Here is a 576716-nt window from a genome sequence, read left to right as displayed (position 1 = left end):
TCTCTGTATGCCCAAAATTGGTCCCTTGCGGTGAGAAGGCTGTCAGAATTGGGGGCAGAGGGGGGGCATCAGCAGAGTAAATCACATCCCAAAGAACATGATATTTAACAGCTTGGGCTTGCTGCAGTAAAGGGCAAACTCACAGGTGTCTCCAAGTGCTTTCCCCACAGGGGTGCCTCCAATACTGGCTGCCTTCTGCAAAGTACAATGGCATGAGTTGATCAGCGGGTCAATGGCAGGCATCTCCTCTTGATGGATTGCAGAGACTTTACCTTGTACTGATCTTAGCTACATCCTCACTGCCTGGGGTTTCTGGCAGGCCTTTTCTTTTGTTGAAAGCGGGCATTCACTCCCTTTGCTTTTCATAAGAACTACAGGAAATCCCCAATGATCAATAGCACAGGCCCACACAGGGAAGGAAAAAAACTAGCATGGCTTCCTTTATCCACTTCCCTTTTCTCAAAACACTAGATAGATAGTATACCTTCTCACACACATATGTGGTTGAATGACTACAACATCTCCTTTCATAAAAATATCTCTTATAACATCTTAAAAGAAGAGAGTAAAGAAAGTAGAGGCTTTCTGTCATCAAGGATGTGAAAATCTCTCTTTGGGTGCAGATCTCCAATCTACACTCATATTTTCCCATTCTTCTTCAGGTATTGTGCACCCTCGGGTATTTCTAACTTATGGTGACCTTAAGGTGAAGTTGTCATGGGCTTTTTTCTTGGCAACATTTTGCTCAGAAAAGGTTGACTTTCTCTGAGTCTGAGACAATGTGATTTTCCCAAGGTCACCCGATGTTTTGGTTGGGGATTTGAACCCTGGTTTCCCAGAGCCATTGCTTAGAACCAAGCATTACAAACAAGGTACAGTCAGTCAGGGCATACCAATGGTATGTCCACACTACACAGCTGTATTGGTTTCATATTACGAGGGTTGAATGAAAAGTAATACCTCCACTTTCGTTACTTGGGTTTGGATGGGAATATTTTAATAAATCAAACACAGAAACTTTGCAGGGGAGATTTCTAAGCACCCACCACACTCCAGAAACTAGAATTTCACAAGACATACCTTTGACAGCTATAGTGGAATGAAATCCATATAACTATGTAGTGCATACTATCTCTGAGAGTCAGGGCTGTTCTACACAGCCACTTAAATCGAGTTAGGAAGTGAATTAAGGAGAACCAGTTTCACCAGAGGGGTGAAAAACCAATAGACACAAGTGGGAGATAAACGTGAAATTAGCAAGGATAATATTACTAAGAATAAATCATTCGATATGTATATTGAAATGGGGATGGGTTTTGATATTATTCTACCAGTGTATACAATAAAAACATATTTTTTAAAAGGAGAACCAGTTTGTTGTGGAGTGCCTATTCAATTGCCCCAACAACTGGTTGTAGGCTCTGACAGTGGACACAAAGATCCCAATGGCAAATCCAATCCCAGAGATATTTTTTCTTCTGGAGTCCAGCCGGATGTGCTAATGGGCATCCACATGAGCAGTGCTGATGGGCAAGGCAAGGGAGACAAAAAGGACACAAAGTGAACATTCCCATGGGGGAGAGAAATCTCTGTTTACTTCCAAAAGTTGTGTTTCTGAGTTTTCAAATGTGTCAACTCTAGCCCTGTCCCGATGAGTGATTTTTTAGTCATGGATTTCAGCTCTGTGTGGGATATATTGTAGCTGCAGCAATTTTGTGGCTTGTTTCAGAAGTTTTGGTTAGTTTTTTAATACACTGTTTCAAGCTCAATGTGTGGTGCAGTGTGTATTGGGGTGCATGCTTTGTAGACTCCCCAACCTCAAGACATCTTCAAATTGTATTGTAGTGGTTGTGTGAAACCATCCTCAAGTCTCCCAGGAAATGGGCAGGATAATTTGCTAATCCTGACTTTTCACCACCCCAGTATCTCACTCCACTTTAGGTGGGGAAGGGGGTAGATGAAGGTGATTCACAAAGCCTGTAGCATATCTCTCTCTGTTTCTCTATCATCTATCTGTCTGTCTGTCTAGCATCTATCTCTTATCCCTATGCAGGAGCCCAATGAGATGATTAGTATCTGAGCAACCTACATTTTATTTGAAACACATATAGGCGAGCATTGGCCTGGATTGCTGTTTTGCTTTTTCAAAATATCTCAGTATTTTGCTATGAGAACTCAGTGCAACACACAGCTAAAACCAACCTGAAGAAAAAGCACTTACAGAGCCGGGTGAAACGAAAGCTTTAGGCTTTGATTTGCACCTCCCCCCTCTCCTCCAGGCTCAGAAAACTTAGATTAATATAACTAACTGAAGTAATAGGGAGCTGTTGAATATTTTATAGGCTTAAGGAAGGTTAGTCATTATGCATGTCCCTCAACGTGCCTTATTCACTACTATTTACAGCTAATTGCAGCCGGACCACAGAGGGCTGTCAGTCCTCTGCTGGAAAATAGGTAGACAAAATTTCCCTTGTAAACATGCACAGGCATGGAAAAAGATACCGCCTTGGGCAATCTGCTTCTATAGAAAGTAAAAATAGTTTAATATTCCAATTCTGGATTTTTTTTTTAAATGCAAGAAATGCCATTAGAAGGAAAGTGCAAAGTTATTGTCAACTGTGTCACAAGGGGAGCAAGCTAGTCCCATTCCCGTTGAGTCCCTCTCCTTTACAGAAATGCTGGCTAGATATGTCATGACTACGAAGTACTCAGGTTAAACTCTCCAGAGTCTAGGATGCCATCCACCAGCAGCCGAAATAGCTGATAGCCAAGTGTCTGAAGGCTGCAAAAATAATATGTGCTTCTGATTTTCTTTGTCTGTTTTCCCAATGAGGTTGGAAACCCAGACACAATTACCTAAAAGTAAGTCCCAATGAACTCGGCAGGGCTTACTTCTGAGCAGGCTCGCACTCTGAAAGCAGGAGCATTTGTCCTTGGTTATCACAGCGAGATTTGTTACAAGCAATGGATTTTTCTGGGAAGCTCTTGAATCAAATCCCAATTACATCTTCAAAGGCATGCTTTTTTGCAGGAAATTATAAAACAGTGGATGAAAACTACTACTACTACTACTACTACTACTTATTATTATTATTATTACAGTAGAGTCTCATTAATCCAAGCCTCGCTTATCCAAGTTTCTGGATAATCCAAGCCATTTTTGTAGTCAATGTTTTCAATACATCGTGATATTTTGGTTCTCAATTCGTAAATACAGTAATTACAACATAACATTACTACGTATTGAACTACTTTTTCTGTCAAATTTGTTGTATAACATGATGTTTTGGTGCTTAATTTGTAAAATCATAACCTAATTTGATGTCTAATAGGCTTTTCCTTAATCCCTCCTTATTATCCAAGATATTCGCTTATCCAAGCTTCTGCCGGCCAGTTTAGCTTGGATAAGTGAGACTCTACTGTATTATTATTATTATTATTATTATTAACTGCATTTCTATACCGCTTTTCTCACCCCTGGGGGGAGTCAAAGCGGTTTACAACATAATAAATGGCAAAATTCAATGCCTTACAAATATATAATAATATATCACATATCTAAATAAAATACATACAACTGTACATTAAAACCATTAAAACTATAAAAACATCAAACAAAGACATATGCATAAAACATGCTATTACAGCAATTGACATAAATCCCTTCTCTTCCCCCACCACCATGAAGTGCTTGCTGTTAAAAAGTTGGCGAGTGACGTTTCTGTTAGATAGGTTGGTCCCTGTTAGTTGAGACCAAACCCAAAGATTTCTTGTCTGTGGTTCCTTATCCTACTCCAGCTAAGCGAAAAGAGGGATACTATAGGTTGGCTCTACACAACAGAATTAATTTAAACACTTTAATTGTCTTGGCTTGCTGCTATGGAATCCTAAGATTTGTAGTGTGGTAAGGCACAAGGAGTCTTTGGCAGAGATGGGTATAGACCTTGTAAACTTTCAGCTCCAATGATTCTATAGCTCTGAGCCATGGCAGTTAAAGTGGTGGCAAGCTGTATTAATTTTACAGCATATATGCACCTGTGCTGTTCTGTCCTGGGGCTACATTTGTTCACCATCACTATAAATTACTTGGATGAAGGAAAGGGGGCATGCCCATCAAATGTGCATAATATAATACCAAACTTGGGTAGCTAGCTAATACCCCAAAAGAGATACCAGTAATGATGATTCAAGATGATCTTAAAGATTAAGAGTAGGGCCACACCTAGCTAAATCAAGATGTAAGACAGGGAAAAGAATCACACACAAGTACATGTGAAAAGGACCTAGGGTTCTGGGTAGACAATAGGCTTACCATGAGTTAAGTGTGTGACAAATCTGTCAGTGCAATTCAAGGCTGCATGAACACAATTCTAACATCAAAGGGATTTCTAGATCAAGTCATCATTAACTAATTGAACAGTTGTCATGTAGAGGATGGATAAAGCTTATTTTCTGCTTCTCCAAAAAAAAAAAAGTCCAAAGATCGGATTCACATTACATGAAGGAGATTCTTCCTTAACTTCAGATGTTATGAATGATATGAAAATGGAATAGTTGATCTCCGAAAGTGATGGCATCTCCCTCATTTATAGTTTTTAAAGCAGAGATTGGCTGAGGACTTGTGCTTCAGAACGTAGTGTGAACTTTCCACTAGCAGCACTGTACTATGTCTTGAAAAGCATGGTAAGATCTGATTGGTTGGGACCTCAATTCTTCTTTGTAGACTTTGCTTTTGGACATCCCTTATCTGTCTGTGTCCAGGAAATGCAGTATTTTATGTATGTTGCTAAACTCCCTGTAAACTGTGGGAACTATGGTCAACGATGAGGACCATTGTAAGGTCTACAATTTATAAGCCATCTGAGGTCATCCCAGCTTTATTGTTCATAGAATTTGATAATATACCGTATTTATATTCCACTCTATCTCCCCGAGGGATCTCAGGATGGACTACAGAACACACATACGACAAACATTCAGTGCTGTTATGCAGTTAACAAGGACAGACAATACATAAATAGAGGTAAAGGCTTTCCCCCATATTTTCTATTTCTGGCATCTGGAGGCTGTGCTCGACTCTGGTCACAGGTGTGTGCTGTCACTCCATCTTCCATTCCAAGAAGATTTTTCATCCTTAGATGTCCTCTGGATCGAATTGCCTTATGGGTGCCTTTTTATAACCTCCCTGCTTTTTAAAGTGGTACCTATTTATCTACCCACATTTCTGCTTTTGATCTGCTAGATGGGCAGGAAGCTAGGGCTGATGGCGGGTGCTCACCCCGACCCGGGCTTGAACTTCCAACCTTTCAATTGGCAGGATTTTCTGCAATTTAGTGGTTTAGCATGCTGAGTTAAGCCTGGTGCCCTTAAAATGCATCTTTCCTACTTTCTTGTGCTGTGGTTTCTTTCTTTGCTACATTAACCATATTCTCCTACACTACCCTTCTACATATTATCCAGATGATCAAGGCAGATAATCCACATTATCTGGTTGAACTGGATTATAGGTGTAGGGACCATAAGCCAGAAAAATAGTAAACTATTGCCTATGTAGCTTTGCCTGTGCATATGCCCCTCCCTTCCTGTGAGCTGGTGCCTTTCTCCAGAATGTTCCAAGCCCAAAAGTTCGCTTGAAATCAACAAGTTAGGTCATTGGTATCACTTGTGCCAAGTAGGTGAGGAAGGTGAGGAAGACCCTCAGCCATTGGTCAATTTTAGATAAGCCGAGATATTAAATCCTTTGTTTGCTACGCACATGTTGCGACGTCCATTTGCATAGTACGGACCCACTAGAGTGGGTACCTATGGCTGTTTTGCCTTATCATCAGCTGTGATAACAATAAAAGGCTTGTTTTATTGCTCTCCTGGAATTCTCTCCTTTACTTCGCCTTCAGGCTAGTCTCAAACATAGGAGTCTCCACTGCCATATAATCCAGTTCCAAGCAGATAATCTGGATTTTATATAGCAGTTTAGAAGAGGCCTCAGTAGGCTGGAAAGAGAATATGGAGAACAAGGTAAGAAGCAAGCTTAGTCAGAAATTTCCCTTGAGGATTTTGTCTTTCTTTTTTTTTAATTCTGGTAGTGCTCCTGTTGATAAAAGAGAGGTGTGAGTCTTTTGCTTAATGGAATTGCTGTAACTTGAGGCATTCATTTAACATCTGCTATGAAGCACAGATTCACTGATGGTTGTGCCATGTGCCACGTTCAGCTAAAAGAACCACTTGGCTTTTTCTCATCCCTATTCCCAACGGCCAAATCACATCTGAAAACCACCGTTATCCCAAAACCGATCTAGGCTATCTTTGCAAAAGCAAACTCTTTTCCTAGCACAAAGGAAACGTGGCCAAGGCTTGGGTTATTATATGCTCCTTTACCAAAAAGTCTGCATCTCACTGCAAATTAGGTACATGATTAGATACATCCTGATTGAAAAATAAAACCTCAGTTCAGTACATCCTGACTCACATAAAATCTCCATAGACGCTTCTCACCTGCGGTTGGCTTGGTGTGATTTAATGCATTTTCACAGTACAATACAGTTCTCATTAAGTCAAAGGGATGTAAAGTATTACCTGCAGCTTTCTAGTAGGGGAAGTGGGGATAGATAAAAGAGGTAGCAGTCCGATTGAATAAAAAAATGACAACAAACCTTTGTGCTGCCTCTTATTCTGGCTTCAGAAAGTATTTTTCTGAGCCATTGAGAGGACAGTAGCACACTCTGATCTTCCTAATCTTTATGCAATTTTCCATCCATGATGATTATTAATCTTAGAGCACCCAAGTATGAGAGCCAAGGAGATGCAAATGACTATTGCAGAGTCTTGCTAAGGATGGAAAAATGATGAAGGGCATTTTCATAGAAGCAAGAAAATTGCAATCAAAGCACCCCTGACAGATGGCCAGCCAGCCTCTGTTTAAAAGCCTTCAAAGATGGAGACTTCACCACACTCTGGGGCAGAGAGTTCCAGTGACTAACAGTTCGCACAGTGAGGAAGTTCTTTCTAATGTTCAGGTGGAATCGCCTTTCCTGTAGTTTGAAGTCATTGTTTTGCATTCCCAGGGCAGCAGAAAACAAGCTCCCTCCCTCCTCCCTATGACTTCCCCTCACATATTTATACATGGATAACCATCATGTCTCCTCCCAGGCTTTTCTTCTGCAGGCTAAATATGCCCAGTTCTTTAAGCCGCTCCTCATAGGGCTTTTCCAGACGCCCTCCACTGGACACATTCTAGTTTGTCAACATCTCCCTTAAATTGCGGTGCCCAGAATTGGACACAGTGTGATTTCAGGTGTGGTCTGACCAAGGCAGAATGGAGAGGTAGAACACATTCCTTTCTGTAATAAAGATGGCAGTACTTCTTAAATCGGACTGGTGAGGAGAGGTTTGTTTCAATATACCAAAAATAGTTTATTCATACTTGAGACAGAAAGAATATGAGATCTTGAATTAAAACATTCAAGCAGCGTTGACAGTTTCTAGTGAGACTTATCTTAGAAATGTCTTGTTGATGGAGCAGACAGGATTTTCCATACTAAAATTCCACTGGTTTCCAGTGATTATAATCTTTAAAACAGTTCTTCTGCTCTTAATATTAACATTGACTAATGCCAAATTTATGTATGTTTTAAAGAAAAGTCCTTTCTGTGGCTGGACAGTATATAATTTCTCTTCAAGCCTGAGTGAGCATATTGATAGCTTATGAGTCTAGTTTGTTATTTAAAGATAAATTTAGGGTGGTGTCTACACTTTAGAGTTAATGCAGTTTAACCATACTTTACCTGGCATGGCTCAATGCTATGAAATCATGGGAATTTTTCAAAAGTGAAATACTCAAGGCGCAAATGCAAACAGTGCCAACGAAGAAGAAAAATAAGACAAGTGCAAAGAAGCCAGAATGGATATCCAAAGAACTTCTATCTGAGCTAAAGCTCAAAAGTGACATGCACAAGAAGTGGAAAAGGGGAGAAATCACCAAACAAGAATTCAAACGTATAGCCAACACCTGTAGGGAAAAGGTTCGCAAGGCTAAAGCGCAAAATGAGCTCAGGCTTGCCAGGGACATAAAAAACAACAAAAAAGGCTTTTTTGCTTACGTTGGTAGAAAAAGGAAGAACAAGGAGGCGATAGGGCCAATGCAAGGAGAAGATGGGGTGATGGCGACAGGGGATAGGGAAAAGGCAGAACTGCTTAATGCCTTCTTTGCCTCGGTCTTCTCACAAAAAGAAAGCCATCTTCAACCTCAGCATCATGGAATGGACGAAGGATTTGGGGAAATCCAACCCCAAATAGGGAGACAAGTTGTCCAGGAACACCTGGCCGCTCTAAATGAATTCAAGTCCCCAGGGCCAGATCAGCTACATCCAAGAGTATTGAAGGAATTAGCTGAGGTTATTTTGGAACCACTAGCAATCATCTTCGAGAGGTCTTGGAGAACAGGAGAAGTCCCTGAAGATTGGAGGAGGGCAAATGTGGTCCCTATCTTCAAGAAGGGAAAAAAGAACGACCCAAACAATTACCGTCCAGTCAGCCTCACGTCGATACCAGGCAAGATTCTGGAAAAGATCATTAAGGAAGTGGTCTGCAAACACTTAGAAACAAATGCAGTCATTGCTAATAGTCAACACGGATTTACCAAAAACAAGTCATGCCAGACTAATCTGATCTCTTTTTTCGATAGAGTTACGAGTTGGGTTGATACAGGGAATGCTGTGGATGTAGCGTACCTAGATTTCAGTAAGGCCTTCGACAAAGTCCCCCACGACCTTCTGGCAAACAAACTAGTAAAATGTGGGCTAGACAAAACTACAGTTAGGTGGATCTGTAAAGGGTGCTCACCAATGCATCGTCTTCATCTTGGAAAGAAGTCACGAGTGGAGAGCCGCAGGGCTCCATCCTGGGCCCAGTTCTGTTCAACATCTTTATTAACGACTTAGACGAAGGGTTAGAAGGCACGATCATCAAGTTTGCAGACGACACCAAACTGGGAGGGATAGCCAACACTCCAGAAGACAGGAGCAGAATTCAAAACGATCTTGACAGACTAGAGAGATGGGCCAAAACTAACAAAATGAAGTTCAACAGGGACAAATGCAAGATACTTCACTTCGGCAGAAAAAATGGAATGCAAAGATACAGAATGGGGGATGCCTGGCTTGACAGCAGTACATGTGAAAAAGATCTTGGAGTCCTTGTGGACAACAAGTTAAACATGAGCCAGCAATGTGATGCGGCTGCTAAGAAAGCCAATGGGATTTTGGCCTGCATAAATAGGGGAATAGCATCTAGATCCAGGGAAGTCATGCTCCCCCTCTATTCTGCCTTGGTCAGACCACACCTGGAATACTGTGTCCAATTCTGGGCACCGCAGTTGAAGGGAGATGTTGACAAGCTGGAATGCGTCCAGAGGAGGGCGACTAAAATGATCAAAGGTCTGGAGAACAAGCCCTATGAGGAGAGGCTTAAAGAACTGGGCATGTTTAGCCTGCAGAAGAGGAGGCTGAGAGGATACATGATAACCATGTATAAATATGTGAGGGGAAGTCATAGGGAGGAGGGAGCAAGCTTGTTTTCTGCTGCCCTGCAGACTAGGACACAGAACAATGGCTTCAAATTACAGGAAAGGAGATTCCACCTGAACATCAGGAAGAACTTCCTCACTGTGAGAGCTGTTCAGCAGTGGAACTCTCTTCCCCGGACTGTGGTGGAGGCTCCTTCTTTGGAGGCTTTTAAGCAGAGGCTGGTTGGCCATCTGTCGGGGGTGCTTTGAATGCGATTTCCTGCTTCTTGGCAGGGGGTTGGACTGGATGGCCCATGAGGTCTCTTCCAACTCTACTATTCTATGATTCTATGATTCTATGATTCTATGAATTGTAGATTCTCTGCTTCACCAAACTACAAATCCTATGGTTCCACAGCATTGAGCTATGGCAGTCAATGTCAAACTTCAATAATTATTCAATGTAGATGCATTCTTGGTCTGGTTCTGAATCTAACCACTTCACATTTGGGAGAAATAAAGTGAATATTGAGTATAATTATGAGGCCAGTGGTGATATGAATTGTAATATAATATATTTATTTATTTATCTATCATGTCAGGAGCAAATTGAGGATACAGTTATCATGTATTTAAAACACAAAGTTCAAAACTTGGCATTGTTCTTTGACCAGAAGAACATTGGAGTGTCTCTGGTGTGGCTTTGAGAAGGTCCTCCATTGTGCATGTGGCAAGGCTCAGGCTGCATTGTAGTAAGCGGTCTGTGGTTTGTTCTTCTCCGCACTCGCATGTCGTGGACTCCACTTTGTAGCCCCATTTCTGAAGATTGACTCTGCACCTCGCTGTCTGTTCAGCGCCTTCCAAGAAGGGACTTGCAGCAATATAATGGATAATAATGACAAATGAGTAGGAAATAATGAGAAAAAGAAACTCCTTGAGGATCTTGTCTGGCTCCCTCTTGCGGGGAATTCGAGGAACTACAAACAGAGCAAGAAGAACATCAGAGACAAAGATGGTTGAATTTAAGTGTATTTTATTAAGATAATTTTGTGCCTTTACCTTGAATGTCCTTCAGTCGATACTGCCCTTGGTTCAAAAAAAGACGTGTCTGAAGGAAGCGTGCCAGAGCTGCATAAGATATTCAGCAGAAAGCTTCTTTGCTGATCTAGGACTTAACTATGTCATGGCGGTGCAAACTACGAAGCAAAAGTATATATATCTCAGCAAACTTCAAGTTGACTTAGTTGAGTGTTATAGTCAAATCCAAATCTTGTTACGGGTATATTTTCAGCAAAGTCTCAATTGTACACCTGAAGGAATTAGAACAGGGCTTTTAGAATGAGGCGGGACCTAAATATCTTATGGGCATCAGATCTGTTATGATCTTGAAAACTAAGGGTGGTTATACACAGACAAATAATCTTGCAGCTCCAAACAGTATGAAAATTACCGTTTTGGATCTGCATTATGGCTATACAGGGGTACTGTTGAGGGTCTCAGAGGCAGGACAGCATGTTGAATCCAGTTCCAGTAAAACTGGTAATTTAGCTGGATCCCAACCCTCAGCACCCCAATTCCCCCTTCAAATATTTTGGATTTCTGACCCCTGCAGAACCATCTTGGGGACAGACATTGGTGGGTTGGTGGTGAATCCTGTTTTGGGGGGCAGTAGTGGGTTAAACTTCTGATCTGAAGAACTTGCTGAAAGTTCTGTGGTTCGAATCCAGGGAGCGGAGTGAGCTCCTGCTGTTAGCCCCAGCTTCTGCCAACCTAGCAGTTCAAAAACATGCAAATGTGAATAGATCAATTTCTGGCGGGAAATTAACAGCGTTCCATGCAATCATGCCGGCCACATGACCTTGGAGGTATCTATGGACATCTATGGTATCTTCAGCCTAGAAATGGAGATGAGCACCACCCCACAGAGTCAGACACGACTAGACAATGTCAGGGGGAAACCTTTACCTTTACTTATACATGCTTCCCCAATGGTTTGATAATTGAGTACCATAAGACATTATTGTTTTGTGTGTTTTTATTGTGTCAGACAACAGCCTGATTTCCATCTGAAATGAGCAAAATAGGAGCTTGTTTAGTTTTAACACATTTCATGTTTTTCCCCCCTTTACTTTCCTATTTCTTGTCATTCCCCCTGGTTTCCCCCCAGTCTTTAACACTGTCTTTATTGTATACCTCTCTCCCTCTTTCCCTAAAGTGTAGTGGTTGTTTTGGCCAATTGCCAATGGCAATAGCAGGGCTCTGGAGGACACCACTGGGCAGCCACTCTGCCATGTTAGAGGCTCCGAGAGGCACAGCTGGCATCAAAGCGGTTTCTGCTAGGCTGGGAACAAAGAGACGCTGTTAATCTCTGTTCCCGCTGCTGCCATCAAGCCCACGCATGCCTCTTGGTTGGCGGCTGGCACCCACACATTAGAAATGCTGCTTCATTCCTTTCTGTAGCAGGAGGCATGTTCAAATTAAGGCTGAGGTGGATGGATGAGGCAATAATGCATGAAGTGTGGCGGGTAGTGATCAATCTCAAGAAGTATAGCTACTTTGGCTAGAAATAAGGGGCAAGCTGAACATCCTTAAAAGAAGGAATAGGATTTTGAGTGAGTATAACTAGATTAATTTATAATCATGTGAAAATGCAAATGGTTGATGGACATGACGCTTAGGACCTCATCACATTGAGCTTGGACTCTGTTCTAGGATGCTTCCAGGATGGAGCCCACACATGAGTCCATCACATGAAGTAGAGCTACTTCTGTCACGGCTCCGTCCTGGCTCTGTCCTGGAAGCATCATAGGACTGAGCCCTGAGAACACGTCGGGAGGCATCCCATGTTTTCATTGCTTAGAACGGGGCAAGCGCTGGAGAAGCCAGGTGGTGATGCTTTATCCTGTGTGATGGGGAAAGCAGCCATGCCAGTAATGTGGGGTGTGGGGCAATGGTCTCTCCCACTGCCCCATGGATTTGCCATGCTGCTCGATGAATCCCCTCGCTGTCCCTCACATTATGAACCTCAATCTGATCAGGTCTTTAGTCCTTTTCAGATCTCATCCCATTGCCCACTGCTTATTTCATCCGCCAGTAGGAATCTGGAATCTGCGAGAATTTCATTTCAATTCATTTTAGAACAAAAAAATTGCCAACATTTAAAATGCCTTCATATTCAGGATAAAATAGACTTGAGATTTTAAAAATTGAACATACATAGAACCAAACCAAACAACTTATACTGTCAAGCCATTCAGCTTACAGAAGCTGAAAGACGTTTGAAAGAAAATGTTTTGCAGCACCATGCCATATTTGAGGCATTATTATGGGTAGTTTGGAATTATTATTTCATAGTGCAGTTTCTCTTGAAAAGTTCACCCTACATCTTGTTTGTGGTCTCAAAATGGAAGTCTAGGAGATTGTGGTAATTTTATAGTTCTTAAGAAGTCAAACTATTCATTAAGGAGGATATTTATATTTAAATTTTGTGATGGTGTCTAGTCTATTGTGTAACAATGGGAGAGCTGTGGAACTGGGATGAATTTAGCAAAGAACTGCTGTGTTTTTGGTTTGACCAGGTTTGATATGAACACTAGACATACAACTAACTGCCCTTTGGACCATCATCTGCCCTGGATTGAAAGGGTTTTAAAAATTATTTTAAAGCCAGTCTGTATCTCTTTAAAAATTGAGATGCGTAAAAAAGTACCGGGCTGTGGCGCAGCTGCAATAAATCACGACTGACTGAGAGGTCATGAGTTCGAAGCCCGGGTCGGGTTAAGCCCCCAACCATTAAATAGCCCGGCTTGCTGTTGACCTATGCAGCCCCGAAAGACAGTTGCATCTGTCAAGTAGGGAAATTTAGGTACGCTTTATGCAGGAGGCTAATTTAACTAATTTACAACATCATAAAACTGCCAGCAAAACACGAGGAATGGAATGAGGAAGTACAGTCACTACTGGACAGTGAAGCAACAGCTCCCCCTGTGGCTGGAATCGTGAAGCTGGAAAAAAATGTTAAATGCCTCTGTGTCTGTCTATATATGTTGTTTGTCTGTTGGCATTGAATGTTTGCCATATATGTGTTCATTGTAATCCACCCTGAGTCCCCTTCGGGGTGAGAAGGGCGGAATATAAATACTGTAAATAAATAAATAAATAAAAGTGTAGTTATTCTTCTGTCCAATTGTTTTGATGCATGGCTAACATGGCTACCCTGGGGGGGTGGGGGGGTGGGAATAGGAGACAGTAGGAACTGAAATTTGCACCAAAGCAGATTTTTCAAACCTGCTTCATCATGGATTTTAGTCCTGTCTGGAAGCGCCTTGAGTAAACTTATTCAGAGAAGCCATGTTATTCACATGTAATTATATTATTTCTATTTATGCCTTCAGTCGGTCCTAAATTAATGTTTAGCTGAGCTCTGGAGTTAAATTGCAGCAACATTTTGTATGCTTTCTCAAGGGACCTGTTGGTATGCTTATGAGCTCTTTCAAGAACTTGGTCAGTTATAATCAAAACTGACAGATTCGAGCGGGTATCATCTTGGGAGGCCAAACAAGCACTTAACATGCTAAATGAAACCATGCCTTTTATTTTCAATGGGGATTAAAAAAACAAATAGCAAACAGCAGCATATCCATGGTGCAAATTTATGCTGCACTTCTCCAGAATGAAATATAAAAGGAAGCAGAATGGGAAAAGATATATTCTCCAGCATTTCACAGATGAAAATTAAAACCCAAAGACATATAAAAGCACATGAAACACATGAGTAATTGCACTGATTGGGAGAGTAGAGCACATTGTATCTGATATCGAAGGGATTGAGTAATAAGGTTAGCATTTTTATTTTGCAATTTTAAAACAGAGAATTAAAACTTTACTTTTTTCCCATTCCACCCAAGCCTTGGAAATTGATCAAAAATGCTATGTAACTGGATCACCCCCATTTTAGAGTCTACAGACTATTCCTCTGGACAACATGCATAAATTCATGGCCTTAGTTGTTATTTAAAAACATTTTACTGAGATAAAAAGATATTGAGAGCTTTCACATATTTTATTTATATTCTATCAATCAGTCTAATAATACTATCACCTTTTGATTTTTATGGTCAACCTATTGGGTGACCCTGGACAAGTCATTCTCTCTTAGAAATGGCCATAAATCCCTTTGGGGAGATAGGGCTATCTATAAATAAAGTTTTATTATTTATTATTAGGAATACGAAGAAGGCAATGCTAAACATCCTCTGAATAAATCTTGTCAAGAAAACCCTAGGATCAGGATTATCATAAATCAGAGTCGACTTGAAGACCAATAACAATGAGAGCAACCAATGGAGTCACTAGAGAGGTGTAGGTGGTGCAAACCATACCACATCTAAAATGACTGTTCAGAAATGTCTCTGTGAAGTGTTTCAGCAGAGATTTATTAATTTTTAATATGTAAAAATATGACTATAGTTAGAGCTGACCACAAAACATGTTGTGCTTAGATCTAACCACAAAAATCTAGTTCACATGTACTGTATTAATAGATCAACAAGGTTAAATTTAGTTCTTAAATCTTCTAATATTTGTGCTGCCGTTATTATCTAGTTACAATTATGCTTTGAATCGGTTCGCTTCATCTGCAAGCACACGTTACTGTTTTTGTTGCTGCTGGGTTTTTAAAAAATGATAATTGATTTTTGTCAAATGTTTATATTATTTTAGCAACAATTTTGGGGTGTAAACTTGAATAGGAGTAGGTGCATGAGAGTGACACTGTGAGATATCACACTAGGTGATATTAACCCTAGTAATATTTCTGAAACAAAACAAACAAACAAAACAACAACAACAACAATTGCAGAAGGAGGGCGACTTTTATTATGGGACCTTCCAGAGATGGGTTCATTATTCATTAGCTTGGGGACCCGGCAGTGCTCGGGTTATTAGAAGAAGGCATTGTTTGTTTTGGGATGTTAGATAATATCACTGAAGTTTGGTCCAGATCTGTTGTTGGTTGGATTCAGGGATCTCTGGATAAGGGTGAACTACAGCTCCCAGATCCGAGGTCAATCACTCCCAAACCAGGCCTGTATGCACAGTTGGCCATATTGGGTCTGTGTGCCAAGTTTGGTCCAGATCTGACATCAGCTGGGTTCAGTGCTTTCTGGATGCAGGTGAATTACAACTCCCAAACTCAAGGTCCATTCTCCTAAACCCCTGCAGTAGGTTCAGTTGGTCATGGGACTTCTCTGTGCTAAGTTTGGTTCCAATCCATTGTCAGTGGGGGGTCACAGTATCAGTGACGTTACTGCGATTCTCATTATCCATGGCAAGTTTGGTCCCAATCCATTGTTGGTTGGGTTAACAGTGCTCTCGGCATGTAGGTCAAGTACAACTCCTGTAAATTATGGTGGATTCTCCCCAAACTCCTTGTTCAGTTGCTGATCACTTCCTCTGTTAACTGTGTGCCACAGGAAAGGGTAGGAAAGGGTTAAGGAAGAGGCAGTGGGTGGGGTCATGCAAATGAAGGAACTCTGGTATGTCAATTCTGGAGGAAAAACAGGACATCTAGGATGAAATTGTCCCCGCCCGAAAGCCTTCACTTGGGTGGGGGGCAGAATGCTGTTTGTGGAGGACACTGGCAGGGTTTGGGCTACATGTTCATGGTGCTCACTCTAACCTGCATGGCAGTGGAGGGAAGGCCACTGGTGTCTCCTGCTCAGTGGGAATTATAGTAGTTTGTGGAGACCAGAGGCTGTCTGTGTAAGTGGACACCTCTGCCACATATGCACATGCACATTTTTCACTTTTATTATGTGTATAGATGATAAGATGACTTCTTTCTATGATACCTGGCTTGTTAGAATGTACCGCTGGCTCCATTCAGTGGATGGATTCACATTCTGAATCCATTATATGTCAAGTACCCCATAGAGGTTGGGAAATCAATTCATTTTATTTCAGGGATGTTTGTAACTGTATTTTAATCTCAGATGGCTAACAATATATAATGAGGGATTTGATGAAGTAGTCAGACCTCGTTTTTATAGATACCTTTTAGTGCTCTGGCAGGGATTCCATTAGTGGCTGCATGCCAGAAGCAGAAGATGAGACAGTGAATCCAGTTCCATTTGTCTTTGGACCCATGCTGTATAAATGCCAGCAGGGCCACGGGCTTATTTAAATTAAAAGATCTAAGAGGGGAATTAATGGACTCAGACACCTGGAGATAACTATAGGGTCTTTGTGATTGTAAATAAAAGCAATAGTTACTCACAAATAACAGCACATATTTATTCACTTTATAGTTAAATCTCTCCTTTGTCCCTTCCTATGGTTCCTCACTTGGCGATTCCACATAGGTTTTTCTTTCTTGGCACCTTTTACTGTTGATGTCTCATTTACCGGTGATAGGCTCCCTTCTCTGTCCTACTAACCAGAGGCCAATGGTCTGTAAATCCAACCTGAAAAATATATATACACAGTATAGTGAGGACTTAGTATGATTTTTATTTTGATGTAGCGTATTCTGGATGGAGTGGATGACTGCCTGCAAAAAGCTTGGTGAGGATGGCAGAGATGGTTTTATCATGCTCCAGAGACTAGAACATGAAGCCACGGGATCAAATTGCAAAAATGTTTGGAAGAACCTCTTTACTGTAAGAGCTGTTTAATGGTGGAATATATTGCCTCAGAGAGTGATGGATTCTCTTTCTTTGAAGGTCTTTAGAAACAAGTTGGATAGGCATGATGTAGGAGTGATGCAGTTGTGTGTTTCTGCACGGCAAGGTAGGAGTAGATTGCCCTTGTGGTACCATCCAGCTCTTGGATGCTATGGTTCATTGCATCTTAGCAAACATCTAAGTAATGTGACTTTTAAAGCAAGTCATTCCAGAGCAAGACCATTTCTGCTTGCATTTTATAGTATCTCATTGGGAGCAGAGGGAGACAGGAATCTTGAAAGCCTACTCATAGTGGATGGTTTGCTTTTAGGTTAGCCTAATAAAGATTTGTGTTGTCGAAGGCTTTCATGGCTGGAATCTCTGGGTTGCTGTGAGTTTTCCGGGCAGTATGGCTGTGTTCAAGAAGCATTCTCTCTGGACGTTTCAGCCATATCTATGGCAGTCATCCTGAGAGGTAGTGAGGTCTGTTGGAAACAAAGCAAGTGGGGTTTATATATCTGTGGAAGGTCCAGGGTGGAAGAAAGAACTGTTGTCTGCTTGAGGCAAGTGTGAATGGTGCAATTGGCCAATGGTGCAAAGTGTGAATGATGCAATTCGCTAATAGATACTATAATATGGATTCTGTAATTTGTTGTTTATTTGCTGACCATCACATTTACCTCTGCTTTTTATCTATTGGAAGGGTATCTTCATCAGAACATCCCACTTCAGAGCAAAGGAAGACACCTATTAAGAGTTCAAATCAGGTCAGTTGAGTCCTGAATCTTTTTCTCTTCCCCAAAATAGCTCCAAACAGAAGTTTTTCACACCACCTGTTTACTGATGCTTTCTTTAAAAAAAATTAGAAACAATACAAATTGAATCTGAGCATTTTTGCCTACAAGGCATGTGCTCTATAGCCAAGGCACCAATGCTGTCCCATACCTGGATCATAAGATTAGCCAGACAGCAAAGAGAAAATGTGCATATCACAAAGCTCTCATTAAAATGCAGAAAGAATGACCTGTAGGGCAGCAACTCAGTGGTTCGATAAATAAGATTAATTAATAAAACACCTCCTGGAAAGTTCTGCATCATAAACACAGCTGCATCAAGCCCAGAATGCCTGTTTCCCTCATTAAACGGCAGCAAAAACAAACATTGCTGGACAGCTTGTTGATGCTTTGCCCATCATCTTACAAGACTGCAACGGACCAAGAAGCAAAATCAGATTCAGGTATCCTAGTCAGATTTTGGACTCTCAGCAAAAAACAAAAAACAAAACATGGTGAATCTTCTGTGGATAAACAGAGTTCAGTCTTGCAAGGCGGAATTTAGCTAATGCAGCTTTTGGCTTCTGGAGGATTATTCCACTTAAGCATATCTATTTTCTGTAAGCATTTTAATCAGCTGCTAATCTTCCTCTCTTCTTGCTATTAGGTAATTGAATCAAGATGTTTGAAAATGTTCACTGCAATGAAGTGGAGGAGGGAGGGCACAACACGACACAGACATGGTCCATGTGTGCAGAAAAGCACACATAAGAGTTAATTGGATTTCCAAATCCTTAGATGATACCTGCAATTTTTGTCTCTCCCATGCAATACACACATATGTAAAGTATTTTACAAATTAGCAACTGAATGTATCCATCAGGTCTTTAACTTCATTTATTTATTTATTTTTCAAACTTATATGCCGCCACTCCCCTAGGGCTCAGAGCGGCTTACAAGAACCGGCTAAAATCAACAATTTAAAAAACATCTTAAAAACATCTTTTAAAAACATCTTAAAAACATCCTAAAAGCACCTTTTAAAACATACAACAGAACACCTGTCGAAACAGGTGTGTCTTACATGCCCTGCGGAAGGCCGACAAGTCCCGCAAGGCACGGACTTCAGGTGGCAAGGTGTTCCAGAGAGATGGAGCCACTGCTGAAAAGGCTCTGCGTCTGGTTGTTGTTAGACGCAAGGTCTTAAAACTGGGGACTTCCAACAGGTCTTGGTCCTCAGAACGGAGGGGTCTCTGGGGTTTGTAGGGAGTGAGGCGGTCCCTCAGGTACATCGGCCCTAGACCATGTAAGGCCTTGAAGGTAAGCACCATCACTTTGAAAGTGATCTGGTGCTCAATTGGTAACCAGTGCAGCTGCCGTAAGATTGGTGTTATGTGGCATCTCATCGGGACTCCCACAAGGAGCCGGGCAGCTGCATTTTGCACCAATTTTACCAATTTACCTGAGATTGTGGGGAGAGCAACTGAACTATATATATATATATATATATATATATATATATATATATATTCATAGAATCATAGAGTTAGAAGAGACCTCATGGGCCATCCTGTCCAACCCCCTGCCAAGAAGCAGGAAAATCGCATTCAAAGCACCCCCTACAGATGGCCATCCAGCCTCTGCTTAAAAGCCTCCAAAGAAGGAATAATAATAATAATAATAATAATAATAATAATAATAATAATAATAATAATAATAAAAACTTTATTTATATACCGCCCTATCTCCCGGATGGGACTCAGGGCAGGAACCTCCACCACAGTCTGGGGCAGAGAGTTCCACTGCCGAATAGCCCTCACAGTGAGGAAGTTCTTCCTGATGTTCAGGTGGAATCTTCTTTCCTGTAGTTTGAAGCCATTGTTCTGCATCCTAGTCTGCAGGCCAGCAGAAAACAAGCTTTCTCCCTATGACTTCCCTTCACGTATTTGTACATGGCTATCATGTCTCCTCTCAGCCTTCTCTTCTGCAGGTTAAACATGCCCAGTTCTTTAAGCCGCTCCTCATAGCGCTTGTTCTCCAGATCCTTCATCACATTCCGAAGCAGAGAGTTCCAGTGCTGAACAGCTCTCACAGTGAGGAAGTTCTTCCTAATGTTCAGGCTTTAAATGTAGTTTAAAGCCATTGTTCCGTGTCCTAGTCTCCAGGGCAGCAGAAAACAAGCTTGCTCCCTCCTCCCCATGACTTCTCCACACATATTTATACATGGCTATCAGAAATAAAAGAACAGTTTGGTGAAAATAAACATCATAAACCAAGTGGGAGCAATGGTCAGGCCATAATGTCAGCAGAAAGGAGGGAGAAAGGGACAGAAAGACTGAGACATAGAACTAGGATAGGCATAACCAGGGTTTGAGAAGCTGTACTAGCCCTTTAATGACTTGAAAGACTCAACCTCTGGTTGTGCCTCTACCTCTCAAAATGAAACAGTTGTTTAAAGATTATAAAAGTGCCACTGCATCTCATCCCGCATCTCTGTCCCTGGTGAGCTTTAGGCCCAGGAGAAGAGAGGTCTCCCAGTAAACATATTTTCTTTTCTTGATCTCCTTTCTCTGCCTTTTTGCCAGTTTCTTTCCTCTGCCCCTTCCTCCCAATCACCCAAACAAGATAAGTAACAACTTCTAAAGCAAAGGAAATCATGCGGGCAGCTTCTTGCCCTCTTTGTGCCCCTTTCTTTAATTCCTGAAGTCTGTAGATCTTCAAAAAATGTTGTGTTTCTTTGGAAGTCTTTGGTCCTCTCCAAACCTGCTGTTGTGGAACATGCAGTCCTGCTTTGTGATGCCTAAACTATTTGCTGCAGAGGGTCCCTTGAGTCAATGCTAAACATTTCCTAAAGCGCAAGTTTCATGGTAAGGTCATCCCAGAGCACAAAACTGGAATTTGAATTTCCAAGAACTTTGGATCATATCTATGCTGTGATTTTGTTATTTCAATTTTTTTGTGTGGGTCATGGCAAAATCCATAATATTGGCCTAATGGGAAAGGTGGAGCTAGGTTTGCCAAGCTGTCTTTGCTCCCAGCAATGGGGGAGAGAAGGACCTGGGAGAACCTTGTGAATCCCAGAGTCTTTGCAGATGGCAGAAACGGCTTCCTCTGTCTGTCTGACCAGTTGGAGCCGATCGTATCCCAGCAATTTCCAGGTGTTGTTTAGATGCTGTGACCAGTCATCCAGAGCTAATAAGTCATGTCAAGGAAGGGCCCAACCAGTTGCTTCTAGCAGCAATTACACTTTTGCTGGAATCATGCAGTGACACATCAGGAAGGCAGACAAATTTCATATCCACTTCATGTCAGAAGGAAAGGCTGCCAGTCCCTAGCAGCTTTCTTCTCCAAGGCCTACCTGATTCCAGAATTCCAATGACCAAGGCCTGGAACTGGAGAAGCATGCTGTGTGCAGCTGACACATTCACCTTCCTGATGGATCAGCTTTACCTGCCTTCCCTTGTTACCACTGCTTACGCCAACTTTTTCATTCTGTGGGTGGTTCACTACTGCTGCTAGTGCAGCCCCGCTGCCAGTGTAGCTCCGCACCAACAGAATTCCAGCCTTATGGTTCACTATTGTTTTGTAATTTGCAGGTTAAGTTGATAAGATGTCGTTAATTAACTTAAACATGCACTTCAAATTAATTAAAACCAAGCCAAGCAAGGCAGCTGCTTAGTTTTTGCATTGAAGTTAGAGAATGTGAAATTTTTTGATAATATTTATGGTATTTTTTCCTTATTCAATATGCATTTAGGATAGTGGTTTCTGTTGTTCAAAATATTTGAACTGTGGACCTAAGTTTACTAGCTTTATATTGGATCAGAGAATGAAAAATATTTATTTAGTAATGGTGCCGTTGTCTACTACTTTTTATGTGTCACTCCTTTACATTTTAAGAGGCGTTCAATTCATCCTCATACAATGTCTGCCTCCCTAACATATAGGTTCTGGGCAAATTCATGGCAGAAGGAGACAATGCCACCTTTACTGAGCACGTATTCTTCATTCTCTGATCCAATACAAAGCTAGTAAACATAGGTCCAAACTCTGCCTTTTTATGTACAGTTTAGGTGAGACTTTTTTTTCAAGATGGGAGCATTATGGACTTGCAAATCAGCACTGTAAAATTTGCTTTATTTTGATCCCTCTACTAAGAGTAAAAGAAGTCCCTTAGTGACAATTCTTTCCTGACAATGAATCTGGAATACTGGAGGACATCAGTCTGATATTTATAGTCGTGCTTCAAGAATATATATTATATACTTTTAAATCAGTGAAATTTGATGTAAATATCAATTCACTGTACTGCAGAAAATTTTTTAAATCATGTTAGAAGCAACATGAGAACATACTGCAAGTTGGTTCTGGTGTGAGAGAATTGGCTGTCTACAGAGAAAATGCCCAGGGGACATCTGGATGTGTTAGCTGGGAAAATTATTTCAGGCCCCCGCAAGCTAGAGCTGACAGATGGGAGCTCACCTCATCTCGGGGATTCAAATATGAAATTATATTGGAAATTAATTATATTTGGTTAACTATCTCACACACTATGCCTACTTTTGTTAGGTCAGATTCACCTTTCTAATTGTCATTTATGATGCTCTAAGAAAATAAGCAAAATTGGTTTTGAGATCTGGAAAAAATCAAAGCTGTGGATTTCTTTTGATTTTTAGACAAAGGATATGGCTTTAGAAAAAACTACAGTAATAAAATTATGCAATAAGTGTTAAATAACCACTGTCTTCCCATGAGAATTTCTGAAACTCAGCCTTGTTGGATACAGTGTTTATCTTCTCTCCTCTTTTATTAAAATGGAAAATGTTCTTTTAATGCAGGGCTGTGGCTAGTGTTTTAGAGACTCAGTGGGTGAGTGAGTGGTCCTGCATGCTGTGTGTAAATTACTATAAGTTGTTTAAAATATCAAATATAAAAACATCAGTGATAAAAGTGACACTCTCCTTGCAAAATACTATTAAAACTGATTCAAAGTTTAAGCCTATTCTATCAGATAGAATAACCAATTAACAACAGCTTCATATTTTGTCAACACAGTAATGATATTGAATCATGTCATAAGTATGAATTTAATGAATTTGATCTGACTTGCGACGATTAATGAAAAAATTGCACATGCCTAATGTTGAAGGCTGTGAACTTAGTTTTGTCTTCTCCTGTTGATTTATTAGATTCCCTTGCATACAGCCAGGATAATCCAAGGAAATAGTTGCATTACTGAAATCAGGGAAACTAAATGAGCTGTTTTCCTGCTGTTCATATTTTCTTGATATTTTTATTCTCAAAAGGTGTAGAGAACAATTTAACAGTGGCCTCAAAATTGCCCAAAAGTTGTAGGAATGTTTAATATGCCATACTTCTTTTTCTTGTGCAAGTTTCTTAAGGGGCCAGGAACTCCAAATTCAATTGCAACTGGCACCTTGTAAATGATACATCCTTTGTGAGGTACTTGTTGTGACTCAGCCTCAGGGTGACTCTGATGAGGATTTTGGGATACAGGTTCAAGATGGAGGGATTCAGGTTCAGGATGAGTTTCAAGATGACTCTGATGGGAATTATGGGATTCAGGTGCAGGGTGTTCCTGTTGTGGAAGATGGGGAACAGTGAGGCTTTCCCATGGGATGAAATGGTGTTGTTGATGCTGATGTTTCCCAGGTGCAAGAAGCAGGAAGGGAGAGCAGCTCCCAGCCTGATAACACTAACGAGCACTTTGGCCTTGATGACGATACAGCATCTCTGACCCGGGCCAGCCGCTTGGAATTTAGGGGGGTTCGCAGAAGTCTTAGAATAGCAAATAAGAGAGAGGTCAAAGGGCAAAGGAATGCCTTCATGTTATGCTATTAAAACAGTCTTCTGAGAGAGGAATCTTTGTCAAAGCAACGTCTCATTTGAGTTAGAAGCAGTTCTTACTTTCTTGAATTATCCTGTAATCAAGTTCATGGGACAATGTCATGTATTAGTGGAACCTTGTTTTATGCCTAAGATGTTCTTGGATTTATCTGTATAGCCTTGGTTTTGCAACAGTCTTTTGGATCTTTACTTTTGCTTTTTAAGAACTATTTATTTCCTATTTCCTAATAAACTAAAAAGACTTCAACCTATGCACAGCCTGGTGTGTTCAGCAAGGTGAAGCTAGCTTGAGGTGCGACAGTACTGTTCTATTATCCAGGGGGAGGCAACAAGGGGGCGCTAGAGAAATAAGGACAGTTCATTTTATGTGGGGGGGGGGGGAGTTGAAGGAGGAGAACCATTTCCCCCATTTCTACAATGGGGACATGGATGTGGGAATAACAGGAAAATAGGGGTAAATGGTTTTACTTCTTCAATTCACCCTCCAAGTCCGTAAAATGGACTATCCTCTGTTTAGCGACCCCTTGTGGCCTCTGCCTGGATAATGGAGCAGTACCATTTGCCCCGGTGGCAAAGTGCATTAAAGCACTGAGCTGGAGACCAAAAGGTCCCAGGTTCAAACCCCGGGAGCGGCGTGAGTGGCCGCTGTTAGCTCCAGCTCCTGCCAATCTAGCAGTTCGAAAACATGCCAATGTGAGTAGATCAATAGGTACGCTCTGGCGGGAAGGTAACGGCACTCCATGCAGTCATGCCGGCCTCATGAACTTGGAGGTGTCTATGGACAACGTCGGCTCTTTGGCTTAGAAATGGAGATGAGCACCAACCCCCAGAGTCAGACATGACTGGACTTAACGTCAGGGGAAACCTTTACCTTTACCTTACCATTTACAAGATTGGTATTCCAAGTGTTTAAACAACTCCTTAATTAAAAAAAAAAAACCTCAATTATTTTGTTTGTTTTACACTCTTTGCCTTTTGCCTATCAATCTTAAAACCTGTCAATGTGCCACATTCTTTCAATTTCCGATTAACAGTCTGTACTCTCCATTGGATTTTCTAAAAATTTCACAGAGTCATCTGCAAATGTCCTTAATTTACATACTTCTCTATTTACTCTTAGGCCTGATTTTCTTTCATCTTGCCTTATCTATTTAAAATTTCAAGCACCGAATCAAAATGATATTTTGTACTCTGAATGACTGCCGTTCTCCAGATTCACAGGCATAGATTTCCTCCCCATTTTCCAACACAGAATCATGTATATTAATAAATGCAATTAGATGAAAATGCATGATGTGGGCCATAGCATACAAAAACATTTAAAATGGCCATTACCAGATGGGAAACTATTCTAGCCACTCCTCTCTATATTTAAACCTCCGCTTAGGCTATCAGTCAGGGGTGCCTCCTGCATATATCAGTGCTTGATGCTTAAAACCTTTGGGACTCATTCATAAATTCATGAGATTCTGAATCATAACTTTGCATTTCAGTCTAGCAAACATTCAGATATACTTACTGGTTACATTAGTGGTAACTCATTCAGGATTTATGATGGCAATTTTCGTTAACATTCTGGGGAATGTCAACAAAACAAAGTCATGAATTAAGCAGTGCGCCCCCTCCCCGCTCTCAATTGATGCTTTTCTGCATTAATGTGTAATTTTACAACATGGGAGACTCCCTGAGTATTACAAGGATGCTCTTTGGGGAAACGCTACACTGCTACAAGTCAGCTATTAACACAGTTTAGATTATTGTGCGTAAATTGACTGAAAGCTATTGTCATATAATTACAGTTGTTTGGGTTTTGAAGGAACTACCTGACAATCCTGCCTGGATTATATTTTTAGTTTGCTTCAGCCATATAGAGGCTATTTCCCAGGCTCTTTCAAGAGATGTAGGGAGAGCAGAATATCACACAAAGGTTAAAAATCCAGGAAGACCTGTTGGACCAACCACTGTTCCTGCTAGTTGTTGTTGCAAATGCAAGACAGGTTTTTCATCTTTTATCGCCTAATTTCTGTGAACCTTTGACTTTGAAATGAGTGAATTCTCATGGTCTAGCACAGGGGTCCCCAAACTTTTTAAGCAGAGGGCCGGTCCACAATCTTTCAGACTGTTGAGGGGCCAAATTATCATTTGGAAAAAAATACAAACAAATTCCTATGCATACTGCACATGTCTTATTTGTAGTGCAACAACAACAACAACGAAAGAACGATACAATATTTAAAAATGAAAACAATTTTAACCAACATAAACCTATTAGGATTTCAATGGAAAGTGTGGGCCTGCTACTGGCGAATGAGATAGTCAAGTTAATTAGGATTGTTGTTGTTGTGTGCCTTCAAGTCATTTCAGACTTTGGGCGAGCCTAAGTCTAAAATTAATTATTTATTTACCACATTTATTTACTACATTTATATCCCACCCTTCTCACCCCGAAGGGGACTCAGAGCAGCTGTATGTACATACAATATATTATATTATTAGCATAACACAATATTAGCATTCTATACTACTATATTGAACTATACCACTATACTATTATATAATATGTAATATATAACATATAATTAATATTATTATATGGTATTACTATTAGTATTATATTGTATAACATAAGATTATTATCAATATTATATGTATATACAATATATTATATTATTAAAACTGATATAAAATATTATACTATAAAACTGAGGGCGGGGGCCAGGTAAATGACCTTGGAGGGTCGCATCCGGCCCCCGGGCCTTAGTTTGGGGACCCCTGGTCTAGCAGATAACATTTTTCTAGCACATATGCATAGAGCCCAAATTGATCTGTACATATGCAATGTAAATGATGGCATATATATATATACATACATACATACATATGTATACATGATCTTGTAAGTTCTCTGAGATGCAAATATTGGATGTGGCTATGACCATAGGTTAAAGGTAAAGGTTTTCAACTGACATTAAGTCCAGTCATGTCTGGGGGTTGGTGCTCATCTCCATTTCTAAGCTGAAGAGCTGGTGTTGTCCGTAGACACCTCCAAGGTCATGTGGTCGGCATGACTGCATGGAGTGTTGTTACCTTCCCGCCAGAGCAGTACCTATTTATCTACCCACATTTGCATGTTTTTGAACTGCTAGGTTGGCAGAAGCTGGAGCTAACAGCGGATGCTAACTCCGCTCCCCAGATTCAAACCTGTGATCTTTCAGTCAGCAAGTTCAGTAGCTCAGCACTTTAACACACTGCGCCACTGGGGGCTCCCAGCTATACATGCATGCATTTTAGTGATTAAATCCTTTCTTTTATACAATGACTAGCTGTGCCCGGCCACGCGTTGCTGTGGCAAAGTGGTGGTGGTATTGGTTAAAAATTGTTGTGTAATTTTTATTTGACATTATTTGTATTTTTTATTAATTTTATTGTAAGTTATCATTTTATTTATTATATTTTATTATTTTCTTGTATTATTTTTAGTTATTTTCTGTTATTATAGTATTTTATTGTATTAATGTTTAGTGTTTTTAATTATTTTTTAGTGTTTTTTATTATTTTTTATTGGGTTGCTAGGAGACCAAGTTGGAGGAGCTTAGCCTTCTAACTGGCAGCAATTGGATAAAAGCAATTATTCCTCTCTCTCTAATTAGGACTTTATTTTTCTTTTATTTTTGTTGTATCAACCTAGAGCCGTGGATGATGGGTTGTGTTGTCAAATTTCAAGGTTGGGGGGCCTGTAGTTTTGTTGTTTTGTGGGTCGCCGTGATGCCATCACTCTTTTATATATATAGATTAAAGTCTTCTTTTTCATGTCATTACATCTACTTGATCCGTATACAAAAATGCATACATTAAGAGAACTGTGCATACAAATATTTGTGTGAGCCTTTCCCACTGTTTTCAACAATTTAAGGATGCTCTGTGTAAAGAGAAAGGGACATTGTATATGTCTAAAGCCTACAGTACTTAGACGTAATTTGTTATAAGATTATCCTTTTTTTAGGATTTGAAAGTGCGTTCATTATAGAGCTGTCCGGGATGTCTCTTGTTCCAGGATTGAATTTTTCCCCCTTTCATAAAAACTAAATACGGTGCAAAACAAAACACTGCATTTTGGGATGTAGATCCTTCGTGAAGACAGAAATGTGTGCATCATATAATTTATGAATGTGAACAATATGTCAGTTTTATCAGTAAACCCATGACTAAGTTAACTGGGATACAAATTTGTCAACCCTGCATGTCACAAATGTTGACTATCCTTTATTGCTATTTTGAAAACCTGGCAAAACTACGAAAGCTGTTCCTCCATTCTGTTGTTAATGCATATTTGCCAAGGAGGGCACATGTTTCTAGATAGTCATAGATGATCTTAGCAAAGAAAAATAGCAACACAAAATAAACTTTAGCAACATTGTGCCTAAATCCAGAAACTTTTCCTTTCATATCTCTGGTTTAAGGAGATGGACAGCTTTCCCAGTAGTTTGATACAATTCAAATAGATAGAAGATAGAAAGATAAATAAGAACAAATTACGTATTTTATCATCTTGCGTTCTCATTTTATTTTAGACTTTGTCCCTTTGTGCATCTTTCCTCCAAAAGCTTAGGTAGCCTCTCTCCATGCAGCATGAAAAGGGAAGAGTAAAAAGAACTTTGGGTTGCTGTGAATTTTCCGGACAGAGACCTCACAATTTCTGGGGATGCCTGCCATAGATGTGGGTGAAACGTCAGGAGATAATGCTTCTAGAACTTGGCCATACAGCCCAGAAAACTGACAGCAACCCAGTGATTCTGGCCATGAAAGCCTTCAAAAACACATTGAAAAGAAATCTCTCATGCATAAAATGGACTATAGAGGATCAAACTTGTAATTTTTGAGTTATTAAATATGATATTGACTGACAGCCTGTTAAGAACATACAGGTAAAGGTAAAGGTTTTCCCCTGACATTAAGTCTAGTTGTGTCCAACTCTGGGGGTTGGTGCTCATCTCCATTTCTAAGCCAAAGAGCCGGCGTTGTCCATAGACACCTCCAAGGTCATGTGGCCATAATGACTGCATGGAGCAACATTACCTTCCTGCCAGATAACCTATTGATCTACTCAATTTGCATGTTTTCGAACTAAGTTGGAAGAAACTGAAGCTAACAATGGGAGCTCTCCCTGCTCCCTGGATTTGAACCGTCAACCTTTCAGCCAGCAAGTTCAGCAGCTCAGCGCTTTAACACACTGCACCACCAGGGGCTACATATACTGATGTGCATAATGCAATGTTCACTAATGTCATATCCATGGTGTAAGTGAAGTTGCATATGTGGTACTCCATTACAGTACAAAGTAGTGTGTGAATGTGTATGGCCTCCATGCATTCCTTGGCACATTGTGCATGCATTTACATAATGGGTTGTTGGCCATGTGGATTGAGTACCGATCTTCATGCCTTGTGCTGTGTTGGTGCTCAGTTTAACATAACACTGCTGGCAGATATTTATGCTCCAGTGAAGTGATGTAGGATATTGGCTATTGTTTTACAACTCACTGAATTTACAGAAGACATCAATGGTCAAAACAATACCATGTGTTTTCAATGCTCAGATATTCATCTTCACCAATATGGTGTGAAAAAAAAGATGCTAGCAAGTCTTGATTAAAAGAATGTGGCAAATCAGCTAGCTAAAGTCATCTCAGAAATAGAGATGGGGAAATTTTTCATTTAGTTTGCATTTTGATTATTTTTTAAGTAACGAATTTGCACTTCCCAAATTGAGAGATGCACCAGAATTATAATAATGCTTTTCAGAATATTTCCATCCTGGGGGAAAAGAAAACCCTTATAAATATGCATGTATTAAAGGAAATCACACACGAAAGAGAATATATTGATGCCAGACAATGTACAAAAAGGCAATATAAAAGCCTTATAAGGGGAAATGACTTGTAAAAAAATAGTATGAATTAGGCATCAGTACAAAAATGCATGGGCAGTCAGCCCTCCATATCCATAGATTTTAAATACATGGATTGAGCAGCCCATGGCTTGAAAATTTCATCCTACCCCAAAATATTCCCAAACATAAACCTTAGGTTTGCCATTTTATATAAGATACAACATTTTGCTACATTATTGTATATAAATGGGACTTTACAGAGTGCTTTCTTTGCCTTGTTTATTGATACAGCAATGTTACAGAATGCACACAACCAAATGAGAAACCAAGAGAACCTGAGAGTAAGAGATTTATCCATCCCTGCTCAGAAGGTCATCCACAGTGGTACATTTTGATTTTTTTAAGTAGATGGAATCTGACAAAAACACTCCTTTGCTAATGAGAAATCATCTGGAACAGAACTTCAGAGAGTTCCTTCTCATCCACAGCACAACTGTAGCCAGAAGTTGATGTTAAAAAGTAACTGGAATTAAGGACAGGAAGTGCAAACCCAAGAAATGTGATATATCCTTTATTTTTCATTACCTTCAGCAATAGTGTGGAGGAAATTGCCTGTTTCCCAATCACACTTTTTGTTGTGGCTTAATATAGCTCCCTTTTCAGTGCTGGAGAAGGCATTATAATGACCTTCCCAGTGTCACAACATCCAGTCTATGAAAGCAAACTCATCGGAAGAACAACAAAAAGGCAATTCTGCACTGAAACGAGTGATATTGCTGAAAGAACAGGTCACAAGTGAATTCTGGTGGTGCCCATCACATTTGAAGGTCCTGAAGGGTGTGAGTAATGAATCAACCAGGACCAGTGGGCATCTTTATATGGCCCAGGGCCAATTCTCTGCTTCTGAAATGTTTTGGGGACTCCACAGATGGCTCCAAATGCCAGAAAATGTAGGAAGGGGGAGAAGTTACTAGAGGGCCACTTCTTGGGGGAGAGACCTTATTTTTCTAAGGTTAACCTGAGGAAGGGCATCTGAGTCCTACTAAAAGGTGAATCAACACATATAAAATTTTATAAAAATAGGCAATTAAATCTAAGGGGGAAAGATGGTGCAAATGAGACTTGGAAGGTGTATTAGGATCATAAATGACCTCATCAGACAGGGCTTACTTTGGCGGCATATGCTGGTTCAGCCTTAGTTGACCCACGGAGCCCACTAGCTCCCATCTCATGATGCAAATGAACTTCCAGTTGGACTCTATGGGTCAACTAGCATGAAGCCAGTTTATACCACTGTGGCAGCAACACAATTGGTTTACCATTTTGTACAGAAAGCAATTGGGGGGGGGGGAGCCGCGTGGTCTATGCTACCCCCTATGGGATCAGCTTCTTGGTAAGCTGGGTGATGCGGGGCATGGGGCAATGGGTCCCCCATGCCCCCCTCCCCCCCCCCCGACAGTGGTTGCCAGATTTGCCTCAATGTGTGGCGATTCCGGCAGCTCATGTGAAGAGGTCGAAAGACAGCTTTTAGAACTGCATGTAGATTCATTTGGGACATTGATTTACTAAAGGAGGATCATCTTACCAACATACTTGGCCATCAAATCATCCAGCAATCATAGAATCAAAAGCAAAAACATACATAGTCAACTTGGTCATGGGAAAAAGTAGCCTCACATAACTAGAACAGATGGTATTGCAAAGCCATGGGTCAAAGTGGTTTCAGATGGCAGGTGATATAATTTTTAAGAGTACTAGCAATATCAGGATTGAGTGGACAAGGTCTCTCCTGAAAGACTAACTAATATATACCCACAAGTACAACAATATGCACTGGTAAATGGTCAATAAACAGGTATAAAATATAACTGTTACAATAAGTACAGAATTTACAACTGTAATGTTAATGCTCCATACATCAAAATGAATATATAACAAAACAATGCTTGCTCTATGCATACATTTGCCGCTTGTGAAATCAATCAGTTGAACTGAAGAGCATATAGAACACATGACCGGTTTCAACTCTTAGTCTTTTCCTGAAAGACTCCCATCAGTTTCCTGAAACCCCTACCTACTCCCACATTTTACACACAATTTTCAGCATTTTCATTCCAAATTCACATTGAACCACACAAATCCTGAGAACAGGCAGAGTATTGCCTTCACTTTTTGTCATTGCTGGAGGATCTACAAAGACCTCCACTTTCTTCTCTGGTGCCTTTCAAAATCAGTTTGAAGAAAAGCTCATGCAAAATGCAAAACCAGGTAGGCTTAAAGATGCTTCCATATTTTGTTTTTCTCCTTCTGAGAGGCACCAAGTTGGCTACTTCTTTGAAAAACTTTATATTAAACACTTGAAGTATAAACAATAATTTTACCATCACGTTGGGTTAGCTTGTCTTCGGTTTTCTGCTTTTTAAATTATACTTGAGCCAAACTCTTCCTGTTTTTGACAGATTCAAGTTATTTCTTCAGATGTCTAGAAATGCTACACAGGCTATGTTAATGTTTCAGCTTGGATTTCACAGTGTGATCATTTCCTTTGTTTTTTCATTTGTCCACAGTTGTGTGTCATAAACTGGAAACTCTTTCACAGTAGGCACCAAACACCAGAATGGAACATGTAAAAGAGACCATTTGGCTGCCACTATCCTTTTGCATTTATCTGGAAACATGCACACATCTCTGATGTATGGTTTGTGCCTTGGAGACAACCTCTTGTCAATGCCAATCTTGATGTGAAGTTTTGTAGTAAGATCCTGTAAATCTGCCCGTTTCACATCATTGTGAAGTAGAACCATTGACCTTTTAAAAAAAGAAACACAGTGTTTCAACATCATACAGCTTCTTTGCGTATTTGGTGCTGTGTTTCAATATCTCATAGACTTGCTGTTTGAATCTTCTCCTGTCAAGCTTGTGACACATTCACCAAAATTACATGGGCTGATAATTCTGTGGAATTTGCCCTTCTTACTTCTTTTCAGTTTTGAAAGGAGGTTTGGCATGAATGCATGGAGTTGTGTGAAGCTAGTTTGTCACATTCCGCTTTTTCATAGAAGTGCATTATTGAGCAACATTGTAGTATGTGTTCCACAGCAGGTAGAAGTGACTTATCTTGTTGTTATGTGCTGAGGAGGATGACTAAAATGATCAAGAGTCTGGAGAACATTCAAAGCACCTCCAACACATGGCTATCCAGCCTCTGTTTAAAAGTCTCCAAAGAAGGAGCCTCCACCACACTCTGGGGCAGAGAGTTCCACTGCTGAACAGCTCTCACAGTGAGGAAGTTCTTCCTAATGGTCAGGTAAAATCTCCTTTCCTGTAGTTTGAAGCCATTGTTCCTCATACTAGTCTCCAAGGCAGCAGAAAACAAGCTTGCTCCCTCCTCCCTATGACTCCCCCTCACATCTTTATCCATGGCCTTCATAATAGCCATCTGTCAGGGGTGCTTTGAATGAGATTTCCTGCTTCTTGGCAGGGGGTTGGACTGGATGGCCCATGAGGTCTCTTCCAACTCTACTATTCTATGATTCAATGATTCCTCTTAGTCTTCTCTTCTGCAGGCTAAACATGCCCAGCTCTTTAAGCCACTCCTCATAGGACTTGTTCTCCAGATCCTTGATCATTTTAGTCAACCTCCTCTGGACACATTCCAGCTTGTTAACATCTCCCTCGAATTGCGGTGCTGGTGTTTTAAAAATATTTTAACGTGACTCGAAGCGGGAACAGTTCCGGCGCTACCTGAAAAATGATCCCACATTTTTTTCAATCTTATTTTCTACTATGCTTTTGGAAGTTCCTTCACTTCTATCTGTTATAAGCATTTTGGCCAAATTTAAGAAAAAAATAATGAATTTTTATACATTCCTCAAAATGTTAATTTTAGAGAAAAGACAAAGCAGATCTTTTAAAAATGAATAAATAAACTCTGAACATTGCAATTTTGGGATATGCTCTAAAGACTGGAATGGTCATGTAAATACTATTTTTGTGACCCATCCAATTCTGTCAAGAAAGGAAAATAAAAGAAAAGTTATCTCTCTTATTTGACTACCCAACTGCATCTGGAAGAAGGAGCCTCCAGTGGTGCAATGGATTAAACCCTTGTGCCAGCGGGACTGCTGATCAAAAGGTTGGTGGTTCAAATCCAGGGAGCGGGATGAGCTCCCGCCTGTCAGCTCCAGCTTCTCATGTGGGAACATGAGACAAGCCTCTCACAGGATGGTAAAACTTCCAGGCATCCCCTGGGCAAAATCCTTGCAGATGGCCAATTCTCTCACACCAGAAGTGACTTGCAGTTTCTCAAGTCACCCCAACAGGAAAAAAAATCTGGAAGAGGAAGATGAGAAAGCAAAAGAAGAGGGAGAAACCAACATGCAGGACACACATTTTCTTTGAATATGCATACATCTAAAGAAAGGTAATTTTTTGAGAAAACACTCCTATGTTTCTCTTTTCCTGACACTTCCCGCTCTGCTTATAACTGTGGCAGAAGCATGTCTCCCTTTCGTTTTAATCATCCACCACCTTCTCACTCAAGGGACTGTTTTTTTCCAAATGTATGGAGTTCTGGAACTAGATCTAAAGAAGGCTTCTAATGAGGTTTAATAATGTAGTAGGGACATTTAACATATATTAATTAAATCACAGCAGATGGTAAGGGGAGCTCTTGCTGGGAGTGAATAAGTACACAGAGAAATATAACTGCTATATAATTAAAGCAAACTTACTGAAACAATGGAGGTACAATTACTTTTTTATTAACACTTCAATGCAATTTAATGACTACCTCACTCCGAGGATACAGTTTGACTCTGGAGGAAGCATGAGCTGGAATCTGTAGAGGTGGATTTTTAAACAATCCCACACAAGAAAACCAAAAGAGGTACCGCTATCAATAATTCTTCTTGTTACATAAAGGGAAGAATGAAAGGGAAGAAGAGGAAAGCGCCTGATCTTTTGCGCCCTGTATCTTTTCAGTCGGATGCCAGGGTCAACAACACACATCCCCCGGTGCTTGTTTCCATCCCCCAACGGCCCCGTGATCAGAGCAAACCTCCGGTTCCAAGCTGCTGGTTTCAGGCTGCGGAACTCATACTTATTTGATTTCAGATTCTGTCTGAAAAATGTCGCTAACATTTAGAGGGTCACTGTTCAGAAATGTATCTGTTTCATAATTCGAGAGAGCTTTGTGGGATTATGGCTCCTTTCCCTCTTTGAAAAGCTGTTGCATATATTGGAATATTCTTTCCCCATCTCTATGAATGAGGACTTTGTTTTCATTCCTTATGCCTTCCTTTTATACTGAGGTTTGCATGTCCATTAGCGTCGTGTGTTAAAGTGCTGAGCTGCTGAACTTGCAAACCAAAAGGTCGCAGGTTCGAATCCGGGGAGCGGAATGAGTGCCCGTTGTTAGCCCCAGCTTCTGCCAACATAGCAGTTCGAAAACATGCAAATGTGAGTAGATCAATAGGTACTGCTCCGGCGGGAAGGTAACGGTACTCCATGCAGTCATGCTTGGCTCATGACCTTGGAGGTGTCTATGGACAACGCCGGCTCTTTGGCTTAGAAATGGAGATGAGCATCAACCCCCATGGTTGGATATGACTAGACTTAACGTCAGGGGAAACTTTTACCTTTACCTTGCATGTCTCACAGTACGGAGGGGAAAATTTGGAAAACTATTGAGTACTGACTATTTAAAAACATTACTTCCAACAGTAGGTTGTTGTGAGTTTTCCGGGCTGTATGGCCATGTTCCAGATGTATTCTCTCCTGATGTTTCACCCACATCTATGGCAGGCATCCTCAGAGGTTGAGGGGTCTGTTGGGAACTGAGGTTTATATATCTGTAGAATGTCCAGGGTGGGAGAGAGAACTCTTGTCTGCTTGAGGTACGTGTGAATGTTACAATTTGCCACTGTGATTAGCATTCAATGGCCTGCAACTACCTAACAACTGCCATGTCAGACTACACAGAGAGGCCACTGAAATCCACAAGCATGTGGAGAATTTCAACAGAAAGGAGGAAACCACGAAAATGAACAAAATTTGGCTACCAGTATTTAAAAAACTTTAAAATCAGAACAGTAAATAAAGAGCAAGACCCAAAAAGCAGGGGAATTCCAAACAGGAAACAATCAGAGCCAGCTAACACCTCCCAACAAAGGATTCCCCCAGGCAGCTAACAGCCAGACCTTGAAACTGCAGGCCATTAAATGCTAATCAAGGTGGCAAATTGCAACAATTACACGTACCTCAAACAGACAAGAGTTCTTTCCCCCACTCTGGACATTCCATAGATATAAACCTCACTTACTTAGTTTTCAACAGACTCCTCAACCTCTGAGGATCCTGCCATAGATGTGGGAGAAATGTCAGGAGTGAATACTTCTGGAACGTGGCCATACAGCCTGGAAAACTCACAGCAACCTAGTGATTCCAGCCATGATAGCCTTTAACAACACATTACTTCCAACATATTACCCTTATAGTGAACATGTTGTGACTGCGCCTTCGGGGATTATGGTTGATGGGGATGGAATTCGAAGAGGAAGAAAAAACCCTCGTGATGAGGGTTCACTGGAGGAGTTGCGCAGGAAGCGACTTAGAGAGCTATATGGGGGATCTTCTGAGGAAGATTCAGATGGGGAGATGGAGGCTGAGGAACAGGTGGTGGCTGGGGAAGCGGGCACTGAATGGGCACAGCCACCGGAGATGTCTGGGGATTTGGGGTCTATGGATACTTCTGAACCTGGGGTTTCTGCAGGAGCTGATCCCAATTGGGATGCTTGGAGAAGGGAGGATGGTTCTTTAAGTGTTCATGGGGCTAAGTGTGGGCAGGATGATTGGGACTCCGACGAATTGCTAGGTACTCCAGATCCACGAGCTCTAGCTGTGTGGAGCTCAGACTCTGAGTAGATTTGGGACACCTGGTGTTTGGGTGTGAGTGTTTGGTCACCCAGGAGGAAGGGGAATAAAATGGGAATGTTTGGCCACTGCACCTTGTGTGTGGCAAGGTGTTGCTGAGGCGCCATTGGGATCTCTGTGTTTCCAGGAAGACTGGACTTGGACTATGATTTGAATCTGCTGTTATCACCTAGCTTGGCTCTCGCTGTGTCTTATCGTGGACCTGTTTTGGATGACTGCACCCTCTTCAGACCTTGGATCGGAATTTGACCTTGCTACTGCCTTCGCCCTGTGATTGATGACTACTATCGGCTTTTGACTCCTGGCTTGCTCTTTGGACACCGCTGTTATCTCCTGACCTGACCTTGGAATCCTGGACGACGTCTTTTCACCATCCTTTTGGAGCCTTCGGCTTTATCCACATTGTGGAAGCAGTCTACTGCATTCTTAGTTTGTTTGTTTGTTTCCTGACCAATTTGGTGTTTTCTTTTGGGAACTGTTCCTTTGAAAACTACAGAGCCGGCTGGCAGGGCTTGGACTCAGAAAGTGCAGTTTGCACTAAGTTTGTTTAGCTTTGTTTTTACCTGCTTGTGTTGCTGAATTATATTTTTGTTTGAACTGCTCTTGAAACACTGATAGTGAAGTGTTTCAAGGTTTTTTCTGTGTTAACATTACTTTTTGGCTTATCTGCTGAATAAACTCTATTTTTGTTCGCTAATTGGCGTCTGACTCTTGACATCTTTGGTTTTTAGGGTTTCTAGGGTTTTTATATTTGTTAGCTGATGGAGTTGTCTTTCAGTTTATAATAATAATAAATAATGAAACTTTATTTATACCCAGCCACCATCTCCCCAAGGGAGCAGAGCCCTGACAGCATAATCAGATAAAACAAGATACTGTAAATACTCAAGTATAAGCCTAGCTTTTCAGCCCTTTTTTTAAGACTGAAAAAGCCCCACTCGGCTTATACTCGGGTGAGGGTCCTGGTTGGCTTATATTTGGGTCAGCTTATACTTGAGAATATATGGTACATTTATTATTTTTCTATATTATTATTGGTATTATTACATTTATTATTTTTCTCTATTATTGTTGCTACTATTACATTTATCTTACTCTATTTTTATTATTATTAATACATTTATTATTTTTCTATATTATTATTGGTATTATTACATTTATTATTTTTCTCTATTATTGTTGCTATTACATTTATTTTACTCTATTTTATTATAAGTAATACATTTATTATTTCACTCTGATCTTATTATTATTTTTATTATTACATTTATTATTTTACTCTATTTATTATTACATGTATTATTTTCATGTAATTATTATTATTATTATTATTATTATTATTATTATTACTTTATGTATTATTTTAGGTAAAGGTAGGTAAAGGTTTCCCCTGACGTTAAGTCCAGTCGTGAATGACTCTGGGGGTTGGTACTCATCTCAATTTCCAAGCTGAAGAGCCGGCGTTGTCCGTAGACCAGGACCGGCCCAAGGGAATCTTCAGGGGTACGCAAAAAAAATTTTGCGCCCCCCCCCACCGCGCCGTGGGAGGCGTGGTCAGATCTGGCCCCGCCTCCCACACCACGCGTGGGTGCCCTGACCCGCCCCCACAGCGGGAAGCAGGGCTGGCCACGCCTCCCTCGGCGGGCACCCTGTCCCAGCCAAGCTGCAGCGGGCGTGCGCTGCGGCTTGGCTGGGACAGGGTGCCCGCCGCGCGAAGCGGGGCCGGCCACGCCTCCCGCAGCGCACGCCCGCTGCAGCTTGGCTGGGAGAGGGTGCCCGCCGCGGGAGGCGTGGCCAGCCCCGCTTCCCGCGGCGGGCACCCTGTCCCTACGGCAGGCGCTGCAGGAGGCGGGGCCAGACTTGACCACGCCTCCCGCATCGTGCGGCCATGCCTCCCACAGCGTGGGAGGCAGGGCCAGGACGCCGGAGGCGGGGCCAAGTGTGGCCACGCCTCCCAGGGGCTCGATAGCGCCCCTGGGAACATGGCACCCAACGCGGGGGCGTGGCTAGCGTCCCGTGTTGTGCCGGGCCTGCCGTAGACACCTCCAAGGTCATGTGGCCGGCATGATTGCATGGAGCGCCTTTACCTTCCCACTGAAGCAGTACCTATTGATCTGAGTACTGAAGCAGTACTCACATTTGCATGTTTTCAAACTGCTAGGTTGGCAGGAGCTGGGGCTAACAGCGGATGCTCATTCCGCTCCCGGGATTTGGACCTGGGACCTTTCGGTCTGCAAGTTTAGCAGCTCAGCGCTTTAACACATTGCGCCACCACGAGGGGTGCAGTGTGTTATTTTACTCTATTATTATTAAAGGGATACATAAGGGCATTTTCATTGAAGAAGATGAGAATAATGATTTAATCAGAGTTGGAGAGCCTTATCTTAAATTTGAGCTTTATGTAAATGTTCAAAAACATTTAACCTACTGATGCCTCAATTAATGTAATTTTATTGGTATCTGTTTTTATTTCTTTAATTTACCTCTCTCGGCTTATACTTGAGTCAATGTTTTCCTAGTTTTTTTGTGGCAAAATTAGGTGCCTCAGCTTATATTCGAGTCGACTTATACTCGAGCATATAGGTAAAGGTACAGGTTTCCCCTGACGTTAAGTCCAGTCATGTCTGACTCTGGGGGTTGGTGCTCATCTCCATTTCTAAGCTGAAGAGCTGGCATTGTCCGTAGACACCTCCAAGGTCATGCGGCCGGCATGACTGCATGGAGCGCCGTTACCTCGAGTATATACGGTACATGCAATTCACAATATAACAGGATAAAATGTATAATTGTGTATATTTTTTAATGTATACTCTTAATTTTATTGTAATTTTTATCTCGATGGAGTTTTAGAATCATAGAATCATAGAATAGTAGAGTTGGAAGAGACCTCATGGGCTATCCAGTCCAACCCCCCGCTAAGAAGCAGGAAATCGCATTCAAAGCACCCCCGACAGATAGCCATCCAGCCTCTACTTAAAAGCCTCCAAAGAATGAGCCTCCACCACAGTCCGGGGAAGAGAGTTCCACTGCTGAACAGCTCTCACAGTGAGGAAGTTCTTCAAGTGGAATCTCCTTTCCTGTAGTTTGAAGCCATTGTTCCGTGTCCTAGTCTGCAGGGCAGCAGAAAACAAGCTTGCTCCCTCCTCCCTATGACTTCCCCTCACATATTTGTACATGGCTATCATGTCTCCTCTCAGCCTTCTCTTCTGCAGGCTAAACATGCCCAGCTCTTTAAGCCGCTCCTCATAGGGCTTGTTCTCCAGACCCTTAATCATTTTAGTCGCCCTCCTCTGGACGCTTTCCAGCTTGTCAACATCTCCCTTCAACTGCGGTGCCCAAAATTGGACACAGTATTCCAGGTGTGGTCTGACCAAGGCAGAATAGAGGGGGAGCATGACTTCCCTGGATCTAGACGCTATACCCCTATTGATGCAGGCCAGAATCCCGTTGGCTTTTTTAGCTGCCGCATCACATTGTTGGCTCATGTTTAACTTGTTGTCCACGAGGACTCCAAGGTCTTTTTCGCACACACTGCTGTCAAGCCAGGCGTCCCCCATTCTGTATCTTTGATTTCCATTTTTTCTGCCGAAGTGAAGTATCTTGCATTTGTCCCTGTTGAACTTCATTTTGTTAGTTTCGGCCCATCTCTCTAGTCTGTCAAGATCGTTTTGAATTCTGCTCCTGTCTTCTGGAGTGTTAGCTATCCCTCCCAGTTTTGTGTCATCTGCAAACTTGATGATCGTGCCTTCTAACCCTTCGTCTAAGTCGTTAATAAAGATGTTGAACAGAACCGGGCCCAGGATGGAACCCTGTGGCACTCCACTTGTCACTTCTTTCCATGATGAAGACGATGCATTGGTGAGCACACTTTGGATTCGTTTACTTAGCCAATTACAGATCCACCTAACTGTAGTTTTGTCTAGTCCACATTTTACTAGTTTGTTTGCCAGAAGGTCGTGGGGGACTTTGTTGAAGGCCTTACTGAAATCTAGGTACGCTACATCCACAGCATTCCCTGTATCGACCCAACTCGTAACTCTATCGAAAAAAGAGATCAGATTAGTCTGGCATGACTTGTTTTTGGTAAATCCGTGTTGACTATTAGCAATGACTGCATTCTAAGTGTTCGCAGACCACTTCCTTAATGATCTTTTCCAGAATCTTGCCTGGTATCGATGTGAGGCTGACCGGACGGTAATTGTTTGGGTCGTTCTTTTTTCCCTTCTTGAAGATAGGGACCACATTTTGTGAGAAGACCGAGCCAAAGAAGGCATTAAGCAGTTCTGCCTTTTCCCTATCCCCTGTCGCCATCACCCCATCTTCTCCTTGCAGTGGCACTATCGCCTCCTTTTTCTTCCTTTTTCTACCAACGTAAGCAAAAAAGCCTTTTTTGTTGTTTTTTATGTCCCTGGCAAGCCTGAGCTCATTTTGCGCTTTAGCCTTGCGAACCTTTTCCCTACAGGTGTTGGCTATACATTTGAATTCTTCTTTGGTGATTTCTCCCCTTTTCCACTTCTTGTGCATGTCACTTTTGAGCTTTAGCTCAGTTAGAAGTTCTTTGGACATCCAGTCTGGCTTCTTTGCACTTGTCTTATTTTTCTTCTTTGTTGGCACTGTTTGCATTTGCGCCTTGAGTATTTCACTTTTGAAAAACTCCCATCCATCCTTAACTCCCTTGTTTTTTAATATCGGCGTCCATGGAATGCCGCTCAGTAATTCCTTCATTTTTTGGAAGTCAGCTCTCTTAAAGTCCAGAATGCGTGTTTGACTTGTCTTAGTTTCAGCATTCCTTTGTATTGCAAACTGCAGGAGCACATGGTCACTTGCTCCTAAGGATCCAACCACTTCAACTGTATTGATCAGGTCTTCCACATTTGTTAAGATTAGATCAAGAGTTGCTGATCCCCTTGTTGCCTCTTCTACCTTCTGGACCATAAAATTGTCTGCAAGGCAAGTGAGGAATTTGTTGGACTTTGTACTCTTGGCTGAGTTTGTTTTCCAGCAGATATCGGGATAATTGAAATCGCCCATGACTACTATATCTCTTCTTTGTGCCTGTTTGGTCAGCTGTTGACAGAAGGCTTCATCAAGTCCTTCATCCTGACTCGGAGGTCTGTAGTAGACACCCACGATGAGATCTTTTTGAGTCCCGGTTCCCTTGATTCTTATCCAGATGCTTTCAAGCTGGTTTCCCGGATTACAGTCTTGCATTTCTTCTGCAACGTAACTGTTTTTGACATATAAAGCTACTCCCCCTCCTCTCCCCTTTGTTCTATTTCTGTGAAAGAGATTATCGCCCTCAATGGCTATATTCCAGTGATGGGAGTCATCCCACCAGGTTTCAGTGATGCCTATGACATCGTATGTGTGGTGCTGTGCATTAGTGTAAAGACATGTAAGCCCCTGTGACCTCCCCTCGAGCTGTTTATTTGGGATTATTGTGCTCTCTGTACTTGGTCCTTGCTGTGTTTGTGTAGCCCTCCGTTTAGCCTTTTGGTGGTTCTGATCTGATGTAAACTGTTTTTTTTTATGTGTATGTTTATATTGTAAGCCGCCCTGAGTCCCCTGATGGGTGAGAAGGGCGGGGTAGAAGTGATGCAATAAATAAATAAATAAATAATAAAAAAGCAAAATACAATATAAAACAAAGGTATTATAATAGCTGATAATATCAGTCAACCATCAAATACAATTCTGTCGTATACATAGGTGGAGGAACGGAAACATCTAAGCAAGAATACAATGATGAGATAAAATGCATAGATAATAAAATAGGGACCTATTAAATACCGGATAATACTGTATGGGGTTAGCTATCTAATGCTTGTCTCACCAAAGTCCAACCGAAACATCCAAGTCTTTAGTTGTTTCCTGAAGGAAGGTAGCGAGGGAGCTAACCTAATCTCCCTGGGGAGGGAGTTCCAGAGTTGGGGGGCCACAGCCGAGAAGGCCCTCTCTCTCATCCTCAGTGAGATGAGGGCCTCAGATATCACATAAATTCATAGGGGAAAACACGGTCAGAAAGATATGCATCCCTTCTCTTCCTTTGATCCAGAATAGAAGCTGCTCTGCTGCTCACATGCGGCAGATAGAAGGGCTTAAGTATCAATGGCATCATAGTCCCATGGCTAGCTTAGGAGTCATTGGTCATGGCACCCAGCGCTAAAGCGGGGCATCCTCTCCTTGACCACTCTGCATCTCCCCAACAGCAAATATTATCCTTGCCTTCTAATCAGCTACCTGTATGCCCTTCACCACTTCACATCTTCCATAACTGGAGGAAAACAATAAAGCAGGGAAAGAAATGGCTGGATGATATTGTTCTGAGATAAGCCTGTCCAATATAACACGAACAACAGTAGTCCCCATATGGGAAACAATGGAGCTTTCTATTCAAAAGACAAAGTGTCTTTTTAAAAAACCTATTTATTTTCAATTTCTGAGATATAAAATAAAGCTGCTTTGTTTTCCAGCTAATCCTCATATTGTCTTGGCTAAGAGATATGTTATTGTCACTTCCTTGGGCTGATAGTTGTATCAAAGTTGTGAGGGGACAGAATCGCCATTTTTCAATTTAAGTGACTGCTCCTATCAGTTGTCTCGGTTAAACAAATCCCCAGCGAAACGGCTGATAAGGCGCAATCTATTAGGATATTAAATCGAAAATTTGTTTCCCATATTCTGTGCACCAGAAAAGGATTTCTCCTGGTGGTTCCTGATAATTACTTACTAACGGGCAATTAATATGCTCTCCAGTCAATTACCCTGACACAAATATTTGCTCTGGATTACATTTATTGCATTGATGATGAACTACGACAATGTTCTCCTACATCCAGGTCTCTATTGTGACTTCCGGATCCTCCACTGAGACAACACGCATGATTGTCTTTCGCATACATGTAGAGACTGAATATGCATCAGAGGGGAGGAGGGATCATGATGGCATGCTTGTCATAAACTGGTGTTTTTTTTCAGTTACAGCTTTACACATGTCTATCTGCTTTCTCTTTACAATTAAGGATCCAGTCATATATATGTGTGTGTGTGTGTGTGTGTGTGTGTGTGTGTGTGTGTGTATAGTCTTGACAGGGAGTATGGAGAACATTTCACATTTTTTAAAATTGTGTCAGAAGCGTATTGAGGCAAGTCACATCTGGTGTGAGAGAATTGGCCGTCTTCAAAGATGTTGCCCAGGGGATGCCTGGATGGGATACCATCCTGCAGGGGACTCCTCTCATGTCCCCACATGGGATGCTAGAGCTGACAGATGGGAGCTCACCCTGTTTCACGGATTTGTACTAATAACCTTCAAGTCAGCAATTCAGCCGGCACAAGGGTTTAACCCATTGCACCACTGCAACTCCTTCACATATGTTGTATGAATATTGGCTCTGTTTTTTTAAAAAATGAATTAACCAATAATTATTATATTTCCTCCCCAGTCCTGGAACAAAGCCAGTCACTAATATTTTCTCTAGAAAAGCTGAAGGGGCCTCATCTTCAAGGAGCAAAGACCAAAGCCAAGTCTAAGGCATCCAATTCTTTGTTTTCATGGAACCACTGATCCAAAGGACTCTCTGAGCAAGTTTACATTGTAGAATTAGCACAGTTTTGACCCCACTTCAACTTCCGTGGCTCAGTGCTATGCAATGATGGGAGTTGTAGGTTTACGAGGCCTTTAGCCTTCTTTGCCAAAGAATCCTGGTGCCTCCCCAAACTACAAATCCCAGGATTCCATTGCATTGAGGCAATTCAAATGACAAACTGCACCATAGATCCATCCATCAGGGAGTTTGGAAGAAAGGTTCAAGTATGCAAGACTAGCCTATCATTAGACAGGGTGAGGCAATTGCTGCAGATGTCACAGTCTGTAGTGGGACAGCAATGATAGTCATCCTGTCACCAAGCCATTCTCTCCTGTGTTTGCTACACAACCCATCATGCACCTATAAATAGCCATAAGAAACATTACTGCATGTATGTGCTAGAGTGTCTTCCCTCTCCCCAATACTGCATTGATGGCTGGAATATTATTTCAAGGTCTATGTGCTGTGGTTTTCCATCTGCAAAAAAAGAAAAGAAGAAAGTTTTATATCTTCATTGAATTCATGCCAATCTTCTGTCCCGAGGCTACTGTTGGCTGAACCCTATGGTGCTGAATTGAGACATTCCAGCTAGATTTAGCTCATTCCAAGACTTTTTTCTTGCTTGTGTCAGAGAATAAGGAGGTGCCTCCTTTCCATACTATGGGGGGTGGGGGGAAGGTAATGGGTCTGGCAGCTGAAGAGTCATCCACTGCATCTGGGTCAACAGGACTATTTAGTGAACTTAGGATTGTGCATGTGAAATATATGTTATTTTATCTATTACCTGAAACTGAGGAACATAGGAATGGGCACTGTTATGAGAATTTGATACATAAAGTGGTTGTTTCATTCTGTTTGGTCTTAGGGTTGGTCATCACATGAGGCAAATTAAGCATCCTAGGACACTTTTGGGCCACTTCTTCCTTGACACCAACCGGACGCTATAACATGATGTACAGCCACTTACAGCAGGGCCCCGTGGAGGAAGCACCCTATTCAGACTTCCTGTGTTCCATAGAAAACTACGAGGCCAATCCATGGTGGTGATACTTCCCCACGTGGGATCGGAAAGCTTGAACTGTGGATGAGGCAGGGCACCGGGCACCAGGATTCGCCATGGGTGGTGGGGAATCGCCCCACAGAACCTCACCCATGTGATGAGACCCTCATTAGTGAGAAGCAACCAGCATAGCTATATATCTGTCACCCAGACAAGATTTTACAAAATAAGGAGATTGGATTAGGGGCTTGGTTTTTGGGCCACTCAAACATCCCTGGGGCAAATACAGCAATTTGCCACATGCTCCTGTTCCAGGTCATAACTGCCTATTCCCTTGCATGCCACTGTTGATCTTTTATTCCTGATTCCGGTGCTTGTGCATTCATCTGGGTAAAGATGCTCCTTGCAGAATGAAAAACCAAAGGCATTCAATTTCACACTTGTGAAACCAAACACAGAGGCTGCTAGCTTCTCTTCGAAATTGGGAAGCTAAGTGTTTCCACTGGGAGTGTGTGCGGCAGGGAAGGGGGAGGCGATAGAAATGAAAGATTGAGAAGAATGGCTGAAAAGAAATCTGAGCGTTACTTCTCAAATGGCTTATCAAAGCAGAAGACCCACAACAGCCAAATAAAGGGCTCCAATCGTAGGGCAAATAATTTTGACATCCTCTTAAGCTTTCCACATCCAGAATAACTAGATTTTTCCCTTTGATTTTTTGTGTTTAAGATTCAGATTGGTAATAATAAAGAAGAAAGTGTAACATGAGTTTGGAAGGTATTGCTAGTCTGGGGGTATGGACAGGAGATGGCCACATGTTTACTTACTCACTTAGGCGATCCCTCATTGTCCGAGTATGATGGCCCTCTAAGTGTGGTGTCTTGATGGTGGATGTGTAGGTGGCTGTGGAGCCCTATTCTTGACCCGCATGTTCTTCCGCAGTGAGGACATGTGTAAAGCCATATGTGTAATGTGCAGAGGTCAGAAGAGAACACAGCTGTGTCTGAAAATGCAGTATGCCAATTTATATCCATAAGCACATGTTTAAGGGCAATGGCTGCATCCTGTGTAGGACTCACATCTTCATAAATTGACTTATTTATGCAGATATTAGAACTGGTCAATTCATATCCAGCCGAAGGCCATTGTTACATTAGTACATAACAGAGGATATATGTTCATTATGCACTGATGCACCTCAGCCCAGATGTACATCAGGTGCTCTTGCTGGAGTGCCAAGAGGGATACTTGCAAATCACTTAGAGACCTTCTTAGCTGGAAGCATCCACTCATAGGGACCTTTCTTCTCATTCCAAAGTTTCCATCAGAAGGAATGCAGGTTGGGCTTATCAATCAACAGAAGCATTGGTTGATGATGAATCTGAACTCATGCAAGGCAAACACACATTTGGAGCAACAAACAATAAACATAGTGGCCTATCTCTTCCAGTTATATATTGAGCGTAGAATGTTTATTTTGGAGGAGCAGTGATTGCTTCCTGTTTCAGAAATATTATTTCACTCATATGAAAATTAATGCAAACTTAATTGAGAGGTGAATCAATTAACGCTCCTACGATTGACTAAAAATTACTTAATGGGAAGATAGCATTACATCCTTCCCATCAGTATATTTTAAACAGCGATAAGAAAATCAATCTGTTTCAGCTTGCATGTTCTTACCATAATTCCATAATTTCCTCTTTAGATTTTCATTTTCATTTATTTTAAATAACCCTTGAAAAATGTTTATATTTGGAGAGTATTTTAACAGGTTTAAATGAGCATTTTTGCTTAAAATGCATACCAAAATCTACATTAGTACCAAGCATGGGATCATAGTGCCAATGTTTATGGGGTTAAGCTCAAGATGTTATTCTAGTCTGAGACCTTGCCTTCTCCCCAATAGGCTGCCATTTCAATAAACAATATTTGGAGAGTGGTGGAATCTTTCAGATTTCTAATCCACACATTACTCAGGGATGCATTTGCAATGATGAGTTGATTGTCAGTTTGGTAGTGCATTTGTAATCTGACGGCATCATTCAGAATGCATTCAGGACCATGGACAGGTAATGTATTTTTTGTTTCACAAAGAAAGCTTCTAGCAGTTATACAAATGCTGTGCATCCTTCTCTCCCTCTCTCTATTTATTTGCTGTGTTCTTTTCTCTCAGCTTCAGAGCTCAGGGGGAAAAAACTCATTCTTCAACCCCAAGGTGCAATCCTGTTGAGGCAATGACCACAGCGAGGGTCCCATCCATTGTAGCAAAATGTCAACCAAAGTACTTCTAAAGCAGTAGAGCGGGCTGAAGAATGCAGCTTGTCATGACTCTTTCTGGGTAGGAGTAGAGGAATAAAAAGTAGGCTTATCCAACCCATGCATTTAAATGTCATGCTTGTGTATTTCTGAGAGGTTTGGGTCAGATTGAATGGAACACTACCTCTGCTTATATTAACTGATAGACCAAAATCAGCCGTTTTCAAGGAATTGTGTGAAAACTGGACAATTCCTCTGTGCAGTTTGATGGCACTGTATTTGTATTTTTTTTCCGATGATGCATTCATTTCCCTTGACAAATGTGCTGTGGTGCTTTACATATAATTGCATATAAGAGTCAGGAGAAAGAGTAACAGAACATATATTCATGGCACACATATTCTGCTTGTAGAGAAACCCTTCACAATTGGCTGAATGTCTACAAAACAGATCAAACAAGACCTGATCTAGACCTGATATCAGACAGTCACTGAGCATGTAAAAGCAAAACCTTTCAGGCTGGGTTTACTAGCCAGAGTGCAGCAAACTCCAATCCTCTGTACGTAAATACCAGCAGTGAAAGCTGGTGATCCATGAAAGCACATATTTTCTCCTCCCAGAAAAAAAATGGAACTTGAGCACTGGCAGATGTTTGTCCCAGCTGGGCTAAGTGAAACAGAGAGCCAAGATGGGTAAGAATTTTATTTGCTTACTTTCTTTTGATACCACCATTTGGGGGGAAAACAAACACCACAAATCCAACAAAAAGAACTGGAGATTTTTTAAAATGCCCTGTGGGTGTCAGGGTGCAACAAAGAACAGCATCATCAAAGCTGGTCTTTTCGCAACCTGACTACAAGAGGACAGAGGAAGGAGACCATTTGGCGGGATAGGCTGATTTATGACAGGGTCTGGTCTTCAAACGTGGGAAAGGACAAAAGGAAAGGGAGGTGTGGATGGAGAAGGAGGAGGGGGGAGGCAACAACCCCATATACTGAAGGGAAAAGCGGAAGAGGGTCAGTAAAAGCTTTTGCAGTCATCTTGGCAAGGCGGATTCAATAAAGTTTTCCATTGCGACCAGCGGTGTGAGTCTATTTCTTGGGTCCTACACCTTCCAGGAACGGACATTAAGCTTTTACTCCCTTTTTTTTTTTTTCTCTTTCGGCTCATCCCGTGAGGAAAGGTCTCTCCGGTGAGAGCATGAACCCTGATGGAGGAGAAACCATGAAGGAATTCCTCTTCCTGGAAGAAGAACAGGCGAACCCTCGAGGTGCCGAGGAGTTGAGAGAGGAAGGGAACCCATCGCCCGCGTTGAGCGAAGGGGGGACAGACCCCTTGGACCCGTCGTGGAAGCCGCTGACCTCCACCCAGTTACCCGCAGGCAGGGGAGTGACAGTGAGACGGAAGATCCAGATGGGAGGCGATTGGCAGCGAGATGGAGAGGGAGCCCCGGAGATGAGAAGGATGGAGAGGAGATTAGATGCCATGGAGAAAATGTTTGAAACTTTCTCTCGACAGATGGATCTGATGCAGCGGCAGGTAAACGAGTCCTGGAGGGCGACAGTCGAGCAACGGGAGCAGAGGAGAGGGCTGCCCGGGAGAGGCACTGAACCCCGTCCCTTTGCCGGGGAGGGTCCACAGGACTATGAGGATGAGATGCCTCAGCAGGGGACATCAGTTTTCCCCACGGGCCTGTCGGGAAGGAGCCAAATGCCTGGGAAGGGAGAATTTCGGGTGAAGTTCAACGGGGACCCCAAACAGCTGTCTTATTTCATTACAGACGTAAGACACTTCATGGAGGATTTTGGGGACCAATTCCCTTCAGAAAGCGCAAAAATCCACACAGTGGGGGCAAACTTGAAAGAAGCAGCTGCAGACTGGCTAATGCAGATGTATGATACGGGTGCCCGGGAGCTGGCCTGCCTGGAGGATTTCCTAAGAGCCCTCCGTGAGAGATTCGAAGACCCTTTGGCAGAGGAGAGGGCGAAGGCCCAACTCAAAAGGATATACCAGGGAGGAAGGACGGTGTCAGAATATGCCCTGGAATTTAAAGCCACAGCGGGGAAGATTAGGGACTGGTCCGACACCACCAAACTGGAATATTTCAGGGCTGGTTTACGCTCTGAGGTGCTCGAGTGGGCTTTACACAGAGGAAATCCAAGAGACTTGGAGGACTGGATTTTGCTAGCAGGGCGCGTGGAGGTGGACCAACAGCAAATCTCTCGTCGTCCAAGGGAGAGCAACAGAATCAAACCCCCGACAGCAGCAACACGGCGCTTCTCCCCTCGTCGCGGAAGGTCGACCAGCAGGGAGAGGAGAGCAGGGAGGGGGGCCTGCTTTGCTTGCGGCCGCGAGGGACATCGAGCGGCAGAGTGTCCGAAAGGGACAGGCGTGGAGACAAGAGGAGAGAGGCTTCACAGCCAGAAGCCACCCCGCCAGAGCTCCAAACTAGCAAAAGGGAAAGCTGCCATGGCAACGGAAACGGCTTTAGCCCCAGGGCTGCTTCAGGCAGAAGAGATGGAGGAAGCGGAGGATATGGAGTTACCGGGAAACGACTGGGATCTGTTTTGAACGCCCGGAAACAGGTCGAACCACCAGAGGGCGAAGGGGGTGAGTTGAGAAGAGTAAATTGTGACATTGTGAGAGTCAGAGTGAGGCTGTTGAACCCAGAGACAGGGATTCAGGTAGAGGCAGATGCTATGTTGGACTGTGGGTGCACGAGATGCCTAATTACTCCCGAACTAGCAAACAGGTTGGGGGTGGAGCCAAACCCACTAAAGACACCAGTAGTCTTTGCACAATTGGATGGAACCCCAGCATACGGAGTCCCAGTAACAGAAAAAACAGGGTTTTTAAGAATGACTATGGGTTCTCATGCTGAGACATTGCAATTTGTGATTTCAACAATGGCACATCAGCCAGTCATTTTGGGCGTTCCTTGGCTGAGATGGCAAAACCCTCAGATTGACTGGAAAAGGGAGACATTTACTTTCTGGGATGGAAATTGCAATTTTGAGAGTACCCCGAAAGACATAGAGGTACTGGAGCCAGAGGGGGCGATAGCAGCCACGTCACAGGGGGTACCATTGGAAAGCGTTCCCAGAGTCTACCATGAATTCATAGAGGTGTTCAGTGAGAAGGAGTGTGACCAGTTGCCCCCTCATAGGAAGACGGACTGTGCAATTGAAATAGACCCCAATGCCAAACTACCTAAGCCAAAACTCTATGCAATGTCGGAACCAGAGAGAAGGGCACTCAGAGAATTTATTGACAAGAATATAGAGAGAGGCTTCATCGAGCCATCTCAGTCCCCCATGGCAGCGCCAGTATTTTTCAGGCCAAAAGCAGACGGCCTAAGATTGGTCGTGGATTATAGAGGTCTTAACGCAATATCCACCACAAACCAATACCCGCTTCCCCTAATGTCAGAGATGTTGGCGCAATTGGGCGAGGCACGCCTCTTTACCAAAGTGGACTTGCGGGAGGCTTTTTATAGGATTCGAATCAAAGATGAAGACTGTTGGAAAACGGCTTTTAATTGTCACCTTGGGCAGTACCATTTTAAAGTTTTACCTTTTGGCTTGTGCGGAGGTCCAAAGGTGTTCATGCAGTTCATAAATGAGACCTTTCGTGACATGCTATATAAGGGGGTTATTATATATCTTGATGACATTCTTTTGTACAGTAAATCACTGTCTGAACACATTAGGCTGACTCGAGAAGTCTTGCGGAGATTAAAGGAGAATCAGCTTTATGCTAAACTCTCCAAGTGTGAATTCCACAAAACGGAGTTAGACTACTTGGGGTTCCGCATTTCCACAAAAGGCATAGCTATGGACCCCGCCAAGGTGCAGGATGTATTGGCGTGGGAGCCTCCAAGGACTCGAAGACAGCTGCAGGGATTCCTAGGCTTTGCAAATTTCTATAGACAGTTCATCAAAGACTTTGCCAAGCTGTCTCTGCCTTTGACAGAATTACTAAAGACTAAGGGAGTGGGGGAGACTCGTAAGACTAAGACGCCGGGTGCGAAGCTGAACTGGACGCCTGAGTGCCAAGAGGCGTTTGAGGAATTAAAAAGGAGGTTCACAAGTCAACCCATATTAGTTCATGCCCAACGGGACAAACCTTTCGTGGTTCATTGTGATGCATCAGAGGCGGCCTATGGAGCAATACTGTTGCAGGCCGATGATGAGGGTGCTCTAAGACCGTGTGCTTATTTATCAAGAAAGTTCACGGCAACGGAACGGAATTGGCGGGTGTGGGAGAAGGAGGCCTTCGCAGTGAAGGCTGCCCTATCCCATTGCAGGCATTTCTTGGAGGGAACCGAGGCCCAATTTGAGGTATGGACTGATCACAAGAATCTGCAAGCTTTACGTACCCCTCAAAGGCTGAATGCAAAACAACTGCGATGGGCACAGTTCTTTAACCGTTTCAATTTTAAGCTGAAGTTCTTTCCGGGGACCCAGAACAGGATGGCAGATGCCCTATCTCGAATGCCCGATGCACACTATTCGGCCCTGGGGGAAGTCGGAACTGTGTTCACGAAAGAACAACTGGGTTTGATGGTGCAGACAAGGGCCACAGCGAAGGAAAAGCCCCCACCTAGTGGTCAACCACACGAACTGTCCCAGGAATTGAGGCTAGCTGCAGATGCAGACCCCTGGCTCCAGTCTCATAGGGATGAACTGTCTCTAACAGGGGGATTGTGGACTCACGGTTCCAAATACTATGTACCGGAGGAACTTCGGGGGAGGGTGCTGGCCCAAGCACACGACTCCAAGCTCGCTGGTCATTTTGGGTTTACAAAAACTCTGAAACTGTTGAATAGACAATTCTGGTGGCCAACCATACGCAAGGATGTAAAGGGTTATTTGCAGGAATGCCCAGTGTGCGCTATGGCAAAACAAAAGGTGGGCAGACCGGAAGGATTGTTGCAATCAGTAGCAGACCCCTCGAGACCGTGGACGGATATAGCTATGGACTTTGTGGTAGACCTGCCCAACAGCAACGGTTTCAACACAATCTGGACTATAATTGACCTGTTCTCCGTTTAAAGTTGTGAACGGCAGAGATTTTCCGCCATTCCCCGCACTGCAAAAGGAGTTGCCTTCTGACGAGAAGCCAGGGAATTGGGGCGAGAAGATCACTGCCGCTTGGCCTTCGGTTCAGGAGGCCTTGCGCACCGCCAAAGTGGATTACAAGAAATATGCAGATAGAAAGAGAACAGCACCACCGGACTACAAAGTGGGGGAGTTAGTGTACTTGTCGACAAAGCACCTGAAATCCACACAACCATCCCGGAAGCTGAGCCCACGATATGTTGGTCCCTTTCCCATTTCGGCCGTTGTGAACCCAGTGACAGTACGGTTACAATTGCCTCATAGATGGCGCAAGGTGCACCCAGTGTTTCACGTTAGCCTGCTGAAACCAGCGCCAAACACTCACAGATGGAGTAAACCGGGGGCAGATCCGGTCCCCATTATGGTGGGGGCACACACCCATTTTGAAATCAAGGATATCCTGGACTCCAAGAAGTCTCGGGGGAAACTGTACTACTTGGTCCAATGGTCTTCACAGACCTTACACCCGGAATGGGTAGCAGCAGAGCATGTTAAAGCCCCAAAGTTGAGAAAACAGTTTCACACAAAGTTTCCCCATAAACCTGGACCATGATCCCGAGAAGGGGGGGGGGGGTTGGACTCTCTCTCTCCTTCTTCTTTCCTTCTCCTGGCTTATTCTGCTGCTGTTGTTCTTAGATTGTCGGAACTTTGTCTCTCCCCGCAGGGTCATCGTCCGAAGGGGGGAGTCATGTCAGGGTGCAACAAAGAACAGCATCATCAAAGCTGGTCTTTTCGCAGCCTGACTACAAGAGGACAGAGGAAGGAGACCATTTGGCGGGATAGGCTGATTTATGACAGGGTCTGGTCTTCAAACGTGGGAAAGGACAAAAGGAAAGGGAGGTGTGGATGGAGAAGGAGGAGGGGGGAGGCAACAACCCCATATACTGAAGGGAAAAGCGGAAGAGGGTCAGTAAAAGCTTTTGCAGTCATCTTGGCAAGGCGGATTCAATAAAGTTTTCCATTGCGACCAGCGGTGTGAGTCTATTTCTTGGGTCCTACACCTTCCAGGAACGGACATTGGGAGAGATAAGCCACTATTATAGAAAACCTGGAATGATTAGTTGTTAAACGTCTAGGTCTGAATCCATGTTGATGGATTGAAATAGGGAGTGAGATCTTGCATTGAAATACAAAACTATAAAACTATAGAGAGAAGAGTATGTTTTATCTGTATTTTATGAGTTGTTGAAGTAAAAGGGTCTTACAGAAAACAGTGTGAGAAAGAGACGGCAATGATATTCATGACACTATTCTATTCAATAAAGTAATTCCACCTAAGCCATCACTGTTCAAATTGATGGTCACTGTACATATCAAAATCAAAATTATAATTATTGAACAGGATGACTGTAGCTACAATGCCCAAATTACATAGCAATGAGCCCTGACATTTAAAGTGGTGTAAAACTATATAAATTTTATAGTATAAAGTACACTGAAGATGGAGCCACCAGTGGTGTAGCGGGTTAAACCGCTGAGCTGTTGAACTAAAGCTTGGCAATTCGAATCCGGGGAGCGGAATGAGTTTCCACTGTTAGCCCCAACTTCTGCCAAGCTAGCAGTTCGAAAAAATGCAAATGTGAGTAGATCAATAGGTCCTGCTCCGGTGAGAAGGTAACAGCGCTCCATGCAGTCATACTGGCCTTATGACTTTGGAGGTGTCTACAGACATTGCCAGCTTTTCGGCTTAAAAATAGAAATGAACACCAACCCCCAGAGTCAGACATGACTAGACTTAATGTCAGGGGGAAACCTTTACCTTTACTTTACACTGTTAGAGTTCATTTTCTTGAGGCTCAGTTCAGGAAAATCAAGTGTTGTGGTTCCTTCCTAACATTTGTAAGTACTAGAACAAGGAACACTTGAAGATTGTTGTCTTTGAACCTTCAGTTGCAAATCAACCTCTTCTTCCAGAACAACGTGCTGATTAAAATGTAACCATCCCGCTTTGAATTTTATGAACTAGCTCTCATCTCCAAAAGCTCATTTAAATGCATATTTTAAACACAATATTTCAAAACACGTTTCAAATAATTCCATTTTGCAATGGGTGTTTTCTGAGAAAATACAATTAAGCAAGTATTGAAACATGAATTTCTATGCAATTTTTGAAACAGCAGATTAATATAGCACTAAGGCAGAATAAATTAGCAAAGTAAACAGATGCAACACTGATCATTAATATAACCAGCAGTTGTATTTGTACACTGAAAAGAAGCAAAAAGACCAGCTGTCCAGTCATACCTGATCTTCCTCATACAACCTCACATTCGCATCTGGCTTAACAAGGAGTGAATCAGAATTATTCATGACACTAGCTGTAAGAGCTATGAAGAACTCCTCATTTTCACTGCCTGAACTAATGCTGAAAATATAGCCTGAAGAAATCTTGACGTCATGCGTTCCCCTCATTATGAGACGAACATATGAGCTAGAAAGAAATTGTTTGTTATTTCTCAACATTTTTAAAAAATGAAGACTGGATACCCTTGGAGAGAAGAATGAGGCAGCAGAAAAGATCATGGCACAAGTCTCAGGATGTGTCCAAATGAAAGCAGGTCAGAACCTCTTTGGGCTCATAATAATAATAATAATAATAATAATAATAATAATAATAATAATAATAAACTTTATTTATACCCCGCCACCATCTCCCCAACGGGGACTCGGGGCGGCTAACATGGGGCCACGCCCAGAGCAATACAATATAATAACATGTAAAAACAACATATCATAACACAATTAAAAGCAATACAATAGATGATAATAGACATTACATCAAGAAATCAAAAACAAAACAAAAAAAACAGTTAAACAAGGGCAGGCCGCATGGACACAAGGATAGAACTCGGAGTGAGAGGGACAGAGGGGATACTCCATTGTGGGCAGGGACACAAGAAAGTAGGGCAGTCTAGAAAATAAATGCTGAGGGGGGAGTAACACAGACATATATAGCAAAATTACTCACCGAAAGCACAACGGAAGAGCCATGTTTTCAAATCTTTCCTAAAAGCTAACAGAGTGGGAGCTTGCCTGATCTCAGTGGGCAGTGCATTCCATAGTCGGGGGGCCACAGAGGAAAAGGCCCTCTCCCTTGTACTCACAAGGCGGGCCTGGGATATAGACAGTGGTGATAAAAGGGCCTCCCCGGATGATCGTAAAGATCGGGCAGGTTTATGGTAGGAGATACGGTCACGGAGGTAGGTGGGTCCCAAACCGTTCAGGGCTTTATAGATGATGGTCTGCACCTTGAATTGGGACCGGAAAATGAACGGCAGCCAGTGGAGCTCCTTAAACAGGGGAGTGGATCTCTCCCTGTAACTTGCCCCCGTTATTAATCTGGCCGCCGAGCGTTGGACCAATTGTAGTTTCCGGGCCGTCTTCAAGGGAAGCCCCACGTAGAGCGCATTACAGTAGTCCAGTCTTGAGGCAACTAAGGCATGCACCACCCTGGTCAAGTCAGACTTCACGCGGTATGGTCGCAGTTGGCGCACAAGCTTGAGTTGTGCAAAGGCCCTCCCAGCCACCGCCGACACCTGTGCTTCAAGCGTCAACGCTGAATCGAGGAGGACCCCCAAATTGCGGACCTGTGATTTCAAGGGGAGTGCAACCCCGTCCAGCACAGGCTGCCACCCAATACCCCGATCCGACAGGCAACTGACCAGGAGGGCCTCTGTCTTGTCAGGATTGATCCTCAGCTTGTTCCTCCTCATCCAGTCCGCCACAGTGGCCAGGCACTGGTTCAGCATCCGAGGGGAATCCTTGGAATCAGATGGAAACGAGTAGTGGATTTGCGTGTCATCTGCGTAGAGATGGCAACACCCTCCAAAACTCATCCACACTGACACTAGAATGCAAGACAACTCAAAATTGTGGCTGGTTCACAATGCACACTACCAATGCATGCTGCAGACTGGATTTAGGGTACAGCACATTATAGACGGAGCCTCCAGTGGCTCAGTGTGTTAAAGCGCTGAGCTGCTGAACTTGCAGACTGAAAGGTCCCAGGTTCGAATCTGGGGAGCAGAGTGAGTGCTCGCTGTTAGCTCCAGCTTCTGCCAACCTAGCAGTTCGAAAACATGTGAGTAGATCAATAGATACCGCTCCGGCGGGAAGGTAATGGCGCTCCATGCAGTCATGCTGGCCACATGACCTAGGAGGTGTCTATGGACAACGCTGGCTCTTTGGCTTAGAAATGGAGATGAGCACCAACCCCCAGAGTCGGACACGGCTGGACTTAACCTCAAGGGAAACCTTTATCTTTACCTTTTACATTATAGGCAGTCACAGAAAAGGCAAAGATAAGATCTTTAATTGACTACATCAGGTCTCAATATCTCCCAGATCCTAAGGTGAAATCAGCTTTGCCAAATGCAAGACACATTGTAGACAATTGCCCATGATAAAGCGTTTTGAGGATTCAGAATGAGAGGGCTACTACAAAATGTTCCAAGGGCATGGCTGGCCCTTTTTTCCCATGTCCTATTCCTCTGGCATGCTGATATACATATTTCCCAGAAGTGGGAGGGGTGGATATTTTCAGAGGGATTTAAGGCTACCCATGGTTAATATAACCACTAGGGGTGTGCAATTTTTTGTTAGTCATCCTAAATCAGATCAAATTTGTTAAATTTGTACTTATGATGCGATATCTGACATGTGGGCTTGGCCTGCACCAGAAACTTAAGAATCATAACTTACCCAATACTTTTTCATTTGAATTTTGTAAACCTCAGAAGTCTCCCAAAGTCAGTTTTATTTTCAACACAAGGAAGCAAAGCAAAGCCAAAAAGGCTGCCATTCCTCTTTAAATTAATGGCTTCTCACCATTAGGAGAGGGAAGTAGCAGGGAGAAAGCAGAGCTTGCTGGGAAAGAGACTGAGAAAGCACAACATTCTGGGAAATGTAGCTTGGGAAGGCAATGAGCCCTATGGCAGAGAATTCAAAAGGCCCTGCCCTAAACTACTTTCCCCAGAATTCTGCTCAGCATCAGAAAGTCCCAATTAAGATAGTGGAGAGATTTGTCCCTCTGTAGCAGCAGCAAGAATTCCAATGAATTGTTGAATCTGCAAGGAGGAGGACTGACTGATACTTCTAGTAAGTATATCTCTGTGTTGGGCTGGAAAAATCCCTAAATCCCAAAAAAGTTCTGTTGGTTAATATGAGAGACATTTGTCAGAGTATTAGCAACACAGCAGTAGTTTGATGGAATCAGTGGAACGTAGAACGAAGAGACACCCAGAGACTTTGGTAAAACTATATACAAAGTTTTACTGTAAGCAGTAATAATCAGGACAAACAGGCTTGCAGACAATGGACACAAGACTTAACACCTAGGCAGACAGCACTCAACTCAACTCAGAACAGAACTGAACTGATGCAATCAGTAATGCATACACACACTTGTGTCTGGACACTCCCCAGTTCCAGCCACAAATCAAGGTCAACACAGCTTCTCAGTAATTAACTCTTTCCAGACTATAGTACACTCTGGATGATTCAATAGGTATGCAATACAGGTAAGATACAAATTTCATTTAAACACTATCAATACACAAATCCCACATTAACAATATTCAATGAGAGTTGTAGCTTTTTTTAAAAAAAATTGTCAAAACTTAAAAAAATTCCCTAAAACCAGTAAATGTATTAATATTTCTGAAAGTTTGCGGGAATGATCCCCTGTTATCTTGTGTCATTGTATAGAAAGTTCAATGAGTTAGCTCTTATAGTTTTGTTTTAAAAAATGTTGCTTATAAAAAATTTCAAAATTTCCCAAAAATCCATGGATATGTGAAACATTTTGAAACCTAATGGGCTAACAGTGGTAAATGAGTTCTACCATTGTAGCAAGTTTAACCCCAATAGCTGTAAAAATGAGGGAGAAAGGACCCCTGAGGTCTCCCTACTTGCTCAATTACTATAACAAATAGTAACAAAATTTTCACTAATGATATTTTAGAAACACTTTAGAAATGAAACACCAGTGACCCCTAATTTTGTAATGATTTTTAAAATATTTTTATATTGATTGCACAACCCTAATAAACACCCACCTGGACTCACGCCAGTTCCACCTATCAATCTAATAATCCACAAACGGATTTCTCCACAATCGGTTCCAAGATGCATTATAGTGTCAGTATAGATGGTGCCGTTGAAAGCAGGCTGTATGCTTCTAATGGTAGGAGAGATACATTACTCCTGAATCCCTGGAATATCATCCAATTCAACTTGCTTGAATGACTTATTATGGTTTTGAGAACTGATGGAAATTGAATGATAGTGAGTCCACCACTTTCTGTGAAAGCAGAAAAATCATGAAATGATAATTTAAAAATATCCGATAGAACATCTGTCTAGGAATCTATATGTCCTCTAACACAACTGTGTCATCAACTTCTGCCAGAACCTGGAAGAAGTTGTGGAAGAAGTTGAAATGGAAAGGTTCATTCAACCAGTCTCAGAGATTTGAGCAGTTAACTCCTACACATTCTTTGAATCCCTCTGTATGCAATTGTGTTAGGGGTACTGCCATGTCTTTTTTCCTTTAAAGGCTTATCATTCATCAGGCAAGTAAGTAGACTGTGGTGCTTTCTGTGCTGGGAGACTATTGAATTTGGCTGGGGGAAAAATGGGGAAAGGGTTTTTTCAGTTCGGTTTTGAAAAATTTACTCATTCACTGATCATATCTTTGGGATGGAAAGCATCTGAAGCTTAAAATGAATACTGAGAAGCCAACCAAAATCAGACAGATTTTCATACCTCTGCTCTTAGATGACAACTGTGATGTATTTTCTAACCACTTTCTGTGTAAAAAGGACGCTTATGCTAAAGGGTGGCTCATAAATCTTCTACAACATATCAACAAAATTACTTGCATCTGTTCCAACTTCTGTGCCATAATGAATGCAGATCTCATGCAGGGACATCCATGGTCTGTGTCAACTGTCCTTGCTTAAACAAAGATACAGAAGGCTGATTACTCTACTACTCATCCCTCAAATCAATCTGAGTGTTACTGTTCTTCTTACAGTTGTAAACAGCCTATTACAATGTGTTACATGGAGCCGCTTTATAAACTTTGGCCAGTTCAGAACACAACAGTAAAGTTAACTGATGTTCTGTCAAGAGTCAGACACCAATTAGCGAACAAAAATAGAGTTTATTCAGCAGATAAGCCAAAAAGTAATGTTAACACAGAAAAAACCTTGAAACACGTCACTATCAGTGCTTCAAGAGCAGTTCAAACAAAAATATAATTCAGCAACACAAGCAGGTAAAAACAAAGCTAAACAAACTTAGTGCAAACTGCACTTTCTGAGTCCAAGCCCTGCCAGCCGGCTCTGTAGTTTTCAAAGGAACAGTTCCCAAAAGAAAACACCAAATTGGTCAGGAAACAAACAAACAAACTAAGAATGCAGTAGACTGCTTCCACAATGTGGATAAAGCCGAAGGCTCCAAAAGGATGGTGAAAAGACGTCGTCCGGGATTCCAAGGTCAGGTCAGGAGATAACAGCGGTGTCCAAAGAGCAAGCCAGGAGTCAAAAGCCGATAGTAGTCATCAATCACAGGGCGAAGGCAGTAGCAAGGTCAAATTCCGATCCAAGGTCTGAAGAGGGTGCAGTCATCCAAAACAGGTCCACGATAAGACACAGCGAGAGCCAAGCTAGGTGATAACAGCAGATTCAAATCATAGTCCAAGTCCAGTCTTCATGGAAACACAAAGATCCCAATGGCCAATGCAAGGTGCAGTGGCCAAACATTCCCATTTTATTCCCCTTCCTCCTGGGTGACCAAACACTCACACCCAAACACCAGGTGTCCCAAATCTACTCAGAGTCTGAGCTCCACACAGCTAGAGCTCGTGGATCTGGAGTACCTAGCAATTCGTCGGAGTCCCAATCATCCTGCCCACACTTAGCCCCATGAACACTTAAAGAACCATCCTCCCTTCTCCAAGCATCCCAATTGGGATCAGCTCCTGCAGAAACCCCAGGTTCAGAAGTATCCATAGACCCCAAATCCCCAGACATCTCCGGTGGCTGTGCCCATTCAGTGCCCGCTTCCCCAGCCACCACCTGTTCCTCAGCCTCCATCTCCCCATCTGTAATGTCTCATGGGCCTTTTAGTCCCGTTCCTAGTACTATTGTGGCAGACGAAGAGGAAAACATGGGATTTACACCGTTTCAGCCAGAAACGGAGCCCCTGCACCTGCAGGATGTTTGCCCTCAAGAAGTTAGTCAAACAGGCCTTGGGCAGAATTCTCCCCCGTTTTCTCGAAAGGACAATTATAATAAAGATAGAGGCGCTAGGGAGGCGAATCGCCGAAGCGCCAGGATCGCAGCCAAACAATTAGCTGATTAGGTCTGCTTCCCTTGGGAAATTCTAAGGAGTCATGCATCTGGACAGAGTTGAGTTTCATTTCTAGTTCTCCAGGTAAAATGTTATTCTGGCGGTAAGCGAGACCCTATTTAGGTGTTTCCCCGCGAAGGAAACCTTGCGGAGTCAATTCGTCAGCTTGAGGAGTGAGATCGTGTGTAGACTTCGTACTCCAGTTCCCTGATTCCCGGACCAAGTTTCAAGCCGCCTTGTTTCACGGACCTTGCCACGGACCTAGTTCTTGTTCTTTGTTGCCTCGTATCAAGTCTTGCTTAGCCAAGTATCAAGTTGTTTTCCAGCCTTGTTGTCAAGCCTCCATGGACTAAAGACCTTGTCATCTCCCCACACTTTGCTTGGCAAAGTGTGTGTTTCGGTTATTGGATTATAACTTTGGACTCTAATATCTCATATTGGACATTGTTTTCCTGGACTATATTTGACCTTTCCTGAAAGTTCTACTTCTGAACTATTTTCTTCACTTGTTTTTATTGACTTTATATATTTCCTTAATAAAGATATTAGATAGATTCTGGTCTCTGCGCATGGTTATTGGTGCTCCGCAGCCTGGGTCCTGACACCATCTGAATCTTCCTCAGAAGATCCCCCATATAGCTCTCTAAGTCGCTTCCTGCGCAACTCCTCCAGTGAACCCTCATCACGAGGGTTTTTTCTCCCTCTTCGAATTCCATCCCCATCAGCCATAATCCCCGAAGGCGCAGTCACAACAAAAGAAATGGGGATACTTTTGTTAGGTGTGGGTTCGCCTGTGAATTATTCATGTATCAACTAAGGTACCAGGCAGCTCTATTTAGATTATCTCCATACAAAAATGCATATTGAAGAACAACATTTGATTCCAAATGAAACCAACTTCAGAGTCTAGTTCCGTTTCTTTCTTTTTTGACGAAACCGGCCCCCCAGGCCTAGCCTTTCCTGCCTTTTCTCTTGAACACACACTTCTCTGAAGTGCAATGATACAATCCCTGCTTACAAATCCTCGGAACCTAATTATCTCGCATAGACTGTGACTCTACAGTGGGAAGATTTATGGGAGGTTTCCACTTTCCACTTACAATTCCCAGCTGCATATACAATTGTGGATTTATTCTTGCAGAATGGAATTGCTTTGGTTCTTTTTGCTCTCTCTTTCTCCTTGCGCTGTATGGAGGAGGGTACAAGGGGGAGGGAAAGTCGCTAAATTAAAGTGACATTTTACTAATGGTGGATTATGCCACCAAGTGAGTAGTCAAAGCTTTATCTGTCACATTTAGGTTTCTACCTCCCATTTAAATAATAGCACATTTTGACATATTTTTTTCCTTTTGTGAAATCTTTTCTCCTGGAGTTGCTAAGCAATAAATCAAACATGGAAATCAGACATGGAAATTTCAGTAGAAGAACAAGGGGAGGAGACCCCAATTTCTGGTGATGGGCAGGCAATAAAATATCAAAGTTAAAATACAGAGATCTCTGTAACCTCGGAAAAGGTTACAACTGGATAGACAGGCTGAGAAAAAAATGCTTCCCCAATCCCCATGCAAAGTTTTGATTTAATTAAAATAGAAACAAGAATTATTTATCAAGATTATTGGAAAATGTGATTTTCTTTCATTGAGATTAAGATGTAATTTAAAATGTTTACCTTTCTCAGGGATTTCTGCACCTTTCATACCTTTGTTGAAAATGGCAGGAGGACAGTTAAAGTAAATAGAAGAGAACTGCATGCTAACAAATACATCTTTATCTTAGCACTGAAAACGTTCAGGAAAGAAAAGATTACTTTGTGCTAACATTTCCAATTATTCTGGAGGAAGTAGTTCAATGCTACATTTGGCAGCCATCTGCACTTCAAATGCTTGCATATCTTCAGTATAAACATTGTCAGTCTTTGGGCATTTACCGGTAGTTGTAATTATTATAACATGCCGAGCTGCCAGTTTTACCTGTTAGTGTTAACCTTTATTAATCCTTTGGATTATATAATTTTGATACAATTTGGGTTTTATTTTGGCAAATGGAAACCTCTAAACCCTGAATAGTAAGGTGATAATAGTCTTGAAAAGTATATTAAGGTAGAATATTAGTGTAATGCCAAGGACATAAGTGCTGACTGTTTTCAGGTGGGAACTTTGCCTAACCTAACTGTAAATAAAATGGCATAAAAAGGGACATAATTAAATGGCTGATTTGAATGAAAGCAGCTATGAATACATAGAACAAAATAGCCGAAAGAAACAACAGAGAGTCTGCTCTTTCTTCCAGATTAAATATTTTGAAATTCCAATACTTACTAGCGCTTAAGTGGGGTTTTTGTGAGTTTTCCGGGCAAAAGCATTCTCTATAACAGGGGTCCCCAAACTTTTTAAACAGGGGGCCAGTTCATGATCCTTCGGACCCGTTGGAGGGCCGAACTATAGTTGGCTACCGAGCAATAAATAATAATAATAATAACAACAACAATAATAATAAAAAGAGGGTTGGAAGAGACCCTTTGGGCCATTGAGTCCAATCCCCCTCTGCCTTTGTGCACCGAAAGCACAAACAAAGCATCCCTGACAGATGGCCACCCAGCCTCAATGTTAATAATAATAATAATAATTATAATTATAATAATAAAGAGGGTTGGAAGAGACCCCTTGAGCCATTTAGTCCAATCCCCTTCTGCCTTTGTGCACCAAAAACACAAGCAAAGTACCCCTGACAGATGGCCACCCAGATTCAATGTTAATAATAATAATAACAATAATAATAATAATAATAATAATAATAATAATAATAATGGCTGTAAGAGAAGAAGAGACCCCTTGGGTAATTTATCCCAACCCCCTTCTGCCCTTGTGCTGTGGGGGCCGGATAAATGGCTTTGATGGGCCGCATCCGGCCCCCGGGCCTTAGTTTGGGGACCCCTGCTCTATAATAATAAAAACATTCTCAGTAAATAGGGAGCAACACTAAAAAAGGGGAATCCCAGACAGGAAACATAACCTCTAAAATCAGGACAGTAAATAATGAACAACACTCTGAAAACAGAAAAATTCCAAACATAAATTAATCAGGGCCTGCTAATACCTCCCAACAAAGGATTCCCCAAGGCAGGAATCAGCCAGGCTTTGAAGCTGCAAGGCTATTCAATGCTAATCAAGGTAGCCAGTTGCAACATTCACACTTGCCTCAATCAGACAAGAGTTCTTTCTTCCACCCTGGACTTTCCAAAGATATATAAACCTCACTTGCCTAGTTTCCAACAGACCTCACAACCTCTGAGGATGCCTGTCATACATGTGGGTGAAACATCAGGAGGGAATGCTTCTGGAACATGGCCAGACACCCTGGAAAACTCACAGCAACCCAATACAACAACAGCAAACACCCAATCCCTTGGTCTAAAAATATAGGGTACAGAACCATACTTGTTTAAATTTAAATGATCAATATTACTGCAAGCTAGTTGTTATGATAACATTGAATATAGGCATAATTTTTCCTCCTCAGTGTATTTTCAGATTGAAATATTCTCTTCCTCCCTCCTTGCTCTGTCTGTTTTTAATTGTTCGTAGAAAATGATGAATAGTTGTGTTGCATCACACATTATATCGAGGGATATAAATAATTTCCAATATTATTGCATGTATTTCCATTCCTTTTTAAATGTATTTGTAATGGTCACTGAGATCCTAAACTGATTTGACCCTAATAGTGTTGACTTCCAAAGAACTTTGAGATAAAGTTTTTAAAATGCATTGTAAAGGGACCATTTCATGTCTGACTCTTTACTAAAGAAACACTATAAATTCATATTCCTACATCGCAGAGAAATGAAGCCTCTCTGAAAATGTACAGAAAGATGGCCCTTGTAGTCCCTTCCAACTCTCAGATTATGATTCTATGATTCTACTATTTTTAGAGAGCTGTTGGCTTAATGTAATGATGCTGCCATCTTTAACTTCACAATCCCCATCATTCCATTATTAAACAGCATCTGTCTTGCTTCCTGGAGGGTGCATTGCAACAAGTTTCAATGAGATTTAAAGCCATGTGTTTACAGGGTGGCAGCCTAAATAATGAAATAAATGATTTTCTTTGGACCGATTCACCAGGTAGACCATCTGTCTGTTGTTCTGTGTAATAGGTTTTCCCTTTCCAAAGAGGTTCCAACACAAATGCATCTCATAACAGAAAAATGAATGGGAATCCCACATGATTGTATTACCATTCAATATGCATTTACAGAAAATGAATTTACTTGAGGCAATATCCTTGTGCTGAAGAATTAGCACAATTTTCACCTTATACATAATCTTAGATAATAATCGCATTTTAAACTACAGAACAAATTGATATTTTAAGTCCAATTGCATATTAACACATTGGATTATATGAGTCTACACTGCCATATAATAATAATAATAATAATAATAATAATAATAATAATAATAATAATAATACTCAGCCGCTATCAGGACCTCAAGATTGAACTTCAAGGACTCTGGCAGAAACCAGTGCCGGTGGTCCCGGTGGTGATCGTCACATTGCGTTCCATGCCAAAAGATCTCAGCCGGCATTTGGAAACAATAGACATTGACAAAATTACGATCTGCCAACTGCAAAAGGCCACCCTACTGGGACCTGTGCGCATCATCTGAAAATACATCACACAGTCCTAGACACTTGGGAAGTGTTCGATTTTGTGAAACGAAATCAAGCATATCTATCTTGTTTGTTGTGTCATACAACATCGTTGTGTCAATAATAATAAAGGTAAAGGTTTCCCCTGATGTTAAGTCCAGTCGTGTCCGACTCTGGGGGTTGGTGCTCATCTCCATTTCCAAGCTGAAGAGCTGGCATTGTCCGTAGACACCTCCAAGGTCATGTGGCTGGCATGACTGCATGGAGCGCTGTTACCTTCCCGCTGAAGCAGTACCTATTGATTTACTCACATTTGCATGTTTTCAAACTGCTAGTTTGGCAGAAGCTGGAGGTAACAGCAGGTGCTCACTCCGCTCCCCGGATTCAAACCTGTGACCTTTCGGTCCGCAAGTTCAGCAGCTCAGCGCAGCAACACACTACACCACTGGGGGCTCCTAATAATAATAATACACTATTATAATTATATATTACATGTAATATTACTAATAGAAGAGGGGTTTATATATTACTGAAGCACCATGATATTGCCTCTTTTAATGGCCATGCTTTTTATCTGTTGAAGCTATGTTATTGATCTACTGTGATTGTTATGCATTTTATATTGTTGTATTTTATATTGTGTATTTTATACTGTTGTATTTTATTGTATGTTGTTGGGCTTGGCCCCATGTGAGCCGCCCGAGTCCCTTCAGGGAGATGGGGCGGGATATAAAAATAAACATCATTATTATTATTATTATTATTATTATTATTATTATTATTATTATTATTGCAATATTGTGGTATAGTACAATATGGTAATTTATAATGTTTACATTGTACTATGCTAATAATATAATGCTTTGTATGTACACTAGAGTCTCACTTATCCAACATTCGCTTATCCAACGTTCTGGATTATCCAACGCATTTTTGTAGTCAATGTTTTCAATACATCGTGATATTTTGGTGCTAAATTCGTAAATACAGTAATATCTACATAGCATTACTGTGTATTGAACTACTTTTTCTGTCAAATTTGTTGTTAAATATGATGTTTTGGTGCTTAATTTGTAAAATCATAACCTAATTTGATGTTTAATAGGCTTCTTCTTAATCTCTCCTTATTATCCAACATATTCGCTTATCCAACGTTCTGCCAGCCCATTTATGTTGGATAAGTGAGACTCTACTGTACATATAACTTGTAAGCCGCCCTGAGTCCCCTTCGGGGTGTGAAGGGCGGGATATAAATGTCACAAATAAATAAATAAATATAATGCATTCTGCATTCTGATACTGCATTGTATGGCAGTGCAGATGCGCCTTTTCTTTCTGAGCTCAAAAAGTATATCCCCTTCCTTAGGATTTTTCCACCGACTGGACCAACTCAATTATCCACAAGGATTATAAATACACCCTCAGTTTGATTTAGTTCATTAAATGAGCTGTCTAAGGTGCTGATTCCTATCCTTGAAATAGTTCTACCATCTTGAACTGCACATTCACTGTTCAGACTAAAACTTAACTAAACTGACATGGGAATCACCAAGAATACATATTAGATTGCAAGTCTTGTTGCATTTTCAAAACCACCACTGCTGAGTTTGTGCAGCCAAAGCACATGTGGCATGTTCCTTCTGCCTTCCGTTGCATCAAAACACACCTTTCTCCATAGTCTTGCCAGTTTTTGCTTTATTCATGCGCGCAGGTTTTGATGTGAGTGCCCTTCTAATGGCGAGCTTCTGCCTAATCATTAGTGAATTGCCAGTTCATTAAGCATTCTGGGCAATCATAAGGTTAAATCAAACAGAAGAATCTCTACTGGCTGATCGCGCCCGGAATAAGAGGGGGAGGGAGCCATGGCTCTGGCAGGCACAGAGTGGCAGAAGTGGTAATTTTGTGAATTGTATCATTAATAAAATATATCTTATTCTATTTGATGCTGGCTTTGGAATGTTCCTGTATGATTATTATGTTTTCAAGCATCAGATTTTTTTCTATGCTCTTCTTTTTTTCTCCTTCTAACAGCTTTACCCGGGGCTAAATTGAGATCTAATACAAAATTCAGAAAGACTCTGCAGAAACGCCATTATTTTAACTTTATGTTCTTTTGGGGAGTTTAAAATCTATTGAAGAAAAGCAAAAAAAAAAAAAAAAAGTATGTAATTGTAAGACTTTGGGAGCCTGGAAACATGCCTGTACCTCATCAAAATTTAGGTCATTCTTCAATCAAAAATTTGACTGGTTAGAGTGGCAGGAATATCTCCTCTCTCCAGCTTGGTATTTTGCTCTTTGCCTCCCAACCAGGGGCGGTTCACCCATAAAGCAATTTAGGCGGTTTCCTCGGGTGCCGTCGTTTGGGTGGGGCGCAGTTGAGGCTGCCTCCCGCCAGGTGAAGCGGCTGTGAGGTCTCTTGGAAACTAGTCAAGTAGGGTTTATATATATGTGGAATGTCAGTCCTTGAGGCAAGTGTGAATGTTGTGAGTGGCCACCTTGATTAGCACTGAATGGCTTTGCAACTTCAAAGCCTGTCTGCTTCCTATCTGGGGGAATCCTTTGTTGGGAGGTGTTAGCTGGCCCTGATTGTTTCCTGTCTGGAATTCCTCTGTTTTCTGAGTGGTATTCTTTGTTTACTGTCCTGATTTTAGAGTTTTTTTTAATACCAGGGGCAAATTCCCTTTCGGTGGCCTTTTAATTGTGGATTATCTGCCTTGATATTCTGGGTTATATGGCTGTGTGAAAGGACCCTCAGGGCTCTTCCAAACAGCCATATAACCCAGAATATCAAAGCAGGATAACTCAAAATATCTGCTTTGAACTGGGTTATCTGAGTCCACACTGCCCTATATCCAGTTCAATGTTTGGTGCTAAATTCGCAAATATAGTAATTCCTACATAACATTACCATGTATTGAACTGCTTTTTCTGTCAATTTGTTGTAAAACATGTTTTGGTGCTTAATTTGTAAAATCATAATGTAATTTGATGTTTAATAAGCTTTTCCTTAATCCCTTCTTATTATCCAACATTTTTGCTTATCCAACGCTTTTATTTTTCAGTGATTGGTTGGGGGGGGGGGCAAATATCTGTCCGCTTACACTTGAAAATTACCTAGGGCCAGCCCGGCCTCCAACATCCACACTTCTTGTCAACATGAGGAAGCCTTCTATCCAATTGAACCAATAATGTGATCCAGCAGCTAAAAAAGCCAATGGGATGTTGGCCTGCATAATTAGTATAGTGTCGAGATCCAGGGAAGTTATTCTACCCCTCTATTCTGCTGTGGTCAGACCACTCCTGGAATACTGTGTCCAATTCTGGGCACCACAATTTAAGGGAAGCTAGAATGTCTCCGGATGAGGGTGAGATCAAGGGTCTGGATGGTCATCTGTCAGGGTGTTTTGAATGCAATTTTCCAGCTTCTTGGTAGGGGGTGGACTGGATGGCCCATTACGTCTCCTCCAACTCTATGATTCTATGTTTCTATGAAATTGCTATAAAGGTACATAGTTGCCTAGATGGCAAAATTGCAAATTCTGGTCCTAAATCCCATTGTTTAAAGGAGAGAGAATTGATATTACATTGCTGCAAGTTATTGTCTCATAAGGTAACTTGCCTTATTTTTATTTCAGATATTTTGCAACTGCTGATTCATCATATATTATAGGTTAGGTAATGGTGGTCCCTGGTCCAAGTTCATTAAACATCTAATACATTCTTCTTGAGCTTGTCTTCTTGGCACCTTCCAATTTCAACACTTTGTGTCTGCCACTACATCCTTCAAAGTGTCATCTCTCAAGATCTGGAGCCCCTGGTGCACAATGGGTTAAGCCCTTGTGCCGATAAGACTGCTGACCTGAAGATTGGGTTGCTGACCTGAAGGTTGCCAGTTTGAATCCAACCCAGGGAGAGTGGGGATGAGCTCCCTCTATCCGCTCTGGCTCCATGTGGGACATGAGAGAAGCCTCCCACAAGGATGGTAAAAACATTAACATATCTGGGCGTCCCCTGGGCAATGTCCTTGTAGACGGCCAATTCTCCTACACCAGAAGCAACTTGCAGTTTCTTAAGTTGCTCCTGACACGAAAAAACAATTTCTCAAGAAATGCTTGACCACTCCAATAACTATCATGTCAGACTAAACAGAGAAGCCACTGAAATTCACAAGCATGTGGACAACTTCAACAGAAAGGAGGAAACAATGAAAATGAACAAAATCTGGCTACCAGTATTAAAAAACTCAAAAATCAGAACAGTAAATAAGAAGCAACACTCTGAAAAGAGAGGAGTTCCAGACATGGGAACCAGAGGCAGCTAATGACTCTGAACAAAGGATGCCCCCAGGCAGGAAGAAGCCAGGAGATGAAGCTATTCAGTGCTAATCAAGGTGATTAACTACAACATTCACACTGGCCTCCAACTGACAAAGGACTCTTTGTCACACCCTGGACTTTCCACATATATATATATATAAACCTTCCTTGCTTAGTTTCTCCATACCTCACAACCGCTGAGGATGCCTGCCATAGATGTGGGCAAAACGTCAGGAGAGAATACTTCTAGAACATGGCCATACAGCCCGGAAAACATACAACAACCCCAATTTCTCAAGACCCATCTTCATTTGCTCTTGTCTCCTTAGTATCTATCATGTTCATATTGCCTTGTTCTGCTAGCACTGTCCATTTAGTGAAACTGACCTTCTTGTAGCTAAGCCATCAAAAGATAGAATGCTCATTATCATTCTATGATCTGCAAAGAGAGCTTAGTCATTGACTGAACCATCTAGGGCAGAAGTGACTGAATCACTTGAAATGATAGCTAGTTTATGTTTTGCACCATTCCACAGCAATTATGTATGTTGTAACCCACCACCTACATATCTCGCCTTAACATTTAACCATTATACTCCATGTAAGAAACAACTCTAAACAGCAGATTGTCCTGGCATTTTAAAAGGTTCTATACTATATCTTGAGGATTGAGGAGCTTTCACTGCAATGTACACAGCCATTGCTGACAGTTTTGCTGTAATTCATGAACCCGTTGCTCATTTTTTGCAATCTGGAGATATCTCCTTAGGTTTATTGCATGTAGCTTTCTGTGATAGTTCTAATTTATAATCTGGGGGAAATGGCTCTCTCAGGTTATTAGGCACTAATGCTTTTGTATAATATTTTTAATATGCCACAGATGCTCGTATTGGTTTAAATGCCAACTTCAATGATGTTAGGTTGGGCTCGCTGGTGCCATTCTTACTTTAGAGCAATTTAAGGGCAGGGAAGGAATTCACTCAACTTGCAAATAACTGCAAAATTATTCCATGGAGAAGTATTACTCAAGTTGATTATACTTTTGATGGCAAATATGAAAAATATATACAAGTGGCACCACATAGAAAATTATGATTGTGGAGGATAAAGGGTTTGCTTGCAAGTGCAGAGGCCCATCTCATGAGCAACTCTTCACCAGACATCAGTATATAAATGGAGATGTAAGTCCCAGGTGAAAGAGGATGTTTTGTGATATTCCATGTTCGTTGCCCAAATCTTCCATTCTTTTATTATCTTGGGGGCTTAACATTTATTTATGAAAGGACTGGTCTTGTCTGTATGCAAGAAATGCTTCTGTATCATGGAAAGTGTAGCCAAGGTGGTTGGGAGTGGAACCCTTATTCCTCAGAGTGGCTAAGCATGTTAACAAGCTGTTATGATCAAAGTTTAATGGAATCACTACTCTAAGGTAATGTGTTAACTTTTGAAATGTCTCCTCTACTTATACCTCTCTTGCATCCCAGTGGCTCAGACGATAAACAAGATAAATCTCATTTGAGGGGAAAGAATTATTTAAGAGTCGAGGAAAAATTAGGGCACGAAGAAAGACTGAACTGGTGTTTCATCTTACATTTCTGCCATGCGCTAGTACTGATGAAGTTTGCATGGACTTTGGCAGAAGCAAACCAAAATCTTACTTTTACATTATCCATATACAGTAGAGTCTCACTTATCCAACATTTGCTTATCCAATGTTCTGGATTATCCAATGCAGTCTGCCTTTTAGTAGTCAATGTTTTTGTAGTTAATGTTTTCAATACATTGTGATATTTTGGTGCTAAATTTTTATTTATTTTTTTGTGTCAGGAGCAACCTGAGTCTCTGGAGTGAGAGAATTGGCCGTCTGCAAGGACGTTGCCCAGGGGACGCCCAGATGTTTTGATGTTTTTACCATCCTTGTGGGAGGCTTCTCTCATGTCCCCGCATGGAGCTGGAGCTGATAGAGGGAGCTCATCCGCACTCTCCCCGGGTGGGATTCGAACCTGGCAGCTTTCAGGTCAGCAACCCACTACACCATCTGGGGGCTCCTGCTAAATTTGTAAATACAGTAATTACTACATAGCATTACTGCGTATTGAACTACTTTTTCTGTCAAATTTGTTGTATAACATGATGTTTTGGTGCTTAATTTGTAAAATCATAACCTAATTTGATGTTCAATAGGCTTTCCCTTAATCCCGCCTTATTATCCAACATATTCGCTTATCCAACATTCTGTCAGCCCATTTATGTTGGATAAGTGAGACTCTATTGTACTAGAATCATAGTAGATTCATCATGTATAGATTAGAATCATAGAATCATAAAATCATAGAATCATAGAGTTAGAAGAGACCTCATGGGCCATCCAGTCCAACCCCCTGCCAAGAAGCAGGAAAATTTCATTCAAACCACCCCCGACAGATGGCCATCCAGCCTCTGTTTAAAAACCTCCAAAGAAGGAGCATATTTCTACATTAGTTTATTACCAATATTGTGTAATAATAAAAGCATCAACAAGATGATGATGGTGACGACGGAGTACATGCACTGTATACATGTACTATGCTAAAATACATAATTCCAAAGGTCAGAACGGTAAATGAAGAACATAGTGTTATGATTTTGAAGGTAAAGGAAAGATAATTGAAGAATGAGGCATGGGTAAGGAAAAGTAATTGGAAACAAACATCAGGAAAAAATCTGGAAGAAGGAGATGGTATGGCTCATTAAGTTGTACAGATCAGAAGTTATACTCTCAGTATTGGTTGTTCATTTAATTTATATTGTTTATAGGGTTATGGTTATTTTTGTTTTTACTGTCACCTTATTGAACGCTCCTCCGAGTCTCTTCGGGTAGAGGAGCAAGATATAAATAAATTATTATTATTATTATTATTATTATTATTATTATTATTATTATTACTATTACAGAATATTCCAAGTTCAGTCCTGCAGTTTGAAACCATTGTTCCACATTCTAGTCTGCAGGGCAGCAGAACACAAGCTTGCTCCTTCCTCCCTATGACTTCCCCTCACGTATTTGTATATGGCTATCATGTCTCCTCTCAGCCTTCTCTTCTGCAGCTAAACATGCCCAGCTCTTTAAGCTGCTCCTCATAGGGCTTGTTCTCCAGACCCTTGATCATTTTAGTCGCCCTCCTCTGGACACATTCCAGATTGCCAACATCTCCCTCAACTTGCAATGCCCAGAATTGGACACAGTGTGATTCCAGGTTTGTCTGACCAAGGCAAAATAGCATGACTTCCCTGAATCTAGACACTAGGCTCCTATTTATGCAGGACAAAATCCCCTTGGCTTTTTTACCCACCGCATCACATTGTTGGCTCATGTTTAACTTGTTGTCCACGAGGACTCCAATATCTTTTTCACTTGTTTCTTAATGCCATTTTAAGTGAATTTAAACTTGTTTTTTTAAAACAGAAGCTTAGTTTAACTGTGTTTTAATTTTTTTCTTAAGATTTTTTTTTAAATGTTTTTGTGCTGCAACAAAATCCTATGCTATCTTGGTCCCTTTTCCATGGCAAGCTGCTGAACTGCAAACACCACATTTTTCTATATGAACACACACTTGGGGACAGTCCAGATTACCCACATAGCAACAAAACTATGTTATGTTAATTGGCCCTTAGTGAATTTCTTTCCAGAGAGACTTATCCGTAAATTAGTGAGTAGAATTAGCACTTTCCTGAACATCTGTTCCTCTTTTCTAAACATATTTGAGCACGAGGAAAAGAGTAATAATATGAAGTGCAGCTATCTTTTCCCCCAGTCTTTCTCTCCTTCATTTACCTACATTTCTACAAACTCTGACTTACTATTACTTAGAGTTGTTTAAATGGCCTCTTTCCTCCTTTTTGCTTTATATGCTGGTGTTTTAAAAGCTTAATTAGTTTTGGGTTTGTACAGATATATTGCCACCAGCTGCCAGTGGTTTGTTATACGTTCCAGACCTTGTGTTAACTGGAAGTACTTGTAATGATCACTTAAAATATTAAATCATGCACAGACAAACAGAAGTGGTGTTCAAAAAGAAGCATGCCATTTTCAAAAGCAGAAGTGAGGCCTGATCCGTTCACTGCATTCAATGGCTGAAAATATATTGACTGTTGATTGCCCAAAACAGATGGAAACTTTCATTGATATGTTTCTTCTCTTCAAAATCAAAGAGACAAATTTAGGATATTTCCATCTTCTGTGATATTACTGGACATAAGTAAACTTTATTTATATGCCGCTCTATCTCCCTGAGCGGACTCAAGGCGGATTACAGAACAGATATACGGCAAGTATGCAATGCAGTTATTAAAAAATACAGACAATACATAGACAGCGGTAAAGGCATTTCCCATCTTATTTATGGCATCTTGGAGGCTGTGCTCCACTCCGGCCATGGGGAGGGGGAGCAGGGGGTGCTATCACTCCATCTTTCATGCCGAGGAGCTTTGTTGTCCTTAGACGTCCTCCTGATTTATGTCCTTAAGGGTGCCTTTTACTACCTCTTTGCTAAAAGCAGTACCTATTTATCTACTCACATTTCCGCTTTCAATCTGCTAAGTGGGCAGGGAGTTGGGGTTGATGCCGGGTGCTCACCATGACCCGGGCTTGAACTGCCAATTTTTCGATCATCAGGATTTTCTGCAGCTAGTGGTTTAGCCCACTGTGCTAAGCCTGGCCAGAAGGACCCACTGAATGTTTCATTATTATGGAAACACTGACACGTGTTGTTCATGTCCTTGGAAATTTGAGAGTATTTATTCTCCACAAGTCCCTGCTCTTAGATCTTAAGAAAGGCTCACTCTGTTGTTAAATATTTGCAGTCTCAGAAAGGATTCTTTTTAAATGATATGAACCTGTGAATCTAACATTTCTGTTAGCCCCCTTCTACACTGCCATATAAAATCCAGACTATCTGCTTTAAACTGGATTATCTGGCAGTGTAGACTCATATAATCCAGTTCAAAGTAGATAATGTGTCTTATCTGCTTTGATAATCTGGATTCCCAATCTACTGTACCCCAAAAAACAAAATGGGAAGGATTAACTTTCATTTTAAAGAAATTTCATAAAAGAGTGATACTGTTATGGGCCACGTGAAATGCATAAATGCATAAAATACACAATGAAAGCTTTCAAAGCTTCACAGGCTATTTTAAGGAGCTGCAGTGATGCAATGGATTAAACCCTTGTGATGGCTGGACTGCTGACCTGAAGGCTGAATTGCTGACCTGAAAGTTGCCTGTTCAAGATGGGGTGAGCGCCCGTCTGTCAGCTCTAGCTTGTGGGAACATGAGAGAAGGCTCCCAGCAGGATGGTAAAAACATCCGGGCATCCACGTCTCAGTAGACAGCCAATTCTCTCACACCAGAAACAACTTGCCGTATGTTCTCAAGTTGCTTCTGACATGATAAAAAAACCTGGCTACTTTATCAGAAAAATATGTTGAAAAAATGGTACAAAAGAAGAAACGTGATGATGGTACATATGTAGGTCTTATCCCTGTCCTGAAGCATATTTACTATCAACAGCCTTTAGAATGTGGATACAACACTAAACTTTTGTTAATTGAAAATGGAAGCCAGGACTTCCAGCCAGGGTAGGAAAGCAGAGTACACAAGTCAATATATGGTTTTCATGCTGAGACATTTTTTAGTTTTATGTTTGGATGAACCAGACTGTTGTGCCATCTTCTGTAGTGTCAGAGTTCACAAACACCAGCTATTGGGTTTCACACTCTCCTAAAGTGTCATCCATTCTCATTATTTTATGTACTATAGTGTTTCTTATTTTTGAAAGTTTGCTCTGAAAAGTCTAGGTGTAAGTGAACTGCAAAAGTTGCTTCCAATTGAAAGTGAGACCAATCAAGACTTGCTTCCCGTGGATGCAGTTTTCTTCCAGAAGAGGAAAGGAAGGAAGAAAACAACCCACCTCAGTCATCCTTAGGTCGGCCTTAATATTTTCCAGCTGTTAGGTGGTAATACACCAATGATAACACTTCACCAAGAGTGTTGTCAGTTTAAATTAAATATGTAAAAATATTCTCTTTAGAGTCCCATGTCCTTTCCCATCACACCCCTTAGTTTTTTCAGGTTAAGAGATATTTTTTTTACCCATCCTCAAATGCAGCACAAGTAAGAAGACCATTCTCCCTGCTGATAGGATGAAAGATCTTCCATGACAGACAGTATACAGATGCTCTCTGAGGATTAGCTAGGATTGTGTCCATTTGGATCAATGTCCTGCCATGACAGATATTCTTGTATTAAACACCACCTATTTGATCCCTGTTTTAGAAATTAAAAGAAAGGAGTTGGCAGACACTTCTAGAAAACCTAACAGAACAAACATCAAATTAAGACTATTACACTCTGAAGAACACTACAAAAATTGGAACTGGCAAGCCCAACAACTGGAACTTTATCAAGCAGTTGCTCAAAGTGTGCTGCTACCTCCGACAGTGGAACAAAAGGACCAACATGAAACAAAGGGCAAAAATGCAGAACGCACTGTTATACAAATAATGCCTTCAAACACGGGTAATTCTTGTTCAAAAATATGCTGTTTACTTGGAGCATATGATGAAATATTCTTGACTGTGAACTCTCTCTGCTGCTTAATGTTTAGATGCAAAGTACAGTAGAGTCTCGCTTATCCAACCTTCACTTATCCAGCATTCTGGATTATCCAATGCAGTCTGCTTCCCGCCCAGATCTACACTCTTTCTCTAGGCATCAAATACTGAACTTTTTATAGATATAACTTCTGACAATGTTGTTACTATAAATTCATTTTATGCAATTCTACCTTTATTTTTAGTTAATTTTTAGTAGTCAATGTGTAGCTTTCGACAACACAGTCAATGTTTTTGTAGTCAATGTTTTCAATACATTGCAATGTTGTGGTGCTAAATTTATAAATACAATAATAATTACTACATAACATTACTGTGTATTGAACTGCTTTTTCTGTTAATTTGTTGTTTTAAAATGATGTTTTGGTGCTTAATTTGTAAAATCATAATATAATTTGACGTTTAATAGGTTTTTCTTAATCTCTCCTTATTATCCAACATTTTTGCTTATCCAACATTCTGCCGCCCTGCTTATGTTGGATAAGAGAGACTCTACTGTAATAGAAGTTTTGTCATTTTTCTACATTTAAACCGACATTAGAGATGTTTCTCCAGGTTCACATACCTTTGCAGATAGGTGGTCATTTTAGCTCTAACATTATAACTTCAGGATCTCTTTTTCCATAGATACCTGCTTGTACTTATGTGTTATGCTCCACTTAAGATTTTGCTTTAGTTAGCTTGATCAAAGAGGCACGAAATAGAACAGGCAACTGGTTGAGAAGCTACTTTCCATGGCCAACACCATAGTAAGCAATGCATAATGATTTCAGGACCATGGAGAGTAGCCATGTGTGTTACATATATCTCTTACTCGAAATGCTTGGTCCCACAGATAACAAATTCCATATTTTAAAATAATTGAATGAGTCTTCCTTTGAAATATTGTGTTCCTGAATCAAGCTGCCTATGAGCTGCATATGATATTTTTTAACAGCATAGACAAGCCCAAAGATTCAGGAATATCAGCCATATGTTGAACATAAAAGCACTGTATTGATCAATGATAAATTCCCAGGGACTCCAACAGATGCTGACTTGGTTCATACCATACCGAAGCAGTGAGAATTTTGCATTGTTTTACAAAACATAGCATTGCCATTTATTCATGCTGCATCCAAATTCAGCTACTTTAAATAATTCATCTAAAACCCCTTTCCCCACCATCATTGTTTTCAGAATTTCAAATGACTCTGAAAGAGCCCACCAGAATCATTCAGTTAAACATGGAGACTCGAGGATTATCAACAGGTTTGAGAGTGTTTTTGTTTTGATTCCAGATGTGCTGTGATACTCGAGAGAAAAGCCCATGATAAACTCTGTGAATGTCTAGCATGGGACTAGTAGACTGTCATTATGTCTGAGTGTCTTATTTTTCTTCAGTCTGAGACTGATCCTTGGGTTAAAACATACAAGATCCTCAGTGAAGTCATCCTGTGAGAATACCATTTCATTTTTCACAGGATGCTATCTTAAAGAAAACACCAGGCTAAACAAGAAGGGTTTTTTTTTTACCCATTTGAAAATGTATTGATTTTCAGAGATATGACATAAACCTGGATGTTGCTGTGATTGAAAGTTAGGTACCCTGACATTTTGAGAAGAAAAAATTCTGCTCCTTGAAATATCTTTTTCTAAATATCTACATCAACTCACCTATCTCCAGACGCTGCAACAATGGAAGACTTGTTTTCCACCCCTGACTTGTGATCTCCATTCCTATCATTTCTGTCATCTTCTACACTCTTTTTTATGATCTCCATAGAGACTTTGATTGATAATCTAATGATTCCTCCCATTCATACCGAGTGCAAAGTTGCCAACTGCAGCAGCAGATGGTAAAGATGTTGTAAGGATATCCCATGAAACTCGGATATGTTTTTCATCCGAATAGCATTTGGGGATTAGCCTTGATTTCTTGGCTCAGTTAGAATGCTGGCTAATTACATTTGCTAGTTACGTTTGAAGAAGTTGTGCTTCTTGAAATCTAGAAGTTCTGTTCCTCAATCAATAGACAGCATCGTATCCAAAAGTGGCTTTGGGATTCTGTCATGACCATTGGCTATATATCAAAAGGGATGGAGCTCTTCCACTTATGAAATCCCAGTTATAGATACGGTTACCTGCTTCAAATAAAATCTGTGATCAAAAGCTTCAAAAGTAGCTGAAATGGCCAGGAAGCAAAGAATTGTTGATACGTAAGAAAGCTGTGTCGGGAGACAAAATAAAATATTACAAAGGACTAACTCATTTTATTCCTGACAGAAGAATAACAGTGGGAAGGTTTGGAACAGGTGGCGTTGCTTTCAAGTTGTGGTCCACATATTGGCATCCTATCACTCATATCCCAATGCTATTAAATGGACTATTCCACAACTGCTGTGAAGCTGTTTAGTTTTCAGTTCACCTTAATCAATTGAGCTTCTAACTTGTATGTTTTCAAAAGGAGAGCTATCATTAGTTTTTGAATGTGGCATGTCTAAATAACTCAAGATCATCACCAAATTTGATCTAACCTAATGAAAATGACAGCTATAGAGAGAGCTAGTGGTCGCAGTGATGGCAGTGTAGACAGCAGATCAGGCCAGATCCAGCCCAATACATCTGTCAGTGTCCAAACCTCAGAAGCCACAGGATCATTCCGGAGCTTTATCCTATGTACAATGACTTTTTAAATCATACATTCAATGACTTGAGAATAAGTGACACTAAACACATGAATAGGATTACTGAGTACAGTGAGCCTTGGGTATCTGCTGACATTTGTTTCCAGTGGATACTCATGTCCCAATATTTATAAATGTCATAATAAAATGGTTTTCCTTATACAAAATGGTAAAATCAAGGTTTGGGTTATGGATTGGTTATTTTCAAAGTGTGATGGTTGAATCCAGGGATAAAAATTCCTTGGATGCAGCGGGTGAACAAGAATTGTACTTGTAGCACAAGTCCATAGTTAAGGATGGCTAAAATAATAAATAGGAGAAATAATTTCCCCTTTATTGTGTCCTCAGATCCCATGACACCTGTTGTGATGGCTGAGAGATTTGAGATCATAGCAGGAGACAGATTTCTATTGTTTCCACAGTCCTCAGTTGAGCTGTGGTGGTGTAATGGGTTAAACCTTTGTGCCAGCTGAACTGCTGACCTGAAGATTGGGTTGTTGACCTGAAGATTGCTGGTTTGAATCTGTCTGTCAGCTCTAGCTTGCAGGGACATGAGAGAAGCCTCCCAGCAGGATGGTAACACATCCGGGCGTCCCCTGTGCAATGTCTCTGTAGACTGCCAATTCTCTCACACCAAAAGCAACTTTCAGTATGTTCCCAAGTTGCTTCTGACATGTTAAAAGTTTAAAATAGATCAAATAAGAGTACACATGTTCATTTTATTGATTAGCCCATCGGCCATATATAAACACTTGGCAAACACTCATACAGCATACAACCCACATTACAACCAAAGTTAAAATAAACAAGCTGTTAACAAGGGGTCAAGCTCCAGATCCAGATCAAATATCTGCATCACCCCTACAATATACCCCAACTGATTCCAAATATGCAGTTCACAGTTGATTAAATAAGAGTGAAGGAGTCATTCAGACTGTATGTGGATTACCCAAGGAGAGGACAGTGGGCCTTTTAACTGCTCTGAAAGACTAGTACCAAAGAAAATACAGTGTTTACACGAAAGTGAAAACTATGCTTTATTTATACAATAGTGTCATATAAAGGAAAATAGAAGAATGTGACTTGAAACCTTGAAGCAGCCATTTTAGTTGATGTAATAAAGAAAAAAATGAAGGAGAAAGGCCTACTGTAGCATTGTGCTTTCAGGGCTATGTCTAAGTAGCATTTTTTAAACATCCCCCCCCCCCCCCCCCGGTAATCATTGTTGACATCTGTAATGGATTCTGGAGCTGATTCAATGTGGCTTTGGGACAATGGTGGTTCAGATCTGAGTCATAGAATTATTGAGTAAAGAAGGACCCCAAAGGTCATTTAGTCCAACCCCTTCTCAGGCCACACTCCTGTCTTGCTTATAGGTGAGTTTGCTTTAGACGAAGCTCATCCGAGGCCAATTTTCTGCATATTCTGGGTCCAATTTGCTTCAGGATACACACTGTTCTGTTAGTGTAACTAGTGCCTGCTGTATCAAAAAATTGGCACAAGTTGTGCTTAAAACAGATCGACAAAGCATTCAGTACACAGTAGAATGGCTTCAGACCAGTCTTTTGCAAGTACAGCTGGCACCTGCTCTTCCTACTTTCAGCTGTACAGATGGCTGTGGAGAGGCAAATGGGGATACTCTTCCTCATTTGGAGGATGCTCAACCTCACTGGCCAAGGAGGAGGAAGAAAAGCAGCACCACATCGGCTGCAATCCCTGCAAGTTGCTTGCCAGCATTTATTATGTAAAATAATTTTGCTGTCTACTAAATACCCAGGAGTTTGTCTTAACAAATAGGGTGTGCTGTATTCTGTAGGGTCCCAACACCCAATACTTCAAGCCTCTCAATACAGGATGAGCCGTAGAAAATGGGACACCGAAGAAATCTAACAACGAGAGAGGCGTAATTGCACATGTCTCTGTTGTGTCTTCCCTTTCTTGCCTTATCCTAAAAAGCTAAACTAATCCAAACATTGTAATCTGTTGTTGTATCTGAAGGCTGTCAACACAGGCCAAAACCCCCGAGCTCACCATGAACAGAAGACTAACTTCACAATTGTTCTTCTTTATTCGTTCAGTCGTTTCTGACTCTTCGTGACTTCATGGACCAGTCCATGCCAGAGCTCCCTGTCGGCCGTCACCGCCCCCAGTTCCTTCAAGATCAAGCCAGTCACTTCAAGGATACCATCCATCCATCTCGCCCTTTGTCGGCCTCTCTTCCTTTTTCCTTCAATTTTCCCTAGCATCATAATATTTTCCAAGCTTTCCTGTCTTCTCATGATGTGGCCAAAATACTTCATCTTTGCTTCTAATATCCTTCCCTCCAGTGAGCAGCCGGGCATTATTTCCTGGAGGATGGGCTGGTTGGATCTTCTTGTGGTCCAAGGCACTCTCAGGATTGAGTTTTTAAAGCTTCAAACTGTCTTTGTCCTGCTTTGGACAAAGTCCGTGGATACTCTGAAGTTTGATGGAAACTTCAGAGTATCCCATGGCTTCAGGACAGTCTGGACAGCTGGTTCAGGTCTGATTCAACCTGGCTGGCTATCCAGATGGAACAAGTGGAGCATCACAGCACTCATCCACACAGCAAAAAGGGATGGGTCCTGGTGATGTTGCAGCTGCTCCTAGCTGGTCAAGGAGCTCGATGAGAGCCAATACAGGAACCTCTGCTCACACCAGAATGGTGCACCCACACAACCAAGAAAAAGCAGCAGGATCACCGTGGTGATATAGTGAACATAAGTAGTGTGCAGCCCCAGAGGAACAGCTGTGCTCTGTGGCCACGTCCCAGATTCACAACAGACGTGACAAATCTGAAATGCTCTGGGGCTCATTTACACCCAGGTTAATCTACCCTGGTACAGATGGGACCAAAATTGCTTTAATCTTCTGGTTATTCTGGACATCCTTTTTGGTACCCTTTCCAGCTCTACAGTAGCATTTCAAGCACAGTGACCAAAACAGGATTCCTAATATGGCCATACAATGGATTTGTATAAGGGCAGTACAATACAATACTGTCAGGTTTATTTGATTCCTTTTCTAATTATGCCAGTCTTGGAATTTGCCTTTTCTTTCTAACAGACCTCACACTGTGTTGACATTTTCACAGAAATATCAACTGTGACCCCCAGATCTGTTGTCAGTTGCTGCCAGTTCCCATCAGTGTACATGTAAAGTTATAAAATTACTTTTGCTCCAATATAAGAACTTTACACTTTTTTCACTAAATTTGCCATTTTAAAAGCCATTCTCTCAGTTCAGAGATGTTCTTTTAGGACTTTTTTAAACATAACCTTTTTTGTTTTCAGAGCTTTCAATAACGTATTGTCATGATCACCACATAAACCCAATTCCAATGTTTGTATCAGGGGTTTCTGTATGTTTCAAACTTTGTAGACATATACGTTTTGCATTTTCTTATCTGTAGTCCTACATTTTCTAACATATCTCTACTGCCTTTCCTGTTAAAGTAGTGTGGTGGAGGGAGGTGCGTACGAGGACCTTATAAGAACTTTTGGATTCACTTATCCTCCCTTTGTTTGATATACTAATTCTTTAGATTTACTCAAGTTCATAATATTACTGTTACTTTCATGATAGCTTTAATATCATCTGCTTCCGTTGGTTTATTGTTATAATTATTATGTATTTTGTCTTTTAACGTTTTTAATTAGTTTTGTAAAATGACCTAATGAATGACTCACTTACTTCATCTTGATGTATGCTAGTGTGATGGCTAACTCCAGATATCAGGTGTCTCAAAGAGAAACAGTCAACTAACATCCACACCAACACTCACTCAACTCATCCTGCCTCTGCTGCTTTCCTCTCCTCATGGCGAGAGGCAGCCTATCTCTTCTTAATCTCAAGAGGAATGTCAGCCTTTTTGGCTTTGCCTCGCTTGTGTTGAAAATAAAACTGACTTCCGAGCTTATGGAATTCAAACAAAAAAGTAATCAAACAAAAAAGGTGAGATTTTATTCTTAAGTTTTTGCATCCCCGCCTCCATCTCCCGGTGTGTCTTAATATTTGTTCATATATACCAAACTTACCAATTACATATGACTTTAGAATTGTTTACTCCACCAACCATTTACAACAAAGCAATTGATCTTTGGTATAAATCATTACAAAGTAAATAGAAAATGGAAGGGAAAACCGCCCCATGAGATCACTATAAACTTGGATAAAAGTGGAGAGAGGCCTTTTGGCCCTTTTGCTCTTAGATGTCAAATAAACCATTCAAAGCAAACAGGAATCATTGCTTGTACTGAGAAAGCTGACATCCACCCAATGGCTTCATAATGAAGTGTGTGGAAGGAACACCAGGACCAACTGTTTTTCTCCCCGGGAATTAATTGGGGTTAGTCAATACTTCTTCACCAAGCCAATAACAGGTTTGAATGTGGGGAGAGGAATGAGTGCCTGCTGTTAGCCCCTGCTTCTGCCAACCTAGCAGTTTGAAAACATGCACATGTGAGTAGAGCAATAGGTACCGCTCCGGCGGGAAGGTAACGGCCCTCCATGCAGTCATGCCGGCCACATGACCTTGAAGGTGTCTATGGACAACGCTGGCTCTTCATCTTAGAAATGGAGATGAGCACCAACCCCCAGAGTCGGACACGACTGGACTCAACGTCAGGGGAAAACCTTTATCTTTACCTTTAACTAGTGTTTCTTTTGTTTTATTGTTCATTTTATTTTTGACTTGTTTTCCACTTTGGCTCAACTCCTGGATCACACTTTCTACTTGGTCATTGGCTTTATCTTGCCCTTCTGTATTGTTCTTTTCAATTTCTTCAGTGAAGCAATCTCATTGTGATTGTATGCATGATTCTTCTCAAACTCTATTTTAATGATTCATTACTACACTTGGGGGGGGGAGCATTCTGATAGAATCGTATGTGCCATCAAATTCTATTGGTTTTTGTTCATAGATTGCACACATACATTGATAAAACAATGCAAAATGGGGAAATGCAAATAAATATGACAGATGTAATTTTTGTACTGTACTGCTGTTCCCTGTGCTTAAAAAAACAAAGTGGGATGAGCCACAGCCATTAATGTCTACAGCTTTTGTTCTGTGTCAGAAACAAGACCACATCATTCAGAAACTCAAGATTGTGGAGAAATGTATGGAGAGGAATTTCAGAAGCACCCCAGCTCTGGGTTTGATGAGGAGGAGGTAACAAAATCCAGGCATTTGCGCTGCCACCCCCACTGTGCTCAAACTTGGTTGGCTTTAATAAGATTCCTTTTGTTCTGGCAGATAATCATGGGCTGGCCCAGATAACATCACAAATGTGCTCGCTCCTGATAATAGGATCTTATCAGGCATTTCAGCAGCACTGAGCTTCTCCCACTCTTCTTCTTCTTCTTCTTTTTAAGTTGGGGGGGGGGAATGGGGTGGTTGGCCTATGGCTTTAATTAAAATGACAATATCAAACAATTGAGGTTAGCTTGTATGGTCTTGAATCTCCGAAACATGGCTCTGGAAAAGGCTAGGGAAATAAATGGCTTTCGGGTGGTACAGCTAGAAAAAGTAATTGAGGGGGACTAAATTATGTGCATATTAATCATTCAGGTATTGAAGCAGCATTATGAAAAAATCTAAAGCAAGTTCTCCTTCAATGATTTCAAGGAATACAGAGCAGTACAAAATCTCTTTGTAACAAAGCAACTATCAATGAATTTTGAGTCAGAAATACAAGAGAGGGTACATTCACCGTAAAGGCTTACACAGAACAATAGCAGCAGGGAGCATTCCTACAACAAAAGAGGGGAAATGCTTAGCTAAGAAGAGTTGTTATTATGTGATAACACTGTACATTAATGGTCACATGAGGAAAGGAGCATTGCCTCAAAAATTTCCCCTATTCAGCATAACCTTGGACAGGAAGAAAATTCTAGCCATCGAAGTTGGTTTCTGACTCTAGGTACAGTCACAATGCTTCTACTCCTGTGAGTATTCAGGTGGAGCTACACTGTATAATTAATGCAGTTTGACACCATTTTGACTGCCATGACTCAATGCTATGGAATCCTGGGGTTGTCATTATAGGTAAAGGTAAAGGTTTTCCCCTGATGTTAAGTCCAGTCGTGTCCGACTCTGGGGGTTGGTGCTCATCTCCATTTCTAAGCCGAAGAGCCAGCATTGTCCGTAGACACCTCCAGGGCCATGTGGCTGGCATGAGTGCATGGAGCACCGTTACCTTTGCCGGAGCGGTACCTATTGATCTACTCACATTTGCATGTTTTCGAACTGCTAGCTTGAAAGAAGCTGGGGCTAACAGTGTGTGTTCACTTTGCTCCCAGGATTTGAACTTGCGACATTTTGGTCCGCAAGTTCAGCAGCTCAGTGCTTTAACCCACTGTGCCACCAGGGCCTGGTTGTCATTATACCAGGCCTTTATTCTTCTCTGCCAATGAATGCTGGCGCCTGACCAAATTACACACCCCAGGATTCCCAGCATTGAGCAGTGGGGTCAATCTACATTAATTCTACAGTGTAGGGGCACTTTCAATGACAATAAGTTTATCTCCTTAGATCAGTGGTTCTCAACCTGTGGGTCCCCAGGTGTTTTGGCCTACAACTCCCAAAAATCCCAGCCAGTTTACCAGCTGTTTGGATTTTTGGGAGTTGAAGGCATCTGGGGACGCACAAGTTGAGAACCACTGCCTTAGATGGATAAACACAAATCAAAGTTCCTCAAGACAGAAGCAAACATTTATTTCTTAGAAAGGATCTGCAGGAAAGCTTCCAACTCACCCAACCAATGTTCCAATAGCAGAAAAAATGGACCCTAGATGCAGATGTGTCATATAATGTCAGACCATGGGAAATTCCACTTTCCAGTGTGGTTTCAGATGGTTAAACATATGTAGCTGTAATATTAGACAACATGAAATGTTTCTCCAAGATCTGATGTGCTTATCTTAATCAGCAGTTCTACCTAGATTCCTCTTTCTTATTGGTATGACTGAAGAATAAATTGAAGACTTTCTTCATTGGAACTCTACATTCTGTTACCAAGCAATTTTTCTTCCCATTCCCACTGAGTTTTTGAATGCTTCCCTTTCCCACTGCTTAAGCTCTGTGCTGCCATGGCTGGTCACAAGTCTATGCTCCTCAGGGTTATGTCACTTTCTGTCTGTTATCCTTCTGGTTGCGTTGTCAGAATCATAACAATCTTTCCACTAAACTTGGGGGATTAAAAATACTCCTTCCTTGTTGAGATTCCTCGCTATTACATCTTTATACAGCACAAAGATTGGGAGATTAATAACATTCCTTGCCATTCCTCAGTCCAAATCACTATTGTGTTGATTTCATAGATCTTTCTAAACCATTAAGTTTAGGAGGTTAAAAATATTCCTTCATTCAATATTGTGCCTTTAAAAAAAGTTTTTGTCAAAACTTTTTTTAAAAATACAGTGTTCCCTCACTTATTGCTGGGGTTAGGTTCCAGGACCACCCGCAATAAGTGAAAATCCATGAAGCAGGGACACTATATTTATTTTAATATTTATACATTATTTTAGTAGTTATACACTATTTTAAGTCTTTATCGTTTGTTGTTAAATTGCCTTCTCCTTCTGTTGCCGCTTGGGCTCCTTTTCTCTCCTTTTGTCTTCTCCTTCCTCCCTTCCTTAGGCTGTAAATTGTAATTTTTTTAATGATTTATAATAGTCTTTTAGAGTTTATTGAAAAACCGCGAAACAGTGAATCCGCAAAAAGTGAACTGCGAAGTAGTGAGCGAACACTGTACCATAAATCAGTAGATGTATGAATATTTCTTAAAGTTGGGGGAAATGATCCTCTGTTACCCTGTGTCATTCTCTATAAAATTCAAGGAGGTAGCCCTTGTTTATTTGTTTTTCATAAACATTTTTAAAATCCCCTAAAAATCAGTGGGCCATCAAAATGTTTTAAAATTTGGTGGGCTAAGAGTGGGGAATGTATTCTAGCAACTTTCATCATGATAGCTCAAAAATGAGGGAGACAGAAGCCCCTGAAGTTTCCCCACTGACAGTGATGTTTTCCCTATTGCACATGTGCGACCGCCATTAACAAAGCAATTATGAAATTTCGTAAGTCTCGTTAGATTTCCGAAATTTTCAACTCCGAAACATTAGAAACACTTTAGAAACAAAGTGCTAGTGCCCCCTAGTTTTGTACGTAATTTAGAATAATTTTTATGGCTCGTACATACCTACTAGTTACAATTGTATGCTCTCAGATGAGCTTTGACAGGTGAATGAGAGACCTCCAAGTGATCCTGTTATTAGGAGCTTTGTGCGGTTTTGCAGGGTCAAGACCATGGCTTCCCTTATTGAAGTTATCCAGCCACAATGCTATCTTTATCTTTTCTTTTTGCCTTCCATTTTACCTGAGTGCATTCTTTCCAATTAGAATTTTCAGGGCCTTACTGTGTGCATATCATACTGTGCATTTAACTAGGAACAACACATTGCTGGTAACTGTGTGATTTAGATAGTTGACCTCATTTGCGAAAATTAGGTTAATTGACTCAGACCTCTTAGTGATCTTGAAACATTTGCCCAGCACTGAGAACATAGCTGGGAATTTGCTGCTCAATAGTTTAGTACCCGCCTGAAGTAAAATCTGTCTGGGTTGGTTGCATGGGTTATAGCTATTTAACACCAGGCTGTTTAAAAATGTTGGAATCTAAAACCAGAGGCAACTGCTTCCAAAATAAGAGAGCAAAATGCCAGAACTGTGGTTTTCAGTAGCTTGCTTCATATGGAGGGTCTTTGTTGCTATTATGTTCCTTTAAGTTACCACCAACATAAAGTTGATATTACCATACATCAGGGGACTTGGACTGGATGGTCCTTGTGGTCTCTTCCAACTTGAATTCCAGACGGTGTTGGCCTAGCAATGGTGATGACACCTCCAGTAAAACCGAGACAAGTCCCGCATTTTGGGCCTGTCTGGATGGGACCTGAGAGGTATGCCATTTGTGTGGGAAGTCATCTTCTCAATGCCATCTTGTTCATTCCATTCCATTCCATACACGTGAATAAAGCCTAGGTGTCTTTCCATGTATGGAAGTCAGAAAGGTAGTGATAACGTGTTTCCCCGAAAATAAGACAGTGTCTTATATTATTTTTTGCTCCCAAAGATGTGCTAGGTCTTATTTTCAGGGGATGTCTTATTTTTCCATGAAGAAGAATTCACATTTATTGTTGAACAAAAAAAAATGAGCGTTTATTCTATACTGTACAGTAGTTGTCATCACAAACCAACATAACCAAACCAGACAATCTGTGACTCCTGTCAAGAATTTCTTGTTACTACCATTATTTCCATGTATAACTGGTATGTACATTTACCAATCTTGCATGCTCTGCTGTTCTTTTTGGCGGGCGCCGGGCATGCTTCCAAACAAAAACTTTGCTAGGTCTTACTTTCAGGGGAGGCCTTATATTTAGCAATTCAGCAAAACCTCTGCTAGGTCTTATTTTTTGGGGATGTCTTATTTTCGGGGAAACAGGGTAGGAGCAAAATAATTAAGCTCCTAGCAGAAGAATCTTTAGTTGTCCCATTTATTTATTTATTTCAGAAATTTATATGCTGCCTTTCTCCGGATGGACTCAAGATGGCTCACAACAACAACAACATAAACAATGTAACATAACCATTCATTAAATCATACACATTAAAAGATGTTCCACTCTCTACAGGAAGATGCAGGGAAGGGTGCAGGATTCATTTCTCTTAGGTCAGCAATGTAACCTGAGCCAGCTTTTGCAGAATTGATCTTCACTCAAGCTAAATTGCCCAAATCAAGTAAAGTGGACCCATGACAAATTAGGCTGCCAAGCCAGGGATGGGTCTGCTAGCTATATCTCCACATGCACTCTCTTATGCTTCCGGCATTGCCAACAAAGTATATGGGCAAATAGAAGCTAGAAACAAATGGAACAAGGCATAACAACCCCTTTGCAAGCCAGATAAATCCTCACCTGTCACTTCTGAGACTTTGCTCCAGGTTTATTTAAGAGGAGGTCCTATTTGGGCCATTTTCCAGTAATCTGGTAAGAAGAAGGTGTATGCTTGCCCTGTGCACATACAATTTAGTATCCATACCATACCAGTTCCTGGCCGCAGACTGAGCATTGCCAATTAAATTCCTGAAGGGGACTGCTGTTGGAGTATATATAGTAGGGTTAAAAGAATATATGAAAATCTATTAAAATAAAAACAGTAAGAATTCCCTAAACAGTCAAGGTTCCTGTGGTTTCTCTTCTTCTTCTTAAGATGGGCATTGAATATTTGGTTGTCCCTAGGGACCCAATAATCCATTCAAACGATTCTGGAATCTGCAAAATTGGACACAAAGGAGTCAGATGACCAGGAATGTACAGTTTCAGTTCTGGTGGTCTTTGTAGAATTAATGCAGTTGGACACCACTTTAACTGCCATGGCTCAATGCTATGGAATCTTGGGAGTTAAAGCGGTATCAAACTGCATTAATGCTACAGTGTAGATGCACTCTTTGAGTCCAAGGAACTGGGGACTGATGTGGCAGACAACAAGGACATACATTTCTTTGATGTTCACCAAAGAGATATGGAGAGATAAGTCCCATTGTCCATTAAATAGGAAAAACTGCAGCTCCTTGGGTCTTTGTTGCTTGCAACCATTGTGACTGGCAGTACTCTCTGCTTTGGATGGTCCTGACTTTGGGCTGGCTATGATTGAAGAATCTGTTTTACTTCTTGTTGGCTTCACTTATCCAAGATTACTGGCTTGGTGTAAAGGACATCTGGACTAGGTGACGACATTGCTGTGGTTCTACCCTTCATCTTGTTGGGCATCCTTGTCTGATTTCAATTCCGTTGACTATCCTATAGCTCTATGACATACATCCACCTGACACTTAGGTGACTTGCTGACTTTTTTCATGTCAGGAGTGACTTGAGAAACTGCAAGTCACTTCTGGTGTGAAAGAATTGGCTGTCTAAAAGGACGCTGCCAAGGGGATGCCTAGATCTTCTGGGGAGGTCCTGCTCTCAGTCCCACCTGTTTCGCAGGCACAATTAATGGGGATGAGAGACAGGGCCTTCTCAGTGGTGGCCCCTAGGCAGTAGAACTTCCTCCAGAGTGAAATCAGAGCAGCCCCTCCCTTCTGACCTTCAGAAAGAAAGTAAAAACTTGGTTATGGGACCAAGCTTTTGGCTAACAAGTTAGTGCAATATGAGTTTATGGAACTGTGAAATGACTAATGGAATGGCCTTGGATTTGACTCTGGATGACTTTATTTTAATAATTGCTTTTAATATTGCTGCTGATTTTTGGTTTTAATGTATATGTTTATTTGTACTGTATGTATGTATGTTAATGGCATCAAATTGCTTCCTTTTTGTAAGGCCGCTCTGAGTCCCCCTCTTGGGGTGAGAAGGGTGGGATATATATGGAGTAAATACAGTAGAGTCTCACTTATCCAACACTCGCTTATCCAACGTTCTGGATTATCCAAGCCATTTTTGTAGTCAATGTTTTCAATATATCATGATATTTTGGTGCTAAATTCATAAATACAGTAATTACTACATAGCATTACTGTGTATTGAACTACTTTTTCTGCCAAATTTGTTGTCTAACATGATGTTTTGGTGCTTAGTTTGTAAAATCATAACCTAATTTGATGTTTAATAGGCTTTTCCTTAATCCCTCCTTATTATCCAACATATTCGCTTATCCAACATTCTGCCGGCCCGTTTATGTTGGATAAGTGAGACTCTACTGTAGATAAATAAATAAATAAATGTTTGATGTTTTTACCATCCTTGTGGGAGGCTTCTCTCATGTTCCCACATGCGGAGCTGGAGCTGACAGAGGGCACTCACCCTGCTCTCCCCAGATTCGAACCACTGACCTGTTGTTCAGCAGTCCTGCCGGACTCCTCCACTTAGTGACTGTGGCACAAAGAGGCCATCAAACTGCTATCAAAAGCAGCCTGATCTTTTTTTCAATGAGTATTGTTTCAGTGATGTGGGAAAGGAAAGACAACAGTGGACAAGGAAGTCTTGATCATTTAGATGTCTCAGGCAATCAATTATTTTTTGGTTATACTCATTAAGCCTTCCTACATGTGAAATCCAAAACAATTGAAGGCCCATATATGCCCCATCCTAGGTTGCCCTCGTATTTTTGGGCTCTGACCCCACCATCCTTGGCTTCAACATTGTCCATCAATAATACCTTCACATGGTCCATGACATATTATCCCCATGGAGAGGGATTGCTTGACAGAAAAGAAGTTTCCTTCTCTGTCGTATACCACCTGATTGCAATTGATGCAATGCATGCCTTGCCGAGGGTTTTGGTTTCAATTTTTCCCTACCCTGCCCCCATCTAGGCAAAAATAGTACAATCACCCTTGATGAATCTTATCGCTAACTGGTTGAACAAAATTGTTTTATATCTTTGCAAAGGAGATGTGAATGCAAGAGATGAGAAAGCATCTGGCTGAATGTGCAATTTGGGGTTTTTACATAAAGGGATTTAATTTGGGCTTCTTGTATTTCAGCACATTTGCTTTGATCCAGGGGTTTGTGTGTTCCATGACTTTGAAGATTTGCTGACAGAAAAAAAAACTCCCACAGTATTTTGGCTCCACTGAGACAGGTACATTTTCTCAGTCTTTTACATACACACAATGCAGAAGTGTTTCCAAAACTGTATTCTGACAAAAGTGTTCCCCAATTTCCTTAGAGAATGTGGTTTTCTCATTGAAGCCAAGGACTAGGCTTTCTGCCACCACAGCTTCAGAATGGATAGGATTAGGGTGCTCCTCACAGAAGGATCCCTGCTACTGCTATCCCTGTTTCCGAAGTAGATTGTTTTGTCAAAAGTCTCTCTCTCACAATAAAAGTGAAACCCTGCTCCAACATTATTCTGTAAAGATCAGAAACTTTTGCTTACCTGAGGGAACCAATCTATCATTTTATTGTTCATTGTAATTAAAGGCTTTGGCAGAGAAGGCAAAGCAAGACCGGTTTTATCATAACAGGGAAGGAGGGAGCTGCCTTAGACAGCAGACCTGGATACACGGGGTACCTGCAGAGCAGATTTCTCAAGAATAATGAACATAATGACATTATAGGAATAATTAATATAATGAATGGATTTCAGAGTTTCATCCTACTGTGAAATTGATTCATAGTGTCTTTATATTCAGTCTTCTTAAAAGTATATCAAGGAGCAGGGCCTACGTTTTTCAGGTTAGACTTTTCCATAGATGCACCAGAAGATTTGCATCACAGCAAGGACAAGATCATTTTGTTCTCTGCCTCTGAGAGAAAAATGCTTTGGATCAACCCTGTTTCAAAGATTCAGTTGATTGTGAATTTTATTTATTTATTTATTTATTTACAGTGTTTATACTCCGCCCTTCTCATCCCAAAGGGAACTCAGAGCGGATTACAGAACACACATACGGCAAACATTAAATGCCGATCATACAATTAACAAGGACTGACAATGTAAGCAGAGGTAAAGGCAGTCTTTCCCATCTTATTTCTTGGCATCTTTGGAGGCTATGCTCGACTCTGGCCATGGGGGCGGGGATGCTGTCACTCCATCTTCCATGCCAAGGAGCTTTCCTCTGATCAATATCCTTAAGGGTGCCTTTATTACTGCCCCGCTAAAAGCGGTACCTATTTATTTACTCACATTTCTGCTTTCTACCTGCTAGATTGGGCAGGTGAGCTAAGGCTAACGGCAGGTGTTCAACCCCGATGCAGGCTCAAATTGCCAACCTTTTGATCGGCAGGATTTTTCTGTAGCACAGCAGTTTAGCCTATTTCTCTTTGTATTAAAAACAACAACCTGAGATTCTTTAAAAAATAAATATGAGAGACTCTGCAATTTTTTTTTGTAAACACCAAACAATGCAAAGCCTCTGATAAAGCTGAAAGCTCCTTGGAAATGCACCTTGGCAAAGAAAATGTGATGTGGATCCCCAAAATAAACTTGATCTGGGTTTTTCAGAGTTATTTCTTGTCTGGTAGGGTTCTCTGATTCCACCTGGGCCCAACACATTGCAATCAGAATGGGAAAGAATGAGAGGGATAATTTCTCTTATGGTGTTGTCAAAGGCTTTCATGGCCAGAATCACTGGGTTGCTGTGAGTTTTCCAGGCTGTATGACCATGTTCCTGAAGCATTCTCTCCTGACGTTTTGCTCACATCTATGGCATGCATCCTCAGAAGTTGTGAGTTCTGTTGGAAACTAGGCAAGTGGGGTTTATATATCTGTGGAATAATGTCCAGGGCGACAGCAAGATCCCTTGTCTGTTGGAGGCAGGTGTGACTATTGCAATTGGCATCTTTGATTAGCATAGAAAAGCCTTGCATGCATATATATTTCAGTCTTGTAAATACTTTTTGTATATGTTTTATGAATATTTATTTTATTGTTATAACTATATATGCTGTTATTGTGTTTTGTTTTTATCTGTTGATTCTTGGGCTCGGTTCCCATGTGAACCACTCCGAGTCCCCTTGAGGAGATGGAGATGGGTTATAAATAAAGATGATGATGATGATGATTACATTTCAGATTTCAATATTAATGTCAAAAATACATTGTATGATTTTGCATAGGATTTGTGCTACATTAGAACAGTAAAGCTTAACGGTGCTCCATGCAGTCATGCCAGTGGCCCCATGACCTTGGAGGTGTCTAGGGACAACACTGGCTCTTCGGCTTAGAAATGGAGATGAGCACCAACCCCCAGAGTCGGACATGACTGGACTTAACATCAGAGGAAACCTTTACCTTTACCTTATCTAGAACAGTAAAGACAACTATCACAATCTCTGAGGATGCCTGCCATTGATGTGGGTGAAACGTCAGGAGAGAATGCTTCTGGAACATGGCCATACAGCCTAGAAGACTCACTGAAATTCATTTCTCTTATTCTTTATAGCCTTCATTGAAATCTAGTGGGTTGAATGCCGTTATTTTTAACTTAATGAAGGGAACTTTTTAAAAGCAGGCATCCTCTTTGCAGAGTGGTGAAATTGCAGAGGAGCAAAGGTGAAAGAACTTCCCCCTTGGTTGTGAGCAGAGTTTGATCTTGTTCACCAGGAGCCATTTGAAGACAGCCAGTAAGCCTGGCTCAAATTATAAACACACTCACTGGTTCATAGAGATCGAGAGAGAAAGGGAGAGAGAGGTGGGGAAGAGAGAGCGAGAGCGAGAGAGCTAGTTAGAGAGAGTGCATGCAAGACAGCTCTGTATCTCTGGTGGGGCTTTTCTTCTCTCCTGCCCTGTAACCATACACTTGCTCACTGACAGTGACTCACAGATGTTCTGTACTGCACACACACAGCCTGCAGGATTCATTCAAATGAAACTCCTTTTGCTAGAAGGTTGAGCCTTCTCCCGATCACCCGCATACCAACCTGTGCTTTGAAGCACAGGTTAAAAGTGGATGCTCAACAAAAGGATTCCTGCTGCTCTCCTTTCCTATTGTTGTCGTTCCATGAATGGATTCTTTCCACAGGCCCCATTGTCCCCTCTCTAGCACTTGTTAAACCATGCTCTGCCTCCTGGTAAGTACGGATATCAAGAACTGCGAAGCAGCCATTCTGTTCATCAGTTGTGAAAGGAGAAAACACTGACACCTCCTGATTGATATTTGCATATTTCTGGCTTATCTCTTCCTTTCTCTCCCTAAATACTGCAGTTTTTGTGAACTGACTAATTGTCTTGTGCCCTTAACTAAGTGCCAGAAAGAAAAAAAAGGATTGCATTGATGACAAATGAATACTGTTAATGATGTAGAAGTCTATCCTGAACCTCGATTTTTATTTTAAATGTTGTATTTGAAAGCATAACGTCCTATTTCCTTTGTTGCCAGGTAGAAGGAAAGAAAAGATGTCCTCTCCAAGGAATGTTTTCACTCTCTGTGTGTGCCCCCCCCCCCAAAAAAAGCTACATTCTTCAAAGACTTTAATGAAGTGTTAAAGATGTTTATCTTCAACTGCCAGAGTAGTGTGGCTTTAAGATGTATTAGGTGGGTTTAAATTGGGAGCATCCAACTGGTGGTTTAAATCCCCAGATTTCATTGCTAGTGTAAACCCAGCCACTTTGGCATTCTGGTTTCTTTTATCGCATTAGCTTTGCCTTATGTTGTTTGTCAATTGTAGGCAGTGTAAACACACAGGGAAAGAATTGCAAACAGTTGTGTTGCGATTCATCTTGGGTTAATCAGCTTGAAAATAATATCGATTTTCATCTCATCAAACGTGATGGTTTATGACTGCCCATATGGTGACTTTCGTTTGGAGTGAATGATGTGGAATCGTTCAGAACTTTAAAGAGCGGGAAGGAAAAAGTCAACCCATATTTTCACCCATCACAGATGATGTTAGATCTCTATCTTTAGATAAAAGGTTTCCCATCAGTTTTGATGACTATGAAGCATAATAGCCCAGGAACCTAAGAGCTACATTTCATCTTTGCATAAGATATTAAGAAAACAACATAAAGCGGGGGGAAATCTGCCTAGAATTTTACCCAGGCTTTAAAAAGAGATGTCTGTGAGCTGAAAAAAATTGGATTGTGATGCAGATCAGAGGTAAACATGTTGTATTGCATCTTGATGATGAAGGGGGCAGCCATATAGATCCTTATCAGTCTTCCAGGGTCTAAATTAGATATAAGAGTGGGAGATCTGCATGTTTGAAGCCACAACTGTTCCAACAAAAGGGCATGCACCTGTGATTTTAACAGCAAAGAAGGCATGTTAATCACTGGGGGCTTCTCAGTTCTATTTCAGTGATGTGATGGGTCTTAGTCTGAGCTTTAAAAGAACTGTCCATGGTGCTTAATCTTTTATGTGGATTATGTTCAAGCACCAAGAACATTTACTTGCTTCCAGTCATTAAAATGATAGATATTATTTTAAAAGATAAATACTAGGCATGTGCACAAAATTCGTTCCTACTGTTTCTACCATTTCTTACATGTCTTCCATTTTTCAGAAGCAAGAAATGGGAAGCACTCTCCCCACACGAAAATCTGCTCAGTACAAAAGCCTGCTTTTAATGTGTGCGAAATTCGTTCCTACCGTTTCTACCATTTCTTTCATGTCTTTCATTTTTCAGAAACAAGAAATGGGAAGCTCCCTCCCCACACAAAAATCTTATCGACACAAAAGCCTTCTTTTAATGTGCATCCAAACTTGCCTCCTTGCCTTGGAAAGAGAGTGCATGTGTGGTGGGATGTGCAGGCATGCAGGCTTGGAGCTCAGCTGCAGGCTCACTCCAGGCCTGCTTGCATGCCCTGCCACAGGCACTCTCAGAGGGTGTATGGCAGGGTGTGTGTGTGTGGCAGGGTGTGCAGCCAGGCAGACCCGGAGTGCGCCTGCAGCTGAGCGCCTCTTACTCTAAAGTAAGAGGCACTTGGCTGCAGGCACTGGCAGGTGCGCACACTTTCCCGGCCTGCCTGCATGCCCTGCCATGCAAGCACTCACTTTCCAAGGTGCCAGGTAAAAAGAATGCATGCCAGTAAGGGAAGTCAATGGATGGGAAGCCCCCTTCCCCCAATAATGGTCTGATTTTTGTGCACTGAAACAAAAGAACCAAAAACAACCCTCCCAATTTCAGAAGGCTTACAAATAATGGATTAGGGCCCCCAACGAAAGCCGAGTCATAAAACGGGACGTTTTCCCCAAATGCACATCCCTAATAAATACATCTTAGACATAATTGTCTTATGATCTTGCGAGCCTTACGTTCTTGGAGAGAGGACCCTCTTTTTCTATCCTACCACCCTTGAAGACTTGGTTGATGGAGGCAGGAGAGAGAGCTACTCCTCTAGCTTTGGTTTTTTAAAAAACATTTGTACGCCATGCTTCTTTAACTGCTCTCTTTTAAATTGCACTGAAAACCACTTTGAATCTCAAATAGGGAAATGCAGGATATAAATAAATAAATTTAGTGTAAGAGACTTCTTCTCTGATTGGTTCGCAATCCTAATGATATACTCATATACACAGATATGGCAAGTGACATGTGAGAGACCCTAGGGATATTGGGTAGCTAGCAGTGATGCAACCTTTATCTTGCGTACTTGCACACACATATAAACACATTTGTGTATATGTGTATGCATACAGTTTAGGACTATAGCTCCCATAATCTTCAGATAATATGGCCAATGGTAAGACATTATGGGAGTTGTCACCTAAAATATCTGGAAGAAGGCACCAATGCACCCATCCCTACTAATTCATACTAATGAAGAATTACATTTCCATCAATACTCTTGTCTCCTTTCTTTCAAGCTAGAATACCATAATTAATTTTGCATACCCTCCAGCTGTCCCAATAGCAGCTGTTTCATGTCAGAAATAAAAATATACCTTACAGTTGTCCTAATTTGGCAGAGAAAGAAAGTAATGCTGTGATTACTAAAAATAAGTCATGACAAGCTAAACCTTTGTATGTGTGTAGTTGAAAACTTAGTCAATTAAGGGAACATTGTTGATGTTACATATCTTGATTTCAGTAAGGCCTTCAACAAGGTCTTCCATGTTGTTCTTGCAATTAAGATAGTAAAATGCAGGTGAGATAATGTCTACCTACCCCAAAAGTTACTTACCAGTGGCTCCTTCTCATCCTGGAGAAAGGTGGAGCCCCCGATGGCACAGTGGATTAAAGCCTCGTGACTTGAAGGTTGGGTTGCTGACCTGAAGGCTGCCAGGCTCGAATCCAACCCGGGGAGAGCGTGAATGAGCTCCCTCTATCAGCTCCAGCTCCATGCAGCGACATGAGAGAAGCCTCCCACAAGGATGGTAAAAACATCAAAACATCCGGGCATCCGCTAGGCAACGTCCTTGCAGATAGCCAATTCTCTCACACCAGAAGCAACTTGCTGATTCTCAAATCTCTCCTGACACGAAAAAAAATATCCTGGAGAGACATGACCAGTGGCGTGCCACAGGGATCTGTCCTGTGCTATTTAACACTTCTATCAATTACTTGGATGAGTATGTGCACTTATCAAATGACACCAAATTATTTGGTTTCCGGTTTCTTCAGAAAACCTGATCAGAATTCAAAATGACTTTAATAGATTAGATTGCTGGGCAAAACATATAAAACTAATTTAAACTAGGAAAAATCTAAGACACTACATATCTGCAGTTTATGGGATGGATGACACCTGACTTGACAACAATACTTTTTTAAAAAATCTAGTAGTTTTAGTAGACCACAAGCTGAATCTGAATCTATTATTATTATTATTATTATTATTATTATTATTATTATTATTATTATTATTATTTCTTACCTGCCTCAGCATACTGATAACACCCTGTCCCATGCCTATGGATGATCTCTCACAGCAACTTCATGTAATTATTAAAAACATTGAGGATAGAAATACACTATTGTGGGACATCACAAAACAGTTCATAACATCACATAACAGAACATGGTGCCCCTGATTTTCAGCCCCTCTAGGCATTCCCAAAGGATCTCATGGTCCATTGTATCAGAAGCCACTGAAAGGTCTAGAACTCTGTAGAACCCAACTCTGTATCTTGCTCTGAAGTTGATTTGAAATAGTTTGAACCAACAGTGTGGTACAGCTGCTAAAAAGGCCAATATGATTCAAGGTTGCATCACCAGGGGTATAGTTTCTAGATCAAGAAAAATAATAGTCCTGTTCATTCTGGTTTGGTCAGATTCCAACTGGAATATGGTGTCCCATTCTGGGAAACACAATCCAAGGATCCAGACAAATTGGAATCTGTCCAGAGGATGGTTAAGGGACTGGAAACCATGGATTCCTAGGATGTGTTAGGGAGCTATGTTTAGCCTGGGAAAGGAGAAAATAAGAGGTGACATGACAGTCATGTTTAAATATTTAAAAGAATGTTACATTTTAGATGGAGCAGCCTTTGTTTTCTGCTACTCTCAAGACCAGGACATGGAGCAATGGATTCAAACTACAGGAAAAGTGATTCCATCTAAACATTAGGAAGAACTTTCTGAGGGTAGAAGTCATTCAGTAGTCGAATAGGCTGTTTTGGAATGTGATGAAGTCACCTTCTTTCCAGGTTTTGAAACAGGTTGGATATGGTTATCTGTGTTAGTGATTTGGTTGTGCATTCCTGTATGGCAGAATGGGGCTGGACTAGATCGTCCGTGTGGTTGCTTGCAACTCTATGATTCTAAAATTAATCCATCTTTCCACTTTGTTAGCTGTTTTAAAATGTCCCAGTTTCTTTATTCTCCTCCCATGGCTACCATTTGATTTTATATCAAAAAGCAAAACAACAAGTAGTCAACTGTTATACACAATAGTACTAAAACACATAATACAATTTAATCTAGAAATGGACAGCTGAACAAGGATATATAATGGTACAATATGCAATAGTGGATTTTTTAACAGAGATTATACATATAGTCAGAGTTTTTGTCTTCACTCTTATATAAAGTATTTAAGTCCCATTAGTAATTTTGTATACTCCTGGTGGAGGTACAATAGAGTCTCACTTATCCAACATAAACAGGCCGGCAGAATGTTGGATAATATGTTGGATAATAAGGAGGGATTAAGGAAAAGCCTATTAAACATCAAATTAGGTTATGATTTTACAAATTAAGCACCAAAACATCATGTTATACAACAAATTTGACAGAAAAAATAGTTCAATATGCAGTAATGCTATGTAATAATTACTGTATTTACGAATTTAGCACCAAAATATCACAATGTATTGAAAACATTGACCACAAAAAATGCGTTGGATAATCTAGAACGCTGGATAAGCGAGTCTTGGATAAGTGAGACTCTACTGTAGTTCAGACTGTCAGAGTTATATCTTCACTCTTCTGTATAGTCTTATACTTCATTAATAAACAATGGAAAAGAAATGTGTTTAAGAAGAGTCTCCGTATGAATGAATAAGATACTTGAGGTGTCCTTGGGAAAGTCTCTACAAAGAACCTCGGGCTTGTAAATCTTTGTTTCGGGAAAATCCCTTCTTTAGGATTCTTCACAAGTGTTGTGAGACTCAATACATTCCTAAATAAGTGACAACGGACAACATAATAGATATGCCAGCGGCACCCAATAACACAAAAATACAACAAAATAATTACACATATTTCAACAGACAGAGTTGCATGCATGTAGTTACTTACATATAGCTCTGTCAATGGTTCTACAAATAAAGTTGGCTTGGCTTTCAGAAGTGAGCAGCTTACTCACAGAAAGCATACTGAAGTTGCTGCAAACTGAATTCAAATGCACAAGTACTTTATACTCAGAAGAGTTGGAAACTCTCCTTCCTCGTAAGCTTAGGGAAAAGCAAATGGATGTAGCCTCTCCAAGCTTGTCTGTTCTTTTTCATTCATAACTTTTCCCATTTTGACCACACTCTGTGCCTGGCCATTTGTGTTCTGGTTTTCACCTGTGAAATGTCAGAGAGGACATTTCACTGTCACATTTGCCTATGCTGGAAAGGAATGGTTAAGTCTCTTATGTTGATGACGTGATGTCAAATAGAAGAGGATTCTGCTCATGCTCAAAAGCACCTATCTCCATTTAGCCTGCACCTATTCAAGGGAAAATATCTCCTGTCATCTGCTATACAATATTTTCAATTCCAAGGTTCAAGCCAAACCAGGTGGGGTATGATTTACTTTGGAAGTGGCTACATTTCCCCATACCCTGCTGGAATCCTGTCATCTCAAATATACTCCAAGTTAATAGTCTTTCTTAATGTGTTGGCCAAACTCACCAGCTGTTACCTTTTCCTCTCCCTTTCAAATGTTGTTTCCCTTTTCTTTTTCTGTCATAACTGTATGAATAACAAGGAACTTAGTTGCACTTTGATGTCTCAGATAAAATATTCACTCAGAAACCTATCCAAAAGCACACAATTAGGTGGACTCACTGCAAATCTAGTTGAGTATGTAGATCTGGAGAGAGAAAGTACTGTGGTGTCAGGACCCCAAGGCTCTGAAGGCAGGATTCTAAGCTCCTTTCAGATTTTTTGCTGACATATACTATCTTGAAGCAAAGTTCCTTCCTTAAGTAGACAATTGGCTAGCAGTGATGTGCCCGTGTCTATTACAGAAAGTGCTTGGGGAGAGTTTTTAAATTTCATACATCTGCCTCAGCAATGCAGAGGGCTGTAGGGGAGGGTTTTTCTTCCTCTTTTTTTTTTTGGAAAAGGAAAAGTGCTTGGCTTATTGCTCAAAGTTTTGGAATCCACTGGCGATGGAGCTGACCTATGCTCCTTGGAGGAAACGTAGGTCTCATTTGGCTCTTACAAATTCCTTGCATAAGTCCAACTGTGACCTACTGACATTTCATAGGCTCACACTGGATGGTGGGAGAATATTGATTCCCAAGTAGAATATTAATACAGACATTAAGAGTAGATATGCATTAGAGGATAAATGACACTCTAAAAATTATTAGGATGTCACATAAGGAATTTCATGTTGGATTGATTGCTATTGTGTTTGTGGATAGATAAATAGGATTATAGTGTGATTAAGGAAATCCCAGGACCAAAAAAGTGTGTGATGTAGCCTTGCAGTAAAGCATTTAATACAATTTGAATTGCATTATATGGTCAGTGTAGACTTATATCATGAAGTTCAATGGAGTTAAACTGCAGTATATAAGTCTACACTGAGCATATAATGTAGTTCAAGCTATATGAAATGATCAGTGTAGATGGGACCTAAATGAAGCAGCATGCTCTTCATATGGTAGAGCTGACTATGCCATTTCAAAGGACAGATGACAAGGTAATTGTTTCTTATATTCTGCATGCCATTATAAATTCACTTAATAAACACTTATTATAAAATAATAAAATTGTGTTACCCATTTTCAGCTGATATAAAATTTAGACCACAGTAAAATGAGAGGGAACAGCCTAGCGAGCTATACCAACTATGATTAATAACCAAAGTTCTAGATTAAAAACTCACCAGTGAAGTGATGATGGGATTGTAAAACCCAGGCCTGAAGAACAATGGAAACTGATTTCTATGGTCTTGGCTTGGGCTAGGTAAATAAAGATGCCTGCAGTTGGGCAGTTAGGAGCTATCACCTATCTTTGGTTACATTCTTTGTCTGAACTAGGCATTTTAAAAAGTTTACATTTTAAGAATAAGGTAGAATAAAAGTACAGTTTACACATTTTAGACCTGGAAAATAGATACATTATATAAAAGGTTAAAAGGTATACAAAAGGGATAAATATAAGTTTTGTCTTTGGATGTCTAAACATGATTATGTCTTTTTCTAGTCCAGCCAAGTAAAGGATGTTGCAATGACCCAAAGTCTCCTTTGTCTTGAAGCACACCTAAGGCCATTTCTCAATGTGAAACAATAGCTGGATAAATTGCTTCTTGGCCTAGGTCAGGTAGAGGTTAATGCTTTTCTGTCCCAGAAGTAAACGAATATGTTTAATAGATTTATAAGAATAAAAGTGGAATAAAATATAGTTTATAGAGGAGAGGGTGGTGGGGAGGCCTTGGAGCTTTATGCAAAAGAGAGGACACTGCTATAGCTCATTCTGGCTCATTGCCCTTGGAAAACTATGAATCCCTAACTATTAATCCTTTTTTATTAGGGGTGGGTGTAGTGATGGTGCAGTTCCAATGTCTGTCATCCCATTTTTGTTGCTCTCTTTGAAATGTCCCAGTTTGTCTTTCCACCTACTGTTTATTTATTTATTTACAGTATTTATATTCCGCCCTTCTCACCCTGAAGGGGACTCAGGGAGGATCACATTGTACACATATAAGGCAAACATTCAATGCCATATAACATAGAACAGAAACAGAGACAGACGCAGAAGCAATTTAAACCTTCTCCAGCTTCCAGCTTCCTGAGGGTATGCTTGATTCCGGCCACAGGGGGAGCAGTTGCTTCATCATCCACTGCGACGGCACTTCCTCATTCCAACGGCGGCTGGGTGATTTTTATGGTGTCGTAAATTAGCCTCTCCAAATATAAGTGGTACCTAAATTTCCTACTTGATAGATGCAATTATCTTTCGGGTTGCTTAGGTCAGCAATGAGCAGGGGCTATATTTTATTTTTAATTGTCGGGTGCTCACCCCAATGCGGGCTGGCCTCGAACTCATGACCTCTTGGTCAGATTGATTTATTGCAGCTGGCTGCTAATCAGCCTGCACCTCAGCCCGGCCCCTTACTGTTTTCTCTCTTCAGTCTCATCTTGGTTCAATTACTGCAAGTGGGCTCAAAATCCAAAAGTAATTTGCACCCTATTAACTTAGCAGCGGAGAGGAGGAAGCAGAATTTTCCCCTTCCCAGTAAGCTAAGGCAATAGCCAATTGCTGCAGTCTCTCCTAACTTGCATATTCTTACTCATTGACTGCTTGACCACCCTCTCATGGTGACTGACCACACATTTTCAGCTATGAAATGTTGAAAGGTATGCGTTTCGCTTTGACCATTATTTCTAAAATGAGACCTACAATCTGAAACAGCATATCTAGTACCCTTTTGGGGTTTTTGTTTGTTTGTTGGCTTAGTCACTCTATACAGCAGTCAAATTTCCAGAGAAACACTTTGGCCAATCTGGGAACCAGCTATAGGAAAGTTATGCCAGCAGTCCATTCCTTCAAGCCCATAAATCTACTGATGCTCTGGATCCCTGGTGCTCTGGAGCTAAGGTTCACATCCTTCACACTCAGCCTCTGTCATGAAGGAACTACTTTCTCATGATCTGATTCCAATAGTTTGAGGCGATCTGTGAGTGATGCCATCACTTGGGTAAAACAGATTGTATGGGAAGTAGGGAAAGAAAATACATCTGCATTAATTGAGATCTTTTATGCATTTATTCAATTAGTATTTGCAAAACTCAGAATGGAAAAATATACAGCCAGCTCCCTGTATCCATGGATTTGGCATTCAAAATTCCCCCAATTACAATTTGAAAATATTTTCTTAAATCCAGAAAGCAAACTATTTTATATAAGGGACAACATTTTACTATGCTATTGTATATACTTTACTTTAGTAAATCAAAATCTGATACTTCTGGGAGGAGCTAACTGGCCCTGATTGTTTCCTGTCTGAAATTCCCTGGTTTTTGTGAGTGTTGTTCTTTATTTACTGTCTTGGTTCTGGTGTTTTTTTTAATACAGGTAGCCAGATTTTGTTTATTTTCATTGTTTCCCCCATTCTGTTGAAATTGTCCATGTGCTTGTGGATTTCAATGACTTCTGTGTGCAGCCTGACCTTGTTAGAGTGGTCCAGCATTTAAAAATCTAAAATCTCTAAAATTGGGACAGTAAATAAAGAACAAAACTCAGAAGACAGAGGAATTCCAGACAAGAAACAATCATGGCCAGTTTACACCTCCCAACAAAGGAGTCCCCCAGGCAGAAAGCAGCCAAGCTTTGAAGCTGCCAGGCTATTCAATGCTATTCAAGTGGGTCAATTGCAACATTCACACTTGCCTCAAACAGACAAGAGTTCTTTCTTCCACCCTGAACATTCCACAGATTATAAACCTCACTTGCCTAGTTTCAACAGACCTCACAACCTCTGAGGATGCCTGCCACAGATGTGGGAGAAACATCAGGAGAGAGTGCTTCTGGAACATGGCCATACAGCCTGGAAAACTCACAACAACCCAGTGATTCCAGCCATGAAAATCTTTGACAAGAGACTTACTGTATATATCAACGGAACATCTCACTACTAACTGACATCAACTGACTTCACTGACTTCTAACTTCCAACTGACTCAAGCCTCAACTGAATTCTAAATGACTTCACTGACTTCAACTGACTTCTAACTTCCAACTGACTCAAGCCTCAACTGACTTCTAACTTCCAACTGACTCAAGCCTCAACTGACTTCACTGACTTCTAACTTCCAACTGACTCAAGCCTCAACTGAATTCTAACTGACTTCACTGACTTCTAACTTCCAACTGACTCAAGCCTCAACTGAATTCTAACTGACTTCACTGACTTCTAACTTCCAACTGACTCAAGCCTCAACTGAATTCTAACTGACTTCACTGACTTCTAACTTCCAACTGACTCAAGCCTCAACTGAATTCTAACTGACTTCGCTGACTTCAACTGACTTCTGATTCAAACGCATTCTAAAATAGAGTCTCATTCTGAACATTCTAAGTTAAGGGAAAAACTGCCTATCAATATATACATATAATTATAGTAAGCAATTTCAATTATAGACATAGCAAATAACTAGTATAGGAAGCTGGTAGAAAGTTGCCATTTCCAACAGGCAGAGGCCACAAGGGAGCACTAGCGAGAGAAGGATAGTCCATTTTATAGGAGTGGAGGGTGGGTTGAAGGAGGAAAACCATTTCTCTGTTTTCCTGTTATTCCTCCTCCCCTTCCCATATAGTAAACTAGGGTTGTTTCCACGACTGCAGGTTTTCCTGCTATATAACAGGGAAACTGCGGGAAATGGTTTTCCCCCTTCAACCCACCCTCCACCCCATAAAATGGACTATCCTTCTCTCTCTAGTGCCCCCTTGTGGCCTCTGCCTGGATAAAGGAACAGTACAAGGGATTTCTTTAATAGGATTTAATAGACTGGTTGCCACAGTTTTAAAGCTGGTTTTGAACTGCATTAAATGGTCAGTGCGGGTGGGGTCTCACCTCACAGAAGCCATTGCCTTAACTGCACAAGGCTCTGTTGAGGACAGAGGCCCCATCTACACTGATCACTTCATGTAACTTGAAAACTGGTTTCAAATTGCTGTGACCAAACAACAAACTCTCACGAAACCATGCGGAATGAAGCCTTGGGTTGCTGTGAGTTTTCCAGGCTGTGTGGCCATGTTTCAGAAGTATTCTCTCCTGATGATTTACCCACTTCTATGGCAGGCATGGAGCCTCTGGTGGCTCAGTGTTTTAAAGTGCTGAGCTGCCGAACTTGCAGACCAAAATGTCCCAGGTTCAAACCCGAGGAGCGGAGTGAGCGCCCGCTGTTAGTTCCAGCTTTTGCCAACCTAGCAGTTTGAAAATATGCAAATGTAAGTAGATCAATAGGTACCGCTCTGGCGGGAAGGTAATGGCGCTCCATGCAGTCATGCCGGCCACATGACCTTGGAGGTGTCTACGGACAATGCTGGCTCTTCGGCTTAGAAATGGAGATGAGCACCAATCCCCAGAGTCGGACACGACTGGACTTAACGTCAGGGGAAACCTTTACCTTTACCTATGGCAGGCATCCTCAGAGGTTGTTAGATTTGTTGGAAACTAGGCAAGTGGGGTTTATATATCTGTGGAAAGTCTAGGGTGGGAGGAAGAACTCTTGTCTGACTAAGGCAAGTGTGAATGTTGCAGTTGATCTCCTTGATTAGCACTGAATAGCTTTGGAGCTTCAAAGCTTGGCTGCTTCCTGCCTGGAGGAATCCTTTGTTAGGAGGTGTTAGTTGGTCCTAATTGTTTTTTGTCCAGAATTCCTGTTTTCTGGGTGTTGTTTTTATTTACTGTCCTGATTTTGGAGCTTTTTAAATACTGGTAGCCAGATTTTGTTCATTTTCATAGTTTCCTCCTTTCTGTTGAAGTTGTCCACATGCTTGTGGATTTCAATGGCTTCTCTGTGTAGTCTGACATGGTGGTTGTGAGAGTGGTCCAGCACTTCTGTGTTCTCAGATAATATGCTGTGTCCATATGTGCTCTGCTATGGCTGACTTCTCAGGTTGACTTAGTCTGCAGTGCCTTTCATGTTCCTTGATTCATGTTTGGGCATTGCTGTGTTTGGTGGTCTTATCCACAGCTGCATGGTATACAGTAAACTCCTGCAGAGGTGAGGTGATCCTTCTTGTCCTTTGCTGAACATAGCATTTATTGGATTTTCTTGGTGGATCTGTAGATAGTTGTAGGTTATGTTTCTTCATCTGCTTCCCTATGAGGTCAGTGGTTCCCTTGATATATGGCAAGAACATATTTCCTCTGGGTAGATCTTAGTCTTTATTCTTGTGGCTTGTTCTTGCATCTCTTCTGATGTCTATGGTGGAGTCTCCATTGGCCTGTAGAGCACAGTTTAGGTGGTTCAGTTCCCCTTGGAGGAGGTGGGCTTCACAGATTCCTTTTGCATGGTCTGCCAGGGCCTTTATTGTGCTTCTTTTTTGACTCGGGTGATGGTTGAAGTTTTTATGTAAGTCCAGTAGAGTCTCACTAATCCAACATTCGCTTATCCAATGTTCTGGATTATCCAATGCATTTTTGTAGTCAATGTTTTCAATACATCGTGATATTTTGGTGCTAAATTTGTAAATACAGTAATTACTACATAGCATTACTGCATTTTGAACTACTTTTTTCTGTCAAATTTGTTGTATAACATGATGTTTTGGTGCTTAATTTGTAAAATCATAACCTTATTTGATGTTTAACAGGCTTTTCCTTAATCCCTCCTTATTATCCAACATATTCGCTTATCCAACATTCTGCTGGCCCGTTTATGTTGGATAAGTGAGACTCTACTGTACCTATCTATGAATAAAGAACAACACTCAAAAGACAGAGGAAGATCACAAGAGGGACCTTCAAACAATTCTGGATCCGTTGTTGAAGGCTTTTGTGGGCTTCACTGGGCTTCTGTGAGTTTTTCAAACTGCATGGCTATGTTCGAAAAGCATTCTCAGTAAATAGAGAGTAACGCTAAAAAAAAAGGGGGGGGGAATTCCAGACAGGAAACAATCAGGGCCAGCTAACACCTCCCAACAAAGGATTCCCCCAGGCAGGAAGCACCCTTGAAGCTGCAATGCTATTCAATGCTAATCAAGGGGATCAATTGCAACATTCAAACAGACAAGAAAGCGTCCAGAGAAGGGCAACTAAAATGATCAAGAGTCTGGAGAACAAGCAGCTTAAAGAGCTGGGCATGTTTAGCCTGCAGAAGAGAAGGCTGAGAGGAGATATGATAACCATGTACAAATATGTGAAGGGAAGTCATAGGGAGGAGGGAGGGAGCTTGTTTTCTGCTGCCCTACAGACTAGGACACGGAACAATGGCTTCAAACGGGAAAGGAGATTCCACTTGAACATCAGGAAGAACTTCCTCACTGTGAGAGCTGTTTGGCAGTGGAACTCTCTGCCCCGGACTGTGGTGGAGGCTCCTTCTTTGGAGGCTTTTAAGCAGAGGCTGGATGGCCATCTGTCGGGAGTGCTTTGAATGAGATTTCCTGCTTCTTGCAGGGAGTTGGACTGGATGGCCCATGAGGTCTCTAAAAAGAAAAAAAAGAAAAGAGTTCTTTCTTCCACAGATATATAAACCCCACTTGCCTAGTTTCCAACAGAACTCGCAACCTCTGAGGATGCCTGGTAAGACGTCAGGAGAGAATGCTTCTGGAGCATGGCTAGACAAACTCACAGCAACCCAGGGATTCCGGCCATGAATCCTCCGAGAACGCAATTCCTTTGCTCCCCACGAAGGAGGGTGGAGTGTGGGGCGGGGGTCCGGCCCCGCCCCTCGAGCCCCGGCCCCGCCCACGCCTCTGCTGATTGGCTGCCGGGGAGGCGGGAGTCGGCTCGGGATGCGGGCGCGCTGCTCCTCGCCTCTAGTCTGGCGCTGGGAGAGGCGCTGTTGCCACTGTGGCTGCTGCTGCTCCTCCGCCCGAATGCTCTGCTGGACTGGACTCTATGCTGGCCTTTGGGATCTCTGGGCTGCCGGCTATGGGGGCATCGTCATCCTCGGCGAGGCGCTGCGGATTGAGCCGGACCTGGGCGCTGCTCCTGCTGCTTCTGCTGCTGCTTCTGCTGGGCGTCGAGGGAGCGCTGAGAGGTGAGCGGGGAAGCGTGCGGTTCCACAGGTGAACAGCTCCTGCCTCTGGCCCCTATGGGATCAACCCCCTGCGTTGTGAGACCGCGCGTCCTTTGCTTCTTCCACACGGCTTTGAGACCGCGTGAAATGCTCAGTGTGGACAGCCGCCGCCTTCGGGACAAGAAGTCGCATTCTACTGCATGCCGGAATGAGGACCCTTGTGCTCTTGCATTGCCATAGGGTCTTCGCAACTTGGAAATTCCAAGGCACCACAAAGGTTGGGAGGTGGCCTTTGGGACTCTGCTTTTGCCACTTCTCTTCAGCCACAGGGATCGAAAGTGTTGTGTATCTGCCGCACATTGAGATTGGAGTGAATCCTCTCCAATGTATATATATTTGCAATACATATATATCTGTATTATACTATATTATACTATTTACTATATTATATATTATACTATACTATTATATTATATATATAATACTATATTATATTATAATATATTATATACTATATTATACTATATATATACATACACTATATATCACAGTGTATGTATATTTGCAATACACACACATATACTATATTATATATTATGCTATATTGTAATATATTACAGTAGAGTCTCACTTATCCAAGCCTCTGGATAATCCAAGCCATTTTTGTAGTCAATGTTTTCAATATATCATGATATTTTGGTGCAAATTTGTAAATACAGTAATTACAACATAACATTACTGCGTATTGAACTACTTTTTCTGTCAAATTTGTTGTGTAACATGAAGTTTTGGTGCTTAATTTGTAAAATCATAACCTAATTGGATGTTTAATAGGCTTTTCCTTAATCCCTCCTTATTATCCAAGATATTCGCTTATCCAAGCTTCTGCCGGCCCGTTTAGCTTGGATAAGTGAGACTCTACTGTAATACTATATTATATTATAATATATTATATACTATACTATATATACATACACTATATATCACAATGTATGTATATTTGCAATACACACACATATATTATATTATATATTATGGTATATTGTAATATATTACGTATATACTATATTGTGCTATACATATATATATAGATACTATATATCACAATGTATATATATTTGCAATACACACATATATACTTTATTATATGATGCTATATTATAATGTTTGATATACTACATTATGCTATTATGTAATATATTATAACATATATACTATATTATACTATACATATATATTATATATCACTATATATATATATATTTGCAATACACACACATATATACTATATTATATATTATGCTATATTATGATTTTTATATACTATATTATACTATACATATATATTATATATTGCAATGTATATATATTTGCAATACACACATATATACTATATTATATATTATGCTATATTATGAAGTTTTATATACTATATTATACTATATATATACTATATATCACAGTGTATATGTATTTGCAATACACACACACTTATATACTATATTACATATTATACTATTATATAATATAATATATACTATCTTACACACACACACATATATATATACTATAGATTGCATCTGTGACTTTTGCTTTCATATATGTGTATGTAGGAATCAAAGCTGAAGAGATTATCACAGTCATGGGCAAACTTGGGCCCTCCAGGTGTTTTGGACTCCAACTCCCACCATTCCTAACAGCCTCAGCTTAAGCGGTTGAGGGGGAAAAGGAAGGGCCTGAGGCTGTTAGGAATGGTGGGAGTTGGAGTCCAAAACACCTGGAGGGCCCAAGTTTGCCCACACCTGGTCTGTCATGTCTGATGTGTTTCTAATAAACTACCATTAATCGGCACCCAATGAGGATTGGTCAAAGCTGGACAAAGTTTCTGTTATTGAAGCTGTTATTGAAAATAGGCCTGATGCTATACCCCACCACAAACTTTGTGTTGACTTGATCACATTGAAATATGGTAATTCAAAGCCAATGAAGACAAACTTAATTTGATGTGTTGTCGAAGGCTTTCATGGCTGGAATCACTGGACTGTTGTGAGTTTTCTGGGCTGTATGGCCATGTTCCAGAAGCGTTCTCTCCTGACGTTTCACCCACATCTATGGCAGGCATCCTCAGAGGTTGTGAGGTCTGTTGGAAACTAGGCAAGTGTAGTTTATATATCTGTGGAATAATGTCCAGGGTGAGAGAAAGAACTCTTGTCTGTTTGAGGCAAGTGCGAATGTTGCAATTGGCCACCTTGATTAGCAGTGAAAAGGCTTTGAGATTCAAGGTCTGGCTTCTTCCTGCCTGGGGGAATTCTTTGTTGGGAGGTGTTAGCTGGCCCTGATTGAGTCATGTTTGGAATTCTTCTGTTCCCTGAGTGGAGTTCTTTATTTACTACATGAGCACATAGAAATGCTGGACCACACTAACAACTATTAGTTATTTATTTACCCTATTTATACTTCACTTTTCTCTCCCCCAAAGGGGACTCAAGGCAGCTACCATGTAAAATCCATAAGCATGTGGACAGTTTCAAGAGAAAGGAGGAAACCATGAAAATGAACAAAATCTGCCTACCAATATTAAAAAAACCTCTAAAATCAGGACAGTAAATAAAAAACAACACTCAGAAAACAGAAGAATTCCAAGCATGAATTAATCAGGGCCAGCTAACACCTCCCAACAAAGGATTCCCCCCAGTCAGGAAGCAGCCAGGCTTTGAAGCTGCAAGGCTTTTCAGTGCTAATCAAGCTGACCAGTTGCAATATTCACACTTGCCTCAGTCAGACGAGAGTTCTTTCTCCCACCCTGGACACTATTCCACAGATATATAAACCCCACTTGCCTAGTTTCCAACAGACCTCACAACCTCTGAGGATGCTGCCATAGATGTGGCATAGATGCAGGTGAAACGTCAGGAGAGAGTGCTTCTGGAACATGGCCATATAGTCTGGAAAACTCATAGCAACCCATTGATTCCGGCTATGATAGCCTTTGACAACACATTAATTTAATGTATTCTAAAAACAGCTTTGTGGGTGCCGTATTGTTTCTGCAGTTTTGACCAGCTGCTTCAGAGTTCTGTGTTCTTGAGTTCTGGTTAACTGAGAGTCTTCCATCTCCTCCCTTGCAAGCAGAAATGTTGTGAGCATATGTGGGTGCATTGTCTTGATATATTCACCCCACTCCCTAATTTTGCCCTTGTCTTCATAAGTCCAGGGTCACGGTTACAGTGTATAAAATGAAACCTTACTCGGTATTTCATTGGCACGGCGACTTGGCAATCGCCTGATGTTTCTTGGAGTACGAAATTCCCCATTTGGATAAAGAAAGGGATGCTTCCAGCAAGAGCAAAGCATTCCAGCTTTGATGAGCCGAGCTGTTATTATTTTGGAACCTTGGACAGCAGCTCCACTCCCAGGGAAGTGAACTTTAAATGTGATTTGTGAGCAAAGAGCAGCTTCAGTTTTCTTACCACTGATGGAGGGGAAACACTGTTAACGCGGGCTGATTGAAAGCATTTGGGAGTTTTAAATACACTGCAAAGGGGGAAAGGATGCAGCTTTGGACAAGGAGGGTCATTTCATCATTCCTGACTGCAGGAAGGGGCATTTGACATTGGGGATATGAGCTCCTTGCTGGTGATGTGATATGTTTTTGAGATCTCCACAGTTGCAGTTTGCACCACTGTGGATGGTGAAAAATCTCTCTGTTGTGGAATTGCTTTCAGGCGCTAGATGAGAGATGGCGGGGTATTTTTAGCTTTGTTGCAGTCCTTCCCTTCTCACATTTGATGCTGCGCCGCCGTGTTTAGATGGAGTTCCAGCCAGAGCACTTAACCTCGGCTCCTGACCCATTCAGCTATAAGATTACAGTTTGGGAAGTTGTCTTGGAGCCACTTTGAAGAGTAATTGCAATCCAAAGAGGGTTCTTTTTTCTGGGGAGTTCAACGGGGTTGTGTGCATCTTGGTCACAGGAGAAGGGGAGTGAAAATCTTCCCGATAGTCATCAAGTTATCACAATGTATGTTTACACTGCTTCGGTTGCCTTGTCTTATAATAAACTCTCAGTAGTCCATTAAAGATACCATAAATTGAAAATGCCAGCCTAGGAGTCCACTAATTTGATCGAAGGATAATTTCTCAATACAGTGCAAACTCATTTAGTGTGGACTTCCTAAGTTCTCCTGTTATAGTGTTATTGCCTATTTTTGATCTAATTCTAGTCTGTATAAATATGCTCTGCCTGTCTCGGCTGCTTGCTCAGAATATTTCTGCTTCTGAATAAGTCTCTAATAGTTGTATTGAATTGTTAGGTCACTTATTCTTCCTTGTACGCTACTGGCTACTCATACAAAGTTTTAAGTGGAGATTTTCCCATCACCGGCTCCTTGATATTCCCCCCAGCCCAGAAGCCAGGGTTTAAACCAGGGGTGTTTTGCTTCCGAGCAGCAGCCTTCCCCTTTTTCTAAATCGGGTGGTGTAAATATCCGAATGTTTTGAATACAGCCTGTTCCTCCCACATCCCTTCTTAGCACTTGAGTGAGAAGTGGCGAAGGAGGAGTGTTGACAATTATGCTGGCTGAAAGGGGCACAAGCCAGGCAGGCTCCTGAACACTCCCCTCCATCTGCAAAGTGGCTTGTGCCGTGCAAACAGGAATTAATTTGTTAACTTGAAAGCCTGATGCTAAATGTTATACACCATGTTCCCCAACATAGCATTGCAGGGGCTCAAAGTTATATGCATGCTATGCATGCTTTGTATTATTCATAAGGAAGCTCAAAAAGCAATACAGAGATAATTTTATATCTTTTAATGCACAAAGTGTGTGGTCCTCGAGTTGTGACCAGACAATAGCTCCCATCAGCCCAAGGCCAGCATAGCCAATATTGAGGAGTGGTGGGAGTTGTTGTCCAAGCATATCTAAAGGACCTTATTTTTTATTGTCCAAGTCTCAGGAAGGCTAGCAGTGAGAAAAGGATGCATTTGCAAGTAGGGGTGTGCAATTTGGCAAAGAACATGCTGTTTTCGGAGTCTGTTTTTTGGCTGCCTCCCTGTTCCACTTTTAGGGAACTTCCTGGATTCGGGGTGGTGAGTGCAAGGTGGGGGAGGGGGGAGTTCTGCTTTCTTGCTGGAAAGATTCAGTCCATTGCTACCAATGAGGAAACTTTAGAGGCTTGTTTCTCTGCCATGTTGAGGCCTATCAGCAAGAAACTTGCTTTATTTGTACAAGAATGCCAAGTTTCAGAATGTTTCAGCTATCCACTATTTTTTGGAATTTTTAACTTTTACCATAACATTAAAAAACCCACAAGAGGGGGTTCTAGGGGTTGAAGTTCCAAGTGCACACCACAAGAGGGGAGGAGAATGGAAACTCAAACACGCCTCTGATTGGCTGAGAAAGAAAGCAGGAAACAAACAAAGAGAAAAACCTCAACTCCGTTCATGCCTCAGGAGGGAGCACAAGGCTCCTTCAATGCTTGCGCCACACAAAGTGCTACTGGGAAAGTGAGTTCCCATTTGCCTCCAGTGGGCGTGGGCGTGGGGGAGAGCCTTCTGGAAGGGATTGAGGAGCCTGCCTGGGAAGAAAGCAAAGGAGGAGGAGCAACTTTATTGATTTGCGAGGCTGCTCTGCCCACACATCGCTACTTCCGCTTCAGGTAGAGTGCTGCTCAGCCCCATTGGTCCCCATTAGCCCCCATTAGCCAAAAAGATCTGGATGCTGTAATCTGTACCAGAGAATGCTTCAGCTAATGCCAGGCTCATTTTCATGGATTTGGTAACTGAATCTGCGGAACCATCTGAATCCGGTACACAAAAACGAAATTGTGCATACCCCTATTTGCAAGTAAGCCTAGCAAAGTAGATGAATTTCCTATATCCCAACTAAGTTGTCAGTAGGGGTAGATATACGAGGGCTATCCAGAAAGTAGATTATGTTTTGGAATTAAAACTGAACAAAGTATAGGAGAAAACATTTACCATATGCAGTTGAAAGCCAGACCCAAATACCACTTCTCAACATAGTCCCCATTGAAATCTAGGTACTTCTCATAGCGATAAAAGAGTTTGGAAAGTCCTTCCCCACCAAACTTTGCCGCTTGGCTTGTGTTCTCAACCAGGCGGGTGTCCCTTCCCGCAGCTGCGCATGTGCATGCATTAAACTTTCCCCCACACTTGTCCTAGATCGCTCTTCTAAAGTTTTGCAAGAAGCACACCTTTCCTGTCCCAAAAAACGGTCATCATAACCTTCCTTGCAAGCATTTGCAAAACAGAAGAGCAATCCAGGATGAGCGTGGGGGAAAGTTGAGCACATGCGCACCTGTGGGAAGGGACGCCCGCCTGGTTGAGGATGCAAGCCAAGCGACAAAGTTTGGTGGGGAAGGACTTTCCAAACTCTTTTATTGCTATGAGAAGTGCCTAGATTTCAGTGGGGACTATGTTGAGAAGTGGTATTTGGGTCTGGCTTTCAACTGCATATGGTAAATGTTTTCTCCTATACTTTGTTCTTCTGCCAACCTAGCAGTTCGAAAACATGCCAATGTGAATAGATCAATAGGTACCGCTCCGATGGGAAGATAACGGCACTCCATGCAGTCATGCCGGCCAGACATGACGGACAACGCCGGCTTTTCGGCTTAGAAATGGAGATGAGCACCAACCCCCAGAGTCAGACATGACTGGACTTAACGTCAGGGGAAACCTTTACCTATACTTTGTTCATTTTTAATTCCAAAACGTAATGTACTTTCTGGATAGCCCTCGTAGTATGGAACGTATAATATTAAGTTGTATATGTTTATGTGTTTTCAAGTAGACTCTTGACTTAGAATGAGCACAATGGATTTCATGAGGTTTTATAGGCAAGGAATACTCACAGATGGTTTGGTTATCTCTTTCCTCTGAATTATAACCGGCATCACTTGGTAATTGTTGGTGACTCTTATCCAGTTAGAGTTGATACTGCTTAGCTTCCAATATCAAACAGGATCTGGTGCCTGTAGGGCATTTATGTCCCTGGGGATAGATTCCCATGCTACCAAAAGAAGAGTGTTTTATCAAACTTATCCAAAGCTTACATGTGCTTATGTGAAATGAAAGAACCAAATCAGGTCAGCTTTCCATAAGTAAAGAAACATCTGAATCCTTGAGAGAGCACACGAAAACATCATCCAACATGTATCCAGATCCACCAATGTTTTTTGTCCCCCTGTTAGCTTCCAGTCTTTGTACAATTTCCACTTTAGTGGCCAGATTAATAGATCCATACCTTTTTAAAACATACTGAGAGGCCCTAATGAGGCAGGGTAATGCTTCCCCCTTTTCTTGGTTGGATGTTGAATTCTGGAGTCAGCTGTTTACCTTGCCTTGGGATATCCTTGCAGGCAGACTTACAGAGCCACTGTGTTGCTTTACTATCTTCTCAATGCTGATGATACCAAAAACCTTCAAGTACCCAGAGAACAAGGAATGAAAAGGGGCCTGGAATGTTATAAAAGGACTTCATAAAAAAGATTTTGTCAGAGGCTTTGTTTACTGAGGTATGTATGAACTTGGTGGTATTACTGACACTTTCAGGTTACTAACATGTGGAACTATTTAACAAACATTAAAACAGTTTGACCTCTCAGCTTGGGAGCCTTTAAATATAACTACTCCCAGCTGTGATGGATATTCTATTATAACTGCTTTGGTTTGGCTCTGGGCTGTTTAAAGCATTTCATCTCAAATGGGGCCAACACTTAAGGTAGGCAAATGCTTAATTTCTTTGTTTTCATATCTCCCAACTGTGTTATTGCTGTAGTGTTCTATCTTGTTGGTTATTTTTTTTAAGTGGACACATTCGTTTCATAATGTTTTGGAAAACAACTTATTTTATCCCCTCCTTTTACTATTTCATCATCCGAAAATGCATGATCAGAGTTGGGGATTTGGGAGATGGAAGTCCTAGTCATAAATCTTTGTGACCAGTCAAGCTGAGCTTGATCTACTTTATAGGATTGTTGTCATGATAAAATTGGGTAGGGAAAAGCCATTGCCTTGGAGACATCAGAGAAAAGGCACATCAATAACTGTCACAGGAAAGGTAAAGGTTTCCCCTTGACATTAACTCTAGTCGAGTCCAACTCTGGGATTGGTGCTCATCTCCATTTCTAAGCCAAAGAGCTAGCGTTGTCCGTAGACACCTCCAAGGTCATGTATCCAACATGACTGCATGGAGTGCTGTTGCCTTCCCGCCTAAGCAGTACCTATTGATCTACTCACATTTGCATGTTTTTGAACTGCTAGGTTAGCAGAAGTTGGGGCTAACAACGAGAGCTCATCCTGTCCTGTGGATTCGAACCGCCGACCTTCCATTCAGCAAGTTCTGCAGCTGAGCAGTTTAACCACTTGCACCATTTCGGCCCTCTGTCATATGTCAAATTTAATCTATATATAATTAATTAGTTACCCCCTTTTTCCTGGGAATAGCTCTAAGTAATAGCTATAAGACTTATTTTTCTGGCTTTGGATAGTGCTCTTGTACCTATGCCACTGCCTGAATTCATCTTGTGGTGTCTCTTGATTTATGATGATTAAGAAGACCCAACTAACATATTCAGTGAAGCATGTGAGGCTCTTTGAGGCCAGCCAGGTACTGGAGTACAATTGCCTTTCTCTCTCTCTTCAGATTTTGATTAAACAATACCAAGGACAGGCACATCTGTTTAACTTTTAGAAAAGTGCTTTATGGCTCTTCTTTGACCTCTACCTTCACTGATCCTGGGAGGGAAGCTCCTTTGATTCCCATTTTGCAGAGAGGAGGACTGTTCAAGGATGGCTGTCATGAAAGTAAACTGAAAAGTTGGACCTAAGTCCATGTATTGGGAGAGGCCAGGTTGCAATAGGCAACACTGATCACATTTTATTTGCCTTATTAGGTCCTGATTTATCTGTTTAAGGAGTCCCTGCTGGCACAGTGGGTTAAACCACTGAACTGCTGAACTTGCTGATCAAGAGGTCAGCGGTTTGAATCCAGGGGGTAGGGTGAGCTCCTGCTGTTAGCCCCAGCTTCTGCCAACCTAGCAGTTCGACAACATGCAAAAGTGAGTAGATCAATACATATTGCTCCAGCGCAAAAGTAAAGGTGCTCCATGCAGTCATGCTGGCCACATGACCTTGGAGGTGTCTATGGACTATGCCGGCTTAAAAATTGAGATGAACACCACCCCTCAGAGTTGGACACAACTAGACTTAATGTCAGGAGAAAACCTTTATCCTTTAACAATACAGTGTTTCCTCACTTATCACGGGGGTTAGGTTCCAGGACCACCCGCAATAAGTGAAAATCCATGAAGTAGGGACACTATATTTATTTTAATATTTATACATTATTTTAGTAGTTATACACTATTTTAAGTCTTTATCAACCAATCATGTGTTGATAAATTACCTCCTTCTCCTCCCATTGTCGCTTGGGCTCCTTTTCTCTTCCTTTGGCTTCTCCTTCCTCCCTTCCTTAGGCTTTACATTGTAATTTTTTATTATTTATAATAGTCTTTTAGAGTTTATTGAAAAACCGCGAAACAGCGAATCCGCAAAAAGTGAACCGCGAAGTAGTGAGGGAACACTATATCTGTTTATGGACAATGTTTTAAGATATGAATTTAAATTTCAGCTGAGTTGATGACTTAATGGTGATGGCAGTATTTATTTATATCCCTTTCCCTAAAATGGAATTCAGGGTAGCTCACCACAGTTAAAACCATCTGGTTAAAAGGCCACACTATACAAGTATTGAAAAGCAATTGAACTATAATAAAATTAAGATCAGTTAAAAGTACAAGCTCTTAAATACAACAATAAATGCCCAGCACATTGTCCAAGGCTGTTTCTTTATTTTAAAAATAAATGAATTAATTAAATGGCAAAGATTAAAGGCCAGACAAAATAAAAAGGATTTTACTGACTTGTGGAAAAAGAGTAAGGAGGGGGCAGACATTGCGAAGGCCTTCTCCATTTCCCCACTAAATGTCCTTGTGAAAGTAAATGGCCCCATAGGCCCAATCTACACTGCCATATAATCCAGTTTCTGGATCCAGACTATCTGCTTTGAACTGGATTATATGACAGTGTAAAAAGGTAAAGGTTTCCCCTTGACATTAAGTCTAGTCGAATCCGACTGGTGTGGAGTCGGACATTTCTAAGCCAAAGAGCCGGAGTTGTCCATAGACACCTCCTAGGTCATGTAGCCAAAATGACTGCATGGAGTGATGTTACCTTCCCGCTGAAGTGGTACCTATTGATCTACTCACATTTGCATGTTTTCAAACTGCTAGGTTGGTAGAAGCAGGGGCTAACAACAGGAGGTCGCCCCATTTGCAGATTTGAACCGCTGACCTTCCAATCAGCAAGTTTTGCAGCTTAGTGGTTTAACCCACTGCATTACTGTGGCCCCTTATGACAGTGTAGACTCATATAATCCAGTTCAAAGCAGATAATTTGGATTCAGAAACTGGATTATATCACAGTGCAGATCCAGCCCTAGAAGAACTCCAAAGATCCAGAACTGAGAATAACGTAAACCATCAAATAACCTGAATCAGCGCTGTTACTGGGAGATATTGGGTAAGTCTTAATTTTTTCTTAAAATTAGGTAAACTATAATCATGTTCGTTTAAGGCTAAATAGGATAAGAATGTTTGCACAAAGGAATGTTCCAAAAATAAAGTATGCTGCATGAGTTTATCTTTGGACTTTGGTGTGAAATTCACACTTGTTCCAACACACTCCTTTCATTTGCTTTTATTGTTTCTTTGCCGGACTCAATATTCTCAGTATTCACTTTGCTTATGCTTGAAACAGATAATGTCAAACCAGCCAACTCTGTTGGACACAGAGTTCTTTGATTGAATTTTATGGATAGTCTTGAAAAAAAAGTATTGAAATGGGATGGTCTACGTGCTGGGAGGGTAGAAATGGAGAAATGAACAACTCCCGCTGTTCTTGGAACAGAGAGTGACGAATGCTATAGAGCTGACCTTGAAAGCAATAGCCAGCATGGTAGAATGGCTGGAGTATTGGGCTATGACTTGAGAATTTCAGTCATGAAATGCACTGGATCAATTTTGTTCCCTGTAAGGCAAGCAATGGGATATAAATGCCTTCCCATTCTGGGGAAAAGGGGAGGATAGTAATGAAACAAAATCATGCCAACATTTTAGTGCTTTCACACTACTCAGTCAAAACAGTTCAGTTCTACTTTCATCGCCATGTTTCCAGTGATTCCTGGGATTTGTAGTTTGATGGGCATTTAGACCTTTGGTGCCTCCTTTAACTATAAATCCCAGGATTTTATAGCCATAACACTATTCAAGTGTTACTACTGTGTTTTGTGACAGGATCCCTGGGTTCCCTCATTTTCCTTTTGTAATATGTAGTAAGGATACTGCACTAAATGTCTGCCACATGACCTTGGAGGTGTCTACGGACAATGCCAGCTCTTCGGCTTAGAAATGGAGATGAGCACCAAGCCCCAGAGTCAGACACGACTACACTTAATGTCAGGGGAAAACGTTTACCTTTACTAGGGTTTAGATATTGGGAGAGACTGGGTTGCTATGAGTTTTCCAGGCTGCATGGCCATGTTCCAGAAGCATTCACTCCTGTTCTTTCACCCACATCTATGGCAGGCGTCCTCAGAGATTGTGAGGTCTGTTGGAAAGTAGGCAAGTGAGGTTTATATATCTGTAGAATGATGTCCAGGGTGGGAGAAAGACCTCTTATCTGTTTGAGGCAAGTGTAAATATTGCAATTGGACACCTTGATTAGCATTGAATAGCCTTGTAGTTTCAAAGCCTGACTGCTTTTTGCCTGGGGGAATCCTTTGTTGGGATGTGTTAGCTGGCCCTGATTGTTTCTTGTCTGGAATTCCTCTGTTTTCTGAGTGTTGTTCTTTATTTACTGTCTCGATTCTAGAGTTTTTTTTAATACGGGGAGAGAGTTTGCTGATGCTCATAGATATAATCTGGTCCTGTGTAACGCACACATCAAATCTCCTTTCCTTTCTATAGACTTTGGCATCCATTATTTCTCTGCCTCCAGAAAAGGTCATTCTACCCTTGTTTTCTGTGATGCCATTCCTTGTAACAATACCTTAGACCAGAGATGGGCAAAGCATGGCTCTTTGGCTATGTCTCCCTCCCTCCCAGCTGTTCTCACAGTTATCCATCTCTCCAAACTTCCTGGGCTGTCCTATTTTGGCATATAAGGGAGAACATTGCATACCCTCTCAGTGTTGAATTTTCCCAGTTACTCCTCTAAATTTGCAAGACCTGGCCAGTGCTATTGCCAACAGGGTTCCTTGGAGGCCTTTCATTCATACGGTCACCATAAGTTAAAGTTGACTTGGTGGCAATTCCCAACAACATAGTTTAGAGGTCATAATGAGTTTCTTTATTTGTTTATCCTTCAAAATAGCACCTTATAATTTAGAAGATATGATAGAAAATGGACAGAGAACCAAGAGGGAAATAGCAGATTCAGCGACTGTGCCCAGTGCATGAAATGGCCCAGAAGAAAAGAAACCAGATATTGCTTAGCCTTAGTAAAGCATGGTAGAAGACATGTTCTTTGAACAGCTGGGTGGAAAGGCTGCTAATGAGGAAATGAATGGAAACTAACAGTCAAAATAACTGTTGATTGTACTTTTGCACGACTCAGTCACTGTCGTTCCTTCTGTAAGTGTGCAAGCCACTTTGTGTCCAGTTTAATAGTGTAGCTCAGGCTCTTGGTTGCGAACTCAGCCCTCATAGTTGTAGTAGGACTCTGTACGACCCTTCCTTTCAAGATTAATTACTGACCACAGGGTATAGTTTGCTAAGATGGCAACTTTTGTAGCCTGCTGCAGCATGCAATGAAAAAGGAGAGAGCAGAGGATACAATGGTACACTAGAATGGAAAATTATTTGTGGTACAAAGGTTCCCTTGAGGAAACATGATGCTACTTTTTTCCTCTGTCCGTATTTTTAGTCCTGCTCGCTGCGGAAATGTGGAGTTTGAAGAGTGGAATCTTAACATCAGAATGAGCTATTTTTCTAATGCTTTTCCTGAAATTGGTAGTGGCGGGGATGAATGGGTTTATTTATAGCAAACAAAAACATTGCTTAAAAGAAAATAGTAAATATCATCCAATTTTATTTTGAAAGACCATTGAAAGTCCTCTTCCTCACATGTGCCATATTCAGGAAGCCATGCATACGGGTTTGTAACCACGTACAGGTAAGCATGGCTACAGTGCTCTGCGCAGCTGGGAATGCTGCACAACTCCATGCATATCCTCCAATATTTCACAGGTGAAAACTGTGACATATGTAGCCAAGTAACATCAGAGTATAGTCAAGATGCTGTTGGCGAAGAAAAACACATAAGCTAGGAGGGGTTGCAGCATTTTAATTTTGTTTGAGCTTACTGGGAGGAGAAAAAAATGACCCCCTCCTTGCTGTCCTTCCAGTGAATTGAGTTAGATATAGGGTTGCTGTGAGTTTTTCAGGCTGTATTGCCATATTCCACTAACGTTCTCTCTTGATGTTTCACCTGCATCTGTGGCTGGTATATTCAGAGGTCTGTTGGAGATGAGGCAAGTGGTGTGTGTGTGTGAGAGAGAGAGAGAGGGGGGGGGTGTTCAGAGTGGGAGAAAGATAGACTCCTGCAGTGGTTAGAGGATTGCATACCGTGCAGCTGTGGACAAGTCTACATAAGGACATAGAGACCACCAAACACAGTGCCAAGACACAAATCAGAGAACATGAAAGGCACTGCAGACTAATTCAACCAGATAAGTCAGCTATAGCAGAGCACCCGATCAACCAACCTGGCCACAGAATATTATTTGAGAACACAGAAATGCTGGACCACTCTGACAACCATCATGTCAGACTACACAGAGAAGCCATTGAAATCCACTAGCATGTGGACAATTTTAAAAGAAAGAAGGAAACCATGAAAATAAACGAAATCTGGCTACCAGTATTTTAAAAATACCAGAATTAAGACAATAAATAAGGAACACCACTCAAAAACAGGGGAATTCCAGATAGCAAAAAATCAAGTGTCAGTTAACACCTCCCAAACAGAGGAATCCCCCAGATAACAACAGCCAGATTACTTCTATGCAGATACTCTCAGCTATTGACTTTACAGCTTCATGGCTACTCAGTGCTATTCACGCTTGCTAATTGCAACATTCAAACTTGATTTACACAGACGTGGATTATTTTTCCCACCCTGGACATTCCACAGGTATATATGCACCACTTCCCTCACTTCCAACAGACCTCTGAAGATGCCAGCCACAGATGTAGGTGAAACGTCAGGAGAAAATGCTACTGGAAAATGGCCATACAGCCCCAAAAACTCACAGCAACCCAGTGATTCTGGCCATGAAATCCTTCAACATCACATTGAATGAGATATATAAATGCATTGATACTAGTTCCATGCAAACCCTTGAAATATTTTATACCAGCACTGAGCAGCATTAAAAGCCTGATATTTTAATGTGCAAAAGCCTAGTAGCAGAAAAATGTTTTGAATGGAAAGCAAAGCTAGGGCTATCCCACCCTCTCTGGGGATGGAGTTTCAGAGTCACCGAAAAGGCCCACCCGCTTGTTCCCAGCAAATGAGCCCGAGAAGGTGATGAGACAGAAAGCAGCGCTTCTCAAGATGATCTTAGGGCACATACAAGAAGACATGATCATTCAAATTGTCTGCACTTTGACTTGAGCCCAGAAATCGATAGGCAGCCAATGCAGCTCTTGTAATAACCGAGTCATGTGCTTGATTTGATACTGCAAGTCACACAGCATCAGGGAGGCCAGGAGTTGTAAGACTAGAGCTTTATCAGATTGATGTATATATGTTTTATGTTGACACACACAAGCTGACTTACACGTATTATTGTAGTTGTTTAAAAGCTTCCTATATTTTAAGGCACATTATAAATCATTCCCCCTCATAGCCTTACTTGTTTTCACTAGGTTTCCAGGTCTGTGGTTTCTTCACAGGGCAAGTACATTGGACTCTCCTTTTTTAAAAATGGAAGGTTTAAGTGCCCTCCCCTGGAAATTGTTCCATCTTTAAGGAAGCTTTGGAGTGAAGAAGCAGCTGTCAGGATAGGATTACCTGCAGACAGATTAGTTTTGTACGTATGTATTTGTACCGTGTTGTATTCATATATTTTAAACGACCTGCAGATCCAAAGGCTGTGGCATAAGTCTTATAAATCTGATTAAGATTGGTGCTTGATAGTGTGCTTCTGTCATGGTGAATCTGGCTTGAATTCAAGGTGTTAAATGGAGCCACAAAGTCTTCATTTTTCATATGCATTAAAAAAATCAAAGCCGGTTGTCTGTGAATGCTATCGAGAGAAGTGCTGATTTAATTTCATATGGATATACTTACAGGGAGCATGGAAATAGATTAGGTGCTCTCTTTCAAAGAAGAGACCATCTGGATCAGACCAGAGGACTTGCCAGTTCAGGATCCTGCTGCAGCCAACCAGGTACCCCTAGTAAACCTATTTTTTTCCGTGTCAGGAGCAACTTGAGTTGCTTCTGGAGTGAGAGAATTGGCCATCTGCAAGGACGTTGCCCAGGGGACACCCAGATGTTTTTACCATCCTTGTGGGAGGCTTCTCTCATATCCCCACATGGAGCTGGAGCTGATAGAGGGAGCTCATCCACACTCTCCCCGGGTGGGATTTGAACCTGGCAGCCTTCAGGTCAGCAACCCGATCTTCAAGTCATGAGGCTTTAGTCCACTACGCCATCGGGGGCTCCTCATATGCCAAGGACAAATGCTTTGGGTTGAAGGCTATCACTAAGCTGAAATGTATCCAGAGAAAGGACAACCAAGGATATTGGCAAGAGAAACATATTCATAGCAGGGCAACCAAGATGATCAGTGGTGGAAATGAAACTTTACAGTGACTAACTTAGGGAGCTGACTGTGGGGAAGAAAAGACCAAGAGGTGACATGATAGCCATTAAAAAAAAACCCAAAGAGATTAGAAGATGGAGCTTGTTTTTTGATGCTCCACAGATTAAAATACAAACCAATTGATTTAAATGGCAAGATTTTCCCCAAAATTAAGAAGAACTTTTTAAAATATAAGAATACAGTGGAATACATTGCTTAGAAGGGTGGAGGGCTCTCCATCTTTGAAGATATTTAAACAACAAGTGGGTGGGCATCTTTCAGGAGTGCTTTGATTGTATATTCCTGCATGGCAAGAGGTTGGACTAGGTCAGTGGTTTTCAACCTGGGGTCCCCAGATGTTTTGGCTTTCAACTCCCAGAAATCCTAACAGCTGGTAAACTGGCTGGGATTTCTGGGAGTTGTAGGCCAAAACACCTGGAGACCCCAGGTTGAGAACCATTGGACTAGGTGGTCCTTTTGGTACCTTTCAACTTTATGATAATATCAAGGAATTTCACCTTTTCCTGTGGGTGCTGAATATTCACTGCTAGCAATAAAAGCTTCCTACATTTTTTGCCAGTAAGTGAACAGTAGACTTGAACTGGAAAAAGTGATGATGATGCTGGTAACCAGTAGGAGGAGTCTACAGATGGTCCCCGTGTATCCAGAAGTTCTTGTTGCTTTCTGTAATCAGATCTCAGGCTATTTAAAACATTTGAAAGGAGCTTTGGGGAGCTGAGATCCATCTTGCATTTCAAAAAATCATCACATAGGGAGTAACTGCTATGTAGAACTGCATTGACACTGAGCTGTGTATCATATGAAAAAAAATACAACTTTTGAAGCACTACATCTGACCGTGCCCCCTTTGTTTTAGTCCCACTCATAGCTGTCTTGAGGACTGCGAATCCTTCCTGAATTGGAATTTGGTTCCCATATAAAAGATTTCCTTCTCTTTTAGCAGGGAACCATATCCAGCTAACACAAGTGTTCTGCCCTCATGCTATCTTAACTACTTGGAAGGTGAACTGGCTGCGCAGGGAACAGATCGGAGACTATATAATTTTGTAGAATTGACAAGAATTGACTTTCTCTCCTCCTGAGTCGCACTACAAAGTATTTATGAGGAGAGGTAAATTCTTTGAGAGATACACAGTTCTAGCCAAACTGAGGCTCTTGAATAAAAATTTCTTCTTATTGTCGCTTTCTTGTATGTTATTCAACTGTCTCTAAGATGGTCTCAATATTTAACTCTGAATGGACGTGCTGTTTTGTAGACCCTCCCGGTCTCCCTCTCTCTTTATCTTCCGGTCACGAAAAGGCAGACTTTTCCAAGAAACAGAAGTGCTTTGCCTGAGGCTTTGCCCCTGAGGAGATTCTTAAAGGGGCAGGACTACAGAGGCTTCAAATGCAAAGAAGTGTGTCTAGACTGACCTCCTAGAAACTGTACTTAAAATATTAATTCCTTTAATTAAAAAGGGCTTAATTAGGGGTAAACAGTGAGGGTCTTCTTGGGACATGACAACAACAATGCCATATTTTCCTTATGACTTTCTATGAAAGTGAAAGCAGGGGTGCTTTGAAGCATTTAATGCATTTTCCCATATTTATCACAATAGAAAAGCCCTGTTGGAATGTATGGATGCAGATTTATTTTTTTAAAATCCTTGTGGTGCAGAAGTGAATTGCATTCCAGGGAGTTACAAATAAGTTCCTGCTAAACCCTGGTAAGATATCTGTTTCTGTTTGGATGAGAAATGTTATCTCGGAGTGTGTGTGCATTATATATGTTGGCATATCCTGATTGGATTCTGGCAGCTTTCAAATGTGAGCACTCATAAGCCATTCGCTTATGGAATATTGTCAATACTAAATGCCATTGCATGTCAACTGTCAAGTACCAACTGTCAAAATGTTGAAATCAAATACCACTGGATGGCAGAGAACGATGTCAAATGTCTGTGTGCTTTGCAAATATTTTGAGTGTTCAGAGAGTATGTAGAGAACATTAAACATTGGAAGGTTAGGCAGCGAGCTTTGAGGAAATGTTCTGGAACAAATGGCTTTCAGCTGCATTGGTGAAGGTTTTGATGCTCGGTGGACCAAAACAACCTTGGTGAGGGCAGAGAACACCTGCCTGGCATGTGTCAAGTCCCTGGCAGTTTTTTCAATTGCATTTCTCAATATCCCACCAATACTTTCATCCTGTCTCAGTTTGGAGTTGTGTAGCAAGATTTTTTTTTTAATTTGTTCTGCAGGAGAATGAATTTTGGTACATACTTTTCTGGAAAAATGCCCATTTTCCACAATGCGTAATTCATGTGTTTTTCCCCAATGTGTTCTTCATGTATTTCTCTTGTTAACTAAAGTGTGTGTGCAGGCATATATCAAATGTACATAATCATTTTATATTTTCCCCTTTTCCCAAGAGTGGGCCTCATTTTTTTCATACATGTTTTTCACATGTATTGATGTTGTTTCCTGCCCCAAATATATCCCAGATCCCAGAAATCAATGGGAAATCGGGGGATTTCTGAAGCAGGATGTGTTTTGTATTGCCTGGAGTGCAAAACTGATCACTCTCCTGGAGAACTAAGAACCCATCACATTTACTTTCCCAATTTAACTTTCCAGGGATTCCAATCTCCTGGCAATACGGTACTTTTCTTCCCCCTTCAGATCCATTGTGAGATCCTGGTGCTTTTCCTGAGGTTCCCATCATGACGTTTGAAGTCATGTTAAGTGGGATGCCAAGAGGCTGTTTAAGCATTTTATATGTGATTTTTTAAATCATGTCGGAAGCGACTTGTCTCAATTCGCTTTTGGTGTGAGAGAATTGGCCGTCTATAGAGAGACATTGCCCAGGTGATGCCTGGATGTGTTATCATCCTGCTAGGAGGCTTCTTTCATGTTCTTGCATGGGAAGCTAGAGCTGACAGATGGGAGCTCACCCCATCTCGAGGATTCAAACCAGCAACCTTCAAGTCAGCAACCCAACTTTCAGGTCAGCAGTTCAGCTGCGGTTCCTGCCAAAGGTGATGTTGCTCCATACAATTGTCTTTGGAATAACTGTCTAAAGGAGGCAAGTGAGAAGCTCCATTCTGTGGATGCTGACTGACTCTACATGTAGTTGAAATATTGCTATGGTTATTTGTATTTTTCATTAAGAGTAGAATTTTCTATCCCATATGGCTTTCCTGCACTATCTATCTATTTATCAATCAATTGCATTTGTATGCCGCCTTTCTCCCAAGTTATTAGATAGCCTAGTACGAGTATCCAAGGTATTAGATAGCCTAGTACGAAATTGTTTCTTTGCCCACCATTGAATATTACACAGAATCAGCCCACACACTTCTGTCCATTCTTTATAAAGAAAGATGCATGTAGTAAAGTTCTTTTCCTAAGAATGTTTTCTTTTATGCTGTTACTCAATTGTCACCAAAAAACTGCCCATTGTTCACTGACGAAGCTGTCCAGGAACCCATTGACTCTGGTTCAAAAATCTTTCTTCTTAAATTTGCGTAGCTCCAGCTAATGAACTGATGAACTTGTCACCCAACAGCTTCCATCAAAACAAATGGTTATGAACTATTTGGAGACCGATTGTTTTCCTTCATTTGAACCCAGCCACTAAAAGCTAATAACGCTTCAGTCTTTCGTCAGCCTTAAAAATGCAATCTATCTTGTCATGTGGAATCACAAGAGAAATAAATGAGGTCATGAAAGACAAAAGAGAAGTATCAAAGCAGTTTCATCTTTAGAAAGGAATAGCACTGAAGCTGGGTATGAAAGTTTATTAAAAATAATCCTTATTGTTTTTATACCATTTTATTGTTCTTTTTTTAATCGTGCTGCTCGAACTTGTAGTCTTATCAGCTTCTTTCATCATATCAAGGGACTGTGGTCTTTAAAGTGGTGCTTGACAAGAATGTGTTTGATATGAGACAAATCCGCCATGTTTCTTGAACAGCCACCCCTGCCCCCAAGGGCATTTTGCAATCTGTAAAATAGTCATAGCAAAACTCCCCCTGAACTGGAGAATCCATAGGGTGAATTTGTACCGGGATACCAATCTGAATGTATCTTTTACTCGGAATGACAAATGCAAACTGTAGTATTAACTTTTCAATGTCTTAAGGGTTAACACTGAAGAGCACATATCTGTAGCAACTCATGTTAACCATTTAAGGTGTCCCTTTCTTTGCTCCAAGTGTTTCTGAGTGAGTGGGAAATCCTTTTCAGATGTTGTTGGACAGGAGTTTTTGTGAATCCTCATAATTGGTATTGGTAGCTCACATGAGAACTACAGACTATTGATTGTCTCATGGCATCATCTTAATGTCAGGGTGAATCTGCTTTGAATTTCCATACAAACTTTTAGGCTGCTATCCAGAGTGCTGAAAGCGTTTGAAGGATGATTGTTTGGATTTTAAATAACTTCTTTTAGGTTCAGATTAAAAATCAGGCAGGATCACTACAGTGACTTCAGTGCCAACAGCCTTAATTGCTGGCTCCAGTTCCACACCACTGTATTTGTTTCAATAGTGCAATTTTTTAATCGTGTCAGAAGCGAATTGGGTCGCTTCTAGTGTGAGAGAATCGGCCGTCTACAAAGATATTGCCCAGGGGACACCCAGATGTGTTGTCATCCTGATGAGCGGCGTTTCTCATGTCCCCACATGGGAAGCTTGGCCTGACAGATGGGAGCTCACTCTGTCTCGCAGATTCGGACTGCCAACCTTCAGGCCAGCAGTTCAGCCGGCACAAGGGTTTAACCCATTGCACCACTGTGGCCTATCTAGTTTTGGATCTGAGGAGGGCAATGCAAAATCTTAGTGGTAGTACACATATAGAAGACCTTGGGCACAGTTATGAATCTAACATGACTAAGCCTACCTAGGAAAGCTGTGTTAGATGCAATGAAATGTGTTTTCTTTATAAAGAGGGTTTCCTTCAGTGGCCATTTTGTGGCAGTGTCTAATATTGCCCAGATCTCATAATTTACCACAGTAATAACTGGATGCTTGGTGTTCACATAATGAAAGAGAGAATCTAAGTCTTATCTTGTGTCAAATGAGCTAACCAAATAAAAAATGAATTGAGTGAATTTAATCTGTCAGCATCAATGAATCCAAGAGGATTATCATTCCATTACTGCTAATAGATTTTTTCCAAAGATAACTTTGCTACTTGACTTGCCTATTCCTATAAAGGCTGTTACAGATCTAATTTATATGTACCGTTTAAATATTCTTGCTCCATTCCAATTGAATCTTGGGCTTGTTAAAAGGATACCTTTCTTGTTCTCGCCTCCTACTTTTAGCTTGAAGAGGAATAGGTTTGGCTTAATGTTTTGAGTAATACTTCTATTACTTCCTCTCGTAATTTGTGGAGAACATTCAGTTTTGTCCGAGTCAGTTTAGCAACTCAGTTAGCTATAGAGTTCTTTGCTTTACATTAAAACCTTCCCTGCCATGCTTTGTATGTATGCTTTTAGAGAAAAAGATTGCAGGACGGGTAAAGAGGCACTCAAATGTGCTAGCACTGTTAACCACATTTTGCCATTTCAATAGATCTGAAAAAGTTCAAATCTTTGCACCGTTTAGGAAAAAAACCCATAAGAGACTATTGATCTCTCACAATACCCTTAGTCTTCAGAGTGCATATGGCCTTCCATATAAACAATGCCAACCCATTATATTTTGCTGCCTGAAATGTATGTGTATAACAAAAGTTTATTATATGATTCTATGAGTTTGTATGTGTGTATGTGGCAGCTTTTTGATTGGCTGCCACTTTCACAGACCACTGTGACCGCCAGGAATGACAGACCTGGACCAAACTTGGCACACTTAACCCCCATGATGCACTTTATGTCCCAGTGCCATTTGGGGGGAGGATGGGCCACGGATGATGGGATTTGCAGTACTTTCAATTGCTTTGCGTCCTAATACCACTGCGACATCTACCAGTCATGGAACTGGACCAAACTTGGCATACAGAACCCCCATGATCCCCTTTACATCCTGGTGCTGTTTGGGTGAAGATGGACCACGGATGATGGGATTTGCAGTACCTTCACTCACTTCCTGGGATCACTGCAACTGCCAGGAATGACACAACTGAACCAAACTTGGCACACATATCCCAAATGTCACAGTTTACATGTTGCAGCACTTTGGGAGAGGATGGACCAAGGATTTTTAGATTTGCAGTACTTTCAAAAACTTCATCTTCCACAGATCAATGTTACTCTAACCAATGACTGATCAGGACCTAACTTGGCATGTATATCCCCCATTACCCACTTCACATTTTGGTGCAGTTGGGTGAAGGACAGATCAAGGATGATGGGACTTGCAATACCTTCACTTACCTCCTCAGAGCACAGCGACTTCCACAAATAATAAATCAGTACCAAACTTGGCACACAGAGCCCCCCATTACCAACTCTATATCCTGGTGTGGTTTGGAGGAGTTCGGACCATGGATGATGGGACTTGCAGTATCTTGACCCACTTCCTGAGACCACTAGGACCCTCACCAATGTCTGATAAAAACTTGGCACATAGAGCCCCCATGACCCACTACACATCTTGGTGTGGTTTGGGAGAATTTGGACCACAAATGATGGGACTTGCAGTATCTTCATTCACTTCTCGAGACCATTATAACCCCCACCAAGGCTTAATCAAGACCAAACTTGGCACATAGAGCCCACATGACCCACTCTACACCCTGGTGCTGTTTGGAGGGGGATAGCCCATGGACAATGGGATTTGCATATGAGAGTTGTAGTTCACCCACACCCACTGAACCCAGCTGACTTTGGATCTAGACTAAACTTGGAACACAGGCAAACAATACTTTTTTCAAATGACCCGGGCACCGCCGGGTCCCCAAGCTAGTAAAGATATAAAGAAAAGGACTAACCCCATTCTCCCTATAGAAGTGCTGCCTTGTACCTGAACAACGGTGATGGGACTATGTATCTTCTGTCACCTGCAATTCATGGTCTAATTTTGGGTCTGAGGAGGGCAAAGGAAAAAATCCTTTGATTTCTTCTGTAAGTCCTTTTTTTAGTCATTTGTCTATTTTATTTCCACCTGATATTATTAAAGACATTATTTTTCATGAAAACACCACATTTTTTCCAGGAGCTGATCACAAGGACTCACCGAGGGCCTTTTCTTGCTATGCACAATATAGTGCTCTGGTGGCACTCGCAGCAGTCATGATTCCATCCCATGAAATCTTGGTTTTTTAGTTGGGTGAGGCACTAGAATTCTCTAACTGAAAATTCCAAATGCCCTCACAAATACCAGGATTCCATAACATAGAACCATGTTATATAAAACGGAGTGACGGCACTATAACCATGCAAGATGGTGTGCTTTCTTTGGTTGGGAGGTTGGGACTGTAAGAAGGATGTTGATAGAATCCCAATTCATTAACAAAGAACAGTGATGAGGATGGTTCCTATGTTAATAACATGTGCTAACCACTTAAATATGCAATAATCAGTGGTAGTAAGCAAGACCCATTGAACTCAGTGAAATTTAACTTCCTAAATAATAATGGATCAGATTGTGATAGGAACCCCCGGTAGGGCAATGGGTTAAACTCTTGTGCCAGCAGGACTACTTATTTGAAGGTTGGGTTGCTGACCTAAAGGTTGCTGATTCAAATCCAGAGAGAGTTCAGATGAGTTCCCTCTGTCAGCTTCAACTCCCCATGCGGGGACACGAGAGAAGCCTCCCACAAGGATGGTAAAAACATCAAACAACCGGGCATCCCTTGGGCATCCCTTGCAGTTTCTCAGTCGCTCCTGACACGAATAAAAAAAAGATTCTGATAAGAAAATACTCTAAAACACTGCTAGTGTAGTTGTTCTAAAAATGGCCAGAGGTAAGGTACATTCTGTTCTATTGGATCTTATTTACTTCTGTCTATAGAATTGTCTTAAAATATAATATGCATCAAAGCAAGCAATACATAATGGACCAGGGCACTTGTGTATGTTAAGGGTGACAAATGTTAAGGATGATAAATGAAGTGTGATTTCTAATCTGCTTTTTATTTGAGCATCTCTTTCTTTTTCTAGATGCTTTTAAGACAGATGTATCTATCTTTTTTCTAGTTAGGATTTTAAAAAAACTTAAAAGAAAACGATGCTTCCATTTTCATAATTGTGAGAACTGGCTGTTTTTTCCCCTATTTATACTATCTGTGGGGAAAATGACAAAATTAAAATGGGTTTATTGAAATAGAAACTCACACTTAGCTCTGTAAAGTTAGGTGGTCACTTCTGCATTCCTATGTATTACCAAGAAAAAGTTTGTGGTAGAGGAACTGGGAGAGGGGCTTCTAGGGGTGCTTCCACACAGGATGAAAATCTGCACCAAAGCGGGTTTTTAAAACCTACTTTGGTGCAAATTTGCATCCCCCAAGCCCCCAAAAAACAGATTACAATAGGATTTTTCCAGGTGTTTAATTAATTCAGAACAAGCTAGGGAAAACCTGGTTTGCTCTGAATTAATTCAGTTTTACCAGAAGCGTCGTCTGGATGCCTCCGGTAAAATTGGGACAGATTCCGCATTATGGGTCTATCTGAATGGGCCCTAGATTTACTTAATTTGAGAAAACAAACTGCATCCAAATGTGACTGTAAGGGTATGTCTGCATAGACAGTACTGGATCACTCTGCATTTTTAAATTTATTACATGGGTCATGAAAGTGAAAAGGAACTCCAAATATTCTCATTTGCAAGGGCAGTCTTTTGATGACTTCTCTTTGATCCCATTTTAATCTGGTTTTTAAATGTTCCAGTTTCTCTCCTCCTGTCTTGGATTTAACCTGGGGCCTCCTACATGCAATAGATATGATCTTTCTCTGTGTTACGGCCTTTTCCCCACTAAATCAAAGGATTCGGAGAACTTTGATTTCCAGATGTTTTTGACCATTTCCCATAGCCCCAAGCTGGATTGTAGTTGAAAACATCTGGAGAGCCAAAGGTTCTCCAGTACTAATTCAGATAAGTCATGCTGAAGAGCATGTTGAGATTTGATTTGAAATCAGTTGGAAACCCCTCTTCCTCAAAGGGGTCAGAAAAGTGAGAATAAGTAACATTTATTGCTACTACTGCACCTTCTCCTTTTAAAAATGCTTTTTCTAGACAAGCAGCCTCTGCAGATACTGCTTGAATTTCCTGTCTGCACTGTGTTTTGAAATGCAGGAGTGCTCTTTAGCTCTTTACCCTTTGAAAATATGAAAGTGTTGAAGAGCTTTCATACTTTCAAAGGGCAATCGCAACTTCAGCAAAAGAGAGGAGAGTGCAGCAAAACAGACAACTCCACCTTTTAACGTTTTCTTCCTTTTTTATGTGGAAAAACAAGTCATAAATATTCTGGGTCCATTTTCTGGATTGTGAAAGAGGAGCCGTTGCCATTCAAAGAGGGGAGCACTTTCATTTGAAGGCTAAACTTAATTGCCGCTCTAGAATGATAATGAAAACTTTGCCTTACACTTTGTTTTTACGTCTTTGCTTTCCAAAGGCTCGCTTAAATTCTTCTTAATGAATACACAAAACTGGATTCAGAAAGCTGCCTTTCTCCTCTTTGCTCACAGTTTGCCAACATGCAACCCTTGGGAATGAAATCATTGCTATCAGGAGCTCCCCAGTGCTATTCCTGAGTGAATTTGTGCCTCCAGAGAGTCCCTTATCATTATAGTCTCTTTAGTTCTGTTGAGGGGAAAAGTGCTCCGTAAGAGGTAGAAGGAGACAGCAGCCTCATCCTGGGTTTTAGAAATATGTGGGGATTTTATTTGGTTTTTTGTAAAATAAGAACTTTGTGGAATTCTTAAACTTCTTCATGCTTTTAATGGAAAATTGTTGAGGTTGTTTTTTTTTTAAATAGATCAGTTGTTCTCAGGCTGGGGTCCCCAGTTGTTTTTGGCCTTCAACTCCCAGAAATCGTAACAGCTGGTAAACTGGTGGGGATTTCTGGGAGTTGTAGGCCAAAAAATCTGGGGACCCCAGGTTGAGAACCACTGAACTAGATGGATATGAATGCTTATTTCTTAAAATTCTGTTTTGGAATCCTTGTGTGTTGAAGCATAGATTGCTACCTCCATGAAACATTTATTTGAGCTTAATGAGTTGCTACGAGGGTTGAATGAAAAGTAATGCCTCCACCTTCATAACTCCTCAACAGATGGCAGTCCTGGTATGTGGCAGGTACTGGCCTGTTCAGTAGACTCTCCTCTACAGTTCCATTTGGAAGGAAGCCTTAGCATTGAACGGTTGTGTTTTTAAAGTGCAAAATATGGAACCCTGCGCAGACGGTCAGTCAATGCGACTTAAGCAACATGCAGTCACTGAATTCTTGACAGCAGAAGGTGTCACTCCAAAGGAGATTCATCAGAGAATGCAAGCTGTTTATGGGGATTGTGCTGATGTGAGTACTGTGCATCGTTGGGCGAGTAAGTTTAAAGATGTTGAGGTGGGAACATCTGACTTGTTCCCACCTCAAGTCAGATGTTCAGATGAGTCAGGTGAGTTAGACATCTTGTGACAGCAACCACCAAGTTTCATAAGCAAAAGGTTGACAGATTGATTCAGGACAATCGTTGTATCACTCAGAGAAATTTCAAGCATAATCAGCGTTTCACAAGAACGTGTGGGTCACATTATTACTTTGCTTGGCTATCGGAAGATCTGTGCACAATGGGTAGTGTGAGACGCTGGTTGCAGAAACAGAGTGTCGACTTCTTCCGTGACAGCTTCAGAAAACTTGTTCATCATTTGCAGAAATGTATCCAATTCTCTGGTGATTATCTGTAAAAGTGAATAGTGTTAGTTAAAGAGCACATTCTAAGGATTATTTCTGCCTTTGATTTATTAAAATATTCTCATCCAAACCCAAGTCTCGAAGGTGGAGGCATTACTTTTCATTCAACCCTTGTATTTGTATACACCAGACTTTTTGGATGCCTTTCTTGGCTTTTATAGCTTTGTAATCCTTCCTAGTTGTTTAGTAACATTTTATGTGGAACAGAATGATTACTAGAAGGAAACTCCACCAGCACCCCTGACATATTTGGACTATATGCTTTTATCTCACCAAAAAGGTTTCTATTTCTAAACCCATGTCCTGAACATACAGTACCTTTTCCACCCTCATTGTGGGTGGCATGAGTTGGGAGTACATCTCTCATCAGCTCTACCAACTATGGCCAGTGATAAAGGTTTCTGGAAACTATTTGTAGTTTCTGGAAACTACAACTCCCATAAATCAAGATCAATCCTCCCCCCCTCCAAAAAAAAGCCTTCCAGTATTTTCTGTGGGTCAAGGGGGTTCTGTGTGCCAAGTTTGGTCCAGGTCCATCGTTAGTGGGGTTCAAATTGTTTTTTGATTGCAGGTGGATTATGAATCCCATTACCTACAACTCCTAGATGTGAACTACAACTCTCCTAATCCAGGTCAATTCCCCACAAATCTCTCCAGTATTTTACGTTGGCCATGGGGGTTATGTGTGCCATGTTTGGTCCAGGTTTGTTGTCGGTACGGGGTCACAGTGCTCTGTCTTGATGCAGGGTGAACTACAACTTCCATTACATTGAATCAGTAAGTTCAGTTGCTGGTCAATTCTGCTCTGATTCCTGTACGCCATTGAAAAGAGTAGGAAAGGGGTATTGGGAGATATAGTGGGTGGGATCATGCAAATTCCACACCAATGGAGAGAGTCAGAAGCACTGGGATGTCTGTGGTGGAGGAAACACATAACATCTAGGATGAAATTGTCCTCGTATGAAAGTATTCACTCGGGTGGTGGGCAGTAAGGTGTTTGTGGAGGACATTGACATGAGTTGCTGGTTCTTGTACATGTTCACAACATTCTCTATAATCTGCAATGTCATTGGAGGGAGGGTCTTTGGAGGCTCCCCATTGTTAGAGGTCAAAGTTGTGTGTGAAAGTGAGAGCCCCATACAGTGGGGAAAAAAGTATTTAGTCAGATATCAATTGTACAAGTTCTCCCACTTAAACAGATGAGAGGGGCCTGTAATTGACATCATAGGTAGACCTCAACTATGAGAGACAACATGAGAAAACACATCCAGAAAATCACATTGTCTGATTTTTCACGAATTTATTTGCAAATTATGGTGGAAAATAAGTATTTGGTCACCAACAAACAAGCAAGATTTCTGGGTCTCACAGACCTGTAACTTCTTCTTGAAGAGGCTCCTCTGTCCTCCACTCATTACCTGTAGTAATGGCACCTATTTGAACTTGTTATCAGTCTAAAAGACACCTTTCCATGACCTCAAGCAGTCACACTCCAAACTCTACTGGTGAAGACCAAAGAGCTGTCCAAGGACACCAGAAACAAAATTGTAGCCCTGCACCAAACTGGGAAGACTGAATCTGCAATAGGCAAGCAGCTTGGTGTGAAGAAATCAACAGTGGGAGCAATAATTAGAACATGGAAGAGATACAAGACCACTGAAAATCTCCCTCGATCTGGGGTTCCATGTAAGATCTCACCCCATGGGGTCAAAATGATCACAAGAACAGTGAGCAAAAATCCCAGAGCCACCCGGGGGAGCATAGTGAATGACTTGCAGAGAACTTGGGCCAACGTCACAAAGGCTACCATCAGTAACACACGACGACGCCAGGGACTCAGATCCTGTAGTGCCAGACGTGTCCCCCTGCTTAAGCCAGTACATGTCCAGGGCTGACTGAAGTTTTCTAGAGAGCATTTGGATGATCCAGAAGAGTATTGGGAGAATGTCATATGGTCAGATGAAACCAAAGTGGAACTGTTTGGCAGAAACACAACTCGTGTTTGGAGGAGAAAGAATGCAGAGTTGCATCCAAAGAACACCATACCTACTGTGAAGCATGGGGGTGACAACATCATGCTTTGGGGCTGTTTCTCTGCAAAGGGACAAGGGCAACTGATCTGTATGCATGAAAGAATGAATGGGGCCATGTATTGTGAGATTTGGAGTGTAAACCTCCTTCCATCAGCAAGGGCACTGAAGATGAAATGTGGCTGGGTCTTTCAGCATGACAGTGATCCCAAGCACACTGCCAGGGCAACGAAGGAGTGGCTTTGTAAGAAGCATTTCAAGGTCCTGGAATGGCCTAGCCAGTCTCCAGATCTCAACACTATAGAAAACCTTTGGAGGGAGTTGAAAGTCCATGTTTGCCCAGCGACAGCCCCCAAACATCACTGCTTTTGAGGAAATCTGCATGGAGGAATGGGTCAACATACCAGCTACAGTGTGTGCCAACCTTGTGAGGACTTACAGAAGACGTTTGGCCTCTGTCATTGCCGATAAAGGATATATAACAAAGTATTGAGATGAACTTTTGTTATGGACCAAATACTTATTTTCTACCATAATTTGCAAATAAATTCGTGAAAAATCAGACAATGTGATTTTCTGGATGTGTTTTCTCACGTTGTCTCTCATAGTTGAGGTCTACCTATGATGTCAATTACAGGCCTCTCTCAACTTTTTAAGTGGAAGAACTTGTACAATTGGTATCTGACTAAATACCCTTTTCCCCACTGTACATACATGTATACTGTCACTTTTATTATGGATGGATATGGATATTGATAGATAGATATAGATAATATTAATTTGCTGGTTTTAAGAGATTTTATAGCAGGCTGGAGACTTCATTAAAAATAATACATCCGTGATTTGATTCCATTTTCTTGAATGTCCCAAGGTGTTGCAGAGGATGTTTCTGCAGATAAACATCTGGTGTCTAGTGCAAAGCTACAGTTTCCTTTCACAGAATACAGGAAACATTTTTCAACATGTAAAAGATGTATTTGTGGAAAAAAACAAATATTTTCCTACACAGTATAGTTTCTTCCTAACGTGATGTTCCAATACAAGGATGGTGCTATGCAGGATTTTTTTTTTGCAACAGGAGAGAACTCCAATACTTATTAGTCCTTGAATATGAAGATACATATGTCAAGGATTTGCTTATTTACTGTTGGATACAAAGGAAACGGTACATGAAGGACACTCCAACAGCTTCTGGATTTGAGTGGCTGAATGAACAGGAAATCATCTCATATGAGAAGAACGGAGGTCAGAACCCGAAAAGACAATAAATGCATCTCTTCAGAGACTTGGAACATCTGGTTCTAATGAGGCATGAGCTTCCAAATCTGGATTGAATGCCATTAAACAATAAATGCATACCAGCTGAACCATTTGTGGTGGAGGGGGAGGGAATTTTGCACAAGAAATCAGGGGAAACATTGTCTTCTTTATTTATAAGGCATTCAAAGTGATCCATATGTCTGAATGTTGGTGGGAAGCATTTTAAGATGCTAATGCAAGGCTGTTGAACACCCACTAAATTTTATGCAATTTTTTTGGGGGGGGGGAACAAAACAAAACATGGAAGATTTTTTTTTGTCATGTTGCGTGATAGATTTGCAGTAATGCAGAAACTTCCTTGAATATGGTAACTGAAACCCTTCATGTAGTTTGTCTCTTTACCTCCAAAAAACCCCCTTGGTATCAGAAAGGTTGGCAGGCTTCATTTACACTACATTGGTTTCTGTTGGAGCATTGTTTAGTGAATAAGCAATGGAGGGTAGTGAAAGAGAGTAAGGGAAGTGGTTGCATAAAGACTTAGAACTCATGAAGGTGAAGCTATTCAGTGTCTTGAAGCTTGCAGTCCATAAATCATTGGCCCCAGTAACATGATACAAATATAATCGTATCTCATTCTCTGCTAGGCCTCAAAGCAGACAGGAGTTGCTGGAGCCTGTGTGTTCTGCAGTGGACATGTCATACATTTTTTCAGTCCAGTGTTCTCAGGGTCATATATTTCCCCAAAGCAGGGAGATATATAGAGTCATATCAAAAGATCAACATGAAATAGTGGTCAATGAGCGGCGGTGGCTCAATGGGTTAAAATCTTGCGAACTGCTGACCTGAAGGTTGGGTTGCTGACCTGAAGGTTGCCGGTTCGAATCTGCGAGACATGGTGAGCTCCCGTCTGCCAGCTCTAGCTTTTGGTGACATGAGAGAAGCCTCCCAGCAACACATCCGGGTGTCCCCTGGTCAATGTTTCTGTGAATGGCCAATTCTCTCACACCAGAAGTGACTTGCAGTATGTTCTCAAGTTGCCTCTGACATGATAAGATTTTAAAAAGTGGTCAATTAATCCTAGTGCTCACTTCCTAAAAGAATAGGTGTTTAATGGGTCCCAACTCTCCAAAGAGCAACCCTCAAATGTATAGCAGAAAAATATAAGTATTCACTTGTACTGTCCTTGAGCCCCTGATGGCACAGTGGGTTAAACCGCTGAGCTGCTGAACTTGCTGACCGAAAGGTCTGTGGTTCAAATTTGGGGAGTGGAGTGAGCTCCTGCTCTCAGCTCCAGCTTCTGCCAACCTAGCCGTTTGAAAACATGTAAATGTGAGGAGATAAATAGGTACCGCTCCAGCGGGAAGGTAATGGCGCTCCATGCAGTCATGGTGGCCACATGACCTTGGAGGTGTCTATGGACAACACTGGCTCTTTGGCTTAGAAATGGAGATGAGCATCAAGCCCCAGAGTCGGACACGACTGGAGGGGAAAACCTCACTGTCCTTAAATTCTTGCTGTTAGGACTGAAGCTCAGTCCTTGGAAGTGGACTTAATGCACCGGTCCAGCCAATCAGTAAATCTTGATGCTTCAGTCCTATGGTCCCTGGGTAATTTTGACAATTTTCTTTGTGCCACATGGAAGTCTTTGAAAACTGCACGGTTTTCACAAAATTTCTGCCAACCAAGCAGTTCGAAAACATGCAAATATGAGTAGATCAATGGGTACCACTCTGGTGGAAAGATAACAGCGCTCCATGCAGTCATGCTGGCCACATGACCTTGGAGGTGTCTATGGACAACACCGGCTCTTTGGCTTAGAAATGGAGATGAGCATCAAGCCCCAGAGTCGGACACGACTGGAGGGGAAAACCTCACTGTCCTTAAATTCTTGCTGTTAGGACTGAAGCTCAGTCCTTGGAAGTGGACTTAATGCACCGGTCCAGCCAATCAGTAAATCTTGATGCTTCAGTCCTATGGTCCCTGGGTAATTTTGACAATTTTCTTTGTGCCACATGGAAGTCTTTGAAAACTGCACGGTTTTCACAAAATTTCTGCCAACCAAGCAGTTCGAAAACATGCAAATATGAGTAGATCAATGGGTACCACTCTGGTGGAAAGATAACAGCGCTCCATGCAGTCATGCTGGCCACATGACCTTGGAGGTGTCTACGGACAACGCTGGCTCTTCGGCTTAGAAATGGAGATGAGCACCAACCTCCAGAGTCGGACATGACTGGACTTAATGTCAGGGGAAAACTTTACCTTTGCCTATGGGCTCTCAAGGTCTCTTGAGGGACCAGTGTGGGCCCCAGTATTCCCCAGTTGTCCTCCTTTCCTAAATGTAAAAAAAAAAATCTAGCAAATCTTTGTCACATTGAGTTTATTCTTTCTTCTTGTTGTAAAATTGTCACCCATAATTAATTACCAGTCAGATACTTGCTTGAAGCACAATGCTTGTGAGTGTATGGACACCATCTGGAAAATGCTTTGTGGAAAGCATAGGCTTTTGGGACTTGTCATCTGTTTTCACTTCCATGTCCCAAAACCTGTGATACAGCTCAGATATAGCCAATACTCCAAAATCCATGCCATCATAAAATACCATAATCTGGAGCAGTTTATTTTGAGAACTCGTATTAATTACTCAATGTCCTTGGCTCTTAGAGGAAACTTGAGAAAAGCTTCATTAAGCGGTAGTTGCCGAGTGCAATCCAAACCATTGCCTAGAGAGTACATCATTTGCTTATGCACCTAATTAAATCTGCATTTAAAGAGAAATCCTGTGTATGCAGCTCTTAGTAAATTAGCCATCTGTAATGTAAAGCCTGAGTGCCTTGGTGCATTTGTTTTTGGAGTGTCTCGCATATAGACAGGACCCTATAAGGTGCCATGGTTCACTGGACTGAATCCGATGCATCTGATACCAGGTCGCTAAGAAGGGGGTACCGTAATGCAGATACATCATCATCACTGACAGCTTAAAAATCTTGATTGATGGCTAAGATTCTTCTGTGGGATCCAGGACAGAATCAGTCAGACTAGACTACCACTTTTAAAGTTTGGAAAATCCAAAAAGAGGTTATAGGTCTTGCTTCCACTGCATTAGCAAGGACAATCTGCAGTGAATTCTGAGGTTGGATCTATGCTACCATATAAACAGTTTGGAACTGGATTGTTGTGATTTTTCCGGGCTGTATAGCTGTGTTCCAGAAGCATTCTCTCCTGACGTTTCACTGACATGTATGGCAGGCACCCCCAGAGGTTATAGGGTCTCGGAGTTTATATATCTGTGGAATGTCCAGGGTGGGAGAAAAAACTGTCTGCTTGAAGCAAATCTGAATTGGACACCTTGATTAGCATTGAATGGCCTCAGCTTCAAAACCTGGCTACGTCCTGCCTGGGGGAATCCTTTGTTGGGAGGTGTTAACTGGCCCTGATTTTCTGAATGTTGTTCTTTATTTACTGTCCTGATTTTAAAGTTTTTAAAAAAAATATTGGTAGCCAGATTTTGTTCATTTTCATGATTTCCTCCTTTCTGATGAAATTGTCCACATGCTTGTGGATTTCAATGGCTTCCCTGTGTAGTCTGACATGATGGATGTTCAGAGTAGTCGAGGCCTCCCAACAAAGGATTCTCTCAGGCAGGAAGCAGCCAAGCTTTGAAGCCGCAGGGTCATTCAATGCTAATCAAGTTGGCTAATTACAACATTCACACTTGTCTCAAACAGACAAGAGTTGTTTCTCCCACCCTGGACATTGATTCTGGCCATGAAAGCCTTCGACAACACAGTTTACCTGCATTATGTGGTCAGCATAGACCCATATAATGCAGTTCGGTGCAGTTAAACTGCATTGCATCCTGTTGTGTTCAATTGGTTTTACTCCTAGGATGGCTTAAACATGCAACTGAGTTGACTTTTTAAACAATATTGCAATTTTCAAACATTTTATTTTATTTGTGTTGCTTTTGTATGACAATATATATTTAGAAGTGGGTTTTCCCAGTGAAAGCAGTAAAGCTAAGATGCATCTTCACTGTCGAATAAATTCATTTTGGCACAATTTAACCACTATGGCTCAATGTTATGCAACCCTGCGAGTTGTAGTTTTCTAAGGTTTTTATCCTTCTTTGTCAAAGAGTACCCGTACTGTGGAACATTTTCAAGGACTAAAATAATAGGGCAAACTCACAGAAGAAGAAAAAAATACGAGTGGAATGTACTCCATTTTCCAATCAAGTGACGATTTAATTGAAGCTGTAGAAGAAATCAATTTTCAAATTCATATCCACTTACCATGAATGATGGTTTTGATCTTTCACAATCCTTATGTCAAATCACTGGATCTAAACTTCAGGGACAAATTGGAAAGTATTAAACTTTTCACTTTTCCACAAAATGTGCCAGAACCGTTAGAAGTTTAAATAAATGAAGGCATGTTTGATCACATGCCAATGTATTTTGATACAGTAGAGTCTCACTTATCCAACATAAACAGGCCGACAGAACATTGGATAAGCGAATATGTTGAATAATAAGGAGAGATTAAGAAAAAGCCTATTAAACATCAAAATAGGTTATGATTTTACAAATTAAGCACCAAAACATCATGTTATACAACAAATTTGACAGAAAAAGTACTTCAATACGCAGTAATGTTATGTTGTAATTACTGTATTTACAAAATTAACACCAAAATATCATGTTATATTGAAAACATTGACTACAAAAATGCGTTGGATAATCCAGAATGTTGTATAAGCGAGTGTTGGATAAGACTCTACTGTAGTTTTGAAATAGTTAAAGCAAGAATGGAGAAATTATACAGACTTGTTTCTTTGCATGTGTTGCTGTGAGTTTTTCAGGTGGTATGACCATGTTCCAGAAGCATTCTCTCCTGACGTTTCGCCCACATCTATAGCAGGCATGCTCAGAAGTTGTGCAGTCTGTTGGAAACCAGTCACAGAGAAGCCATTGGAATCCACAAGCATGTGAACAATTTCAACAGAAAGGAGGAAACCATGAAAATGAACAAAATCTGGCTACCATATTTTTAAAAAACTCTAAAATCAGAACAGTAGAAGACACTCAGAAGACAGGGGAACTCCAGACAGGAAAAAATCAGGGCCAGCTAATCACCTCCCCATCAAAGGATTCCCCCAGGCAAGAATCAGCCAGGCTTTGAAGCTGCCAGGCCATTCAATTCTAATCAAGATGGCCAATTGCAACATTCACACTTGCCTCCAACAGGCAAGAGTTCTTTCTCCCACTCTGGACATTATTCCACAGATATATAAACCCCACTTGCCTAGATTCCAACAGACCTCACACCTCTAAGGATGCCTGTCATAGATGTGGGTGAAATGTCAGAAGAGAATCCTTCCAGAGCATGGCCATACAGCCCAGAACACTCCCAGGAACCCTGTTTCTTTGCATCTCTTCAAAATAGAGCTCAAATAGATTACAAATCTGGGGCCATCCACCTGATCTCTTCTAGTACATACCTGAGGAGAAAGTTCTCATTCACTTCATAATATTTCAAAGTGTTTAAAGCAGGCCAAACGCAATGCACGTGGCTATTAATATGGCACCAGGTGCTTCATAGTATTTAAAACAACACATATTTAATTGTGCATTACTTGCCTGTAAATCAGAATTCTTTATTCCTTCTAAGAGCTGCCAATAAAGACTGCTATTAAATCACTTTGCACAAGACTCAAGTGCTTTGCCTGATGTTCACTTATCGTGTTAATGTGCATCTTCATAGATTGAATATGCCAAGAAAATTGCAAAGGCCTTGCTGCTTTTTGACACATTTATTTTCTTTTTGCTCAAGAAAAAAAGAATGAAACATCAAAGCAATTCTGAACTCCTAAAATTCCACTTGCATTTTCTCTTATATTATGTTTTTCATAGTTGCCCAGAAGACATTTTGACCTTTCAAAGGATGAATTTACACCGCCATATAATGCAGTTTTAGAAAATAGAGTATCAGCATTAAACTGGATTATATGAGCCTACGCTGCCATTTAATCCAATTCAATGCAGTTAATTTGCATTTTGAAACTGCATTATATGGTAGTGTAGATCCAGCCCAGTCTGTGGACCACCAGTGGTTCCCAAGAACTAAAATATGGTTCACGACCTCACCATTACTACACTGTTGCAATGAGAGAGCTGGTCTTGCAAAACCCTGGTACAGTTCCAAGGCAATGGGCATGTTGGTAGGGAAGAGGCTGACTACCTACAAAAGGTGCAACAACAAGCCTCCTGACTGCTGCTTCTCCTCCTTCTCCCTCCCCCTGAGCGGAGCCATTCCATGTGGTGCCTGGAAGCAAGGACGCCTTGGTGTCTTTGTTTTTAGACCTGTTCCTGAGATTATTTCTGGTGCTGATTCAGAAAATTGCATTGGATAGATCACACCAGTCTCTATATTATTAAATATGTTTTTTTGTGGGTGAGCCAATGGCGACTATGGGATGGCATATGTTCATCATCAGAAACTAGAGCTGATATAGGAATTCGTGGAAATGAAGAAAGAAAGAAATGAACTCCTGGTCAGTGTGAAGGAAATCAAAGAAGATAAACAAAAACTGGGAAAAGAAACAGGACAAATTCAAGAACAAATTAGAAAAGTTGGAACTACTCAATGCGAAACTAGAAGAAAGACAAGAAAAGATAGAGATGAAAGAATTGGAATTTCAAATCAGAATAAGGAACCTCCAGGAAGAACCAAAAGAAAATCTAAGACTAATAGTAACTCAACTTTTGGCAGACTTGATGCAAATACCGGATGAGGAGATGGATGAAAACATCAATAGATCCTTCAGAATCACTACGAACTACTCAAAGAAAAACAAAGTAGCAAGGGACGTTATAGTCCAGTTCACAAAGGAACTAGAGCTGACGTGGTCTATCCAATGCAATTTTCCAAATCAGCACCTCAAATAACCAAACTGAATCTAAAGCTGACAAAAAACTGATTTGTAACCCTTTTAGTACTAATGTTGGAGAGCGGTCCCTGGTCAAAGTGGACCCTGGTCAAAAAAGGTTGGGAACCACTGATCTAGCCAAAGAGATCCAACATAATGCAGTTTGAGTGTTGTACTGAGCCCCATTTACACTGCCATAAAGTGAAAATTGAAACTACATTATATGCCAGTGTACTGCCATATAATGTTGTTTAGCTACATTAAAAAATTCAGGGGATGTGTGACTAGCCTCCTTTCCCTAAAGGTGAAAGTAGATGGCTGGTGGGGAATGCAACATCTATGCAAATACAGGTAGTCCAAAATCTGAAAATAATCTGAAATCCACAAATGTCAGGTCGCAAGCCTTTTGGATATAGGAGACCGGGGCCCTATCTACACTGCTGTATAATGAAGTTTGAAAACTGTATTATCTGTCAGCGTAGACCCATATAATGCTGTTTAACTGCATTGAATTTCATTATATGAGCCTATACTGATTGTGCAATGCAGTGATTGGTAGTAATTGAATCTGGAAACAGAACACTACTTTTCAGGATGGGTAGAGTTTTGTGGAGTCTGTAGTGATATATACTCTGAATTCGAAGCACTTCTGTAACAGAAAGCCTTATTTTATTGATAATTTTTGCCTATGTTATTTAATGTTGATTTAGAGATAAAAGTGGGCAGAAGTTAGCTGCTGATGATTGGCCATGTGTCACCATGGTAACATAGCTGCTTCGGTAGAAATGTAACAATTTCTAGGCTGGTGAAAGGGGCGGAGCTAGCTGGAGGAAAAAAGGAGGAGTTGTTTTAAAAAAGAGGAGAGTTATGTTGATGTTTCTTGTGAGGAAAACTAGAGAAAAGATGTGTGTGTCTGAGGTTCAGTTATGGTAGTCTCTAGCCGGGTGAGCTAGAAGGAAAAGGATCCTAGTTTAAGTTTGGGACTTCAGTTGGAATACTGAAGTTAAAAAGTGACTATTATTCAGTCAGATCTGGATTTTCTAGTGAGGAAGAGCTAAAAAAAGGAATAGGGGAGAGACAAAGTTTCAGTCAAGTGGTTAATGTTGAAGAATGAAAGATATGTTTGATATTGTATGTATGGGAAACTGAAGAAGTAAACTATTGACACAAGTTACGATTGTTGGACTAAAGTAACCATAAATAAATAGTTCTCTGTTTTAAATAAAGAAAGTGCTTCTGAGTGATAAATTGCTCGACTTAGTATCAGTAGAAGATTTGTCTCAAACATTGCCCCTCAGTGACATATCATATTGTACATGCACACGTACAGACTCAAGGGTTTATAACTGGCAGTGGCTGGGATCCTGAAAGAAGGATTGCCCCTGCCTGATTATGAAGAGGACCCTTGCAAATAATGGTGGCAGCGGTGGGATAAAAAGATTCCCCCCTGCCTAAAAGAGCCTTGGACCCTTGCATTTAATGGTGGCAGCGGTGGGATAAAAAGATTCCCCCCTGCCTAAAAGAGCTCTTTGGAACCTTGCATTTAATCTCATACACGTTCAAAGAATTCTTACACAGTCTTGTAAAACAAGATGGTAAGGTCCTTCTCTGTATTCCATAAGAATAGATTTAGTAGCCATTTGTAGCAGATAGGATGCTTGAATCAGCACACTCTTAGCTTTTAGCTCATTCTCTTCCCTCTTTACTTCAGCTACAATTTGAAATCATGGATGGAAATTCAAAATATATACTTGAAAATCCAGGGCAATTTTTGCCGTGTTGTCCAGACTTTGAAAATATTTGGAGGTTTTGATGGAAGCACTACAGTTCAATAATCCTCATGTTTCCAAGCTTTGGTTTAGATTCTAGCAGCTCGACTTCTCACAGCCAAAATCATTTTCCAAAATCTGACATAGTTGAGATATTCTCCTCCAGTACCAAAGGGTTGCCCTCTCTTCCTTCATTCCATCACACAAGGTGGCTTTTCTGTATTTTGTGTGCAAACAGTCCTTTCCCTTTCTGTCTCCTGACTTCTGTTTTGGAAAGGAAGAGGTAGTGACAAAAGAGAATAAAACACCACCTCAGGCAGTGGTCCTTCAGCATAGTAAAAGGTCAGCTAATTATCTACTAATTGGAATGTTTTGTATTTTTAATGCAAAATTAACTTTTCCCCAGGTACAAGGAGATGCAATTATGAGATTTCTGCCTACAATGACTTGGCTGAGTTTAGGTGCTGTAAATCTTGGCTGAATGAAAAAGGGTGTTTGAGGTTGCCGTCTGCTGCTGTGCTTGAAAGGGCAAATGTCTTGGGCTGAACTTCCTCACTGGTGAGGTGTGTGTTTTTCTGTTCCTTGGATAGGTTATAGTAAATTTTATGTAGCAACTTGAGAACATACTGCAAGTTGCTTCTAGTGTGAGAGAATTGGTTGTCTACAGAGACGTTGCACAGGGGACGCCTGGATGTGTTACCATCCTGCTGAGCGGCTTTTCTAGCTAGGGCTGACAGACAGGAGCTCATCTCGCGGATTCGAACCGGCAAACTTCAGGTGAGCAACCCAACCTTCAGGTCAGCAGTCTAGGTGGCACAAGGGTTTAACCCATTGTGCCACTGCGGCTCCCAAGACAAAGTTCAGAGCTGTGGGGCCACCACCGAAAAGGCCTGCTCTCTCATTCCCACCACAGTATTTGTGACGGTGGTGGGACCAAGAGAAGGGCCTCTCCTGTTGATCTCAGGACTTGTGTAGGCTAATAGGAGGAGATGCGGTCCCTCAAGTAGGCTGATATTTACTGAAAAAATGTGTGTACCTTACTTTTTTTTAAAGTGGCTTTAAACAATAACAGTAAGAGAAAAAAGCCCTATAAGGAGAGGCTTAAAGAGCTGGGCATGTTTAGCCTGCAGAAGAGAAGGCTGAGAGGAGACATGATAGCCATGTACAAATACATGAGGGGAAGTCATAGGGAGGAGGGAGCAAGCTTGTTTTCTGCTGCCCTGGAGACTAGGACACGGAACAATGGCTTCAAACTACAGAAAAGGAGATTCCACCTGAACATCAGGAAGAACTTCCTCACTGTGAGGGCTGTTCGGCAGTGGAACTCTCTCCCCCAGACTGTGGTGGAGGCTCCTTCTTTGGAAGCTTTTAAGCAGAGGCTGGATGGCCATCTGTCGGAGGTGCTTTGAATGCAATTTCCTGCTTCTTAGCGGGGGGTTGGACTAGATGGCCCATGAGGTCTCTTCCAACTCTACTATTCTATGATTCTAGGATTCTATGATTATAAGTGAGAACAAAAGACGAAAGCAAAAAGGTCTTGTACAACTATAACTCCCACGTGAGTATAGTGCTGAACTGCGGTACCTTTGAGTGGCGTCAAGTTGTATTTATTCTACAATGTAGATGCACCCCAGGTTATCTTTTTTTCATAGCAAAATGGAGGAAAAATCCCAAATTTTGTGGCTGCTTTTTTTAGTTGAAAAAAAAAACTTCCTAATCTTGCTGGCGAATAATCACTTTTCTGAAATATGAATGTCACATTTTAGTGCCTAGCTTGTAAAGAAGCAACTTCAAAAGAATAACTTTATTTTATAGATTCCCGGGGATCCTACAAAGAGATGAAAAAATACTTTGCGTTTGTTAAAGCCTCCGTCTTCTCTCAAATCTGTCTTGACAACTGTTAAATGGCATAAACATCACAAATGGAGCTTTCATTTAACTTCACGATTGACTGTGAAACACAGGCAGATTCTCTGCCTTGTAGAAAAAGCAGTGGGATAAAGCCTTGAGCTACATGGGGCTTGAGCTACAGGGGACACAAAGGTATTCATAAGAGCACATGAAGGAAGGAAGCTTCATCTAACCTCAGATGGAATTGTCTTTTCAATACTGAATGCGATTGAAAGAAATTAATAGATTGTGTAGTTGCTAAATATAAGCTTTTCTTTGAGGCTATACATTGATTTTAAAGACATGGGGCTTATCTGAACCAGTTCTTTACCCCAAAGTGGACCAGAAGTCAAAGTTAGTTTCCATAATACATAGATTTTTTTCCGTGTCAGGAGCGACTTGAGAAACTGCAAGTCACTTCTGGTGTGAGGGAATTGGCTGTCTGTAAGGACGTTGCCTAGGGGATGCCCGTATGTTTTTGATGTTTTTACCATCCTTGTGGGAGGCTTCTCTCATGTCTCCGCATGGAGCTGGAGCTGACAGAGGGAGTTCATCTTCTTTCTCCACGGGTTGGATTCAAACCTGGCAGCCTTCAGGTCAGCAACCCAACCTTCAAGTCACTTAGTCCACTATACTGCCTGGGGCTCCGGTATAATACATAGATGATGTCCAGCGACTTCCATCTATAACGTGATGTTAAGCAAAGTTGAGGAATGCTTGAGGAATGGTGACAGGGACAGCAAAGGCAAAAAAATGGATTTTAGTGTAAGATGTTGAAAAGCCCATGGAACTCATTATGACCTTGAGACACATGTTCTATTTTGATTTGAGGCAAAACACTAGATAGTGCGTCTTAATGTCCCACCTGTCCTAGGACATTAAGCGCTCATCACCACTGAAGCAAAACTACATGAAGTCTGAATTAGAGCTGATCTGAATCTTCATTTGGAATAGGAGGGGATGCTGTGTTATTTCTTGCCTCTGGCAGCAATGCGTTTTGCAGAGACCCTGAGAGGTACTGCTTTCTCTGGAAAAGTCCTTCCTCTGTATCCTTCCCCATTGCACTGTGTATAATGCAGAATGAATGTAGCCCAGTTACTCAACTGGATATTTTTACTCTCTGTTGTATAAAGGGATGGAGGGAGGGGGCTGAATAGCTGCAGTCCTTTTTTAATGGGCAGTTTTCTGATTCATTTTTTGAGCTAATATGACAACAGAACTATATCACCACCTAGTGTCAATTTATAAGCATCAAAGCATTACTCTCTATGGCATATTTAAGCATGGAGGGCCTGTACAAAAAGTCCACATGAAAATGATACACATCTGAGCACAATCTTCAGTATTTTCTGACAGCTGGGATGGGTTTTTTGGTAACATTCCTGGGTTGGACTGCTGTTTCCATACTCTCTTCTTATGATTGTGTTCTCTTGGGAGGAAGAGTGTTACAGGACTGTATCACATTAGGAAATACTCAATTTCTGAGACTTTTTGAGAATGATTTTGAACGGGTCCCATCACATGACATTTGCCCCATCCCATCAGTATACCGTCAGAATCAGTCTGCAAAGCATCGCAGAAACTGATTATTTGCAGATGAAATTTTAATCGTGTTGTTTGAAATACTGCGGATTATTCCATTCCTGAAGCACTGTTTTTGTGTGTGATAGGAAAATCTGAATGCATTCCATCAGTAATAATACTTTTTAAAAGATCATAGTGTGATGTAGGATTTTGAATGGATTGGGAGGAGCCAGTCCTCCATGGTGGGATGAGTCAAAGCGCAGTATTTTCAAATCATAATACAGTAGAGTATCACTGATCCAACACTCGCTTATCCAACGTTCTGGATTATCCAATGCATTTTTGTAGTCAATGTTTTCAATATATCGTTATATCTTGGTTCTAAATTCGTAAATACAGTAATTACTACATAGCATTACTGCGTATTGAACTACTTTTTCTGTCAAATTTGTTGTATAACATGATGTTTTGAAAATCATAACCTAATTTGATGTTTAATAGGCTTCTCCTTAATCTCTCATTATCCAACATATTTGCTTATCCAACATTCTGCCGGCCCATTTATGTTGGATAAGTGAGACTCTACTGTAATCACTCAGATGTGATGAGGAGAGTATGCATCTAGTCTCAATATAGTATGCATCCAGTCCTAAAAAAATATGGGATGCATACTGATATTAACAGATTATATCCCAATGTAATAAGGTCCACAGTCTAAGAACATGGATCGAGGAGCATGCTTTCCCCACTCCTGTACTACATGAAAACAGATTCCAATATAAATGGTGCAAATTCTTCCTCTCTTGAATGTTTGAAAAAGTAGGCTTTATTTTCTCCTCAGATATACTAGATTTTTTTTCCAGATATGACTTAATGCACTGGGCTCTCCTTTGATCTTCCATTCTGTTTGGTCTCTCCCTCCTTCCAAATGCGCTCCCAGCATTGTAGAAGGGAAGCAACACTAGGTACATTCGTAAGAGCATTTTTTTTCACAACTCAGTGCAGCCGAGTTCATCTTCTTTGTAAAGATAACTAGTCTTTGAACTGTTACCTTTTAAAAAGCAAAACAGTACATGAAGACTGAATTAGGGCCGATCTGAAATTTCACACATGCACACTTTTCTAGGTTTTTGCCTTTTCTGGAAAAAGACTTTCTCTTGGTTTTACCACCATGACAAGCTTTCTTGGTGAGATCTTCTCAGTGGCTTTTCTGGAACTCATGGAATGGAGTGGTGGGTCCCACTTATTTGTAGATGTGTTCGTTTCTCTTGTCACATATAAAGTGGATAATTTTATGGGGCTGCTGGGTCATTGAGAAGCAGTGTAGCATACTGGTGTAAACACTGGAGTATGGCTGTGGAGACCAGGATTTGCAAATGGAAACCTACTAGGTGGCCTTGAGCAAGTCATTCTCTCTCAGCATCAGAAGAAGGCAGGTGGCACAATGGGTTAAACCCTTGTGCCAGCTGGATTGCTGACCTAAAGGTTGAGATGGAGTGAGCTCCCATCTGTCAGCTCTAGCTTCCCATGACATGAGAGAAGCCCCCCGCAGGATGGTAACACATCCGGGCATCCCCTAACGTCTTTGAAGATTTGAACTTGCCTCAAATTGCTTCTGACACAATAAAAAAATTCAGAAGAAGGCAAAGGCAGGACCTCCTCTGAACAAAACCTCATGATAGGCTCACCTTAGGGTTGCCATACATCGGAACAGACTTGAAGGCACGCAATGAAAACAACTTGTACGTTGTTTAGGCTGTCAGTATGATTGAATGGCAAAGTGAATTCTAGTTAATCTATATTACAATACAAAGTAAATCCAGGAGCAGTATGCCGTCCTGCTGAACTGAACAATACATCAGCACATGCACAAAACATGGCATATTTTTTCGCTTTATAATCAGCCACTGACATTTCTGTGTAATATTTTCTATCCCCAAACATTTTGATGGTAGCTTACCCAATACATGTTTGAGGATTTGCAGATTAGTTCATGGAATGAATATTTTATCAAGGTGTTCTCTTGAGCTGATAGAGAATCGTTTTCCACAAAAAACCCTTTTGTGTTCACTGTCTGAATACTGTCAGAGATTCACCTCAACATACAGACTATAGTGAATATTGAGTCATTTTCCTCTGCAGTTCAGCAGATGGAAAACTCCCATGGCTACCCTACATCCCCAACTTCAAGAATCAGAAAAAACTAGTCAATCCTAGGAGCATACTTTGAAATCCTTGACTTTATTGAAAAACAAACCTGTATACTTTCCCCCCATGCAATCACTGCTGCAAGCTTTGACAGCGAGTCGATACTGGTTGGAAAGTCACAGCATGGCATTTGTGTGTTCGTGTGCTATGTAGGAGAATGAAGGTCAGTGTTTATCTGAAAAATAAAAAGCCCAGTTTTACAAAGAGCATGAAATGAGATTTGTAAGGTTAATTAAGCACAGGAGACTCTAGGGAAGCGGGTTCGTGTCTTAACCTTCAATACTACATTGCGTCTTAGATGTTGAAACCTTGGAAAGGTTCACATGGAACATCTACCAAATCTATCATCTGTATCCACATGCTCATTTACACTACCTTTTCTGTGTCTCTATATACCCTCACACTGTAGCAATCTCTTAGGACTGACTTTGTTAAATGAAGGTTAAAAGTGTGAAGACACAGAAATTCCATTTCTCCTAATGTAGATGCAGCTAAGCCAGCAAGCAAAAGTGATTTAGAAAACTCTATTCAGTTGAATAGGATTGATAGTATGTGCATTATATTATCGCTATGATGAAATTGAATTTGGCATACTATCATTGTTTTGCTTTGCATTACCGAACCAAAATGCTATACATCCATTTCTTTTCCCAAGATACACTAGTCTCTCCATTCCACAGCCGACCTCACCACTCACACATTGTTCCAAACATACCTAGTGCCATTGGCCACTCATGTGTCTTCCACATATGGTTTATGAACGGACTACCCACTAGGATATTTTGAAGAGTGGGATGTTTGGAGAAAGAAAAGGTAGTCCTTAGATTTCCTAGACCCAAGCAAATTACGACTTTCAGAGTGGTAATAAATACCTTCTCTGTGCTAGATGTTGTTGGACTGCCATTTTCAAGATCTTAGGAAATTCCACCCGTTGCCACTTTGATCCCACCTACACTGACACATAATGCAGTTTGAGACTACATTTTATGGCAGTATAGATGGGGCCTTTGTTTTGCTGAGTCCTGCAAGTGTTTATTTCTCTGTTTCCTTCACTGCCTTCAGTTGCTTCATCTATTTTCTATTTCTCTTTGCAGTCACGGTCTTGTATCTTGTCACTTTGTCAGGCACATTTATCCCATTGGAACTCATGTTTACAACAAATTTCCCAAACCCATAAGAATACTGTTCACTGTGGGTTAAATTGTTGATCTGCTGAACTTGTTGACTGAAAGGCTGGTGTTTCAGATCCGGGAGCGGGGCAAACTCCCACTGTTAGCCCCAGCTTCTGCCAACCAAGCAGTTTGAAAACATGCAAATGTGAGTTGTTCTATAGGTATCACTCCAGCAGGAAGGTAACGGTGCTCCATGCAGTCATGCTGGCCACATGACCTTGGAGGTGTCTATGGACAACGCCAGCTCTTTGGCTTAGAAATGGAGATGAGCACCAACTCCCAGAGTCAGACACAACTAGACTTAATATCGGAGGAAACCTTTACCTTTACCTAGATGTTGGTGAAATAGTTATCATCTCTGCATGAGTTCTGTTGTTGATATACTCCACATCTTGGTTGCTTCTCAAGTCTTCTACTTGGAGAAATGTTCCCATGTGAAAGAGACCCTTTAATTGTAGGTCTTCTGGGGTGAGGGGTAGTGTCATCTTTTGTGTCCTACCATTGTGTGATGGCATGGGTGCGGGTCTTTTCAAATGTGACACCATTGGCAGCTTGATTGGTGTCAAGCATGTTTCATTTAAGTGAGAACATAGCTGTTTATTCATTGCCCCTCACTGATTTACTTCAAATGCAATGCATGGAAGCCTGTTTTAACTTTCTAATATGTTTCATATATTCTTAGCCTATTTGAATTATTGTTTGACATTATTTCAGCCTGTTAGTTTTGACTGTACTCATACCGTGCTCTGACATCTTTTGATAGAGTGGGATAATTTTTTAAAATAATTATAAACAGTTAAGCAAATATATACATAGGAAGCTACCACATCAGATTCTTGGCCTCTCTGCTTTCTAAGCTAATGGACTGTACCTCTCCATGGTGTTGGGCACAGAAATGCTTTTGAGGCTAGCAATGCTCCCGACATCCTGTTTGAAACTGGAGATGCTGGAAGTTAGATGCAGAGTGTTCTGCATACAAAGCACAAACTCTCCCATTGAGTTCTTGCCCCTACTTTGCAAAATGAAGCATGTCAAGCAGCCCCGAACTCTAAACATTTTTTGTATTTGAGTGTGCAATTATCTGAACTGCCAGTATTTAAGTTGATGCTTTGGCTTTACAATCCAAATGAGTATCATATTTCAGGAGGTAAGATGCAACCAACTTTTCTGGTGGTAATACTGCTTTGGTGTTCAGTATAATTGCATATAATTGCAAGTGTGAGAAATCTATGGAGATGGCTTCCTGTCAGCCCCAGCGTGCTGGCAGTTGTGACCTTTGTGAGGCAAAGCTTTTTTCAGATGTTTGTAATAACATCCAAACCACTTAACTGTGATGGCATAATTTTCAAATATGTATTTGTGTCTTGAATGCCAGTAATGTTAGCTGTGACTTGAAATGACAGAAAGTACTAGTCTGAGCCAGGCAGTCATTTCAAGAGCTGTCCAAAAAGGCATTCTCCAATGTGATCAAAACCAATCCATTTTCTTTGGTGCTGTTAAATGTTTCATGTTTTGTATACCAGTAAAGGCTTTCTATTGACTTGTGGTGTTTGCAAAGCTTGCTGTCTATCTCTGCATCAGGCCAACCATACAACTCAGAAGATCTGGGAGTAGAAATGAAATATGTTTTGTTATCAAGCAGAGCACAGGGGCAGATTTGTCATCGACTGAAGCCCCCACTCCCAGATTGAAGTTGATGACTTTAAAATTACCAATATAGTACCTTGAAAAAAAACACAGGCCATTATAGGAATGTGCAATCATGGGTGCAAGTTTTCTGTTTCATCATGCGCAGAATAAGAGCTATTCTGGATCAGATAATAGGAACTTCCACAGTAGTCAACTTCATCACATTGCCAAAAAGAGCAACTTCATTACATTGCTGAAAATAAGCATCCTAGGATGCTTGGAGCCTTCTTTGGGGATGGAGCCATCACATATGAAAGCTTTGCCAGATTGTTTCCCTGCAACACAGGAGGCTTCCCATGTTGCACTGGCTCCTGAAGGTTGCTGGTCCAAATCTGTGAGACACGGTTATTTATTTATCATGTCAGAAGCGAACTGAGGGCAGAGTTTTAATGTATTTGAAAACACAAACAAAGTTAAAAACTTGGCATTTTACTAAATGTCCTTTGACCAGTAGCTGGCCACTTGGAGTGCCTCTGGTGTTGCTGTAAAAAGATCCTTCGTTGTGCATGTGGCAGGACTTAGGTTGCGTTGCAGTAAGTGGTCTGTGGTTTGCTTTTCTCCACACTCACATATCATGGACTCCACTTTGTAGCCCCATTTCCTAAGGTTGACTCTGCATCTCGTGGTGCCAGAGTGCAGTCTGTTCAGTGCCTTCCAAGTCACCCAGTCCTTTGCACGGGCAAGACGGGATGAGCTCCCGTCTGTCAGCTCTAGTTTGCGGCAACATGAGAGAAGCCTCCCATCAGGATGATAATACATCTGGGTGTCTCCTGGGCAACGTCTCTGTAGATGGCCAATTCTCTCACACCAGAAGTGACTTGCAGTATGTTCTCAAGTCGCTCCTGACATGATAAAAAAAAAACTGCCATGGAATCCTGGGAGCTGCGATTTGATGAAGCACCAACAGTCTTTGGCAGAGAAGGCTAAGAACCTTGTGAAAGGAAAATTCCTATATTGAGCCATTGCTGTTAAAAGTGGTGCCGAACTGCATTAATTCTGCAGTATAGAGGCACCTAATGGTGTTTTCTCTTTGCCATGCATAGGTGATATGTAGCCATTTGGGTTAGTACTCATGGTAAGTTTATCTGGATGAAATATATTTTTAAGTTGGCCTTCTTGAGGAAAATATCTGTTTACCTTGTGAGATTAAAGCAACATCACACATTGTCCAGTATAGCAAATGTTACTGATAATGTACAAAGAGAGGTTGCAGTTGTATTTTTATCTGTGATATGGTGGAAGTATTGTGTAGAGGTTGGGCTTAATATGGTTTTTAATAAAAAAAAATATTCACACAGACACAAAAGAAGTTGTGCTGATTATGGGATGAGCATTTCAGTAAAGGAATGAAGCAACTCTTAGGTAGTGTATTTTTATAACCAAACAACCAAATGCTGAAATAAGCAGTCTTCCAGACAGCGACACTTGGTTTATGTCTCTTTGTGTTTCACAAAGTCACAGAAGAACTCGGAAGCAATGCACTGAATCTCTGCCAGGCTTTTGACTCATATCCCACTGCTTCCTTTTCGTGATTTGCCTGAAACATTTGAAAGCAGGAACCTTGATGTCTCATGGAACTCTTCCTCAAAACCGGTAGGACACACATGGTTGAAATCCTGCTGTTATTTGCGATGCTCCTTTGCTGCTTGGAACTGTTTTAAAAAGAGAAGCAAAAGACAACGCAGCAAGCCCTCCACATTCACTGGGACTAGGGCTCGAGCAAAATTCATTTATTTTATTTATTTCCAACATTTATATCCCGCCCTTCTCACCGAAGGGACTCAGGGCGGCGTAAAAAATTGGCAACAATTCGATGCCTACATAATTAAAACAGCAATGAAAATCCAATTAAAACAATATAAAAATATAAAACATATGGTTAAAAATCCATTCATCTAAAATCCTCGTGCTGTAACCGTAAATCAGTACGGGTTGTCTTTATCATTTAATCTTCGAAAGCCTGGGCACATAGCCATGTTTTCAGGGCTTTTCTAAAACTCAAAGGTTGGGGCTTGTCGTACATCTCTGGGGAAGGTGTTCCACAACCGAGGAGCCACGATCGAACAGCCCGGCACTGTTTGTTTTCCCTGCTGAGAAAGAGATGTGCTCAACAATAAGTTTGAAGTTTTTCTCAGCTTTGGTTGTACTATTACTGCAGAAGTATTGGAGGCCACTCACCTCTGTTTCTTCCTGTGAATGCCCGAAAAGCATTTTGGCTGTATGGAGGATGCTTGTGGCTCTCAGTGAACAAAATAGCAAAAGGAAATTATTGACAATGATTGAGGAGGCAGTAATACCCTGATGTTAACCTCGGTTTCATGAGTGTGCTGCACTTGAAATCAAAAGACATAACAGAGAGAAAGAGGGAATGAGGTAAACCTACCTTTTCAAAAACAAGTACAGCAAGAACAGAGAGACAAAAAAAAACATACCTATGAGACTTTGGGAATGTAGATTTAGTTAATACTGAAAGCATTAAAATGCCAAACAACCAATTCTGGCATATGATGTGGCGATGTTTCTAAATAATGAATTCATAAAATAAGAATCTCACATCATGTAAAATTATGCCTGGTTGTATAGTGTCTTCATGTTTTCCCTTTTTTGATGATGTTACACAGTACTTGGAAATGGCCTTAGAGAGTGTATGCAAACTAATAAATGTTGGGCTATTTTATCACTCAACCATTCATCCATTGACTTGCTTGCAATGCAATTCCTGTTTTCGGCATCTTTATTGGGTGCTCACCAATTTCTGTTTCCTTTGTCATTCTGAAATTGTAAATTTTAAGTGTGTGTGTGTATGTAGTGATCTGGGTGCCAGATAAAGACTCTAGAAGACCAAGGTTCACGTCCCTACTTAAACATGGAAACCCTTTGGGAGACCTTGAGCAATTTACACTCAGCCTTAGAGGAAGGCAAGACAAAAACCTTTCTGAACAATACTTTCCAAAAAACACACATGACAGGTTCACCTTTGGGTCTCCATAGGTCAGAAAAACCTTGGAAGATGGAACACAGTAAGTTTTAAGAATAAATAAAATTAGAGATGGAGAAACCAATTGAAGAAAAAGAACCATACAGGAATCTCCCGAGAAAAAGTAAAAAATAACAGGGGTTGGTGTGAGTTTTCCAAACAATATGGCCGTGTTCCAGAAGCATTCTCTCCTGACGTTTCACCTGCATCTATGACAGACATCCTCAGGGGTTGTGGGGTCTGTTGGAAACTAGGCAAGTGTGGTTTATATATCGGTGGAATTTCCAGGGTGGGAGAAAGAACTCTTTGTCTGTTTGAGGCAAGTGTTGAATGTTGCAACTGGCCACCTTGATTAGCATTGAATAGCCTTGCAGCTTCAAAACCTGGCTGCTTCCTACCTGGGGGGATCCTTTTTTGAAGGTGTTAGCTGGCCTTGATCGTTACCTGCTTGGAGTTACTCTATTTTCTGAGTGTTGTTGTTTATTTACAGTTGTGACAGAGTTTTTAAATACTGTTCCATGGTGGCACTGCTTCGGATCTTTTTTGAATGGCTGGGAGATGGTGCTGGCATTTTCTCCTCTCCATGGAAACATCTTTGGCGTATCCATGGGCCATATCAAAATCCATAATTTGAACACCAAAACCTACCCTTGATTTATACATGAGGTCAACTTATAGACATGTGTGTACGGTACTCAGTGAGTTCAAAATGAGTGCTCCAAACCCTTTGTGGATTCACTTAAGCTTCCATTCTAGGACAATTTGGCTGAGAATGAAAGTAAAAACCATAGCTGAGTTCTTAACTTTCTAGACCTTTCCTTTTGAAGATGTTGAAATGCAGAATTGTATTCCTCTCATTCCAGTTTTGATGACTTTACCCCACGGTGACATAGCCTAGCTGGGGGCTGTGGTGTACAAATCTATGAAATTGAACAATGTGAACCATGGCAGGGCATTTTACTGGGCTAATGCTTCAGCGTTTGAGTGTATTCTTCTGCTGTATTATTCCAGAAATGAGGATAAATTGATAAGCAAGTTGAAAAATGATCGTGCAAGTGTGGCACATTGTCATACGGTAAGGTATGTCACCCTCAGGGAACACAATCAAGCTTTATCATTTTCATCCCTTTTAGAAGTACATGTTAGGTCTCCTTTTTCACAGCTTTGGAGAACTCTCTCTAATTTTACTCCCTTTTTATTAAATTTCTGGTTTTAAAAATGGTGCTATATTATGTTCCTGGAGTAAGGGGAGATAAATGGTGGTTTGGCTGTAGAAAATGCTTGTCACTCTTTCTGAATTGTAAGACGGGGCAAGTGTTTAGAAATGGGCCACTTGTACAACCTTTCATTTAATATTTTATCTGCAGTCTGTGAACCAATTATGTGCTTGGAGATTAAATGATGAAATTGGATCTGGGCAGAATTGGAGCGGAATAGCAAAGAGTTGCTGAGTGAATGTGTGACGCTTTTAGCATGTCTCACTTTAGAATATGGAGACAAAATGTGGTCTAAAAGAAAAATGCAACTAGTAAAGTTGTTGGGTTGCTGTGAATTTTCCAAACTGTATGGCCATGTTCCAGAAATATTCTCTCTTGACGTTTCGCCACATCTATGGCAGGCATCCTCAGAGGTTGTGAGGTCTTTTGGAAACTCGGCAAGTGGGGTTTATATGATGTCCAGGGTGGGAGAAAGAACTCTTTTCTGCTTGAAGCAAATGTGAATGTTGCAATTGACTACTTTGGTTAGCATTGAATGGCCTTGCAGCTTCAAAGCCTGGCTGCTTCCTGCCTGGGGGGATCCCTTGTTAGGTCCTGATACTATGCATGTTTGACCTGATTGCCCCCATTTTATCTATGGATGGTGATGTTTGTTTTTCATTACCTTCTCCAATTGATTACAATGGTGTTTTTATATTTTGCATTTTGTGCTTTTAATTTTTTTATCTGAATGTTATGTTTGATATTGTGTTTACTGGTTTATCTGTTATATCTTGTTTTTGTTTGGGCTTGGCCCCATGTTAGCCTCTCCGAGTCCCTTTGGGGAGATCGTGGTGGGATATAAAAAATAAAGTATTATTATTATTGTTGTTGTTGTTATTGTTATTTGTTGCGAGGTGTTAGCTGGTACCAATTTTTCATGTCTGGAATTTCCCTGTTTTCTGAGTTCTTTATTTACTGTCCTGATTTTAGAGTATTTTAATGCTGGGAGCCAGGCTTTGATTTCAGTGGCGTCTCTGTGTAGTCTGACATGGTGGTTATTAGAGTGGTCCAGCATTTCTGTGTTCTCAAATAATATGCTGTGTCCAGGTTCGTTCTTCAGGAAGCAACCAGGCTTTGAAGTTGCAAGGCCATTCAATGCTAATCAAGGTGGTCAGTTGGAATATTCACACTTGCCTCAAGCAGACAATAGTTCTTTCTCCCGCCCTGGACATTCCACAGATACATAAACCCCACTTGCCTAGTTTCCAACAGACCTCACAACCTCTGAGGATGCTTGCCATAGATGTGGTCAAAACATCAGGAGAGAATGCTTCTGGAACATGGCCGTACAGCCCGGAAAACTCACAGCAACCCAGTGATTCCAGCCATGAAAGCTTTTGACAACACAGTATAGTTGTTGTTGTTGTTGTTGTTCTTATTGTTCTTGTTGTCATAAATAGTAAAAGGCATCCTTTTTCATTAGGTAACCACAAGAATCTCCTGTTTGAGAACTACAATATAAAATATGGTGACGTAAGAAGGATGGATGGAAAGTAGCTTTTTGTAAGGTTTTGCCTCTCTTCAAAAGTCTTGCCCAGTTAAGATAGAAAGGGTTAAAGGTTTTTATATTAAAATCAACTGACTTGAACCATATTCCTCAGATTGATGTGCCGATTGTAGGGCTGCTATCCTCTGGATTTTGCATTTCTCAGCTCAAAATGTTCATAATACCTATGAAAATGAATGAGCATCATTGGGCAAAAGCAGAAAATATATCCAAAATACGAATGCAAATACAAAATCCTGTGCAGATTAAAAAAATAATAATGTAGAAGTATCTTGGGAAAGGCTTATAAATTCATAAAAATTTCAAACAGACTTGACATTCCATCTTTAGTTTAAAATGCATTCAGGTAAGCATTTAAATATAACTTTTGAAAGGAGAAAAATAAACATTTAAATATATATTAAAATACATATTTTGAGAGGATATTTCCCCTTCTCTATTGGCAGCTTAATGTGGAAATTGAATGGAATTATGGGTAAAATATGCAAAGGTGACATGTAGTAGGATCCAGATTTGTCCGTTCCTGTTTTTAATGTGTCTTAGTTGCTCATGCATGTCTGTGGGATCTTTTGAACTGTCAAAATGATTTGCCCCAAACTGCCACGATTGCAAAGTGGATCAGCATTAAGATGACTTTAATTTTGGATCTGAAGTAGTATTATGAAACCCTTCCAAGCTTTCAGGCTTTATATTTTCTATATAAAGTAAACCAGGGAAGATTAGCTTATAATAGCCTCCTCTAGGGATGGGAGGTATTTGTATATCCATTTCACATGTCTCACAGCTCTTGCAAGACAAAGCATACCTTGCCTTGAGAAGCATCCATTTGGGGGAAGAGTTGAGGTTTATTTTGGAGAAAGAAATATACACAAACTTAGGTGTTCATTTTAAAAAAAATGTGAAATAAAATGAATAGACAAGTGTAGAAGGCTAGAAGGCGGCATTAGCCCCCAGGGAGGCCTTGAAGGGCTGCTGCCGCTGCTCCTGCTCTGCCAAAGAAAGCAAGAGTGGATGTGATAGCTTTCTTTAAATATCTGAAGGAATGCCATGTGGAAGATAGGCCCAGCTTGTTTTGTGCTGCTCCAAAGTCCAGAACTCCAAACAATAGATTCCAGTTAAAATACAAGAGATTCCACCTAAACATTAGGGAGAATACTTCTACTATAAGAGCTGTTCAACAGTGGAATAGATGGTCTCAGAGAGTGTTGACTAGACTTGTGCACGGATCCATTTTAGCTGTTTTACTTTGGCACAACTGGCTTCTTCGGCTCTACCTGGTGCTGAACGGCAAAGGTCCATAACGGGACCATGCAATAGCCGATCATGGCTCCTCCTCCTCTATTTGGCATCACAGTTGCGTCCTGGCTTCAGTGTATTTTTTGGCTTGTCTTCTGGATTGGCCTTTCTTTTGAATCTTTTGATTTTCATTTATTTTCTTTATTCTTTTTATTTAGTGGAACTGACTGGGAGTTGAGAATGTGCAGGACGGGTTAATGGATTGTGTGTGTGTGTTTGTGGGCTTGGAGCGTCTCCCTTTTAGCTTCTTTTTCTCCTCTCCTCCTCTCTTTCTGAAAATATTATTATTATTATTATTATTATTATTATTATTAAACTTTATTTGTACCCCGCTAGCATCTCCCGAAGGACTCGATGCGGCTTACAAAGGCCAAGGCCTCAACACACAATATAACAATACAAAACAAAAGCAAATTAAAAACAATTAAAACAGTACAAACAACAAGCAATAACAATACGCTAAAACACAATAGAACTGGGCCGGGCCAGAGTAATGGATACAAGATTAAAAGTGCTGATGTGACAGGTGATATATAAGGCTTATAGGGCAAGTGCAGAGTGCGATATACGATCTTAATTCTAATAAAATGCTTATGGGACTTGGTATTGGAGATTTCCTATTAATCTGGGAAGGCACATTGGAACAGCCAGGTCTTCAAGTTCTTTCTGAAGACTGCCAATGTAGGGGCCTGTCTGAGATCCTTGGGGAGGGTGTTCCAGAGTTGGGGGGCCACCACAGAGAAGGCCCTGTCTCGTGTCCCCACCAACCGCGCTTGCGACGCAGGCGGGATCACGAGCAGAGCCTCTCCAGATGACCGAAGTGATCGCGTGGGTTCGTGGACGGAGATGCGGTCATGGAGGTAGGATGGTCCCAAACCGTTCAGGGCTTTGTAGGTAAGCACCTGCACCTTAAATTGGGCTCGGAAAATAAATGGCAGCCAGTGGAGCTCCTTGAACAAGAGGGTTGACCTCTCTCTGTAAGGGGTCCCAGTTAACATCCTGGCTGCCGCTCGTTGGACCAGTTGGAACTTCCAAGCCAATTTCAAGGATAGCCCCACGTAGAGCGCATTACAGTACTCCAGAAGTAGAAGTATATATATATATATACTTCTTCAGTAATAATAATAATAATAATAATAATAATAATAATAATAATAATAATTAGCAATCCCAGTGAACAAAAAGAAAAACCTCATTCTCAGACAACTACTACCACCTAGTTACCTCTCCTCTAGAGTAGAAAGTAGAACAGCTTTAAGGAAGCATTAAACGTGAATCAGAAAGGGTTGAGGGGGGAAAAATCATGCAGCACTCCAGCAGGGCCTGCAGTGCAATCAAGAGAAAAGAAAGGGCTTTTTAAAGGAAGTCCAGGATAGGATAGCTCCAAGTCATCGCTCTTCCTTCCCTGGGAAGTGAGAAGCCTCCTTAAAATGCCTTGGAAAGCTTCGTGCAGGGAGAGAACAGGTACGCTTGCAGCACTTATAGTGCTTGTCTCCTCTAGAGTAGAAACACCTTTAAGCATTAAACCCAGATCTCCTCTACAAACCAAAGGGAAAGGATTGTAGAAAGAGTGATTTTTTTTTAACTCTGATGCTTTTAAATCCAGATCTTAATGAAGAGTATAAGGACAAACAATGCCATTATCTAAAATAACAGGAAGGGGAGCCTGGGGAGCCCCCCATTGCCACCATTGGGCCGGATCTAGCCGTATTTTTTGGCTGTGGTCTGAAAATGCCATCTGGCTGCGCACCCATTTTTGGGAGGTGGGTGAAAATTTATATGAGTGTCTATTGGTATCTGGCCAACAGAAACGGATCAAGGTTCAGCCAAAATGCACAAGACTAGTGTAGACTCTCCACCTTTGGAGGCCTTGAAGCAGGAGTTTATTTATTTATTTATTTACATCAGTTTTTACCCCGCCTTTCTCTCCGAGGGGACTCAAAGCAGCTTACAGTAAATAGGCAAAAATTCAATGCCTAAAAACAACGTAAAAACAACAATTCATATAAAACAATCTACAAAACAACAATTCATATAAAACAGATACCATTACAAAATAAAATCACATTATATAAAATTTTAAGCATGTCCAAGATTGTCCAAGGAGTTGGACGAACATACCGTGTTTCCCCGAAAATAAGACAGTGCCTTATATTATTTTTTGCTCCCAAAGATGTGCTAGGTCTTATTTTCAGGGGATGTCTTATTTTTCCATGAAGAAGAATTCACTTTTATTGTTGAACAAAAAAAAAAGAACATTTATTATATTCTGTACAGTAGATATCATCACAAACCAGCATAACCGGACAAACTGTAAATCCTATCAAGAATTTCTTGTTACTACCATTATTTTCATGTACAGCAATCTATGGTACATACATTTACCAAGCCTGCATGCTCGGGTGTTCTGTTTGGCTGGCATAATTCCAAACAAAAACTTTGCTAGGTCTTACTTTCAGGAGAGGCCTTATATTTAGCAATTCAGCAAAATCTCTACTACCGGTAGGTCTTATTTTCTGGGGATGTCTTATTTTCGGGGAAACAGGGTAACAGCTTACTGGGTTTTAACTGCCCATATTTTAACGCATAACATGTATTCTTTGATGAAAAAACGGGGCACAAAATCAAAAAGCCAACTTCTAGTTTTGGAGAAATAGCATCCTGGTATCCAACTCCCCAAACTACAAACCCCAGGCTTCCATATGTCACAGGCAAGGCAGTCAGAGGATTGTTTAATGGGAATGGGCCTTTGAGGGGCAATGTGGGATGTACGAGGGTTGAATGAAAAGTAATGCCTCCATCTTCGTTACTTGGGTTTGGATGGGAATATTTTAATAAATCAAACGCAGGAATAATCCTTAGAATGTGCTCTTTAACTACCACTATTCACTTTCCCACATAATCACCAGACAATTGGATACATTTCTGCCAAGTTTTCCAAAGCTGTCACGGAAGGAGTCGACACTCTGTTTCCGCAACCGGTGTCTCACAGGACCCATCGTGCACAGATCTTCCAATAGCCGAGCAAAGCAATCATGTGACCCACACATTCTTGTGAAATGCCAATTATGCTTGAAATTTCTCTCTGAGGGATACGACGATCGTCCTGAATCAATCTGTTAATCTTTTGCTTGTAAAACTCAGTGGTTGCTGTCACAGGACGTCTAACTCTTTGTCGCGCAAGTCAGATGTTCCCACCTCACCATCCTTCAATTTACACGCCCAACAACGCACAGGACTCACATCAACACAATCACCATAAACAGCTTGCATTCTCTGATGAATCTCCTTTGGGTGTCACCTTCTGCCGTCAAGAATTCAACGACTGCACGTTGTTTAAGTCACATTGACCGACTGTCAGTGCAGGGTTCCATCCTTCGCCCTTTAACAACACAACCGTTCAATGCTAAGGCTTCCCCCTCTGCGCAGGGTTTCATATGTCGCACTTTAACAACACAACCGTTCAATGCTAAGGTTTCACCATCTGCGCAGGGTTCCATACTTCGTACTTTAACAACACAACCGTTCAATGCTAAGGCTTCCCGCCAAATGAAACTGTAGAGGAGAGTCTACTGAACAAGCCAGTACCTGCTGCAGACCAGCACTGCCATCTCTTGAGGAGTCACGAAGATGGAGGCATTATTTTTCATTCAACCCTCGTACATACATATACATATTTTTCAAGGTACTACCCTTGCCCTAAGATGCCTCCCTTTTCAACCTGAGGACCAGAGACATGGGTTTTGCCCCAATCCTACTCATGAGTGCTGACTGGTGGGAAGAACCATCTCAGTGAGTTTGGGGACACCTTTCCGATGATGACACTGCATCGCATTTTGAGGGTGTGGGCTGCTGAACCCTGTGGGGAGAGTCCTCCTCATCTTCATCATCCCCAGATAACAGAAAGCGTTGCTAGGAGTTCCCCTCTCTTTTAAAGAAAACACTTTGGCCATAAACCAGGTGGGGCCGATAAACATATTGCACGTTTCATTTATGGTCCTGTTGCATCTTCCAAGTGTTATTTATAGTCTCCATGCCTCCCTGGCCTGTCTCAGCCTCTGCAGACAACAGTCTTGTCTCCAGGTGAGGCGGAGGAGACTTTGCCCTCAGGCCATGGAAGCTGGAGTCTTGGAATCCTTCTCCCAGCGTGGAAGGGCTCCTCTGGGTTTGCCTCTTCTTCAGCTCCTTCTCTTAAATCACGCATGGGCAAACTTCAGCCCTCCCTCCAGGTGTGTTGGACTTCAACTCAGTGTGTCCAATGACTCACCCTTCAACCATACTGTTAATTTGTCAATTTCTGTTATGCCCCACGTCTTGACTGTTCAGTCTATATATATAAAAGAGTGATGGCATCACGGCGACCCACAAAACAACAAAACTACAGGCCCCCCAACCTCGAAATTTGACAACACAACCCATCAGCCACGCCTCTAGGTTGATACAACAAAAAGAAAAGAAAAATAAAGTCCTAATTAGAGAGAGAGGAATAATTGCTTTTATCCAATTGCTGCCAGTTAGAAGGCTAAGCTCCTCCAACTTGTTCTCCTAGCAACCCAATAAAAAATAATAAAAAACACTAAAAATTAATACAAGAAAATACTATAATAACAGAAAATAACTAAAAATAATACAAGAAAATAATAAAATATAATAAATAAAAATATAACTTACAATAAAATTAATAAAAAAATGCAAATAAAGTCAAATAAAAATTACACAACAATTTTTAACCAATACCACCACCACTTTGCCACAGCAACGCGTGGCCGGGCACAGCTAGTTTTCTATAGTTGGCATCTCTGTCACTTGCCACTTTTGAGCATATATTATTATTATTATTATTATTGTATGACACAGCAAACAAGATAGACATGCTGGATTTCATTTCACAAAATCACAAGTCGAACACTTCTCAAGTGTCTAGGACTGTGTGATGTATTATTATTATTATTATTATTATTATTATTATTATTATTTACTACATTATATCCCACCCTTCTCAGAGTGGCTTACAAATAATATTTACATACAGTGTATTATATCACTAGCACAGCACAACACTAGCGCTATATACCAGCATATTGCACCACACCACTATACTGCAATATTACCAGTAATATTACATGTAATAAATAATATATAAATAATATTACTATGTAAATGTCTTGTTGCTGCTGTCCGCATGATGTCAAGCACCAACCCATCTTCCCGGGTCAAATTAATTACAAATATTGAATCCGAGCCGCGTGGAGAGCGGAAGCCTAGAGCCCGAAGCAGAAGAGCTGTGCAGCAGCTACCGTGTTCCCCGGAAAATAAGACAGTGTCTTATATTAATTTTTGCTCCCAAAGATGCGCTAGGTCAATGATGGGCAACCTTTTACACTTGGTGTGTCAAAATTCACCAAAAAACCTAGCATGACTTGGGTGGTGTGTCACTTCGAGAAAAAAACAATAATTTCACAATATATATAGTTTAAATAACAAAAAAATTATATAACTGTATTTAATAAATCAAAAACTATTTGCTACCATTATTTCCATGTACAACCATCTATGGTACCTTTTGCAGTTTCCACACTGATTTCTCTCTATTCTAGTTTCAATATAGTCATGAGCAATGAATAATATAATAATAATATAATATTAATACTATGATAATATACTACAATAATAATAGAATAATAATAGAATATATATATATGTAATGTACATAATTCCCATGGAGTAAACAACAAAATCACTGGACCAAATCACACCAAATTTGGCCACAAAAGACATTAGTCATCCAATCAATCTGCAGGCGGCAGCGTGTCAGCAAAAATGGCTAGGCATGTCAGTGCTGACATGCGTGTCATAGGTTGGCCATCACTGCGCTAGGTCATATTTTCAGGGGGTGTCTTATTTTTCCATGAAGAAAAATTCACATTTATTGTGTTGTCGAAGGCTTTCATGGCTGGGATCACAGGGTTGTTGTATGTCTTTCGGGCTGTGTGGCCATACAACAACCCTGTAATTCACAATTAGTGTTGAATAAAAAATGAACATTTTTATATACTGTACAGTAGTTGTCATCATAAACCAGCATGACCAAACAAACTATGAAATCCTATCAAGAATTTCTTGTTACTACCACTATTTCGATGTACAGTGTTCCCTCACTACTTCGTGGTTCACTTTTCGTGGATTCACAGTATCGTGGTTTTTCAATAAACTCTAAAAGAATATTATAAATCATAAAAATTACAATTTGCAGCCTAAGGAAGGGAGGAAGGAGAAGCCGAAGGGGGAGAAAAGGAGCCCAAGCGTCAATGGGAGGAGAAGGAGGCGATTTATGCACACACGATTGGTGTCCCTACTTTGTGGATTTTCACTTATTGTGGGTGGTCTTGGAATGTAACCCCCGCGATAAGTGAGGGAACACTGTACAACAATCTATGGTACGTACATTTACCAATCCTGCATGCTCTGGTGTTCTGTTTGGTGGACATGCTTCCAAACAAAAACTGTGCTAGGTCTTACTTTCAGGGGAGGCCTTATATTTAGCAATTCAGCAAAACCTCTACTAGGTGTTATTTTCAGGAGATGTCTTATTTTCAGGGAAACAGGGTATTTCAGAACCGTGTTGGTGGTGTATTCCGGCATGACAGAGGATTGGACTAAATAGCTTTTGTTCTGCCTTCCAATTAAATAGGATTCCATGATTCCAGGACATTGTACCGAAATGTTACAGCTGAATAGTGTGAATTTATCTCTAGTTTCATAGAATCATAGAATCATAGAATAGTAGAGTTGGAAGAGACCACATGGGCCATCTAGTCCAACCCCCTGCTAAGAAGCAGGAAATCGCATTCAAAGCACCCCCGACAGATGGCCATCCAGCCTCTGCTTAAAAGCCTCCAAGGAAGGAGCCTCCACCACGGCCCCGGGGAGAGAGTTCCACTGTCGAACAGCTCTCACAGTGAGGAAGTTCTTCCTGATGTTCAGGTGGAATCTCCTTTCCTGTAGTTTGAAGCCATTGTTCCGTGTCCTAGTCTGCAGGGCAGCAGAAAACAAGCTTGCTCCCTCTTCCCTATGACTTCCCTTCACGTATTTGTACATGGCTATCATGTCTCCTCTCAGCCTTCTCTTCTGCAGGCTAAACATGCCCAGCTCTTTAAGCCGCTCCTCATAGGGCTTGTTAAAGAATCAAGCAGCCATTTAGAAATAAGACCTTCCTGACTTGTGGGATGCCTTTACTTGATGCAGAGGTTGGAGTCTAATTCCAAAGCACTGAGTTGGATCATCGCTTGGCTTGGGTTCAATGTAACAGGCTTCATGCATTACAACTGCTTGTTCCTTAATGAATTCTGCATTGTGCCTCATTTTACAGATCAGTCACCACTTGCCCATTAACAATCCTCATATTCTTGTTTTTCAGCTCCAATTATATGGAACGCTTAAAACAGCTTGTTAATATTGTGGGCAAAGACCCAAGTCTGAAAGACCAAGATTCCTGGGCACTTCAGTATGCTTTAGCAAGGGCTTCCTCATAGAGGACAGGGAACAGAATGTGCCTTCTGTAGTTTTATCAGGGTACAACAACTTATTTTTTTAAAGCTGTGAATTTATATTTCTTCATGAATATATTGGGGAGTAGATCTCTTTTGTGATTTCTGATTTCCTAGTAGATTGAACCTAAAGCCTCTCCCAGCTTATACATTATCTCTCATTAATAATTGTTGTCTTCTGACATTGCATAGCCACATGTTCACCTGTGAAATGTTGGAGAGTATGCAGTACAAATCTGGCCTCTGCTAGCAAAATAGAAAGTAATATTATAGAATTACATTCCACTGTTAAGATTATTAACACTAGGAGTTGATTGCTTCAAGATTTGGAGTCCTAGTGCTTTAAATAGAACAGTGTTTCTCAACCTGGGGGTCGGGACCCTTGGGGGGTCGCCAAAGACTAGTATTTTTTGTTGGTCATGGGGGTTCTGTGTGGGAAGTTTGGCCCAATTTGATCGTTGGTGAGGTTCAAGGGGCTCTTTGATTATAGATGAACTATAAATCCCAGCAACTACAACTCCCAAATGACAAAATCAATCCTCTCCCATCCCACCAGTATTCAAATTTTGGTGTATCAGGTATTTGTGCCAAATTTGGTCCAGTGAATGAAAATACATCCAGCATATCAGATATTTACATTGTGATTCATAACAGTAGTAATATGACAGTTATGAAGTAGCATAGAAAATAATGTTATGGTTGGGGATCACCACAACATGAGGAACTGTATTAAGAGGGCACAGCATTAGGAAGGTTGAGAAACACTGAAATAGAAGGTCTAGCTTTATTAACATGCAGCTAGTACTCAAGGGATTCCAGAAATGTTGTCCCAGTTTTATCCCTCATCAAATGATTGGAGCAGTTAGGCATATCAGATAACAGACAGGTTGTCAGACCTCATGCCAGGTCCCAGCCTATACTGCAGTAATTAATAAAGCTGTAGCTTTGTTTTCCCTGACCATTTGTTGCTTCCATATTGCATTGCCAAGCGCTCGAAACAACAGTAATGGACAGCCAAAATTCATGACATATGGGAAGTAGTTATTAACAAGTGTGTTTTCCTAAAAGCCAAATGAAAGAATAATAGAATCATGGAGTTGGAAGAGACCACAAGCCCAATCCCCATAATGCAGGAATACACAATCACAGCACTCCTGACAGATGGCCATCCAAGCTCTGTTTAAAACCCTCCAAAGAAACGTCCGCCATGTTCTTAGGCAGTGTATTCCACTATTGAGCAGCTCTTACTTTCAGAAAGTTCTTCCTAATATTTAGGTGAAATCTGGGATTTTTTTGGTCATTAGAATGCATTGCTCCATATCCTACCACCTCATCAGACGGGCAAAATTTCCAGTCTTACACCAGTTTCACCTCTCTTCAGACATGGAACCTGCTTTGGTCTCATCCTATAATGGAGATCTATTTACGTGCCTGAAGAGGGGTGAAATCGGTGTAGAAGGCAGTGGTGGAAACATGGGAAGTTCCCCGTGTTGCATTGAAAACAATGGGGTGGCAATGCTTTCCCCATGGGATGAGGTGAGAAGGAAGGCAAATAATGTGGGGTGTGGGGTGACAGGTTCCCCACACCTCCCACCAAGTGAATTCATGGCAAATTGTAGGGTTAATGTGATGAGGCCCTTTGTCTCTCGAACAGCAGGAAACAAGCATGCTTCATCTTCAACATGACACCCCTTCAAATATTTACACTATCATATCCCCCTTAACCTTCTCTTCTCCAAGTTAAATTTATTCAGCTCTCTAAGCAGCTCCTCATACAGCATGGACCCAAGATTTTTCATCATTTTGACTTTAGTTCACTTGACCATGTATTTCACTGTAAAATCAACATGTTCATCAGATCGCTAAATTACATGATGCTCACATTTTTGTCCTTATGGAGAACCCCACCTTAGCGTTTGGGATCTTTTGACATCTTTTGCAGCCCATATGACAGAGAAACCTTCCCAGTCCTCAAATAGGGGGCAACACTTGTCATAAGAGATACTTGCCAGCCATATACAAGTTTTCTAGCTCTCAGTAAAGAACCCTGGTAACCTATAAAGGGTAATCTTGAAAAGCACACACAACATTCATTTTCTGATCCCAGACATTTGTTCAGTTCAGGGTATTATCTGTATTTTGCCTTTTTCCACTATCTCCAGTTGTGAAATCATCTGAATTAATTCAGATACAGATTTGTTTTTGGGTGGTGCTGATTATCCCAGTGAATGATATACACCCTTTTTGTCTTGTTCCTGTAAATGAGAACAACAAAACCATATTTTTAATCCTTGCCTGCATACCAATGAGTCATCCCCCTGTAGTATTGGTGAGATTTTGTAAATGTAAGGTAAAGGTAAAGGTTTCCCCTGACGTTAAGTCCAGTCATGTCTGACTCTGGGGGTTGGTGCTCATCTCCATTTCTAAGCTGAAGAGCCAGCGTTGTCCATAGACACCTCCAATGTCATGTGGCCGGCATGACTGCATGGAGGGCTGTTGTAAATGTACAAGTATTATTATTTTTGTTTAAATTGTGGACATTTCTGCAAACTAGCTGTTGTCTCTTTATATAGACTTTTCCAAATTAGAAGGATTGAATGAATTGTGTTGTCGAAGGCTTTCATGGCCAGGATCACAGGGTTGTTGTGTGTCTTTCGGGCTGTGTGGCCATGTTCCAGAAGCATTCTCTCCTGACGTTTCGCCCACATCTATGGCAGGCATCCTCAGAGGTTGTGAGGTATGGAGAAAACTAAGCAAAGAGGTAAATATATATCTGTGGAAAGTCTAGGGTGAGAGAGGTCAGTGTGAATCTAAACAAAGGATGCCCCAGAGGCAGGAAGAAGACAGCAGATAAGCTTTTCAATGCTAATTAAAGTGATTAACTACACACATTCACACTGACCTCTCTCACCCTAGACTTTCCACAGATATATATTTACCTCTTTGCTTAGTTTTCTCCATACCTCACAACCTCTGAGGATGCCTGCCATAGATGTGGGCGAAACGTCAGGAGAGAATGCTTCTGGAACATGGCCACACAGCCCGAAAGACACACAACAACCCTGATTGAATGAATTGTTTACATCTTTTTTGTGCTTACTCTGTATATGTGCCTAGTTGCATTAAGAGACTTTGCCCAAACCATATTGTGCAAGGTGGAAACCTTGATAAAGACAAAAATGTACTCTTCCTTCTTATGCTGAAAGTGAAAAATCATAGAGGGATCTGTGATTCTTTTTGGGACACCTTGTCTCATTATGTTGTTTCAACAACTAGCAATTTAGCAAGAACTGACACATCCCTACTCTTTGTGCATGGCTCATAGAGCTTCCGTTGATAATTGGTTCAGCTTCTGAGCCACTATTTGGTTGGCCTTGGGGGGTTTGGGTAAAAAGCAAACAAAACCTACAGCTAGAGTCTTCTGTAAGGCCCTACTTCAAGGACGGGGGACAGCAGAAGTCACTGGCCTGTAAATCTTGTCAGTCCTGATCAACACTCTCCATGATGAGGGATGCTCAACAGTATCTCAAGGGCCACAGCTGCCCAGCCTTGCCCTAAAAATGGTCCTGGCTCTGAATATGTCAGGTACAGTTTTCTTCCATATGAAGTGACATGTTAAAGACAACCCTGGGCAAATAACATTTTATTTGGAGGCCAGGTTGGCTTCTATATGATTCAGAGTCTCTTCTGAAATGATCTCCCATGATGGGAAGGGAGATGTGAGAATGTGAGAGTATCCGTATGAGAAGGGAGGGCAGAGAGGGGGAGAGAAGGAAAGAGAAAGACAAAAAATTAGAAGTTACAATGGAATAGAAAAAGAGAAAGAGAGGAAGTGACATGCCCTCTGGGTTATATTCTAGTTAACCAGGTTGTGCCGTTAACAGTGTGTTGATGTGGTGACTTTTCAGCCGCAATGCTTAGCTTACTAATCAGACAAAACTTTTCATCTCCTTTACTAAATAAATTGCCAAATTGTGTTTGTTAATCATATTTCTGCTCACTAATGCTCCCAAATATTTCACAAGATGGCTAGACCGTATACCAGAACTATTTACAGGGAACCTATGATTCCCCTGTTACAACAAGAGCACTGCCAGTCCATTTCTGGAGACAATTTAAAGTGTAATAAATATAGCTCTATTTGGCTGGGTCCAGGCTATCGAAAAGGCTACTTGAGAAAATATTGATTCTACATCTGGTGGGTAGAGTGTAAGATTCTGCCTGTGCAATTAACTATTTCCCCAGAAGACAGGTTTCTAGTTCCAGGGCAGTGTAATGGCCAGGAGTGGTAGGGATGCAAGAAAGTAACTAACTGCTTACTGCAGATCAAGAATTAGGGATAGAGAACAGAGAATATGCCTCTGAATCTTCAGTGACATCCTGGAGACATTGGAAGACAAAAGGTGCATGTGTATGTACAGCAAAATCTGGAGCTGGTCTGCAGCATTTCTGTTCTAACCAGTTCCGAATTTCACATAGCTGTTCAAACGCCCTTTCTTTGAATTGTGGCAGAGGTGGGAAATGTGTCCTGTCTATCCAGTGGAGCTCAACCTGGCTCATATTAGCAAAGGTGCTCACATGACAAGGAAAAAGGGGACACACATGTCTCAGTTTTGGAAAGCTTGCCTTTCTGCAGTCACCTCTGAGGGGTGGTCCATCAGGCAGCAAAGTTGGATATTGTTGGATGAGCCTAACGTATGGCCATAAAACAGGAGCTTATATAGTCGACCCAAATAGGTGAAGGACTTCTGAACCTCCTTCTCCTCCTGGAACAGGGAGACCTTCTAAATCTGCTGCACTACAACTATCAGCAGCCCTGGCCAAGATAATTAATAGTAAGGAGAGCTAGGAGTTGTAGTCCAATATGTGATGGACTACAACTCATAGATCTTCTCAACCCTGTTCTAGAAGCTGAGAGGATGGCAAAGCAGAGTAATTATGTCAAAATCCTTCTCCAAGGTTGAGATGGAAAGATCAAAGGTTCAGCAGTAAAGCTGAAGATTGGCTTGCTGCTTTTTTTGTCTTGCTGATTATCTCTTAGACAAAGTATTCTTTCAAATCCATTCTGGCCAGTGACATAATATTCTGTGGATTGTGCAGTTAGTTGTGATGATCCTCTCTGTCGCATTCAGAATACTCATACTTCAAAATGCAGCTCTGCACTCCTGTGCGTTAGTAAAGAGATTAAAAGGAAAATGCCCACTTTTTATTGTGAAGAAGGACTTGGAATGGCTTGCAGAGCAAAGAGTTAAACGCTTATCATCTTTTGTGGACAGAATAATGCTCAGAATATCTTTGAAGATGTGGGAACGAAAAACAAGGAAAAAGCAGCTTGCAAAAAAAGAGAGAGAAGGGCACAAAGGCAATTTGCATTAGAAGTTGCCATGAAAACGGCTCCTCTAATCTACAACAGTTGAACATAAATTGAAATTGCCTTGGGACATTGTCGCAATTGAGATTCTCCATCAATTCATGAGAGAGGAGAATGGGTGAATTTCTGCTGAATGGCAACCAAAGCACAGCTGGCCAAGGAAAGGAGAGAGAGAAAACAGCCCCACTGGTACGTTTTCCAATATCTAACTTTTCCTGCCAAGTAAGGAATAATAAAGACAAACTTTCAAGGGATGTTATGTACAGTAGAGGTTGGCATGGTTTTCCCAGCGTCTCGTCTTTCTATAATGTGTGTTCTTTATTCTTCTGGGGAGGGGAGAGTAGGGAAAGTGTTGAATTTTATTTCAATGGTTGAGATTATCTAGAAATTGTTGAAGTGATTATCTTGACCTACATAGCCAAAGATCTGTCCTTCAACAGAGAGATTCTCATGTTGCCCTTTGTGCTTTTGTAAGCTGCCCAGAGTTCCTTCTGGGATGGTGGAATATAAATAATAATAATAATAATAATAATAATAATAATAATAATAATTATTATTATTATTATTAGAGATTATTTTTCGCCACACACCAATCCTAAAGTCATCATCCGAGGTTCAAATGAGGCAGGATGGGTGGCTCAACTATACAGCCATTCAGTCAAACTTCAGTTCAAACTTCAAGCCATACAAGTTGTGGAGGTGAAGAGGAGAAAGCCACATTGCCAAAAGCAGAAATGAACGTTAGTGATAGATAACCCAACCTCATAATGGAATACAAATTTTTGATTTGAAATTTTCTCTTCCCTCAGAAAAGAACGAAGAAATTTAATTATTTGGAATAACTGAAATGCATTTTTTACAAGAAACTCATATAAGAAAAAAAGATGGTGTTTGGGTTTTTTTTTTGACAAATCTAAAATTAAGTTTATTAAATTACAATAAGTTTGCTAGTGCTACACCACAACAGAAGACTGTTTTGTTAGTTCTTGTTTTCTTGGGGTAGAGCTATTGTTTCAGGAACAAAAGACTCTTGTGACCGGCCTTTATGCCTTCTCAGAGTGTATTTGAATGTTGGAGGGTTGTTGTATGTCTTTCGGGCTGTGTGGCCATATTCCAGAAGTATTCTCTCCTGACGTTTCGCCCACATCTATGGCAGGCATCCTCAGAGGTTGTGAGGTATGGATAAATTAAGTAAGGAAAGGAAAGAATATATATCTGTGTATAGTCCAAGGTGTGGCAAGAGTTCTTTGTCACTGGGAGCCAGCATTAATGTTTCAGTTAATCACCCTAATTAGCATTGGAAATGTTTTGTCCCTTGCCTGGGGGCATCCTTTGTTCAGTCAAGTCCTTATTGTGTTAGTTCCCATCTACTGTTTTGATTTTGGAGTTTTGTAATACTGGTAGCCAGATTTTGTTCATTTTCATGGTTTCTTCCTTTCTGTTGAAGTCGTCCACATGCTTGTGGATTTCAATGGCTTCTCTGTGTAGTCTGACATGATAGTTGTTGGAGTGGTCAAGCATTTCTGTGTTCTCAAATAGTATTCTGTGTCCAGGCTGGTTCATCAAATGCTCTGCTATGGCTGATTTCTCTGGTTGAATTAGTCTGCAGTGCCTTTCATGTTCTTTGATTCTTGTTTGGGCGCTGCGTTTGGTGGTCCCTATGTAGACTTGTCCACAGCTGCATGGTATCCGGTAGACTCCTGCAGAAGAGAGAGGATCCCTCTTGTCCTTCGCTGACCGTAGCATTTGTTGGATTTTCTTTGTGGGTCTGTAGATAGTTTGTAGGTTGTGCTTCTTCATCAGTTTGCCTATGCGGTCAGTGGTTCCCTTGATGTATGGTAAGAACACCTTTCCTCTGGGTGGATCTTTGTCTTGACTCTCATGGCTTGTTCTTGGCCTTGCAGCTCTTCTGATGTCTGTGGTGGAGGCTCCATTGGCCTGTAGAGCCCAGTTTAGGTGGTTGAGTTCACCTTGGAGGAGGTGAGGTTCGCAGATTCTTTGTGCACGGTCTGTCAGGGCTTTGATTGTGCTCTTTTTTTGACTTGGGTGATGGTTGGAGTTTTTATGAAGGTATCTATCTGTGTGTGTAGGTTTTCTGTAAACTGTGTGGCCCAATTGTTGATTGAGTTTGCGGATGACCAGAACATCTAGAAATGGCAGTTTTCCTTCCTTTTCTTTTTCCATGGTGAATTGGATGTTTGGGTGGATGCTGTTGAGATGGTCCAGGAACTTGCTGAGTTCTTCCTCTCCATGGCTCCAAATTGTGAAGGTGTCATCTACGTATCTGAACCAAACAGTTGGCTTTTTTGGTGCTGCTTCTAGGGCCTGTTTTTCAAAGTATTCCATATAGAAATTTGCTACTACTGGGCTGAGAGGGCTCCCCATGGCCACTCCATCCTTCTGTTCATAGAATCCAGTGTCCCACTGAAAGTAGCTAGTGGTGAGGCAATGGTGAAACAGGGCTGTGATGTCTTCTGGGAAGTTTTGTTTGATTAGTGTGAGGGTGTCAGCTACTGGGACTTTGGTAAAAAGGGACACCACATCAAAGCTGATCAGGATGTCCTTGGTGCTTAGATTAAGGTAGCTAATCTTTTCTATAAAGTGTGTAGAGTCCTTGATATAATGTGCAGTGAGCCCAATGTGGGTTTGTAGCTGTGTAGCCAGAAATTTTGCCAGGTTGTAAGTCGGCGATCCAATGGCACTTACAATGGGTCTGAGTGGGATGGAGTCCTTGTGGATTTTGGGGAGTTTGAATGTTCATTTGAAAATTTAATTTTCACAGTAGATTGGAATGGTGTGTTTCCCCCAAAGTGGATAGATAGACTATCAAGGGAAAAGGAGAGACAAGTGGGCTTATCCCCATGTGAGCCGCTCCGAGTCCCTTCAGGGAGATGGAGGTGGCATACAAAAATAAAGTTGTTGTTATTATTATTATTATTATTATTATTATTATTTATAATATTTTTCCATCTGATGGATAATTTTGAACTCATATTATACATGGAGATCTTTTTTTGTGTCAGGAGCCCTTGAGAAACTGCAAGTCACTTCCAGTGTGAGAGAGTTGGCTTTCTGCAAGGACATTGCCCTGGGGACGCCCAAATGTGGGAGGCTTCTCTCATGTCCCTGCATAGATCTAGAGCTGATAGAGGGAACTCATCCGTGCTCTCCCCAGGTTGGATTCGAACCGGCAATCTTCAGGTCAACAGCCCAACCAGTCAGCAGTCCTGCCTGCACAAGGGTTACCCAATGCTCCACTGGGAGCTCATGCATGGAGATATAAATATGGAAAAGCAAAAGAATACCTTTTTTTCTCAGGGAAGCATATCATTCAAGAATTGGCACGCATTTGATTTATAAAGGACTCACACTTGGAATTAAGAATGTAGAAGTATTGCTAAAACTTTTTCAGGCCATCATTCAGTTCTTATGTGAAAGTTGACTAGGAGAAAAAAATATTTTCATTGGAGGCTCTTGAAGAAGGAAAAGATCCTTGGAAGAGCAAAAGAATGTTCAAAGGACATTAAAAACAACTCGAATAAAGGTAGAGATATCAAAGTGGTATGTGACGCCAGCAAGGCACTTATGAGAGGTTTCTTTAATAGAACAAAATTCGGAAATAAAAGAAGAAGAAACGACAGAGACTACAGAGGTTTCAAGCTGAGTTTAAGAAGAAAGAGAAGGAATTAACAAAAACAGCACCAAATTCAACTCTTTTAACATTGGAAAACATATACCAAAAATGACTGGAATTAAAGGGAAAAATGAGAAACAGCAAGAAAAAATATTTTGTGTTGTCGAAGGTTTTCATGGCCAGAATCACTGGGTTGCTTTGAGTTTTTGGGCTGTACATCAATGTTCCAGAAGCATTCTCTCCTGATGTTTTGTCCACATCTATGGCAGGCATCCTCAGAGGTTGTGAGGTCTGCTGGAAACTAAGCAAGTGAAGTTTATATATCTGTGGAATGTCCGGGGTGGAAGAAGGAAAGGAGGTTCCACCTGAACATTGGAAAGAACTTCTTCACTGTGAGAGCTGTTGAGCAGTGGAACTCTCTGCCCTGGGGTGTGGTGGAGGCTCTTTGGAGACTTTAAAACAGAGGCTGGATGGCCATCTGTTGGGGATGCTTTGAGTGCCATTTTCCTGCTTCTTGGCAGGGGGTTGGACTGGATGGCCCACCACGTCTCTTCCAACTTTATGATTCTATGATTCTATTTATGATTTGACAGAAATGGACAAGGGGTAATATAGCAGAGAAATGTAAGCAAGATTGGCAGCTTCTTGTTGCATATTTAATGGATCATTAGATTAGGTTTGCAGTAACAGCATTTAAATTCATGGAGCTCCCGGTGGCACAGTGGGTTAGACCGCTGAGCTGCTGAGCTTGCTGACTGAAAGGTCAGCGGTTCAAATCTGGGGTCAGGGTGAGCTCCCACGGTCAGCCCCATCTTCTGCCAACCTAGTAGTTTGAAAACATTCAAATGTGAGTAGATAATAGGTACCACTCCGGCAGGAAGGTAACAGCGCTCCATGCAGTCATGCCAGCCACATTACCTTGGAGATGTCTACGGACAACGCTGGTTCTTTGGCTTAGAAATGAAGATGAACACCAACCCTCAGAGTTAGACACGACTACACTTAATGTCAGGGGAAAACCTTTACCTTTATCTAACAGTATTTAAGAAGTAGTAGATGTTATCAGCAGATGCCTATGTTATCTAGTTTAAAGGGTAAATAAAATATCAATAATGTTTATTAGAGATAGTTAGGTAAATGAACCAATATTATTATCACCTGGTTAGATTGGAAGTCAAACCCTGTTCTCTCCCACCTTATTATCTTCTTTTTGTAGTTGATATGTGTTTGTGTTCTACTTTGTATTATTTCATGTATATTTTATACTAGCTTGGGGACCCGGCGGTGCCCGGGTCATTTGAGAAAGGCATTGTTTCCAAGTTTAGTCTAGATCCAAAGTCAGCTGGGTTCAGTGGGTGTGGGTGAACTACAACTTCCATGTGCAAATCCCATTGTCCATGGGCTATCCCCCTCCAAACAGCACCAGGGTGTAGAGTGGGTCATGTGGGCTCTATGTGCCAAGTTTGGTCTTGATTAAGCCTTGGTGGGGGTTGTAATGGTCTAGAGAAGTGAATGAAGATACTGCAAGTCCCATCATTTGTGGTCCAAATTCTCCCAAACCACACCAAGATGTGTAGTGGGTCATGGGGGCTCTATGTGCCAAGTTTGGTGTTTATCAGACATTGGTGAGGGTCCTAGTGGTCTCAGGAAGTGGGTCAAGATACTGAAAGCCCCATCATCCATAGTCCGAACTCCTCCAAATCACACCAAAATGTAGAGTTGGTAATGGGGGCTCTGTGTGCCAAGTTTAGTACTGATTTATTATTTGTGGAAGTCGCTGTGCTCTGAGGAAGTAAGTGAAGGTATTGCAAGTCCCATCACCCTTGATCTGTCCTTCACCCAACTGCACCAAAATGTGAAGTGGGTCATGGGGGATATACGTGCCAAGTTAGGTCCTGATCAGTCATTGGTTAGAGTAACATTGATCTGTGGAAGATGAAATTTTTCAAAGTACTTCAAATCTCATAATTCTTGGTCCATCCTCTCCAAAAGTGCTGCAACATGTAAATTGTGACATTTGGGATATGTGTGCCAAGTTTGGTTCAGTTGTGTCATTCCTGGCAGTTGCAGTGATCCCAGGAAGTGAGTGAAGGTACTGCAAATCCCATCATCCGTAGTCCATCTTCCCCCAAACAGCACCAGGATGTAAAGTGGGTCATGGGGATTCTGTATGCCAAGTTTGGTCCAGTTCCATGACTGGTGGATGTCGCAGTGGTATTAGGAGGCAAAGCAATTGAAAGTACTGCAAATCCCATCATCCGTGGCCCATCCTCCCCCCCAAATGGCACTGGGACATCAAGTGCATCATGGGGGTTAAGTGTGCCAAGTTTGGTCCAGGTCTGTCATTCCTGGCGGTCACAGTGGCCTGTGAAAGTGGCGGCCAATCAAAAAGCTGCCACATACACACATACAAACATTCACTTTTATTATATACATAGATTAGATAGTATATAATTATTACTCTGCATGTGTGTGTTCAGAAAGATAGTTTGAAAAAAATATTTTCATCAGTTGATCGAACAGGTGAATTGGTCAAGTCCCATAATCCTTCTATTATTTCTTGTATAGAAAGGGTATACCTCAAAATGAGAATTTTTGCCCCGGCTGCCATTTGAGAAAAGCAAACATGTTCCAGCGATGCTAAATGAAATGTCAACATCAGAGGGGTCTAATCCCCACAAACGTTACAAGGCAGACTGCCCAAGGTTTTGCTTTTCCTGTTGATACAGAAGCCATTACTTCATAATTTGTAGTCCTCTATCTTTGGGTCTTAAGGCCTTTGGGCCATGTGTACATGACATTCCAGTCCCACCGAGGGGCTTAGGTTTGAGTAAATAAGTGCTCATAACTATTGGAAGCAGCTGCCATTGTGGACATGAAGTACAACATCAGACAGTGCGCCGAGATGTAATGCTTCCATAAAAACCGTATTGGGTAGCATATTGGGGAAAGCTTTTGCCTGCAGCTTTGGACAGTTCCTGCCTCCTGGAGTAGAAAGTAGTGGATTAGACAGACCAGCAGTTTAATTTAGCAAAAGATTGCTTCATATCTATCAAGCAGCACAAAACTGTCATTTCCTTGAGAGGGATATGTGTGGGTTTAGTGTGCCAAGTGGATGGTTGTATGTCAAATTCTTAGCAGCCCGTGGAAGGTAATACCTTTATTAGGATCAAAGAACTCTTCCAGAGGCTAAATGTTAAACTGATAAGGAATGGTCAAGGAACAGGGAGAGCAAAAAGCTAGGCAATATTGGAAAGCCTCATCATTTGCAGAAACAGATTAAGATGCCATTCAGAAGTTGTTCTGCTAGTTATGATGCAAGTCTGTATGTGCCTTCAAGTCATCTGTTGGCTAATGGTAACCCTATAAAGTTCAGTAATGCTCCTTTTTTAAAGACAGTAAACTATGTATTGAGATGTCCTTCTCCCTTTCTTTTGGGCTATAGACTGGGCCTGAAAACCTAACGTCACAAAGTGAAAGAGGATTACATCATGGAACTTCATCGCACGAGGTTTTGGCAATGGTGCCTAATGCACAATCCTGCGTGTATCCTGCTGATGTTCTGCTTCTTGCCAGATCTATGATTCTCCTGTAAAACCCATCAATAGTTCCCTATCCTGCAACATTCATATTACCAATACCTACTTCGGTGCAATGGGTCTTTTCTGCTTCTGTGTCAGCATCTTAGCAGGATTTTCCTCTTCTTTTACTCTCTCCCCTCCTCCTTACTGTTCCCAAGATGGCTGATTTCATTTTATTCTATATTTTATAGTTATGATATTTAGATTTTTTAAATGCACAATTGCATAACAACAACAACAACAACAACAACATCAAGAAGAAGCAGTAGTGGTGCAGGAAGGGAGGGTTACAAGGGCCTGCAAAAGTACAATTGCAGGACTACAGATTGACAAATTAACTCACTTGCACTAATGAAGAGAGGTGCAATATTGAGGGTGATCAATGTGTTATGTATCCACTATCATCACTACCAGGGCTATAGTGGAATACTGGCTTATGTGATAAAGTCCACAGTTTTATCTGCTAATTTTTTTTTGTTCTTCCCTCTCTCTCTCTCGCAAGCATCTACCTCATTTTCAGCAGAGCCTCTCCCCCATCTTGTTTCTTTGCAAATAAAACTATAAATAATCCAGAGTCTTCCTATGCAGCTCCACTGTATCCACACTCTCTGCTACTCCTCTGAAACTGATGATCTGTTTTCCACCCAGAGTTCAAATATTCCTCACTTGCCCACAAAGAACTCAAAGAAGAAGGCAGCAGCCCAGGGAGCAGCTATGTTTTTTCCACTTTACATGCTCTTTCAGAATGATAGCATTGAAAGTTTTGGATTTATCCCCAGAAATAGGAACAAATGATTCCATCAAAATATTTGTTTCACAATGTTATACTGTCTCAACAGTTAGAAGTAATTATTTACTTTGAAATTATCTTTTCCAAAGTCTGGAGGTGAGAGATGCGATCTTCAGGCTCTGATATTCATTTGGGATTTGGCTGCTTTTACTCTGCTGAATATTTGATATTGATTTACTGGTATTGCTAGTAAATCTTGTTCTTTTGGTTGATAGAAATGGCCAGAATGTTCTTCCTGAGTCCCAGGGCAACTAAAGTTAGACCTTTTCTGGATCATGAATGTGACCAGGGTTGGTCTTCTTCTCTCAGTGATGTCCTTGGAAAGCAAAGCATGCATATTATCATGCTCTGGTTGATCCCAGATAGCAAATATTCGCTTCTCCCAGGTCAGCAGGCATACATTGGACTCCCACCTTTTCTCATTGTCCAAAATGTGTTAATGACAGGGTGGTAAAATATGGAGATCTATCAGATATTTCTTACCTCTCATACTCTGGTGCTATAACTGTGTAGTATGAATACACCATCTGTTTGTAGATCTCTACCTAGCACCTAACATGTGTCACAACGGGAGGCTCCTTTATTGTGTGGCACTTCTAGTCCATGCGCCATCCCACCTCTTGCCATGCTAAAGGTGCATATATGTCTTTACCATCCCCCTCTAATAGTAACATAACCTGGAGTTGTTCCGCCTAAGCAGGCAATGCATAACAACAATAAACTCAGGCTGTGGCACAAAACCTGCATTTGAGCTTATATTATATGGTAAAGCTCTTAAACAATCTTTGCCCTTTATGTTGTCATTACTGATGTCAGGTTAGCATATATCAGTTCAGGCAGTCTCACTGTATAAGTATAGAGGAATGTAAATTATATTCCTTGATATGCTGAATAGCTGCGCCAGAATATAAATGATATTTATGAGGAATTTGGGAGTGCTTTAAATATTGTGAAACCACTGACTTTGACACATTGGGGATAATGATGCAGAAACACTAGGCTATTTGTAAACCACTTAATGGCAACAATTTTTTGAATCAAAGCAATCTGCACTTTCCTATTTGCAATTTTGTCTCTAACTACTCCGGTTCTCATAAATTGGCTTACAAGGCTGAATCTTTAGCATCTATGAGCTGTTATCAATGCTGCAATGCTATGGCATTAGCGTCAAACCATTTGAACATTTTACCTTTGAAATTATACCATGGAGCTTTTGTGTATATGTGTGTGTACACACACGCACACCCACCAGAATGATATGCATAAATAAGATATCATCATTAACAAGAGTTGTGTTGTTTTATAATTGCATATGCTCAGCATAAAAGAAAACAAAAACTCCTTGCTTCTAAGCCTTTCCGAAACAAAAACAAATGCCCCAGGTAATTGTCAGGTATTAATGGTGAGATGTAGCTACAAAATTAATAACCACAGCCCTTGCAGTTTAGTTCAGCGGTGGCAGGAAGGCTTTTATGTTATTTTTACAGCATCTCCATCATTTATTCAGTGCTGAAGATAACTGAAGGTGAAATCAACTTGGGCTGAACTCTCTGTGGGCAGTTCTACACAGACAGTATAATGCAGTTCGAAGTCAGCTCCAGGACAAGGGTATCCATTAAACATATTTTCTTAATATTTGCTGCAGCATGCATTAAACCAGAAAGAATACATTAAAACACTCACCAGAAAGTCTGGAATAAACCAGAGAATTCATTGCAGTTGATCAGAGTATATCCCATAAGGTAAAGGTAAAGGTTTTCCCCTGACATTAAGTCCAGTCATGTCTGACTCTGGGGGTTGGTGCTCATCTCCATTCTAAGCCAAAGAGCCAGCATTGTCCGTAGACACCTCCAAGGTCATATGACCAGCATGACTGCATGGAACGCCATTACCTTCCTGCCAGAGCGGTACCTATTGATCTACTCACATTTGCATGTTTTCGAACTGCTAAGTTGGCAGAAGCTGGAGCTTACAGTGGGTGCTCACTCCGCTTTCCGGATTTGAACCTGGGACCTTTCGGTCTACAAGTTCAGCAGCTCAGCGCTTTAACACACTGAGCCACCGGAGGCTCCCATGCAGGGCACAAATCCGAGACCAAAAAATACGGAGTGTTTGTCAGGACACTTCTAGCACTAAATCATTTTTTAAAATGCTGAGATGCTGCTGAATGGAAAGTAAGCATTCATTCGCCCAGGAGAGGAAATCACATCATTTTCAAGGGAACATTATCTTTCTGCCGCTTTGTTCTCATTTCCTGTGCTTTGCCATGGTCTAGTGCTGATACTGAACTGACATGGTTATATGCATTGGTTCATCTCAAAAGACTGAATTAGAAAAAAAAGCCATGATTTCTGTTCCAGTCTGAAATCAGCAGATACTGTGGCCACTGTCCCAGCCCCATACTGGTTCCTGGGTTGCTTGTGTAAGCACTCCACAGTGGAACCTGTTTGGTTTATTCCATTTCCTAATTTGGTTTTAGTGTCTGTATAGAACTGCCTGAGTTTATTATTATTTTTTCTTCATGGAAACATGAAGAATCACCCATTTTAGGGACATTTATCTAGGAAAAAATAAGTCTTAGAATTGAAGAAATACAGTAGTTACCAACAGATTTGTGTTCCTAAAAGCCAAATGAAAAATGATGAAAAAACACCCCATAGAGTTGGGACCACAAGCCAACTCCCTCATCCACAGAAACACACAATCACAACACTCCTGACATATGGCCACCTAGCCTCTTTTTAAAAACTTCAAAGGAAGGAGGCTCCAATATACTCTAAGGCAGCTCATTCCATTGTCAGGAAGCTCCTCCTAATGTTTCCTGCAGTTCGAATCCATTGTTCTGTGTCCTGGTCTCTAGAGTAGCAGAAAACAAGCCTGTCCCCTCCTTAATGTGATATCCTTTCAAATATTTAAACATGGCTATGATGTCCCTTCTCAGTCTTCTTTTCTCTAAGTTAAAGATACCTAGCTCCCTAACCTGAACTTGTGGAGACACCTCAGTTTTCAAAAACGTTAAGATTTCGGAGTGTCTGCGTTAAGCAGAACTTGAAAATATGGTAAAACCACACATATCCACAGGATACATTCCTGGACGTTGAGTGGATATGCAAGATTGCAGATAAAATGGAATCCTATTGAAATGAAGGGCCCAAATATCATAGGATCATGCTGCAGAACCTAGAAAATGCCTACGTTCATTAATTCATTAATTCATTAATTCATTAATTCATTAATTCATTCATTCATTCATTCATTTATTATTGCACATCTATATCACTTTTCTCACCCCTGTGGGGACTCAAAGCAGTTTACAGCATAATAAATGGCAAAATTCAATGTCTCACATTTTATATATATATATATATATATATATATATATATATATATATATATATATATATACACACACACACACACACACACACACACACACACACACACACACACACCTAAAAGTAGCATATAACTGTGGATTAAAACCATTAAAACTATAAAACACTGGACATAGACATTGGCATAAAACATTAAACATTGCACCAATTCCATGGCTGTAACTTAACTACTTTATTACTGCTATCACTCACCAAATGCTTTGTTTGAATAGCCAAGTTGTAAATTGTTTTCTAAATACCAGGAGGGAGGGGGGCTGATCTAATTTCACTGGGAGGGGGAGAGCTCCACAGCTGAGGAGCCACCACCGAGAAGGCTCTGTCTCTTGTTCCCACCAATTGCTCCTGCGAAGGTTGCGGGACCAAGAGCAGGACCTCTCCAGCTGATGTTAATGCTCTGATTCATAAAAGGAGATGTGTTCAGACAGTGAGCTGGACCAGAACCATGTGGAGATTTATAGGCCAAAGCCAGCACTTTGAATTGTGCTCGGTAGCAGACTGACAGCCAGTGGAGCTGACGTAACAGGAGGGTTGTATGCTCCCTGTATGCGGCTTCAGTAAGAAACCTGGCTGCCAACTATTGAACTGCTAAGGAGACCATAATTTGTCAAAAAATAGATAAATTAAACCATATGGATATAGGCACTGTGTTGCATTAAAAAGTAACATCATGGTTTTATTAGTTTACTTTTGGAGGTAATGATGCTGTGACAAAATTGTATTTTGAGAGTCGGGTAGTGAGAAAGGCAGTGTCCATTTATTGATGCAACAAGGAATGGCTACTTTCTAAAGTTCCCTCTTTCAGCACATTTTGAAATTTATTTGTCACAACAATCTTTTTACTCTGTGTCAGTTTTCTATCAATGTAAGTTTTCTTCCTCAAAAAATGACAAAAAGTCACAATCAGCAAAACTACTGATACAATGACATATTGAAAAAAGTAAATAATTATTGTTTCACTCTCAGTGTACAAAGTAACAAGGACAAATTATTTCCGGATAGTTGAAACAATTTCAAGTTCCGGCGTTGAGTTCTGGAAGGTATACATTGGATAGATTGTGGTTAAAATGAAAATTTTCCAGCTAACACCAGTCAATCCGGATTTTTCACTGATTCTAGGTTGGCAAGAGAGAAAACTGTATGTGTATATGGAATTTTGTTTTACCGGAGCTCTGTCCCAGAACAGGTGATCTTCCAGCTCAAGATTTTCCTTTTCTTCCATTGGGTTTCTTCTGTTGTGAAAGAAGAATGGTGTCGTTTTACATCTTCTTAGCCTAGTGACTTTTTAAGCATCTCTTCTATCATAAGAGATAGAGTGCCACATAAATCTATTTTGGACCTAGATTAGAGATTTAGCAACACAGTCTGTTCCTGGGTCTGCCCTATAAAGTTTTATTTAAATGTCCTCTTGAGCCCTCTGAAAAACAGCGGGAAAATGAAATATGCATTAGACTTCTTTGTCTAAAATATGTTGAATGTAAAGATGTCTAATAAAAATAATACATCAACATGACCGGAGATTTATGCCTCTAATTCGACTCCCCCTCCCTCCCAACACCAAAGAATTGGGTTTCAAATGGCACGCTGAAGTGCTTGCGAAAATGGCTGGCAAGCCTAAGATGAAGTTAAACAAGATTTGTGCATTTAATTTCAGTCTTTAAACTTAAATGGTTCTGCACCTTCCAAATAATGCCGTCTGCTTTATCCAAAGGATTCTGATGCAATTATTGTAGATCCCGAGCCCTCCCCCTTTTAAAGAAAAAAGAAAAAAGAAAGGGGCTATTTTATCGTGTTCTAGCAAAGGTCTGAATAGCTTTCTCATTCCCTTTGGCAAGAACTAAATCTTAATTTAGTATTTCTAATAAAAAGGGAGCTCTTGTAAAAAAAAAGACATTGTGTTTTTGTTGTGTTAGGTAATGAGAATGGATAGGGGAACTCCATGGAGATGACCTTGTGCTTGTTTTCCTTCTTCCTTTAAATACCGAGTAAGCTTGAAATGGGTCGGACAATCCATCCTCTCCTTTATGCCCAATGTAGCTGTGACAAATGCCTCCAAACACTGAAGTAGTGAAAGGGAGACAGGGACATTTCTTCAGTTAATTACGAGAATTAATGTTCTGTGTCGAGAGAGTGGGTAATCCTATCCAGAGATATTTCAAAAGCCGGGTTGCTACAGTGCTGGAGTTGCCTATGTTCAATTACACTCTGTTGCTCTGTTTTAGGACTTCACCCCCAACCTGGCTTATGGATCACACTGAAGGTCATGACTTGGGAACGGTTAGCCCACATCTAACTTAACCATTTAATGCAGTTTCAAATCGATATTGAAGAAATCCTGGAATGATTTTGAGGCCCTGATGGTAATGCACAGAGCACTGATGCACATTCTTTCTGTCATGCACTTTTGTGGGAATTGTTATTTAACTGCTGCAGTTTTAAATTAGCCTTGAACTGCAGTAAACGGTCAATGGAGATGGGACCTTAGCTAATTTTTAATGTCACTTGGATGTAGATTGAGGCTATGACCTAAGAGTAGACAACATGCCCTCCAACTTTTCCTAGATGAAAACAGTGATATGTATGTTGTTGAAGACTTTCATGGCTGGAATCACTGGGTTTCTGTACGCTTTCTGGGCTGTATGGCCATGTTCCAGAAGCATTCTCTTTTGATATTTCCCCCACACCTATGGCAGGTATCTTCAGAGGCTGTGAGGTCTGTTGGAAACTAGGCAAGTGGGGTTTAGGCCAGTTAATACCTCCCAACAAAGGATTCTCCCAGGCAGGAAGCAGCCAGGGTTTGAAGCTGCAAGGCCATTCAATGCTAATCAAGGTGGCCAATTGCAACATTACACTTGCCTCCAGCAAACAAGAGTTCTTTTTCTCGTGCTGGACATTATTCCACAGATATATAAACTCCACTTGCCTAGTTTCCAACAGACCTGACTGCAAATGGTATACTCACCTGGAAGTAAACTTCATAGAGTTCAGTCAGAGTTACTTGTATGTAGATGTGATTATAGTCTTGTTGTTAATCAATTCAGTATTAGCTTTAAGCTTGTATATAACAAATAGTGATCATTTCGAAGAACAAAGCATTGAAGAAAGCATCCCTTGTGCATGATGAAAGATTAAGAAGGCCTCTTGAAGAAGATGCTTTGATGCAGTGTGTTTGTATGTGTTTTGGAAATACTGTGTTGCATTATTTATCTCTGCTTAAATGAGACAAGCTGGACAAGCTGGAAAGGGTCTGGAGAACAAGCCCTATGAGGAGAGGCTCAAAGAGCTGGGCATGTTTAGCCTGCAGAAGAGAAGGCTTAGAGGAGACATGATAGCCATGTACAAATACGTGAAGGGAAGTCATAGGGAGGAGGGAGCAAGCTTGTTTTCTGCTGCCCTGCAGACTAGGACGCGGAACAATGGCTTCAAACTACAGGAAAGGAGATTCCACCTGAACATCAGGAAGAACTTCCTCACTGTGAGAGCTGTTAGACAGTGGAACTCTCTCCCCCGGGCCGTGGTGGAGGCTCCTTCTTTGGAGGCTTTTAAGCAGAGGCTGGATGACCATCTGTCGGGGGTGCTTTGAATGCGATTTCCTGCGATTAGCAGGGGGTTGGACTGGATGGCCCATGAGGTCTCTTCCAACTCTACTATTCTATGATTCTATGAGACTCGGTGAAATTAAGTCATGACCAATTTAAGTTACACTGATTTCAATGGTCTTCTGTAAGCACATTGGCATCTATACATATATATCTCAATATACATACGCCTCTATTGATCTATTGTCACTGCAGAATTAATCATGCATATCTTTTGAATTGCTCTGTGCTCTCAAGGCATGTTCTGATGGAATACATTGCAACATTTTTTAAAAATTAGATGTGAATCTAGTCCATAGCTAGATAAAATACCTCCTGGGATTCACATGTATGTTATTTATTTACTTATTTACTTACTTACTTATTTATTTATTTATTTTTATTTATGATGTTAGAAGCTAATTGAAGGTACAGTTCTAATGTATTTTAATAAACACAAAGTAAAAAAAAAACTTGGCATTATACTAGATTTCATTTGACCAGAAGCTGGACACTTGGAGTGCCTCTGGCGTTGCTGTGAGGTCCTCCATTGTGCATGTGGCAGGGCTCAGGCTGCCTTGTACTTAGTGGTCTCTGGTTTGCTCTACTCCACACTCACATGTCATGGACTCCACTTTGTAGCCCCATTTCATAAGATTGGTTCTGCATCTCGTGGTGCCAGAGTGCAGTCTGTTCAGTGCCTTACAAGTCACTCAGTCTTCTGTGTGCCCAGGAGGGAGTCTGTCATCTGGTATCAGCCACGGATTGGGGTTCTGGGTTTTAGCCTGCCACTTTTGGGCTCTCTCTTGCTGAGGTGTTCCAGTGCCTAAAATCTTAGAAAGCTGTTTCTTGATTTTAGACATTGGCATGCTGACTGATATCTGAACAGAGGAGGGGCCGGAGATGTCAATGCCTTGGTCCTTTCATTACAGGCTGCTACTTCTCAATGGATGTCAGGTGGTGCAATACCGACTAAATGGTATAATTTCTTCAGTGGTGTAGGGCGTAGACATCCTGTGATAATGCGGCATGTTTCATTAAGAGCCACATCTAATTTTTTAACATGGTGAGATACATTTCACACTGGGCATGCATATTCATCAGCAGAGTAGTAAAGAGCAAGGGCAGATGTCTTCACTGTATCTGTGTTCATGTATGCTATCAACACTGCTTAAAAATCCTTTAGTTCAAACATTCTTTTTCCAGAAAATTATCTTAGTTTTACTGTTTAGTAGAAACTGAATGCATTGATAATATTGTCAGTCTCAAATGTAAACAATAAAAAGACAGCAGTTTCAACAGTTCACAAAGATAAAGTAGTTCTTAGATATAATGTTCTGTTAATTGGCTTGATTGCTTCAGTAAGATGCATCCTAGTACATTGGATTGCTGGTCATAAATCTGGTTGGACATTGTGCCTTATTAATAATCATCTAACTATGATGGCGCAGCCCAAATTGGAAGGTGCATATAACATATGCAGGGTCTCTGTGCATTGAATCATAGGGAACAAGGACTGATTTTAACAGTCTCATTAAAGAGTTTGTATGCAACAAACTCTTGGGAGCATTATCCCATTATTAGAATCTTCTTAAGCTCCCCAGTCTTTTTATCCCTTTAAGGCAAACATTGTCTCTCAGATTCTAGTATGACCTTCTCTTCTGAGGATTAAAAGCAAATGATTTGGTTATTACTCTGTGGCATATGGATATATTAAGATAAAGGAAAAGTGTAGTTGATGGGAACAGATGGATTTTGAACTATGCTAGGATCTGTTGGATACTTATAAATATTTAATTTACAATGAATCTTTAATATAACATTTAACTAAATGTTCTGTCATAGCCTTTCTTAATGTGATGCCTCTTCTGTATAATTGTCAAAGTGATTTTCTGTGAATACGGAATGGTTAAAAATTTTAAAAGTCAATGGATTATGGGAAGAGCAATGCAGTCTCACAATAAATGTTATGGTTCGCAGATTTGCTTAGTTTGAATGTCATGCATAAAAACAACTTTTTTAAAAAAAATAAACAAACCTGGAAGACAAAATAAAAGAAGCAAAATAGCACTAGACCTATATGCAGTGCTTCAGGAAGTACTGAAATGTTTATTCATTTAGTCATTTCTGACTCTTTGTGACCTCATGGAGAGTTCCATGCCAGAGCTCCCTGTCGGCTGTGGCCACCCCCAGCTCCTTCAAGGTCAGGCCAGTCACTTCAAGGATAACATCCATCCATCCATCTTGTCCTTGGTCAACCCTTTTTCTCTTTTCCTTCCATTTTTCCCAGCATCATGATCTTCTCCAAGCTTTCCTGTCTTCTCATGATGTGGCCAAAGTATTTCATCTTTGCCTCTAATATCCTTCTCTCCAGTGAGCAGTTGGGCATTATTTCCTAGGGTATGGACTGGTTTGATCTTTTTGTGGTCCAAGGCACTCTCAGGATTTTCCTCCAACACCACAGTTCAAAAGCATCTATCCTCCTTCACTCAGCCTTCCTTATGTTCCAGCTCTCTCATCCATAGGTTACTATGGGGAATACCATTGCTTTCACTATGCGGACCTTCGTTGCCAGTGTGATGTCTCTGCTCTTCACTATTTTGTCAAGGTTGGCCATTGCTCTCCTCCCAAGAAGTAAACGTTTTCTGATTTCCTGGCTGCAGTCCACATCTGCAGTAATTTTTGTGCCTAGGAGTACAAAGTCTGTCACTGCCTCCATGTTTTCTCTCTCTATTTCCAGTTATCAATCAGTCTGGTTGCCATAATCTTGGTTTTCTTGATGTTAACTGTAACCCAGCTTTTGCACTTTCTTCTTTCACCTTGGTGATAAGGCTCCTCGGCTCCTCCTCACTTTCAGCCATCAAAGTGGTATCATCTGCATATATAAGCTTGTTAATGTTTCTTCCAGCAATTTTAAGTCCAGCCTTGGATTTGTCAATGTCACATGATGTGTTCTGTATACAAGTTGAATAGGTATGGTGAGAGTAAACAGCCCTGCCGTACTCCTTTCCCAATCTTGAACCAGCCTGTTGTCCCGTAGTCTGTTCTTACTGTTGCTACTTGGCCGTTGTACAGATTCCTCAGGAGACAAGGTGGATTGGTATCCCCATACCACCAAGAACTTGCCACAATTTATTATGATCAACACAGCCAAAGGCTCTAGAATAGTTGATAAAACAGAAATACTGTATGTACTCATGTATAAGTCCAGAAATTCTAATAAAAATTAGATCCCTTCCTAAACCTCCGTTGGTGTGGTTTGTCTAGAGATATAGTGAACAATTTAGTTTTGCATTTGATGCACTTTTCTCCAAATGTATGGATAAAAAAGAGGAAGCATGTGATACTTTTTTGAGAAAGCTGGTAATGAAAAGACAGTGAACATAGGTTTTTACCGCAAAGCTGCGCTGTTCCTCAAACTCTTGCACAGTTTTCAAAAACAATGAAGTTTGCGGTGTGCCAGAAACTGAAAATGTGTTATAGAAACTTTGAAAATGTTGACATGCTATTTGAATTCCCACAGAAGTGGCATGATGGGGTTGCAAGCTCCAATTATCATACCAGTCGGGAAACAAATTTCAATTCCATCTCTAATATGAAGACAGGAGGAAAGCTATACAGCCTCTGCTGCCTGATGCCACTGTTTCACTGCGCCTACTGTGGGATCATGCCATCGGTTCTGCAGAAGAGTCCTTCTAATCTTTGTCTTGCTAGGGAAAATCCTTTTAGGGTGCTTTCTTTCCTAGCATAATAGATAGATAATGCCTTTCCATAGGTCATTGGCCCTATTAGACATTTCCTTCCCAGAGTAATTACCTTCTATGGACATGGTTTCAAGGGAGACAAGACAGCTCCCCATTCCATGCCCCCCTCTCCAAAAACTAGATTGAAAATACATATCTGAGATCAGATTCTCAGACCTGAATTGAAATCTACCCATTGCTCTATAAAACTTCTTCCCTGTGTCTCATATATAGCTTCTCCTTCAGCAGGAACAGGGAAGAGAGAGAAATCAATTCTATCATTACATGGTTTATGGAGAACTACATTCTGCTAGGTGAGGTGGGGAAGATGAAGAATTAAAGATTTTCCCCTCCTGTTTCTTCTTTGCTAATGTGCTTTCAATATTTGAGTGCTGAAACATAATCATTGTTTGAGCTGCCTACATTTTAATTAAAAAATTGAACAAGTTTCATTACTGAATAATGAAGGGAGGGGGGCAAGCACAGTCACAAATGCATAAAACACTGGCTATAATTAAAATTGACATACTAGCCAACCATATCTTCAAAGAGGGTTTTTACAAATTGCACTTCATTGCTTTCGTCCTTTCCCCCCTGCATTTTCAGGTATATGTGTGCCAATGCACACAGAGATGTCTGGCTTTGCTATAAGAAGTCCATGTTCAAACCTAGGAACAGATCCAATTCCTACAGTTTATCTTTTAGTGAGTTGGATCTGCTTTAAAACCTCACTGCACAGGCAGAGTATCCCTCATCCAAAATGCTTGGGACCAGAACAGTTTTGGGTCTGGGATTTTGTAATACCTAGATTTGCATACATAATAAGATACCAGGTCTAAACATAACATTCATTTGTGTTTTATTTACTCTTTATACACATAGAATCAGAATCATAGAGGTGGAAGAGCCCTCATGGGCCATCCAGTCCAACTCCCTGCCAAGAAGCAGGAAATCACATTCAAAGCACCCCTGACAGATGGCCATCCAGCCTCTGCTTAAAAGCCTCCAAAGAAGGAGCCTCCACCACAGTCCGAGGGAGAGAGTTCCACTGCTGAACAGCTCTCACTGTGAGGAAGTTCTTCCTGATGTTTGGGTGGAATCTCCTTTCCTGTAGTTTAAAGCCATTGTTCCGCATCTTAGTCTCCAGGGCAGCAGAAAACAAGCTTGCTCCCTCCTCCCTATGACTTTCCCTTACATATATGTACATCTATATATATAAAAAAGTAATGAAATTTCGGCCTAGGACAAAACAACAAAACTACACATCCCATAAACACTAAACTTGGCAGCACAACCCCTCATCCATGCCTCTACGTTCATACAACAAAAAGAAAAGAAAAATAAGGTCCTAATTAGAGGGAGAGGAATAATTGTTTTTATCCAATTGCTGCCAGTTAGAAGCTAAGCTCCGCCCACTTGGTCTCCTAGCAACCCACTCAGCCCAGGAGACAGACAGAGTTAGGCCTCACTTAGGCCTCTTCTACACTGCCTATAAAATACAGATTATCTGATTTTAACTGGATTATATGGCAGTGTAGACTCAAGGCCCTTCCACACAGCTATATAACCCATTTATAATTTTATATTATTTGCTTTGAACTGGATTATCTTGACTCCACACTGCCATATAATCCACTTGAGTGTGCATTTTATCCAGCTGTGTAGAAGGGGCCTCATACTTCGCCACAGCAACGCGTGGCCGGGCACAGCTAGTATGTGTGTGTATATGTATATGTATATATATATATATATATATATATATATATATATATGTATATGTATATGTATATATGGCTATCATGTCTCCTCTCAGCCTTCTCTTCTGCAGGCTAAACATGCCCAGCTCTTTAAGCCGCTCCTCATAGGGCTTGTTCTCCAGACCCTTGATCATTTTAGTCGCCCTCCTCTGGACACATTCCAGCTTGTCAACATCTCCCTTCAATTGCGGTGCCCAGAAGATAGTTCATCAACTGCAACATTTTGCTACATGCACCACCAAAGGAGTCATTTACCTTATTACTTGTCCCTGTTCCTTGATGTATGTCGGCCAGACCAGTAGACAAATTAAACTCTGTGTAACAGAACACAAGAGTAAGATTAGGAATCGGGCCATTGACTCAAGCCTGTATAAACATTTCAATGACACGAACCATAGTCCTGAATCATTCAGGGTTCTAGTCCTAGAGGTAGTTACTTCTTCCTCAAACACAGATTTATGCACCAAACTACAACAACAGGAAGCCTTCTGGATATTCACTCTTAAAACAGTTCACCCTAAGGGTCTCAATGATTCTATTTCATTTCAATGTTTTCTGTGAGCCTGGTGTATACCTTTGGTGAAGTTCAAATAGGTTATTTTTATGTAAAACTTCTTTCAAATGGCTGGTACATAGCCACACCTATATCCATACTGGTCGTGGATGGTGACCAACCTTGGACTTGTTTAAAACATTGGATTTCATAAAAGGATTCACTTACTTGGACGTTTAAATTTGGACTCACAATTAGATTTATACAGTCCTCCATGTGGAACATGAACTCTGGTGGGCATTGTACTCACAAACTCTGAATATAGAGTTTTACTTTCTATGAATGTATATGTGTTGGTAACACACAGATTATATTTTGGTTTAATTACTGTTGTATAGTGCATATCTTTGGATTACATTTCTAGCTGTAGTGGCCTCTTGCCTGTGCATTTCAGGGAATCCTTTCTTTGTATTGCCGGTGCCCAGAATTGGACACAGTATTTCAGGTGTGGTCTGACCAAGGCAGAATAGAGGGGGGGCATGACTTCCCTGGATCTAGACGCTATACTCCTATTGATGCAGGCCAAAATCCCATTGGTTTTTTTAGCTGCTGCATCGCATTGTTGATTCATGTCTAACTTGTTGTCCACGAGGATTCCAAGGTCTTTTTCACACGTCCTGCTGTCGAGCCAGGCATCGTCCCCCATTCTGTATCTTTGCATTCCATTTTTTCTGCTGATAAAGTATTTTGCATTTGTCCCTGTTGAACTTCATTTTGTCAGTTTCAGCCCATCTCTCTAATCTGTTACCTAGAGGTAACTTCATATAATTTTCAAAAGATATTTTGTTTGCAACTAAGTTTGTACAGACTGAAATATCAGAAAGCTATATTTATTTATCGTGTCAGAAGCAAATTGAGGGTACTGTTATAATGTATTTTTTAAAAGACACAAACCAAGTTAAAAACTTGGCATTGTTCTAGATTTCATTTGATCAGAAGCTGGACATTTGGAGTGCCTCAGGTGTCGATGTGAGAAGGTCCTCCGTTGTGCATGTGGCAGGGCTCAGATTGCATCGTAAGTGTTCCGTGGTTTGTTCTTCTCCACACTCACATGTCGTGGACTCCACTTTGTAGCCCCATGTCTTAAGATTAGCTCTGCATCTCGTGGCCCCAGAGCACAGTCTCTTCAGTGCCTTCGAAGTTACCCAGTCTTCTGTGTGCCCAGGAAGGAGTTTCTCATCCAGTATCAACCACTGGTTGAGGTTCTAGGTTTTAACCTGCCACTTTTGCCATTTTTCTGGTTTTTCCTTTATGGTGCCATTAAACTACCTCCCCCCTTAAGCGGTACCTATTTATCTACTCAGAACTATTTTCAATCTGCTAGGTGGGCAGTGAGCTGGGCTGAAGATAAGGCGCTCACCCCAATCCAGGCTTTGAACAACCAACCTTTTGATTGGTAAGATTTATTGCAGCTGGTGGTTAACCTGCTGTTCTAAAGCCCGGCCTATTTACATTATTCTCTCCTCCTTTTCCACCTCGCTTTCAGTAATTTGGTTGTATATCATATGGAACTTAGGTGAAACTGAATTGCCATTAGAAAAAAGTATAAAATGAGGTGAGATGATTTTTTTCTATAGGCAGACTTTAAGATGAACACTTCACTATTTCAGAACTGAGCAACTGAATTATGCATTCATACATACTTGCAATTTAGATATTAAGGATGTAATGCTTCTTAACAAGCTCTATGTGTTCAATCCAAGACTTCTCCAGTCATTTTTGCCATATTGTAAGACCTTCTTAAGGCTGACTGAAGTTGGGAATGCAGTTAATCCTTCTGAAGTCTGGGAATTCTAACATTTATTACATTTTTAGCACTTTAATTAGATTTTAATTGAATTCTAATTAGATTTTTTAATACTCACTTTCAACTTTTGGTTATCCAGTTGAGGCCTCAAGCATATTGCATGTAATACTGTGCACTACTATCAAGTCCGTAGGCAAATAAAAAAAAAAAATCAGGGTGTGTGTGAATTTATTTTTAAAAATTTAGCAATCATAAAGAGTAGGTCCATAACACAAAATATTTTACATTTATAACTCGTTCTATATTTTTATTTAGATTAAATTAAATTAAAATTCTATTTTAGCTACAAAGTTTCAAGTCTAAAAAAACTAATGTGACCCTTAATTTGTAATTTAGTGGTTACAAAAGAATGTCACAACACCTGTTGGAAACACTTGAAAATGCGTCAGTTAGGGCTGTGCAAAATTTTCGATAGTCGTTGTTAAATTCATACTTACGACGTGATATTCGACACCTTCACTATGGGCTTGATTGCCATAATAAAGACCAAGTAAATCAATAATTAAGGATGTTTTTAAACCTGGCCGAAGGCTGGAAAAAATGAAGGTAATGGGAATATGTAAATACTTAACATTGCACACTTCTCTTTGCAGTGTAGCGTCTGTTCTCACCCAAAGGCAGTTCAGCATTCTAAGCTTATGGTTTAGTCATTTTTACTGTAGTAAAATTTCTGCAAAAGCCTTAGATTTTTGCCAGACATAAGAAGGAAGTGTTACATAGTGCTTCCAAATGATTAGACTGTGTCTGACAAATAAAGCCAGACACAGCTTCAAATGAAACAATAATTTGTTGGCTCTCGGGTTACGTCTTGGGTTACATGCATTTGCATTTTTGTCTAGTCAAGGGGCTGGAAGGATTATTAAATGTATTATGAATAACCTTTAATGAGATGACATGTTTGAACAGCTTTATGAAGATGAGGCTGGTTAGCATAAGTAGCATTTTGAAAACCCTTAAATACCAATTAACCTAGTAAAGTTGAATTGGTATACAGATGGTCTTTTCCGTATTTCAGGATCTGCTTTTGCATTTTTCCTGTTTAGTCATCTCACCCAATCTCTCTTCTTTTGCTGCTTTAAATTAGGAATAGGCAAAGCTGTTACTGGGCTCTAATGTGCACTATCCCCAGCCAACATGTGAAGAATGATAGGAGTCAAATATTTACTCAAGAGCAACCTCTTATACACTTCCCTGTTTCAGAACTAGCAAGGTCTTTTGGGAGAAATGACCCTACATTCAGTGTAAAACAACAACTTCAATGATTTCTCATTCTTGGCTATGCTGGTCTAAGAGATTTGTTTATTCTAGTATAGCTAATAGGGCAGTGCCAAAATCCAGATGCAGGTCATAAGTGATTCGGCAAATCACTTTCTGATTTCTAAAGCATTTTCTGATTCCAGAGTCTCTCCTGTGAAAAAGTGTTTATCTGCAAAAGCTATGGCAGCAAAGATATGGTACAGATTGGGTTATATGCAGGAAATAAGTGTATTTACTATTCTACCTTTTTCGTTTATAACAAACAAAATTATCAAGAGGTGTTTTAGATGTGCCTAACATATTTGGGTGCCAGGTGCATTTAACAAACAATATTTGGAAAGGATTATTATCATGTTTTTGAAGAAGTTTTCAATACCGTTGGGATTTTGTTCAAGTACTTCAATAAGAAATAATCCAAACATTTCACAAAGAAGCCATTCTTTATCTTCTTGGACAGTTGGGAAAAAGTAATCCCAAGGAATTTTAAATTACCTTCATGAGTTTTTGAGAACTTGAAGGAACCTTTATCTTTAATATCTGATTAAAAAAATCTTCAGTGTGTTAGAAGGGCATATGAGAAAGTCATACTAAATAAATATGGAAACCCCAAGGCCTGTAGATCACTGTTCCTGTAGATAAATCTTAAAAAATAGCCCATAATAAGGTTTACCTGCCCGTAAAATTAGTCTTCTCAATTAGGCCAAAAGAAGAAGTAAAATTTATTTCTAATTTGGGAAAACGTTTTTTGTTTGATCACTTGGATACAACTCTGGGATCAGAATTTTTAAAGAAAAAATATGTTGTCGAAGGCTTTTATGGCCAGAATCATGGGTTGCTGTGAGTTTTTCGGGCTGTATGGCCATTTTCCAGAAACATTCTTTCCTGACGTTTCACCTGCATCTATGGCAGGCATCCTCAGAGGTTTTGAGGAAAGAATGCTTCTGGAACATGGCCATACAGCCTGAAAAACTCGCAACAACCCAATATATTATGTGATAAATAAATATAAAATGCTGAGATGTCATTGAAGATTTTCTTAAATGCTTTCCTACTATCAGAACTATGGGTACAGATCCATAATCCAGACGGAGGTCACTAGGGGCTCTAGAGAGAAAAAGATAGTCCATTTTATGGGGGTGGAGGTGAGTTGAAGGAGTAAAACCATTTCCCCCTGTTTTTCAGTTATCCCCCCCCATATCCCCATCGTGGAAACAACCCTTGTTTATGATATGGAAAGTGGGGAGGGGGAATAACTACCATAAACAGGGGAAATGTTTTTCCTCCTTCAATACCCCCCCATTAAATGGACTATCCTTGTCTCTCTAGTGCCCCCTAGTGGCCTCCGCCCAGATAATGGAACAGTACCTAAGAAACAGGCTACTATAGTTTTATGCTCTACCCAGGAAAGCCCACTTGGGTCCCTAATTATTTGTTCTTGTGCTTCTCATTGTGTTTTCTGTTAGTAGGCAAATCACTGTTCCTGTAAGCGTTTATGCTCATTTTTTGCAGGATTGGTTGGTAGCTTTGCCTGCCTGTCTTCCTCCCTTCCTTCCTTCCTTCCTGAATTCATATCTCACCTTTCAGTGAAAACAACTCCCATAGTGGCTTAGAAGTTGTTACATTGACAACTCCCTGCCCTCAGGCTCAAAACTTTAAAAGATATGAAATTCTATACAAGGAAAAGAGGATGACAGCAAAGTAAGGGATTACGTCCAGCAAACACTGGGTGTTGTTTCCTCCTGTAGATGTCAGAACAAGGCAGCTGGTATGGAAAGAGGGCTGTTCCCAGCCTCTGGAATCAAGACACTGTGGTCATGGCTCAGTTATCTAATTTAATTATATTCATGTTACAAAATAAGATAGATATTTACCAAATCACATAAAGTATAAATAGCTGCACCTGCTACATTTTGCTTTTCTCCAACAACCAGCCATAACTCAAGGAGCCCCATCTGAAGAAGAGCTTCAACTGAACAATTAAATTGTGTGGGCTGCACACAGATGTCTTGCTCAGGATCCTTCCGGGATTTTTAATGCAAAATTATTCTGGCTGTACTCTTTTTTTTCTGTCTTCCTTTCTTAAGACTAAGAGGATCACACTGTCTTTTGCATCTGTTCATCCCATCAGGCTCTTTTTTTCTTTATAACCATGTTTGCAGCACTGTGGAAGTCTTAAATGAATAAACTAACAAACAAAAGTTCATCAAGCCAGCTAGACATAGAAGCAAAATTGCCGAGAAGGGGGAAAACAGATCCTCTAGTAAATGAGATTTTCCCGAAATTAAAAGTCTAGCCAGATTTGTGCGTCGCACTAGTATCCAGCATTGAGCTATTTGTTTTTTTTTTATTCGGTGCAGAGGAGCGGTGAAATCAAGTGTATCTGAACAAATGTTAAGCTAGGGAGACAGGTGTGTTTAGTCTTTTTTGGCTAATAAAAATCTCAGCAATAGGAACTCTCAGATTTTTCAAATGATGCCCTTGGGTAATGTGAGTTAACCCAGGATTAACCTATTAATGCAGATTTATTCCTGGTTTTAAAAATCACCTGGAAAGATTTGGATCTTCCAAGAAAATCCAGTCTTTTTCTGGTGCTGTGGCTGTGGAGAGTAGTATCACGCAGGCTGCTTGGGGAGGTGGGATGACAGTGTCCCTCTCCTTCCTGCCTCCACTCTCCCCACAAAAGCCTCTTTCCCTTCTCCAGAGACTATGTTGGCTCTGCATTAGTAAGGCATGGTGGGGGCTTTGCAGCAGAGAAGTTCATCCTGCTTCAAAATTCCCATCCTGTCTTACTGATTCGGAGCCAGGAATGACAGAGACTCCAGAGAAGGGGGACAAGGGTTTTCCTTAATTTGAGAGAGGTGCAAGGAGGGAAGGGTGGCACTCTCCATGACTGTCCATGTTTCTAGGTGATGTACTTCATAGAAGTCAGCAATCTCAATGTGACAGGTTGAGGACCTTTCTTAGGACCTTATCATACAAGCTCATGGAATTTCCCTGCATCAGGCTGAATCCATGGGTTCCCTTTAAGGGGGGGGGCATGGAGAGATCGCCGCTCCACACCCCACATCATCTGTGTTACCTTCTCCCTCATCCCATGGGGGGAAGCGTTGCTGCCTGACTTCCCCCCATTGAAGGCAAGGTAACATGGGAAGGCTGTGCTTCACCTCCCTTTTGGAAGTCCCTTTACATTGTGTGAAGGGTTCTGTGCTGAAAAGGGAGGTGAAACAGCCTACAACTGGAAAATCATCTCATCCGATGAGGTGGTTACTGATGATCTGTTCATCTGAGAAACTGTGTAAAGAAGAACCTGTGGCTTTCTGGATACAATTGGGTTCCAGTTCCCATTAATCCTTTCATGGCTACTGGTAAGGCATCACGAGAGAAGTAATATATAAATACCTTTAGTGACACAACTTCCCCAGCTTTGTCTTAAAATATGAAACGTTGAAGGCAGTGATTGTTCCTATATGTCTTCCTCTTCACAGATGTAGATAGTGATACCGGTGTTGTCTTTGATGAGCTTCATCTCGAAAACTTGCATTTTACTTGTGCCTATGGTCAATTTAGTAAGGGGATAATTTCACTTACTTGACACTTGGATGCCCATTCCATTGCTTTTTTTCATTTCAGGAGAGGCTTGAGAAACTGCAAGTCACTTCTGGTGTGAGAGAATTGGCCATCTCCAAGGACGTTGCCCAGGGGATGCCCAGAATTTTTACCAACCTGTGGGAGGCTCCTCTCATGTCTTCACCTGGGAAGCTGGAGCTGACAGATGGGAGCTCACTTCGCTCCCCGGATTCGAACTGTTGACTTTTTGATCAGCAGTCCTGCCGGCACAAGGGTTTAACCCATTGTGCCACCAGGGGCTCCCATTCCATTGCTGTAAGAAAAGCATGGGATTCTGAAAACAATGTGTTTTTGCATGGGAACAATCTCTGTTCAGTCATTTCAGCTGGAAATGACCCTAGACCTTATTGTCATCAAGACATTACCAAGTGGTTAACATGCAGGCACCACTTTTTTGAGAGAATATCGCTTCTCCAAAGTTACCAAACCACTTCCCTTTATTTAGACTGAAAGGAAAGGAACTGTTCAGAGGAAATGCTTTAAGGTTGTAGGCTGGAAATGTGTGTTCAACCACTGACACATTCCTGTCCTTCAGAAAACCAGATAGCTCTTACATCTTCTGCTCCCCCAACGTCTCCTTCTAGACACATCCAATACCTTTTAAATGTCTCAAGCAATAAGCTATTGATTTCTCTCTGTATTTTCCCTTCAGTGCTTTGTTTCTTTCATTTTTACTTCCTCTTTAGAACTCATCCTGATATTTTTTCCCCTCGTTTTAGAGCAACAGCACAAGGAAAGCAGTAGAGTATGTGTTAAGTTTTTCTTGTTTTCCCCTTTTTAAAAGACTACACTTAAATTGTTCTGGACTAATTTTGTTCTTTCAATTTGTCCTTTTAATTTGTTACATTGTTAAATGTGTTTTGATCTTTTGAAAGCTGCTTAAGGGCAAAACAGCAATGAGGGTCTATCCAGATTATTTTTCTATTATGATTTTTTTTTCAAATTATTGTTTTATTTGCTCTTTTAATTGAAATATTGGGGCTAATCTGTTTATAAGGAATTGTAGAGAAAAAATATTGTTTGTTTTATTTAAAATCATTTTAGTATTTAGGGTTTTCAAAAGTTTTTCTCTAATTGATGTTTAGGGATATGAAAATCCATCTGTTTTATTTTTTATACTTTTTTCCCCTAGAATCCTCAGCATTTGCTCCCTGGTTTTTAGTGAGTAGTAAGAGGTTTTTTCCCCTCGTGAAAGGAAACATAGACATATGTTCAGACACATTTTTCCTGAAGTTAGCATTTCTGTAGTAATTTTCCTCACTGTACAGGGATTTAACATATTTCTCCTTATTAGCGAAAACTTGCTTCTGTGCATCTTTCCCAATATGCACACTTTCATGGTGCATAGTTTTCAAATGAATAATTGGCTTTCTGTGTATTTTTTTCCTTTCCCGGAATATATTACAAAAGACAGAAGTGTATTGCTCTCTGAGGCATGAGGTCTTTATCCGCACTGTTCTTGGGTCCCTTTTAGCTGCTATGGCTCCGTCGTATGGAATGCTTGGATTTGTAATTTCATGAAGCATTTCATTTTTACTACTAGTGGTATCTAATGTCCTGTGGGAACAAGAGCATTTTGAGTAGCTCACCAAACTATTAATCACAGGATTCTATCGGATAGATTCATGGCAGTTTCAGTGGCTTTCAACTGCTACTGTTGTCTCAGTGGATACACCTTTATTCCCGTTGCCAACCACAGGAGCTGCAAAATAGATATTTTCACAGGGAAATGGAAACCTGACATCTTGTTTTCCCTCCGTGCTGATTTTTCTGTGTTCCAGTCCTAAGTGAGGGATATGTAATAAACTGGACTTAAAGTAGTTAATGCTTGTTGCACTTCTGTACATTTTAAGGATATCTTTGTCGACCCAATTTTGGTTCCATTCCTATTGGTCTATACCAGACGTCGGCGGTGTCTGGGAGGGCCTTCGCACAATTGAGACTCGTGCGCCAACTGCGACCGTACCTCACGAAGGCTGATCTGGCCGGGGTGGTCCATGCCTTGGTCACCTCCAGACTGGACTACTGTAATGCGCTCTACGTGGGGCTGCCCTTGAAAATGGCTCGGAAGTTCCAACTGGTCCAACGAGCGGCAGCCAGGATGTTAACTGGGGCCCCTTACAGAGAGAGGTCAACCCTCCTGTTCAAGGAGCTCCACTGGCTGCCATTTATTTTCCGAGCCCAATTTAAGGTGCAGGTGCTTACCTACAAAGCCCTGAACGGTTTGGGACCATCCTACCTCCGTGACCGCATCTCCGTCTACGAACCCACGTGTTCACTTCGGTCATCTGGAGAGGCCCTGCTCGTGATCCCGCCTGCATCGCAAGCACGGTTGGTGGGGACACGAGACAGGGCCTTCTCTGTGGTGGCCCCCCGACTCTGGAACACCCTCCCCAAGGATCTCAGACAGGCCCCTACATTGGCAGTCTTCAGAAAGAACTTGAAGACCTGGCTGTTCCAATGTGCCTTCCCAGATTAATAGGAAATCTCCAATACCAAGTCCCATAAGCACTTTATTAGAACTAAGATCGCATATCGTACTCTGCACTTGCCCTATAAGCCTTATATATCACCTGTCACATCAGCACTTTTAATCTTGTACCCATTACTCTGGCCCGGCCCAGTTCTATTGTGTTTTAGCGTATTGTTATTGCTTGTGGTTTATACTGTTTTAATTGTTTTTAATTTGCCTTTTGTTTTGTATTGCTATATTGTGTGTTGAGGCCTTGGCCTTTGTAAGCCGCATCGAGTCCTTCGGGAGATGCTAGTGGGGTACAAATAAAGTTTAATAATAATAATAATAATAATAATAATAATAATAATAATACCAAGTATGGGCAAACTTCGGCCCTCCAGGTGTTTTGGTCTTCAACTCCCACAATTCCTAACAGCCTACCAGCTGTTAGGAATTGTGGGAGTTGAAGTCCAAAACACCTGGAGGTCCGAAGTTTGCCCATGCCTAGTCTATACTATCTGAGTATACCATGAGAAGAAGAGATACGAATGCATTAGACTAGTGGTGAGAGAAGGCTCCTGTATTTCCTGAATCCGTATTTGTATTTGGTTAATTTTTGGGGAGCCTCCAAACCCAAAGCTATAGATGTGTGGAAATCTCTATGCACAACTAAGCTTTCATTTCTTCAGTTTTGTTTTCCCATATATATGTTTCCTTATAGTGAAGATGTAAAAATTCAAAATATGCCACCTTGATTAATTAGCATCACTGCATGCATAACATCATATCTCAAAGTCCCTTATGTATTTTCTGTCTATAACAGGTATGGGCAAACTTCAGTTCTTCAGTTGGTTTGGACTGCAACTCCCACAATTCCTAACAGCCAGTAGACTGCTAGGAATTGTGGGAGTTGTAGTCCAAAACACCTGGAAGGCCAAAGTTTGCTCATGCCTGTTCTATAGCCTTGTATCACAAGCAGATGGCAAACCAGCATTAAAGCAGGATTGTCATCAAAGGTGATGGTCCCTATTGCATGATGCTGCACACACCTTATTGATGGTCTACCACCTTTCCATGAGAAACCCATGAATAGTTACAGATCACACCACATTCCCATCATTTACCTGGTGCAATTGTTTGCTTCTGTCTGTCTGCAATTCCAGCCACGGTGGCAGTGAAGTGACATCGGGCTAGGATTGTCCTGTTTCCCCTACTTCTTTTCACTATTCCCGAGGAAGTAATTGTTTGATTTCAAAGTGGGCTTTTTTATTAAATATAATTGGAATTGCCAAATTGATTTTTAAAACTTTTGAAAAAAATATAGCTAACACTCCAGAAGACAGGAGCAGAATTCAAAACGATCTTAACAGACTAGAGAGATGGGCCGAAACTAACAAAATGAAGTTCAACAAATGCAAGATACTTCACTTCGGCAGAAAAAATGGAATGCAAAGATACAGAATGGGGGATGCCTGGCTCGATAGCAGTATGTGCGAAAAAGACCTTGGAGTCCTTGTGGACAACAAGTTAAACATGAACCAACAATGTGATGCGGCTGCTAAAAAAGCCAACGTGATTTTGGCCTGCATCTAGAGGAGTATAGTGACTAGATCCAGGGAAGTCATTCTCCCTTGGTCAGACTACACCTGGAATACTGTGTCCCATTCTGGGCACCGCAGTTGAAGGGAGATGTTGACAAGCTGGAATGTGTCCAGAGGAGGGCGACTAAAATGATCAAAGGTCTGGAGAACAAGCCCTATGAGGAGAGGCTTAAAGAACTGGGCATGTTTAGCCTGCAGAAGAGAAGGCTGAGAGGATAGCCATGTATAAATATGTGAGGGGAAGTCATAAGGAGGAGGGATCAAGCTTGTTTTCTGCTGCCCTGCAGACTAGGACACGGAACAATGGCTTCAAACTACAGGAAAGGAGATTCCACCTGAACATCAGGAAGAACTTCCTCACTGTGAGAGCTGTTCAGCAGTGAAACTCTCTGCCCCGGACTGTGGTGGAGGCTCCTTCTTTGGAGGCTCTTAAGCAGAGGCTGGATGGCCATCTGTCGGGGGTGCTTTGAATGCGATTTTCTTCTTCTTGGCAGGGGGTTGGACTGGATGGCCCATGAGGTCTCTTCCAACTATTATTCTATGATTCTATATGGAGCAGCAAAAGTATGGGAAGACAGGCTTACAAACGTGTACAGAGATAGGAATGCAGGGCCACAGATCAGCAAATCAACACAGTTGCACAAATGCAGAGATGTATGATGGCAAGGCTGCTCAATGCTCATGCTAATATGGTATGCCAATTCTCCAGTTGCCACAAGATTTTCATTAATGAGTCTGATGAAGCAAAATTTGGGGCCATTTCGGGGTCACTTTATCGGATATATATTTCCCCCTTTTTTCCTTGGATGGGTTATTCTCATGGTTATGTATAGCCAAGAAGCCAGCTTTAAAATGATTTTTGCAACCTCAGTACATCCAGCCTCAAAAATACAGCTAACAGATAAAAAAACTAAATAAATCAGCAGCCCAAACCCCAATTACAGTTGAAGATACCATATGTTTATATGTACAGACTGCATCTGTTAGCAAAAATTTGCTCTGTTTATGGGAACCTAGTTGGCTCATTTAAGTTCAAAGTCATATCCTTCTCGAGCAGGTTGAAATATTATATTCCATACTTAGCCATTTTTCCCCTTGGCAAGTTGAATTCTTTTTTTTAACCTCTATCCACTTCATTTTAACTGCAATATAAATTTTGCAAAGGTTTCCTGTTTTCTCAGCTCACGTCTGTTTTCTTTTAGGGACTACAAATAAAAATATGAATTTCTGTTTGTTTACTTTGTTATTGCATTTGGTGGAACACAAGGTTGGGTAAGCATAATTCCCATTTGGAACACCACTGGTCATATTCAAGACTTGGGTGGATGAAGATTCAGTCTAGTTTACTTTTAAAAGAAATGTACCAAAATCCACATTTTCCTCATATTCAGGAAAGAATATGGGTTGTTTTAAAATTAAACCTGGGACAACCACACACCTAGATTCACTCATGAGATGACCAGATTCGACAGTCATTGTACTAACTCCCAAGGTTTCAAGTGTTTAATGTGAATAATCTAGTTTAGGATTCTAGGGTTTTCTGGCAAGTTTTTGATACAAACATTTCCATTTGGGTTTTTTTTTTGTTTTTGCATATTTTATTTGTTTGCTTTAAAAGTCTCCTTGGTGAGTTTCATTTATGTTCATCTATAAGAATTTAGTGATTTTTTTCTTCTTCATCAGTATTTTTTTTAAAAAAAACTACCTTTAAGTGAGGTATAAAAATCATTTTAGCAATATGATCTCCTCCTCCTTGGTTTGGGCTATTTGACAATACAAGCCATTGTGCCATCATATAAATGACAAAAATGAGACATTTTACTAAATTTTCACCTCTGTATGTGATGAGGATTTGTTTTGACGTAATTGAGATTTCTTTGTTGATAAACACTTTGCAAAATACGGAATTGTTTTCCAAAATGTATAAGGCAAGCTAGGCAAAGTGTATGTAGCTGGGTTGTTGTGAGTTTTCTGGGCTGTATGTTCATGTTCCAGAAGCATTTTCTCCTGAGGTTTCGCCCACATCTATGGCAGGCATCATCAGAGGTTGTGAGGTCTGTTGGAAACTAGTCAAGGGGGGTTTATATATCTGTGGAATAATGTCCAGGATGGGAGAAAGAACTCTTGACTGCTTGAGGCCAGTGCGAATGTTGCAATTGGCCACCTTGATTAGCATTGAATGGCCTTTCAGGTTCAAAGCCGGATTGCTTGCTTCCCTTCTTTGTTGGGAGGTGTTTGCTGGCCTGATTGTTTCCTGTCTGGAATTCCCCTGTTCTTTTTTTTAGTGTTCTTTATTTACTGTCTTGATTTTACAGTGTTTCACTTCTATGCTCCTATCCTCAGGGAATGCAGAGGGCAGACTCCATTTCTCTCTGCGATCCCTCTTAAAATGGAAACAGTAAGAAATGAGTCTTCTTTTCCTGTAGTCATTTTGAGAAACTCTGCAGAGGAATGTAGAACTATTGTTTGTGTGTTTTGGTGTATGTGTGGGAGCCGATAGAGGTGCTTGGGGAAAGAATCGACTTGTTTCCCCTCTGTATTTGCCCAGCCTGAGTGCAGGAGACACTTAAAGGTTCCACATGTAGACGTTGAAACTATCTAATTCACTTTGTTAGAGTGCCTCAGGAGGTGGTGGGTACTGAGTTTTTAAAAAACAATAATACAAAGTTTGATGTGCAACTGCCTGAGATGTCTTCGTTCTGGATTCTTGCACTGACAAGGGAATGCCTTCCAATTCTATATTTCTATATTTTTGCAACTTTTGCATCTGTAGCTCTAAAAAAAAGTCTGTTTTTCATTCCTTGTAATTAAAACCATGACTCCCCAATGCTGAATTATGATTACTATCTATCTTTGGATTATGAATTCTCCATCTAGCAAGGGCTTCTGAGACTTGAGTATTACAAAGTAACTTTTGTGGGACCTGGTTTTGTAACAGGGGATTATGACACTTCTCCATGTGGTGCATGACTAAGCCTATTAATCTGATTCGTACAGATGGCCAAGAATTTAAAGCAGTTTGTTTTTTTACTATGATTTTCCAGTTTATTTATGAGCAGATTGAAAAGAACTGTAGATTTGAAAAAAGGGAAATGAATGTAAGGCAGAATGAAACTAACAGATTCACCCATCTCTTATCTCCGTATGTGAACAACATAATTCTAGTGTCAAACTGCATTAATTAAGGAGCCTCCGGTGGCCTAGGGGATAAAAGCCTCGTGACTTGAAGGTTGGGTTGCTGACCTGAAAGCTGCCAGGTTCGAATCCCACCCGGGGAGAGCTCCCTCTATCAACTCCAGCTCTACACGGGGACATGAGAGAAGCCTCCCACAAGGATGGTAAAACATCAAAACATCCGGGTGTCCCCTGGGCAACGTCCTTGCAGATGGCCAATTCTCTCACTCCAGAAGCAACTCCAGTTGCTCCTGACACGAAAAAAACTGCATTAATTCTACAGTGTAGATATAGCCTGAGTTTCAATTTCTTATATTATTAGAAAACTATTGTTGTTGTTATTGTTGTTGTTTGATATATAACGAGATTAGTACACAGCAAACAAGATCACTATGCTGACTTTTGTATTGGATCATACATCGGACACTTCCCAAGTGTCTAGGATTGTGTGATGTATCGCCGAATAATGCATGCAGATCCGAGTAGGGTGGCCTTTTGCAGCTGACAGATGGTAATTTTGCTAGTGCCAATTGTTTTTAAGTGTTGGTCAAGGTCTTTAGGCATTCCACCCAGTGTGCCAGTTGCCACTGGTACCACCTTTACTGGCTTGTGCCAAAGTCTTTGCAGTTCGATCTTTAAATCCTCATATCATGTAAACTTTTCCAGTTGCAGTATTATTGCAGTATCTCTCTACCAACGCTTGTGAGGAAATAAAAAGCAGTAAATAATGGTAGATAAAACCAAAAATATTTTTAAACCATTTTTTTTAAAAAAAGTCATCAGATAAGCCAGAAAAACCAAACCTGGTTTTAATGACCCCAAAGCATAAAGAGTCTTTCCTGCCTATTGAAGAAAGATGGTGACAGATTGATTTTCTTTCGGAGAGGGTTTCAAGGAAAGAAAACAGATCCAAGGTCATGTAGAAGAAACTGAACCTGACTGGAAATTATAATATTTAAAAATACATTTCTAATCTAAAAGATGTATGCATGCTCTAACACATACTTCTGCCCATATAGCTGAATCTTATGCAATCTATAATCCAACAATCCCTGAAGGGCCAAGGGTAGTTCCCCATCGCTGATATCTGCAAACTGGGCTTAAAATATGCTCCATCTACACTGACCATACAATACATTCTCAAACTTCTTTATATGGTAGTATAGATGGGCCCATAGACAGATAACCAACCTCCACTGTTCCTGATTTTTTTTATCATGTCGGAAGAGACTTGAAAACATACTGCAAGTTGCCCCTGATTGAGAGAATTGGATGTCTACAGAGACGTTGCCCAGAGGACACCCAGATGTATTAGTTGGAAGGCTTCTCTCATGTCCCTGCAAGCTATTGCTGACAGATGGGAGCTCACCCTGTCTTGCATATTCAAACTGGCAATCTTCAGGTCAGCAACCCAACCTTCAGATTAGCAGTTTAGCCAGCACAAGGGTTTTACCCATTGCCTCCCTTCCTGATAATAAATGGGTACGGTATTTAAACCCTCACTTATTTGGTTCTCACAAACAAGGATAACTAATTTCAAAAAATTGTTGAGTCTGTCAATGTTAGGATTTAGTACATTAGAGAATGAAAGATATGAATGTAGGTGTTAGGAATTTGAGAGAGATGTGAGTTGGAGCTATTTAGGTTAGGATTTAGTTGTATTAAATAAGTCATCTGATGTTATGTTAAATAGCTATTTAATCAATCATATTTGTATTATTTACTTGTGCTACTGAGAATGCTGCACAAGGGATGTAGGGAAGCTCAAGTTCAGACACATGGTATTTGTGGTAGCAGCAGTTATTTATGGATTGTGATGGCCAGTTGGAAGATTAGATGAAGGAACCATGTAATATGCTGGTGACCAACATTTGGTTCTCCAAGTGTTTTGGACTTCAGATCCCAGAATTGCTGAGCACTGGACAAGCTGGTCAGGACTTCTAGGAGTTGAAGGCTCAAACATCTGGAGGACCAAAGGTTGGACATCACTGATCTAATGGATTCTTGAATGTTGGCATATTTGATGCTATCGAGTGAGACAGGAGGAGGCCCCACTGTTGATAGAGGTGTATGTTAGTGGAATCCTTCACAAAGCCTCACCAAACAAACATAAAATCATAGAGTTGAAAGAGCAAGACCACAAGGACCATTGAGTCTAATCTTCCCATACTGGAATACATAATCAAAGCACACCAACAGATGGCCATCCAATATGTTTTAATGGGATTTTTCTTTGTCATACATGGTTAACTTTCCCAATCTCTTTTAATGGGATATTTCATTGTCATACATGGTTAACTTTCCCAATCTCTTAAATCTGCATCCGACCTGATGTCTCAGATCATGGATGTAACTTGTACAAAACCATTTTCAGCTTGGCTAGATGGTGGACTTATGTTTTTAGGATCACAAATGTGCACACAACAGTTCACATTTCCCCCCAAACATTTCTGTTTTTTAAAGGCTAATACTGTATTTCTCCATTCAGGCTGCCAGCTGCTGTCCTTTTGACTTCAAACACCAAATTAGTTTCCAAAGTAGGGGAGTGTGATGTATTGCAGATTCAGTTAAATTCCTTAATGGAGTGCTGGATGGTATTGAGCTGCTTATCTGTCTGAGACAGTGTTAGTCTACTATCTGGGATAATCAGAGGGGGGGGGAAACCAAACAGCTATTCAGACAGATAAAAATGAAACAGCAGCTGCCTTGCATATCAACCCGGTTGCTGCAGACAGAGCCGCCCTAAAGGTCTTGGGTAAGCCCACGGTTGCCACGGAGTGCAAGGCAGGAGGCGTTAACACAGAAAGTGTGCACTGAACTGAACCTTCAAGGTGGGCAAGCCACATGAAACCTAATGAGATTTTTATATTAAAAAAATCCCCTCAAATAGTTTCATTGGCGAGCTCAGAAAACCTGCTGTGGATCTATCTTTTCAATATGTTCTCTGGTAGTTCATTAACCCCAACTAAGTCTCTCCAAATGTACTGATGCATGGATTCCATTTTCAGATATCTAATTAGCTCCTTTATGGATTAAACTCAGTTTATGGATGATGGATATAACTGCTCAGTAAATTTAACTGGTTTGGGATTTCTGTTTTATTTTATTTTTTGCTCTGGCAATTTCCACTCCTCCCCTCCCCAGGCTTCTCAGCTTGAATGAAATATTGTCAGATAAACATGGCTGAAAGTAGAAAGATCTATATTATTATTCATTTTTAAGCTGGGGAGGGGGCAGAAATATCTCAAAATGCTTTGCTGCCTGAGGCAGAACAGCAAAACTTCTTCATACAGCTCAACCCAGGAAAGAAAAAAACCCACCTACACTGCCACCTAATGACATGTTTAGCATTCAGATACCATTAAGTGATTCTGGTTAAAGCAAAGGTGAGCAAATGCACTGGGACCAGTGGGTATTTTTTACCACAACTCCCAACCATTCCATCAAGACACATTAGCATGCTTTGAGGAACCCCATGAGATATCGCATCATGTCAGTTGCTTTCCCACCAACCTCATTATGGGTTTAACTAGGTTTAGTAAATGGTAAATGGTAACAAACCAAGCTCAGTTTTTCAGGAGCACTTTTGTAGTATTTGGGCGCTGAGTGCATTTTTAGCTTTCAGGACAGTAAATAAAGAACAACACTAAAAAAAACGGGAATTCCAGACAAGAAACAATTAGGGTCAGCCAACACCTCCCAACAAAGGATTCCCCCAGGAAGAAAACACCCAGGCTTTGAGGCTGCAAGGCTTTTAAATGCTAATCAAGGTGACCAGTTGCAACATTCACACTTGCCTCAAACAGGCAAGAGTTCTTCCTCCCACACTGGACATTATTCCACAGATATATAAACCCCACTTGCCTAGTTTCCAACAGAACTCACAACCTCTGAAGATGCCTACCATAGATGTGGGTGAAATGTCAGGAGAGAACGCTTCTGGAACATGGCCATACAATCCTGAAAACTCACAGCAACCCATTTTTAGCTTTTGTTTAAAATGTGTAAAAGGAGGTGGAGTTTCGGACCTGACTTAAGGGCCTTGCGGGCACAAAATTGGAACTGTAGGTCACACTTTCCCTGCCCTGAGTCTAACCTTTATAGGAAACCAATTCAAGCAGAATTAAGCAACCACATGCTCAAATAGAACTAACTACAACATAACTATGCACAGGATTGTAGTGACAGCTCATAATTGTATTATGAAACATTTATGTTTTAGTGTTTTATCATGAACATTTCCATCTGAATGTTATCTTCTCCAAGTATAAATAATAGAGAAGTGTGACATTTGCATGCATATAGAAAGCATGGCTTCATTGGGTATATGACTATTGTATGTCAGAAATTTCTAGCATTCCATCATATAGTCCAAAATGCCAGGAATTTGTTACTCCAGGACATGGTGATGTTTTATATGAAGATGTTAGCTAAATTCATAGAGAAAGGCTATCTGAGATTTTTATGGCCAGCCGGCCAATGGAGTGAGCTTCTGCCCTAAGTATTCTTGTATTATGTATAATCAAAATTTAGGTTTATTCTGTTATCAGGAATATGCCCAGACCAAGCTAAAGCATGGTGGGAATAATTAATTTATAAAATAATTTTAGAGCAATAAGTTGTGTCTAAGAGAAGATGATTGAACAATGTTAGATCCAGACTTAGGACACATCTAAACTGTAGAGTGAATGCAATTTGACACAACTTGAACGGTTATGGGTGAATGCTGTGGTATCCCGGGAGTTACAGTTTTACAAGGTCTTTAGCCTTCTCTGCCAAAGAGTGTTGGTGTTATACCAAATGACATGACTAGAGCTCATGTAAGTCTCCAGTGAATCTAGATAGCAGGCTTACAACAATTTGGCTTCAACTTACTGCATTGTGTTCCTGTGTTTCTGGAGGCCTTCTTTCTATTTTCATCATCATCATTATTATTATTATTATTATTATTATTGTTATTGTTATTATTATTATTATTATGAATTCATTTGAAACACAACAAGATGAGTCTACAGCAGACACTCTGCTGGCTATTGTACTGGATCACACGTTGGACACTTCCCAAGTGTCTAGGGCTGTGTGATGTATCGGTGAATAATGCGAACAGATCCCAGTAAGGTGGCCTTCTGCAGCTGGCAGGTGGTAATTTTGTCAGCGCCGATTATGTTTAAGTGCAGGCCAAGGCCTTTAGGCACTACACCCAGTATGTCGATCACCACTGGGACCACCTTGACTGGCTTGTGCCAGAGTCTTTGCAATTCAATTTTTAAATCCTCATATTGTGCCAGCTTTTCTAGTTGTTTCTCTTCAATCCTGATGTCCTCTGGGATTGCAACATTGACAATCCATACTTTGTTTTTTAACACGATCGTAAGGTCAGGAGTATTTTGATCCAGTACTCTGTCTGTCTGAATTCGGAAGTCCCAGAGTAGCTTGACATGCTCATTCTCTGTAACTTTTTCTGGCTTGTGATCCCACCAGTTTTTTGTCACAGGCAGATGGAATTAGTGGCACAAGTTCCAATGAATCATCTGACCAACGGTGTTATGCCTCTGCTTGTAATCTGTCTGTGCGATCTTTGTTCAGCAGCTGAGGATGTGATCTATTGTTTCATCTGCTTCCTTGCAGAGTCTACATTTGGGATCTGTCGTTGACTTTTCAATTTTGGCTTTGATGGCATTGGTTCTAATGGCTTGTTCTTGGGCTGCCAGAATCAGGCCCTCCGTCTCTTTTTTCAAAGTCCCATTTGTGAGCTACAGCCATGTTTTTTCTTTGTCAGTTTGGCTCTCGATTTTTCCCAGGAACTGTCCGTGGAGAGCCTTCTTTCGCCAGTTTTCTCTTCTGCTCTGGATTATGTTTTTACAGTATTCACTCTTTGTCTTTTGCACTTGAAGCAGTTTACTACTGTTCACTTCCCTCAATGGTGGTTCTTGACTGCCTTTCACATAATCTGCCAGGGCATGTTTCTCTTCTTCTACTGTTTGTTTCACTTGCAGAAGCCCTCTTTCTGCCTCCTGATCTTCTGGGCAGGTAAAGTCTGTCAACATCACTATGCGGGTGTAATGAGTAGTGGATTGTCATCAGTTTTCTTGTCTTTCTGTCCAGATCATCCAGCTCAGCTTGTGTCCAGTAATAATAATAATAATAATAATAATAATAATAATAATAATAATAATAATAATTTTATTTTTGTACCCCGCCACCATCGGGGTACAAAAACCAGCATACAGTGATATCAAATACAAAAACACACAAATAAATTTAAAAGGCATTAAAAAATCACAATCATTATAAAACACATGAAAAACACAACAATAAAAACATAAAATGAACTGGGCAAAGTGCACTGAGTGGAACTTGTAATCAAGAAGGAAGTTAAGGTGCTACAAGGTCATGGGAAGAGCCTTAAACTGGGGTGAACTCTGAGGCTATGTCAAGGAGTTAACCAACAGGTACAACTGGTCAGAAGAAACCACTAGTACAAGGGTTTAGCATATAGTGGGCGGTACTTCTTCAGTTCACAATTCCAGCAGTGTATCTAATGATGGGGATGGCCAGGTGTTGAGAGAAATACGATCAGTATTTCCGCCATTTAATTTGTTCTTCAAAGCTTTCTGACTCTTTGGATATATTTTTTGCAGACCACATTTTTCACATGCCCATGCTTGATATTGTCTAACTGTAGTATGCCCAGATATTTATAGGCTTCAGGCTGATTGCATTTTATGGTTTGTCCATTAGGCATCTCTATGCTCTCGCTGATGATGATGATGATGATGATGATTATGATTATTATTATTATTAATGCATTTCCTTCCTTCCTTCCTTCCTTCCTTCCTTCCTTCCTTCCTTCCTTCCTTCCTTCCTTCCTTCCTTCCTTCCTTTGAATCTCATACAAATTTTTTGTGCCACACCAGCTTTAATTAAGATACTACACAGCATGGATTGAATCGTTGCTTTCTTAGGCTCACTCCCAAATAATAATAGCCTTTAGTTCCCATTCATTTCCCCAAACCAGTTCCATTTCTTGTTTGAATCATCCCCCCCCCCCATCTTACTCCTTAAAAAGAGCGGTCCCTTTAGTCAACTTAGAAACTCAACAAAATGAGGGCCTGTGTCATGATTATGTGAAGAAAATGCTAAGTTTTCAAACTGTTGTTCTATTCATTGTGTGCTAGTTGGGCCCAGGAGAGCATCTGTTATCTCCTTCACATGATTATGCAAATATGTCTAAATATCTGAATACCTATTCCTACTTTTTATCCTCTAATCTAATGACTCCCCTGACATGATACTGTTTCAAATTATCTTCAGTGAGTAATGGTTTGCATTTAACATTTTATATCAATCCTGTCATATAGATCATTTTCTGTAATATTTTACATAAATTAGCAATCCTTTCCCCATGGCACGTATGGTACTGCCGTTGGGGTTTTATGAGATTAGAAGTGCAAACAGCAGAGTCTTTGTCTCGTTTTAAAAGATGAACAAAGTTTTTTTTATCATGTCAGAAGCAAAATTGAGAATATACAGCAAATCGCTTCTGGTGTGAGAGAATCGGCTGTCTACAGAGACGTTGCCCGGGGACGCCCGGATGTGATACCAACCTGTGGGAAGCTTCTCTCATGTCCCTACATGGGAAGCTGGGGATGACAGATGGGAGCTCATCCCATCTCGCAGATTCAAACTGCTGACCGTCAGATCTTCAGGTCAGCAGTTCAGCCGGCACAAGGGTTTAACCCATTACACCACCGTGGCTCCCATGAACAAATTGGACTGGAACTATCTGCGTTGGGATTGCATATTAGGTATAGATAAATTCCTGTTGTATCAATGTTGAACTCTTCCTCACCCCACACTGTTATTAAGCACATTTATTTGACTCTGAGTAAAATTTTGGCAAACAGTGATTGCTTGCAGATTGCTGTCCTGCCAAGTGATGAATATATCTGGAGATTTTAGGGCCAGGGGATATGTTAAATGCACAAATTAATTTAAATGAATAAATGCATGAATAATTTTAATTACATGCATATTAAATATTGGTGTGGAGTCTTGAAGAGGACCAGGATTACAGTTTAAAGAAGTGAGCTTAACCTTTCCTTTGTGTGCCATGATCCTGATAATGAGTCCCCAATGCCATCAAGACCTATTTGCCCTGGAAGGGAAACGTGTGCTCTCTCATGCAATATGGCCCCAATCTCCAGTGATTTGCTATTATAGAAAGAAAATAAAAAGTGGGAAAGGAGGCACATTCAATGCAATGGTGCATTTAATGCCATTTACTTTGGCTGTAAAGCTCAACATGGATCAAGTACTGTAGTTTTTATGGTTATAGACTTGGATTTGGCACATTAGTTCTCACTCTGTGCAAGGGACATTCAGGCATTGCTGACCACGGTGTGTGCTTGCATAGGCTTATAATGAATGTAGCTATGAATAAATACAAATTCTGGCCACCCAAATGAGTTTCAGTCACCAAATTCTCAGAGAGTGGGGTACTGAAATTTGTCAATACCTAGAACTCATTTTTTCTGTGTTAAAGGAACTTTGTCGGACCGCTTTCTTTTGGATGCCTAAACCATACTTCTCATGGCTCAGCTGAAGCTTTCAATTGCTGCAATGCTAGAAATTCGAGTGCTGAAGGGAAAAGAGGGGGGAAACAGAATCCTTATGGGTGTGTGTATGTTTATTTAAAATCCTCATTCGACGCCTCCCCATTTAACTATGCTCCTGTCCTGATTTTCTGATACTTGCACCAGCAAAGATGGTTTCTATTTTGGCCCAATTTTTGTCCTTCGAATGTAGATTTGAGGACATCTAATGACTATGGCCCCTTCTACATTGCCATATAATCCACATTATTCAAGCTGATAATCCACATTGTCTTCTTTGAACTGGATTATATGAGTCTACACTGCCATATAATCCAGTTCAAAACAGATAACCTGGATTTTATATGTCAGTGTAGAAGAGGCCTATGTCTAACTAGATAGCAACTGTATCCTGACACAAAATCACATCAGTGCAAATATATGGATATAGAGGTGGATCTGAGGATGTATAGTGGCTAGATTTCTAACTACAGTAGAGTCTCGCTTATCCAACCTTCACTTATCCAACATTTTGTATTATCCAACGCAGTCTGCCTTTTAGTAGTCTATGTTTTTGTAGCCAATGTTTTCAATACATTGCAATGTTTCGGTGCTAAATTTGTAAATACAGTAATTACTGCATAACGTTACTGTGTATTGAACGGCTTTTTCTGTCAATTTGTTGTAAAACAGACATGTTTTGGTGCTCAATTTGTAAAATCATAACGTAATTTGATGTTTAATAGGCTTTTACTTAATCCCGCCTTATTATCCAACATTTTCACTTATCCAACATTCTGTCAGCCCATTTATGTTGAATAAGCAAGACTCTACTGTATAGGGCAAATACATCTTGATTCAAGATTATATCCTGGAAAACATATGGTTATGGTGGAAGATTTGAATATATCTAGCAAATGTGTTTCTAACTAGATAGCAATGTCATTCAACTAAAGAGTGGAGTCCGTTCAAGTAATTTCTGATTTATGATGACCTCCCTGACCCCCAAGGTAGTCCTGGGACTGCTCCATTAGATCCAGTTCTTTCAAGACGGCCCAGTTCTAACAGAATATCTAAATAATTCATGACAAAGCTTTGTCACAAATTATTCTGTTTTTACTGGAGGCCTTGTTTGGATGCCTCCAGTAAAAGCACGACAGCTCACTCATTTTGGGCCCTGTCTGGATGGGCCCTACATTTTCCAAAGAATGCACTTAATATGTTTTCATTTCTCAGATGTGCTTGGGTTTAGTTGCTCATCTATCCAGCTCATGAGAAGCTGGAAACAATCCAATGGAAAGCGGGCAGACTTGAAAAAAAATACAATGATCATGTGAAGTTACTTAGCCTTGAGTGAGAGATGATTTTCACACAATATGTTTGGTATAGTGTTATGTGTATTGAGTCAAAACATATGGAGGCTTGCTTTTTAAAAAAGGAAATGGCAGTGTTGTTAATACACTATATGGCTGGCTTTATATTCAGCTTTACATTGGTCAGGTGTGGGTTGTTATTTACTGTGATAGATCCTCGTGGGCTTGTGAGTATATGTCCAGGATTTTCTTAGTTCTGTTCCTGGGCTTAAGCACTCATGAAAGAGGTTGTTCGTTCTGGGAATAAACCTCCAATGTGTCTTGATATGCTGGCCAAAGACTACTGTGAAATTGCATCAGTGTAGCAGTCAATTCCTTTGAGCAAAGCTTAAGTTTAGAGGAATTGGTTGCTTTTAGCCGATTTTTTTTCCTTTCCATTAGTTGTATTTTGGATTCAGTGTTCTGGGCTCATAACTTGTGTGCGCAACAGTGGTGTAGGAGGAGATGAATCATAACTAACTAACATTTTGAATGCGACCTATTGTGTGTGTTTGTAACTCCTGATGAAGCCTTTGCACAGGAACACTCATTGGAGCTGACACCATGCCACCAAATGATTCACGGGAAGGGAGTAAGGGAAATGAAAACTCTGTTTGCATACTTATGCCTTTGCTTTAAACCAAACCAGCTATTTGCTGTAGAAAGTTGCCCATGAAAGAATCTGGTAAAAATACGTCTATATTCAACAAGGCTATTATTTTCCTACTCTGTTTAAGAAATCTGTATGCTACCCACCAACTGAAAAGGTTCTAGAAGTACAGCTTTCCTTTGTTAATCTTCTTATGACAAATCTAACATTTCAAAATGCAGCACTAAATGTTATGAGCAGCATCTCTAAACTGATGTGACTGCCACAAGGCATGGTTGTAAATGTGGGAAAAGATTGTGATGACACACATTGTGATGACACAAATGATTGTGATGACACACAAGAGCTCTAAATATGGTATTGCAGAGAAGAACTAGGAGAGAGAACTATAAGAAGAATCAATTAAATGGCATGTTGAAGTCATCTATAACTAAGCCATCATGCTCCAGATACTAGTTTGGGATGCCTTCAGCTTGTCAGTTTATACCATCTTCTTAAAAGGAATATAAATCAGACTATTATAACTTGAATAACTCTAGATCTATTAGATAGAACCATTTAGGAATCTGATTAATGGCACTGACCACTTTTGGGGAAAACTACACTATTTTCAAATAAGGTAAAGGTAAAGGTTTCACCTGACATTAAGTCCAGATGTGGGGTTGGTGCTCATCTTCATTTCTAAGCCGAAGAGCTAGCATTGTCCATAGACACCTCCAAGGTCATGTGGCTGGCATGATTGCATGGAGCACCGTTACCTTCCTGCCGGAGCGGTACCTATTAATCTACTCACATTTGCATGTTTTCGAACTGCTAGGTTGGCAGCAGCTGGAGCTAACAGCGGGCGTTCACTTCGCTCCCTGGATTCGAACTTGCGACCTTTCAGTCTGCAAGTTCAGGAGCTCAGTACTTTAACATGCTGCGCAATTGGGAGCTCATTTTCAAATAGAAGAAAAAAATTGAAGGAAAAAAGGGTGACCAAAAAGAGAAAAATAAACCAAAGGTTTGGAAAACTAAGCCCTATTAGTGGCTAGCTTCTGTAGCAGGTATGAATACCAGGTTTGTGGTATCGACTTTGTGTTGGGCTAGAACAGTGGTTCCCAACCTTTTTTGACCAGGGACCACTTTGATCAGGGGCCACTCTCCAACATTAGTACCAAAAGGGTTATGAATCAGTTTTTGTTCAACTTAAGATTTGGTTTGGTTACTTGGGGTGCTGATTCAGAAAATTGCACTGGATAGACCACATCAGCTCTAGTTTCTGATACAGAACATATGCCATCCAGTAGTTGCCATCTGCTCATCCACAGAAAACCATATTTCATAATCTAGAGCTGATGTGGTCTATCCAATGCCATTTTCTGAATCAGCACCCTTAATTAGCCCAGGAACAGGCCTAAAAACGAAGAAATGAAGGTGCCTCCACTTCCAGGCAAGACATGGAACTGTTCTGCTCAGGGGAAGGGAGAAGGAGGAAGAGAAACAGAAGTCAGGAGGGTTGTTGTTGTGCCTTTTGTGAGTAGTCGGCCTCTGCCCTCCCAACATCCCCGTTGCCTTGGCATTATAAGAGGGTTTCACGAGACGAGTCACTCTCTTTGCAACAGTGTAGTAATGGTGAGGCTGTGGACTATACTTTAGTTCTTGGGGATCACTGGACAAGATATATGCACTTAGAATTAAAATATTGTGATAAAAGTATCCAAAATTGAATGGGAGTCACAGTTCTGTAATATGAGGCATCTATTCTGGTCATCAGTATAGTCTTCCATATTTCAGTTTAATTTAAGATAGGAAAAGAGTAATGTTGTTGCTGCTATTGTACATCTGTTGGAAGTCAGAAATCCTTGCCAGTTACCTGCAAATCAGCCTGAACCCTAACTGTAGTTTATTATAACATCTCCTGCTCTAATTGATCCAGTGGAAGTGGTGCTGGAGGAAAATGATGGATTTCTGGTACTGCAAAAAAAAAATTGTGTGTCATTGGCCAAATACAGACATTTAGTTCCCAACAATATCTCCACCCACATATACATAAAGCTATTCAACAGTAAAAAAAAAAAAACAAAAAACAAAAAACAAAACATTAAATATGGAAGCAGCCAAGAAATGTGTGAATTTTGGAAATTTCTTGTCACAAAAAAGCCAAACAAAATCTTAACACACCCATACTGTTTTATTGTGGGTTAGCTCTGTGCTAGAAGAATTTTTGAATCTACCTCTACAAACCAATAACAACATGAATAAAACCATTTGTATTGATCTTCTGGCTACAGGCAAGTGTGTGCCAATTGAATTATTAATTGATCATTTAAAAGGCAGATGATTAATCAAGTAAAAACTCTATAATTGGTTGACAGGTCTAATTATATACAGCTACACAGTGTTACCTCTGCAAAACACCAGCTAATTAACAAATGCTAGGAGTAGAGTTTTCCACCTCCTTTCCAATGAAACTTTTAATAGCATAATATCAGTGCTATTAATCCCTTAGAAACTATAAAGGCTTTGGGGATTTAATTTGGGCCTGAATAAAGTGCTGAACGAGACAGTATTCAAGGTAGAGAACACTTTTCCTTTGTATGAGGAAATGCTAATTTCCCATCAAATATAAACAAAGTGGAATTTAAATGAGTTCATGGTAAATGCTGCACAGCAGAGCTTTTCAGCTGATACTAAAGGGAACTGGCTGTCTCATTGCAGCACAGTTTCAAAGTTAAAACTGTTACTGCGGTGTGGAACTGGAAAAGAGCTGGTCGCCAAGCAAGAGCCATAGCCCAATGGTAAAGCACATGCTTGGCGTATGTAAAACCCCAAATTTCATCCCAATGAGGGATGAGGAATGTCGAATTCTCTGCAGAGAGCTTTATTTATTTGATTTATTTACAGTATTTATATTCCACCCTTCTCACCCCGAAGGGGACTCAGGGCAGATCACAATATACACATACATAGCAAACATTCAATGCCATGTGAACATAGAGACAGAGACAAAGACAGAGTCACAGAGGCAATTTAACCTTCTCCAGCTTCCAGTTTCCTGAGGGTATGCTTGATTCTGGCCACAGGGGGAGCAGCTGCTTCATCATCCACTGCGACGGTAACTTCCTCATTCCAACGGCGGCTGGATGATTTTTATGGTGTCGTAAATTAGCCTCTCCACATATAAGTGGTACCTAAATTTCCTACTTGATAGATGTAACTATCTTTCGGGTTGCTTAGGTCAGCAACAAGCAGGGGCTTGTATATATATATATATTGTTGGGTGCTCACCCCGACACGGGCTGGCCTTGAACTCATGACCTCTTGGTCAGAGTGATTTATTGCAGCTGGCTGCTAACCAGCCTGTGCCATAGACCAGCCTCTCTCTAGAGAGAGGTCATTTGTTAAAATTTCCAGGGTACTGCCATCTGTATGTCCCTGTTAAATGCGCTTGTAATGTGCTGTTTATACAAATGTGGAAGTCTATAAATTTTAACGGAAACAGCTATCCAACAACTTGGGTTGACTTCTTGATCAATGTAAGTGCTGTACCTTAACTCTTATCAAAGAAGGAACCATTCCCTTCTCGAGTGGTGAAGTGCGAGAGTTTAGCACATCTCTGGAGAACCCATAGCATCAACCCCATCTACTCTCTCCAACATAGCACCATTCCCTGCCTTTGTGAAGGTCCTGGCAGGAAAATGATAGTGTCTAAAGGTGGCTGGTCCTCTGAAACAGTGCTGACATTTCCCCTTCCCATGGAATGGCCCTCAACCTATCCATGGGTTATATCGAAATCCATACATTTGGCCCCAAAGCCTGCCCTTGACTTACATATGAGTATACTTGCTCATTTTTTCCCTTATCCCTTTGAAAATATCCCCAAAGCAAAACAAAATTCTGGACATTTCAGTCACTTTGGAAAGAAATGGAGACTGCTGAAAATGGAACTAAGGAAAAGTAGGTCAGGAGAAAATCTCTGTAGTAAGGACAAGTGGAGAGAAAGTTGCTACTCATCAGGAGTGAACAGGCAAGAGATATGACAAGAGCGATGAATTTATTTTGCAGCTGTTGCATTTTGGTTCAGTGCCTGTGCTATTACTAGTTAGCCAATCTCGAGGTTTTATTGCAATCACCCTTCAACCTGATCTATTTTGTCCACAGAACTGCCTGGCCTCAGGAGGAACAGTTATTATCAGAGACTTCAACGTTGAAGCCACATCTTAATTTGGGCACCAATACAGAATAATGCACAAATGAGGGGACAAGGGAAACTACCACAACTATAACACTTTACTGTGTATAATGTGAATGTTTGTCAAAGACAATTACTGTATCTTTCGCTACCTCTCTCTCAATTTGCAATGGAAAATGGTACATAACTGCTATTTTGGGATTAGGAGGTGTTTTACAATCTAGTCTGTTTTATCTGTAATCTCCACTAGGTAATATTTCTCGGCCATGTTATCATGTCCATAAAATGTGACTTTTAAGGCACAAACCCAAGCTGTCTGGCTCGCTTTACTTAAGAGCATCTCTGTTTAGCTCCTCTGGTTTATACGGGTCTTAAGGGAATGGTAAAATGCTATTGCCTTTCTAAAAATATTGTTAGAACCCCTTAGGGCATGATCTGATCAAAGTGATGTACTTTTAAATCCTATTGATTTCAATGGGAGAGTTAGGCATGTGCTTAAAGCTCTTGGCATGGAATCAATAAGATTAAAATGGCAGACTATTTCCTACCGGGTTATGCTTCCATTTTGTGTGAATGTGCTTCTGCAAGACAGGGGCAGAAGGAGGAAAAGTGTGCTTCTAGACCCCATTCTTTTCTATTCCTACTTTTATATTGTAGATTTATATTTCTTCTTATATTGAAGAAATCAGGATTCTACTCCATTGCTCATATTGGCCAAGGTGTATTTTCCTTCTAACATCACAAGACCTGAGACATTATTCTCCATCCTCTTTTTCTGCAACCATCTCTGATACCAAACATATATTCTAGTGGTTTGCCTCGCTCTGTAGGACAGGTTCTTAGGGTCCATAGACGAGTGAAAAAGGTAGGAGCACGACCAATTCTGATAGTAGCAAAGAAATCCAGCATAATTGAATCTTGTTCTAAACAGTAACATTGTTTCCATTTTGGGGGCAGATTCCTTTTGAACAACACAATTGTATCATCGTGTCACTTTAAGGACCATGATTGCAGCCTATGAAATACTGGGAAGACTTCTAGACAGAAAGGTGTAGCATGACTCCAAACTACAAACCTCAGCATGGAATAGTAGTAGGTGGAATCACAGTTCTACAACTCACTCCTCCTACTCCTAAGTCTCCTATTTTTGTTGGGTATACAAATAAATTTCAAGAAAAGAGAGAAATACAGGAATTAAGAGACATCTTGTGGTCTTCTAGCTAGATTAAACAATCCAAGAATTATGGTCTAAATATGAGGACTGATTGCAGCAGCCTTGTGCAAGTTTGAGTCTTCTCATTGCCTGAATAAATCAAAAACTGCCTGGAAATCCCAGATTTCTTAGTATTCTATTGGGGAAGACTGACAAGATATATGTGAAACCAACAAAATGAAAAATGTCTTTGAGGGCTGTGTTATCAGGTCTGGATAGGTTGTTCACAGTTAAGGTATCACACCTACTCCCAAAAAAGGGCTGTATGGATAAACATATACTTTCATTGATCTCTTGGAAACAGTCAAAAGAGAGGAGGACCATTGTACATGCCAATCCATTGTCATAATAGCAGAGTCGTGCTTAACTCATCTTCTACAGCAGTGGTTCTCAACCTGGGACCCTTTGACCAGGGATCCCTCTCCAACATTAGTACCAAAAAGGTTATGAATCTGTTTTTGATCAACTTTAAATTTGGTTTGGTTACTTGGGGTGCTGATTCAGAAAATTGCATTGGATAGATATCAGCTCTAGTTCCTGATACAGAACATATACCATTCAGTAGTCGCCATCTGCTCACCCACAGAAACCATATTTAATAATCTAAAGCTGATGTGGTCTATCCAATGCAATTTTCTGAATCAGCACCCCAAATAAACCCAAAAACAGGTCTTAAAACGAAGACACCAAGGCATCCCTGCTTCCAGGTGCTACATGGAATGGCTCCGCTCAGGGGGAGGGAGGAGGAGGAGAAGCAGCAGTCAGGAGACTTGTTGTTGCACCTTTCTTGGGTTGTCAGCCTGTCTCCTCCCAACATCGCTGTTGCCTCGGCACTATAAAAAGGTTTTGCGAGACCAGTCGCTCTTGTTGAAACGGTATACTAACGGTGATGCGGTGGACCATATTTTAGTTCTTGGGGACCACTGGTGGTTCAACCCTTTCTTTTTGTTGTAAATATAACTTTTATGCAGGAATTTTCAGAGATCTGTAAATTGTGCCAAAGGTTCCTCTAGAGTAAAAAAAAAAAAAAAAGATTGAGAAAGGCTAGGCTATTCCATTCAAATGAAGGCATCAAAAATAAAATAGTACTTTCCAAGAAAACCACTTGGGAATAAGCAGTTATTTTATGTCAGTAAGCCAGGTTATCTGAAATGGCTGTTGGTTCTCATTTTAGAATCATTATGTTTTTGCCCATTGTAACTTTTGCTCAGTAAAACAGGTACTCGGTTTAAACCAATCATCACATTTGATACTTAGCAAGATTTTCAGACTTCATGTTCATAGATTAGCATTCCTGCCTTCCTTTTGAAAATGTTAATGTTTTAATATTAAATACAATTATTGACCAAAACAGACCTACTGGCCATTATTACTGCATACCATAAGAGGTGTCTGTAGTGCTAAACCTTAACCTTAAGAATCCTTTCTGAGGAATATAAAGGCAGGCAAACTGGCATTGCATTGGTGCCATCACCTTTGGGAACAGTCCCTATTACACAATGTTATTTACATCTCACTGCTGATCTGCCTCCTCCCCATGATCCATCCTCAGCTATTAACAGGCAAAACCCATCAATATGTTCTTGTTTTGCAACATTCCTTTTATCTACCTTGGTGTGATAAGTCCCTTCTGCTTCTCTTCCAACGTGCCAGCAGTAAAGTTTCCACTATCTCTGATAATGCGATGATAATGGAATAGCGGGTTTGTGTGATAAAGCCCTAAATGTAAAGTCATTAAATCTCTGGCTCTGTAGAACGTTGATGGTAATTATGTGATTGTCAAAATCTTTCTTACCCTTTTTTTCATTTGGCATGAGTTATTCTCTTTGGAAAGAAAAATTGTATGAAGGACTATAATGAAGGAAGAAAATAAAATGAAATGTGCACATGCCTCTCCTTTTTGGAGAAAACAAATAAGCTTAGTGAGAACGTAAGTACTGCTGTATTAAATACACACCTAAATCTCTTATATATTACCCATGCAACTACCCGCAGTTTGATATAAGTAGCTAAAGATGAATAATAAACCTTCCAGTTTAGTTACCCATATTTAATAAGTAAACCTTATTCACCATTTTCCGTTTAACATTGCTTTATATATAAACTCACCCCTCAAAGTGTTTAATTAAGAAAGAGGCAAGCGAGATCCTCTAAGGCTAAACATGATTTAATTTGCAAGTTACCCGATATTATTAGAATAGTATTTCTTGCTGATAGGAAATGCATTTCTTGCTCCTACCATTACCCATCGAAATAAAACTAAGCAGGTCTACCTCTTTAACTCTTGGATTTTTTTACCCCCACGTGCACCCTTTTAATGTTTGAAATTAAACAGCAGGGAGATTTCAGTTGGATGTTTCAGAGCCATTATAGCTGGCTGTACCTCGGAGATCCATTCAGCACCGTGGAGCTAACAGAGCACTTAATCCACGTCAGCGCCAAGACTCCAGGGTGTGTGCCCAACGGAAGGCATTTATTTACCAAATTAAAAGCACAGCAAGTAACAGCCAGGATAGTATTTAAGCACTTTTTATTGACTGCTGTTCTGCCGCTATTTGCTAAATTTCTTCCTGATGGAAGATGATGGATTGGCTGATTGCTTGGCTCCTCGAAAGGTGAAATGCATCTTCCATGATTTATTCCTCTTGCATTGACAAAACAGCTTTTGGTATAATTGGAGGCGCTCCAACTCCTGTGAGAGATGTAAAGGCTGGGCAGAAAGTCTCCCTTCTTTATTGCACTCTATTAAATGGCTCTAAATCACATAATGGAGATTCTGACAAGTTTGGTATTCAGTGTCAATTCTGATAGCCGTCACTGTTGCACCTATCTATCTGTGTCTTTTTATGTACATAATTTAAGCACATGTAGCTGTTACATAGGCATAGGTGTGCCCTGCCGAAGACAAAAAGATACATGAGCCTAGTGTAAATGGAATATGCCAGTGATTTTGAGCTGTCATGCGTCGTAGATATCAACTGATCCAAATAGTATCAATTGATCTGAAAAGTTGAGTTTTTCCATAGTAAACAAAAATAATAAAATTTGCCCTTGTAAATACCAGATGGCTTCCTTCCAAAATCAGGTTTGTCCTTTGCTTGTTGCTGTTATGTGTCAAATCCTGACTGTGCACAATTGAAACACAACTAACATACTAAATTAAATCATACTTTAGTGAAGGTAAAAGACATACTGCTGAGCATCCGAGCTATGTCAGTCTTCAAAAAATGTAGAATCCCCAATGCTCCCCTGTTTTGGAGTCATACCTCTCAGAAGGTTCAGGTGATATGGTCAATGGCAAGGCAAGAGGAATTATAATCCAAAATATGTGGAAGGATCTGTAATTAGAGGATCAAGATAAGTATATGAGGAACCATTTCTGGTGAAATGTTTTTCTTTTTTTAAAAAAAGAAAAGGAAAACCTAATGCTATGACACTAATGAAGACACTGAATCCCCTTGTGATGCCTAGGGCACCTTTGGCCCCTGACCCTGTGGCCATTACTGTCCAGGATGAAGAAGACTTTGGTTTTCTCCTACGTCAGCAAGAATCAACTCCTTTCCAGATGCCTTCTGTTGACATCTCCGAGCCAGAGCCAATTAAGGATGCCCTTGAAACAGTGCCGGCTCTCCCAGATTCTCCTGAAAATTTAGTGTTTGATCGTAGGGCCTTTTTGAAAACAGACAGATCGCAGAGACAAAGTTTGAGGAGAAGCGCCAGATTAGCAGAGTGTGGTGACTATGGCTAAACCCAGTTCTCTTGGGAAGAATTTGGGAGTCAGACACCTGGCGTGGTGACATGACAAGCTCAGTTCTCCTGGGAAGTTTTAGGGAGTCAGGCACCTGGCTTGGGGGAGCATATGAACTTCAATAAAAGTATTGCGCTGGGAACTTTCCTGTGCGGTGTCAACTTTACTTCTGACTGAGAAGCATCATCGTCTCCAGCTCTTGAAATCCAAGCGGCCTGAAGGTGCGCTTACTCTTGAGTAGACTGGGCGCTGGTCTACTTTCTTGCCCAAGTTTGGGCTGCGTTTCAGCTCCTGCACATCTAGTTCATGCTTTGCCCTGAAATCCTGCTTTCGGACATTTACTCCAGAGAACTCTTTCATGCCATTTTGCTCTTTTCCCCCACTCAATACTCAAGCTGAGTTTGAGTGTGTTTCGGTTTCTGGACTTTGGACTTTAATATTGGACATAAGACTTTCACCTAATGGACTAATTTTGATCTTTCCTGAAAGGTCAATTGCTTATTCTGCTTTGCTGCTTATTTCCTTTTGGAACTTTGCTTCAATAAAGATATTATATTGTTATTGACCTCTGTGTTGGTTTTCGGTGCTCTTGCTGCCTAGGGGTGTAACACCCCTGTTGGGTGAGAAGGGCGGGATATAAATATTGTAATAAATAAATAAATAAATTTCCCTTTTTAATGACTATCTTTCAAAGCATTTATTAGTTCCTGAAAGGAAGGAAAGACAGGTGCAAACATGGATCCCCTCACACATTAATATCAATGTGAAACAGTTGTGCAGTATTGCCTAATTGTAAATACATGGGATGATAAATATGAATGCAAATGAGTGAGAATTTAGTGCTAGTACCATTTAGCCACCCCACTTTTAAGCCGGGAACTTCCACATTTTAGGTGCTGTGTAGAAGGGCCCTAGGGTTATACTGTTCTTGTGAATTCCAGCCCTTGAACCCACTGAAATCAACAAAAAGCAAGTATTTAACTATAGAGGTTATATTGAAAATGTAACACTCTGTAAAGAGGAGAGTGTAAATAATAATGAACTCTGCATGTAGTGACGGATGACCATGTGGGCAAGGAATTGAGAATTCAATTCACTATCTCTTCTTTGTATTTCCCCAGATTCCTCTGTTATCTTCTGTTGTTGCCAATTGCTTGAGTGTCCCAGCCATAAATCCTTGTTCTTTTCCAGAGAACTCTGCCAGGCTGCACCGAAGTTGTCTGGCTTGACAAACAAGTCATTATTTCTGAAAACCAAAGTCTTTTCTATCACTCCATAGTCAGTGATAAACATAGTAGATTAATAATATTGTTTTTCTAAGGACAGCTGGATAGAATGAGTCAAACAGCAGCTGAAACCTTGAGACATATTTTTATTTAATTTGTCAACATAATATAGATATGAGATGCTGTTGCTGGAGTATCATACCTCAGCAATGGATGCCTACCCTTCCTGTTTGCTTGGAAGAGCTAGAGTGGAGTGAGCAACCCAGAGACTATTGCCTCCATGGAGACCTCCTTGCCCCAATTGGCCATCACTGAAATTGTTAGCACTGCTGTTGTGCCTTACCTAGAAGAGGCATCTCCAGATGAAGGGGGGAAAGCGTGTTAATATAGTGACTGTCCTTGCTCAGCTAACACATACTTTCAGGCAGTCAAGCGAGGAAACAATTAATTCAGAGTTCTGAGATAGCTAAAGTGAGTGAAATTTATCAACAGAAAGTGAGAGTCCATTTGGCATTTGTGTAGTCACGTTTGGTCCTGATTTAGGAAAACAAGCTGCATATTAGCAATCCAGAATCCAGCAAGGTTGGCAGTCAGTGGTTCTCAACCTGTGGGTCCCCAGGTGTTTTGGCCTACAACTCCCAGAAACAGTTTACCAACTGTTAGGATTTCTGGGAGTTGAAGGGCAAAACATCTAGGGACCCACAGGTTGAGAACCAAAGGTCTAAACCGAGTAGAGTCACAGAGACCACAAAACAAGAATGCCATCCAGGAACTTACACCAACCAGTTGGTTCTTCCATCAGCTGCATCCACCTCCTGCTTCTAATGAGGAGTACTTACCATGCAAGGAACCTTACTTACCATCTCTTCTCATTGTGCCAGATTCATAGACTTGGAAGGTGTGCTGTTTCCTTGGTTGATTCATCTGGTAGATCAGCTTCCAATGGATCATGGCCTTGTGTCTCCTTGAGGCTGCCCAACTACAGGGAGAGTGTATGTCTTCAGATTTTGAGTACTGGCTTATGACGTTGAGTGGCATCTGGGGCCAGAAGAAGCTGGCAGCCCTGTTGGGAGTGATGCAGAGCTTGGTCCACCCCAGACAGCACTTCCAGGTTTGGATAAGGAGACAGTCTGTTCTCTTTGTCACGCATCAGTAGCTCAAATGTCAGGAACAGAAATGCCAGAAACATTATTTTGTGCCTTAACTAAACTCTGCCAAGTTGATGAAGCCAGCTGTGCTAATTTCCTGCTGGCTTTCTGTTAGCTTGGCCAATGCCATTCTGGACAGATAGATAGTAGATTCAACACTTCTCTGAAGTTATTGCTTGCTTCATTTGACTTTGGTCTATTTGAATTCTGCCTCTATGGACATGGGTAAAGCCTTTATACTGGCTTGGCTTTCCCATGATCATCCTTTGTGAACGGGAGGCACATACTGATAGGCACTTGCCCGCTTTAAAATAGGACAGGTGTTCCATGTTGTATACCACTAAAACAGCATTATCATGTTATTTCAGAAGAAATGGAAACACGTCTTGGCAGTTATGTATTGATCAGGATAACCATGGTAAATGGTAGTGCTTGGGATATGCTACCATCACAATGCCTCCTAGGCTTGCATAAGGCATGTGAGGCTGAGCCCAAAATTGGTAAGGACACTTCTCCCCGTTCCGTGTCATTCTCTTTTCTTTCTTTAACCTTCCACTCTCCTCTCTACCCTACATAGAACAGATTAAGGAAGTAACAGCATTCAGAGTTTGGAAAAGTTACCATAGGAACTACAAGTCCCAGATTCTCTTTACCTTTTGTGGACAAAACGTTTTTGTTTTTTAATGGTTTGGGATGAATTACACTAACCAGATCACTGTCTGGTCGCCTGCAAAGAAATTTTTGAAATCTGAAAAGACTGTATGAAAATTTAAACTGAGATGGACCAGATAGAGTCCTAATGCTATAAGGTGCTCACAACTGGTTTAGCACATCACAGTAGAGCCAGAAGAATCCAGATGAATAATCTGAATGAGTTTTTGGTACTGGTTGTTGACCGTAATAGGGGCCCCTGGTGGCACAGTGTGTTAAAGCGCTGAGCTGATGAACTTGCAGACCAAAAGGTCCCAGGTTCAAATCCCGGGAGCGGAATGAGCGCCGGCTGTTAGCCCCAGCTCCTGCACATGCAAATGTGAGTAGATCAATAGGTACCGCTCCGGCAGGAAGGTAACAGCGCTCCATGCAGTCATGCCGGCCACATGACCTGGAGATGTCTATGGACAATGCCGGCTCTTTGGCTTAGAAATGGAGATGAGCACCAATCCCCCAGAGTCGGTCATGGCTGGACTTAATATCAGGGGAAACCTTTACCTTTACTATTGACCGTAATAATAAATATGTATGTATGTAATCTGAAACTGAGGCTGATAGTTGAATCTCAAACCATTTAGAGAAGGGCGAGTCTCAGTTGTTCCTTAGTTTAGGGTGATTGTACTTTAAAAAAAATCCATTATGAGTCTAAAAGGGGACATGGGGAATCAAAGCCAAGGACAGCCTGCTGGTATTCCTGGAGGGCTCATTTTAGGTTCAGGTTGCACTAGGCAATGAGAGCACTCCTTTCCTTGTCCATTAAGCTCTCTTTGTCTCGGGCAGACTATAGATCCAGAGCACAGTCATGGTCCATTATTAATGAGGGAATAGTATTCAGAGTACTCTTGCAAACTGTGTTAACATTGTGTACGCGTGAAGGAGAATTTACTGTAAGTATATAAGATACTACCACACTGAAAGGATGTCAGCCTTTTCCCATTGGTTCTCTGTCTGATGACATTTTGGTGCACTAGCATTTCATTGTTTGGGTTTCCATAGCTAGGGGTTGTGACATTGAAGACTGGTGTTGTAACCTTGGAAACAGCCAAAAACTTGAAGATGCAATTCTCCCAAGCCTTCCAATTATCCAAATACGTCAGGGCCATCCTGATCTATCTACTGCCATCCCACTTTTTCTATTGCTTTCACAATGCCACATTTTTTCACTTCTTTTCACACTTTCTGCTTTTATCCTCTTATTTTGACTACTTCAAACGGATTACAAGGTGCAAAGTGGGAGAAGAGAGGGCAGAGTGTTGCCTTTCCTAGTAGGCTTTAGGGCCCTTCTACACTGCCATATAATCCAGAATATCAAGTCATATAATCCAGGTTATCTGCTTTGAACTGAATTATCTGAGTCTACACTGCCATATAATCCAGTTCAAAGCAGATAATCTGAACTGTATACATCTGTGTAGAAAGGACCTCAGACAAAAGCAAATTGCTGAAGCATGTTCTAACATGTGTGCTCTTCCTCATTAATAATCACACGTGAATGTTGATTGGTTACAATTGCCCCAGTTGGTTACAGATTTCTTCTGTTAAATGTTGAATGCTACGTTCTCTCAGGGTTAAGGGCAAATGTTTTTGACCTGCTGAGAAGTTCATACCTCTATTTGTAAACTGGTACACTTGAGGAAGATGTCTTGAATTTAGAATGGATGGATGAAGAATAATGTTTGAAGAACTTTATTAGCAGCAACAGGTCCCTGCTCCTATTTCTCTAAATCACCAACTATCATCTGAGGCTTAAAATGAGGGCCAGGCCACTAGAAAACCTTCTCAGACTCTCCAGACATTGAAGGCCATTTTGGTTGTTTTCATCTCATTTCCTTCTATTTGGAGACTGTTTAAATAAATTGTCCAATGCATTCTACCTCCTCACTCATTCGAAATGTCCATATTCCACATTTTCCTAATGGTCCTTGAATTGGGGCAGGGGGCTTTGAAACTTGGGAAGCTTTGTTCTTGATGTGAGAGATGAAGCCAACTTTCTTGTTATACTATGTAAAAAAAATTGGAAAAAATTCTGTTCCTGGTTTGAAAGTATTATTTCCTGTTAAATTGTGTGGTATGTATGTACTTTGAAAGTAGTTGTTATACTTCATTTTTAACTTCATTTTTCCGACTATGTTGAATTGGTTGAGACTCTACGAGATATTCATTGGAAAACTATGGTAAAATATGCTGCTGGGTGTTCTGCAAAAATAAAGGTTTTGCAGTTTAGTAAACTTTTCCCAAGTTTTTATTATAGAACCTTTATCACACAGGAACAAAAATCATGTTACATAGTGTTATTACAAAGTTACATCTCTATCCTTTTCCATAACAACTCACGACTTTGCAGATCCAGACATGTAGAGTTTGAGAGAACTCAGAAATCTCATAGGTTATGGCATCCATGTGCTCTACGATGAACAGATGGGGTCAGTTTGTATTTTAGATTCGCAATCATCATATTCCCTAAATATCATTATGTGATGATTCTAGGAGTTATGAGAAATTGGTATAGAAGGGATATTTTTTACCATTCAACAATGACCTTGTTTAGATGTTTACATTTTCCCATAGAAGTTAATCATTCTTAGATATTTTCTGCTAGAGAACTACAAATGACATGTTACCAGTGTGCAAGTGTGAGTCAACAGGTGATTAGGAAGCACAGACACATGAAATTATCTTCTGCTGCACAAACATCTCCTTCCACGTATTCTAATTTCTGCAAAGGTGGTCCAACTCATTCTTCCTGATGTAATCAAAGGCTATTGTTTCTGTGCAACATTATAGGGAAAGATATTTAACCTGAAGCTGGATCCTTGCTAATCAGCAGATTATAATCAGTCTTGGTGACAGACATCAATGCGATCAAAGCAGGCAGATAGTTTTCATCCTGGAAATGTGTGCAAGAGAGAGAGATATGAAAGAGGTAAACCAATGCCATTTATTGAACTGAATTCTGGTGCTTAAATTACTGTTAAAGCTTTCAGATTATGTTAAATGGAGAAGCAGGTAATTCTCAGACAAGTATTATTGCTTACCAATGCAAATATCATTGACATTTTAAGTAGTAAGTCCAACTAATCTCAAAATGTATAGTTGCATTTCACTACCAATAGTGTTTTCTTTGATCTTGGAGTAAGGCTTTTAAGAGGTTTGACAAAGCCCAGCTTCTTCACTTTGTCCCTTTAGTATTAGAGCAATTGGGCTGTAGTTTCTGTAGCACTGAAGAGCTGTTAGCAATTGACCATTTTAACAATTGACAATGATTCCAACACGATTCTCGCAACCCAACTGACTATACTCAATTCATTACAGACCTCTTCTGCTTGGCATAGAAAATGCCACTTTTTCAAACTAATAGGTGAGCTTGTCCTTTTATGAGGGTTATTTTTTTTGCCTGTCTCTGTGCCCCCTGAAAGGTTTCAAGAACCTTGGTCCTTGGACTTGCCACAGTTGCCCATATCTTGAATTCAGTCTTTAAGCATATGGTAACCGATGAAGGGTGTCCCCAGTGGCATAGTGGGTTAAAGCCTTGTGACTTGAAAGTTGGGTTGCTGACCTGAAGGCTGCCAGGTTCGAATCCAACCCGGGGAGACAGCAGATGAGCTCCCTCTGTCAGCTCCAGCTCCATGCGGGGACATGAGAAAAGCCTCCCACAAGGATGGTAAAAACATCAAAACATCCTTGTAGACAGCCAATTCTCTCACACCAGAAGTGACTTACAGTTTCTCAAGTCACTCCTGACATGAAAAAAAAACCCTATGAAGGCCAAGCTGCGCATTTCTCCACCATCACTGCCTGAAGCAAAGAAATGATTTCCTCATTGATTCAGAATTGTAATGTTTGTGTGAATCTCTCTAACTTCTGTGTTTTAGTTCCTTGTTCATATAGGGTTTTTTTAGACCACTGCGCAAGAAGTGGTTCAAAAAAATGTAGCCTTAGTAATAAATATAAATGGGAAAGACAACTGATGTAACCAAGGGCCAAGGGGCTCTACCATAGTTAAAAATATTTTGCATAGCATTTCTCGGGTCATCTAGCTCAGGGTTATCTACTCTAATTGGCAGTCTCTCCACAGATAGACAGAAAAGGATTTTCTCATCTTCTATTTTTTTAACTGGAGATGCCAATTAAAACACAAAACAAAACCTCCCAGAAAAGCCTTAAAACCGAAAAATAACTTACGCAGCCACCATTCTCCCTTTTCCAGAGCTGTATTGGTGTGTAGAAATGACACGTCAGGAGAAGGGGGAATAGGAGCGATTTTACCAAATACAATCCAAAAGCTAAGTGCTTTCTAAGAAAATTTAGAAAATATCTGGAAGAAGCAATAAATTGGAAGAAAAATGACACGTTGAAGGTCTTTAGACCTAAAGAACACTGGAGAAGAAGAAGAAAACGGTGCACCGTCACTGAAAAAGGAGATTCATATGGACTTTAAAGAAACACTTTGATAATGGATCCAAAATGTCAAAAAATAGACCAAAGGCCAAGTGCTGAGTAGTCCATATGCACCTCTTGAAATTATATTTTCTAATTTCCATCTCTGATATTAAAATGAGCAAGAACAAAAAAAAAATCATCCAGTATATAATTTTACTAGAGAGACTCGGAAATTGGAAATTTATTACATTAATCAGAATAGCCAATAAATATACAGATTCAAATAAACACTAACAGTAATAAAGGGATTGATTTAAGATTGCCTTCAGAAAATAACAAGTGGACTGTGACTGAACTGAGATTGGATGGATGATGTGGATTTTGTTATCTCTGCTATCGTAATTGGATACTCATTTTTAACAAAAAAAATCATAAATCTAAAGCTTTGAAAAGATAATACAGGAACGTCATGGGGAAGATGAAGAATACCATATAGATATGGATGGAAAGAATAGACAGCATTATTTGTTTCCCAAGCAAAATAAAGAGTTTTATTATATTTGAGAACCCAAATAAGAAGAATAATGTAGAACTAAGAATTGTGATGGGCCAACATAAGTTAAGCAAAATGAAGAACAAGGATATCTGGAGGTTGGATGCAAAAGAGATAAAGTGTTGCCTCACTTTATTGTGAGGGTTAGGTTCCAGGACCACCCGCAATAAATGAAAATCCGTGAAGTGGGGCACTATATTTATTTTAATATTTATACATTATTTTAGTAGTTATACACTATTTTAAGTCTTTATCAACCAATCGTGTGTTGATAAATCTCCTCCTTCTCCTCCCGTTGCTACTTGTGCTCCTTTTCTCTCCCTTTGGCTTCTCCTTCCTCCCTTCCTTAGGCTGTAAATTGTAATTTTTTATGATTTATAATAGTCTTTTAGAGTTTATTGAAAAACCGTGAAACAGCGAATCCACGAAAAGTGAACCGCGAAGTAGTGAGGTAACACTGTATTCATTGTTTGATTACAACATAGTGGCTTTCTGCAGATCTTCTAAACTTACATTTTAACTATGACCTAACAACACTATTTCTTGTTTATGTGTTTCATATCGTTGCTTGTTTTCTTGACTCTTCATAATTGTTTTAGGCAAGTTTAACTGAATGCTCAGGCCCAAGTAGGTTTTGAGAGAAGAATATGTTCATACTGGCGAAGAATAATGCTGTATCATGTGGCGCAACTTGATTTATGTATTTTTCTCTTTCTCCTTCTGTCTCTTATATATCCAATTTAAACAACAAATGAACTACTTATGTTTTGCTTTTTGATGACAGTAGGTAGTTATTCATATCTGCTTCATAACATCGTAATAAGACAACAATTATTAATAAATAGAATTTTTTTCTACAGAAGCACCATTCTAGATCATATCATACAAACTTGTTATCTGCTATTTTGGATAAATTGTGTGGGCTGGCTTATTCATAAGGATTTTGCTTACTTTTTTTTTTTTGGCTTTCATCTTCCTTCCCACAAGTTAGGCATAGGTGCTTGGTATCCGTGAAGGAACAGGTGTCTGCCTCATTATGCATCATGCTGCTTGATACAAAAATATGTCTTGGTTCAGGATCATCTGCAGCAGCTGCAGTATTTTCTTTTTTAGAAAACATCCAAAGATCAACCTTTGGAATGTGGAAACTGTTCACTGAAAAAACATTATTCCAGGTTTTGCGTAGGATAGGGGCAGAAATATTATTAATTCTAATTTTAATTTGAATGAACCTGTTTGCCATTTTCTGAATAACTAGGAGAACTGAAATGCAGTTATACTGTGATATTTATACTTTTATGAATAGTATCTTACAGCATTCTAATTCACGATTTATGCCAAATTACTTTGGTAAGTCATCCTGTGAGCACCCTTTGGGTTTGTCCACTCAGCCAATTACAGATCCACCATAGTTTGTCCTAGCCCACATTTGACTAGCTTGTTTGCCAGAAGATCAAATGTAGCAGAAATGTAGCACCAAACCATGTGTTCCATTGGAAATAATATTAAGTCCAATATTGTTAATGTGCTATGCATTGATGCATTTATGATTGAACCCCATGCTGTGGTTTGAGAAACGAATTAGCACTTTTGGGAGACCAGGGTTTGAGTCCTCAGGCATCCATGGAAAGCTGTTGGGTGACCTTGGACAAGTCACATTCCCTCAGTTTTAGAAGTCAATGGAAGACCTCTGACTACATCTTGCCACAAAAAACTTCTCATAAGTTGACATGAAGAAACAGAATGAAAGGTCAACATGAGAGGTTGAGTAATCTCTCCACTAGGTACTTCATCACACTAAACCATCTGTCCACCTTAAATTCACTTATTGCCTCCTTCAGAATTCTGGGCTTTGTAGTTTAGTGAGGCCCTGGAGCAAACCCCAGAATTCTGCAGGAGGCAGCAACCAGATTTAAAGTGGGTAGATGCTATAGTGTGATGGGGTCTTATTGTTTGGCTATCATAAGTATGATAGGAGAGGAAGGTTACGTCTTCCAACCTGGCCACCAACCTTCATGTATCCATCACTGCTGTTTTGAGCAATATGTGTTCAATGAAGACCCATGAAGAATATAGCCATCTGTATTCATGTAGGCTCCTCTGTGGGATTGAAAGTCCTGCCTATTTAGAGCACCTTATCATGTGGAAAAGATTGCAGCCCTGTCTTTTTACTGACCATCATTTGATACAGAATGGTCAGGGAGTACAGCCAGGCAGCAAAATATGATGTTAAAGCATGGTAACATTCAGCTAAGTTCTTTCTTATTTATGTTTCAGGCAGGGATCTCCCAAAACATGTTGATGTCTGTGGCAACCCCCCCCCCCACCACCACCACCACCACTCTTTTCCCAAATAACAGAAACCACTGTTGAATTTTATTTGAGTTGTAACTATTGTCTTCTTCAACAGAGGCTTAATGATATGGTCAGACTCTATGTAAGGATAGATATCTCCATTCTCAAGCAAAGTAGAGTTTTTAAATCAAGTATGTGTCTCTCTTTACTTATATCTACATTCTGTTGTATACATAAACAATTACAAAAAAGAAGTGGGCTCTTATCATTGTTTCCCCATACACATACACACAAGTGAATATATTTTGCATATCTTCTGCGTCCCCTTCCAAATGAAGATTTGCATCATGGACAATAGTAACAGCCTGTATCTGCCTTATGTTTTAGGCAGATGTTTTAGGGAGAGAAAGCTGGGGTTGGTTCTGATTTTACTGGAAAGGAAACTGTTTATAAGCCAACTTGAGGAAACAAGGCTAGCAATCCAAATGCAATCCCTTTCAATGGTTTTCATTTTTAAAAAAGAATGGTGAAACTTGTCTGATAATTTAGATCTGCAGTGTTAATGCAAAATATTAAAATATGACACTTCAAAGTTTTTATCTCGAGTACTGCTATTTGTCTCTTTGAACTGTGTTGTAGATTGTTACCTTAAAAGAAGGAAAGCCAGGCCAGCCCCAGCCTCCCTCTTCACCTGCTATCAGCAATCATACTTTCTGTTTTCTACTGCAAGCTGTATCTCCCCCATCCATTCTGGAGTCAAATAACTCAGCAGTAAGCATCTTCTCCAGCCGTTGAATCAGCAGTTAGCCCCATCAAGGCCTTTAAACCTTAATCATGACAATTGATTTGTGAATCGAGTTGGTGGAAGGAGGGGTGAAAGATCTCACAAACTCATTCTGGCCAATAAGTCCAGTAAATAAAATGCTACTTTAGCTAAGAGTAAGCACTGTAGTACAAGGTGCAATTATGAGCTGAGAACAGCTATTATTTTTTTATTGTCCTGTCCCTGCAGTCAACCACTTGCGTCAGCAAAGCTGTTTTTGGGTCTAGTGTCTGATAAGCCACAATGCTAAGTCAGTAATGGAACCCGGGAGGGGAGCTGCTTTCCACTCACTGATTTTCAGCAAATGGGAATGCTCATTAATAGCTCCTTCTGTCTTTTCACAAGCCGTTTCTCATACCCTCCAGGATTTTGTACCTGAATTACAGTATGTGTGCCTCTGCACTCATAGGAAAGACCACCTCTCTGTCCAATTTCATAGGCCAAATTATTCTTCTCCAATCACTACCCACTGCAGTTTATCTGTTCCCGAATTTACACAAAAAAACTTGCATTATCTCAGTACGATAAAACTTGTATGTCCTTTTTGGATACTACTACCGTTGGTACAGAGTGAGTATCCTTTATCTAAAATGCTTGGAACCTTAGGTGTTTGGGATTTAGGATTTTTTTCCAGATTTCGGAACACATGTGTTTGCATGTATGTACATAATGAGACATCTTGGAGATAGGACCCAAGTCTAACCACAAAATTAATTTCTATTTCATGTGCACCCTATACACATAACCTAATGGTAATTTTATACACATGATTTTAAATAATTTTATGCATGAGGCACAGTTTACATACATTGAACCATCAGGAAGCAAAGGTGTCACTTCCTTGGTTGCCCATTGGATTATTTTGGATGTTGGGGGATTTCAGATTTTGGAATCCCAAATAGAGGATGCTCAATTTATATTCCTATTACACTCTAGCCTTGACAACTTTTCACCCATCACCACACCAGAGTCCAGTAGTACTAACTACAAAAGTTTATTAAGAAAAGCATGCACAAAGGGAAAAGGTCATTTCCCAAAAGTGCAGCAGAGTAGAAGCAGCAATCCAAAAATGGCAAAATACATGAAGTCAAGAGAGCTAAAATCCACAGCATAAATCCATAAGCATGAAAACAGGAACCTTTACCAAGGCAAACCCTTCAAGGAACAAAGGCAAAGACAGGATTCTTGAATCATGAACTTGAGAGTCAAGGCAGGAATACCATCCTTATGGCAACCTTGTCTCCTCTGAGAGGCATAAAATAAACACCACTTAATTTAAGCCCGACCAAGAAGCCATGAGATCATGCCAAACACACCTAGGTTTCAAGGACTTCTCACGGATTCTCTCATAACATCTAATTAGTGTATTTTTCACTACTATTCTCAAACCTAATCTGGCTTCTCAGGAAAACTTCCCATTGGCCAAAGGCCGTTTCACAAGGGAAATGAAATGTTCACTTTCTGTTGTTTGGGAACAAGCACAGGAATCCCAAACAACTGTCTTCTCAACCTGCAATTCTCTCTGATCGCTAGCAGATTCTTTACTTTGAAACCCATCAATTCCCTCATCATCCTCTGAGAAATCCTCTGCCGTTGCTGAGTCACATCAATTCTCATCTTCCCTCCACAGCACCAAAAACTCCCTCTTGCCCACTAACTCATTATACAACTTTTATGCCACATGGCTAGAGAAAAGGATCAGAACTGCACTTGGTTAGGATCCTGCGGCTAAAGCAATTACAGTAATGCTAAAACATATGAAGGATCATAGCAATCTACAGAGTTGTTGATGATGGAATGTTTGCTTCTGGGTACAGAAAGGTCAAATGAGGCAGATGGGATTATGCCTATTTCTTATGAAGTACGGAATGGGTGTGTATGTATGTATGCTAGAAATCTGAGTGATGGTGGTAAATGCTCTGCCTTGGATAGATTCTACTTGCCTCTGAAGCATGTAGGATTGTAGTCATGGGATAAGTTTATGATGATTTCTTCTATGCTCTTCCTCATTCTGCTCCATGAATTGTTGGTTCCATTTATGAGTCAAACTACATAAAAACAAAGGATTAATTTTACTTGTATCTTTGAAAAAACTGTAAAAAAAATCACTACCAAGGCCATTTCCCCCCTGTTTATTCACACAGTTGTAACTGTTTGCTGCAGAAGGTCTTTCAATCTGTGTTGGAATTGTATTTGTATTCTTATCATTCTTTTTAAATTGCTTTTTAAAAACAAAACTATTCTAAATTTTTGTTTTTGTATGACAGTGTAATTGACTTAATTTTTTCTGGCAATCGTTTTAACTATATTTGGCTTTAACTCAAATTGTTATCCATCTTGGGTTCCACTTTGATATATATATATGGTTCAGGCAGCAAAAAGTTGAATTGATTCTGCTAATCGGCTTTCCTTATATCCACCATTTAGAGTTTTCAGAAAAGATGCACAGAATAGCAATCCATTTGTTTAACATCACATGTACTTCGGCTGTAAGATGTATCAAATGAAAAACAAATACAAGAAATGAGTTTATTTTTAAAAGCCTGCCACTGTAATTGGATTGTTTGGGAGGAAAATATCAATTTGAAACTGAGTAAACATCAAATAACTGTGCTGTTCTTAATGAAATACATTTGCAGTAGTATCATTATGCAAATATATTTGTAGAAATTTGGCGGGGCCTTTTTAATGGCAGAGGAGGCACCAATTAAACATTAATATGAATTTACATTTTCAAGAAGAAAATAGCAATCTCCTAGAAGCTCTTAAACTAAATAGTGCAGTTAAGCAATTCAATATATTAGTTGGAATTTTGCTTATTTTATTATATTATATTTCATAACGATTGAGTGATTGATTGGTGAGAGTTTTGTCTTCCTAAATAGAAATCACATCATTAAGTGTGAAAGGAATCACCGCTATGGAGAGAGTATAGGCCAGCATCACTAGTTCTAATACAGTGTTCCCTCACTTATTGCCGGGGTTAGGTTACAGGACCACCTGCAATAAGTGAAAATCCACAAAGTAGGGACGCTATATATTTATACATTATTTTAGTAGTTATACACTATTTTAAGTCTTTATCAACCAATTGTGTGTTGATAAATTGCTTCCTTCTCCCATTGCCGCTTGGGATCCTTTTCTTTCCCTTCGGCTTCTCCTTCCTCCCTTCTTTGGCTGTAAATTGTAATGTTTTATGATTTATAATATTCTTTTAGAGTTTATTTAAAAACCGCAAAACAGCGAATCCGCAAAAAGCAAACTGCGAAGTAGTGAGGGAACACTGTATTTGGTCATTTGTTTACAGAATGGGCATCCGTGTATCAGTAGGCTTGCTTTGATGTTGGCATGGGCTTCTAGACAGGAGTGTGAACCATATTTCCACTGCATTTTGGCCACTGAAAATGATCTGGCATCACTTCCAGCTATCACTTCAGCTGTTTTATTTTGTTTTCTGTTTTTTTTAAAAATGCTTTGTCTAACCTTGAAGGGTTTAAGAGGAAAGCAAAACTGCTGTGATTTGGGCATATTTTGGATGGCTTTAAGACAAAATTGCCTGGGTTTGGTAACTCTGGGACCTGGGGAGGTGGTCAGGGGGACACTTAGGAGTTCCAAGGGTCGCACACAGTCCTTGAGCTGCTGTATTCCTTATCCCAGTGTTGAACTTAACAGTCTTCCACATTTTCAATCTACTTGGTACATTCCATAGAACTTAACAGGGAGAACTGATGCAGTTCCATTCTTATTTATCTGAACAATGCTAAGACTTATTTATACAAATTTGGGGGAACCTCTCTCTCTCTCTCTCTCTCTCAATCTCAATCTCAATCTCAATCTCAATCTCAGTTGCTGCCTCAGGCCTTTTATTATCTACATGGATATTTGTCTAATTAATCCATCCTGTGCCATTTTCCTTCTCTCTCTTGCACAGTTCTAAAAAAATAGCCATGATATATAAAATATTAATAGAGATTAAAGGTGGGAGGAAAGGGATATTAACAAGGGAATATATGGGAGGAAGAACTGGGAATAAAAGTAGGAGAAGGAAATTGGGAAAAATTATGGAAAGCAAGGCATCTCAAAAATTTATCAATTACAATAAAAGAAAACTATTACAAGATAGTATGGAAGTGGTATTTGACCCCAATAAAGATACATAATATGGATAAGAACTGTTCAGAAAAATGTTGGAGGGGTTGCCAAGAAATTGGGACATATATTCATATGTGGTAGGAATGTACAGAGTTTTTGGGGAAAGGTCATAGTAGAAATAGAAAGTATCATGAAGAAAAAAAGTCAATACAAACCCAGCGACTATACTATTATCTATTTATAATACAGATGAATGGAAAGAAAATGAAAAGAATTTGATAACAATGTTGCTAATGGCTGCAAGCTTATTAATAGCAAGAAATTGGAAAGGAGAGGTGGAAATTAAAATAGAAGATTGGTATAAGGAAATTTGGAAATTAGCAATAAATGATAAATTAAGATGTAATTTAAATATTTAAAAAGGCCTGAGGAAGAAAAATGATTTTTAAAGTATATGGAAGAAATTTATCAAAGAAACATTAAGGAGAGAAGATGGGGATCAACCCCCACCAGAAGAAATGTGGTTCTGGTTGGACTATAAAGAAATGGACTCCGGTGATGGAGAGCACAGCGGGTAAAATGCTGGGGGAAGGAAAAGATTTAATTATATGAATTGTAAAGATTTTTCTTTTCTTTGTAACAAAATGAATAGTAATGTAATAAAAATTTATTTTAAAAAAATAGCCATATAGATGCATCCTCTGTTACCAAGGACCTCATCACATGGAAGTCCTTGATGTGGGGAATCTGTAGGTCAGCATAGCAAATTGTGGGGCAGCAGGATGAATCCGTTGCCCAGTGTCCTGCATCACCTACATCACTTGCTTGCCCATCACATGTCAGAAAGCATGTATTCTCCTGTGTCCAGAGTTCCCCGTCTTAGAACACTTTGCCGACGCAACCAGCATGGAGCCCTGCTGGAAGTAGCTGTGTGTCATGTAATGCAATCCAGCAGGCTCTGTGCTGTCTGCACTGGCAAAGTATTCTACAACAGGGAAATTTGCCAATGTGATGCGGTCATGTCATAAAATCAGGATGGTGCTGAAAATGCTTGGGTTTCCTACCGTTGCACAATTCAGTTAAGTCTTGCTTGATTTCTGTCCCAATTGTTTAAATAGAAGAGACCTCAGAATGTCCTGAAGATAATCTCTGTGCATCACTGCCTAAATCCTTATTGCCCTTTAATGCTCATAAACCAAATCTCTCTCCCTGCCTCCACCCATCCAGTATACTTTTTGTATTCTTTGCATAGTAGATGCTAGAAGCCTTTTCATTGCAGCTTTGCCTTTTTAGAATGCTGGTGGAAGAAACTTTCTGTGAATTTAAAGAAAAAAAGAGATTTATATATTCCATGTACTCTTCTAAAAAATACCAAGATGTTAAATAAATGCATGAAGGATTCTTCAAGTTTGTAATCCATTTAATATTTAATAAATGCAATATATCATTTTTTATAAATATGCATAAGTGAGACACAGATTTAGAATACATATGGGATTACAATAGGATAACACATTCATCTCGCCTGGCAAGGGGAGGCCAGTAGTGTTTTCTAAAGATCATATTAATCCTCATTGGTGGAGATAAACTCTCTGCCCTGATGCAACTATTATAAATTGGGTTTATGCAAAATGGTTCTCTTAATTTCCCCAAAGTGTAACTTTCACATGAAACTGCTGAAGGAGTACAAGAGAAAAACATCAGTGAAATATTTAAATGTGCCGTAGAAACATAGAGCAGGCGATATCTGTTTTTCTACCATCTGCAAAGATACAGTAGTTGAAACAAGGAAGAAACCGGGTTAAGAGTGGATATAGGAATGGCATAGGTTGGAAATGACGAAGGCATACAGCAACAACTCTGAGAATAGTGTGATGCAGAGATTTCCTTGGGGATCTCAGAGATTAGAGTTTGAATCCCAGTTTGGCCATGGAAAGCTACCTGTGGACCTTGAGCAAATAATCCTCTCTCAACCTTAGAGGAAGACCATGGCAAACCTTGACTGAATAAAACCCTGTGATAGGTTTTCTTAGTGTCACCATAAATCAGAAATGACTTGAATGCAGATAACAATAAACTTCATTGGTGTCATGTGTAAGATATTGAGAAAGGTTTTTTTTTTTTTCGTGTGAGGAGCAACTGGAGTTGCTTCTGGAGTGAGAGAATTGGCCGTCTGCAAGGACGTTGCCCAGGGGACGCCCGGATGTTTTGATGTTTTTACCATCCTTGTGGGAGGCTTCTCTCATGTCCCCGCATGGAGCTGGAGCTGATAGAGGGAGCTCATCCACACTCTCCCCAGGTGGGATTCGAACCTGGCAGCTTTCAGGTCAGCAACCCAACCTTCAAGTCACTTAGTCCACTACGCCATCTGGGGGCTCCATTGAGAAAGGTATGAAATGGGAAGCTATTGTGTTTATCCTTTCAAATGTCCATTGTGCCTTCTAAACATTGAGAAAGGTATACTTAGATGTTTAGAAGGCACAATGGACATTTGAAAGGATAAACACAATAGCTTCCCATTTCATAGAGGAGAATCCTGCTTTGTGTTCAAAGGCTTCCCTCTGTTGGGAATCACCCTGGACTACTCAAGTCTAAATGTGGTCAGATAGATGATAGAGTTAGATTGAGGGAATCCTTTCCCTGTTTCCAAAGCATGCCTAGATAGGTTTTACTGTGTTTCACTCTATCCTGTTTACGTCACATCCCTTACTTTGAAGTTAGTAGAAATGTGAATCTTTAGGGACACTAACTTCTCATTGGTCAGAATGTCTTTTATGGCCCCAATAAACTGGACCATGAGGTTGGAACCATTTTGGTTCTCTCTTCTCCCTTTGTTCTTCTAGCTAACATGAAGCATTTTGCTGTCTCTCCTGGCAAGATGTACCTATTTAGATGTTTGTTATTTTTCCTTTCTTATTTTTCCTTAGAAACCAGTCTAGAGTAGACTAGACAGCTCCCAAGCCCCTATCTACAATGGAGTTCTTTTTACCTGAATAAATATTTTTTGAAGTTTTACTGAGACTCTGCAATTGATTGCCATCCTAAGCTGAAAGGCTTCTCTTTGCTCATCCCGTGTAAGTAACTCTTGCATTTGAAAGCTTTTGCTTTTGCTACTCTGCTGCATTTTGGGGGAATCTCCCCCAGAGAGGGTTAAATTGAGTCTAACTGCTCAGAGATTACCACAACACCCTCAATATGCATTAACAGAAAATCAACCATCCACCATTGACTTCCTGATAAGATGGGGAACAGGTTTCTGCTTAGTGATTTGTTTGTGCTGCCTCTATGTGATATTTCATATTTATTTTTACAACTTATTGCACATTCATAGTGGTAGGGGGAGTGTCCTTGCAGAAAATTGCCCAGGGAAATGAATTTTGTTTTCTTTTAGTGGCAGAACAATTCTCCACCTGTTGCCCAACTGTCTGATGAGAGGGATTAAAAACGGTGCATTGCAAGTTTCCCCAGGAAACAGGAGAAGGTCTGATGAAATTGCAGCTCTTATAGCAGAGGTTAGGTTGTTTAGATGCACACACAGCTGTTACTCACTGTGATGCATCTATGGAAAGGTAAGGTTCAGAATGAATATGCCTTGGATATCTGGTGCTGGAAAGCTACAGCAAGAAAAGATTGCTGCCTTTTCACAATTGCCGCTTGGAGACTAGACACACTTGACTGATCACTGTGGAGGCTGGACCAGGCGAGACCATCTGCTCTGATCCACCAAAGTTCTGCTTCAGATTCTTAAATTGCTGGTAGTGTTATTTATTAAATGCCTTAGAAACTTAGTATACTTTAAAAAGAAAGAAAGTCAAGCTATCTTACAGCAATTGAAATATGTGAGGCACATTAACAATAGTAATAACAACTATGATGACTATGTAAATGATGTTAGCTGTATGATATCAGTGGGCAGAGGCCGCCCAATCTTCCTGTGCCATAGTTGGGTTGCAATGTGCTCTGCTGTGGTCTGAAGGCCCACTCCAAAGTACAACCAGTAGGCATTCCCCATTTGATCTTATGTCTCTAGAAAATAGTGTCTGATTGAGAGATTGCTTTACAAATATATGAAATGGTGCATCTCTGCTTCTTGGAACCATGCTAAAGTGCCACTGATGTGAGTCCCCCCTGCTATTTTTAATAGCTTTTCTCTGAAATATAATAATGGTGGAAAGATGTGGTTGAAAACACCTCCATTTCAAATGCATTGTTTTCAGGGAAAATGTGCACTCACAAATCAATCAATCATGTTTTTTTAAAAAAAGGTACAGTTTCATTATCTGTACAGAGGCCACTAGGGACCAATAGAGAGAGAAGGATCATCCATTTTATGGGGTTGAGGGTGGATTGAAGAAAGAAAACCATTTCCCCCTGTTTTCCTGTTATTCCCCCCACCCATATCCTCATCGTGGAAACAATCCGTGTTTATGATATGGGAAGGGTGGAGGGGGGATAACCAGTGAAAACAGGGGTAATGGTTTCCTCCTTCAACTCCCACCCATAAAATGGACTGTTCTTTTCTCTCTAGTGCCCCCTAGTGACCTCCGCCCAGATAAGGGAACAGTACCCAAAAATCACTACATAATACTTTAGTTAATTAGGTAGCACAGCATTTCCCTGTGACTTAAAAACGCAACATGCTGTAACCAATCAATCTCTCATGAGCCTGAGCTTTTAATTCTACATGCCTAGCAAGGTTAAAAATGTAAAATGCTTGCTGAAAGACAGGGTTTGAATAGTCATGTTCATGTTCATTGCTGTGCAAAAGGTGCACTCAAGCAAGCTTGTTGTATCCGCTCTCAGTACCTTGGAATCTCTTGTCACACTACAAGATTGCAGACTATGATTTCGGAGGAACAAAATTTCTTCTCTATTCCAACAATCTTTACAAGGAAGGCGTCTTTAACAACCTTCAATAAGATCTGCACAAGATTCTACTCTCAAGACACTTACTGCTTGGAGAAAAGAAAATTAAAATAAAATGAAACATTCTAACTAAGTAGAAAAGGCATAAGCTAAGGAACAGACAATGTATTGATCTCTGCATATTGTTCCTTCACTGAACTACTGTGCAGACATTTGGCTTTCAGGCAGTTACACCCAAAGGCTTTTTTTAGCAGTCAGAAGGAAAAAAAAATAAAGGCATTCCCCCCTTCTTCCAGATCTCAGCTGTGATCTCTATTTGTTCTTTGGCAGTATTTTATCTAAAAATGGCAGCCCCTGACGGTTTTGTTTCCTCTGTTTCTTTTTCTCTCTTTTGGTCTTCACTTTAATTCCTCCAACACTTTGAGGATGTTTCCATACCATTTGGTACTCTGGAGATCAGCTCATCAGCTCATCCACAAAGTGATCTATTTTAAATTGCACATGAATGTTTCCATATATCTTTGCCCAGTTTTACATACTCATTGTTTTGACATGCCATTACCCTTCTATGATACCTTTTACAATCTCGGCACACTGGGCTAAAATTGGCCTTGGTCACCCATGTCGTGCCGGCTCAGACGATGGCGTGTTGGGTGAAGGAGGGCAGAACTAGTACGCCACGGCAACACGGGAGGCTTCCTGTGTTGCCATTTACTTTAATGGAGAGAAGTCATACGCTCCACACTGTGGAGCTGTGGGATCAACAATTGCAGGAGCCGGGCGATGCAGGGCAAGGGGCAGTGGCTTCCCCACTCCCTTCAGCGAAGTGAAATGAGGTGAACCTTTTTTGATGGCTGTGTGACAAGGCCATTAATGCTGCTTTCACTAATATACATAGTTTTGTGCCTTTTCAATTGAAATACCCTGTTGCAAAGTTTTCGGGAAGTGAAAAAGTAAAAAATAATAATTGAGTTTTGTTTTAATAGTGTTTTAAAAACCTATATTAAACCTGAACCAGACACATTTTTCTCTATTCTAACAAACCACCAGCAGGTTTGTAATTAGAAAAGAAACAGATCTATAGTCAGACTAAACAATATGCTTCCTTTATTTTGTGTTAATCATTTATTACTTCTTTCTGTTTCCACAAACCCAACATTTCCAGGGGAAATACAATAAGAAAAAACTGACTTAACTAGGATTGTTTCCCCCTCTAGATTGTGAAAAGAAAGAAAGAAAAAGAGAGAAAGTGTTTGAATACAACAGTAATTCTCAGTTGGATAAACCACCTGTAAGTAGTGCCAGATGTGCATTCCCTTCTTTTTTGCTTGACTGAAGAAAAATCCATCTTAGAGACCTTCATTAACAGATTTTGTGAGGATCTGCCTACGTTGCTATTAGAAAATTATTTACGATGACATCAGCCATAGAGATACAGAACTGTATAATTCCATAACTAAAGTTCACACTTTCTGAATAACACCTGCTGATCACCTGCCTTGTGGTCTAAGATGTGTGCTTTGCAAAATGTGTGTGAAGAAAGAAAAGAGATTGAAATGGAAGGAGACAGGAGACTTTGAACTGGCTGAAGGTGAAGTACTTTGTGGATCTGTAAGTCTTTTCCACATTTTCAAATAAAACATGTTACAAAAGGCTCATGTCTCCAGTGCCCAGTTAGTTAGTCAAAGTAAATACAATCAGATAGTGACTCTCTAGGGATCGTGGTGCAGTGAAAAGCCTGAAATGTTATTCCAGAAGACTTCCGTAGGTGCAAAAAAATGTGTAACCCTTCTATGCAGTTTAGAAAATGAGGCAGGAGTTGTAGATTCCGATGGCATGCTTTGATTTGAAATTTGCAATGCTGCTCACATCAGCATCCCCTTGACACTGTTGAGATGTTGTCTGTGCATCACACTGTCACACAGAGAGATATGTTAACATTGCCCCTCCTTAATGCCTTGACATTGAACAGTTGTCTTCCCACGCTCACTATGACATTATTTGCTGCAACCCGATATCAGAAAGTCATCTCTGTTTCAACGGTGCAGACATCCCTTTCTTTATTTTCTTTTTGACATTGTCTTACCATATCACACTTGTACGGATATTATCTTGGCAACCCAATTATGATTGCACATTGCACTGAAATGAAACGCAAGCAATATCTCTATAGAAATCTAAAAGAAGAAAAAACCACAGCATGTCCAGAATGGCTTACTCACCTTTGGAGCATGTCGGAACGATTTAGCCGCTATATAGTATCTTGTGGATAAACTAAACCACTTTTTACCTGCAAACTTCAATCTATTGTCTGTGTCCTTGTGTGAGGAGGAAGCCTTTTGACCAAAGTATATGTGTGCTACATTTGTTGTTTCTATCAAAAGAAAAAAAGAAAGACATAGCTATAATTATTTGTCAGTCCAAACTCCCCAAACGCACCTTAAAAGCAAAGCAGCCCTATCAAGTTAAAGAGCTACATGGCACTAATAAGTGAGCAATTGAAGGATGATATGAATGGGGTGTGAAAGGGCGGGTGATTGGATCATTCTTGCCAGAAATCTGTGGGGAAATATGCAATGGGATAGCTATGGCTCTTTACGAAATTGGTCATTTCACCACAGCTCACTACTAGAATTGTTCCATCATTTCACGGCATAGTAATTCAGTTTCACTGGCAAATCGGAGGTTAAACTAACCCTTATAAGATATACGGACACCTGCATAAATTGTAATAACGAAATGTATAGAGGCATGACATCTCATGGAAACCTTTCAATTCTATGGCTAAATATATATAATTTGTAAGATAAAAACATAAACATTTCCAAGATTTTTATCATTTCTCGTTACGTTTACATGACACACCTACATACTGAAGTCAACACACTAATGTGTCAGGGCACACAGTTTGGAAAATTCTGATGTAAATGTAGCTTATGACAACATAAATACTGAACAGAATGTCCACCAAGATTGTTCTCTTCTCTTCCCCTCCCCTCCCTATGGATAGCAGCCATGGTGCTTAAGAAAAAGAAACATGTTATTTATTTTTCTTCTCAACATTGAGGGGGCTAATTACCTGCTCACCATTAGTCTTATGCTTGGGCTTAATTGGGTAATATGTGGTGGACCCAAAGAGAAAGACCACTACATATTACCCCATATGCCTGGCTCAATAGCAGGAGTCCTTGTGGACAACAAGTTAAACATGAGCAAGCAATGTCATGTGGCAGCTAAAAAAAAACCAATGGGATTTTGGCCTGCATCAATAGGAGTCTAGATCCAGGGAAGTAATGCTACCCCTCTATTCTGCCTTGGTCAGACCACACCTGGAATCACACTGTGTCCAATTCTGGGCACCGCTACTTAAGAGAGATGTTGACAAGCTGGAGAAGGGTGACTAAAACGATCAAGGGTCTGGAGAACAAGCCCTGTGAGGAGCGGCTTAAAGAGCTGGACATGTTTAGCCTGCAGAAGAGAAGGCTAAGAGGAGACATGTATCAAGATGTGAGGGGAAGTCATAGGGAGGAGAGAGCAAGCTTGTTTTCTGCAGCTCTGGAGACTAGGACACAGAACAGTTGCTTCAATCCAGGAAAGGAGATTCCACCTGAATGTTATGAAGAACTTTCTAACTTGAGAGCTGTTCAATGGTGGAACTCTCTGCCCCAGAGTTTGGTGGAGTCTCCTTTTTTGGAGGCTTTTAAACAGAGGTTGGATAGAAATCTGTTGGGGGTGCTTTGAATGTCATTTTTCCTGCTATTTGGCAGGGGGTCGGACTGGATGGACCACGAGGTCTCTTCCAACTTTATGATTCTATGACCAAAAAGTTTTCCTTCTCCTCAGGGCCACTGTTTCTAATTTTCTGGCCAAACACAGCTTTTTTTCATTCTCCTTGGCGCTTCCACAAGCCCATCCCAACCATCAATGGTGCTCTTTATTAATAAAATAATAAATTAGATCAATGTTGTCAGTGTTCACCAAATAGCACTGAACATTTTTTAAAGATAGCAATACCTGCCAGATGGAGCATGTCACCTGCCAATCTGTCCCATTCACCCTATGTGATCCTGATATGGCAGACATAGGGAAACCATATGGACTTTTCACCTGGAAACTGCAGGACTGCAACAATCCTAAACAAAGTGTTGTCAATGTTAAAATGATTGTATTTTCTCACAGCCCCAATATAGAGGTGGGTGCAGATTTTTTGCTGGTATGGATTAGGTTAGATATTTGAGAATTAGACCAGAGAAGCTGTCAGAAATTTTGGCACATGGCAGGTGTCATGTGAATTCAGACTTCCTTTTTAGGCTAGAAAATAAATCATAAGTGGATCCCTCCCATGCCCACATGGACACACACAAACACACACACACACATACATTGTAATTCTTTGCACTCTTTATAAGCTGTGAAACAAATCAGCATGCATGTTCTATTGCTGACCACGCTTGCTGTTTCCTTTATTGTCAATCTTTGCTAAATACCACGTCCCTGTAGGCTTTAGCAAATCCAAGTATTAGAGGTACAAAGGTATTAAGGATTTGTGTGGACATCAAATCTCCAGCTCTCATCAACATCTTAAGTAATTTTTAAAAGAAATCCAAATGCAAAAGGGGCAGGGGGTCAGGTCTTCTTGATTAAGAGCAAGCAGACAAGGCCCATCTGGTTGCACATTCCCATCTGAATAACAAATGTGCTTTTCTCTGCTAATACTATTTTCCCACATACAGCAAATGCACCCTAGTGTGTCTTGGCTTTCTTTTGTTTGTTTTTACCATCTTTGTGATGTTGTTATCTGCTCACATAGTCCTAATTCTTCAAATATAGCATAAAGCTCATAGCCAAGAAAGAGGGAGTTGGAAAGGATAAAAAAAGAGGCTGGTGTCTGGTATCTCTTTTCTTTGGGGTGTATGCTATTAAATTAGGAGGTACTGGATTCTGGACTCAAACTCTGGCCCATCCAAATGGGTTTAGGCAGCAGATGAGCCGCTGGAATCACCACGCCTCATGGAGATTCTGGCAGTGCCCATCAGGGCATTGGAAACCCACTGTCCCATGCCCTGCACCACCCAACTTATCCTTCAGTCCATCCCTTGGATAGAAATCTTGACCACCCAGCTTCCCGCTATTGATCCAATACAACATGGAAAACTTCCTGTGGTACTGCCGTGATGCCATGCATCAATTCATCTATACTTTTGTGATGGAACCTTGTTGGAATTTGCTCTATGTCACTAAAGCATAGATAAACAGGCACATGCCACTGAAAACTACCCCACGTGATGAAGTTGTGTGCATCTACACTGTAGAAGTAATGCAGTTTGATACCACTGTTCATTACTATGGTTCAATGATGTACTTTGGTGAGGCATCAACACTATTTGGCAGAGAAGGCTAAAAACCTTGTAAAACTACAATCCCTGTGATTCCATTAGCATTAGGCCCGGGCTAGCCAGCTGCAGCCAGCTGAGACCAATCACTCTGACCAAGAGGTCATGAGTTTGAGGCCAGCTCGGAGCCTGCATTCGTCTTTGTCTTTGTTCTGTGTCAAGGCACTGAATGTTTGCCTTATATGTGTAATGTGATCCACCCTGAGTCCCCTTCGGGGTGAGAAGGGCGGAATATAAATACTGTAAATAATAATAATAATAATAATAATAATAATAATAATAATAATAATAATATCATGCCAGTTAACGTAATGTCAAACGGTATTAATGCAACAGTTAAAGTTGTATGAAATGGCTTTAATGCTACCCTTAAAAGGTAGATGAGCCTCAAATGAAAACACTGATGGCACTTACAGAAACCAATTCTATCTTCTGTTTGAAGGTTTTTGTGGGATCTGAGGAAAAATGTCAAAAGTCAGTACTTGATAGAGAACCTTACAGAAGCTCATCAAGTACTAACTTTTGACATTTTGGTGTGTCAGTCTATGTGTATAGTTTGGTTGAGCAAGCGAGCCTTTTGCAGACATTTGGAGCCAAGCTGATCTTTTCCCACATGAGCACTTTGCACTTGATGCCTAAACTGGCTGAATGCTCACTGAACCATCTCCAGCTGCTCTGTTGAGATGCATTTGAATTTCATTGTCACCACCCCACAATGCACTTATTTTTCTCCAAGGCAGAGAACAGGTTTGAATTGATAACAGGATCAGAATTCATGTTTACAATTTAGATGAAACAATATTCTTTCCTTGCCATTTTTTCCTCTTTGCAAATACGTTGGTTGCTCCGAAGAAAGAGCAAGGTGTTTGTTTCCATTGTGACCAGCCTGCTTTCCAGCTTCTCCTTTTAGGTACTTCCTAAGGCACATTTTTCTGCAATTGAATGCTGTTTGGTTTTATGGGGCTATATAGCTGGTAAAAAGCATCCCAATCATAGTCCATAAAATTGGAAAAATTTAAATGCAACACGTTGCTAATGGCATATCTGGTGGCTCATCTTAGCATGGCTAATGCTCTTTATATCTGTGAGAGTATTTTAAACTCAGTTTTAAACTCTCCGGATTAATTTAAAATGAGTTTGTTAGGGATTCCTAGAGCGGTAAATTCTTGCACGGGCAGGAAGCTGGAATAGCTTTGGCCCCCCTTCCAACTCTTTAATTGTGATGATTGTCAATAAAATGGGTCAACATTTGGAAATCTAAACTTTTTTCTTTGATTCTTAAATTCACAGTGATTTATTCTCCCAACTTCTATTGCTAATACATTTTAGAGAAAATATCAAGCTGAGCTATGTAAAGTTATATGCCTTAACTCCTGATGCAAGATATCTGCTTTTATTTTTATCCTATTTTTATTTTTATTATACTGTACTAGGTCCCTTCTAACATCCTCCTTATATTATGGTCATAAAAGGAAAAGTTCAGCGTTATGAAAAAATATATATCAGCAGATAGATTTGATTGTTGAGTTTTCATTGCAGCATTCAACTTTCTCTTTTTTCCTAGAGTATGAATAGCCTTCATCTTGCAAACCGACAGATATAAATGAAAGGTTATAATAATTTTGAAAGCAGAAGTGCTCTAGAGTCCCAGCTGGTGTTAAAAAACCTTTGTCACAGAACAATAAATAGTTACACTAAATAAACAACAGAGAAAATAGTTTATTTTTGTCCAGGGATATCATTCAGTGAGTAATTTGATTGTGTCTGAACCATTGTTTTGATTTATCTACTTCAGTTAATATTCCGCATATTATTCTGTATGGAATTTGGAGGCAAAGTTAATGGGATGGCAGAGATGCTTTTCAATTACGTCTGTCTGAAGGTAACCGTGTGTAATTCCAGGTGTTGTGGCCTGCCTCGGGCACAAGTTAGAGCTTTATAAAAGTGATGAAGAGTGTAGTGAGACGGAATAAATGCTCACAGCAGCACAAGTGAGCAGCTTCAAAGAAAAGGCACAGAGAGAGCAACATTGCAATGATTTACATTGCTCGATGGCCAGAAGTTCTATTAATACATAGGGGGAGGGGATAACCAATTATTATTGTTATTGTTGTTATTATTATTCAAATTTTGCCTCGCTGGTAAATCTGAGGCCATATTTTTTAGATTGTTTTCTGCTAGATATTTAATGTTTCATTGACTTTATTTTTGAAGGAAACAATGAGTACTTTGAGAAAATTCCATGGATGTTTTTAGAAGCCATTCAATTTTTGCAGGTTATCAGGGCTTATTTTGGGCAAAAATTGTTAATGTTGGTTTTATACAGAAAACAACATTTTCTGCACAAGAAATAGCATCTCAGTACAATAAATCACCATCATCACCTATTGCTACTACAGCTGCAGGACCGGCCCGAGGAAATTCAAAGGGGTACGCAAATTTTTTTTTGCGCCCCCTCCCCTGCGCCGCAGGAGGCGTGGCCAGGACTGTGTGGCCAGGACTGTGGCGCGGGCAGCGTGGGAGGCGGGGCCAGGGTGCGTGGCACGGGAGGCGGGGCCAAACGTGGCCCCGCCTCCTGCAGGGCACGCCCTGGCGCAGACAAGCTGCGGCAGGAGTTCTTCCAGGCCGCAGCCTGAAAGGACTCCCGCTGCAGCGGGCACGCGCCGTGGGAGGCGTGGACGGTCCCGCCTCCCGCGGAGTGCGCCCTGGCCTGGCTGCGCCATGGCGCGCCCCGTGGGAGGCGGGGCCAGACCTGGCCACGCCTCCGCGTCACATGGCCCCGCCTCCGCCAGGTGTGGCCCCGCCTCCCAGGGGCTCAATAGCGCCCCTGGGAAGGTGGCGCCCAACACGGGGGCATGGCCAGCGTGCCATGTTGGGCCGGGCCTGTACAGCTGCTATTTCTATTTCCACCTTCAAAACATTTCTGAATGATGAGAAAACCCTCAGGGGAATCTATTGCAGGGTTTTCTTGGCAAAATTTATTCAGAAAGCTTTTGCCTCTAAGGCCGAGAGATTGTGATTTGCTCAAGATAAGCCAATGAGTTTCCCTGGCTGAGCAGAAAGTCAAATGTTGGTCTCCAAAGTAGGGGTGTGCAATTCGAAAACACCTGTGCTGTTTTTGATGCCCAGTTTTTGGCTGCCCTGTCCCATTCCAATTTTTAGGGAGAGTCCCAAATTCGGGAGCGGTTTCTGTTTTCATGCCAGAAAGATTTGGTGCATTGAAGCCAATGGGGAAACTTTAGAGACTCGTTTCTCCATCGTTTTTAGGCCTATAAGCATGAAACTCATCCCATTTGTAGGCCTATTTGAAATTTGAATTTTTTTTACCATAACATTTTTTAAAAAAACACAAAAGGGGATTCTGGAAAGTGAAGTCCTAAGTGCAAGCCACAAGAGGGGAAGAGAATAGACACAGTCAACCAGGCCTCTGTTGGCTAAGAAAAAAAATGAAATACACGCACAGAGAAAAACTTCAAAATCTATCATAGAATCATAGAATCATATAACAGTAGAGTTGGAAGAGACCTCTTGGGCCATCCAGTCCAACCCCCTGCAAAAAGCAGGAAAATCTCATTCAAAGCACCCCCAACAGATGGCCATCCAGCCTCTGTTTAAAGGCCTCCAAAGAAGGAGCCTCCACCATGGCCCGGGGGAGAGAGTTCCACTGTCGAACAGCTCTCACAGTGAGGAAGTTCTTCCTGATGTTCAGGTGGAATCTCCTTTCCTGTAGTTTGAAGCCATTGTTCTGCGTCCTAGTTTCCAGGGCAGCAGAAAACAAGCTTGCTCCCTCCTCCCTATGACTTCCCCTCACATATTTATACATGGCTATCATGTCTCCTCTCAGCCTTCTCTTCTGCAGGCCATACATACTCAGCTCTTTAAGCTGCTCCTCATAGGGTTTGTTCTCCAGACCTTTAATTATTTTAGTCGCCCTCCTCTGGACGCTTTCCAGCTTGTCAACATCTCCCTTAAATTGTGGTGCCCAGAATTAGACACAGTATTCCAGGTGTGGTCTGACCAAGGCAGAATAGAAGGGCAGCCTGACTTCCCTGGATCTAGACGTTATAACCCTATTTATGCAAGTCAAAATCCCATTGGCTTTTTTCGCCGCCACATCACATTGTAGGCTCTTGTTTAACTTGTTGTCCACGAGGATTCCAAGGTCTTTTTTACACATACTGCTGTCAAGCCAGGCATCGTCCCCCATTCTGTATCTTTGCATTTCATTTTTTTCTGTCGAAGTGAAGTATCTTGCAGTTATCCCTGTTGAACTTCTTTTTGTTAGTTTCGGCCCATCTCTCTAGTCTGTTAAGAATTCTGCTCCTTTCTTCTGGAGTGTTGGCTATCCCTCCCAGCTTGGTGTCATCTGCAAACTTGATGATCGTGCCTTCTAACTCTTCGTCTAAGTCGTTAACAAAGATGTTGAACAGAACCGGGCCCAGGACGGAACCCTGCGGCACTCCACTTGTCACTTCTTTCCATGATGAAGACGACACATTGGTGAGCACCCTTTGGGTTCGTTCACTTAACCTATTACAGATCCACCTAACCGTAGTTTTGCCTAGCCCACATTTGACTAGCTTGTTTGCCAGAAGGTCATGGTGGACTTTGTCGATGCTCACGCCACACAAAGTGCTGCTGGGAAAGCAAGTTCCCATTTGCCTTTGGGAAGGGATGGAGGAACCTGCCGGGGAAGAAGGCAAAGGAGGAGCTGCAGCTTTCCTGATTTGCGATGCTTTATTTGTTTCATTTCAAAAGCATTGCATAAATAAGTATAAAACTGATAAAAAATAGAGGGAACACAAGCGGTTAAATAATATTTAACCAAAAACAGGCAACAGCGACCACATTGTAGCTTTAAACAATTCTTCCTCTGTGTATGAGGCTGGGCATTGTGGACAAGCATACATACACAAAATTATTTGTTCTGCTCTACATTCACACAAGGTGGAAGATTCTTCTAGGTAGTTCCATTTTGCCAGGTTGTCTTTTGATCTGCCCACCTCACTTCTGAGTCTGTTCAAGGACTTCCAAGTTGCCCATTCTTGGTTTGCCCCTGGAGGAAGACCCTTGTGGGGTGGGGGGTCATCCACTTGGGATTTCCTGGTTTAGCTAGCCAAAAGGGATACTCTTGCTGTTGCTGAGGGAACATTAAGAGAGGTGGTGGTTCTCATGAAGCTTTCCCTTGATTTGAATCTGCTGGGAGGAGGCTGATAGCCATGCAGAGGATGGCTTTCACAGCGTTCAAGCCTATTTCTCTCACAGTTAGCAGCAACTTCCCATCACACATTTTTTTTGGGGGGGGGGCAATGCCAGCTAGAGTGTAGAGTTTATCAACAGGTGGAAGTTTAAGACATCCTGTGATTATTCTGCATGTTTCGTCCTGAACTATGAAACTGTTTTGCGTGGACAGAGTTGTGCCAAACAGGGCAGGCATACTCAGCAGTTGAGCAAGACAAGGCCATGGCTGATGCCCACATGCCACCTCTGCCTCAGGTAGAGTGCCGCTCAGTCCCATTAGCCCCCATTAGCCAAAAAATCCGACTGCTCTGATCCATTTGGGCTAAAGCTTTGGCTGCCTTCGCCAGGATCATTTTCTTGCATTCCTTCAAAATCCTTCAGATCACCAGAATCTGGGACACCAAAACGATATTTTGCACACCCCTACTCCAAAGTAATAATCCATCTCATAAACTGTTGCATCTCTCCATCCATACATAAGCACTTTCTAATGTTGGAGCAAGTCAGAAGGGAGTGTGTCAGTGTAACAACTAGTTGCTTTTTTTTAATGTGTTCATTGCTTATCACGTCCATGTCTAGTGCCAAATCAGATCCAGACCATTTCTAGCGTAGTCTGGATTCACCATCCTGCCAATTCAAAACTCCTGCTACACCCAGTGGTTCTCAACCTGGGATCCCCAGATGTTTTTGGCCTACAACTCCCAGAAATTCCACCCAGTTTACTAGCTGTTAGGATTTCTGGAAACTGAAGGCCAAAAACATCTGGGGACCCCAGGTTGAGAACCACTGTACTACAGCCACCAAAGCCCAGAGCAAGATTTAAGATACATGACTGTATACACTAATATGCTTTATCTTGTGTATGTATTTGTTTTAATTTAGAATTGTTTGTATAGGTTTATCTTTTTGCTGCTCTGAGTTCTTATGAAAAAGGTGTGGGATAAAAATATTTGAAAAAAGAAACAAAGAAATAATAAATAACCTTGGCTTCATTGAAATGGAACCTCTAGCCATTGTAATAAACCAGGCAATCTTCAAGCAGATAAATCATATCACAATTTCCATTCTGCTGAGGTTTTGCTCTCCATTGTTTTTAATATAATTGTGAAGCCACGGTGATAGTGTTGATGATAACAGTGTTATAAATTACAGTGAATTCTTAGCGTTTTGGATAAGCAAGGTAACATGTCCACTTCATTCTAATATCCTGTGATTATATACTATTGAAGTGCGTAAGTTCAAACAAGAATGTACGACATAGCTGTGCTCAAGGCACCAGCAAAAGCATTGTGTTCTCTTGTCTAACAACTTGTAATGTATTTTGTTCTTTCTGATGCATGATAATCATAAAACCTATGTGGGTGTGATGTTTACTATCAGTTGACACATCATAAATGGGCAGATTGCATCAGCCAACGGTATTAAGGAGAATCTTAATAGAATCTAAATGATATTAAGTGCCCCCATTTCTCTTACATTCAAAATATATGCATGTGTTTACTTTTAAAAAAAGAACATCTGAGACTTTAGAGAGTGTCAGCTCTCTTTCCAAAATAATAACCTATTTCAGTCAATCAATCAAAGTCTGTCTTACAGTCAACAGACCATAAGGCAATAAACAAATTAGAGACATCAGTAATAAAAAGAGCATATAAATGTACAATATAAATATGCAGTCTGCAGGAGATAAGCAATTAACACCAATTAGAAATGAAGTGGGATTAATACTATATAAGGAACTAGCTGTGCCCGGCCACGCGTTGCTGTGGCGAAGTATGGTGGTATGGGAAATAAAGTATTGAGGAATTGGTGGTAGTTAAGGTAAAGGGTAAAGGTTTTCCCCTGACATTAAGTCCAGTCATGGCTGACTCTGGGGGTTGGTGCTCATCTCCATTTCTAAGCCGAAGAGCCGGCGTTGTCCGTAGACTCCTCCAAGGTCATGTGGGATGACTGCATGGAGCGCCGTTACCTTCCCGCCGGAGTGGTACCTATCGATGCACTCACATTTGCATGTTTTTGAACTTCTGGGTTGGCAGAAACTGGGGCTAACAGTGGGGGCTCTCTCTGCTCCCTCAATTGAAACCTTTCAGTCCAGAAGTTCAGCAGCTCAGCACTTTAACATGCCATCAGGGTGTCATGGAGCCAGATCCCAGGGCTGAATTTCCAAGCCCTGAATCTGACTTCATAACATAAACAATCCTGCAAGCACCTGGCGGGAGAAGATAAAATGAGCCTGGGAACTCAGAGTTGAAAGTATAAACAATTATAATTGCTGTAGTGTGTGGGAATAGAAATCATGGTAGAAATGTGATCCCGAAGGTGGGGTTTGATGATGATATTTGCGTGTGATATTACGTTGCATCAGAAGTGATAAAAGTAGATGTATGTAAACATTAGGTCATTCTCGACTTTTCCAAAGTCATGTATTCTTCAATAAAGATTCAATTTGAGAGCAGCTATCTTTGATCTGCGTTCAGACTGGTCCTTTGAAGTGAGCCTGACATTAAAGTCGAGAATCCATTTCTCACCCTCCTGCGGAATTCGCAGTGAAGTGATAATGAGTGAAGAAGGAGATCAAAGCCCAAATGGGGCAGAGAGGCCTTTGCAAGGGGCCCGGCCGAAGAGAGAAGAAACGCTGCAAGCCATAGCTTCCTCTACGGGGTACCCCAGGCCGAACGGCGTGACCCAGAGAATTCCCAGGGGAGGAAGAGGCGTCTCTGCGGCTGCAGAAACCAGTTGGGGATCTGGAGGAAGTATGCCGGAGACCGTGGCCCTGCGGTTATCCATACTGGAAACTAATTTATCCAGGCTGTCGGAAACCGTGGGGAGATTGGTGCCATTATTGGAAGAGAATCTCCAAAAGGAGCCCAGCCGATATGGCGCCGAGAGAGAACCAAGTAAAGAAGGAGATTGGAGCCAGAGGGGCCAGCGAGCGTCAACGCGGAGTCCCGTGGCGGCAAGGGACGAGGGAGATGAGGAATACTGGCGGGAGCTGGAGTTCCGGGACAGAATGGCGCGAGAAGTGGAGCGTCAGCGAGCCCTGGGAACTCTGAGGCCGCCATCTCCAACAGAGCTCCCAACCCCCCGAACGGGCGTCGGGGTGGAAAGGCCACTGGGGCCAGGGATCGGGTCCAGTGGATTTGCAGACGAAGGCGGAGAGGAGCGGGGGATCCAGGAAGAGGAGGAGGATGTGCCGTACGACGAGGAAAGGCAAGATGAGGGGGCTACAGCAAGGCCAGAATGCGGATGGGCGGAAGAGCCGACAGCGGCGGCAGACTTTCGGGAGCCGCGCAGAATGACCACCGGAGTGGGGCGCGGCGTGTTCCAAGGAGCCGCCCGAGGAAACCTGATGCAACCCTTCCCCATGCCTCCCAGACAGCATCAACGGGCTGCAGAATGGATGCCTAGAAGGGAAGATCTCAAACTAGAATACGGAGGGGAATCAGATGAACTGAACTTTTTTCTAATTAGCATCAGAGGATACATGGAAGACAATGCACACACATTCCCCTCCGAGGCAAGCAGGGTTCGAGCCATCGGCAACACACTAAAGCGAGGAGCAGCCAGCTGGTATGTGCAGCTTCATGCCAGACGCGACCCATGCCTGAGGTCAGTGCCCCGCTTCCTCGCCGCACTGGAAAACCGGTTCAGAGACCGGCTAGAGCAATTGAGGGCTCGAGACCAGCTGAAAGGAATAAAGCAGAGGGACAAAACAGTGCCCGAGTACGCAGAGGAATTCCTTCACCTCGCGGAAAGGGTACCAGAATGGTCTGAAGTGACCAAAGTGGAATTATTTAAAGAGGGACTACGCCCCGAGATTTTCAGCTGGGCAGCGCACAGAGACGACCCCGAAACGCTCCAGGGATGGATTCAACTAGCGGGGCGCGTCGAATCCACCCTGGCCCAAGTAAAGCGCTTCAGGAGCGGCAGCGGCCAGCAAAGACCGGTGGCGAGGGGTCGAGGAGAAACGAGGAAGCAAGAAAGACCCGGAGGGAGGCCGGGGATTCCCTCCAGAGGAGACGACAACAAACCTAAACCGGGATGCTTTGTATGTGGGAAGACGGGTCATCGAGCAGCAGAATGCTGGGCCCGGAAGGGGGAGCCGCCAAAAGCCCCAAAGCCCAAGCCAGCAACCGGGAGGCGCGCGGAAGAGGAGGTGCAGGCCCCAGAATCTTCAGAAAAACTGGTGAGTCGGGACAACCGCATGATAGTAGTGCCAATCTGCCTCTCAGGGCTAGAAAATCGGGCCACCTGCAAGGCATTTGTGGATTGTGGGTGTTCTAGAAATATTATAACCCCGGAGTTAGCAGGAGCGCTGAAATGCCAGCAGATGGCGCTTGACTCCCCAATTGCATTTTCGCAGCTAGATGGATCAGTCGCTGCTGGGGAAGTATCTACAAAGGAAATACGGGGAATCCCATGTAAAATAGGCAAATGGGAAGGAAGAATATCCTTTGTGATAGCCCCTATTGCCACATACCACGTAATATTAGGGATACCATGGCTCGAACAGGCAAATCCTGAAGTAGATTGGAGAGGAAAAAGCCTAGCATTCAAAGAACAGCAAATGCAATGGGAGATAAGCAAAATTGCAGAAGAGGAGGACGAGGAAGATGAAGCAGGGGAAATAGACCCACAGCTATTGCCACCTGAATACAGAGACTTTGTGGATGTTTTCAATCAGAAAGAGGCCAGTAAATTGCCTCCCAAAAGGAATATAGAAGTAGAAATTGAAATAACCCCAGGAGCAAACTTACCCAAACCAAAAGTGTATCCCATGTCTGTGCAGGAGAAGGAGGAATTGAGGAAATACATTGATAAAAACCTGGCGCGAGGCTTCATTAAGCCATCCAATTCTCCTCTCGGGGCCCCAGTGTTATTTAGGAGAAAGAAAGACAACTCCCTAAGATTGTGCATTGATTATCGAAATTTAAACGCAATTACTAAGGACAATAAATACCCTATGCCCTTAGTCAAGGATTTAATTACCGTATTGAAGAAAGGGAGCATATTTACTAAACTGGATTTAATTGAAGCGTATCATAAATTAAGGATCAAACCGGAGGATACTTGGAAAACTGCATTTTCCTGCGCATTCGGCCATTTTGAATACGAAATTTTGCCTTTCGGGTTAAAAAACGGAGGCGGCTGCTTTATGCAGCTTATAAATGAAATACTACACCCATTGTTGTACAGAGGGGTATTCATATTCCTTGATGATATCTTGATTGTGAGTGAAGATAAGGAAAAGCACGTAAAATTGGTCCGGGAAGTTTTGCAGAGACTAAGAGAAGCAAAGCTGTACGCAAAACTGTCCAAATGTGAATTCAATAAAACTCAAATTGACTTTCTGGGGTATCGGATATCTCCAGAAGGGTTAGCTATGGATCCAGCTAAAGTAGCAGATGTGAAAGAATGGGGAGTGCCTCAAACAAGGAGGCAATTACAATCATTTCTGGGGTTTGCAAATTTTTACAGACCCTTCATAAAAGGTTTCGCGCAAATAACCGCACCCCTTACAGAACTTTTAAAAACAAAAGGGAAAGGGGAGACAGCAAAAGTGAAAGCTCCTGGCGCCAAACTGAGTTGGACGCCAGAATGCCAAAAGGCATTCGAAACCTTAAAAGAATGCTTCACTGAAGGACCCATCCTAAAACACCCCGATATCAGGAGCCCTTTCATAATCCATTGCGATGCCTCAGACTGTGCGTATGGGGCAGTACTATTGCAAAAAGATCAAAATGGGAACTTAAAACCTTGTGGATATTTGTCACGGAAGTTCAGCGAAACTGAAAAAAGTTGGCCAATATGGGAAAAAGAGGCATTAGCCATATTAAAAGCCTTAGAATGCTGGCGACACTTCCTCGAAGGAAGCGGAATCCCATTTGAAATTTGGTCTGACCATAAGAACCTACAGTATTTAAAGTCTCCTAGAAAATTGTCCCCCAAACAAATTAGATGGGCGCAATACTTCAGCAGATTCGATTTCCAATTAAAGTTTTTTCAAGGGAAACAGAACGTCTTGGCAGATGCTCTTTCACGCATGCCTCAACACGAAGGCATAACCACAGCAAAAGAGGGGACAATATTCTCTGACAAACAATGGGGCTTAGCTGTCAGGACAAGAGCACAAACCCAAAAGGAGGACACGGCGTTTGTTGAACTCGGCGGGGAAGAAAACTGGGGAAATGAACTGAAACAGTCTTATGAAGGAGATCAATGGATCGCGTCCAACGCAGAAAAGGGGGAACAGAAGGGGGGATTTTGGTTTGTAAACAAGAAACTGTATATCCCAGCAATATTAAGGATTAAGATTCTGCATCGTTTTCACAACAACCAGAGCGCTGGTCATACAGGAATTACAAAAACAACAAAGGCAATAGTAAAACATTGTTGGTGGCCAGGAATGAGGAAGGACATAAAGAATCATGTTGTTCAATGTGATGATTGTGCCAGAAATAAATCGGGAGGAGGGAAGCCTATGGGATTGTTACAAACAGTAGCGGAACCTACCAGACCTTGGGAATGTGTAGCTATGGACTTTGTGGGAGAACTGCCGGTTAGCAAAGGACATCGTTATATTTGGACAGTATTAGACCTGTTTTCTAAACAGGCCCACTTTATAGCGCTGACGAAACTACCATCGGCTGAGAAACTAGCTGAATTGTACATAAATCATATTTACAAACTACATGGATGTCCCAGTAGAGTAGTCAGTGACAGAGGAGTACAGTTCACAGCAAAATTTTGGGAAAAATTCTTGGAAATGCTAGGAGCAGAAAGGAGTCTAAGTTCTGCTTTTCACCCCATGACAAACGGGGCGGTAGAACGTACTCAGCAAACGCTTGGGCAGTTCCTTCGAATGTACTCTAACATGAGACAAAATGACTGGTCTAGGTGGTTGGCTTTTGCGGAACTAGCCTTTAATTCAACTATACATTCAGCAACAAATAAAACCCCCTTTGAAGTAGTTTACGGGTATGAAATACAGCCTTTACCCCAGTTGCCAAGGTGGACAGAAAATGAGGAAACAGAGGCAGGGAAGTGGAAAACGCAAATGCTAGAATGTTGGAGTCAAGTGACTGCATCCTTAAAGGAAGCACACAAAAAGTATAAAGCGTTCGCAGACAGAAAGAGGGTGGAAGGCGATAAATTAAATAAAGGAGATCTAGTGTGGTTAAGTACCCAAAACATCAAATTGGGGCTACCTTCAAGAAAACTGGGCCCCAGATATATTGGACCATTCAGAATACAGGGTGTTATCAATGAAGTGACTTTCCAGTTGGCATTGCCAAAAAGTTTAGGGAAAATACACCCAGTATTCCATCGCAGCTTACTGAAAAAGTATATGGGGACTTTGGACAAAATGGACACATAGAGTTATTGTTTGATTTGTTTCAGAACTATGATGAAAGAAGAACCGAAGAGGAGGACGAAGAAAACGAGGGCGCCATGTCATGGAGCCAGATCCCAGGGCTGAATTTCCAAGCCCTGAATCTGACTTCATAACATAAACAATCCTGCAAGCACCTGGCGGGAGAAGATAAAATGAGCCTGGGAACTCAGAGTTGAAAGTATAAACAATTATAATTGCTGTAGTGTGTGGGAATAGAAATCATGGTAGAAATGTGATCCCGAAGGTGGGGTTTGATGATGATATTTGCGTGTGATATTACGTTGCATCAGAAGTGATAAAAGTAGATGTATGTAAACATTAGGTCATTCTCGACTTTTCCAAAGTCATGTATTCTTCAATAAAGATTCAATTTGAGAGCAGCTATCTTTGATCTGCGTTCAGACTGGTCCTTTGAAGTGAGCCTGACATCAGGGGATATTATTTCCTAAAGGTTGTGAATATACAATATTTCTGATTTTTTTTTGTCTGTTGGAGGCAAGTATGAATGCTGCAATTAGGGGAAATGATTAGCATGTAATGGCCTTGCAGCTTTAAAGCCTGGCTGTTTCCTCCCTGAGTGAATTTTTTGTTGGGAGGTGTTAGCTGACCCTGATTGTTTCCTGTCTGGAATTCCCTTGTTTTCAGAGTGGTGTTGTTTGCAATATTTTATGTGCTTCTACTGTCTGTGGCCCTGAGAAAACAGAGGATTTGCCAGACTTTGATGATGGGAATACTTTGTTGGGAGGTGTTAGCTGGCCCTGATTGTTTCCTGTGTGGAATTCCCCTGTTTTCAGAGTGCTGTTCTTTATTTAGTGTTCTGATTTTAGAGATTGTATTGTTCTGTTTTATTATACCACAGTAATTTTTATATATTCTGATTTTAGTGTTTTTGAATACTTGGAGCCAGATTGTATTTATTTTCACGGTTCACAGCAACACAATAATAATACAGTAGAGCCTCACTTATCCAAGCCTCACTTATCCAAGTTTCTGAATTATCCAAGCCATTTTTGTAGTCAATGTTTTCAATATATCATGATATTTTGGTGCTAAATTCATAAATACAGTAATTACAACATAACATTACTGCATATTGAACTGCTTTTTCTGTCAAATTTGTTGTATAACATGATGTTTTGGTGCTTAATTTGTAAAATCATAACCTAATTTGATGTTTAATAGGCTTTTCCTTAATCCCTCCTTATTATCCAAGATATTCACTTATCCAAGCTTCTGCTGGCCCGTTTAGCTTGGATAACTGAGACTCTACTGTAATAATAATAATAATAATAATAATAATAATAATAATAATGATAGTAATAATAATGACTTTGGTAATCCACACTGCTTCACTCCCTTCTCAGCTTCCTTTCTGGAAGAATCCTTTCTTGGGAGGTGTTAGCTGGCCCTGATTGTTTCCTTTGTGGAATTCCCAATTTCCCTGCTTTCAGAGTGTTGCTCTTTATTTACTGTCCTGGTTTTAGAGATTATATTGTTCTGTATTATTCTATCACAGTAATTATTTCATATTAAGGTAGAATCTCACTTATCCAACATTCACTTATCCAATGTTCTGGATTATCCAAAGCAGTCTGCCTTTTAGTAATCAATGTTTTTGTAGTCAGTGTTTTAAATTCATTGTGATATTTTGGTGGTAAATTTGTAAATACAGTAGCATTACTGTGCATGGAACTACTTTTTCTGTCAAATTTGTTGTATAACATGATTTTTGGTGCTTAATTTGTATAATGATGACCTAATTTGATGTTTAATCGGCTTTTCCTGAATCCCTTCTTATTGTCCAACATATTCACTTATCCAACGTTCTGCCAGCCTGTTTATTTTAGATAAATGAGACTCTACTGTATAAATAAATAAACAAATAAATATAGAATATAGATAGATATAGATATAGAGATAGATAGATAGATAGATAGATGGATAGATAGATAGAAGATAGATAGATAGTAGGTCAAAGTTGGCATACAGCATTACATGGTTAAAAAACAGAGGACTAAAAACACGGCTCTGGGCCGAGGGCAGAATACTTCAACATAGTAGAGGTAGTTTCACAGTTAAAAATTAATAAAGTGCAAAATACTCATGGCCTGGCAACCTATTCTTCAATAGGCAAAGATCCACCCTACAATCCTCGAAGGCTTTTCCGAAGAGGCAGGTTTAAAGGCTCTGATGTAAGGATCATGTTTCTATGGACTTAAACTAGAGGGAAGACTTGTGTGTGTCTGGTGTTCAGTTATTTAAGTTCTCAAGCAGATGAGCTAGAAAGAGGGAAATGAATTCTGATGGGTTTACAGTTTCATTCAAGTTGTAGATGTAAAATAATGAAAGATATTGTCTTTATTGTGTTGAAATGAAACCAAAGAACTTAAACCTAGCACCAATTTTGAGACAAAAGAATCCATGAAGAAATAATTCATTGTTTTTAATAGTAATACAGAGTTTCTGAGTGATTAGTTTCTCTACTTATGAGTCAACGGAAGATTTGGATCACATACTTTCCCTCAGTGTCACATCCTCTCATACACACGCATTGAGAAAAGAATTATAGCAGGCAGTGGCAGGGATCCATAAAAAAAGGTTGACCCCTGTCATTGTGGGATTGCAGTGATCCCATATTGTAAAAGCATTGGAAAGGAGTGGGAGATTAAGGAAAAGTTTTCGTTATCCTAAACGACAAGAGGCTTTGGGCAGGGTGTCCCACATGTAATGGTGGCAGTGGTAAAAAAGTTGGATTTTAAAGCACCGTACATTTCCTTCGTGAAAACACAGTCTTCATTATCTATTACAAAACACTATGAATTGTCCTGGACTGTATATTCAGCTTAAATAGCGGAAAAGTGCACCTGGTACTGTTGCGCAGCAGACGTTCCTGCATGTTCCATAAGAGTTTATGTTGTTAAGACACAATATGAGGAGCAAATCTGAGAAAAAAAGATACGAAAATAGACTAGGTTGTTGGGTAGTTGGGTGCCATTGCATCACCTATCGTTGGTGTACCGCCAATTGAAGGATAGTAGGTTCATTGCACCCTGCAAGTTTGCCATCTCATTTCCATACAGCTGGTCATTGCCATTCTTGAAAGCTGTGGTGCAAGCCCCAAATCCACTCTGCTTGCCACTTGCTCGAAAGTTGCTTCCAAAAGCCAGTTCCATTGTCAAAACCTAGAGCACCATTACCCACTATTCTGAGTTTTTGCTTCAAAGTCTGTCTTGACAACTGCACCATAGGTTCTTTCTAGGTTTTCCCTCTTTGTAAATACAGGTCCACCTCTTTTGTGAATAGAATACATTGCCGGCCAGGGGGAGCATTGACTTAAGAATAGAAACACTGATTCCGGTTTTTTTAATTTTTTGGATTTAAAAATTGGCTGGGTCAGATTACAGTTACCGCCGGCGCTTCTCATCTTAAGCAGGAGGTGTTTGAACCCAGGTGGGAAAGCAGAAGCATGTAGTTTTTGCCAGATTGATCCGCATGGCCGTTCAAAGAGCATGGAAGCAGAGGGATCGCACATGAGCCAGAAATGCGACCCTCATACCATCATAGCGAACAACCAGGGCGTAAAGCCCAGAGGGACACATTTGAAGCAATTTTGAAGTTTAATCTACTTATTTAAATCCTGTGTTTGGTTGACATAGAGAAATTTAAATCATGATTTTCCTTTTATAAGTCGAGATTTGTATTTTGTGGCTTTTTTTTTTTTGTCCTCATGTTGTTTGGGCCGCTGCCCCAAGTAAGCCGCACCGAGTCCACGCAGGGAGATGTTGGCGGGAAATAGATAAATTTTTAGTCCTTTTAAATTGTTCGTATTATAATCACTCGGAGAGTCCTCCTCGCTTCAAAGGGATTTCTTGATATTCTAGGACCGGGAGTTTGGCCTCGAGGAAGACCATTCTCTGAACAGAAAGGTCACTCGGCAAGCTGCAGCAAGGGGTCACACCATCGTCGGCCATGTCGAATACCCTCTTGAAAGCTTTGAACTGCTTGGAGGATGATAAATGGCATGTGCTGGGTTATTTTGGAATTCCAAGTCACCTAGTCTGTCCCCCGAAAAGTGTAAGTTGACATGGTAGGAAAAGAAAACGGATCAACCGACGGTTTCAAGATTGGGCATGGGGTGCGGCAGGGACGCATAATTACAGCCTCTCTAATCATCTTGCTGTTTGTGTGGAACATTTAATGCGACATGCGTGGCTAGAGGACCTGTTGGCAGGATTTTAAATTTATGGAAGACACATATACAACCTATGGTATGAGATAACAGTCTGATGGCTGAAAGAGAGTAGGGGCAGAGGAGCCTTCTCTCAAAAGTGAAAGAAGAAAGGGCCAAAGCTGGGTTGTAAGAGAAGGAAGCTTAAGGGAACCACACAGATTTATAACTGTCAAAATCATGGATAGGATGTTTAGGGTATGACAGACGTTTTATTTCTTCTTGCGACATATCACTGCAGATGTGGACTGTGGCCAGGAAGTTAGTAGAGGTTTTGCAGAGCTCTGTCCAAACTTGACAAAATAAGAGCAGAGACTTCACGCAAACATAGGAGGACCGCATACTCGCATTGTCATCGCGATGCAATTCCCCATAGTAACCTGTGGATGTGAGAGCTTGACCATAAGGAAGGCTGAGCGAGGGAAGAATGGCACTTTTGAACTTACTTGCTTTTTGAAAAACAGGAGAGTGCCTGGGACTGTAAGAAGATCCAAGGAGGGAAGGATATTACAGGCAAAGCAGCAGGCTGGCATGGACTACAAGGAAATGTGGCCGTAGATGTCCGACAGGGAAGTCTTGTGTGAATTCGTCCAAGAGTTCTCCATGGCTCGGAGAAGACTACAAGTCTGAACACTGCGTGAAAGACTTACTCCGGTGTGATTCCACCGTCTTCGATCGTCCCCCTGTCAAACCAGCAAGAAGCACTTCCGTAACCAGAGGACCTGCGCCCACATGTCACTAGCAGCCACAAAGGCACACTCCCTGACGGCCAAACGGCACCGTCCCCGTGTCCGGAAAGAGGGTGCGGGGACCATCAGGCAGCCGTCCTGCGGGCAGAGCGTCGACCACCCTCTCAAGGCGATGCTACGGCCTTGATAACTATAACACGACAGTGGAAGACAACTTTGAGAAGTGGTGACCAAGGCCGAGGTGCACTACTTACTCCGGTGTGATTCCACCGTCTTCTATCGTCCCCCTGTCAAACCAGCAGGAAGCACTTCCGTAACCAGAGGACCTGCGGCCACATGTCACTAGCAGCCACAAAGGCACACTCCCTGACGGCCCAACGGCACCGTCCCCGTGCCCGGAAAGAGGGCGCGGGGACCATCAGGTGGCCGTCCCGCGGGCTGAGCGTCGACCACCCTCTCAAGGTGATGGGACAGTGGACAACAATTTTGAGAAATGGTGACCAAGGCCGAGGTGCACTACTTACTGCGGTGTGATTCCACCGTCTTCTATCGTCCCGCTAACAAACCAGCAAAAAGCACTTCCGTAACCAGAGGAGCTGCGCCCACATCTCACTAGCAGCCACAAAGGCACACTCCCTGACGGCCCAACGGCACCGTCCCCGTGCGCGGAAAGAGGGCGCGGGGACCATCAGGCGGCCGTCCCGCGGGCTGAGCGTCGACCACCCTCTCAAGGTGATGGGACAGTGGACAACAATTTTGAGAAGTGGTGACCAAGGCCGAGGTGTACTACTTACTGCGGTAAGACACATCTGTCTAGCAGCCACAAAGGCACACTCCCAGACGGGGATTGGCGGGGACCGGAATGTGTACTTGAGAGGCTCTTTCACCTGTCGTCCGGATCCCACAACCTCGACTGTGTTACTCCGGTCTGGGCACCTAACTTGACAACCAGAGGCAGGCTGGCATCAAAACTCTCATAACCCACAAGAGTTGTAAAAACAGATGTAATCTGCAAAGAGAGCACAAGCCCCAAACCCCTTTCAGCCCTGGATGGACGACCAATTAGCCCCAGGGATACCTGGCCAGGCATCGCCGTAAGTAATGGAACCTCATATGCATATTTTCACATCGTGGACAATGCATTAAGAACAGAATGAGACAACAGACATTAGATTGAATAAAGAAGTTTAAATTTTTATTTTTATGAAATACATGCCAAAGTATAAGACAACTCAAAACACAGGAAATGTTGTGCTTGCAAACTTTATATTTCAAATAGTATTGCAATCCTTCGGGGATTGCTTTATGCGGTGCTCATCAAACGGCAGCAAAGTATGTCTCTTCTCAAAACAGCAATCTGTGGAGAAAGGGCATCCCCCTACTAGGACACCAGGATAGAGGAGTTCATAGTGCCTGCCCATCGTCAGTGAGAAGTTGAGAAAAAAGCTCAATGTTCCGAGAAAAGGTCCATCATAGAAACGGGGCAAGACTTGGCGTTATGAAGATAAAACCTCTGGTCTTCGGAGAGGGTGCCTCACTTCCAAGGAAGCTCTGGAAAATACAAAACAGGGAGGTTGGCCTTGAGGAAGACCAATTTCTCCACGGAAAGCGGATCCAGCAAGCTGCGGTGAGGGGTCACGACATCGCCGGCCATGCTGAAGACCCTCTCGCTCTGCATGCTGGTTGGAGGGCAGCTGAGGAACTTGCGGGCAACATTGGCAAGATGCGGCCACACGTGTTCACGAGAAGACCAGTAGGCCAACGGATCACAAGATAGATTCTCCTGCGGTTCCTCGAAGTAACGGTTGACGCTACACTCGGCAGAATCCACCTTCCGTAGCTTTGAGGAACGAGAAGCTCCCGATTGTACCAGAATGGTGACCATTTCCCCAAATAAATCTTGCTGAGGCTGCTGCTGCTGCCCTTGCTGCTGAAAACGCTGCTCTCTAGAGGTCGGAATCCTATCGCACGGCACTTCCGGGCTGTCGGACTCGCCACTGGCGCTAGTGCTAGGGGTGGCAGGCATCCATCCCAGGGGGCCCATGTGCTGCTCTGCCCCCCCCCCCGGCGACACACTCCTCCTCGCGCACAAGGTTGTCGAGACGTGCCTTCCACTCCGGATAGTCTTTGGAGCAGACGGTGTCCTTCAACCTCGGATCACAGATGGCTGCTATCATATGGACATAGCTGTTTTGCAGCGGCTCCAGACGTGAGATGGTGTCCCACTCTTGCTTGCTCAGAACAAGCTTGCCAATAGACGCAACCAAGGAAAGGGAGATTCCATGGACCACCTTCTGCTGCTCCACCATTCTTTCTAGCATCTTGAAGGTGGAGTTCCACCGGGTGGAAACGTCCTAAAGGAGCTTGTGTTGCGGTAGCCCCTCCAATTTCTGTCTGTCCCTTAGCTCTCGGGCAGCCTTGATGCTGCGGTGGAAGAACCCGGCGATCTTGCGGCAGCGTTCAATCAGCTGTGAGAGGTGTGTGCCACCGGCGGAGGCCTGCTGCTGCTCCTCCATGCTCTTGAAAGCATCCTTGACCGTGTTGTGCAGCAAGTGTGCCAAACATGTAACGTTGGTGAAGCCAGCGCTTTCAACTGCCCTAATCATGTTTTTCCCCGCGTCAGTGACCATGAACCCCGTCCTCATTGTCTCCGGATGCCTTGGTGTCCAGGCCGCCATCATGTCCGCGAGGATCTTGCAGATTGTTTCTGCCTTGTGGTCTCTATCAACACCCTCCAGGGCGAGGAGGGCCCAGCGCTGACCGGTCTCCACGCTGTCCCCTTTATTCCACCAATGTGCGGTCAACGACAGATAGGAATGGCCACCCCCAACACTTGTCCAAATGTCAGACGTGTAATGGATGTGCCCCCCAAGGGCGCTCCGCAACATTGCCTCTACGCGTACCTTGCAGGCCTCGTACAGCCCCGGTATCACTGTCCTTGAAAAGGTTTGTCGCGATGGGATTTTGTACTGCGGACACAGTAGTTCCACGAATCGCACAAAGCCTTCTTGCTCTACCATTCTGAAGGGATGGTGGTCGAGAGCCAGCATCTCTCCCAGACGCTGAGTGATCTGCTCAACGGAGGGCGCTGTTCCCCCTGTTCTCTTCCTTCCAGTGGAATGGCCCCAATTGTCCAGGGTTAATTGAGACCCTCTCCCAGCAGACCGTAACGGAGAAGAAGGAGAGCTCAGGGTGCTGCTAGCGGGGCTAAGGGATCCCCCTCCCAAGGGAATTGAAGGATGATGTCTCTTCATGTGGTACCGCAAGTCAGTGGTGGACAAATGCCTCATGTCTTTACCCCTGCTAATATGCATCCCGCAGTGCCTGCACACAGCCAAGGAAGACTGTTGGGAATGGACCGCGAAGTGGTCCCAGAGGAAAGACCTCAGCCTTCCCAATGGCGGGGGCCCCGGCGGCCTTTGTGGGGTGCTCACAGGACTGGGGGCAGAAGGAGTGGGTTGCAACATGACGTCCTCTGTGGGAACGGCATGAGTGGGATTGCCTTCTTCCTCATCATCATCCGATGAAGTCAGTGTTAAGGGAAGCCTATCTATTTCTTTCTTAATTTTTATGTCCGGCGCGAGGACAACGACACGACCCAATTGTCAGACCCCTGGCTGCTGGGCACCAATAACCGTACACGGAGGCCAATCTCTATCTAATATCTTTATTAAGGAAATATTAAAAAGCAATAAAAACAAGTGAAGAAAATAGTTCAGGAGCAGACCTTTCAAATGAGGTCAAATCTAGTCCAAAAATGTGTTGTCCAATAAATGATATTAGAGTTCAGAGTTTTAATCCACTTGACCGAAACACACACTTTTGCCAAGCAATAGTGTGGGGAAATGTCAGAGTCTTAGAGTCCAATGAAGCTTGACAACAAGGCTGGAAATAAACTTGGTTCTTGGCTAGGTCCGTGACTAGAAACAAGGCAAAACGTGAAGCATGGAGCAGGGTCCGTGGTTAAACAGCAAGGCAAGGCAAAGGCTTGAAAGCTTGATCCGGGAAGCAAGGAACTGGGGTTACGAAGTCCACACACGATCTCTCTCCTGAAGCTGATCAATTGACTCCGCAAAGAATCTCCCGCGACAAACACCTATATTGGGTCTCGTTTTCCCGCCAACAAATCTCTTTCCCTAGAGAACAAGAAGCGAAACCCAACTCTGTCCAGATGCAAGACTCCTTAGAATTTCCCAAGGGAAGCAGGCCTAATCAGCTTGTTGTTTGGCAGCGATCCGTAAACTCCTCCGTTGGGCCTCTCTAACTCCTCTGTCTCTAGAATAAGATTCCTTCCTGGGAAACGGAGGGGAGTTCTGCCCAAGGCCTGTTTTACTGAATTCTTGAGGGCAAACATCAACATCCGGCAGGTGAAGAGACTCCGGCTCTTGTTGAACCGGCGAAAACCCCATGTTTTCATCTTCATCTGCCAGAATAGTACTAGGAACAGGACTACAAGGCCCATGAGGCATCACACCAATTCAGAGACGTCCGTGGCAGCCTCTGATACGGGTGGCGGTGTGGTTTTATCACGGAAGGAACCCTTTTCTGACGTCGACCCACTGGGAACACGCCCTTCCACCATTTGTGTTTGCACAGCACTGCCCTCAGGAGCACCCCTTTGTTTCCTTCCAGTGCCACCCCTCGTTCCTCTTCCCGAGGCCAAGCCTCTCCCCGAAGTCTTGCGGGAACCACCTATTCCCCATGAACGCTTCATTACAGTGCTCTCGCCGATGAACTCCCCGAAACAGTTCCGTATGTTAAAATAGTTTATTTCAACCGACAGAGCCTTTGTAATTTGGACACGGGCTCTCGAGATGAACAGAGCCTCTTTCTGTGATCCCCCTAGACTGGAGGCCAATGCCTTCCCTTGAATGTCTAACTGGGCGTGACGGTAGCACATGCTGGAATGCACACGTTCTTTGGAAACTGTTACTTCCAATGGACCCTTTTAATTTTGGAAAGCTATGTGTGTCTTTGAAATTGATGCAGTAACACTCAGCCCGGGGACTTGGGATTATAAACGAAGCGTGAGGTAAGCTCAGCGCTTACAGGGAAGCAGACGTGGTTAGAAAACTATAATTTTCAAGCTCCCTCCTTTGCAGGCTTGGAAAGCCTTATATGGGTTTTATTGCTTTGTTCCAGAAAACTTTGCAAAGGAAAGGCAAAAAGTGAACCTCCAAAAGGAGAAGCACCCCAAATCTCTGGGGTTACAGGGAAAGAAGCAGTGCACAGTGCGCACACACTCCTTAGCAGGCTTGCCTTATATGGGTTTTATTGCTTTCTTCCAGAACACTTTTGCAAAGGAAAGGCAAAAAAAGTCAACCTCCAAAAGGAGAAGCACCCCAAATCTCTGGGGTATCAGGGAAAGAAGCAGTGCTGCACACACACCCCCTTGCAGGCTTGGAAAGCTTTCTATGGGTTTTATTGCTTTCTTCCAGAACACTTTGCAAAGGAAAGGCAAAAAGTGAACCTCCAAAAGGAGAAGCACCCTAAATCTCTGGGGTTACAGGGAAAGAAGTAGTGCTGCACACACACCCCCTTGCAGGCTTGGAAAGCTTTCTATGGGTTTTATTGCTTTCTTCCAGAACACTTTGCAAAGGAAAGGCAAAAAAACTCAACCTCCAAAAGGAGAAGCTCCCCAAATCTCTGGGGTTACAGGGAAAGAAACAGTGCTGCACACACACCCCCTTGCAGGCTTGGAAAGCTTTCTATGGGTTTTATTGCTTTCTTCCAGAACACTTTTGCAAAGGAAAGACAAAAAAACTCAACCCCCAAAAGGAGAAGCACCCCAAATCTCTGGGGTATCAGGGAAAGAAGCAGTGCTGCACAGTGCACACACACCCCCTTGCAGGCTTGGAAAGCTTTCTATGGGTTTTATTGCTTTCTTCCAGAACACTTTGCAAAGGAAAGGCAAAAAGTGAACCTCCAAAAGGAGAAGCACCCCAAATCTCTGGGGTTACAGGGAAAGAAGCAGTGCTGCACACACACCCCCTTGCAGGCTTGGAAAGCTTTCTATGGGTTTTATTGCTTTGTTCCAGAATACTTTTGCAAAGGAAAGGCAAAAAAAGTCAACCTCCAAAAGGAGAAGCACCCCAAATCTCTGGGGTATCAGGGAAAGAAGCAGTGCTGCACACACACCCCCTTGCAGGCTTGGAAAGCTTTCTATGGGTTTTATTGCTTTGTTCCAGAACACTTTGCAAAGGAAAGGCAAAAAAAGTCAACCTCCAAAAGGAGAAGCACCCCAAAAGCCCCAAAGCTAGCGGTTACAGGGAGGGACGCAGACTCCTTTGGAAAATAAAAATTCCCAACATCCACAGCAAGGACTCTGCCCCAAGCCAATTTCCCCCCAACACAATATCTAACCGGCAACAACCAGCCACTTTGCCCTCTGAGCTTCACGGCGCGCGCGCGACCCACCCTCTCTCCTCGGTATCCCAACCCAGAGAATGGCTTGGCTCCGTGCGGAGGCGATTTTTATAGCGATTCTACACGTCGACGGGGGGACGCTCGCCCCCACCTTTTTTAGCCATCGTGGAAGACTCTGATTGGCAGGGAGCGGGAGCCATGTTAGGCTGCGCTAGGCTCCCGTTCATGTTAGGTTGCAGAAACACACACACGCACGCACACACACACACACACACACACACACACACACACACACATATATATATATATATATATATATATATATATATAAAATATTAAAAAAAAATTGGAAGGAAAAAAATTAACGAAATTTTTAAGACACAAATGCAGAATGGGCCAACGATGGATCGTATTACATTGCCAGTTGCGCCCAGGGAAAACGTTTCAATACTCGTGTCAAAAAACGGGAACATAACGAAATTATAACGGTATGACAATTTTTACGACGATATGGACAACCCTAATAGATAGATGTGAAGGTTTTGTCTTTACAAAATGTGTGTACCAGTGTGTATGTGTTTCCCTCCTCAACAGTCTAGATGTCAGCTTTTTCCTATAGTTTTCTGAGAGGATAGGGAGTTGGCAGACACCAAAAACAGTGCGCTCACCACTATTTTATGTGGGTGACCACTACCGCCATGCACACACACCACACAAAATCTCAGAGCGACACTGCATCCTTGATCAGGACAAAAACAGCAGTCCGGTTACCAAAATTGTGACTGTGCAATATCTGAGGGCTGCAGTTGTGAAATGATTTATTTAATGTCAGGAGTGACTTGAGAAACTGCAAGTCGCTTCTGGTGTGAGAGAATTGGCTGTCTGTAAGGACGTTGCCCAGATGTTTTGATGTTTTACCATCCTTGGGGGAGGCTTCTCTCATGTCTCTGCATAAGAAGCTGGATCTGACAGAGGGAGCTCATCTGTGCTCTCCCCAGATTCGAACTGGCAATCTTCAGGTCAGCAATCCAACCTTCAGGTCAGCAATCCTGCCAGCACAAGGGTTTAACCCATTGTGCCATCGGGGGCTGTGAAAAATAAGTGAAAGACTATGTAGGACTCTTTTCTACCTGTGCAGCAGCCAAGATAAGTCCTACATCAGTATAGCAAAAACATCTACTCTAAACACACACCTTTTCCTACACAGAATGAGCCTAGTTAGATCCTAGTTATAACAGAAGCCTAGCTCAGCCTCTTCAGGGTCCTAGTTGTAACATAAAAAGTGATGAAAATCATGATTGAATGGAGAGCTACAGTGTTGTAGCTTGGCTGGTGGCTTGTACATGATCTTTTGTTTGTTTTCCACGAGATGGGCTATTCAACTATCTGTTTCTCTGGCCCTCATCTGTGAGCGATAACATGTTTTGCACAAGTGCCTTCTAACATGCTTGAATGCGTAATAATAATGGCCAGGAATTTCTTCTGACTCACTTTAGATGTAGATTGTTAGTTTCTGTTTTCTGTTTATGGCACATTTGCAGGCTGGGTTCTTTTTCAACTAAGTAGCCACTGAGGATGCACAATTCAAAATATACTGTTTCTCAAAGCATCTCTCTTCTTTGCTTGTTTGCATTTATACCCAGATGTGTGTGCATTTTCATCCGTAAAATGCTGGAGTAATGTGATTCTTATTCTCCTTTGCCAACCATCCCTTTGCATCCCTGTTTAGTTCCCCTGTTAATGTTTATTTGTCTAGTTTGTGCCCCGTTAACTGAGATAGTAGCTTTGTTTTCACTATATAGTTCTTTTATTACCTTACATACTCCCCCCCCCCCATATTGCTTTTCTTGTTCAAATATTTGTGGTCTAATGAATCAAATGCTTTGCAAAAGTCCAATTTTAGTATGAGTACTTTAGATTTTTCTTCTGTGGCATGGTTCAAAATGTTCAAAATATTCCTTATAGGGTCCGCTAATTTCCTGTTTTTTACGAATCCGTATTGATCTTCATGAATTATCTCTGGAATTATATCCTTTGAAGATGGCCAATTCTCTCACACCAGAAGCAACTTGCCTCAGTTAGCTTCTGACACGATTAAAAAAAACACCTACATTGTTGGTGTGTAACCCATAAAACCTTCTCTTAAATTGTATTCCATTTTTGGATTGAAAAAGGTTCTCCATTCCTTTATTTATTTTTAATGTATTACAAAGCAACTCAACTAATCATTAACCCTTATGTTCAAGTATCCTGCTTGAAATGGGGGATGTTTCATACTGCAATTTTTAAGAAAGTCTAGATACTATGTGACACTATTTTTTAACTTTTCCTTTACAGGAAAAGACAACGGTGAAGCCCTTCCAGAGTCTATCCCATCAGCTCCTGGGACACTGCCCCATTTTATTCAGGAGCCAGATGACGCATATATAATTAAAAGCAACCCTATAGTGTTACGCTGCAGAGCTGCACCTGCAATGCAAATCTTCTTCAAGTGCAATGGGGAGTGGGTCCACCAGAATGAGCATTTCTCCGAAGAAACCACAGATGAAAGTACAGGTAAGGGAAGGATCAGTTTCCGAAATTGTTTTTTTTCTCTTCGAAACATCTCATGTGTCATGGTTTGAAAATGTAGGATGTAAGATCCAAACAAGAACCATATCCTCCTACATTTCTTTTATAGGGTGACAGTATGAAAACTGATCAGAGAAATAATAATAATAATAATAATAATAATAATAATAATAATAATAATAATAATTGTATTTGTATCCCACTCTATCTCCCCAATGGGAGATAGGAGAAATAAAATGCTCATAGATTTTCATGTGGAGTAAAAAAATTGAAGAAATGGTTTGGAAACTAAATAATTTAAGTCTAGAATATTGAGATGGTGATATAGTTATGCCTTCATTTGTATATCTCATGCTTAAAGATAATTTGTTGTAGAATGTACCTGCATAATGTATTTTCCCCACATTAGATAGAAGGGCAGCTTGACCACCTATCTAATGATGTTAAACACAGAAACTTGCAATAGTGGCATAATTAGATAGCAAGTAATTATAAAGCTGGATAGGATGTTCAGAAATTATAACAATATTTTATTGCACCCACAACAAATCCAATATCCTTTCTCATTTAGAAAGACCCCTAAAACAATTGCAAACCATTATTACAAGACGGTTGTGATGTCTTGTAATTTCAGAGGTCTGTTTTATTATTAGTTCACTCCTTCTTTTTCTGTAACTCTCCAGACTGGTAAAAAAACTCTCTGCCTTTGAAATAATAAAGTAAATATAGCATCAACATAAAAGAGGAAAGAGACGAGGGAAACAACAGATCCTGAACAGAGAATAGAGACTGGGAACAAGGAGCACAATATAGAATCACACATATTTTAAGCAAAATCGGATTTTGGAATACACACAGATACAAACTGAATAGACACGAGTATATGTTAAGACTGCACAACCAGTTTTCTTGAACTTCAAAACCAGAACTGAATTATCTCAATTCAGAGTGATATAGATTGTTGAAGAATCAGAATGGATTAGTCTGAATTAAGTATTTAACCAACCCTCATGTAGTGAACCTTACCTATTAGGCCTAGAATGAAGCCTTGGTAACAGTGAGTGAGGCAGCCTCCATTTTGTTGAGGAATGCCGGGCAGCCATCTTGAGTGTGGTTAGAAAGGGGAAGGAGCTTAGAGAGAGATTCTTAGGATTGGCCAACCAGAGCAGATGGGAGGAGCCAAGTCTTAGAGTGCAGAAAAAAAAGAGCTCCAGGCAGTTTTGGAATTGGGAGTGTGTGTGTGTGAGAGAGAACAGAAAGCTGTGGAAACTGACAGGCTAAGTCAGGCAGTTTGGATCTCTTGGGGGAGATAACTCAAGGGATTGTCTCTCAATATTGGGCTGGTTAATAGAAGGACTCTAGGTTAGAGTTAATTAACAACCATGGGGAACTCGTGTCTATTCTCAGCAAATAGAGCAAGGGTTTTTGTGACCCAGGAGTCCCCAAACTAAGGCCCGGGGGCCGGATGCGGCCCTCCAACGTCATTTACCTGGCCCCACCCTCATTTATAATATAATATTTTTATATCCGTTTTAATAATATAATATATTATATATACACTAGCTGTGCCCGGCCACGCATTGCTGAGGCGTTGTCTGGTGGTGTTGAGGTAGTGGTGGTATTGAATGTCTGTTGTATGGTTGTCTTTATGTTTAGTATGCACACTGAAGTGGATTATATGGCAGTGTGGAGTCAAGATAATCCAGTTCAAAGCAGATAATATAAGATTCCAAATGGGTTATATAGCTGTGTGGAAGGGCCTTGAGTCTACACTTTCATATAATCCAGTTAAAATCTGATAATCTGTGGAAGAGGCCTATGTGAGGCCTAACTGTGCCTGTCCCCTGGACTGAGTAGGTTGCTAGGAGACCAAGTGGGCGGAGCTTAGCCTTCAAACTGGCAGCAATTGGATAAAAGCTATTATTCCTCTCCCTGTAATTAGGACATTATTTTTCTTTTCTTTTTGTTGTATGAATGTAGAGCAGGGGTACCCAAACTTTTTAAACAAGGGGCCAGTTCACGATCCTTCGGACCGTTGGAGGGCCGGACTATAGTTGGCCACTGAGCAATAACAACAACAACAACAACAACAACAACAACAACAAAGAGGGTTGGAAAAGACCCTTTGGGCTATTGAGTCCAATCCCCTTCTGCCTTTGTGCACCTAAAGCAAAAGCAAAGCACCCCTGACAGATGGCCACCCAGCCTCAATGTTGTAATAATAATAATAATAATAATAATAATAATAAGTGATGTTGACTGGCTATATCTGCCTAGAAGATCAGGGGGCAGAGGACTCTTACAAGTAAAACAAGCAGTCAAAGAAGAAGAACATGCCCTGGCAGAATATGTCAAGCAAAGTGAAGAACCTGCTTTGATTGAAGTCAAAAATCAGAAACTCCTCAAAGCACAGCAGACAAAAAACCAGTACAAGAAAACCACACTACAAACTAGAGCTGACAGCTGGCACAACAAAACATTGCATGGGAAGTTCCTTGACAAAATTGAAGGAAAAGCTGATAAGGAGAAGACCTGGCTCTGGCTCACAAATGGGACCCTGAAGAAGGAGACAGAAGGCCTGATCCTTGCAGCCCAGGAGCAAGACATCAGAACAAAGGCAATTAAGGCCAAGATCGAAAAATCAGCTGATGACCCAAAGTGCAGACTCTGCAAGGAAACCGACGAAACCATTGATCATATTCTCAGCTGCTGTAAGAAAATTGCACAGACAGACTACAAACAGAGGCACAACTATGTGGCCCAAATGATTCATTGGAACTTATGCCTCAAGTACCACCTCCCAGCAGCAAAGAACTGGTGGGATCACAAACCTGCAAAAGTATTGGAAAATGAACACACAAAGATACTGTGGGACTTCCGAATCCAGACTGACAAAGTTCTGGAACACAACACACCAGACATCACAGTTGTGGAAAAGAACAAGGTTTGGATCATTGATGTTGCCATCCCAGGTGACAGTCGCATTGATGAAAAACAACAGGAAAAACTCAGCCGCTACCAGGACCTCAAGATTGAACTTCAAAGACTCTGGCAGAAACCAGTACAGGTGATGGGCACACTGGGTGCCGTGCCAAAAGATCTCAGCCGGCATTTGGAAACAATAGACATTGACAAAATTACGATCTGCCAGTTGCAAAAGGCCACCCTACTGGGATCTGTGCACATCATCCGAAAATACATCACACAGTCCTAGACACTTGGGAAGTGTTCGACTTGTGATTTTGTGAAACAAAATCCAGCATAACTATCTTGTTTGCTGTGTCATACAATGTCATAATAATAATAATATAATAATAAGGGTTGGAAGAGAACCCTTGTGCCGTGGGGGCCGGATAAATGGCTTTGATGGGCCGCATCTGGCCCCCGGGCCTTAGTTTGGGGACCCCTGATGTAGAGGCATGGATGAGGGGTTGTGCTGCCAAGTTTAGTGTTTCTGGGATGTGTAGTTTTGTTGTTTTGTCCGCTGCCCTGATGCCATCACTCTTTTATATATATAGATATGATATTGATAATATTATCATGTTATACAATGTAATACTAATAATAATACCATATAATAATATTAATTACATGTTATATATTACACTAGCTGTGCCCGGCCACGTGTTGCTGTGGCGAAGTGTGGTGGTATGGGAAATAAAATATTGAGGAACTGGTGGTAGTTAAGGTAAAGGGTAAAGGTTTTCCCCTGACATTAAGTCCAGTCATGTCTGACTCAGAGTGTTGGTGCTCATCTCCATTTCTAAGCCGAAGAGCCAGCGTTGTCCATAGACTCCTCCAAGGTCATGTGGGATGACTGCATAGAGCGGCGTTACCTTCCCGCCAGAGCAGTACCTATTGATGCACTCACATTTGCATGTTTTTGAACTTCTGGGTTGGCAGAAGCTGGGGCTAACAGTGGGGGCTCTCTCCGCTCCCCCAATTCAAACCTGCAGCCTTTCGGTCCAGAAGTTCAGCAGCTCAGCGCTTTAACACGCTGCGCCATCAGGGGATATTATTTCCTAAAGGTTGTGAATATACAATATTTCTGATTGGTTTTTTTTTCTGTTGGAGGCAAGTATGAATGCTGCAATTAGGAAAAATGATTAGGATGTAATGGCCTTGCAGCTTTAAAGCCTGGCTGCTTCCTCCCTGAGTGAATTTTTTGTTGGGAGGTGTTAGCTGGCCCTGATTGTTTCCTGTCTGGAATTCCCTTGTTTTCAGAGTGGTGTTGTTTGCAATATTTTATGTGCGTCTACTGTCTGTGGCCCTGAGAAAACAGAGGATTTGCCAGACTTTGATGATGGGAATACTTTGTTGGGAGGTGTTAGCTGGCCCTGATTGTTTCCTGTCTGGAATTCCCCTGTTTATTTACTGTCCTGGTTTTAGAGATTATATTGTTCTGCATTATTCTATCCCAGTAATTATTTCATATTAAAGTAGAATCTCACTTATCCAACATTCACTTATATAATGTTCTGGATTATCCAACGCAGTCTGCCTTTTCATAATCAATGTTTTTGTAGTCAGTGTTTTAAATTCATTGTGATATTGTAGTGGTAAATTTGTAAATACAGTACAGTAGAGTCTCACGTATCCAACATAAACAGGCTGGCAGAATATTGGATAAGCGAATATGTTGGATAATAAGGAGGCATTAAGGATAAGCCTATTAAACATCAAATTAGATTATGATTTTACAAATGAAGTACCAAAATATCATCTTAGACAACAAATTTGGCAGAAAAAGTAGTTCAATACACAGTAATGCTATGTAGTAATTACTGTATTTATGAATTTAGCACCAAAATATCACAATATATTGAAAACATTGACTACAAAAATGCATTGGATAATCCAGAACATTGGATAAGCGAGTGTTGGATAAGTGAGACTCTACTGTAATTACTACATAGCATTACTGCGCATGGAACTACTTTTTCTGTCAAATTTGTTGTATAATATGATGTTTTGGTGCTTAATTTGTATAACGATTACCTAATTTGATGTTTAATCGGCTTTTCCTGAATCCCTTCTTATTATCCAACATATTCACTTATCCTGTCGGCCTGTTTATGTTGGATGAGACTCTACTGTATATTGATAATCTTATATTATCTGCTTAGAACTGGATTATATGAGGCCCCTTCTACACAGCTGGATAAAATGCACACTGAAGTGGATTATATGGCAGTGTGGAGTCAAGATAATCCAGTGCAATGCAGATAATGTAAGATTATAAATGGGTTATAGAGCTGTGTGGAAGGGCCTTGAGTCTACACTGCCATATAATCCAGTTAAAATCAGATAATCTGTGGAAGAAGTCTAGGTGAGGCCTAAATCTGCCTGTCCCCTAACTGAAGCCTGGCTGTCCCTTGGCTGGTTGCTAGGCAACCAAGTGGGCATAGATTAGCCCTCTAAACTGGCAGCAATTGGATAAAAAAAAATTATTGCTCTCCCTCTAATTAGGACTTTATTTTTCTTTTCTTTTTGTTGTATCAACCTGGAGGCATGGATGATGGGTTGTGTTGTCAAATTTCGAGGTTGCGGGGCCTGTACTTTTGTTGTTTTGTCCACTGCCCTGATGCCATCACTCTTTTATATATATAGATATAATATTACAGTATAGTGATATAGTTCAATATAGTAATATATAATGCTAATATTGTGCTATGCTAATAATATAATATATTGTATGTACATACAGCTGCTCTGAGTTCCCTTCGGGGTGAGAAGGGCGGGATATAAATGTAGTAAATAAATGTAGTAAATGAATAAATAAATAATTTTAGACTTAGGCTCGCCCACTTGACTTGAAGGCACACAACAACAACAACAACAACAACAACAACCCTAATTAACTTGACTATCTCATTGGCCTGATAGGTTTATGTTGGTTAAAATTGTTTTCATTTTAAAATATTTTATTGTTCTTTCATTGTTGTTGTTGTTTTGCACTACAAATAAGACTTGTGCAGTGTGCATAGGGATTTGTTCGTATTTCTTTTTCAAATTTGGCCCCTCAACAGTCTGACGGATTGTGGACCGGCCCCCTGCTTAAAAAGTTTGAGGACCCCTGTTGTGACCAATAGATAGATTGGTTAGTTGGAACTGTTTGAAACTAAGTGAAGTAAATCTGAAACATACAACTAAGTTAAGCTGAAGAATATCTGTAACCAATTACGCTTATGAACCTCTCTGAAGTAATCATTTACCTGTTTTCAAGAAAATAAATTTCTATTTTATTTTCAACTTTCAAGAGCCTCCACAGAGTCTATTTTACACCAAGAAGCCTTAATAAAAGTTCCAGCAATACAACAATAAAATACCACAGAAAAGCCTCATAGTGAACAACAGTTTGGGAGCCAGGGGTGGGAAACAGTGTGGGCAGTGAATGGGAGAAACTTATCTCGGACACATTTAACAACAAAAATCCTAAAGACATTTTAAGTTGGTGGCAGCTACCAGTTTTAAAAGCAAATCTGTTATAATTAGCCTCTCCCCGCTTTGCTCATTTCCTTTATATTGGTGGCTGAGGTGGGATAATATTATTATAAACGATTCCACACCCCCCCCACCATCGTTCCGTTATATTGGTGGCAGCGGTGGGTTATTATAAAAGACTCCCCCCTGCCTCAATTTGCATTATACCTCAATTTTAGGATAAAAAGGTTTTGTTCATTACAGTATCTGCTTATCAGGAGTGTAAAAATCTTCATTTTTAAACCGTAAGTCATATCTAATTTGTACGTTTTGTATATGCAAACAGATATTAAGAAACACAAGGTGTGTGGGGGGGTCCCTGAAGTTTCCCCATTGGCACAATTACTTAACAAAAAGTAATGAAAAAGTAGTTAACTCATTATAGTTACAAAATGGACCTCGTCCGATTTCGGAAACGCTTTTTAAAAAATCCTCACACCCTCGAATTTCATAATGAGTATTGAAATGTTTTTTTTATTGATCACACAGGCCTACTGCTTATAATGGTAGCATATGATTCATGTTGATAGTTAATAATGTTATTCTTTTCCAGCCTTTTATCTTTTCATAATACAACAGTGTTGTTTGTTTTCAATGCCCATTGATGTAACCCTGGTTGTATTACACACAGTTACAGAAATACTTTTTGAAAAAATGATAAATATAGATGATATTTAAGATAACATAGCTTTATTGTGTTTAACAGTCAGAATATAATATAGAGATAACTGATAAGTGAAATTGGTTTCACTTATCTTTGAATTGGATATTCCAGTGCTCGGTTTTAATCCAACTCTTTATTCTCTGCCATCTACATTGTTGTTATACCTTAGAATTATTATTACCATATAATTTTATAGCATCTACAACTTAAATGAAATAAATACATTAAAAAGTGTTAAGCTTTTAAAAGTATGGACTAGCAAACTAGATTTTAGCTTCAATTAATCATTAGCGTTTTACAATGGACTGAGATCCTGTTTTTTAATTAGGCACATTTAAATTACCAGTACAGGTATTCTAGCCTGCAGGCATCTAATCTTCAGAACAGATGAATTCAGTTGTTCAGACAATTGATGTTGTATGCTCCCTTCAGTGGCTCAGCTTGATCTTCCTTTCATTTATTTTATTTATTTTAATTAATTGAGTGTTGGTTGGAACAGAGAATAGATAAAGACGTGCACCACTGGGAGACATAGTGTATTGTGGATCCTGGTACAACAGTTTTGGGTGTGTGAGCGAGGGAAGGGGGGGGAGACAAAACACTTTCCAATCTATTTCAGTTATACAACAGTAGTCACCATTATTGTCCATGTCAGTTTTAATGTTCCCATACTCACAATAAATTATTAATAACCTATGTACACAACTAGGAATGTTGCTGATTCTGCCTAATGATATCATACATTTACTCGACTACTACTACCTCTTCTGCTTCTTCTTCTGCTTCTGCTTCTACTTCTTCTTTCTGCTTCTTCTTTCTGCTGCTTCTTCTTCTGCGTCTGCTTCTTCTTCTGCTTCTCCTTCTGCTCCTGCTACTGCATTTCATCCTTTCTCCTCATTTATATTTCTTTTGCTATCCATATTTGTATTGCTGTAGACATTTTAAGATCAGCAATGGAGTTTACCCAGCACTTCTTATTGTAACCCCTCAAATGAATAGATCCTCTCCTTCTCTTTAACTCTAAGTATGTTACCAGTATGCATTTAAAAAAAGACAGTGCTGTGTTTATTTGTTCCATGACCCAAAGCTTTACCCTTGACTTATCCACAAGTCAAAGCAAAATCCCTATTTTGTCCCTATAACTTGCCCTCAACTCAGTCATGAGTTAGTTATTGTATACACAAGCATATATAGTTAATAATTGTAATAGAAGGTGAGCTGCAATTCCATGGAAGAATCTGTTGTTTAGGTATCTTCACAGATCAGAAACTGCTATTATCCTGGGTGGAATGAACTAAAGGATATAAATTGCACAAGAATGATGATTCATATAATGGAAGAGGGCAACAGTTGGTTTAAAATAGTGGCTTGAGTGCCGTGGATGCTCACTCATGCTCAAAAATGCCATTAAATTATTGCTGTCAAGGGTCTTACTCTTCACAGATGTATCATTTCAGAAATGTGTGTGATAACATGTGTTGCTATTCCATCACTTCTCTGATACTGTATGGTTGTCAGTGTCAGAAGGTTGGGCCAAGATTTGTCTTTTCACTGGAATAAATACTTGAGTCTATGCAGCTAAAAGTGTTGTGAAACTGAAACTACCATTTCACCTTCAATGACAAGTAACATCCATGTACAATTATGCTCTTTCACTTTGTCCCCACTCTCACCTTCAATGTGAGGAAAACACTGTTCTATCTCAAAGAGTTGTTTGTAAGTGAAGTGCTTTGAATGGCGTAAGGTAGAGATTCTCCAATCTTGGTCCCTCAATTTTTATTTTTATTTTTGGACTTCAAATCATATGAAGTCAAGGCAACATCGTGATTGATCAAGGGTTGTGTAAGGTGCAGCTCAATTTGGAATAGAGTTGGTAGTTTAGGACCATTCCAAGACCTGATTTTTCCAGCTCAAATCTCATAATTTAGAGACCACCATTGGTTATGTAATCATGCCTTATGGATTGAATAACAAGCATGTGTGGTTATAATTTGTCATTCGCACTAATATGCAGAGAACATATTTTTCTTTTTTTGGAAATCAAGGTAGAAATCTTAGCTAAAGGCAAAGTGAAATGAGGGGATCGCTCCTTATCATTTACTTTAGAGAGGCGGGATTAGGAACATTTAATCTAGCCTATTTGCTTCTAGCCAAAGATGTAGGCTGCGCAGAACAAAGTGTGTACCCTGGCTCTGTGACTGGGAAGGAAGGAGGAAACTAATTCAGTATCTATTTGCAAAGATTTTCCTCTGGAAAGTCTTGGCAAATAGCAGCAACAACACAATTAGACTTTGCAAACTGAAGCAAGCTCTTGCATTACTATCAGAGCAGGGGATCTGCACATAGTCTTTTCTTCTTGCCTGGAGCTGAACTCACCAAAACTAGAAACCTTCATTTCCCACTTGCATGAGACCCACAAAAAAGCCAAATCTGTCCGCCCGACCTGTGACTTCTCAAATCAGCAAAGTGAAGCAGAGGGAATGCATCTTTGCTTTCTCCTGCAACGAATCCTGCTATCATTTCAGTAAAATGATTGTTTGCTTGTTTAAGGGGAAGAGGTTGGAGGACTGGCAGAGGTAGTGAGATGAATTTCCCAGCTCAGATTTTCTCAGAATGGAAAAGAATTTGCAATGATTAATTGGCCTTTTCAGATGAGAACTGCACATCCCCTGAAGCTGCTTTTCAAGGCTGAAAAATCCTTTGTGTGGCCTGACTGACAAAACCAAAACCCAGACATCTCTCATATATAATGAATATGCTTTGCTGGCCTTAATAGAATAATGCCATATAGATGATATACTTGATTGATGGGATTGGTCCTGATTGGCCAATCCAAGAAGTTATTTGGACAAGTGATGTAATTCAAAGTCTGTCCCTTGCTAGGAGTATGTTGCATTCTGATCACTGGGTTGAATATATGTATGCACATGTGAGCACTGTTTTAGAAGTGGTGCATAGGGGAAGATACCCCACATTCAGTTGACTTGCTGAGAATGTGCGATGGGAAGATATATGTCAGGTAGGATGCAAAGGAAAAGGGCAGTGCAAGTGCAAGTGCTTTGGCATGTGTGCAACTTGCAATTCTGTACACATTGGGGTTGTTGTATGTTTTCCGGGCTGTATGGCCATGTTTCAGAAGTATTCTCTCCTGATGTTTCGCCCACATCTATGGCAGGCATCCTCAGAGGTTGTGAGGTACCTCACAACCTCTGAGGATGCCTGCCATAGATGTGGGCGAAACATCAGGAGAGAATACTTCTAGAACATGGCCATACAGCCCGGAAAACATACAACAACCCTGTGATCCCGGCCATGAAAGCCTTTGACAACACTCTGTACACATTTCTTTTCAACTCTCCTGCAAACAGCTTTGTAGTAGTCAACGTGAAGCAGTCTGGGTGAAGCAATTTCAGATTCCTGTTTATCTGTGTGCCAGTATCTATCCGAAGCCATGTATAAACCAAATTTCCATCATGTTAATTTAGTCATGTAACTTGACTGTATGGTTCTTTCTAACAATAGCAATGATAGCAGCAGTTACACTCCCTGGCCCTGATCCTGACTATCATTGTGCAACATTGGAACAGTTGCTTGTTCCTCCTGCAGTTTATGATTCAGTTTCATTTACGGTTATAGCAGTGTTTGTTTATTTCCCTGTGTGCATTGACTCATTTTCTTGGAACATCTGAACACATTCAATTCATTGGAAAATACTGTATGAAAGAAAAAATGGTTGACTGACAAATACCTGGTGCCAGGCCATGAAGTGCTGTACAGTTATTTAACCTCACGTAATTGTATTTTCTCAAACTGGCCTGCTTTTTGAATTTATTTATCTATACTCTCTTTTCCGCCAAGAAGTAGCACTTAAGGTTACAGACAGCATTAACATTTTAGTAAGAGCCAGTACAATTACAGTATAAAAATAGGTTAAATCACAAGCATTTCAATTAAAGCTTAGTTCAAAGCAAGAACAGTTAGCTCAAAACATTTTCCAGCTAAAGATGCTTGGGATTTTGAGATATGTGCTTTTATCGTATGGCTTGATGCACAGCTGTCATAGTCAGGTGCAAAGCCAAATTCAGCTGTTCCCTGGATTTCATCTTCAAATATTGGAACAGAATTCCCAGCAGTTTGTACATAGCATAGTTTATTCAGAGCAAGTAGAAGAAGCGAGAGGAAATACCCATTGGTACATACATTCAAATACTGTTTTGTGAGGAGTTTATTTTGGCAAAAATGCATAGAAATCTAGCAGCAGAAGCAATATAGACTAGATGTAAACTCTGAAGACGTTATTTCACGAGGCAAACAAACCCACATGCTAAGTAAAGATTTAGAGTAACATGATGATGATGATGATGACGACGACAACAACAACAACAACAACATTTATATCTTGTCACCATATCCTGAAAGGGACTCAGGGTGACTTACAAGCACCTAGTAGTGCAGTGAAAAATGCAATACAATAAAACACATAAGAAAAATACAGTAATACACAAAACAATGGTAAACAGTAACAATGTCAATAACATAAAACAGATGTACTTAAAGGTATAAACCCCCAATAATTAAAATGCTCAGTAAAATACAGCAATGGCTGTGGTTAAAAAGGTCATATCAATTTCATTCACGTGAGTACCCAAGTCAAACAAAGTGCTTGGTCCACAGGAATAAATTAATGTTAATCCTAATACAATGTTGATGTTAATATTTAATTCTATTTATTTATTTCCAGCATTTATACCCCGCCCTTCTCACACTGGGGGACTCAGGGCGGCTTACAACAGTTGGCAACATTTAATGCCAAGAACATATTAATAAAACAAAAACAGTACATATCATCAATTAAAACTATAAAAATACATCACTAAAATACATTATAACATTTAAAACATATGTAAATTAGATCAATTTGTCTAAAAACCTCATGCTTCAGCCTTAAATCGGACCATGCCGACATTATCGTATTACTCGTTAAAAGCTTGTGCACACAGCCATGTTTTCACGGCCTTAATGAAACCCAGAATATGCTCATCTGTTGAATCTCTTTTTCCATAAGATCTGATAATGCAAATATCCCATGTGAATGTATTTCAGGGATGGGGGAAAAAAATAAATTAATATAGTCTTCAACTCTCCTGATCTGGCAGAGATAATCCCAACCAATCTTCTGCCATCCCCATTTTTCATCTGTTTTTAAGTTATCTGGGTTTCTATCTCCTTCTCCCATTTCCCCCCTTTGTCCTCAGTTTATTTATGTTTCTACAAACTGATTGAAATGCAAAAGCGAGAAGAAATAAGAGAGGCTGGAACCCTGCCTTCCCCCCAAAGGCCCAGACAAAAGCAAACTCCCCTTTCTTTTGCCAACTTGGCCATACTCCAGTGTTGCTGGACACATTTGTCCTGTGAGATATTGGAGTGTGTGAGATAAGATTTTTTTCTGCTCAGGGGAAGGAGAAAGCTCCTCCTTTGCCCTGCATTTTAAGATTCTTAAGCTTTTGTCTCAGATTGGTTCTTAATATTTCTGTTTCTGGGTATTGCCAGTAGGATGAAGACCTGCTAAGAGTAACTAAAGTCTCCTTGTCTGATAAAATGAAAAGATTACAGCAATAACTGTTGTCAGCATTTTTCTCATTTAAACAAATAAAGCTGACAAATGATGTAGTTGGGTGCTGTTCTGTTATATTTAGCACATAGCAAGCAATTATTCATCCTTTGCCAGTATTGTTCTGTCTGCTGCGAAACCACTCAGCAGTACAGAAAGCTTATTAGCATAGCACTACCAGAGGCATCCATTCCACATTCTTTGAGGCTGCGTTGGATGACAAAGGATGATGCTTATAATTTCCACAACAATTTAAAGAGCTGGACCACCACTGTGAATCGAAATTACCTAAGGTATCAAAGGAACAGCACTCGTTTCCATTTATTACACAGTTGCACTTTCTCAAATTGATTAGTTCTTTCCATCTAATTTCCATTATTCGAGGGAGAGATGGTCAGAAGTTTAACATAGTAGTAAAAACAATTTCCCTAGAAAACCAGACCCAACCTTTAACTAGTATGCTTATTTTGTGTGTTAATATCTGTAAAAAGTGCTCTGCTCTATTCAATTTTTGAGTGTATTGAAGAAAGCATTGGCATTGGGATATAGCAGTGGTTCCCAACTTGTTGTCCCCAAGAACTAAAATAGGGTCTTCGGCGTCACCGTTACTACACCATTGCAATGAGAGCAATTGGTCTCGTGAAACCCTCTTATAGTGCCGAGGCAACGGCAATGTCTGGAGGGGAGAGGCTGACTACACACAAAAGGCATGATGACAAAGCTCATGACTGCTGCTTCTCCTCCTCCCTCCCTCACCCTGTGTGGAGCCATTCCATAGGTGCCTTAGTGTCTTCGTTTTTAGGCCTGTTCCTGGGGTTATTTGGGGTGCTGATTCAGAAAATTGCATTGGATAGACCACATCAGCTCTAGATTATTAAATATGGTTGTCTGTGGGCGAGCAGGTGGTGACTACTGGTTGGCATATGTTCTGTATTAGAAACTAGAGCTGATATGGTCTATCCAATGCAATTTTCTGAATCAGCACCCCAAATAACCAAACCGAATCTAAAGTTGACCAAAAACTAATTCGTAACCCTTTTGGTACTAATGTTGGTGAGTGGTCCCTGGTCAAAGTGTTTCCTGGCCAAGTGGTCCCTGGTCAAAAAAAAGTTAGGAACCACTGGGATATAGGGATGTTGGTATATCCACTTAGATATGGTCCTATAGGGTTGACTTAAACATCCATCGCCCTCTCTAAGCTCAATGTGCCTCAAATAATTCTTGTGTTGATATAGGGACCCTAGAACCATTTGTAAGGTAAAAGGAGGTCAGTATTAGCAGACTAGTAATTATGAATTTTGTCTCAGTGTCCCTCAGTTGCAACAGGATTATGGGAGGTCTTTACCAGCAGAAATGTGATTGATCCTTGAAATGTAACCATTGGCTTCATTTGCAAGTCTAATTGCCCAAACTCCTATTTCTAACCCAGTTACAGTATTGACAGGAAAACGTGTTAACAGCTCTTAATTATGTGCTGAGTGTTTTGGTTTGTTTGACCCTGAAACAAACAAACAAATGAAGACTCTAGAATTTAGGTAGAGTGTGCTGCTCTTGAAGTTTTAAAAGAAATAAAAAGTTGATGCATATTAGAGATGTAGTGAATCCTTTGGAACCCCCTATAGCACAGCGGGTTAAACCAATGAGCTGCTGAACTTGCTGACCGGAAGGTCCGTGGTTCAAATCCGGGGAGCGGGGTGAGTTCTGCTGTTAGCCCCAGCTTCTGCCAATCTAGCAATTCGAAAACATGCAAATGTGAATAGATCAATATGTACCATACCACTCTGGTGGGAAGGTAATGGTGCTCAATGCCAGCATGAGGCTACATGACTTAGGAGGTGTCTACAGACAATGCTGGCTATTCGGCTTAGAAATGGAGATGAGCACCAACCCCCAGAGTCGGACATTACTAGATGTAATGTCAGGGGAAAACCTTTCTCTTTACCTTAGTGGATCCTTTGGTTTCTATTATGTTTCTGTTTTTTGAGGTACAGGTTTCTTTCTTTCTTTTATGGTCATAATACTTGCACCTCAAAAAAGTACACATTTTTGGATGTTTCCTCTCAATACATACATTTGTATAGTACTTCGTTTTATTGATTAGCCCATGAGCCATATCAAAACACTTGACAAACACACTTGACACATACTCATACAGCATACAACACACATTACAACCAAAGTTAAAATAAACAAGCTGTTAACAAGGGGTCAAGATCTAGATCAAGTATCTGCATCACACCTACAATTTACCCCAATCAACTCCAAATATGCAGTTCCCAGCTGAGTTGCTTTATATGAAAAAGGTCAGTTTTGAATGTTATTTTAGCATTCTGGCCAGCCAATAAAAATGTACTTTTAATATAGGAATCCCAGTGTGTCTTTTGTATAATGTATGATCCAAGATATTGGTTTCTGTCTTTCTTATACAAGTTACAGCTAAACAGTCCGTGTGTGATGTCTTCTACGTCTGATGCTCCACAGATACAGAATTCCACATTTGCTAGGGTTTGGGGAGTGGAAAGATGCTTTCTTGTTTGCCATTTTCTCTTGCATATTATTTCCTTTTTGAATATTTTAATGCATCTGTAGTGCAAAAGCATAGACACATATACACACAATCACACCTGCCCTCTTTTCCCCTTGCTCCAGCTTCAACTTGATGATGAATTATTGAGAACTTACATTATTTCTACATTGTTGTTTTTTTTGTTACATCTTCAGATGAATCTGTATTGATTTTCCCAGGCAACATTGAAGAATTGAAGCAAGAAAGAAAATGTGTACTCAAATTGATAGTTCTCCCATGAGCTTGAATTTATCATAACCGGAAGTTCAAGTATTTCTGTTCAGATGGAGAGCCAATAAAATGAGAGGGTGAGAGTAAGAGATAAGCTAATTAAGGAACCTTCAGGCTGAATTGTTATTCTAAAAGGTTTATATTTCAAAGGGGGAACTGTGTGTGACTGATTTTTCAATTAGAAATGTCTGGTTTGTTCCCATTAAAAACAATTCATATATATATAGGGGGGGGGGGGGAGTGGGAAGGAGAGAAAAAGGAAAGAAGAGAGAGAGATAGAAAGGTCTACATCTACATTAGGCCCTACCTGTTGTTTTATTTTAAAAAATCTGTGGGTTTCATCACCACTTTTTCCTCTTTGTTTCCCTAGAGCAACTAGAACTGAGTTAGTATAACAAGGACTATATAAATGCCCTGCTCATTTTTGTATGTTGGCTGCATGTTGACATTGCTATAATCTATAAGGCTTTCCCATGCTTCCCATCCTGCTTTGTATAGTGCCTGTAAGATGCACGCAGAGAAAAACATATCATTTTTGCTTCAAAATAGAGTTTGTGCGAAGAATATGCTTTTGGAAAATGGAGATCTCCATAATCTTTTGGAGATTTTCTGATCTTTGGAAAGGCATGACCTTGTTAGAAATCATAACCATTTGAAAAATGATGCCATAACCTTTTGCAAGGCAATCAGGGTTCTCAGCTGTTAAACTGATATACCTAGATATCTATTTGAGTTGCTAGGGACAAGGATATGGCAATGCACAAAAAGCGCACACACATATATAGCAGAGTTTTAGAAAGTCTTCTTTCAGTTGCCCAAAATCATCTACTCTCCATTAAAATATATTTGCTTTTAAATAATGCTCTCAAGAGACAAAAATAAGCAGACTTCTTTAGAAGTAACAGTTGGTTTACCCACAAACTTCATGTATTCAGTATATAGGTACTTTGCATATTAATCCAGTTACAGATAGGATTTGAAGTAGTTTGTGTAGGTAACACAGGACATCAGTTCTTATAATCAGTGGTCCAAAGTCCAAACATCTCTCTTGTCTGAGAGTCTAAGAGAGTCTCTGTTTCTACATTGAAAGTCTAATGGCTTCTGTACAGCATTTTGTTCCTATTGCTTATAAAAGCATACATGGGTTTCTACTGAAGTCTCTAAGCATACAGTTTCTAACATGGAGTCTGAGTCCTGAACAATCCCAGATCTGCGTCACATGGTCTGCAGTCCCTCCCACAACATAGAGTTATGGTAAACTGCTTACCAATACACACATATATAATACAATAAGCAATCTGAATTATATGTATAAAACAAATAACTAGTGGAGGCTTGAAGAAGGTTGCTATTTCCAACATAGGTCTTATATTTATATTTTATGGAGTTTTTTAAATGCTTATGTGTTCTGATTGTGTGTTTTAACACTATTGTAACCCACCTTGAGCTATGAGGAGAGGCAGGTAATAATAATAATAATAATAATAATAATAATAATAATAATAATGACCCAAAATGCAGACTCTGCAAGGAAACCGACAAAACCATTGATCATATCCTCAGCTGCTGTAAGAAAATCGCACAGACAGACTACAAACAGAGGCACAACTATGTGGCCCAAATGATTCATTGGAACTTATGCCTCAAGTACCACCTCCCTGCAATTAAGAACTGGTGGGATCACAAACCTGCAAAGGTTGTGGAAAATGAGCACGCAAAGATACTGTGGGACTTCCGAATCCAGACTGACAAAGTTCTGAAACACAACACACCAGACATCACAGTTGTGGAAAAGAAAAAGGTTTGGATCATTGATGTTGCCATCCCAGGTGACAGTCGCATTAACAAAAAACAACAGGAAAAACTCAGCTGCTATCAGGACCTCAAGATTAAACTTCAAAGACTCTGGCAGAAACCAGTGCAGGTGGTCCCGGTGGTGATGGGCACACTGGGTGCTGTGCCAAAAGATCTCAGCCGGTATTTGGAAACAATAGACATTGACAAAATCACGATCTGCCAACTGCAAAAGTGTCATGGAACCAAGTCCCAGGGCTGAATTTCCAAGCCCTGGACTTGGAGTCATAACATAAATAATCCTGGAAGCACCTGGCAGAAGAAGATAGAAGAGCCTGGGAACTCGGGGTTGAAAGTGTAAACAATTATAATTGGTAGAGTGTGTGGGAATAGTAGAAATGTGATACAGGGGGTGGGGTTTGATGATGATATTTGCGTGTGGTGTTACGTTGCATCAGAGGTGATAAAAATGATTGTATGTAAACATTAGGTCATTCTCGACTTTTTCCAAAGTCATGTATTCTTCAATAAAGATTGGATTTCAGAGCAGCTATCTTTGATCTGCGTTCAGACTGGTCCTTTGAAGTGAGCCTGACATTTAAGTCGAGAATCCCGATCTCACCCTCCTGCGGATTCGCAGTGAAGTGATAATGAGTGGAGAAGGCGATCAAAGCCTAAATGGAGCAGAGAGGCCTTTGCCAGGGGCCCGGCCGTTGGGGGAAGAGACGCTGCAAGCCATAGCTTCCTCTACGGGGTACCCCAGGCCGAACGGCGTGACCCAGAGGATTCCCAGAGGAGGAAGAGGCGTCTCTGCGGCTGCAGAAACCAGTTGGGGATCTGGAGGAAGCATGCCGGAGACCGTGGCCCTGCGGTTATCAATCCTGGAAACTAATTTATCCAGGCTGTCGGAAACCGTGGGGAGGTTGGTGCCACTATTGGAAGAGAATCTCCAGAGGGAGCCCACCCGATATGGCGCCGAGAGAGAGCCAAGTAAAGAAGAAGCTTGGAGCCAGAGGGGCCAGCGCGGCTCAACGCAGAGCCCCGTGGCGGCGAGGGGCGAGGGGGATGAGGAATACTGGCAGGAACTGGAGTTCCGAGACAGAATGGCGCGCGAAGTGGAGCGCCAGCAAGCTCTGGGAACTCTGAGGCCGCCAACTCCAACAGGACTTCCAACCCCCCGAATGGGCGTCGGGGTGGAAAGACCACTGGGGCCAGGGATCGGGTCCAGTGGATTGGCGGACGAAGGCGGAGAGGAGCCGGAGATCCAGGAAGAGGAGGAGGATGTGCCGTACGACGAGGGAAGGCGAGGTGCGGGGGCTACAGCGAGGCCCGCATTCGGATGGGTGGAAGGGCCGACAGCAGCGGCAGAATTTCGGGAGCCGCGCGGAACGACCGCCGGAGTGGGGCGCAGCGTGTTCAAAGGGGCCGTCCAAGGAAACCCGATGCAACCCTTCCCCATGCCTCCCAGACAGCATCAACGGGCCGCAGAATGGATGCAAAGGAGGGAAGAGCTCAAACTGGAATACGGAGGGGAATCATCTGAACTGAACTTTTTCCTCATTAGCATCAGAGGATATATGGAAGACAATGCACACACATTCCCCTCCGAAGGAAGCATGGTTCGGGCCATCGGCAACACACTAAAGAGAGGAGCAGCCAGCTGGTATGTGCAACTACATGCCAGACGCGACCCGTGCCTGAGGTCAGTACCCCGCTTCCTCGCCGCACTGGAAAACCGGTTCAGAGACCGGCTAGAGCAATTGAGGGCTCGAGACCAGCTTAAAGGAATAAAGCAGAGGGACAAAACGGTGCCCGAGTACGCAGAGGAATTCCTCCATCTCGCGGAAAGGGTGCCAGAGTGGTCTGAAGTGACCAAAGTGGAGATATTCAAAGAGGGACTACGCCCCGAGGTTTTCAGTTGGGCAGCGCACAGAGACGACCCAGAAACACTCCAGGGCTGGATACAACTAGCGGGGCGCGTCGAATCCACCCTGGCCCAAGTAAAGCGTTTCAGGGGCGGCGGCGGCCAGCAAAGACCGGTGGCGAGGGGTCGAGGAGAAACGAGGAAGCAGGAAAGGCCCGGAGGGAGGCCGGGGATCCCCTTCAAAGGAGATGACAACAAACCCAAGCCGGGATGCTTTGTATGTGGGAAGACGGGCCATCGAGCAGCAGAATGTTGGGCCCGGAAGGGGGAGCCGCCAAAACCCTCAAAGCCCAAGCCAGCAGCCGGGAGACGAGCGGAGGAGGAGGTGCGAGCCCCAGAATCTCCGGAAAGGCTGGTGAGTTGAGACAAACGCATGCTAGTAGTGCCAATCTGCCTATCGGGGCTAGAGAATCGGGCCACCTGCAGGGCATTCGTGGATTGCGGTTGTTCTAGGAACATTATAACTCCGGAATTAGCAGGAGCGCTGAAATGCCAGCAGACGTTGCTTGACTCCCCAATTGCATTTTCGCAGCTAGATGGATCAGTTGCTGCTGGGGAAGTATCTACGAAGGAAATACGGGGGGTCCCATGTAAAATAGGCAAATGGGAAGGAAGAATATCCTTTGTGATAGCCCCTATTGCCACATACCATGTAATACTAGGGATCCCATGGCTCGAACAGGCAAATCCTGAAGTAGATTGGAGAGGAAAGAGCCTAGCATTTAAAGAACAACAAACGCAATGGGAGATAAGCAAAATAGCAGGAGAGGAGGACGAGGGAAATGAAGCAGGGGAAATAGACCCACAGCTATTGCCACCTGAATACAGAGACTTTGTGGATGTTTTCAATCAGAAAGAGGCAAGTAAATTACCTCCCAAGAGGAATATAGAAGTAGAAATTGAAATAACCCCAGGAGCAAACTTACCAAAACCAAAAGTGTATCCCATGTCTGTTCAGGAGAAGGAGGAATTGAGGAAATATATTGATAAGAACCTGGCGCGAGGCTTCATTAAGCCATCCAATTCTCCTCTCGGAGCCCCAGTGTTATTTAGGAGAAAGAAAGACAACTCTCTAAGATTGTGCATTGACTATCGAAATTTAAATGCAATTACTAAGGACAATAAATACCCTATGCCCTTAGTAAAGGATTTAATTACCGTATTGAAGAAAGGGAGCATATTTACTAAACTGGATTTAATTGAAGCATATCATAAATTAAGAATCAAACCCGAGGATACTTGGAAAACTGCATTTTCCTGCGCATTCGGCCATTTTGAATATAAAATTTTGCCATTTGGGTTAAAAAATGGCGGCAGTTGCTTTATGCAGCTTATAAATGAAATACTGCACCCATTGTTGTACCGAGGAGTATTCATATTCCTTGATGACATCTTGATCGTGAGCGAAGATAAAGAAAAGCACGTGGAATTGGTCCGGGAAGTTTTGCAGAGACTAAGGGAAGCAAAGCTGTATGCAAAACTGTCCAAATGTGAATTTAATAAAACTCAAATTGACTTTCTGGGGTATCGGATATCTCCAGAAGGGTTAGCTATGGACCCGTCTAAAGTATCAGACGTAAAAGAATGGGGAGTACCTCAAACAAGGAGGCAATTGCAATCATTTCTGGGGTTTGCAAATTTTTATAGATCGTTCATAAAAGGCTTTGCGCAAATAACCGCACCCCTTACTGAACTTTTAAAAACAAAAGGGAAAGGGGAGACAGCAAAAGTGAAAGCTCCTGGCGCCAAACTGAGTTGGACGCCAGAATGCCAAAAGGCATTTGAAACCCTAAAAGGATGCTTCACAGAAGAACCCGTCCTAAAACACCCCGATACCCGGAGCCCTTTCATAATCCATTGCGATGCTTCAGACTGTGCATACGGGGCAGTACTATTGCAAAAAGATCAAAATGGGAACTTAAAACCTTGTGGATATTTGTCCCGGAAGTTCAGTGAAACTGAAAAATGTTGGCCCATATGGGAAAAAGAAGCATTAGCCATATTAAAAGCCTTAGAATGCTGGCGACACTTCCTCGAAGGGAGCGGAATCCCATTTGAAATTTGGTCTGACCATAAGAACCTCCAGTATTTAAAATCTCCTCGAAAATTGTCCCCCAAACAAATTAGATGGGCACAATACTTTAGCAGGTTCGATTTCCAATTAAAGTTTTTCCAAGGGAAACAGAATGTCTTGGCAGATGCTCTTTCACGCATGCCTCAACACGAAGGCATAACCACAGCAAAAGAGGGAACAGTATTCTCTGATAAACAATGGGGCTTAGCTGTCAGTACAAGAGCGCAGACCCAAAGAGAGAACACTGCTATTATTAAATTCGACGAGGAGAATAGTTGGGGAAAAGAACTGAAACAGTCATACGAAGGAGATCAGTGGATCGCGTCCAACGCAGAAAAGGGGGAGCAGAAGGGGGGATTCTGGTTTGTGAACAAGAAACTGTATATCCCAGCAATATTAAGGATTAAGATTTTGCATCGTTTTCACAATAACCAGAGCGCTGGTCATACAGGAATTACAAAAACAACAAAGGCAATAGCAAAACATTGTTGGTGGCCAGGGATGAGGAAGGACATAAAGAATCATGTTGTTCAATGTGATGATTGTGCCAGAAATAAATCGAGAGGAGGGAAGCCAATGGGATTATTACAAACAGTAGCAGAACCTACCAGGCCTTGGGAATGTGTAGCTATTGACTTTGTGGGGGAACTGCCGGTTAGCAAAGGACATCGTTATATTTGGACAGTATTAGACCTGTTTTCCAAACAGGCCCCCTTTATAGCACTGACGAAACTACCATCGGCAGAGAAACTAGCTGAATTGTACATAAACCATATTTACAAACTTCATGGATGTCCCAGTAGAGTGGTCAGTGACAGAGGGGTTCAGTTCACAGCAAAATTCTGGGAAAAATTCTTGGAAATGCTAGGAGCAGAAAGGAGTCTAAGTTCTGCTTTTCACCCCATGACAAACGGGGCAGTAGAACGTACTCAACAGACGCTTGGGCAGTTCCTTCGAATGTACTCTAACATGAGACAAAATGACTGGTCTAAGTGGCTGGCTTTCGCAGAACTAGCTTTTAATTCGACTATACATTCCGCAACAAATAAAACTCCCTTTGAAGTAGTTTACGGGTATGAAATACAGCCTCTGCCCCAGTTGCCAAGATGGACAGAGAATGAAGAAACAGGGGCAGGGAAATGGAAAACTCAAATGCTAGAATGCTGGAGTCAAGTGACTGCATCCTTAAAGGAAGGACACAAAAAGTATAAAACATTCGCAGACAGAAAAAGGATGGAAGGCGATAAATTGGAGGAAGGAGATTTAGTGTGGTTAAGTACCCAAAACATCAAATTGGGGCTGCCTTCGAGAAAACTGGGCCCCAAATATATTGGACCATTCAGAATACAGGGTGTTATCAACGAAGTAACTTTCCAGTTGGCATTGCCAAAAAGTTTAGGGAAAATACACCCAGTATTCCATCGCAGCTTACTGAAAAAGTATATGGGTACTTTGGACAAAATGGACACATAGAGTTATTGTTTGATTTATTTCAGAATTGTGATGAAAGAAGCACCGAAGAGGAGGATGGAGAAAAAGAGGGCGCCATGTCATGGAACCAAGTCCCAGGGCTGAATTTCCAAGCCCTGGACTTGGAGTCATAACATAAATAATCCTGGAAGCACCTGGCAGAAGAAGATAGAAGAGCCTGGGAACTCGGGGTTGAAAGTGTAAACAATTATAATTGGTAGAGTGTGTGGGAATAGTAGAAATGTGATACAGGGGGTGGGGTTTGATGATGATATTTGCGTGTGGTGTTACGTTGCATCAGAGGTGATAAAAATGATTGTATGTAAACATTAGGTCATTCTCGACTTTTTCCAAAGTCATGTATTCTTCAATAAAGATTGGATTTGAGAGCAGCTATCTTTGATCTGCGTTCAGACTGGTCCTTTGAAGTGAGCCTGACACAAAAGACTGCTCGACTGGGATCTGCACGCATCATCCGAAAATACATCACACAGTCCTAGACTCTTGGGAAGTGTTTGACTTGTGATTTTGTGATATGAAATCCAGCATGTCTATCTTGTTTACTGTGTCATACAATAAAATAATAATAATAATAAGAAACACAAAGACATAGTATGACACAGCAAACAAGATAGATATGCTGGATTTCATATCACAAAATCACAAGTCAAACAGCTCTAGTTTGTAGTGCGGTTTTCTTGTACTGATTCTTTGTCTGTTGTGCTTTGAGGAGTTTCTGATTTTTGACTTCAATCAAAGCAGGTTCTTCACTTTGCTTTACATATTCTGCCAGGGCATGTTCTTCTTCTTTGACTGCTTGTTTTACTTGTAAGAGTCCTCTGCCCCCTGATCTTCTAGGCAGATATAGCCCGTCAACATCACTGCGAGGGTGCAGTGAATGATGAATGGTCATGAGTTTTCTTGTTTTTCTGTCCAAATTGCCCAGTTCCACCTGTGTCCAATTTATAATGCCAACAGTATATCTTATGACAGGTATGTCCCAGGTGTTTATGACCTTTATTTATTTATTTCCAATATTTATATCCCACCCTTCTCACCCGAAGGGACTCAGGACGGCGTACACAACTGGCAACAATTCGATGCCTACACATAATTAAAACATAGCAATGAAGGTCCAATTATAACAATTAAAACAATATAAAAATATAAACATATGGTTAAAAATCCGTTCATCCAAAATCCTCGTGATATAGCCGTAAATCAGTCCGGGTCGTCTTTGTCATTTAATCATCGAAAGCCTGGGCACATAGACATGTTTTCAGGGCATTTCTAAAGCTCAAAAGGGTTGGTGTTGATGGTGTTACCTCCATTGAGCTTGCTTTTGAGAATTTTTCTGACCCTTTGTGTGTAATAAATAATAATAATAATAATAATAATAATAATAATAATAATAACAACAACAACAATAACAACAACAACAACAACAACAACAACTGTGCAGGTGGTCCCAGTGGTGATGGGCACATTGGGTGCCGTGCCAAAAGATCTCAGCTGGCATTTGGAAACAATAGACATTGACAAAATTACGATCTGCCAACTGCAAAAGGCCACCCTACTGGGATCTGCACGCATCATCCGAAAATACATCACACAGTCCTAGACACTTGGGAAGTGTTCGACTTGTGATTTTGTGATACGAAATCCAGCATATCTATCTTGTTTGCTGTGCCATACAATGTTGTTGTATCAATAATAATAATAATTATTATTATTTGTTAGCTGCCTCAAATTTCTGGAAGCTTCTCTTCATGAACATTTTTATGAAATGAAAAGTTAGAATTCTTTCAAATTCTGGGCGCTTTTGTGACTAAATTACTACTTTTAAGTATTCTCTTTCCAATTAGAGCATCTTTAAGCATTTGGTATAGTTAAAGTTCATCAGTAAGGGAAAACTCTCTCCCCCCGCCCCCCCATCACCATTTATGGAAGTTTCTACAAGGTATGGTAATGGTTTATCAGTTGAAATGGGTTTAAAAAGAGATCATACAAATACAATATCCACCGGTACACTTGCTGATGCCTGAAAGGAAATGGTCTCTCTAGAAATATTCTAGGTCTTCCAGGAGAGCTTATAGTATGCTTCCCCCAGATCTTATCATGGTCACCTTGGAGGACCTCAAAAATTCTTAGAAAGGATACCTCTCTAGTGATTTCTAGGTCTTTCAAAGCAATTCTGTTTTATGAACTGTCTAGACATCAGGTAATTTAATGATGTTTGGTCATATCTGGAGTTTCAGGTAACCATGGTCTTGCTGGCAATATATTCTACAGTAAGGAACCTTACTGTATACGTATGTTTATCGGTAGTTACTGCTAGCTAAATGGTATTTCTCCATTGGGAAACAGCATAAGCTTGAGGGAAAGCTTAGAGCAGTAGTTCTCAGCCTATGGGTCCCCAGGTGTTTTAGCCTGCAACTCCCAGAAATCACAGCCAGTTTACCAGCTCTTAAGGTTTCTGGGAATTGAAAGCCAAAACATCTGGGGAACCACAGATTGAGAACCACTGGTTTAGAGGGAAAACCAAGAGGCTTTGTGATTCCATTGTGGACCTCCCAGAAGCATCTCATTTGACACAATGAACTATAGTCGGCATATTTCTTTATCATTAGAGGTCTGTGGAACGGTGGAGATCATCTAGGAATTTCAAAGATTATAACAGAAAATGATGAGATGAGACAGTTTTGTTTAAATATGCTCACCTTGATCTGTTCAAGCATTTTCTTTTTTCCTGTTAGACAAAAGGAAAAGGGGGGAGGGGGAGACCCAGGAGTTCAGCATGGATCAATATGGCAATGAGAGGCCATAGAGACATATTCAGCTTTACCTACCAAAAAGATTTTGAATCTCACAATATCATACATAATCATCAGCTGAAGTAGACTCAAAAGAAAGGAAGATTTCAAGTGTTTTGTTTTGCTGTTTTTCCCATGAGTGGCAAAGAAGATGGGATGCTCTGTTTTGGAATATCAAATCCTTGCTTGGTCACAGAGTTCACTCTGCAGCCCTGGCCATGATATCTGTTAGCTTTGCATTTGAGGCAATTGAAGCTATTGAACTTTGAAGAACATGGGAGGAGGGCACCCTTTAACATCTCTTGTATTTGCATTTTGTAACCCTTTCCCATGCTTTAATACATCACTCTAAGGATTTTTTGCTTCCCCTTTCTCCTTTAAGTATCTGTATTTCTCTGTTGCTTATTGAAATACCAGATTGACTTCTTAAGGCCTCTTGGTGCCTGAGATTAAGTAGGAACTGATTAATGGAGAACCTAGGTTTACAGAGTAGAACAAAAACATGAAGTGCAAAACAGATGTTTAAAAGCCAAATGTGCTTCAACTTGCATTCGCTTCATCACAGAGAAGTGCCAACCAAAGAAAGAAAGAAAGAAAGAAAGAAAGAAAGAAGGAAGGAAGGAAAGAAAGAAGGAAAAGAAACAAGTCTCAATGGTTGCAGGAGTGTTACATAAACTTGAGCGCTTTCTTCATTTATTTATTTATTTATTATTTAAACTTATATGCTGCCACTCCCCTAGGGCTCGGGGCGGCTGTTCTTATTCTCCATTTCCTTTCAGTGTATTCGATATACTGCTTGAACACGGTACTTTTGTCGTACTTCTGAAAGTACTACAAAATGGTAAGACTTTTCACTGGCTAGAACTAATAGTTTATTGTTGTTTCATGTTTTCAAGTTGTTTACTACTCATGGTGACCTAAGGAAACCTATTATGGAGATTTCTTGGTAAGGTATGTTCAGAGTGAATTCGCTTTTTTCTTCCTCTAAAGCTAAGGAAGTGTGACTTGCCCATGATCACTCACAATAGGTTTAGATAGTTAAATAGGGATTTGAACCCTTCTCTTCAGAGTTGCAATCCAATACTCAAACCACTATGCCATCCTGACTCTCAAACTAAAAGTACAGTAGAGTCTCACTCATCCAACGTAAACGGGCTGACAGAACGTTGGATAAGCGAATATGTTGGATAATAAGGAGAGATTAAGGAAAAGCCTATTAAACATCAAATTAGGTTATGATTTTACAAATTAAGCACCAGAACATCATGTTATACAACAAATTTTACAGAAAAAAATAGTTCAATACGCAGTAATGCTATGTAGTAATTACTGTATTTACTAATTTAGCACAAAAATATCATGATATATTGAAAACATTGACTACAAAAATGTGTTGGATAATCCAGAATGTTGGATAAGTGAGACTCCACTGTACTGGGTCCTATAGGCAGGGTTGCCAAGTGTTGAAGGTGAAAATACGGAACAGTCTGGGAAGGGAACCCCCCTTTCCATAACCTCCCATTCACCTGAGCTCTGGGAATTGTAGGCCAAAACACCTGGGGACCCACAAGTTGAGAACCACTGACATATGTGATTTAGTCCAACCTCCTGTCATGCAGGAAAAGCACAGTTAAAGTGCCCCAGACAGTTGGTTATCCAGCTTCTGTTTAAAAACCTCCAAGGAAGGAGCTTCCACCACACTCCCGGGTACATAGTTCCACTGCTGGACAGTTCCTACAGTCAGGAAATTCTTCCTAGTCTCCTTTCCTGTAATTTGAATCCATTGCTCTAATTTCCAGTTTCCAGGGCAGCAGAAAACGAATCTGCTCCCTCCTCCTTATGGCACCCTTTCACATATTTATACATGGCTCTCATGTCTCCTCTTAGCCTTCTCTTCTGCAGGCTAAACATACCAGATTCTTCAAGACGTTTCTCATATGGATTCATGATCTCCAGACGGGAAGGCCAAGAGCTCGAACACTGTTTCCATCCAAATATCTTGGTGTCACCTTAGATCAAACACTAACATATAGGAAACACTGCATGAACACCAAACACAAAGCAGCTGCATGCGACAACATCCTGCGTTAACTTACTGGCAGTGCATGGGGTGCAGACCCACAATTAATAAGAACATCAGCCCTGGCCTTGTCTTTCTCAACTGCCTGTCCTGTCTGGCACAAGTCTGTCCATGTGAAGCAGGTAGACATAGCACTGAATGAAACATGTAGACTGATCACAGGATTCCTTAAACCTACACCTGTTGATAAACTCTATAAGCTAGCTGGCATTGCCCCCCCCCCCCCGATGTGCGACAGGAAGTTGCTCCTAACGGTGAGGGAAATAAGGTCAAACATTGTGAAAACCACCCACTGCATGACTATCAGCCTCCTCGCAGTAGACTCAAGTCAAGGAGGAGCTTCATGAGAACCACCACTCCTCTTGATGTCCCCCCAGCAACAGCAAGAGTGTCCCTCTGGCCAGCTAAATCAGGCAATCCCAACTGGATGGCCCCCATGAGGGTCTTCCTCCAGGGGCAAACCAAGAATGGGCAACTTGGAAATCCCTAAATAGACTGAGAAGTAGAGTGGGCAGATCAAAAGACAACCTGGCAAGATGGCAATACCTGGAGGAATCCTCCACCTTGTGTGACTGTGGAGCAGAACAAACAACTCCTCATATGTATGCTTGCCCACAATGCCCTGCTTCATGCACGGAGGAGTTGTTCAAAGCTATGGACAATGTGACTGATGTTGCCCACTTTTGGTCTAAAACTATTTAGCTGTTTATGATTCCTTTCTTTTATTGCTTTTAAACTTATTTATTATGCAATGCCTTTGACATGAAATAAATAAAATAAAAATGATCTCCAGAGCTTTGAGCATTTGCTTTTTTATCCCATTGCCTTTTTTAGCTGCTGAATCACACTGTTGGCTCATGTTCAACTTGTTGTCCGTGAAAACTCCAAAATCTTTTTCATCAGATACTTTTGTTGTATATTGGGTCCTTCCTAATTGCAATGGGCACACCTGATGAGCATCAGGCACTCAGATGTGTATTAAGCATCTTGATGATTATTGGATATTTATGATGCACACTGGAAACTTCTGATGCACATTTGGACACTAGTGATGTTCATTGGATTCACATGATGTGCATCTTCTGGTGTGCTTTGGATACTTCTCTTGTGTCCTAGTAGCCTGTCTCTATGTGTGTGTACGTATATACAGTAGAGTCTCACTTATCCAACATAAACGGGCCGGCAGAACGTTGCATAAGCGAATATGTTGGATAATGAGGGATTAAGGAAAAGCATATTAAACTTCAAATTAGGTTATGATTTTCCAAATTAAGCACCAAAACATTATGTTTAACAACAAATTTGACAGAAAAAGTAGTTCAATACACAGTAATGCTATGTAGTAATTACTCTATTTAGGAATTTAGTACCAAAATATCACTATGTATTGAAAACATTGACTACTAAAAGACAGACTGTGTTGGATAATCCAGAGTGTTGGATAAGTAAATGCTGGATAAGTGAGACTCTACTGTATATATCCCACAATAAAAATTATTTTTTCAAAAAAAACTGGCTACCACTGCACAATTGATGTCTACATGTTATCATGTCACAGTAGCCCTGAGGTGGATACAAACAATGCAATGCTAATCAATTCTGCTTTCTGCATAAATGTCCACATGTGAAGTTGCAAGTGCTGTTCTGAATATCAGCACTTGCTTCTTTACTAATCTGGATGGTTTTCTCTCTTTTGTCCAGTATACTGGGCAGTGGCATCTCTGCAGTGGCATTTCCATGGCATTAAGAAGACATGAGGATGATGGTAATAATAATAATAATAATAGAAAAAGTATTTTAGTGGCTACTTGTCTTGGACTGGGATATAGGGGGGGGAAACCCATGTTTAAGTCACCCCTGAGATGTGAAAGTCACTGGGGGACCTTTGGACCAAATAACTCCTTTTCAGCCTTTACCTAAAAAGGTTATTTTGAGGATAAAGTGGGAAACAAAAGAGCCCATGTATTCCATTCAGTTCCATGGAGAAAGAGAAAGAGAGATAGGCTATTGTTTAAAATCCTTCCTTCTCAGACTGTCTGTGCTGCCTCAGTGACCCAATTCTTTCCCACTGCTGCTGCTTCTAATCTTGCCCATATTAGCCCAAGGAAAAGCTGACTAAGACTAATGACATATGCCAGATTTCAAAAGAGTTGAAGGTAATTTATTAGGGTACAACCATTGCCTCTGGTCGTCTCTTTTGTCTTGCTTGTGTCTTTGGTCAAGTAGAACTTGCTTCTTAACATTATTAAAATCTGTAATGCATGTCTGACCACAGACTGTAGGCTAGTGTGGAGGGCGAATCATAGGGCATGCAGGTCGCAAGCAGCTTCTGAATTTTTTATTGTAGCTCTTGGGTTCCTTCTGTATCTTCCACCGGAAAAAAAATACAAGGAAAGGAGAATTGCTTCTAGGAGTCTCTTTCAAATGGTGCAAATTCACCACTCCATACATTTGGAATGTTTAAAAGAATTATATGTATAGTCATGACATGAGGTGACAGAAACTCGGGGCAAGAGTACTGTCACCTTGAAAAGTATAGCTGCATATATCTGATAGATTTTGGTTTTCTTAAGTGAATGGCATCATTTGTGCAATGATGGGTGATATATCATAGTTAACATTACACAGATGAATAGCGGGACAGGAAGCCTCATAGCATAGTCAACATGGCAAAAGCTTTAAATGAAGAAGAACACACAAGTTATGAAAGACAGCAGCAGTTTGTGCTTTAAGTGTCTTGGCTGTGTCCTATGGAACTGTAGGTAGGAGAACTGCAGATCCCATGACACTTAAAATGCAGTTATAGTACTTGCCTCAAGTGTCACTATAAGGGATTGTTCCTAGATCTTAGGTTCTGATGCTGAAGTATCAGGACATAGAAAGATGCTAACTTGGAACTTCAGTGATGAAGATTGCAGTGATACTGAACGGAAGTGTTTTATTATTTTTCCTAATATTTAGCATGTTTTCAACTGGTGGTGCTGGAAGATTTAAATTTGGACATTATTTTTTACATTTGCCAAGTGGCAAATAACCAGGAAGCTTAGCCCTTGACTAATATTGTTAATGTTTACATATCTCTAAGTGGCCTCAAATAGGAAGCCTTCCTTCTTGTTTTGTAAATTCTCAGCTTGGCAAGATTTTTCTGTTGAATCTGCTTAGCTCTGAGTTACTATGCAGGTTGTATAGAGCTAGGTTTTTCTGAATTAATTTGCAAAATAGCTGACATCTTATTCCAACAACTAGTTTGTGTAAGACTTATAAATGTCTTGCACAAACATTATAAACTTGACAAATGAAAGAAAGCATCCTTAGAAGCAAATAAAACTTCAAAGATTACAAAATACCAGCTAGTTATTTTGCAAGGTAGCTGTGTAATCTGGTAGATTTAATTGGGTCACTTAATTTTTGTAACATTAATTGTTAAAAATTTGAAAAGGACGTGTTTTTCAAAATTTTGCACATTAAACTAGGGTATGTATGTTATTATTTTCATCAGAGCTATTACTAGCCAACCCAACTTTGCCAAACTTTGCTTCAGTTGCACAGATTTAAGGTGTAGCAATTACATCCAAATTCTTTTTAAAAACAAGGGCTTATTCTTCAGGTTAATGACATACTAAGGAGGATAAGGATGTGTAGATCATAAAGTTATAGAACTATTATTAACGGGTTACTGATTTAAATTAAAGGATAATCTTGATGGAAACGCCGTGGATCCCAGAGGCATATTCCATTAATTATTGTATCCAACCAATCCTTCTTTCAATGTAGATTTTTAATAATGATTCTGGACTCTTAGTGCCATTTGGTATTGGACTGTGGGTACATTGTATTCATTTCTTTGATATCAACCATTCTGTCATCCCTGCTTTCCTATTTTTGGCTATGCTTCAGTACTGCTAATGAATAAAACAAATAAGCAGAAAGGCTTTACACCTTTGCTTGGATGGAAATCCCACAGATTTTAAAAGACCAAAATAAGCAAATATGCTTAGAATTGCAATCATAGCTTCTTAGATGACTCCTTCTTTGCGATAGTTGTGTGTGTGTGTGTGTGTTTCAAGCTAAATAAACTAACATTTCTGAAATATGGAAGTGCCAAGAGAAGATTTCCAATGCAGATATCACATGCTTCTGAAAACCATCTTGGCAGGCAAATTCTTTCAGCTCATGTATCCTGACCTACTTGGCTGTTAGAATTTAATTAGCAGCCATACATTATTGTCAGAGTAATTAGAGCTTTGCCTTGATTAAAAATGGAATTGTTTAATTAAAAAGCAAAGGTTTGGCTAACCTTAGCATTATGTTGGAGTAAGCCATTTTCTATCAGCTAATTTTCCTGTATCTTTCTCATTCAGGCTTGAAGGTTCGGGAAGCATATATCAATGTGACAAGACAGCAAGTGGAGGATTTTCATGGACCAGAGGACTACTGGTGCCAATGTGTGGCATGGAGCCACCTGGGAACGTCAAAAAGCAGGAAGGCTTCCGTCCGCATAGCCTGTAAGTGGTTTCCAGCTGCTAAAAGGGTGTGGATATACTCGGGGTATCCTGCTGTACATACACATTGGATGATTTAAGCTGGTTGATGCCGCTTTAACTGCCATGGTTCCTTCTAGAGAATCCTGGATTTTGTAATTTGTAGATTCTCTAGTCCAGAGCTCTGCAAACTGTATGTCAAAACACACGAGTGTGTTGGCTGCAATGTAGGTTTTCATGAGATATGTTATGACCCTATATTTCATTATTAGAATTTGTGCATATGTCCATATTGCTAATAAGGGGTTGGTTTAACCCCCTGTTTGCTAGTGAAACTGAATTACTTTGTCAAGAAATGATGCATCTCTAAAATGTGTGTTGCTAACATGTATAGCTTGAAAAGCTCTGCTCTAGACCATTCCCTTGAACTACAGCATAAAAGTCAGGCTGTGGCACAGGCTGATTAGTAGCCAACTGCAATAAATCACTCTGACTAAGAGGTCATGAGTTCAATGCCAGCCCGTGTCGGAGTGAGCACCCGACCATTAAAATAAAAAAAAAAATAGCCCTGCTCCTTGTTGACCTAAGCAACCCGAAAGATCTATCAAGTAGGAAATTTAGGTACCACTTATGTGGGGAGGCTAATTTAACTAATTTATGACACCATAAAAATCATCCAGTAGTGTTTGGAATGAGGACGTATCCAATGACTCGGCATCACAATGGATAATGGAGCAGCTGTTCCCCCTGTGGCCAGAATCGAGCATACCCTCAGGAAACTGGAAGCTGGAGAAGGTTAAATTGCCTCTGTGACTCTGTCTTTGTCTCTGTCTCTATGTTCACATGGCATTGAATGTTTGCTATGTATGTGTATATTGTGATCTGCCCTGAGTCCCCTTCGGGGTGAGAAGGGTGGAATATAAATACTGTAAATAAATCAAATAAATAAAGCTCTCTGCAGAGAATTCGACATTCCTCATCAAACCTCAAACTCCATCATTCCATAAGCAGTTAAAGTAGCATCAAACTTACATATCTTTATATTGTGGATACAGTACCCTCTTCTACATGCTGTATTTATCTGAAGCTACCTTTCTAGTGTTATGGTTTGGACATCACAAACTCATGACTCAATTGGCCAGAGTTTCTAGACTTGTTCTACTTCAGCATTTTTTTTTTTTTGGCTTCTTCTGAGATTGGTGAAGCAAAGGATTTGAGATAAGGGTTGCTTATTTTTATGAGTTCCTTTGCAACAGGTGAGAAAAGCTATGTAAGGTTAAGGGGCACATTTAAAAGGCCATGCAAACCCATTGCAAAAAACAAATTTGAGTCTCCCCATTTGTAGGGTTCCCTTGGAAAGGCCTTTTTTAAAATAATGAAATGATGGAAAAATGCTTCCAGTTTTCATCTGTAGTTTTTTTTTTTTTTGGTTAGGGTCTGTCTTAGACCTACAGTGGTCAAAGAAGGTTTCAAAACATGGCTGTTCCTGCTCAATAGGAACAATTGAGCAACACACACTAGCACATGCTTCAGAAATGAACTTTAGCTTATTGTATTACATCTGAAACCAAGCAAATTACATTTTTCCTGCACTCATTCCTTTCTTTTACAAGAAAGCATTTTCTTATATAAAGCAACAAGCATCCCCCAGGAGGAATGTGATGTTCACATCTCTGTAAATAATATATTTATGTCAGTTTTTCAGGCATTGTTTTTCTACCACATTTTCCTTCTAAAGACGCCTACTCAACACAACCCCTTTAAATTAAAGAGTGGGGTAAACTAATAAGGCAACGCAACAGACTTGTGATTTTTATAAATGGCTATGTTTTTTTCTTGCTTGGTTTACTTGGAATGCATAAATTATTTTTATTTCACTGCATTAACTGCCATTACATTGAAGGAATGGATAATTCCCCAGTTTTGCAGTGCTGCAATGGGCTATTATTCAGAATTGAATTTTTTATTGACTTGTGCTCTGTTCTGTGAATTTTCTTTTCTGACATGGAAGTGTGAAAAGGGAACCAAAAATGCATTAAAGCAAGTGATTCGATCCGGCTCTCTTATGTTCAGCCTGTATTGCCACTTGCTGTTAGAACACCCATATGCTACACATCCACTTGTTCTTTCCATGCCCATTAAGGCTTTACACCATATCTGCAAGGCCCTGGGCCCTTTTGTAGCCATGATGTATATATATATATATAAACCTTACTCAATTTGTTCCCATTGACAAGGCTGAAACAACCTTGTCCGTGTTTTCAAAAGCACTTTGGTTTATGGCTGGTATCTTTAAAATAAGTCCCATGTGGATATGAAAGAAGAAACAGGATTTGATATAGGGCAAGAAAGGACCTTTTCTGTTGTTTTAAAAGGGGGTCTCTTTCTCTCTCTCTCTCTCTCCCCCCCCCCCTTTCTTGGTTGTTTATATGATAGATTTTTCCTTGTAAGGATTTGATTTCCCATCACTCTTCCTGTAATCCAGATAGCTCAATATAGAGTCAAGACATTTCTCCTAATGATTAGGTGAAATCTCTCGTTCTGCAGCTGAGTTCCATATATATATATCACATACAGTAGAGTCTCACTTATCCAACGTTCTGGATTATCCAACACATTTTTGTAGTCAATGTTTTCAATATATCGTGATATTTTGGTGCTAAATTCGTAAATACAGTAATTACAACATAATATTACTGCGTATTGATCTACTTTTTCGGTCAAATTTGTTGTATAACACAATGTTTTGGTGCTTAATTTGTAAAATCATAACCTAATTTGATGTTTAATAGGCTTTTCCTTAATGCCTCCTTATTATCCAACATATTCGCTTATCCAACATTCTGCCGGCCCGTTTATGTTGGATAAGTGAGAGACTACTGTATGTATGTATGTATGTGTGTGTGTGTGTGTGTGTGTGTGTATATATATATATATATATATATATATATGGAATGGGGTCATAAGGAAGAGGGAACAAGCTTGTTTTCTCCTGCCCTTGAAACTAGGACTTGAAACAATGGGTTCAATTTACAGGAAAGGAGATCCTACTTGAACGTTAGGAAAAACTTCCTGATTGTAAGAGCTGTTCAGCAGTGGAACTCTCTGCCTCAGAGTTTGATGGAAGTTCTTTCCTTGGAAGCTTTTAAACAGAGGCTGGATGGCCATCTGTCAGGGATGCTTTGATTGTGTTCTTTCTTCATGGCAGGGGGTTGGACAAAGTGACCCACATGGTCTCTTCCAACTCTGTTATAAGTCTTAATTTATAATCTGCTTTTCTCCCACAAAAGGGACCCGAAGTGACTTCTAACAGATTAAACAACATATAAAGTAATAGCAATCAAACATATACCGTATATACTCAAGTATAAGCCAATCCGAATATAAGCCAAGACACCTAATTTTACCACAAAAAACTGGGAAAACATTGACTCCAGTATAAGCCGGGAGTAGTAAATTTCAGAAATAAAAATAGATACCAATAAAATTACATTAATTGAGGCATTAGTAGGTTAAATGTTTTTGAATATTTACATAAAGCTCTAATTTAAGATACGATTGTCCAACTCTGATTAAATCATTATTCTCATCTTCTTCAATGTAAATGTGCTTATGTATTAATAATAATAGAGTAAAATATTATTAATACATAAGCACATTTACATTGAAGAAGATGAGAATAATGATTTAATCAGAGTAGACTGTGCTGGGGATGCTTTTAACTAATAGTGTTTTTTTATATCCAATGTGTTCCCTGCTTGGGTTTTAATAATGCTGTACTTACTTGGTTTTATCTTGTTTTTAATTATGTTGGTGCTAATCCATGAAATATGTAGTATTTGAAGGGCATATGCTGACATTGATATTTGCAGCATTTTAATGTTTTAATGATTTATATAGGGTTTTAATGGCATGTTTTATATTGTATTTGATGGTCTGGCTTTTCTGTATTTGTTTGTTTGTCTTGCATGCGAAAGACCTATGGTCTAAGCATTAAATAAATTTGGTAATTTGGTAATTTGGAGTAAAATAATACTTATTATTATTATTATTATTATTATTATTATTATTATTATTATTATTATTACAGGAAAATAATACATGTAGTAATAAATAGAGTAAAATAATAAATATAATAATAACAAGATCAGAGTGAAATAATAAATGTATTAATATAAATGTATTAATTGGGAATAATTGACTGTAAAAAGACAGAGAATGAAGAGAAACTTTTTCATTTCTTAACAATGGCTGCCAGGATAAATTATGCGGAAGTTTGGAGACTAAAAGAAAAATAAAATAGATCAATGGATCTTAAGGATAATGGATACTATGAACATGGATGTATTGACCCAAACATCAAAGTACTTCCAAGGAGTGAAAAGTAAAAAAACAGATTGGTCACCATTAAAGAAATATATGTTACAAAGGAAAATGAAAATGTTAGTAACCGTTTAGAAGAAAATGCAAGAACGAAACAAAATAAGGTCTAGGTAAGAGTAGGGGAAGCCACAGTGACTATTAAAGTAGTGAAAAGAATTTGCCGCAAAGAAGGAGATTGGAAGTCGACGATACTCCCCAGTCCCTCCCCGATTTCCCGTACCCAATTACCTTTAGTGTTAGATAGAGTAGAGTAGACTCCTAGAGTAGAGCTATCCTTTCCTACTTTCCTATCCCTATTGATTGTTCCCCCACTTTTTAATGTAATAACTTAGGAAAATAAATCACACAATAAAAATTTATTTAAAAAAAAATAATAACAAGATCAGAGTGAAATAATACATGTATTAATAATAATAATAAAAATAGAGTAAAATAAATGTGATAGTAGCAACAATAATAGAGAAAAATAATAAATGTAATAATACCAATAATAATAGAGAAAAATAATAAATGTATCATATATTATCAAGTATAAGCTGACCCAAATATAAGCCATCCAGGACCCTCACCTGAGTATAAGCCGAGGGGGACTTTTTCAGTCTTAAAAAAGGGCTGAAAAACTAGGCTTATACTCAAGTATATACAGTATATAAAACACATAAATCAGTCAATAGACATAAATAAGCATTTTAAAAACAACATACATTAATGTGGTATTATTCTATGATTCTATGAAATGCTTATCTGTACATATCACAATAAATGTGCTAATCCTGGAGATGCCACAAGATCCTTTTTAAAAAGAGTTCTTTGTTGTCTACTGCTACCATGTGTTTGGCCCTGTTAACTCCCACATGATCTTCTTTGCAGATTTACGCAAAAACTTTGAACAAGACCCGCAGGGAAAGGAGGTGCCTCTCGAAGGGATGATCGTGCTGCACTGTCGGCCGCCAGAGGGTGTACCTGCAGCAGAGGTGAGCGCTGAGCCCTGTGGCACTTCACAACAAACACTTTCTGTTTTGTGATCTTGTGACATGCTGTAATAAGAACATGACATCATGATAGGACAAAGAACCTTTCTGTTTTACAAAGACGTCTCTACTTTCTTGTTTAACCGTTGAACGATAAGTCATTAACATAACAAGGATGGCTCAAAAATTATCTGAGCCTCATGTATAAACAGTGTGTATGTGGGTGTTTTCTGTCAGTGCTCTTGACGTGTTTCTCAGATCTTGCAGTAAGCTCTTCAAGAAAATGCAACATTGATTCAGTTGGGAACAAGAAGCAATAGAAGTTCCTTCCTTTAACAATACTTTGCTCAAGCAGTAGAAGATATGAGCCTTAGTGGTGCAGTGGGTTAAACCCTTCTGCCGTCTGGACTGTTGACCTGAACGTTGGGTTGAACGTTGGTTCTTGATAGAGCTGCATTTGCACAATGGGTTAAACACATGTGCCAGCTGAACTGATGAGCTGAAGGTTGGGTAGCTGACCTGAAGGTTGCAGGTTCGAATCCGTGAGATGGGGTGAGCTTGTCAGGGTATTGTGAATTGTGTGAAATGTTGAAATCAATCTAGGCTTTTAGAAATGCCTTCTGTGTTAGTTTCGGCAAGGCATTTCAGTAACTATGGAGTTAATAAGAACCTGCTTTGATTGACGTATCACAGGACCAATGGGGTCAAGTTTGTTTGACTGGGACTTCCTTCTTGATCTGTGGAATGCAGGGGAGTGTCATCTGTTAGTGTGTGTTCGGCTTGAGCATTCTCTGGAGATGGACTATGAATGCTATGCTCTGTAGCCGAGGATTTAGTGTGAATATTTGCAACTGTAAATAGTTATGTAAATAAAGTTAAACAACTGACCCTTCGCCTGCTGGAGTGTTTGTTGACCAGTGCTGATTCTCCGCATGGGAATACAGCCTGGAGAAGGAGGTGAGACCGGGATGATGTTTTGGAACCCACTCTGCACGGCAACCAGGGTCTCAACTCCCGTCGTCATCGCTGACAGTCCTTCCATCTGTCAGCTCTAGCTTGCAGGGACATGAGAGAAGCCTCCCATCAGGATAGTAACACAACTGAGCATCCACTGGGCAAAGTCTCTGTAGACGGCCAATTCTCTCACACCAGAAGCGACTTGCGGTATGTTCTCAAGTCACTTCTGATACAATAAAAAGCAATAGAAGATTAATAAGCCACCTCAAAGTGTTTCTGTTTCAGCACTTGATCAGGTTCCAAAGGCTGGAGTCATGCCCAGTTCATATTGTTGTGTGGTCTGCATTTGAGTGATGAGATGTTCTTAGGCAATACTGTATGGGTTTGGCTTGTTGAAATATTTAGAATCATAGAATCATAGAATAGTAGAGTTGGAAGAGACCTCATGGGCCATCCAGTCCAACCCCCCGCTAAGAAGCAGGAAATCGCATTCAAAGCACTCCCAACATATGGCTATCCAGCCTCTGCTTAAAAGCCTCCAAAGAAGGAGCCTCCACCACAGAGTTCCACTGTCGAACAGCTCTCACAGTGAGGAAGTTCTTCCTGAAGTTCTTTAATTTATTTATAAATATAGAGCACAAGTGGAGGCAACGTTAGTGCTTTTTCTGATGAACCTTCATGTCACAAAGGGCCCTTCCACACTGCCCCTGTATCCACTTGGTAAATAATAGTGGTGTCGTTTTAGGATAACTGAAAGTCCAACCCAGCTCCCAGCCGTATGTCTTAAATAAAGCAGGATGGGGAGCAATGGTGTTTGTCTTATGGCATGCTCTAGCTAGCTGCTGAAGTTCTGGGCCAACAACTTGATCTGTACTTTAGTATATTTGCTATTGAAAGTCTCCAGTGCATCAACACTGCTGCTATTTAGATGCACTCATAACCAGATGCTATAACCAGAAGTTGGTTATTTCTTATTTCACTTAAAATCATGATGTTGTCTATTAACTGGGTGGAGAGAAGATGCTGGAAAGAGATGCCAATGAACTGAAAGAGCAAAGAGCGCATTCTGTTTATTTGCGGGATGAACAAACTGGGGATCCAGTCTAAGTTGGGGCCATAGACTCCTTTTGCAAAGAAGAAATTGATATTTGTAGACATGCCTCTACAATCTTAGAAACAGGGATATTTATAGCAACGTTAACACTCTGAGAAGGATAGATTCTAGCATATTTAAATAAGAAGGAATACTTATTATCATTGATGTCTCTAGTTTGGGAAGCACCGTGGGTATTTTCAGGTCCTTTGTAATGAAGTTCATAATCAAATATAGTTTACTTTGTACCTAATGTGTGGTTTCAACATGTAGAAAACTTTTTAAAAAAGAAACAGGAACAAGATCCTCAGAACTTCTAAAGTTTGAATCTTCTCTCTTAATCTTCACTATGTGCCTGTTCAAGATAAATCGTATGTTCTTTTCAGGCGAGACAATCAAAGGGAAACAATTGTTACAATTCAGTAATCTGATTGTATCTGAAGGGAAAAGATTAACAAGTATGATCAAATCTTATCCACCAGGATTTTAAAAATACGTTGAATGAGTTTTGGAGTGATGTTTGACCCCAATAAGAATTACATTATAGGGTAATAAAATGCTCTGCTAAATTGCCCAGAAGATTGCTCATTTAGGTAGGCTCAGAATACCCAAATAGCACCAGAAAACACATATTCAGATGGATGGGAAAAATTCAGATCATTTTTCTACTTATGTTGCTTGTCTTCTTTTTTCGAAAAAAAAAAGTTTCCAGCACAAATACCATTGTCTCCCCAACAGGCGTTTCTATGAGGCCAATATATACATTTGTGAATATTTTGTCTCCGTCCTCATTATGTATGGATTTTGTCCACAGAAGCCATATAGAGTTCTCATGTCAGCTTAATTATCTTCGGCATTTCATCATGAAAGACTGGAATGTTATGAGGCAGAGGATTAAGTGTGCTAGAGGAACCCATCTCCCTTTTCATATATTGTGTTTATGTTAATTGTGTAATGTGAGTCTAGTGAACCATGGAAATCATTTCTGGATTTAGACCTTATGGCTATTGAAACACAGCCCACTTGACTACTTTCAGATCAATTCATTATTCTCAACTCTTACTACTTTACATTTACCAGTTAAATGGAAAATCTATCTTTCATAAAAGTTAAGAATGATGTCCAATAAAAAAGGAGACATTTTAATGGTTTTCCACAGATTAAAATGGTGGACTTCTCAATAAACCCTGATTTACTGGTGTTGGCTGTAAAATGGTTATTGCTGCTAATAAAGTCTGTAAATCCTTACAGGTCATATTTGCTTTGGATAGTAAAAATCCTATAAAGGTTTGGTGTAGAGGGCTAATTTTCTCTCCATATCAAGATAGGCAGCCTACTTAATGTAGTAATTCATAACCATTGGAGTTCTAGTCTACATTTGAATAAATGATAGGGTGCGCCCCACAACAATAGATGTCAAGGTAGTATGTTCCTTTCTTCTGAAAAGTATTGCGATATATGATCCTGATGATTAATTTATTGCAAATGGAGGATCAAGCTGGGTACTTTCAAAGGGACAAGCTTGTTCTCATGCAACCAGCCATGATCCATTTCATTTCTCCTCCATGACCTCCAAAAGCTAATGATAGAATAAAAATGGGGTTGTAACGGAGAAGTCAGCTGGCTGGAATTCGGGATTCATCTTTTGATTTTCAGTCTAGCTTGAATGTTGTATGTGGTGTGTTAGCAATAATTAATTTGGTATTACACACTTCAGTCTTTAAAATATGTTAATGCTTTTAACTTAAGAAAAATGATTAGATTCATTTTGCACAAACAATGGAACAACGTTCTGACCCCAGTTGAAGGTGGATATACTCAAGAAAACTTACAATGAGAGGGAAAATAATGTTCATTCATTGCAACTGCGTATGAAAATGATATACAGTGGACCTATAATAGCTGTGGGAGCAAACTATAGATTCAATCCATTGCCGATTCAAGTGTACACAATACGGAACATTTGAACCCAAAATGGGAAGCATGTCATCGACCCACTTTTGCCTCTAAGGCTTCCTTCACAAGACAGAAGTAGGCAGCTGGTGGGACTTGCTGCCACCTTCATTGCTGCTCTGCACCATTTTTAATAGCAGCTTATAAGCCTGGTGAGGTTTTGCAGTCTCTCTGCAAGGCCCTATTAAAAATGTTGTAGGACAACAGCAGAAACTCCTGTCTTCGTGATTCCATCTCCTTCTATAAACTGGCATGAGGCCCTAAGGTCTGCCCAGGAGGCCCTGCTTGATGCAATGCAGGAAGAAGTAAAGAGATATATACCGTATATACTCGAGTATAAGCTGACCCAAATATAAGCCAAGGCACCTAATTTTACCACAAAAAAAACCTGGAAAACATTGACTCAAGTATAAGCCGAGCATTGTAAATTTCAGAAATAAAAATAGATACCAATAAAATTACATTAATTGAGGCATCAGTAGGTTAAATGTTTTTGAATATTTACATAAAGCTCAAATTTAAGATAAGACTGTCCAACTCTGATTAAATCATTTTTCTCATCTTCTTCAATGTAAATGCGCTTATGTATCCTTTTAATAATAATAGAGTAAAGTAATACATGTAATAGTAATAATAATAATAATAATAATAATAATAAATAATAATAATAATACAGGAAAATAATATATGTAATAATAAATAAAGTAGTAAATGTAATAATAATAATATCAGAGTGAAATAATAAGAATAAAAGTAGAGTAAAATAAATGTAATAGTAGCAACAATAATAGAGAAAAATAATAAATGTAATCATACCAATAATAATAGAGAAAAATAATAAATGTACCATATATTCTCGAGTATAAGCTGACCCAAATATAAGCCAAGGCACCTAATTTTACCACAAAAAAACCCTGGAAAACATTGACTCAAGTATAAGCCGAGCGTGGTAAATTTCAGAAATAAAAATAGATACCAATAAAATTACATTAATTGAGGCATCAGTAGGTTAAATGTTTTTGAATATTTACATAAAGCTCAAATTTAAGATAAGACTGTTCAACTCTGATTAAATCATTTTTCTCATCTTCTTCAATGTAAATGCGCTTATGCATCCTTTTAATAATAATAGAGTAAAGTAATACATGTAATAGTAATAATAATAATAATAATAATAATAATAATAATAATAATAATAAATACAGGAAAATAATATATATAATAATAAATAAAGTAGTAAATGTAATAATAATAATAATATCAGAGTGAAATAATAAGAATAAAAGTAGAGTAAAATAAATGTAATAGTAGCAACAATAATAGAGAAAAATAATAAATGTAATCATACCAATAATAATAGAGAAAAATAATAAATGTACCATATATTCTCGAGTATAAGCTGACCCAAATATAAGCCAAGGCACCTAATTTTACCACAAAAAAACCCTGGAAAACATTGACTCAAGTATAAGCCGAGCGTGGTAAATTTCAGAAATAAAAATAGATACCAATAAAATTACATTAATTGAGGCATCAGTAGGTTAAATGTTTTTGAATATTTACATAAAGCTCAAATTTAAGATAAGACTGTCCAACTCTGATTAAATTATTTTTCTCATCTTCTTCAATGTAAATGCGCTTATGTATCCTTTTAATAATAATAGAGTAAAGTAATACATGTAATAGTAATAATAATAATAATAATAATAATAATAATAATAATAATAATAATAAATACAGGAAAATAATATATGTAATAATAAATAAAGTAGTAAATGTAATAATAATAATAATATCAGAGTGAAATAATAAGAATAAAAGTAGAGTAAAATAAATGTAATAGTAGCAACAATAATAGAGAAAAATAATAAATGTAATCATACCAATAATAATAGAGAAAAATAATAAATGTACCATATATTCTCGAGTATAAGCTGACCCAAATATAAGCCAACCAGGACCCTCACGTGAGTATAAGCCGAGGGGGGCTTTTTCAGTCTTTAAAAAAGGGCTGAAAAACTAGGCTTATACTAGAGTATATGCAGTACATTTTTATGCAAGCCTGTAAAAGCCATAACCTCTGGCTCAGCTAGCGTTATATTAACAGAGTGTCCGAAAAGGTTTCCAATATGTATCTTTCTCTCGCTCCAATGTGATCAAGGGTATTACTCAATGTCTGCTTCCATGGTGGAAATGACATGAGTTAGACTTAGAGTTCATTTTTCTCAAACTCGAGTATTGGAGAAAGCAAACTTGACAATTTCTCGTCTTACTAGGAATACAGTTCCCTACATGGGTGCTGTTTATAAGCTCTCCATTTTCCACATATCTTTTCTCAAGCTTGTCTTGGGTTTTGACTTCTGCCAAGATTTCAGCTAACATTTTTCCTCGACCAAACGTATGAAATGTAGCCACATTTTCTCTTTTCACATTCTCTTTACAATCCATCAAGTTGTTACCTTCTGTATTTCACTAAAGTCAGCACAGCTGTTTAGTTTCCAACAAAATATGTTATACTGCATACGTTCTTTCCATGGAGGTTATTCTGGTGTGTTCTACAATAGAGAATACCCTCCCTTTTTGTTTTATCTTCCTCAAGTTCCTTCAAGCAAATGCCTTGATGTGTCCTTTCTTTATTGGTGTCCTTTGTGTGGGTTTCCTTAGATCTTTACATCTTTTGCATTGTTCAGATACGTCCTGAAGCACCACTTATCGACCAATCACTGTTGTTTCCTTCATTGTTAAGTCTACAAATGGAATCTGTTGTATTCCATTGTATGCTTGAAAATAAAACATTGCCATTGTACGTATCCCTATGCCCAATTCAATCTCTTTTCTTACTTTGTATGTTTACATCTATACTCTGTTTAACATGCCATCTTAAACCAATAGGGATGTTAGAAATATACAAACTGGGAGCTGGAGGGGACCACAAGACCATCCATGATCTATTCCAACCTGCAGCCATGCAAGAATACACAAACAGATGTACTAGGCTTGAGCGATCCACGAAAAAAATTGATTCTAAACTCGTTTCAAAAGTAGGGGGGGCTAGCGTTTTGTTTCTGATGTCATTTCCGAATTTTGCCCTCAAAATTTTTTGAAATTTAATGAAAATTTGTTAGTTTCAAAAGTAATTCGCTAATGGCGGACGCGCATGTGCAGTGGCCCAAAACAGCCGGGGGGGGGGGCTTTTACGGGGCTCTCCTGCACTCATTGAAAGGAAAGAGGGAAAAAAATACAGCCTCCCTTTTCCCCAAGTTGTATTTCGATGGATTATGGGAGTTGCAACGTTTGCCAGACTTTGCTAGCGTTGATAGGAGAAAGAGAGCCACTGCCAGCCCAATGAGCAGCGCACTGAAAGGAAAGGGGGAAAAAGAATACAGCCTACCTTTTCCACAAGTTGTATTTCGGTGGATTGTGGGAGTTGCACTGTTTGCCAGACTTTGCAAAATGAAAATTGGAAAATTTGATTTCTTCTATTTGCAACTCACTTTAACGCCTTGGTATATGCAAAGAAAAGTTTCCCAATAAAACCCCCCAAAAGCTGCTGAACTCCTTTTATTCTTTGTCCGAAAGAAAAAAGCCCACCCAACCACAGACAATATGGTGCAGCAGAAAAGTTGCAGGGCTGGTGGGCTAATGGCAAACGCCAAGCTGGTGGGGAAAAAATGCCCACAGGCTTTTTGAAAAAACACCCTCCTCCCCAAACACCCACCCCTTTTTCCCTCCTCACCCACCCTTTCTCCCGGTCTTCTTTGGATCAAGCTCAGCCAAGGAAGCTGTGACGCAGCACTAAAATCTTGCCTGCCTGCCTGGAATCTCACTCAAAGCTAGCCATTTAGCCAACCCAACCACCCTCTCCAGATCCCTGGTGCAAATGAGCCACGAGGCTCCCTGCAGGCTCTTTTCATTCATGACGTACAAGCCCCTCCCCTGAGTTAAACGTGCTCTCTGATTGGCCACAAGGTGGAAACAACATGCTAGGTTGCCCCAGTGCACTGAAACAAGTTTGGGTGATTTGCAAATGTTTGCTTTCCTAACGAAAAAAAAACGACGACATCAGAAAAAGGGCCTATTGCGGTTCGAAACCGCGGGATCCACATGACGGGACAATCCAGGTCGAATATCGCTTCAGAAGTGACAAAACTATCGAATTACTAACGACAAACGGGGAAATCAAATATTTTGAGCAAGCCTAGTACGTACAGTAGAGTCTCACTTATCCAACATAAACAGGCCGGCAGAACGTTGGATAAGCGAATAAGGAGGGATTAAGGAAAAGCCTATTAAACCTCAAATTAGGTTATGATTTTACCAATTAAGCACCAAAACATCATGTTATACAATAAATTTGACAGAAAAAGTAGTTCAGTACATGGTAATGCTATGTAGTAATTACTGTATTTACAAATTTAATACCAAAATATCATGATGTATTGAAAACATTGACTACAAAAATGCGTTGGATAATCCAGAACGTTGGATAAGCGAGTGTTGGATAAGTGAGACTCTACTGTATTTGCAGTTGTTGTTAACTGCCATCAAGTCAACATGGATTTATGGTAACCTGATGAATGACAGACATCCAAATTATTTCATTATCAGCTCTGCTCAGGTCTTGTAGATGCATGGTCTTCTTCCTTAATCTTATCCATTTGGAGGGACATGGGAGAAGCCTCCCATAGGATGATAAAACATCCGGCCATCCCTTGGACAACGTCCTTGCAGATGGCCAATTCTCTCACACCAAAAGCAACTTGCGGTTTCTCAAGTTGCTCCTGACATGAAAAAAATCAATTTGGAATGTGATCTTCTGCTTTTCTTATCCCATGACAGGTTCATCTTAGATTTACCATAAAGTGGGAACAACTTGAAAGCAAACAACAGAAACTTACATATGTCTGTTTAACTAGTGGAATGTGGTGGTTTGAGTATTGGATTAGGACTGTGGGCGAACAGGGTTAGAATCCCTTCTCAGTCATGGATACCTACTGCATGCCTCAGTCAAGTCATGCTGTTTCAGTCTAAGAAAAAGATTTGTCTTAGGGTTGCCATAAGTCAGAAATTAATTAAAGGCATACAGTAGTAACAACCTAAATTTTTGTAGATGGGAAAGATCTCTTAATTCCATGGACCTCTCCATTCTAAGCACTTGGTCACAATCTGTATCTTACCATCTTGCCAAATATACCCCATATTTATGATTATATGTGGTGGTGTGGGTAAAGGTAAAAGTTTCCGCTGACATTAAGTCTAGTTGTGTCCGACTCTGGCGGTTGGTGCTCATCTCCATTTCTAAGCCAAAGAACTGGCATTGTCTGTAGATGCCTCCTAGGCCATTACCTTCCTGTGGAAGTGGTACCTATTGATCTACTCACATTTGCATGTTTTCAAACTGCTAGTTTGGTAGAAGCTAGGGCTAACAGCTGGAGCTCACCCCATTCCCCAAATTCAAACCACTACCCTTTCAGTCAGCAAGTTTAGCAGCTCAGCGGTTTAACTCACTGCACCACTGGGGGCTCTGGCAAGATATCCTTTAACATATAAAAGTGAGTTGATAACGTTCCGTCTCCATAATTGTCAGGCATACATCTCTCATCATCAAATGACATGTTCTTAAAATGTAGTCGCTAGAGGAACTTTATCGCTTCCTTTGTACAAGTTATACTGAGTCGGGAGGCACCACTTTGTAGAAACATACTCACTCACTTTCAAAGTAAAACAGTGATGAATGCGGATAACTTGATTCTGTCATTGTCTACAGCTTGGTAGCATCAAAGGTGGAACATCCCAAATCAATATGACTAATAGATTCTGTCTCTCTGTGATGGAGCTTGCAAACAGGATAAATTATCACATCCTCTCTAGCTCACTTAACATAATCCCTTCCTTCTTTTTGATTGTAATAGCAATGGTGTTACATTCCGTTTGATTGTAATAGCCATGGTGAGAAACCAGTCAGGAACCAAGAGAGGGGAAGTCCTTGACTTGGTCAGGTTTTGAATAATTTTCATGTTTGTGTCCCCTTATTGTTTCTTTGCCAGTTTGATGTACATGCAAAAATGCATTCACTCAGCTTGATGAGTTGAGCATCGGGCAGGTTAGAGCTTTCATGTTAATTTTCTGCAGTGGGTGTGATTTCCTGCAATGGGCCTTGCTCTGGGAAATGAAAGGGAAAATTAAAAGGGTGGCTACACACGTCCCACTCCCAGAAGCAACACTGCTGTATTTTGTTGAAACGGTTAAGATCACCATGAAGAGTGTCAGCACCTCTTCACATGCCCCTTTCAGACCAAGCCGTTGCGCCAAAGATCACTGGTGAAAGAGTAGGCGTGTGGGGTGGCTCGTAACACCCTGCACACTCTCCATCCCTCCCTCCTCCTCCCCTCATCGCATGGAGGGGACAGGAGAAGGTACTTTGGCACCCTTCCCCCCTCCTCCCTATCAGATGGCAACGTGTGGCAACATGCATTGGCCCCACTGCCCTTTCTGCTGCAACACAGCAAAAAGGGGAGGAAAGTGCGGATAGTTCAGTTGTAGCTAGCCAAATTACACTTTCCTCCCCGTAGTGGAGGAGAAAGTGTCATAGAATCATAGAATAGTAGAATTGGAAGAGACCTCATGGGCCATCCAATCCAACCCCCTGCCAAGAAGCAGGAAATCGCATTCAAAGCACCTCGACAGATGGCCACCCAGCCTCTGTTTAAAAGCCTCCAAAGAAGGAGCCTCCACCACAGTCCGGGGGAGAGAGTTCCACTGCCGAACAGCTCTCACTGTGAGGAAGTTCTTCCTGATGTTCAGGTGGAATCTCCTTTCCTGTAGTTTGAAGCCATTGTTCCACGTCCTAGTCTGCAGGGCAGCAGAAAACAAGCTTGATCCCTCCTCCCTACGACTTCCCTTCATGTATTTGTACATGGCTATCATGTCTCCTCTCAGCCTCCTCTTCTGCAGGCTAAACATGCCCAGCTCTTTAAGCCGCTCCTCATAGGGCTTGTTCTCCAGACCCTTGATCATTTTTGTCACCCTCCTCTGGATGCTTTCCAGCTTGTCAACATCTCCCTTCAACTGCGGTGCCCAGAATTGGACACAGTGTGATTCCAGATGTGGTCTGACCAAGGCAGAATAGAGGGGGAGCATGACTTCCCTGGATCTAGACGCTATTCCCCTATTGATGCAGGCCAGAATCCCGTTGGCTTTTTTAGCTGCCGCATCACATTGTAGGCTCATGTTTAACTTGTTGTCCACAAGGATTCCAAGGTCTTTTTCGCACACACAGCTCTCAAGCCAGGCGTCCCCCATTCTGTATCTTTGATTTCCATTTTTTCTGCGGAAGTGGAGTATCTTGCATTTGTCCCTGTTAAACTTCATTTTGTTAGTTTCGGTCCATCTCTCTAGTCTGTCAAGATCGTTTTGAATTCTGCTCCTGTCTTCTGGAGTGTTAGCTATCCCTCCCAGTTTGGTGTCATCTGCAAACTTGATGATCGTGCCTTCTAACCCTTCGTCTAAGTCGTTCCTAAAGATGTTGAACAGAACTGGGCCCAGGATGGAGCCCTGTGGCACTCCACTCGTCACTTCTTTCCAAGATGAAAAAGATGCATTGGTGAGCACCCTTTGGGTTCGTCCGCTTAGCCAATCTACCTAACCGTAGTTTTGTCTAGCCCGCATTTTACTAGTTTGTTTGCCAGAAGGTCGTGGGGGACTTTGTTGAAGGCCTTACTGAAATCCAGGTGTGCTCCAGGTGTCTTCCTCTTTGGGAGGAAAGTGGGCGGGGCTTGCCATGCATCGTGTGATGGCGCACAGCTTTTTGCTGCACATAAAAGCATCAAAATGGGGCAAAAATGCCTAGTGTGAATAGGCCCTTAGATTCAGGGATTTCAGGGCCAAAATCTGTACCCGTAAGGATGGCCCCCTAATGACATCACCATGGGGAATCCCTAGTGATGTCATTAGGCGTGAAATATTAATAATAAACTTTTCAACTAGAAAATCAACTATATCTTCTAAAAGGCTAAGATGAGTTTTAAAGCTTTTAGGAAATAGCTGGGCTTAGCTGGTTTCTGCTTGCCCAGAATGCAACAAATGTAAATGCAAATGTATCCTCCAACAATGCACACATCAGAACTGTGACCTGTGTGGCCAAGCAATGTTTTGAGTGTAGAAGCTATTAATGAGGGAGAACACATAGGCTAGGTGGAGCTGCAGCAGTTTGCCTTTGCCTGAATTTACTGGGAAAGGACAGATTTGTCTCCTCATTTCTTCTTGCTGAGTTTTTGGCTGGAACTTCTTTGCACTTTGAAGTTGGCTTGCACCAACTAAAGCAAACTGAGGAGAGAAGGGGAAGATGGGAGGAAAAGAAAGAAATTGGGACATTTAGAAGGCTTCTGGAAAAAAACTGCTGAGAAGTGCATTGAACAGGGTTGTCCTTACTAAAATAAAAACAGTTGGAAGACATTTTTGAAGAGGCCACATTCTGTTCATTGGTTTCTTCAACAAAGTGATTTCACTCAACTTTTCTTTACCGGTTTCTTATTTTATTCTATTACAAGATGTCATTGTAGAAATAGTCCTGTAAAATAACAGTCATTTAATTTTTTTTCTAAAAAAAACTCTTGGACACGTTGTATAAGAATTGCCTTTTTAAACATTCATCGCTGCTTTTGGTAACTTAATGGACTGTTTCAGGCAGTAAGAACCCAGCTAAACTCTGTTTGTTTATTTAATGCCATTGTTTTGAATGGAAATGCAAAACAATCTTTCTTCAAGGCAGTCCACAGTCCTATTGAAAACACATCAACAAAATAAGAACAAAACTACTGAAAATTGAAAGTGTTGCCAGCATTGTAAAAACAATGTGTTGTTCCGATATCTGGGAGACTGGTGTATTTATAGTTTTTGCACACAACGGTGAGACGTGTAATCTAGCAGGATAAGTATATTGCAATAAAGTACTGTGGTTCTTGCAAAAATAGCTTGTGAATTATGGTCATCACCAGACTGTGTTCCCAGCTATAGAAAACACAGTATGATTACTTAATACGTATAACATGCATTTTATGTTTTTCTGTATAGATTGCATGACTGGAATATCAATACCTCTTTTACTGTGAACGTTCTGTGCGTGCAAATATAATCATGTGTTCTCTCCCCAAATATTTTAAGTCCTCCCCTTTTAATAATCATTAATAGCAGGGTGTAGTTATAATGAAAGGCTATTCAAAATGATTACTTGTTTAAATTACTTCCAGTATTCCTACAATACCAAATTCCTCCCTTCAATTGATTGAGGTATTGCAATTGCTATTATGGCCTTGTTTCTAGAGAAAAGATTTCTGTCTATAACATCGTTGTAAAGGAGGTAGGTGTCAGCGGCAGAGTACATAGGCATAAGTCTAGAAATCCATGGAGAGTCAAGGTACTTGTTTATAAACCTATTGTCCTCCCAACCCTGTTATATGCCTACAATACAGACATCGCACCCAACTCCCGTAATGATTCCATCAGTGTTGCCTCCAAAAACTCCTGCAAATCTCTTGGGAAGACAGGTGGACAAATATCAGTGCGCTGGAAAAAGCAAAATCCACCAGCATTGCAGTGATGATCCTATGCCATCAACTCCGCTGGACTGGCCACGTTGTCCAAATGCCCGATCACCATCTCCCAAAGCAGTTACTGTACTTCCAACTCAAGAATGGAAAATGGAATGTTGGTGGATTGGAAAAGAGATTCAAAAATGTGCTTAAAGCTAACCTTAAAAACTGTGGCATAGACACCAACAACTGGGAAGCCCTTGAGCACTCTAACTGGAGGTCAGCTGTGACCAGCAGTGCTATGGAATTTAAAGAGACATGAATGGAGGACAAAAGGAAGAAATGTGCCAAGAGGAAGTTGTTTCAAGCCAACCCTGACTGGGACCACCTTCCACCTGGAAACCAATGCCCTCATTGTGGAAGAACATGTGGGTCAAGAATAGGGCTCCACAGTCACCTACATATCCACTGCCAAGACACTAGACTTGGAAGGCTACCATACTTGGACAACAAGGGATTGCCTAAATAAGTAAAGTATGTAAGGGTTCCACATGGCTAGTAAGCTACATTTTGCTTTCTCCTGATTTACAGGGAGGAATGGACAAGGTGGAATAGCTTGTCTGTTGTCCTGGCATACCAACTCTTTTTTAAAAAATATATTTTTATTGAAGGTTTACAAATATTCACAGTAATAACAATAAACACAAACACATTTACATTTGGGAAGGGGAGGAGGGGTAAGAATTGATGTAAGGGGAGGGGATAGGGGGGAAAAGGAGGTGTAGTGGGTCAAAGGTTGTGAGGAAAAAACACATAAGGGAGGGGTTGGCATACCAACTCTCATTCAGTGAAAAGTCACTTAATCTTCAGTAGGCCTTTATTGCTAATATACAGAAGTGATGTCATTACCAAATATTATTTTTGTCAAAATTGAAATACAGATATGATTATCTATAAAAGGCTGCTTTTGGTTGTGAAAGAATCAGCCGTCTACAAAAACGTTGCCCAGGGGATGTCCGGATGTGTCACAATCCTGTGGTGAGGCTTCTCTCATATCCCCCTGTTCGAGTATTAGCCTTCACACCAATGTCTTAAATCAAGAAATAGTTTTCTAAGATCTACAAAGGTACTCTCAGGAACACCTCAGCAAGCGAGAGTCCAAAAGTGGCAGGCTAAAACCCAGAATCTCAATCAGAGACTCCCTCCTGGGCACACAGAAGACTGGGTGATTTGGAAGGTGCTGAACAGACTGCGTTCTGGCACCACGAGATGCAGAGCCAACTTTAAGAAATGAGACTACAAAGTGGAGTCCACAACATGCAAGTGTGGAGAAGAGCAAACCACAGACCACCTATTACAATATAACCTGAGCCCTGCCACATGCACTATGGAGGACCTTCTTACAGCAACACCAGAGGAACTCCAAGTGACCAGCTATTGGTCAAAGGACATTTAGTATAATGCCAAGTTGTTGATTTTTTTTTAAAAAAAGGTTTGTGTTTTCAAACACATTACAACTTGTACCCTCGGTTGACTTCTGATACAATAAATAAAATCTATAAAAGGCTTATATGTACAATTGTTCCCAGGAATCACACTCATGTCCTAGTACCACAGTGAGAAAACGGGCTTTCTTCCCTTCTTAAGATCTTGGGGCAATTGCCGTTTCATGGTTTCCTGATGATCCCTTTAGGGTTCTTGCTGGTGCCCCCCTCACATTCACTACAAACACATCCCCATTGATCCTTCCAGAGACATGACTACAAACAGATATATACACTACAAACACATATCCCCATTGTTCTCCCCAATGACATGGCCACAAGGACTCTTCTTTTGATAGATAACTCAGTTTGCAGCTGCTCATCTGAACCACGGTTGAGAAATATTGTTGCTGTGCAGCAAGAATTTTTAAAAACGTGACTTTGCCGATTCACCCATGTGTGCTTCTCTGCCGTAGAAGTCCACTGGGTAATGTTAAAGCGCATGAACTTTTTGGCTGATTATCATTCCTTCTGAGTGAGCTGTCAAAAGCCTGTGCTTTTGTTTTATTTGATATCTCACAAAATAACATATCTTTAGGGGGAAGAAGCTCTGTTGGTAACAACGCTACATTCAAGCTGAGTGGCAGCTATTGATTAGATCAAGGAAGTCTGTGGCTGTCCCTGGGTAGATCCAGCACAAAGGCTGCTTCCATTAATGCATTGCCACGGAAGCTTCCTTGTGCTTCTAGCAAAGGATCCACGAAAATTCAAAACCTTTTTGCTGCGTGTGTGAACTTTGCAGTACATCTGCTGTCCAACAAAGAAGCTCACAGATAGATTTATCTCTCTGTGTAAGCGTGGTGACATGGAGATTTTAATGAAGACTTCAGGGATTTTTGGGAATGCGAGCCCACCATTTGCTCTTTTGGTAGGCAATCCTTCCTATCAAAAATAATAATAATAATAATAATAATAATAATAATAATAATAATAATAATAATAATAAATTGGCTCAAATATCTGATTAGTTTACATGGAAAAATGGCCCAACAATTCAATGAGATGCTGCAGAAAGGAAGTATGGCTAACAACTGGAAGAACATACCTGATACAAAAGGAGCCAGCAAAAGAAGCAGCACCAGGAAACTACAGGCCAATAACGTGTCTGCCCACTATGTTTAAACTACTGGCTGGCATCATAGCTGACAGAATTCAAGACTATCTTGAAGAAAAAAATATCTTGCCAGATGAACAGAAAGTCAACAAACGGAAAAGCAGGGGCACAAAGACCAGTTATTGATTGACAAAATGATTCTGGAGAACTGTAAAAGCTGAAAAGCTAATCTTTACATGACGTGGATTGACTACAAAAAGGCCTTTGACTCACTCCCACACAGTTGGATCATCAAGTGCCTGGACGCCATTGGGATTTGTAAAAATGTTGGCACCTTTATTGAAAACATGATGGAGCACTGGAAAACTGAACTGTTTGTTGGAAATGAAGGCTATGAACTTGTCAACATCAGAAGAGGAATTTTCCAGGGAGACTCATTGTCCCCTCTGTTTTTCGTTATTGCCATGATCCCTCTGTCAACAATCTTACAAAAAACAAATCTCGGCTATCAAACATCTAAGAAATCTCGCAAAATTTTGCATCTGATGTACATGGATCACCTGAAGCTGTATGGGAAAAGGGAAACTGAAATCCAGTCTCTGACTATCACTGTCCAAATTTTTAGCACTGATATCATCATGGAGTTTGGTCTGGACAAATGTTCGACAGTGGCATTGAAGAAGGGAAAAATAATTGAAAGTGAGGGCATAAATATGCCTAATGGCCAAACAATAAAATGTCACCAGCCAGAGGCCTATAAATATCTGGGCATATTACAGCTGAACAACATCAAGCATGGACATGTGAAAACTGTGGTCAGTAAAGAATACACACGAAGGGTCAGAAAAATTCTCAAAAGCAAGCTCAATTGAGGCAACACCATCAAAGCCATAAACACCTGGGCCATACCTGCCATAAGATATACTGCTGACATCATAAACTGGACACAGGCAGAACTGGACAATTTGGACAGAAAAACAAGAAAACTCATGACCATTCATCATTCACTGCATCCTCGCAGTGATGTTGACCGGCTATATCTGCCTAGAAGATCAGGGGGCAGAGGACTCTTACAAGTAAAACAAACAGTCAAAGAAGAAGAACATGCCCTGGCAGAATATGTAAAGCAAAGTGAAGAACCTGCTTTGATTGAAGTAAAAAATCAGAAACTCCTCAAAGCACAGCAGACAAAAAACCAGTACAAGAAAGCCACACTACAAACTAGAGCTGACAGCTGGCACAACAAAACATTGCATGGGAAGTTCCTTGACAAAATGGAAGGAAAAGCTGATAAGGAGAAGACCTGGCTATGGCTCACGAATGGGACCCTGAAAAAGGAGACAGAAGGCCTGATCCTTGCAGCTCAGGAGGAAGCCATCAGAACAAATGCAATTAAGGCCAAGATCGAAAAATCAGCTGATGACCCAAAATGCAGACTGTGCAAGGAAACCGACAAAACCATTGATCATATCCTTAGCTGCTGTAAGAAAATTGCACAGACAGATTACAAACAGAGGCACAACTATGTGTCCCAAATGATTCATTGGAACTTATGCCTCAAGTACCACCTCCCAGCAGTGACACACAAATGAAAGTTTTCCCATGAAATCAACTTTCCCCATGTTTTTATGATAAAAATATCACCCTGTTACTCCATGACACAAGTTCACTGCAAAACTTGTTCGCACAGCCTCTAAAACAGTGGTTCTCAACCTGTGGGTCCCCAGGTGTTTTGGCCTACAACTACCAGAAGTCCCAGCCAGCCAAAATTTCCTGTGGTGGCCATCCTGGGGGCTGCAAAAATCCCAGGACAAAGCAGTAAGTGTGGACAACAGAGGCAGAAATCCCGTGACCAACGGGTCTGTATGTGGACTCCTCTCAGGTACCGGGATTTTTTGCCCCTGACTGAAACCCGCAGTTTGGTTCTGTCTCAAAGCACACTAAGAAAACCCTCTGAAATTCATGGGGTCTTATGGACCAAAAGGTCGCAGGTTTGAATGCGGGGAGAGGAATGAGTGCCTGCTGTTAGCCCCTGCTTCTGCCAACCTAGCAGTTTGAAAACATGCAAATGTGAGTAGAGCAATAGGTACCGCTCCGGTGGGAAGGTAATGCTGGCCACATGACCTTGGAGGTGTCTATGGACAACACCGGCTCTTTGGCTTAGAAATGGAGATGAGCACCAACCCCCAGAGTCGGTCACGACTGGACTTAACGTCAGGGGAAAACCTTTACCTTTTTTTAAAAAACAAAACAAAACAAAACAAACAGCAGTGCTACAGAAGTATTTTTCAGTGCCCAAAAACATCTACTCTCCCATAAAGCAACTTGTTTTATATCATGCACTCAGGAGACAAAAATAGACTTTGATAAAAATAACATATTTGGTTTACTCACAACCTTCATGTGTTCAGCATACACAGGTACAAAACTTACCAGTCCAGTTTCAGATATGTTTAAGATAATTTTCTGTGCCATCTGGCCAGAACATCTCTCTTAGAACAAGACAGCAAGCAAGTGTGTGATCTGAGGTCTGAAGTAATCTGTAGTCTGTAGTCTGTTTGTAGTCTGTCATAGTCTGCTGTAGTCTAAAGTGATCATATGGTCTGCAGCCCCTTTTATAATTTCTCAGAAACCATAAAGGAGGCTGCATACCAGAACATACATACAAACAGTAACTAACAGGATCATAGATCAACATTACTAGAGAAGACTCGAAGAACGTTGTCATTTCCAACATGCCCTTTTCCCCATGCAACTGATTTTGCAAAATATTTTGGATGGGGAGTTGCGATCATAACAATATCGCCAAAGTTATAACTAAGCAGCAAAAGTGATTATTGAGGAGCCAGCATGCTTTTTCTCCATTGCTACAAAGACATAGGTAATAGAGTAACAGAGTCAAATGATAGTAAGAGAAATCAGAATAAATGGAATTATGCATTTTTAGTTGGGTTGGGTTATTATATCCCAATCAGTAGTTTACAATCATTTGTAATGCTGCTTCTGTGATGCTAATCTATAATTCAGAGTTGGACAAAGGTAATTTGCCATTTCAGAACCTGAACATGTATACCACTCAGATACATCTTAGGAGGGTTACAATGGTATTATTTTTACAAAATCATCTATCATGACAATGTATGTTTCAAACTGGTTGTAAACCTATGTGCTTAGTTTCGAACAATTGACTTGGAATATCCATATCATGTTAGAAGGCTAACTGTTAGACAAACGTGTGTATCAAGGGGAGATGGGGGCAGTATGAGAAATCAAAAAATGAATGTTCTCCAAGCCATTCCCTGACACCATGCTGTTCCTTTCAGTTTCTTTGTCTGCAAATAGTGTGCAAAGTTTTGAAGCTGTTTTCACATGGCCTAGCTAAAATGTGACCCTTTACAAGTGGACTGCCATAAGCTCTTCCCATAGGCCAGGGGTCCCCAAACTTTTAAAACAGGGGGCCAGTTCACGATCCTTCAGACCGTTGGAGGGCCAGACTATAGTTGGCCACCAAGCAATAATAATTAATAATAATTAACAACAACAACAACAACAACAACAAAGAGGGTTGGAAGAGACCCCTTGGGCCATTTAGTCCAACCCTCTTCTGCCGCTGTGCACCAAAAGCATAAGCAAAGCACCCCTGACAGATGGCCACCCAGCCTCAATGTTAATAATAATGATAATGATGATGATAATAATAATAATAATAATAATAAGGGTTGTAAGAGAAGAAGAGACCCCTTGGGTCATTTAGCCCAACCCACTTCTGCCCTTGTGCTGTGGGGGCCAGATAAATAGCTTCGATGGGCCGCACCCAGCCCCCGGGCCTTAGTTTGGGGACCCCTGCCATAGGCTATGCTGGTTCTCAAGCTCATGTGGGTTGCAGTCAAACAGCATCTGGAGCGTGTTGTCCTTGTACTCTACAATCCTGAAGGATTTATCCATCCACCCATCTATCCATGGATGCCGAATCACTGCTGATGAGGAAACCTGGACATGAATGTTAATACACATTTAAATGTGTATTTAAAATCAATTGAAATTGCTACTGCTTGAAAGGAGAGAAGACCAAGCAAGCATAGCTCTATTGTGCTTATGCCCAGCAGCTGAATAGAGGTCCTCCCTTTGACCCTGCTTCCATTGTGGCCTTTTTTTGTATCACGTCAGAAGCAACATGAGAACATACTGCAAGTCGCTTCTGGTGTGAGAGAATTGGCCGTCCACAGAGACGTTGCCCGGGGGATGCCTGGATGTGATAGCTGGGAGGGTTCTCTCATGTCCCTGCAAGCTAGAGTTGACAGACGGGAGCTCAATCCATCTTGCAAATTTGAACCAGCAACCATAAGGTCAGCAACCCAGCCTTTAGGTCAAGCAGTTCAGTTGGCACAAGGATTTTGCGCCACTGTGTTTCCTTATTGTGGCCTTTTAAGGATAGGAAGGAGTAGTATCTGCTAGACTTAATCCCCCAATGTAATCCCCCTTTCCTTATGTTCCTTACTGGTAAACCATCCCAGGAACGGAAAGGTGGCTTATAAATAAAAAAATAAATATCAGATTGAGTCAAATTTAGAGAAAAGACCCTCTGCAATGATGGCTCAGTGAATCAGTCCAAATTATTTTGGTTCTTTCCCATTTTGCTATGCCCTTTCCTTTCTCACTTAATCACAATTATAAATAAAAACATTGACCCCCTATCGATTAAGAAGGTTTATGGCATCCATTTGCCATTGTTACCTACAAAAGCAATATACTTAAAGAATTTATTCATATGTTTTCCCCATACACACACATTGTGCTCCTGGAACATAACACAATCGTAGGCATGAAATGAGGGTCCTCTTTTGCCTCCATTTAACAAATATTTGTAGAGAAAAGAGACTTTGGGATTTTGTGAAGTCTGATATTATGCCTCTGTTTGTTCTGTTTTCATAAACTCGAGGATGCATTTTTACCCTTGACAGTTAGAGGAGGAAAAACACCCTGTTTGAGGCACTCTCTTTTGCTCGACGTTGTTACTGTTGTTCTTTAGTTGTTTCATCTTTACTACCTTGAGCATATTTTTGTTGGCCGCAGAGGCGGTCCAACCATAAGGCGAAATAGGCATTTGCCTGTGGCGCCATCGTCCCGGGGGCACCATCATCCTGGGAGGAGGGCACCACTCTCCACCTCCTTCTCTTTCGGGCCTTCCAGCGGCCGCGCTGGGCCTTCCAGCCAGCGCAGACCCACCTTCGCACCACGCAAGCCCACCTTTGGGGCCTTCAGAGATTGTGAGGTCTGTAGGAACTTGGAAGCTAGGTATGTGGGGTTTATATATCTGTAGAAGGTCCAGGGTGGGAGAAAGAACTTTTCTTTGAAGCAGGTGTGAATGTTGTAATTAATCACCTTGATTAGCATTTAATGGCCCTGTGGCTTCAAGGCCTGGCTTCTTCTTGCCTGGGAGAATCTTTTTTTGGGAGGAGTTAGCTGTCCCTGATTGTTTACTGTCTGGATTTCTTCTGTTTTCAGAGTGTTGTTCTTTATTTATTGTCCTGATTTTAGAGGTTTTTTTTTTTAATACTGAGGGCTATCTGGGTTATCTAAGTCCACACTGCCCTATATCCCTGTTCAATGTTTAGTGCTAAATTTGCAAATATAGTAATCCCTACATAACATTACCATGTATTGAACTGCTTTTTCTATTGATTTGTTGTAAAACATGATGTTTTGGTGCTTAATTTTTAAAATCATAATGTAATTTGATGTTTTATAGGCTTTTCCTTTATACTTCCTTATTATCCAACATTTTCGCTTATCCAACGCTTTTATTTTTCAGTGATTGGTTTGGGGGGGGGCGCCAAAATTCTGTTCACCTACACTTGAAAAATACCTAGGGCCGGCTCTGGTTGGCCGTGTATCTCTGATGAAGTATTAGAACAGCAGGCACAACTGGAGAGCCTAGAGTAATACTCTGCAGAGGTTCAGACAAAGAACAGGTTTCAAAGGCAAAAAGCTTCTGATCACTAGCACTTTTAAAATCTGTTTTATGCTATGTTTCAATATGATAAAATAAAAAGGATATATTTCATTGTGATGTTGGATAATTGAGCATAGTCTGAAACAAAGAGTGTTTCATTTTTCTATTTTCCATTGAACAGTGATTTGAAACTCAAGTGCCTTATTTTAATTCATGTTGCAGCACTGTGCATGCTTATTTGGACATTGTTGTTTCATTTTCACTTCCATTTTGACACTTCCATTCCAATAAATTAGATTTGCCTCTGAGTAAACTTGCATAGGATTAATTTGTATGCATATAAGCCATAGTTTCATGAGAGAACCACAGGGAGACTTGGACTTGCATGATTCCTTGTTTTTCTGATGCAGCAACTAAAGCCCCTTCTACACTGCTACACTCTGATAATTCAGGTTATCAGAGCAGAAAATCCACATTATCTGTTTTGAACTGGATTATCTGAGTCCACACTGTCATACTTGGGTTGAATGAAAAGTAATGCCTCCACCTTCGTAACTCCTCAACAGATGGCAGTACTCTTTTTTTTCGTGTTAGGAGCAACCGGAGTTGTTTCTGAAGTGAGAGAATTGGCCGTCTGCAAGGACGTTGCCCAGGGGATGCCCTGATGTTTGGGTTTTTTTAAAATGTTTTTACCAGCCTTGTGGGAGGCTTCTCTCATGTTCCCTCATGGAGCTGGAGCTGATAGAGGGAGCTCATCCACGCTCTCCCCGGGTGGGATTCGAACCTGGCAGCCTTCAGGTCAGCAAACCAACCTTCAAGTCATGAGGCTTTTATCCCCTAGGCCACTGGAGGCTCCTAATACTGGTATGCGGCAGGTACCATTGGGGAGATGGTGGCGGGGTATAAATAAAGTTTTATTATTATTATTATTACTGGCTTGTTCAGTAGAGTTATGAAGGTGGAGGCATTACTTTTCATTCAACCCCCGTATAATCCAGTTCAATGTGAATTTTTTACAGCTGTGTGGAAGGGGCCTAAGACGCAATTGGTTCCACTTTGCAGAAACCATATATTATATTATGCTGGATCACTAATGTGGTGTGGATTTCTTATCCCTAAAATGATATTATTTGGACATAAAGTTTTAGCGGAGCTATGGTCAAACCTTCAGCTTAATAAAGGGAGACATTTCAGTTCATCCATGAAGCATTTAGCTCATCACCTAGTGATTGGAAGTAATGAATTAGAAGTAATTATTCAGAGCAGGCATATTGACAGTATGAAGAAGACATATTTCAACAATAACATAAAATATGAACATTGCTGCTTTACTGGTATAATGAGTAGTGATGACTAGTTTCTTTCTAAAGCACTTTTTGAGAGACATACCTTGAGAAGAATGGCTACTCTTTTTGCCATTCTCTGTTTTTCCTTAAAAAGGTAATAGAACTAACTCAAAATATTGATCAGCTCAGTTAATAATATAACGTGTTAACATGTTATTGTCACCGTATGAAAAAACAAAGAAACAGCAGACTGTATTTGAAAAACTCTGTAGCAGAACAAATTACTTGTTCTATCCCATGTTTTAGGGATTACTAGCTAACCTTTAATAACAATACTCAATTGTATATGCTATACTTTTTGGAAACCCATATCATAGTTATGATCAATTTGCATCATGCAGAGCCAAGAAAAACACTTTACATTTGCTTTTGGAGACACTGAATAAAAATATCGCACAATCTGTTTTCATCTCTAACTTGGCTGTTTCTGTTTTGACAAATGAAAAACAAAATAGAGACAATCCAAATGACTGTAGTAATAATGTCATCCTTTATTTATTTATTTTCAGCATTTATACCCCGCCCTTCTCACCCGGGGGGAGAATATGGGCTGATAATACAGCCCATATTATCAGTTTGTAGGGTTTAGGAGAGAGCTGTGCTTATTAAGTAGCCTATTTGAAAGCCAAGTTCTGATAGCTTCTCATTGTGTACAACCTAAATGATAAGCCAGGAGTTTTAAAGATTTATATGAATACATTCTACATTTGATCAGAGTACTCAAAGCTGGCCAAAAACATTCTGCTGCCTGAGATGAAAGACAAAAGCACTCATTCCACATATAATAGCCAACCATGTTGGCAGCCAAAAATTGTTTCAGTACTAGAGATGGGACAATCTTTTCCATTTTACCTAAGGATAGTGGGTTTGCTGGCTAGTTTAACAGGCCCAAGGACATGTATGGTAGCTCTTGCCTGTTTGCAATTTTTCTGGATCTCTTGCCTGAAGCAGCCATATTATCTAATGAACTGGCATTGGTTTATTTTTCCTGTCCACCATTCATTCCATGTAGTGATGTCATTTGGACTGACAGGTGAATGTTATTTTTGTATCAAGCATAAAACAACACCATTAACTGAATTTGAAGATGGCAAGTCTGAACATAACCCTTTATTTTCTATAGTAAAAGGTAAAGGTTTCCCCTGACATTAAGTCCAGTCTGGGGGTTGGTGCTCATCTCCATTTCTAAGTCGAAGAGCCGGCATTGTCCATAGACACCTCCAAGGTCGTGTGACTGGCATGACTGCATGGAGCACCATTACCTTCCCTCCGGAGCAGTACTTGTTGATCTACTCACATTTGCATGTTTTTGAACTGCTAGGTTGGCAGAAGCTGGAGCTAACAGCAGGCACTCACTCTGCTCCCCGGATTCAAACCTGCAACCTTTCGGTCTGCAAGTTCATCAGCTCAGCACTTTAACACACTGCGCCACTGGGGGACTAGTGTTCTGTTATGAGAAATGTTAGAGAGTCAGAATGATTTAGCAGTTTTACTATTGGACTTGGGCTCTGGGAGGCCAAGGTCCAAGTCCAGTCAACAGTCGATGGCCATGGAGATCCACAGGGTGACCTTGGATGAATCACACTCTCTCGGTCAAAAAGGAAATCAATGGCAATCCCCCTCTGAATAAATTTTTGCCAAGACTATCCCATGATAGGTTCACTTAGTGTCAACTGCAGTCACAAACAACTTGAAGACCCTTAATAACAACAAATCGATGTCAAAGGGGTGAAATACAAATTCGGTACTGAGGTAATTCAGACTTTCCTAGCATAATAAAGTCTCCCTGTGTGTTTGCAGTATTTATGATAAAAAATAAGAAATCAAAGTATAAAGCAAGGGAATAGCTGAGGACAAAATAACTAGGAAAAAAAAACAGGAAGCAAAAGCAAAAGTCTTTACTGTTAAGTCTTGTGCTCAGATACATGACAGCTAATATCCAGTAACCTTGGTTTCCAGGACAGTAGACCTTAAATAATGATGCTGCTAATGTTTAAGGGTCTTGTTTTCTTGGAAGTAGATGATTACCATGTCAAACCACTCTGTTGCAACAAAACAGGGCAAGTGGTGTGAAATGCCGTACCGTCTACTTACATCTCACATCAGCCAGGAATAAGTAGCTCTTTTATTTTGGGTTTGTACAAGGAACATTGTCATTTGCTTGTCTCTTGCTACAAATCACTGTACAGTGAAGATAAGGTCCAGACATATTACTGCTTACTATTTATGGTACTGTTCCATTCTCTGGGTGGAGGCCACTAGGAGGCACTAGAGATAGAAGGATAGTCAATTTTATGTGAGTAGAGGGTGGATTGAAGAAGTGATACTATTTCCCCCTGTTTTCCAGTTTTTCCCCCCCACCCATGTCACCGTCCTTGTTTATGATAAGGGAAGTAGGGAGGGGGAATAAACAGCAAAAATAGGGGAAATGGTTTTCCTTTTTCAACTCCATAGAATCATAGAATCATAGAATCATAGAGTTGGAAGAGACCTCACAGGCCATCCAGTCCAACCCCCTGCAAGAAGCAGAAAAATCTCATTCAAAGCATCCCCAACAGATGGCCATCCAGCCTCTGCTTAAAAGCCTCTGTACAATGAACTATCCTTCTCTCTCTAGTACCCCCTAATGGCCTCCACCCAGATAATAAAACAGTACCCTATTTATTGATTATGTTGTTGTACCCTTCCCTGTAAGATGCTTAATTATGCAGATATAGTTTTTCCACATCCTCCATGCCACCATGTTGTATGTTAGATCAAGAAATGGTAAGCAGTGTCAATGTCATGACTGGAGATTTGATGGTGGTTCTGGTTTGCAAGGAACTAATGTTGCTTTTTTCTGGGGTTCAAAGGTTCCCTAACCAGAACAGCCAGTGGGGAAGAATGCTGGGAGCTGTAGTCTGTAAACACCTGTAGAGCCATAATGTAACCATAGCAGGAGTATTTTATTTATGCTTAAACCATAAGAAGTTTGTGCACTAAATAAATAAATTTGATCCATAAAAACCATAATATCAAATAATTGGCATATAAATGTATGTAAGTATTAACCCACCAGTGGGCCTACTCAGATTGGAGTTTCATTAATTCTCCAAATTTTATATGAGTCACTTATTTATTTATTTATTTATTTATTTACAGCATTTATATTCCGCCCTTCTCACCCCAAAGGGGACTCAGGGCGGATCACATTACACATATAGGCAAACATTCAATGCCTTTTAACATAGGACAAAGACAAACATAGGCTCCGAACGGGCCTCGAACTCATGACCTCCTGGTCAGAGTGATTCATTGCAGTTAATTGCAGCTGGCTTGCTCTCCCGCCTGCGCCACAGCCCGGGCCTGTAGCGCATCCTATGATTTATCCATCCTATGATTTTCTTTTTTTTAAAGGACAAAATAACAGGAAAAAACAGAAACTTTTTTTTTACATTATAAGTAGTAGCAATAATAATGAAGTGAGAACAAATGGAATTGCCAGTCAATGTCTGCAAAGGAGAAACTTCTCTTTTGATGGAAATGCCCACAGAATTTATTAATTCTAGTAGATTATGTGCAAAATCTTATCAAAAGTTCCCAATGGGATAGTCTCAGGCCCATAGCCCTCCATTCCCATGTTCTAGTTCTTGTGCTGACATCCATTGTGTTCACTGTAATTTCTTTATCTGGTTTCTTTGCCTTTCAACTTAGTTGTGTATCTGAGCTAGACTTAGGAAAAGATAAGCCAATATTATCTTACCATTAGTCTATAGCATCTGAACGTAAGATTGGGGGAAATGCCAAAAGATGAGAACCTCAAGAGTGAGCTGTACACTGGTCTTACTAAAACAAGACTAAACAGCAACTTATTCTGAGTAAATGGAAAAAATATACCCTACACAAACTTGAATTTATCATCTTTTTGCATGGATGAATACCTGCATAGAAACATGTATTGCCTTCCAATCTCTTTAAGTAGGCTGTAAATGAGTATTCAGGAACATTATTTTTTTCAAATACAGTATGAGAACATGATTTCCATTCTAAACTCTAAGCATCCAACCAAGCCAGCCTTTTTGTGGAAAGAAACAAAATGGTTTTGTTTCATTTTGATGCAAATGTCTTATTACATACCCTTATCTAAGCAAAATCTGTAAACATTCTCTTGAAAAAGGAAGAACATATAACTCAGTAATATGGAAACAATCTTAAAGAAGATGAATAACAGAATATCAAAACGAATATGAAAATAATGCATAAAGCTTTGAATACTTGATATGCAATGTCAGTGGCTCTGAAAATTTGTAATTCCACTTTAACGGAAAATACTTTGGTGTAGAGATCAGTTTATTTTTTCAAGGATCCCTGTGGGCATAGTAAATCCTCTTCTTTCATCTTCTTGGTTCCTTGAAGAAGTTACTTTACATGCTGGGTTGTCCATCTTTAACAGATCCACCTTTTCTGTCACTATGATGCCACTTTAATTGCCAATGTGAAATATTATGGATTTCTGGGATTTGTAGGTTAATGAGACACCAGTAGTCTTTGGCAGGGAAGGCCAAAGGCCTTGCAGAACTACAACTTATATGATTCCATAGAATTGAGCCATGGCAGTAGTCATACCCCCCAGAAGTCCAGCCCCGGAAACTCCTCCCAGGCTGAAACCCCTCCTTCTGCCGGAAGTCCTGCTCAGGCATGTCTGTCATTTAGGGGTCTGAAATCCCCACCCATTGGTCCACAGAACCTCCACAATGTATTCCTCAGAGAGAGCACATGACCCCCGGGCCACACTTCCTCTGTGCACAGGATGCCCGGTTCATCTGGAGGAGGGGTTAAAGTGGGATTTCTGGAAGAAGGAGGAGTTTCAGCCTGGAAGGAGCTTCCAGGGGTGGACTTCAGGTCCAGGAGATGGGAATGGGACTACATATTAGGGTGGGACTTCTGGCAGAAGGAGGGGTTTCAGCCTTGAAGGGCCTTCTGGGGGTGGACTTCATGTTCAGGCAGGACTTCCAGGAGATGGGGACAGGACTTCATATTAGGGTGGGACTTCTGGCAGAAGGAGAGGTTTCAGCTTGGAAGGACCTTCTGGGGATGGACTTCATGTTCAGGCAGGACTTCCAGGAGATGGGGATGGGACTTCATATTAGGGTGGGACTTCTGGCAGAAGGAGGGGTTTCAGCCTGGAAGGACCTTCTGGAGGTGAACTTCATGTTCAGGCGGGACTTCCAGGAGATGGGGACGGGATTTCATATTAGGGTGGGACTTCTGGAAGAAGGATTGGTTTCAGCCTGGAAGGACCTTCTGGGGGTGAACTTCATGTTCAGGCGGGACTTCCAGGAGATGGGGATGGGACTTCATATTAGGGTGGGACTTCTGGAAGAAGGAGTGATTTCAGCCTGGAAGGACCTTCTGGGGGTGAACTTCATGTTCAGGCGGGACTTCCAGGAGATGGGGACGGGATTTCATATTAGGGTGGGACTTCTGGAAGACGGAGTGGTTTCAGCCTGGAAGGACCTTCTGGGGATGGACTTCATGTTCAGGCGGGACTTCCAGGAGATGGGGATGGGACTTCATATTAGGGTGGGACTTCTGGCAGAAGGAGGGGTTTCAGCCTGGAAGGACCTCCTGGGGATGGACTTCCTGTTCAGGTGGGACTTCCAGGAGATGGGGGTGGGACTTCATATTAGGGTGGGACGTCTGGCAGAAGGAGGGGTTTCAGCCTGGAAGGACCTTCTGGGGATGGACTTCCTGTTCAGGTGGGACTTCCAGGAGATGGGGTAACTGTCAAAATGAGTTTGACATGGGGTGCCACCTGTAACTACCCATAATATTAATTCTCCAGTAAAAATCCACCCCTAGTGGAGCATACTTCACAAATCAGTTGATACAGAATTTTGCATCAAAATATTAGTAGTTGTTTTTGTTCTGTCACTTTGCCCTCTGCTTATATTCTTATATTGTCAACTTCTAATGTTAGATTTAGATGATATAATAGCAGATAGAATTGAAAAAAATCATCATTTCTCTAATCATCATTTCTCATGGTCTTGTCTGAATATATTCAACTGATAGTAAGGCCCACTTTGCAATCTTATAATGACTTATTTGATAGAATTGTCCAGTGTGACATAGGTCAGGAGCAGCAGCAGAAATAAATACTTTGCATGGAAATTTCAGGGAGAATTCAATAGAATATTCAAAACTGAAAACATACAGATACAGTATTTAATTTGATTCATTTTCCAGTAAGAACTTAACCATTTTGTATATGTCTTCATAAATGGGTCAGAAAGAGAGAGAGAGAGAGAGAGAGAGAGAGAGAGAGAGAGAGAGAGAGAGAGAGAGAGAGAGAGAGAGAGAGAGAGAAATGTAAGAAAAGCAGAGCTGACACATTTAACTATTCTGGCAGAAGACCCTGAGTTACAAATCTGGGATTCAATCCCTGCATATTTAAACATGTTTGTGGAACTGATTTTGCCTCACAGCTTCTTCATCTTCAAACTCCATGGTAGGCCTGTACAATGTGTACAATCTGTGCTGAGAACAACTATTGAATTTAGCCAGTGAAATGGCAGGCAATTTTGTTCAGTTTGCTTTTGGATAAGAACTGATCAAATTTATGAAATAAGACTCAATTCGGATATTTTAAAAACTGGAGTAAGTGAGACAACAACACTGTTATGATATTACCAGCATGATTGAGCAAACTGTGGGAGGAATCCTTTATGACCTCTTACATACCATATAGCAGAGGCACTAAGAAATCCAATTACTGGATTGTAAAGGTGTATAAAAATACTGCTATGTTACAGCACCCCTTTACTGGATATAGATGCTATGCAACTACGCAGTTCTAATTCCTGCAAATGTAAGTCCATTTATGAAGATATAATGCCCCAACTGGATTCTGATCGTCATCTTTAGCCTCAGTTGGCTATGTAAGAGGTTCCTGTGCCACCTTTTAATTGTCCATTTTGTGTTTTTTCTGTCTTTATTGCTCAGTGTATCTTGAAAATGTGCACATCTTTAAAAGACAGATCGATTCAGCCTACCATTTCACCCATTATATATCTCTACATCTGGTGTGGGAAAGCAAAACTAGAGCAAATTGGCAAACACCTTTTGTTTGGAGACAGGATAACAGGTTCCCCTCCCTCCAAGCTGCTTCAGCTTGTTTCTATGGTCAACACATTTGTCATCCAATGGTCCAGTTGCATTTCTTTTTAGTGCATGCCTTCTGTTAGCATCTAAAATAAAATAAGGGGAGGGGGTTTCTGCTCGCACCGGGTAGATGCAATACGCCTAGCTGTGACTTTTTAACAATCTGGGGGAAGTGCCATAAAACACAAGCTCAAACTGCAACAGTTTTACTATTAAAGAACTTGGTTTATTTCTTCTGACATAAATCCAAGCCTATTTAAATTATGGAGGGGCTGTTGGGAAAGAGAAAGTGCCTGAATACTCGGGTTTTTGCAAGAAACCTGGTATTTAGGTACATTTAGTATGCATGTTGTAGCACTGCTTAAATGGAACACATTTGTTAGCCAATAACTCTGCTTCTTAGTTGTAGCTATTGTATGCGAGAAGAAAAACATCTTAACACTTCTAACATTAAGAACTTTTTTGTATTATCCTATGCCAAAACACCATGATAATGAAATATGTAGATAATATTGCAGTGTTTACAAAATATTGCTGTGTTGTATCTGATGTAACATCGGTTTGTTACTATTTTTTAAACACTCACACATACACAGAAATGGGCTACAGTCTTGAGTGGCTCAGCACAGTGTAGCATGGATCGAGAACACTGTATCCAAAATGCTTTGGAAAAAGAAGTGCAGTAGAGTCTCGCTTATCCAACCTTCGCTTATCCAACGTTCTGTATTATCCAATTCAGTTTGCCTTTAATAGTCAATGTTTTTGTAGTCAATGTTTTCAATACATCGCAATGTTTTGGTGCTAAATTTGTAAATACAGTAATTACTACATAACGTTACCGTGTATTGAACTTTTTTTCTGCTGATTTGTTGCAAAACATGATGTTTTTGATGCTTAATTTGTAAAATCATAACGTAATTAGATATTTAATATGTTTTTCCTTACTCCCTCCTTATTATCCAACATTTTCGCTTATCCAGCATTCTGCTGGCCCGTTTATATTGGATAAGTGAGACTCCGCTGTATTTTGTATTTAGTTTTTTCCCTTCATATTTAGAAATACAGTAGAGTCTCACTTATCCAACACTCGGTTATCCAACATTCTGGATTATCCAACACATTTTTGTAGTCAATGTTTTCAATACATCGTGATATTTTGGTGCTAAATTCGTAAATACAGTAATTACTACATAGCATTACTGCGTATTGACCTGTCAAATTTGTTGTTAAACATGATGTTTTGGTTCCTAATTTGTAAAATCATAACCTAATTTGATGTGTAATAGGCTTTTCCTTAATCCCTCCTTATTATTTATTTATTTATTTATTTATTTATTTATTTATTACAACATTTATATCCCGCCCCTCTCACCCGAGAGGGGACTCAGGGCAGCTTACAATAAACACACATATAAAAATTATACAGTACACTTATTATCCAACATATTCGCTTATCCAACGTTCTGCCGGCCCGTTTATGTTGGATAAGTGAGACTCTACTGTACTTGGATATTTGAAATGTGTTAGAGATGGGAACCAAGTCTAACCACAAAATTCATTTATGTTTCTTATGATGGTGATTTTATACATAGTATTTGTACACAAAGCAAAACTGTGACCTCATGACATTGGTTTTTTGATGGCCCTTTTCCCCCCCCTCTTCTATATGGGGCCTGTCGAGGGCCATCAAACAATGCTGGCTTAGCCTAGCTCCCATTCCTCCCAAAGCGGATGGGAAGTGTCGCAAGGGGAAAGTGTGTTTTGGGTTGCTCCAGTGAAGCTACCCACTTTTTTTGTTCTTTCCATCAACTGATAAGGGAAAGGGCAATGAAGGAATGTTCTTTCACCCATCGGATGGGAACAGGGACAGAGCGTCAGTACACTTTGTCCCGTCCTCACCATGTGATGGGGAAAAGAGGGAGGGCGTATGGGGAGCCACAAGATGCCCCACACACCTGCTATTTCACTGGCGATTGCCAGCGAAATGGCATGGTCCCAGGAGTCATGTGAATAAGTCTTTGGTGTCTGCTGAACCATCAGAAAGCAAATGTGTCTTAGCCAGCCACACAGGCAATTTTGAATTTTGGAATAATGTGAATTTTGGAATTTTACATACCGTATATACTTGAGTATAAGCTGACCCGAATATAAGCCGAGGCACCTAATTTTACCACAAAAAACTGGGAAAACATTAACAAGTATAAGCCGAGATACCAACAAAATTACATTAATTGAGGCATCAGTAGTTTAAATGTTTCTGAATCTTTACATCAAACTGTACTTTAAGATATCATCATCATCATCATCATCATCATTTAATTACTTATTAATCGCCCTCCATCCAAGATGCTCTAGGCGATTTACAAGATAAAATAGTAAAGGATAAAAATACATACATACAAATATTGATAAAATTAACATAGATTAAAAGCTCTGGTAAAGAGCCAGGTCTTAAGTGCTAGGGTAAAAGGCCCTAACTCACGCATGGCTCTCATATAGGGCGACAAGGCATTTCATAAGGCAGGGGCAGAAATAGAAAAAGCTCTGTGTCTGTTCCTTTCCAAGTGCACTTCCCTAGGACCCGGTATGTAAAGTAAGTCGCGTTGAGATGGTTGTTGCGACCTCCGATGATGGGAGAAGGAGAGACGGTCCCTAAGGTACAATGGGCCATGGCCATAAAGAATTTTAAAGGTCAGAACTAACATCTTATATAGACCACGGTAATCAGTTGGAAGCCAATGCAGATGCTGCAGCACTGGTGTTATGTGGCATTTCATGGGTGTTCTTGTGAGTAGCCTGGCTGCCGCATTCTGAACAATACGGAGCTTTCGGGTCGTGGACATCGGAAGGCCAACATACAGGGCGTTGCAATAATCCAGCCTAGATGTGACCGTGGCATGGATGACTGTTGCCAGAGCCTCATCAGATAGATAGGGTGCCAGTTGCCTCACTTGTCTTAGGTGGAAAAAGGCCTGTTTGCTGGCAGCAGCGACCTGAGCTTCCATTGTCAGCTGCGAATGCAAGACGACACCCAGGCTCTTAACGCAGCACCATCGAAGGTGGGTAGCAAATGGGTCAGACCAGTCGAGCGGCCATGCCAGAGAATCTCAGTCTTCGCCGGGTTCACCTTCAGTCTACTAGCACGTAGCCAGTTCGACAGAGCCTCGAGACATAAGGTGAAATTGTCTGGTATTGACGTTGCTCCAGGCTCCAAGCGCAGAAGGAGTTGGGTGTCGTCCGCATATTGATAGCAATCTAGGCCGAAAATCCGAGCCAAACTAGCAAGGGGTCTAACGTAGATGTTGAAGAGAAGAGGGGAGAGAATTGCACCTTGGGGTACCCCACATAGGAGGGGAGATCTGTCAGAGACTAGATCCATATACTCCACACATTGGCTCCGGTTTCGGAGAAATGAGTTGAACCAATTGAGGGCCTGACCGCGAACTCTGGACATGGCAAGACGGTGAATCATTAGATCGTAGTCAACGGTGTCAAACGCTGCGGTAAGGTCGAGAAGTACCAGTAGCGCTGATCCGCCGCTATCAGACTGGCAATGGAGTTCATCTGTGATGGCAACCAGGACTGTCTCCGTCCCATGGCCAGGGCGGAAGCCTGACTGGAAAGGGTCCAGGCCAGCTGTATCATCCAAAAATTGTTGCAATTGTCCCAGTACAGCCCACTCTATCATCTTACCTAAGAATGGAAGGTTAGAGACTGGACGATAATTGGCAATGGTCATGGGATCCAAGCTAGGCTTCTTTAGCAAGGGACAAACCCTTGCCTCTTTTAGGTTGTCTGGGAAGACCCCTTGTTCAAGAGAGCCATTGATTATATTACTCAACGGATCGAGTAGACCTTCCAGGCAGCTCTTCACCAACCAAGAGGGGCACGGACCAAGGGAACAGGTGGTTGGTTTTGCAACAGCCAGGATTCTAGCAACATCTTCCCTGTCAAGTGGAGGAAATCGATCAAAGATAGGCCCACTAAGTGGCCACAAAGTCTCGAGCTCTCTCAAGGTATCAACTGTAGGGGGCAGTTCTTGCCGAAGCACATTGATTTTATCAGTGAAAAACTTCTGGAATGCCACTGCTGTGAGAGCTGTGGTTGCTGGGTTTTGGACTAAGGGAGCCGGAGTGGTCAGAGCACGAACAATTTTGAATACTTGCGCTGGGTGCGATCTAGCCGAGGCTATTAAGGAGGAATTGTAAGATTTTTTAGCGTCCTTGACGGCTGATTCGTAGGATCTGCGAAAAGCCTTGAAAGCGGACAGTGACACCTCGTCGCTGAGTGTCCAACTCTGATTAAATCATTATTTTCAACTTCTTCAATGTAAATGTGCTTAGGTATCCTTTTAATAATAATAGAGTGAAATAATAAATGTAATAATAATAATAAATGCAGTAAAATAATGTAATAATAATAAAAATAGAGTAAAATAAATGTAAAAATAAAAACAATAATAGAGTAAAATAATAAATGTAATAATAATAATTAATAGAGTAAAATAATAAATGTAATAATAATAAAAATAGAGTAAAATAAATGTAAAAGTAAAAACAATAATAGAGTAAAATAGTAAATGTAATAATAATAATTAATAGAGTAAAATAATAAATGTAACAATAATACCAATAATAGAGAAAAATAATAAATATACCATATATACTTGAGTATGAGCTGACCTCAATATAAGCCCACCAGGACCCTCACCCGAGTATAAGCTGAGGAGGTTTTTTTTTTTCCAGTCCTAATAAAGGGCTGAAAAACTAGGCTTATACTCGAGTATATACAGTAAATATCCTCAGCTTGCAGTTCCTTGTGTCAATCTAAGATAGCCTGAACCAAGCCCCACCCAGATATTATGTGTCTCTCAGAGAAGGGGCAAAATAACCAATAATCTCCCAAAAATAACATATGCACACAAAAGGGAAATTAGTATGTGTGTATTAATAATTTTGAGTGCAGATTTATTTTGGGAATCACTTCCAGATGCACCCCACCCCAAATTCCTGTTTGACACCATAGAAAGACTGAAATGATAAATGTATACATCTGATAATTTTCCTTAATGAATAGGTATTTGAAAATGTTGAGTCAATGCAATCAAGTAACATCACTATAAAATGTCAGCTCACCACAGCCGCTCCTGAATGAACACACGAGACTCTCTGTGATATCACCAGAAACTTTTACTGTAGGAAACATGAACATCAAAAAAGCCAAGAATGGGAGGCTCCGGCCAACCATCCTTTATATACCCTCCCCCTCATTTGAAAAGTCTCTTCCCGCTCAGTAAAACCCCGCGCAAATTCCCCGCCAAGTCCAGCAGCCGTTTCTTCTCCGAGTCCTGAGCCGCAGGTGTCTTATCAATGTCAGTGACCCTGAAACTCAGAGCCACATCCAGGCTCTAGTAGCAGGGTTCTGACATGGCGTCCTCCTCCCCTTCGTCCTGGAAGGAAAAGATTAAACACAACTATTGTTCTCCGCTGTCCAGAGTTCCTTTATACTTTTTTAACAGGCTGCAATGGAATACCGGGTGTACCTTTCCTAGGTCCTTGGGTAGCCTCAGCTCATAGGTCACTTCGTTTATTCTTTTTGCTACCCTGAACGGCCCTATATAGCGTGGAGCCAATTTTTTAGATGGGAACCCCAATTTCAGGTTTTTTGTGCTCAGCCAAACCAGATCCCCTTCGCCCAATTTGTCCCCCTCTCGGCGCCTACGATCTGCAAAGAGCTTGTACTTCTTTTGTGTTTCCCGCAATGCCTCCACCACGTTCTGCCACCCTTGCTTAATTTTGGCCGGCCATTCCTTGTCGGTCTGGCCCTCTCCTTCCTTCCACTCGGGTAGCCTGGGGAAAGGTGCCACCTCCTGTCCGTATACTATTTCGAATGGGGCACGACCTGTGGCCGAATGTACGGCCCCGTTAAAAGCCATCTCAGCAAACGGTAGAAGGTCCGCCCAATCATCCTGTCTATAATTGGTGTACATCCTCAAGAATTGGCACAGTGTTTGTTGGGTGCGTTCGACTCCCCCGTTGGTTGCGGGATGAAAAGCCGAGCTCAGGTTCCTTTCTGCTCCTAACAGCTGTAAGAATTTTCCCCAAAATTTTGCAGTAAATTGGACTCCCCGGTCGCTAATTATTTTGTCGGGACACCCATGTAGGCGATATACATGCTTCACATACAAATCAGCAAGTTTTTCAGCTGAGGGGAGTTTTGGCAGGGCCACAAAGTGTGCCTGTTTTGAGAATAGGTCCAATATTGTCCAAATGTATCTGTGGCCTCTGCTGGGGGGTAGTTCGCCTACAAAATCCATGGCCACGCATTCCCATGGCCTCATGGGCTCCACCACCTTCTGCAATAGCCCCTGGGGCTTCCCCGGTGGTGTTTTTCCCTCTGCACATAATTCACACTGCGTGACGTACCCCCTGGCGTCTTTCCTCATTCCGGGCCACCAGCATTGTTTGGCCAACAGTTTAATAGTCCTGGTGGGGCCTAGATGACCCGCACCCTTGTTATCGTGGCACTTCCTTAACATTTCTCGTCTTAAACATTCAGGAATATACAATTTCTTATTTACAAACACCAAATCCCCACACAATTCTCCCTTTTCTTTGTTAGTTTGTAACCATTTGTCCATTCCATACGCTCGCTTCAACTCTTCCTCCCATATTTCTCCTCCCCCCGTGGAAATGGCAGTACGTTTGTTTTCTTTGGCCGCTTGTGCTCGAGTTAGTACTGCCAGGCCCCACTGCTTATCTAGGAACAGGCTCCCTTCAGATTCCTGAATTCCTCCCCCGTGCTGAGGCATCCGAGAGAGAGCGTCAGCGAGTATGTTATGTTTCCCCTGGAAGAATCTGAGTCTGAAATCAAAACGGCTGAAATATTGGGCCCATCTAATTTGCTTCGCTGATAGTTTACGAGGGGATCTTAGATACTGTAAATTTCTATGATCAGTCCACACCTCAAACGGTGTTCCACTTCCTTCCAGAAAGTGTCTCCAGCACTCTAGTGCTTTTAGAATCGCTAAGGCTTCTCTCTCCCAAATCGGCCAGTTTTTTTCTGTATCGCTAAACTTTTTCGACAGATAGCCACATGGCTTCAGGTTCCCCCCCTCATCTTTCTGCAGCAGAACTGCCCCATATGCCCGGTCTGACGCATCGCAATGTAATACAAAGGCCTTAGACATATCAGGGTGCTGTAGGACAGGTTCCTCAGTAAAACGCTTTTTAAGGGCTTCGAAAGCTTCCTGGCATTCTATTGTCCATGTCAGTTTGGCCCCTGGGGCCTTCACTTTGGCTGTTTCTCCCCTGCCTTTAGTTTTTAACAAATCCGTTAATGGCAAAGTGAGGCGCGCAGTGGGCCCCGCTGCTGCTTCTCTTGGCCCTGTGCCACGCCCGGCATTCGCCAGGGGCACCAGGGTCTCAGCTGGGAGCGTAGCTGGGATTCTCGGAGGTTTTTCCCCTTCGTCGTCACTCTCCTCCACCCGCGTCAGGCTTGTTTGGGTCTTGGGCCGGGCGCCGGGCTCCTTTCGCATTTCCCTTCCCTTCGGTGCTGGGAGGTCTGCAAAGCCCTGGCTGCTTCCCACGCTCACGTCCCACATTGAGCCAGCCCGAAGCTCCCTTCCTCTCTCTGGCTCCGCCAAAAACGCCAGGCGCTCCATCGCCCTCGACATCACTGCCAGGGTGGTCTCCATCGCCGACATCCTCTCCTCCAGAAACACCATCCTTTGTGGGCCTGGGGAAGGTGAACCTTCCTCTCCTCCGGTGCTGTCTCCCCGCACCACTCCACGCCTCTGGGTTACCCCATTTGGCTGGGCATAAGCGGTGGATGACGCCAGGGCCGCCAGCTGGTGGAACTCAGCGTCCGGCTCGGGAGTGGCCCTTTCCGACCTTCCTCCTCCTGCGCCCAAGAGCTCTTCATCCTCCACTTGCATGTTACACCTCACCGCTACAGCGGGATGGTGTCCGTATTCTTGGCTTAGTGTCAGCTCACCACAGCCGCTCCTGAATGAACACACGAGACTCTCTGTGATATCACCAGAAACTTTTACTGTAGGAAACATGAACATCAAAAAAGCCAAGAATGGGAGGCTCCGGCCAACCATCCTTTATATACCCTCCCCCTCATTTGAAAAGTCTCTTCCCGCTCAGTAAAACCCCGCGCAAATTCCCCGCCAAGTCCAGCAGCCGTTTCTTCTCCGAGTCCTGAGCCGCAGGTGTCTTATCAATGTCAGTGACCCTGAAACTCAGAGCCACATCCAGGCTCTAGTAGCAGGGTTCTGACAATAAAAGGTAAAGGTTTCCCCCTGGCGTTAAGTATAGTCATGTCCAACTCTGGGGGTTGATGCTCATTTCCATTTCTAAGCCAAAGAGCCGGCATTGTCCATAGACACCTCCAAGGTCATGTGCCCGGCATGACTGCACGGAGCACCATTACCTTCCCACTGGAGTGGTACATATTGATCTACTCACATTTGAATGTTTTTGAACTGCTAGGTTGGCAGAAGCTGGGGCTAACAGCGGGAGCTCAGCCCGCTCCCCAGATCTGAACTGCTGACCTTTCGGTTAGCAAGTTCAGCAGCTCAGTGGTTTAACATCACTGTAAATGTGCCAAGATGTGTCCATTTTAAAAATATGAGTAAGTATGCAAGTGTACAACTTATTGCCTTAAATCTAATGATGTAATAAACTGAATAAACTAAATAAACTAAATCAGTGTTCACTCATTCTCTGCAGTGAGTCATGGTGAGGATGATAACTTGAATGAGAGCAGTTAAATGGGTTTGCTGAAATTATTTCTGTGATTCCTGTCTGTAAGGAATATATGTGATCCCCTTCCCTGACTTATAGTTTCATTTGAAAAGGGAAAACAAAGGCCTGCGTGACATTAGTCTAGAGCAGGGGTCCCCAAACTTTTAAAGCAGAGGGCCGGTCCATAATCCTTCAGAGTGTTGAGGGGCCAAATTATCATTTGAAAAAAATACAAACAAATTCCTATGCATAATGCACATGTCTTCTTTGTAGTGCAACAACAACAACAACGAAAAAATACAATATTTAAAAATGAAAACAATTTTAACCAACATAAACCTATTAGGATTTCAATGAAAAGTGTGGGCCTGCTACTGGCCAATGAGATAGTCAAGTTAAGTAGGATTGTTATTGTTGTTGTTGTGTGCCTTCAAGTCATGTCAGACTTTGGCCGAGCCTAAGTCTAAAATTAATTAATTATTTACTGCATTTATTTACTACATTTATATCCCACCCTTCTCACCCTGAAGGGGACTCAGAGCAGCTATATGTACATACAATATATTATATTATTAGCATAGCACAATATTAGCATTATATAATTCTATATTGAACTATACCACTAGACTGTAATATTATACGTAATATATAACATATAATTAATATTATTATATGGTATTATTATTAGTATTATATTGTATAACATAATATTATTATCAATATCATATGTATATACAATATATTATATTATTAAAACTGATATAAAATATTATATTATAAAACTGAGGGCAGGGACCAGGTAAATGACCTTGGAGGGCCGCATCTGGCCCCCGGGCCTTAGTTTGGGGACCCCTGGTCTAGAGAGTATATTTGGTTGAAGCACATAAAACATTAACAAGATTTGGTGATGTGTGTTCCAGAGCTGTCCCTAAACCTTTTCTGCTTAACCTCCTCTTTGAAGTATCGGAGGGGAAGCGGGATGAGCTGCTATAGTTACATTTTGAAAAACTATCAAAGGAAAGCAGCTCCTTTCCCGTCCTTTTGATACTCACCATTTTTTTTAGCACAACACAAAGAGTGGACTCCCATTAGTAGCAGCTGGTGGCTTCCATGGGAATGCAGTGGTGAATCCTCTCTGTTTCGTCCTGAATTTTAAAGGATCTGTTCAAGGTGCTGAACATAGTCTCCAAAATAGCTTAGATAATGCCTTTAGAGTATAGGGAAAAGGGCTAGTTCTGTGAATAATCCCTTACATAGATTTTAGGAGTCCATATGTGTTAATAGTGTCTCATCTATTAACATTCTAGTCTAGTCTCCTCTTTAACCAAAGACTGTGTCCTCTAGGAAACAAATATATTTCTTTCGTTCATTTCTACCAAATCTTCCTCAAATAACTCAGGTGGTTTTCCTCATTTCAACACCCATCCATCTTAAGTCTCTGTCCATCATTTTGTTCTTATTGGATGTTGTCTTTGACGTGTCTTATGACTTATGGAAGAATTCAGACTTGATTTGACCACAGAGCCATTCAATTGTTCTTTTGATGATTCATGGTACTTTCTCTAGTACTACATTTCATATGTGTTGATTCTCTTCCTGTCAGTTTTGTTCAGCTTTCACAGCCATTCATGGAAACTAGAAATATTAGATCATTAATGATCATGATTGTGATATTTAGTGCTATGTTTTTACACTTAAAGACTCCGTCTAGTTCCTTCAAGGCTGTTCTTCCACGTCTTAGCCTTCTTCTGACCATACTGTCCATACTGACTTTTGATTAAACCAAAGTATAAAAGATCTTCAACTATTTTTATGTTTTCATCACCCACTTTAAAGTTACATAAATCACTGCTTTGCGTTTTCCTTTGCGTTCCCGCTTACGGTACTTCCTTTTGCACTCTTTAACTTTCCTTCATCAGTAATTGTATCAAATCCTTGTTATTTTCTGTTAGTAATATGGTGTCATTTTCATGTCTAAAACTGATGTTCCTTTCCCAGTTTTTATGCCCGCTTTCTCTGAGTCTAATCCCACTTTGTTCATGATATGTTCTGCTTATAATTTAAATGGATAAAGAGATAAAATGTTGCCTTGACTGATTCCATTGCCATTTGGAAATCATTATGCTTCTCTATATATTGTTCATACAATAGCCCCTTCCAGAATATTAGGACAATCAGATGTTGTGGCCTATCCATGTCTTATAAAGCAAACCATAATTTCCCAAGATCTGTAGAATTAAAGGCTTTGATTTACTCTATAAATCACAGGGTAATTTTCTACTGAAATTCTTAAATGCACCCCATTATCCAATATACGTTTTACAACGCCATCTCTTTTCTGAACCCTGTTTGGATGTCTAACATTTCTCTCTCTGTATGCATGATAAAAAGCTTTATTGTAAAAATTTGAGCTTCAATTTGCTTGAATTGGAAGTCAGCATAATAGTCAAATGTCTACTGAAATCCATGATGTCCCCTCTCTTGGAGACTGTAATGTATATTGAGCATTTTTTTGTCTTTAGGTCATTATGTCATTTTCTACATTTGTTGGCAAATTTTTGTTATAATTTGAATAGATGTCACCTCTGTAGCTTGAAGCAGCTTGATTTGTCTGCTATCTGCTCCTCCTGATTTCTTCTCAAAATGCATTGAGTGTTGCTTCTACATTGGTTTCTAAAATTGTGAATCAAAAGAAGAAAAAGAAGTGTACACAAATAGCAAGTATAGTTGGGTTGAGCCAGGCCGGCCATCTGCATGCAGTCTAATTTGACCTGCAGCAGAGAGTTCCACCAATCGGAAAGAACCATGCTGGGACCAATCTGACCATGTGTGTGTAGTAGCTTAAGATATATCTTTTGCTTCTTTCCTATCCCTTTCTCACCTTTAACTATGTAACAAATCCCTAATTAAAAGGGATTTTCGCTCCAACTTCTTCCCAAACGGCTATTTTGTTCCTGTCCTTGGCTATAGCCTGAATCTCCCTCCGATCTCAGGAACTCTGTCTCTCTCACTCTCTCTCGCTCCAAAGCCAAGCAAACTACCGGAGAGAGAGGCTTTTTCTCCCTTCCGAATCACAGGCTAACCCCCCCAGCCTCTATTTACAGTCATATCTTTCTAATTTCGACCCCAAGCATGCCCATCTTCCTAACCAATAACTTCTAAGACCTCCCCGTCACGAGGAGACCACCCATTCTCAAATTAATAAAGTTTAAAAGAGCAAAACAGCTGATTGTCAAAATTGGGATTCCCTCTTGCTGTGCCATGTTTTTCTCAATGAAAGCAAGCTCCTAGAAGATCGGACTGTATGCGGGCACAGAAGGGGTCATCCAGGAGTCCTATTGTGCCTTGGTGGCCATCTGCCCCCACCTTCAGAGACCCTGAAGAGAGTTGGAAACCAGCATAGAAGCAAGAACGTTATCTTTGGTGACAATTTTATTCATATAACGTTGTGTGATACCTATTATTACACTGCCCCCTCCTTGCAATAAATCCATCCTTGATAGGCATGACTTCATTGCAAACATGCAAAGATTGCCATTAGCTTCTCCATAATCCTAGGGTTTACATGGAGCAGTGAGGTCCAGGTGCTTCTGTGGTTGCATGCTGGTGTCATCATTGGGTTGCACTGTCCTTTCTCCGCACTGAAAAAAGTAGGATTTAAAAAAATACTGGCAGAATGGAAGAGCAGAGTTCCGTCACTCACTTGAAAGTGTGTCCTCACACAGCTGATATGTCACAATCATGCAATGCCAATAGCAATGCGAAGAAGAATAAGGTGACAATGCTGGTAAGTAGCCACAATGCCAGATCATAGGATCATGGCAGGATAGCATGATCATGACAGATAGCTTCATTTGGTAATGTTCTAAGATTGCAAAAAATCCAAAATTCAGTATGAACTAAAGAGTAGACTGAAAAGAAAGATAGTGAAAGAAAACAAAATTGACAGACTTAACCATCCCAATCTTGTTGATTCATCTGGTCTCTTGTTTGTTGATGCATCAACTGGGATCCTGCTATTTCTGGATTATGGAAAATTCATGATGCCAATCTTTAATGAACAAATTATGATGTAAAAACCACAGAGAAAACAAAAGACCCTTACGAAATCTGATTAAATTCTTCCTGGTTCAAATGCCAATCCTTTTCGCACTTTTTAAGCTCGATATTATAAAGATGCAAGATACTGCCACAATGTGTAACTGTAGTACAATCATAGCATATCTTCAGAATGTGTGCAGATGCATACTGCAGTGTGTGTATGTTTTTAACGGCTTACGGTGTAATTGGTTTGTAGAAAGAGCTTTGTTGCAAGAAATGCACAAATACTGAGCAGTCTGAGCTAGGATGATAACCCTTCAAACATCATAAAATCTTTGTGACTTTGTTTCCTTGATGATCTCCCCTGCCTGCTTCCTTTTGATATTACTGTGTTTTATGTTGCAAAGCATTGCTGGCGTTTAGCTTTCCCACATGTAGATATGTTGAAAAAGGAAGCCCATTAAAGCATCTATCTCCTGCTGAGCAACCTGTGGGGTTGTTTTGGTCCTATTTATAACAGATGTTTATAAGGCTGAGCACTTCAATGAATGCAAAGTTGTAGGCACTGCAAGAGTTACAGTAATGGCCTTTTTGTACTTTCAATTTCATGTGATTTTCATAAAAGCCAAAACAGAATGAGAAAAAGAAGGGAAGTGGTATTGAACATCTCAGACTAAAGTGGAGGTCCTGAGGATTGGATGAGTCAGGAAGCTATTGTTGCAGCACAAAGGTGGGTAGATGTTTTCAATGACTTTAAAAGATAGCAAGTTGACTCATTCTTATCTTCTCATCAAGCACTAATGTGTAAAACAGCAATCATGGATGAAATATATTTCATAGTTTCAAATTCAGTAGTTCTCTATGTATGTAAGCTATCAGATTCAGATGAAACTCTCTTCTGAGATGACAGATAATACCTGCTAGGATGAGGAAGCCAAAGTACCTTGCATCAATCCCCCTAAAAACGACTAACAAAGAGACTCAGCATAACTCAGTAGGACTGGGGTTTACGTTGGAGTTATACTAGTAATGTCTGAAGGACATCCTCTTATCTTGTTAATGCCCATACACTCAGGGAACATCTCAAAATCCAAGTAGTTGTGTTATTGTATACCAACAAACCAGTACTGGCAATTTCTGTCTATATCTGAAGCAGGACCTTTAAAAAACACATGGTCTTGTAAAACGTGCTGCTGCTCAGTCGCATAGTCGTTTCCAACCCTTCGTGACCTCATGGACCAGTCCAGGCCAGAGCTCCCTGTCGGCCGTCGCCACCCCCAGTTCCTTCAAGGTTAAACCAGACACTTCAAGGATACCGTCCATCCATCTCATCCTTGGTTGGCCTCTCTTCCTTTTTCCTTCCATTTCCCCCAGCATCATGATCTTTTCCAAACTTTCCTGTCTTCTCATGATGTGGCCAAAATACTTCAGCTTTGCCTCTAATATCCATCCCTCCAGTGAGCAGCCATTGGGCATTATTTCCTGGAGGATGGACTGGTTGGATCTTCTTGCCAAGGTCCAAGGCACTCTCAGGATTTCCTCCCGCACCAAAGTTCAAAAGCGTCTATCTTCCTTCGCTCAGCCTTCCTTATGTTCCAGCTCTCGCATCCATAGGTTACTATAGGGAATACCATTACTTTGACTATGCAGACCTTTGTTGCCAGTGTGATGTCTCTGCTCTTCACTATTTTGTCAAGGTTGGCCATTGCTCTCCTCCCAAGAAGTAAACGTCTTCTGATTTCCTGGCTGCAGTCTGCATCTGCAGTGATCTTCGCATCTAGAAATATAAAGTCTGTCACTGCCTCCACGTTTTCTCCTTCTATTTGCCAGTTATCAATCGGTCTGATTGCCATGATCTTAGTTTTCTTGATGTTTAACTGCAACCCAGCTTTTGCACTTTCTTCTTTCACTTTGGTGATAAGGCTCCTCAGCTCTTCCTCACTTTCGGCCATCAGAGTGGTATCATCTGCATACCTAAGGTTGTTAATATTTCTTCCAGAAATTTTAACTCCAGCCTTGGAATCGTCAAGCCCCGCACGTCGCATGATGTGTTCTGCATACAAGTTGAATAGATAGGGCGATAGTATACAGCCCTGCCGTACTCCTTTCCCAATCTTGAACCAGTCTGTTGTTCCGTGGTCTGTTCTTACTGTGGCTACTTGGTCTTTATACAGATTTCTCAGGAAACAGACAAGGTGACTTGGTATCCCCATACCACCAAAGAACATGCCACAGTTTATTATGATCCATGCAGTCGAAGGCTTTAGAATAGTCAATAAAGCAGAAGTAGATGTTTTTCTGGAACTCCCTGGCTTCCTCTATTATCCAACGGATATTGGCAATTTGGTCTCTCGTTTCTCTGCCTTTTCTGAACCCAGCTTGGACATCTGGCAACTTGTAAAACCGGTGTGACATAACTGCCCAACTGAAACGAAGTTCAGCCTTGTACTACCACAGGGATACTTCAAAATATTAGATGAGAGACCTGTCCAGAGTTCAAAAAAATGTTTAGGATTATAACTGCTATAATCCTGGCCAACCTAGCAAAATAGTTTTCAAAAGGGATTTCTGTGATGATTTTAGCTAAACTCTGAGGAAAGAGGGAAGCTGGAGGTTTCTATCAACCTAATGATACTGCCCTGTTGTAAGCAGAGTCCTGTGTAGAAGCAAAATCTAAACAAACTCACTGAAATAGCCAAAGTTAACAGTCCAGGGTCAGAAAGGCCAATTACAGAAGCCCTTGAAAAGCAGTAGAATATCCAAACGCCTGATCCAAAGTCAGAAACATTCAGTTCAAACAAAAAAAGATGCCAGATCCAGAAGTGAGATTACCAAAACTCCTTTAGTATGTTGTCAAAGACTTTCATAGCCGGGATCACAGGGTTGTTGTATGTTTTCCGGGCTGTATGGCCATGCTCCAGAAGTATTCTCTCCTGACGTTTCGCCTACATCTATGGCAAGCATCCTCAGAGGTTGTGAGGATGCCTCTGAGGACGACTGCCATAGATGTGGGCGAAACGTCAGGAGAGAATACTTCTGGAACATGGCCATACAGCCCGGAAAACATACAACAACCCAGTCCTTTAGTAGTTTAAGGTAAAGGTAAAGGTTTCCCCTGACATTAAGTCCAGTCATGTCTGACTCTAGGGGTTGGTGCTCATCTCCATTTCTAAACCGAAGAGCCGGCGTTGTCCATAGACACCTCCAAGGTCATGTGGCCGGCCTGACTGCATGGAGCGCCGTTACTTTCCCGCCGGAGCGGTACCTATTGATCTACTCACATTAGCATGTTTTCGAACTGCTAGGTTGGCAGGAGCTGGAGTTAACAGTGGCCGCTCACACCACTCCCTGGGTTTGAACCTGGGATCTTTCAGTCTCCAGCTCAGTGCTTTAATGCACTTCGCCACCGGGGCTCCTTTTTTAGTAGTTTACCAGGATTGAAAAAGCCTAATGTACATGCATATACATGACTGCAGGCCCTGTTTTTTAGAACCATCAGTGTTAGAAGCAGAAACTTTTGACTTTTATAAACATACTCCATGAAGATAGATATCAGAGCTGCTTATTGGAGCATCATCCTAAGAGTGACTTATAATCTGCTTCCTTGCTAGCCATGACTACCCATGTTGGCCATTGGGCACATCACATGATTTTGCCTAAACAATGTCTTTCTTGCTCTTGCAAGTTTCAGTGTGTTCCTTCATAGTGACTATCTGATAAGTACCCATTTTTCTTGCCATCTCTGTCAGTTTCTTAAAGTACTGAATATTATAAAGAAAGACAAGGCAAATGTCCATCTTGGACATTTGCCTTGGTAGTTTCCTCTCTCTTTTTTGGTTTCCCCTTTTCCTTGCCTAATCAATGATTCTAATCTTTCCAGTTCTTATTTGTTTAACATCCCACTTGAACTTTGCCTGTGGCTTGTGTCATGTAATATTACATTATGAGCCAAATATCTGGTCAGAAAATGATTCGGTGTTTATTGGCTATTGTTTCCCCAAAGCCATTCATATCCTGGCTAAAGGCATCATTTCAGCGTTCTCACGACTTTTTACCTTCATAAAGTTGCAGTTGAGAATTACTGTGGTTCAGTGTTTGGTTGAACCTTAGTGATAGGACCTTAAATATTTGCTTGGCCTTGCATAGATCCCTGGGTCCATCTTCAAATTGTCAAATGAGAATGAGAATGACAGAGCCTCAAAGCTGAAAGAAGCTGGAAATTATACAGACAATTGCAGGGTGAGCAAAAGTTGATTCAAACATTCAAAATGTCTGAAAAATGTCTGAATGATTCCCATAAACTAATTCCAGGAGAGGACACTATGACCTGAAGTGAAGTAATTTCAAAGACAGAATAAACTCAGAAATTCAGCAGTGTCTCCTGTATTCTGAATAGGCACAGTCTTTTTTGCTACACTTGTTTCTAAATAGTTTTTGTAGTTTTGACTGAAGTAGACTCATCAAATCATTGAGATTTCACTGCCAGTGGAACCCATGGCCATTGAGTCAGAGTCGTGGGGAGCATCTACACTGTAGAGTGAATGCTGTTTGACACCACTTTAATTGCTATGATCTATGGAATCTATCAAAGTTGTAGTTTTGTAAGGTCTACCAGTATCCGGCCAGCAGAAATGCATCGAGGTTCAGCCAGAATGCACAAACCTACCCAGGATTCCATAGCATTTTTGTGTTGTTGTGAGAGAAATAGATGGTTAACAATAGTTGATCTGGTGTATCAGGGGGCAATATACAAATAACCAAAATAGGTAAATAGAATCTATTCTCTGGTGAAACTGAAAAAAGACAGAAAACATCTCTTCACCTCCTTTTGCAATAAGTAAGAAAATATTGCTTGCAGTTTTCCTAATAATATAGACAGAGGTTGTGATTCCTCATGAATCTCTTCCTCCAATGTAACATTGCTGATCGGATAGAAAATTATGTTTACTAGACTACTATAATAGTATCCCCATTATTCCAATGTTGAAATGGATCAGAACAGCCATCATCCCTCATTTTGTCTCCGTCTTCTACTAGTTATGAGGTATAACAGAACTTGCCCATGTTTTAAGGCAGTATTGCCAAATATTCAGTTCCCAGATCTGTGAAATTATTCCCATTGACATATTTTTCAAGTTTTCACCCAAAGTTGGTGTTACTGGCTGGAGTTGATTGCTGTTGTAGCCCAACAGTATATTCAAAGTCAAATTTAGTAAAGGCTCCCTGTTGAGCAAATGGCATCTATTTCCTCACTCAAGATTATTCTATTGTAGCAGATGCTGCAATTGGGCCACCATGCAATATACAATCATACTCACACAAAAGTGCAGATGAAATAATTACCATGCCTGAATGTATTGTAATCAGTTTTAATTGTGTATTGTTGCTGCATAAGTGAGCTCTGTTTCTGTTTTGTAAATTTAGGAAGGCTTCTTTGAAATAAGTAATTTGTGATGCTAAAAATTGGTGCAGATGTTGACCTTTTTGTGTCTTTTAACTAACAAAACATTTTTTCTCGTATTGGAAAGCTAACTCATTTTCTTTTCAAGGGGAGCTGGTAATCTAGTTCTCTTATCTATATGTGCATCCTGGATATTGACTGAGCAAGAAGGTCAGATTTCTCTAAAGGTCAAGATGGCTTAATCCAATATCTTGGATACTCAGTGTTGTTGTATTGTGACCTATAACAAAATTAGGTAAGTCCAGAATTGCTCAGGTGTTTTCTCTTATTGTTGATCAAGGGAAGCTTTTAGTTTCTTATATTGCTCCCAAGTGAACCAAAGTGCATGCCAAAATATAAAACAGTTAGGCTAACAAATGGCTGCTAGATTTCTCTCCTGCGAAGACTGGAGTATTACATCCTGTCCCTGATGCCTCCTGTATCTTCTCGTGGCCCTGATATCTCCTGTATTGTCTAGATATGTGTACTAGTTAATGTCTCATTAAGGCTTGGAGATTATGGAAGGTTAGAAAATGTTTATTTGCAAGTTTGTTCTCATAGTTTTCAAGGGTAGATACAAAGCAGATGGTAAAAGGCAGAATTTGGCATCAAACATAATTTATATTTAGAATGCATATGGAGTGGCATCACAGAAGGAAGATCCAGCCTATTCAAAGGTCTTAAGAAATCAGTCAAGATGCCTTTAGCATTTTAATATTTTGTTCTTCAAAAACCTTTCTTGAACACTCTGTCTCTGCTTCACTCTTCTACACAGCAGTAACTGGGCAGCAATCTATTACTCTTACAGGTTATTACATTTTTTTAATTTGATCAAGAGGAGAAAAAACAGCAATGCAAAAATATTTAATTTATCTTGATTTATACACACCTACATTTTCGGTTAGTAAAAAAAATGGTGGGAGATAGTGGCGGGATATAAAAATAAAGTTATTATTTATTATTATCTTAAAAAATCAGATACAGGACCTTGATTCTCTGGATACATTTAAACTTCGTTGTTGTTGTTGTTGTTTATCTTTTTTTCAGTGTGTATTATTTTTTATTTTATAAAGAAAACATAATACATCAAAAGTGGTGGAACAATATAATGATAGGAAATTGAGTGGCGAGATTGGGGGGTGAAGGAGTTCTGAAGATAGGTGAGGAAAGAAAACAAAAGAAAAGAAAAAAGAAAAAAAGTTTTAAAAAAGGGGAAAAAATTGGTTGGCTTCCCATCTTGACCTCGGAGTTTTCTCTTTCGTTGATTAAAGGTAAAGCTTTCCCCTGACATTAAGTCCAGTCATTTCTGACTCTGGGGGTTGGTGCTCATCTCCATTTCTAAGCTGTAGAGCCGGCGTTGTCTGTAGACACCTCCAAGGTCATGTGGCCAGCATGACTGCATGGAGCGCTATACATATTTGTATTTTTCCTTAGTCTCTTTTCGTTTAAACCATTTTATATTATAGATAAGTCTATTGTGAAATCCATTCTTCTTTTTATTAAGAATTTTGTGAATTTTGTCCAGTTTGTTTTATTTTTGCTCTCTCTTATTTTTTATGTTAGCTTATCCATTTGTATCATGTCCAAAATTCTGATTAACAATTCCTCGGGAGTAGGAAGTTTTTTCCCTTTCCAGACTTTCGCTATTGTTAGTCTGGTCGCTGTGCTTATGTAGAAAAATATTCTGTCTTCATTTTTTTAAAATTTTGAGTTCGTAAAACTTAGTAAATACATTTCAGGTTCTAATTTAAATTTGATTTCTACCATTTCCTGTGTTATTTGATGTATTGTATTCCAAATTCTTTTAATTTCTCACAGGTCCATCATTGATGAAAGAATGTCCCAATTTTTCCCCCACATTTCCAACACATATTAGATTTCTTTTTATTAAATTTTGATAATTTTTCTGGTGTGTAATACCATCTATATTGCATCTTGTACCAGTTTTTTTTAAAAAAAAAATATCGGTTGCAGCTGTGTATTTTAGTTTCTCTCTCCAAATTTTTTCCCATTGTTCCAAATTCAAACTATGGCCAATGTCTTTTGCCCATTTTATCATCCATTATTTTATGTATTCCTCTTCTGTTGCCCATTTTAGTAGTTGTTGATGCAGTATTTTTTATTAACTTTTGATCTTTTTTCATTATGATTTCCCATGTTCCCTGTTCTTGGTTGAATCTCTTTTTTGCATTTTCTTTAAAACTTATTTGTAATTGGTAATATTGAAACCATGAAATTTGTTTGTTTATTTGTGTGATTTCTGTATGTGTTTTTATTTTATACTCATTATTGTTGTTTATCTTAAATGCATTTCTGATGTATGGTGGTGCTAGGGTGAACCTATCCCAGGGTTGTCTTGGCAAGATTTCTTTGGCATTGTCTTCCTCTGAGACTGAGCCTCATTTCATGCAGCCTGGGTTCTGCTTCCATGTGCTTGGGAAACGGAGTCCCATGGAGACATCACAAGACATAAGGGCACTTCCGGTGGGACTCTGTGGGACTCTGTTTCCACGGGGCATGGAAATGGAGCTCACAATGCCTTTTCAAGAGTCAGCTAGCTCTCAAAATGGCAAAGAAGAGGAAAGAACATGGGGTGGGTGGCCATCCCAGAAGGCAGACCTGGATAGTAGGGAATGGGCCTGTGCAATAAAGGAAAAAAAGTTTCAATACTCATTACAAAATTAGATGGTGGGGGAAAAATTGTTTCTAAAGTTTTTCTGAAATTGAACGTGGTCCGTATTGCAACAAGTTACTTTTCATTAAATAATTCAGAAACTTCAGGGGCTTCTTTCTCCCTTATTGTTAGAGCTATTTGCATGAAACTTGCTATGATTATAGAATACATTTACCACTGTTAGCCCATCAAGTTTCAGAGTGTTTCACTAATCAACAGATTTTTGGGCAATTTTCAAAGTTTTTACAAACAATATTCTTTTAAAAAAACTGCAAGAGCTATCTCTTTGAATTCCCAAACTACATTTCCCAGAATTCTGTGCTCTCTTAGTCTCTTTCCCAGCTCACTCAAGTCATCCCGCCCTGTTGCTTTCCTCTCCTCATGGCGAGAGGCAGCCTATATCTTCATAATTTAAAGAGAAGTGGCAGCCTTTTTGGGTTTGCTTCTCTTGCACTGAAAATGGAACTGACTTCTGAGCATTACAAATGTATTAGGTAAGTTTTGATTCTTAAGTTTTTACATGCTCGGGTGGGGGGGGGGCACATACACCTGGTGTTTCTTAATATCTGTTTGTATATTGTATAATATACATGGTTCGGGCCCTACCTATCTCCGTGATCGCATCTCCTCCTATGAACCAGTGCGGATCTTGAGATCATCCGGGGAGGCTCTTCTCGCGCTCCCACCACCGTCTCAAGTGCGGCTGGTGGGGACGAGGGAACGAGCCTTCTCGGCAGTGGCCCCTCGGTTCTGGAATGCATTGCCAAAAGAGATCAGGCAATCCCCTACATTATCCACTTTCCGTAAGGAACTGAAGACCTGGTGGTGTCGGCAGGTTTTTGAGTAATTACATTGGACTGCCGCCGATTTCTGGGCCTGAATATATTGCACAAGATTTCCCTAGCCTAAAATGATACATTTTAATATATTGGTTTTATGGTTTCCGTCCCCTTGATCTGGTCATGTAAGTGTGATTTATTGTTATAATTGTATTGTTTTACTTTTTTTAATAATGTGTATTATGTTGTTATGTAATGTTTGTGTTTGCTTTTATGATTGTAAACCACCCTGAGTCCCATCCGGGAGATAGGGCGGTATATAAATAAAGTTTTATTATTATTATTATTATTATTATTATTATTATTATTATTATTTATATACAAAACTTATGAATTAGATATGACTTGCGATTTAAAAATGAAGATTGTCTCCTCCTCTTTTCCCTGCTTTTTCCCACTTTCCCCCATCTCATGGGATACGTTCTATGAAAGTGTGACCTGCCCAAAGGTTTTCATGAGCAAACATGAATTACAACTCTAGTCTCCCAGAGCCTTAATTCAACATTCAGCTTTCTCACCAACATCACAAGGGAAGATGCAGGGGAGAGACTTCTCAGTGGCTGTTTCCTCTCTGTAGAATTCTCTTCCAGAGGAGGATAGGCTGACTCCTTTCTTGGTTTCTTTTAATCAGCAGGCAAAGGTGCAGGTATTGACCTATAAAGCCTATACGGCTCGGGCCCTGCCTATCTCTGTGATCGCATCTCCCCCTATGAACCAGATCGGCCGGGGAGGCCCTTCTCTCGCTCCCACCGCCAACCCAAGTGCAGTTGGTGGGGACGTGGGGACGAGCCTTCTCGGCAGTGGCCCCCCAGCTCTGAAATGCACTCCCAAAGGAGATCAGGCAATCCCCTACCTTGTCCACCTTCTGTAAGGAACTGAAGACCTGGTGGTTCTGGCAGGTTTTTGAGTAATCTACTCTGGAATACCACCATCCTTTGGCCCTGAAATATACTGTATAAGACTCACTTATCCCTAAACGGACTATGTTAATATATTTGGTCTAATGATCCCCGTCCCCTCGATCAAGGTTTATTGTAACTGCTATTTAATAATAATAATAATAATTTTATTTTTGTACCCCGCCACCATCTCCCCATGGAAACAGAGTGCCACAGAGTCCCACCAGAAATAAACATCTATTTTTTTTTTAATCGTATAGTCATTATCTTGTTTTAATAATGTGTTTTATTATTCTGGCTATGTAGTGTATGTTGTTGTTTTATGATTGGAAACTACCCTGAGTCCCTTCGGGGAGATAGAGCGGTATATAAATAAAGTTTTACTTACTTACCGTATAAGCCAAGTTTTTTAGCCCTTTTTTAGGACTGAAAAAGCCCCCCTCGGTTTATACTCAGGTGAGGGTCCTGGTTGTCTTATATTTGAGTTGGCCTATACTCGAGTATATATGGTACATTTATTATTTTTCTCTATTATTATTGGTATTATTACATTTATTATTTTACTCTATTATTATTATTATATTTATTATTTTACTCTATTTATTATCATTATTACATTTATTGGTTTACTCTTTTAACATTGTTACTATTACATTTATTTTACTCTATTTTTATTATTATTAATACATTTATTATTTCACTCCGATATGATTATTGTTACATTTATTATTTCACTCTATTTATTTTACATTTATTATTTTACTGTATTTATTAGTATTATTACCTTTATTATTTTACTCTATTATTATTAAAAGGATACATAAGCACATTTACATTGATTTAACCAGAGTTGGACAATCTTATCTTAAATTACAGTTTTATGTAAATATTAAAAAATATTTAACCTGCTGAGGCCTCAATTAATGTAATTTTATTAGTATCTATTTTTATTTCTGAAATTTACCACTTTTGGCTTATACTTGAGTCAATGTTTTCCCAGTTTTTTGCGGTAAAATTAGGTGCCTCGGCTTATATTCGGGTTGGCTTATACTCAAGTATATACAGTACTTTTTACAGACAAAGGTTAAGAAACGTTTTAACGTGGTGCTTGGTTTTGTACCACAACATCCATATCCCTTCCCTTTGTCCATCCTGAATGGAGCTAATGGTTGGTGTATATCAAAATACTTGAAGACTGAAATGTGCTCTGAGTGCAACCAGTCTATGAGATCGTCATTTCCATGTATGCTAAGATTGCTTCTTCTCTGCCCATGTTTTTTTCAGAATCAGTGAAGAAGAGTGCTTATTCTCTTTCCCTCTGCTTGGGATCTGAGTTTCTTAACCATTTTCATTTTGATAATACTGTAAGCTGCTCTTTCCAAATGATGCATCATTAGTGCAAATACATGCTTATACTAATTTATTTGCTGCCGTGCTATATGTAGAGTCAATCCAGACTGCCCCTGAATTACGTTCATAGCTCATTTTGTGCTTGGTAGATGCTTGATTTGTGCATTTCAATTCTGAGCATGCTTGCTCTCAAGAGGGGAGGGGATGATAAATTTTGAGTGTGCTTTAGACCATTATTCTGACATTTTATACTTCATGATTAAGGCATTAACATTTTCTCACTGACTAATCCAGTACAGGAGATGTCTGAATATTCAGCCCATTACAATTGCACAATAGATATCCCTGATAAGGCAGAAGGAGTTCAGTACAAATTAATCTCTAATCTTCTTTCTTTGCTGCCTGATTTTTGTTTTCTTTAAAGGGCAGTACCTGTTTCAATTCAGATATGGAAATTTTGCACATTTCCATGCTTCCTTCTTTGTGTATCCTGCAGAGACATTCTAGATGTTTCTTCTCCCAGAGAAACCTCAAACCACCGGAAAGAATAAGATAAAGAAAACGGCAGTGTCTCATTCTTGAAAGAAGCATCTTTAAAGTCCTATTGCTTTGGAGGCACTCAACGGCTGTGGAGAGAACACAGTATGAGATTCAAACCAGTTCTTTTCTAGGCGGGCCAGATTTTTTAAGGAGCTGACGAGAATTCAAACAGAATCTTAAGCAATATCTAATAAGCAAATGGAAGGTGTTTCATGTACTGTGCCTTCCTTTACAAATCATCTTCTGGCCACATTAAATTGTCAGGTTTTTTCTTTTTATGGCCCTTCTGCTTAATGTTCTCCTTTTGCACAGATCATCATTTTTCTTAAATGAACTTCATTAAATAAACATTTTTCTTTCACCTTATCTCACCAAATTTCAGCAAAACAATGGCTCTCCTATGTATTTATTTATTTACTTATTTATTCATTTTTGTGCCACCTTTCTCTCAGAGCACGACCCGAGACGGCTTCCAAGAACAGTAAATTCAAAACATTTATAATAAAATCTAAGAATATATATGAGATGGTGTCAGGGTACAAATGAAAACATAAAACTTTATTTGTACCCAGCCACCATCTCCCCGAAGGGACTTAGAGCGGCTCACAAAAAACACACAATAGTGTAGAACATGTAAAATAGTCTCCAGTGTTAATATTGTATGTTTTATGTTGATTTTAACGACTGTTTTTACTGTAATTGATGTTTTTATTGGATAACTGTTTTATTGCTGTGTTTTGATATTTCATTGTTTTATCGGGCAAGGCCCCATGTAAGCCGCCCCGAGTCCCTTCGGGGAGATGGGGCGGGGTATAAAAATAAAGTTGTTGTTGTTGTTGTTATTATTATTATTATTATTATTATTATTATTATTATTATTATTATTATTATTATTATAAAATACATAACAAAAATATCAAAACAATCCCTTATAACCCAAATACAGTATATCCCAATGCAATGTGTCATTGTTTCTGGGTTTCCTCTTCTCTTCCCACTTCTTCTTTTTTTGCAACTTCTCTTCCCAGCTAAGCAACTTGATGGATAGTTGGGGGGTGGGAGAGAAGACACTCAATGCTTGGCATCGATTCTAATTGGTTGTGATGGCTTGTGGCTGAAGATTTGTTTATAAACTAGGAAATCTATAAATTGCCAACCATCTGCACAGAATAGCTTGCTAATGAATGCCTGTAGCCTGCAGATCCACAAGCTGATTACCTACAGAGGACAAGACCTTCTTCCACTGGTTCCCAGCTGAAGTTGTCTGCCTGAGCTGGAAATGGGGAAATAAATAGTGACTTAATAGCCACTTGCTAATGCCTATAGATCTGGAGGATCTGCCTCTCAGAGTGGAGCCTGGGTTTTTACATGTTTTGATGGAAACTGCTGGTTCTGCCTTTAATTTACCTGCTCTGCAGTGCCAATTAGCTTGGTGCTATTTAGTTTAAGCTGGTTTGTGCCAGCTCTCCACAGTCGAGTGATATCTTACATAGAGTGCCTGGGGATGTGGATGTGTATAAGATCCACACCTTGTGGTTCTTTGAAAAAAAGTGTGAAAATAATAATAATAATTATTATTTATAGACTGCCCTCTGTCCCCAAGGGAACTCAGAGAAAAGAAAATCTTAATAATCTCAAGATACTGTTGTGTATTAGATTGACCAAATGGTGCAGAATATGGGTCTGAGGAATGTACTGTATATACTCGAGTATAAGCCTAGTTTTTCAGCCCTTTTTTAAGACTGAAAAAGCCTTATACTTGGGTGAGGGTCCTGGTTGGCTTATATTTGTCAGCTTATACTCGAGAATTTATGGTATATTTATTATTTTTCTCTGTTACTGTTGCTACTATTACATTTATTTTACTCTATTTTTATTATTATTATTATTAATACATTTATTATTTCACTCTGATCTTATTATTATTATATTTATTATTTTACTCTATTACTACATATATTATTTTCCTGTATTATTTATTATTATTTTATTATGACACAGCAAACAAGATAGATATGCTGGATTTCGTTTCACAAAAATCACAAGTCGAACACTTCCCAAGTGTCTAGGACTGTGTGATGTATTGTCGGATGATGCGTGCAGATCCCAGTCGGGTGGCCTTTTGCAGTTGGCAGATCGTAATTTTGTCAATGTCTATTGTTTCCAATGCCGGCTTAGATCTTTTGGCACGACACCCAGTGTGCCGATCACCACCGGGACCACCTGCACTGGTTTCTGCCAGAGTCTTTGAAGTTCAATCTTGAGGTCCTGATAGCGGCTGAGTTTTTCCTGTTGTTTTTCGTCAATGCGACTGTCACCTGGGATGGCAACATCAATGATCCAAACCTTTTTCTTTTCCACAACTGTGATGTCTGGTGTGTTGTGTTCCAGAACTTTGTCAGTTTGGATAGTTTATTATTTATTATTATTACATGTATTATTTTACTCTATTATTATTAAAAGGATACATAAGCACATTTACATTGAAGACGATGAGAATAATGATTTAATCAGAGTTGGACAATCTTATCTTAAATTAGAGCTTTATGTAAATATTCAAAAACATTTAACCTAATGATACTTCAATTAATGTAATTTTATTGGTATCTGTTTTTATTTCTGAAATTTACCACTCTCGGCTTATACTGGAGTCAATGTTTTCCCAGGGTTTTCTGTGGTAAAATTAGGTGCCTCAGTTTATATTTAGGCCGGCTTATACTCGAGTATATATGGTATCTTAGCTTGATCCCAAAATGGGGATCCAAAGAGGCTTACAACACTTCTTAAAGTCTTAATGAAACAAAGTCAGTACTAAATGCTGAAATCCAATTAGGTAAGTATTCAAAGACTTTTAAAGTGGCATTATGGTTGTTGCTATTGTTAAGAAGGTCAATACATTTAAACTCTTGCCAATAGAAGACTAGTAGGTGCCTTCAAACAAACAAACAACTGGTGGAAGTTCAGCCTGGTCTCCTTTGGAAGGGATTCCTGGTCTAAGGTGGCCCTTTGTTGCATCATGAGCAGATGTGCCAATGAAGATGACAAGAGTCCCTTTCAGGTGGACCTCATAGGCCACACAGAGAAAATATTGTATTGGAGTATACTGAAGTGTACTGTGATGTGTCTTCAAAACCTATGGTGATCCTACAGTAGGACCTTCATATCAAGACATTTTCAGAAACATTTGGCCATTGCCTTCTTCTGAGGCTGAGAGTGTGACATGCCCAAGGTCATACATTGGCTTTCCATAGCGGTAGTCCTAGTCCAGCATTACTACACCATGCTGGCTTTCTCAATAGCCTGCAATAAAATTATGTGATAACAAACACTCCAAATTGTGGCCAGACCAGTAGCCAAGAGGTCTGTTTTAACTAGTGACTGACCTTGATCAAAAGTCCTGCTGCATCCTTTTGGACCCGCTGAAGATGGTGAATACTTTTTATAGTCTCATGTAGAACAAGTTAATACTGTACATTTCAAATACATAGAATCATAGAATCATAGAATCATAGAATAGTAGAGTTGGAAGAGACCTCAAGGGCCATCTAGTCCAACCGCCCGCTAAGAAGCAGGAAATCGCATTCAAAGCACCCCCAACAGATGGCCATCCAGCCTCTGCTTAAAAGCCTCCAAAGAAGGAGCCTCCACCACGGCCCGGGGGAGAGAGTTCCACTGCCGAACAGCCCTCACAGTGAGGAAGTTCTTCCTGATGTTCAGGTGGAATCTCCTTTCCTGTAGTTTGAAGCCATTGTTCCGTGTCCTAGTCTGCAGGGCAGCAGAAAATAAGCTTGCTCCCTCCTCCCTATGACTTCCCCTCACATATTTGTACATGGCTATCATGTCTCCTCTCAGCCTTCTCTTCTGCAGGCTAAACATGCCCAGCTCTTTAAGCCTCTCCTCATAGGGCTTGTTCTCCAGACCCTTAATCATTTTAGTTGCCCTCCTCTGGACGCTTTCCAGCTTGTCAGCATCTCCCTTCATCTGCGGTGCCCAAAACTGGACACAGTATTCCAGGTGTGGTCTGACCAAGGCAGAATAGAGGGGGAGCATGACTTCCCTGGATCTAGACGTTATTCCCCTATTGATGCAGGCCAAAATCCCATTGGCTTTTTTAGCTGCCGCATCACATTGTAGGCTCATGTTTAACTTGTTGTCCACGAGGACTCCAAGATCTTTTTCGCACACACTGCTGTCAAGCCAGGCGTCCCCCATTCTGTATCTTTGATTTCCATTTTTTCTGCCGAAGTGAAGTATCTTGCATTTGTCCCTGTTGAACTTCATTTTGTTAGTTTCGGCCCATCTCTCTAGTCTGTCAAGATCATTTTGAATTCTGCTCCTGTCTTCTGGAGTGTTAGCTATCCCTCCGAGTTTGGTGTCATCTGCAAACTTGATGATCGTGCCTTCTAACCCTTCGTCTAAGTCGTTAATAAAGATGTTGAACAGAACCGGGCCCAGGACGGAGCCCTGCGGCACTCCACTTGTCACTTCTTTCCATGATGAAGACGACGCATTGGTGAGCACCCTTTGGGTTCGTTCGCTTAGCCAATTACAGATCCACCTCACCGTAGTTTTGTCTAGCCCACATTTTACTAGTTTGTTTGCCAGAAGGTCGTGGGGGACTTTGTCGAAGGCCTTACTGAAATCTAGATATGCTACATCCACGGCATTCCCTGTATCGACCCAACTCGTAACTCTATCGAAAAAAGAGATCAGATTAGTCTGGCATGACTTGTTTTTGGTAAATCCGTGTTGACTATTAGCAATGACCGCATTTGTTTCTAAGTGTTTGCAGACCACTTCCTTAATGATCTTTTCCAGAATCTTGCCTGGTATTGATGTGAGGCTGACCGGACGGTAATTGTTTGGGTCGTTCTTTTTTCCCTTCTTGAAGATAGGGACCACATTCGCCCTCCTCCAATCTGCTGGGACTTCTCCTGTTCTCCAAGAACTCTCGAAGATGATTGCCAGTGGTTCTGAAATAACTTCCGCTAGTTCCTTCAATACTCTTGGATGTAGCTGATCTGGCCCTGGGGACTTGAATTCGTTTAGAGTGGCCAGGTGTTCCTGGACAACTTGTTTCCCTATTTGGGGTTGGATTTCCCCCAATCCTTCGTCCATTCCATGTTGCTGAGGTTGAAGATGGCTTTCTTTTTGTGAGAAGACCGAGGCAAAGAAGGCATTAAGCAGTTCTGCCTTTTCCCTATCCCCTGTCACCATCACCCCATCTTCTCCTTGCAATGGCCCTATCGCCTCCTTGTTCTTCCTTTTTCTACCAACATAAGCAAAAAAACCTTTTTTGTTGTTTTTTATGTCCCTGGCAAGCCTGAGCTCATTTTGCGCTTTAGCCTTGCGAACCTTTTCCCTACAGGAGTTGGCTATACGTTTGAATTCTTCTTTGGTGATTTCTCCCCTTTTCCACTTCTTGTGCATGTCACTTTTGAGCTTTAGCTCAGTTAGAAGTTCTTTGGACATCCATTCTGGCTTCTTTGCACTTGTCTTATTTTTCTTCTTTGTTGGCACTGTTTGCATTTGCGCCTTGAGTATTTCACTTTTGAAAAACTCCCATCCATCCTTAACTCCCTTGTTTTTTAATATCGGCGTCCATGGAATGCCGCTCAGTAATTCCTTCATTTTTTGGAAGTCAGCTCTCTTAAAGTCCAGAATGCGTGTTTGACTTGTCTTAGTTTCAGCATTCCTTTGTATTGCAAACTGCAGGAGCACATGGTCACTTGCCCCTAAGGATCCAACCACTTCAACTGTATTGATCAGGTCTTCCACATTTGTTAAGATTAGATCAAGAGTTGCTGATCCCCTTGTTGCCTCTTCTACCTTCTGGACCATAAAATTATCTGCAAGGCAAGTGAGGAATTTGTTGGACTTTGTACTCTTGGCTGAGTTTGTTTTCCAGCAGATATCGGGATAATTGAAATCGCCCATGACTACTATATCTCTTCTTTGTGCCTGTTTGGTCAGCTGTTGACAGAAGGCTTCATCAAGTCCTTCATCCTGACTCGGAGGTCTGTAGTAGACACCCACGACAAGATCTTTTTGAGTCCCGGTTCCCTTGATTCTTATCCAGATGCTTTCAAGCTGGTTTCCCGGATTACAGTCTTGCATTTCTTCTGCAACGTAACTGTTTTTGACATATAAAGCTACTCCCCCTCCTCTCCCCTTTGTTCTATTTCTGTGAAAGAGGTTATAGCCCTCAATGGTTAAATTCCAGTGGTGGGAGTCATCCCACCAGGTTTCAGTGATGCCTATGACATCGTATGTGTGGTGCTGTGCTAGGAGTTGGAGTTCGTCTTGCTTATTTCCCATGCTCTGAGCATTAGTGTAAAGACATGTAAGCCCCTGTGACCTCCCCTCGAACTGTTTATTTGGGATTATTGTGCTCTCTGTACTTGGTCCTTGCTGTGTTTGTGCAGCCCTCCGTTTAGCCTTACGGCGGTTCCCTGTGGTCGTGGGTAATATAGTGTTCGCCAGGCTGTTGTTCCCCTCCCCCAGTGGATTTAGTTTAAAGTGCGCCTGATGAGGTTTGTGAGTCTGTGTGCAAAAAGATGTTTTCCTACTTGTGTGAGATGCACCCCATCGCTTGCCAGTAGTCCATCCTCTTGGAAGAGTAGACCATGGTCAAGGAAGCCAAAATGCTCCTCTTGACACCATTTTCTGAGCCAGTTATTGACCTGTACTATTTTTCCGGCCCTTGTAGAGCCATGTCCTACAACGGGGAGGAGGGATGAAAAGATCACATGTACATTATACAGTTTTAGCTTTGTTCCCAGAGCTCGAAAATCATTTGTGATCTTTTGAAAAGTATGCCTAGCGGTGTCATTGGTACCTACATGAATCAACATAAGGTGGGGAGGGTGATGGGGCTTTAGGAGCCTGCTGAGCCTCTGAGTGATATGGTGTATTTTTGCCCCCGGGAGGCAGCATGTTTCTCGAGCCATCCCATCCGGTCTGGAAATGATGGCTTCCGTTCCTCTAAGGAGGGAGTCACCTACTACCAAGACCTGTTTCCTTTGAGGATTGACAGGGTCCCTTTTGTGCAAGACAGTGTGTATGTCCCCTGAAGAGTGTTCCTGTTGAAGTGAATCATGTAGGTGTAAAGTGTTGTCCTCCTCCTCAACATCCCCAGTGCATTCATCAATGACAATCCATTGAGATACATCCGAGAGCCCATTACTCTCCCAAAGATGTTCCTGTTGCTCCTGGTCTATGATTGGGGATGGAGCATTTGCATGATTACATAAGTGTGACTGTGGTGATGCACTGTCCCTGTCAGGGCTATCCCCTGCGCATTGATCCAGGATGGTCCACTGAGTGGTATCTAAGAAACTGTGGTCCTCCACAAGATGTGTTTCCTGATTGTATGTTAATGATGTAAGAATTTCAAATCTGTTGTGTAAATGCAGCTGAGCAGAGGAGTTCTGTGGAGGCTGCCTGGTCCTGCGTCTCCTTCTATGGGTGACATCCTTCCAAGCCTGAGGGTTGTCTACCTTTGAGTTGATCTCCCCATAAGGTTCCTGATCATGGTCTTGGTGGTGTTGGTGTGATGCAGGCTGCTGATCTACAGCAGCGTGTTGTGCAGTGTCCAAGAAGAGCTCGAGTGCCTGAATGTCCTTAAGGGTCTTAATACGGTGCTCGAGCTGTTGGATCCTCTGCTCCATCAGAGTCATCTGTTTGCATTTGGAGCAGATGTAGTTGTCTAGTTTTTGTGTGAAAAAGCGGAACATGCCACAGCTGGTGCATGTGATGGGAATGTTTTGCTTTTGTTGCATCTCTTGGTGAGCGTGGTGGCCAAGTGGGATCTTTGTACAGTTAAGTAATATGCACGCACTTTATGTGCAGACTGCAACAAACCACGTCTTTGTGTATTTGTTTATGTTGCTTTGTTTCCTGTATGTACTGCAAAGGATAGTTAGTAAAGGTGCCTTTTCAACACAACAGTCACACAACAGTTAGACTTTGACCACAGGAGCCAAGCCCAAACTCAGTTTAAAATCTTAGCCAAATCTTAGCCAAATCCTACCTGAAGCCAGGGAGCAAAAATGTCCTCCTGCTTCCTCTGCTTCTGCGAGAACCAACTGCCCTTCTGGGATCAGGCTCTGGCAGAAACTCACACTGGCAAATAAAGCTTTCCCAGAAACTCAATTAACAGGGGACAATGCCTGCTGTCAATCAACTTAAGTACCTGGCTCTCTTTCAACACAACAGTCACACAACAGTTAGACTTTGACCACAGGAGCCAAGCCCAAACTCAGTTTAAAATCTTAGCCAAATCTTAGCCAAATCCTACCTGAAGCCAGGGAGCAAAAATGTCCTCCTGCTTCCTCTGCTTCTGCGAGAACCAACTGCCCTTCTGGGATCAGGCTCTGGCAGAAACTCACACTGGCAAATAAAGCTTTCCCAGAAACTCAATTAACAGGGGACAATGCCTGCTGTCAATCAACTTAAGTACCTGGCTCTCTTTCAACACAACAGTCACACAACAGTTAGACTTTGACCACAGGAGCCAAGCCCAAACTCAGTTTAAAATCTTAGCCAAATCTTAGCCAAATCCTACCTGAAGCCAGGGAGCAAAAAAGGCCTCCTGCTTCCTCTGCTTCTGCGAGAACCAACTGCCCTTCTGGGATCAGGCTTTGGCAGAAACTCACACTGGCAAATAAAGCTTTCCCAGAAACTCAATTAACAGGGGACAATGCCTGCTGTCAATCAACTTAAGTACCTGGCTCTCTTTCAACACAACAGTCACACAACAGTTAGACTTTGACCACAGGAGCCAAGCCCAAACTCAGTTTAAAATCTTAGCCAAATCTTAGCCAAATCCTACCTGAAGCCAGGGAGCAAAAATGTCCTCCTGCTGCCTCTGCTTCTGTGAGAACCAACTGCCCTTCTGGGATCAGGCTCTGGCAGAAACTCACACTGGCAAATAAAGCTTTCCCAGAAACTCAATTAACAGGGGACAATGCCTGCTGTCAATCAACTTAAGTACCTGGCTCTCTTTCAACACAACAGTCACACAACAGTTAGACTTTGACCACAGGAGCCAAGCCCAAACTCAGTTTAAAATCTTAGCCAAATCTTAGCCAAATCCTACCTGAAGCCAGGGAGCAAAAATGTCCTCCTGCTTCCTCTGCTTCTGCGAGAACCAACCAATGTGATAAAGATATAGTAATCTGTAACAAGATCAGATGTCTTAACATCCAAATGCAAATCACAATTAGAAGCGTTTCATTAAATCAATTGGATTTATATACATGTTGATTTACATATGTGTTGATTTTGGAAGCAAACTCAATACCTTGTCGTATAGTATGAAATTGTACTTTCTCATAATTCCATTGGCAACCAACTTCATTGTGTGACAAATAATATAAGCCATCCCTAGTACTGGAAAGTTAGTGTATGAATATTGTAAGTCAATGAATTAATCCTCCCTTCCTGCTTGTTATGTCCTCCTTGTCTTCAGGTGGAATGGCTGAAGAATGAAGAAATCATTGTTGCTGCAGAGGATGAGAATATTGACACCAGGGCAGATCACAACCTGATCATCCGCCAAGCCCGCCTGTCTGATTCGGGGAACTACACCTGTATGGCAAACAACATAGTTGCCAAGCGAAGAAGTCTGTCAGCCACTGTTGTGGTGTATGGTCAGTGATGTGAAGTGCTATAACCTTTTGCCCCGCAAACATGGGTCTATTTTATTTGATACAGTTAAGCAGTAAGCTCATTTAGTTTAAGATGTGTCAAAACTTCTTATAGAGATTTGGGTTAGAGGTTAATCTTTTATTGGCCTTCCAACAGAAAAGTGGGTAAAATCTGTCACCAAGCTCTTTCCTTATCTCTAACATCAGTTTTGTTTACAAGTGTACAATGTTTGATTAGAATGGGATATCAGCAATGCATTTATTCAAACATACCACATACATATAGGCAAACCTTTGTGCAATTGGGAACGTAGCATTTAGATACCCAGTTATATAAAGAAAACCTACAAACATACAAGCTATGCATGTGCAACTTCTGTGTATAGATAACACTGGTGTATGGCCAGTGTTCCGGGCTGTTTGGCCATGTTCCAGAAGCATTCTCTCCTGTCATTTGGACCACATCTATGGCAGGCATGCTCAGTGAGGGGAAATCATAGGGAGGAGGCAGCAAGATTGTTTTCTGCTGCCCTAGAGACTAGGAACAATGGCTTCAAACTACAGGAAAGGAGATTCCACCTAAACATTAGGAAGAACTTCCTAACTGGGAGAGCTGTTCAGCAGTTGAACTCTCTGCCCCGGAGTGTGGTGGAGGCTCCTTCGGGTGAGAAGGGCAGGATAGAAAAGGGAGAAATAAATAAATAAATTCTTTGGGGGCTTTTAAGAATGGATGGCCAACTGTCATGGGTGCTTTGAATGTCATTTTTCTTCTTCTTGGCAGGGGGTTGGACTGGGTAGTCTGTGAGGTCTCTTCCAACTCTATCATTCTATGATTCTATGAGATTGTGAGGTCTGTTGTAAACTAGGGAAGTAGGGTTTATATATCTGTGGAATATCCAGGGTGGAAGAAAGAACTCTTGTCTGTTTGGGGCAAGTGTAAATGTTGCAATTGGCCACCATGATTAGCATTGAATACCCTTGCAGCTTCAAAGCCCGTCTGCTTCCTGCCTGGGGGAATCCTTTGTTGGGAGGTATTAGCTAGCCCTGATTGTTTCCTGTCTGGAATTCCCCTGTTTTCTGAATGTTGTTATTTATTTACTATCCTGATTTTAGAGGGGTTTTTTTTGTAATGAAAGCCTTCAACAACATGTTCAGAGAAGGTTTTTTTTTCTTTATGAGAGTCTCCAAATCACACTTCCCAGACCAAATTGTAGTCAGTGTATTATGTACTTTTCTAAAATATCATGAACACACTTTAATGCAAGCATTATTTGTGAGAAGGGTGGGATGAAAGGATGAGGCACAGCACATACAAGCACTTGAACTATGTGATTTGCCCTCCCTTTAGTGAGATTAGACACAATACCCCTGCAGTTACCCAAAAATAGTGACACCATCTTTTTCACTTGGAGCAATGAAATCATTATGAATAACTCATTATGTGTAACTGATGACTTCTAGACTGTGGCTTGAAGCCCTGGCACAGGTTTTTCCCTGCAGTGATTGTGAATAGGGTGATTTTCTGGAATGGAGCAGGTTGCTGCGTATATTTGTTGAATAAAGCTATTTCCTTTCCTTCCCCAAACAATAAATGTTGTGTCTGTGATAAATGCATAATGGAGTGTTCCAAAGGTGTCAGATTAAGATATTGCATTGTACATCCCAATCAGTGAACAGAACAAACAGTTAACACCAAGAGCATTAATTAGCTGGTAAAGCCTGTTGATTGACAGTCCTAACATGCCTCCTTGATAACTTAACACCAAACAGCTATTACAAAATGACATGCTTTGCCACAAGTTATTAAAACGTAGCTAGGCAACCATGGTGCAAGCAAACAATCAGAAATAGCTAACCCATCCCAAGGGTCAATAACGGGGAGAAATAAAATGTGTGTTGGATTGTGTAAAAGCAAACCGCGGGCTATGCCACCAATACTTAATGCTTTTATTATTGCTGCCAAACTTACATTTTGCAACAGTGTGTTGGGTATGGATGAATAATGCAATCTCTAGCCAGACAGTTCCCACTCTATGTGCTTAAAGATGAGGGAGGTGGTCACCAGCCGATTTTGAAGCAACATATAACTAAGGAGGAGATTAGATTGTGCAAAAATGAGGTCACGGTGACTCACGGAAATTTTTATTGAAGAAGTATCTCTTAGATATTTAAGATATCAGAAGCTGCCTAAATTCAACTCATCATATTAATTCATCAAGCCATTTATGATTGGAAGTTGGTCTCCAAGATTTGTTGTTTAATGAAATTTACACAACAGTTTCATATAATAATGAAGGGCCATTTATGTCTCCTTCACATGAAGAGGTAGTTTCATAGGAACCTAGGGGACATCGAGCTGTGCTGTTAGCATTGGTTGATTCATTGGTCTGCTGCTGTCATTTCTTTTCAGAAAATACACTGTTTTGTTTGCTCACATGTGTGCCTGAGTGTGGGTGTGTAATGTGTTTCATTTCATTCCTCCTCCTCACCTAGTGCGAGTTTATTGCCTGCTTGCACAAAAGCATTGTGGCAAAAGATGTTTGGTGAAAGACTACACCAGTGGTTCTCAACCTGTGGGTCCCCAGATGTTTTGGCCTTCAACTCCCAGAAATCCTAACCACTGGTAAACTGGCTGAGATTTCTGGAAGTTATAGACCAAAATACCTGGGGACCCACAAGCTGAGAACCACTGGACTACACATTAAAGCCATGATCCTATATGGCTCAACATTATGTAGTAGTTATTGAATCCCCACCACGAAATAAAGAGACCAGACACAAGATGTGGAGAAATAAATGAGCCATTTATTGACCTAATTATAAAACTGGTAATTGAGATAATTGACTAGTTGTGGGGGAGAGCACTGCAACATGGGTAATGGTGAAGCCAGGTATCTTTTGGGACCACCTGCCAAGCAACCACTGGGCAAAACACCTGACCTCGGGGGCACTCCACATTGATGGTTTGCTGTCCCGGCCGGTCATTACTGGAAAGCCATCCCTGGGCACCTCTCCCCCGGACCATAAAGCCCCCTAGGAGAAAGGCAAACCCCCCAAGGTAAGCCTTAAGGGAGATATTTTGGGGAACCCCCCTAAGCCATAGAGCCTACAGAGATAACCCAAATCCCCCCTTCACCCCAGTATGGAAGGGTGCCAAGGTGTACACCGATCCAAGTTCTCCCCCTCTTCCTGCCAGTGACACATATTTATACAGCCCCCACCCGTTTAAATTCCTTACTCCCAGCAGATTCAATATGGGGTAGGTGAAAAACCCTCCTCTCTAAGGAGGGGGAAAATTCCTATCTGGCCCTAGTGCAACCAGCTTATATTGAACTGCGGGCGGGAGGGTGGGTTGTGCTGCAGGGAAGTGAATGCAGAGAGGAGGGGACCACCTGCAGCAAGGTTTCTTTAGCCCCTCCCCTTTTGCCAACTGGCGGGAATGCCAGCCAGAACCAACTGGTCTTTCGCTGGGGGATTCAATTTCTCCCCTCTGGCCCTCCGGTTGGCTCCTTCTGTCCGGAGGTGCATGTTGAAACAGAACATGCAATAGACTGAACCATTTACCACATCCTAGGGCATATCTACTCTGAACACTTAGATCAATGTGGAATGCCATGCTGGCTAAACACTACCTGATCTGGCTTAACTCAGGAAATGCCACTTAATGTAGCTTTCACCTTGGATTAAGCAAATCTGGGGTAAAACAATACCCCCTGTGTTTTAGGATCTGTCTTGACAGCCATCCTACACTTTCTGGGCACAGACAAGCAGGAAATGTGGGATGGCTGTCCCTTTCTCCCATGCTATGGGGGTCCAGCAACATTCTGACTGGCTTTGTGACTTGTGAAAGAGGCTAAGAGGAGGGAGAGGGGGAATTGGGGGGAGCTCAAGTCCCAAAATGTCTGGAGGGTCATTCTCTACCTATAGCTTAAATCAGTGGTTCTCAACCTGTGGGTCCCCAGGTGTCTTGGCCTACAGCTCCCAGAAATCCCAACCAGTTTACCATCTGTTAGGATTTCAGGTAGTTGAACGCCAAAACATCCAGGGACCCACAGGTTAAGAACAACTGGCTTAAATGGTCAGTGAGAGAATACTGTATACATATGACTCTACAACATGTTGATAAAATTTAGGTCCTCATGGGGCCGATGCACTTTAGTAGCTTCTCAGATACCTTTATCTGACTCCTAAGGAAAAGTTTCCTGTCTCTTTTTTTCCTTATTGTGTCTCTTCCCTTCTCATTAATGCTCAGAATGACATTTTATTGATTAAGATAGAAGGATGTTTCAACAACATCTCTTCATCTTTTTTTCTTTTTGTCTTCTAAGGTGTGTGTTTATCCCTTAAGTGAAGTACATTTGGAGAGAAGGAATATGGTTCCTTCTCCCTTTTTCTCCAACAGCTTAGCATCATGCCTGGCATAGCAGTCTGTTTTGCATTTGTTGACACCAAGTCCCTTTATGGAATTGCATCTCAGCATTATTTATATACAGTAGAGTCTCACTTATCCAACACAATTTATAAAATCTTAACCTATTTTGATGTTTAATAGGCTTTTTCTTAATCTCTCCTTATTATCAAACATATTCGCTTATCCAACGTTCTGCCGGCCCGTTTATGTTGGATAAGTGAGACTCTACTGTAGTAATATTATTTATTTAGTAATATTTTCAACTGAACTTGAAATTTAACAAACAGAATGTTTTGTATTTTTAGAAAAAGCTTGAAAATTGAAGGATTTGAAATGAAGGTTTACTCTGTAAAAACTATAACGTGCTATCTGTGTTTCTCCTTTCAAATATGCTGGTTTCAGTGAATGGGGGCTGGTCGTCATGGACAGAATGGTCTAACTGCAACGTACGCTGCGGCAGAGGATGGCAGAAGAGATCCAGGACCTGTACGAACCCTGCTCCTCTCAATGGAGGTGCTTTCTGCGAGGGAATGTCTGTGCAGAAAATTACCTGCACTTCCTTGTGTCCTGGTGAGAAAGAGAGAAATAAAGCTGTTACTTCAATCTGAACCCTTAGCAATATGAAAAGTCACTTCATTGTGTGTCTTTCTTCAGCATGATATTCTAGCAGTTTTTCCAATTAACCTCTACAGTCACATTGACATCCAGCATCAGGTGCTAGGTCTGCTCTTCATGATGCACCCTTATATTGGTTGATATGATAGATTTCAGCTGTCTCGAAATATTTATGACAATGAATTGACATAATGGTTTGAGGCTTTTGTCGAGGGATGGAAATAATATTCAGAAAAATATTATTTCAGTATCATGAAATACTGATTAGATGATTTCTGGACTGTCAAGAATCTTCACAATTTGGCCCTTATTTTGTGCAAATTTGCATGTGGATGTTTTGTACAAGAAATGGCATTTTCTGCACAAGCAACAGAATTTTCTTTGCAGAAAATATTTCTACACAGAAATATTTCCTATCAAAAAAATAGTTTTCTGCACAGAAAATGTTATAATTGCACTTATTTCCATCTAACTTCAAAAGTGGTTGATTTGAATGGAAACGGAGAAGATGTTGTTTCTTGCATAGGATGGGTTGTCCTCTATGCCATATTACTGAATGATAATTTTTCATAGACTAAGTTATGTAGGCAGGTTTGGTTTTCATTAACTTTAATGCAACAGGAAGAATATTGCTAAAATTACTTATTGCTTCCTTCAAGAAGAAAATTATTGAGGACTTACATCTCCACTATTGCCCCAGTCAAAGCCATTAGGATCCCTTCTTTGCACATATTATCAATTCCTGCCAAGCTCTTTGGAGACTACGAGGAATAACTACTTCTCACTCACTCAAATTTTGTAAAAACCTCATGTGACCTTAATGACAGACAAAAACACTGGCCATCTCTCTCCATCCTTCAATTTTTTTCCCTTTTATTCAAGAGTGTTCCAGTTCTTTCATTAGCTAGGGACATGTAGAAAAGCTAGTAGTTTTCATCCCATTCCCAATTCATCATATAACATTTATTTATTTATTTACTTCACTTATATACCACTTTTCTCACCCCAGGTGGGGGATGCAAAGTGGTTTCCAAACATATTATGGCAAAATTCAATGCCTACATAAAACAATAATTACATACAACTATCAATTAAATCATAATCATAATTAAATCATAATTGTCTCTTGACCCCCAGAATGTCCATAAAATAATGCTTGTTAGCATGTATGAATGCTTTTTCAGTTTTACACTCACAAATCAACACCATTTCCTTGACAACACCTTAAAAAGCTTCAATTTACCACTTTCTTCAAAGCAATCCTCAACCTACAGACTATAGCACAAATGAGCATGAAGAGCAGAACCGCCAATAGTCTACTGTATTCTTCTGAATATATGAGGGTTTTTCACCTTCTTGTTGCAAATGAAGCTGGACTGTGCATGGGAGTAAATGTTAAGCTCATTCTCTTTGCTTTTATTATTCATAGTCCTTTGAACACCATAGGTGTCTATTCCTGTCTGCAGGGTTTAAATTGGAATTTATTGAATCTGGGATTTCTTTTTCCCCATTCCTTTCTTTCGATCTGCTTTTGTTCATTTAAATATTGCGCACACAAACACTATCAGGTAAAGCTGGGCAGAAAGGAAACTGTTGTAACAAAAAATATTTATCCTTGGGATATTTTTGGTAGTCATTAACAAACGTCCTACAAACCCAGCTGTGATATTTCTTGTCCACATCAGAATTATCTATACCTCTAGACTTGACTGGACCTTGATTTTACACACCAAGATTTCTTTTATTCAGGAGTAACATCAGTTGTTACTGCAAACATGATGATTCATAGGAAAACCATCTGATGCAGGGCATTCAGATCCCAAATGAGATGAGCAATGGTGAATCTACCACTCAAAAAGAGTTGTGTGGGATTTGGAGACATATCAGCAAAACAATCCATTAGCAGAAGACACATGTTTACTTCATGTATGCCTCCATGAACAGTGAAAGGAAATTAAAAGAAGTACTAATTGCCTCACTATGAAGAGGCACAGCAGGTTAAACCACTGATCTGCTGAACTTACTGCTCCCAGATTTGAACTCAGTGGTTCAAATCTGGGAGCAGGGTGAGCTCCCACTCTTAGACCCAGCTTCTGCCAACCTAGCAGTTCAAAAACATGCAAATGAAGTAGATCAGTAGGTACCGCTCTGGTGGGAAGGTAATGGTGCTCCATGCAGTCATGCCAGCCACATGACCTTGGAGATGTCTACAGACAATGCCGGCTCTTCGGCTTAGAAATGGAGATGAGCACTAGCCCCCAGAGTTGGACATGACTAGACTTAATTTCAAGGGAAGACCTTTTATAGAGAGGAGGGAGAATTTCAATTAACATTTGAATAATAATTTTCATGAATATTCTATTTCTAAAACAAATATACAAAAGAAAGTGATTTTTTGATATCCACCCACCCAGGATTTTGTGATAAACAAAAATGTGTACAAAAATGCGCACATTTTGCAAAAGTATATATATTACAAAACTGTGTGCACCAAAATGTGTATATTAGTGGAAAATTGCACAGTACAGCATAATACTATGGAAGCACCATTCCCTTGAGATTTTGCAATCGTGTTCAGAAAAGGCATAAGGAGAAAGAGGATGAGCTAGAAGGAGGAAGTGAAGGAGGGCGAAAGGTAATAATCTGTTCAGTCTCACATATTATATTCAAATACATAGCCATGTTAGTCTCATAAGTATACAAAAGGATCTTTTAGCATTTTTGAGAGTAACTTTCATAGACTTCATCTGCAAATGTCTGCCTCTGATGAACTAACTTATGGAAACATGTGCTACAAACCTCTTTGAATTAGTATCATTGTACTGCAAGATATATTTTTTTCGGGTCAGGATGTGATGCCTCATGGGCCTTGTAGTCCTGCTCCTAGTGCCATCGTGACAGATGAAGACGAAAACATGGGGTTTTCACCGGTTCAACAAGAGCCGGAATCTTTCCAGCTGCCGGATGTTTTCGCCCAAGAACCCAGTAAAACAGACCTTGGGCATTCCTCACCCCCGTTCCCTAGGAGACAGTCCTATTCTGCAGACAGGGGAGTGAGAGAACAGACTCGCAGGAGCTTACGGATTGCAGCTAAACAACAGGCTGATTAGCCATGCTTTCCTTGGGAAATTCTAAGGAGTTTCACATCTGGACAAAGTTGGGTTTCGTTTCCCGTTCTCTAGGGAAAGAGGTCGTTGGCGGGAAAACGAGACCCCAATATAGGTGCCTGGCACGTTAGAATTGTTGCGGAGTCAACAGAGCAGCTCCAGAAGCAACTTCGTGTTTCCAGCCTTGTGTGGACTTCGCAAAGTCCGTAACCCCAGTTCCTTGTCTTCCGGATCAAGTATTTAAGATTTGTCTAGCTTCGTTTTAACCACGGACCTTGTTCTTAGAATCTCTGTTTCGCCTTGTTCCTAGTCACGGACCTTGTTTAATGATCCAAGTTTGTTTCCAGCCTTGTTCTCAAGCTACCTTGGACTTCAAAGACTCTGGGCATTTTCCCCACACTATTGCTTGGCAATAGTGTGTGTTTCGGTTGTTGGATTAAAAACTTTGAACTCTAATATCATTTATTGGACAATACATTTTTGGACTTTATTTGACCTCATTTGATAGGTCAGCTTCTGAACTATATTCGTCACTTGTTTTTATTACTTTTATATATTTACTTAATAAAGATATTAGATAGATATTGGCCTCTGCGTCTGGTTCTTGGTGCTCCGTTGCCTCGGGCGTGACACAGGAGCACCTTGAGTTGCTTCTGGAGTGAGAGAATTGGTCGTCTGCAAGGACGTTGCCCAGGGGACGCCCAGATGTTTTTGGTTTTTTTTATGTTTTTACTATCCTTGTGGGAGGCTTCTCTCATGTTCCCACATGGAGCTAGAGCTGATAGAGGGAGCTCATCCGCGCTCTCCCCGGGTGGGATTCGAACCTGGCTGCTTCAAGTCACGAGGCTTTAGTCCACTACACCATCGAGGGCTCCTACTGCAAGATGCTTAGATTTAATTCTACTGAAGTTGAGATACTTCATCTCCCATTATCCTTCACCATTGGCTATGCTGGTTAGCAGTTCAAAAACACTTAGAAAACCTCAAGTGCCCACCTTTAGGTCTTGTGAATTGAGAATAAGGACTTTAGGTATGCAAAAGAGTAGGTTTGCAGAAAGTTTGAAAGTGCCATACAACTTTTATGGGGGAAATGGTTAAAAACCTGACTGTTAAAAAAATGGAGTAATGGACATCAGGTCAAAAGAAACGGGGAAAGAAACATTGTGCCATGTTTTGAATCTCGAGAATCCAGTCTCCAGAATCGACTTGAGAATGGCTAGAAAGAACCAGGAAAGTTGGTTTTAATAGTTCACCTATATTTCTGAACTGTCCAAAATAAGTTGCCATCTAAAGCATATAATTTATTTCCTACTGTTTAGTGGACGGTGCTTGGGAAGCATGGAGTGAATGGTCTGTATGCAGCCCTGAGTGTGAACATTTGAGGGTCCGTGAATGCACCGCTCCTCCTCCACGTAATGGTGGGAAATTCTGTGAAGGACCAAATCAAGAGTCGGAGAACTGCACGGAAGGTCTTTGCATTCATGGTGAGTAGCTTTGGTAGAAATGTTTGTGTTAAATTACCCAAACATGCAACTATCTGTCTAGATAGGTAGGTAGGAAAGTATTCAAATTTGCTCCCTTCAGTGAAGACTCATAAACAATTCTATGAATCATACTAGGGGCTCGTAAGACTTGTACATAGTAAAATATTTCCACAAGTATTTTTGTGTAAGAAAGAGATAGCAGCTTTGAAATTCATTTTGCTGAAATCTTTTGCTTGGAGCTCATATCCTTTGAAGTTTGTGGAAAGAGTTACAGTGGCTGGAAGGGAAGTTTTCAACCTGTGGTGAATAATATATCAGGCATTACCTTGGATGCTGTGTTATCGGTTCAGAAATGGATCATGTTAATGGGTGGGCTCAGGCTCTCTGTTTGTCTAGATGAGTAGCAAACCTTACAAGTATTTCTTTTGACTCTTCAATAAAGATCTTGAGGGACTTGACTTTTTCATGTTCCTATAATATACCTCCAAAATATATTTTCTACATAAGAAAACAATGTATATTTTGGTGCAAATGAATCTTTACAACAAAATCCTCAAGTACAGAGAAAACTGCTAAAATTATTTATTCTTGCCTGGTGGAATGGAATAAACCATTTACACCCCTAGTGTGTGTATATGTGTTTGTGTATGTCTATATCCATATATATATTTTGTCAAAAGGTACAATACTAAATTTATTTCAAAATGTATTTCACATTAGTATGAATTTTCTCAAGCATACTTAATCAGAATAGCAACTAGAGACTTGTTCATGGGTCTCATAGGTATGTAGAAAACTATTACTCCCTATTTGAGTCGGTCAATTTACTGGACAGGAAATGATTTTAAAATACTTTACAAGTAAAAATGCACTTGTTCATGTAGAACTAAAAGTATCAGCAGTGGTGTACAGGAATGCCTACAACTATTGGGGTCTGTGCCTGTGAATCTGTCGTGCTGGTTTCTGCTTGATCATCCTGCTGTGCATGAAATGAACTCTTCACCATAGGCAATCATTAAGTAAACCTCTGCATTTATTTCTGTGTTGGTCTCTGTTCCTGGCATGGCTACAACACAGCATAGAATCATAGCTGAAAATGCTTCCAAGTATATCAAGGCTAACCCACCTGCTCATATAGGAAATAATTCCTAAAGCATCCCAATCACATTCTCCTTAAAATTATTACATTAAGGAGAGTCTATCTTTTGATGTATCCTGTTTCATTATTGTAGTAGTCTATACTATCAGGAGATTCTTAATGTTTATTTAGACTTCCACTTTTTGTAATATGAAACTGCAGACGCAAGTCCTTCCTCTTGGACAGCCCCATACATTAAAAACAACAACAACTCCATTGTATATATGAGAATCCATTAGGCATTTGAAGATGGCTATCCCTTTGCCTTTTTCCCAGGTTAAACATGCCAATTCCATTCAATGTGTTCTCCTAGCATTTGTCAATATCTTTGTCAATATTTTCTGGACATATTCCTATTTGGTAGCATTTCCTTCAAACTGTAGGGTTTTGTTTTTGCTTTTTTATGTCAAAAGCAACTTGGGAAACTGCAAGTCACTTCTGGTATGAGATAATTGGCCGTCTGTAAAGATGTTGCCCAGGGGATGCCCAAATGTTTTGATGTTTTACTATCCTTGTAGGAGGCTTTTCTCATGTCCCTTCATAGAGCTGGAGCTGACAGAGGTAGCTCATCTGTGCTCTTCCTGGGTTGGATTTGAACTGGCAACCTTCAGGTCAGCAACCCAACCTTCAAGTCAGTAGTCCTGCCAGCACAAGGGTTTAACCTATTGCTCCAATGGGGGCTAGGTAAAATCTGCAGGGTAAAATCTACTAAGTGGGATGTAAGAAGATGATGACCACCATCCATGTATTTGTTGTTAGTGGGATGAAAGACAAGGATGGACTGACCTACATGTAGAATCATAGAATCGTAGAGTTGGAAGAGACCTCATAGGCCATCCAGTCCAACCCCTTGCAAGAAGCAGGAAATCACATTCAAAGCAACCCTGACAGATGGCCTTCCAGCCTCTGCTTAAAAGCCTCCAAAGAAGGAGTCTCCACCACACTCTGGTACGGAGAAGTCCACTGCTGAACAGCCCTTCTCACAGTGAGGAAGTTCTTCCTGATGTTCAGGTGGAATCTCCTTTCCTGTAGTTTGAAGCTATTGTTCCACGTCCTAGTCTCCAGGGCAGCAGATAACAAGTTTGCTCTCTCCTCCCTATGACTTCCCCTCACATATTTATACATAGCTATCATGTCTCTTCTCAGCCTTCTCTTCTGCAGACTCTCCTGTTCTCCAGACTCTTGATCATTTTAGTCGCCCTCCTCTGGACGCTTTCCAGCTTGTCAACATCTCCCTTCAACTGTGGTGCCCAAAATTGGACACAGTATTCCAGGTGTGGCCTGACCAAGGCAGAATAGAGGGGGAGCATGACTTCCCTGGATCTAGACACTATACCCCTATTTATGCAAGCCAATATCCCATTGGCTTTTTTTGCTGCCGCATCACATTGTAGGATCATGTTTAACTTGTTGTCCACGAGGACTCCAAGGTCTTTTTCACACATACTGCTGTCGAGCCAGGCATCGTCCCCCATTCTTTATATTTGCATTTCATTTTTTTCTGCCGAAGTGAAGTATCTTGCATTTGTCCCTGTTGAACTTCATTTTGTTAGTTTCAGCCCATTTGTCTAATCTCTAATGTATTTGCTAAGTTGCTGTATAAGCATGTATTAGTCTATAAATGTTAGTCAAAATATTAACATAGAAAACTTGGGCTGATTTACCTGCAGGTCACTGTGAGTACTGTGCCTTCACTCTTTTCAAAAACTGACAAGATTTTTTTAATGACAAGAGCAAGGGAGAGGGCCTTCTCTGCTGTGGCCCCCCGATTGTGGAACTCACTGCCCGGTGAGATTAGGCAAGCCCCCACATTAGCAGCCTTTAAGAAAGATTTGAAAACATGGCTCTTCCGTTGTGCTTTTGGAGAGTAATTACTGCATACATCCCTTTTGTTACTCTCCTCAAATATCTGTCCTCTAGATTGCACCACTACTTTATGACCCTGTTTTCTGTGGTTTATTCCTATTCCCTTTCTCACCCCGAGTTTTTAACCTAGTGTTCATGTGGCCCGCCCTTGGTTTTACTGTTCTTTTGATTTTGCTTAATGTAGTGTATATTATCTTTTATTGTATTGTTTAATGTGTTATGATTTGTTGTTCTATTTATATTCTGTGATATTGTATTGTTCTGGGCATGGCCCCATGTAAGCCGACCGAGTCCCTGTTGGGGAGATGGTGGTGGGGTATAAATAAAGTTTATTATTATTATTATTATTATTATTATTATTATTATTATTATTATTATTATTATTATTATTATTATTCCATCCCAGAACTTAAAATAAACTGCCTCGACCCTGTGATGAGGTCTCAAATTATGCTAAACAAAGCCTAGGAAACTCCCTTTTCAAAAAAGACTTTTTTGTTGAGCTGTTCCAAGGATCCCGTTACATTTAGTGAGATATTGTGATGTAGTAGTTTCATCACTGGAGTACAAAGCTGGAGGCCAGAGTTCAAAGCCCCCCTTGGCCATGGAAAACCAGTGTGTGTGTCCTTGGGCACGTCATGCTTTATCAGCCTCAAAGGAACAGGTCTTGCCAAGAAAACCTCCTAGTAGGTTCACCTTAGGTCACCATAGGTCAGAAGGCATACAACAACAAGGTTTTTTTTTCTTTTCATTCTATTTTGAATTTTCTTTGTCTAGTTCTTTAACACATGCAGCAAAGAGAAATGGAAGTTGATATGCCTTTTTGCTTAATCTGAATGTTCTGGTCTTTTGAATTTCATTTTGAATGAGCTACTGCCATCTCTTAGAGATGGGTCAATCCTTTGCACATGTGTATGCAAGTTACAAGAAATAGTGCTGCGCCAAAGGTTTTGTCCTATTTTTTTTCAACTGTCTTCAGTCAGTTCAACAGAAAAGAAATGGTTCAAAAAGAACTGAAAAGAGAGAAAAAACAAACCAGATCAATGATCATGAATTGGAGTCTTGATTCTTGTGTTTACTGTGGTTATAAAGTGGCTGAGAAATGTGTGTGGATGTCCTATTTTTCATTGTACAAGTATTTCTGTGGCAGCCAACATTCTTCACCACTTCCTAAGTATCGCTTATTGCCCAAAGGAAGACATCAGAGTGCAACTCCTGCCATAGGGCTTTTTCAGATCAGGAAGTATGTGTAGCTAGAGAGGCTGCTGAAAGTAATGAAGAGAGATGTAGTAGAAAAGCAAATCCAAACAAACAGAAAGGACAGCAAAAGAAAAACAAGTGCTGCTGCCTTGAGCACCTTGCAGTATTGTGGCACTTTCAAAAATAGCACCTAAAGAAATTCTGGTGAGGGAAAGAACCAGAAGTTTTCATGAGAAAATAAATCTGCTGGAATATTGGAAGACAAATGATGGAGATGGACACAGCCCTGATTTCCTATATATCTGAGACTGAAACTGTATGTAAGCAACTCTCTCCCAAAGTGCAACATTTGGGAGACCATGGATTGCTAAACAGAATCCATATGTTTTAAACTTCTAACTGGGACAAAACTGTCACCCTTCCATTTCAAAAGCAGTCTGATGCAATCTGACACATTGACTAACCTGCCTTTGCATCAGCTTGGTCCCACGTTGGATATTATTTACTAACTTCAGAGCCCCTTCAGATACATCTAAAAAAGATGCTTATGGTTGAGTGTTGGTGGAAAGAGAACAAGAATGAAACTATTGTCAACACCGTCTCCTTACATTTTTTTTCATACATTTTCATAAGATTATGCATTTTATCAGGAGCCCAAATTTACATTTTTGTTGGTGCAGTCACTTGAAGTACTAAAGCAATTTCTCTCCCACTTTCTCAGTGGTGCTTTTACTCCTCTGTGGATCACACAATGTGTTTACAGCAGTGCATTCTGTTCATTCTTATTTTTGCTTCCTCAGCTAGTAGCAATTATCCTGACTAGGCTGCTTTTCTCCCCAACATCATCTTGCAATATGTTCCATTCCAGCTCCAATCCCCTCCCCTTAGGGAGTTATGAGGGAAGCAGAGTGTAATGCTTCAGCAAAGTAATTTCAGAGTGTTTTTCCCCATTTTGTGTTTGCTTGCAGACACAGCTTGTTATTGTCTCTCTTTTCATCAGGACCAAATGGATTTGAACCAATTCTGTCATTAACTAGCATTTTATTTTCCTAACATGCTTGGTCAAATCCGGTTTTGACACTACATTTTTTTTCCATTATTTTGACTTACTCGGGGAATGCTCAAATACTACCTAACTAGTTGGGCTGTGCACAGATCCGTTTTTCAAAACGGGCTCCGGCTGTTTCGGCATGGGCACTCCTACCACTTTTTCCCCATAGGCAACAGACCACGCGGCTGCCGAAAATGGCTGCTTTCTGTTTCTTTTGGCTACACATGGAGAGCAGAGAGACAGCCGCTTACCCGCATGGCTTTCCCTGTGAGGCGGTGAGCCCTGCTGCCTGGCTGAGCCAATCAGAAAGAGAAAGCCATTCACATACTAGCTAGCTCCGTATTCTATCTCAGTGTCTTTGCTGCTCTTAGGATTGCTTCGCTTGATTTTGGATTCAATTCCAATATTTTCCTTTGACAATTTCATATATTTTTCTTAGTTCAATATCTTTCATTCCTTCTTTATTTTGCTATTTTGCTAGGGAAGTGAGGGTGGGCGTGCATTGGGGGGTATTGTGAACGAGCATTTGGGGAGTGTTTGTTTAAATATTGGGGTGGTTTACTGAATGGAGGGGACAGCCAGACTCCCTTGAGTCCCCACAGGGAGAATTTATTTCATCCCCAAGTCTAGTTGAAGGATATTAGAGGAAAGGACCCCAGAAAAAGTGGTTTCTTAAGTCTTATGCCTTAACCCAGGGCTGGTGGAAGGATATTAGAGGAAAGGACCCCAGAAAAAGTGGTTTCATAGGTTTGATGCCTTAACCCAAATCTAGTTGAAGGATATTAGGGGAAACAACACCAGAAAAATAATGGAAAGGGGAGCCTCAGAAGTTCCCCCATTGCAGCCAATGGGCTGGATCTTCCTGGAGCAAAAACTGATTTGTGTTGTCGAAGGCTTTCATGGCCGGGATCACAGGGTTGTTGTATGTCTTTTGGGCTGTGTGGCCATGTTCCAGAAGTATTCTCTCCTGACGTTTCGCCCACATCTATGGCAGGCATCCTCAGAGGTTATGAGGTATGAAAAACTGGAATTTCGTCCCCCCAAATTTGGGTGGCTCCCAAAAAACGAATCAGGGGAGCCACCAAAATCCAGACGCCAAAAATGACACAGTTTTAATTGAATTTCACACCCCTACTAGCTAGACTGGAGTTTGGCAAAATATAGTCCACAAGTGTCATGTAGCCTCAAAACCACTTGAGGGCCTTACAAGGATTCTGTGTCTCTTCTTCAGACAAAAATGTGGTATGCAGCCTGAAATTTTGTACATACCATTATGTGTGTGTGTGTGTGTGTGTGTTATTTTATATTTTCATGAATAAACATAACAATTTCCTTCCTAATATTTCAGTCTAGAAGGATATATACATTTTCACTTAATTTCTTCCTAGATGCCTTGGCATACTTCAAGATTGTGTTTGCTTGTGAAATGCAAATTTGTGTCTACAACATGCACCAACTGTCAATTCCATTCCTTAGTATTCAAATTATAAATTACATGATGAAGCCTTTTGGATATTTTCAGGCACAAGAAACACTCCATGCACGCTTGTCTTCTCCTTGTACTGATATAATTCTCATTGTATTGATTTAATTGTGTGCTTTTAAAATTTAGCTTGCAATAAGTGAAATAAACGGAGAACAGAGAAGGAAAGCGGGAAAAACTGGAGCATGTTAAAAGCAGTTTGAAAGGTGGGAAGCCAGATTTCAGGTTTAACCCTGCCAAATTGGGAGAGATTGAGGGTATGCTGCTAAAGGTTTGGGAACTTTGGTTTAGGAAGTTGCTTTTGGGACTAATAATATTACCTGTTTGGCCCATGCTATCTTAACTTCTTGGAAGGTGAACTGGCTGCACAAGGAACAGATCAGAGACTATGTATTTGAATAAAAATAATTCATTAACTGACAAAAAATTTAGACTTTCTCTGCTCCTGTGTCTCACTACAAAGTCTTTATAAGGAGATGTAAAGTCTTTGAGAGATAGACATAGTTCTGGCCGAACTGAGGCTCTTGAATCTTTATTTCTTCTTATTGTCTTGTTCTTGTTTGGTGTTCAACTGTCCCTAAGATGGTTTCAAAATTTAACTCCAACTGGACTTGAATAGAGCTTCAATTGGACTTGAATACAGCTCCGACTGGACTTGAATACAGTTCAGACTGGACTTGAATACAGCTTAGACTGAATGTGCTATTTTGTAGACCTTCCAGCCCTCATCTCTCTTCACCTTCCAGTCACAAAAAGACAGACTCTTCCAACAACCAGAAGTGCCTTGCCTGAGGATCTGCCCCGAGGAGATTTTTAAAGGAGCAGGGCAATGGAGGCTGTCTAGACTGACCCCCCAGAAACTGTACATAAAATATTAATCCCTCTGATTAAAAAGGGCTTAACTAGGGGTGAACAGTGAAGGTCTTCATGAGGCACAACATTACCAGTTGACTCCAAACTCAAAAAAACCTAGTGTCCATTCAAATTATGCTCCTTCTATTCCATGCTTCTTATATCTGAGAATACAGAGAATGTGCATTCTGTTGGAATTACATTGGCATTATGTAAACCAAACAAAAGGAAATCAAACTCTGGTATTTTATTTCTTAATGTGGAAGAAACTAGAGTATATCCGTATAAAGGGAAGAGGGAGAAATTACCAAAAATAGATTTTGTCAGCAGCATATGAGAAAATGTTTCTTTCATAAAGCTGGACAGAAAGTGATCTCGGAAATAGATACATTCCTTATGTGTTTATTAAGTGCATCTTTCTCTCTCTCTCTTTTTCTCTTTTCCATGCTTCCATTTCCTCTTCCCCCTTTTAGATAGAAAGCCTCTTCATGAAATAAAACCCCAAAGTAAGTTTTTTTCTTGTATTTTCTAAAAACACTATATTTTAGCTAAATATAATATAACTAAAATAGATTGTTCAGTAGACAGCAAATGCAAGCCCTTTCATAGACGTGCCATCCATGTGTTCACTGTTTGTGCAAAGACAGAAGCTGGACTGGGTTTGCTAGCTCCATCTTCAGCTTCAATGTATTTCATTGTCTTTATTCCACTTTCTCCATTGCCTGAAATTCTGGACATAAACATGTGCAGACTTTTCACTGAATGCACAAAGTCAAGAGATTGAATTTGTAGCTAAATTGTTGTCTGAAGTTAAACTAGAGGGTGCTATCCTATCCTCTCCATTTGAGTGAGTGTGTAAAAGGGGATATTAAGTAAAGAAGGATAAGATTTCTTTTCATTTATTGATTCAAATTTTATTAACTCACACTTGGAGGATCAATGTGTGTGCATGTGGCTTCAAGTCATTCATGGACAAAGATTGCATGTATCTTTCTTAGGCAAGGGATACTCCAAGATAGTTATGCCAATTCACCTGAACATTTGGGATGCCTTCCCCTTGGCATTTGTTGACAGTCTTTCAACCACGTACTAGCCAGAGCTGACCCTGCTTTTTTCCAAGATCACAGGAGATTTTAGACAATATATGGTAATAACAGATGGATGCAATCCCAGGCTAGATATCTCACAACAGATTAGTTGTTTGTTTTTATTGGGGAGAGGGAGGAATGAGCAAGTGCAGCCTATGGGATAAATAGTGCCTACCTAGCTATGGCCCCACACTAGTGACCTCATCACACTAGAGTTTGGATCCACTTTAAATCCACTTTAGGCCTTTAAACAGCTCAGCCAGACAGGCCTTGGGCCTCACCAAACTACAAACCATAGAATTCTGCAGGAAGCAGAAACTGTATTAAAAGTGGATAAATACTCAAGTGTGATGACTTTAGAATAACCCTTTGGTTGCTAAGCTTTCTTTCTTAAAAATTTTCACTTCTATGTTAGGGGGTTAGAACTTTAAATGGCTAGTTATGCTTTTGTTGAAATAGCTAGACATTCTGACACTAGTGTTTGCTTTGTTTTGCTATGAGGGGTGTTAGGGCCTTGGACAGATGTGGCTTGGAGAGGTCCCAGTGGAGGATGGAAATGTCCCCCAGACATGACCAAGTTGTCATGCCTTGATAAACATAACAAAATAGTATGCATATGTGATGTAAATTTGGTGACAAAGTGAAGCTCCCAGAAATGTTTCATGCCCCCCAAATAACCACAGAGATCCTCTTAGACAGTGGTTTGCAACCTGTGAGTCCCCAGATGTTTTGCCCTTCAACTCTCAGAAATCCTAACAGCTGGTAAATTGGCTGGGATTTCGGGGAGTTGTAGGCCAAAACACCTGAGGACCCACAGGTTGAGAACCACTACTCTAAGAGCTTGTACAGCGGAATCAGCAGCGTCCAGTTAACACCATGTGCAAAAGACTCAGACCAGGCAGAGGAATTGAAAGAACAAAAGGAAACTTTACTTGTTGAGCTGAAGTCAAATAAACAGTTCAGCAATCGTACAATGTCCTTGTAGTTGCATAGGATCAATAACTAATCAATCAGCATTCAAAATATATCCAGCATAGCATATCTAAACTGCTACTTGACCGTAGCTATTAGAGAGCCTGTCTTTTTCTGTGCTCTCCCAGCAAGCCCAAATTCCAACTGACAAAAACCAGCCATCTGCCAGCAAACAGATACATTGTTTTAGGCGTGGCTTTGCCTCTGCAAAGCTGAGCTCTTTTGCAGAGATCTCCTGCAAACAACCTTGCAATGATTTCTTTACACACACACACACATAGCAATTTGACGCAATAGTTCGCAACCTGTAAGTCCCCAGATGTTTTGCCCTTCAACTCTCAGAAATCCTAACAGCTGGTAAACTGGCTGGGATTTCGGGGAGTTGTAGGCTAAAACACCTGAGGACCCACAGGTGGAGAACCACTACTCTAAGAGCTTGGAGGTGTTTTCATAATTTTTTCAGGCCCTTTGGGCTAATTTGGGCCGAGGAGAGGACTTTGGTTTGGAACAGGAATGAGCAGGAAATGATTTTATTTAACTTTCTGTTGTTTAATATGGAAACTCCTGGATTGTAAATATTCTGGGACTGGGTTGGGGGGGAGGGGATATGGCAAAAATGCTTCCTGAACCATTAAAGGGATTTTTAACGCACTGGGGAGCAATTGGGGGGGGGGGGAGAGAAGGAGAATACAATTCTCTGGGTTCTTCTATACCCCCTACTTAACTTCCATAATTTCCCACCTAGGCAGGAGCAATTCCAATATATAACATTTGTCTCATGGGTAACCAGTCAGAGTAATTGCACTGAAATGCTCACGATTCCAGAGAATGCTTAAATATTTCTTTATTAACTTTGTTGTTTAGAAACATTTCCATTTGCTCAACAGTAATGTACTTGGTAAGCTAGAAGCACCCACAATTGTTTGAGCAAGTGTTGCGCTTTGTTTATCTCCTCATCTCCAGCATAATGATGGCTGCATCCTTAAAGAGAGTCAGCCAAACCACTCCGGTCGATATTCGTACTTTTAGTTCTTTAGAGAATTAAACTATTTATTTGGAGCTGTGAGATCAAAGACAAGTTATATAAATACAGCTTGTTGCTTACTATTGAGTGAAATGGGCACTAAGTTTAAGAGCACATGCATCATCATTGATGTAAAATCAAAGGCAATTATTAAGATAATTGAGAAACAACCGATTGTACTAAATAGACTTATATATAATTCGCTTAAGTTTGGAATTGTGTTTCTTGGATGTAGGTCTTGGTCACAGTCGGGGTGGATAAATTCTTGATGGAGCAGTAAATTTCAGTTTACGGCTTACAGGTTTAAAAGGGATGGGGTGGGAGGAACTGGAACAGAGATTGGGAAACATGTTTGTGAAGCTGAAATAATGTTTGCCCTGCAAAAATGGTGAAAAAAACTTTGTTTTAATTCAATCACTTCAAATTCCTTATGCTTTTCTTTTAAAAAACTTTATTTTGTGTTTCAACACATTTTAAATTACCTTCCTATGCTTCTATAAACATTAATCATAGTTAACAGTGACTTCATTACCATAAAAATACGCTTCCAATCAATGTCTTTTATAGCACCAGGAAGTGCATTTAAATGTAACATAACCCCAAATAATAGTCTTGAGCAGCTTGGAAAGATTATCTAAAATAATTTACATGTTAGGGTCTATCAGGTGTTGCAATCGTTTTGACAATTACATGCATCAGTATCAGAATTTGTGCCACTGTCAGTGTCACACTTTACTGCCAATATTTTGAAATAGAATTAGATCAGTATTGTCTGGTCTGCTTACTTCCCATCACTGCTCTAAAATAATACGGAGACATAGGATCACAATTAAGGGTGTAATTTTTCATTAATTTTGTTTCTTGAAACTTTGTGTGACAAAATCTTCCAAAACAATAATTTTGAATGCCTAGTTGCAATTTGGACATAGATGTTTTGCACAGAAATATTATTTGCTTTGTAGAAAATTCTGTTTTCTGTGCTAACACAGTAGATGGCTGAAATTATGTGTGAAGTATGATTTTTATGTTGAAATCTTTGTTTTTGTTATATTGTTTTTTTGTTTTTTTAAAATAATATATTAATTTTATTTACATTCATTAATAACTTACAGTGAAACAAAACACAAAACAGTGAACATTTTACAAACAACAACCCCACCACCAAGGCCTGAACAAGTATCATTTCATTTACCATAAAATTTATAATTCAACCATTAAACCAATGTCATATCCAAAATTCCTGATCAACAGCATTATAATGTTTTCCTTTTTTACTTTCTAGAACATATTTAATGAAAACTGACCAGTATAAATCAAAATCAGGTCTATTAATTTTCCCCCTGAACACCCTCATTTCCATGGATAATTTATCATTTAGAGCTACGTTCCATACCTCGCCATACCATACTTCCAATGTGAGATTGGTTACTACCGTCCAATTCCTTGCAATTATAAGTCTCGCCACTGTGAGTAAAATAATCACCAATTCTTTCTTTTCCATTTCTAAATTCAACTTAGTGGCGTCCATAAATAATGCTAACCTAGCATCCGGAGTGATGTTTAAACCTATAATGTTACTAATTTCTATAAATATGTTATTCCAAAAACCCTTCACCTGTTATATTGTTGAAATATTTGTATTGATTAATCTTTGCTGTATAGCAGCGTTTCTCAACCTAGGGGTCAGGACCCCTTGGGGGTTATGAGGAGGGTGTCAGAGGGGTTGCCGAAGACCATCAGAAACACCCATATTTCTGATGGTCTTAAGAACAAACCCCTTTGGCAGAGAAGGCTGAAGATCTCTCCACCTCTCATGAGGGTTTTGTGTGGGAAGTTTGCCCCAAATATCTGCATATCAGATATTTAAATTACAATTCATAACAGTAGCAAAATTACAGTTATAACCATAAATATTTTTATGGTTAGGGGTCACCACAACAAGATAAACTATATTAAAGAGTTGCGGCATTAGGAAGGTTAAGAACCACTGCTGCATAGAATTTTTTTAAAATGTCAATTGACTGATTTTATTGGTGGTACCAGTAAACATACATTTATTTTATCGATAATTTACATTTTTATTTCTGTGAGTGGTTGTGTAGGAAGGGTCTATAATGGTGCTAAGACATCCCTGAATCAGTCACTTGCTGTTTGTTGAGGATAGTGCTGTGTGTTGTACAAAAATGTAAATATCTGTGCAGACATGAATATTTTGATTTATCCTAGAAAAGGAAGCAAGGTCAGCACCATTTAACACCAACCTTTTAGGGGGGCATTGCAGAGTGTGGATGCCATAGCCTGCCTTGTCTTTTGTTCTGGCCTAATGCCCTTCACTCTACTGGTGGGACTTGGGGAAATATCTCCTGTGAAGAATATGGAAGGAGGTGCCTTGAGCTATGTATGCAAAGAATATATGCATGAAGACAAAAGCATGTTATTTACTGAAATGTTTCTGTTTCCTGACATATATGAATAGTTTCATATCTCAGTTTTAAACTATGAGGGAAAATGGTTAAGGAGAAACCTGTTTGTGGAATCCCTGCAGATTTGCTGAAGTAACATTGTCTTGGAAATGATGCAACAAGCCTTCACTGTTCCATTACCTAATTGGTCCTACTGACAAAGATTAATGCCTCTTTTCTGTCTGGAGAGTTTTAAATGAACAAACGAAATTGCATGGCCCCAGTGATATCAGGGATGGGTTCTTTTTTGTGTCATTGCACCATTTCCTATCTAAATATGATGGTTTCTAAGATTAGCCTCTAACATTTTTGATAGAGTATAATTACTCTTTTGCAAAAAAATATTATATTTTATGCATTATGTCACTTTTTTGTTTGTTAATTTGTTTTTCTAAGATTAGATGTACAGTGTTCCCTCACTTATCGGGGGGGGGGGGCTAGGTTTGCAGGACCACCCGCAATAAGTAAAAATCCGTGAAGTAGGGACGCTATATTTATTTTAATATTTATACATTATTTTAGTAGTTATACACTATTTTAAGTCTTTATCAACCAATTGTGTGTTGATAAATCGCCTCCTTCTCCTCCTGCTGCCGCTTGGGCTCCTTTTCTCTCCCTTTGGCTTCTCCTTCCTCTTCCTTAGGCTGTAAATTGTATTTTTTATGATTTATAATAGTCTTTTAGAGTTTATTGAAAAACCGCAAAACGGCAAATCCACAAAAAGTGAACTGCGAAGTAGTGAGGGAACACTGTATTCATTATTACATACTTTCTTGCAATGGGGCAATTGTGAGCACATTTTTGGATTGCACCTAGCCTTGAACATTTCTCTCTGTTAATGTTATCAGCTCTTTGCCAATTTGAAATGGGTGTCTTTCTGTGCATACTCCAAATATGTGCAGTTTTCCCATGTCTGTCTCTACGTGTCACTGTGTGGATTATGGAGTGCAAATAGTGACCAGCCCAATGTTTGCACAGGATGTGTTGCCCAGGTTAAGCTTGCCAAAAAACAAAACCTTGAGAAGGAATTTCTGTGTTTGGATGTAAAGCTGGACCTTCTGAAGTCCATGTATGCTTTAGTTTTATTAATATGCACTTTACTATTGAGAAGGAAACTTGCTTAGTTGGTGCCACACTTTCAATCTTTTCAGACATTGAGAACGCAACAGACATTGCCTTGTACTCAGGCCTGGGTGCCGCAGTCATCACCGTAGCGGTCATTGTCATTGGTGTGACTCTCTACAGACGGAGCCAGAGCGAGTATGGTGTGGATGTGATTGACTCATCAGCTCTCACAGGAGGCTTCCAGACATTTAACTTCAAAACTGCCAGACAAGGTTGGTAACTCCAATTGCTGCTTATTGATGGGATATTGTTGGGATATTTGTGTCCTTCACTAGACATGTAACATCACTATGGCCCCCAAAAACGCACCACCTTTTCTATCAGTGTGAAGACACAGAGAAAATATGGACCGAGTCATTCTAAACATAAAAATATTGCTATATGTCCCTTTGTGATGTATTACTATGCTTCCTTTTGTGGACTGAGTGCTCTGTTGTGATTTTTTAACAATTGCTATGTGATGAGAGAAAGAAAATAGGAGCTACTATCACACAACTCTTGAGAACCATGAATATTTATTCCAGCAAACTGAGGTCCCCTTCTATTGCCATGCCTTTATTAAAAACTATGGTGGAATAGTGATGCTGTGGTTTGAGTGTTGGACTAAGACACCAGAAGACCAGGGTTCAAATTCCTGCTTGTCCATCATACACCACTGGATGACTTTGGATAAGTCACCCTCCCTCATCCTCCAAGGAAGGCAAGGACAAACCCACTCTGAATCTTCTTCTTTCTAAGCCAGTGTTTCTCAACCTGTGGATCCCCAGATGTTTTGGCTTTCAACTCCCAGAAATCCTAACAGCTGGTATTTCTGCGAGTTGTAGGCCAAAACACCTGGGGACCCACAGGTCAAGAACCACCGTTCTAAGTTATTTTCCCAATGGAAGGGTTAGCATTGTGACTGTAACTTCCACAGGGCTTTGTTTTGGGCATTCTCAGGTCTCAGGTTGGCAGCACGTATCTCTTCGTTGATGATGTTCATCCATCTTTTCTTTTGCCATCCATGTTGTCGCTATCCTGCAATCTCCAAATGTAGTGCTGTTTGTTCTATTGATGTTAGTTCTTTTCTCATGACAAACCAACTCTGAATGATTTGTGCTATTGAAACCTCATGATAGGTTCACCTTACTTGAGAAGCTAATGCAAATTCAAACTGTCAAATATTCAGATTGCATATGCCTCCGGGTTTTATCCTACATATCAAGTATTGTTTGTACTCCTTGGCTGCTGATTGTATGATTAAATTAATATTTTATTTGCCATTAGACCCTGATTTGGTTCTCTTTTGTGATGTGCCTATATGTCGTACTGTGAATTACCTGAAAAGTGCTTGCAAATCAAAGAACAGAAATTCAGCACATACTGATCAATGGTCTCTTCTGTGAAGATCCCTCTATTATTAAGGCAATGAAATATGAAAACACTGGCAGAAGAAGAAATCAATAGCCCTCTTGAAAATAGGGTCATCAATTTGCTTAGTATTCACTAGGCCAGAGGTTTTCCATAATAAGATTTCTCAACACTTTCCTCTGCGTATGTATTATTTTTAGAAAATAAAGTTCAGGAGTGAAATGGGGGAAAAAGGGACTGTAAACTCATAGAATTCAAAATGAGCTATAAATGAAAAGTGAAAAACAAAGGAGACCAAAAAAAGTCTCCTTTCCCTTAAAAAAGTCTCATATGAAGAAACTCTGATGTGTGCTGATGTTATTATGCGTGCCCTGGTCCATATCTGCTGGTGGCTAGGCAAGAACATATCTTTGACAACTGATTTTCTGAATGAAGGAATGTGTTTTTATGAGTTTACTACTGCATATGAAGTTATACTCAGTTCAGTAAGCTCTTATTTCCACTCTAAAATATTGTTATCCAAACATGTTACAGCCTCACAAGGACCTAGTTAATTCTGTCACTGTGCTACTGTATGTGCATACTTTATGCTGTACATAAAACTGACTGCTTAATTGATTTGCTTCCATTAGGTAACTCCCTTCTTTTGAACTCATCCATGCAGCCTGACCTGACTGTGAGTAGGACCTACAGTGGACCCATTTGCCTTCAAGACCCCATTGACAAGGAACTCATGACAGAATCCTCCCTTTTCAACCCTTTGTCTGACATCAAAGTCAAAGTTCAGAGCTCCTTCATGGTTTCGTTGGGTGTGACAGACAGATCTGAATATCAGAGAAAAACACATTCTGGGACATTTCCACATGACAGCAACAGAACCTTCAACTCTATACATACAAAGAACAAAGCGGCATATATCCAAAATTTGTCAACACTCTGCAAACAAAACGAGATGAGGACCACTGGAGTATTTGGCCACCTGGGAGGACGTTTGGGTATCCCCAACACAGGTGGGTTGCTGGAAATATGCAAATGGTTTAAAACGTGTGTAAGATGTTTATGTAAACCTAAGCCATGATAATGTCTTAGGATGTCCTATTTCTCACTTGCTCCCACTTTCACATTCTCTCATGCACTTTAAAATGCAAGCAAAGGTGATCTCCTTCTCTGATTCCTAGTGACTTGTCAGCAAAACAAGTGATCAGAGTAATTCTGTGGATCATGCGAATGTTTTTGAAATAGTGTATCTTGATTTCAGTAGAGCTATCCACACTGTGCCCCATGATACTGTAGCACAAAAAGTGGTAAGAAGTAGGCTAAATGATGCTGCTGTTGGGTAGATTTATATTAACTCAGAGGCCAGACCTAGAGAGCTAATGCCAAGCTTTGTCATCATCCTACAGAGAAGCGACAGGTGAGGTGCTCTATCCTTCTACTTTTGCTGAGAGATGTTGTTGATGAAAATGATGATGAGGATTATTATTATTATTATTATTGACACAACGATGTTGTATGACACAGCAAACAAGATAGACATGCTGGATTTCGTTTCACAAAACCACAAGTCGAACACTTCCCAAGTGTCTAGGACTGTGTGATGTATTTTCGGATGATGCGTGCAGATCCCAGCAGGGTGGCCTTTTGCAGTTGGCAGATCGTAATTTTGTCAATGTCTATTGTTTCCAAATGCCGGCTGAGATCTTTTGGCACGGCATCCAATGTGCCGATCACCACCGGGACCACCTGTACTGGTTTCTGCCAGAGTCTTTGCAGTTCAATCTTGAGGTCCTGATAGCGGCTGAGTTTTTCCTGTTGTTTTTCATCAATCCGACTGTCACCTGGTATGGCGGCATCAATGATCCAAACCTTTTTCTTTTCCACAACTGTGAGGTCTGGTGTGTTGTGTTCCAGAACTTTGTCAGTCTGGATTCGGAAGTCCCACAGTATCTTTGCATGTTCATTTTCCATTATCTTTGCTGGTTTGTGATCCCACCAGTTCTTTACTGCTGGGAAGTAGTACTTGAGGCATAAGTTCCAATGAATAATTTAGGCCACATAGTTGTGCCTCTGTTTGTAGTCTGTCTGTGCGATTTTCTTACAGCAGCTGAGGATATATCCCATTTTATATGTAGATTTTTATAAATGATTTGGATGATGGTATAGAGGGCATGCTCATCAGACTCATAGATGGCATTAAACTGGGTATGGTATCTAATATCAGAAGCCAGAATCATGATCCAAGATAACCTTAAAAATAATACACAGTAGGCCAAAACTAGCACAATGAATAGTAATAGAAATAAGTATAGGTGTTTTTATAGACAGGAAATATCAGATGTGTAAATACTTCATGGATAACAGTTTGTCACCTATGGAAGCGGAATTTAGGACTCTCTATGTTAGTACCCATCAGCAGAATGAGTGTCCAGATTAAGGGGAATAATGGTGCAATTTCTTTCTGTTTTGCTCATATGTTGCCTGGAGCATTGTGTTTACTTCTGGACATTAAAGTTTAAAAAGTAACAAGCTACAGGAAAAAGACTAAGATGTTAAAGATCTGGAAATGAAGCATTATGAGGAATGGTTGAGGGAGATTTGTAGATTTGGTCTGGAGAAGAAATAAATGAAATAAATGAGAAGTCATAATGATGACGGATCTGCTTATGATAATCCCCATAGCTATTTTTAATATTTAATATTTAAAGACCTAGTAGATGGAGAGACCTTGTTTTCTGCTTAACCCAATGGATTCAAATCACAAGAAAGGATATTTGGACTGAACAATGGGACCTTTTCAGCTATTCAACAGTGGAACAATCTACCTGTGAATTTGTCTTCATTGAATAGGTTTTTTAAAAAAATAGTTGAATGTCTTGCTATCAGTTATGCTTTAGCAGGCGATTTCTGCATTGACAGTGGGCTGGGCTGGGCTGAGTAAATCTCTTCCCACTGTGATTTCTTTGTGAATATGTCTCATTTAGATGTGGATATTTGTTACAGTTTTGAAAGTGTTGCAAAATACATCTTACCTTGCTAGGCTACAGCCATACTTTGTAAGCCACTCTGTGTCTCCTTCGGGGTGAGAAGGGCAGGGTATAAATATAGTAAATAAATAAATAAAATGCACATTTCTTGTTGATATTTAATAAAAAATTTCTTTAAAAACATGACCATACCATTTGTGTTACGAACAGTTTATAATGAGACATTTATATAAAAATAGATGATTAAAACTGGTTCTTTACTTGCAGTCTCAAAATAAGACATCAAACATTTTCCGCAACCTCACTCCTCATTATTTTTCAATATTTCTGAGTACCTAATAACTAACATTTCACTGGAAGATTTACATTTCAGGCAGATGCTGCATTTTATTAGGATATATTACTACCAAGCGATGAACTCATTGATTCAGAAAACAATCTGTAGCAGTAGTCATAATGAGAATGAGCATATGATGATGGACAGCACATAATAACACAAGATACATGAACTGTTTGATACAGAGACTTGAAGGTAGCCATCAAAATGCATGCTGCACCAATCCTTTGTTATGCAGGAAAAGAAGTATGATCACCAATCTATTCAGGACAGATGTTACTCTGACAGGGTTGTAATTTTGTGGCTATCTTTTCAGAAAGTGTTGTGCCAGCAGCCTTCATAACTAATGCTAGCATTTCCACAATATGGCATAGTTTTAGCCAGAGGTCAATGGTTTATCTTTTTTTTTAAAAAGGTAACCACATTTAGCATGTGCTCTTGATTCTGTTCCTGAGCATTCATTCTCCTGTCCTAAGTGTGTTTTTGATTACAAGGGGTATTTATTTATTTATTATCTCAGAAGCAAATTGAGAATTCAGTTATAACATATTTTTTTAAGAAAACACAAAAAAGTTAAAAACTTGACGTTATACTAGATTTTCCTTGACCTAAAGCTAGTCACTTGGAGTGCCTCTGGTGTCACTGTGAGAAGGTCCTCCATTGTGCATATGGCAGGGCTCAGACTGCATTGTAGTAAGTGATCTGTGGTTTGCTTGTTTCCACACTCACATGTCATGGACTCCACTTTGTAGCCCCATTCTTAAGATTGGCTTTGCATCTTGTGGTGCCAGAGCGCAGTCTGTTCCGCACCTTCCAAGTCACCTAGTCTTCTGTGTGCCCAGGAGGGAGTCTCTCATCCTGTGTCAGCCATGGATTGAGGTTCCAGGTTTTAACCTGCCACTTTTGGACTCTCACTTGCTGAGGTGTTCCTGCAAGTATTTCTATAGATCATAGAAAGCTGTTTCTTGATTTAAGGTGTTGGCATGCTAGCTGATATCCGAACAGAGGATGGGCCGGAGATGTCAATGCCTTGGTTCTTTCATTATTGGCTGCTACTTCCCGATGAATATCAGGTGGTGCAATAACAGCTAAACAGTATCATTTCTCCATTGGTGTAGTGTGTAGACATCCTGTGATAGTGTGGCATGTCTCATTAAGAGCCACATCCATTGTTTTAATGTGGTGAGATGTATAGAATTAGTGCTACCTTAACTTTCATGGCTCAATGCTATTGGAATTGTAGGAGTTGTCATTTTACAAGCTGTAGTTATTGTTTTTGTTTTTATAAGGTGAACCTGCCTTTGCACTTACTTCCTTGACTTTCTTCAATAGTCATTCCATGTATTTGCTTTTTCTACTACTGATAGGTAATCTGCATATCTTGAACTGTTTGCTGATGTTCCTTCTTCCAGTTTTGACAACTCTTTCATTCAAGTTCAGTCCAAAAAAAATGCAGCCTTGTCTGATTGGTAACCATTCAGTTTTTCCATTCAGGTACCTCTTGTCCTGAATACAGGGCAATCAAATATTGTGGCACATCTGTTTCTTCAGGAGTAATCCATGAATACATATTAGATACCTTATTTATTTCATATCCTGCTTATCTAGATCATGAACAAATCCTCAACATGAAGAATGTCTTCTCAGTATTTAGAGAAGACCTGTCCTCAAGTCTGTTTAGTCCTATGAAATTATTTTCTAGCCATGCCAACATGGACTCCCCTCCCCGTGCTTCCCTCGCCCACATATCTATAATTGCATGAGAGGTGTTGCTTGGAAAGGGCTGCAGCTGTGAATTTTTTTTGCATTTTCAATATGCAAAATCATATTAATTTCAAAAGAGGCTGTTCTCTTGTCACATGAAATAAAAAGGATGTCAAGGTAGCAGGTGTTTCTTTCTTTCTTTCTTTCTTAATCAAAGCTAACTACTGGAGTGGCATGTCAAAAATGGAAAGCTGGCCCTTGAGCATCCAAACAGTTAGATGAGATACTTGCTTTGCTTTGTGAATAAAAGCAGTTTTTCTCTTTGATGACATAGGGTTTTTGTAGTGTTCAGTCATTATTTTTTGACTCATTTGCCTTTTTTTTATGAGTAAAAGAAAAAAATGGGGCCAATGTTGTTGCTTGATTGTGCCACAAGCAGTTAAGATGCTGCTAACTCAGGATACTGTGATAAAGTTATGAACTATACTTAAAGTGCAAGATTATTTTTAAAATTCAATATCCTTCCATAATATTTCATTTTTCTTTACCTTACAGAACTATTAGTTATTCATGAATTGTTGAGTATTGTGGTCTCTTCCAGCTCTATGATTCCATGACATTTCTTGCACTTTTAATTAACTTAAGTATAATATTATTCCACAATAATGTCACAGAGTGTAAACAAGGAAAGGGAAGCATGAAAATGCACAGTTGTAGGACAGAAGAATTGACTCAACATGGATCTTAGCTTTTCAGACAACTGATTTTAACAAGTTCGGGAATTACTGAGGGAAAACAATCCAGCATGGGATTGGATTATTGAAGAAGAAGCTGAAAAAGCATGATTGCAAACAATCCCATGGAAGAAGAAAATTGGGAAACATCTGAAAAAAACCAATGTGACTACACAATGTGACTATTGAAAGGAAGGAGGGATAAATCACTAAGGACAATTACAAATTGGGAGCCCAAACTTGCAAGAATAGGATAAGAAAAGTTAAAACTCAGAATGAGCTGAGATTAGCTAGACAAGAGGCAAAGCAAAATAATGATCAAGGTGGCAATGAGGCCATTGGATGGCAATAAGGATGGCAAAATGCTTCCTATTTTCTTTTAGTGCTTTCATGTAGCAGCAGAGATCTTCCAAACTGAAATTGACAGGAAGATAGAGCAATTCTCCAAAAGCCAAATAATGCAATTCGAAGTCGTCTTGAGAGTGAGCTGTGTGCAAAATATACACTAGTCCCAAGGAATGTTGCAGCATGCATTAAGCCTGAAATGGTGTGGTTTTTAAAAAACTCACCAGAGAGTCTAGAATAAGCCAAAAACATACCACAACCAATCAGAATACATCCCATGCAGGATGGGAAAATGCGGAGCGCTTCTTAGGATACTGCTAGTTCTGAAGCACTTTAAGAATGTCAAAGTGAAGCTGACCAAAAAGGAAATAATTACTCCCCTGGGAAGGAAACTACATTATTCCCATGAGGACTCTATCTTTCTGTTTGCCCTCCATGGTCTGGGTAAAGAAAAAATCCTCAGTTTAGTTCTGATTCACAATTGAGTTATTGTGACCACTGTCTTGGCCTTGAACCCTGTCTTGGGGTGTTTGTGTAGGCACTCCGCAGTGGAACTGGTTCCTTCTAATCCACTTCCTAACTCAAGTCAAGTGTCAGTGTAGAACTGCCCTTAGCCAATAATTGCTTTTCTAACCAAAACAAGTTCAAATTTGTAGATCCAGGTAAACTGCATCCCTCAATACTTTACTGGATTTTAAAAGATTTTATAGGATTTGTAATGGTTTTTAGTCACATATAGTAAATTAATAACTGACTGACATTAAAGTCCGATCTCTCCCATAGGCCTAACCAGCTGACTTTTAAATTATGCATTTTTAATTTATGAATTTTAAAGTATAGCTTGATTTTTAATATGTATTGGTTTTAGATTTTTTTTAAACAGATGTGATGTGTTTTTAATTGATGTATGTGTTTTAACTGATGCCATTTGTTGTATTTAAATTTGTTGTTGTTCCCCTTCTCAATCCATAGGGAAACCCAGGAAAGAAATGCATTGCTGACTAGTTAGAGTGTTTAATTGGAGTAAGATGTATTGCCTTTTTTCTGTATAAAGTGACTTGTGGAACTTAGATTAACAATATGGTCCTTCTTCGTATATCAAAATACAAATTCTAAAAACAAACCTTGCTTTTTCCATTTTATATAAGGGACACTGTTTTACTGTGCTATTGTACAAAATAGAACTTCAGCAACCACAGCTTTGGGTATCCATGGAGATCCCGGACCCAAACCTCAGTGGATACCAAGGATTCACTGTACTGTTCTGTTGCTATTGCAAGTGTCATAATAATTGTCTCTCCACATGATCATTGTGGCTTTCAGATGGTCTAGTAAAGAGAGATTATATAAGGGCAAGACCCTCAGCGGGGTTTAATTGCAACAAAGCAATGTAAAGCTCTTTGTGCTTCAAATAAGTGAAGCCAAACTAGCACTGTTATTGATACAGGTCAAAAAGTCACCTTTGTTTAAACAAACAGCCATATCCGGATTTAGCAAACAGACCAATTTAACTGTCAATAGAATTGGTACTCGGTACAGTGAATTATCCCAGATATAGAAACATTATACAGAAAGTAATGGGGGCAATTGTTTCATTTTTGGCTTTGTGTACTTATCTAGATCTTCCCAAGCTATATGAAGTGAGATCCAAATCAAACTGATTTATTTGTGTAGGCACAAATGTGAGTGTGTGTATGCAAAAACAAAAAAAGGAGATCTGGAGTCCATATTCAGATATGTAAAATCTAACATATTTGTAATATTCATTGAGTGCTTGTTTCTGCATCTCAGTATGTGCTACTTGGATCTGAAAAATTTTTTGTGGATGCATGTATACATCAGTCCGTGCATATTTAGCCAATGTTATGGGGATTATAGAATTCCCTTGAACTCATAGCTGTATTCAAATGATGGATGAAAAATTGAGCTGTCAATGAGTTCCCCATAGCTGTCTTAGGGTATTGACATCGACTGTGATTCTGCAGTGTTCTGTACAAGTCCCCGTGATATATGTCCTTCATCAGAGAACTTCATGCAATAGGAGGAATAGCAGTCTACAAAATTATTTCTTATCCTATTCCTCTTTCCCACCTGCCCTACATTTTGCTTCCGACCTTTTTTTGTACAAAAACATACTCATGTTGTCTCTTCAGGCCACATAATTGTAAGAATCCCATTGTTGCTTACTAAGAGCCACACATGTTTTGACTAATATAAGTAAAATTGTACACAGAACACATCATGCGACGTGCGGGGCTTGACGATTCCAAGGCTGGAGTTAAAATTTCTGGAAGAAACATTAACAACCTTAGGTATGCAGATGATACCACTCTGATGGCCGAAAGTGAGGAAGAGCTGAGGAGCCTTATCACCAAGGTGAAAGAAGAAAGTGCAAAAGCTGGGTTGCAGTTAAATGTCAGGAAAACCAAGATCATGGCAACTACACCTATTGATAACTGGCAAATAGAGGGAGAAAACGTGGAGGCAGTGACAGACTTTATATTTCTAGGCGCGAAGATCACTGCAGATGCAGACTGCAGCCAGGAAATCAGAAGACGTTTACTTCTTGGGAGGAGAGCAATGGCCAATCTCGATAAAATAGTGAAGAGCAGAGAAATCACACTGGCAACAAAGGTTCGCATAGTCAAAGCAATGGTATTCCCCATAGTAACCTATGGATGGGAGAGCTGGACCATAAGGAAGGCTGAACGAAGGAAGATAGATGCTTTTGAACTTTGGTGCTGGAGGAAAATCCTGAGAGTGCCTTGGACCGCAAGAAGATCCAACCAGTCCATCCTCCAGGAAATAATGCCCGGCTACTCACTGGAGGGAAGGATATTAGAGGCAAAGTTGAAATATTTTGGCCACATCATGAGACGACAGGAAAGTTTGGAAAAGATCACGATGCTGGGGAAAATGGGAAAAAAAGGGAAGAGAGGCCAACCAAGGGCGAGATGGATGGACGGTATCTTTGAAGTGACTGGCTTGACCTTGAAGGAACTGGAGGCAGTGACGGCCGACAGGGAGCTCAGGCATGGAGTGGTCCATGAGGTCATGAAGAGTCGGAAACGACTATGCGACAGAGAGAGAGAGAAGTAAAATAGTCTTTGAGAGCCCTTGACATATGGTGCAGGGATTGTATGAGTTGAAATGGAGCCAGGTATGGAGAAACAAGTCTAACCTTAAATTTTTCTGCCATTTCAGAGTGGCCACATTCTGAGACCTTCTCAAGGCTGCCATTTGGAACATTTATTAGATTCCAATTAGGGAGCTGGAATGGGAATGAACCCCTCATGGTTTTGTATTTGGTGCTATCTGAATCCAAATAGAACGAAGGCTAGATTTGAGGAGGACAAGTTCAAATTCATTCAAAGTTTGAATTCCATGGCAAGTGCAAACATTTAAGGGATTGTGTTTAAAAACCTATTATTTCTGTATCTTACAATGTAGTATTGAAATTGGCTCTGGCAGTTCTCCAAACTTTCCTATTGCAGGCTAAGAGCATTTTCCTCTCTTGTGCTTTCTGAATGCTCCATACAACAGAAAACCCATCTTATCTGAGACCTTGAAGAGAGATTGCAATACAAATACTGTAGAATACATAATGTTGATAAACTGGAATGGGATCTGTGCCATGCCATTCACATGATGATGATAGAGTTTCATCCGTTACAAGGCCACAGTGAAGCCTATTAGGCTGACAATATGCTGAAACCATGATTCACTTTCCTTCCAGCAGAGATTTAGAATATTTCCTGGTAACGTTTCTTCTTGTTTTGTTACAGGGGTGAGCCTTCTGATTCCGCATGGGGCTATTCCTGAAGAAATCTCTTGGGAGATCTATCTTTCCATCAACCAAGGCGAGTCCAGGTAAAACAGGAACAACCATTATGTGCATATGTTGTACTCATTTGTTGAGAAGCAATGTGTAGAAGACAACTAGGGAAACAAACTTCTAATACAGTGGAGGGTGAAATGTAGTTGGTTGTCTACATATAGCTTCCAGGGTAATTTTTACCCTTGGAATTCTATGGTAAGAATAGGGTGATTTCAAAAAATCCCTTCCCATGAAAGAACATGCATCTGTGGTGCACCAGCCATAGAGGACATTGTGCATATTCTGTTTGCACAATATGAGATCCCAATATTTACAACCACTTTTGGTCAGAACAACCAACTGGGACCCAATTATCAAACTGTAGGAGGAGCCCCCCCCCCCCTTAATTCTAGAGGCCATTATGGCAGTAACACCCTGTTTTTCAACACTTTAATGGGCATAATACTTTTTTTTTAACGTAATGCTTCTAGGTATTCTGAAATGTCAATTTTGCCCTACAGTTTTTTGTAATTTAAAAATGATTTTTTTTTCTTTTCCTTGTTATGAAAAAAAACCAACCGGAATCAGATGAAATGATTTTTTTGATAGCCATTGTTAACTCTTGAAAAGAAAAGAACAGGAAAATGGGTTCCTGGCACCTTTCTTCTTTTTTTCATTTCATCGGCATTTAAAAAATCAAACCAACCTGCCACGGGTTTGTTTTGTTTGCTTTTGTTTGGAGCCCCAGGGGAGCTGTCAATGTGCTGCATTTGGCAAAGGCTGTTTAGTTCAGAGCAGGCCTGCATACAACATAGAGTTAGAGGGCAAATGTGGCCCCGTCTGCAAGTCTTCGCAGCCCATTGGGTTGACCTCCGCCTCATTATGTATGGCCTGCCAAGTTCAAGGTGGCCAAGAAATGTGAGTCCAGAGATTCAGCTTGGCATTTGTACTCATCTAACGTTGCCTGGAGCAGCATGTGAGCTGAGCGGAGTATCTCCAATATTCTAGACGAGGCATGAGCTATTCTAAATGGCTCTCTGGTGGCCAAGTTTGGAGATAAGATATTAAGAGAACAAGTTATGAAGTAGACATTCCCAGCTGAACTCTATGTACTGGCAGTTTTCCTGTTGCTGTGTATTGCATGTATATTTACAGTGCGCTTTTAAATACAGACTTTATTATGTAGCCATACAGAAACATCTGTGACAGCTATCAATCAATCAGTGATGCCTTTATTACAGTCAACAAACCATAAGACAATGCAATAGTTATACTGGATACACCTTACACACATATGGAAAGAAGTATTGGAAACATGGGAAACATAAACAGGCCACGTTGGGATAGTACAAAAGGATATAATTAAAAGCATGGAAAGACATTGTAAAAATGGCTTATTAAATATGTTTAAAATTTAGTGCATAACTGATGCAATGTAAACCTAATTTATACACACACACACACACACACACACATATATATATATATATATATTGTTTGCTGTGTCATACAATGTCATTGTGTCAATAATAATAATAATAATAATAATAATAATAATAATAATAATAAACATTTATATCCCCATACCAAAAAAGGGAAATGCTAAAGAATGCTCAAACTTTCATACAATGGCACTTATTTCACATGCCAGTAAAGTAATGCTCAAGATCCTGCAAGGCAGACTCCAGCAATACGTGGAGCGAGAGTTGCCAAGATGTACAAGCTGGGTTTAGAAAAGGCAGAGGAACCAGAGACCAAATTGCCAATATCATGTTCAGCTTTTAGAATTTATTCCCATTAGATTTGGAGTTGTGGAGTAGTTTAAATAGATGCCTATCTTTAAAGGAGATAGATTTATTCAGCAATGCTTATCATATTAATGAATGTTGTGCTTTCTCTTTTGTCTTGCTTTTGGGCTTCCCAGAAGAAAAGAGTTCTATCTGAAGAGAATGCTTGCTGATCAGCTTTTGGTCTGCTCCAGCAAGTTTTTAATGTCAATGGCTACTATTTATGATAGCTAATCAGAATCTCTGTGTAGAGAAGTTTCAAGTTTCTGTAGGCCAGAAAGTTGCAAAAAGCAAGGATTGGCCATATTTTTCCATGCTGTGCAGGTACATGCTTAGCTGCTATTTGAAGAAAATGCAGGAATGTTCACAAGTGTTGGCTTCAATGACATCGTTAGGTAAGCTTTGAGTCACAAAAACGCTGATTTTGCAAGGTTGGAGCCGTCTTCATAAAGTGCTTAGAATTATTTTACATAGCTTCAAAATATGAGTGATCAGCCAGTTCTGCTGCATGGTGATGGGAAGGGGGTATCCTTTGTACCTCAAAGATCTATATCAGTGGCATCTCAGGCTTGGCTTGATCTTGCAAGACAGTTCCCTGATCAATCACATTCAAACTGTAATGCAAAACCATTCATCTCATGTTTAAAGTGCACAGAATCCTATTTCCATTTGATTTAAGTTTGCTCCAACTTGTCTCCCACTTCCCACCTTCCTTTGACTGAACCCCTGTAGTTCCCTCAGTCAGTTGTGCTTCCTAATGTATTTTCTCTGCTTTTTAAAAATGTTTTCAGCCCAAGTTCAGATACAGTAGTCTGTAATGCTGGAAACTACTGTTGATCTTTCTCTCCTCTTGTTGCCGGAGGGCTGGTGCAGATTTCCTTGTTACTGCACAGTGTGAGGATTGGGAGATACTTAGCAACATCTATCTGATGAAATTAAATAAGCTACAACTATGTACAAGTGATGTTTGCAAGTGTCCCTTAGCTGTACATTCCTGGTATTTGTTTTAAGCTGATAGAAGTGATTCATTTACAAGGGGTAACTGAAGCTGAAGTTTTTCTTTGGTCGCAGTATACATTTCTCATTGGAGATCAGTTCTAGATCTTGTTACCAGCTTATCAACTCTTCTTTTGGACATGGAGTAATGGTCCTCCTTGGATAAGCTTCCTTCTGTTTTAAAGGATCCAAAAAACCCTTCAGTGTCCAGGAGAATGCAAACATTTAACTATTCTAACCCTTCCACTTGTTAGGGAGTGTGAGTTCTAAAATGTTGATAAGTTTCACTTTTTTAAATAAGAAAAATCAAAATTTATTTATTAGAAAGAGAAGAGACATTGATAAGGTAGAATGTTGTAGTGACTTGAGTTTCAAATATGGATTAGATTTTTAGTTCCCACTAAGACTGTGGTTCTCAACCTGTGGGTCTCCCAGTCTTTTGGCCTACAACTCCCAGAAATCTCAGCCAGTTTACTAGCTGTTAAGATTTCTGGGAGTTGAAGGCCAAAACATCTGGGGACCCACAGGTTGAGGACCACTGTGCTAAGGAGTGGAAACAACTCCTTAGCTTGGGCAAATCGCACTTTCAGGCTCAGAGGAAGGCAACGACAACTCCCCTCTGAACAAATCTTGCCAAGAAAACTCCATGATGGGTTCATGGTAGAGTTGCATAAGTTGGAAATGGCTTGAAGGCACATAACAGATACTATGATCCAGTGGCTAAGAAAATTATTGGATCAATTTATGAAGGAGTAGGAGAAAAGAGAGTGATAAAAGTTCTATATAGTTGTTATTTCATGTGCTGAATCAACCCCAAAGAGTGCCCAAGTTCCACTCTGTCTTCCTACATTTAGGATCTCCTTATACGTGCTGCTACAATAGCCAAATATCACTGCAAATCATTGTGCCCCTTGCCCTGCACCTTCCCAGCTTCACCACTATCTCATCAAATTTGGGGTGGGGGGGCTCAGTAAACCGATTCAACCCAGCTTTCCCTATGGAAAGGAGGAAGCCTCTTGTCATGCGCAACTGGCTATTTTTTGGTGGTTTTTTTTTTTTTGCACTTTCACCATGGAGCTGCCTGTAAATATTTTTCCCATGTGTGATGGGAGCCTGTGGACTCTGTAGCAAAATTGCAAAAAACCTGCTGCTACTGCTGATTTGTGAAGAGGTCCATAGAGAATTATCTGTTATCTAAGAACATTTTATGTGATTCCTGAACCCTAGAAGATTGAGATTCCAGTTCACATAGGGAATATTCACAGATACCAGAGACTTTTTGTTTCAGACTCTTGTCGTCTATATATAAGAGGGTGAAGGAACCAGGAAAAGAGAGGGACAGGACTTGCATGCTGTCCCATCTTCTTTCAACATTTAAAATAATGATCTGGACTGTTCTGTTAATTTAGATTCACAGAGGTTCTTTCCTAAATTTAATCTGACACCCCTTTCAGCTCCTCACCACTACCTTAGATAGTTGAGCTCCTTTGCAAAACCTTTCATATTGCAACCCCATCTGCTGCTGCTATTTTTTTGATCATTTTCAAAAGAAGATTAAAGATGTGAAGTCAGAAAAAGGGCAAAAAAACTCCCCATAAGAATGAACCCAGCTGTTTCATCTGCAAGGGCTCAGTAGAAGTGAATTAAAATGGGTTAATTAAATAGAAGGGGCACATAGTTTGTCTGCTGTTTTGCTACATCTGTAGGTTAAAAGTGAGAAATGCAAGCCAGACAAAAAAATGTCATCAAGAGATTTGCTCTCTGAAATGTGAGTGGAAAAAATCAAAGAAAAGCAAACTTTAATTAGAGCACCACACATTCTTTCTGCTTTTCAAAGGGGTTTCTGGCACTTTGGGTATAAAATGTAACTTTTTTCAGCAGTATGGGAAGTGTAAAATCAGATTTAGTGTTGACTTCCCTAGAGCCTAGTTAACCTGGTCTAGATTTACACAGCTGAGATGTCTGTCAAAAGTAATTGATCAATTGACCAATACTTGGAACCAAAACCACACATTACTATAAAGATGTGGCTACCAACTTCAAGTTAAGGAAAATGAAAAATGGTAAATGATGGCTCCCCCCCCACACTCCTGTAGGAGATTGGGTCTATCCTTGATCAGTTGTTTTAATAGAATAATAGAGTTGGAGAAGCTACTGCTGAAGATACATGGCCCTTAAGTTGCTGCACCTTGTATTCCAAGAGGGCCAACAACTTGCATTTGCTTCAGGAATCCACATTTTCCAGCAAGCAAGCAAACAATTGTTGTAGATGATTGCAGCAGCTTTTTCACTATCCAAATTCAGTAATTTTAAGTAGGCACTGAGGCAGATCTCCAACTCTTCCTGTGTTGGTACGGCTGTACCAGAAGCTCCAACTTTATTTTCTTTCTGCTAATGTTTGCAGTCATTGGGCAGGCCGCCTGTCCATCATCATTAAGTTTGATTCAGGGCTCTGGGAGGGAAGGAGCCATTTTTAAGTCAGTCTCACTTAAGGAAGCTAAACTATAGGACGTAGACCAGCTCGTCCCGTAGAAAAGCTTCATATCTCAAGAACATCCAGGGATATAGAACATCCGAGAAAACAGAAACAGAAATTTCAGGGGAAAAGTCCCAAAAGCTCTGGCTGACAGCTCACCGCCTCTCAGCCTCGCAGCTCCTGAGGGAAACAGCCCTAAAGTTTCCAAAGAAACCTCAGAGAGAGAACCCCAGCTGAAACATCTGCAAGCCTTGGTTGGTAGGTCTACTCGATGCCCAGATGCATTTGGAATCGGTAGTAGGTCCCACATCAGCTTAGGCCCATATGATAGACAGCCTGGGAGAGGTTATAAGGGGTTTTTCTTCTTACAGAGAAAGTACAGTTATCCAAAGCCAATTGCCCATCCCCTGGGGACAAGATTGAAAAGCCAACAGTTTATTAAGGAAACCTTGAAGTGTTATTTGACTCCTTGAAGATTTATTATTTGTTCAACAATAAAGACTTTGTTATTTCATTAAAGACTCAAAAGACCATCCCTTTCAGGAAAATCCTCAAGAACCTCTCTGAGGCACCCTGGCTTCCTGCTGGGTATACGTCCTATACAAAAAACAATAATTACAGGCCCAGTGCATGACAGAACACTTCCCATCAAAACTCTCCCACTCAACGCTCATACAAAATAGCTCTGTTTGCCTCACCTGTTAGCTGAGCTAATCATGCTCCAGGGACTAAGGCTGCAACTGTCTCTGCCAATTTAACTGCTTTGTTTTTACTCATTTGGGTGGTTTTAAAAAAATATTTTCTTCAAAATAATATTTATGAATATATCAATTTTTTAATTTGTTTTGTCATTCTGAGTTGCTTCAGTATCTCTTAGTTGAAAGCTAGGACATGTGTGACCACAAAACATCAGAATGTGGTCAAGACGATAAAAGTTTTTAATGAGACATTCATTAAAAACTTCTAACTATTTTGTCCTTTGCATCATCCAGGACATATTTTGCCTATCCCTTCCTTCCAAATTAGAAATAAACCCACTGTTTTTTTCAGGTCCTTATATAATGAGAGTCATACTGATCAATGTTGAATCTCAGCTATGGACAAACAGGATAGGAATAAATAAGCAACATCTAATCAAAGCACTTTCTTTCTTGTCTGCTGGAACTGGAATATGCTACTATCTTTATGTAAGCTTTATTTGGCAGCAGCAGGTTTTATTCTATCTATATTTCCACCATGTTGGTGCTATATACTTTCATAGCAAGAGCCTTGCACTAAAGGCAGAATTGTCAACTCAACAGTCTGGTTTAGCACTGCCCTGGAATACATCAATCTCCAGGATATAGTAATCTTTAAATCTCACCATAGGGGACTGCATTGAAAAGAATTGTGCACTGTGTGAAAATGCTACAAGTCCCTTCATGAAGCTTTGCCTTGTAAAAAAAGAGAACAAAGCCCTAGAGATATTTTCAAAGACTTCGACAAGTCCAGCCCAGTGTGGTACAACAGGAAGACTTTCAAAGCAGCCAAGTCTTTCGGTTCACATCTTGAGGAAATGTGATAGAAGTTTCCTTAAAGATGTTGATGTGAAGAGATGCTGAAATCTCTAAGCTTTGTTTCGTTTGCGTTTCCCAGAATCCTGCCATTTAGGAAGGATTTCATGTAGATTTTATGAGACTTTGAGAAAGATAAATAAAAAATACTCATGCTTTCTATAATGATCTCACAGGCCACAAATTGGGTACATTTACTCAAAATCTCTAGATGAATTTATTTTCCAACCTAGTGACATGGTGCACGAACATATTTCATGCTGGCATGTTGTTATGGCCTTGACCATTGTAATTGTATATGAATTTCTCCACCTCATAGTCCATTCCTATGTTAGAAATAAAGTGTCATCCCCTTTGCCATCCCAAAATGATTCTCTCTTCTGGGTGAACTTGAATTGAGGCATTCAAATTCACCCTGCAGACTGGATGCATGAAAACATCTGTTTATTAGCATTCCAGAGTTTTATGTTACTTCTCCTTCAGGAACATTGTTCTTGGAACTGGAAAAAAAATCATTTACAGGTTCCAAACTTCATGAATTCTTCAGTCCAACTGTTTTTGATTCGGTTTCATGAAGACTACCAATCAGTGTTGCTAGACCTCTGAAATAGCAATAATAGGGAATCAACATTCATGATGTGCAGAGCTGACAACCAGTAATTGGCTAATCATATGTCTATGTTCTTCCTAAATACCAAATTGAAGTATTGATTTCAGTTAACATAGCCATATAATAAAACTACATTATCCACATGTATTAATTGATGTACAGGGTTCCCTCACTACTTTGCGGTTTACTTTTTGGGGATTTGCTGTTTTGCAGTTTTTCAATAAACTCTAAAAGAATATTATAAATCATAAAAAATTACAATTTACAGCCTAAGGAAGGGAGGAAAGAGAAGCCAAAGGGAGAGAAAGGGAGCCCAAGAGGCAATGGGAGGAGGAGGAGATTTATCAACACACGATTGGTTGATAAAGACTTAAAATAGTGTATAACTACTAAAATAATGTATAAATATTAAAATAAATATAGCATCCCTACTTTGCAGATTTTCACTTATTGCAGGTGGTCCTGGAACGTAACCCCTGCGTTAAGTGAACGAACACTGTACCCATTTCTGTCTTTATGAAAGGCCCATACCCCTAAACATGGCATTTTCAAAAATCTGTCCCAGGCCAGATATATACTGATTGGTCTTTGGGATCAATCCAGCATGTTGTACACCAAATCAGACCAAGATATGGGCCATACAGGAATTCCCTCATCTGCTGCAGAGGCAAGAGGGGGTCCACATTGCTCAGCAGTGCCAAATGCAGTTCAGCATTGTCAGACAGCCATCCTTCCTGTCCGCTCCCAATGTCCATGTCATGGTGGTCTCCAGCCTGTCAGGCATTGCATATTGTAACATCAGCTGGGGTGATGTGACATCAAAGGAGGGGAGGGGAGAGGAAGAATTCCCCTTCCCCCTCCATCCCATCCCATATCCTAGCCAACATTACTGCATGTGATTGCCAACAGGTAGAACCCTTGTAACAGAAGACCACCATGGTACTGAGGATGGGGAGAGTTGGTGACTGCCATGCTTCTTCCATGGACCACTCAAGCCTAGGAAATATGGGGTGGCAATGGGGACACTTTTATCCATTTTGGATGTGACCCATCTGTTTCCACAGGTTCAACTTTGGGAGATAGTCCAAATTCTATGCCAGAATTCAGTCTTTTTAACAACTTTGGCTACCACAAGGCAAGGCCAAGTTAAGGTAGTTTTGCCCCTCATTACCTCGGGTATGTTTTGTATAGCGTTTGGTCAGCTTTGTGCAGTGTTTGACCAGCATGGAACTAATCTGGCTCTACAGTGACCTAAGTGGTCACGTAGATGTTGCCCAAGTTTTTCGGAAAAGAAAGGTTTTTCAACTTTTAAACAAAGAGCACCCCTTAGAACAGTTGTTCTCAACCTGTGGGTTCCCAAGTGTTTTGGCCTACAACTCCCAGAAATCCCAGCTAGTTTACCGCCTGTTAGGATTTCTGGGAGTTGAAGGCCAAAACATCTGGGGACCCCATGTTGAGAACCACTGCCTTAGAATTAGGGACACCTGCGCACTACATAAGGGGCAGGGTTTCTGAGTACAAATAATGACCCTGCTAGTAATTGTGAATGAATTAAAGATTGTCTACTTCATTAGTAACTTTCACCAGGGTTGTGGAACTTTTTGCCCATAAAGGCTCTTTATAAATTGGGGCCCAAGTTCCCCATTATATGCTTGATTTAACATCTCCAAATCTGTTGATAAAGAGATTTAGACATAGAGATAGCCATGTAAAAGAGAGGAGGAGGAATCATTTGTACATTGTGTGCCAGAAGATTTTGTACAATATACTAAAAAGCTGACAGCAACTCACAGCAAGGACACCATGTTTGGGCACAGGGAAAGATATTGTGGCTCACTGTGTGCCCTTATAATGCTGCAGCTCAACAATGGAAAATGTTTGTTGTGATATCAGACTCATGGACAATAAAACCAGCACTGTGGGAAAACACTTAATGCACTAATGGTTTGTATACAACCTTGATGCCTTGGCATTCAGCCTCCATTTCTTATAGGGAACACTGAATGCTCTGAATAGAGATGGTTGGAAGCAAAGAGAAGCATGAACAATACAAGCAGAAAATAATGAATAAGCCCGTTACTCAAATCCTTTTAGAAAAGTCTTGCTAGCAATTTGTCAAGGGCAGTGCTCATTGGTGCTGGCATGTTATGGTATCCTTTAAGAGGGAAGGGAGGAACAGATGCAAAACTTCATTGAATTTTGTTAGAACTCCGCATAATTACATGGGGACTGTATGCTTTTTGTTGCTTAGGTGCTCTTTTGAAGGCATGTGAAATCTTCCTGTCTCAGTTTTGCTTCTCTAAACCCCACTTGCATTTTAATTCCATTGCTGCTTCAGACTTGTTTTCTTCCTTTTCACACGGGAATCATATACTGTGGGCTTTTTTCATTGTTTTCTTTAGCATGGATTTGCTTGCTACAATTTGCAGGATTCCAGCTTTGTCAGGAAAAGAGTGTCTTCTAAACAGTGTTTAAAAATACATGATGATTCTTCAAGGAATTGTCAGGTGGCTAGCCTTCTGGAATTTCTTGAATATTTTTGCTTAGTGTTTCAGAGCATGTTTAAGACACTGGATGAGGTTGTGCTTCAAATGCAGAGCTTGGCACAGACAAATTAATTATTAATTCATTTTTAAAATTAATTAACTGTAAGACCAACAAGGTCTAAATGTCACTGCTTACTGTAAACCCCATAAAAGGCCTTTGTAAGCACACTCACAATACTAATAGAAGGCTTGTTTTCTTGGGGCTCCTAGAAGTCAAGAAGAGGAAGGAAGGATTTCGTTGATTATATGGCTTTCTTCTACTTTGTAGTTTAGAATAGCTACGGGTCTGAGCCTTATGGGAGAGAGTTACACCAAGCAGAGGCACATCTTATTAGGTTTGAAAATTAATTAACTAGTGTTAAATATTAAGAACTAAAGAATTAATTTGATGGCATTGATAGTTTTCACCTATCTGAATTGCATTTAGCTTTCTGCATTCTTTTTTTTTACCAGCCTGGCATTCAAACAGATTTTTTTTTTTGTGTCAGGAGCAACCGGAGTTGCTTCTGGAGTGAGAGAATTGGCCGTCTGCAAGGACGTTGCCCAGGGGACATGTTTTGATGTTTTAGCATCCTTGTGGGAAGCTTCTCTCATGTCCCTGCATGGAGCTGGAGCTGATAGAGGGAGCTCATCCACACTCTCCCCGGGTGGGATTCGAACCTGGCAGCTTTCAGGTCTGCAACCCAACCTTCAAGTCACAAGGCTTTTATCCCCTAGGCCACCGGAGGCTCCATTCAAACAGATGTCTAATTATATTATATTGATAATTTAATATTGATAATAATATTATGATGTAATCTATATATATAAAAGGATAAAGTTGTTTGCACAGTGACTATAACAACAAAACTAAACGTCCCAGAAATACGAAACTTGGCAACACAACGCAAAAGCCTTGCCTCCCGGTTGTAACAACACAACCACACCACAAAACCACACCGGACCCACAAAACTCACAACGCATCGTGACTATAACAACACAACTAAACACCCCAGAAATACGAAACTTGGCAACACAACACAAAAGCCTTCCCTCCCAGTTGTAACAACACAACCACACCACAAAACCACAATCCAGACCCACAAAACTTACAATAACACATTGTGACTATAACAACACAACTAAACGCCCCAGAAATACAAAACTTGGCACACAACTAAACGCTCCAGAAATACAAAACTTGACAACACAATGCAAAAGCCTTGCCTCCCTGTTGTAACAACACAACCACACCACAAAACCATAATCCGGACCCACAAAACTCACAACAATGCATCGTGACTATAACAACACAACTAAACGCCCCAGAAATACGAAACTTGGCACACAACTAAACACCCCAGAAATACAAGACTTGGCAACAAAACACAAAAGCCTTGCCTCTCGGTTGTAACAACACAACCACACCACAAAACCACACCGGACCCACAAAACTCACAACAACGTATTGTGACTATAACAACACAACTAAACGCCCCAGAAATATGAAACTTGCCAACACAACACAAAAGCCTTCCCTCCCAGTTGTAACAACACAACCACACCACAAAACCACAATCCGGACCCACAAAACTCACAACAATGCATCGTGACTATAACAACACAACTAAACGCCCCAGAAATACGAAACTTGGCACACAACTAAATGCCCCAGAAATACAAAACTTGGCAACACAACGCAAATGCCTTGCCTCCCAGTTGTAAGAACACAACCACACCACAAAACCACAATCCGGACCCACAAAACTCACAACAACGCATCGTGACTATAACAACACAACTAAACGCCCCACAAATGTGAAACATGGCACACAACTAAACGCCCCAGAAATATGAAACTTGGCAACACAACACAAAAGCCTTCCCTCCCGGTTGTAACAACACAACCACACCACAAAACCACAATCGGGACCCACAAAACTCACAACAACACATTGTGACTATAACAACACAACTAAACCGGATGGCCATCTGTCTGAGAGGTTTGGGTGGGGTCTTCCTCCATGACAAAAAGAAAGGCATTGGACTGGATGCAAGCTACAAATCCCAGCACCCCATGGCATGGAGTCCATGCATTTCAGTTAGAGGCCTCTTCCTTCTCCCTTTCCCCACCATCCAACCCACTGACCCAGTTCCATGGCTCCGCAGGCAGGAAAGACTGGGACGGATAGAACGAAGGAAGGAGGGAGGGAAGGGAAGCGGAGGAACGCCAAGGACAAGAGTCCTCCCTCTCTGCCCGGAAGGCCAAGAGCAAAAGGGAGAGAAAGACCATTGATCCGGTTATATTTACCCTCCTTTCTGACCAGTATGTTCTTATCAGCGAGCTCAGGATCAGAGCAGAGAAAGGGAACAGCATAGGAATAAGGGAAACAAGGAGAGCACCCACTCTATCCATCCATCCACTCATCTATCCATCCACTCACCCACTAAGAATAAACACCTACACAGGCAAGAATCAGCCATGCACTGAGGCTACAAGGCCATTCAGTGCTCATCCACCTCCCCAATCCCTACATTCACACTTGGCCTCCAAAAAAACAATTACAATAATAACAATGACAACAACAACAAGAATCAACACCATCACAGGCAAGAAGCAGCCAGGCACTGAGGCTGACAGGCCAGTCAGTGCTACACTGGGCCTCCAAAAAACAATACAGTAGCATCTAACTTATCTAACCTTCATGACCACCACAACAACAATAATAATAAACACCTACACAGGCAAAAAAAAAAAGACTATTGTACCACAATAAAAATATAAACCGCACTCAGCAGAATCAGACATCACAATCCACAACAAACCAAAGATAACAAGGATCTCAAGCAATTATCAATCAACACAAAAATTGAAGAAGGTAACATACTTCAAATACTACTACTAATGTGAGTATAAAGAAGGGTGGAGGTCACAGATAAATACAACCTAATGTAGACTGAACAACACCACCAAACTAAGCCACAGCAATGCGTGGCTGGGCACAGCTAGTACAATGTAATAATAATAATACACTATTATAATTGTATATTTATATTACATGTAATAGTACTAATAATATTGCAATATAGTCATATAGTACAATATCTATATATATAAAAGAGTGATGGCATCACGGCGACCCACAAAACAACAAAACTACAGGCCCCCCAACCTCGAAATTTGACAACACAACCCATCATCCACACCTCTAGGTTGATACAACAAAAAGAAAAGAAAAATAAAGTCCTAATTAGAGAGAGAGGAATAATTGCTTTTATCCAATTGCTGCCAGTTAGAAGGCTAAGCTCCTCCAACTTGGTCTCCTAGCAACCCAATAAAAAAATAATAAAAAAACACTAAAAATTAATACAATAAAATACTATAATAACAGAAAATAACTAAAAATAATACAAGAAAATAATAAAATATAATAAAAATATAACTTACAATAAAATTAATTAAAAATGCAAATAACGTCAAATAAAAATTACACAACAATTTTTAACCAAATACCACCACCACTTTGCCACAGCAACGCGTGGCCAGGCACAGCTAGTAATAATATATAATGCTTATATAGTGCTTATATTGTGCTATACTAATAATATAATATATTGTATGTATATATAACTTGTAAGCCGCCTTGAGTCCCCTTCACGGTGAAAAGGGTGGGATATAAATGTTGCTAATAAATACTGTATATACTCGAGTATAAGCCGACCCGAATATAAGCCGAGGCACCTTGTTTTACCACAAGAAAAATGGGAAAATGTTGACTCAAATATAAGCCGAGACTGGTAAATTTCAGAAATAAAAATAGATACCAATAAAATTACATTAATTGAGGCATCGGTAGGTTAAATGTTTTTGAATATTTACATAAAACTCTAATTTAAGATAAGACTCTCCAACTCTGATTAAATCATTATTCTCATCTTCTTCAATGTAAATGCCCTTATGTATCCTTTTAATAATAATAATAGGGTAAAATAATAAATGTAATAACAATAATAATATCAGGATGAAATAATAAATGTATTAATAATAATAAAAATAGAGTAAAATAATAAATGTAATAATAGCAATAATAATAGAGAAGAATAATAAATGTAATAATACCAAGAATAATAGAGAAAAATAATAAGTGTACCATATATACTCGAGTATAAGATGACCAGGACCCTCACTCGAGTATAAGCTGAGGGGGGCTTTTTCAGTCCTAAAAAAAGGGCTGAAAACCTCAGCTTATACTCGAGTATTTACTGCAATTTACAACCCCTCTAGTACATTATGCAAAAGGATCCCAGTACAACTTTATAGTCTGAGATAAAGATGAATCTGAGACTTAGGCCATGTCTGTTGTTATGCCAATATTCCAAGGTAAACTCATCTGGAGATGCCCTAATGTAGTCTGGGAGATCTCCAGAACCATTTTGGCATCCAGATGCCAAGGATACATTGGGGCTGCCACAACTGTTATATAGCCTTCCTTGAATAGCTCCCTTGTGCAAGGGCTTTCTGGTGACATTGCTTTCCTGGTCATATGGCTGGGTGCCCTTCACAGAAGTGATGTCACTAGCGTGATGGCACGAGCTTTTGTGTCCATATAATCTTTTCCTTGAACCCTAGCATTGAGGTGCATTTATGTATGAGTAGACTGCAGGAAAGAGGCAGCTTAGAGCAGCAACTTTCTCCTATTTATCCCTGTTCAAGTTCAAAGAAAGCAACGCCTTGCCTAGTACAGTAGAATCTCGCTTATCCTACATAAGTGGGCCGGCAGAACGTTGGATAAGTGTAAATGTTGGATTATAAAGAGGGATTAAGGAAACGCCCATTAAATGTCAAATTACGTTATGATTTTACAAATTAAGCACCAAAACATTATGTTTTACAACAAATCAACAGAAAAAGCAGTTCAATACATGGTAACATTATGTAGTAATTACTGTATTTACAAATTTAGCACCAAAATATCACAATGTATTGAAAACATTGACTACAAAAACACTGACTAACACTGGATAATACAGAATGTTGGATAAGTGAAAGTTGGATAAGCAAGACTTTACTGTAGTGTGATGGACTCGAGGATCTTGGCCATTGTGAGTAGTGATGAAGATGCAAATTAGATTTTTTGAAAAAAACTGAATAAATGAATATGTCTGCTGGACTTCCTTTGTGTATTATTATACAGATTGCTTCACCATGGTCATTCTGACTTTCTCCTCCTCACACTCTTATTTCTTATTCTTTTCATATCTATATATGAGATCTTAATAGATGAAAATGTAGACCATTTTGCCTCATCAACATCCATGAATTTTAGCATGTTTGTAACAGTAAGTGAGTGTAAAACCCTTTGTATATTGAAATAACTTGATGTTTTCTAAAGCTCTTAAGAGGTTTCCTGTTCATGATGAGAGCTTTTTATAAACCTTTCTTTTTTATATTTATGTGCAGTCATTTTTAAATAGAAGAAAGGCATTTCTTTTCAAGGGTAAAAATAGTGTTAAGAGCTTGACAATGTCATTTTGAGGAAATAATTGAACCATGGTGAATTCCACAATTCTTATGTTTGATAAAACACCTTCTTTGCCTTCGCCCACTCATAATTTTGAAAACTAGCAAATACTGTGTAATTAGAATGCTGGGAAAGACAGTTTTCTCTCCAGCCTTCCTCAGAAAACAAAACAAGCATCTGATTTTGATGAAGTCTAAAGGATTAGATCTGGTTTGTGATTTGTTTACTCTGCACTCCGGGGAATCTTAAATACCTGCAAATATACAATGTTTTACTCCCCTTCCTCCCTTAATAAACACTGAGCTAACCGTACACTAGTCACAGTCCTCCTGCCATGCTGGTTATTAGAGAGGAGGCTCTTGCTGTTTGCTGTGTGTGCGAATTCATCTAATTAGTTGATTTCAGTTCATTTGGCATTAAATAATTCCCAGGATTCCCATCTATTTGCTCATTATGTTCACTGGGAAAAGCATCTTCTCAGAAAGCAATTAAAATGCTCCCTGCAGAAGTTCCTATCATTGGTCACACAGCACATGGATGGTGAATCCCACTAGGACATTTGCAGGCAACACTCTTTTCAGTGAATACAGTAAACATAGAATGTTGTCTAGGAAACATTAGAAAAGTTGTGGAGCCCAATTAAGAAATTGAGGTAAGACAAATCTTTGGGATTAATTGATTGTTTTATTGATAGTGATGACGCATCTATTGTCATGTTGTATTAACCAAGAGGGAATTTCTAAATTCTTGCTATTCCATCCTATGAAGGGATAAATTGTGTTATCAAAGGCTTTCATGGCCAGAATCACAGGGTTGTTGTATGTTTTCCAGGCTGTATAGCCATGTTTCAGGAGTATTCTCTTTTGATGTTTCACCCACATCTATGGCAGGCATCCTCAGAGGTTGTGGCAGGCATTTTCACAACCTCTGAGGATGCCTGCCATAGATGTGGGTGAAACATCAGGAGAGAATACTCCTGGAACATGGCTATACAGCCTGGAAAACATACAGCAACCAAGGGATATATTACTTGAAAGTTATAAAGCAGACTAGAGTTTCATCAGTCCCAGAGATTACTAGGGATGAGACCTTAGTTGGGATGACATGCATTGTTTCATGCCACTTTCTTGCTATACGATTTCTTCATAATTGTTTTAATTTGGAGCCTCCTTGTAATGTATTCTACTTGTATTCTACTCTGAGGGCACCTTCCTTATACTAACCACTTGTGGTAGAGGGACCTGTATACTCTATCAAACTTACATGGTGTCCGTACAACAGCTTGGGGACTGGGAAGGTTCATATCTAGCCTCTGATTGTAGGTCTTGGGTGAAACTTACATGGCCATGAAAAAGTAGACTCACCTCAAATCCACTAACAGTCCCAAGACATATGCCAACTTCAGTTAAATACACAAGCTTTCTGGAAGTTCCTGTGTATCCCAGAACTTTCCAAAAGTCTGGAAAGCATGATCGAGTGGCAGGGGAAAGGGATGGATCGCCCCCATGTTGATCATGGGGATGGATCATCCCCATCCCCATGCTGCTCCTCTGCTCCTTGCTAGTCATGGAGCTCAATGTGAGCTGTCAACATTTGGTTGTCAACATATACATGTGTTTCACAAACTGAAAGGTGAATGAAGTTGCATTTGTGCCTTGCTCTGTGCAAAGTTCAGAAATATAAACACAGAGAACAGTGAAGAATTGCCAAAATCATAGAATCATAGAATAGTAGAGTTGGAAGAGACCTCATGGGCCTCAGTCCAACCTCAGTCCAACATCAGTCCAACCCCCTGCCAAGAAGCAGGAAATCACATTCAAAGCACCCCTGCCAAGAAGCATGAGACCTCAGTCCAACCCCCTGCCAAGAAGCAGGAAATCACATTCAAAGCACCCCTGGACAGGTGGCCATCCAGCCTCTGCTTAAAAGCCTCCAAAGAAGGAGCCTCCACCACACACTGAGGCAGAGAGTTCCACTGTCAAACAGCGCTCACAATGAGGAAGTTCTTCCTGATGTTCAGGTGGAATCTCCTTTCCTGTAGTTTGAATCCATTGTTCCGTGTCCTCTGCAGGGCAGCAGAAAACAAGCTTGCTCCCTCCTCCCTATGACTTCCCCTCACATATTTGTACATGGCTATCATGTCTCCTCTCAGCCTTCTCTTCTGCAGGCTAAACATGCCCAGTTCTTTAAGCCACTCCTCATAGGGCTTGTTCTCCAGACCCCTGATCATTTTAGTCGCCCTCCTCTGGACGCTTTCCAGCTTGTCAACATCTCCCTTCAATTGCGGTGCCCAAAATTGGACACAGTGTGATTCCAGGTGTGGTCTGACCAAGGCAGAATAGAGGGGGAGCATGACTTCCCTGGATCTAGACGCTATTCCCCTATTGATGCAGGCCAGAATCCCGTTGTCTTTCTTAGCAGCTGCATCACATTGTTGGCTCATGTTTAACTTGTTGTCCACAAGGACTCCAAGGTCTTTTTCGCACACACTGCTGTCAAGCCAGGCGTCCCCCATTCTATATCTTTGTATCTAAGATTAGTTTCAACTTAGAAAACAGATCCAGATTATGTAGATTGCAATGATCCAGAGGGTCTTTGCAGATATTTGGGTGGGATAAGGATAACAAGGTTATGGACCATCAGTGACTAGGGCAGTGGCATGCACACACCTCTGCCCCACAAGAGCATTCTATGCATCAGTGATATGTAAATGGAGTTATGCCATTGCTGTGCCTAAACATTGTTTTGATGTGCTGCTGACAATGAGCTTGAGTACTGAGTACTGTGTGTTTCTGCATGGCAAAATAACTGTAGCATGTGAGGAAAGGGTGAACGTCCTGTTGTGGATGATCTCCCTGTCCCAACACTCTGTTCCATCTATTTATTTAATGATAATTCTTTACGTAGATAAGGGAAAATGCATGCAACACATGTTTCATCTATGTTCGGGGTTTTTTCTGATTCCAAATGTGGTCTGAAGCAATTTAAATTTAACTGTAGGAAAAGGAATGGATTTATAATTAGCAAGTTATTTGTAATTTCATAGGTTCCACGGTGAAACTTCAGGCTCTTCACCTCACTTGTCAAAATGTACAAGTTCTTCCTCTGAGAGGGATGCCGTGTTTTGCTATTCAAACATAAAAGTGACCTCTTAACCAGGATTCTCGCTAGCAGATAGCTAAAGACATTTTCGTAATGGCTAATCATTCCTTGGAGATATTTTCTTAAGTGAGCATTAATGACTGGTGTTTACGGCTCGACTCTTGTAACCTTTTTGGCTGGAGTCTTGAAATAAACAGTTTGGCACTTGAGGCAGGGAAAAAAAACAACACTGAAGCTGGATTGCAAGGAAGAGCCTTGTTCCTTTCCAAAAGCATTTTTATGCTGATTTGAGGATGCCGGAAAGGGGGTGGGTTACCACTGCTTTAGAGACAGATACAGGTTATTTGAGTATCTAGGCTTGCCCGTGCCCAGCAAGTATAGATTACAAAAAAACTTAATGTTCTCAAGAACTTCCTCATATTTGAAAAGTGACCTTAGCCAGAAGATAGCTGCAGGAATGCTACTGCTTTCCCAGTGAAATAGAAACTCTTGTTAGATTGTTTCTGTGTTCTTGTTTTGCTTTTTGAAAATATTTTGATGTATGAAAAGACTGATTATTTTCTATTGGGAATCTTCCCTACCAGCATAAGTACAAACTCTGGAATCATAGCCCCGGGGAAGCAAACATACAGTGGTTTTAAAAATGTAACCTGTATTTTGTTCTCACAATGGGACATGAATTGTCTAACTTTTCCCCCCGCCCAATGGTAAACTTTTCCAATTGTTTGTCAGCAGCATATTTTTGATGCAGGAGACCAGGTTTGAATTTAGCTTGCATGATGTGAATAAGGGATTAAGGCTATGAATACAAACCATAGAGTAAATAATGATGTTTATCACGGTCTCAAGGTATACACAGATGCCACATGGGGTAGTCCTTGGCTGTACAATAAATAATTTGACGTTAAGACAGCGGCATGCTATTTCCCAAGGCTGAGAAAGGAACAATTTTTCTCCATTTTATAAGAATTTACCAAACTGTGTTTCTCTTCAGGATTATAAGAAATTGAATTTTTAAAAAGAGAAAATGGACGAAACTGAAATGTTTGGATACATAGTTTCAAGTCTGGGGGTTTTATCCTTTAAATTTTCAGTATGCAACCATGATCGTGCTAAATTAGCATAACCACAAATGAAGCTGGCAGGCAATACAACATTGTCTTGTCTTGTCTTGTGATTAAATCTGTGTATACAAAACCTGTGGATACAGAGTACGTGACCATATTTGGTTTCCCCTTCCAGCCATGCTGAATGGGGAGGGCTATTTTCCCACCCCAATGAATTGAGACCAAGTTCTGCGGGTGGAGCACAACATATAGGTGCCTGCCCCACTCAGCTTCTAGCAGTGAAGCAACAAAGTTGGCCCACCCTCCCATCCTACAACAGTGTACCAGAGGGTTGCTTTGGGGCCAATTAGGAATCTCCCTTCCCTTTTACAGGGGTTTTTTTTTTTCACCTACCCTATACTGTTGAGGCTAATGAGTAATTGGCATTAGGGCAGTGGTTCTCAACCTGTGGGTCCCTAGATGTTTTGGCCTTCAACAGTTTAAATAAGTAACAATTTAATAAAAGTTTTCCATATGTATCCCAACACAGTTGTCTGGTCTCGTTGTTTCATTGATGGATGGGCAAATGTTCAATGTAGCTAGCCATTCCAAATTGAAGATGGAAGAGGGGAAGATTTTTTTTTTTTTTTAGAATTTAACAAATTGGCCAGTCAAATATTTCAGAGCGAGCCTAAAGTATGGGAGAAAGGGGAATGGACATACTGTATATACTTGAGTATAAGCCTAGTTTTTCAGCCCTTTTTTAGGACTGAAAAAGCCCCTCTCGGCTTATACTCAAGTGAGGGTCCTGGCTGGCTTATACTCAAATATATATGGTACATTTATTATTTTTCTCTATTTTTATTGGTATTATTACATTTATTATTTTACTCTATTATTATTGTTAGTATTACATTTATTTTACTCATTTTTATTATTATTAATAATATATTTATTATTTCACTCTGATATTACTGTTATTACATTTATTATTTTACTCTGTTATTATGAAAAGGATACATAAGGACTTTTACATTGAAGAAGATGAGAATAATGATTTAATCAGAGTTGGAGAGTCTTATATTAAATTAGAGTTTTATGTAAATATTCAAAAACATTTAACCTACTGATGCCTCGATTAATGTAATTTTATTGGTTTCTATTTTTATTTCTGAAATTTACCACTCTCAGCTTATATTTGAGTCAATGTTTTCCCAGTTTTCTTGTGGTAAAATTAGGTGCCTCAACTTATATTCAGGTCAGCTTATATTCGCATATACAGTATTTGTAGCAACATATTTATAAAAAGCATATTTGTAGAAAGTTTACTTTTATTTCTCTGTTAAGATGTATGAATAGACCAAGGACATTTATGTTAATTACATACACACACACACCATACATGAACACATCCACAGAGAGAAAGAGAGAGAGAGAGATCGATTATATTTTATATAGTACAAAGAAGAAATAAACTGGGAATATATAACTAACATCAGTGTCAGTAACAAAAGCTATAAAATTAATGAAGTAGATCATTGAAAGATCATCTTTGTTCTTGCTGAAATTATTGTCCCTGAGTAACAGGGGCTTGTGTTTGTGCAACTCCATTACAGTAAATTAAGAAAACAATTAAGTAATAAAACACTTGCAATAGAGGATCATGCCAGTTTAACTGACCTGTACTAAGTACTTGTTGTTTTGTGATTCAGGTTTGTTTATTCATTATTATTGCTCCTGTTGTTGATGTTGAAAAACCCACACTGTGATAAGTTTCATTTCTCTTCCTTCTTCTCAGACTCGTCCTGTCATTTTCTGTGTGTAGTTTTTCCATGCTGTTACTCTATTGAAAAAAAATGTATTGATTCCTATTGCGGCCATCAAAGCATTGGCTTCTGCTTCCATGCTTGCTGAGAGGGATTTGTCCTCCTGGGAAAGCAAACACTTGAAATGGAAAACCCACATATGTTTGGCAGGAGCTTTTCACTATTTACTTGTGTATGGTTTTAGGCGACCATCAAATCTGAAATTGTGTTTATTCTCTGGCGTGCAGCAGTCCACGTTTCGCAGGCGTAGAGCAGGGTTGGGAGGACAATGGCTTTATAAACAAGCACCTTGGTATCTCTACGGATGTCCCGGTCATCAAACACTCTCTGCTTCATACGGAAAAATGCTGCACTCGCAGAGCTCAGGCGGTGTTGTATTTCAGTGTCGATGTTGACTTTTGTGGAGAGGTGGCTGCCAAGGTAGCGGAAATGGTCAACGTTTTCTAATGTTACAGCGTTAAGCTGTATTCCTGGCATTGCAGAGGGATTAGCTGGTGCCTGTTGGAAGAGCACTATGGTTTTCTCGATGTTCAGTGAGAGGCCGAACTTCTCGTATGCTTCTGCGAAGGTGTTGAGAGTGGCTTGTAGGTCTTCTTCTGAATGCGCACAGACTACGTTGTCATCAGCATATTGGAGTTCTATAACAGATGTTGTGGTGACCTTGGTTTTGGCTTTCAGTCTGCTGAGGTTAAATAGCTTGCCATCTGTCCGATAGATGATTTCCACTCCGGTGGGAAGCTTCCCATCAACAAGGTGAAGTATCATAGCGATGAAGATGGAAAATAAGGTGGGGGGAATAACACATCCCTGTTAGACACCTGATTCCACCTTAAATGGGTCACTTTGGGAGCCGTTGCTGTCCAAGACTGTTGCCATCATGTCATCATGGAGGAGCCGCAGGATGTTCACAAATTTGTCAGGGCACCCGATTTTTTGGAGGATGGTCCAGAGAGCGCTGCGATTCACTGTGTCGAATGCCTTTGCAAGGTCAATGAATGCCATGTACAGAGGTTGGTTTTGTTCCCTGCATTTTTCTTGGAGCTGTCGTGCAGTGAAGATCATGTCCACTGTTCCTCTGGAGGGGCGGAAGCCATTCTGGGATTCTGGGAGGGTGTCTTCTGAAACAGGGAGAAGGCGGTTTGCAAGGATTCTTGCGAGGATTTTCCCGGCGGAGGTTAGAAGGGAGATACCACGATAGTTCCCGCAGTCTGTTCTGTCCCCTTTCTTGAAAAGGGTGATGATGGTGGCATCCTTGAAGTCTGCTGGGATTTTCTCGGTCATCCACACCTTTTCAATGAGCTGGTGAAGTTGTTGTATCAGCTCAGGTCCACCCTCTTTGAAGATTTCAGCAGGAATCCCATCAGGTCCACTGGCTTTGTTGTTTTTTTGTTGGCTGATGGCATTGCTGACTTCTTCCAAACTAGGCAGTGCTGCAAGCTCATCCCTGGTTTGTTGTTGCGGGATTTGTGAGAGGGTCTCTTCGGCCACATTGGAGCTGCGATTCAGCAGGTTCTGGTAGTGCTCTTTCCAACGTAGTGCAATTGATGTTTTGTCCTTCAGAATTTTGGTTCCATCTGATGAGCGTAGAGGCTGTATGCCATGGTTTCTTGGTCCATAGATGATCTTTGTGGCTTTGAAAAATCCCTGAGCGTCATGGGTATCTGCAAGGTGTTGGATTTCTTCAGCCTTCTTTGTCCACCAGATGTTCTTGAGTTCTCTGGTCCTTCTTTGGACCTCAGCTTTTGCACTGGCATAGATCTTTTTCTTGGCAGCACAGTTGGTGTCTCTCTGCCATGTTTGGAAGGCTTTCCTTTTCTTATCAATTAGCTGTTGGATCTCTTTGCCGTTATCATCAAACCAGTCTTGATGTTTCTTAGTTTGGTATCCAATGGTTTCTTCGCAGGCTGTGATGATGGAGGTCTTCAGTTTGTTCCAATGTTCCTCAACATTTTCGGGGTGTTCTGTGGGTAGATGATCCTTGAGTGTTGTTTGGAGAAGGGCTCATTTGGAAGGCTCCTGAAGGGCTTGGGTGTTCATTTTGCGCCTTTTTTTTCTTCCTTGGAGTCTGCGTTTGGGGACGATCTTGATAACCATCATGGATCGGATTAACCTGTGGTCCGTCCAGCAGTCATCAGCACCTGTCATGGCTCTTGTGAGAAGCACATTGTGGCGGTCTCTGGCACGTGTGATAACATAGTCCAAGAGGTGCCAATGCTTTGACCGAGGGTGCTTCCATGATATCTTGAGCTTGTTTTTCTGGCGGAAGAGCGTGTTGGTGATTACAAGGTTGTGCTCTCCGCATTTGGTGAGAAGCAAGATGCTGTTTCCGACCCCGTCTTTTCCTATGATCCCTGGCCACAGGTCGGAGTCCCTTCCGACTCTGGCATTAAAGTCCCCCAGGAGGATGATTTTGTCCTCCTTAGGTCTTTATTTTTTTATTTATTATTTATTACATCACTTCTACCCCGCCCTTCTCACCCATCAGGGGACTCAGGGCGGCTTACAATATAAACATACACATTAAAAACAGTTGTCATCAAATTTAAAAATCCATCAAGATTAAAAATTACAATAAAATTAAGAATATCCATTAAAATATACATAATTATACATTTAAATATACATTTAAGGCGCTTTCCATGTTCATGTGGGGTCTGTCAGTAGGTCATATATTCTTATCTCATTTTTGCTGTTACTCATGCTCAAATGCCTGGTCCCATAACTATGTTTTTGTCCTCTTTCGGAAAGACAGGAGGGAGGGAGCCTGCCTGACTTCAATGGGGAGGGCGTTCCATAGGCGGGGAGCCACTACTGAAAAGGCCCTGTCTCTCGTCCCCGCCAGCTGCACCTGTGAGGCTGACGGGACCGCGAGCAGGGCCTCATCTGACGATCTTAAGCTTCGAGGTGGGTCGTAGCGGGAGATACGTTCGGACAGATAAGCTGGGCCGGAACCATTTAGAGCTTTATAGGCTAAAGCCAGCACCTTGAATTGTGCCCGGTAGCTAATTGGCAGCCAGTGGAGCTGGCGTAACAGAGGAGTAGTACTCTCCCTGAACACCGCTCCAGTTATTAACCTGGCAGGCTCCCGTTGGACTAATTGAAGCTTCCGAACAGTCTTCAAAGGCAGCCCCACGTAGAGTGCGTTGCAGTAGTCTAAACGGGATGTAACAAGGGTGTGGACCCCAACTGTTGTCAACGGTTGTGGGGCCGAGCAGGCTTCCCCCAATGACACCATCTGGGACCGACCCTCCAGGAATGAGTGGAGCCACTGCAAAACAGTACCTCCAAGTCCCATTCCCGTGAGGCGTCCCAGAAGGATACCGTGATCGACGGTATCGAAGGCCACTGAGAGGTCCAGCAGAACCAGCAGGGACACACTCCCCATGTCCAGTTCCCGGCGAAGATCATCGACTAAGGCGACCAAGGCTGTCTCAGTACCATGCCCCGGCCTAAAGCCAGACTGTGCCGGATCCAGAAAATCAGTGTCAACCAAGAATCCCTGGAGCTGCGAAGCAACCACATGTTCCAAGACCTTGCCCAAATAGGGGAGATTGGAAATAGGCCGAAAGTTTCCGAATTGAGTGGGATCCAATGATGGCTTTTTCAACAGTGGCTTGATCACAGCCATTTTTAGGCTCGCTGGAAACTTGCCCTCCCGAAGGGAGGCATTCACCACCACCTTCACCCACTCGGCCAAACCTCCTCTGGCTTCTCTCACCAGCCAGGATGGGCAGGGGTCCAGGATGCATGTGGTCGGTCTCACCTCTCCAAGGATCTTGTCCACATCCTCAAGCTCAACCAATTGAAATGAATCCAACAAAACTGGACAAGCAGGTGCACTCGTTACATCCTCAGAGACTGCCGTTAATATGGTGTCAAAGTCGGAACGGATCAGAGCGACTTTGTCCGCAAAGAACCGAGCAAATGCTTCACAGCGGGCTGCCGAGTTATCAGGGCTCCCACCTTGATTGGTGGGAGTTAACAACCCTCTGATGACACGGAACAGCGCGGTCGGACGGTTCTGTGCGGACGCAATGTTGGCCGCAAGGTGGACTCTCCTTGCAGCTTTGATTGCCGCGGCATATGCCCTAAGATAGGAGCCTAGCCGTGTTCGGTCTGACTCGTTATACTCTGATCGCCACACGCACTCTAGTTCCCTCCTCTTTCGCTTCATCGCTGCCAGCTCCTCAGTAAACCAAGGAGCTGGTTTAGCTCGGTTACTCGAGAGGGGACGCTCCGGAGCGATCGTGTCTATTGCCCTAGTCATCTCTCCATTCCAGAGATCAACAGGATCACCTGCCGAGGAGGCGGGAAATTCCCCAAGAGCCGTCAGGAATCCTTCTGGATCCATAAGTCTCCTGGGGCGGACCATTTTAGGTCCACCACCCCTGCAGAGGTTGGGGGGCGCAGTAAGTCTAAACCTGATCAGGTGATGGTCGGTCCATGGCAACGGAGCGATGGTGAGCTCCTCCACACCGCCACCTTCCTCCCATCTCTGACAGAAGACCAAGTCCAGTGTGTGTCCCGCACTGTGGGTGGGGCCTGTTACTAATTGGGACAGCCCCATGGTTGCCATGAAGTCCTGAGCTGCACCTGAGAGGTTGGTCTCGGCATGGACATTGAAGTCCCCCAGCACTATGAGCCACCGGGACTCCAATGCCAGGCCCGAGACCACCTCAGCTAGCTCAGGCAGGGAGACTGTAGTGCAGCGGGGTGGTCGGTACACTAACAGAATCCCTAATCTGTCCTTAGGTATCTCCGATAGGATGGTGTCCAGCTGACAGTAAATTTTTTCCTTGATGTCTTCGTCAGCATCTAGAGTTGGTGCGTAGGCGCATATGATGGTTGCCTGTTGGTTTTTGGCAAGGTTAATTCGGAGGGTTGAAAGTCGTTCATTGATGCCAGTGGGTGCTTCAGTCAGGTGCTTCACCAGGTCGTTTCTGATAGCAAAGCCAACTCCGTGTATTCTTCGCTCTTCTTCAGGCAGTCCCTTCCAGAAGAAGGTGTAGCCTCCCTTTTCTTCCTTCAGCTGTCCCTCTCCTGCTCTCCAGGTCTCCTGAAGGGCTGCTATGTCGATCTTAAAGCGTCCCAGCTCCCTTGCAATGATAGCAGTCCTGCGTTCGGGGCGTTCGCTGTCAGTGTTATCCAACAGTGTCCGTACGTTCCATGTTCCAAAGTTCATTTTCCTTTTTTGGCCGCAGAGTGGTGACCCCTCTGGATGCGGCAGTCCAGTCAGAGTAGGAGAGGCAGACTATGTTTAGGGCACCTTTTCTAGCCCCTTCCCCATGTGGGGTGAGCAGAGCGGATCCTAAAAAGGGCAGCTCAGTCATGGATACAGCTGCCGGACTACTCAACTGCCTCGGTCCTTGAGGTAGAACGACTGAGCCCATATCCACTGCCCATGTGCCAGTCTGTGACTAGGGGCTTCCAGATTTCACAGTCCTGCCCCCGTCGCCACTCACTGATCGCCATGGGACTTTTGTAGGTTTGTTTTTATTTTTGTTGGAAGACGCCTGTGCGTGATTTTTTTTAATGTGTGGAGGTCGGTGCACGGCCGGTCAACACACAGTCTTCACAGAGTGAGGTTCCAGCAGTGGTGTGGTTGACACAACGACAGTGGCTTCTCAGTCTGTTGCAGCCTTCTTCCGCCTTCACAGCCGTTGTAACATGTACCATGTTATCCTCCGCCTGCTCCGCCGTTGAGGTCTTTGGGTCTTCGGATTGTGCTTGGTCTCGAACCTCCCCTGCGGCCACTCCTGGGAGTGCATCACTCCAGTGGTTGTGCCCACAGATTCATCGGAACACACAAGCCCCCTCACCATGGCAAGGTGACAATCCATCGAAGGGGAACGCTGTTTAAAAAGTCTCCAAAGAAGAATCCTCCACCACACTCTGAGGCAGAGAGTTCCACTGCTGAACAGCCCTCACAGTTAGAAAGTTCTTCCTGATGTTCAGGTGGAATCTCCTTTCCTGTAGTTTGAAGCCATTGTTCCACGTCCTAGTCTCCAAGGCAGCAGAAAACAAGTTTTCTCCCTCCTCCCTATGACTTCCCCTCACATATTGATACATGAACCTCATCATGTCTCCTCTCAGCTTTCTCTTCTGCAGGCAAAACATGCCCAGTTCTTTAAGCCGCTCCTCATAGGGCTTGTTCTCCAGACCCTTGATCATTTTAATCGTCCTACTCTGGACACATTCCAGCTTGTCAACATCTCCCTTAAGTTGTGGTGACTAGAATTGGACACAGCGTAATTCCAGGTGTGGTCTGACCAAGGCAGAATAGAGGGCTAGCATGAGTTCCCTGGATCTAGACACTAGACTCCTATTTATGCAGGCCAAAATCCCATTGGCTTTTTGAGTTGTTGCATCACGGCTAAAAAAAGGGCTGAGTATCCCTTATCCGGAATGCTCGGGACCAGAAGTGTTCTGTATTTTGGACTAACTGTAGTTGCATGTACTTAATACGCAGAAACATGTGCCAGCCTACATATGTGACATTTCATTACACTTTGTGGTCATCCTCCAGCCTTGCATCTAAATTGTTCACTACTTGTGTATGAGACATGGACACTGTATTATGTGAATCTACACTGACCATATAATAAAGTTTTCTCAATTTTATTGGATTATTTCCTTACTTTGCTGATGACTTTTACCAAAGCTCTGTATGATCTGAAGCCCCATTTTAAAATGAAGATCCTGCAGGAGAAAGAGTACATCTCCAGAAAGATATTTGAAACATCTCTTGCATCACCGAAATTCAGTCGTGAAGCTTTGATCTACCCACCATGGCTTCACTCAATGTGATTTTCAAAATCATCAGTCAAAAAAAATGGCTGAAAATGGGGAAATTTCCAGAAAATAGCAGATCTAAAGGCATCCAATAGTTCTTTGCATACTGCAATCTGCAAAAAGTCCACTTTATTGAAGAATCTGCCTTGTACACTGATTTTCCATTACTTGTTTCTGCTCAATGACCCCTACTATTTTAGCTTATGGAGATCCCTTGTTATGGAGATTTCCCATGCTACTCCAGATCTGTCTCCTCGCCGCAATTCTCTAAGTCAGTGTTGGCAGGAGAGACCTCTTTTTCTTTAACACATGTGCATGCATATGGACGTTCTTGAGCTTTAATGTGATTCCTCCTTCTCACACAATAACAACGCTCATGTTGAAACGTGGATAACAGATGGCAAGGCAATCCATTTTTTTCCACTTGTCATATTTTCTAACCAAAAGTACAAGCATCAAATTGGTTTTTAAAACAGGACAGGACAGCTTGTTGCTGAGTAAATTAATATTACATAATAGACAGAGAAAAGCCTTTTGCGATGCATAAAAGTAGAGAAGGAAGCATATATACAGCATACCAAATTATATCCACCAAAGATTTTCAGAAGAAAATCAGCTTTTGCTTTTATTGATTATAGCAAAGCCCTTGATGATAAAGATCATGAAAAAAAAACCTTATGGGTTTTCTGCAACATTTGATTATCCTAATGTGTGGCCTGTAGTCAGGACAAGAGATGGACAGAATATTAGGACAGAATACAGAGAATTGGAATAGTTTCTATTGACAGAAGGGTCAGGCAAGGCTGCATTTTATTTCTTTAACTACTGAATATGATATAAATAAAGCAGGATTAGACACAGAGGAGGATGGCATGAAAATCGGAGGAAGAAATCTCAACAGTTTAAAATATGCACATAGAATCGTATTATAAGCTGGAAACAATTGGAACAATTACTGAAGAATGTCAAGGAAGAAAGTGTCATTCACACACACATATTATTAACTGCCATCAACTCAGCTTTGACCCCATGATTCTCAGTTCAAGCCTTCACATCCTGGTTATGTTGACTGCAGATTCCTTCCCTAGGCACCCTGTGTCTGGTTGTCTATAAAGAATCCTCCAAAGTTGGGATGGAGGGAGGTGTGAAGTAGGCCTAAATTTGAATCTGAAAAATGGTATTTTCAGTATTGCTCATAGTCATTTCGGGAAATAAAAGGAAGCAATGGGAATTAAATTGCCTCAAGCTATAACATTTTATTTGCATTTATCCTGAAAATGAGAAGCAAGATACAGGAGTTGATTTGATTATAACACCTGCAAAGTTTGATCTATAGTCATTTGAGTTTCTTTTAAAAAATATTTAGTCGTCAGCACTAAACAGACACAAATGCTATTCGAGCAAGAAACGAGATGAACTAACTTAGCTTTTCCTTTCTCTCTCGAAATAAAATGTCATGTTCCAGTTTGGCTTTTCCTTTGTAACCGCTCTTCTCTTTTTATTTGAAGCTTACAGCCAGAAGGCAGTGAAGTCCTCCTTGGCCCAGAAGTAACTTGTGGTCCTCCAGAAGTGACAGTTTCTACCCCATTTGCCTTGACAATACCACACTGTGCAGAAGTGAACTCTGAGCACTGGAACATCCATGTGAAAAAGAAAAAGCATCAGGGCAAATGGGAGGTGAGTGAAACTCAGTCCAGAGAGGAAGAGATAGATGGATTAAAAAAAAAATGGATCTAACAAAGTGAAACCTGAGAGCTAAATGAGTTGTATATTTGATCCATAACAGGAAAATAGATCTAAGAATGGATGCAAACGCCAGCAATGGAGATACTTATGTATTTATTAAGTTCTCATATGCACAACAATTTTAAAAAATTATTTGTTCTAACTAACCATGACTTAAATTGTGTGACATATTCCTTAGGGGAGGACGAGAGACAATTAGGCAGCCACCTGACCCTATTCCCGTAGCTACCCAAAGGAAAGCAAAAGGCATCTACCTGAATCTACAGGGGGTTTCAAAGGTCCAAAAAACGATGTCTTCTTCCTGCTGGAAGCTCCTGAAACAGATCTAGCTGGCTACTTTATTGTCCCTCATCATTCAACCCCCGCTCCTCCTCTGTCTACTGAAACACCATAGTAGAAAATGCCCTGCCAGAAAACAGATAGAGTGTGTTGATAAAGGGGAAAGGTGCATAACTACACCTGGAGCAATTTAAATACTTTATACCTCTACTAGCATATATACCTGGACTTGCAACTCCTTTATGGCTCTTTTCTCCCCCCCCCCCCCTTTCCCTCATACACCTTTTTCCTGTCTTCTTTCTTTCTTTCTTTCTTTCTTTCTTTCTTTCTTTCTTTCTTTCTTTCTTTCTTTCTTTCTTTCTTTCTTTCTTTCTTTCTTTCTTTCTTTGCTTGCTTGCTTGCTTGCTTGCTTGCTTGCTTGCTTGCTTGCTTGCTTGCTTGCTTGCTTGCTTGCTTGCTTGCTCTTATATGTCCTTTCCCTCCTCTTCGGGTTCAGCACAGTGGTTTCTCCTACTTCTCCTTTGTAAGTATCATAGAATCATAGAATCATAGAATAGTAGAGTTGGAAGAGACCACATGGGCCATCCAGTCCAACCCCCTGGTAAGAAGCAGGAAATCGCATTCAAAGCACCCCCGACAGATGGCCATCCAGCCTCTGCTTAAAAGCCTCCAAAGAGGGAGCCTCCACCACGGCCCTGGGGAGAGAGTTCCACTGTCGAACAGCTCTCACAGTGAGGAAGTTCTTCCTGATGTTCAGGTGGAATCTCCTTTCCTGTAGTTTGAAGCCATTCTTCCGTGTCCTAGTCTGCAGGGCAGCAGAAAACAAGCTTGCTCCCTCCTCCCTATGACTTCCCCTCACGTATTTGTACATGGCTATCATGTCTCCTCTCAGCCTTCTCTTCTGCAGGCTAAACATGCCCAGCTCTTTAAGCCACTCCTCATAGGGCTTGTTCTCCAGACCCTTAATTATTTTAGTCGCCCTCCTCTGGACGCTTTCCAGCTTGTCAACATCTCCCTTCAACTGCGGTGCCCAAAATTGGACGCAGTATTCCAGGTGTGGTCTGACCAGGGCAGAATAGAGGGGGAGCATAACTTCCCTGGATCTAGACGCTATTCCCCTATTGATGCAGGCCAGAATCCCATTGGCTTTTTTAGCTGCCGCATCACATTGTTGGCTCATGTTTAACTTGTTGTCCACAAGGACTCCAAGGTCTTTTTCGCACACACTGCTGTCAAGCCAGGCGTCCCCCATTCTGTATCTTTGATTTCCATTTTTTCTGCTGAAGTGAAATATCTTGCATTTGTCCCTGTTGAACTTCATTTTGTTAGTTTTGGCCCATCTCTCTAGTCTGTCAAGATCGTTTTGAATTCTGCTCCTGTCTTCTGGAGTGTTAGCTATCCCTCCCAGTTTTGTGTCGTCTGCAAACTTGATGATCGTGCCTTCTAACCCTTCGTCTAAGTCGTTAATAAAGATGTTGAACAGAACCGGGCCCAGGACGGAGCCCTGCGGCACTCCACTTGTCACTTCTTTCCATGGTGAGCACCCTTTGGGTTCGTTCGCTTAGCCAATTACAGATCCACCTAACCGTAGTTTTGTCTAGCCCACATTTTACTAGTTTGTTTGCCAGAAGGTCGTGGGGGACTTTGTCGAAGGCCTTACTGAAATCCAGGTACGCTACATCCACAGCATTCCCTGTATCGACCCAACTCGTAACTCTATCGAAAAAAGAGATCAGATTAGTCTGGCATGACTTGTTTTTGGTAAATCCGTGTTGACTATTAGCAATGACCTCATTTGTTTCTAAGTGTTCGCAGACCACTTCCTTAATGATCTTTTCCAGAATTTTGCCTGGTATTGATGTGAGGCTGACCGGACGGTAATTGTTTGGGTCGTTCTTTTTTCCCTTCTTGAAGATAGGGACCACATTCGCCCTCCTCCAATCTGCTGGGACTTCTCCTGTTCTCCAAGAACTCTCGAAGATAATTGCCAGTGGTTCTGAAATAACTTCCGCTAGTTCCTTCAGTACTCTTGGATGTAGCTGATCTGGCCCTGGGAACTTGAATTCGTTTAGAGAGGCCAGGTGTTCCTGGACAACTTGTTTCCCTATTTGGGGTTGGATTTCCCCCAATCCTTCGTCCATTCCATGTTGCTGAGGTTGAAGATGGCTTTCTTTTTGTGAGAAGACCGAGGCAAAGAAGGCATTAAGTAGTTCTGCCTTTTCCCTGTCCCCTGTCGCCATCACCCCATCTTCTCCTTGCAATGGCCCTATCGCCTCCTTTTTCTTCCTTTTTCTACCAACGTAAGCAAAAAAGCCTTTTTTGTTGTTTTTTATGTCCCTGGCAAGTCTGAGCTCATTTTGCGCTTTAGCCTTGCGAACCTTTTCCCTACAGGTGTTGGCTATACGTTTGAATTCTTCTTTGGTGATTTCTCCCCTTTTCCACTTCTTGTGCATGTCACTTTTGAGCTTTAGCTCAGTTAGAAGTTCTTTGGACATCCATTCTGGCTTCTTTGCACTTGTCTTATTTTTCTTCTTTGTTGGCACTGTTTGCATTTGCGCCTTGAGTATTTCACTTTTGAAAAACTCCCATCCATCCTTAACTCCCTTGTTTTTTAATATCGGCGTCCATGGAATGCCGCTCAGTAGTTCCTTCATTTTTTGGAAGTCAGCTCTCTTAAAGTCCAGAATGCGTGTTTGACTTGTCTTAGTTTCAGCATTCCTTTGTATTGCAAACTGCAGGAGCACATGGTCACTTGCCCCTAAGGATCCAACCACTTCAACTGTATTGATCAGGTCTTCCACATTTGTTAAGATTAGATCAAGAGTTGCTGATCCCCTTGTTGCCTCTTCTACCTTCTGGACCATAAAATTATCTGCAAGGCAAGTGAGGAATTTGTTGGACTTTGTACTCTTGGCTGAGTTTGTTTTCCAGCAGATATCGGGATAATTGAAATCGCCCATGACTACTATATCTCTTCTTTGTGCCTGTTTGGTCAGCTGTTGACAGAAGGCTTCATCAAGTCCTTCATCCTGACTCGGAGGTCTGTAGTAGACACCCACGACAAGATCTTTTTGAGTCCCGGTTCCCTTGATTCTTATCCAGATGCTTTCAAGCTGGTTTCCCGGATTACAGTCTTGCATTTCTTCTGCAACGTAACTGTTTTTGACATATAAAGCTACTCCCCCTCCTCTCCCCTTTGTTCTATTTCTGTGAAAGAGGTTATAGCCCTCAATGGTTAAATTCCAGTGATGGGAGTCATCCCACCAGGTTTCAGTGATGCCTATGACATCGTATGTGTGGTGCTGTGCTAGGAGTTGGAGTTCGTCTTGCTTATTTCCCATGCTCTGAGCATTAGTGTAAAGACATGTAAGCCCCTGTGACCTCCCCTCGAACTGTTTATTTGGGATTATTGTGCTCTCTGTACTTGGTCCTTGCTGTGTTTGTGCAGCCCTCCATTTAGCCTTTCGGCGGTTCCCTGTGGTCGTGGGTAATATACTGTTCGCCAGGCAAGTATGTTGTACAAACTTCTTTTTCTGCTAGACAATGTGCAGACAGGTGGACATGGGTTTGGTGAATGTTCAGCTTCTGCCTTGCCCGTTTGATTACTTTGCTTGAGAGATGCCTTGCTATCTTTTACATTTCCCAACACCTACACCATATGGTCTTCTTCCTCTTCTTTTTCTTCTTCTTATTCTGTCTATCTTTCGGGAACATTGGAAATGTCTTTTGTGCAGACCAATAGTGCATCCTGTTCACTATCTTTTTTACTGAGATTCTCCAGAATAATAATACTTTATTTATAACCCACCCTCTTTCCCCAAAAGGGCACAGGGCAGAATTTCAGATAGGAGATTTCCCTAGCCTTACCTATAAGTGTTAAGTATTTAATGTGGGATTTTCTAGATGCCAAGAAATGTTCCACAACTTTGTACTTTGCTATTTAACCATTGCTTTTCTACTTACCCTTCTTTTGTCTTGAGCTTACAGGAACTATTTCTCCTTGAAAATTCTCCATCCCCTCTTTTCATATTTAATCCAAACTGAAAGAAATCTGAAACAATGTAATGCTACCATACGTACTCTAAACTATGACATTCCTTTCCCCCCTCTTTGACTGTAATGTTCTTTTGCATACAGGAGGTTATGTCTGTGGAAGAGGAGACTACTTCCTGCTACTGTCTCTGGGACCCTTATGCCTGTCACATTCTTTTGGACTCATTTGGGACTTATGCCATTATGGGGGAATCCCTCTCTGATTGCTCTGTTAAAGAGCTAAAAGTAGCTGTCTTTGGAAGTATGTCTTGCAACTCATTGGATTACAGTCTGCGAGTGTACTGCGTGGATAACACCCCCTGTGCATTTCAGGTAAACTAGTGAAATTGTGACATTTCTGTTTTGGGGTTGTTGTGTGTTTTCTGGGCTGTATGGCCATGTTCCAGAAGTATTCTCTCCTGACGTTTCCCCCACATCTATGGCCATACAGTATTGTGCTATGCTAATAATATAATATTGTATGTAAATTTAATTTGTAAGCTGCTCTGAGTCCCCATCAGGGTGAGAAGGGCGGGATATAAATGTATTAAATAAATAAATAAATAAATACAGCCCAGAAAACACACAACAACCCTGTGATCCTGGCCATGAAAGCCTTTGACAACACATTTCTGTTTTAGATGTTGGTTTATTCTGCTTCCCGGGCAAAGCTGGGGTACTGGAGAAGGCAAAACAAAGAAAAGCAACAATAATCCCTGTAACATAAGGAGAGATAGGCTAATAAAGATATTGGTTTTGTGGCCAAAGTGAAGCCATGCGATCCTCAGCTTCCTCTTTTTCTGTAGAGGCATTTAAAAAGAAAGAAGTGAAGAGATATGGCTTCAGGCAATATTCCTTTTATGCCATTCTCACAACAGTAGAAGTCCCTGCCACCTTACTACCAATTCAAGTTCAGTATCACCATCTCAAAGGCCCGGGCTGTGGCGCAGGCAGGAGAGCAAGCCAGTGCAATTAACTGCAATGAATCACTCTGACCAGGAGGTCATGAGTTCGAGCCCCGCTCGGAGCCTATGTTTGCTGGCCTTTGTTCTATGTTAAAGGCATTGAATATTTGCCTATATGTGTAATGTGATCCGCCCTGAGTCCCCTTCGGGGTGAGAAGGGCGGAATATAAATGCTGTAAATAAATAAATAAATAAATTCATTTCTTTCCTCAGAACAGCATAACATTCATATAAAAAAATCACCGACATACAAGGAGACGAGATTCAAAAGTGCATTTGGAAATCATGCAAAACTCCATTTGAAATCTTCTTTAATAATTAAGCACATATTTAAATAGAGAACTGTCATGAAACATGGATTTTAATAGCTAAAGATAGCAATTTAAAGATAGGTAGTCTTTAAAATTTAACTAAAAATTTATTGGTTTCTATCATCGTGTTTTTCCGAAAGAATAATAGCTGTAGCGTGTGTTGGGATGTGTGAGCAAACTTCTGCCTGGAATGAAAGAGGAATGTCATGTCCCTGCTCCCAACCCTATATACTGCTTTGCTTGTATCAGCTTAAAGTCAGTCTTTTCTATTCTATACCATTTTGGCTGTTGTTCTTTTTAAAGTGTCTTTAAAGCCATGCTACTTGGAGCACCAGATAATGGTGACAGTAATGGCAGTAACAGTGTAGTAGTGCTAATATTATTAGTGCTGGATCCAATGGGTTGGCCATTTTCAGAACTCGCTACTCAACCTTGTTTCTCAGTTAATCAAGTCATTTTGAGCAATTGCATGCAGGAGCTATTTTTGCTGTGAACTGCTTCTCACTGTAACTTCCAGAATTGTCACTCAAAGCTGTAGGATAGATGCTGTTTTGCACAACACATGCAAATGAGTGGATTATGGCTGTTTTGGGGATTTGGTGCTGAGGTTGTGATGATATGGATGTATTGATTTCATCTACAGTTTTGTGCTCATCATCTTGAACTCACTTGACAGTAGACTGCTAGAGAGAAAGAAACAGTGAGGATTCTTACTGTCTTTTTGTTTTCTCTGTCTTTTCCTTCTCCATTGCAGGAAGTGATTTCAGAGGAGAGGCAACAAGGGGGACAGTTGCTGGAAGAACCAAAGCTGTTGCATTTCAAAGGGAATACCTTCAGTCTTCAGATCTCTGTCCTTGATATTCCACCTTTCCTCTGGAGAATTAAACCATTCACTGCATGTCAGGTATTTGGGTAACAAGACTGGTGTTTTTGTGCATAATTTTCAGATAAAACTCAGTGCATTACTCAGTGATATTCAGTTGTATCCCTAATGTGCATACATGTTTTATGAATAAATAATATAGTTTGTGATTAGTCTCCTTGCTCTGTGTTGATAAGACATTTTCCTAGGAATGGGTCCCACTGCAATCCAAATCACTAATGACCTACTATATTTTTACCTCCATCTTTATATGTGGTATTAATGCTAAATAGCCTAGCATGCTTATTAATTAAATCCCTGTGCTACAAATTACAACTAAAAGTTTGGAGAGCATCATGGAAATCAATCATCGGTTCATGTTAATTTAACAAGATGTGAAGTTTTTGAGTTTGAGGAATATGTAATATTGAGGCCGGGCTTTGGCGCAGGCTGGAAAGCAAGCCAGCTGCAACAAATCACTCTGACCAAGAGGTCATGATTTCGAGGCCAGCCCGTGCCTGTGTCTTTTCTCTGTCTCTGTTCTATGTTATGGCATTGAATATTTGCCTTTATGTGTGCAATGCGATCCGCCCTGAGTCCCCTTCGGGGTGAGAAGGGCAGAATATAAATACTGTAAATAAATAAATTAATAAATAAATATGTGCTATGAAGATTACATGGACATTAATTGGGAGGGAAATAATGCAGTTAACTTTGATAATACTTGACTGGAACTTTTAATCATGTTAGGTAAGATTCCTAATGACTGGGAATGATTAACTGAAAAGTTCTTCTCTTTCAGTCTGTATCCTGGAACAGCAAGAGCGACCCATGCTGCTTCTTGTTCTTGTTCATTGTTAATTTCCATCAAGTTGACCTATAATAAACTTATGAATGAGAGACTTTCAGTTCAAGCTGCCATCTATAGCCCTGCTCAGTTCTTTCAAACTCAGTGGCTTCCTTGATTTATTATTTATTTATTTATTTATTTATTTATTTACAGTATTTATATTCCGCCCTTCTCACCCCGAAGGGGACTCAGGGCGGATCACATTGTATACATATAAGGCAAACATTCAATGCCATATACACATAGAACAAAGACAGAGACAGATGCAGAGGCAATTTAACCTTCTCCTGAGGGGATGTTTGATTCTGGCCACAGGGGGGAGTAGCTGCTTCATCATCCACTGTGACAGCACTTCCTCATTCCAACATCGTAAATTAGTTAAATTTGCCTCCCCACTTTATAAGTGGTACCTTATTTCCTACTTGATAGATGCAACTATCTTTCGGGTTGCTAGGTCAGCAACGAGCAGGGACTGTTTTTTTATTTTTTAATTGACAGGTGCTCACCCCGCTACAGGCTGGCCTCGAACTCATGACCTCATGGTCAGAGTGATTTATTGCAGCAGGCTGCTCACCAGCCTGCGCCACAGCCCGGGAGATTGAATCTATCTACCTGTAATGAAGGCTTCCTTTATTCCTGTTGCTTTCTATCTTGCTGAGCATTATTGTCTTTTCTGCTGAGTCATATCCTCTCATGACATGTCTTAGCGTAGTCATCTTGGGCTAGAGACTGTTTAAATTTGATTTACTAACATCATTTATTTGTCTTTTTGGCAGTACATGATTATCTACAGAACCATAGTTATAAATGTTCACAAGTCTAATTACAAAGCATAGTAAAGGGAGATTCAAAGAAAAGTAGGCAGAAACACTAAGAATATACAGAAAATTGTATTATTTTGGAGTCAACACAACTGCTCGGAGGACGGAACATCAGCAGATGAAACCATACTATTGGTAGAGAATAGTAAAAACTTGGAATGATTACTGAAAAAAGCCAAGGAAGAAAGTGAAAAGGCAGATTTACAGCTGAGCATCAAGAATACCAAAATAATGGTCACATATTATTTTATGTCACTTTAAAGTAGATCATTGAAGACAGTGAGATTATGAAGACACTGAAGCTGTGGAAGAACTAGAAAAGATCGCAAACTGTTAAAAAAAACTCTATAATAGTAAAATTAGGATTATCCATGCTATGAGTATGCATATCTTTCAATGGGCAGAGTTATCACACAACCACAATGCATTTCTAAACCATGAAAGGATGCAGTGCCAGTTCCTCCTCATTCCTTTCCATCCATATGCTTCACCAGAATGTTTTGTTCACAGTAGTTCATTACTGGGAACAATACTTCAGTTTTGTAGCACAATGCATGCAAACATAGACTATTACCATAACTAGGATCAATGAGATGCCAGCTCTGCCCACATGTCTGATCTGGAAATGTCATCACAGGACCTAATCACATCACCGACAATATCAGAGGTGCCCTCACTTGCTCACCCTCTGATGAGATATGTGCTATCCTGTGTCAACAATGTCCTTCAGCACTCTGTCTCGAGCTGTTAAAGCAGTGACATTTTTATAGCAGCTGAAAAAATGGGACAACAATGGATTAATCTGAACTGTCCCTGCCAGAGTATACCATTGGAAGGTGCAATGATGTTCGGCACATATGCATTTGTATTATTATTGTTATTGTTGTTGTTGTTGTTGTTGTTGTTGTTGTTGTTGTTGTTGTTATTAATAATAATAATAATAATAATAATAATAATAATAATAATAATAATAATAAAACTTTATTTATACCCCGCCACCATCTCCCCAATGGGGACTCGGGCGGCTTACATGGGGCCATGCCCAAGACAATACAATAAACCATAACATAATACAATTAAATAATACATTACATAAAATAAACAGTACAACATAAGATCAAAACAGCAATATAACAAGAGCGGGCCGCATGAACACTACATTTAAAAACTAGATTAAAAATTAAAAATTAAAACTCTGGGTGAGAAAGGGATCAGAATAAAACCTCGAGGGACGGGACATCAGATAGTGAACCAGTCTAGAGGATAAATATTGGGGGGGAGTAGCATAGAACATTTACTCTCCGAAAGCACACCGGAAGAGCCATGTTTTTAAATCTTTCCTGAAGGCTATTGCTCCCCTTGCCTTCCTCACTCCTCTTTCCTTCTTTTTTTCTAGGAAGTTCCTTTCTCTCGGGTGTGGCGCAACAATCAGCAGCCACTGCACTGTGCCTTTTCACTGGAGCGCTACACTCCTGCCACCACGCAGCTTTCTTGCAAAATCTGTGTCAGACAAGTCAAGGGCCATGAACAAATCTTACAGATTCAGACATCTATTCTTGAGGCAAGTCTCTCCCCTGCCCTCCCACTGCCAATGCAATATCCATTCTCCCTTGCTAATATTCCTCAGTTAAGTTTTATTTTCTGAACAAAAATATATGTCACGTTGTTTTATTTTGAGTATGTGTCACTTTTAAACATTTGAACATCTGCTGCTAATATTGCTTAAATGCTATGCAATTTTGAAAGCCGTAATTGAAGAAGAGAATTGTCTGAAATGATGCCAGTAAAAAAATAATAAACACCATGGGGTTGTTGTATGTCTTTTGGGCTGTGTGGCCATGTTCCAGAAGTATTCTCTCCTGACGTTTCGTCCACATCTATGGCAGGCATCCTCAGAGGTTGTGAGGTATGGAATAATAAACACCATATTTCAAGATAGGATGCAAATATCCAACTGATTTGTCTTTACATGTGAGGACAAATAATTTTTGTGGTTTTCTTCCCAAATCGAGAAGAGATGAACACAGTTTTTTTCCTGGTGCAGTTCTTGTGAATGCATATCTTAGAGTACTTCCGGGAATTAATGTGTGCAAAAATACATGAGAAGAAGGAGGCTGTATAAAAATTATGGATTTTGTGAAAACTAAACCAACATTTTCCAAAAGGTGTAAATTGTAAAAGGTGCTGGTTTTGCCCACAAGCTCTTTTTATGTAAAATAACATAATTTGTTATTTGAAATATGTCCCCGAGTTACGAACATCTGACTTACAAACGACTCATAGGACCTCATCACACGTATCAATTTAAACATTCTCGGATGCTTGCCAGCCAGTTGAGCATACAGCCCTTCACACAACCTGCATGGAAGTGTCCTAGAACACTTCTTTGTTAACACAGGAAGGCTTCCGTGTTGTGCTGGCTCCAATGGGGCCAGGACACTTCTGTGTTGGTTGGGTGACGCTTCCCGCGTGTGATAGGGAAAGTGTCACTGCGCTGGAGCTTGCTGGCAAAATGGTGGGGGTGGCCTATGATAAGGTCCTTAGTTTAGAACAGGGCTGAGACAAGAGGCAGTGAGAGGAATCTACCCCTAGGAATGGAAATCCATTCTTGAAAGAGTTGTTATCATGGGGAAAAAGTGTCTCCACTGAAGCTTTATCACCAATCCTTGTTTCCACAATAAACCAATTTTTTCAAAATCCTATTCTCACAGGGACAGAAAGTGAGGTGAAATCTTCTGAACAGGAGCACAGACAGCAAAGCAAACATCACAGGGGTGTTAACCCTTCCCAGTGCTATCCAAAGTGTGTGTGTGTGTGTGTATGTATATGTATGTGTGTGTGTGTGTGTGTGTGTATATATATATTAGGCTTGTCCGATCGATGGAAAAAATGTTTCAATTCTCGTTTCTAAAGTAGGGGGTGCCGGCTCTTCGATGTAGAAATTATTTCTAAACGTTTCACCCAAAATTTTCGGATATTTCCGAAAATTCGTAATGTTTCTAAAATGTTTCTAAAATGGCGGACGCGCATGCGCAATCGCCAGAAAAACAGGAAACCGGGGGGGGGACTTTTCTGGGGGTCTCCCGCCCTCATTTCTTGAGCTATTCGCATCAAATTTGGTACAGTGGGAGAACACATTCCACACTCTTTGCTCAACAAATTGCAGAATGTTACCTGTCTCCTATGATTTTTGGCGAATTTTTATAACTTTTTATAATACACTATTTTTCAATATTTGAAGAAACCTGTTCCTGGTTTGAAAGTCTTATTTCCTGTTCAATTGGGTTCTTATCACTGTAAAAGTCCCTCTTCTACTTGTGTAGACTTTGGATTAGAAATGCAGCACACGCCAAGCAATGCCTTGACAGGATTGGCAACGTCCTTTGGAAACTATAAATTGCTGTGGACCCTCTATTGAATCAAATCAATGTCTGACTTTGTGATTGCAGAAATAAAACTCAGCCCAAGGCTTGGGAATAGAAATGTAGCATGAGGGAAGCAATGCCTTGGCGGGTGCCCCACGTCCTTTGGAAACTATTTCTTCCAATGTACCCTTTAGGTTTGAAAACAATGTGTGTCTTTGTGATTGCTGCAATAACACTCAGCCCGGGGGCTTGGGATTACAAATGGAGCGGGAGGGAAGCAATGCACTTGCAGGAACGCAGACGTCCTTTGGGAAAAAAAAGTTCCCTAAAGCCAGCCACAGCAAGGACTCTGCCCCAAGCCCCCAGCCAATTTCCCCCCCAAAAAACACAATATCGAACCAGCAACAACAGAAACACTCTACCCCCAGTTAGCCCTCTCTCCCCCAAACAAGCAAGCAGCAGCTTCCCAGCGCGCGCCAAACACCCTCTCTCCTCAGTATCCCAACCCAGAATGGCTTGGGTCGGCTGCGGTTGGGGATTTTCATAGAGATCCTCCACGTGGACACGGAGGACGCTAGCCCCCACCTTTGGCAGCCATCGTGGAAGACTCTGATTGGCCAGGGAGCGGCCATGTTAGGCTGCGCTAGGCTCCCATTCATGTTAGGTTGCAGAAACAAAAAATAAATAAAAAATAATTTAAAAAAAATATTTAAAAAAAAATTTTGGAAGGAAAAAAATTAACGAAAATTTTAAGAAACAATTAGAGAATGGGCCAATGATGGTTCGAATTACATTGCCAGTTGCGCCCAGGGAAAACGTTTCAATACTCGTTTCAAAAAACGAGAACAATCCGAAATAATTACGAAACGAGAAACATAACGAATATTTGGACAACCCTAATATATATCCAGCCATATATATATGTACTGTATATACTCGAGTATAAGCCTTGTTTTTCAGCCTTTTTTTAGGCCTGAAAAAAAATCTCCTCGGCTTATACTCAAGTGAGGGTCCCGGTGGGCTTATATTCAGGTCGGCTCATACTCAAGTATATATGGTATATTTATTATTTTTATTATTTTTCTCTATTATTATTGGTATTGTTACATTTATTATTTTACTCTATTAATTATTATTACATATATTATTTTATTATTGTTGTTACTTTTCCATTTATTTTACTCTATTTTATTAATACATTTATTATTTTACTTCATTTATTATTATTATTACATTTATTATTTCACTCTATTATTATTAAAAGGATACATAAGCACGTTTACATTGAAGAAGATGAAAATAATGATTTAATCAGAGTTGAACAGTCATATCTTAAATTACAGTTTGATGTAAAGATTCAAAAACACTACTGATGCCTCAATTAATGTAATTTTATTGGTATCTTGGCTTATACTGGAGTCAATGTTTTCCCAGTTTTTTGTGATAAAATTAGGTGCCTTGGCTTATATTCGGATCAGCTTATACTCGAGTATAGACAGTAACTCCAGCCATACACACACACACACACACACACATATATGGCTGGAGTTACACTTTGAAAATGCACCTGTTCTAACTTACAAACAAATTCAGCTTTAGAACAAAAATATGGAACCTGTCTTGTTCTTAATTTGGAGACTGCCTGTATGTGGATCTGTGTCCATATAAGAAAAATATGAAATCTGTTTCATTGGAAAAATCTACTCCCTGGATCTATCAAGCAGTTCCTCTCAAAGACCCATGTGCCTTCCCCATGTTGTTGGGGTGTGACTCCCATCACACACACAACCTCCCACAATTTGCTACACTGATAGAACTGCAGATAGAATAGCACCTGGATATCCATGTGTTCCTCTTTCATGGGCACATTAGTTTGAAACCTGGTTTGTTTTCCTTATTCCTGAATTATGGCACATGTTTGTTTTTCCCACTAGAACTCAATCTATTGAATGCTATGTGCTGCCTCTTAATGATTTCCTCTTCAACCAGATTCATTTGATATGGCAAATACCGCTTAATCCTGCTTAAAAAGATGATAGCAAGGCATGGTTAATTCAACATCCACGCACATGCCCCTGCATACACACACACACACACACACACACACAATCTCAGTGCTTTGAGTTATCATTGTATGTGTTGTTGTTCTTTTTCCCAGACAGGTAGCAACAGCTTATCTTCAAAGTGCAGAGAACCCAATCTGCTGCATATTTAATTGAAAACAATGAGCAAATGCGATGTATCTGCAATGTTCCTATTACTTTGCATGCATAGCTTTCAAGATGTGCCATAAATGTTATATGAAAAAGGCTTATGGTGCCACTTCTATTAAATATTTACATTGCCTGGAAACCCCCAAAATCTCAAACATAGGGCATATCCTGATGTGCTAAACCGTGAGAAAAACATATATGAGGAAAAATAATTAAAAATGGGAAAAGGAAGGATATTCTTGATTGCTGTAGCTTTACAGTGTCAGGGACACTGTAATAACAAGACAAGTTGAGAAATGTGTGACAGAAATGGGCAAAGTAAGAAAGAGGCTACATGCAGCAAAGACACAGTCCTTCCTATTTCTTTATGAGTGCACTCCCCATGTTTATCCTGCTGCCACTGCCACTGTACCGTTTCTGAGAAATCTCAACCCATTTTCATGATTTTCCATGCAGACTGAAAGAGAAACAATCCCTTTCTTTGCACACGAGGACAGCAACTTCCCTGTTCAGATGGGACCGCAAGCCTTCAAGATACCATATTCTATCCGGCAAAGGATATGTGCAACGTTTGACACGCCCAACGCCAAAGGCAAAGACTGGCAGATGTTAGCACAGAAAAACAGCTTCAACAGGTGATCATCTATGACAGCATTTAAATATTAGCAGAATAGTAGCAACGCATCATGTAAATAGGATATTCTCCAGCCTTGGCTTAGTGTCTTAAGTGTTTCAAAAGTTATTATATTTGCACATATCTTGAAGAGTGAACAAGTCAAACTCCTTCAATGGTCAAATTGTGCTTATTTGTTTGATTTTCATTCTTATGCCCTCCCTCTATGCTTTGAGATTTATCACAGGAAATTCACGCATGGAACTATATTTGCAGAAGGCAATATTACCATCCATTAGGGACAGAGTTTTGGGACTGACTTGCCCTGGTTCAATACCTACGACCAGGAGTTAATCCTGCTAAATTGCATTTGAATGTTACAGGAATGTAGGGTTATCTTTAAAAGAAATCTTCCTCAGTGGTTGTATTTTGGCTCAATTTATCTCAAGACTTTTCACCTGAATTTGCTCAGGCAGAGGCAGTGATGTTTTCCTGAAGGCAACATTTAAAAGGCATCCCTTTGTTTTACTGTCATTTTTCTTTTTAATCAGCAGAGATGGAATGGAAAAACAAGTCACTACAGAATCAATCTTGATAGTCTGAACCTAATACTTAAAAACATAAGGGAAAAGATAGATCAAGACCTTATGTTCCTCTTCACTCCCACACCCAAATTTGAACTAAGATATTGGCCAAAATCTCTATATTTTAAAATAGTGGATGTCTTTTCAAGCTTTTAATCTATGTGCATTTGGTTGTTTGGTAGATACATGTGGTACATTGTAGAGCTCAAGTATGTGTTTTGACTATATTATTTACACTTTGAAAAAGCAAATGAGACACCAGAGGTGATTGGAACTCAATGGTTTTGGTATGTGTTGAATAGGAGTTCTATTGTTTTCAGCAAGTAAGTATAGGTAGATTATTTTCATCCAATTTATTCTTGTCATTGTTGCCATCACTGTTGAGTTCCACATGCTGCCTTAACTTTGTTCAGATTTCTATTATTCATGAAGAGACCAGAAACAGACAATTGTTGGTGGACAATCTGACATGTTGTCTACTATGATCATAGATTCAGTGGCACTACTGAGAAACCCCCAGGTACACTGTAGACTTTGGCTGAAATCCTACATCAAAGACATAGTCGTGATATTGTAGCTAAGCCTTTATTCCCACTCTGACCTGGAAGTCAGCCATGCAGCACAATGACAGTCTGCGCTGCTGCTGAGTTTGATGCTTCAGGATGATGTGACCAGTCCCCTCCTGCCAGCAAACAATGCTAAGATAAACAAGTCTCCACGGGGGTCCCTGCTTCTCCTCCTCGTAGTATTGCTTACTGTAGGATCACATCTTCCTACAGTGCTCTGCTTACCAGCAAAACAAGTTTACAATTACCAGAGTGGCTGACTGGCTTTCAAGATGGTCTACAGGGTCGTTTGCAGTCATGACAATAGTGCTTCAATCACAAATGAGAATACAGAATTTCAGACTTTTTTTTCCTTTCTTCTCATATTTAAAGTCTTCATAATAGAAAGACAAAAGATTCTTACTTTCCATGTTTGGTGTCGTCAAACCAATAATTATGCTAGAATGATGGTCCCCAGCCTTTAGACCACTTTGTGTTTTGAAATCCTACTCCCAGATGTTTCAAACTGCCTGCTCAGTGGCAAGAAATTTGGAGGCCAAAGACTGAGAAACATTGTGCTCTAGCAAGGAACTATAGAAATAATCCCAAAAAATGGTGTCTAGGAGATTAATTAAACTTTGTAGCTCAAATGTTGTCCCACTGAACATGACCTAGAACATTCACTCGGCTTCCCTTTTCTCTGTGATCTGTTTTGTTTTGATCTGTTTTTCATGTGCATCTTTCTATAATGGTAGAGGTTATTAAGCTGCAGAAGGCATCTAGGATCTAAATTGTAAACAACTGTTCATCTCTGCCCAAAGATTTTTCTTCCTGTTGTGCAAGGTTAGACATTCTTTGAGAATCAAAACATATATAGACAGAGAAATCATGATGGATATTTTGCTGGCAAAATAACCACAAGGGCAGAGCCAGTACCTTAACAGAAGAATGCTTTGTTTTAGTACTCTATCAGTGCATCTGAAGAAGCTTAAAATCCATGAAAAATATGCAGAAATAAATCAGTTAGCCTGACATTCTTTCTTTTTCAGAGCAGGTATCATTTTTGGGTGCTGCAAAATCTGATATTCTCTTGTTTTCTTTCTTGCAGAACCAAGCCCCTTCCCCTGGACTTACTAAAAGTCTCTATAGCCCTCTATAGCATATAGTGCTATTTCATGCTTTATGGTCAGCAAGTAGGATTCCAGAATTATCTGGCTTATGTTCCCATAGACAGATGTGAAATGACATCAGTGTTGGTATTTTTGTAATCAGTTGGCATCTAACTATGGGGATGTAGCCAGATGTTGTGCCATCATGTCCATGCTCCACAAATCAGAGAATGGCCACCTGGAGATAGGGCTTTGGAGGCTTTCAGAAGGTTAATCAGTGGCTAAGCATAGCATAAGTATACATGTGGACCCATATTCACTCTCATGAGATTGTCATGGGATGAGTTGGAGACACATCTAGATCTCTTCCTGTAACCAGAGAATGGCTACCTGGAGATAGGGGTTTGGTGGCTTTCAGAAGGTTGGTCAGTAGCTAAACCTAGCATAGGTACACATGTGGACCCATACTTAGTCTTATGGGATTGCCATGGGATGAGCTGGACACACATCTAGATCTCTTCCTGTAACTGGATTCTTTACATCAGGCTTCTCCAGAAATCTCAGAAAAGAGACGACAGATTTCCACTCTTCCCCCAAAATCCTGGAAATGGCCATGTTGTGGGCAGGATTGTACTGCCCTCAGGATCTCAACCCTTGTTTTAAAAAAGGTCTCCCCTTGGCCCTGGGATAGGGGTGGTTGTAGTCTCTACTTTCCCCAGCCCTAGACTGAAAGATTCTATCAGAAGAAATGGGGCATTTTAGCTAACACTCAACAACCCATCACAGACTTACCACACTATTTTCAGCCCTATGGCAGGTGGTTAAAGGTGCTACAATAGGAAGGGGGTCTCTCTTCTGCTGGCAATATACTTCCATGAGATGGCAAATCAGCTAATGATCTCATTCTATATAACATAAAGTGCAACACTTCGCTGACCTGATCAGAAAGCAAACACTGTCATTCTTATTTTAGAGGGGCAAAGTTGCTCTGCTAGAAAGTCTTGGTCGAAGACAACCTTCTATGCTTTTTGTGCAATATTGACTTATTGATTTACTCAACCCTGCTGTCAGGAAGCGAATATCTGATATTTTGACAGGAATTGTGTGCTAACAGCTCTCAGAAACAGCTTTGGTCTTCCTGTAAAGCATTCAAAGCACCATAACCATCCAGAGTTCTGTGCTGCAACTGAGAAGGGATGTCTCTTCACCTGCAAAAAGAAACAATCAACTGAGCGGCCATGTTAATCAATCTGGTTCTGCTCTGTGCCGCTGCTTACGTGAAGCAAACACCTTCAAATTCTTGGGATATGCATCCATGAATTGCCATATCAAACAAAAGGATGGGATTGCGCAATGCCTTTATTCAGAAACATTACTCTAGATGTGACAGGGGAAAAAACAATTCCCATAAACAAAACAGGTCTCTTCAATTCCCAAGGATGCATCTGCACTGTAGAATTGATGCAGTTTGAGATCACATTAACTACAGTGGTTCAATGTTATGGAGTCATGGGAGCTGCAGTTTTACAAGGTCTTTAGCATTTCCTTCCAAAGAGCGCTAATGCCTAACCAAACTACAAATTCCAGTGTTCCATAATATCGAGCCATGGCAGGTGAATGTGATCTCAGACTGCACTAATTCTAGAGCCAGCCTTAGATGTAGTTTTCTTGAAGACTAAAATATACAACTTCGGTGCTCTGATGTCCACAGTTCCTAAACTTTACCAGAAACATTATTTTTTTACTCTGGCTCTACTCGTATTGAAATTGTCATCATCATCTTTAAAGATGATTTCATCCATGTTTGGATGTCTAGTGAAGGTAGTATTGACATGCTTGGTATGAAGAAATGGAAGCAGAAACATAGTTCAATCTCAAGCTGCTATCTGATCCAAGCTGTGGGCATTTGCTTCCATAAATTAGCAGAAGCTGTTCATTGCACAGTGGCATTTATATTGACTCGGCTTCACAATATTTATAAAGCAGTGGAATTTCCCCTGGATGAGTTCATGGGTTTAACCTCCCAATGCCTTGGAGTAGGTTGCTTGTAAATATTACTACATTTGCAATGTGGTGTCAATTCAATAGCCTTATTTGAGTAATTGTCCCCAAAAGAAATAATGCAGTCAGAATGCATAAGAATAATGTGCATTGGAAAAACAAAAATGAAATAAAGCTGTCTGGACTACATGATCCATGGTGGGTAACTATAATCCATAGTGGGGGTTTTAAGGGAGGGGCAACAGTTATCAAAACACCCCAAAGATCTAGACTTATTTATTACTGTACAAAGCACTGAATATTTGGGCGTTTATCTCTGTGAAGCGCCTTAAATCCCCACGGGGAGGTGGGGCAGGACATAAATAAAGTTTTGTTGTTGTTGCGAGGACCTCATACTTACCCACTAAAAACCTCCACTGAAATTCATTATGTTTGAGATGGTGCCCTGTTTGAAAACTCAGTCCTTAGACAAATTTTATACACAGTTGGTATGAGTTGGAAAAGTTATTTTCTTAATTACAACTCCCAAAATCCACCAGCCACTGTGCCCTGAATCTGGAAAAAGATTATTTGAATAGTCCTTTTTCCAGAAAGTGTGCAAACGGTTAATCTCAAGCAATCTTATGTGCATGTATTATGTAAGTTGGGGCTGTATATAAGTATAACTATGCAGATACTGTCTGCTTCATTAGCCTGACTCAGATTATTATGCCCACAGGAAGTAACACCAGTCAATTTATCAAGATGCACAATCTCTTAATGATAGAGTCTGAGAATAATGTGCATTTAAATAACAGTTTGTTCCACCAGGTCTCTTGCAAATAAATGTCCTGAACATTTTCATAAATCATGCAGATAACATTATAGCATAATCAAAACTAGATAGTGGAGAAAGACATCTAAAACACCAAAGTCCCATTATAAAGCCAAAGCAGTACAAAACCCCATATAAAGGCAAATTTGTGTCTTTGCGGTATTTACAATATTTGGTAATCATGATTTGTTACTAAAATGGCCTTCATTTTCCAACCCTTTGATCTTTATAAACTGTGTTACAAATACATAAGAAAATAAGAAAATGTAACAATTCCCTTGCTGGATCATACTGAAGATCTATCCCAAATTCTCTTCTCACAGTGGGAAGTCCACAAGTAGTTCACAAAGATTATTTTAGTAAAAAAAAAAAAAGAAAAAGAAAAAGAAAAGAGTATCAAATATTGTAAATCCATTCACAAGATGAGAGACACACACACATTTTCCTTTATGCGAGGATTTTTACCACTCTTGTGCTTTTGCTCCTTTGCAGAGTGTATCCAGAATTACATTTCTTTCAGTACTAAAGCAAATATAAGCAGTCTTGTGTTGGCTTGAAGTGCTACATTGGGACTTGGGTTTATGTTCAACCCCCCACTGAATCCTGAGTTATTGAATGACCATGGACCAGTCATTCTTTCCCTTGGTCTGAAACAACAGTATTGCTCCCAAAGATGTGCTAGGTCTTATTTTCAGGGGATGTCTTATTTTTCTATGAAGAAGAATTCACATTTATTGTTGAACAGAAAAATGAACATTTATTATATACTATACAGTAGTTATCATCACAAACCAGCATAACTAGACAAACTGTGAATCCTATCAAGAATTTCTTGTTACCATTATTTCTATGTACAACAATCTATGTTACATACATTTACCTCCATGCTCTGGTGTTCTGTTCAGCAGACATGCTTCCAAACAAAAACTTTGCTAGGTCTTACTTTTGGGGGAGGCCTTATATTTAGCAATTCAGCAAAACCTATACTAGGTATTATTTTCAGAGGATGTCTTATTTTCGGGGAAACGGGGTAGTTCCAACTTCAAGATACCCATGGAGACATAACAGACATTCTGTTGCTTGTTAATAAAGCTAACCTGCGATTGGGATTGCAACATGTTTTCATTCCCTCTAAAAATGTGGTTTACAGCTTGGGATGCTGTTGAAGCCAATATTTGTCCAGTAAAGCTGGGTTCATACAGAAGTGGGGTTCATACAGTTGGGTTCATACTGAAGTGAGGAAGCAATAAGTCAGCTTTGCTCTTTTGCTTTAGGTAAGCCCTGTCTAAGACTGCATTAAAAGCTGAGTGTGTGCTTGACTCTTTTCTTAGATTGCATTAGGAAGCTGAATGTGGGCTTGGCTCCTGTAATTAAGGATAGCTGATCTGCTATTGTTTTGAAGGTGAGGCGAGGCTAGGTGACTGATTGTTGGCTTCCTGTTAAAGCTTTCTGAACCATGTGTGGGATGGGAGTCTCCTTTACTGAATTTCTCTTCCTGCCAAACTTCATCAGCAACCTACCTACTTACATGACCTCTAGTCATCACCACTGCCACACTCAATGTACTATTGACAGTAGAAAATACTGTGTCCTAACTGTTTTCTTTCTCTCTCTCTCCTTGTTTAGGAATTTGTCTTACTTTGCTACCCAGAACAGCCCATCTGCTGTCATTTTGGACTTATGGGAAGCCAGGCATCAGCACGATGGTGACTTAGACTCTCTAGCTTGTGCTTTGGAAGAGATAGGAAGGACACAGCCCCAAATATCGGACCTCACAGAAACTCAGATTGAAGAATCCAACTTCAGCTACAGCAGACAAAATGGACTTTAGTTGTCGCTTTTCTTTTGAAGAACTGAGGCCTGGGTCCGACTCTGTACTCGATGAAATTCCTGTTGGCGGAGAAGAAACTACAAACCATGCTATGATTTCATGCTCATACATGCACACAAGAAAAACACACAAGCTTAACTTTCCTGCAATGGTTTACTCCTTCATGCCACCAAACCAATTTCCAGTCAGAGGAAGATAATAATCTGCTAAACTCCAAGGAAAACATATGCCTCTCTATGAGAGGAGGAAAATATTGTCTCCTGATGCTGAAGGTTTAATTTGATATTAGGGTTCATCTTTATGGCACAAAATGTTAAGGGATACATTCTACGGTATCCAGGAGCGGGAAATGAGTGAATGTGCCAAGATGCCTAAAATTATCTAAAATCTAGATATTTCTTTGTATTAGACTGTTCACGTGATTTTTTCCTGCCATTCTGTTATTTATGGTTTAATATGTAACTTAAACTTAAGACATGGCCCTGCAGAGGGAACAGGTAAGTGCAGATATTTTGGTAGGGAAAGGAGGGAGACAAAATATAATTTCCTGATGATGAACATCCCAAGACGGAAGAATCTGAAATTGAGACAATTTTCTCAGAAGTACTATGTCCTAAAATAATTCCTAGATTTTTTTTTAATTGCCCCCTTAAGAAAAATGGCACTCTGCAGAATTTTTTCCAGTGTTTTGGATATGTGCAAAACTCTAAAAGAAGCTATGGTGATGAAAATAATTTTATTCTCAAAAATCAAATATGATTGAAGGAATGGGAGGACAAGTATATCAACCACAGTGTTAGCATTATTATAACAGCTGTCAAAATATCTAGATAAATTAACATTCTCTTTAAGACACATATGGAATGTTAGACAGGGAAAAACATGCTTTTTTGTAGTTCATATTGATTGAAAGATTCCTACATTGAAAATAGGCTGTACTTTGTTTTTCCCCCAATACAAATTCCTAACTAAATAGACAAAGAAAATTACACAAAGATAGATGAAACATTAATCTGATTCCCTCATTTTATGTCGCAAATTTAAGACCACAAAATGCTCTCATCTCAAAAGCACATTTGCTGAGTGTTCTGAGGCTTTAAAGGAGAGAGAAGCTATGATGCCATCTGAAGTATTTAAGGATCCTTATCTTAAAAGAGATGCCAGTTATGGGTAATAACCTCTTTATCGTCTTTTAAACTCACAAAGTACTAGGGTAGCTGGACTACTCACATGCGCTGGTCTATACAATGTGTTGCATTATATCACTTTAACTGTACTGCATATACTCATGTATAAATTGACCTCATTGATTTAGTTGGGGGAAGCTTTAGAGTCAAAAGTATGGATTTTGATGTGACCCATGAATAAGTCAAGGGTTGTTCCATGGAGAGGAGAATGGGACATTGCCATTTAAAAAGGCCAAAAATAGCACTGTGGTGGAGAAGGTGCTTCTTTTGAGGACATCTAGGACAGACTAAGTTCTTGCCTTTTGTCACAGTACTCAGAGAAGGGAATGTTTCCTTTTCTTATATTGATCTGTGGAAAGTTTGACCCAGGATTTGGGGCCAATTTGTTGATTAAAATGTCTTGATGTATATATGAGTATATGCCTAGCTATATAGCAGAGATGCTAAAAAGCTTGACTGTATTGTGAAGATGTGTAGTGGGAAACCAGCAAGAGTACCCAATGCATATTGTCACCTTTTGCACATCGGTTCTCAGTGGGCACCTGTCTCATTGTGCATTGATCCTGTTGTGCATTGGTCACTTTGCTAGCTCTCCTGAATAGTAATGTAACAGCAGCCTTCGACTAGATATGAACATTACACAATTGCATTTTGAATTTTTACATATGTAAATCTACTTACGAAGATGTAAGACCCAACAGGATTCCAGCTGTTATTTTTAAGCACAAACATGATTCTCCCAGCTTTAATGAGTACTGTGTTAATCTGTTTTTCTCTTACAAACCGTCCAATGCCAGTGTTGCAGTAGTACAATCAAATACAAGCTTTATGGGGCTTCTGCTGCTGCTAAATGAAATCTGCATTGAAGTCTATCAAGTAGGCCATGTTTCCTTTTTGTTTACAGGATTTGAAGCTAGATAAGACTTTAAAAGCATTGTCGAAACCTTGGAATTAAATTTTACAATTCCAGAGTCTGACAAAACTGCCATGCAAATCCCTTTGGAGGCAATGCATTATATTTTTTGTCATCTTATTGAGAAATACGTTTCAGATTTGGGAGGAAATGGATTCAAGAAGAGGAGAAAAATATGTCTGTACATATTTAATAATCACATTTTACATTCTGGGAATAAAACATGTCTGAGATTAACTTTCTGAATTTGATGGGCATACAGGGCAGAATGAAACCCAACATACTCATTGTATGTGAGTGTGGTATTTTCTTTCTTCTCCTCTGCTGGTGCCCAAAGTAGCTGAGATAAATAGCGTAGGAGTGCGGTGCTGTATAGACAAATGGTGTTACCAAGCTAACACGCTTGAAGCCTGACCTACAGCTATTTACTCTAAACTCAGTGTTACCAATGCCAAAGCATGTCTACACAGAAGTAAATCCTTTCAAGTTCAGTGGGATTTACTCTCTGGTAAATTTGTCTAGGATTGTAGCTTTTATTCGGAGGACTTAATCCCCAACCAGTATGGGAAGCATTACTGCCAGGGAAGGATACAAAAGTGTCAATAGGAGATCAAGGCATAATCCTCACTTCCATTTCTAATCAGAGTTCCTAATCCACTTTTTTTTCTGCATTGCAATACACAGCAAAAAGTAAAGAAGACCACATCAGAAGAGTATTCTTACGCAATGCTAGAATCACAGCTAAAACAGTATGTAATCCAGAGGTGGACAACAGTTGGAGGTTGGAGGAGGGACACATTAGTCCTCGAGGAGATCTTGAGGGGCCATGTCCCCAACTACAGAATACATAAGGGGTGAGGAAAGCCGATCTTGGAGAAGAACCAGCCTTAGTTATCCTTAGCATATCCTTTTAGATGTAATTGAATTTTGTATCCAATTTTAAACCTAATGGCACAACTGCCCTGTTAAGTACTGATTTACTTACCTCCCTAACATTTGGAGATCTGGTGTAGGTAGCAATATAAATGGGGAGCTTGTGAGAGATTATGGATTCCTAACCATACCACCACCAATTCTCACCATTCCTGAAGTTAGCATAACTTTACTCAGATCAACACAACTTTCCCCAAGATTGGGAAACCAGGCCTCTTCTTTCCATATATCAGTAACAAAAGTGTCAGAATGACAGGGCTTAAAAGATATTGTAGAATCCCAATATAATGTATGGGGCAACTGCCCTGCTAAGTTAGATTTCTCTTTGCAATTTCAGAAATAATGGCTGGCATTCTCAACAGTATGTACAAGATGGTAAGATAGACCTTTCATCTCATAGATTCACATTTATAATCATGGCACTATGGTCATATTTGGGCCCCTGGTAGCACAGTGTGTTAAAGCGCTGAGCTGCTGAACTTGTGGACCAAAAGGTCCCAGGTTCAAATCCCAGGAGCAGAATGAGCAGCCGCTGTTAGCCCCAGCTCCTGCCAACCTAGCAGTTTGAAAACATGCAAATATGAGTAGATCAATAGGTACCGCTCCGGCGGGAAGGTAACAGCACTCCATGCAGTCATTCCGGCCACATGAGCTTGGAGGTGTCTATGGACAACACCTGCTCTTCGGTCTAGAAATTGAGATGAGCACCAACCCCCAGAGTCAGTCACGACTGGACTTAACGCCAGGGGAAACCTTTACCTACCTTTATGGTCATATTTGCAAATGTTCACTAAAATCCCCTTAGAAACCAAATAGCTGCACCAACTGACGGAGTTCTATTAAGCAGGCAAACAAGGCACTGAAGGATGCTGCAGACAGCCAAGAGAAAGGCATGTCAAGCAAATATTTATCATGAGCATTTTCCACCTGGAAATCTATATCCCCCATGTGAAAGACCATGTGAATCCAGAATAGGTTTTCACAGTCATTTATGGCTTCACTGTCAAGTCTCTACATCTGAGAGACAATCCTACTTGGCCACAAAGATTGCCCATGACAGTCCCTTCCTACCAGCAACACATAGAGACCTATCATAACTGCCTGGTGCATTGCAGCTGAAGGAGGTTGGATGTGTTGTTCATCATTACCCCACTTTCTAGCATCAGAAACTCCATTAGTTGATGCTTATGCCTGCCTTTTAAGATGGGTTTCAGTGGGTTGAATTTGAGAGCAAATTATAGCTACAATGTTGTAGTTATGTCTCCCACACAGAAGAAAATAACATTTTTATTATCTAAATATCTTCAGAGAAAAATACACACATAGTAGTGTGAACTGGTCATGGCAAGGTGATAATGAGTGTATCGTGTATGCATTCAATATAGTGAAGCAATTCTATGGCTGAGCCTAAATTCTCAAAAACAAGAGGAAATATTGCCAGGCTAACCATTTATGCTGTTTACATTTTATACCAGACAAAATTAGCTTCCAGAACCATTATAGTAGGGGCATCTACTGCATGTATTGGTACATTAACTGAACAAGAGCTGTAAACAACTTCCTTTAATGCCATGACGAGTAACGGTCCTAAATAGGAAATTTGTATTCAAAAGCAAGTTGCAGACTTATCCTAGCTTCATCATACCTCTTATTACCCAAACCACTGATGCCTGGAATTAGCTTGCTGCTGATTCTTAGCAAAGAGTGAGGAGAGGAAAACATTCATTACATTTTTCAGGGGATGCTGTGAAGTAACTGATAATAAAATAATTTAATCTGGATTTGCAGACCCAGTTATTGAGAGCCAAACTGCAGATGACATGAGACATGTGTGAATTAGGGATGGTTGAATGTTCTCTCGCTTCTTCTCAATGACCCTTAAGGGGGTTGTTTTGAGTACACCCATTCCTGTACTCAAAATAACCCCCTGAAATACCTTCTACCTATGTGTTACCTGTCTCCAAGGCAAAATGAAAATATCCATCCTGGGAAGAGACGTTGGATTTGGAAGTAGAGGTTGGAGGTTCTATTGACACATGGAGTGCCAAATTTGTCTACTGGAAATATAGGTTTTAACTACAAATTCTAGGAAGCTGAAGGAAAATGGATGAGTTAGGAAAGAGCAGCAGGTTATTAGTTATTTTAATTGTAATAAACTGCAGAGATGAGTTCGGTTAGGGATACTTATGTATCTTGAATCAATCAATCTCTCTCTTCATCCATCTAGTTATATTAATAGCTAGCTACTAATTGTGGAAACATTATTGTTCCCACGTATAGTATTAATTTGGATGATGAAACATTCAACCACCTTTCTTGTACTATTGATAAAAGGTTTTTAAAATGCCAAAGTAGAAATTGTAACGAGCCCATGACAAAAACATACGCACATGCACACACCTATTTTGTTTGTTTCTGTAGCATTTGTCATCTTAAAGCTACATTTCTTTTCTCCCAGATTAATCAAATGTCGAATTCTCCTCTCTGCCAGTATGGATTTAAACCACAACACTCTTTTCTTAATTCCTTTGAAAGGTTGTCTTTTTCATGACATTGTAAATTTCCCTTTTTGAGAACTCTCGGATACCCACATCAGCTTTAGGACCATGGTGAACACCTTAAAAGAAGGAAAATAACATAGTAACATCCTTGTGCTTTGTTCTTTTTTGTTAAAAAAAAGTCTGTTAGAATTATGTTGGCATATCTTGCCTTTTTAAAAAAAAATGGGTTGGGACAAGGAGAATCATGTTGTGCTCTGCAGGGTATTTCTAAAGTTGTTCATATGGTTCATTTTGTGGTATTTAACCTCTTGGATTAGAACTGCTTTTATAAGGATCTGTATGTGAGCTAATATGTTCTAATGAGGGAAATTATCTATGCCTTATGGTCTTGGCGAAATTAGACATAATATCACTTGTGAAACTTTTGCTCGCTGGTGAAGTTAGAACAATAAGGTCTACTTAACCCTGTTGAGCAGTGTAGTATTCTGAAATAAGGCTTTATACTTGCTTAATCTAGTCTTGTGTTTTTCTTAGAAGCTACATAGTATGCACTCAGTGTGAAGAACAATCAGTGAAATGCCATCAAAATGCAGGTCAAGAACAGTGTTAGGCAGGTGGCAGGGATTATGTTTTGCTGGAATCAAAGAAACAAAAGCTGCCTTCCAACAATTCATCTGCTGCTGATACTGCCAGTCCAACTCTCATACAATTATTTTCTTTCTTGACATTTCACTCCACCCCACTATCCATTGCAAGGCATCCTTTCTGCATCATCTGACGTCATTTTTTTTCTTACTGAAGCCCCTTCTACATTGCCATATAATCCAGATTATCAAAGCTTTGGAACCAAACCGCTGTATGCAAAGCCCCTTAAAAGCAACAGTATAAACATCTAAATGTTATTTTGCAGAATGATATGCTGGCTTTATTGAAACTGGATAGTTTATGCTCATGCTTCACCGGTTGCTGCAGAACAATACTTCATGGCCTTTTCTGTGGAGGCAACTCTAAAGCACCTTGGTTGGAGAAAAAAAAGTATGTTAAACTATATTAGAGTGGATAATCAAAGATATTGTGAAAGTGTAGCTAACAATATTGAGAGATCATGAGTCCAAAAAAATCTGGAAAGCCTCAGTTCCATATCTGATCCTGCAGAGCTGTTTTCTTATATAGAAATCAATTGCATAAATAATCCAGTTTTGTGTGACAAGAACAATTTACCCATTCTAGTAATGCTGCTTTTATATTTGAGATTTTCTACTTTTGCTTGACACCCTCATGAATATATTCCAGTAAGGTATCTTTCTTTGCAATACATGATTTTTTAAAATCAGATCAGAAGTGACTTGAGAACATACTGCAAGTTACTTCTGGTGTGAGAGAATTGGCCATCCACAGAAATGTTGCCCAGGGGATGCCCGGATGTGTTCCTGGATAGTTTCTCTCATGTTCCTGCAAGCTAGAGCTGATAAATGGGAGCTCACCCCATTTCTCAGATTCGAACCTGAAACCTTCAGGTCAGCAGTTCACAAGGGTTTAACCCATTGCACCACTGCGGCTCCCTGTAATACATGATGTGATCATAGAAACTGACTTTCTAAATATTTGGCTGCCAGAGAAAAACAGATACAGGAAGAAGATGAAATTCTTTGATTTCACCACTGCTTTGTGAGCTAAAGCAAGTCAACAAAGTATGAACACTTATTTTCCAAGCAGATATACAAGGTGAGCTAATGTTGTGCCTGTTATTATTATTTATTTTTATCATGCTTTTCTGAGGATATTCATTAAAACAGTTATACTAGAATCCTAAATACTCTGTTTCCTTTAGGGCATGTCAAGCATTGCCAGGTCCAAAATAACATTTAAAAAATGCCCATTACTCATAACTGTCTGGTCATTGCTTATAATTGATCTTCAAGAAAGGTGTGGTTCTACAAAAAGATTTTAAGTTGTGAATGAAAGGCCAGCAAAGAGCAGGCTGGTCGCACCTCCAGAGTTGTGGTGCCACCACCAAGAAGGCCCTCTTTATTGTTCCCACCAACCACACTTGTTTTGATGATGGGACCAAGAGAAGGAACCAAGAGAAGGACCTCTCCTGATGATCCTGAGGCTCATGTGTGCTTTAGGAGGTGATGTGGTCCCTCAAGTAGGCTGGGCCCAAATCGTTTAGGTTGTTGAGTTCTTAACACTCAGAAGATCTCTTTTTTGTACACCTGTTACTCTGCCCGTACACATGACTTCTCTACTAGCCTCTCCTGTCCTTCTCATCAATGCATTAACATATTGAATCAATTGAGTTGTTTAGCTCCATTCCTTCGTTATCTTCCCACCAGTTTTACATCATTCAACATAAAATCTCTGACTCTGAAAGATAGCTTTAAGTTTCCAGCTTTTTTGGACTATCAGCTCTCTTTGGTCCCATTGTGAGTGTGTATTTTAGTCGTAAGTGTGTAAGTAGATGAATGTTAGAAGTACAATCAAATTTTAAGAGCCAAGTCATTTTTACCAGCATGACAAAACATCAGAAATACATACAGTTGTATTTTAAGCCCCATTTCTCTCTCTCTGGAATAAACAAAAACAAACGTGTGCAAAATAATTAAGAAATTTATGTGAATATTCTTTCCTCGTTCATTTATCAGATCTTTGAATATGGATGATATTCAGATTTGATCATAATTAGAATAGATCAACTGAATTTAGTTGAGTTTAAGTAAGTCCCACTAATAACATTCCTTTTCATTTTTATGGATCAAATTAAATGGATATTTTGCTGAGTCTTTAACCTTTTGCTTCCTTTTTCATGTATCTTTTAAATTAATTGAATTATAGAACCAAAGTCCTTTAACATTACAAAATTAATTCCTAACATTTTGAAAAAGTTTATTGGCATAACATTTTGGTTACATCTTAAGAAAGCCAACACGCAAACATTTGATGCCTCCTTGAAGATAAGAAAGTATATGGCCTTGGCTTCGTACCACACTTTCTGTGCCTTGTATTATCAATGTAAATTCTGAATGTTGTACAGTAAAGGCTGTTTGGAAAAGTCGCAATGGCTTCTTTTTCAGAACGTGTACATTTTGTATAAATCGGTATATACATCATATATGTATCTATGTATATGTATGCAAATATGTTTGTGTGTATAGATATATGCACACACACATATAGTAATGCCAAACATGCTATCTTAGTTGGAGGAAGGAAATAAGAGAATCTGGATGTTTTATGTAGAGTTTGCCAACATTGTATGGCTGCAAAAGCCTTTGAAGATGTACAGAATTACAGCAGATCAGTTATTTATTAATAAAAAAAATCCTTTTATTGACAGACTGTAAAGGATGTGTCATTTTTGTAATGAACTACACATGTCTGGGTAAGCATTGAGTAGTATTCATATTTCAAATTGTATATAGACCACATGAATGCATATACAGTTTGTTAGAATGTGTATAGATCAAAGTAGATGTGTTATCTTTATTGCATCGGTTTCACAGCAGTTTTCTTCTAATTATTTTTTAAAATGTCTGATCTCTGCACAAAGATAATGAATATCTCGAAAAACTGAAATACCCTACAGCATTAGCATTAGCTGTAACCCTTTCAAAATAGTAACACAATATGGAGCTATTCCAATTGGAACTGTTGCTATGGTTTCTAAAGAGGAAATTTACACTATCAGTCCAGCTCTTGTCTGCAGCGATTGCCATTTGCCCTATGTTCACTCCTAGCTATTTTTTTTAGAACAATTTCCTTTGCATTCATTAAAATGTTGTTGGTTCATTAAAGCCTCCATTTATTTCAGTTGCTAGAGAGCCACGCCTTTCTATGTTTGCACTGAAATATACCAAGCATTGCTTTATGAGTATTGCTTTACATTGAGAGTGTAACAAAAAAAAAAAAAAAAAGGGGGGGGGGAGAAGACCTAAGTTAACATATAGGTGACATGCTCACATCTATTTTGCAGCTAGCAAACAACTCAGCATCCCAAACTACTAGGTCAAGAATTATTGACTGGAATCTTCTGTTGTGGTCTATGTTACACAACTTGATGTATACTTAAATATATAAGAAACCTTATCAGTGGATTGCCAAAATAAATAACATGACATTGGCAAGGGTATCCCAATGTACAAAGGTTAAAATCCATTTAGTCAGGAAGATTGAGGACAGCAATTCAATCTCCTTCTTAAATCCTGAGACTAAACAGGAATATGCCTTTCAGGGTGCTCAATAGACTTGTGCATGAATTTCATTTCCTCTGTTTCCTTTGGTACCTTCAGTACTTCGGGAACCCGTAATGGTAAAGCCCCTTGCTGTATGAAAACCCGCCTGACGCAAAAGAAAGTGGGGGCCAATCTCGGCTTCTCCTCCCCTATTTGGCATCACAGTTTACTTTTTTTTTTTGATTTTCCTTTATTTTCCTGATTCTTTTTATTTAGTGGGACTGGCTGGGAGAGTTGGGATCCTGAGGGAGGGTGGGTGGTGTGTGCACGAATTTGGGGGATTTCACCCTTTTAGCTTCTTTTTCTTCTTCCTTTCATCTCCTTCAGAAAATACTTCTAAAAGATTATTGTTAATAATAGTAATCCCAGAAAACAAAAAGAGAAGGATACTTCTCCTCTAGAACTTTAAGGAAGCAGAGCCCCCAAGCAGAAAGGAGATTTCAGCCTTGCAGACAAGTGATGGGATTTTTAAGGTAGTCCAGGGAGGATAGCTTGACTGAGCTCCAGGTCATCACTCTTCCTTCCCTGGGCCTCCTTAAAATGCCTTGGAAAGCTACTGGTGCTGGGAGGAAAGAAAGTGGGCTCACCTGCCTCTCTTCTAGAGTATAACAGCTTTAAGAAGGAGTAAACCCAGTTCTCTTCCTCTACAAACAGAAGGGAAAGGATCCAGAAACTTAAGAATGGTAACTCTGATGCTTTTTTAATCCAGGTTTTCCCTGCCCCATAATGGGCTGAATAGGATGCTTTCTTAACCCCATTGCTGGCACCCAAGGCTCCCTTGAAGGGAAGAAAGGAAAGGCTCCCAGGGCACCAGTGGGCTGAAAAGAGCCTTGTTTTTTCAGATGCTGAATCAAAATGTTAATTCAATAGCTCGGCCGTTTTTGGGAGGTGCTGGAAAATGGATATGGGGGGCTTGCGGTATCAGTCAAACAGAAATGGATAATGATTCACCTGAAAGGCACAAGCCTAGTGATCAAGTGTCATGTAGCAGTGCAACAAACAGAAAGGCCCTTATTCTATTTCCATTCCATCAAGTAAAACAGTTCAAATTTCAAAATTCAAGTTTAACAAACACACATCACTTTTCACAAATGGATTTCTGAATGTAGCAACAGCTTTTAAGTAAGCATTCATGATTTACTGCATTATACATTGAAGCAAAACAAAGAACTTGTAACCTATTCATTGGTGCTTTTTATTATATGTATTTATAGCCAGAGCATCATACATCGTGGAACATAATGGTGGCACTTTTTAATACATAGGACATAATCATTACTGCTTTTGAAAAGTCATTGTGGTATTAATAATGATTAATTATGTTTATATGGCAGAAAACATGAAATACTGTGTCAAAGCCTACTGTGATTTAATGAGCAGTCACTTTAAAATAAGACTGCATATAAAAGACTGTCAGAAAAAATTCCACTAGAAAAATATAATTTTTCACTTGTGAGCTATTATTATTATTATTATTATTATTATTATTATTATTATTATTATTATTATTATTATTCCCCACTGTATTTTCCCAAAGGGCACAAACTGGCTTGACCTAAAAGCATTAGTATACGATTTAAAAATATGCAAACATTAAAATAGAATTAAACACATACTGCACTAAAAATGAACAGTTAAAATCTATCAAAACATATTCAAAGTTAAAAACCACAAATCAGAGAGAGGTGCTATATTTGTGTTGTATTCGTTCGGAAATGCGTAATGTTAATATTTTGTGTTCTAGAACAATTGGGGAGAAACCAACTGCAAAGGGTTGCTTTTTTGTTAAATGAAAATTAACCCTAAATCTTTATCTTATTAATTGGTTAGATTGTACTTTCAGTCATGACACTTATAGCTATATGTGATCCCAAAAAATAACCTATCCCTATGAAGACCAGATCTAGACCTAAGTAGAAAATATAAGGCTTTTTGCATCTTTGTTTTAGTGCCGGCGTATAACATGAATTTAAATAGGCAATTAACATAATAGTTTAATGTTCTCCTTTCTAACATACTAATTTAGATTTATGATTAGAACATTTGCTGTTTTCTGCTAACATTGCTATATGTGCTCTTCTTTTATAGTCAGTTCATAAATAACCTTTCAGTTAGTTTGTTTTCAAAGTTTGTATGCTCAGTCCAATATGCCGGGAAGTTGGAGTTAGTAAGAACCAACACACATTGCCAATGATGCAGCTGGAATAGAGTATGCATCCTATACAGTGGTTAGTTCCAGTTTAACCATTACCTTGGGCTGAATGGTTGACAGGAGCAAGTGGAGACCCTAAGTCCCAGACTTGACTGTTCATTCAAATGAGCGCATCAAATCTACATACATTATAGTTACCTAAGATCACCAACATAGTGATCAATCTTCCCCCATCTTCCTGCCTTCTCCTACAGAAGACTCACTGAAATGACAATAATTGGCCAACTGAAAAAATAATTTATGAAACAGTCCAGATAATAATGTTTTCAAAACAACTACAAGCTTACTTACTTAGGCGATCCCTCGTAGGCTGAGGATGATAGTCCTCCGTTTCTGGTGTCTCGGGGGTGGGTTCGTAGATGGCTGAAGAGACCTATTCTTGATTTACATTTTCTCCTGCAATGAGAACATCGGTTTCCAGGTGGAAGGCGGTCCTGGTCAGGGTTGGCTTGATGCTCCTGCCTCTTGGCACGTTTCTCCCTTAAGCCCTCCATTCGTGCCTCTTCAAACTCCGCAGCACTGCTGTTCACAGCTGACCTCCAATTGGAGCGCTCAAGGGCCAGGGCTTCCCAGTTCTCAGTGTCTATGCCACAGTTTTTAAGGTTGGTTTTAAGCCCATCTTTAAATCTCTTTTCCTGCCCACCACCATTCTGTTTTCCGTTCTTGAGTTGGGAGTAGAGTAGCTGCTTTGGGAGACGGTGATCGGGCATTCGGACAACGTGGCCAGTCCAGCAGAGTTGATGGCATAGGAGCATCGCTTCAATGCTGGTGGTCTCTGCTTCCTCAAGCACGCTGACATTTGACCGCCTGTCTTCCCAAGAGATTTGCAGGATTTTTCTGAGGCAATGCTGATGGAAACACTCCAGGAGTTGAGTGTGACGTCTGTAGACCGTCCACGTTTCGCAGGCGTAGAGCAGGGTTGGGAGGACAATGGCTTTGTAAACAAGCACCTTGTTCTCTCTACGGATGTCCCAATTGTCAAACACTTTCTGCTTCATTCTGAAAAATGCTGCACTCGCAGAGCTCAGGCGATGTTGTATTTCAGTGTCGATGTTGACTTTTGTGGAGAGGTGGCTGCCAAGGTAGCGGAAATGGTCAATGTTTTCTAATGTTACACCGTTAAGCTGTATTCCTGGCATTGCAGAGGGATTAGCTGGTGCCTGTTGGAAGCGCACTTTGGTTTTCTCGATGTTCAATGAGAGGCCGAGCTTCTCGTATGCTTCTGCAAAGGTGTTTAGAGTGGCTTGTAGGTCTTCTTCTGAATGCACACAGACTACGTTGTCATCGGCATACATTGTCATTGCCATACAAGCAGCATATAGTAGCTAAATGCAGCAATTGAGAAGTATAATGTCAGCTCACCACAGCCGCTCCTGAATGAACACACGAGACTCTCTGTGATATCACCAGAAACTTTTACTGTAGGAAACATGAACATCAAAAAAGCCAAGAATGGGAGGCTCCGGCCAACCATCCTTTATATACCCTCCCCCTCATTTGAAAAGTCTCTTCCCGCTCAGTAAAACCCCGCGCAAATTCCCCGCCAAGTCCAGCAGCCGTTTCTTCTCCGAGTCCTGAGCCGCAGGTGTCTTATCAATGTCAGTGACCCTGAAACTCAGAGCCACATCCAGGCTCTAGTAGCAGGGTTCTGACATGGCGTCCTCCTCCCCTTCGTCCTGGAAGGAAAAGATTAAACACAACTATTGTTCTCCGCTGTCCAGAGTTCCTTTATACTTTTTTAACAGGCTGCAATGGAATACCGGGTGTACCTTTCCTAGGTCCTTGGGTAGCCTCAGCTCATAGGTCACTTCGTTTATTCTTTTTGCTACCCTGAACGGCCCTATATAGCGTGGAGCCAATTTTTTAGATGGGAACCCCAATTTCAGGTTTTTTGTGCTCAGCCAAACCAGATCCCCTTCGCCCAATTTGTCCCCCTCTCGGCGCCTACGATCTGCAAAGAGCTTGTACTTCTTTTGTGTTTCCCGCAATGCCTCCACCACGTTCTGCCACCCTTGCTTAATTTTGGCCGGCCATTCCTTGTCGGTCTGGCCCTCTCCTTCCTTCCACTCGGGTAGCCTGGGGAAAGGTGCCACCTCCTGTCCGTATACTATTTCGAATGGGGCACGACCTGTGGCCGAATGTACGGCCCCGTTAAAAGCCATCTCAGCAAACGGTAGAAGGTCCGCCCAATCATCCTGTCTATAATTGGTGTACATCCTCAAGAATTGGCACAGTGTTTGTTGGGTGCGTTCGACTCCCCCGTTGGTTGCGGGATGAAAAGCCGAGCTCAGGTTCCTTTCTGCTCCTAACAGCTGTAAGAATTTTCCCCAAAATTTTGCAGTAAATTGGACTCCCCGGTCGCTAATTATTTTGTCGGGACACCCATGTAGGCGATATACATGCTTCACATACAAATCAGCAAGTTTTTCAGCTGAGGGGAGTTTTGGCAGGGCCACAAAGTGTGCCTGTTTTGAGAATAGGTCCAATATTGTCCAAATGTATCTGTGGCCTCTGCTGGGGGGTAGTTCGCCTACAAAATCCATGGCCACGCATTCCCATGGCCTCATGGGCTCCACCACCTTCTGCAATAGCCCCTGGGGCTTCCCCGGTGGTGTTTTTCCCTCTGCACATAATTCACACTGCGTGACGTACCCCCTGGCGTCTTTCCTCATTCCGGGCCACCAGCATTGTTTGGCCAACAGTTTAATAGTCCTGGTGGGGCCTAGATGACCCGCACCCTTGTTATCGTGGCACTTCCTTAACATTTCTCGTCTTAAACATTCAGGAATATACAATTTCTTATTTACAAACACCAAATCCCCACACAATTCTCCCTTTTCTTTGTTAGTTTGTAACCATTTGTCCATTCCATACGCTCGCTTCAACTCTTCCTCCCATATTTCTCCTCCCCCCGTGGAAATGGCAGTACGTTTGTTTTCTTTGGCCGCTTGTGCTCGAGTTAGTACTGCCAGGCCCCACTGCTTATCTAGGAACAGGCTCCCTTCAGATTCCTGAATTCCTCCCCCGTGCTGAGGCATCCGAGAGAGAGCGTCAGCGAGTATGTTATGTTTCCCCTGGAAGAATCTGAGTCTGAAATCAAAACGGCTGAAATATTGGGCCCATCTAATTTGCTTCGCTGATAGTTTACGAGGGGATCTTAGATACTGTAAATTTCTATGATCAGTCCACACCTCAAACGGTGTTCCACTTCCTTCCAGAAAGTGTCTCCAGCACTCTAGTGCTTTTAGAATCGCTAAGGCTTCTCTCTCCCAAATCGGCCAGTTTTTTTCTGTATCGCTAAACTTTTTCGACAGATAGCCACATGGCTTCAGGTTCCCCCCCTCGTCTTTCTGCAGCAGAACTGCCCCATATGCCCGGTCTGACGCATCGCAATGTAATACAAAGGCCTTAGACATATCAGGGTGCTGTAGGACAGGTTCCTCAGTAAAACGCTTTTTAAGGGCTTCGAAAGCTTCCTGGCATTCTATTGTCCATGTCAGTTTGGCCCCTGGGGCCTTCACTTTGGCTGTTTCTCCCCTGCCTTTAGTTTTTAACAAATCCGTTAATGGCAAAGTGAGGCGCGCAAAGTCCTTGATAAATGTTCTATAGAAGTTTGCGAACCCTAGGAAGGATTGCAGCTGCTTCCGTGTTTTGGGGGCTTCCCACCCCCTCACGTCTTCCACCTTCGCAGGGTCCATCGCCACTCCCTGGGAGGAAATCCTATACCCCAGAAAGTCTATCTGGTCTTTATTGAACTCGCACTTGGCAAGCTTCGCATACAGTTTCGCTTCCCTCAACTTTTGTAGGACTTCCCTGACTAGTTCTACGTGTTGCTCCTTAGTCCGAGACATTATCAATATGTCATCTAAAAAAATAAAGACTCCCTTGTACAACAATGGATGCAATACTTCGTTGATTAATTGCATGAACGCGGCCCCTCCCCCGCACAAACCGAAGGGGAGCACACGATAATTGAATAATCCGAATGCGCAGGAGAAGGCCGTCTTCCACCTGTCCTCTGGTTTGATCTGCAATTTATGGTAGGCCTCAATTAAGTCCAATTTAGTGAATATCTGTCCTTCCGATAACTGGGCGATCAAGTCCTTCACTAAGGGTAGGGGGTATTTATTTACAGTACTGATTGCATTTAGGCCCCTGTAGTCAATGCAGAGCCTCAGCGTTTGGTCCTTTTTCCGCCTGAACAACACAGGCGCCCCTAGAGGGGAATTTGAAGGCTCTATGAAACCCCTCGCTAGGTTTTTATCAATGTATTTTCTCAGTTCCTCCTTTTCCCTAGCTGACATCGGGTATATTTTTGCCTTGGGAAGCTCTGCTCCTGGGACTAGCTCTATTTTCACTTCAACTCTCCGCTTCGGTGGGAAATTGTCTGCTTCCTTCTCATCAAACACGTCCACAAAATCCCGATACTCTGGGGGTAATTTATCTGCCAGTTCTGCTATTCTGATAGAGTCTTCCTCCCCCCTTTTCCCTGGCTCCCTCTCCCCTTCCTGGCTCCCTTCTTCCAAATTCATCCTGAAGATCATGCTCTTATCCTCCCAGTTGATTTGCGGGTTGGCCTGCCCCAGCCACGGCATGCCTAGTATAACATTATAGCTGGCTATTTGTGATATCACAAATGACACCTTTCCTTCCCAACTCCCTATCTTACACTTTACATCTTCGGCACTGTACTTAGCTAACGATCCCGATGCTGTGGATCCGTCCAACTGCGAAAAAGCTATTGGGGATTCTAGGTTCGTTCTTTCGCATCCCAATCCCTCGGCTAATTCAGGGGAGATGATGTTCCTGGAACATCCACAATCTACAAATGCTTTGCAGGTTGCTCGTTTGCTGCCATTTTCAAGCTGAATGGGGACCACTATCATAGCTTTGTCCTGACTTACCAACCCCCCCGAGTGGTGCCTCATCGGTGGTTCTTCCTCGGCGCGTTTCCCTGCCACGGCTCTTGGTTTGGGCTGGCCTCCGCTTTCCCCTTTTCTCTGCCAGCACTCGGCAGCCCTGTGGCCCAACCGGCCGCACACGAAGCAGCCACTCCTGCTGGCGCTCACGTTCCCTGTCGGCTCCGCTCTCCTCCCGGCTGGGGTTGATCCCTCCTTCCGGCTCCCCTCTTTCATCTGCGGCCGCTGCTGTAGCCCTCCTCGGTGCCTCCTCGCCTGGGCCAGCGATGTCTCGACGCGCCCCGCCAGCTGAATCCATCCGCGCAGTGTGTCAGGCTCATCACGATGCACCGCCCAGGAGAGGATCTCCCGCCTGAGACCCTCTTTGAAGAGTTCTATCTTTGTTACTGCAGACCATTCCGGCACCTTTTCGGCGAGGCATTGGAACTCCTCCGCATACTCAGATACCGACCTCTGCCCCTGGGAGACGGTCTTCAACTTCTCCCTCGCCCGGATCTGCTCCAGTGGATCTCGGAAACGGGTCTCCAGGGCCCCCATAAAGCGTCGGAGTGACCCCAGACATGGGTCGCGCCGCGCGTGCAGCTGAACGTACCAGCTAGCCGCTCCCCTCTTCAACACTGCACCAATGGCCCGTATCCGGCTGGATTCCGTTCTAAAAGTGTGAGCATTGTCCTCCATATAGCCCCTCACCGTGGTCAGGAAAAAATCCAGTTCAGAGGACTCTCCCCCAAACTCGATCCTTAGTTCCTCTCGTCTTGGTAGGGGTCCCTGTGGTGGCAATCCCCAATTCTCCGCCCGTCGCAAGCCCCCTTGCGGACCAGTGGGCCCCGCTGCTGCTTCTCTTGGCCCTGTGCCACGCCCGGCATTCGCCAGGGGCACCAGGGTCTCAACTGGGAGCGTAGCTGGGATTCTCGGAGGTTTTTCCCCTTCGTCGTCACTCTCCTCCACCCGCGTCAGGCTTGTTTGGGTCTTGGGCCGGGCGCCGGGCTCCTTTCGCATTTCCCTTCCCTTCGGTGCTGGGAGGTCTGCAAAGCCCTGGCTGCTTCCCATGCTCACGTCCCACATTGAGCCAGCCCGAAGCTCCCTTCCTCTCTCTGGCTCCGCCAAAAACGCCAGGCGCTCCATCGCCCTCGACATCACTGCCAGGGTGGTCTCCATCGCCGACATCCTCTCCTCCAGAAACACCATCCTTTGTGGGCCTGGGGAAGGTGAACCTTCCTCTCCTCCGGTGCTGTCTCCCCGCACCACTCCACGCCTCTGGGGTACCCCATTTGGCTGGGCATAAGCGGTGGATGACGCCAGGGCCGCCAGCTGGTGGAACTCAGCGTCCGGCTCGGGAGTGGCCCTTTCCGACCTTCCTCCTCCTGCGCCCAAGAGCTCTTCATCCTCCACTTGCATGTTACACCTCACCGCTACAGCGGGATGGTGTCCGTATTCTTGGCTTAGTGTCAGCTCACCACAGCCGCTCCTGAATGAACACACGAGACTCTCTGTGATATCACCAGAAACTTTTACTGTAGGAAACATGAACATCAAAAAAGCCAAGAATGGGAGGCTCCGGCCAACCATCCTTTATATACCCTCCCCCTCATTTGAAAAGTCTCTTCCCGCTCAGTAAAACCCCGCGCAAATTCCCCGCCAAGTCCAGCAGCCGTTTCTTCTCCGAGTCCTGAGCCGCAGGTGTCTTATCAATGTCAGTGACCCTGAAACTCAGAGCCACATCCAGGCTCTAGTAGCAGGGTTCTGACAATAATATATTCAAAAGGAACAGAACAAATATTGGGTATATGTAATATAATAGGTTAAATGTAACAAAAAATGCATATAGCTTTTGATATGGTTGGCTAGATATCTCCAAGAAGCCCACAAACAGGTCTTCTGTCTTGTGTTCTCCAGACGTTGGTATTCAGAGGCTTAATAACCTGATACTGCAAGGTTTATCTGCTTCTCCCTCTTTTGCATTTGGATAAAATGTCTTTGCTGCTTTGAAATTATATCAAAATTTTCATTGTCACATAGGAATTGTTATACAGAAAGATTCCATGCTCTCCAAGTATTACCACTGAATATAAAGTAGCCTTTCTGAAGCACTCTGCATTATGTGTAGCCATATGCACTTTCTGTAATCTTGCTCATTATTCTATTAGGCTTTAATGGTGCTCACAGGTTGTTCAGGACTAATGAGGCAAATGTCTTCAATCAAGAAAGCTGATTGCTAAGAACTGATTGCTAATTCTAATTTTATAATTTACTAGGAGCTGATCTTTACCCTACCAGCACCAGCACCAAAAATAAAAAAGCAAGGTGTTGAAAATTAGCAGCTCTATTTACTCTTAAACAGTGGAAACTTGGCTGGGTGGTTTGACTGAGTGTCTCATAATGGGATATCATCCAAATTGAACCCTGAGTAAGGAAGCGTGTGCTTTGTGCCACCTTCTCCTTTCTGTAGCATTCTGGAAGCACCATAGCCATCACTGGACACATACTAAGAGCACTGGGTTCAGGAGAATCAAATCCCAACTACACTGAGACTCCATTAGTGAGACTTTATCCACACCACCACATAATGTAATTTGAGGAAGGTCTAAATGTTGCAATTGACCACCTTGATTAGCATTTAATGGCCTTGCAGTTTCAAAGCATGACTGCTTCCTGCCTGAGGGAATCCTTTGTTGGGAGGTGTTAGCTGGCCCTGATGGTTTCTTGTCTGGAATTCTCATTTTCTGGTACATGTTTTCAATTTCTATACAATCTCTATAATAATAATAATAATAATAATAATAATAATAATAATAATTTATATACTACCTTATCTCCCGAAAGGGACTCAGGGCGGTTTACAGTCATAAAAGCAACACAAACATTACATAACAACATAATAACACATTACTAAACAAAGTAAAATAATACAATATAACAATAAATAACACTTACATGACCAGATCAAGGGGACGGGAACCATAAACACAAATATATTAAAATGCATCATTTTAGGCTAGGGAAATCTTGTGCAGTATATTCAGGCCCAGAAATCGGCGGTAGTCCAATGTAATTACTCAAAAACCTGCCGACACCACCAGGTCTTCAGTTCCTTATGGAAATTGGATAATGTAGGGGATTGCCTGGTCTCTTTTGGCAGTGCATTCCATATAGTTACATTATATCTTCCCATTCTCCAGTGAACCCAAGGATGCTTCCATGATTTGCTTGCCTATTTCATTTTCAATTTATGACTTAAGGAATCTCTTGGATCGATGCATTGCCTACGCCCAAGTTTGTGATTTTCATCACGTTGGCAGAGCAATTGAGTTTAAACTAGTAAATTAGTGCCAGCATTATGGGATGATATTGCTGATCACCTCCCGTTGCCTGCATCCCAGCAGACGAATAGCCATTGATCACCAAAACAATGGTGACATCAATATGCCCTGCCCTCTCCTTCTCTGTGGCAGCACAAATTGGTCCCATCAGAAAATGTAAATTGGGCAAGAACGACAGTGGCAGGAGATAAGCCAACTCAGGTATGTGACCCATAAATTGTATGTTGTACAAGGCTGTCACCCGAGGAAAAAGATAGACCCAATTTTGATCCTGGTTCTTGTTTGACTGATTGATCTTAGTGTGACGTGAAGCTTGAAAACCTTTGTCAGCCACTCAGCCTGTTTCCAACATATCTCTCTGTTGCCAAGACAATTTCTGTAATCAATAGACCTAACATGTAGAACGAAATCAATGCCAAGCCTTTTCCAAAGAGCTCCTAAAGATGACATCCTGCTGTTATAGTGCGATGTTGAGGATGACAAGAATCTTTAAGGAAGCACTAATATCCCAGCATAATAGCAGAACTAGTTGTCAGCTCATGAGGCAGAAGGAGGATAGGAGACAGTATTTTTCAGAATAGGGATGTTGTTTTTTTGTTATATGTGTAAAGACTTTATATGAAAACATACACACAAACACAGTGATTACCAACATCACTAGCAACACGTCTATCTCACACTTTATCACAGGATCTTGATCACATTGGAATTACACTTTGCTCATCCTACCAAATATCATTAGAGACATGTTTTGATTGGATGGGACTTTGCTTGTCATTATTTTGCGGCTCCTTCGTCAGATTCTTCAAATAGCGTTTTTTGACTTTAACTTCTTATTCTACTCAGTTATGCTGGTTTCTTGTTCATTTCAGGTTTGTGTAATAAACTGGACACATCTCTATTCATTCCCCATTTATCCTTTAATTATACACAGGCTCTTATGAAACCTTGTCATGTTGTCATAAGAGGCCTTTGAGCTGAACTTTGTCATGTCAGGACAGTTTTATCATTCATAAATATTTCAGTGTGCACTAAAGACGTCTTATGAATGATTGATTTTTTTCACACTTTGCTGACCTTTCTTATGAGGATTTCTATTAAAAATGAGAGAAAAGCCATCCTTAAAAACTTGACCATCAATGGTTAATACTATATGCTCCCCCAAAGGCAAAAATGATTAGAAATGGCACATCTGCCATTTAAAATTATATACATTCACTTAAAAAATTTAAAGCAAGAAGTGATTTCACATTCTGGCTCAAGAGAGTGATATGCTCTAGAGCAGAGGTTCTAAAACTTTTAAAGCTGCAGAGCCCTTTTTGAAGGAAAGGATTGTCCAAACCTGTCCGAATGCATCTCCTCCTATGAGCCTACGAGAACTTTAAGATCATCTGGGGAGGCCCTGCTCTTGATCCCATCTGCCTCACAAGCAAGGCTGCTGGGGACACGAGACAGGGCCTTCTCAGTGGTGGCTATTCAGATGAGGAACTCCCTCCCCAGCGACATCCAGCAGGCTCCATCCGTTCAGGGGTTCAGAAAGAAACTAAAGACCTGGCTATGTGTGCAAGCGTTTAAAGAATAAGTTTTTGTCGGCTTCGACTCGGTCTGGATTAAGGTTTTTGTACAAGGTTTGGTGGATGAATGGCACAAGCACTTTGCATTGTTTTAAATTCTGTATATTGTATATTATTATGTTATTTAACTCATTTAACTGTTTTATTGTCTTATTTTATTGTATTATGGTGTATTGGCATTAATTGCCAGTTTTGTAAGCCGCCCTGAGTCCCCTTGGGTGAGAAAGGTGGGGTAGAAATGATGGAAATAAATAAATAAAATCATGAAGCCCCAATAAACTTTTGGACACATGGGGCGCATTACATTTAAAAATTTGACAGATGGACTGGGCCAGTAGCAGATAGATGAAAAAAGTTTGCGTGAACTAATTGAAAAAAACCATGAAGAAAAATTCCTATGCATACTGAACCTATCTTGTACGTAGTGCAAAAAAGGAAAGGAGGAATGCAATAGTTAAAATGAAAAACAATTTTAACTGACATAAACTTAACAGTATTTCAGTGTAAGACCCCGGGGATCATCTAGTTTTTTCAATAGTAATAGTAGTAGTAACCTATGGTTGCGAGAACTGGACCATAAGGAAGGCTGAGCAAAGGAAGATAGACACTTTTGAACTATAGTGCTGGAGCAAAATCCTGAGAGTGCCTTGGACCGCAAGAAGGTCCAACCAGTCCATCCTCCAGGAAATAATGCCCGGCTGCTCACTGGAAGGAAGGATATTAGAGGCAAAGTTGAAGTATTTTGGCCACATCATGAGGAGACAGGAAAGCTTGGAGAAGAGAATGATGCTGGGGAAAATGGAAGGAAAAAGCAAGAGAGGCCGACCAAGGGCAAGATGGATGGATGGGTGGGATCCTTGAAGTGACTGGCTTGACTTTGAAGGAACTGGGGGTGGCGACAGCCGACAGGGAGCTCTGGCGTGGACTGGTCCATGAGGTCATGAAGGGTCGGAAACGACTATGCAACTGAGCAGCAGCAGTAGTAGTAATGGTAGCAGCAACCCAGGGGTCACCCAGTCCGACCTGTTTCTGTCATGCAGGAAAAGCAGTCAAAGCGGCTGCAGGGAAGCCCCGTAGGCCAAGGTAGTGGAGAGGGAGTGGAGAGGTAGGCTACAGTGGTGGCAGCAGGGCTTCACAGACCATGTGCATCCTAGGCAGAGGGGGCGGAGGGCATGGGAGCCCAGAGAAGCCCCTGACTGTGCTTCATGGAGCCCTAAGGGCTCCGCAGAGCACAGTTTGAGAACTGCTGCTCTAGAGAAAGAGTTCTGGCTAAATGTGATTTCAGAATGGAATTAAGATCCTCACAATAGATTTTTGTAGCACAGTAGCTAAGAAATGAAGCTGCAAATGAAAAGGTCTTTGATTCAAGTCATATCTCTCCCATGAACTGACATTAGATTAGTGGTTCCCAACCTTTTTTTGACCAGGTATCACTTTGACCAGAGACCTCTCTCCAACATTAGTACCAAAAGGGTTACAAATCAGTTTTTGGTCAATTTTAGATTTGACTTGGTCAGCTCTGCAGAAAGGAGTGGAAATAAAATTAGTAAAATTAAATAAATAAATAAATAAATAAAGCGGAAGGAGGTTCGCTGATTGGATTTTCATTCTCATGGCCCATTGCTGATCCACAGCCAACAAGTTGGGAACCACTGCACTAGATAGTCTCTCCAAAAAAAACCCAAAATAGACAGCAAAACCAGAAATATTAGATGATGACTAGGCAATGATATAGACACAGACATTCTCAGAAAGGCTCACCTGCAAAATGTCTAATCTGTATTGTTGCTCCAAGAGAAGCCGAATGGGCAGAAAGGAGTGAGAACATCCTGAGGCCACTATCTGACTTTTCTGCAATGTGTTTTTCACTGAAAAATGTCTGCTGTAGTGTCTACTGTAACTTCATCAAAGAAATTGTCTGGCTTCACTATGCACTGCTTGGGTGAAAAACACAACAACCCAACAACTATTGCCCTTAATGCCTTTTTGAAGGAGAGGTACCGAAATGGTTTCTCAAATTTCTTCACCCAGTTTTTGTGCAGAAATATTTAATATCACCAAGAAACAGGATCTCAGGAATGGAGTTCACCACAAAAAGTTGATTGGTGGCATTTCTGACTCATGATGAACCTAAGGAACCATCCACGCTGCCATATAATACAGTTTGAAACTGCATTACATGATCAGTGTAGACTCATACAGTGCAGTTCATGGCATCAACTGCTGGACTGACTTTCAGTTTCACATTTAAAATAGTAAGACAAAAGCAACTGCACTGTTTTAGGTTGCCATGAAGTTAAAATACACAGCCTAATTTCACTTTTGGAAGATGGTTGCATTTCTAATTGTGTTGTTCAATCAAAACGGAGAAAAACCATGAGCAATTAACCATAGAAGCTGACGATATGTAGAACTCATAAACCCCCAAGGCTTTGTTTGCAATACTGCTCCTGAAGTTGGTAGTAAAAACAATCAATCTGTATTCACCGGATTGATTGCTGTGTACTAATTTCATCAATACAAGCCCCAAGGTCTACGGAAAGATGCTAAGCCAAATCGTGCATAGGTCTTGTCGCTTTTGACATGCAAAACATTGCACTGAATGCAAACCAATCTGATGGTTGGGCTCTTGCCTCGCACTTATGATTTCCCCCCTTCCTTCAAAAATAACAGGCTGTACCTTTTCACCTAGGATCAGAATTATTTATTTTCAGGTGAATAAATAAACAGACACACATTCCATCCCTTGCTCACCCATGCATACAATTTCATTTACAGAAGAGTTGCTGGGCCTGGGTGCATGCACAATGAAAAACAAATTGATGCTTGCTAAAGCCTTGATTGTGATGATAGACGAATTTCACTTAGACAATATAAATAAATGGCAGCCAATCCTACATTATTTAGATTTATCTCATTTCATTGTAAGGAAAGAAAGCAATTGCCCCAGAAAGCTAATTTTCTGTCTCTTCTTTGGCATGCACATGTTTTTACATCGAAAGAGCATCTGTATGAGGCAGGTAGTCTGAGAATGAAACATGAAGCAACTAAGCAAGTAGGAAGTGCAGAGAGGAGAGTATTTCAAGTGGATGTTTGTCCTGAGCAAATCTTTATACCAACTGTATCAGAGTGTTCTTTCTGAGGAAGTCATTGTATGTTTAAAAACAGGGATGTGATTAACACCTTCTGCTTTCTGTGGCAAAATACAAATTTGCCTTTTGTGACACTTTGCTTTGCTTGTTATGTGTTTTATTTGGAAGTTCTGCAATAACTGTTAGTGAAGGCTGTTAAGGGACTCACCATTTATACAATGACCCTTTGTAGACAAGCTCCAAGGTTAAAGTTCCTCCATTTCCACAGAAGTGCTGTTCCTGGAGGTAAAATAACTTTGTAATTCCATCAGTAGAAAATACTCAGGGTTTTATTAAAATAAAGTAGGAGGAAACTGAATGGGCACCACACCTTTGTCAGATACTGCCTCATTATTTAAACTTCCAGATCTCCGTACTCTGTAATATCGCAATTAATACAACTGAGTGAACTTCAAAATGTGCATTGTGGCAATATCTTGGGTCATTAGTTTTAACAATGTCAGTGCTCTATTTGATTTACCATAATTGGTGTACTTATTATTATTTAGCATGCTTCACCTGTAGACAGCTCCCTTGACTCTTAGTAGGTGGAGAGCAGAGAGTACTTCCCACTATTATTGCCATATCAATCTAATCAAAAATTATCCCAAATAATTAAGATCTTGATTCATATGTAAGGATTAAGTTTAAGTGAGTGTGTGAGAGAGAAAGCGAGAAATGACTTAACATTCAGGCCAAGCTACTTATTAACCTTACCCATATGGAAAGTTTACTTTCGAAAAGCGGTTGGAGGGTCAGAGATTGTTCAAGATGTGTTGTTACCCAAAGCAAAGCTCAAGGAGGTGTCCTATGTATAAACAAATGTAATAGCAATTGTACTTCTCAGCTGAATTTAGAACTCCCTCAATTCTTGAAGGAACACTTTTCCCTGCATGCCACTCCCTAACGTTTGAACTATGTTGAGAAAGTTCTCCTCTGCATCCCATCACTGTGAGAATATATGGGAGTAGACCCTCCCTTCTATGGAACCCTAGTTGTGGAAAAGCCTCCCTCACTGATGCCGGATCTACATTCCATTTAGTGCAGTTCATAATGCAGTTACATTATGAAAATTCATTATATGGCACTGTAAATAGTCCTGATCTTCAGCAATCAAAGAGCACTCTGAACCTCACCAACGATTGACCTGGACCTAATCTGGTACCCCATGACCAAAACAAAAACAAAACTGGAATGCTTTGGAGGGAATTCACCTTGATTTAGGAGGAGTTGAAGTTCACCTATATACGGAGAGCACTGTGAACCTGAATGATGATTAATCTGGAGCAAACCTGGTACTTATACCTGATACACTCAAATTTGAATACTGGGGTGGGGGGGGGGGGAGGGATTGACATTTATTTTTGAGAGTTGTAGTTCACCTACATCCAGAAAAGTGTGACCCCCCACCAACAATGGACCTAGACCAAACTCGGCACACAGAACCCCCATGACCAACTGAACATAATGGAGGAGTTTGGAAGGGGAAACTGTCCTTTATTTCTGGGAGTTGTAATTCACCTACATCCAAAGAAACTTTGGCAATGGACCTGGACCACACTTGGCACACAGAACCCCCATGAACATACTAGAGTGGTTTCGGGAGAACTGACCTTGATTTCTGGGAGTTGTAGTTCTATTTCCAGAGACACTGTGATCCTCACTAACAATAAACCAGGACCAACTTGGCATGCAGAATCCCCATGGCCAACTGAATCTACTGGAGGGTTTTGAGTGGACTGACCCACCATGATGGGAGTTGTAGTTCATCCTGCTGCCAGAAAGCACACTGAACCCCACCAATGACACATCTGGAGCAAACTTGCCACACATGCCCAACATGCCCAACTTTAAATAGTGATACAAAATATACTTTTTCAAATAACCCGGGCAACGCTGGTAAAGCTAGTAACGAATAAAAAACAACATACATACTGTTGTGCTTCCATAAAGACTCTCACTGTTTACCTCTGCATGTGTAAGATGTAGGGAAATGTAATAGCCAACTTAGCTTTTCAATATGAGGATCTGGAGAACAATTTATAGATTCTGCATGAGAATTCATCTCAGTTCAGCAAATCAGCCCATTCCCTGAAGACGTGGAGCTGTTGGCAGGAACAATGAGCTCTTTGCTATTTGTGCTGCCTGTAGCATCCCGTGGCAATCCTGTCAGTGGCACAAGTGTAACAAATTGCATCTGTTTATTTCTGCTATTGTCTCAAAGGCAAAAGCATGCAGCTTTTCAATCTGAGTTCTTCCCACACATTTACGATGCGATCAGATTTGTAATCGTGAGGAAGTTGGACTGAAGCTGAAAGATATATAGTATGGATGCCAGCATTGCTCAAGCAAAGATTTCTCAAACATTTTGAAAAATCTGAACAAGTAATAATGCTGGGGTGGAGGAGGGGGCTCGGCCATCTTAGTGGAAGCAGATGGCAGTTTCTTAATTGCTTGTAAGACTGGATTTGTGCTAAAAGGGTCTGGTTGACTGCCATAACTACCTCCAACATTTTGACTCAACCTTGGTAACAGATTTCTTCTTGGAATCAACTTGTGGGAAATTTCAAACACAACAGCTGCCTAATTCCTAAATATATCAAGCTATAGTTTTTATTATTTCACCACTGAACAGACTGTAATATTCTGGGGGAAAAAAATCTGTCTAGTGACATACACTAGCAAGTATGTCAAGTTTAACAGAAGACTCTGAAAACAATGTAAAGGTAAGGTAAATCTTATCTGGTATAATGCCCTCCTTGCATGTTCCCTACAACTACATTACAGAATGCATCAACAGGACATTATTACATAGACTCTCAATTAACCACCACCCATGAGGATGCTCGGTAAATAAATATAGTTTCTGACTGCTTGAAAGTTACTATTAAAATTAGTCCTAATATTATACTCCATACTTAAACATTAAAAGTATCATTTCTTCCATTTTTGCCAGTTGCTTGTGAGTTCCAGTTCCCTGAGTCCCATTTAACAGATAATCTACCGTCTGTAGTCATAATGGCATTTACATTAGTGGGACCTCATTAGTTTTTATATGTAAGATTGTTTCATTCAAGGAAGGAAAAAGATAACAGCAAATTTTGGGGACATATAACACTAAAAATCTCACAGCTAATTCTACCTACTAATACAAAACTACAACTCAATATCTATTAAAAATAACTAGACATGAACACAAAAATGAAACACGCATGTACATAGACACAAACACAAACTTAACAAACAATTAAAAAGATAAATCTACTAACTTCAGACTCCTGATGGTATAGATCATTTATTAGTCTGATGTGAATTGTGTGTTTATGCTAAGCCAAAGTGTGTGGGATGTTGAAGTGTTGAAATTCAATAAAATGGCTCTTTTCTTTATGGTGGCTTGAACAACTTGGCTCTGTTGACATTTTCAAACATTTAATAACTCCTATCCTCAATTTTTAGTTCCAGCCCAATAGTGAATGAATATAATAAATGATAACATTGGCTGGAATTGCTCATGGTTCTTATCTTTGTAAGTGGGAAATAGAACTGAGCCGTTTTGATACATCTGTATGCACATAGGTGTTGCTGTGGCATTAAAATGTACAAGTGTCCATTGCACATCTGTCACCAATGGAGTGACTGATGCACCATGGCACTCATGAGCAACAGGCATCAATGTGCATCAGGACATTCCACATGCTCATCTGGAATCAGCTCGGAAGCATTGGAGCACAACAGGAGTGCCAATGAGCATCACACACATCCTATAAGCATTACAAGTTTCCAATGTGCATCAGGAGCACAGTATACACTGGGACATTTCTGCCAATTGCTGGACACACATCTTTGAATTTCACATTTGGTTTCATTTCATTTCTGTAACATACTACAGATTTGTAAGGTTACAAAATGTAGACTGTGTTGAAGAATCTCTGCTATTTTCCACCTCCCCCCCCCTCCCCAAATAAATAAAACCACACAACAACAACAGAGTTCAGAAGCTGACATTCAGGGATCATTTTACTTTGTCAAGCAATGCAAGAGAAGTAATGGAAGGGAACTTCCTAGTGGCAAATCTTTAAGAAAAAAGTGGCCAATTCGAAAGTGATCAATTCCAGCTTGGTTAATTGCTGCAGCATCTGCTCTGTACACACAATAATCAGAAAGAAAATGAGCACAATATTGTATCATGTCCATGCGTTTGAAATATTTATCACCTCCAGATTCAGCAACTGCATGTGTTATTCCTACACAAAGCTGACATCTGGCAACAAGGTTGGATGAGGAGTGAGCAGTGGGGAGAACCTTTAGAGAGGTTGCCAAGAAGATGTAATAATTCATTCCTCTGACATAGGACTGAGCATATCATAAATGTCAAGCACAAGACTAACAGCTGGAGACAAATGAAGGGAAATGAAGCTTTAATGCAACCTCTAGGCTTGTTATCACAATATGATGTGACCTTGTGGCCTTTTCCCCCACCCTCCCCCACCACCTCTTTCTTTTAGCAACAACATCTAAAACTTGGTCTCATGGCTGCACCACTTAAATTCTGCAAAGCAGATGCTTAAGGAAGATGGAGCAACTCATCTGTGAAAGGAAGTTACTTTTAATGCATCATGATAAGAATCAGCAAGATCGCCGTAAATCAAAGGCAGGGTGCAGCTCTGTCGGGTGTTGCTTTCAGTTTGTGCCAGACTTCCTAACACCTCAGCCAAGAAATGTGATCTTGTTCTATGACACTTCCTTCTGGGAGAACAAAGTTGCTATGAATGCTTTGCTTACCGGACAAAATTATTGCATTTTGTTCAAGAAATAATTCATATTAATGCGGGCTGTGCATTGATCAGTTTTTCAAAATGGGCTCTGACTGTTTTGGTCAGCCATAACGGCATGGATCTTCCTGGATCTTTTGGTTGCTGGATCAAAATAAATTCCTGATCAAATTTGAGAGGCTCCCAAAAAATGGATCTGGGATCCACCAAAATCCAGATACCGAAAACAAAACAGAGTTTAACTGAATTGCACATCCCTAAGTTTAACTGAATTGCACATCCCTAATTAACACCTGCTTATTCTCCTCTCAGAGGCAATTGAATAGATTGGAGTATGACATTGTGCTATATCTTTATTATGTCACATCCACAGCATTCTCTTCATCTATCAATGTATAACTCTTATAAAAATAGAGGTATGATCTGAAGTGTTTAAAAAGATGAATATATGATAATATAATATAGTAAATTCTCATGTATATAATATTAATTTACTAACAAAGGGAATTGATTTCCATGGATTTATAGGGCAACAATTAAAATTAGAAAATATATCCAAATAACTGGAAAATACTGAAAGAGTACCAGATATGAGAAGATATGACAAGTCATGACATCAGATGGCAGAATGTAACTGCTTTGCTATAGAGGACATCTGAAACTTTTAAAATTTTAGATGATGTGCATACTTGTGTAGCTAGCTATTCCTGTACTACCAAGTTTGCAGACGACACAAAACTGGGAGGGATAGCTAACACTCCAGAAGACAGGAGCAGAATTCAAAACGATCTTGACAGACTAGAGAGATGGGCCGAAACTAACAAAATGAAGTTCAACAGGGACAAATGCAAGATACTTCACTTCGGCAGAAAAAATGGAAATCAAAGATACAGAATGGGGGACGCCTGGCTTGACAGCAGTGTGTGCGAAAAAGACCTTGGAGTCCTCGTGGACAACAAGTTAAACATGAGCCAACAATGTGATGCGGCTGCTAAAAAAGCCAATGGGATTCTGGCCTGCATCAATAGGGGAATAGCGTCTAGATCCAGGGAAGTTATGCTCCCCCTCTATTCTGCCTTGGTCAGACCACACCTGGAATACTGTGTCCAATTTTGGGCACCACAGTTGAAGGGAGATGTTGACAAGCTGGAAAGCGTCCAGAGGAGGGCGACTAAAATGATTAAGGGTCTGGAGAACAAGCCCTATGAGGAGCGGCTTAAAGAGCTGGGCATGTTTAGCCTGCAAAAGAGAAGGCAGAGAGGAGACATGATAGCCATGTACAAATACGTGAGGGGAAGTCATAGGGAGGAGGGAGCAAGCTTGTTTTCTGCTGCCCTGCAGACTAGGACACGGAACAATGGCTTCAAACTACAGGAAAGGAGATTCCACCTGAACATCAGGAAGAACTTCCTCACTGTGAGAGCTGTTCGACAGTGGAACTCTCTCCCCGGGGCCGTGGTGGAGGCTCCTTCTTTGGAGGCTTTTAAGCAGAGGCTGGATGGCCATCTGTCGGGGGTGTTTTGAATGCGATTTCCTGCTTCTTGGCAGGGGGTTGGACTGGATGGCCCATGTGGTCTCTTCCAACTCTACTATTCTATGATTCTATGATTCTATACCTTTCCCCTATTTTGTGCTATATTTCTCCTTTTACATCTTCTGCTCAATTTTCCACATATTGATTTCTGTGTCTTCATGGGAAAACTCAGAGGCAATGAAGATGTTGAGTAGATCTGTCTTTTTTCTGTCTCCTGTTAGCATTTTTCTATTTTCCATGCAGTGACGAGAAAGAAAGTGAGTCCACCACTTTCTGCATAACTCCATTTCCATATGGAATTGTTCTTCCTCATGTTTAGCTTCTTGTAATTTGAATCCATAGGGTTACACTGGACTGTGCTTTACCTGTTCTAGGCCTTCATGACTTATCTGAACCCTCTTGTTTCTGTATTTATTCTCTTGGTGATTGAAATGAGTAAACAATAGAAGAAATTGTCCAACTTTCCCAAATTTATTTTCCACTTGCTACTTCAGATACTAGGCTAGCCTGAGGCTATTTTTCTAAACATGTAGCAAATGCCAGGAAAATTAGTAGCAGGTTATTTCCCCCCATCAAAACAAAATACACAGCTGAAATCGTGTTGATATTTTTTGAAGGTGAATGACCTTTAAGTAACATTTATTGGGGACATGTGCCTTAGCAAATTCTTCCACACCTTAATAATTAGGTAAAGGTAAAAAGTATCAAGTTGTGATAGGAAATTGTTGGAAATAACATATTTTTTTAACTTCAGTTTTGGAAAGCACCAAACTACATGCTATATTGAACAGACACTTTAAGAAAAATATGGTGAAACTGGCTGTTTCTAATTTTTAATAAAAATACCTGTATCGAGTTCTATCTCATTTCCCCATAAAATATCTGACACATGCACACCAACAAAAGCATGCTTCCGACCCTCAACTTAAAAAACCCTGTTGATTTATCTGATCCATGTGCACCATAAGTCCTTCACATTTACTTGGTTTAGAGATGCATGGTCCTGGCAAAATAGGGGAAAACACAACTAAAAACACAATTTACTGTATATACTCGAGTATAAGCCGAGCTGAATATAAGCCGAGTCATCTAATTTTATCACAAAAAACTGGGATAATTTACTGACTTGAGTATAAGCCAAGAGTGGGAAATGCAGCAGCTACAGGTAAATTTCAAAATAAAAATAGATACCAATAAAATTTCATTAATTGAGGCATCAGTAGGTTAAATGCTTTTGAATATTTACTGTATTTCAAAGAAAAGCAATAAACTAGCTCTATAACTGGAAAAGTAGGGGCAACAAAAACAATATGGTATCAACAATAACCTAATAATAATAATAATAATAATAATAATAATAATAATAATAATAATGAAACTTCATTTGTACCCTGCCCTATCTCCCCATGGGGACTCAGGCCAGCTTCCAACATAGTAACAGGCAAACATTCAATGAAACAATGCAGAGCTAGATATAGATCTATAATTATATATACTAATTTCACATATGCATTTCCCCCCGAAATGTTTGCAAATCCTCTCTATATATGTTCATTTCCCTCCAGCAATATTTGCAAGCCATATATATATATATATATATATATATATATATATATATATATATATGTTCATATCTATCTAGACATGTCTATATATATTTGTGTGTTCATTTCCCCCTGTAATATTTCCAAGCCCTATATATAGGTAGGTAAAAATATATTCATATCTATGCAGACATCTCTCTTTATATAGATATTTGCAGAGACTTGCAAACATATGAGGGTAAATTCATATATTAAAATAATGTATATGTATGGCTACAGATACACAGGTACATGGATCTATATGTGTAAAGGATTTGCAAAGACCTGCAAACATATGAGGGGAAATTCATACATAAAATTAATGCATATAGATAGATACACATATAAAGGTACATAGAGATGGAAAAAGCTTGCTAGGGGTTAATGCCTATATATCTGTAGGAGTATTTAACAACTATTTCAAGGGAAAATGCTTTCATAAGATTAATGAATATATATTTTTCTTCTTCCTGACTTGCAAGGGTGTCTCTCTTTTCAAAACATTCCCTTGATTAAGAGCAATGGAGGCTTTGCAAAAGTAAACACACTGATAAGGGAGAAGAGAGAAATAGATCACATATTGCAAGCAATAGCCTGCAGGCTCCATTGCCGGCCTTGACTTTGACCTGATTATAAGCCGGGGGAGGCTTTTTCAGCTCTTAAATAAGGGCTGAAAAACTCACCTTATCTTTGAGTATATACGGTATTTATTTATTACCTGATAGAACAGCTATCTAAGAAAATTAGTAGCAGGTTTCAGTGTATCTTCCAGTATAACTTTCTGCTGGAAGCTAACTATAGAGTTGTGTTGAGGATTTCTAGGTCCACCAGCACAACTCTTTGGCCAACTTTGGCAGAGACCACAGTGACAAAATTCTGTAAAAATCAAATCTGTAAAAGTCAAACATATAAATGTATTTGTATTTGCACCTAGTTTGTTTCAACATACTTTTGCACCTAGTTTGCTTCAACATATTGCAAACATCATGTTGAAGTAAAAATACTAGTGGATAAACTGTAGTCAGGAAATGTGCATGATATGATCTGGGACACCAGGTGGATGGTTTTCCTTTAGAAGAGAAGTGGCCAGTTTAAGCATATTTGAAATGAGGACCATCTAGGCAACAGGACTAGTAGGCTTGAACTCAAATGACCTCATACTTCTTACTTATGAATGCAAGGAAGTAAAGTCAAAGCAAAGAACAGCTGCTGTGGCATTTGCTTCTCAAATATTCCTCACACAAGAATTCCCCCATAAAAGGGAACTACAGCATAAGGAACACAAATTGCCTTAGCAAATCTCAAGAAACCCTGACTCTCCTATCGTTTATTCCTCCATTTTGCTTCATTGTGTATTTTTATCTACAAAACAGTATGAAGACAAGAAATTGGTGAACTTATGGTCTCATTCTCACTGAAGGCCAAATTAAATGAGCTGTTAGGAGAAGACTGCAATTGAATTTCCTGCTTTCTTTGTGTATCAAAGCAATTGCAGGAAAAAGAATCAGATTCAGCACATTACCTAAGGGTTAAGTTAGTGTAATTTCCCAATCTAAATTGTCCTACAAGGTGCTATTTGTACCATAGTTGGACAAGATATCCATAATGGTATTTATGCTGTCTCTAGAACACAGAGAATATAGTAGTTTCAGTTTAGTACCCCTGATGGCACAGTGTGTTAAAGCACTGAGCTGCTGAACTTGCGGACCAAAAGGTCCCAGGTTCCAATCCCGGTAGTGGAATGAGCGCCCGTTGTTAGCCCCATCTCCTGCCAACCTAGCAGTTCGAAAACATACAAATGTGAGTAGATCAATAGATACCACTCCGGCGGGAAGGTAACAGCAGTCCATGCAGTCATGCCAGCCACATGACCTGGAGGTGTCTATGGACAACGCTGGCTCTTCAGCTTAGAAATGGAGATGAGCACCAACCCCCAGAGCTGGTCATGACTGCACTTAATGTCAGGGGAAACCTTTACCTTTACCTTTAGTGGCTTAAGTGCTTGTTGGACTATTGACCTCTTAACATGGAGCTAAATTCATGTGCCGATTTAGTCCCGGACACCCACCAAACTGGCCGGCTCCCATCACACGATGCTGGTGTGACTCCATGGGCGAAGGAGGGCGGAGCCGTTGCATGCCGCTGCTAGGACAACATGGGAAGGCTCCCGTGTTGCCATTGGAGTGCATGGGGGGAAGCCGCATGCGCCATGTGCACTCATGCTTCTCCCATCTGATTGCTCATGACTGGAGCCGGGCAATGTGGGGGTGTGAGGCATCTCCGATGAATGTCTGATGAAACTAGGGTTCAAATCCCTGTTTGATATGGAAACCTAGTGATTCAATTCCTCTTTGGTCAATAGTATCTTCAGACATAATTTATTATAGAATATTTATGCATTGGGTTAGATACTTAGGGGGAAGCTTTGGCTTATCTAAGAAAACAGATCTTGGATGACCATCTGTGAGGAGTGCTTTGGATGTGATTTTCTGCTTCTCAGCAGGGGGTTGGACTGGATGGCCCATGAGGTCTCTTCCAAATCTATGATTCTATGATTCAAAGGACAATTGATCAAGCAAAGGATGGCTCCATCAAATCATTAAGACTGACCATGTTAATAGTTGGCTATCACTGGTTGAACCAATAAGGGGTTAAGCCATATGCCATTTCTTCTGGTGCATTTCTTGCAGTCATAGCAACCAGAAGAAAGAGTGAAGTGATAACAGCTTATCTTCCTCCATTCTGTAACTGCATGGGCAGTAAGTAAGATAAGTAAACTATGGTAGATAGGTTCTGAAGTGTTGTGAGGTGAATACTGAATCCACTTGAATATGGAGGGGTGTAGTATGAGCAATCATGTTTTCACAGCATATACGTCTTCCCAACTACACCTATTGATAGAACCATGAGCAAAGTCTCACCTCTAGTAACAAATAATATCTAACAAATTATCCTGAGAATGTATTCTCTTTAAACAGGGAAGTATATCTATGGTAAGTATGTACACTGAAGGAGGTTTTGTAATTGAGTGATCACCTTATAATATATTGCAGAACTAGAGAGGTGACTGAAAGAGCAATAATTTCATACATTGCCTAAGAATGTATATAAAAGAGAAGATTACTATAAAGGAAATAATTATTGTAATGGGAAATTGTGTTCAATGTTCAGCACATAAATTTAAATACGGCTACTGGGGTTAAATCACTGTGAAGATTTCTCATTTTCTATAAATATCTATTTTCAGGAGCACATTAGCATAACCGATGGAACAGGTTGGCATGTTACCATATTGTGAATATATTATCTCCCAGATTGAGAAATGATTAAAAATTAATTGGTCCAGATGTGTCCATCCTGGTAGTGGACAGATGTTCATTTTACACCTTATTTAAGAATTCCCACCACAACGAACTGTGGAGTGGTAAATAAAGAAATCTAAGTGGTAAACATAGAACAAATGTGGTTGTCCAGTATGAAATCCACTTCATGGCTTCTCAGTACCAAAGTGAACAAAGAAGGTCACCTTTCACATACACCTTCCAGTCAAGAGTTGCTTCTGCACCTTGAAATGTTCTGGGTTGTTACTATAAAACATGCTACAAAGAGGGAAAAATTACTGCCTCTGAATATTATTTCCACAACAGAGACGTGTTGTTGTTGTTTATTCATGCAGTAGCTTCCGACTCTTGGTGATCTCATGGACCATCCCATGCAAGAGCTTTCTGTCGGCCATCACCACCCCCAGCTCCTTGAAGGTCAAGCTAGTCACTTCAAGGATACCATCCATCCATCTTGACCTTGGCTGTCCTCTCTTCCTTTTTCCTTCCTTTTCCCCCAGCATCATTGTCTTCTCCAAGCTTTCCTGTCTCCTTATGATGTGGCCAAATATTTTTGCCTCTAATATCCTTCCCTCCAGCGAGCAGTCAGGAGATGTGCTATTGACAAACTCAAAATATCTAAATGAACATGTCATTTCTATAACATGTTCTAAAATCAAGGTTTATCATATGTAGGACAATATCTTCCAAAAATAATCTTGGGGATACTTTGATTGTGTATTTCTTCATGGCGGGGGTTGGACTGGATGGTCCTTGTAGTCTTTTCCAGCTTTATGATTATATGATTTCTTTCTGTTATTTAATGCAACATGGTATTTAATAAGCCTATGCAATCAATGAAAAAAAAATCATTTCAATACTCATTACAAAATTAGGAGGTGGGGGAAAAATCATTTCTAAAATGTTTCCAAAATTGGACAGTATCTGCATCAAAAAGAGTTAATGACTTTTTCGTTACGTTTTGTTAAGCAATTAATTGTGCCAATGGGGAAACTTCAGGTGCGTCTTTCTCCCTCATTATAGAGTTATTGGCATGAACATTGCTACAATTATAGAATACATTTGCCACTGTTAGCCCATGAAGTTTCAGAATGTTTCACTCATCCACAGATTTTTGGGGAATTTTCAATTAAAAAAAGACCAACAACGACAAGAGCTATTGATACAATGACACAAGATAACAGGGGATCGTTCCTCTAAGTTTTAGAAATATTTATACATCTGCTGATTTTGGTGAATTTTTAAAGTTTTGGCAAAAACGTTTTTAAAAAGAAGCCACACACCTATCTCATTGTGTCTGTCTTTCATATTAACCAATAGAACTGCCTTCTGTCTCTCATATAACCAAAAGAACTTCCATTTAGGGATTGCTTCCCAACCGAGCACTGATTACTTACTTGCACTGAAGTATCAGTCAGTCCGCCTCTTTGCAGATTCAACAATTTATTGGAAGTCTAGTTGGCTGTCCCCTCTTCCTTTTTCCTTTTTTTTATGGAACTCACTGCCCATCGAAATTAGGCAAGCCCCCACTCTTTTAGCCTTCAGGAAAGATTTAAAAACCTGGCTTTTCCGATGTGCTTTCGGAGAGTAACTATTACACACTTCTTTTGTTACTCCCCCAACATCTATCCTCTAGATTGTTTTTTATCTTATGTCCCTGTTCTCCGTGATTGTATTCTTATCCTTTTCTCACCCCAAGTTTTAACTAAGTGTTTCATGCGGCCCGCCCTGTATGTGTGTGTGTGTGTGTGTGTGTGTGTGTGTGTGTGTGTGTATATATATATATATATATATATATATATATATATATATATATATTGTGTTGCATTGTACATGATTTTATTGTATTGTTTAATTGTATTATGATATGTTGTTTTATATTTTGCTATATTGTACTGTTCTGGGCATGGCCCCATGTAAGCCGCCCCGAGTCCCCGTTGTGGAGATGGTGGCGGGGTATAAATAAAATTTTATTATTATTATTATTATTATTATTATTATTATTATTATTATTATTATTATTATTGGCTGCTGCTATGGAGAGACAAACCTCTCTCCTATCCTGATTGGAGCTTTCCAATGCTGAGCAGAATTCTGGGAAATGTAGTTTAGGGCAGGGCCTTTTGAATTCTCTGGCATAGGGCTCATTGCCTTCCCAAACTACATTTCCCAGATTTCTGTGCTCTCTCAGTCTTTTCCCCAGCTTGCTCAGTTTGTCCCACCCTCCTGCTTTCCTATCCTCATGGTGAGAGGCCATTAATTTAAAGAGGAATGGCAGACTGTTTGGCTTTGTCTTGCACTGAAAATGATGCTGACTTCGATAGGCTTCCGAGCATTACAGAATTCAAAAGAAAAAGTACTGGGTGAGTTTAGATTCTTAAGTTTTTGCATGGGTACCCTCCCCCCATGTTTCCTAATATATGTTCGTATATACAAAACTTGCAAATTAGATATGACTTGCTAATTTAAAACAAAACTATGCACTCCCCTAGTACTTAATGCTTTATGATCTCATGGATAAAATTGTCTCTGTCAGTCCACGCTTGCTGGAGAAGGTTTTACTGCCAGACAAAACCATGTAATGTCCCAGTGTTTAAAAAAGATCTATCACTCCATGAACTGATCTTTATAGTCTCTGCATATGTTCCCTTGAAAAGCAACAGCGGCTGCTAGAGCTGGGAAGTGAAAGAGATGGATGGAACAATGACTGCAAATGAACGTCACCCAACTGGGGTCTGTTTATATTCTGACATTATATAGTACCAAAGGAAGATTACTCAAGTCTTTCCACATAACATTTTCCATACAAATTTAAGGGCTATCTGTATCACAAATTGTCAGGCTTCCTAGAGCAAATCTGGGGCTGTGACATTTGACTGGTTTGTTTTTGCAGTGTAAAAGTTTGAACAATCCCCATGTGGTTACTTATTTCCACCAAGATCTGAAATCTTCCTATGTTTGTTGGGAATTACTTTTAATTTCCAGAGTTATCTGTTGTTGCTAATGAAGATGAGATTGGAGGATAGAAAACTAACTTTCTATTGGAAATATAGTATGTTACATAAATGTAAAATTATTAACTTTCCCGGATCACTGTCAGTTTCATGAGTTGTAGATGACACATGGGAAATGCAATGGCATTTTTAAAAAATCTCGTTCAGAAAGTTTCTAAGTGTCAAGTGATTCCCATATGGATATGATGGGCTCTTGCGAGCATCAAGTGAGATTTCATTCTACTTTAAATGTGATGATTTGTATTAAAAAGTTATACTTGTCTTCATATTCATGAACACTGTGGGACCTAAGAGAAAAATAGACGGGATACACTGGTCCAGGGAGAAAGAAGGAACTATGTGGATGGTTGTGTTTGGGAATATAAGCCAATCGACTAGCTACATGTTTGTAAAAGAGATTGTGTCTCAGGATGTATATAAAAAAAGATTTATTTCAGAAAATAGCCCAATGAGCATGCTTATTGATTGAAAGGTTTGAAAACACCTATGAGGTGACTCCAAATGTATCATAATTCTGATTAAAGTGTAAGTGCTAATAAATTAAATCCTCCAGACATCGCTGTCATAAGAAAAACAACATTGGAAAGAACTAGGCATAGTCAAGGAAGGTGCTAGATTGGAAACCTGAATAGTGAAACTCACATATAGGTTTATAGAAATCTTTCCACCCTTTCCTCATGGCACAATTTCTTATTTATCTTCCAGAAAATTTAGCAGTCATTAAGTGCTGGGAATTATTTAGCAAGTTTTTGGAGAATCGCAAAGATTTATCAACACCGAAGGGAGGAGATGCCCCAATTTCTCAGAGAATGGAGGGGAGAGGGGACTCCTTTGAGCATAAACAGATTGCACTATTTATACATGAGATGTTTTTTGCATCTATAAACTTACTACATCCAAGTATTTTAATTAATCACAGTTGTTACTATGGAAACACTCATAAATCCGTTACCTACCTACAAGGCAAAGCTAAGTATTTATGGCCATGTGAAAGCATGTAAGAGCAGTTAAATTGTAGTCTAAGAAAAGTCTGACATTAATGCATTGGGCAATTGACAATTTGATTCCCAAGCCAGTGTGGCTGGTTCAGGGAAGCCTTTTTGCCACCCTCAGCAATGTTGGAAAATATTTATGTTGGAAGTATTTTCAAAGACGTGAGTGCCTAAGTGAACAGCTCTCATTTCACGATTCTATCAGCGCTGCCTCTGAAAAATCCTGCAAATCTCTTGGGAAGACAGGCAGACAAACATCAGTTTGTTGGAAGAAGCAAATACCACCAGCACTAAAGCAATGCTCCTATGCCATCAACTCCGCTGGACTGGCCACATTGTCTAAATTCCCGATCACCATCTCCCAAAGCAGTTACTCTACTCCCAACTCAAAAACAAAAAAATGGAATGTTGGTGGACAGGAAAAGAGATTTAAAGATGGGCTTAAAGCTAACCTTAAAAAGTGTGGCATAGACACCAAGAACTGGGAAGCTCTGGCCCTTGAGCACTCTAACTGGAGGTCAGCTGTGACCAGCAGTGCTGTGGAATTTGAAGAGGCACGAATGGAAGGCTGTGGTGCAGGCTGGTTAGTAGCCAGCTGCAATAAATCACTATGACCAAGAGATCATGAGTTCGAGGCCAGCCCATGTCGGAGTGAGCAGCCGACCATTAAAATAAAAAAATAGCCCTGCTTGTTGTTGACCTAAGCAACCTGAAAGATAGTTGCATCTATCAAGTAGGAAATTTAAACACCACTTATGTGGGGAGGCTAATTTAACTAATTTACGACACCATAAAAATCATCCAGCAGCGTTTGGAATGAAGAAGTATTCAAGGACTCGGTGTCACAGTGGATGATGAAGCAGCTGCTCCCCCTGTGACTGGAATCGAGCATAGTCTCAGGAAGCTAGAAGCTGGAGAAGGTTAAATTGCCTCTGTGTCTCTGTCTCTGACTCTATGTTCAAATGGCATTGAATGTTTGCCATGTATGTGTACATTGTGATCCACCCTGAGTCCCCTTCGGGGTGAGAAAGGCAGAATATAAATACTGTAAACACATAAGGCCGGGCTGTGGCACAGACTGGTTAGCAGCCAGCTGCAACAAATCACTCTGACCAAGAGGTCATGAGTTCGAGGCCAGCACGTGCCTGTATCTGTCTCTGTCTCTGTTCTATGTTATGGCAATGAATGTTTGAGTCCCGTTCGGGGTGAGAAGGGCAGAATATAAATACTGCAAATAAATAAATAAATAAATAAATAAATAAATAAATAAATGGGAGAAACATGCCAAGAGGAAGTCGTATCAAGCCAACCCTGACTGGGACCGCCTTCCACCTGGAAACTGCCCTCACTGTGGAAGAACATGCGGGTCAAGAATAGGGCCCCACAGTCACCTACGTACCCACCGTGAAGACACTACTCTTAGAAGGCCATCATATTCAGATAGTGAAGGATCACCTAAGTAGTTGCATCAAGGTTAGATAGTTCTTTGGTATGATAAAGCATGGTTCTTCTCTCCTTACATGCTTAGACAGAAAATCACCTATATCGGTATTACTATCAAGGGTAAAAATGTGTTTGAGATGAAGAGAAACTGGCAGCATGTTTGTTGTGGGAAATAAAGTCGTTATGGCTATTTTCTGCCCTTTCAGTTATTCACTGAGTTTTCCCATTTCCCTCATAATGGTTTTGTATTGTCTCTAGGTTGTTGGTTAGTGTTTTTCTCTCCAGTCGAGCTCTTCAGAGATCAACCTGCTCTTTTCGAATGTAGCTTTAACCTTTAAATATATATACTAAAGGCCCCCTGGGTCACCTTGAAGAAGGACGAAAAGGGAACAAAAATACCAGCGTGACTTGCTAATGACACTTCTGAGAAATACCTAACAAGACATCCTATCCAGCAGAAAAGAGAAAAGGGCAAATCATAGAAGCACCTGGATCTTTTGGCATGTGTAAAAAGAGTGAAGAGGGAAATAGCATATGTACAACCATGACTCCAAACAGCACCTGTGACATATGGCAATGGATGCTTGGGGAGAGGAAGAAATAAATGTCAAAGAGGACTCCTGCTTCTGCAGATGCTACTTGTGAACTGTGGCAGATAAAATAATGGCACTTAAAATATGAATGGAGCAGGCCAAGATAAAGAGTGTCCCTCCAATCATAACAATAACCCAGCTTTGAATAAGTGCTGTTGAAGTCAGGAGGATATCTTTCTGAGTAGATATGCTTTAGGATCACATGCCATCAATGTTTTCAACAGCTTCCTTTTGTGTGACAGATGTGTAGCCCTGGAAGAAGAAAAAAAGAAAACTTTCTAAATGTTACTCTTCTGCTTGTAACATCCATCCTGCCATGTTCTTTTTTGTTCAGACTCAGCACCATGGCTTGTCATAGATTTCTGTCCTCTTTCAAACACATGACTCACCTTGTCCCTATGATGATCTATTTAAATCTCAACACCTGCATAATTATATTGAAAGATAATGAGAAAGCAGGGGGTGTCATTACAATGGATGGGTATGTTAGAACAGAGAGATGGTAAATATCTAGCCATTGCATCCTTGTTGGTCTTTTAAGAGCAATTTATAAATGAAGTTATCCTTATGTATAATAACTAGCTGTGCCCAGCCACGCGTTGCTGTGGCAAGTATGGTGGTATGGGAAATAAAGTATCTTATATTATCTTCTTAGAACTGGATTATATGAGGCCCTTTCTACACAGCTGTATAAAATGCACACTGAAGTGGATTATATGGCAGTGTGGACTCAAGATAATCCAGTTCAAAGCAAATAATATAAGATTATAAATGGGTTATATAGCAGTGTAGAAGGGTCTTTAGTCTGCACTGCCATATAATCCAGTTAAAATCAGATAATTTGTATTTTATAGGCAGTGTGGAAGAGGCCTAAGTGAGGCCTAACTCTGTCTGTGCCCTGGGCTGAGTGGGTTGCTAGGAGACCAAGTGAGCAGTGCTTAGCCTTCTAACTGGCAGCTAATGGGTAAAAACAATTATTCTTCTCCCTCTAATTAGGACTTTATTTTTCTTTTCTTTTTGTTGTATGAACATAGAGGCATGGATGAGGGGTTGTGCTGCCAAGTTTAGTGTTTCTGGGATGTGTAGTTTTGTTGTTTTGTCCTGGGCCGAAATTTCATTACCCTTTTATATATATAGATAATAACAACTTTGTGTTGTTGAAGGTTTTCATGGCCGGAATCACTGGGTTGTTGTCAGTTTAAAATAAACTCTAAAATCAGTAAATAAAGAACAACACTCAGAAGACAGGGGAATTCCAGACAGTTAACACCTCCCAACAAAGGATTCCCCTAGGCAGGAAGCAGCCAGGCTTTGAAGCTGCAAGGGTATACAGTGTTCCCTCACTTAACGGAGGGGTTACGTTCCAGGATTACCCGCAATAAGTGAAAATCCAGGAAGTAGGGACACTATATTTATTTTAATATTTATACATTATTTTAGTAGTTATACACAGATATACACAGATAAGTCTTTATCAACCAATTGTGTGTTGATAAATCTCCTCCTTCTCCTCCCGTTGCCACTTGGGCTCCTTTTCTCTTCCTTCAGCTTCTCCTTCCTCCCTTCTTTAGGCTGTAAATTGTACATTTTTATGATTTATAATATTCTTTTAGAGTTTATTGAAAAACCGCGAAACAGCAAATCCGCGAAATGTCAGGAGAGCATGCTTCTGGAACATGGCCATACAGCCCGGAAAACTCACAGCAATCCAATAATAACTTTAATTTTATCCTGCCTATCTCCCTGAAATCATGCTGTCTCAATGAGATTCTGAGACAGAAATACTGTATAAAGGGGAGCTATAAGAGCAGAAAGCATACGACTGGAAAATGTTCCATTTATAAATTCAGGTAGCCCATTCATATTGAACAGTAAAATGTAACTGTATTAAATATTAATACAATATGATTTAATAATGTGACATTTCAAAACAGGTCTCTGATACTCATCAGTTCCAATGGCTTTGCACTTATTGGCCACAATAATGAAAGTCCAGTGTCACATGCTTGAACTGATGCTAGGTTAATTGCCTCTATCGCAGGAGAAAGCAATATATTTCTAGTCTATGTCAGTTGTGCATGGCATTGAATCATAAGCTATTTAATTTTCTGCAATTAAACACATGTGCACACACGTTCAGACACACCGGCATTTGATTTGTATGTATTTCCTGCTAATATGCATTTTTCAACACACATTTCCTCTAAAAGCCCCCTTTATAACTAGCTCTTGAAATATGCATTTTTAAAGCCAAGAACAAAATCACAAAATTCAGACAGGTATGCAGACTCAAGGATAATTTATTTTTATTTATTTACAGTATTTATATTCCACCCTTCTCACTGTCACGACCCAGGCTACAGAGCACCAATAACCATACGCAGAGGCCAGATTCTATCTAATATCTTTATTAAGGAAATATATAAGATTAATAAAAATAAATGTAAAAGTTAGTTCAGAAGCAGACCTTTCAGGAAAGGTCAAAATTAGTCCAAAAAAGCAATGTCCAATATGAAATATTATGATCCAAAGTTGTAATCCAATAACCGAAACACTCACTTTGCCAGGCAAAGTGAGGGGAGATGACAAGGTCCTTTAGTCCATAACTTGAGCAAGGCTAGGAAATAACTTGATACTTGAAGCAAGGCTTAAAACGTGGAACAAGGTAACAAGGAACAAGAACAAGGTCCGTGGAATAACTTGGTAAAATCCGTGATACAAGGCAAGGTATAGTCCTGGAAAACAAGCAAGGTCCGTAGGTAAACAAAGGCTGGAAACTGGAGCGAAGGCTGGAAAGCAGGGCAAGGCTTGAGCAGGAACGAGGCTTGAAACGGAGCGCGCTGTCCAGACACAACTCGCTCCGGAGGCTGACGAATTGACTCCGCGAAGTTACTACGCGGGTAAAACACCTATATAGAGTCTAACTTTCTCACCGAAGCAGTTCTCTGGGAACCAGAAACGAAAGCTAAACTCTGGGACCAGATGTTTGACTCCCTAAAGATTCTCACGGAAAGCAGTCTTAATTGGCTACATTCTTAGCTGCAATTCTAGCACTCCTGCGCGAAGCTGCTTCCAAACCCCTCTGTTGTTTACAAAACTCACGGCGCAAGAACACGGGAGATGTGGGCTCTGGGTTTGTTTGACATACTTCTGGGACACAACTTTCTTGCAGGTGCAAGGTTCCCAGATCTGCCTGGGAAAGATCTGGCTGAGAAGATTCCAGTTCTGACTGGGAAGGTAAAAAACCCAAGTTTTCTTCTTCATCAGGGATTACAATGTCCTGAGCAGGACTACAAGGCCCATGGGTCATCACACTATCCCCCTCCTCAAGGCCCCTCCCAAACTGGGGCCCTCTCCCCGAGGCGCGAGGTCGCGGCTTGGCGGGATAGGTCTGATGAAAGCGACGGGTTAGATCAGGAGCATGGACTGTGGAGGCGTCTTCCCAAGAGCGTTCCTCAGGGCCAAAACCCACCCAGTCAATGAGATATTGTAGGCGGCGGCGGTGAAAGCGAGAATCCAAAATGTCCTCAACCTCGAACTCCTCCTCCCCATTCATCAAAACAGGAGGGGGGGCCGGTTGGTCTGTATCAGGACGCACACCATCCGCCGGAAGGAGCAGGGAACGGTGAAACACTGGGTGGATGCGCATTGAACGCGGAAGTTGGAGTTTGAAAGTCACGGGGTTTAATTGCGCCACCACTGGATAGGGGCCAATGAAACGGGCATCTAACTTCCGGCAAGGGCGGTGGGAGGGCAGAAAGCGAGTGGACAGAAAAACCCGATCTCCTACCTTGATTTCGGGGCCCGGCTGGCGATGTTTGTCAGCGTGGCGTTTATAGTCCTCCTTGGCTTGGTCTAGTTGCTGGAGCAAAAGTTGTTGTACCGCTGTGAGTTCCTGCAGCCAATCCTCTGCTGCGGGAACTTCTGAAGTTTCAATGACAGGGGGAAAGAAACGTGGATGGAAGCCGTAGTTTGCAAAGAACGGCGTTTCTTTTGTAGAAGCTTGAACTCCATTGTTATAGGCAAACTCTGACAGTGGTAACAGAGAAGCCCAATTGTCCTGTTGGTAGTTTACATAACAGCGAAGATACTGCTCCAAAGTGGCATTGGTGCGCTCCGTTTGCCCATCTGTTTGGGGATGATGAGCTGAAGATAAGCGAGAGTCTATGCCCAATAGTTTTTGTAGTGCCTTCCAAAAACGAGAGGTGAATTGAGATCCACGGTCTGTGACTAAACTCTTGGGCAATCCATGTAGTCTGAAAACATGTTGAAGGAATAGATCTGCAGTCTCTTTGGCCGTGGGAAGACCTTCACAGGGAATGAAATGGGCTAACTTGGTGAAAAGGTCCACCACCACTAGGATCGTGGTGAATCCACAGGAAGGTGGTAGGTCAGTGATGAAATCCGCAGAAATTATTTCCCATGGCCGAGATGGGGTAGGAAGGGGATGCAGAAGCCCTGAGGGCTTCTCCCTTCTTATCTTGGAGCGCTGGCATACTGGGCAGGTGTTGACATATTTTTCCACATCTTTGCGGATCTTGGGCCACCAAAAATCCCTTAGGATCAGATGCATGGTTTTAAATAGTCCGAAATGCCCTGCTGGTTTGCAGTCATGACACAGACGAAGCGCTTTCTCCCTGCCCGGTCCGGGTGGGATATAAACATGATTTCTATAGCATAGCAGTCCATCTTTAAGCGAAAAGGGAAAATGCAGACCTTGACGAAGTTGGTCCTGCGCCCAGGCATCTGCTTGCTGACTAGCCCTGATTTCTTGAGCACAGATGGGTCCTGGAGTAGAGGAAGTTGAACCAATGGGAGTGGATTTGGTGTTCCCCACTGTGAGCGTGGCAAAGTTCTCGGGTTGTAGTAATTGGGATTCAAAGGTCTCCTTGCGTCCTGCAGCGTATTCCGGTTTACGTGACAGGGCGTCTGCTTGCTTGGTTTGGGCTGGGGTCACATAATGAATCTGGAAGTTAAAACGTTCAAAGAACAAAGCCCAACGTTGCTGCCTCTGATTTAGTTTGCGGGCAGTTCTTAGATGTTCTAGATTTCGATGATCAGTGTGGACTTCAATGGGAAATTTGGCCCCTTCTAGCCAATGTCTCCAAGTTTCAAAGGCTGCCTTTATGGCCAGTAGTTCCTTTTCCCAAATGGTGTAATTTCTCTCTGGTGTGGTTAGTTGACGGGAGTAAAAGGCACAGGGATGAAGGTGATCTCCCACCGGTTGTAAGAGTACAGCCCCAATTGCCACATCAGAGGCGTCCGCTTGCACAACAAAAGGGGTTCCAGGATCTGGGTGCTGTAGAATTGGCTGGGACGTGAATAATTTCTTTAGTTGCTGGAACCCTTTCTCTGCTTGATCAGTCCAGCGGAAGGGCTGTTTTCCACGGATGCAGCTAGTGATTGGGTCAGACCAGCGGGCAAAATCTGGAATGAACTTGCGGTAATAGTTCGCGAACCCCAAGAAACGCTGCACCTCTTTCTTGTTAGTTGGCGCCCGCCATTCCAATACTGCTGAAACCTTGGCTGGATCCATGGAGAGCCCTAGAGGCGAGATACGGTAACCAAGGAAATCTACCTCTTGTAGATCAAAAGCGCATTTTTCCAACTTGGCATAAAGTCCATGATCCCGCAATCGTTGTAACACCATTTTGACGTGGTTCTCATGTTCTGATTGTGATCTAGAAAACACCAAAAAATCGTCCAGGTAGATTATCAAGAACCTATCTAGATAGTCCTGAAAAATGTCATTGACAAAATGCTGGAACGTTGCGGGAGCTCCGCATAATCCATAATTCATAACTCGGGACTCGAATAATCCGAATTTGGTCTGGAAGGCGGTCTTCCACTCGTCCCCTTCTCTGATGTGAACTAAGTTGTAAGCCCCCCGAAGATCCAGCTTGGTGTAAACCTTGGCTCCTCGAAGCCGATCCAGTAGATCCGAGATTAAGGGCAGGGGATAGCTGTTCCGCTTGGTGATATTGTTCAATGCTCTGTAGTCCACCACCAAGCGTAGTTCCCCTGACTTCTTCTTCACAAACATCACTGGGGAGGCGGCTGGGGATTGAGAGGGTCTAATGAATCCCTTACGAAGGTTTGTCTCTATGAATTCCCTGAGAGCTTCTTGCTCTGGTTCAGTCAGGGAGTATAGGTGCCCTCGCGGGATCGGGGCCCCCTCCACCAGGTCAATGGCACAGTCATAAGGTCTATGTGGGGGTAATTTCTCGGCTTCTTTTTCATTGAATACATCCCAATACTCGGAGTACTTCTTGGGCAGGGTGATGATGGGCTCGGTGTCTGTGGCATGGCAGACCTTGGCTACGAGGCAATGGTTTTGGCAGTACGGTGAAGCAAACTGCAGTTCTCTGTTGGACCAGGAGATGCTTGGGTCGTGGAGAGTCAGCCATGGAATTCCCAAAATCACAGGGAAATGGGGAACCTCGGTAACAAAGAAGGAAATCTCTTCCATATGTTCCCTTATCCACATCCTGGTGGGTTCCGACCACTGACTTACGGGGCCCGTCTTGAGGGGGCGGCCGTCTATGGCTTGCACCACACGGGCATTCTTGAAATCATGATATTGTAATCCCAGAGAGTCGGCATACTCTCTATCAATGAAATTGTTGGTGGCTCCGGAGTCTATCATGGCGTGGATCATGACGGGTCCCCTTTTTGCTGACCATAAGGTGACCACGAGAAGGAACAGGACCCCGGTTGGCGGCTCTTGAACGGGTTTTTTGACCGGGTTGGCGAGCCTCTCTACGCCCGGTCGTTGGCTTCCCCCGCCGGCTGTGTGCCAGCCGGCTCAGACGCCTTCGTCTCCGTGGAGGACGCCGCCGCAAGACGGGCGGCGGGCTTCCCTTTGGCTGGGCACTCTCTGGCGAAGTGGCCCCCGTTCCCGCAGTACCAACAGAGGTTTAAGCATTGACGACGGGCCTTCTCGGCGGCATCTAATCTGGGACGCACGTTGCCCAACTGCATCGGCACCTCCTCGCTTCCTCTGGGGTATGGGGTTGGTGGTGGGGGTCTCCACACTGGACGTGGCTGAACGCTGGCGGGAGCGGGGGGTTTTGCCCCAGCTCTACCGCTCTGGCCTCGAACCCACTGTTTCCTGTTGGCAATCATGACTTCAGCCCGTAAACATTGATCAATGAGTGCTTCGAGGGTCTGGGGAGGATCCACCTTGGAGATTTCCTCCAGCATTTCGATGTTGAGACCCTCCCGGAATTGTCCTCTGAGGGCTACATCATTCCAGCCGGTGTTGTGGGCCAGCACTCGGAACTCGGCTATGTACTGAGACATAGGTCTGTCTCCTTGGAAGAGGCGACGGAGTTTGTGACCGGCTGCCTCCAAATTGTCCTCGATTCCCCAAGTCTCTTTAAGGTGGTCCAAGAAGCGTTGCGCGGATCTTAGGTGTGGAGAGGCTTGGTCGAACAGTGCCGTCGCCCAGTTGGCCGCTGGCCCGTCTAGAAGACTGTAAACCCATGCCACCTTGATGTCTTCTTGGGGAAATTCGGCAGCACGGGCCTCTAGATAAGCTTGGCATTGGCGACGGAAAACATGAACCTTAGAAGCTTCTCCAGTAAACTTGGTTGGCAACGCCATGGCCGGTAGACGGATTCCGCGTTCCTTCAAACCTTTTATTTCTCCATCCTGGGCATTGAGCTTATCACGGATTCGATCCACCTCATCCTTGTCGATGGTGTAGGTAATCGGCTGGCCGCTCGGCCCAGGTACGGTTCCGGTAGACATTCTGGCCGAGGTTAATTGGTGCTTAGGGGGGCGGAGTCAAACTGTCACGACCCAGGCTACAGAGCACCAATAACCATACGCAGAGGCCAGATTCTATCTAATATCTTTATTAAGGAAATATATAAGATTAATAAAAATAAATGTAAAAGTTAGTTCAGAAGCAGACCTTTCAGGAAAGGTCAAAATTAGTCCAAAAAAGCAATGTCCAATATGAAATATTATGATCCAAAGTTGTAATCCAATAACCGAAACACTCACTTTGCCAGGCAAAGTGAGGGGAGATGACAAGGTCCTTTAGTCCATAACTTGAGCAAGGCTAGGAAATAACTTGATACTTGAAGCAAGGCTTAAAACGTGGAACAAGGTAACAAGGAACAAGAACAAGGTCCGTGGAATAACTTGGTAAAATCCGTGATACAAGGCAAGGTATAGTCCTGGAAAACAAGCAAGGTCCGTAGGTAAACAAAGGCTGGAAACTGGAGCGAAGGCTGGAAAGCAGGGCAAGGCTTGAGCAGGAACGAGGCTTGAAACGGAGCGCGCTGTCCAGACACAACTCGCTCCGGAGGCTGACGAATTGACTCCGCGAAGTTACTACGCGGGTAAAACACCTATATAGAGTCTAACTTTCTCGCCGAAGCAGTTCTCTGGGAACCAGAAACGAAAGCTAAACTCTGGGACCAGATGTTTGACTCCCTAAAGATTCTCACGGAAAGCAGTCTTAATTGGCTACATTCTTAGCTGCAATTCTAGCACTCCTGCGCGAAGCTGCTTCCAAACCCCTCTGTTGTTTACAAAACTCACGGCGCAAGAACACGGGAGATGTGGGCTCTGGGTTTGTTTGACATACTTCTGGGACACAACTTTCTTGCAGGTGCAAGGTTCCCAGATCTGCCTGGGAAAGATCTGGCTGAGAAGATTCCAGTTCTGACTGGGAAGGTAAAAAACCCAAGTTTTCTTCTTCATCAGGGATTACAATGTCCTGAGCAGGACTACAAGGCCCATGGGTCATCACACTCACCCCGAAGGGGACTCAGGGCGGATTACAATGAACACATATATGGCAAACATTCAATGCCAACAGACAAACAACATACATTAGACAGACTCAGAGGCATTTTTAACATTTTTCCAGCTTCACAATTCTGGCCACAGGGGGAGCTGTTGCTTCACCGTCCAGTAGTGGCTGTATTTCCTCATTCCTTTCCTCGTGTTTTGCTGGCAGTTTTTTATGGTGTTGTAAATTAGCCTCCCGCATAAAGCGTCCCTAAATTTCCCTAATTGACAGATGCAACTGTCTTTCGGGGCTGCATAGGTCAACAGCAAGCCGGGGCTATTAATGGTCGGAGGCTTAACCCGACCCGGGCTTCGAACTCATGACCTTTCGGTCAGTAGTGATTTATAGCAGCTGGCCCCCAAAGAGGGTTTAAAATGGGTTATGATTTACATGTTAGCCCCAAAGAGCAGTTTAAAATGAATGCCAAACAAAAATTCCACAGCATCTCCTTGTTCCTTGTATTCCTACTGATTTTAATGGGTTAAAGGTTCAATTAAAAGTTTGGATCCAACCAAATATTCCCAGAAGAAAAAAAAAAGAAAAGTAAACAAAACCATAGCGAGCCCATCCAGATGGACTGGAAAAATAGAAAGTCTCAGGTTTTATTTCTGTGCTTTTTAAACTTTTGTGAGGGAGCAAGGTGATCTACATGTTTGTACCCATTTTGAAAGGGCAAAAGAAAAAGACGAATCTGGCAGAACCTGTTTTTAAAAATGGATTGGTGCACAACCCTAGTGTACAGAAGTGTGATTGCAGAGCCATGCATTGGAAAATCAGAGCAACTGTGACATTGGACGTTTTCAATCCATCATGTATTTACCATCAATGATATAACATAACTGAAGTGTAATAGTGGGTTCATGAAATAAAGACTGATAACTCCTAAATTAAAAAGGGGTTTGTGGAAAATGCTGAAAGTCAGATCTGGATACATTGCCTGAGTCATGGTGTGGGGGTGGGAGGAGGTGGAACACAAGAAAGAGAAATATGAGCTATTTCAAGAACTATATCGAGAGAGATCTAGAAATAAATCAAATAATAAAGAATGGGAAATCTCAATACTTACAAAGATTCCCCCGTCTTCTGTACAAGCTGAAAAATAAAACCCATTCAGCCATTATATAAGTATGGTAAACCAATGCTCAGAAATGCTATGGACATAAAGAATATGGACAACTTAACTTACCACTTGAAGGCTCACCATGGTAAACCAAAAAAAAAAAAGGAACAGACTGGACTCTACTGTCGAACTTTATCAAACAAGAAGCCTTTTTTACAACGATTTAGAGATGGAAAGGCAAAGAACAATATGATACAACTAGCAGATTTTATTACCCAGAAGAAAAGACAGGAAGTACAACCAACAACTCCATTTTTATTGTATTATTATTATTATATGACACAGCAAACAAGATAGATATGCTGGATTTCATATCACAAAATCACAAGTCGAACACTTCCCAAGCATTTAGGACTGTATGATGTATTTTCGGATGATGCATGCAGATCCCAGTAAGGTGGTCTTTTGCAGTTGACAGATCATAATTTTGTCAATGTCTATTGTTTCCAAATGCCGGCTGAGATCTTTTGGCATGGCACCCAGTGTGCCGATCACCACCGGGACCACCTGTACTGGTTTCTGCCAGAGTCTTTGAAGTTCGATCTTGAGGTCCTGATAGCGGCTGAGTTTTTCCTGTTGTGTTTCGTCAATTCGGCTGTCACCTGGGATGGCAACATCAATGATCCAAACCTTTTTCTTTTCCACAACTGTGATGTCTTGTGTTGTGTTCCAGAACTTTGTCAGTCTGGATTTGGAAGTCCCACAGTATCTTTGCATGCTCATTTTCCAATACTTTTGCTGGTTTGTGATCCCACCAGTTCTTTGCTGCTGGGTGGTGGTACTTGAGGCATAAGTTCCAATGAATCATTTGGGCCACATAGTTGTGCCTCTGTTTGTAGTCTGTGCGATTTTCTTACAGCAGCTGAGGATATGATCAATGGTTTTGTCGGTTTTCTTGCACAGTCTGCATTTTGGGTCATCAGCTGATTTTTCGATCTTGGTCTTAATTGTGCCAGCTGTCAGCTCTAGTTTGTAGTGCGGTTTTCTTGTACTGATTTTTTTGTCTGCTGTGCTTTGAGGAGTTTCTGATTTTTGACTTCAATCAAAGCAGGTTCTTCACTTTGCTTTACATACTCTGCCAGGGCATGTTCTTCTTCTCTGACTGCTTGTTTTATTATTATTATTATTATTATTATTATTATTATTATTATTATTATTCACTATTACTACTATTTTTACTTTCATTTTCACAATCCATTTTATTCAATACCTTTTTTCTTTTTTCTTTTCTTTTCTTTCTTTTTCTTTTATTATCTTATTTCATTTTCATACCTTTCCTATACCCAACATTGTTCTCACTCTTTTTATGTATAACCATGTTCAAAAAAATTATTTAAAAAAATAAAATGCTAGCCTTTTCTCCTTCATCTCTAATTATTTATTACTTATTTAATTCATATTCCACCTTTCTCCTTGTAGCATAGGTTATAATACAAAACACAGCCAAGACAACACATTCTTCAAATACTAAAAGAACAATTACATAAGCAATAACATGGGAAACACAATTTTAGAACAGTTTTTAAAAGTATTTAAAATACATTAGTGAGCATAACAGTGCAAAATAAAAATGGGTCATCTGGTTTAGCCCATTAACAGCTAAAGACCTGTCTAAAGAAAAAGGTCTTTATCTGCTGATAGAGTATGAATAGGATAGTTTCTCCTATAACATATATACTATCAAGAGACAAATAAAAGGAATGAGATTCTTAATCACAAGGAGATTATTCATGCATAGAGTAAACTCTCTTATTCAGATTTCTCACTCTCTACATGAGGATACCAATGGAATTAGAATTGTTGGGATTAGTACACTTCCTTCTTTGTATGTTGTTTTTACTTTGTTCTTGTTATTGATTTATATTTTGCTTTCCTCCCAAATGAGCACCTTCCAATATACCTTAAAATAGAACATCTAAAACAATACAGAATACTAAAATTATTTACAGTACCCTGGGATTTTTGGACAGCTTCTGTCCGCATAACACTACCATGATGGCAAGAAGAAGTCTTTCCTTCTTGTATTCTTAGTACATGTATTTACATTGGAGAAGCCAAGATTTGCACCTGGAAACTTGTTTAAATTGCCCAACTTAACTTTTGTGCAGAATAGGATACAGGAAACAGTGACAAACAGCCAAAGAAGCAACATGAAATATGGAAAAAACTGAATAGAGGATGAAATTTAAATCAAACTGGTTCAAATACTCATTTTGTACCACATGAGTAGGAGCAAGCATTGACAAAACTCTTTGAACAGTTGCGTAATAGAATGGATTGTCCAAAAAAGTGCTCTATCAGCAGTGATGGAGCCCTTCTTGCTTGCCCAATGGAAGGCACCTCAACCAGTTCTTACTAGGCCACTTCTCGAGGCAACTGGAAGCTATCAGAAGCCCATCCTTAATTTAAAAACATCACTGTTGTGGTGATGTTATGCTTTTGCAGTCTTTAGAAGCTGCCAGTAATTAAATGTGTTTTTTACCTCAGCAGCATTTGTGAAAACAGAACCTGAATGGGAATTAGTCTGTGCATCACTGGCTTGGATGAAGTCTCTAAGGGCCCAGATTATCAGGGTTAGTTTAGCTTCAAGTTCTGTTACAGCACATTATACATGACTAGGGGTCTCTGAGGGCCTTCTCTGAGCTGCTGAAGAATTCCAAAGCCATCCTCCAGGAAGACATACTGAAAGAAAATGATTCTATTTTTTTCATCACATTATGGCTCAAATAATGAAAAAGGACTGAGTGAATTCTTTGCAGGAATTACTTGGTTGTTTCCATCTTGTATCTCGTGGGGTAAGGAATGGCTGGAGAGGTCTTCTGCTCCACTTGGTTACTTGTTTGCATTAGTTCATTTATTTGTTTATAACAATTCTCCTTTGAAGGGTGATCTTTCTTAATAAAAAAAATGGCACTCACTTTCAGGGCACAATTTTATCTTCCAAGTGCAAATAATGTCAGTTCAGTGATACAAATCCACCCATTTTCCAGGGTGGATTTGGGTCTCAGGTTGGAGGAAATTTGTCATGGCAGTTCCTTGCCAAATTGGAACAATTGGGTGGTATGCTTTTATGAATTTAAGCTTTCCTTTACTGGGCTAAGCAGCATGGTTGATTTTCATCTGTATGTTTTGGCAGCTTTTCCTAGCTAACCCAAATAGCTTGGGCAACCTCCACTTGGTTGGAAAACTAAGCAACCAAGGTCACCTCTCTTATATAGATTCAGTCTGGCTCTCTTTGCAGCACCAGAAGATGGTGGAGGAATACCATTTTACTAGAAGGTTCTGGGATTTATACCCTTGGATTGGTTGACTGTCCCATTATGGTCATCCCAGGCCAAAGGGGATTAAAGGCTCCTTTTATTCAATGTTTTTCATAGTTGTGAGTATGCATGTATCATGTGTAATGCAACCAGGTACAGTTGTCTTTATGCATAAAGTGTTGTATTTTGTATAAATTTTAATATCTTATCTATTTAATGGGATCACGAATGCTTTCTAATGAGCATTTTAGATATGCTGTAGAAACTGTTTTCATTCAAATAACTGCAGTGAAGTTTGACTGGAAAGTAATAACAGGTGCAGTAGGCTGTATTTTCAGAGGAAGGAACTGGTTAAACTATCTCTGAGTATTTCTTGCCTAAGATAACATCATAAAAACTCTGGGCTCACCATAAGTTGAAAGGCAACTAGATTGTGCATCCACCATCATCACCACCTGATAGTAGAGCCCACTCTTACCAAAATGCCACAACTGCTGGTTTCGGCACCTCAACTAGTAAGACTAGCATTTTTTCTTAAAGAGGTTCAGAAGGGTAGAGAAATTGAGATGGTAGTGCTTTTACTGACATGGAAATAAGTCATTCAGAATCTACCACTATATCTTGAAAGTCAAGTACCATTCAATTTCTTTTCAGAATTCATATTAATCTTTTTCAGTTTTTAGCTAAATGTTAATTCATCTCCCCCCCCTCCCCTGCACAAGCCTTGTGCTCTGACAACTCATAGAATTCATATAATTCTATTACCTATCCATTCCATTGGCTCCACTATCAATTGATGAGCCCTATTAAAAATTCTCCAAACGTTCTCTAGAAATAGTGCTTGGCATTTTGACCAAATCATTCAGACCACTTTGTAATAGCTGTGTATTGGAAAAGATTGGTTCTATTTAGTCCCAGAACAGAACACCATAGTTCAAAAATCTTTGTTCTGAACTGGAAATCTAACATTAAAAAAAGCAGAAATGGACAGGCAAAATGCTTCTGGCATGACCGTGGAAGTCAAGCACTAAGGCAGAAGGCAAACAAGTTTTGCTCATGGACAATGTTAATCTGGCGTAAGAATCTCAGCACCACTTACAATGAGAGATTATATGAGATCATTGAAGTTTTATAAATATTTTTTCCCTCCATTTTATGATAAATTTACTCCTCCTGGCATTTCTGCTTTGTTAGTCAGACTGAAAGAGCTATGGTGAGAGGTGGACAGTTATCGATTCTCATTTAAGCTGATCTTTCTGTGTCTTTTGTTACCTTGTTTTGTATTCTTGAATACTCTAGATTAATATTCTGTTTGCCTTTCTTGTTGATTTGTCTGTTTAATGATTCTCTGAATGTTTTAGATAGTGAAACAAATGCCTCCATGCACCAAAGGTTGTTCCTTTTATTATTTGCATGTTATATAAAAACCAGGTGCTCTGAATTAGCACAGAAAAGTTACAGCATCATCTGGGATAACTCAGAGGTGGGAGGCTATCCAAGCTTTTTCATCTTTCCTCACTGGAAGAAGCAAAAGAGCCTATGTTATCAAAGAAACACCATAGATCAACAGCAATTTGCTACTGAAGAAGCAGTATCAAGTGGTCTGAGGCAGGAAAAAAAATTGAAAAGCCAGACAGCAGGGGTAAGAATATTGAATATGGCTTTATTCTATGTAGGGTTGGTATGCCATAAAGATACCTTTTCTAACAGACAGTGGACCACAATGGGAACTAGTCTTAAGATTACATGAGCCAAATTTTGGCGATGTAAAGTCAGGACCCTGAACTGAACCAAAGATCAAAATTGTGCCAGAACACAAGTGCCAATGTTTCAGGACCTTGGACAGTGATCTAGCTCCTGGTCGCAGATTGAAGTAAAGTTAACCTTGTTTATATATTAACTAACTGAGGTATCCTTGCACATGGAATTTTATACTAGAGTAGCTTAGGTACCTGGCAATGCCTGAGTTATTTGAAAAAGTCATTTTTATGTTATGAATCGTTCCATTAAGAAAATGCATAAGGTTATGGGTGGACTACAACTCACATCATGCCTGGTTAACCCCCACAGACTCCATCTGTACTTAAAGTTGGGGATGTTTGGTATGTGTGCCAAGTTTGACCCAGGTCCATCGTTGGTGGGGGTCACAGTTTCTCTGTTTGTAGATGAAATACAACTCACAAAAATCAAGGTCAATCCCTCCCAAACCCCTCCAATATTCAAATTTGGGCATAGAAGGTAATGAGTGCCAAGTTTGGTCTACATCCATCTTAATTGAGTCCAAAGTGCTTTCTAGATGTAGGTGAACTACTACTCCCCCAAATCAAGGTGAATTCTCCCCAAAGATGCCCAGTATTTTTTGTTGGTCATGGGAGTTCTGTATGCGAAGTTAGGTCCAGGTCGATCGCTGGTGGTGTTCAGAGTGCTCTCTGAATGTAGGTAAACGACAACTCTCCAAAATCAAGGTCAAACCCCCATCCAACCCCCCCCCCCCAGTATTTTCTGTTGGTCATGGGGGTTCAGTGTGTCATGTTTGGACTAGGTCTATCATTGGTGGGATTCAAAATGCTGTTTGATTGTAGGTGAACTATAAATCCCAGCACCTACAATTCCCAAATGTCAAGGTCAGTTCCCCCAAATCCCACCACTATTCAAATTTTGGACATATTGAGAATGTGTGCCAAGTTTATTCTAGATCCATTGTCGTATGGGTTGAGGAGGTTCCCCCCAAATCTTTCAGATATTTTTCGTTGGTCACGGAGGTTCTGTGTGCAAATGTGGTCCAGGTCACAGTGCTCTATCTTGATACAGGGTTAACTACATCTTCCATCATGCTGAGTCAGTCCCGCAAACCTTTCCAGTATGTTCAGTTGCTGATCAATTCTGCTCTGTTTGCTGTGTGCCATAAAAAAGAGTAGGAAAAGGTTATGGGAGAGACAGTGGGTGGGATCATGCAAATTCCACACCAATGGGGAGAGTAAGAAACACTGAGATGTCTGTGGTGGAGGAAATACATAAAATCTAGGATTAAATTGTCCCCGTATGAAAATCTTCACATGGGTGGTGGGCAGTATTGCATTTGTGGAGAACATTGGCAGGGGTTGGCGGCTTTTGTACATGTTCACAGCACTCTCTATAACCTGCAATGTCATTGGAGGGATGGCTTTTGGTGGTTCCTGATTGGTGGGGATCATAGTGGTTTGTGAAAGTGGGAGCCTATCTGTGGAAGTGGGAGGCCCAGCTGCATCCATACATTCATACATACTTTCACTTTTATTATGGAGATAGAAGATATAGATATAAGCTTAAGTGTATCTTTACCTGCTCAAAAAATTGATGAAATCAGGAATTGATATCAAGATGACATCTAGTGGCCTGCACATATATTAAACCACTTGCTTTGAAATATTTCAGAATCTTCTCCCAAATGATTCCCATGGTACCTTCCTGGCAGACCTCAGGCTGCTAAGAGGCACAGCCCTTATGCTTGCTAGTTGTGTAAACAAAATGATTAATAAGATCAGAAGGAGGTCCAGTGTCAGCACCAAAAAGACTGTGTTCAACATCACTTTCCACTGCTTGAGTCTCATGTTCATTCTGAGCTCTGTGGCATTGGCAGCAGCACCATTCGGATTTGTACAACTATGTGTATTTTTGGATTAAAAAGAGATCTCAAAGCAATTTTCTGTTCCCAGAGAATTGTCAATATTTTCAAGAGAAATGCATTCTAAATGGTCTGCTTTATTCATTACATCCCTTGTATGGAACACTGTTTTAATAAACCTTTGATTATACTTGACATCTGAAAGTAGTTTTGAGTCTGGATACTTGAGTCAACCAAATTAAATATGGATTATAGGCTGTGTAATTAGGGCTGACCAACATCATCATATACAAGAACACCATGAACTCCTAGGTAACCAGGACTACTAGAATTTACAATGGCAGTTATTTAGTGTAGTTCATAAAAGGGTAGTAACACAATTGTGGATATTCTCCTTCTGTTGTAAGTCCTAAGGCATATTTAAAGCAGAGCAGATTTTATCCCCTTTTCCCAAAGGATTTTTCTCCAAATAAAACTGATGCTGCTGTCAGATAGCGTGAGCTTGAAAAGTGGGAATAAAGGAGTGATGTCTGTAGTTAGTCCGTAGTAAATAAGGAAGATAGAGAGAAATACACTACCGTCAGTTTTCCACATTTGCTTGGGTTAGGGCACTGGTTCCCAACCAGGGATCACTTGACCAGGGACCATCTTGACCAGGGACTGCTCTCCAACATTAGTACCTAAAGGGTTATTAATGAGTTTTTGGTTTGGTTATTTGAAGTGCTGATCCAGAAAATTGCATTGGATAGACCATATCAGGTCTAGTTTCTGATACAGAACATATGCCACCAAGTAGCCACCATCTGCTTGTCCACAGAAAACCATATTTAATAATCTAGAGCTGATGTGGTCTATCTAATTCAATTTTCTGAATCAGCACCCCAAAAAACTCTAGGCGCCCCTGCTTCCAGGCACCACATGAAACAACTCCGCTCAGGAGGAGGGAGGAGGAGGAGAAGCAGCAGTCAGGAGGCTTGTGAACCACTGGTGGTCCATAGACCACAGGGTGAGAACCAAAAAGCTATTGCTTTACCTGTGAAAACACTTAATTGGGAATCTCTCGGTCCAGCAACACAGTTCTCTGGTCAGTTTGCTGGAAGTTGACCACAGAATCGCATGGGAAGACCTTGAACCAAGTAGATACTGTAATACAGGGTTTACAAAGATGGCATGGTGTATTCCTAAACTGAGGAAAGATACCCCTTTTCTACATTTTCACAATCTACAACTTAAAGCAAAAAGGAGATATAATTTTCCTTATCAACAGAGACAAAAGAAGCATGATACCCAATAAGCTATAAAGGGTATTAAAAGCTATAGAAGGTGCTGAAAGTGTGACCAAAATATGCATATATGATATGTGGTATGAATGGAAGAGTGAAAGAGAGCTAGAAATTTGAAAAAACAGTCTGTTGACTAAGGCCTGCAAACCATTAACTACCTGCTCAGGAATTGTAATTAAAACCTGCTAATGAGACCTGAAATAGTTGACCTGCCCGGCAAACTGTGATAAGAACTGTGACTGATAAGAGAAATGTTTACATCTGTTAACATCTGTCAACATTTGCTAACTTGATGAACTTTTGGGGCAGAGCTGCTTGTGTTTGCTAACACCAATCAAGAGGAATCAACATCTGGTCCAGGAAACTGAGGATATTCCAGTATGGAAGACGTCTATCATTCATTTCGGACAACATCATCAGCAAAATATTGCTATATAAGTGACCTTATGACAGTCCAGAAGGTGTGACAGACAGCAACGCTGTTCACCCGCCATGCTCAGTGGAGATGGTGTACTTGGGAGTGGCAGATCTGCTATGGGAAAGCAGGATTCTGTTCACTTTTTGGGGCCTCTTTTTCTCATGGGAAGAGAAAAGAGTGCGATTTGAAGTCATGGTCTTTTTGAAGTTTTGGCGTTTTGGCATTTTGAAACTATGTCTTGGCAGGCAGCAGTGGAAGCTGGGTCTGGCCTAAGCAGGTGCTTCTCCAAGGAGGGAGAAAGAATATGGTAATATTTGTGTGCATGAAGATGGATGCATGTTGTGTGTGAATGATGAATCAAAATGTAAACCCCCCCTTGTTTGTTTCTTAGCCAATGTAACTGTAGGTTGTTTGTGAATCCAATGTAGTTGCATAGAATCTGTATGTTTGTATGTCTAAATGTTGTTCTTTGTTGTTCAGTAAAAGTTCTGCTATACCTCTCAGACTGAAATTGCAATAAAAAGAACCTATGCTTTAAAGTTATTGAAAAGTTATTCATAACAAAAGCTATTCTCATTTCTGTATCTTAATGCTTGTCCATGTTTCAGAGCACCAGGAAACCTGCTGAACAATTTGTGAATTCTGATGAAATCAGTATCTGCCAGTACAAACTGGAAGATATTCACTTCCTCAGCTGCTCCTAATTCTCTTACATACATACAGCTCAAACCCAACTACCCACTCTTCATATAATAATATATTTTGAGATGTATACTTTGAGAAATGTATTTAGAAATGTGGATATAGATGTTTATACATAATGCATGAACTTTCACTCTTTTTAAAATTATGCAAAATGAATTAAGAAACATTGTGGCATGCATTACGAGTGAACACATGCAAGGGGAAACTGACAATTTCAGGTGACAATAATATTTCCCCATAATCAGGAGAATAGAAAAAGAAATGATTTCTTTGGGAGCTAAAACTCAATTGCTATTGATTCGATTACACTTTGGTCAATAGTATCCTCAGATTTAATTTCCTACTGGGAATCCTCTATGCATTGGATCAGATCTTTATGAGAAGCATTGGCTAATTCAACCAAACAGGTCTGGCATCCAAAGGACAATTCATTAAGCAAAGGAGGCTCCATATAAACAATAAAACATATGGGCCATCACTGGATTTAAATCCAGATTTTAACAATTTTTAAAACAAAGCACTTAAAACTCTGGATATTAGTGAATCCTATCCATAAAGCTGTGTCCCTATCTACCCTGCCATACAATGCAGTTTAACTGCACTGAACCACATTATATGAGCCTACACTTACTATAAAGTCTTCGATATAACCTCCCCAGGGTGTTGACATATCCTTTCCTGACCACTTTAAATAAACTGAAATGTGCTCTTAACTTAAACAAACCAGCATGATGATGGGCATATTCAATCCCTTTGGTATGATTATTTTATAAGCTGGGAGGCCTCAGTCTTGTTTGTGTGATAACCAGAGGTGTCAAAGTAATGCTTACCCTCCAGCTTTCATCAAATTTTTAGAGCCACTATTATTTTTAACCCATTGCCACAGGCAAATATTTCAGCAGACACTATTGCAAATGGTACTGGGAGAGGTCAGACGATTTCCCCTAGCAGGCAGACTATGGATGGGAGAAATAATATATGAGATAATATCACGGCAAAGTTGCATCTATTTTGAGATGTGGATGAATTTCTTTTCTTTTTCATTTGATACTATGAGCATTTTAAGGGCATGATGGCATGGACCTGGTTATTATTTGGATGAATGTCCAAAAACACTAGGGATCTCCTGATAAGTCTAGGAAAGAATCCTACCTGAAATCCCAGAGAGTTATTGCTGCTGGTCAGAGTTGATAAATCCTAGATCAATGGGCCAATGGTGATTTAATATTAATATTATTGAAAAATCATAGATAATGATCACTCATGAAGAATAAGGATAAGCATATCTAGTAGTTTTGGTTTTTCCTGCATTCAGATTTTGCTCAGAAATTAACTGAAGTGAAATCCTCACCAGTATGAGGAAGCTGATAGACCTTTTGAGTTCAAGCTACCTTAGATACATTCTATAACATTTAGAGCTAGTTTACATCCCAACCCCCGAGCTAGATGGCCCAATGATCTAACTTGAAAAAATACTGCTGCATAGATATTAGGGGTGTGCAATCCGGAAAAAGCCCATGCCTTCTTGGTGTCTGGTTTTCTGATGTCTCCGCCCCACCCCCACCTCCCCGACCCCCTTCCATTTTTAGGGAACTTCCCAAATTCAGGAGGAGTTTCTGTTTTCATGCTTGAAAGATTCACTCCATTGATGCAAATGGGGAAACTTTAGAGGCTACTTTCTCTGTCATTTTTAGGCTTATCAGCATGAAACTCACCTCATTTATAGGCCACATCTTCTACTGCAATCCACTAAGTTTTTGGAAATTTAAAAAGTTTTTACTATAATAAAAAAAAAACAAGAGAGGAGAGAAACACACACAGAGACATACCTCAACTACCATCATGCCCGGGGAGGGAGCACAAGGCTCCTTCAATGCTTGTGCCACACAAAAGTGCTGCTGGGAAAGCAAGTACTCATTTGCCTCAAGTGGGTGGAGGGGGTTCTTCGGGAAGGGATGGAGGACCCATAGCTTTCTTGATTTGCAAAGCTGCCCTGCCCACACGCCACTGGCTCCATCTCAGGTAGTGTGCCGCTTGGCCCTATTGGTCCCCATTATTAGCCCCCGTTAGCTGAAAAGATTTAGGCTACTCTGATCTGTTCCAGATAAGGCTTCAGCTGCCCCACACCAGACTTGCTTTCATGCATTCGGCAACCAAATCCTTCGAATCCTTCAAATTTGGTACACAAAAATGAAATCGTGCACACCCCTATTAGATAAGGCATTGCGGAATGAAATTACACTGTAAACCAGTGGTTCTCAACCTATGGGTACCCAGGTGTTTTGACCTACAACCCCCAGAAATCCCAGCCAGTTTACCAGCTGTTGGGATTTCTGGAAGTTGAAGGTCAAAACATCTGGAGACCCACAAGTTGAGAACCACTGCTGTAAACTGAATGAAATCTGACTTCACTCAGTTCTATGAAATCATGAGAGCTGTAGTTACGGGGTATTGAGCCTTCTCCATTCCAATACCTTACCAAACTTAGGCTATGATTCCATATTGGCAGTTAAGATGGTGTCAAACTCCATAAATATTATGTCAAGCTGGATTAATTGAACTAACAAGTGTCCACTAAATGAAATAATAACAATGTATTAAATATCATTAAACATTGTATTATACACAATAAACAAATATAAATTTCAGATAAATGGTTACAAAAGCCAATCAAACTGTTACATTTAAACAACAGGTTGAGCCATTTAGGTTTGTACTCGCAGTAGAATAAAGCCTGAATGCAGAGTATTTTTGATTTGAAACAGAACACTTTGTAAGTACAGACATAACATCTTTTCATTATTTTATTTTTATCCATTCTGTGTTTAATGTATCAAGAGAACAACTTGTAAGCCACGGTATGTTCCCAATAGGTTCCCCGGTATCGATGAAAGACTGTATGGTTTATTGAGTACATGCTTGAATTGTTTGAACTAAATAACAAAAGTAAGTAGTATGTATTAATAGTTGTTAATTTTACTAAGCCAGAAAACACTTTGTACAATTGTATTAATGTTACCCAATACTTGCAGACCCTACCACCACACGAAGACTATAAGTAGTCGAATCCGTTTGTGGATCAGAGGTCTACTCTTTTTTGAAGAAGAAACAAGAAAATAACCAAGAGAGTTGATTACCATTCATCGTACTGTGAATGCAACAGTTTGATTGGCTTTTGTAACCATTTATCTGAAATTTACATTCATTTATTGTATATAATACAATGTTTAATGATATTTAATACATTGTTATTATTCCATTTAGTGGACACTTATTAGTTCAAGTCCTTGGGAACCCATTTTCTCTTATAGTACTTTCCAAGCTGGATTAATTGTCCAGTGAATTGTCCTGGTTGCATCAGTTCTTGGGTATTTTTTGTTGCTATCATCTTCTCACCAACTAAAGTGAGGAAACTCTTCTAGGATGACTTTTTTTCTTTCTTACAGGAGTGCTATGAAACACTAAATCACACATACACTCACTTTCTTCCCCTCGCTCTTTTGATCATATTTGCCCAGAGGGATTCAACTGAACCTTTTAAAAAACCTTGCTCTTACTTCAGAGTGTGAACCTTTCAAACTGTTCCAGGTTAATAGCTGCCAATTGTGACATATACAACCACAATCACATTCAGCATTCCATTCCAATAAGCCTGTAGGAAAGTAATTTTGTAAGCTACAACATGGGGACATTAAAATATACAAAAGATATTATCACTTGGAAAATGAATCTCTCTCGCACACATACACACACCCCACTGTCAAAAGGGGGATTTTTCTCACACAAATAAGAAAATGACAGCAGTTTCTACCTTAACCTCTTCAGTTATGGTTGCTAAGTAACAATGGCACACTTGCCTGTATTCACAGCAGAGCTTGGTCTAAGGCCTGACAGTTTGATTAATTCTCCTGAGTATCCAACCTGTGCAGTGAATATTTAAAGTAGTTCCGCATTTAGACCGAAAGCCGTTTGCTATTGTCTATGATTTATACAATGTGTTTTTATAATTACGCCTGTCAGGAAGAGCTCAAAAACTCAAACCATTTTGGAAGGTAAACCAAGCTGATGCCCCTACTTGTATTCACATCCCACCCTCTGGTTCTTGTTTCTAAACAAGCCAACCTCTATCTTCTCCATGAAGTGCATGTAGGCTTGCATAGCTAATTTTAGAATATATCAGGGGATTCAAGCCTCCAAGAGCTGAAATCTCTCTGTTTGTGGGGGATTTTTGCTGTTGCAAGACTTTGCTGAAGAATATCTCGATATAGTCCAAAAATAACCGTCTTGACAAGGAGGTGTTTTATTTAAGTGCCTTGCTAAGAGAGAATGCCTACATTACCCACAGCTGTGATAAATAGGCTATACATTACAGAAAATAGTTTTTATGGTACCGTGTGGACTACTTTTGAAGATAGTTTGGAAACGGCTATCAGTTCAGAATGTAGTGGTTACCTTACTAATTGGGTCTGGCATTACAATCATACTGTAAAGTATTATAGTATATCATACAGAATATGAAAGTATTCCCAGGACCATCTTTCCAACCTCCTGCCCTAAATAAATCCAGAGCTAAAGTACCTGAAAGAGGTGTCCATCGTACTACTGTTTAGTAGTATGCTATGAAGGAGAGTCCTCTAATTGCTAAGGCACAGTCATCCCTCCTCATTTGTGGGCTTTGACTTTTTCGGATTTGATTACCGTATATACTCGAAGATAAGCCGAGTTTTTCAGCCCTTATTTGTGTGCTGAAAAAACCTCCCCTGGCTCATAATCGGGTCAAGATCAAGCCGGCAGCGGAGCCTGAAGGCTGTTGCTTGCAATATATGCTATATTTATCTCTCATCTTACCCTCTCTTATCAGTGTTTTCTTTTCCAAAGCCTCCCTTGCTCTTAACCAAGGGAAAATTTTGAAAAGGGAATGAAGCCCTTGCAAGTCAGGAAGAATACACACACACACACACACACACACACACACACACATTAATCTTATAGAAGCATTTTCCCTAAAATATTTGTTAATCTCTATTACAGATATATAGGCATTTCCCCCTGCAAGCCTTTGCAATCCCTCTATGTACCTTTATATTTGTATCTATCTATCTATCTATCTATCTATCTATCTATATACATTAATTTTATATTTGAATTTCCCCCTCATATGTTTGCAAGTCTTTGCAAATCCTATACAGATATAATTATCTATATATATAGAGATGTCTAGATAGATATATATGAATATAGATATGTAGGGCTTGCAAATATTGCAGGGGAAATTCACACACACACATACACACACACACATATTGAGATTTCTAGATAGATATAAACATAAATATATAGGGCTTGCAAATATTGCTGGAGGGAAATGAACATATATAGAGAAGATTTGCAAACATTTCGGGGGAAATGCATATGTGATATTAGTATATATAATTATAGATCTATATCTAGCTCTGCATTGTTTATGTAGGCATTGAATGTTTGCCTGTTACTATGTTGGAAGCTGGCCTGAGTCCCCATGGGGAGATAGGGCAGGGTACAAATGAAGTTTTTTATTATTATTATTATTATTATTATTATTATTATTATTATTATTATTTTATTAATACCATATTGTTTTTGTTGCCCCTACTTTTCCACTTACAGAGCTACTTTACTGTTTTTCTTTGAAATACGGTAAATATTGAAAAACCTTTAACCTACTGATGCCTCAATATAATTTTATTGGGATCTATTTTCATTTTGAAATTTTCCAGTAGCTGCTACATTTTCCATCCTCAGCTTATATTCAAGTCAGGTGCCTCGGCTTATATTAGAGTTGGCTTATACTCGAGTATATATGGTATTCACAGATTTGATTGAAAACATAACCCCCCCCCCAACATTTCTTGATGTCTTGGTTTTTAAGACTGTTCCTGGAGTTATTTGGGGCACTGATTCAGAAAACTGCATTAATGTACCGCATCAGCTCTAGTTTCTTAGATATGGTTATCATGGTTTTCTGTAAACAAGCAGGTGGTAACTGGTAGATGGCATATGTTTGTATCTCAAAATCTAGAGCTGACAGGGGAAAATTAGTGACAATTTTGGAATCAGCAGATCAAATATACCCAGAAACAGGTCTAACATTTGAGGCACCAAAATGTGTATATTCTGTCTAGGAATCTCCAAATTGATTTCTTCTAGTTTTGCTGGAGGAACTAGAGATTTCTAAAGAGAATGCCTAGGTCTCTCATTCATCAAATTGTGCTGGAAGACCTAGAAATTCCTAAAGAGGTGTTATCTCAGGTAAAAAAAAGACACTCTGCATGAGGTTTTTAGCTTTCATGAGGATCCTGTGCCTCTAGCCCCAGTGAATGTGGGGAACTTACTCTAGCTCAGTGGTTCTCAACTTGTGGGTCCCCAGATGTTTTTGCCTTCAACTCCCAGAAATCCTAACAGCTGATAAACTGGCTGTGATTTCTAGGAGTTGTAGGCTAAACCACCTAGGGACCCACAGGTTGAGAACCACTGCTCGGTGCCAGGTAGGAGCATTGTTAAGTATGAACCTCAAAGATTCAAAACTATGCCAAAGTTATGCAAAGTCCTCAAAGTTTGTGTTGTCGAAGGCTTTCATGGCCGGGATCACAGGGTTCTTGTATGTTTTCCGGGCTGTATGGCTATGTTCTAGAGATATTCTCTCCTGACGTTTCGCCCACAGATGACGCTATTCAATGCTAATTAAAGTGATTAACTACAACATTCACACTGGCCTCCAACTGAAAAGAGTCCTCTCACCCTGGACTTTCCACAGACAGATAGATAGATAGATCTTCCTTGCTTAGTTTCTCCATACCTCAAAATCTCTGAGGATGCCTGCCATAGATGTGGGCAAAACATCAGGAGAGAATGCTTCTAGAACATGGCCATACAACCCGGAAAACATACAACAATCTTCAAAGTTTGCAGCCAATTCACCAAATTCTGTAGATTTGTTCTTAAGTTAAATTTGTATGTAAGTTGGAACAGGTACAATTTAAAGTGTAACTCCAGCCAAAAATATATACATTTTTGGCTCTGGACAGCATAGGGAAGGGTTACATCCCTATGGTGTTTGATTTGCTGTCTGTGCCCCATTCAGAAAATTTCACTTTACTTTTCGTCTGTCTGAGAATTGGACTTTATGATATTTGGCTTGTTGTGGAAACAAGAATTGATGATAAAGCTTCAGTGAAGACACCTTTACCCCATGGTAATAACTCTTTCAGGAGTGGATTTCCTTTCCTTCGAGGGGTAGATTTCTGTCACTTCTATTGTCTTAGCCCCATTCTTAACTGTTTGTTAGTCGAATGTTTGTAACTTGGGGACTGCCTGTACTCATCTACATGTACTCTTTAATCAAAGGAGAAATAACAATATTCTAAGCTGACTCCAGGGGTGGCTAAATTGCCATTGAAGTCAAATGACTGGCGGTGTCAATATGGGTACAATCACTCCTCCTTCCCCCTCTGATTGTCTTGCGCACCCCATTGGGTGCCGTGCCAAAAGATCTCAGCTGGCATTTGGAAACAATAGGCATTGACAAAATTAGGATCTGCCAACTGCAAAAGGCCACCCTACTGGGATCTGCACGCATCATCCGAAAATACATCACACAGTCCTAGACACTTGGGAAGTGTTCAACTTGTGATTTTGTGATATGAAATCCTGCATATCTATCTTTTTTGCTGTGTCATAAAATGATAATAATAATTACAACTAGTACTACTTCTGCACTATACTGCAGAATAATGAGCACTTAGAATGATATACTGTTAATATGAGAATCTATTTTCGCCCCAATTACTTTGGAGATTGCAGGTAAACTCAAAGTGAACAGGAAAAATCTGGGATGTAGTTGGCAGTGCCATGTTCCTGCCAATCAAATAGCCTTGGCATTTCACTCAATCTGCCCTAGTACACAAAGCCACTGAATGCAGTCTCTATCAATTTTAACATTTTCCAGAACACGGAAGAACTGGTGGCCATTTTCAGTGTGTGATTGTCTCCTCTATTTCTATTTAGATAGTATTAAGTCATCCTGCCTTCAATAATTTCAACCAGCCTAGCAGTGGGATTCTTCAATACACATGAACCTTCCTATCAATCATTTTACCTGTTATTTACTTTGAGTTATTTGTCTTCTTCTCCTCTCTTTATATGTGATTTTCCCCTGCTTCCATCAGCTGCAAAACTGCCTTTTGCTGCTCTCTTCCCAGCTCCAGTTCATTGCTTAGTGATTCACTTCTGCAATGCAGGGACCATTTCCAGATGAAAGCTTTGTCCCTACTCAAGTTGATTGACTCTTCCATCTCAAATAGCAGGCAATGAAACTGGAAACATTGCTGAATAAAATCTCAGAGTTTGCCCATCCACGCTGTCTCACTTTAACAAAGGCGCTACAAATTATTTTGACACAATATACAGGCGTATGCCACGGCGCCTTCATCTTGCCAGATAACACTCCAGAACAAGCAAAAAGGACAAAAATAACAAGGGATTCCAAGCATAGTGAAAGGAGAGAGAAATAGGCAGAAGAGCCAAGTCTATCTCTGCTTTGTTTGTGTTTTCCTGAAATAATATGCCCAGCTAAGAGAGAGAACAAATGGCTAGTGGCTAAGAAGCACATTCAAAATCACAGAGTTCCTTGCCAGGGTTTGAGATAATACATTAGTGCCAAATGCTTGGGGGGGGGGGGGGGAAATCTCACAATGGATGTTGGGCTGGAGCGCTGTTACTATTATCCATATCTTTACATTTCATTGTGAAAACTGGAGCTTCGATGGGAGTGGGAAATAAGAACAGCCAATCATTCATATCTTTAAATGTGTTTCTGAGCTGCCAAAAAGCCATCAAAATGTTTTTAAATTGTTGGATTGGAAAAGGAAAATGCTTAAGTGATCCACATTCCCTTCTACTCAGCTGTAAAGCATCAGTTCAGTTACAGCAATGGATACAGATAGAAAAATAGCCTGGCGGATTTGATGGGACACAATGCATTAAATGAAGAGCACTAACCATTTTTTTTTCATCATAATGTCTGATGACTTGTTGTAAGCAGTGTTAGAGGTAATGTGGATTTTAACGCAGTGGAAAACACCAGTTCCAGAAGTGGATGGTAAAGTTGTGAACTTTCATAATCCTTCTCAGGCATGGAAATCCAGTAAATTATCTTGAGTGAGGAACACTCTCTCAGCCTCAGAGGAAGACAAATCCCCCCCTTCACACACAAACAATTCTGTGATAGATTTGATTTTGGGTTGCCATAGAATCGTAGAGTTGGAAGAGACCTCGTGGGCCATCCAGTCCAACCCCCTGCCAAGAAGCAGGAAAGTACCCCCGACAGATGGCCATCCAGCCTCTGTTGAAAAGCCTCCAAAGAAGGAGACTCCACCACACTCCAGAGAGTTCCACTGCTGAACAGCTCTGACAGTGAGGAAGTTCTTCCTAATGTTCAGGTGGAATCTCCTTTCCTGTAGTTTAAAGCCGTTATTCTGCATCCTAGTCTCCAGGGCAGCAGAAAACAAGCTTGCTGCCTCCTCTCTATGACTTCTACTAATATATTTATACATACATTGAAAAGAATTTGAAGGCACATAACAGCAGCAACAACAACAGCAAAAACAACAACATGAAATGTTGACATCTGACATCACTTGAACTGACATGATTAAGTGCTATGGAATCCTGAGTATTGTAGTTTGATGAGTCACTAGCAGAATTAGATAGAGAAGGCTAAAGATCTTGTAAAACTATGCTGTCCATAGCTTTGGGTCATGACAGTTGAAGTGGTGTCAAATTGCCTTCATTTTACCGTGTCTTTGCACCGTAGTGCTATGAGTCTTTTCCTGATCTTCATCATTGCAGTCCATTCACAGTATTATGGATCATATCAAAACTATGACTCCAGCATCATAAAGTCACCTTTTGTAGCCTCCAAAGCAGAATCTCGCCCTGTTTTTTAAAATAAAGTCTAATTCACCATACATTTTGGAGCCCCCCGGGGGTGCAATGGGTTAAACCCTTGTGCCCACAGGACTGATGACCAGAAGGTCTGCAGATCAAATCCGGGGAGCGGGGTGAGCTCCAGTCTGTCAGCTCTAGCTCCCCATGTGGGGACACGAGAGAAGCCTCCCACAGGATGGTAAAACAACAAACACCTGGGCAATGTCCTTGCAGATGGCCAATTCTCAGTGACGTGCAGTTTCTCAAGGCACTCTTGATATGAAAAAAATATATTTGTGAAGACTATTCCAATAGGAGGAGAGTATAGCAGAATATATTAACATTGACAATTATTACTATTTAAAATGATGCAAAGAGCAATGCACACCCATTTTGAAAATGTAGGTTCTGTCATTTAGTTATTTTCGACCCACACATGAAAGGCACTGGCCAACCACAAAGATGTTTCATAAAAAACAAAAACAAATCAATGAATCTCAATTTTCTGTATTCTGTATTTGCCGTGAAGTCAATAGCTGAAGTGTGAAGGAGTGTGAAACTGCTTAGTAAAGCTAGTGGAGATGAAAACTGCAGTGCTGTTCAAATTTCAAGCTGATAGCAAAACAGGGGACGAAGGCAGTGCTATGGAACAGTTCCCCCAAGCCTCAAGAGGAAAAGGGATGATAAGAGGTAAGATGTTTGCTTTTTCAGCAGCACAGTTGCTTATTAACATTTATTTTCTACAGATGTCTTTGGCACAACATAGTTTATTCTTTTTAAGAAGGAAAAGAAAGAGTTATCTAGATGTACAAAACCATTAGTGGGCAATTAGTTCTACTGTGGCAATAACAAGTAAAAAACAGTTAACATTTTACAGTTTGTCCTGTCTAAATATTTTTTTTCAAGTGCTTTTCTCCCATGTAAGGCCATTATTGTGAAGAAGGCATCCTTTGTGGTGAACATCATCAAACATTTTTTCTGTGAAAGAACATAAAGCTGAACCCCATGGGTCTCTGGAAAAAGAAAATAAATAGCCGTGCAGGCAGATTAATTTCTTGATTACCACTCTTCCATTGTTTTGAAAATAGCTTGTTGAGAAAGCAAGGAAGTAAACATTCTTCATCTTTGCTTTTGGATAGTTGAAAATATGAAACAACATGCTTAAAAGATGCCTAGGATTTTGTTTAAGGCACGGTTTCATGCACGTTAACCTGGACCATACTAACTCTTAGGTTTCATGGGGAAACTGAGCTATTTAGTCCTGTTTATTTGAAACATGCAACACTATTGTACCACAGCATCCCTATGAGAAACTGGCAATGTAGTTCATCCTCCAATCTCCCTTTACATAAAGGAAAAGGTAAAGGTTTCCCCTGACATTAGGTCTAGTCATGTCCAACTCTGGTGGTTGGTGTTCATCTCCATTTCTAAGCCCAAGAGCTGTAGACACCTCCAAGGTCATGTAGCCGACATGACTGCATGGAGTGCTGTTACCTTCCCGCTGGAGCAGTACCTATTGATCTACTCACATGTTTTCAAACTGCTAGGTTGGCAGAATCTGGGTCTAACAAGTGGGAGCTCACTCCGCTCCCCGGATTTGAACTGCTGACCTTTCGGTCAGCAAGTTCAACAGCTCAGCGGTTTAATCCGCTGCATCATCGGGGACTTTACATAGAAATTAAGAATTCTGTCACTGCCTTTTCCCTAAAGAAATCACTTGGCTAACAGAATATACTAGATGAGGGGTTTTTGTGTGCGGGGGGGGGGGGGGACTGACCCTCTCAGGTGGGAGTTGTAGTTCACTCTACATCCAGAGAGCACTCTGAAGCCCACCAATGACAGATCTGGACCAAACATGGCTCACAGAACCCTAATGACCAACAGGACATACTAGAGAGGTTTGGGGGGGGGTGACCTATGCTGCATCCAGAAAACACTATGAAGCCCACCAATGACGGCTCTGGGTCAAACTTGACACACAGACCCAACATAACCAACCTTGAATACAGGCATGGTTTGGGAGTGATTAACCTTGGAATCTCGGATTTGTAGTTCACCTGCATCCAGAGAGCACTGAATCCAGCTGACAACAGATCTGAACCAAACTTGGCACACAGAGCCAACATGGTCAACTCTGAATACTGATGAGGTTTGGGGGTGATTGACTTTGGAATCCAGGAGCTGTAGCTCATAGAATCATAGAATCATAGAATAGTAGAGTTGGAAGAGACCTCATGGGCCATCCAGTCCAACCCCCTGCTAAGAAGCAGGAAATCGCATTCAAAGCACCCCCGACAGATGGCCATCCAGCCTCTGCTTAAAAGCCTCCAAAGAAGGAGCCTCCACCACGGCCCGGGGGAGAGAGTTCCACTGCTGAACAGCTCTCACAGTGAGGAAGTTCTTCCTGATGTTCAGGTGGAATCTCCTTTCCTGTAGTTTAAAGCCATTGTTCCACGTCCTAGTCTGCAGGGCAGCAGAAAACAAGCTTGCTCCCTCCTCCCTATGACTTCCCTTCACGTATTTGTACATGGCTATCATGTCTCCTCTCAGCCTTCTCTTCTGCAGGCTAAACATGCCCAGCTCTTTAAGCCGCTCCTCATAGGGCTTGTTCTCCAGACCCTTAATCATTTTAGTCACCGTCCTCTGGGCGCTTTCCAGCTTGTCAACATCTCCCTTCAACTGCGGTGCCCAAAATTGGACACAGTATTCCAGGTGTGGTCTGACCAAGGCAGAATAGAGGGGGAGCAGGACTTCCCTGGTTCTAGACGCTATTCCCCTATTGATGCAGGCCAGAATCCCGTTGTCTTTTTTAGCTGCTGCATCACATTGTTGGCTCATGTTTAACTTGTTGTCCACGACAACATCCAAGCTCATCTTTATTCAGAAAACACTAAACCCAGCTGATGATGTTTCTGGACCAAACTTGGCACACAGACCCAACATGGCCAACGTTGAATACTAGCATGGTTTGCGGGTGATTGACCTTGGAATCTGGGACTTATAGTTCAGCTGCATCCAGAGAGCACTGTGAACTCAGCTGATGACAAATCTGGACCAAACTTGGCACACAGACCCAACATGGCCAACTTTAAATACTGGTGGGGTTTTGTGGGGACTGAACTACGATTTTTGAGAATTGTAGTTCACCCACATCCTTATGCATTTTCTAATGGGAGCATTCATAAAAAACAAAACAAAAGACTGACTTCTTTATAATAGATAGTGTTACAAATTACCAAACTGACATTACCTAACATCCAAAAACAAACAATGCCTTTTACAAATAACCTGGGCATCGCAGGGTACCCAAGCTTGTATGAAAAAACAACAGCCAGGCCAGGCCACATTGTGTACATGTAAACAAAAACATTTTGAACTTTTGAGTAGGATCAAAGTGTGTGTTTCTCACATCTTTCGCTTCTTGCATTTGTTTCATTTTTGTTCAGGAGGTCTGTTTCACTCATCCAGGAAGATTGTTTGCAGTCACAGCATGGCACAGCCCAGCATGCTGTCTGGAAGGATGGCTTCTTGGTAAACAGTGTTCATACATTGACTTTCTGACATGAAGCCCTTCTCCCTTTTTCTGAGGTTTGACCTCCAGCAGGAGGTCATTGATCAGAGCTCTAAAAGCCATTAGCAGTCAGAATCCCACTCTGATTGTGATGAGTCATAAATTAGATGTTTCTGGAGCTGCACCCAATGTTTGTTAATAACCTAATAAATATGCTAGAGAGACATCTCATGGTTATGAGCTTGATGTACTTCCCAATGTAATCAGCAGGGGGGAAGCAGAATTAAGTACAAAAAGCTAGGAATTGGACCATTTTTACAAAACTGAAAGGCAGTTAAATGAGAAAGATGATACATGTAGACCTCCAAAGACAGTGAGACCTGTATCCATGACATGACTAGGGCTGGGTGAAAATTCAGTTACAATTGGTTTTGTGGCATGGAAGCCAACTAGTGTGATAAAGTCCACAATGCAAAAAAAAAAAAAACCCACCCCGTCGCTGCCCCCAGTTCCTTCAAGGTCAGGCCAGTCACTTCAAGGATCCCACCCATCCATCCATCTTGCCCTTGGTCGGCCTCTCTTCCTTTTTCCTTCCATTTTCCCCAGCATCATTCTCTTCTCCAAGCTTTCCTGTCTTCTCATGATGTGGCCAAAATACTTCAGCTTTGCCTCTAATATCCTTTCCTCCAGTGAGCAGTTGGGCATGATTTCCTGGAGGATGGACTGGTTGGATCTTCTTGTGGTCCAAGGCACTCTCAGGATTTTCCTCCAATGCCACAGTTCAAAAGCATCTATCTTCCTTCGCTCAGCCTCCTTTATGGCCCAGCTCTCGCATCCATAGGTTACTATGTGGAATACCATTGCTTTGACTATGCGGACCTTCGTTGCCAGTGTGATGTTTCTGCTCTTCACTATTTTGTCAAGGTTGGCCATTGCTCTCCTCCCAAGAAGGGAGGCTTCCTGGCTGAAGTCTGCATCTGCAGTGATCTTCGTGCCTAGAAATATAAAGTCTGTCACTGCCTCCGCGTTTTCTCCTTCTATTTGCCAGTTATCAATAGGTGTAGTTGCCATGATCTTGGTTTTCTTGATGTTTAACTGCAACCAAGCTTTTGCACTTTCTTCTTTCACTTTGGTGATAAGGCTCCTCAGCTCTTCCTCACTTTCAGCCATCAGTTGAACCATATCAACAGGTCTTGGAAAGATCTTTGATCAAGACAGAGGGTGCATCTACACTGTAGAACAATTTCAACTTGACACCACATTAACTGTCATAGATCAATGCTATGGAATCCTGCTGCAGATGTTTTAATTTTACAAGGTCTTTAACCTTCTCTGTCAAAGAGTGCTGGGCATTACCAAACAGCATCTCTTATCATTCCATAGCATTGACCTATGGCAGTTAAGGTGGTATCAAACTATATATAATTCTATAGTGTAGGTGCATCCTACACTATATTTGTGTTATTTACGGATAACACATAATTGTTGTCACACCTATAGGAAGTCAGAAGAAAGAAAGTGGCATCAGTATGCGAACATCTTTCTCCCAGTCTGCTTTTCAATTTCTGCCTTTTAATTAAGCTTCATAAGAGAAATATCCGAGTCATCTCTAGGCTGATTAATCAAGCACATTAATGAGAAGCTGAAACCAAGCTGTAAAATAGTTTCTAATGCCCAAAGGCAGGACAAGTATTATATTGTAACACTTCTGCAAAGAATTGACAAGGATCGGGGAAATATGGTATTCTTTAGAGAAGACAGTGATAAAACGTATGTATGATTAACACAGTGACAAGCTTATACTATGAACAAGAATAATTGAGAAAATGCTTACAATTCTGCTCAGTGATGTCGATGTCAGAATGAAGTTTTCCCTCCCCACAGCCAGAGCCGGCCCTAGGTATTTTTCAAGTGTAGGCGAACAGAATTTTGGCGCCCCCCCCCCCCCCCCCCAAACCAATCACTGAAAAATAAAAGCGTTGGATAAGCGAAAATGTTGGATAATAAAGAAAAATAAAGGAAAAGCCTATTAAACATCAAATTACATTATGATTTTACAAATTAAGAACCAAAACATCATGTTTTACAACAAATCAATAGAAAAAAGCAGTTCAATACATGGTAATGTTATGTAGGAATTACTATATTTGCAAATTTAGCACTAAACATTGAACAGGGATATAGGGCAGTGTGGACTTAGATAACCCAGATAGCCCTCAGTATTAAAAAAACCCTCTAAAATCAGGACAATAAATAAAGAACAACACTCTGAAAACAGAAGTAATCCAGACAGTAAACAATCAGGGACAGCTAACTCCTCCCAAAAAAGATTCTCCCAGGCAAGAAGAAGCCAGGCCTTGAAGCCACAGGGCCATTAAATGCTAATCAAGGTAATTAATTACAACATTCACACCTACTTCAAAGAAAAGTTCTTTCTACCACCCTGGACCTTCTACAGATATATAAACCCCACATACCTAGCTTCCAAGTTCCCACAGACCTCACAATCTCTGAAGGCCCCAAAGGTGGGCTCCCATGGCGCGAAGGTGGGTCTGCGCCGGCCGGAAAGCCCAGCACGGGCACCAGGAGGCCCAGCATGGCCGCCGGAAGGCCCAAAAGAGAAGGAGGTGGAGAGTGGTGCCCTCCTCTCAGGACGATGGCGCCCCTGGGACGATGGCGCCACAGGCAAGTGCCTATTTCGCCTTATGGTTGGACCGCCTCTGCCCACAGCTCAAAAGTTCTCAGTAAGGTATTGCCCATACTGCACCTTTGGATGCCCTGTTCCTTGCAATCTAATAGAGAGACTCTGCACCAAGAATTGCATTTCTGCAAATGTTCTTGCTAGTGAGAAGAGGATGGATGGCTAATGTGATGTGTAATTGGGGCCGGGCTGTGGCGCAGCTGGCTAGTAACCAGCTGCTATAAATCACTACTGACCGAGAGGTCATGAGTTCGAAGCCTGGGTCGGGTTAAGCCTCCGACCATTAATAGCCCCGGCTTGCTGTTGACCTATGCAGCCCCGAAAGACAGTTGCACCTGTCAATTAGGAAAATTTAGGGATGCTTTATGCGGGAGGCTAATTTACAGCACCATAAAACTGCCAGCAAAACACGAGGAAAGGAATGAGGAAGTACAGCCACTACTGGACGGTGAAGCAACAGCTCCCCCTGTGGTCGGAATCGTGAAGCTGGAAAAATGTTAAAAATGCCTCTGAGTCTGTCTAATGTATGTTGTTTGTCTGTTGGCATTGAATGTTTGCCATATATGTGTTCATTGTAATCCGCCCTGAGTCCCCTTCGGGGTGAGAAGGGTGGAATATAAATACTGTAAATAATAAATAAATAAATAATGGTTAGCTGGTTTTTATGCTACTATGCTTAGTTCAAAAATGTCCAGATGCAAAGCATCCCCTTTTGAATATGAATATAGGTAAAGGTAAAGGTTTCCCCTGACGTTAAGTCCAGTCATGTCCAACTCTAGGGGTTGGTGCTCATCTCCATTTCTAAGCCGAAGAGCCGGCATTGTCCGTAGACACCTCCAAGGTCATGTGGCCGGCATGACTGCATGGAGCGCCATTACCTTCCCACCGGAGCGGTACCTATTGATCTGCTAGGTTGGCAGAAGCTGGAGCTAACAGCAAGCGCTCACTCCGCTCCCCGGATTTGAACCTGGGATTTTGCGGTCTGCAAGTTCAGCAGCTCAGTGAATTTGCCTAATACTGGTTCATGAATATGGTGTTCATGTTTCTATTTTCTTGTGCAGTTTCTTTGAGAATCATGTTAGAAGTTATAGATGAGCAGGCCTGTAGCGAGGGGGCGGTTTTAGGGGTTCAACCCGCCCCCCCCCCCCCCCGGAAATTTTTCAGGTTATAAAAAAAACCTGGTTTACTCATGAATTTTAACTGGTTAACCAAATCCCCATGCTAAGTCTATGAGACACAAAACATTAAGAGTCCCTCCAGGCACTATCTCAAGCAGATATTGACAGGTTTGTAGCGGGGAGGGGTGTGTGCTAGGGGTTCAACCCCCCCCCCTCCCGAAATTTTTTTCTGGCTACGGCCCTGTAGATGAGTGCAATGTTTATTGTACAGCCGCCCCTACATCTTGCTTTGTTCATTAAAAACTGTCTGTAGGAATCAATTTGGAGGGAAGCATGTCCCCTTCCTAATTCCCCAAATTAACCCCATCTCACCTTAAAGTGTCAATCAGCTAAAATAGGAAAACAGATAAGTCCAGGTTTTGTTTCTTTAATGTTCATAGAACATATTACTCTACGAGCAGAAACAATTTACATTGAATTGTAATGTGTAGTTCCCCTTCAGCCACTGTTTTTATGCCTGTGTATGTGCCAATCTTTGGGCATTAATTGGTTTTTGTGCCAAGTTCACATCACATGATTGGAGTGAGATTCATACTTTATTGAACAAGGGAGGTAAACCATTGGTAAAAGTTCCTATAACACAATGCTATGTTCATCCCACTGCAGATCTGCCTTCTCCTGTGATGACTCATGGGCCATGTAGTCCCGTTCCTAGTACTATTGTGGCAGATGAAGAGGAAAACTTGGGTTTCCCACCGTTTCTGCCAGATTTGGAGCCCTTGCACCTGCAAGATGTTTGCCCACAAGAAGTCAGCCAAACAAGCCTTGAGCAGAAATCTCCCCCATTTTCTCGCCGGGATTATTATAATCAAGATAGGGGCGCTCGAGAGGCGACTCGCCGGAGCGCCAGGATAGCTGCCAGACAATTAGCTGATTAAGTCTACTTCCCTTGGGAAGATCCTATATAGGTGTTTGCCCGCAAAGGAATCCTTGCGGAGTCAATTCGTCGGCTTGAGGAGTGAAATCGTGTGTAGAGTTCGTACTCCAGTTCCCAGATCCCGGATCAAGTTTCCAGCCCAGCCTTGTACCATGGACTTCTATGGACTCAGTTTTTGATTCATGTTTGCCTTGTTTCAAGTTTGATCTTGCCAAGTTTCAAGTCTTGCCTTGCCTTGCGTTTTAAACCACGGACCTTGCTTCTCTGATTCAAGCCTTGTTTTCCAGTTTCCTTCGGATTTACCTTAAGCCTCAAAGACTATGGACAGTTCCCCACACTATAGCTTGCCAAATAGTGTGTGTTTCGGTGAAGTGGATTATAACTTTGGACCTTAATATCACATATTGGACATTGTTTTCCTGGACTATATTTGACCTTTCCTGAAAGGTCTACTTCTGAACTATATTCTACACTTATTTTTATTGACTTTATATATTTCCCTAATAAAGATATTAGATAGATTCTGGTCTCTGCGCATGGTTATTGGTGTTCTGCAGCCTGGGTCCTGACATCTCCTATGATTAACCCATCTCCTGCTATTGATGAGAAAAGCTAGTTAATAGCTATCGAACTGTGTCAAAATGTTGCTACTATTAAATTATTTTACTCTATTTTTATTATTATTAATAATACATTAATTATTTTGCTCTGATCTTATTATTATTATTACATTTATTATTTTACTCTGTTTATTATTACATGTATTATTTTCCTGTATTTATTATTATAGAATCATAGAATCATAGAATAGTAGAGTTGGAAGAGACCTCATGGGCCGTTGAGTCCAACCCCCTGCTAAGAAGCAGGAAATCGCATTCAAAGCACCCCCGACAGATGGCCATCCAGCCTCTGTTTAAAAGCCTCCAAACAAGGAGCCTCCACCACTGTCTGGGGGAGAGAGTTCCACTGCCGAACAGCCCTTCTCACAGTGAGGAAGTTCTTCCTGATGTTCAGGTGGAATCTCCTTTCCTGTAGTTTGAAGCCATTGTTCCGTGTCCTAGTCTGCAGGGCAGCAGAAAACAATCTTGCTCCCTCCTCCCTATGACTTCCCTTCACGTATTTGTACATGGCTATCATGTCTCCTCTCAGCCTTCTCTTCTGCAGGCTAAACATGCCCAGCTCTTTAAGACGCTCCTCATAGGGCTTGTTCTCCAGACCCTTAATCATTTTAGTCGCCCTCCTCTGGACGCTTTCCAGCTTGTCAACATCTCCCTTCAACTGCGGTGCCCAAAATTGGACACAGTATTCCAGGTGTGGTCTGACCAAGGCAGAATAGAGGGGGAGCATGACTTCCCTGGTTCTAGACGCTATACCCCTATTGATGCAGGCTAGAATCCCGTTGGCTTTTTTAGCTGCTGCATCACATTGTTGGCTCATGTTTAACTTGTTGTCCACGAGGACTCCAAGGTCTTTTTCGCACACACTGCTGTCAAGCCAGGCGTTCCCCATTCTGTATCTTTGCATTCCATTTTTTCTGCCGAAGTGAAGTATCTTGCATTTGTCCCTGTTGAACTTCATTTTGTTAGTTTCGGCCCATCTCTCTAGTCTGTCAAGATCGTTTTGAATTCTGCTCCTGTCTTCTGGAGTGTTAGCTATCCCTCCCAGTTTTGTGTCGTTTGCAAACTTGATGATCGTGCCTTCTAACCCTTCATCTAAGTCGTTAATAAAGATGTTGAACAGAACCGGGCCCAGGACAGAGCCCTGCGGCACTGCACTCGTGACTTCTTTCCAAGATGAAGACGACACATTGGTGAGCACCCTTTGGGTTCGTTCGCTTAGCCAATTACAGATCCACCTAACCGTAGTTTTGTCTAGTCCACATTTTACTAGTTTGTTTGCCAGAAGGTCGTGGGGGACTTTGTCGAAGGCCTTACTGAAATCCAGGTACGCTACATCCACGGCATTCCCTGTATTGACCCAACTCGTAACTCTATCGAAAAAAGAGATCAGATTAGTCTGGCATGACTTGTTTTTGGTAAATCCGTGTTGACTATTAGCAATGACCGCATTTGTTTCTAAGTGTTTGCAGACCACTTCCTTAATGATCTTTTCCAGAATCTTGCCTGGTATCGATTTGAGGCTGACCGGACGGTAACTGTTTGGGTCGTTCTTTTTTCCCTTCTTGAAGATAGGGACCACATTCGCCCTCCTCCAATCTTCTGGGACTTCTCCCGTTCTCCAAGAACTCTCGAAGATAATTGCCAGTGGTTCTGAAATAACTTCCGCTAGTTCCTTCAATACTCTTGGATGTAGCTGATCTGGCCCTGGGGATTTGAATTCGTTTAGAGAGGCCAGGTGTTCCTGGACAACTTGTTTCCCTATTTGGGGTTGGATTTCCCCCAATCCTTCATCCATTCCATGTTGCTGAGGTTGAAGATGGCTTTCTTTTTGTGAGAAGACCGAGGCAAAGAAGGCATTAAGCAGTTCTGCCTTTTCCTTGTCCCCTGTCGCCATCACCCCATCTTCTCCTTGCATTGGCCCTATCGCCTCCTTTTTCTTCCTTTTTCTACCAACATAAGCAAAAAAGCCTTTTTTGTTGTTTTTTATGTCCCTGGCAAGCCTGAGCTCATTTAACGCTTTAGCCTTGCGAACCTTTTCCCTACAGGTGTTGGCTATACGTTTGAATTCTTCTTTGGTGATTTCTCCCCTTTTCCACTTCTTGTGCATGTCACTTTTGAGCTTTAGCTCAGTTAAAAGTTCTTTGGACATCCATTCTGGCTTCTTTGCACTTGTCTTATTTTTCTTCTTTGTTGGCACTGTTTGCATTTCCGCCTTGAATATTTCACTTTTGAAAAACTCCCATCCATCCTTAACTCCCTTGTTTTTTAATATTGGCGTCCATGGAATGCCGCTCAGTAATTCCTTCATTTTTTGGAAGTCAGCTCTCTTAAAGTCCAGAATGCGTGTTTGACTTATCTTAGTTTCAGCATTCCTTTGTATTGCAAACTGCAAGAGCACATGATCACTTGCCCCTAAGGATCCAACCACTTCAACTGTATTGATCAGGTCTTCCACATTTGTTAAGATTAGATCAAGAGTTGCTGATCCCCTTGTTGCCTCTTCTACCTTCTGTACCATAAAATTGTCTGCAAGGCAAGTGAGGAATTTGTTGGACTTTGTACTCTTGGCTGAGTTTGTTTTCCAGCAGATATCAGGATAATTGAAATCACCCATGACTACTATATCTCTTCTTTGTGCCTGTTTGGTCAGCTGTTAACAGAAGGCTTCATCAAGTCCTTCATCCTGATTCGGAGGTCTGTAGTAGACACCCACGACAAGATCTTTTTGAGTCCCGGTTCCCTTGATTCTTATCCAGATGCTTTCAAGCTGGTTTCCCGGATTACAGTCTTGCATTTCTTCTGCAACGTAACTGTTTTTGACATATAAAGCTACTCCCCCTCCTCTCCCCTTTGTTCTATTTCTGTGAAAGAGGTTATAGCCGTCAATGGCTACATTCCATTATTATTACATGTATTATTTTACTCTATTATTATTAAAAGGATACATAAGCAGATTTACATTGAAGAAGATGAGAATAATGATTGGATCAGAGTTGGACAGTCTTATCTTAAATTTGAGCTTTATGTAAATATTAAAAAACATTTAACCTACTGATGCCTCAATTAATGTAATTTTATTGGTATCTATTTTTATTTCTGAAATTTACCACCCTCGGCTTATACTGGAGTCAATGTTTTCCCAGTTTTTTTGTGGTAAAATTAGGTGCCTTGGCTTATATTCGGGTCGGCTTATACTCGAGTATATACGGTAATAAATACGGTGATAAGCCTTACGGGACTTATCAGCCTTCAGCAGGGCATGTAAGACACACCTGTTTCGGCAGGCTTTTGAGTTCTGTTATTGATGATTTTAAAAGGTGCTTTTAGGATATTTTAAAGATGTTTTAAAGATGTTTTTAAATTGTTAGATTTTTGCCTGTTCTTGTAAGCCGCCCCGAGCCCTAGGGGAGTGGCGGCATATAAGTTTGAATAATAAATAAATCATAGAATCATTGAATAGTAGAGTTGGAAGAGACCTCATGGGCCATCTAGTCCAACCCCCCCGCTAAGAAGCAGGAAATCGCATTCAAAGCACCCCCGACAGATGGCCATCCAGCCTCTGCTTAAAAGCTTCCAAAGAAGCTTCCAAAGAAATAAATAAATAAGTCTTACAGATCAACTACAGATGATCTCACATTGGTTTTTTTATTGTTAGAATGTTCTCTTGCAGGGAAGAAGATCCTACACCAAGTTTTGTTGATTTTTGAGCTATGAGCTCTTTTGACTGTTCTGGAAGTTGGTTCATAATTGAACTTAGTAAACCAGAGAAATTGATCCATGGAAGAGATACTGATGGCTTGGCGAAGTTCCTCAGTCATTATCTATATTCACATAAACTGATTGTTCCCAAAGCAAATGCAGCTGGCAGTGATGGCTGTAAATTTGGAACAGGCCCTGTCCTTTGTCAAAGAATGGCAACATCCAAGTTGCAACCCTCAAGGCATGAGAGCTAATTATGTCGGCTCTCCATTGCCCCTCTGGCACTGGGCAGAAACATGAACGAAGACTGTACTTCCAGGTTTCTGCGGTGCAAGCTGGCAATTCCCTTTTATTTAATTTATTCCATAAAAATACATGTTTGAAAGGAAATTAGAGAAATCTGCAGAAATGGATAACTTTGTAATGTCAATTTTTTATATCACAAGTATAACACAGAGCTGAAGCTTTAAAAAAAACTCTTTTAAAAAAGAACAATACAGGGAAATGGAACATATTCTGCAGTCAGTGTTTGGCAGAAAACTACTGTATTTGTTACTTGAATTCTGGAATATGAAGCGCAGAAGTTAACGAACAGACTGTTTGGGGATGTTGGGTGGCTCAGCTGCCTAGGCCAACTGGATATAAGAAGCAGGAATTGGAAACTGGACTCAGTCCCAGCAATGACGCAATCCCTTTTCCAGGACTCAACAAAACTTTCTACAGCAATCCGAAGAAATGGATAATATTGTAGCGAGAGAATAATATTAGTGTGCCTCAGGAACAATTTTTATTCATGTTGGAATTGTTTTTGTTTGTTTCCAAGTGAACTTTAACTTATGGTGACCCGTTATGAGAGTCTACATTGACCATATAATGCAGCTTCAAACTGAGTAGGGTGGGGCCCTACTCAGGTCTCAGGTATTTTGTGCCATGGCTTTCTTTGTTGAATGAGTCAACCTGTAACATGGTCTTCATTAATGCTACAGTGTAGATGCCTCACTGATGTTCTAATTGGCCTCTTTCTGTCCCTCCCAGTCTCTTTTTGTGACTCTGAAGGTAACAAACCTTTTTTAAAATAAGGTTTTATGTGTAATATATACTTTAGCCACACAATGGCAGCACATTCCAGCCATTCTGGGCCAGCAGAGAGTCTCACTTATCCAAGCTTCACTTATCCAAGGTTCTGTATTATCCTAGTCTGCCTTTTAGTAGTCATTGTTTTTGTAGTAAATGTTGCAATGTTTTGGTGCTAAATTCGTAAATACAGTAATTATTACATAACATTACTGTGTATTGAACTGCTTTTTCTGTCAAATTCTTGTAAAACATGTTTTGGTGCTTAACTTGTAAAATCATAATGTAATTTTATGTTTAATAGGTTTTTTTTCTTAATCCCTCCTTATTTTCCAAGATTTTTGCTTATCCAAGGTTCTGCTGGACCATTTATCTTGGATAAGTGAGAGACTCTACTGAATTGTTGAACAACAGCCAACCACATTAAACTTTTAAAATAAAGTAGCCATGTGATTTATTTTCATATGATTTTGCTTTTTATAGACACCATTATGGTAAAGTGAATTAAGGCATTTTTAGTACACATAAATTATGCTCTTTTTATCATGTCATAACCAAATTGAGAACACACTGCAAGTCACTTCTGGTGTGAGAAAATCAGCTGTCTTCAAAGACATTGCCCAGGGAACACCCGGATGTGTTCCATCCTGCGGGGGGCTTCTCTCATGTCCTCACATGGGAAGCTAGAGATGACAGATGGGAGCTCACCCCATCTCGCATATGGCATAATCATCCTCTCAATTACTTTTTCAGAAATACAGTTTGGAGGATCTAAAATAGTCATTTTTTCCACTTCCACAGGGATCCTGCACACCTAACAATTGCAAAAGCTGAGGGTCAGCAGTGTATATGGAATGAATCAGCGATGATTTATGATAACTGGATCTAGCATCTTTCTTGAAGGATGTTTTAGTATGCTGAGTTTGTTGATGCTATATCCATCTGTATATATGTTTGTTTGTATGGATGTCTTAACATATTTAGGTCTCTTGCAGTCATCTGATGCACTTTTCACAATTTTAAGTGAATCAGACCTAGGAAATCAGATAAGAATTGTGTTGTCGAAGGCTTTCATGGCCAGAATCACAGGGTTGTTGTATGTCTTTCGGGCTGTGTGGCCATGTTCCAGAAGCATTCTCTCCTGACGTTTCGCCCACATCTATGGCAGGCATCCTCAGAGGTTGTGAGGTATGGATAAACTAAGTCAGGAAAGGAAAGAATATATATCTGTGTAGAGTCCAAGGTGTGGCAAGAGTTCTTTGTCACTGGGAGCCAGCATTAATGTTTCAGTTAATCACCCTAATTGGCACTGGAAATGTTTTGTCCCTTGCCTGGGGGCATCCTTTGTTCAGTCAAGTCCTCATTGTGTTGGTTCCCATCTACTGTTTTGATTTTGGAGTTTTGTAATACTGGTAGCCAGATTTTGTTCATTTTCATGGTTTCTTCCTTTCTGTTGAAGTTGTCCACATGCTTGTGGATTTCAATGGCTTCTCTGTGTAGTCTGACATGATAGTTGTTAGAATGGTCCAGCATTTTTGTGTTCTCAAATAGTATTCTGTGTCCAGGCTGGTTCATCAAATGCTCTGCTATGGCTGATTTCTCTGGTTGAATTAGTCTGCAGTGCCTTTCATGTTCTTTGACTCTTGTTTGGGCGCTGCGTTTGGTGGTCCCTATGTAGACTTGTCCACAGCTGCATGGTATCCGGTAGACTCCTGCAGAAGAGAGAGGATCTGGAACATGGCCACACAGCCCGAAAGACATACAACAACCCTCAGATAAGAATTGATCAAAGATTTGGAAGAAATCTGAGTAGTAACAGCAATAATAAATGAATGAACTTTGGCCATTTCTCAAGGGAATGGTGACATAAGATAATGCTCTCTTGCTCTAGCTCAGTGATTCTCAACCTGGGGTGTCTAGATGTTTTTGGCCTACAATTCCCAGAAATCCCAGCCAGTTTATGAGCTGTTGGGATTTCTGGGATGTGAAGGCCAAAAACATCTGGGGACCCCAGGTTGAGAACCATTGCCTAGCTACTTCTGAGGATAATAAGGAATGAAGTACGGCATGCTGCCATTACCTTTCCCAATTTGTGATATATTCTATTTATTTTATTTCTAATGTTTTGGAAACATAAAACACCCACTAAACTGACTTGTGGAATTTGGGGTTTTTCTTCTTCTAGTGCCCTTCTTAAGATTAAGGCTGGAAAAAATGCATGATCTCATCATAGCAATAGCTTTAAACAAATCTCACCCAATGCCAGTATTCTCAGATCTTCCAAAGCAAAAACCCAGTGACAAGTACTGTAATTATAAAATTACTTTTCCATTGTTCTGATTAAGGTTCTGAAACATAATAGAACAATTCTGAGAGTTGGGTTAAATAAGAAATGCCCATGGCAATCAAAATGATTAAAGAAATGGGAGCAACATTTTAAAACTGCACACATGAGGAAGTGGAATGATTGATGATGGTGCTGATGGTGGCTTCTAAAAACATATTTTAAAATAATAGAAATTTAAAACTGCAAAGTTTTTTTATCATGTTAGATGCGACCTGAGAACATACTGCAAGTCGCTTCTGGTGTGAGAGAATTGACCTTCTATAGAGACGTTGCCCAGGGGACTTTCAGATGCATTTGCTGGAAGGCTTCTCTCATGTCATCACAAGCTAGAGTTGACAGACGGGAGCTCACCCCATCTCATGGATTTGAACCGGTAACCTTCAGGTTAGCAACCCAACCTTCAGGTCAGCAGTTCAGCCAGCACAAGGGTGTAACCCATTGCGCCATCACAAGTAATTAATAATTATATAAATATATGAATTATGTTAAAAAGCAACTAAACAAAGTATAAACTTCAAGCATTGAAAACATACAAAGGAAATCACAAGGATAGCATACAGTCTTTTAATGAACATTCAAGTTTGTTAAAAGCCTATATAAAAATCTTAAAAACAGCATTTATATCTATTTCTTCTATTATACTGATTCCTGAAGAAATCCCCTGCTAACCCCTTCTCTCAGCCTGTTTGTGCCATGCCTGTTTCCAATCCTTAACCTAATATGAACTCTTGAAAAGTTACTTTTATGATTACATTCATATGTATCCTAACAGTATAGTTCCAAGGAGGTGCTGCCAGTAGGCAAGTAGGCAAGAAGTCAGTATCAGGCTGGGTCAGTACTCAGTCAGGTGAAGCATGATGGACCAAAGGAAGAAACAAAAGAGATAGTCAAAAGACAAGTCTATGCCAGATAATCAACCAAGGTCCTACTGGGTCAGCAATCACAGGACCAAGTAGCCAGAAGAAAGGTCAGAGGAGCGTATCGAGGTCAGGAAATGAGGATAGCTGTCAGACAGAAATCCAAGGAGGACTGGGAAACAATGCATATCAAGACAACTTGTTCTTTGTAATGACTACTGACATATAATGGGTTTTTTTTTTTGTACAGTGGCAGATTTGAAACTCTATTATGCCACCAATTGATTACTGAGACATTTTCTGCTAGAGCCATACAGCTTGGCCTGATTGGACCCCCATATTGTGTATATTATTTTCATTAAGTCATATGAGTTTAGAAGGGACTGCCTTAACACACGTCTTTGATTTCCCCCTTCCATTGCATGCTCTGGAGAACCCATGCTCAGACTTGGTTATTGGACTGCCGGCTAAGTCTTGTTAGTTAAGGTCTTAAGTTCTTCTTTTAATGCAGACACCCAACAGTTTCTTAGCTTGGTATTACATCCAGTCCTTGGCATGAGCAAAAAGCTGCCACAGCATTCAGCTGTTCAGACTAGCCCTGAGCAACACTGGCCTTGTGAAATATCTAGTTTGTGATGTTTACTGTGTGGCTTGTGGTGATTATTGTTTCAATGGAAAAACCCATAGAATGGCACAAGAATCCATTGCTGTCAATCTGAACTGAAATCCTTTTTTATTGCTGGCATAAAGATCTGCGGGTGCACTTAGGTTGGAAATCCAGAGACTGAAGGTGCACAGTTGAAGAAGACATCTGTATAAGAGCGGTCGACAGTTATGTTGCATGATTTCCAACCCCTTTCACTCCTTTTAATGATATATATGTTAATATGGTTTTAATCTTATGATTTGATGGAACTTTCAAAGTACATACTGGATTATCAAAGGTCTGGAAACTATCCATGGACTGCAAACAATCTCTGTCACTGCTTTCCACGTTTATTTTCATATATTTATCATATGTAAAGTTCATCTTTGCAAAAATAAATCATAGAACCATAGAATCATAGAATAGTAGAGTTGGAAGAGACCTCATGGGCCATCTAGTCCAACCCCCCGCTAAGAAGCAGGAAATCGCATTCAAAGCACCCCCGACAGATGGCCATCCAGCCTCTGCTTAAAAGCTTCCAAAGAAGGAGCCTCCACCACAGTCTGGGGGAGAGAGTTCCACTGCAGAACAGCCCTCACAGTGAGGAAGTTCTTCCTGATGTTCAGGTGGAATCTCCTTTCCTGTAGTTTGAAGCCATTGTTCCGTGTCCTAGTCTGCAGAGCCGCAGAAAACAAGCTTGCTCCCTCCTCCCTATGACTTCCCTTCACGTATTTGTACATGGCTATCATGTCTCCTCTCAGCCTTCTCTTCTGCAGGCTAAACATGCCCAGCTCTTTATGCCGCTCCTCATAGGGCTTGTTCTCCAGACCCTTAATCATTTTAGTTGCCCTCCTCTGGACGCTTTCCAGCTTGTCAACATCTCCCTTCATCTGCGCTGCCCAAAATTGGACACAGTATTCCAGGTGTGGTCTGACCAAGGCAGAATAGAGGGGGAGCATGACTTCCCTGGATCTAGATGCTATTCCCCTATTGATGCAGGCCAAAATCCCATTGGCTTTTTTAGCTGCTGCATCACATTGTAGGCTCTTGTTTAACTTGTTGTCCACGAGGACTCCAAGGTCTTTTTCGCACACACTGCTGTCAAGCCAGGCGTCCCCCATTCTGTATCTTTGATTTCCATTTTTTCTGCCGAAGTGAAGTATCTTGCATTTGTCCCTGTTGAACTTCATTTTGTTAGTTTCGGCCCATCTCTCTAGTCTGTCAAGATCGTTTTGAATTCTGCTCCTGTCTTCTGGGGTGTTAGCTATCCCTCCGAGTTTGGTGTCATCTGCAAACTTGATGATCGTGCCTTCTAACCCTTCGTCTAAGTCGTTAATAAAGATGTTGAACAGAACCGGGCCCAGGACGGAGCCCTGCGGCACTCCACTTGTCACTTCTTTCCATGATGAAGACGACGCATTGGTGAGCACCCTTTGGGTTCGTTCGCTTAGCCAATTACAGATCCACCTAACCGTAGTTTTGTCTAGCCCACATTTTACTAGTTTGTTTGCCAGAAGGTCGTGGGAGACTTTGTCGAAGGCCTTACTGAAATCCAGGTACGCTACATCCACGGCATTCCCTGTATCGACCCAACTCGTAACTCTATCAAAAAAAGAGATCAGATTAGTCTGGCATGACTTGTTATTGGTAAATCTGTGTTGACTATTAGCAATGACCGCATTTGTTTCTAAGTGTTTGCAGACCACTTCCTTAATGATCTTTTCCAGAATCTTGCCTGGTATTGATGTGAGGCTGACCGGACGGTAATTGTTTGGGTCGTTCTTTTTTCCCTTCTTGAAGATAGGGACCACATTCGCCCTCCTCCAATCTGCTGGGACTTCTCCCGTTCTCCAAGAACTCTCGAAGATGATTGCCAGTGGTTCTGAAATAACTTCCGCTAGTTCCTTCAATACTCTTGGATGTTACTGATCTGGCCCTGGCGACTTGAATTCGTTTAGAGTGGCCAGGTGTTCTTGGACAACTTGTTTCCCTATTTGGGGTTGGATTTCCCCCAATCCTTCGTCCATTCCATGTTGCTGAGGTTGAAGATGGCTTTCTTTTTGTGAGAAGACCGAGGCAAAGAAGGCATTAAGCAGTTCTGCCTTTTCCCTATCCCCTGTCACCATCACCCTATCTTCTCCTTGCAGTGGCCCTATCGCCTCCTTTTTCTTCCTTTTTCTACCAACGTAAGCAAAAAAGCCTTTTTTGTTGTTTTTTATGTCCCTGGCAAGCCTGAGCTCATTTTGCGCTTTAGCCTTGAGAACCTTTTCCCTACAGGTGTTGGCTATACGTTTGAATTCTTCTTTGGTGATTTCTCCCCTTTTCCACTTCTTGTGCATGTCACTTTTGAGCTTTAGCTCGGTTAGAAGTTCTTTGGACATCCATTCTGGCTTCTTTGCATTTGTCTTATTTTTCTTCTTTGTTGGCACTGTTTGCATTTCCGCCTTGAGTATTTCACTTTTGAAAAACTCCCATCCATCCTTAACTCCCTTGTTTTTTAATATTGGCGTCCATGGGATGCCGCTCAGTAATTCCTTCATTTTTTGGAAGTCAGCTCTCTTAAAGTCCAGAATGCATGTTTTACTTGTCTTAGTTTCAGCATTCCTTTGTATTGCAAACTGCAGGAGCACATGGTCACTTGCCCCTAAGGATCCAACCACTTCAACTGTATTGATCAGGTCTTCCACATTTGTTAAGATTAGATCAAGAGTTGCTGATCCCCTTGTTGCCTCTTCTACCTTCTGTACCATAAAATTGTCTGCAAGGCAAGTAAGGAATTTGTTGGACTTTGTACTCTTGGCCGAGTTTGTTTTCCAGCAGATATCGGGATAATTGAAATCGCCCATGACTACTATATCTCTTCTTTGTGCCTGTTTGGTCAGCTGTTGACAGAAAGCTTCATCAAGTCCTTCATCCTGACTCGGAGGTCTGTAGTAGACACCCACAACAAGGTCTTTTTGAGTCCCGGTTCCCTTGATTCTTATCCAGATGCTTTCAAGCTGGTTTCCCGGATTACAGTCTTGCATTTCTTCTGCAACGTAACTGTTTTTGACATATAAAGCTACTTCCCCTCCTCTCCCCTTTGTTTTATTTCTGTGAAAGAGGTTATAGCCCTCAATGGTTAAATTCCAGTGATGGGAGTCATCCCAACAGGTTTCAGTGATGCCTATGACATCGTATGTATGCTGCTGTGCTAAGAGTTGGAGTTCGTCTTGCTTATTTCCCATGCTCTGAGCATTAGTGTAAAGACATGTAAGCCCCTGTGACCTCCCCTTGAGCTGTTTATTTGGGATTATTCTGCTCTCTGTACTTGGTCCTTGCTGTGTTTGTGCAGCCCTCCGTTTAGCCTTTTGGTGGTTCCCTGTAGTCGTGGGTAATATAGTGTTCGCCAGGCTGTTGTTCCCCTCCCCCAGTGGATCTAGTTTAAAATGCGTCTGATGAGGTTTGTGAATCTGTGTGCAAAAAGATGTTTTCCTACTTGTGTGAGATGCACCCCATCACTTGCCAGTAGTCCATCCTCTTGAAAGAGTAGACAAAATCAAAATGCTCCTCTTGACACCATTTTCTGAGCCAGTTATTGACCTGTACTATTTTTCCGGCCTTTGTAGAGCCATGTCCTACAACGGGGAGGAGGGATGAAAAGATCACATGTACATTATACAGTTTTAGCTTTGTTCCCAGAGCTCGAAAATCATTTGTGATCCTTTGAAAAGTATGCCTAGCGGTGTCATTGGTACCTACATGAATCAACATAAGGTGGGGAGGGTGATGGGGCTTTAGGAGCCTGCTGAGCCTCTGAGTGATATGGTGTATTTTTGCCCCCGGGAGGCAGCATGTTTCTCGAGCCATCCCATCCAGTCTGGAAATGATGGCTTCCGTTCCTCTAAGGAGGGAGTCACCTACTACCAAGACCTGTTTCCTTTGAGGATTGACAGGGTCCCTTTTGTGCAAGACAGTGTGTATGTCCCCTGAAGAGTGTTCCTGTTGAAGTGAATCATGTAGGTGTAAAGTGTTGTCCTCCTCCTCAACATCCCCAGTGCATTCATCAATGACAATCCATTGAGATACATCCGAGAGCCCATTACTCTCCCAAGGATGTTCCTGTTGCTCCTGGTCTATGATTGGGGATGGAGCATTTGCATGATTACATAAGTGTGAATGTGGTGATGCACTGTCCCCGTCAGGGCTATCCCCTGCGCATTGATCAAGGGTGGCCCACTGAGTAGTATCTAAGAAACTGTGGTACTCCACAAGATGTGTTTCCTGATTGTATGTTGATGGTGTAAGAATATAAAATCTGTTGTGTAAATCCAGCTGAGCAGAGGAGTTCAGCGGAGGCTGCCTGGTCCTGTGTCTCCTTCTATGGGTGACCTCCTTCCAAGCCTGAGGGTTGTCTACCTTTGAGTTGATCTCCCCATAAGGTTCGTGATCATGGGCATGGTGGTGTTGGTGTGATGCAGGCTGCAAATCTACAGCAGCGTGTTGTGCAGTGTCCAAGAAGAGCTCGAGTGCCTGAATGTCCTTAAGGGTCTTAATACGGTACTCGAGCTGTTGGATCCTCTGCTCCATCAGAGTCATCTGTTTGCATTTGGAGCAGATGTAGTTGACTACTTTTTGTGTGAAAAAGCGGAACATGCCGCAGCTGGTGCATGTGATGGGAATGTTTTGCTTTTGTTGCATCTCTTGGTGAGTGTGGTGGCCAAGTGGGATCTTTGTACAGTTAAGTAATATGCACGCACTTTATGTGCAGACTGCCCCAAACCACCTCTTTGTGTATTTGTTTATGTTGTTTTGTTTCCTGTATGTACTGCAAAGGATAGTTAGTAAAGGTGTCTTTTTCGGCGTGCGCGACACTGGCACATAAAGCTTTCCCAGAAACTCAATTAACAGGGGACAATGCCTGCTGTCAATCAACTTAAGTACCTGGCTCTCTTTCAACACAACAGTCACACAACTGTTAGACTTTGACCACAGGAGCCAAGCCCAAACTCATTTTAAAATCTTAGCCAAATCTTAGCCAACTCCTACCTGAAGCCAGGGAGCAAAAATGCCCTCCTGCTGCCTCTGCTTCTGCGAGAACCAACTGCCCTTCTGAGAGCAGCCTCTGGCAAATAAAGCTTTCCCAGAAACTCAATTAACAGGGGACAATGCCTGCTGTCAATCAACTTAAGTACCTGGCTCTCTTTCAACACAACAGTCACACAACAGTTAGACTTTGACCACAGGAGCCAAGCCCAAACTCAGTTTAAAATCTTAGCCAAATCTTAGCCAACTCCTACCTGAAGCCAGGGAGCAAAAATGTCCTCCTGCTGCCTCTGCTTCTGCAAGAACCAACTGCCCTTCTGAGAGCAGCCTCTGGCAAATAAAGCTTTCCCAGAAACTCAATTAACAGGGGACAATGCCTGCTGTCAATCAACTTAAGTACCTGGCTCTCTTTCAACACAACAGTCACACAACTGTTAGACTTTGACCACAGGAGCCAAGCCCAAACTCAGTTTAAAATCTTAGCCAAATCTTAGCCAACTCCTACCTGAAGCCAGGGAGCAAAAATGTCCTCCTGCTGCCTCTGCTTCTGCAAGAACCAACTGCCCTTCTGAGAGCAGCCTCTGGCAAATAAAGCTTTCCCAGAAACTCAATTAACAGGGGACAATGCCTGCTGTCAATCAACTTAAGTACCTGGCTCTCTTTCAACACAACAGTCACACAACAGTTAGACTTTGACCACAGGAGCCAAGCCCAAACTCAGTTTAAAATCTTAGCCAAATCTTAGCCAACTCCTACCTGAAGCCAGGGAGCAAAAATGTCCTCCTGCTGTCTCTGCTTCTGCGAGAACCAGGGTCATCAACAGATATCTCAATCCAATTCAAATTGAGGGAAGAATAAGTCAGCATTATCTGCTTAAAGAAAAATAATTGTGTTTTTATAGATAGCTCTGATAAAACCTGCATGTCTGTGGTATACTGTGCCTTTAAGCTACACTCTCTGATTGTTACACCTGCAATGTATTTAAACTACTGATGGTATGGGATATAATGCTTGTGCAGCCAAAGCCTGAAGAGTAGCCTTCCTAGTGCTTGAATAAACACCTTTACTACAGGACTCTGCTGGCTGGTGAGTTTGTTATATACGAAGAATACTACTATGTCCCAATATAATATCTATTATGCATTATGTAAACAAGCAAAAGGAGCAGGAGAGAGATTTATGTGCTGTTGTTTTTTAATCACCCTAGTTGTTGGCATGTTATTGTACAACATTGTCACATACTGTCACCAGCAGTTAATTTAAGAATTAATATTGTGTTCAACTGTAAATAAAATTCAGTGTATAAGGTCCACATACAGAGGTCCCAGCTGGACACTGGAAAAGAGCAATTGAAATTATTGGCATTTATGCATTCAGGTCTTCCAGTGAAATTCGGCTTTAATCAATGTAATGCTTAGTTGTAAATTTTGCTCATCTTCTTGAGAGTTGTCAATCACCTAATCTTTAATTCAGTTCAAAAATCTATTTTTGAAAAACAAACCTGAAGGATATTATCATAATATCCTTTCCCCAGCTTAGTTTTTCCTGCTGTCTCCTTGCTGAACTCCACAGGCACAACTCTCATAAAGTTAATAGTTAATTGTTGGATTTGTAATTGTTACAGTTTTAATATTCATTTAATGTGGGGTCCAACTGATTAGAACAATCAACTGAATTTTCTTATTTAAAAAAGCAGGGAGGAAGGTGAAAGCCTAGATTACAAAAAAACAGAAAACCTTTACCTATTTTTCAGTTTTACTTCAAAAAGTAGTAGCCAACTAGTTATTTTTAAGAAACTTTCTGCATACAAGCTAAGTACAATGAATTGGTTCAAGTGACATGGATGAGATCAGATTACAAAGGATTTGCATAGATTAAATCTTTTTGGAATTGATGTATTAGTTACGAGAATAATAAAAAACAGGACCACTGCATCTCCCTTCTCCTCTCTTTTGAAGTAACATGTGAGTAACCTCAGTGAGTGCCTTTGCTTTGCTCTTTCCCTTGGGATCGTGTACAAAGGTGTTATGATGAACATTCTTTTTTTAAACAGCTTGGCAGTGAAGATTCACAAAGATATGTGCACATGCACATATCTAATACTGAATAATTAAATATTTTCCATTAATGATGCAACATATGTATGGCATTTAGAGGATGGAATGCAGAATACTTTTTGGCAATTAATTTTGGATCACTTGGGAGAATTTTATGTAGTGCCCAGAAGGCATTTTATCATCTCTGCATAAACATAGCCCACGCCCCTGCTTCTTCTGAAGGCAGGCTTGTATTTAAATGTATGCGTATTCTTTCACAATTCAGTTCAATTGTCGATTTGATCAAATATGTGGTTTTGGCTATATGACTCACTCATTGAACACTGAATGCACAACCTTTATCTCTCAAAGCTGTCATTGTGATCCACGTCCATATTTGATTGCAAGTTTTTCTTTCCTCCCTCTGCACCACAAGAAAGCATACAGAGACAAAATGGCACCACTGGAGCATGCACACAGAACATGAATGAAAAGGGCATTGGTTCCACTGTAACTACAAAAATATCATCAAAGTGCCACAAACAAAGATAGCGCCCGCTATCCTCAATTCAGACCTGCCATAAGTCACTCTGGAAACAATCCCTCTAAATAAATAAAGATAAATTCAATTGAGGAGAGGAAAATTCAAGACAAGAAGAGAGGGAAATAGTATGGTGGGGTTGTAATGGTGAACACTATGGTTGTGCATTCAGGGTAAACCTTGATCCATTTCATGTCCCAGCTTTTGATGAGGGCCCCAATCCATTTTTTGGGAGCCTCCCAAAATCAGGAGGGTAGATATATCTGTTCTCACTCTTGGGTGCTGAAAGATCCATTTTCTATCGGCCCATTATGGGGGGAGGGCTTTCCAAGTCCCCCTTCCCATGCGCTTTAAGGAGGCTTCTTTTTCCTGCTATTTCTTACTACTCTAGAGGAGGCGGTTATTGCGCCAATTTGCTAATGTGTATATATGTGTGTGTGTAAAGAAATCCTTGCAAGAGATCTCTGCAAAAGGAGATCTGAGCTCAGCTTTGCAGAGGCAAGGCCACGCCTCAAACAATGTATCTTTTTGATGCAGGTGGCTCAGATTGTCAGTTGGAGATTTGAGATTGCTAAAGGAGCACAGAAATGTAAAGGCTCCTCTTGCTATGGTCAAATAGCAGATTAGTTATGCTATGCTGGATGTATATATTGAAGCTGATTGATTAGTTATTGATCTTATGAATCTACATGGACTTTGTAAGATTGCAGAACTGTTTGTTTATATTTCAACTCTACAAGCAAGAGTAAAGTTTCCTTTGTTCATTTAAATTCCTCTGCCTGGTCTGAGTCTTTTGCACATGGTGTTATCTGGATGCTACTGATTTCCGCTGCATACTCTCACCTGGCAACAGCGGTCAGCTGTAGGCACTGGCAGGCATGCACACTTTCTGGGCCTGGACACCACACATGCACTCTCCTTAGAAAGAGTGTGTGTGTGTGGCATGCATGCAGGCCCAGAAAGTATTCATCTGCTCTGCAGCAGGCATTGGCAGGCACATGCTTTCTGGCCCTGCATGCCACATGCACGTTGCAGCTTGGTTAACTCAAATATCAAGCTGCCATGAACCCAGGACAATAGATAAAATTAATGGTGATGTAATGTGTATGAAAGGTAGACTACAATGTTGGAAAAGTCTGTACTGGAAAGAAGTTGAGAGAAAGGTAAATAAAGAAAAGCAGACACTGTATCCTAGGAAATAAAATCAAACTTAAAAAGAGGCAGTTTGCTAGAATACAGACTTTAAGGGAGATAAGCAAGGCTGGAAAGAAGACAAGAGCAAGCTTAAGAAATAAAAGGCAAATGCTGTGTCCAAGATCAGGAATGAAATACATCTGGATACTCATGAAGCAATGATCCCAGGGGGTTCAAGAGGGGACAGGCTGGCTTTAAATAATCTCTGGCTCTGCACTCTTCATGTGCAGCAACTTGAAACACAGTGGCAAGTGCAATGATCTCTTGACTCTGTTTCTGGAGGCCATCAAATCGTACTTTCCTTTACAGCATTCTTGGTGACATGGGTCTAGGCACATGTCTTGGTAGCAAGAGGAAATAAAACAGGTGTCATATAGCCTGTTGAGCAGAGAGAGAATTTCAGAGTTTATTCATAGCAACCCAAGAGTCATAAATCCATCAAGAACAAGGTGAATAGGCTAAGAGGGGAGAGTCAAGAGTGTTTTTCCTCTCAAGAAAGACCTGATATGCTTGTCTCTCTTTTATAGGCAGAGATGTCCAGCCAACACCAGCAGCACACTTCTATAAAACCATCTTCCTATATCTCTTCCTTAGCCACTAATAAATCTTAAGTTTTAGATAGGTCTGTAGGCTTAACTATATCCAACCAATCCTTGAAAGGTTTTCCAATTTTTTCAGCTTCTAGCAGGACAGCTCCCAATAATACAGAGATAAAAAGTATGCAACAGCTTTTCATAGTCACAATCAAAGATGAGAAAATAGCAGTAGTGTATTTCTCAACTGGATAGTTTAGTTAGACATTAAACTCAACCAGTGTATTATTTCCTTCCAAAAAAATATTTCACCTTCCAGCAAATCATAACCACGTATGTTTTAATGAACCTGTCTGCACCCTCTCCTGCAGCTTTTTGAATGATTCCTATTATTTCTGGGCATTTAATTGAAAGCACATGGCACCTATGAAGTACACATTCATATGAAGTACACATTCATTCATGCCACTGAAACAAATTTAAATGGGACAGAGGACCAAATTCAGTTCCAATGTTCTTCTGAAAGTATTACTACTAAATCAGATTCCCATGTTAGATTGGATGTTACTTGTTTCTTAAAATGTTCTCCTGCTGTCGTCCTTCAGCTGCACTCTTACTGAAATCTTGATTAAGGCTTCATACTGTATTTTAGGAGAAAGCATCTAGGACCAGACACTTGAGTACTCAACAGGGCAAGCATTCCTATTCTTCCTCTTGCCTTCATGAAATGAAATAAGAGCTTGGCTAGTCTTCTGATATCTGATGAGCCTCTTCTAATTCAGAATAATAGTTGGGGGCAGGAAATGACATCAGTCAACAAGATGCCAGCTTGTGAAGGCTATACTCTCTCTCTCTCTCTCTCTCTTTGCAGTGCCAATGTAGGGTATCTATTTTGGCTCAGGGATTAAGATGGCTCTGTAGAAACCAACAGTAGGAACAGCACTAGCACAAATGGGTAGGGCTAAAATGTATTTCTGGACTCCTGATGTGTTCAACCCCCATACACATGCAAGCAAACCTGTTTGTCTTTTCACATATGTATACATAGAATCATAGAAAGATCTCCAAGGGACATACAGTCAAGGGGTGGGGAATAAGCATTCAGTCTTGGGGTGGGGAAATGAGAGGTACAAAATAAACATCCCACAGGCCCTTTGAGGGACTACGGGGGCATCATCATAATCATCAGTGTGTGCATAATAATAATAATAATAATAATAATAATAATAATAATAATAATTATTATTATTATTATTATTATTAGTGGAAAATGAACATGCAAAGATACTGTGGGATTTACAAATCCAGACTGACAAAGTTCTGGAACACAACACACCAGACCTCACAGTTGTAGGGGGGGAAAGGTTTGGATTATTGATATCGCCATACCAGATCACAGTCGAATTGATGAAAAACAACAGGAAAAACTCAGCCGCTATCAAGACCTCAAGATTGAACTTCAAAGACTCTGGCTGAAACCAGTACAGATGGTCCCAGTGGTGATCGGCACACTGGGTGCCATACCAAAAGATCTCGGCCGGCATTTGGAAACAATAAACATTGACAAAATTACGATCTGCCAACTGCAAAAGGCCACCCTACTGGGATCTGCGCTTATCATCTGAAAATACATTAAATGTGTTGCTGTTTTATTGATCTGTTTGGCATTGAATTTTGCCGGTTGTTGTAAGTCCCCTCAGGTGAGAAGGGCGGGATAGAAATGTTGTAAATAAATAAATAAATAATACATTACACAGTCCTAAACACTTGGGAAGTGTTTGATTTGTGATTTTGTGATATGAAATCCAGCATAATATCTTGTTTGCTGTGTCATACTATGTCGTTGTGTCAATAATAATAATAATAACAATAATAATAATATTCTGTTCCATTATCTGGGTAGAGGCCACAAGGGGGTGCTAGAAAGAGAAGGATTTTTCAGGGAGTTGAAGGAGGAAAGCCATTTCCCCCATCTTTGCTGGTTATTCCCCTCCCCATTTCATAAATGAGGGTTGTTTCCGCTATGATGACATGGATGGGGGGAATAACAGGAAAACAAGGGGAAATGGTTTTTCTCCTTCATCCCACCCTCCACTCCTGTAAAATGGACTATCCTTCTTTCTCTAGCGCCCCTCATGGCCTCCACTCAGACAATGAAACAAAATAATAATAATAATAATAATAATAATAATAATAATAATAATAATAATAATAATGGGTGCCGTGCCAAAAGATCTCAGCCGGCATGTAGAAACAATAAACATTGACAAAATTACGATTTGCCAACTGCAAAAGGCCATCCTACTGGGATTTTACATCACACAGTTGGGGGGGGGGGGGACACTGGTGGCAGAGTGTGTTAAAGTGCTGAGCTGCTGAACTTGCGGACCGAAAGGTGCCAGGTTCAAATCCCGGGAGTGGAATGAGCACCCGCTGTTAGCCCTAGCTCCTGCCAACCTAGCAGTTCGAAAACATGCAAATGTGAGTAGATCAATAGGTACCGCTCCGGCGGGAAGGCAACGACGCTTCATGTAGTCATGCCAGCCACATGACCTGGAGGTGTCTATGGACAACGCCGGCTCTTCAGCTTAGAAATGGAGATGAGCACCAACCCACATAGTCGATCACGACTGGACTTAATGTCAGGGGAAAGTGTTTGACTTGTGATTTTGTGATACGAAATCCAGTATATCTATCTTGTTTGCTGTGTCATACAATAAATAATAATAATAATAATGGTGATGGGCTGTAACTCCCAAAGATCTCCTAAGAGGTTAGTGGATCCCCATAGCCTCCAGCAATTGCCCATCCTCGATCTAAACTACTCCTTTGTCATTGCAGGCATCCATAGCAAAACAACCCCTTAGAGATGGGCATACAGCCTCAGTTTAAACATGACAACAGGTAATAATCCAGCACCTTCCATGGTAGGCTCTTTGATTGTTGAATACAGGAACCTATTTCTCATTTTTAGAAAAATCTCCATTCTTGAATTTGAAAAATCAGGTTTTACAGTAGCAGACAACCTCAAGAAAACTAGGCACTAGACTCAACCTGTATCTTTAAAGTTTTTAATTCATGACCAATTATTCCTGTTCCCTTTCCCTGAGCTTCCCAAAGTGTTGGATGAGTTCTGACACAGCTTTGCCCATTGCTCATTACCTTCAAATTAATCCAAATTAAACAATGAAGTTTTCAAAAAAGAAGTAAAGACATCAAAGCTGACAACACAATTTAAATATACACACCAAAAATAATCAAACAAATCCAGCAACACAGCAGCTAATGAACCTATGGACACAATGATAGTAGCAGGGGAATCATCAAAAGACTTAGGATTTGAGTAATCTTTTAATCTTGCACAGACAAATCCCATTTGTACTACTATGTCTGAGAATAAGAAAAAAGCTATAATATTCCCAAGCCTTTACTGTAGTTGTCTCAGTTATCTTAGGCTTTGGTGTACCTCTCTTTAGATTTATTTGGGATAATTAAAACTTGAAAAACGAGGCTCCTTTTCATTTGTAGCAGCTGTAGATAATGGTGTTAAAGTGTCTACAAAAAATTGGAGGTATATATTCATGGCAAACATTGCTGTCTGAATCGAGGTCAAATGCTTCATGAATCTCATATTATGTTCATTAATGAGAAAACAAACATCTCAGGTGAGCAGAAAAAGCAATAGCTCACAAAAACTGTTATTCTACATTAGTTCTCTTAGGGAAGTCTTATTGTCTTTATATACTGCTTAGATCCAAACATTTCAGAGTGTTGTGCAACAATAAAAAGTGAAATGTCAGAAATATTCTGAATTCCTCACACAAAATACAAAATTAATATATATCTTTGATATGGTCATTGAAATAGATATTAGGAAAGACCCATTTTTTCACAGAATTGTTGTCATGGTTGTACTGAGGAGGGAGATAACTTATTTTTTCTCTTGTTGTTACTTGTTTACAGGTGAATTTGACACATAATGATATTATGATTGAGAAATTTCCTAGATTCTCTGTCATTAAGAGACCTGCTTAGGTATTGCAAACTCAAAGTTGTGTTTTTCTTGAATGAGCTCCAGAAGGAGGAGGAGGAGGTTGTTGTTGAAGTTGCTGTTGTTGGCACTATTTGAACTTGACTTTAAAATGCTTACAGATAAATAATTGAAATAAATGGAGTGTACAAGTACAAAGTACAAGGTGTTGGTTTTGACCTTTAAAGCCCTTACATAGTTTGGGTCCAAGTTGTCTAAAGAATTGCCTTTTCTCATATTATCTGCCCCATTTCGATCTTCTGGGGAGCGTCTGCTCCAACTAGCCAGAAACCGACTGGTAATCATCACTCAGAGGACCTTTTCATTGGCCACCCCATGACTGTGGAATGACCTGCTGGAAGAACTCCGACAGTTATATTTTATTTATTTATTTTGTGCCAAAAGCATTGCATAACAAATACATTGAAAAATGATGAAGAAAAAAAATAGAGGAAATCACAAACAACTAAATAGTTTTAGACCAGAAATGGGCAACAGCAACCGCATTGTCCGTAGCTTTAAACAACTCCTCCTCCGTGCATGAGGCAGGACATTGTGGGCAAGCATACATATGCAGAGTTGTTTGTTCTGCTCCACAGTCACACAAGGTGGAGGATTCCTCCAGGTAGTGCCACCTTGCCAAGTTGTCTTTTGATCTGCCCACTCCACTTCTGAGTCTGTTCAGAGACTTCCAAGTTGCCCATTCTTGGTTTGCCCCTGGAGGAAGACCCTCATGGGGGGCCATCCAGTTAGAATTGCCAGGTTTAGCTGCCCAGAGGGACACCCTTGCTGTTGCTGGAGGAACATCAAGAGGAGTGGTGGTTCTCATGAAGACCTTCCTTGATTTGAGTCTACTGGGAGGAGGCTGATAGTCATGCAGTGGGTGGCTTTCACAATGTTCAACCTTATTTCTCTCACCGTTAGCAGCAACTTCCCATCACACGTCAGGAGGGGCAATGCCAGCTAACTTGTAGAGTTTATCAACAGGTGTAGGTTTAAGGCATCCTGTGATTATTCTGCATGTTTCGTTTAGTGCTATGTCCACTTGCTTTGCATGGGCAGACTTTTGCCAGACAGGACAGGCGTACTCAGCAGTTGAGAAAGACAAGGCCAGGGCTGATGTTCTTATTACTTGGAAATTGCACGGAAAGAGCCTCCTCGAAGATTGAGTAAATTCAGTCGTGCGTCCCCTGGCCAACGTTTCTTGTAAGCGGCCAATCTTTCCACCCCAAAAGCATTGGACAGTTATATGAAGTGTTGGAATTTTAAAACCATGTAAAGACATATCTCTTCTGACAGGCCTACCCAGACAGTCTTTAAACATGAATTTTAAGTATCCTGATCTCTGTTTTGGTGTTTTAGTATGTATTTTGTAGAGATACATTTTGGTGTGTAACTTTTATGGAGGTACGCTTTAGTCTGCGTATTTGTAAAAATTTTTCCTGTGCTTATGTATTTTAATTGTTTTGTAACCCACCTTTTGTAATGGCACTCCATGCAGTCATGCTGGCCACATGACCTTGGAGGCATCTATAGACAACGCCAGCTCTTTGGCTTAGAAATGGAAATGAGCACCACCAACACCCAGAGTCAGACACGAATGGACTTAATGTCAGGGGAAATCCTTTACCTCTACTTTACCTGCCTTAAGCCATGAAGAAAGGCTTGCATCTACACTGTGCACTTGCAACACACACAGTGTTGCATCTACACTGTGGAATAAATGGAGTTTGACACCACTTTAACTGCCATGGTTCAATCCTATGGAATTATGAGACTTGTCATTTTACAAGGTCTTTAACCTTCTCTGGTAAAGAGTGCTGAACTACAATTCCCATGATTCCACAGCATTGAGCCATGGTGGTTAAAGTGGTGTCGAACAGCATTAATTCTACAGTGTAGATGCAGTCCAAGTATGGCTCTAACTCAACTGTATTAATGCAGATGTTTGCAGAATCACATGCATACTTGAGAACATGAATTATTCTAAGTTCATACCCCTGCCACAAGTCTTCTCATTTTTATATTATTATTGTTGTTTTTATTATTAGTAGAAGAAGAGGCAGTAGCAGGCAGAAGTAAAACTAGTCAAGTAAAACATTTTGAATACAATGTCAATAAATGTGGCAAGTAATTTCCAGTCAAGTTGGCCTTACTTTAACTCTGGTAATTGAAAAACGCAAGTACGTAATTAGATTTTGTACCCCTATTCCAGATGATGTTGTCAAAAAGAAGATAGCCTCCTATCAATGAGGTATATGTGGTTATGATAAATATAGTCTTTGGCCTTTGGCTCATATTAAAAGAGGTGTTTTTAAAAAAAAAATGAAGAGAGAGAAATTGGATGGGCTGTCAAGGCTACAGCCTATTTCGTGGTGCTCCTTGCTGTATTGATTGGCTTCACACACACACACACATACACACAAGCACACATACAGGAAACACTTTCACTCAATGCAAGAGGAGTATTGCTTTGCCTCTCCTAAATAAAGCTATGCCATTTTTGCTTCAAGGACCTCACATAAGGAATTAACTGAAACTGAAGGAAGCCAGCAGAGAACATGGAGTGATGGATGGTCAACTGAAAACATCATATACTTTATCATCTGACCTCCTTGAACTCTTTTCCCACTATGAAAAAATATTGAGTCAGATTAATCCAAGCAGAGGAATATAATGCAAAGATACTTTATTTTCATTTTTTTTCATAAGAAAGCAAAGTTGTCTATTTCACAGGTGATGTAAACAAGGGGTCAGCAGTATCTCAAACCCATATCAGGCATTTGAATAAAAAGAAGCAGTGTTTCACAATGTGTTAATAGTTTTATTGTTTTCACTGATATATCTGTGAGCTACCTCAGCTTCTAGTCAAGAGAAAGGTGGCATATAAAACACATAAACAAACTTCATATTTTCTGTAGAATTAAATATGGTCCACTTTGGAAAGTTTTCTAGAGG

At 40.9% G+C, this 576716-nt stretch overlaps 2 protein-coding genes and 4 long non-coding RNA genes across 11 annotated transcripts; 3 read left to right on the top strand and 3 right to left on the bottom strand.

The window, feature by feature from the left end:
* The first annotated feature begins 108839 nt into the window (after positions 1–108839).
* On the top strand, positions 108840–480406 carry unc5d (unc-5 netrin receptor D). 5 transcript variants are annotated; one of them, XM_008116034.3, is made up of 17 exons: positions 108840–109073; positions 282673–282891; positions 314978–315121; positions 320351–320454; positions 385033–385213; positions 390024–390191; positions 394663–394827; positions 402891–402923; positions 409115–409300; positions 411071–411448; positions 420328–420412; positions 450104–450272; positions 454758–454985; positions 456683–456832; positions 459858–460022; positions 464496–464674; positions 471332–480406. In XM_008116034.3, the coding sequence occupies exons 1-17, from the start codon at positions 108932–108934 to the stop codon at positions 471534–471536; spliced, it is 2901 nt and encodes a 966-aa protein (XP_008114241.2). In that variant the 5' UTR covers positions 108840–108931; the 3' UTR covers positions 471537–480406. The 5 variants fall into 5 exon arrangements, with proteins under 5 accessions (XP_008114241.2, XP_008114242.2, XP_062817088.1 ...); XM_062961018.1 differs by lacking the exon at positions 108840–109073 and adding an exon at positions 115474–116588; XM_008116037.3 differs by lacking the exon at positions 108840–109073 and adding an exon at positions 116618–116794.
* On the bottom strand, positions 236290–239991 carry LOC134293459 (uncharacterized). Its single transcript, XR_010000412.1, has 2 exons — positions 239898–239991; positions 236290–236900 (listed from the first exon to the last, which is right to left on the bottom strand). It is a non-coding gene; the product is annotated as an uncharacterized LOC134293459 (long non-coding RNA).
* On the bottom strand, positions 244007–284020 carry LOC134293458 (uncharacterized). 2 transcript variants are annotated; one of them, XR_010000410.1, is made up of 3 exons: positions 283933–284020; positions 253245–253396; positions 244007–244112 (listed from the first exon to the last, which is right to left on the bottom strand). It is a non-coding gene; the product is annotated as an uncharacterized LOC134293458 (long non-coding RNA). The 2 variants fall into 2 exon arrangements; XR_010000411.1 differs by lacking the exon at positions 283933–284020 and adding an exon at positions 253888–253931.
* Positions 300383–306124, top strand: LOC134293456 (uncharacterized). The gene is made up of 2 exons (XM_062961023.1): positions 300383–302534; positions 305750–306124. Exons 1-2 carry the CDS (start codon positions 300906–300908, stop codon positions 305855–305857), a joined length of 1737 nt encoding a protein of 578 aa, XP_062817093.1. The 5' UTR covers positions 300383–300905; the 3' UTR covers positions 305858–306124.
* Positions 480407–529583: 49177 nt separating the features above from the next.
* On the bottom strand, positions 529584–536706 carry LOC134293531 (uncharacterized). The gene is made up of 6 exons (XR_010000475.1): positions 536409–536706; positions 534642–534705; positions 531554–531663; positions 531099–531200; positions 530238–530406; positions 529584–529811 (listed from the first exon to the last, which is right to left on the bottom strand). It is a non-coding gene; the product is annotated as an uncharacterized LOC134293531 (long non-coding RNA).
* A 6748-nt stretch (positions 536707–543454) lies between these two features.
* Positions 543455–551677, top strand: LOC134293533 (uncharacterized). Its single transcript, XR_010000476.1, has 2 exons — positions 543455–543579; positions 550886–551677. It is a non-coding gene; the product is annotated as an uncharacterized LOC134293533 (long non-coding RNA).
* Positions 551678–576716: the final 25039 nt, after the last annotated feature.

Source organism: Anolis carolinensis, unplaced genomic scaffold, assembly GCF_035594765.1.
Source record: "Anolis carolinensis isolate JA03-04 unplaced genomic scaffold, rAnoCar3.1.pri scaffold_8, whole genome shotgun sequence".
NCBI classification, from domain to species: domain Eukaryota; kingdom Metazoa; phylum Chordata; class Lepidosauria; order Squamata; family Dactyloidae; genus Anolis; species Anolis carolinensis.
The sequence above is the reverse complement of the archived record's forward strand: the minus strand, read 5'-3'. Positions and strand labels throughout refer to the sequence as shown.

Coding starts and splice junctions, on each gene's coding strand:
- LOC134293456 (XM_062961023.1), top strand. CDS start 300,906: ATGAGTGGAGAAGGCGATCAAAGCCTAAATGGAGCAGAGAGGCCTTTG. Junction 302,535..305,749: donor CAGAATCTCCGGAAAGGCTG/GTGAGTTGAGAC, acceptor GATTTATTTCAG/AATTGTGATGAAAGAAGCAC.
- unc5d (XM_008116034.3), top strand. CDS start 108,932: ATGCTGGCCTTTGGGATCTCTGGGCTGCCGGCTATGGGGGCATCGTCA. Junction 385,214..390,023: donor AGCCACTGTTGTGGTGTATG/GTCAGTGATGTG, acceptor TGCTGGTTTCAG/TGAATGGGGGCTGGTCGTCA. Junction 464,675..471,331: donor CAGAAAAACAGCTTCAACAG/GTGATCATCTAT, acceptor CTCCTTGTTTAG/GAATTTGTCTTACTTTGCTA.